This window comes from Camelus dromedarius, chromosome 21 (genome assembly GCF_036321535.1).
Source record: "Camelus dromedarius isolate mCamDro1 chromosome 21, mCamDro1.pat, whole genome shotgun sequence".
Taxonomy (NCBI): Eukaryota; Metazoa; Chordata; class Mammalia; order Artiodactyla; family Camelidae; genus Camelus; species Camelus dromedarius.
Window position 1 is genome coordinate 24,755,502 of NC_087456.1, and position 576,716 is coordinate 25,332,217.

The following is a 576,716-nucleotide window of genomic DNA, read 5'->3' on the forward strand; positions in this document are numbered from 1 at the left end:
CCTAGTCTTACAGTACATCTCCCAAGAGGTATTCATTTCTCACAGCGTGAACAGTTATAAAACAGGCAAGTAGCCATGTCTTTTTCCTAGTGAAATCTATTTCTATGCTTTCTCTGAGGCTTCATGAGGACCTCAGTGAGAGTAAATGTGAATTCAAGTGTAAGCAGAGGACCTGTAGGTGGTCCAATTGCCGATTTAGGGTGGGGTGAGCAGTTGGGTTACTGTAAGTGGGATGGATATCTGATAGAGTATAATTTCTTGAGCATTTATTCTGTTCCAGGTACTGTGCTAAATCTACCTCACAAATTATCCCATGGGAGAACTATACTATTATTCTTTCTATTTTTAAGGTGATGGCCTGGATAAGAATAGACGCTAAGTGATTTGCTCAAGGTCAACATCTAGAAAATCATAGTGTCAGAATCGGATGCCATTCTGGTTCCAGAGTCCATGTTCTTAATATTGAATGTTCTTCTGGATATAAAGAGGAAGTTCAAGTCTACCAAACTCTTTCTGTAGTTTTACTTTATTACCGCTCAAATATCTGAGTGTATCTGAGAAGTTCTTTCTCAAGGATGTTGCATAGGAAATCTGGGCACTGGAGAAAACGGTGAATAAGTGATCTCCTTCATCTCCTCCAACTATAGGGCTATCCTACACACTCATCACATAAGGGAACCAAGTTTCATTAGTATTTACCTTTAAAACTGAGAGAAAAATATAATCCCTCTGGGATTATTTTTTTAGGTACTAAGTAGTTAGAATTGTATTGAAAGCATCTGAAGAAATGGCATAGAAAGATGGGTGTGTTCAGAAGACTGTTTTAACTGTATACATTTCCACCCACCCCACACCTATTTGCACATACTCACCCAACTAATTTCTCTTTCTTCTTCAAAACCTCTGCTCAAGGACCATCATCTCCAGGAATCCCTTTCTGACCTCTCCCACCCAGCACGCCCTCATCTGTGTTCATTTGATGTATGCTTTTGTCGTAGGATTTATTACACTGTCCTGTAATAGCTGATTTTCTTGTTAATTTCTCCTGCACGTGTCTGAGGCATTATGACCGTATCATCTTTGTCTCGTAGTTTCTAGTCTAGTGCGTGGCACAAAAAAAAAGACACTTCATGCATGTCAATAATGAATTAATAAGTAAGGCATAACAGTATAGAACCTGTAAGTCCCTGATCTTGCTGTAGAGAGCTACTCACATGTGCCTTAAGCGTGAACAGCAGCAGCCTGTGCTAGAGCCCAGTGCAATCAGAAAAATCCCCAACTTGCAAACCCTTATGGTTTTCTGGGTAGAAGTTCTCAGAGAGCAACTGTTCTCACTTGTCACTTCAAGCACACACACAAAAATGTCACCAGATTCCCAGGGCCCGCTGCTGTTGACAAGCACCATGATGAACACTTCCTCTCTGCATCTTCTCACCTACTGAAGGTCTGAGAAAGGAACATGGCCTTGCTCTTCTCTGTGCTTTTGTATAAGGTGTTCTCTCCACATACATTTTCCTACAGAGAGGTTTTAGTCCAAGGTCAGAGGAGTGACATTGCTGGGTGCAGAACTCAGGTTTCCTACCCCAGCCAGTTCTTTTCCCACCAGCTGATTTTGAACATCCTTCAAAATGAGCTCCAGCCTTACGTCCTCCAAGGAGCACTGAGTGTCCAGCTACACAGTCACGTTTCACCGCCCCCCTCTGCGCTCTCAGTGCCCAGCTCAGGCTTCTATAGGAGCACCTCTTACCCTGGTCAGAAGAGGGGCTGATTCACTGCTCTGTTTTCCTCTCCCAGGCTGGGAGCCGTAGATCCATGTCTCACATCCAGCGCCTAGAGCTGTGCTGCACAAACAGACCTTGTATCACTTCTTTTCCTGTTCCTTTGAGGGGGGGAGGAGTAAATATCCTCTGAAGGCCCTCCTCATCCTGATGGCCCGTGCTCCTGGTGAGGTCCATGTTTCCATGTCCTACTGCTGCAGGCAGCAGGGAGACTTCAGTGCTGTGCTCCTGTGTTCAGAGAAAGACTAAAGCTGAGCATAGCCTAGATAAACTCCAAGAGCCCTCTGGCTCCAAACAGCTGAGATGTCATTTCATTCGCCACCTTCCTTTCTCTGTCCTGCACCGAGCGCTGCTCCCAGCCCGACCCACAGGGGAGAACGCAGGGGTGCCCTCGGCTGCGCACACATCTGAAGGCTGATGCTATCCACGCTCCCTGGGACTGCAGAACAGTTGGGAGGGCCGAGCTGCGGTTGACTCGCAGATGAGGCCAGCTGCAATCCCGGGATGGAGGATCACAGGCAGGAGATGCTGTAACAACTGTCACAGATTTTACTGGCAGTGGCTTTCGACAGACTGGAATTGAAACGATAATAGGTCAAGACGTCTCAGAGGTCACTAGTGAATAGGAGAAAGCTCTCTGGCTTTCTATAATAGCAGCTTCTGCCTGAGCTGGATAATAACCTTGAGGAAGGTAGCTTGAAAGCTGAATTCATATGGGGAGAAAGTCTGGGAACACCTCTAAATAGCAGCTTATAGCTTTTCAGAAACAGTGCCATAATGAGAGTGAAGTATTTCTCTTTAAAAGACTCTTCGCTACCAGTTAAGGGAGCCAAATCACTGCACCCCTGTTTTATCAAGAAAGAAACCTCCTAAATTAACAAATAAGCCAAAGTCATTAGTGGGTATTTTCAGTAACAAACATATGTTTCTTAGTGGAGTAGAAAGGATGGAGAGGTTAGCTTCTCCTTCGTGGCTGAAAATGACCTTAAAGGTATTGTTAAATAATAAATGTCCATTAACTAGTCTTGAAATCATTGTATTTAAACCAACTTTATGATCCTATAGAACCACATTTGACATCATAGTGCAGCAAGATAAAAGTGTTCTATATTGCAGATATTAGCCAATAACAGGCAGTTTTGTGAGAAGGATTAACTTTCAGGGCAGCAAAAAATCCCAAATTTCCCCAAACTATGGTGTCACCAGCCTGTGGCATCAATCTCCTCTTCTCCCATCAAGAGAACTAGAAATCTTATCATAAACATGAGGAAGTTATTCAAAACGTCATTATATGACTCGACAGAGAAGGGAGGATCTTTAGCCTTTGCCACTAATGCAGATATTTCCAATCAGCTTAGAAGGTAGAGGAAATCTGCTAGTATTAATTGACACCCTAGAGTGTCAAGGAAGTGAGCTGTAGAAACACAGGGTATGATTTTATCATTGGTAAATCTGTTAGCAACTTCTCATAATGTTTATTAGCATGATCATGACCTGAGTATTTATGTAAATATCCAAGTGTTCTGATGTGGTGATGGTGCTTGGGATTAAGAACTAGAGAGAGCAGCCCACCTTTCTCCTTCACATCTATAATGCGCATGGATGCGGATGGGATATATGTATATGTACTATCTATAATGTCAGTGACATACTAGGTTTCTCCCTAAAGATCTTTTTCCTGTTTCTCCTAAGAAGCGTAAGAACTCTTTTACTGAAAACCAATAAGGTAAATTAGAATTTTTTATTGTGAGGAGAAAGCCTCTCCTTTTCTCTCCCTCCCTCTTTCTCTCTCTCGCCTTGGAGTCCAGACGTGAAGGAGAAAGGTGTAACATGTAAAGGTTATTAAGGTTATCAACATGTAAAATAAGATTTCCATATGTTTCCTTTTTCATTTCATATTCCGTTTTTCTAATTCTGTTGTGACAATTTTATGAAAGGGACAAAATATTAGACATGAAATATCCTTTCTCTTGTCACATCTTCTAAAGAATTATTCTATGTTTTATGTTTAATTCTTTGTACCTTGGTTGTGCTGATGGATAAGGAGGTGGAGAAACTATGAGAAGGTCAATGAATTCATAGAAAATATCACAAAGAAAAGAATAGCACAGAAACTTAGAGACAGAGAGAGAGCATCAGAACTTTTGAAAGACTGAGAAGAGAGCTAGAAGCAGCGTCTGTGGATAGTGTAGCTTTTGTGTTGAGAAGGATGACTAAAACCTTCTCAGTTTCTCTCTGTGCTTTGCAGTATAATTCTCTCTTTTGCTATCCTTTCAAGATAACCTTCAATAAAAATAATCATTATTAGTCTTTAAGACTTTTGACGCTAGGTTTGTGTTCCTTTTGGATGTGTCACTGTGCTGAGGTGGCTTTCCAGCGGGCACTCAGTTACGTGTCTTCACAGCATCGTCTGTGTTTGTCCCATGCCATAGGGACAATTCTTCTCCCAGTTCCCATAATTGGAAGTCCACTCAACAGGGCATTCGTTTGCAAGGTAGACTTTACTGAAGATTTCATGGTGGAGACCAAGGACAAATAACTGAAATCTGAAATGTCCCCAGGGACATCAGTCCTCAAGGCTGTCTTCCTGTCTCTGTTTCTCCATCTGCTGTTTCCTCCTTCCTCCCCTGATATATCCCTTTAGCCCTCTAGCTCTGCCAGGCCTGTCTAATTATACCCTAGGTGGCAAACAAAATACCCTCCTTAGAAATCCATGTAGGATTATGTATACACGTATCTCACTGCCACATAAAGTTCAAAATTAAAAATTGATCAAATTTAATCAGTTATTTATATCATTTTTCTAATTGAATATAAACAAGAATATTACATCTCTTGACCTCCTATCAATACATTCTAATTTGAAAAGGGTTTTGATGTCTCAATGGTTTGGGAGATTTTACAGTATGATATATGGCTGGGAGTGGTATCCTTAAGTTTAAGTTAGACAGGAGGGTCTGGGCAAAACCTGGGGAAAGTTTTTTGTTCAGAAGGATAAGTCGCCTGTCGAGGGAGAGGCTGGAAATTCATTCATTCACTAAGCATTAGTCGTACACCTACTATGAACTAGATACAGAGCTGGGTGCAGGGGCTACCATAGGGAGCAAGATGCACATGGTCCCTTGAGGCCCCTGACCTCAAGAAATATGTGGTCTAGTGAGAGAGATGAGCAATTAAACAAGCAACTCGAATATAATGTGCTAAGTGGCAGAGGACGTACAGAATGAAATGGGACAGTAGGCTGAAATCCCCTAGTCATTTATCTGGGACAAATAGGAAAGGGGTGGGAGCGGGAAAGGGAACTTCTGCTGAGCAGAGGGAACAGCAAGTGCAGCGGGGAGGAGGTGGAGAGAGCTGGCGCAGCCTGAGGGGCGCCAAGAAAGGAGCTCATTTTGGCCGCGACGTGGGCTGTGAGTAGGGCAGGATAGGTAGAGTCAAAAGAGGCTGGAGATGATCATATTAGGTAAAGTAAGTTAGACAAAGACAAATATCACCTGACATCACTTATATGTGGAATCTAAAAAATATGATACAAATGAACTTACTTACAAACCAGAAATAGACTCACAGACATAGAAAACAAACTATGGTTAACAAGGGGAAAAGGGTCGGGGGGAGGGATAAATTAGGAATTTGGGATTAACATATACACACTACTATATATAAAATAACCTATAATAGAAAGGAACCTGAAAAAAAATGTGTACATATAGAGAGACATAATTGAATCACTTTGCTGTACACCTGAAACTAACACAACGCTGTAAATCAAATATGCTTCAATATGAAAAAAAAAAAAAAAGGAAAAAAAGAGGCTGGAGAAGAAAGATCCCTGTTTGGCTCCTGCAACCGCAGGCTTCTGACCCTCTGCAGTGTATTCAGTTTCCTTCCTTTTCCTTATGCTCAGCTGAAACCTAAGGGTGATCTATGCCCCTACTTTGACTGCACCCCTTTCTTCCTGGAGGAGCCCAGAGTTTCCAGCTCAGAGGCGTGCATCTTAAAGTCACCCTGTGGCACCTGACACCAAATCTCTAAAGCTGGATCATGCAATCAAGCTATGGTTTAATCTTATGTTCCTTACTTTAATCACATGCCTATTAAAAAAAAAAAAAAAAAGGAGAGTTTAACAAAATACATGTATTTTCTTGATGCAAAGTAAATTAATTCTACCTTAAGAATTTTTCTGAGCAATCTTCAGAATAATCTTCAAAATGCTGATATATAACAAGTTAGGTTTGACATCCTTTTCCTTAATCTGAGTATTATGCATTTTGGAAATGAAAATAAGCAGTTGATTGAATAACCAGTAATAGCCACATCCTGAGGTTACGTAAGAAGATCTCTCTCCAGAGTGCCCACAATCTAGGAAATGTACAAAAACCCCACTGTATATTACTGCAATAAGAAGACATATAAAGGACATTATTATAGTCCAGATCTGAGGGTTACATGGTGAGCGACTGTGTAAGACTCACTGAGGAGGTGATGGTTCACATTCTTTCTTTTTTCCCTTTTCCCCTATTGCCTGATTATTACTATTCACCCAGGATTTCTGGGACCATGTGCCCAATTACCACATCAATGAAGTAATTAGGTAAAAAGACTCTGAAGTAAAAGTGTTCTGGACATAGAAGGCTGGAGTTTGAAGGACAGGGGCTCGTTCTTAAACACTGTAGCCTTGTCTGTCTAAAGCCCTTTCTCATTGCCATACTTTCCCCCCAGCTGGTTGGCCCATTTGCCCAGGGAGCCTCCTCCAACCAACACACAACTGTATGATAACCTGGATGGATCCTAGATACTTGGGCATTCCTTCTCCAAACCCAGGAATTAATGTCCAGAGCAGACAGAGAGCACTAACCAGCAAAGACCATCAGAAAGACAGGGAGGCAGAGACCAAAAGATACAAATTAGCAGACATGGACGGGGAAGCCCACACCAATAAGTGAGGGTACATATACTGTCTTGGACAGAATTGGTCTTACACTTCTCAACAGATTTTTAAAAACTTGGTATCCAAATTGGGAATGACAATAACTATTTGGGGTAGTAAAATAGAATCAAATGATGCTCTTTTTCTTCTCCTGCATCTTGTAGTCACACTGAGAACAGGAGACCCTCTGAACATTGAATAGGAAAGTTTGGATATAGTCAGTAGGCTTAGTTACCTGCGGTAGTTAACTTTTTCATCCATTTGTTCATTTATACAACAAAAAAATCAACTGTTAGACTCACAGACTAGAAAAGAAACTTGTGGTTACCAAAGGAGGAAGGGAGGGAGGGATAAATCAGGTATCTGGGATTTGCAGATACTAACTACTGTCTATAAAATAAATAAACATCAAACTCCTACTGTTTAGTACAGGGAACTATACTCAATATCTTATAATAATCTCCAATGATTAAGAACAAGAAAAAAAATGTATAACTGAATTAATATGCTGTACACCAGAAAGTAACACAACATTGTAAAGCAACCATGCTTCAATTAAAAAAATTTTTTAAACATATAGAACCCCTACTATGTGCCATACACTTTGGATCCAAAACATAAATAATAGGTCAGTCTGAGGAGGGAGACATGATGTACAGCACAATGATGTGAGTACAACAGAAGCTTCACAAAGGGCAGGGACCATAGCTGTCATTCAGAATTCTGTCCCTTATACATATTCCAGCACCTGACATGTAATAGGTGTGTGTTGAGTGATGTGTGTATGTGTCAAATGCACAGTGTGCTAATATAGCATGGACACAGGACACATCAGCACACAGACTGGGAAGTGAGGAGTGTCCAGCTGAGCTTGGAGACCACATCTAGAGTGGCACCATTCTGTTGATGGTGTGAGTTTATACAGCAGTGCTCTGAGGCTTGATTATGCATGAATTCACTGGATAGTTTGATGACAAAACAAAAGTTCCAGAAGGCAATACACAGGAGCAGAAAGGCAAAGGGCCCCCCTGGAGAGTGACTGAAGTAACGGAGCATAAAGTCTAGAATGGATAGGGAAGGAATGAAGCTCCAAGAGAATGAAAACAGAGTGGTCAAAGAACCAGAGGCCTCGTGAGCTTTAGAGATTGGAGAATGGGGTTAAAAATGAGGAAACAGGACGAAGAGGGGGATATGGATGTATAAGAATGGGAAATGGAGTCGTGGAGGATCGTGTCATTTTCCAGTGTGGACACTGAAGTCCACCAGCAGCTATTTAAGTAGAGAAGGTCAAAGCAGTACGTAATGCTGGGGCAGTGGATGGGTCCTCTTAGATGTGTGGGACAATGGCAGTGGTAGCAGCGGCAGGGAATTCGTCATGAGAGCGCCAACAGGGAGGTTAGCAAGTGATGGCACCAGAAAGGCAGAGCCCAGATGGAATGAGCTTCAGGTTTCCCCAGAAAGCAGAGCCTGAGTTAAGAGCTTGCTGGTAGTTGGTTGATTTTGGAGGCAACCCCGAGAAACAGGAGTGGGAGAATGGGGAGGGGGAAGAAGAGACGGAGGGAAACCAGTGGAAGGCTACACTTCTGAATGAGCTCCACTGTGGGTGAGCGGGGCTCAATCCTGCCTTTAGAAGCTTCTGAGAAGCCGTATAGAATGAACCTCAGAATTTCTCCACTGGTGTCTCTTCCCTTTGTCAAGGGCTCCCCTGTGGAGCTTGAACTTGCCACCGGTAAGGCGGCACCAGTGTGAGTGCCAAGCCAGTTTCTGTAGGTGTCCTACTCTACAGCCTCTGAGAAACCCCAGGTAGAAGTCTAAAGATAACAAGGTGCAGCTGAGGCAATGTGCTGTCAGGCTGACACCTGCCTGAAGCCGACTGGCACAGCTGGAGTGAAAGGTGGGCGGAGAGAACGCGAGGTGGAGCGCAAGCAGTGCCTGTGACAGTGGGTAAAAGAGGCATTGTGGGTAAGCAGCAGGTGGGAGCACACTGGAAACCAGTGCAGGTCGAGGCACCAAGGATGCCACAGACGGACAGCATGAGTGGCCATAATTCAGCAGCTTTGGCCCAGGATGCCAAAGGAATGTGGATGAAGTCATCTTTTGCCTGAGCAAGACCCAGCCCTAAGGAATGGAGCCAGATGGGAAGATCCATGCTCCTCTGGGCTTCCACATGTCCGCTAGGACCAAGCAGGTTTAACCAGATCTAGAAATCTGATCCAGACGTGGCTGATTGTGAAAGCAAACTGTGACCTATTCAGTGATATCATGAGCTCACAGAAGTCTGATCTGAATGTGGAAATGTGTGAGATCTATCTATATGTCTATCCATCTGTCTGTCTGTCTGTCTGTCTCTCTATCTCTCTATTTGTCCATCCATCCATCCACCCATAATCTACCTATGTCTCTCTATTCATCTATCATCTCTCTAGATCTATTTATCTATTATCTTCTATACATACATGCATATGTGTCTGTGTTTGCAATTTTTCTGGGAAGAGATTAGAATGGGAAACGAAGGCATTTACCAGAGCCTCGAAAAGCCCCAACTTACAAACGTAGAATTTATCTGGTCCACTTGGCCATTTTATTCCTCAAGGTAAGTTAACAAATTAGCATTCTGATTTAGAGAGAACTCCCTCGGGAGTTTGTTTAGCCAGTTAAGCTCCCCTGAGCCTGAGCAACTCTGGGCTTACTAATAATCCAAGTCTATGGGCCTCCAAAGTAGAGGATCCTACTTTAGGACTCAGTGGCCACACCAAGGAGCTGATGCCCCATGAATGTCTAGCACACCACCTTCGCTGATATTTTACAATTAATATTCTGACTTCAACACATGACGTCTGTGACATATCGTGCAGGAGTAAAAGTATGTCTACGTGGCAATAGTTAAGTATTACTGCTTAACAGATAAACACAAAACTTAAGACAATGCACACTGGTTATCTCAGTTCCTGTGGATCAGGCATCTGGGCATGGCTTAGCTAGTTCCGATGTTTCAGGGTCTTTCACAGACTACAATCATGGTGTCATCTGGGAGCTAGTCCTCTTAGGCTGGAAGAATCTGTTTCCCAGCTCCCAGCTTGTTGACAGAATCGATGTCATTGTAGGCTGTTGGACTGAAGGTCTCAGTTTCTGGCTGGCTTCAGTTCATGTCACACAGGCCTCTTCAATATGGCAGCTTGCATCATTAGAGCCAGCAGAGAATCTGCTGGGGAAGTTATCATCTTTTGAGACTTAATCATGGAAGTGACATCCTGTCATCTTTGCCATATTCTATTGGTCAGAAGAGAGTCACTAGGCAAGCTCACATTTAACGAAAGGGGATTTACACAAAGACTTGAACACCAGGAGGCAGGGATCATTGGGGACCATCTTAGAGGCTACTTGGCATGACATGTATCATTGTAATGAGGACTGTGGCTCTATTAAGCTGCTGTAACAAAAGGTTCATATACAGTGGCTTAAAGGACAGAACTTAAGCTCTCTCTCATAACAGACCAAAGGTCAGCAACCAGTCCAAGGTCGAGAGGTGGCTGTGCCTCTCCAGGGACCTAGGACTCAGGTTACTTTTACCTTGTTGCTCAGCTTTCTCCTAAGATGCCATTCTAAAGTCCTGATGCCCAAAATTGGCTTACACCTCATCTTCATTCTAATTCCTGGGAATGAAAAAGGGGATAAAGACTGAACTGAATTTATTTTAAGGATGTAATGCAGCAGAGAGAGAAGGTGCACAAACTACTCCTACTCACATCTCGTTGACGGAACAGGGGCACGTGACCATACACAGCTACAAGGAGGCTGAGAAATGTAGATTTTGGTTGGTCAGCCATGTGCCTGTCAAAACCTGAGAGGGAGTTTCCTATTAAAGGAAGAGAAGAGAATGGACGCTGGGGAGAAAGAAGCAGTCTCCATCAAAGTGGCCAAGAATGAACTGAAGTCTGAACGTTTACTTTGGTGCTTTCAGGTCATGCAACAGATGTTTATTTGTCCCAGCTCTGACATTCTCTTTAGAGCCGTGATGGTTACCTAGAAAATACTGCATGTGGGCAGGCATAGCTGCCAGTCCTAGGTGGGCATTTTCCTGCTTCATTAAAATATTAATTACAGTCCAAATGAGGGTCAGTTTCAAATGGGGTGTTTTCCCAAAGTAGAAAGAAAAATTAAGTGCACCACAGATTACCTCAACATTGTATGTCTGTATTTTGTTATTAAAATATCTTAAATAATAAAATCCCAACTTATAAAACATTCAAATGATTGAGTAATTACTAACAATCACAGTCCTTTAAATCGAGAGGGCTCCTAGTGAATTTCATTTACTGTAAAAGATTAATTTACTTAAAAAGAAAAGCTCTGTATCCCCTATGGACATAAAACAAACTGATGCTTGATAAGTTCCAGTTGAAATACAAGCGCTGATTAGGTTTTGATCGCCATGCTGTCTGTGTCATTTCCAGACACCGGTCGTGGACAATTTCCAGCTGGCAGGAGAAGACCCGGAATAATGCCCAGTGTTTCTGATTTCCGTTAACGTGTGTGTTATCTGTCAGTAACACACTTATTTTACAGTGTGCAATTTCTTCTCTGAAGTAAGAAATACTCCAGCCTTTTCTAGGAGGTTCCAGGGATGAATTTTAATTTTAAAACCTCCTTTTATTGCGTTATCTGATTGTGCCCGTTTAGGTAACGCTATGGCTAAAGAATTCCCACTGATTTATCTACCCTGAAAACTTTAGAAGAACCACTGGCCAGTGTACTGAGGGTCAGAAAGAGGCCACTAGAAAGTCAGGAGAAGTCCCTGGGCTGAATTTTCCAAACCTATCAATCTTTATTTTCAAACAATCACCTTAGTCTGATGGTATTTTGCCAGAAGTGTTAAGAAATTCAGATGTTTCTCTGGTCTTCCACCCAGTTATCAATAACTTATAGTTAATTCTAGATTTTTTTAAAAGCAAAATACAGTTAGAAGGTATATCTTTCATGCTTTTTTCCATCTTCTACTGTAAAGAGTCCAAATGTGGATTCCATGGAACTGTCTGGGGAGTTGACACTCTTGAAATTACATGTAAAATTTGTGTCTATGTGCAAACACTCCTAAGAGGGTCTTTGCCACTAAAAAAGTTAAGAATTAAGAAAGGTCAGTTACATAAATAAGGAGTCCAACTGCACAGTTGGATAGGAGAGGAGTGAGATTATAAGGCTGTGTTTAAGTTAGTGGGAAAAAAAGCTCATGGTGATTGACTGTCATGTGGCTGATAAACCACTGAAGCCAGATTTGAACTCAAGGTGGTCTCACTCCAAAGCCTGTGCCTCCAATTTCCATGTCTTAACCTCCTGCTGTGTTAACAGGTGCAGGCGGAATCTGCCGTATGCTGATGTGCAACATGCACACCAAGAGGACAGTTTAGAGACAGGGCAAGGGTTTGGATTTATTTGTTTAGGTTTAGGGTTTGGGGCTTGTTTGTCGTTTGTTTATCCATTCATTTCTTCATATATATCTCGAATATTTGCCAAGCACCTCGTGTATGCTAATCATCATGCTAAATGCTAGGACCTCAAGATCAAAAGTCATGTCCCTCTTCTCAAATTAGTGGTGATACAGGCCTGCTAACCCTCCGTGATGGTAGAACGTGAGGGAACTAAAATGAATTTGTGAACAGACGGCAATAAGAACAGAGGAGAAGAGGTACTTCAGTCTCCCTGGAGGAGCCAGAGGTGATTTAAAAGGTGAGAAACCTTAGAAATGAAAATTGAAAAAGACAGTAGTTTTAAGGAAGATTCACAGAGGAAATTACAGGAAGGAGAGAAGGAGGGGGAAAAAGAGAAAACGTGGCATGTTCAGGGAGCTTTGTATGGTTTGACATTACAAACGCACAAAGAGTGAGTAGGATGCAGAGATGGGCTGAGACAAAATCATAAGGTCTGACTGTGAAGACCCCTGGCTGCCAGGCTACACAGAGGATGAGGCGCCATGACATCACTGGAGCAGCAGAGTGACGTTGACTGAAATAAAACGCACAACCTGTAAGTTGAGAGTTATGTTTTATTGGGCAAACTTTCTGAGAACTTGAGCCCGGGAAGCAGCCTCTCAGATCGCTCTAAGAGACTGTTCTACCCAGGCAAAGGACAGGCCAGGATAGGTAGGGGTTTGGGCAACAAAAACCAGGTAGTCAGAACATTAAAAATTACTGTTAATTAAAGAAAACCAGATATCTCAAGTTAAGGAATTTAGAGCTTATCTATGTACGGGAAGGTGCAAAGGTCTGGGCTCATTGAAATCATTCCTTTGATCTGCACCTAGTTATCTGGGCCCAGTACCCTGTTCTTTCCCATCCTCAGGTGCCTCTCAGGCCGCAGAGGCTGGGCTGCCTGCTTGTCCACATCCTGAGTTCCCTTCACTTACTGTCGGAGGGGGCAGTAGCAGCTGATGACTTGATGGCCACAGCATCCTTTGTTTACTGAGATGGCTGGCAATATTTTTTACTCACAGTGACATGGTTCCATTTTTGTATTAGAAGGTTCACTCCAACAGCCCTGGAGGGGAAGGACTGAGGGGTGCTGAGACCAGAGGCTGCAGCACCTTCTAGGGAGCTATGGAACCATATGGGTGACCAGATGATGTGGTCTTGAACAAGAACAGTTGTGGGGGGATGGATTCAAGAGACAATTGGAGTGTAGGTTCAGTCGGCCTTGACAGTTGGTGGGATATGGAAGGGGAGGGGGAGGGAAAAGGCTAAGATGACTCCCAGTGTGTGGCTTATACAACTGGTAGGTGATGGTGGTGACAGTCACAGGTTGGGAACACAGCAAGAGGAACAGATTTGGGAAGAGTTCGGTTTGGGACTTGTGGAGCGTGAGGTCCCTGTGAGGCATCCCAGTGGAGGGGTCCAAAAGGCAGTTCCCTCCTGCGCCACAGAAGGCCTGAACCTCAGGCTGCCTCGGTTTCCTGACGGTCTGTGGTGGACCCAGGGAGAAAGGGCGGCCTCTGTATTCTGTGCCCTTCTCTGCCAACTAGGCCACCAGAGCAAGTCTGCTTCTGCTCTGAGTCCCAGACTCTCGTGAGAATTAGCTCCTCCAGGATTTGATTATATCTAATCCTTTCCATCCACAGTGGCTAAAAATCACTCCATGGGACCAAGGAGAACCTCGTCTTCCCCCTCAATCAACATGTATTATTCCTTCCCTCTTTCTTCATCCAGAATGCTGACATCCCTGTGCACATGGGCAAGAAAACACACAAGCCTAGGTCAGGTTGAGGGTGAGGAGATATCCACATGCCCAGTCTCCACTCAGGGACTACCATCCCTGCTACATGTGTGTGTGGAATCAAGTCTAGGATGCGAGTGAGAATGTTGACAATGATCAGTGGTGGGATGTCAGCTGGTTTTTATGTCTTTCTACTCACTTTGACTCTAAAAGTTTTCTATTCACATCATAACACAACATTTAAACGACAGAGAGCTAGTAATCTTCCATCAGTTCATTTTACTTCCCATGCCTGAGGCTGTCTCTGTGGTCATGGACAGAGCCTGCCCTGGGATGCAATGCTGGTCCTGCTGTCCCAGTTTTCATCTCTGCTCGGCCCCTGCCTTGTGATCAGCTGGAAACCACACGTCCAGGGAAAGGCAGAACCCATGTGAAAGAGAACCGAGGCCTGTGAGCATTAACTGTATTGTTGGGAGTGTGAAAAGGGAACGGTAGCAGGCTGTGATCAGAGTGAAAAGGGAGCTCTATTCCTCAGCCACCGTGACATCATCGCTCATCAAATGGAAACCATGGCAATGAGTTAATAATGTGGAACGGAAGAACAGAGAGAAAGGGGGAACAATGGGAAGGTAGCCGGGAGGAACATGGCATCCAGGACAAGTGTGAAACACTGGATCCTGGTGTAATTTAAACTGGGCCCTGGGGGCACCTGACAAGGTACGATGGTGCCACTGCCCGGGGCATTACTCCCCCGGTGCCTGTCAGGTGACACCCCAGCCTGAATATCGCCTGACACCATAGAAACACTGTCCTCTGATTCAGTACTCATCCATGGGGAAGTTAAAAATTAACCGTAGCATTTGCACCGCCCCCACGCACACCTTCAGCCTTCAGAAATGTCTCCTGGCAGAGGCCTCCTTGGCCTGCTGGCACCGCACCCTTCACACTGCCCTGCATTGCCTCACAGCGCACAGCAACACTAGTTCTGAGCTGTGACTGTTTCAGGCAAGGTCTGCTAGGAGGGCCAGGGCTGTCTTTAGTCCAGTGTCCCAGGGCTCGGAGTGTTGTGACAGCACTGCGAAGTGAGCAGCTCTGCAGTGACCTGACTTCTGGCATTGCCCGTCTCCTGCTTCCCAGAGCCTCTGTGACCAGGATTTGCTTCCTCGGGGCCATTTTTCACTCCTAAGTGAGTACCTGGATTTGGGGAGCACCAGAAAGGCCCTTTAGTTCTTCAAACACTTCAGTCACGAACTAACTCAGACCTAAAATTCCATAATTAGAGTCATCCTTGTCCTCTGATCATAGTTAAAATTCAAATCACTCTACCAGAGGCAGGAACGCCCTCCCCGTCTTAATCCAGGTCCTACAGTTTCTGTTTCTTACAGTCCGTGGGGATGCGGACACGGGCACCCTCCTCTAACCAAACGCCCTACACTTGGTGGTTCCTGAGTCAGTCATGTCGTGGACAGGATATTGTCCCTCAACCTTAGCCCACCCTCTAGTGGGGTTTGGACTTAATTGGTTCTGCTGCCTCAGACCTCTGGGCTATCATTTGTCCGAAGCACCTGCACACTTACCTAATCCTGGCCTGACTGCCCCACCCACTGTTAGCTCAGTCTGGATGTCTCGGCTTGGCTTTTGCTTTTTTTCCTTTCCATTTGTTCATTCAATGGATATTTATTAAGTGCATGTTCCTATTAGGCACTGTCCTTGGCAGCTCAGTGCAGATGTAGACAAAAGAAACAGCAAGTTTCATACCCCAGTTCTGCCTGGCCCTGGGCTTTGAGTTGACTGGGGTCCTGATATCATTTCGGTCTCTTGTCACTCATACCCCTAGCTCCTGGCTGGGATCCTGCAGTGAAGGAAATGAATGTAGAAATGGATGGCCTGTGCTCTGGCTGCCTCACCTCATCTGTGAGTTGGCCCTCTGCTGATATGATTACTGTCCACATCTCTACTAGTCTGCACTTCTCTTTTCTTTTGGATCCTCTGTGAGGGTTTCCCCATCTCTGTGTGGTGGGCTGACCTCACCCTTCTCTGGACCCTGTCTGTTCTTGGCTTCCTCCACCAGCTCACCACGCTGTTCTTGAGGCACCAGCTTTGGCCAGTTCCAGTCATGATGGAATGGAAGAATCAAATCACCCGCACTGCCCTGGTCATAATCGGGAACATCTTTATTCAATGTGCTCTTGAAGCATCTTGCTTGAGATGTGTCACAATTAAAAACAGGAGCTCTTTAACAGATGGCTGTGTGGTTAGTAGAGTAGTGGAGCATTAATGGCACTGAAGTGACTAGTTAAGAGAGTTTCCCATCAAACACTTGCATCTAGAGCCATGTTTTGCAAAAACTGAGTAATGGAAAGTGTTCCGCCAGACTCATCAGTTGCTCTCTCTGCAGTCAGGCTGCCAGAGCAAGGATGACACTGGTGACAGCCAAACCAGTATTCCCTGGAAACATGGATCCAAAGGCTCCTGTTATCTGTCTCTCTGCATTCCCTTCTCCCACACCAGCCCATCCCAGTACAGCACACATGGGCTTCTCTTTGGCTGGGGCTGGGACTTTGCTCTGGAACCTGTAAGACTATCTTGCAAACATCTGAGCAAATCCTCCCTCTCCAGCCTCCTCCGTGCCCAGCATCCCCTACAGCAAGGAACAGGAAGGCAATACAAGCCATGCGCCAACGTGGATATGTTTACCCAGAGTCAGCCTCCCAGCCCCACCTGCCAAACACACTGTCAGCAAAGGGTCAGGCTCAGTTTTCTTGAAGAAAGGAGACTTTGAAGCTGCTGTTTCCCAGCCCATGGAATTTGTTGCAATGGAAATTGTCATGACCAACACAGTGGGCTAGAAATAACATTTTGCAGGCAACGGGCATGTTCATCACCTGCTCTCCTATTGTGTCTTTCAATCCTGCACACTTCTACCTACTTTCATATGAGTAGAAGCTCAAGCCACGGGCTAATAACCCATATTTCCTTCTTCTCCACTGAAGATTACTCCAAAGACCCAAGGAACTGTTAAAGAGGCTTTACATAATGGGACTCAAGCTCCCAGAGTATATTTTATCTTGTTTATTTGGGTCCTCTCTCTTTTCTTCTTGGTGAATCTAGCCAGAGGTTTGCTGATTTTGTTCACTCTTTCAAAAAACCAGCTCATGGTTCTATTGATTTTTTTCTATTGTTTTTTTTTTTTTAAAAATCTCTGTTTTATTTATTTCTTCCCTGATCTTTGTTATTTCTTTCCTCCTGCTGACTTTAGTTTGTTGTTGTTGTTCCTATTCTTCTTCTTTTTCTAATTCTTTTAGGTAGTAGCTTAAGTTGTTTATTTGAGATTTTTCTTATGTTTTTGAGGAAGGCTTGTACTGCTATGAACTTCCCTCTAGGACTGCTTTTGCTGCACCCCACCAAAGTATATTCTAAATTCCAGGTCATCCCTAGGCATCCTGAAGAGCGAGGGAAACAAGCTGTGACTGTAGTTAAATAGCTGGCTTTCTAAAGAGCCTTTAGCTGATCATACCTCCCTTCCCTGCCTCACTGACAAAAAATTTCACCTGCCTATTGTACTTAAGTAACTAAGAAGTGCTTTGAGATCACAGATAGGTGGGAACGAACACTTCTTGAGCCTTCAAGCAGGGGCTGGGGTGTCAGCTGGCACCTGACACAGGCCAAGCCCTTTGCCTCCATGACCTGCTAATCCTCATACCTGCCTTGTGAATTAGATCTCATCCCCAGTTTTCAAATGAGGAAATTGCATTTCAAAGAGCCTAAGAATTTGCTCTGGCTTCCTCAGTTGGTAAAGTGAGCTGGAATGCCAACTCAAAATCTTGTGACTCTGAAGGCTAATAGCTAAAATAATTTAATTTTCTCTGAAATCTGGGTGTGTACACTTATAGATTCATTTATTCAATACACAATTCTTGAGCACCTACTAAGTGCCAGATGTTTGTGATAAATTAATGAGCAAACTAAACGAAACTCCTTGGCCTCATGGAGTTTATGCTCTAGTGAGGAGGGGTCCAGAGGGAGGCTATGTCATAGTTCTTTTTGCCTGAAATTCCAAAATGGGTATTGCTATCAAAAACATGAATAGACACTATGAAAAATGTTGTATGAAGAATGCAATATCCTTAAATGAAGCTGAATTGATTACAGTGATCAAAGCCAGGACATTCTACTGTTAAGATAGAAACTGTATAAGCAAAGTAATGGATTTCCATTTCTGAAGGCATTTGTTGAAATTCTATGTCAGTCAACTACGGGAATACTCCGCATTCCTAAAAAATTGATTAAAAGGATTAGATAAGAAGTAAGCCAGACAAAGAAAGAAAAATACTGTATGATATCACTTATATGTGGAATCTAAAATAAAAAAGACACAAATGAACTTATTTACAAAATAGAAACAGTCTCATCGACATAGAGAACAAACTTATGGTTACCAGGGGGAAAGGGCATGTGAAGGGATAAATTGGGAGTTCGAGATTTGCAGATACTAAGTACTATATATAAAATAGATAAACAACAAGTTTTTTCTGTATAGCACAGGGAATTATATTCAATATCTTGTAGTAACTTATGATGAAAAAGAATATGAAAAGGAATATATGCATGTTTATGTATGACTAAAACATACTGTACATCAGAAATTAACACAACATTGTAAACTGACTATACTTCAATGAAAAAAAACTAGATGTCTGTTCATGGATGATTTTTTTTTGCAATAACTTTCAATGATCTACATTTCCACACCCATTTCATCTCCACAGATGACTTGCACAGAGTTATTCAAAGGTAATTCCTATAATGGCAAAATGCACTCCTGAGTGGCAAATAAAATAACTAATTTATGGCAGAAGTGTGAGAATTGTAATGAATGGTACAGGACATGCTTAACCTTCTGTGCTTAAGAGGGATGAGCATCAGTGGCATCTCTGTGAAGATCCTCTAAGTGTCAGACTTACCCTCTGAAAACTGTGACTTCCCCACTAGAAAGGTCACTTCTTGTTTTTAAAATTAGAGTTGATTTACAATATTATACTAATTAGGTGCACAGCATAGTGATTCAATGTTTTCATAGATTATACTCCATTTAGGACACTTCTGATGATAGGATTCCTAAAGGTGGGTCACCTCGTGTTTCTGCACCACTCAGCATGGAAAAGACAGGTGACTCAGCACCCAGAATATGCAGTTGCAACTACACATGTGGGTGAAATGAAGAATTGACCTCATTACCTAGACCATGTAGCTTTACTTTACCAGCATACGTAGGGGTTCTAAAAATGTTAGGTGAATGTTTTGATGATCACTTCACTTTGAGATGTTGAGATGAACATTTACAGAAAAGTGTACCGTGTTTCAAATCCTGACTCTGCCATTGACCAGCTGTGTGATTTTGGATAAGTTACTTCACTTCTGTGTGTTTCAGTTTCCCGATCTGTAAAGTAGGGGTAAAAGTGACACTTATTTCATAGGGTCATTTAAGAGTTCACTGAGTTACTGCATGAAAAGCATCGAGTTGATTGGTGTCTGGCACTGAGTCAGTGCTCCTCAGTGAGGGATGTTATTGTTACTCAGGGTCCTGTATCTACGTGGATTGATGGCCTAACATTCTGAAACAGTCCATTTGCTTTAATAACATTTGAGATTTCTTTTCTTCCGTGATGGTTAAAGCCATGTAGAAACGACTTCCTGACATGTCTGAAAGATCATGACAGCTGACAAGGATTCTTGGTCTATCCCAACAATAAAATCTGCATCAAACTATCACAATCCATCAGGTTGTGAAGCATGCAGTCATCTACTTAAATGACTGAATATTGAATTTACCGCGGCTAGTTTGATTGCCCTGTCTAGACCTGATCTAAAAGTGGTTGACATCCCATCATGGTGCAGACCCACAAATGATGATGCCTCAAAAGGGGCAAAAGAACTAAATATTAATGAGAGAAACTCAGTGCCCACATGAAAACAACTGGTAAAAACCCTTTCTTATTAAAATGTGGGGTAAGTTTCATGCCAGAATTTGAGTTAAGAAAGAACATTACACCAGATTGTAATGATCCAGAGTTTCCGTTTGGGAGGAAAGTAATGATACAAAATATTTAATTCCTCAAGGGGGATTATTATCTCTGGCAGCCTTCTGAGTGATTTGTCAAAATGGAACACAGACCAAAAGAAGAATCTAGTGAGACTTCCCAGTGGTTAAAAATGGAGCAAGTTATAAACTGTGAGACTGTCTGGCGCTTTTTACATGTGCTTGGACAGTACTGTGGGTGTCTTTGGGGCAAAGAAGGAAATTGATGGCTGTTGTTGAAGGAATATCTATTTTTTAATTTCCTGACCTGGGTTCCAAATAATGACCTTGATGTTCCCCTGCCACAAAGAGGAAAAAAAAAATCTCTCGAGCATCTTCACCTTGAGGATTCAGCTGTTGAACAAAATCTTTTCTTGGCTCTGAGAAAGAGCTTCTCATTCCAGCTAGAAATCCATGTGGGCTGTTAGTTGACCAAGATGCTTTCTTGGAGCCTGAAAATAGGATATGTCCATGTCCCCCTCACCACCACAGGGAAAAGGAAACAAATTTTTCCTCCTCAGGTCATCAATGAAGGAGTCTCTCCAAGATACTTTGCTTGCCAATGTCATATTGGAGGAAGACTGGTGAAGTGGAAGACTGGTGAAGTGGACTGAATGTCCAGGGGTAGAATGAAATAGACGGTAAATGGTTATGTAGCTGCTACTGTGTAAATTAAAAATGAAAACAATTAACCTCTTAATTTCAGCAGAACAAATACTTTTTCTTTGGCATCAGAATATTTCACCTCAGAATATTTGGGGGCTTGTGCTGTCTGCAAAATACCCTTAACTAGTGTGTCTAATTTGCTAAGAGAAAGTCTAATTTTAAAGTGTGTATAAAACTTTCTAGATTTCTTTTTCTTCTCTTCTTCTTTTTTTTTTTTTTGCTATATGTTTGCCCACAACTTGCTTGAATGCTAAAGAAACTTAAATATCCCTCATGGGCTTTGGATTAATTTAATAATCAAGAGACATCAACAGATTTTATTACATTCCTGATGATACTACTTGACTACAATTTTTTTCTAAAACTACAAGGAGCCTGGGTATAAAAATTACTATGATTACTACTCATAATAGTGTCACTAGTAGGAAAAACTTCTATTTTTTTTAGCCAGATATATGTACCAGGAGTAGTTTTGAACTGTAACAAAAACTGCATGTTGTCTTGAGTGGTATGATCTTGTCATAAGGCGTGAATGGAGTTCATTGTTATCAGCAGTACATGGAGCTGGGAGCAGAGTGGCAGAGCTATGGCTGGGAAAACCACCCAAGACAGCAAGAGTATAAAAACAGATCTTGGAGCAAAAGGACATGAAAAGTAGAAGTAAAGGAAGATGCAAGCCCACTGACCAGTGTTGGAGAGCTCCCAACACAATGCCTGCCCCTTCCCCAAGTGCGTCGCGGAATGAAGAATTGGGAAATTCATAAATCAATCCATTAAAAGTGAAGGAAATAGTAGCCTGTAAAACTGTTACAAACAGGTTTTAGGTCCAGCAATCTCAATAAAAGAGCTGTAAAATTTATTTGAAAAGTAATAAAGCATATACAAATGTCAGGTGTTATTACCATGCCGTAATTTCCCTGCAGCTCCATTATTCAATTCATTTATGTTAGTATCACATTTCCAGTTAGGGCATGGAAGCCTAAATGACTATATCCTAAAAAATGAACATTTTGGTGCCCGGGTTGAATTTTTTTTAGCATGCAAATAAAAGTGTATTAATTGCCTCTGTTGGCAGTCTTGGATTTCTTAGGACCTTTTATCTGCAACCAAACTAATTGGCTTTGAATCCATTCTGACAACATTTTAATTATTCACTAGCTAATAATTCTTAAAAGCAGCTTCAGCATTAAAATGTCTCTAAGAGCACGTATTGAGTTGTTCAATCCCACATAATAATTTCATACAATATTCATATCAACCTAAATTTTCTCTGTGATCTTTATCAATGTGCATAACATTTTCTGTATTCAGAAAATAATGTTAAAATTCTAATAATTGTAACATTCTCTGCATGATAAATACACACATTCTCCAAACACCTTGTTTTTTCATATAGTTTGAGACTACCCAATATCAGTTTTTAAGAATCAACTGAGGAAACAAGAAAAAAATCTAGTCCCTATTCTGCACAGTACTGTACTATGGGGAACATAAAGGCGTGGCAGAACTGCACTCCATCGGGGCTCTGTTCATATCCCCATGGAAACCTTTAATGCAACCACTGAACATAGGGAAACAATTGAAAACAAATAAACAAACAAACAAACAAAAAATCCAAATGACACTAGATCATAATGCAATATGTTTCTGTATTGGCTTGGGCTCCTCAGATAGAGATACATGTGAAAGTGATTTGGGGAGTGGGGAAGTGAGACCTGAATGGAAGTCCCATGGCGGGTAACTTTGGCTCAGTCTTATAGGGAGTTTTGAAGACAGTGTACAGCTCGGGGCAAGGGAGCTGAGGTATTTATACCTCCCACCCATCAGTCATAGATTGTGGGGCCCCCTGGGTGAGGGGTGATGGGTAGGGGGTACTTGTAAGTTTACAGGCATTTCCTGCTCTCTTATTGGCAGGTAAAGCAGGTTATAGCTACTTGGGAACAGCCTTCCAACAGAGTGATGTAGGTGCTGGCTATTGGAAGAGGAAGTGCATCCGTGTGCCAGCAGTGTGAAGAGTGTGCCTGGCAATGGCCAAGGGTGCTAATGGGATATAAATGGAGCACTGACAGCATCTGACCCCCTCTAATAATAGAGGTGGCCCTGAGCTGCATGGGATTAATTGCCAGATTAATTGTACAGACAATGATTGCTGTAATAGATCAGGGAAAGAAGAGATTGCCTGGTCACAGAAGCGGTGGTTCAGCTCCCATTCTGTAAATTTTATAGGGACAGGTCTGTCCCAGTTCATTGTCACCTGTGACTGGATAAGTCCCTCTACTGGGATTCTGTATTAGGAAATCACTTGCCCAGAGATTAAAAAGCATGCTCTACAATAAAACATTATCAGTAAAAAGGTGATATTTTGATCTCCATCTGTTTTACTTCTTGTATATATCTTAATTAGTCCAGCACTCAGGTGGGGAAATGAAGTGGTATTTATTGGTCCTGCTCAAACCTCAAAAAATAATAATAGTTAACATTTACCAAGTGCTAACTATATGCCAGGAAAAATTCTAAGCACTTTGCAGAAATGGTCTTATTGCATCTTTTCAACAGCCTAAGGACATGTACCTTGTTCACACTTTTCAATTATGGAAGCTGAAGTACAGAAAGGTTAATTATCTTGACCAAGGTCCCACTGCTGTAAGTAATGGGGCCAGGATTTGAACATAAAGACAATCTAGTTACAAAGACTATACCATTAGCCATTAGATTAAAGACAATTGAACTGAGAGCCAAAGGAATTGCCAAGGGATTTTTGTAGCAAGAGGATGGTGGCCAAATCTCAGAAGCCATAGGACAGATTTAGCGAAGGGTGTAATGGAGAATCAGAAGATACAAGGTCAGTGAGAGCTGAGGTAGGCTGCAATAGCAACTGAGAACCACTGGACCTTAGCCCAGCCAAGAAAGCAAATCAAAACTTCACCAGCCACATCTCTGTAGACACTATGATAAAGAGACTCAGAGACCTTACCAGATCAGAAAACCTTCACTTGGGAAGTCATGCCAACCCCAAATATTCAGATTTCACATTGGTTGTTTTACTGTGCATTTTAGGTATAATCATTTAGCTTGCTTTGGATTCACAGGGCTTTTTAATCTGTGGTTTGATGTCTTCCATCAGTTTTGGAAAATTCTCAGCCATTATCTCTTCAAATAATGCTTTGTTTTTTTAATGACTATCCCCTCGCTCTTCTTTTGTGACTCCAATTAAAGGGTTTTAACTTTTCCTTCACATAAATCTTCCTATTTCTTGTTAAGTTTACTACTAATTTGTTGTTGTTGTTGTTATTGTAATGTTGGAAGGGTTTTCTTCCATGAGTACTTCTGGGGGTTTTTCTTTGTGGATCTGGAAGTTACTGTCCTTCATATAAATATTGCACCCTGCCAGCTTACTGAATCCTTTCATTGTTTGCAGCTGTTTTTCAGTTGATTCTCCTAGGTCTTCATATCATCTGGAAATGGTAGTATTATCTCTTCCTTTCCAGTTTCATGCTTCTGATTTCCCCCCTTTTTTCTAATTGCATTAACCAGGACCTTATGTGCAATATGAGATAATAATAATGATAATGGACATCCTTGTCTTGTTTCAGTCCTTAATAGAAATATTCTTGGCTTTTGAGCTGAGATAGCTTTATTTAACCAATTTAAGGAATTATCTATCTTATTCCAATGATACTTTTTTAAAAATCAAGAATGGTTGTCGAATTCATCAAATGCTTTTTCAGCACCTATGCAGAGGATCAATAATTTCTCTTCCTAACAACTATTAATTTGATGAATTTATTAATAGATTTCCTAATCCTGAATCATTCTTGTCTTCCTGAACTAAATCTTACTTGGCCATGATGTTAATTTAATATTATTCCAGATTTTATTCTCAAGTATTTTATTTAGGATTACTACATCAAAAGTCATAGTTGGGATTTATCTTTAGTTATACTTGTTTCATAGAGAGAATGTGGAGGTTTCATTTTTTTTTCCCCTGAGGCTATAGAACTGTTAAAAGCCATTGGAATTCTTTAATGGTTCTATCAAACTCACCTGTAACACAATCTGGCCCTGTTGCTTTTGTGAGGGCATAGCTCTTTGACAATTTTCTCTATTTCTTCTACAAAAATCAGATTGTTTAGATTTTCTAATCTACTGGGGTCACTTTTGGTAAATGTGGAAAGTTCCTGAAAAGTTACTCATTTTTATCTAGGTTTTCAAATGTGTTTGCATAGATTTCAGTCATCTTTAATGCTTCTTTTATATGGCCATTTCTCTATTATCATTTAAAATTTTGTGTATCTGTACTTTCTCCACATTTTTCTTAAAACTTCCTTGGAAGCTATTTTAGGGGGGGATTTATTTTTCAATGTTGAAAATGTGCTAAATTTTCTTGGAACATGAAATTCTTAACCAATGCCCCGGTACAAAGCCAGGTATATGTAACAACTTAGTTTATAATAAAAGTAACATTTCAATCAGTTGGGAAAAATGGGCAATTTATTAAATTATATTAGATGAAATAACTTGATATATTTGAAAAAAATCTTCATATCTAATACCACTCACTGGACTAAACTCCAGATGAATTTAAAGTTATTCTTAAAATGTATGTAAGAAAACATTGTAGAATAGTTCTCCAAATTTGAGATGAAGAAATAATTTCTAAACAAGGCCAAAAAGCCATAAAGGAAAATAGTGGCAGATTGGTTCAATTAAAAATTCTACTACAGCAAAAGAGACCACACATAAAATTAAGTTATATGACAGAGAGAAAACATTGCTATACATTTAAAGGACTAATAATTAATATCTAGTGTATATTTAATCATTACAAATTAACATGGAAGTGGCAAATAACTAAAATGGAGGCAAAAGATATTTTTAAAATTTATAGAAGAGCAATTATAAATAAATAATAAATAAAATATATTCAAATTTGCTATCATCTGTAAAGTACAAATTAAGGTCACAGTGTACCAATTTTTGGCTATCAGGTTGTTAAAAATGAAAATAATTGAAAATATCAAATGTTTGACCAAGAACTGATGCATAATATAAAATATGGGGCAGAGGGAGTGAATCTCAAAGAACAGTTTAAAAAAATTCATATACTCTTTGATTCAGCACTTTCCCCATTATAAAGATAGACTTAGATATGTTCACATAGTTGCTTCCTATTGGTTATACAGGGTCGTGGTGTTACAATGTATTGTATCCATAATATGAAATACTGGCAGTCATTAGAAGGAGGTAGCACTGCATGCAGTCATGTACAAAGCTCTACAAGGCCTGTTGTTAATTAAGTAAAAAAGCAAGTTGAAGTATGAAAACTGTGTGTTTGCAGTGTGTAACAGAGAGATATATAGTATGTAAAATACATATACATTTTTAAAAGACCAGAAGGATGTTCACCAAAATGTTGATACTTTCCCCTCTGCATAGATGAGTCAGATTGAGAAGAGTGAAGATAATCATATCCATCCATTAATTTTTTTGTATTTTATATTCTTTGAATAATTTATAGTAATAATGCAAATATTAATAGTATCACTTTTTAAAGGCAGTAAATATTTTTTTAACATTGTTTATTGATTTATAATCATTTTACAATGTTGTGTCAAATTCCAGTGTTCAGCACAATTTTTCAGTCATTCATCGACATATACACACTCATTGTCACATTTTTTTCTCTGTGAGTTATCATAACATTTTGTGTATATTTCCCTGTGCTATACAGTGTAATCTTGTTTATATTTTTTTAAAAAATTGATGGTATGGACCTGCCTATATGTATACAGGGGGCTGGTGTGATGAGCAACAATTACGTGTGACCCATTTTCTCAGGAGACACTTCTGTATTTCAGTGAAATACTTTGTAGTACAGAGCAGATCCTTCAGTAAGAAACAAATATTTCAATCTTTTCTGTCTGTTTCTTTTCACACACATATACACACAAATTCACATATTAATTTATTCCCTAGCTGTTTGTTGAGTACAGACCTACTTCTAATTCTGTTGTAAGTGTGAAGTGATGACACTTTCTCATCGCCCTATTCAGGTAAAAATATGCATTTTCTCACACTTTCTGGGTCACCCTGCCAGCTTGTAGGACGGCACTGGGCTGCTGCTGTTGGTAAGGGTGGATGCCTTCAGGCAACTTCAGGTGAGCTGTTCCTCCCCACCCCACACTCGCCTCAGGCTCCAACTGCTTAGATGGAGCTGAAGGAAGCAGGGTCAGGGCAAGGGAATGGTGAGGGGTGTCTATACAAGGCTGTGTGTAGTTGTAATATTGTGACTTATAATAAGAAATAAATCTTTGGTCTTTGTCCCTAATTTTGGCACAGAGCACATTCTGTGGCACTGCCTACCACTTCCTCATGCCTACACATCCCACTTGGCAGATGTGGAGTCTCCAAGCTGTTTCCACTGCACTGGGGTCCCAGTTTCCTCACCCCTAACTTGTCCCTCTTTTTGGATAACAGTCTGTCTTTTCAGAGAACAGCATCCTTAGTAGTAGCCTTCTAGTGTTTACAGCTTGATTCCATGCTTAAAACCATTGAAATCAAATTAAAACACACCTTTATGATACACTCATTAAAGTCAATAATCAAGCTTACTGTTTGCTTATATTTGTAACTTCAAAAATATTTTCAGGGCTTTAAAATTCATTACTGGCATGCAATTTCTATGTTTTGATTGGCTCAATCTGAGGGCTTTCAGCTCTGAAGCAAATTCTCCGCATTAACACAGCCTCGTTTACTAACCACAAAAAGATGTTTCCATTCATAAGTAGGTTGTATTTCCACACGTGTGCCTTACTTTTGTACAATGGTCATATATTGCTTGAATTACATGAAGGGAAACCATTCTACTCTTATTTTTATTCAACTATATCGCATAAGAAAAAGAAGATTCTATTAAATTTTATCTTGAAGGTCAAAATCTCAAGGCAGTCCTTATCAGAGGTCTATTTGCAAAATAACCTGCTCCTGGCACTCTGACTAGAGGCAGAATAAATTAACCCAATTCTAGCAAGTGAGGTCGGGGGACCAAAACTGTAGCTAGACTAACAGAAGTATTTCTATTCACTGATTATATATTCTTTAGAAGAGGTTTGGTGTTTTTCTGTGGCATTGGACGTGCAAATGTAACGAGCCCCTCTCTGCCTCCACCTTGATTTTATTTGTTTTTTCCATACATGTGACCGATATTCTCAAAGAAGCTCCTTGTGGGATTGGATGAGACCTCTGTTACAATGATATTACAACTTCATTTCTCCTTCTGATGAATCCTGCTTCCCTCACATCCTTACAGGTGTCATTCCCAAGAGCATTCCCCAATAAACTTCCTGCATGCAAATCTCCATCTCCATCTGTTTTCTTGGAAACTTGTCCCATGATATAGCACTACTTACACTCTAGCATTCCATCTATGTCAAGAGCCTGCCTCAAATTTTAGCTAGCTTGGCTGATCAGAATTCTTGTGCGGGAGGGCAACCACACCTGAGGAAATGACAGCCCCCATATGAATGACAGCCACAATAGATAACATCTTCATGACAGATCATCTTATTAAGGCCCTGCATGGAGGATAGTCCTGAGCTGACCTAAGGCAAGAAAAATCCACAAAACCCAGCAAGAGATAAGGGCCTATCGTGGTCAATGGAGAGTCCTGTGGGTCCAGTGGAGAAAAGCCCTCACACTCACTAATTCTTTGATTCAAAGTCATTACATTTGGTGGGCCCCCAAATTCCCAGGAGATACCTAAAGCATGGGAAGCTGCATGGCCAGTGCTCTGCCCCTGCCCCACTGCTGCCTGAAAAGCACAGTTTTTTAATCTGTCCTATACATTGGGATTCTGTTATGGACTGAATGTTTGTACCCCCCCTCCTCCCCACCTCCAATCTATATGTTGAAGCTCTATTCCCAAATGTGATGGTATTTGGAGGTGGGGCCTTTGGAAGATAATTAAGCCAGAAGCGTAGAGTCTTCTTGAATGGGATTTGTATCCTTATAAGAAGAAACACTAGAGAAATAATCTCTTTCTTCACCATGTGAGGATACGGCAAACCAGCAACTGAGTTGTCACCAGACATTGAACCTGTTGGCATCTTCATCTTGGAATTCCCAGTCTCCAGAACTGTGAGAAATAAATACTTGTCGTTTAAGCCACCTAGTTAATGTTATTTTGTTATAGCATTCTAACCTGACTAAGAAACATTCTGAATGAAATTTGTTTATGGGGGAAAAAATGCATTTCTTTAAGAGTCCAACAATCAATGATGTCAAGGTAAGGCTTCTCTGACGAAGCATGAAGCACAGAGGCATATTGTAGAACTCAGGTCTATGGACACAATTTTCTATTCATTAAATCTCTCTTGAACATTATGTGAGAGTCCTTACTATGGATAAATATGTGATTTTTCTGTGTGTTTCTCCAGATTTCCAGTTCTAGCTGGTGCAAAAGCCTACGTAACAAAACTAGAGGACTCTTCAGCACATAGATTATACGTAATGAATAAAAATGTCAGACAATGAGGAGGCGGATCATCCCAAGTCAAGATTGTGTGCGTGTTTTTCTCTATCCATCCGCCCTTTCCTTCTCTCCCAACACCTGCAAAGGAATTTGAGTCACTTATTTTACACCTTCCTTCTCCCCTATGATCGCCATTGATCTACGAGATTGCCAGCTCTACAGTAACACTACAAGGTTATTGTACAATAATGTTTCTTCTAAACAACCACCAAAAGACATATTATCTTAGTCTCTGTCAAAGAGGCTGGGATTTTTTTTTTTCAATCTACTTCTAACCAGGCTTCATTTTGTTTGCCTTTCAGTCTCTGGAAACAATTCTTGAGAGATAAATAAGCAAACAATGGAATACACTGAGAAGAAGTAATGAGGAAAATATGTTAACAAAAATGTGACTGCAACTTAGAAAATGAAGCTGTATTTAAATATAGCCTGCTGATGAAGGTTTAGTGTTTTTGAGCAGTTTGGAAAGACATTTGCTGGTAACACAGATGTGCCGAAAGGCTTCTCAAGTAAACATTGCCTTCAGTTGACAAAGGCTGACATTTTCTCCAGCTTTCCTGACACTAGTAAGATGCTTGCTTCATAGTATGTGCATGAAGGCAGAGGCTAAATACACAAGCAGATGGTTGCTGACTATACAGGAAACGGCCAGTAGTCCACAGAGAACAGAACTTCCCAATGCGGTGGCTCCCAAGCCTGGGGCAGAATTTAGAAAATACATGCAGATTCCTGGCTGAGTTCTGATTCAGAAATTTTGGAGATTGCCCAGGAATCTGTATATTTTAAAGTTCCCAGGCAATTTTTAATATACAAACAGTTTTGGGGAATTACAGTTCAAAGGCTTCTGGCAAAATGGTAACTACCAGCCCAGCACCTACATCAGCAGGGCTCATGGAGGCTAAGATGGAATAAGATGTGAAGGATGCACAAACCTTATGTTCTACAGAGAAGGTCCTTCAAGGTTATGGTTGAAGCATACAGCCACTGTGTCTATTTCTTGCATAAATAGTGGAATTTATCCTGCGGGCTGCCAATTTGGCACCCATTTGGAGCATTAAATTCACTTTGCAAGTCAGAAAGGGAGGCTGTTTAAAAACACCATTTCAGTTGGGGGTAAATTTCAACCGAGAATGCTCATGCTCTCTTTATTGTAGACAGCTGTGATCGCTCAGACATGAACAACAGCACATTACTACACCTTGTGTTTTAAATATCAAAGATCTAAATGTTCTTTCGAAAATCAGTCAATCAGTCATAGTTAGGAAATGCCAACCTCAGTGAGAATAATAGATAAACCACTGGAATTCATCAGACATGGGTTAGAACATAGGTCTACTTCTTACTGTTTATGACCATGGACATAACTGCTTCATACCAGTCCTTAAGTGTCCTCCTCTGTGCAATGGTGATAACAACAATACTTACAATATAGGGTTATCATGAAGTTATAATAACATAATACAGATAAAGCCCCTATGTTATTATCTGGCACATAGTAAGCAATCAACAGTGTTAGCTATTAGAGTTATTATTATTATATCTGACACATAGCCAATACTCCGTGCATTATGATGATAATCATGGTGGTGTCAACTGAGATTATTCTTCCAGCCCACCATGTCCACCACCACCATCGCTGATGATTTAAGGAGGAGCAATTAGACACGTTTCTCTTCAGTGTCAAGTTCATATAAGATGGGTTGTGAAATAACTCAGGGCAGAGAGGGAGCCCTCAGTCTTCCCTCTGCATAATAAAGCTGATGCAAGTATTTCACAAGAAAGAGAGTCATGGTATGTTGATGGGAGGATCAACAATTTCTCTTGTAGACCAAAAAGAGCGAAGTCAGTCTTCAATACATTCAAGGCAACTAACCACCATCTGGAGAAGCTCTAGAGCTTAGACACCCCCCCACCCCCATACATGGAACTAGATCCTGACAGAGAGGCAAACACAGGGCTGGTCCCTCATCCCTTCATCACTGACATTCAATGACAGGGACTGTGGAATTTACAAGATCTGAGAGAGAGTTTGGAACTTAATGATTTCCATAGGGAGGGAACTCTGAGGGCAGATGAAGGTTCTAGAAGTAGAAAGGAGTGAAAGAGCAAGGGTTCTTAGAAGAGGGAAGTGAGTAGAGAGTTTAAGACCAAGAGAAGTCTGCAAGGCACGCTCACATTGCCTGGGAAACCTCAAGATAAGCCTCTCCCAGCAGGCATAGGCAGTGAGAACTTGACCCTGTGTGCTGCAGAGAGGCCAAGGAGGTAACCTGAGGAGACTGCCAATTCTTCCTCCATCCTTAAAGGTTCCAATATGTTGTGTTGTGGTGGGGTAGGGGATTCCCCACACATCTGAACAATTATTGGATTCCAGCAGGGTGTCCTATAATTCATCTCTATTCTGACACTCTCTACCTGTATCAGATCCCACAGGTTAAAGGCTCAGCTCACATCTTCAGATGCTGTTCGAAGTCCAGGTTGTTACCTGGATTTCTGACTGACCAGCTGTGGAAGTTCCCACAACTTTCTCCTTGGGTTCCATTAACTTGCAGGAGTGGCTCAACTCAGAGAAACATTTTACTTATAGAAAATATGCATAGGGCAAGAGATGGGGAAAGGGCATGGAGCTTCTCTGTCCTCTCTAGGCACACTGGTCTGTGCAAATCTCCACATGTTCACCAACATGGAATCTCTACAAATCCCATCCTTTTGGGTTTTTATGGAGGCCTCATTATATAAGCATGACTGAGTAAATCATTGGCCATTGGCCACTGATTCACCCTTCAGCCTCTCTCCCCTCCCCAAGGTCAGGAGTTGGGACTAAAAGTTCCAACTCTCTAATCACATGGTTCATTTTTCTGGCAACCAGTCTTAACATTAGGTATGGTCCAAAAATCACCTCATTAACATAACAAAAGGCATAAGACAACTTTATGGCTCTTATCACTTATGAAATCTCAAGTGTTTTAGGAGCTCTGGGCCAGAAATAGAGATGAAGACCAAATATATATTTCTTATTGTAAATCACAATACCACAATCCTCTTGTCCATGCTACAAAACTTTGGAATGATCTAATAAAGCCCTCCACTAAAAATGTCTCATGCCTCTATTGAGGTCTAGTGTGAGGTTGCCTCAGGGAAAGTCTGAAGGGACAGTGTTTCATGTCACTTTTCCATGGGAGCAACCCCCACTGTGGACCATGGGACAGGAAGACATAACCATTCAGAGCCTATTATCCCTCACTGCCCTGCCTCTTTGAAAGGATAGCTAGAGACACACCCTTGTGGACAGAGAAGGGAGGGGCTTACTTAGATCAGGAGTTAGTTGGTAGTTTTGATAGATGCTGTGGGACATAAAGGCAGTAAAAGCTATGTTACATGCAAAGCCTTTCCAGGGCTCAAATACTTAAATCTTTGAACATATTACCAAATGTACTTGTGAATTTTCCATTTCTGGAAAGCTTTTAAATATGTAGAACATCATTTTGCACAGTTTAGATTTTTCTGTTGCCTTTACATAAGAAGCCATATCATTTGACCCCTCCGATCTTTTATATTAAGCTCTCTGTGCTTATATATTACCAGCAGGGAAAAAAGCCATATAAAAAGTATGTAAAAAGTGACAATGGGGGGAGTGCAATAGCTCAGTGGTAAAGTATGTGCTTAGCATGCATGAGGTCCTGGGTTCAATCCCCAGTACCTCCATTTAAAAAAAAAAAAAAGTGACAATGGCCAAAGTAGGTTCATATCAATACACATTTCATCCTTCAACATCTGTTGTCATGAGCAAATGAAAACACTGGGGTTCACAAAATTTAACTTGGCCCGGTCACAAAGCTCCTAAAGAATGTTTGACTCACTCAAAGCTTGTGCCCCTAGTCTACACCTGCCCTCAGGGCTATCCTGAACCCCCTGCCAGGGAGGGATCCACACTGGTCCAAAGTTGCTTCATCTCCTAGAGATACTTCTAGGAGAAAGGAGCGCTGAACACAAATTTCTCTCTGCAGTTTTAACACGTTGGAATTACAACATAAAATTTCAGCTTATCACACAAATGACTTTTTACATTTCCTTTTTGTTTTTTTTTCCCACTCAAATAGTTATTGAACTCCTATGTTTACTCAAATATTCCCTGACTCCCTTCTGTGCAGAGCACCGAGCCGCACAGTAGAGGCAATCTGTTGCACAGAAGGATTGATGTTTGGCTTTTGCACAGGGACACAAGGGTCAGGGCAGTAGGTCAGAGTTTATTTCAGCTGGGGTCCCCTTGCCCCTGGACAGGGACAAAAATGCAGTTGGAAAGACTGGATTAGCTTGTGTCATGATGGAAGGTAGAATTCATGCTTTGATATTCAAGACACTTGAAAGGCAGAGAGCAGCACACAGGTCCTATGATAAAGGCTGGACAGACGTGGTTTGCAAAGCTGGCTTTAGCCACTAAGACTGAATCTGGGTTGCTCTGACCCTAACACAAGAGACTCGAGCCAATGATCCATGAAATCTACTTGATCAAAATATTTTTTAAAGTCGGAGCTGCCCATGACATCCATTCTGGTTCCTCAGCATCAGGCCGGGGTCTTCTCTTATTATTATTAGCACCAGATGGCACTGCCAAGTCTACGGACACGTGTGTCCATGTGTGTGATATGTGTGTGTGAGAGAGAATACAAAGGAAGGATGGCCCATCACTGAGAACCACTGCCCAGTCTCTGCAGTGTTTCCAACTCCAGGGCCTGAGAACCAGAGAATCCGAAATCCATAGTCTTCATAGGTATCTTGTGTACCTTGAAATGTTTGGTCATTTAGTTTGCAGGAAGTAGAACTGTGTTGGAGAGTAATCAGAAAGAAGACTTCAAAGACAAGGTTTGGGCCAAATTATGAGAACCCAGAATGATAGGCCAAGGGAAAGTTTGGGGAAACTTTTTTTTTTTTTTTTAATTTTAGAAACACATTTTGGAAACTATTTGGATGTTTAGCCCCTTGTAAACCAAAGATATATGTAGCAGACTACTCTTCAGACAAAGATTCTGATGGCAATTAAACAAGTCTTTGTACACTTGCTACAATTTACGCAAAGAATGCATTCCCCAAAGATTGTGTTTAAGTTACACGTTGCAAATTAAACCACATTTTAAATGTACTCAGGGACCTTGCTATTTAAAGAGCCCCTTATAAACATTCTGTCCACTGAACACACACGTATGTGCCTGTGTGTATGTATGTACATAGTAAATTCATTTTGGCTTAAAAATTGGATAAAACTGTAGTTTATTCACCCACTAAATTAACCATTTTTAAAACTCTTGCTTTGCTGTCTTTTTCAAGGATTTAATGGCCTGAGACAGTTTAAAAAAAAAATTACTGCCCTATGTATCTGCCCAACTGTCAGACAGGAAGATACCAACACATCGCCATGTACTTCGTATCTACCATAAGCTATCTGAGGTGTCAGGATGTCTAATGACAGTGTGTCTTATTTTTAAGGATGTAAGAGGGAGGAGGGAAAGAACTGCCTGGATCCTCCCCAGATGTCTCTGTGGAATATGTTTGTCTGTTTTGAAGGACACAGGGAGGGGAGAGAGAGACTGTTCAAGGCAATGGCCGGTTGGTGGGAGGAGGAGGTTGCTAAATCCGGCTCGGAGGAACTCCACACATCAAACAACTAGTTTGCTGAAGCTCTGCTCCCAGACCTTTCTGAATCACTCATTTCAGCCAGACAAAAACGAGCCTGTTGCTTGAATAACTCAACCCATCGCTGCAGTTTCCCTTTTGCTTCGTCAGCAGGAACCTGCCCCACGCGCATATAAGCACCGCTCACATTTGCATGCAAGGGCCATCTGTTTATTTTGCACCGGCTGGCTGGGACCTTCTCTGAATATTTTTCTGGTCATCTTGATCTTAAACAACCCTTTAACTGCTCCCATCTCAAGGCTCTTTCTCACAAGACTTTCTGTTCTGGGATAATTTGTCCCAGGGCAGAGTGTAGGACTGTGCCAGGGAGATTTAAAAAAAAAAAAAAAAGAAAAACTGCCAGAGTGGAAGTGGGGCCACTGCACATCCTACCTGCCCTGACTCTGCCTGTTTACAAGCTCCCCACTTGGCCACACCGCCTCCCTCTCCATGCATATTCATCATCCACCACAAACCATGACCGACTTTGGGAACATGGGTCATTTAGCCGATAATAATTGCACAACCAGAGATGTTTATCAACCCTGGAACAAATTAATACCAAATTTGAAGTTATACTGACGTGATGTTTAAACATGCATTTAATTCAGCCCAATGACTAAAAAATTCCATTAATTACCTAAAATTCTGTCTATGGGTTTGACTGCCTTTTTACAAAATTGACTGTATTGTGCCATGTTGATACGTCTTGTGAGTGGCTTATTCTCAAAAGCAGAATTTTTCCTTCCTTGTCAAACTCAACATGTCCTTGGAGAGTTCAGGGAAAACCAAGAAAAGAGCCTCAAGATTTACGGAAAGAACAAATGGGGAAGCGGGTGGCTTAAAAGAATGGGTTTTTTGTTGTTGTTGCAAATTTGCACTTGGAATCACAGAATTTAAGAATAATGAAATATGAGGAGTGGGACTCCACACACAAAGCAGGAATAAAAGTAACTGAAAACTCTCTCTGAAGTAATTATATGATCAAATTCCCTTCCAAATATTCATTCCATCATTGGCATTCAATCAAATAGAACCTTCTGTGAGATTTCCATACACAAAGCCACTTCTGTCAATACTGTATAAGAAAAGGAGCCTGACCTTTTAATAATTTCCATATGTTCTCATACAGTTCATAGCAACTGAACACTTACTAAGTGGAGGTACTTTACTAAGGACTTTGCAAACATTATCTTGTTCAATTAATCATTATTTCCTCCCATCTACTAACTCTGGGCTTTGTTCGTTTTTCTTTTACTAGTTCCTTAGATCAAGTTTGTTTATCTGAGATTTTTCTTGTTTCTTGAGGTAAGCTCGTATTGCTATGATCTTCCCTCTTAGAACTGCTTTTGCTGTATCCCATGGATTTGGGAATGTTGTGATTCCAGTTTCATTTTTCTCAAGATATTTTACAATGTCCCCTCTGAGTTCTTCATTGACCCATTGATTTTGGTGCCATGTTGTTTAGTCTCCACAAGTTTGTCTTATTTCCAGTTTTCTTCTTGTTGCTGATTTCTGTTTTCACACCACTGTGGTTGGAAAAGATGTTTGACACGATCTCAATCTTTTAAAATTTATTGAGTCTTGTTTTGCGGCCTAAGACACCATCTATCCTGAAGAATGTTCCGTGAGCACTTGCGAAGAATGTGTATTCTGCTGCTTTTGTATAGAAGTTTCTGTATGTATCTATTAAGTCTGCTGGTCTAATGTGTTGCTTAAGGCCAATGTTTCCTTATTGATTTTCTGTCTAGATGATCTATCTGTGGATATAAGTGGATTATTAAAGTCATCTCCTATTATTGTATTACTGTCAATAGCTCCCTTTATATCTATTAATAATTGCTTTATATATTTAGGTGCTCCTGTGTTGCACGCATAAATATTTACAAATGTTATATCCTCTTGTTGAGTTGACGCCTTAATAATTATGTGATATCCTTCTTTGTTTTTTGTTACAGTCTGTTTTAAAGTGTATTTCTTTCTGATATAAGTGCTACCACAGCTTTCTTTTTTATTTCCATTTCATGGAATACCTTTTTCCATCCTTCCACTTTCAGTCTGTGTGTGTCTTTAGGTCTGAAGTGAGTCTCCTGTAGGCAGCATATATATGGGTCTTATTTTTTTTATCCATTCAGCCATCTTATGTATTTTGATTAGAGAATTCAGTCCATTTACATTTAAAGTAATTAATAAGTATGTACTTATCACTATTTTGTTAATTATTTTCTGTTTTTATAGTTCCTCTCTGTTCCTTTCTTCTCTTTCTCTCTTTCCTGGCTTGATGACTTGATTCTTTTCTCTTTTTCTTTTGTGTATTTACTATAAACTTTTTTTATGTGGTTCCTGTAAAGTTTACATATAATGTCGTATGTATATAATAGCCTCTTTTAAGTTAAGCAACTTAAATTTTAATACATCCCAAAGCTTCACATTTTTACTTACCCTCCCAAACCAGTTTTAAATTTTTGCATTTTACATTTTTTAAAGTATCCCTTAACTAATAATTATAATTTTAATAGATTTTATTGCGTTTGTCTTTTACACGTCATACTTGCTTTTTTTTTAAACATTTTTTATTGAGTTACAGTCATTTTACAATGTTGTGTCAAGTTCCAGTGTAGAGCACAATTTTTCAGTTATACATGAACGTACATTTATTTCATTGTCCCATTTATTTTTCTCTGTGGGCTACCACAAGATCTTGTATACATTTCCCTATTCTATACAGTATAATCTTGTTTATCTATTCTGCATATGCCTGTCAGTATCTACAAATTTTGAACTGCCAGTCTGTCCCTTCCCAACCCCCGCCCCCTTGGCAACCACAAGTTTGTATTCTGTGTCTATGAGTCTGTTTCTGTTTTGTATTTATGTTTTTTTTTTTTTTAGATTCCATATATGAGTGATCTCATATGGTATTTTTCTTTATCTTTATGGCTTACTTCACTTAGAATGACATTCTCCAGGGACATCCATGTTGCTGCAAATGGCATTATGTTGTCATTTTATGGCTGAATAGTATTCCACTGTATAAATATATCACATCTTCTTTATCCAGTCATCTGTTGATGGACATTTAGGTTGTTTCCATGTCTTGGCTATACATCATACTTGCTTTGATTGATTCATTGCCCTATTATTTCCAGTGAATCTTCACCTTTTCCAGTGAAGATTTTTTCTTCCATATGCTTTCTTATTATTGATTAGTGCCTTTTCTTTTCGATTTTTTTTTTTTTTTTTTTTTTTAGAGAACGTACTGGGAATTGAACCCAGGACCTTGTGCATGCTAAGCATGTGCTCTACCACTTGAGCTATATGTTCCCCCTCCTTTTGACTTAGAAAAGTCCTTTTAACATTTCTTGTAGGGCCGGTTTAGTAGTAACAAACTCCTTTAGATTTGCTTATCTGGAAAACTCTTAATCTCTCCTTCAATTCTGAATGATAGTCTTGTCAGGTGGAGAAGGTTGGGAATTTTTTCCTTTCATCACTTTGAATATGTTGTGCCACTCCCTTCTGTCTTGTAAAGTTTCTGCTGAAAAACTGCTGACAGCCTTATGGAGTTCCCCTTGTATGTAATGTTTCTTTTCTCTTTCTGCTTTTAAGATTCTCTCCTTATGCTTAACTTTCACCATCTTAATTATAATATGTCTCAGTGTGTTTCACTTTGGGTTCATTTTATTTGGGCTTCCTGGATCTGGGTGTCTGTTTCCTTTCCCAGATTAGGGACTTTTTCAGCCATTATTTCTTCAAATTCATTTTCTGGCCCTTTCTCTCTTCCCCATCTGAGACACCAGTAAGGTGAATGTTATTCTGCTTGATGTTGTTGTCCCAGAGATCCCTTAAAATATCCTCAATTCTTTCAATTTTTTTTTTTAAATTTTGCTGCTTCGTTGGGTGTTTTCCATTTCTTTGTCTTTTGGTTCACTGATTCATGCTTCTATTTCATCTGTTCTGCTGTTGACTCCCCTTAGTCTTTTTCAGTTCCGTTATAACTTCCTTCTTATATTTTCTGTCTTTTTGTTGATGTTCTCACTGTGTTCATCCATTCTTCTCCTTTGATTGGTAAGCATCTTTATGACCATTACTTTGAATGCTTTATCAAGTAAGTTACTTACCTCCTGGGGATTTACCATGTTCTTTGGTTTTGAATAAATTCCTCTGTCTCCTCATTTTGCCTGTCTCTGTGTGTTTATCTATATGTGTTGGACAAAATGGCCCCCTCCCCTAGTCTTAAAGAAGTGGTCTTGTGTAGATGTTTCCTGTGACCCAGAAACACAATCTTTCCTAGCCACCAGCACCAGGCACTCTGTGGAAATCCCTTACATGTGCTGCATGTGCCTGCCATCTTTAGTATGGCCATGGCCATGGTGCAGGATGGGCAGCGCACAGGGCATTTGCCTGACCCAGTTTCAGCTCAGCTGCTGAAGGGGAGGGTGCAGCTTAGGATATCTGTCCAACCCAGGGCATCCATCCTGCCTGACTGCTGGACAACGTGGGTGGCACATGCTCTCTGGTGCTGGCAGGATTGATGAAGGGCATCAAAAATGGCACCTATCAGTTCCATTACAGGTGAGTTAGGATGAGATTGTAAAAATGGCATCCATCAGTGCTTTCACCACTATATAAAGTCCCAGAAGTTTCCTGCCTCTCCAGCAGCCACTGCAAGCCTTTATAGTCTAGGTGCTTTTCAGGCTATTGCTTTGGGGCTGGATCTCAGGACAAGTGAGCCCTTTAAGAGTTGGTTCTCCATTTCCTACACTTCTATCATTCCCCTTGTTCTAATCACTGGTTTTCAAAACTTGATTTAAAAATTTGTTTTTAATTGAAGTATAGTCAGTTTACAATGTGTTAATTTCTGGTGTACAACATAATGTTTCAGTTATATATATATATTCATTTTCATATTCTTTTTCATTAAAGGTTATTACAAGATATTGAATATAGTTCCCTATGCTATACAGTAGGACCTTGTTGTTGATCTATTTAATATATAGTAGTATCTGCAACCCTGACTCCCAATTTATCCCTCCACACCTCTCTCCTTTGCCTCCTGGTAACCACAAGTTTCTTTGCTATGTCTATGAGTCTGTTTCTGTTCAAAATCTAATCTTTTGAGGGCTCATCTTTCCATGGGGGCCCTAAAGGTCAGTGTGTCTGTCTGATGTGGAGTACAATCTGTTTATTCCTCAAAGGAGAGTCCCATATTTTGGATTCCTCCCAGTAGTGGGTTGCCATTCCTGGAGTTGCGTTCTGGGTAAGGCTTTGTCTCTGCCTCTCCTGCCATCTCAGAGTGTCTCATTTGTGTTTTGTCGTGAAGGTGCTTTTCATCTAGTTCTCAGGTTTTATTCAGGAGAAAAATTTTTCCTTATGTAAATCCCAGCTCTGTCCAATCACAGAACTTCAGAGAGAGACCAGTGATCAAGACGAGCCAATTAGAATCTCTATCCTGAAGCTCTGAATTCTGAGTGGAGATACCTTCTAGGACTCAAAAGCAATTAGAGTGGAGCTGCCAGAGCTTAGTACCTTAAACAAGTAAGAGACCTAATGTCACTACCAGGATCCCGGGAGCTGCCCTAGACCCTCTCCTTCACAAAGACTGAGCTTCAGCTCTTCCTTCGATTCTGGGAATGACCTCATTTCCTTCCAACAGATTCCTTTTGGGAATGCCTGTGTTAGTCAGAGCTAGTTTCTGTTCCCTGCAACCCAAGAACAGCAACTGATATACAGAAAAGTGTTCAGTAAGTGCTTGAACCTCACAGGTACTAAGTGAAAAAGTAGGGCTTTTAACTCAGACCTGCATGTCTACAAAATTCTACAAACAGCCATTAGTCATCTGATTCATTTACCCTGCCTCCTTCATCTCATGGCTTTTATAGTTCTTGTAACAACAGGGTTTGTGATGCTTTTCTGTTTAAGACTTTGGCCAGCTTCTTGATAGGAGAACCCCTTAGCCAATATCAGAGTTGTTTAGTTTTGCCTTGTTTTGTTTCTTAATTTCTGACAGAGAGCACATTGGTAGTATTAGTCCTATACTGGTGGACAAGTTATTTCACCTGTCTGGGTGTCTACCTCTTCATCCCTTTATGACATAAAGGGGGAGGAGTAGTCACATAATTTCAGGAAGGCTTCAGAGAAGGAAGGATGCAGGTAACTGGAGGGTCCTTTTTTGTTGAGCAGAGGTGATGGAAGACAATCAGGTGAGCCTGAGCTGCAGAGACACAGGCAAACTGCCCAAAGGCCTGAGGGAAGAGGATGTAGGGCCTTGTAGATGAGCCCAATCGTTTTCAAACTTTTGTTCACACTTTCACATCAAAATTTTTGAACATGCACCCCTCAATATAGTACATTATTTTTGTATATGATAAAGATTTCCTACTTAACCATTCTGTCATGTTATAAAACACATGCAAAAAATAAAAATTTAAGGAATTAACAATAACAAGAATAAACATAAGTTATAATATTCATTTCTGCATCTGCTTGATTATTTTCTGTAACTCCTAGGGTACCCACTCCTACCTTGGACATCACTGAATTGGAAGTCAAAGAAAGGAATCCTTATAATAAGTTTAGATTTTTGGATCTTGATTTTTGCTAAAGGATTTTTAAAGGCCCACCCTTACCCCTGAGGTCAGTGTATAAAAATAGTGTTCACAGTACTAATTTAGCACTTATCATATTACATTAGTTTATTTTTATGTGTATTTTCCCATCAGATTATGACATTCTTGAGGGCAGGGTCTGTGTCATGTTTACCTTCGCATTCCCAGTATGTGGCTCTAACGAAGTTACAGCACAATAGGTACCCAATAAACGGCTGTTTAATTTAATAGAAGCCCGTTCCCTCTGTAACTTTCCTTCCAGAGTTGCCAGCCCAGGCACCCCCTCTCCTTCCTGTTGGTCGGGCCTGTGCCACCTCTGGGATAGCCGCTAAGGCCCTCTGAGCAATTGGCTAGGGTCCTGAGCCCAGCAGCTTTGCTCTCAGTCCAGTCTTGCTTTTCAACAGCAAATAATCAACACATTTTAAACACAAACAAATGCACAGTTCTGAATATCAAGAAATTAGCCTTAAACCTCAGAGAAGGAAATCTATTTAAATAAATAGGAATATCTTTAAAGTTCTCTTTGTCTTCAAATACTGATCTCTATTGGAGGAGTGGGTGAGGTTTCGCATATGGAATGCCTTGAGTTTACAGTGTGATGGAAAACACTCTCATGCGTGTCTCGGGGTTCTCACCGGTAGCTATTATGAAAGAACTCTATGTGGCATTAGGATCCCTCCGCGGTGAACTACATTTCCTGAGTCTGTAGTTCTTTGGTCTGGAGGCATTTGGGTTTCGCAATCAAGCTCTTTAATTGTGCTCAGGTCAGGAAATCATGCATGTGTTTCTCGGTTTCTCTGGTCCCTTGACTCTATATTACTAGAGCTTATGGATGTGGTGTAGGTTGCATCTCACATTTTTGTAAGATTATGCAATTCAGTCTTCTTTGGCGTCCCAGAGGAAGCCTGGGAAAACTCACGATGTCAAGCTTTTCTCTGTCCCTGAGGAGGAAGTGGAATTCCATTCTTTTGTCCCTTCTGTTCCCCCTTCACCGCCCCCACCCCCAGAGGACAGAGCTGTGGACCAGAACAATTGACCAAGTAAGGTCCTGCACTCACATCCTCCGGGAGGGAAAAAATTAATCAGATTCCCAGGGCTAGAGATTTCATCTGTTCAACTTCGAGGACTGTTCCCCCACACATTTTCAAATGATGAAACAAAAGACTATCAGATCACATCCCCCTTCCGGGGGATGAGGTGGAGCAATACACAGCAGGGAGGACAAGAAAAAGACAAAGTGAAGAGAGGGGCTGAGGAACTAAGTGTGGCTAATGGGATCCCTCGCCAAATGGGTTATGTAACCTGAGATCGGTGCTATTTCTTTTGAGATAAGATGTTCACATTAAATCCAGAAGGCGCTCTCATGGAGGCTAGAGCTGTATGAGGCTTGACTCGGGGTCCTCGGACAGGACACACAGCCCGAGAAGATTTATTCAAGTCCCCTCTCCTCCAGCCCAAATGCTGCCTCCGCTGTTTGTGGCGGGCACTTTCAGATGCAAATGCGATGCTGGTCACTGGATGCTAATCTCAGTTGCTATTCTCGTTGCTCCTCTGTCCGGGAGAAAACCGGCTGGAACAGCAATACCGCCGCACAACATGCAGTGTCACGGCACCGCGCCAACGGCACTTTAAAAAGCAAAAGAGAAAGAAAAAGTCTCGATAGCATTTCCCCCTCCAGCAGAGCCAATTAGTTACGGGCTTTCTCGAGGTCAGCGCTATTCCGTGAAAACCGACCACACGGAACCCCCAACCTCTCCCCTCCCCTCCCCGAACTTCTCTAAGAAATTCACAATGGGCAAAGCAAGGGCGTGTCTTGCCTCGGTCGGGTTTTTCTCTCTGAATCTGTGGACAAAAATACTACTGTAGCATGTGTGCTCCTGAGCTGTTCTCTCCCTTTTGCACGGAAGACGTTGCATTTTGTCCTCCTGAGCCCGGAAGAGAAGAAAGAAACTGTTCACTCTAGTACATTTTGAAATCCTCTCCCTGAACTGGGCTTGGCTCCCATCATGGCCAGATTTGCAACATGAGATTGAGTGGTCTTCAGGGCTGTCAGTAAAATAATATCACCCCTTTGTGCAGGGGTGACGGGCCATACAAAGGGTGCGGCTTATTTTATCCGCTCATGCTGGCTGCCAACGCTGTGAAAAAACAATTTAGATATTTTCCCACAGAATCTATGCTAATTATGTCTATGTATGTAACACAGACAAGCCAAATAATTCTACCACTTAAAGTTAACCACTTTTCACACTCAATGTACATATATTGCTTGTCTTTTTTCTGTGTGAATTTTCTTTTTTCACCAAAAAATAAAAACTCAACTATATGTTCTGTATTACGTACTACTTTGTACTAAACAAATACTGTATTTTTTCATATCAGATATTGTTCTTAAAATTCATTTATAAAGGGGACATAGATATTAATATTTTTAACCTTATGAGTAAACTCTTATTTTGGGAGACATTTGAATTTGTCTCTTGAAAAATTCTTTGGATAAAATCTGCACTTTGGACATGATTATGATCATTTCCTAAAGATCAATTACTAGTAGTACAATTGCTGTTACAAAAGTAAACAAAATGATGTCTTTTGACACATCACCAAATTGCTTTCCAAAAAGATTATACCAATTTACAAGGCCACCTGCTATGTATAAAACTGTTTTTAATCTCTGGCATGTTGATAAGCACCCATCAAAATGTGTCTTAATATTGTTTCATTTTGCAATATTTAAATAAATGTTACAGTAAGCATTTAAAAATGTATTACTCATTGTAATGCCATTTTTGTGATACACTATTAACAGTTTTTATATGGGTTTTTATTGGGAATCAAGTATTTTCATATTGATATGTAAGAACTCGTCACACTTACTTACTTAAACCTGCTGCTTCAGCTGACTCCTCTGACATCGCTCCAACAGGGAATGTAGAAATCAGTGTTCCCGAGGTGACCTCCCTTGACACTTGTGGGTGGGGGAGCTCCTAGTTACTGCTGAGCAAGGCTGGGAGTTCCAACTCCCTAAGAGGCTCCACTGATACCCTTGGCTGGGGGGCACTGGAGTGGCCCCCTCCTTGGGCCCCAGGTGGCCGCTTCTGATGGAGAAGGGGGAAACTCCTTATAAATGGGTGGTGGTAAAAGTCCACTCCACGAGGCCTCCACTGATACCAGCTTGGGGAGGGGGAAGGACACCTCACTACCACCAAGACGGAGTGAAAGTTCCAGTTTCCTCTGGAAGTTCTGGGACACCACCTCCACTGGAGGGAACAGAGGATTGGAGCACTTCATTCCAGGCTGGTGAAGGTGGAAATATTGCCTCCCCACATGGCCTTTGCTGATGTGGGTAGGGTGGGGCCATGGCATTTTTTCTATGTTGTTGGCAGGAGTAGAGCAATTATTATCTAATAGTTTTCCATCTTGTTCAGCTGCCATTTTCCTTGTCCTTTGGCTGAGAGAGTAGTTTTTGTTATTGTTGCTGAAACACAGCCTCCGGACCTCGCTTACCAAACTGAAACTTGAGGACAGAGTTTTGGATGAAGTAGAAAAGGCAGCTTTATTTCTTTGGCAGGCAAAGGAGGTCACAGTGGGCTAATGCCTGTAAGACTGTGAGCCCCTTGGGGAGAGAAGGCAGGGGGTTTTATAGTAAAAGTTCAAGAGTTTAAGGCACGGAGCTAGTTTCCATTGAGATCATATACAGGCTAACAAATTGTTGAATTCTTGTTTCTGCAGATGCAGCAGCCCCCTTCCCTCTCCTGGGTATGAAGTTCACATCCAGCTTTGGGACTTTCTTAGTATTCTTGTACCTAGAACAAAGTATGCATAGGAAGGGGCTCTGTGAAGAAGAGCTTTAGGGAAAAACTTGTGCAGTTTAAAGTCAGGATGATAAATGCTTTTGACCTTTTGAACAGGCTGAGACCTTGGACCTCCTGCTACAGGCTGATGCCTGCAGCTCAAACAACAGGATACAAGGAAACCACAAGGGATCAAAAACAACTGCAGGCATGTGCAGTTGGGGCAAATTATGAACAACAAGATGCACAAAATACCGAACTGCTGTTTCTGAGGTATCAGGGTCAAGAGGAAGGCACTGGGGTTGGAAGCAGGGCACTGGGGGCAAGATCCCTGTACACAGCACCATGAGGGGGTCTGGCAGACCACCCAAGCCTCCCCTCTCCATCCCAACCCTGAGCAGCAAGAGCATGAGGAAAAAACCCTCTAAACCATTATACAGTTAAGCAATTACAAACACCATTTACAGGTATCAGATGGTCACCAATGATGACAATAGGGTCCTGCTCAATTGCATTGTGGGTTGTTTTTTTTTTTGTCTGTGCTCACTGGTGTTTGGAGATTCCAGCTTCTTGAGACCCATGTCTGAGAAACATGAAGCAGAAAGAAAAATTCACTACAATGTGACTCTTCTGTTCCCAAGGTCCTTAGCCAGTCGGACTTCTCTCTTCTTTTCAGAATCACCATGTGTTTGTTTTATATATAATGTCCAGCCTTCTTCATTGCACTTAGTGGGAGAAATACCAAAAAGTACATCTGCTCCATCTTTCTTGTTTCTTTTTTTAATCTTAAAAATAGAAATAAAAGCAGTAGTATAGATGTATGAAAAAATATATCTCTATATATGAAATATATATATATTTAAAACACACACGTTAATTTCTAATACAGGAACACCAAATCCTGTGCTTCTTTCTTTCATCTAGTTTAACTTGCCTCAATATTTAAGTAAATATGAAGAGTTTGTGTTTAGAAAGATTCTTGTCAAGAAGAGTCAGAATCTGCTAAATGTGGATCATCACACTCTTTCAACGTCTAATTAGACATTGTCGTTCTCAGTGCTTCCTTGGTTACAGATCATCAGGAGTTTTTATAATTATGTCTTTGTAAGGAAAGGCAGGGCATTTCTCCCCGATGGCAGCAGTTCCAAGCAACGTGAAAGCAAGTATTAGTTCTTATAGGGAACTTACATGGAAAACCTGTGTGTGAGTGTGTGTGTGTGTGTATTTGCGTGCACGGTTGTGTGTGTATACATAGGCATGCATACCAATCTCTAGATATATCTTACTCATTGATGGTAAGTGTTTAAAGTCATGGCAAATTTTTTGAGTATCACTTAAGAAAGAAGCATCATTTGTGCCTTTATGGAAAGAAAATTGAGGAATGAAATGTAAAGACATCTCTTAACAAAGCACTTTCCATCAACATAGAGCCCATCCAGCAAAGCAGGTCGAGTAGGGCAATAACCACCCAGTGGAGGTCAGGGGCCCGGATGTGCTATGAGAAGCCTAAGTTTTTGGATGAAGCTGCTTAGATTTGTTCCATATGTGTTTGAGTCTCAGCTCAACTACTTTTACCATATGACTTGAGGATAATATAATATTGACCAATAAGGTTATTAAGAGATGAAGAAAGTTAAGTACATTGCTCAAAGGGCCATACTAGTGATAGGGCTGGGGCTTAAGCCCTAGTGAAGTTGTCTTCATGTGTCTGTGCCATTAAGGTGTTGTTGGTGTTAAGATGGTCTTTGCAGTTGTGTTCACAACCAACTCACACAAAAGCTTCCTTCCTCTCCACCTGAAACCCAAGAGAAATGGAACTTTCAGCATTCTGCCAGTGGAAGTCCTTGGTACTTCAATTTTATTGATTAAAATAAACTCATGAATATTGACTGGAAAAACTGCTGTGTGCTAAAGACAATGCTACGGGTCAGGGATACAGAGCAGAACAACACATAACCCTTTTCTGAAAGCTACCCATAGTCTGTTAAAGGAAACAAGCCTGGAAACAAATAAGCTAAAAGCGGTGTAGGAAGGGAGCGGCTGTGTACCGATTGTGAAATTTTAACTGATTTCTTTTTTAAGCACTGTAGTTCATCTCTTTCACCTTATCCCCACTCAAGCAGTGAGGCCAGCTCACACCTACTGCCACAAAGGAGGATGTGACCCAGCAGAAAGCAGGCACAATGGAGTCTTCCAGCTTGAGTGTGCAAAAGCCGAAAAGCACAGGGAAGAGAGATTTAACTCTTTCATTCCCGCTTTCCATACTGCCCTCTTTGGAAGGAAGTCGCTACCAGCAGCTCACACTTGATGAGTGGAATATCTTGAGGGCAGAAGAGCTACAAAAATTATTTGGAATTGTTCTACATTGATTTGTCTAGTCTCCGTCAACTTATTTATTTATTAAATTATTTATTATGTCCATATAGATGGGGCAGAGCACCAACAACGTCTGCTATGTCTGACACAGAAAATGGGTGGATGAGTTGCTCAGCGGAGAAAGGCTTTTTTCCACAGTTGACAATAGAAACTGTAGTAGCAAGCACATGTCCACACAAGAACTTGTACACTAATGTTCACAGCAGCATTTTTCATAATGGCCAAAAGTTAGGAACAATCCAAATGTCTGCCAACTGATAAGTGAATAAATAAAATGTGATAGAGCTATACAATGGAATATTATTTGGCCAGAAAAAAGGGTAAAATGCTGATACATGCTACAACATAAATGAACCTTGAAAACCTGTCAATTGAAAGAAACCAGTCACAACAAAGACAAGATATTGGATGATTCTATTTATATGAAATGCCCAGAACAGGGAAATTTATAGAGACAAGATGTAAATTAGTGGCTGCCTCAGGCTGGGCCGGGGGGGTGGGTGGGGGTAGGGAGCTAGGGAGATGATAGTTAAAAGGTAAAAGGTTTCCTTATGAAGTGAAAAAAAAAAATGTTCCAAAATTGACTGTGGCAATGGTTGCACATATCTGTGAATAACTAAAAACCACTGATTTATAGACTGCAAATGGGTGAATTGTATGGTATGTGAATTATTTCTCAATAGAACTATTATTAAAGAGAAGTTTTAGCAGCAGGCAAATTGAGAAATACAATTTGGCCTCTTTTATTCTAACATTAGGCTCAATTATTCTAACATTGTACTTTAATTTGTATCCCTGGTTATCTTTGGTTTGGAAATGAACAGAAATACAGACCGTTTCAAACTGTCGGACAACAATACACAAAAATTCAAATTTGGCTCTAGAAACAATACAGTGATTTTGAAATAGTTGATTCTTTTTTCTAATTATGTTTTGCCTGTGTGACAGAATAAATTTACCTTCCTTCCATTCATAAAAGGAGACACACAAGGGAAAGATGGACAAGAGATTCTCTAAATGGAAAGTCAAACCAGAGATAAAATGGACTTCAAACAGCCCACTAAGAGGAAGAGCAATGTGTGACTACTGGGCAGGTGAACACACATATGCACATAACACCGCCACACATGATGTGGTGCCCTTAAATTCAACCGACTCTCCTTCCTTCCTCTGTTTTCCTTCATTAGCTTGATTACCACCTCGGCTATGAATAAATAACTCCACATTGTTCAGCCCGAGGCTCGACGAAATGGGCTATTTGAACATTAGATTGACATAAGGGGAGATACAGCTCTAAGCACATGAACTTGAACTTTTTGGCAGATTCCAACCAGCAAATACAGAAAACTCTTACTGAGGAGAAATTAGCTCATCATTCGTCTATGGAGTTGGCCCAGGGCAATCATTTATTTCCAAGTTCCATCTGCAGCCCTGCCATCCCTGCAAAATGGGGTTGGCGTGCTCCCAGAAACATGTTTTTGAAGAGGACTCAAGGAATCGCCTCTAGTGTTTCTCACAACTGGTACCCTGTTCTTTCCTCAAAGTCGGACTCATCTAAAAACAAAAGCTTTCTGCTAGGGGGTTGAAGGGAGGGAGATGCATCCACTGACTGAGCCCGTGAGTGAGTGACAGAGGTGTGCAGAAGGAAATAGTTTCCCTCTAATCAAGTCCTATGCCACAGAGATGAGGGGAGAGGGGAAGCTGGTTCCAGTGTCAACAGGAGGGACTGATACGTGTCGAACACTTGAGGCAGAGGAGAAGGGAATCTTCCAGGACAGCCAGAGAGTCTTGTTATTCCCTGAAAAGACTGGCAACTGCTGGAGCTCCATGCTGGACTCTCCATTCTGGGCTTTGACATGGTGAAGAAGTGCAGAGGGGAGAGTCGTGGGGAGAAGTTAGGGAATGGGTAGTTCCAGAGCTGCATCTTCCAGTATTCTGGACCATGCTTCTGACCAGTGTCTGCTGAGTTTGCTCTCCACTCTCCTCTCTTCCCAATCTTCTCCTAATCCTTGGCACCATTTAGTCTTTCTGGGTCAGTCCTCATTTCCAATACTCTTTCCCACGGCCCCATAAACAACAAAAAGTGATGGAAGGTCTAACCTTTTCTCAACCAAACTACATCTCTTAGACTATTTCCTGCATCTAGAAATGGATCACAAGCCACATGTATGCACCACATACATCTGTTTGGAGGACCTGTAATAGTTAGAGAGAAGGGAAGTTTCCTCTCCTAGAAATTCTTCCTTTTCCTTTGGTATCATAGGAATCTATCAGCTTGCTGAGCAGAGACCACTGTAATTGCAATATGCTGGGTCATTGACGGGCATGGTAGAGTGAGATAAAGAAAAGCAAGTGTAAAACTCAAGAAATGACAGCTTCAGAGTATCAGCATTGCCTACATTGGCATATTCAATTAAAAATATAACGTGCAAATTCTGGAATGACCTTCTTTCTGCCACTTGCCACACTTCCTGTGTCTGAACACAATTCTTAAGAAAACTCCCAGGAGAAATTCTTGCTTAAACTCACTCCTCCAATCCCTTTTTCTTAAACCCAGTATATTTGGCATCATCCACTTCATTAAGTGACACTTTCTAGGAGCTTGGCAGATACTTATGTTTGCTCATCCTAGAAAATCCATCTACTAGGGCCTGTGGTCTTAGCAACATGACATTTTATTAAAGAACTTGTAATTGACATGGCAAATATTAGTCTAACAGACAAACAAAAGCTCTACAGGGTGCAGAATCCTCAGTTACTTTTCTGTAATCTAAGGGGTTAGCTCGCCACTTCCTTCTTGCCCCTCTTTGTGGAAAACTTACCCGACCACCCTAGCAGATATTTAGAGCCCTCCATGACTGGCTGCTTCTTACATTTGCAGCCTTCACTTCCACCACTGTCTCTATTGGCAAGAGCTATGGCTAAACTGGGCCACCCAGCATTTCCTGAGCATGCTCACTTCTTTCTCATCACCAAGCCTTTGTGTATGCAATTTCCTCCCTCCATCAAGAATGCCAGCTTCTCAAATTCTACACATTGAAGTCCTACCTATCCCTCAAAACCCAATTCAAATACCAGTTTATCCAAGTCTTCCCTGATCTGCATCCCCCAAGTCTTCCCTACTGTAATGAATCTCTTTCCCCCATGGCCATATCAATATACGTGGTTAGCAAATTTTGCCTAACAGTCATCAACATTTGATTACCAGAAAGTACTTCTCTCATTCAAAAAATACATTTTAAGGGACTTTAACTTGACTATCTCTTTAATTGTCAAGGTACCTAGAAAGTCACCTTGCCTAGAATACTTAGCAAATTTATGTGATAAACTGGTAGTAGGTAGGACTGGACCTCCAGATTTTATGAATATTTGATGAGAAAGGATGAAAAAATAATTTGTATAAAACAATTGTTTTTCCTTTAGACCCACTGACTCAGGCTTTGAAAAGTAGTAATGATGCTGTATTTTCTTGTCCCTTTGGGGATGGATCACACGATTAGACAACACCCTGCTGGGTGGAGCTGAAAGATTCTTCAACAGAAATAAATATCTAGATTGCTTAATATTGGGAAATGAGAGCAATTTTGGGTCAGGGAATGAGGAATCAGAAGGTAGGTTTTAGTCTGGCTTGAGGGAAACCCCCTTTCAAAGCCAGAAGTGAGTGGGACTTGGACTAGAAGACATAGAGACACCTACAGCAATTCAAGAGGTGGGAGGTGAGATCCCCATGATCACACTGGTGATAGCTGTATGTCAGGCAGACAGCGGAATTGAGACAGGACCCCCAGACATTTGGGCTCTGTGCAGTGTGGTTATTTCCTTTCCATTATCCTCAAACTTTGATACATTCTTATTATCTATAGTAATTTGCTGTAAATTTAGGGCAGAAGACACTCTGACCCTTGAGATGAAGAGAACAGAGGGAGAGCAATCCCTGTGGTGACTACGGTTGGAGGGATTGTCACAATGGTGGTAACTCAGCCCAGAGGTGATCCCACAGAGAATATGGGAGCTGGAGGAGGTAATGAAGTGCACATCGACAGTTTAATACCAAAAAGAATGTGATATTAAAAATCTTGCAATTAATCACTTCCTAATTAACAAGTGTGCTGAGCTTTTGATATCAGATGTTCTCAGAATGGTTGATAATTGTGATTTATGCAAGCTAATGCAAACGTACGTCAGAAGTTAGCACAAGTCACGGAGGTGCTGTTAAACATAACAGAAATAGCCAAGATGGTTTTAACACTTTTCTTTTGAGAATATGCTACTTGAAAGAAAGACGTCTCAGAAGTCAATACCAAATCGGGTTAAAGATAATTAATTGCAGAATGTGTGTAAAAGAACAACTCAAATTAATTTTTGAAATTCATATGCTCCAAAATTGATTTTTTGGAAATGAAGTTCAGATTGTTGCACTGTTTAGGTACTATTAGCATTGCCCTCAGCCTTAGGCCATCTTTAAAAGTATCTAAAATATTCAACAACATTGATCAAGAATTTAGATTATCTACTGTAAGCTCTGACAACACACTGAGAAACCCCTCAGAGTATTAAAACAGAATCCCTTATTTTGAGGAGCTCATACTTGAGTGGAGAAAGTCTGATGACTGTACTGATTGAGATATGCAAAGAACAGCATGGGAGTTCCAAAGGGAAGGTAGTCTTTGAGCACTTCCCAATGATAAAGCTGCAAAACTTTTTGCTTGCGTAAGTTTCACCAAATTAATTTATTTTTAAGTTATGTGAATAGACTTTTAATTGCTTGCAATTACTTTACTACCACCTCAACCAGTAACATACTTAGTTTTGTGGCTAGAATTTTTTTTTATAATTAATTATAGCTCTAAGTGTCAAACAGAGGGGCTGAGAGAGATGGGCAGTTCCAGAATGGCGGAGTAAGGACCTTTGCAAATCTTCCCTTAAAAAGCACTGACAAAATTGGCAAAATTATCAAAGGCAACAATTTCAGAACCACTACCCCCACTCCACGGCACAGTAACCATGAAGACTAGAAGCCTCACTGTCCTGGAGGGAGCTGATTTAATTTGAAGCTTCCTGGAAAAATCCCATACCCTAGGGTATTGTCAAAAAACAATAGCAATTAGTGACAAAAAATTGGGAAGACTAACATTGCATCTGCCTAAGGCTGCAGTACTGTCTGGGATAAGCAGAGACTAGTCAAACATTTAAAAGGGATCTCTAGGGAAACAAGATAGCCATGGGAGCTTTGAAAAGATCCAACATATTCCTGGGGATCTGGAAGACTGTGTGCGTGTAGAAGGCTGCATGTACACTCAAGAAAAACTGAAGAGGGTCCCAGGGCCCCTAAATGAACATGAGGACTATGCAAGTAGAAAATAAAAGCTAAGACAGAATTATGAACCATTTGAACTTTGAATATGTGCACCAACCCATACAGATCCCTTGGCAATTGGGTAGAAGCCTTGCTGGCTTAAGATGTTTAAGGTAAATTTCTAACCAATCACTGGGGAGCCACTCAGTTACGCTGACCCAGAGGTGACTGCTAGGAAGCCTGGCTTAAACATAAAAACGATAATTAAAAGCTTTAAAAACCTGATCAGAGACTTCAATGACTATGCACTGAACAGACTGTATTAGCTGAGGTAAGTCACTAAACAAACAACAAAACAGCAAAAACAACAACCCCTTGGGAAGATCAAAATCCAGAGCTGCTACAATATATTATCTAAAATTTCAGTTTTTAAAAAATTATCATAAATACAAAGAAGCAGGAAAACATAGCCCATACACTGGAAAACAAGCAACCAACAAAAACTCTCTATGAGAGCCCAGATGTTGGATTTAGTAGACAGAAACTTCAAATTTCCTATTATAAATATGTTCAAAGAATGAAAAGAAGGCATGTTTAACTAATTAAATGAAAGTATTACAATAATGCCTCCCCAAATAGAGAATATCAATACAGAAATAGAATGTTTTTAAAGAGCCAAATAAAAATTCTGGAGTTGTGAAGTACAATAACCAAAATGAAAAATTCATTAGACACTCAAAAAAAGATTTGAACTGGGAGAAGAAGAGCCAGAAAGCTTGAAGACAGATAAAAAGAGATTATCTAATCTGGAGAACAGAATGAAAAAGAATGAAGAAAATTCAACATGGTATCAGAGACCTGCGAGTTACCATTATTAAACCAGTATTCACATATGGAGGTGCCAGAAGGATGAGAAGGAGAAAAGAAAGAGGGAAAGAGAAATATTCAAAGAAGTAATGGCTGAAAATTTCCCAAATTCAATTTTTAAAACTTCCGTCTACACAGCCCAAAAGCTTAACAAATCCCAAGTAGGATAAATTATAAAAGAGACTCACACCTCGACACATCATGGTCAAACCATCAAAAGACAAAGAGAAAATGTTGAAAGCAGCATGAGAAGAATGACTTACTACATACAAAGGAGCCTCTGTAAGATTAATAGATGACTTCTCATCAGAAACTGATGAGGCCAGAAGTTAGCAGAACGACATATTCAAAGTGCTACAAAAACAAAGAACTGCCAACCAAGACTTCCATATCCAGAAACACCAAACTTCATGAATAAAGGCAAAATAAAGACCTTCTCAGATAAGCAAAAACTAAGAGGATTCATTGATAGCAGACCTGCCTTATTAGAAATACTAAAGGATGCCCTTAGGAATAAGAAATGGTAACTTGAATCCACGTGAATTAAGAGCACCAGTAGAAGTAATTACATAGGAAAATCTAAAAGATAATATAAATGTATTTTTATTATTATTCTTAACTGTTTTAAAAGATAACTGCATGAATTAACAAATATAAAACTGAAAAAAGATGACCCCAATATCTCTCTTTTTCAGTCCACAGTGAGAATCATAACTCTGACGCAGAGCTGGGATATTCTTTCTGGGATTGAAACCTGTGAAGTCAAGGCAACCCAAAGGCAGCAAACAGTAAAAATGGCAAGGAGCAAAGAACCTCTGCTCTAGGCTTAGAGCACACCTACACTGCTGTCTACCCATGGTGTCCTCTTTAATTTCATGAGACAGCCCTGCTTCACTTTTCCCAACAGACTTCTCTGGTCTGACCCACACGTTTTCTGACTCCACCCTGTCAACCCTACTGAGCAGCTAGACTCCTAGTCTCTGTCATTGTTGGCCAGCCTGGTCATTGTGATGCCCTTACTTTGGTTTGGCAGAGGTTACTATAATTCTAAGCAACCAAATAGTTGAAGAAGAAAAGCTAGGATGCTTATAGAATCTCTATAGAACGTGTCTGTTTTGCTCCTGTTTGTATATCTGGCACATAAAGTTTGAACAAATACTGGTTGAATGAATGAATGAATAAAGCTCAGATGGTGAAGAGGGCATAGTGGTCCACAGTTCGGACTTTCTGGAAGAGATAAGTCACAAGCTTTCAGTGATTAGAGAAATTTTGACAGGCAGAAATAAATAGTAGTTTAAAACCATCTTTCTCTCCATTATCCTTTCTTATGCATTGTTACCTTGCTCATCAATCATCAGTTAATGCCCCTTAGATTCGTGGAGATAACAGCAAAGAAAAAGAAAAGCAGGCAGATTGGGAAACTGGCAAAGTTATAGGAAGAAAATCCTGTGGTGTGCTAGTTCTTTCTGTCTGAGAGCCTGCAGGTTTCCAGGCTCTGCTCGTTTACTGTATCAGGACCACTGACCTCTTCAAGAGTCTTAACCTCCAGCTTGAGAAATATTACTGTAGGTCACTGCCTAGACTCAATTAACAGAAGGAAGAAAATTGATCACCAAGGAGAGATGCCAAAAAAGAAAATAATACATACCATCAAAAGCAAGGCAAAATACAACTATTTGATTTGGATTTTTGTATTAAATAATTATTGGTGATTAGATGGCAATTCTTTTTGAATGCATGTATTGAAGGCTAATTACTCTTAGCTCATGTTTCCTTTACCCTGTTCATCTTGGCAGTTAGGAGGTAACATACTGGAGGTGTTACTCTGATTGCTGTGGAAACTGCTCATCAGAAGCTAGTGAAGACCAGAGCAATAGGGTGGAAATTGGTGAGCAGCAGTGGCTGTAAACTCTGGTTACCAATCCAGAAGAGCAGCTGGGAAAGAGGCCTCAAAGGGGTCAATTTGAGATGTAATACATCTCCAGGGAATGCAGAGATACTCCCTCAGCCTCTCACTGACCTCAGCACTTTCATGTCTCCTTTACCAAGGGCTAAAAGAATTAACAACAAGTCAAAGTCAGGGTGAAACCAGGACCCAGGGCTCCAACTTCCCTTTTGATGCAGACTTCTTCAGAATGACTCTACTACAGTAAAGTTTTCAAAAATACAGTAGGCCTGTTCAGATGCCCTCGGAAATGTGAGACATACATATGCAAGATATGCCAAGGTCAGGGCTGTGCTCTGTGCTCAGCACCATCTGGAGGCATTAGCATGAGTGAATCCACTTGTCTTTTTTGTCCTTTTGTGAATTCATTTTTCAAACTTGTGCATCCTATTTCAAGCTGTTTATGCACAACAAATTTGACTTTTAGGAAAATCTAAGATCATCCAAAACAGTAGTTCCCTCTCCACACTCATCCGTGAGAAGAAATATTAAACTTGGATTTAGGGACAGAGACTGTCTCTGCCCACATGACTGGTCTGATCACTGTAATAGTCAAGGAAACAGTTTGACTTATTATTAACCTACTAACTTTTTACAAGATCTAACTAGTGGGTAAAAGTGTATGTGTGTCCCTAAATGAGACCCCATAAAGCCCTTTCTTCTGCATGTAACAACCAAAATGAACATTCCTGGTTGGTGAGTTCCATCACCAAGTAGGCCCACCCTCTCCCCATCTCCAACTAAGTATTTCTGCACAAGGTGAAACACAAACTTCTTTCCTAGAAAAGAATTTTCTATGGTAAATGGAAACACTATTTCCAGAATTTGTGGCACCATCAAATTTAACTTGAATTGACAGACCACATGAAGAACTTGAAGGCACTTTTTTATCCTTAAGAAGAGGCAGGGTCACAAGATGTCAGCCTAAGCCAAAAAGAGGTGCTCGCTCACTAGGAATCCCTTTGTCATTGCTGCTGTCTTTCCAGAGGAAAAGGTTTATAAAGTATATTCATTGTCTTTATTTCTCTGAGAAACAGAAGTTACTTTCCTCCAACTGTAGGAAAGTAGACCCTCTCTAGGGGAACATTTTAAAGTTAAGGAAATTAAATGTTGTAGATTCAAGACTCTTCTTTGTTCCACCCAAATAAAGGAATGAAATGAATAGATACTTGGAGCATTTACCTCCATCAATGGGCATAGTTTTGGAGTACACAGACTGAGGTCCAAATCTCTACTCTTCCCCTTTGTAGGTGTGTGGCCCTAGGAAAATTGCTTAATTTCTCTAAGCTCTGTTTTCTGATTGGTAAGATGGAGATAATAACAGTACTCATTACATGAGGATGTCTTAAGAAATGAGGGAGATGGCATTTGTAAAATGCCTATAGTGCACAGAAAACTGGCTTGAGAAAATCTAGTCTGTATATCTCTTCCCAGTTGTCATTCTCAACTCTTCTCAATTTTTTAGTAGCTTGAAATTGCCACAATGGGATTATTTACACCATAGAAATTGGCAACACTACAAATCAGGGCTTTGGTTTTAGTTTCACTGACGCAGTTTATTAGCACACCATTGTACCTATCCACAGGAAAAACCCAATTGTAGCTACTTATCATGTGATAGTGATGGCCTTTAGTATTTCTAAAACACCCAAAGTTCTGAGCTGGCCCATGTAAAGCTGAACGCACAGAGAAAAACATGTGGAAGTGAATTCAATTAGCTTTCCCCGACTGGGTGACTGGAATTGCAGAATGATAACCTCACTAATATTTCCAAGGATCACAAAGAAGATTGAAAGAGAGTATATGGTTTGATTAGCACATAACTTTTAAAAAAGAACAATAACTCAAGGACAAGCATTTCTTGCACAAAAATGGATAGTGTGGCAGATCAGAGAAGACTCAGATGGCAGAAGTGTGATGCACATCTCTGCAGAGGACAGAGTATCAGTCCACCTTAATATAATGTTAAACATGACAGCTCCCCTAGTAAACTGATGAGTTGAACTGTGCAGCTCTTCTGCTTGTACAGATGATAAGAGACTTCCCGGAACTGCAAATCTCAGGAAATAGGTCTTATCGCAGAGTATTTATCCATGTGAACTTCTGCAAGCAAAGAGGGCCAATATTAGATGAGATTATCTGTTTCTGAGTTCATGATGCTACGACATCTGTTTTCATACTTGTCTCTCCTCCACTCATTTCATATTAGTCACCTGATGAGAGTGAGAGAAAAAGATTCTATTTACAAACCAAACTCTCTCTTTCCACCCATCTTCCCTCCCCCACGTCTCTCTCTCTTTTTTAAGAACCTCCACAAGTCTAGCAAAGAACTAGCTAGCAGAGAGAAAGCAAGGTTTCCACTTGGGCTAGCTTGGCAGTAAGACAACCCAGACAGGGAAACGCCAAGTCCCAGAGGCCCCAGAAATAGCAGAAGGCTGGGCTTTACCTATAAAGGGAGACGTCTAGGTAGGTAAGTTTTTAGCACCAAGAGGTCTAGTGGCAAGTAACATAGACTCAGTAATAGCATCAAAATCATAAAATGTGGGAGAAGGTAGCAAGCAAGTAGATTTCCTTTCTGTTCTTCTTAGGACGTGTTTGAGCTTATATGACTACCAGTCTAAAGCAAACAGATAAAGAAATGGGTTAACATACTTGGAAAACAAGGTAACCACAAATCAAAAGCATACAATAGAGCCAGAAAAACAAAAAGAAACCAAGCTAATACAAAAGAAAATTATCAAACCACAAAAAGAAAAAGAAAAGAACAAAAAGGCTTAAAGACTTAAACGTAAGACAAGTCACTATAAGCCTCCTAAAAGAAAACATAGGCAAATATTTTCTGACATAAATCATAGAAATGGTCTCCTAGGGTAGTCTACCCAGGCAATAGAAATAAAAGCAGAAAGAAACAAATGTGACCTAATTAAACTTATAAGCTTTTGCATAGCAAAGGAGACCATAAGCAAAACAAAAAGACAACCTACAGAATGGGAGAAAACATTTGAAAATGATGCGACTGGCAAGGACTCAATTTCCAGAATATATAAACAGCTCTACAACTTAACAACAACAACAACAAAACCCAATCTAAAAATGGATGGATCTAAACAAGCAATTCTCTAATGAAGACATACAAATGGCCAATACGCACATGAAAAAAGCCTCAGTATCATTCATTATCAGAGAAATGCAAATCAAAACTACAATGATATATTGCCTCAAAGCACTCAGAATGGCCATCATTAAAAAGTCTACAAACAATAAATGCTGGAGAGGGTGTGGAGAAAAGCAAACCTTCCTACACTGTTGGTGGCAATGTAGTTTGGTGCAGCCACTATGGATAACAGTATGGAGATTTCTCAAAAAAACTAAAAATAGACTTACCATATGATCCAGCAATCCCACTCCTGGGCATACATCCAGACAGAACTCTAATTTGAAAAGATACATGCACCCCAATGTTCATAGCAGCACTATTTACAATAGCCAAAACATGGATACAATCTAAATGACTATCAACAGATGACTGGATAAAGAAGATGTGGTATAGTTATACAATGGAATACTACTCAGCCATAAAAAAGAAAATAATAAAATAATGCCATTTGCAGCAACATGGATGAACCTGGAGATCGTCATTCTAAGTGAAGTAAGCCAGAAAGAGAAAGAAAAATACCATATGATATCACTCATATGTGGAATCTAAAAAAAGACATAAATGAACTTATTTACAAAACAGAAACAGACTCATAGACATAGAAAATAAACTTGTAGTTACCAGAAGGTAAGGGGGTAGGAAGGGATAAATTGGGAGTTTGGGATTTGCAGATACTGACTACTATATATAAAATAGATGAACAACAAATTTCTTCTATATAGCACAGGGAGCTATATTCAGTATCTTGTAGTAATCTATAATGAAAAAGAATATGAAAACGAATATATGTATGTATATGTATGACTGAAACATTATGCTGTACACCAGAAATTGACACAAAATTGTAAACCAACTCTGCTTCAATAATAATAAAAAAACAAGACCTATAAGAAATTGTGGCCTATAAGAAATTCACTTCAGATACAAAGACATACACAGACTAAAAGTGAGGGGGTGGAAAAGGTACGCCATGTAAATGGAAAGGAAAATAAAGCCAGGGTAGCAATAATTATACCAGACAAAATAGACTTCGAAAGAAAGACTAGCCCATGGCTAACCTTGAACACAAAAATTTAAAAAGTCACATTGTGGCATCAGTTCATCAAAATGAAAACAATCAATTTCAAAGTGTCTTTGGATGAGATTAAAATAAAATGACAAACTTTGGGTAAAGCATATTGCCCTCCATAATATGGGTGAACCTCATGTAAACAGTTGAAGACTTGAATAGAACAAAAAGAATGGCTTCCCCTATCAAGAGCAAATTCTGGACTTCATCGTCACCATTAGCTCTCCAGGTGCCAACCCACAGTGCAGATTTGGACTTGCCAGAGTCCAGAATTACATAAGCCAATTCCTTGTATGAAATCAGTCAATCTATCTATCTATCTCCTATTAGTTCTGTTTCTATTTCCTAGTGTTTCTGTTTCTCTGCAGAATCCTGACTAAACATATCTTTGAACCAAGGAACACTAAGAAAATTGCAGATTTCTCTGATGTTTAATCTCAAGAAGCCATCACTCTGGGAACATATGATCTCAATATATACTAATTAAGCAAGGTCCACAAGATGAAACTAGGAAGTCAGTAAAATGTGAATATGAAATTGCATTAAACCCCAAAACACACCCAAGACTGATGATGCTGAGTAGTGTCTTACTTTCCATACAACTGTGAATCATGAACCTGACAACTTTTTTAGAAATAAAGTATATGCTTGTCAAAGCCTGGTGAGAATATGCAGATTGTGTAGTCTGATCCATTATTTTACAGCTGTGAAAATTGCCTGATTTCATTACCATTCATGAGAACTGCCCAATCTTAAACAGTCAGTGGGAAGCTCTGGGATATAGCTCATCACCAGCTCTGGCGTCAGTGTCAGAGCACAGCCCTGCTCAGCTGGATATGTGGGAAGCAGGGACCCCCAGAGACCACATGTGTGGGGTGTGTTATCCATGGCTGATTAACTAGATCAGTTCAAAGATAATATTGATGATGCCAGTGTCATGGGCTTAAATCTCATGAGCTAATTAACATCAGTTGTATTATTTTGTCACAGGCAGCCTTACTAGTCCCTATTCATTTTTTCCTCAAAAATACATGCCATAGGTTGCAGTAAGCAAGAGAATGTAGTTGATTTAGAACAAGTTCATGACACTGCTAAGAAAAATAACTACAGTGAAGGTCTGTTGATGTTTATCTGCTCAACGTCCTATCCCACCTCTTGGAAACAGCAGCCTGCTTTCCTCCGAGGAATCCCCCTTCTGCTGTGTGAAATTCCAGTGGGGCTACCCGTAACAGTCCTCCTCACACGCCCATGTTTGCACAGGCTGACACACCCAATCTTGGCCAACCAGACCCTCTTTCCTGGGAATTTGGATCTTGACCAGGGACACAGAGACCTGAAAGCTCTTATAGCTGAGTCATCCAGGGTTTGTGCCCTATGTATCCTGCCACCACAGAACCCTACCAGTGGTCTGCAGGTTCCCATACTGAGAGTCCGGCAACAACCCAGCTCTTGTTACTCCTGAGGCCAGGTTGTTCAACTTTTCCTTTAGTTTCTTTCCAACAAATCCTTACTTCTCACTTAGGTTGGATTTGTTGCTTTTAGTCAAAACTGTTTTGCGGGGGGAGGGGGTAGTAATTAGATATTTACTTACTTACTTACTTACTTACTTATTTATTTTAACAGAGGTACTGGGGATTGAACCCAGGATGAACTCATGCATGCTAAGCATGCGCTCTACCACTGAGCTATACCCTCCTTCAACAGCCAAAAAGTCTGATACAATAACTCAACATGCCTACTTTTCAGTGAACCATATCTTACTCACTTATTCATTCAATAAAATGAACACCTGTCATATTTTGGTATAATTTTAGTTGTGTTAGCTTTTTTAAATCATAAAATTAATATATGGATGTAAAATTCAAATGATAGAGAATTACACAAGGCAGAGTGCACATGTCTCCTGGAAACCCAGCTCCCTTACAGAGCAGTCACTGCGTCATGCAGGTTGACCAACAAAACTTTATCCAAAACTTTCTCAGAATGGGATCACGCTATGAATACTGTTGTGAAAGTCATTGTTTACTTTAACAATGTAACTATGATATTGTTCCACATCAGTGTCCATGGATCTAATTCATTCTTTTAAAGGGCTGCATATTATTTTATTTTGTAGATTGTTTTGAATGTAACTACTTTTCTATGATAGGCATTTCGGTGTTTCTAACTCTTTGCTAATATAAGCAATGCAATGATTACGATTTTAAAATAAACACAATAATCTAGGACTGCTAATGAGATTTATGATGACTTCCTACCAGGGGAAGAGGAAATGGACATGTCTTCAGGAATATTTATCTGAAACCCAGAAGCAGTAAAGAGATTGGATGAAAAGGATCAAAGGTTAGGTGTCTGGATATTAAGAGATTACCTGCTGAGACCTTTGCCATGAGTCTACATGGGATCACTGGGGTCCCCCACATTCTACTGAGATTCAGGCATGATTAGGAGTTGACTAGAGCTTCTGCACAACAAACTGGGTTAATGTTTCAAGTCAGACCATGGACATGAAGGTTTCTTCCTGCTTTATAAGCCCTTCCTGTCCCAACACACCTCAAAGTAGGGTGAACCATTAGCTAACACAGTAGGAAGCTTTCCATAGGGGGCATTCAAAGTCTCAGTCCTGAGATAAATATTGGGAGGAGAAGAAGGAGGAGGAGAAAGTCTAGAGCAAATTTACTGCACAGTCAGGTGGTGTTAGTGGCTTCCTCAATGAGAAAGCATCAACAGAATTTTCCCGAGGTGGGACCTCTGGCTCCAAGAGCACTGGCTAAAGGGGTCTCAGAATACACAGTGGCACCCAGGGGTTGCATCAGCACAGGTGTTCCTGTGGCCAAAGGCACAGATGGTATTAACGGTAGTCAGGCCATGAGCTCCCTGAGGACACTGTCTCCATTTTAGTCATTTCCCAAAACCCAGACATGAAGTATTGTTAAGTGATTGTTAAATTGAGTACAAATAGGAAGAGAGGCCCCATGCACAAGACCATGCTCACGAGACCAGGGGTTATACGAGGAAATTGGTGAGAAAGCTTGGCCACTGATGGGTGACTTGGTCAAGTGAAGGCCTTGGCTTAAGCTGATTTTCTTAAAGCAGAGACAAGGGACAGAAGAGCAGTGGGATTTTTTTACCCAGCACTTGGGATATTATATTCTTCTTGGAGATTCACTACCAAAATGAGCTCTGCCCGAGAACCGAAAGAAGGCAAATGGGAAGGAGCAAGACTTGATCTCAGTCTCAGATGAGCACAGTGGGGCTGCCAGTGTCAGGGCTGTTCAAAAGCACCAGAGATGGAACTGATCACTTAATCTGGGGGACTCTCAGCTGGTTTTCAACCTTAGAAGGTGAGGAGAAATGGCAGACCTACTTTATCATCCCCTGCGGAAATTTGTAGATGCTTCTTATTTCCGGTACATGTGTATCGGGAACTAATCAACATTAGCTAAGATCACTAAGCACATGAAGAGAAAGTTCTGGGAAGTTTTAAGTTGTAGAAGTTAATGTTCAGTTACTATCTTCAATACTTGCTCTAAGGTCCCTCTGAAGTAGTTTGGTTAATAGAGATAGCTCAGAGTAGAAAGATGACAAGCATGTGGTCAACAATGCCTTTCCATTACCTTTGGCCTTTCCAGAAAGCACCATTTATTACTGTTCCCTTAACTTTGAACTTGGCAGAGACTTTTATCTGGAGATCTCAAAGCACCTTTATATCAGTGATGCTTGGTGTTAACACAGAGGAGAGAGTTCACAGCCTTTCATAAACATTCATTAGCTCTCTTCACACTCTGTGATCATCTTTGTCAAATCTCAAAATTCTTAGAGGCTCCAGCCTGTGTTCCCACCATGGGGCCTCTCTGCCAACCTCTGACCTACATGAACAGAACCCCAGGGCACCCGGGGGCTGGCCCAGTATTATATATTAGTTCCTAGACAAACAAAATTCTCCAAGGCCCAGGATGTCTAATCTAGTCCAGCCACAGTCACATGATGTATAAGACCCTCCCAGTTATACTAGAAAAACTATCCCCTGCTCTCGCAAAAGCAGGGTGCATCCATAAGCCTCTGGCAATTGTTTCTCGAAGGACCCAGGGCCACCTATAGCCAGAAGGGAAAGAGAAAGAAGAACACCTGGCCCAGGCCCTGAGCTCAGGACTGGTGTTCGTGTCCCTGCTCCTCAGACCACTGACTCAGTGGAAGGAAGTTGAATCTTTGAGCCACTGTGACCATTAGAGACATAGCTCAGAGTGGCCATATTCCACCTACCCCATCTGCCTTATCTTTTCAGTTTATCAAGTTCTGGGTTTTCAGGACACTTTCTCCATCACATCAGCTAACTACCTGCCTGACTGCCAAAAACACCCGAATCCCCAGACTCCTTGTCCTCACTGCCTACTAAGCATGTCCATGCAACCTGGAGAGTGGAGGGGGATGGAGTGACAGATGTCTGTTAGCCAACACTAAGAAGTGTCCCTTGCCCTCCCAGAGTCAGTTAGGCCAAGCAGGACACCACAGAATGAATCAGTACCAATCAAAGTGTTATGGGTCTAGTCTGATTCCTAATTCAGACTTCCCTCCTGCCCCCATATCAAAAGAACTTTGATTCCTACCTGGCTCAGGCTTGTCTCCATCTCTGAAGCCTATCCTGGCCTGAGTAGGAAGGATTTAAACCTTATCGGCCTAAACAAGAGTCAGAATCAATCACCCCATGCTCACCACCCTTTAGCTTTGAGAAATAAAATTCTGCTGTATTTCTAAGAGCCAATGCCCACTCTTGGCCCAGTTTGTGATGCCTGGGTTTTGTCTTCTCTGTATCTCAGCCCATGTCATGCTGGTCTGGGAAAGCCCTGTCAGTCCTTTTCCTAGATCCTGGAGTGACTAGGATTTTAGTAAATCAGCTTGTGTTCTCTTGATCCTGACATTTTAAAAGAATTGGAGACAGGAAAGATAGCCTGAAGAAAGAATTGATATGCTGAAATTCGTTAAAATTAAAAATTTCTACTTCACAAAGGACAACATCAAGAGATTGAGAAGACTAGCCACAAACTAGGAGAGAATATTTGGAAAAGACACATCTGACAAAGGACTCAAACTCAAAGATAAGAAAACAAACAACTTGATTTTTTAAAAACATGGGCCATAGATCTTAACAGACACCTTGTCAAAGAAGATACGCAAATGGTAAACAAGTATATAGAAATATTCTCCACATCTTAAGTCATTGGGAAAATGTTAATTAAAACAATAGTGAGAAACTACTACATATCTATTACAATGGTTAAAATCTGGAAAACTGACAACACCAAATGCTGGCAAGTATGTGGAGCAACAGGAACTCTCATTCTTTGCTGATGGGAATGCAAAATGGTACAGCCACTTTGGGAGTCAGTTTGGCAGTTTCTTACAGCACTAAACATACTCTTACCAAATAACCCAGCAATCGTGTTCCTTGTTATCTACCCACTTGAACACAGATATTTACAGCAGCTTAATTTATAACTGCAAAAACTCAGAAGCAACCAAGATGTCCTTCAGTAGATGAGTGAATAAATAAAAAGTGGAACATTCAGACAATGGAATATTATTTAGTACTAAAAAGAAATGAGCTATCAAGCCATGAAGAGACACAGAGGAGCCTTAAAGTCATATCACTAAGTGAAAGAAGCCAATCTGTAAAGGGTACCTACTGAATGACACTCTGGAAAAGACAAAACTATAGAGATAATAAAAAGATGAGTGGTTGCCAGGGGTTAGCAGGGAGGACGGGATGAGGAAGCAGAGTAGAGAGGGTTTTTAGGGCAGTGACAGTACTTTGTATGATTCTATAGTGGTGGCTACATGTCATTAGAAATTTGTCCCAACCCGTAGAATGTACAACATCAAGAGTAAACCTAAATGTACACCATGGATGCTGGGTGATTATGATGTGTCGATGCAGGTTCATCAATTGTGACAGATGTACCACTCTGGTGGGGGACGTCGTTGATAGTGGGAGAAAAGAAAAAAAAAGGAAAGAAGGAAGAAAGGGAGGGATGGAGAGAAAGAAGGAGAAAGGAAGTGGAGAGGGAGGGAGGGAGGGAGCTCTGTGGGCTGCCAAGTCTCCTTCACAACTGCTGACTAACACTTCTCCCAGCCTCATCCTGGAATGTGATCTCTCTCCTGTGCACTCAGTGAGTGCACTAGATCTGACCCCTTGACTGGAAGTGCCAAGACCTCTGAAAACAACCTAGGGAGAGATGCGTGCAGCCAGCCTCTGCAGTTTTCTAGCACTTGCCATTAGCAAAGCCTAAACCAGCTCCATGTGGAAGATTTGGCTCCTGTGCCCCAGAGAAAGTGCCTTAAGTCTTGCTTATATTTGATATTCAAGCTCCAGAGTTTCTGGGCCTGGTCCTAACATTTGGTTTGTATTACATATACGTTGCAAGGATCTGCCCAAGGAGAGTTTACTGTCTCTTTGAGGGTGGCCTCACTGAGAAAGCACAGGGAGTTAAGAGAGGAATTGCTATTTGGACTCAAACAAACATCGCCAGGTGGTTGCTGAAATGGCAGATAATACCTTAAGACCTGGTGACTGGCTCATCTCAGAGTTCATGGACCAGGGAAGAGAAAGCTGGGAACAGTGTGGCACAGAAAGCAGCAGTCAGACCCTCAGAGACAAGGTCAGTAAAATACCATGACCAGAAATTCTAAAGGGGAGCATGGTTAATAGAAGGTGAAAATTTCCAGAATAATTGAAATGTCATTCTAATAATGAAATTTCTGTGGGACTGGTATAAGTAATCTGTGTGTGGTTTTGTTAATTGACGTTTATTCTTTTTTGTTTTTCTTTGTTAAAAAAATGTATTGTAGTGTAGTCAGTTTACAACACTGTGCCAATATCTGGTGTACAGCATAATGCTTCAGTCATACATATACATACATATATTCATTTTCATTACAAAATATTGAATATAGTTCCTTGTGCTATACAGAAGAAACTTGTTTATTTATTTTATATATAGTGATTAGTATCTGCAAATCCCAAACTCTCAATTTATCCCTTCCCACTCCCTTTCCCCCAAGTAACCATAAGTTTGTTTTCTCTGTCTGTGAGTCAGTTTCTATTTGGTAAATAAGTTCGTTTGTGTCTTTTTTTTTTTAAGATTCCACATATAAATGATACCATATGGTGTTTTTCTTTCTTTTTCTGGCTTACTTCACTTAGAATGATGATCTCCTAGTCCATCTATGTTGCTGCAAATGGCATTATTTTGTTCTTTTTTATGGCTGAGTATTATTCCATTGTATAAATATACCACAACTTCTGTATCCAGTCCTCTGTTTATGGACATTTAGGTTGTCTGCATGTCTTGGTTATTGTAAATAGTACTGCTATGACATTTATTCTTAAGGTATGCCAGAAACTAGGCAAAACTCAACAAAAATTTCCTCACTTGATCCTAAGACAACTGTATTTGTTAGGTACTATTTTTACGCCCATTTTACAGATAAGACAACCAGGGTTCCCATGGTTAAATTCATTGGCCAAAGTCAAACAACTGGTAGGTTTTCCAAATCTGGATTTGAACCTAGACAGACTCCGGAGCCTGTGCTCTTAGCCATCACCTACATGGAAGACAGACATAGACCTAGCAGGACGATGTCAGGATGCATAAAGCCCAAATTAAGCTAGAAGTTGTGAAAATACTAACTTCTTAGCCAGCTCTATTCAAAGCAGCACCAGCAAGGCAAGACTAGATCCGCATTTTGGGGACAAATAACATAGTCCGATGGAGTGTGGGTTTCGGTCTGTATGACGGTTCCACGTGACTGGGCGAGGTGACTCGGAGGCCAGTGTTAAAGAGGTTTCTGAGATGCTTCCAGGCTGCACTGGAAGGAGTGCTAAGACTGATTACCAGTACCCGCCACGCGCGCAGGGGCTGGGGAGAGCAGCACGGATGCTGTGTATCTGCCATTCTTTTCTTTTCTTTTTTTTTCAGTTCTTTTTTTTGGAGGGGTGGTAATTAGGTTTATTTATTTATCTATTTATTTATTTATTTAAATGGAAGTTCTGGGGATTGAACCCAGGACCTTGCACATGCTAAGCACGCATTCTACCATTGAGCTATACCCTCCCTAACCTTGTATCTGCCATTCTTGACAGAAGCCCACAGGCGGCAGAGAGAGAGAGCAGGATTCCTTCAAGGAGACAGGCAGAACTTGAGAGAGATGCGTGGTCAGCATGGGAGAGGTCTAACCATGACCAAGGACACCTGCGCCCCAGATGCTGCAGGTGGCGTCAGGAGGGGCTGCACATAGGCAGAGGTCCCAGCTCACCACTCAGAGTCAGTCACCCGGTATCTGGGGTGTAAAGTTGGACTCCTTTTCCAGAAGACCAGGATCTCAGAAAGAAATCAGGCAGTGACTCAGTGACTTGGTATGTGGTCAGGGCAAGAGCCAGAGGCCTGGTCCCTAGAGGTCAAGTCGGAGCGGGGTCAGCAGCATGTCGCAGTTACGCTGCTCTGCAGAGGGGTAGTTCTTGGCTCTGTAGCTGCCTCTCCACTGAGGGCCTGAAATTGTTCTAGAATACCAAGAGGGGCAGAGCCAGCAACTGGAATTAAGAGGCCCTGGTTATTTGTGAAGATTTGAGAGAGGACAGGGCAAGAAAACAGTATGTCCTTATACCTGTCCTGTGAAGAGAGAATGGGGGAGAACTGGTTTGGCAACCAGCCAAGGCGAAAAGGCCTAGAGGCTGTTACTTGACCACTAAATTAAAATGAAGCAGCAGCTAACGTGGCCTTTGTTAAAAGTGAATACAATCTGCACCAGCCCCATTTTTAGATGTGTGGCATCCAGATCGAGGGAGCATAATCTGTATTTTTGCATTTGTAAAAACATATCTGGAAAGCAGTGCCCAAGTCTGGCCACTCCGTGTCAAGGAGGCCAGGGACAAACTAGAGGATGGTGACAGGTTACATAAAGCATGGCTGAAGTGAATAAAACTGGGTATTGTTTTTGTTTTTGTTTTCTGGTCGAGAGAGGATCTTTGAGGAACATGGAAGCTTCTTGTAGCCAAAGGGCTGGTCTTTGGAGGAAGGCTTCAACTTATTCATAGTAACTCTTGAGGGAAGAATTAAACATAGTGGGTGACAGTTACAGAGAGGCTGATTTCTATTCCATAAATGATGACATTTCTTTCCCCGAGACTGTTTCTCCACAGACTGCTCTCCCATTGGGCGTTACTAGAAGGCACTGTGGGGTAAATTTAGGAATCTCTGGATTAGAGAAAGTAAACAGGTTTCTTCATGGCTGGATTCCTCAATCACTTGAATGCTTAAAATTTCTCCAAGAAGGACATTCTCGAACTTAATTGACCCTGACAGAGCCAAATTGTATTTTATTTATTAATTCACTTTTCATGACTCATCTGTTAACAACTCCTGAAGCAAGTCCTCTCTGGAAAAGACACTTGGGAACGCGGGACTAAAGTTGACAACAAAGAAATGGGTTGCTCTGTGAAGCAAGTTAGCAACCTGTCAGCATCCAAGCAGATACCCTTCAAAGACTGTCTGAGGAAAGGCTTGCAAAGCAAATAAATTCAGAGAGGAGTTTGGATCAAATGACTTCGGAGTCTGTGGTTCCGTGACTCCATTGCCTTCTTTAATGACCTCTGTCCCACAAACAAATGTTTTCTAGGACAGCTGAATTAATTCCAGTCTTAACAGATCTCTGAAACAACACAGAGGTAGGCACCTGGGAATGTTCAGCTAGTGACAACTCCTGGGATTATATAGGTCCAGCAAGAGGGTGCTGTTGGCACATGCAGGTTTGCAGAACTTTCTAAGGCTGATGCTGCCCCCACAAAATACCTTACTGACCTCGTGGAACCTTCCAGGCACCCTCTACTATCAATTCAAGTTGACCTCTGGGAGCATTTTTCTGTCTGTAGTTCCTCAAGTCTCACAGAGTTGCTTTTGTCTAAGATATATTCATGACTCATCTTAAAAATAATTCCACTCCTCAAACTTGCATATCATCTGAATCCTTTTAGAGACAGGGAGGATGGGATACAAATGTTTAATACCTAATCTCGAGAGCTGTGTCTCTACCACAAGTGTAATATACAGTGGCGTACCTGGTTTAAAAAAAAAAAAAAAGTGGGCCCAGTAAAAATCTGAATCCCTGGGTTAAAAAAACAAACAAACAAACAAACAAACAAACAAAAAACGCCCAGCCTTTTTCGTTTAAGCAAAGGATTTAGGCACACAAGATCAGGTTCTAGAGGCATCCACAAACATCCTGAGCAGCGCAAGTCTCACTGAGCTCAACCTCATCCCCTGTCTGGCTGGTCAACGGCCAGGCCCAGCAAGGAGTTTCCCCTCTAGCTCTCCCCGTGCAAGGATGTGCTGCTCCTTGCACGCACTCCCCTGGCCTCAGCCCCCCCGGACAAGAGACAGAGGCGGCTCTTACGGCCCTCTCACTCCTGCGCATGCGCAGCTGCTGAAGACGCGGGAAAGAATGCCTTTCCATGGCCTCCTTGGGGCCTCTTGCGATCTGGCCCCTCCCCACCTCTGGGACCTCACCTCCTATGACCCCGAACCCCCTTTCCTCACTGCCCTCTCGCTGCCCCTCTTCTGTCTTTGACCCGCCAAGCTGGTTCCTGCCTCCCGGCCTTTGCATTTGCCGTTCCCTCTGCCTGGATGTCTCTTCCCCAGACCCCGCTTACTTCAGTCTCTCTCTCCTTCTAGGCCTCTGCGTAAACGTCACCTCCACAGAATTCTTCCCTGATTACCACAAGCAGCCACCAATCCTTCACTCATGATCGCCTTACCCCACTTGGTGTTTCAATAGCATTTGTTAGGACCTGACATTGTGTTACTCATCCACCTGTTGCCTGGTTTACTCCGGGCAGGCCGCAAGCCTTGGCTGCTGGGGGGATGCTGTGTCCAGGAAGTGGATCCTCGACCCTGGAGTTAAATCCACTCAGTCCTGGAGCGAGCTCTCTGCAGCAGGCGAGGTGGTCCCTGCCACCCATTCCTGGTAGACAGACAGGCCTGGCCATAGCCTCCAGCACAGCTGGACGTGCCCCTGGAGGGCATAAAACCCTCACCAGAGTGGCAGAAGGACCTTCTCCCAGCACCTTCCGGTCTGATTAGTGCATTAGAGAAGCGTCAGCTGCTGGCGGGCCTCCCAGGGCCTGAAATCCAGGAACACCACCCCTCGGGCTTAAATCCCAGGAAGCTCCAGCCCTGCAGAGCTGTCTCTGTGGGGACAGATGCATCCCTCACATGAAGGAGAAAACCCAGAGTCTTTACCTATGGCCTGTGGCACTTTTGTATCAGTCCTATCTGTAAGATAAGAAAATATATACATATATATATTGCCCCTAGTTACTGGCACAGAGCTCCTAGACTCTTGTTATTTCCTAAATGATGAGAACACCAGGAGCATCTTTTGTTGTAATGGGGAGATTTGGAGAGGGATCCTGGATGAGGGCTGGTTACCAGGAAGATCAAGCCATGACTAGAAACTTGAAACCTTTAGCTCCACTGCCCCCAGGGCTTCTCTAGAGACAGGAGAGGAGCTGGAAATGGAGTTAATAATCTGTCATGCCTACAAGAGGAAGCCTCAATCAAAACCCCCTAAGTACGGGGCTTAGAAGCATCCAGGTCGGTGAACGTATCTATGTATTGGGAGGGTGACACACCCCAAATCCACGGGGACAGAAGCGCCTGTGCTCGGACCCTCCCAGACCTCACCCTATGCACCTCACCCCATTCATCTGCCTGTTCATCTGTAGCCTTTATTACATCCGTTAATAAAGTGGTAAACGTTAAGTAAATGTTTCCCTGAGTTCTGTGAGCTGCTCTAGCAAATGAATCAAATCCAGAGGCGTCATGGGAACCTGTGATTTGTAGCCAAGTCAGACAGAGGTTCTGGGTAACCCGGGGATCTGCTAGTTGCGATTGGCATGCACAGTGGGGGCGTCAGTCTCGTGGGACTGAGACTGTAACCCGTGGGATCTGATACGACCTCTGGGAAGACAGTGACAGAATAGAGTTAAATTGTAGGACATCCAGCTGGCGTTGTGGAAAATTTCTTGGTGTAGGGGGAAAAAACCCACCCCTATTTGGTGAACACAAGTGTCAGAGGTAAAGTGTCCTGAGTGAGTTGTAAAAAAAGACACACAGAGGGGAAGACACGTCCAGGGAAACTAGACTGAGTTTTTCACTTCACTGTCCCCTTGGGAATGGAAGCTCCCATCCTGTTCACCACTGTATTCTTGGGTACAAGGAACAGTTCACTATAGTAAGCATTCAAAGTGGTTTTTCATGACTAAATACAAGAGTGTCAGGAAATCCTCTACGAGTGAGAGGGGACAGAATTATAAGATCAATAGGGAGGAACTGAGGTCAGCCTTTCCCCCCAGAGATGCCCCTGCATTTGTGACCATAGCTTATGACTGTGACCTGGAGTTCAGCCTTGTAGGGTGAACGGGTCCATTAGGGCATTGCCTCCAGGACCTTGGCCAGGATTTCCCTGTTAATAACTTCCTCTGAAATTTACAAAATTAGAAGACATGCCCTTTGCCCAGGAAGATCTTATACCCCTTATGGATTTCTTCCCTCTACTCCTGACCACCAGGACTCACTGTGAACCTATGACTTTGAACTTGCCCCACTGGCTCTAAGCTCTGATTTCCACCCTCCACTAAGGTTCACACCTGCTTCCTAGGCAAGCGCTGTTCCTAGGGCTTATGTCCTGTTTCTTTCCGGTTATTTCTTGTCCCCCACTCACGGGACCTGGAAATGTGCCTCCACGGAGTGTACACACCACCTGAGGAAACAAGACACATAGATACAGATTCAAGGGACCAAATTAAATGCTCATCTCAACGTTCTCTGTGGGCAGTGAGGCGGATCCCTCGGAAGCAGCTGGTGACACGGAAGCAGGCTGACCTGGGGAAATTATCAAGTTACAAATGAATCTTGGAGAATCAAAGGGAGAGGTAAGGAAGCTGAACTCCATAAGCCGCTAGTTACAACCCTTCGATCGCTCCATAGAGGACACAGGAAGGACTTCTATTCGCTGCAAGTTAGCTTGTTCTTAAAAGACGCCATTTAAAACCACACTCCATTAAAGAGGGCTTGTGTAGGTGGATTACGCTGCATCTCCCTACGCTGTGAAGGAAGGATAATGAAGCAAGTAGGATGGTCATGCTGGCTGTACGTGAAGAGGTCAGCAGAAGGGAGTTTTCTAAACCCAAGTGCATTTAAAAATAGAGATTGAAGAGATGTGAAATGTCACAGAGCAAAGAACTACACTTCCCAAGCTTTCCAGTTGCCCTCGCGGCTGGGGGTCCCTGGGTCCCTGACAGCGCCAAGTGTAGATCTGTCCTGTTCTATTCACGCCTGAGGTGTGTGTGCTTGGCCTGGAGGGAAGTCAGTCACCTGGTTCTGATCTGCTCCAAGGTGGCTCAGAGTCAGTGGGCCTATTCCAGAGTGGGGTGGCGTCATCTGTCACCTGTGCGTGTACACACACACACACACACACACACAAAGCAACAAGCCAGTGATTCTTTCAAGGAAAGGGATTGGATTCAAATCTCAAGAAGGGAGACAGTACCTGACTTTAAAAAGCATGTTCAATGTGCTTCTGGTTTACTAATAGAAATTACAGGAAGCAGAGCGCCACAGGAATCTCCGTATTGTCAGCAGAGTGAATGAGAGAGGATGCTTTGGAGTCAACTACCGAGCTTTAAAAAAAAATCACTGAGAAACACTGCTTGTGTTTGCCTCTGTCTGTCCTCCATGACGACATCGGTGGTGGAGAGGGCTTTGCCTCAGGGCCCTCAGTCAGCAGATAGCACCAAAGGCGAAGGGTATAGCTCAGTGGTAGAGTGCATGGTTAGCATGCCCGAGGTGCTGGGTTCAATTCTCAGTATCTCCATTAAGACAAATAAATAGACCTAATTACCTCCCCCTACCAAAAAACAGACAAACAAAAAAACACCTCCCCCAAAACAAATAAAAAACAGCACGAAATCCTCACTGTTTGGGGGCGAAATATCTGAACTCTAAGCAGTGAGACCCACAGGAAATCTGCCTGTATTAACCAGCTGGGTGCTGGAAAGGTTTGCTACTGCCTCAAAAAAATTATTTCACTAACAGATGTCTGGTCTCCCCCTGAAAGGATTACTGAGCAAATAGCAGATTTGCCACAAGCTTAGTGACTCACCACTGATGTCAGGCCAGGCACTGGCTGAAAACATTTGAGGAAATGTAGTCGGAGGGGGACCCGCTGTGAACCCGGGTACAGTAGCATCTTGGTGGGGAGACAGAGCGCTGGAATCTCTGTGATTGGAATTTTAATACATTGAGATTTTTCTACAAGGATTGTAGAAAGTCAAGGCTCATTGACTGCAAATCAGAGCATTGATTCCAGACCTGAAAATAGTTCTTCTTTCTAAAACATAAAGGCAGCTTCATACCCTGTCTTTACCTGGTAGCAATGTAAAAAAAAAATTTAAGTTAGGTTCCCCAGGTTGCAAGGGAGTTCAGAATTGGTTTAGTCTGAACAATCAAGAGGTCAATGTCTCCAGCCCCCAAAGAAATTGAATTTGAGTAGAAGAGGTTGAAGTGTTATTCTATTTAAAAAATGTTTTCCCAGAAGTGCTATTCTAGGAAAAAGACTTATTGAATACATTCCAAACCTCCTGAAAGATGCAAATAACAGGCACACACACACACACACACGCACACATGCTCACATGTATACGTATACTTCACATACATGTACACACATCCTTCTAACTTTCCATCCACAGCAGCCTTGCTACTCATTCTAATTACTGGAGGAGCTTTTAAGAACCCTGACACTTAGTCCACACACCAGACCAGTTAAGACCAATAGCTCTTGGGGGGGAGACCCAGGCAACAGCGTGTTCTGAAACGTCCCTGGGTGATTCCGCTGTGCAGCCAAGGTGAAGAACAGCTGCTCCAGAGAGTGGAGTCAATGTTCATTCATTCATTCATTCATCGACGCATTCCTTCCACAAATACTTACTGAGCATTTGGTACATACCAGGCACTGTACTAGATGCTGGGGATAAAAGGGGGACCAAACAAAAAACTGTGATCTTGGATGTCATGAGATTTTCAGTCTCATGAGGGAAGACTAATTAGCTAATAGTGACTATGCCATTTAAGAATTACTAAATGTTCTGGAGGAAAGATGATGCTTCTGTGAGCAGATATAACAAATTGTCTGACCTAGATGAGAGATCAGGGGGGTCTTCCCTGAGGAAGGGGCATCTGCAATCAGTTCTTAAGATGAAGTGGATCTTGCTAGTCACTAGCAGCGGGTCAACATTTTACCAAGTCCTTTCAGTGGCCGGCATCGGTGACAGCCATCTTGTAGGCACAGGTCTTAGGCTGTCTTCCTCCATTATCATGCAGTCAAAAATATCATTAAGTGTTTCTGCACATTTTGAAGAAACTGAAAATTGACCGACAACTTTCATAATGAAAGCCTCATCTCACAGGTAAACAAATCATACCCCTTTTTAGCAATATTACATATGCAGGGGTTACAGGATATTTAGCAGGGAAGACCTTTTCATTTTGTTTGATGAGAAGTCTATAGATTGAATGGACTTTGCCAGAATTTACGTTTGTGCTGTCTCTCGAATGCATGTAGTTGAGCAGAGTCTGGTTTCTATTTGCATGTCAACAATATTATGATGTTGTCTGCAGTTTCATTGAAATCTTCATAGAAATCAAGAAGACAATTTGAAGTTCCAGTTTTCAAATCAAAGTACTCACGAGCTAGGGACAACATGCTCTTTTACTGCTGCGATTCAATAGATCACTTGATATACTATGGAAGGAATGATGGTTGTTAAGATCTGACAGAATCAGCGAGATGCCAACACATTTGTTATCAAAACGCCCTCACTTGCTCGCCCAAACATTTTAGTTGTCATCTCTGGATCAGAAAATGTACCTTTACTATGTTTCCTAGAGCAATCACGAGAGCAATGAATAATGGGTATTCGTGTGATTTGCCCCAGCCAATTCAGTGCCTGTTTTTGACTGAGCATTGTTGTCTTTAGGGGAGATGAAAATTTTTTGATTGACTTTAAAAGTTAAACTTGTGAGATTCAGTCCTTATTTATGCTTTTAACTCTGCTTCTTCACCATCACAACTTCTTTTCCCATATTACACAGATTGCTCAATTTGGATCATTTATCTCCCTTAGTCCATTGGTTGTGTCCTTCCATCAGTCAGAAAAAGAACACAGCCATTTAGTCTTTTTTGGTCATAGCTGGGTCATGCTGACGTTGAGATTGTCATTGTTCTCATTTTCATTATCTGAACTTTCAGCAAACATGATCCCAATATGAACAATGTGAGAACTTGAGCAGTTGATACAATCCACAAGCAAAGCCAAAGATGAGTTGTTAATGCTCACAATTACAATGCACTTGAGTTATGCACGTAAGTCGCATCACTCAGGGATGCAACAAGGGGTGGTCCATTATTGAGAACGAGAAACCATGGTTGCCAGTATCACAGCCTGGGGGGAAAAGAAATGACAGAAGTGACGATGGAAAGTGAATAATCTATGCTTATTCTTTTGACAAGAAATCAAGGTTGCTTTCACTTCCCGTTTTCGGGGCCTCTGTATGTGTTTTGCACTTTCCCTGCTGACTTCCACACCCATTGCCAGGACCTTTCCCATCCTGGAAGAGGTTTTCCAGGAAGCAGGACTTTCAGTGCTAAAACCAGGCCAGGACCGGGCAAAGCAGGACAGGGTAAAAGGTCTGAGTCCTGCCAGCAGTGCCTGGGAGCTGCCTCTGCCTGGAGAGGTCTAATGGCATCACTGGAGCGTGTTACCCACCACCAAGCAGTGGAGTTTCTTCCTGCTCCAGACTCCACACCGGAAATAACTCTTGCCCTTTTAGAGTTCAAATACTTCTCTCATCACCCCAGCTCTGAGAATGCACCCAATCCCCAAAACACAGAAGAGGCCTGACCAGGAGACAGAGAGCCACAACACCCTGCAACCTGCCTTTTTAACTGCCTTGTCAGGTAGGACATAGCGAGGAAAAAGAAAGCTCCCCACAAAACCAGACACGAAAATCTGAGTCATCAAAAACTACATTTTGAGCAATATCTAGCAAAATCTTTCTGCAACTAATAACTAGATTCTTGTTATAGAAAAAGAGCATGCTAAAAAAGGGGGCCTTCCATGTTTTTTACTTGTGTATCCAAGTTGTTAATGCTCATAATTACATGATGTACCTCTTTGCACATTTTTGTATTGACATGTGTAAAAATTATATATTTCAGAATATAATTCCTGGTATATTGTAAATAATGATACTAAAAAGAAACCTGTTACACTAGATGATTAAATATAATATAACAATTTTATACCCATAAACATTCACTTTAAAAATATGGGAAAGGTCTTTTTTTTTTTTACATTTGGAGACTTAACATTTCTTTATTTTATTTGAATGCATATTTCTGTTCTACTTCTATTCTAATATATTTTATGGTTGAAAGTCTTTTATAGTTAAAACTCTTTGATCACCTCATCATACCTGTAATTAAAATGTGTATATTAATTGAAATTTTAATATTTATTTTATTTTCTATGACCTAAGCGTGTTAAATGTTTAAAATCTGGGGAGGTGTTTTCATTACCATTGTAAAGATTTTTAAACACAATTGATGAAAACAAAGCAAATATTTGTATAAATACTGATTATAATAAAACAAAATTATATTGGGACTACAATATATCTTTTAGTCAGACGAATTATGATTAAACTTTTCCTGTATATAGCACGTAATTTTATTTTTTGCTAATGAGCTAAAAATAATTTAAACGCTTTATAATATGAAACAAAGATTGATTGTAACTGGAATAAATATTTAATAATGTGATTTGATAATATAGGTTTTAACCACCAATTCTGAAAAAGAAATCACATAAAAATTTTATCTACGCATTTTAACTAATGCATCCTAAAAAAGCTTCCTGATATGTTTAAAGGAATTAATGTCACTTCCCTCTATTGTTATTTAGAGATGATTTGCTTTCCAGCTATAGAGGAGTAAGCAGTACTCTGAAAATAGCTTTTAAAAAATTTACATTTAAGTGCGTATTTGAAATATTCAATATTTCTTATCAGTTATCTCTGCTTTACTTTTACAAGACTCTCAATAACCAGGGAATGAAGGAGGCAAAGTTACTAAGTAAAATTGTTACTAAGCAAAACTTCTGCCACGATTTCATTCTACCACATATCTGAATCCAAACTTCCCCAGACAGGAGTGCCACCAGCCATCTTTAACAGAAACGATAATAAAATCAGGAAAGACAGGAAGCCAAGGGGTCCATGGAGCCTTCATGCCCATTAAAGGAAGCCCCCCTTTGGCTTGGCACTAGGAAGTTTTTACGTCGCAGGGCAATGTGCCCATTGCAAGATTTTAAATGGGTGAGGAATATAAAGAGCTCTTGTGAACACAGCTCTGTTGTCTAGGGAACATCTCAGTGAGGAGGGTTGAAGATCTGAAAATTGATTTCCTTAAAACTATGCATTGTAGACCTTAAAAAAAATTTGTTTGTACATCCCAGTGGTGCACAGACTCCAGTTTGAAACCCATTAAATAGAAGAGTTTGGTTTTGCAGTTGGTCACATACAGATTCCAGTCCCAGCACTGATGTATCGGATGTATTAGGCAGTTTGTTTAGTCTCCCTGAGTCTCAGTTTTCTTGTGGGTAAAATGGGGCTAAGAGACATATATCATAAAGTTATAATGACAGTTAAACAAGATAATACATGTGAAGCAACAGATGCATTACCTAGATAACACAATGGGTGACCCTGAATTGTTTTTATCATTACCATCATTTTAGTTTTGGTACAGAAGTTGGTATTATTATCCGCCTGCAGATGGCATTGGATTAGAAGAATAAAACAGGCACTGAAAGAGGATCTGTAACAAAACCGAGTATTTTGCTAAAGGCCATAGAGACTTCAGGTTTCACTGATTGATGGTGGAGAGGAATTAGTGACTGGAATCAGAATCAGTTGTATAACCATTTGATATAATTGTTATTGCAGAGAATGGTTTAGTCATTCTCAATAATCCGTTGAAGCCTTTGTAAAGTCTCTTGCTTAAAAACCCCTTTAGGTTTCTACTTTATTATTATAGTCAAGGTTCTGGTGCTAATGGTTCATACAACTGGGTGACTAGAAGCCTTTACAAAAATGTTGACCACAGGTCATTCTTTTAGCCTATGGGTTTTGGAGGCAGGTAGACCTGGGTCTAGGTCTAAGCACCATCCTAATTGCCATTTTTACCAGCCAGGATGATTGAGTGATTCAACTTTGTCCCAATTTGTAAAAAGTTTATAATAACACTAACTTTTCAGAATTACTAAAGAAGATGTGTGTAAAACGCCTAACAAAATACCTGATATGTAGTAGGTGCTCAAAAGATGGAAGCTAGTACTGTTAAAAAACACAAAAAGAGAGATCACGGCGAATTATCACACAAGGCAGGATCTTAAACAGCAGGAAAAGAAGTCAAGGGGCTATGATGGTTCAAAGAAGAGAGAAGCATAACTTTTTTTTATCAAAGTATAGTTGCTGTACAGTATTATATAAGTTCAGGTGTACAATATGATGATTCACAATTTTAAAGGTTATACTCCATTTATAGTTATTGTAAAATATTGGCTATAATTCCCATGTTGTACAGCATATCCTTGTAGCTTATTTTATACCTAATATCTTGTATCTCTTAATTCCCTAGCCCTAAATTGCCACTTCCCCCCTTCTCCCCACTGGTAACCACTAGTTTGTTCTCTGTATCTGTAAGTCTGCTTCTTTTTTTTTTTTTTATATTCACTAGTTTGTTGTATTTTTTAGATTCCACATATAAATGATATCATACAGTATGTATCTTTCTCTGTCTGACTTATTTCACTTAGCATATTGTCCTCCAGGTCCATCCATGTTGCTGCAAATGGCAAAATTTTCATTCTTTTTAATGGCTGAGTGGTATTCCATTTATATATGTGTATATATATGTATACAGTGTGTGTGTATATATATGTGTACATATATATGTATATATATATATATGTGTGTGTGTGTGTGTGTGTGTGTATATATATGTACCACATAGAGGGATAACTTTTAATCCTGGAAAGGAGTGATGGAGAAAAGCTGCCTGGAAGAGGTGGCAGTTGAGATTTCCCTCAAAGTCCTAAATCCTGGTTGGATTTCGACAAGTGAGATGGGAAGAAGGGACATTCAGGGTAAAGGGAGTGGGATGAGAAAGGGGCAGAGGCGGAAGATTATAGAGAGAGGTTCAAGGAACGAATAATTGGCTGTGTGGAGGTAGATGACATTGAGGAAGGCAGTTATTGCCTTGTCTGTTTATATTCCCTCCTCAAACCTCAGGTAGTAAAATTGGAAAGGTGGTTTGCAGCCATAGTGTGGAGATCCTTGAACGCTGGACTTAGGAACTGCAGGTGGGAGAGCTGGAGTCAGAACACACTCAGAGATCTCAGGCTTGATGCTGGCCCTTAGCTACCACACAGAGGCAGAGAAAGGAACTGGTTTTCTATTCCTTTCTTATTCCTCATAACCCCTGGCTTGGGTCATGTAAGGCTATATTAGAGAATACTGTTTAGGGAATGTTCTCAGATCAGCATTTCTCAAACCATCTCTTGGGTGCACTGAAAACTGTTAGGGTTAACACAGACATACTGCAAAATAGGACGCTCTGATCACATGAATCTGGAAACTCTGATACCAGGTCCCTCCTTGTAAATTACCATGTGGATTAACATATTAAAGATTCTGAGAAGTCCTGAAGCCAGTGAGTGATTTCCCTTAATTTAATCCAGCATTTTCCATACTGTTTACAGCATAGCACATTGTCTTCTACAGCACATTTATTAACAGCTCAGGGACCATGATTCTGCAGAACCTAGTTTGGGAAATGTATCTTAAGCAAGACCTAGGTAAGCATCTGAAGTATCATTTTTGGCTAGGGATTTGGGGAGAAGCATGGAAAAGGCAGGTGGAGGCAGACAAGGTCGCCAGGAGAGTAGTAGTTCATGGTGTATGAATCAGATAGGTTCCCCCAAGAGTCAAAGAGATGAGCTTTATTGTAGAAAATTAAGGAGCAGATAAAAGAATTTAATCATGCTGAAATTTGGCAACAGTGAAAAACACTTTCTTCTTCAAATTCTAATCCTTTTAAGTTTTTTTTTTTAACAAACTCTTTAAATTCTATTTGCTAGCTCTTTTAAGAGCCAGAACTCCAGATTGCTTTCTGCTTGTTTTGAAAGATGCTTTCATAGCCTTCCCCAAATTGGGTGTGAAATGGTTAAACAGTAAAATCCAAAATCTCTGCAGCCAGAGCTCTTCTGGCATCTCTGCCTCCTTCCCAAGAATGGAGGCCTTTTTAGTTCATATTGGAGCCACATGCATTTCTTCCCATTGAAAATCCAGAGGCTATAAAACGTGTCTCCCCAGCTCCCATCACTCTGCCTTTTCCTCCTTCTGTCTGGCTGCCTGTAGGGAAAAACTCACCGGCAGCAGTTAAAAAGCATTTAGAGAGAAACGAAAATTTGGCAAATGACAAAAACATAGAGTGATGCCTTTTTTGAGTAATCTGTAACTAGTAACAGGCACTTTTCAAATAGTATTTGAAGACAGCAATTTCTCTAAACTGTCATCGATCCATTTTCAGGACTGAAAATGCAAATTTTGAACCCCTGTAGTTAACAAAGAACAAAAGTTGTCTGTGAATAATATGAGGTCCTTGATATGAAAACAGTATAAGCCACAAACAAGAGCACCTGCAGAACCTGGTCCAGAATGAGCTAATACGACCAGAACAAAGACAAGGCTCCTAGACTCACCTGGACAAGGATTTCAATAATTTCTATGATGGAGGTGTTTGAGGTTAATTATTTGAGACAAAATAGATCATATATATGGTTTGATGTAGGTAATAATGCTTGTTTGAGTTTATTAAAGCAAACTACATCTAGGTAACTCATATGTAAATGTAGCCATTTTGAATTAATGTTGTCTACTGTGTTTATAAAGTCTATAGTTAAATAATCTCTTTAATACATGTATTGATACACATATCTATAACAAGTAGACTTGACTGATGACTGCAGACAATATTTTGGTTTTTAGAATAAGAGACCAAATAAGCAACATACCTTAGATAAGAAATAGGCTGCGTTCGCCAGGCTTACTTTTTGTCTAATATGCCGCAGTTAGCCTATTTATTCCTGGCATGGCTTTCTCCAAATACCTATGGCTACATATTAGTTTTAGGATCTCCCAAACCAAGCGTTAACTGTGCTTTGCTGAAATGAAATGCTAAAGGAAGCAACATGGGCTTGGATTAGTGTTCTTATCCAAAGAGCATTAAGGCCTTATCAGTTTTCCTTCTATTGTCTGGGGAGGGGGGTGTATTATATCTCATGACTGGTTTTGAGTCTGAAAAATGGCCCTGCTATGGGATGCCCACTCTCTCTCTGAGAAGTGGGACTACTGATATAGAATAGTAACTTTTCCACCAGCCCCTCAGAGCTGATAGCAACCTTAATAAGACCCCAGTAACAGCCAGAAGGATGCTTTATGGACATGAAGTACAAAGAGGATGTCCAAATCGGGAACAGGACCACCAACAACTTCTCAAGGATCTCATTGTGCTGCTGACCACATGACACAAATTTCATCTTAGAGAAGAAAGGTCAGAAATAATGAGAAAACTGCCCAGAGGCAAGTGACAATTCAGGGGTGTGGGTGGCAAGAAGACAGTTCTTCCTTCTTGTCACCCACCCCTCTTCCAGTTCACTGTGCCACCCTGTCAGCCAGGCCCTCTCACACAGTATTTTCCTTCCAGATCATTCACTTTGCCCAGACAATGCAGGGAAAATGCATTCACACAATGGAGGCAGCGTTGTGAGGAGTGACTACCCACTCCTGCTCTCAACAGCTTCTACTAACTGTGGATGGAGTTCAAAATCAACAACTAGGACCAGGCTACAAACACTCTATATGTCCTGCACTGATGCGAGGGAGGCTCCAGGTAAGCTCCCAGCAGCATCTCCCCATGAACTCAAAGGCAAAAAGCATCTAAGCTACTCATTTCCTCCCCATCACCCCAACCTGCTAACCTCACTCCTTACCTGCTCTTCAGCTCTGTACAAATGTAAGTGATGGAAAGATGGGGAAACTCCTGTTTCACAAGCACCTTTAGACGAGTGTGGCCAGAGCTTAACTGTTGCGATGTGTCTAAGGAGTGGCAGGACCCAAGGTGGCATGTTTAGACTCATGTTTTGCAATTTTGTGCTGTGCATCTTGGTTCACATTTGCATTTCACTCTGTGAGTCAGATTTAAGGTGGAAGAGCTTCTGCCTCAAAGCCTCTTGATATTCCTATTAAGCCACACTGGATTTGCACCATTGCTCCTAGAACTCCATCTATATCTTTGTACACATTTCCTCGAATGAACTAAACCTAAATCTCCTCAGTCCCTCCAAAAGGAGAAAGTAAGATTCATTTTACTTGTGAATCATCAGGGGTCAAAACTTTGGTCAGAAAGGAAAATGTGTAAGATTAGATCACGTTAATGGGTGTTTGGGCAAGATTTCTGCCATATAGCGACAATAACACCGTTAGTATCCTTAATTATAGCATACATAAATAAGTGAATTCTGCAAACATGAAGAATTGAGCCTTCTCACTTTCTTTGCTGAACAAAATGTGAAATTCTTCATGAAATTATCAAGATATCACTTAAGTTCAGTGTTAATTTTAATTAATTTACTATGAAGTAACTTGGGAGATAATATTATTCCTTCTTATGACAAGCATTATTAAAATAAAATGCAATAAATGCATTGTAACCTGTCACCAGAATGATGTCCTTTGTTTTATATTGGGGTTATCAATTTCCAAATGTTGGGAATAGACTAAATTGTGTACAGAAAGTCTGCTGAATAAAATTTGGCCTTTTTGATTATGTAACAGGTGATTTAGAGTTGTCACAAAAATTCATGGAACTGGTGTGGGGTTAAAATGTCATTTGGAAAGTGCTCTTGATTTCAAGTCATTCTACTACTACAAATGAAGAATAAAAGTTAAATGTCTAGACATAAAATGTATCAACCTGGTTTACAATGGCACCTATGTGACAGCCGCAACACATTCTCTCTCAGATACCTCTAACACACATCACATCATCTCACATCACCACCTGAAACTAGTACTCATTCAATAACCACGCAAATTCTCACACCAAAAGGTAACATGTATTTCCACTCCCAAAATCTGGATTGGCCTTGAGACCACCTTTGAAACAGGCTGGGACGTGGAACCTGGGGCACTTTGCTGCAGGGCTTGTACCTGGACAAATGTCTCCTCAAGCAACAGAATAAAAAGGAACTCTAAGGGACCAAAAATTACTGTGTACATGCACATTTGGGGCAAATTATGAACAACAAACTACAAAAAGACCAAAAACCCAACTGCCACTTCCGAGGTGCTAGGAGTAAAAGCAGGGTACTGTGCATGATCCCTGCACACAGCACCACCAAGAGGGTGGGCAGGTCACCTAAGCCACCCCTCCGGCCTGACCCCTGGACCCATCCCTACCCTCACCCCATTTTAGGGACCAGCTCACCCCCTCTCAGGGAATGAGCAAGGGAACCTGTTGCTTCTTTTCGCTCCCTCGTGCTGCAGCATGAGCCCCAGGAAAGCCTAGCCTGAATTTCTCTTCTGGCCTCTTATCAATTTCTACTGATTAAGGAGTCCAAGAACCCAGGTCGGTGACACCTTGACCATGGAAAGGGGCAGAAATGATATTCCACAAGTTTGAGACTTTATAGCTTCTACTCGTCCCCTCCCAAAACTTGATACCATGTGAACAAGCCCAAGGTCGCCTCCCTGAAGGTGAGATACTGTGTGGCAAGAGCGGCCCCGGGCATGAGTGAGCCAGCTCACCCCACGTGGAGTAGCTGAGCCATGTGGTTTTACAAACATGTCGGCAAACTCTCCCACGCCCCTTAAGGAGCTTGGCGGAGTTTAATTGCCTTCTGCCTTGAAAATGGGTTGGCCTTTCTGATGCTCTTTCAATGAATATAATGCAGTAAAGTGACTGCGTGACTGCTGAGGTTAGGTTAGAAAAAACAAAACAACCGCCACTGGGCTCTCTCTTGGGACACACACTGTGGGGTCCCCGAGCCAACAGGTGAGAAGTCTGGCTACCCAGAAGCCACCATGCTGGAGAAAACACCCGGAGAGGCCACGTGGAAATTCAGCACGATGCTTAAGCAGCCATAGATGTTTAAGTCTGCTCAGCGTCAACCAGCAGACGTGTGAGCCCCCAGACTTCAAGCCGCTGGTGCCGGGAGGAGCATGGATGAGCTGTTCCTGCCACACTCTGCCAAAATTGCAGACTTGTAAGCAAAATAAATGTGATTTTAAGCCACTAAGTTTGGGGATGATTTGTTAGGTAACAGTAGACAACAGATAGACGATTGCATTTTCTTCTTCTGGTCTGTCACAGCTTGGTGAATTTTGGTTAACGAGTATGCATATGCCTATGCATCAGTCAGTGAGGAAGAAGCAACTCAAAACCAGAAACCAGAATGAAGAGGGATGAAGGTTGAAGATATCTACATCAGCTGCAGCTGATGGGTCCAAAGTGTGATGTTTAAAAGCCAGGGGACTCCAGTGAAGGGAAAAGGAGAGGGAATGATCCAGCAAGTGTAAGGACACGTTCTCAGGTAGGCACACAGGGACCACATAGTAGCGATCCACTGTGGCCTAGGGGCATGAGGAAAACAATTCTCCAGCCTGGAGGAGGGGCTTTCTATATTATGACCCAGTTGGAGAAACCAAAATAACATACATGAAACCTTGAAAGGGATAATTAAGTGCTCAATTCCTCGGACTATGTGTTCAGAGAACAGAAACTTTCAGTGTGTTAAAAATGAAAGTTACCTTCACAGAACACTATTCACACTAATTCACCTATCACTAGCCATCCTTGTTTTAGGTGCAAAGAGCTGCACTGAAGATGGGTCACGAATGCATTCTCTAGCTAGAAAATAATACCAACCAATTCCTAGAAATGAATGAAAAGGATTTGTGAAAATAAACCACCACTCTTCAGAAAGAGAAAGGCTGAGACTCTGCAGGGGTTTGAAAGTGACAGTGAAATTTCTCAATCAGCCCCCAAACCATCATCTTCTCTCCCAGCAGTGGTTTTTGGAAATCCCCCGTACTCTCAGTTTCCTCCACGGACTATTCACTCGAGCATCAGCATCGTATTTTCATGTAGGTTAAACTGAACCTCTAACCATGAGCAGATCTTGTCTTCTGATCAGCAGGAATGGAAAAATTAATGGAATTGAAGCCATAGATGATGAACACTGGCTAAGGGTTGAAGGATAAATTATCTTATGTCCAATTATTTCAGTGACTATCTGAAATAATCTTATATTCTCTACATTACTACAGATTTTCTGCCCATTTGCCAAGAAGAGCATAGAGAAAGAGAGCAGGGTTAGAGAGCTGTGTTCAAAATAACTATCTGTTGTTATTGGTAACTAAGACTCGGAGTAAACTGAATTAGAGGAATCTTTGTCCCTTTTTGATTTTCAGAGGGTTGAAAGTTTTAAAAAATGGACTAAGTTTATTTTGGGATTTTATGGTTCAAATATTTCTCAGAAGGTCAGTAGGCCTTGGGAAGGTTTAGATCCCATATTTAGATTTCTAAAGCTATGTTTTAAATAAGAATATTTGGGACTTATCCAAAATTTGAGCTTAAAAATAAGAAGTGTAAGACAAGTAGGATTTTAACTGCCAACCCAACCATCTGCACGTCCCCATTCAGGGCCATCACTGTAGACCCTCTTAGTTCACAGCCATCCTTCATAGACCCTTCTAGTGTCCTCTTACAATTTGCTTGTTTTTTTTCTTCTTAGTCTTCACCCTGTGCTTACCCTTTGGACTTGACGAAAAAATTTGACTACCCAAGTGTATACACTGGGATTTTTGCCATTGCATGTAACAGAGTATTCAACCCAAACTGGCCTAAACCAAAAAAGAAATATGTTGTCTCCTGGACCAAGAAATTTCAGATGTTCTGGTACATCATGGGGCAGGGACTCAAATGATTTCTCCAGGACCCATTTTTTTCCTCTGTGCCATGACTCAACTTCCTCTGCTCTGATTCCATTCTTAGGTAGGTGTTCCCTGTAGGACCCCAACATGGCTGCCATCTGCTGTGGGAACAATTTCCTCCAACATCCAAATCTGATAGAAGAGAATGGAAGTCTCTGACAGAATTCTCAAGAAATATCCAGAGATTCACACTGAACAGAGCAGGCTAGATCTCATTCCTACCTTTGTGTCAATTGGCTCAGGCTTCAATCCAGTTTCCACTCCCAGAGCGGGAGACCACTCTAGACTTTAAGGAATGAAATGTTGTAGGAATGGATCCCAAAATGAAAATAGGGCCTATTGACCGCAACAGAAGGATTGGATGCAAGGAAGGCAAACAACAAACATCCATTACATTCAGCTTTGAGCATTAGTTCCATCTAAGCTGAGATTGTACTCAGTACTCTAGCCATACTGAGCCCTCCACACCCTTAACTTGCCACACTCTTTCCTCTTTATGCCATCCCACGTGCTGGGATATGTGGAATGCAGTTGGAGCTATTGCCTGCCTGTCACGAAAGAGTGTAAATGAACTTACTCTAGGACATAGGTACATTATTGAGGTCTTTGGACTCTGTCCAGTGAACCACCCTAGCACCCCAGGATTGCTACAGACCTACTGAAATGAGCATTGCTGCTTCCAATGTGTATTGATCGTGTAAACTCAAGCACGTCTAATTTTCAAATCTATTCTGCTGTGGGAAGAAAGATGATACAACACCTGCAGCAGGAGATGGGTGGTGCACAGAGGCACCTAAATGGTGACCAACTGCACTTTGGAGTGCTTTCATCTCTGCAGTCTTAAAGATATTTAAAGGTTTATCCTCCAACCAATTAATCCTTTTGAAACTACTAAGCACCTGACAAGGTTGTTCAACCCAGAGAGAAGAAGGCTGATTCAAATTGTGGATGAAAAATGTTGCCTGTCGTATCAGTAAGCAAAGGATGCTGTGGCCACCCCCAACTGTGCACCCTGAGGAGACTCAGGATGGAGAAAAGCAGGATGCTGGCCCTAGACAGCTAAGGCACACATCAAAGGAATGATTTCAATGAGCCCAGATTCCTGCATCTTCCCACACACAGAAAAGTGTGCTAAATTCATTAACTTGAGATGTCTGATTTTCATTAACAGTAATCTTTTGATGTTTCAACTACCTGGTTTTTGTTGCAAAATTCCTATATATCTTGGCTCCTCCCTTACCTTTTTGGAGCAGTCCCTCCAAGCTTTCCAAGAGGCTGGCTTAAGTCCTTAGTTTAGTCCGCCACATAAAACATAATTCTCAAATTTTACATTATGCATTTTTTTCAGTTGACAAACTATACAAAGCCCTGTGAGCTAAGTAGTAAAGTAAAAGAGATAGACTTGTTTTGTAATTTTCTGAGCATATGAATAGAACTAAAAGGTGAAGTTCAAACAGAGCACATTTCATTCAACATATATTTTTTTCAAGAGCCTGCTGAGTGCCCAGCCAAATATACAACATTGAAATGATATTAAGTAAGATCCTTGCCCTCTAGGTGCATATAGTCTAGTAGGAAACAGTCTTGTGAACAACACTCACATTAACACACACACCAACAAATGCCCCCAAGCATGGCAGGAACCCTGACTGAGAACAACTGCACCCTTCCCACATCTCCTTCAACATTCCCACCTGGAAAAGAGGTGAGCAGTCTTGGACTTTGCCACATTCTAGGCCCTGCTTGGCATCTTCCAAACCAGTGGCTCCTCCTTCCATATTTTTTAACTTCCCCTGAAATCCTGCTGCTTCAAGACCATCATGACACTTTCTCCTGCTTTCCCTACTGCTGTAAAAGGCCTGTGAACTGGAGGAAGGCTTACTGAATAATTTAAAGGCAGCTTCTCACTTCCAGAACCAATGCTCCAGTTACCTAGGATAGCATCAGGCCGCCCAGCTTTCCGCCTGTGCCCGAGGCACATACACACCCACTGGTGGTGGCTTCAGCTAAAACAGCCAGTGAATCAGCGGTGGCAATAACGACCCCAAAATTCTCATGAATTACAGATGTCACTCTAAACTGAGGGATGATGCTGTGTGTGGAGGAGATGGTTAGATTAGTTAGCCAGCAGCAGGAGAGCAGGCAAAAATGATCACTTTCTTGAGCTCTGATAACAAAATCATGATTATTTACATTTTTTTAAATTGAGTCTGAAAGTTTTATCTACTTCCTCCTCATGCCACTAGCCTCTCAGTCATTTCAATAAGCACCTTCATCACGGAATTCAAAGAAACACAAATCATGAATACATTCGAGTCCTAAATATAAACAGAGGTGAGATTTCTTTTGTGAGAAAAACAATGTGCAGTAAGATCAAGAACTCACAAACAAGTTTTGTTAATTCAAATCTTCAACAAAATTTTGTTCTAAATGTTACTGAACTCGGGTTGGGCTGCTCAAAAGCCAATACCCAAGTGGCAAGTGTTGGTTGGAAAGTAAAGGTTGCTTTATTCAGGAGGCTGGCAACCTGGGGAGAAAGCAGACTTGTGTCCAAAAAACCAACTCCAGGGGAGGGTATAACTCAAGTAGTAGAGCACACACTTAGCACGAGGGTTCAATCCCCAGTACCTCCATGAAAAATAAATAAACCTAATTACCTCCCCTGCACCAGGAAAAATAAATCACTATAACAACCCCAAAACAAAAACCAACTCCAAGCTTCTGCTCAACCATGAAAGCTTTTACAGGGAGAATCATTTGCAAAGAGGGTCCTAGTCTTCATTATATTCCAGCGTGTGCAGACTTTCTTCTGATTGGTTGGTAGTGAGGTAAGAGGGTAATGTTCCAGGGCTCTTGTGCTGAGCCTGAAGTTACCATCCTCCACCTGGGTGGAGGCCTTGGTCCCTGCAGAAGAACTCAAAGGCATTGTTATGTCAATTCCTTGAATGGGATCCAGGACCCTGCCCCATGGCTGCACTGTTGTTGCCTGACTGCTCCTCCTTGGTTTCTGTGTTCTCTCTCTTCCCTGATTAGCAACTGTTTGAATCTTCCCTTTGGAACTCGGGGAAGGTCAGGAGGCTGAATGAAACCTCTTTCTTACAAACAGGAAATGGGAGACACAGAAAGGACTTGTACCTGGGAGGGCCCCACATAAACATTCATAAGCATTCCTCAAATTATGATCATACTTGCAAGATTTCTAGATGTGACTATTGAAATATATTGATTTAATCAGGTTTAAATATTGAATAGAGGCTAAAGTTGAAAGAAGAATAGAAACAAACCCAAGGAACACGAGTCCTCTTTATATCCACCCTGTGAGGGTTGCTTTTACTAGTTTAATTAAGCCCCGGGATTAGTATAGGTAAGCCCCTCCTGATTCATCCTTCCCAGGCAGGAAACCCAACACACGCCTAAGCTGGGTTCATTCTAGGACTCAGGCAAGTCAAGGCCTGTTACAAGGACTGGTGGGGATAGAGGGGGCATTCAACAAGGATCTACTTCTGTGAAGGATAGAGGAACTTCTCGGAAAGAATGCCTTTTCAGGAAAGAGACTTTTAAGGCAGACAAATTTGATACAGGACAGAGTTACAGAATGGGGAGGGATAAATGGACAAAAGGGGAGAGGTGAGAGCCTCTGGGAGGCTGAGGGAGTCCCAAACTCCTTCTGTGTCTGAGATTCCTGGAACAGTCCAATATTAAGAAACACCAATACCAACTGGGTTTGTAAAAACAGGCACATTTCACAAATTTACATTTAACATTTCCACGTAACATACAAATGTTTTTAACAACGAAATAAAAACACATTGCAAATAATTGCACTATTCACAAGGTCACTCAAGGATTTATAAGCATTTCTAATTCATAATTCAGTGCAGGCGAGATGACCCAGTACAGACACACAGGAGGAAGGCTGTATGGTGAATGGTGTCTTTTTTCAGTTCTGGTGGCATCTCTCTGATCTGGCACGAATGAGCTCTGGAGGCATCCCCATCACCGTCCTGTAAGTGGCTGTGTCTGTCCCACAGAGTGTCCTCCTGATTAGTCCCCACTGATCCAGCCTGAATCCTATGCCTTAGGGGCTGCAGGAAAAGAGCAAGTTGAAACCACAAGAGCTCTTTATGCATAGGCTCTGAGAGACGCTGAGCTTGCAAACTTTATGGTGCCAACACTTCTTCAGAAACTTTGGTGCCTTTGGCAACCACAGGAGTCGGCTCAGACATTATCGCCTGGACTAGGCGTCAGCAGCATTGGCACAAATGTTGCTGGTCCATCACAGCCGTGGACGTGCCTTTGATACCGGCAGTGGCTGCATCTTCCAGGTATATTGAGAGTTGGGCTGTCATTTTCAGCATCAGTTACAAGAAAGATCACTAATGGCAGGAAAATTGCAGTAGCCGTGGTGATAACCAGGAAGATCTTGGTCCATCAATTAACCCTTCCTTGTCTTTTCCTTTAGGGGCCAGCCTTCCCTCAGACAGTACACATTCTGTTTCTTCGTGGCTGATTTTGTAGGGACAGACCATGTGGTGAATCACTTCCTTTGACTGAGGGGGTAAATCTATTTAATTCTGAGGTTTAGTATTGAGAAGCCTACTTGCCCACAGTTAGAAAGCTCATTCTCCAATATAAGCTTAGTCAGGAATTTTTTAAAATGTTATAACTTTGGCTTTATGTGCTGGCTCTTTTGTCTTATTTCTGGATTGATTCAGAATTCAGGATAAAGAAGTGCTATTTGTTGAGCCTCTCAAACTCTCATAGGAACCATCACCACCACTACCACCAGCATCATCTGATCATCATCATTATCATTACTGTATTCTCAACTCTTGGTATATTATTTGACCCTAACAGATACATTAAGATATATTTGAGGTAACAAATGCATGAGAAAATATGAATGATACTCACCCAGGGACAATAGCAGAAATATCTGGTTAGAATTTAATGGTGTGTAATGGGAAGAAGACATCTCCAGAGAAAAAATGGTTAATGATTGTTACAGTGACTCAGTTTTTTCTCAGACACCTGGTATACCCCAGGAAGCATAAGCCTACTCATTTATTGATTTGTACTTTCAAGAAACATTTAACATTGTGCCAGGCACACAGAAAGAGAATTCCCACCTTTAGGCAGTTCATACTCTCATTGGGTAGGCAGACTTGGGTGTGAGTAGCTGGAATTCGATATGACAAATGATTTACTAACAGAAACCAGTTACTATAGAGCATAAAGGAGGTGATAATGAATTCTGCCTGTCAAGAAGTTTAGGAAAGTTTCAGAAGGCAAAGGACCAAAAGGTATCAACTAAAGTTTATAGATTCACAATATGGAACAGACAGGTACCTTTGGAACACTGAACAAATCATCAGTGAACTGGCAGTTCTTCTTGAAATCAGCAAATGGAAAAGACCATTTGAATGATGATTCATTCATTCAAAGAGTATTAGCTGAGGGGCTATTATGTATAAAGAACTGCTCTGGGGCCCTGGTAGTTGCAAGTATGACAGAAAAAGGACCAAGACACTTGGAGTTACATGTGAAGGGGGATTGTAGACCTTCTCTGGTCTCAGGACTGAGCTCTCACTCCCAGGTTCTGTGCTTGGCATAAACTTCCTTCCTACAGGGATTCCTGCAGTGAAGAAAGGGTCGATGTCAAGTAGTTTAATCTTTGGTTCAAACTGGAACCTATGATCCTGGACATCTTAAAGAGGAGGATCAAATTCAGAAAAATCTCTCACCAAACTTTTGAAGAATTTTCTGTGTTATAGGCAGTAGAAAATAAAGTCACTTTTTGGAGAAGGATTCCTTTGTTCTGGAAATCTCTGCTCTCAAGGAAATGGCCACTTATGATTCTGATACAAATTCCGACGTGCAATTTTTTTTTTACCACACCACCAAGCAATTCTCAGACACTAGCTAAATGTCCTACAAATCAACCCAATTCTGACACTATCTACCTGGAGATAATATCACATCCTGCAGGTTAAAGACTCAGTATTGTGAGACTGTCGCCACTCCCACTTCAAATGCCAGTCACAAGTCCACTTTATCACCCGTACTTCTAACTGAGCGGCTATAGATCAGAGATCTACAACCCTCTCTTTGGGTTGGATTAACTTGCTCACAGAACTCAGAGAAACATTTTACTTACCAGATCACTAGTTTATTATAAAAGGATATAACTCAAGAACAGTCAGATGAAAGAGATGTGCAGAGCAAGGTATGGGAAAGGAGCATGTGGCTTTCATGCTCTCTCCAAGTGCATCACTCTCTCCAAATCTCCATGTGTTCACCAACCTGGAAACCCTCCAAACCCTGTCCTTTTGGGGTTATATGGAAGCTTCATTACATAGGCAGGATTGATTAAATCATTGGCCATTGGTGATTGATTCAACCCTCAGCCCCTCTCCCCACTCCAGAGGTCAGGGGGTGGTGCTAAAGGTTCCAACCCTTTAATCACATGGTTGATATTCTTGGCAAACAGCCCCCATCCTAAGGTGCATCCAAAAGTTATCTCAGTAACATAAGAAAAGACACCTCTGTCACTCTCATCACTTAGAAAATCCCAAGGGTTTTAGGAGCTCTGTGCCAGGAACAGTGAACAAAGATCAAAAATATATTTCTTGTTATAAATCACAATATCACACCACTCCAACCCACAAAGAAGACAATGGCAGAGATGTGCATATACCACAGGACCCTTTCTCTGTGGCTGTAGTTATTAAGATAAAGGGGAGCCATCTCAGATGGAACAGTCTCTTTCCCAAACTTAGAACTGAAGCTAAGAGACACATGCAAACTGCTAATGGGTACTTGAACTGAAATGGTATAAACTTAGACATTGTACTGAGTTGAATAATATAAATATAGTAATATGATAAACTTGGACACTTGAACACCATCTTTCTGTCTTGTGTATGGAGAAGCAGAGGACAGTTGATGAAGAGAGACAATGCCAAAATGACATTTGCACAATGTCAAAGAACACGTGAGCCTAGTTGCCAACAGTTCAAGCCTCTGTGAGACAGCTCCACTCCTACCCTTGGATCCTATTGCCCTATAATAAATATTTCACATCCTATATTTTTGCTTAAGTTAATTTCATAGATTCTTCTAATTTGTCATCAAAAGAGCCTTAGGGTAAAAAGTGAATAAATAAATAGAGCAGAAGCTCTGTGGTTTGTAACTCTCCAGCTGCAAAAGTTTCCATTGACTCCTTTGGTCCTATAAAGTCTATTTGATTACAGGAAGACTTGCTAAATATAAACTTAGGTGCATCATTACAGATCATTCTTAGGAAACACAGTTGCTCAAGTGGATTGGCTGCTTAGACCTCAGTTGGTGGCAGGGATAAGCAGGCATGGGTGTTACCTCAAAAAGAAGAGAAAACGGAAAACAAACTAGACTAAGGCTAGCAAGTTTGCTGTAGGCTGGACTCATTGCACCCTGTATGTGATGCTAATCTAACTCAGTTGAGAAAACAAACTGATGTCCAATCATGATGTTCTAAAGAGACTGTGTTTTTCAACATGAAGTTTCTCAGAAAACTAAAAATAGAACTATCATATTACCCAACAATTCCACTCCTGGGTATATATTGGAAAAAAACAAAAGCACCAATTCTAAAAGATACATGCATCCCAATGTTCATAGCAGCATTGTTTACAATCGCCAAGGTATGGAAGCCTTGTGTCCATCAACAGATGAATGAGTAAAGAAGATGTGATATATATATATACACACATATATATATATACACACACACACATATACACACACACACACACACACACACACACACACACATATATATATATATATGTAAATTGCAAAACTACTCAGCCATAAAAAAAAAAAGGAACAAAATTTTGCCATTTGCAGCAACATGGATGGGCTTGGAGGGCATTATGCTAAGTGAATTAAATCAAACAGAGATAGACAAATACTGTATGATACCACTTATATGTGGAATCTTAAAAATATAGCAAACTAGTGAATATAACAAAAAAGAAGCAGACTTACCAGATACAGAGGACAAACTAGTGGTTACAAGTGGGGAGAAGGAAGTGGGGAGGGGCAATATGAGGACAGGGGATTAAGAGGTACAAACTATTAGGTATAACATAAGCAACAAGGGTATACTGAAAAACACGGGGAATATAGCCAACATTTTACAATAACTATAAATGGAGTATAATCTTTAAAGATTGTGAATCACTATATTATACACCTGTAGCTTATACAGTATTACTGTGTATCAACTATATTTCAATAAAAAAAAATATTTAAACAAATAAAGAGATTGTTTCGGCTGATAGAGGCCACCTTCTATGGCCTGGGAGTTGCATATTTTTCTAAAGGGTATGGAGATTTCCAGAACTTGTCATATTGGAATGGAAAGCTCTAGGGCCAGGAGAAAAGACTCAGAAGGCAGAGACTCTTACACTTTTGAGGGGTTTGGGCAACAATGTGGTTTGTGGCTCAACAGAAGGGTGTGGGCTTCAGGCCTTTCCTCCAGTGTGGGAAGAAGAAAACAGACATCCACCATGGTGAGACAGGCCAGTGACTGTGCAGGCTTTAGTCAGCGCCCCTGAGGACAGTCTTAGACTAGTTTCACATTTCTCTGCATTGTCATTTCCCCCCATGACATTAAAGCCCCCCATAAAGTTTTGTTGTTAGTCTGTCCTCAGCTTAGCTACGAAAAAGGAAGGATCTGTGTGAAGGGATAAAGAGGGAACTGACTTTCCTCATCCTGAGGTCAGCTTCATCATAGCAGCAGCATTGATTGAAAGGATGTAGAAGGTTCTAGAGCTGCAGAAATTGCCCAGCAGGAAAGTGATTGGTGGTCTGTGGTAGAGTGGAGTTCACCAGTTTGGAATCCCGCATAGCTGAGGCATGGGCATGGCGTGACTGACCTGGGAACCACCACAAGGTGACCTTCCCCATGGGCCTCCCCTGAGTACGCTAGAAGGGAGGGAACAATTACGGCAGAGACTGGCTGGGCGCTCAACCATACTGTTCCCACCTCCTGAGTGTGGGGGCCAACTGACATCCTTCAAAGGCCAATGACCCCCATTCCTGGACTCTCAGATGTCTGCCTGTGATCCCTCAACAGATAAAGTAGGTGATAAGGTGACTTGTTTCAGCCCACTTTATCAGAGTCATAATTCCCACTGCCCTTCATGGACTCTAAACTTCTTAACCACACGTACAATCAATCAGAGACTTGTGCACAAGCTGAACAAGCACCTTGTGACCCGACCTTAAAAAAGACCCCAACAACCAGCCCTCGGTGCTCACGCAGGCACCAGTCGTCTGTGTGGCTTGCTGTTGTGCATGGCAGTGTACCCCTAGCAAACTCCTTTACTATTTTCCTCCTTCATCTCCAGTAAATTCTTTTACCAACCCGCATCACTGTGTCACTGACCGCCACTGTGTCCACAGCACTGAGCACAGAGACTGCATCTCCTAGCCCCCTTGCAAAGGCCCAAAGAACACAACTAGAAGTGAGGCAGGCCACTTCCATGCCTCGAACCCAAAATCTCCACAGTACCCTCTGCTTGACCTCTCCTTGCTTGCTGGTCAGCTCTGTTCAGATGATACGCAGAGGACTCCAAGAGGGCCCTAGAGGGCAGCAAACCCAAAAGGGAGAGGAGCCTGAATCCCTGAGTCATCACTTGGAGGAGAGCTGCCAGACCTGTTTGGAGCTGTGATGTGAGCAAGGAGTAAACATTTATTGTGTTAAACCACTGAGATGTTGAGGCTGTTTTGCTACGGCAGCTAATATTAATTACTCTGACTAATACAACCACACAAAGAGATGTCTGGAGTCCTATCATTACACAGATGAGGGCCTTTGAACCATCAGAAGTCTGGGTTACAGAAACCTGAATCAGATGTCAATCCCCCCTAAGAGCTTGCAATCCACTAAGAAGCTTAGAGAGAAGGTGACAATAGAAGGCTAAAAAGGAACCTAATAAATGGCTGTGTTTTCCTATTGCAGACATCCGTGATGAGGCACAGAGCCAGGAGGAAATGTTCGAGCAACGATTCTTAAAGTATTGTTCCCTTGTCACAATTGCCAGGAGGTGAAAGCTTGTTTCACAAGTGGTGAAGTCATTGACATCCCACCCATTTTCCTCTCGGAGCAGCTCCTAAATTTTTGTTTATAACCTCTATTTCTGCATTGCTATGGTTTTATCTTTTACTTTCCCATGACTATTGGGCAATAAAACAAATGAAAGAGACAGCATACTAAGTCAGTTCATACTGAGCCAAAACTTTGCTAACACAATGTTCTTTAAGTATACAGAACTACAAACCAAAAAATGACTAAAACTTAAAAAAAAAAAGTTTCTGTGGCACCCCTGGAGGAATAGATGTTCACTTGGGACACACAGACTTTGTTTCTTTTAATCCCCTTTTCCCATTTTCTTGGAACTGGATAAAACACCACATCAGAGGTTTGCAGTGGTCATTCTTTCTTTCCTGGACCACAAATAAAACTGAGTGAAAGGAGACATCCAGCCAGGTGGGGCGGGTCTGTGACTTTCCCTCTCAATTCTTCTTAATTCAGAAGTGACTTATAATACCTGGTACAACATGGATGAACCTTGAAAACATCAGCCTACGTGAACGAAGCAAGACACAGAAGACCACATGCTGTGTGATTCCATTTCTATGAAATGTCCAAAGTAGGCAAATCCATAGAGACAGAAAACAGATCAGTGGTTGCCAGGGGCTGGGGCAGAGGGGTGGTGGAGAGGAGATGGAGTGGGGCATAGCTGCTGCTTAATGGGTACACGGTGCTTCTGGGATGATGAAAATGTTCCGGAACTAGATTATGGTGATGGTTGTACAGCACTGTGAATGCACAAAATGTCACCAGACTGTGCACTTTAAAATTTGCAGATTCAAACTACTATATATAAAATAAATAGCAAGGTCCTACTGTGTAGCACAAAGGAACTATATTCAACATCTTATAATAGCCTATAATGAAAAAAATATGAAAAGGAATATATATATATATAAATATATCTGAATCACTATGCTGTACACCAGAAATTAATTCCTTATAAACTGACTATACTTCAATTAAAAAAATAAAATAAATAAAATGGTTAAAATGATGTTAAGTGAATTTTACTCAATTTGAAAAGTATTCTGATTTTCAGATCTAACTTAATATTTTCTGTTGCCTTCTTTTCCTCCCATATTTCCGTTCTGTCTCCTATCCATCCTTCCTAAAGCTATAACATTAATAACAGCAGAAATTGAATGCAGCTCAGTGCAACTTTACGGCAATTGATTGTCTGCCGAGTCAATGGAAAATCTGAAAGGGGAAATCATACACTCTTGAGTCCGGTCTCAGGCGAGACTGGGCTTCCACTTGGAGCAGACATGGAACTGTAAGTTCCTGGATGAGAGGTTAATAAACAAAGACTAAAAGAAACACATCTAGGTCCTTTCAACTCATCTCCGCCATGTACATATTGGTGTTACTTGATCATTTAAAAAAATCTTCTTACCTCCTGGAACTGGGTTTTGTGGCAAATCAGACTTCGAGAGTGAAGAAGGACAGAGTCACCAGAGGGCAGAAAAGGAGCTGAGGTTGGAGTGTGACAGTCACACTGATCCCTAGAGAACCAGCCCATCCCTGTCACTGACTCGGTGCCAAGCACGTAGGTGGAAAGGCATGAGGCTGGAAGAAAATGGACTGAAAGACACTTGCTTTAAATTCCTGTCCTCCCTTCCTGCCTGAGCCATGCTTTCTCTGCAGTGAGAGGGTTTGGCAACTCTGCCTGAGCTGGGAGATAAAGGGCACGGCTGTCACTTCATGAAGAGGTGCATATCTTCAACCCAGGCCCCAGTCTGTTCTGTGAACTGGTTTCTGGGCATCTCAGGATATAAAGTTGGCAAATGGTCCAGCATGACAAAAAGCCAACACCATTTGGTGTTTTGATTACTGAGTCCTACATCCTAGCTGTGTTTTGAAGAAGATTTGAAGAGAATCAAGCCAGGTGGCTGCCAGGTCCTAAGGCAGAGGTGCTGGAGCAGGCTTGGCTTCCAAGAGTTAACTGTTAAATTTTCAGGAATTTTTCAAGCCTATTCTTAAACAAAACCATTATTTAAAAAAACTATATTACAATGGTTACTAGAGCTGAAAGAACCCTCCTTTAAATGGTTATAATTTGTGTAAAGATAATAAATAGTAAGTAAGCTGTAGACTGCATAACAGATAAGATGACAATGAATTTATTGGGCAAAGATTTAGCAGATCGGGCTGCGACTCTATTTGTCATGTCATGGTTGAACTGCACTCATAGGTTGGCTCTGGGTATATGAATTCTGCCAAAATCTACAAAAGCCTTTTGTGAAGGTCAGTTGGCTATGTGGAATTTACAGTAAAATGTGCTGCATATTTTATTGTTATTTGTAATTGTACCCCACTCTCCTTTTATATCAGGAAAATCCATAATAAACTCATAAACTCACTTTTCCCCCCCAGACAGTTGTTAACATTACCAGCACACCACTACCCAAGGTCAATAACCTCAGGAGACCTGCACCAAGTCATTTATTTGTTCATTTTCTCAACAGTAAAATGAAAGAAAGAAAGAGAAAGAAAGAAGGAAGGAAGGAAGGAAGGAAGGAAGGAAGGAAGGAAGGAAGGAAGGAAGGAAGGAAGGAAAGAAAGAAAGAAAGAAAGAAAGAAAGAAAGAAAGAAAGAAAGAAAGAAAGAAAGAAAGAAAGAAAGAAAGAAAGAAAGAAAGAAAGAAAGAAAGAAAGAAAGAAAGGAAGGAAGAAAGAAGGAAGGAAAGAAAAAGTGAAGGAAGAGGAAAGAGAGGAGAGAAAGAGAGAAAGTGAGTTCCAGATAATCTTACTTCTAACATTTCAAATTTTAAAGTAGTAAAGAAAATTCTAGACATGAAAAACACAGGACTCTCTCCTTACACAGGTAGAGCAGATGACCTCCTATCTGATATCATGTGAGAAGTACCCCAAAGCTTACCCGCCCAGAAATATCTGTTCCTTTGGCTTGTCTGAACCTGTTTCTTGAAATTCACAGGATTTAAGCATCCTTCCTTTGGGTGAGCCTTGTCTCCTAGAGCTTTCTCTTGTCTCCAGTATCACTTATTAGCACTTTAGCCCCCATTTGTGTATAAATAACTAGATATGACCTTGAAGAGCACTGAAGTTCTCCCCAGGGAAATGACACATAACTGAAATTTCTGATGTGGGAAGGGAGCTTGGAAAAGTCCAGGCTTTGGACCTGCCTTGACAGTCCAGGCCGCCAAGTGTGGGATCTCAGGCAGCCTTGGCCGTGAGCACTGAAGGCACTGTTGGTGAGCACAAGGGCTTCCTGAAGGCAGATGGAAGCTCTGGAGGCTTCTACACCTGTAGACCAACCTGATGTGGATCCTGGGACTGAGCTTGTACATCAGACCCACACGAGAAATAAGGATGTTCAAGTGAACCCTGATGTAAATTGTGGACTTTGGGGGATGATGATGTGTCAACATAAGTTCATCAGTTGTAACAAATGTACCATTCTAGTGGGGAGCATTGATGGTGGGGAGACTGTGTGTATGCAGGAGGGCAGAGGGTATGTGGGAACTCTCTGTACTTTCTGCTCAGTTTTGCTGTAAATTGCTCTGAAAACTGAAATCTATTAAAAAGAAATAAGAGTGAGGATCATGTGTTTACCCTGTTAATAGTTCCAGTCTGCAACTGCCTGTTCAGATAGCTCCTTTCCCTGTTCTAGAGGAAAACGTGTACGGTGTACAGTCAGGTTGGTATATACTTCTGGCCCTTTAGGCAGGATGAGGCCTGAGACCTCTTGCACAGACTGGAACAACAGAACACAAAGTAACCATAAAGGGCTAAAAATCACTGCAGACATGCGCAGTTGGGCTGAGTTATGGACAACAAGATTCATGAACACCCAACTGCTGTTTTTGAGGTGTTGGGAGCAAAACAAAATGGATGGTCCGATCACCTGAGAGTCCCCTCTCCTTTCCAGCCCAATCCTAGTCAGCAAAAGCATGAGAAACACCCTTTAAATCATTATACAGTTAAGCAGTTACAAATACCATATGGTCACCGATGACCACAGGATCCTCCTCAGTTACACAACCACCCCTCCTGCTCTGGCGTCTCCCACCTGGAGAAATTCACTGATGAAAAAGGGCAGGGAGGAATGTCAGCTCAGTCCCTCTTTGCAAGGCTGCTTGTCTTTGACCTTGTTTTCCTAAGCAAAACTCAGGACATGTGGTCTGAAAAGGGATTTCTGTGCTGCTTCCAGGGGCATGAGTCGGTTGGGGAGAAGCATGGTTTAGAAACACAGATGTTGGAATTTCTGGCACATTTTAAGAACAGCAAGGGAGAACAGCAGTTTTGGAGTTAAATGGAAATGATTAAAAATTATACCTTTGCTGCTTAAAAGCTGCAGGGTCTTCAGCAAATTATTTTAGTGTGACATAGCTTTCTCTCCTGTAAAAGGGAGCCATAATACCTATCTCATGGAGTTGTTCCGAATGTTGCGATAACGTGTATGTAAAGGAGGAAAAGGAAAATACCACTGTAAGATGCCACAGTTGCTTTCTAAGAGACCGGGATCCTCTTGTTATTCTGGGTTTCTTCACAGGTCTTCTGGCTTTTCTTAGTAAAGAAACAAGAATTTGGTTTTTCTGTAAATAGTCCAGGAGAGATGCCCTGGAGAATGGGATGGAAACCCAGAAAGAAAATAGGAGACAGTGAGACGGTGTGAGGCTGAAGGAGGACGTTCTAAACTCAGGGGCTCAAATTCTAGATAGACCAGGGTTCAAATCCGGCCACTGCCACTTACTAACTTGAAGCTTTGGGCAAGTTCTTTGCCTTCATTTAGTTGAGTTTCCTCATGTAAAAAATTGGGATCATCATCCTTTCCTCTCAGAGCTGTTGGGGGCATGAAATGAGATGATTATCGTGAAGCGCCTTGTACACAGTATCTCTCGTGTCACTATTGTTGTGAATAACATTGAGAATAGGTGGTCTGGTCTCCACATCGGAGGACCCCATGGCAAAGTCACATCCCCTGCCTGTTCAACTAAGAGTGGACACATTCCTGGCCCAACGTCTCCAAAGTCCAGTATCAGATGGGAGATTTTCGAGAGAGTTTAGGGAACATCCCTGGGTTCCGGCAGCAGCTACTGTAGTCTAAGCCCCAATGGAATCCCAGGTACTATTTCCCCTTCATGCTCCCCCTTTAACATATTTTTAATCCAGAAAAGCAGCATTTGCTTTCTCTGATTGGGCTGACAAATGTGAAAGTCCTACTTCTCTGTAAATAAGCTCACGTCCATGAAAGGTTTTTGTAAACAAACTCAGGTGTGTTACAAAGCAGTAAGGCAGTAGGGTTATTGCCAGGAGAAAAGGGCTTACTGCTACAGCTCACTAACGAATCTGGTAAAATTGCAAGGCTGGGTATTCCCTTTTTATATCAAGCTATGTTTTCTTCAGATACATCATCTATGCATTAAGAAATTTTTTAAAATCCACTTTGGAATTCTACCTAGTTACTCCAGGATAACTGAACATGAGCGCCACTTTGGCACACGGTGTAGTTATATGGTTTGTGTCCGGATAGAGTGGACCTGCCAGCTCAGCCCTGGAGGAGAAGCAGAGGCTGTACCTACCTCCTGTACCCACTGTCAGTTCCTTCCATCCTTATGGCAGTGGGTACCTGCTGGGCTCAGGGCTGGCACTGGGCATGTAGAGTGAAGACAGGCAGGTCTTGGCTGCAAAGGTGCTGACAATGGAAAACATTTCACAAAAGTTTAAGTGTACTAAACCCACTTCAAATTATATTTTCCATAATTCCCTTCAGAACCATTTGTCTTTCATCATGATAGCAACCCACAATTTATTATATCAGGATATCAGGGCTGATGATACAAGTCAGCCTGCTAATGTAGACTTTCCTGCCCAGTTTGGAGGTGTTTGCACTCAGGAGTCTCACCCAGTGCTAGTTTCTTCCTCTTTCAGGTGCTCAGGTGCTAGATACAAATCCTCAGTCAATTAGAGCTTGATGGACCTCTTACAGCCTCAAGGCACTCTGATATCTCAGTTGTAGGAGATTATATACATTCTAAGCAGAAAATAATGGAGGCAGCAAAGACTTCCAACTCTATCAAATCACACTCCAATCACAAAAGTCAACTACAAAACTTTATAAATAAAATATAATGCAAAATAGCACCAGGCACCATCAGAAATGCACCTTGCAATGAGTAGAAAGCTCTTTTCAAGGAAATCAAAGAAGCAAAGAATGTAAACCAAATTGGTGAGTGAATTAGAGACATAATGTGGTGATTTAGCCCCTAGGGCTTGGTGCCTGAAGTGATGCACTCCAATTTTGCTCAGGAATTTCTATTTTACGTCTTCCCGACATGTGTCAAGAGTCTCCAAAAATTTATTCTCAATTTCTTTTGAATGAATGTCTACTAAATCAATAAGTAGAGACATGGGTAAAATCTGTGGTCTAAGATATTCAATGCAATACTATTTATAAAAAATTAAAAGTGTTGGAGACAGTATAAGTATCTAATTATAGATGGGTGATAAAAAAATTATAGTGCTATGAATACTGTACCACCATTAAAATTATATTTTGAAGGAATTTTAATATCATAATAAAACACTCATGATACAATATTGAATTTCAAAAACACATACTTGTATGTACAGGTATAGTTCAATTAAGTGTCCAAATATATATACATATATGCACTGAAAAACAAGCATTGAAGAAAATATACTAAGTGATGGGATTAGAGAGTTTTCTACAATCTTTAGAATAAGAAAAAAAGTAGAAAAGCAATCAGGCTGTCTCCAGATTATTAATTAGTATCTGGTGACAAATAAAATAAATAGCTTTTATTTATAAGCTATACCCTCCATTTAGATTTGAGTACCTTGAGAGTAAAGACCCTATCTGCTATTTATTTTTCCTCCTGTATACTACAGGGCTTTTTGCACATGGAAGCAGTTAACTAATAAGTCTAAGGAGAAACAGCTAATATGATCAATTCAGTGATCACTTCTAAAAAGGCACCATGGTCAATCTGTCAACAAAATGATCAGCAACTCACCAGGTGAAATTCTACAGCAATGAAGATGCCCAAATTCCCAGTGTAGAGGAACACCAAAAAAAATTAGGGTCAAGCATATCTGAGTTCTAACCCTAACTTCATCACTTCATAGTTAAGTAAATTTGACTCAGTTACCTACTTCTGTGAGCCCCAGCTGGATCATCGGTAACAATACCACTCATCAAGGTAGTTATAGGAATTAAAGGAGGTACAGTGCCTGGGAAATTGTTGCTATCTTCTTTCCCCCTTTTGAAGTATGAATCATTTCACCAAGAAACAGATGTGAATAATTAAAATTGTCATCAGCATCATTAAGTATCTCCTTTTGAAGAACTCAAAGGATTTACCATTAAATTTTAAATGGTATCCGTGTGGACAGAATCCACCCACATCTAGAAAACTAGAGGTTGAGTCTTTGTTCTTGCTGCCAGTGATTCAATTTTTCAGTATTTGCCTGAAAACCTCTTGTTGTTTCATCAAATCTGATTGGGGTGGGACACTCATTTCCCCAGGGTCTCGGGTTAAGCATCCTATATGAAAGTCACATCACGATCAGGAGAGATGAATAACTTGTTTCAGTTCATTTATTTTCAAAAGCCTTTTGAGGCAGGAGAAGAGGCGGATAGGAGGAGCTGTGAAAGAGTAACCAGTTTTATGAGGTGAAGGGATATCATTTTCATAATTTAATACTAGGAAGCAGAATTAACTTTGATGAAATAGCTATCTCGGAACTTGAGTAGCTATTTCTTCTGTGTTTTCCCTCTTACAGTACAGGGACTTTGCATGGAATGTAATAGAGCCATATGAAAATTTATTTTCTGTCATCTTTCCTCTCACGCTTCAGTTTAGATAGTTCCCACTGATTTGTTTTAAAGTTTATTTATTTTTTTCCTTCATTAGGGGTCAAATTACTGTGAAGTTGAGTCAGTAAATTTTTCATTTCACATAATTTATTTTTCAGCTCTAGAATTTTCACTCGGTACTTTAATTTATTTATTTTGAGGTTGCATACATTTCCCCCATCTTTACTGATATATGATTGTTATACAAAAAACTGCACATATTTAGTGCATACAGTTTGATAAGTTTGCATATATGCCTACATCCATGATAACATCACCACAATCACAGTCATAACATAAAACATGTCTGTTAACTCCAAATGTTTCCTTTTAGTTTTTTGCTTGTTTTATTTTATTTTATTTTATTTATTTTTGTTTCATTTTGTGATAAGACTAATTCACATGAGATCTACACTTTTAACAAAATTTCAACCACTATTCCACTTTCTGCTGCTATAAATTTGACTATTTTAGATACTTCATGTAAATGGAATTATGCAGTATTTGTCCTTTTGTGACTTACTTATTTCATTTAGCAAAATTTCTTCAGGGTCCATCCATGTTGGGACAAATGATAGAATTTCCTTCTTTGTTAAGGTTGAGTAATATTCCATTGTCTTGTATACTGCATTTTCCTTATTCATTTACCTATCAATGGATATTTGGTTTGTTTCTACATCTTGGCTACTGTGAATAATGCTGCGATGAACATGGACGTTTAGGTATTGCTTCAAGATCCTGATTTCAATTCTTTTGGCTCTGTATACCCAGGAATGGAATTGCTGGACCATGTGTTAGTTCTATTTTTAAATTCTGAGGAACTTCCATACTGTTTTCTATAGTGGCTGCACCATTTTACAGTCCCACCAACAGTGCATAGTGCATAAGGATTCCCTTTTCTCTACATCCTTGCCAATATTTGTTATTTCTTATATTTCTGATAACAGCCATTCTAACAGGTGTGAGGTGACATCTCATTGTGGTTCTTATTTGCATTTCCCTGATGATTAATGATGATGAGCACCTTTTCATATATCTGTCGGCCATTTGCATGTCTTCTTCGGAGGAATGACTATTCAAATCCTTTGTCTCTTTTTAAATTGGGTTATGTGGTTGTTGTTTTGTTTTGTTTTGTTCTGCTATTGAGCTGTATGAGATCCTTATATATTTTGGAAATTAATTTCTTATCAGTTATATGGTTTGCAAATATTCTTTTCCCATTCCGTGGATTGCCTTTTAATTCTGTTGATTGTTTCCTTAGCTGTGCAGAAGCTTTTTAGTTTGATGGAGCCTCACTTATTTATTTTTGCTTTTGTTGCCTGTGCTTTTGGTGTCATGTCCATGAAATTATTACCAGATTAATGTCATAAAGATTTTCCCTGCTTTCTCTAGGAGTTTTACAGTTTCAGCTCTTATGCTAAGTCTTTAATCCATTTTGAGCTGATTTTTTGTAGAGTGTAAGCTAGGGGTCCACTTTTATCCTTTTACATGTGCTTATCCGGTTTTCCCAGTATCATTTGTTGAGAGACTATCCTTTCCCCATTGTGTATTCTCGGCACTCTCTATTTAGTTCTTTTAAATAGTTTCCATTTCTCTGGGGACATTTCCCATCTGATTATTCATTGTGGATATTTTCTTTAGATCCTTAAATATAATTATAATAGTTGCTTTACAGTTTTGTGTGCTAATTCCAGAACTGTGTTATATCTGAGCTTGTTTCTGTTAAACGTTATTTCTCCTGGTTACGATTCATGTTTTCTTGTTTCTTCATATATGAGTAATTTTTTTTTATTGTGAGCTGAACATTTTAGATGCTCCTGTGGGTTTTGTTGAGCTCTTTTAAGAGTATTAAGTTTTGTTCTAGGGAACAATTAATGGGAGGTTTAGCTTAATCCTGTTGAATCCTAGTTTTACTCTGTATTAGACAAGATGAAGGGTAGCCTTTACTCCAGAACTTCCCTAAGGTGTAGTCTTTCTATTATTTCACCCGAATAACCAGAGTATGTGGTGAGATCTCTCCACTCTGGCTAATTAGAATTCAGATGTCTCCCCAGCACTGCGAAATCCCCGGAATCTTCAGTCAGCATCATGCAGTCTCTCCATCTACATGTGTTGCTCAGAGTTTGGCCAAAGACTTGCTGATATCTAGGTCTCCTTCTCTGTGCAGCTTCCTTCTCACTAGTACCTGACCCCAAAATTTCAGCTATCTTATTGTCCCTGAGTCCCAATTTCTGTTTTCTCCCATCTCTGGCTTCATTTCCATATACTACCTTTATAAAGAGCCCCCAAGTAGAAAACCAGGGTGAATGTGAAGGTTATTTTATGTGTTTTCCTTCTCGTAAGAAGCTTAGCTCTGCAGTGTTCAGTGCTTAATAACTGAAAAGTTGCTTTATGTATTTTGCCAGTTTTACAGTTGTTTGCTGTAGGAGGGTGAATCCACACCGGGTACTTCATTAAAGCTGGAACTAAAAGTCCGATTGGCTGAATTTTTTTTACTTTTAAGTTTATTTTTTCACTGCATATAAAACAGAGTATAATTCAACACTTTAAAAGGGACAATTTTTATAGTGTTACTGATTCTACCACAGCTCCAACCCCAGTATTTCGTGATCAGTATGGAAAAAAGAGGGGGAGGTTAAATGAGAATATGTGACATGTAAAAACTTCATAGCATTCACTCTAGTAAGACTGATTTCTCACTATAAACTAAAGCATGAGTCAAAGAAGATGTTTTTGCCCTGGATTAATCCAGTGCAGATTTGAATTTCTATTTGGACTGGCTGCCCAGAGACTTCAAATATTAACTCTAGAAAAAAATGATTCCCAACTTAGGAATGGAGAGAAGATTCTGCCAGAATAGATCACACAGAGGTAAGTATTTCCTATTGTAATTCCAACGCTTAGCTAAGTGAAACAATTTGTTGGACCCAGAAGGCTTCAAAAGATAATGAAAAACAATGTTTAGGATAAAAGACAACTTATTCAAACTCTAGTGTGTTCTGTGGGATAAAAACAGCAGCTGGGCTCCTTTTTAACAGCTGCAGAGCTTCACAAGTCTTGCATCTCTGATCTGGAAGGGTATCAGCGTACTCCTCACACTCCTACAGAGTCTGCTTTTGCCTTTCTCAGATATTAAGAATCTAGCAATGATAGTCTCTCAGCATAGGAACGTGGCCTCTGGGGTCAGATTCACTAGTGTTCAGATTCTAGCTTCCTCTTACGAGCTGGGTGACCGTTGGCAAATTACCCTCTCTGAGCCTCCGTTTCTCACCTGGAATATGGCAGAAAGCACTGCTTCACAAGACACCATCTGCCACTTCCCTGCCGAACAGTTGACAATAAAGCCAACTTTCTAGGGGAAGTGCCCAGGCTCATGAGAGGGGTACGTTAAAGGCTCCTTCCTCTTAGAACAGGAGACAGGAACGGATCTACTGCACATGCGCCTGTTACCCAACATGCCTGGAGTAAGTAGCAAGGTGCCATATGCCCTGTGACTGTTGGCATAGACAGCTTCATCTGCCTCGCTGTTTTTGTTCCTTAACCGTGCCTGGTGCTTTCTTGCCCCGAGGGCTGTGTGCAAGCTGTTTCCTCTCATGGGAATGTTCTTCCTTCCCCAGTCCTCACTCTGACTCCCATCCCCAACTTACGCTTCCTAGATAACTCCTACTCTTTTTACAGGTCTCAACCTAAACATCTTTTCCCTAGGGCGACCTTCCCCTCCCACTAGGGTTCAACTAGGTTCAACTCCCCCTGCATTAGGGTCCCCTGAAAACTGTGCTTCCCCTAATATAACGTGCATCACAAATAAAATTTTTTGTTTAGTAGGGAGGGTGTAGCTCAGTGGTAGATTGCATGCTTAGCATGCACAAGGTCCTGGGTTCAATCCCCAGTACCTCCATAGAAAGAAAGAAAGAAGGAAGGAAGGAAAGAAAGCAAGAGAGAGAGAGAGAAAGAAAGAAAGAGAAAGAAAGAAAGAAAGAAAGAAAGAAAGAAAGAAAGAAAGAAAGAAAGAAAGAAAGAAAGAAAGAAAGAAAGAAAGAAAGAAAGAAAGAAAGAAAGAAAGGGAAAGAAAGAAAGAAAGAAAGAAAGGGTGAGTCACGTGGCAAAGAAGAGATGGAAGGATTCAGAGCTGAGCAGGTAGGCAGGTATCCTGCCTGTGAAGTTCCTCATGTAAACTTTGCTGAATAGAAGACAGAACAAGAATCATTATCACCGAACAACTCCAGCTGACCTGCTTGGTGGAAGTATTTGAATCCTGGCTGTTGCCCAGTTTGGCCAGGACCGGGTAAGTCATTTTACCTGTTCCGTACTTCCCTGTCTTCTCTGGTGAAAGTGAAGAGGCAGCCAAGATGTTTACGGTAGTGACGGCTGTCTTCTTTTTTATACTGAGGGGATAAAAATATATAGTTTATTTTAAAGTGTGAGAGAGCCAGACACAAGAACAAACTTCTTGATTCTGAAGAGATTCTCAACAGGATTATGAAGGGGAAGGAGCAATGACACTTGCTTTGAAAATTTTGAACAATTTGTCACAATTATTCAAAAAACTAATGGTACATGATAGACAGACAGATGATAGAGATATTGCTTTATTTTTCTTTTTAGAGAGTGTGTGTGTGTGTGTGTAAAAGAGAAAAAAACAAAACTGATATGGAAAAATGTTAATTGGCAAATCTAAGTGAAGGATATCTATGGGTATTTCTTTTAGTAATCAGTAATGTTTCCATATATTTGAATTTTTTCAGTGAAAGATATCATCGTGAAAAAAGATATCAAGATAATTAATAAAGGTGAAGCTTTAAAAAATATATTTGGTCCATTCAGGGAGTTTGTAGAAGCTTCCTTTCCCAACCTCCTACATTCCTCTCCCCAAGAGTCTCTCTCTCTACCCACTTAGAATGTAGAAGAATCTCTGCTATTGGGAGATGGCCAAGCCCTCCCTCCCTCACCACTCCTCCCGGACATGCAGCTAGTCCAACAAAGAGCCAGTGCGCTAAAGGTAATGACATTGGAGCCACTTACCAAAGCAGGTTGTGTACCATTATTCTCTGGGAGAGTTTTCAGTGCTTTGAAGTTTTAGATATAATCTTCCTTAAAGCAGATGGTTGAATCAGATAAGCCTCCCAAGGTCCTTTTGGCTGTAAATGTGCCTGAATGCTGAGGACTGAGGGTTGAGAGTCTCTGGAGTAGGTATTACAACTCTGTTTCTTTTCCCTTGGGATTTGATTACTCAGATTTTTGAAGTTGGCACACACTTTTCATTTTGCTTTGCTTTGTTTGCTTTTCTTTCTCTTGAAAGAGCTAAGATCCTGTGTCTGCCCAGCACAGTTGCTGGTGGCAGCATTCCCGGAAGCTCCCACCTCCAGATGACATCAGACTTCATGTGACCCAGCCACCACGGGTCGGGACACATTACATCATTCCAGGATGTGATTCCTTCTAATGCAGATCTTGCTGTCACTGGGCTACCGTCGCTGCTGCTACCACTATGAACAACAAGCCATAAGCTCAGGCGGAGTCAGCTTTGCACAGGTCGGCAGTCAAGGCTAAGTAGACAACAGACTCAGCTGAAGGTCATGTTGCACCCACCAAAATTCAGGGGCTTTGAAGGCAGGCCACACATTAAACATTCATAAAACATTCCACCATTGAAGATCAGAGATAAAAGGAAGGTGGCTTTTTTCTGCCAAGATGTGGTAGCATGTGGTAGATGTTTTGTTGAGTCAGGTATTTTGGTCTGTCCAGCTTAGGTCATGTGGACAAATGTTGGAGTGAATCGTCACTGTTGGTTGGTGGAAAGAGACTGACTCTGAGTATAAAACTTACATGTGGACACTAAAAGGACAAGAAGCCTTTAGAGTGGCATTAAAAGAAGACAAAGCACACTTGAAGGACACTTGTGATTCATAATCACCTCAAAATAATTATAGATGCAAACTCTGCAGGTGGGGGGAGAAGGTGATCAGGCAATACCCATCTGTAGGGTAATTATAAATAGAACAACAGAAATAATGACAACCATTTATTGAACTCTTACCATGTGCCCAATGCTGTGTCAAGTGAGCTCATGGCCTTGCTAACAGCATGACCAGGCAAGCATGAGGCAGCTGAGACCTGGGACCTGGGACCCTTTACTGCAGTGATTGCGCCTGGACAGACATGTCCTCCAGCAACAGAATACAAAGAAACTATAATGGACTAAAAATAACTGTATGCATGTGCATTTAGGGGAAATTACGATCAACAAGATACAAAAAGGTCAAAATCCAATTGCCACTTCCAAGGTTCCAGGAGAAAAAGCAGGGTACTGGGCATGATCCCTGCACACAGCACCACCAAGGGGGTGGGCAGGCCACCGAAGCCACTTCTCTGGACCGACTGAGCCACCCCAACCCTCGCCTCATTTAGGAAACCAGCTCACGCCCCACTCTGGGAGCGAGCTAGGGGACCTGTTTCTTGTCACTGTCTCGTGCTGCAGCATGAGTCCCAGTAAAGCCTTGCCTGAATGCCTCTTCTGGCCTCTTATCAATTTCTATTGGTTAATGAGTCCAAGAACCCAGGTTGATAACATGCAGCTTACTCTTTGGCTTACAGTGGTCTTAACCTTGTGTCCTAGGGGTTCCCACCAAGGCAATGGTCCAGTCAACCACTGTCCCCAACCTAATAACTCTGAGCTTTCATGGCTCAGCCTTTTGCCTTCTGGAGCAATGCAGATACACCTGCATTTGGATCAGCTTGAGTGATTCCCCGAGACAAGCTGAGGCGTAGGAAGGATGGCCTCAGTCCTGTGGATCTCGGCAGTCCTGCCGGCATTCAGCCACCGGGTTGTGCCCGAGGAAAGCAGGGAACTAATAGTCCTATTCCAATTCACCAGGAGCTTCACTCAAAATGATTTCTTCTCTGTTTATCCTGTCTGAGCAAGAAGCCTGCGGTTTCTTTGGCATGCACACAGCCTCAGGTAGCACTCACCTCATGTGGTGTCTCATCTTCGATCCCTGTCTCTTACCTTCCTCCTTTCCCTTCCCCATTTGTACTTTAACTCTGCTTTTCTGTTTCTTTATTTTGTTTTTTGTTTGTTTTAATTTAAACAGCTTTTTAAAAAATTGACATATAGTTGATTTACCATATTGTGTTAGTTTCAGGTATATTGCAAAGTGGTTCCATTATATATTTTTTTCTGATTATGTTCCATTATAGGTTATTACAAGAGATTAAATATAGTTCCCTATGCTATACAGTAAATCCTTCTTGCTTATCTATTTTATGTATAGTAGTTTGTATCTGTTAATCCCATACTCCTAGTATGTCCCTCCCTTCCTCCTTCTCCCCTTTGGTAACCATAGTTTGTTTTCTATGTCTGTGAGTCTGTTTCTGTTTTGTATGTAGATTCTTTTGTATTATTTTTTAGATTCCACCTATAAGTGATATCATGTATTATTTTTCTTTCTCTGCCTGACTTACTTCACTAAGTATAATATTCTTTAGGTCCATCCATGTTGCTGCAAATGGCAATATTTCATTCATTCTTATGGTGGAGTAATATTCCATTACACACACACACACACACACACACACACACTCCACATCTTCCTAAGCCAAATGTCTGTTGGTAGGCACTTAGGTTGTTTCCATGTCTTGGCTATTGTAAATAGTGCTGCTATAAACACTGGGGTGCATGTATCTTTTTGAGTTAGAGTCTTCATTCTGGGGGAATATATACCCAGGCATGGAATTGCTGGATCATATGATATCTCTATTTTTTGCTTTATAAGGAACCCTGTACTGTTTTCCATAGTGGCTGCACCAATTTATATTCCTACCAACAGGATAAGAGTGTTCCCTTTTCTCCACATCCTCGCCAGCATTTATTATTTGTAGATTTTTTTTTGATGATAGTCATTCTAACCAGTGTGAGGTAATATTTCATTGTGGTTTCGTTTTGCATTTCTCTAAAAATTAGCTATGTTGAGCATCTTTTTATGTGCCTGTTGGTTATTTATATATCTTCTTTGGAAAAATGTCTATTTAGATCTCTTGCCCATTTTTTGATTGGGTTATTTTTTGATACTGGGTTATATGAGCTCTTCATATATTTTGGATATTGTTGGTAACGTCATTTGCAGATATCTTTCTCCCATTCTGCAGGTTGTTTTTTCATTTTGTTGGTCATTTCCTTTGCTGTGCAAAAGTTTGATTAGGTCCCATTTTTAAATTTTTTTTTTCTTTTATTTCTTTCACCTTGGGAGACTAATCTAAGAAAATATTGCTATGATTTATGTCAGAGAATGTTTTGCGTATGTTCTTTTCTAGGAGTTTCATGGTAATATGTCTTATATTTAGGACTTTAAACCATTTTGAGTCTATTTTTGTATAGGATGTGAGGGGGTGTTCTAATTTCATTGCCTTACATGCAGCTGTCCAGCTTTCCCAACACCACTTGTTGCAGAGGCTGTCTCTTCTCCATTACATATTCTTGCCCCTTTTGTCGTAGCTTAACTGACTGAAGGTGTGTGGGTTTATTTCTGGGCTCCCTACTCTGTTCCATTGATCTCGATGTCTGATGTTGTGCCAATACCATGCTGTATCAATTACTGCAGCTTTGTAGTATTGTCTGAAGTCTGAAAGGGTTATGCCTCCCTCTTTGTTCCTTTTCCTCAGGTTTGCTTTGGCAGTTCTAGACCATTTGTGGCCTCTGTATAAATTTTAAAATTACTTGTTCTCATCTGTGAAAAATGTCATGGGTATTTTGATAAGGATTGCATTCAATCTGTAGGTTGCTTTGGGTAATATGGCCATTTTAACAATGTTAATTCTTCCAATCCAAGAGTGTGAGATATATTTCTATTTCTCTGTATCACCTGCAATTTCCTTTACCAATGTTTTATAGCATATGGGTCTTTCACTTCCTGGGTTGTTTATTTCTAGGTATTTTATTTCTTTTGACATGATTTTAAGTGAAATTTGTTTTTCCTTTTCTCTTTCTGATAGTTTGTTATTAATGTAAAGAAATGCAATAGATTTCTGTATATAAATCTTGTATTCTGCTACCTTGCTGAATTCATTCATTAATTCTAATAGCTTTTGTGTAGAGATTTTAGGGTTGCCTATATAGAGTATCATTTCATCTACAAATAGTGACAATTTTACCTCTTCCTTTCCAATTAACTCTGTTGAAACTAGATCTTGAGACCAGGAAGTATTTCTTCCCTACTCACTCAATGGTTGTGTTCACCCTCTTAGCTCCCCCAGTGAGGGGAGGTCCCCTTGGTCCCTGCCTGCTGCCTCTGCCCTGGTCTCCTAGCAACCCTCAGCTGTTCGCAGTTTGGGAGGTGGAGGTGTCAAAAAGAGCCGAGGTGGCAGAGGTGAGAGGTGAGGAGATCTCTCTGCTCCCAGGCCCTGAAGTTAAGACCTGCCACTTCATAATCATTAATATTACAGAGGAAGGGATTTACTTTCCCTGGCATAGTTAGGACTCAGCCCTAGGGTAACAAATCGTTTGCCAGAGAGAGTTCTGCTTGAAAGATGCTTTATGATTCCTTACGCAGCTTTCCCTAAGGACTGATGAAGAAATTGTTACATTAAATGTAGTGTCTTTTTGGTACAATAACAGTTAGATTGACTTGTCATTCACAAAGGATGTACTTCAGTTGTTCCTTTAGAATAATGTCCTTTCAGAGTCAGACGATGTCTTAGGATCATGTCGCTCAAGTATCATATCTTTCATAACCTGGGAAAAGTTGGCCATGAAGTCACTAAACTCCAGCTAACCCTGATGTCCCACAGGTGCAATGCAGGTGCAGCAACAGAGCGTGTCACTGCTCCCTCTAGTGGTTAACTGAAAGTAGGAAAGTGTGTAAGAGTACTTCAATTTTGAAATGAAGAGAAGAACAGCTTTCTCCACAGAGCCTAACAAGCACATTCCCACGGAGTAAAGTTAAATAGCAAAGTTCTGGGGGCATGAGGACAGCATGGCTTTGTCAGTGGAAGCCCTGGAGAAGTGCCAAGGGAGACTTCACTTCTGCATGGAAATGTAGCCACCCTGACTTTGATTCAGAGTCACCATGTGTCCAACCAGTACTTGGTAGAAACAAGAAACTTACCACAGAGGGAAAAAAAGAAAACTTGTAGAAGAGTGTAAATAGCTCTGCAGACAATAGAAGATGAGAGGGAGAGAGGGGTTGGTCTCACAAGTGCTGCTGATCAAAACATTTTTTTAAAAAATTGAAGTATAGTTGATCTGCGATGTTGTGTTAGTTTCTGGTGTACAGCAGAGCAATTCAGTTATATCTATTCTTTTTCCTTACAGGTTATTACAAGTTGTTGAATATAGTTCCCTGTGCAAAACTTATTTATTCCAGAAACGTTTATTGAGCATCTACTGTGTCACTGAGGATCAGAGAATGCACAGTTCCGGCCCTCCTGGAGCTTATGTTCTAATATAGGACATAAACATTATATAAATAGAAGTATAGTAAATGCCAGAAAGTGAAAAGCTAGGGTGTTCTCTGAGCTCGTAACAGGGGGCCTAGCCCCTGACTTTGGTATCAGAGAGGGTCTCCCTGAAGAAGTGATCTTTAAGCTCAGTTTTGAGAGTGCTGACACTGTGATATTGTGATTTATAATAAGAAATTTATAAAATATACATACACATATAAATATATATACATATAAATCTATATATAAATCTATCTATCTATCTATCTATCTATCTATCTATCTATCTATCTATCTATATATGTATATGCCTCCGGTTCCTGACACAAGCCTCCTGAAATCCTTGTAATTTCCTGGGTGATAGGAGTGTCCTTGTTCTAATGAGATGACCCTATGAGTTCTTCCGGGTGGCTTCTGGATGAGGGCTGGACACCGGAAAGACCAAGTCATGATTAGGAGCTTGGAATTTTTAGCCCCGCCTCCCTTCCTCCCCCATTCTCTTGAGAAGGGAGAGGAGTTGAAAATGGAGTTGATAACCGATCATGCCTGTGTGATGAAGCTCCGTAGAATCCCAATAGCAGGGGGTTTGGAGAGCTTCCAGGTGGGCGAACACATCCATGCTGGGAGACTGATGCAGCCCAGCTGAGCTGGGGACCCTCCCAGACCTCACCCTTTGTATCTCTTCATCTGCTGTTCATCTGTATCCTTTAGCATATCCTTTGATAAACTGATAAACGTGTTTCCCTGAGCCTTGTGAGCCTCTCTAGCAAATTAATTGAGCACAAGATGGGGCTGGATGGAACCTCTGATCTACAGCTGAGTGGTCAGAGGCACAGGGGATAGCCTGGACGTGTGACCGGCATCTGAAGTGTGTGCTGGTGGCGGAGGGGACAGGGTGGTGGGACTGAGCCCTTAACCTGTGGGATCTGACACTATCTCCGGGAAGACCGCGTCAGAATTGAGTTAAATTGTAGGGCACCAGCTGGTGTCACAGAATGGCTAGGCGTAAGGGAAAACCTCCACACATTCGATGATCGGAAATGGGTGTGCTGTGTGGCTACTAAGGGAGGGTCACACGGCAGAGAGGTCTAGTCAGGAAGAACTGGGTTTTTCCCTTTTCAAGCTGATACCAGGTCAACTGCAGGGGTAGGCAGTAAACAGCAAATAGCATGCACATTTTTGTGTGAAAAATAATTTTTAAAAATGTTAAACATTCTTTAAATGATTACCACATGTTATGCTCTGAGGATACGAAGATAAAGAAAATGCAATATCCTTGCCTTTGCAGACAACAATCTGTGAATGACAGAGGAGAGGGTTTGGGGGACAACAAGAGTTGGATTCCCAGAGGTCTGTGGTTGCAAATAGAGGGGAGTTGTGGTGTTAATAAAATGTAGAGGATATGAGAGGCAGAGTCTGTCTTAGTAATCACCATACTTTAGGGGTTTGGACGCTTCTAGACATGCGTTTGGACAGTATGCCCTCCTGCAACAGCTGAGGGAGTAGACAGTCTGTGTCCTACACTACACGGTACTTATCCAGCACCGCATCCCCAGCCCGGCACACATGGCACCAGACAGATGATGAACTAGTGAATCAAGTTGCTTCCGTCAGACTCTTCAGCCTAGTCTGTCGAATTCATTCAGAGTGTGTGGTGCACCTGGATACGGAGACACGAGGCAGGGAGGAAGTTGGTGCCAAGTCAATGCCCTGCATAGAACAGGTTTCTACGGGTGTTTAATGACAGCATGGTTGAATGAATGTGTGAACAGCTCAGCCTGCTGGTCTGTCCAACAGCTAGGTGATGAGAAGTGGATCATGTCCATCAGAGAACGGGCTGAGATGCTGACTGAGATGCTGACAGTATTTTAAGACTCAAAAGACTCCATTCCTTTTGTTGGCCATTCTCACTCCTCAGCGCCCTTGGCTTCCTGTCTATGGGCAACAGCTGAGACCCGCTGATAAGTCTGTTTTTGCTTTATTCTGAAGATGAAGGTAATCCAACCCCAGCTCAGCGTAGCAGGTCTGAAGACTACTTTGCCAGGTCTCAAGTTAGAACAGGCATTAATGTCACTTTCCTTAATATTGAAATGATTCTGCTATCTCTGAGTACAAGTACACACCAGCTTTGCTTGGTGGCAAAGAGACTCAAAGCACTCACTATCTTAGGTCACCAGCCTGGAATTCAGAAATCTCTGCTGAGCTGATCCAGAGGTAAAGATATTGGTTAATAATTTTTTAAGTTTAATAAAATGGCAATGATCCCCTTAGTGTTTGTGTTGAGAATTCACCTTGACAATCTATTTTAAGTGAGAAGAGTCCGAGGAAGTACAATGAAATCAGATACAGGGTGAGATAAATACATATCTTTGCCTTTGAATGTCTTCTACTGTTAATGAGCTCATTTATTAAAACATCCTCCAAGTGTTCTTTTCATATTCATTACTGACTTTTGTTAAATATTTTATCTATAGATCCGTGCATGGTCAATAATACTAAATAGTTTAAGTTGTAACATATAAAACATTCAAAGAATTTCACTTACTAAGATATTAACGTGCATTAACCAGGACTCCATTCAGCACTGAAATATTTATTAATGCATTAGTGAATTATTTATTCCCTTGTTTTATTCATTGCTTAACATCTCAGCACTTTTGATTTTGAAATTTAATTTCTTTAGGAAAAAAAAAATCTCAGAATGGATTTTGAGCCAAGTTTACAGAGCTTGGTGTCCTAGCTTACAAAAAATTCTATTCTCCAAAGGATAAGATTTTCGAAGAATGTGATTTAGCTAGAAGGACCACATAATGTCTTGCACACAATGCGTGTAGAGTTAGTGCTCAAAGATGAAGTGATGGTGGGGAAAGAGGAGAGGAGGAACAGAACAGACAAGTGAAAACAGACTGGGAATGGATGGCAGAGGATTCACAGTATCTGGCTAAATCAGTTCATAAAATGTAAGATGAGATTACACACATTTAAAAAAAATAAAATGTAGGTGGCTCGGTACCACACATAAAATCCATATTGATTTGTATCACCATTAATGAAAGAGATTTTTAAAACTGACTGGTATTATATATACCACACAGTCATTGTCTATTTTGGGGTTAAATGGAAACTGTCAAATCATTTTCTTATCTGAGCAGTTAAAGGGCATTTGGAGTGTGAAACTCACAGAGTCACAAAGAGCATAAACTAAATAAACATTTCTTCATTTTACTCCATTTCCATATAAATCATCATTTATTAAACATTTGGTGATAACAGCAAAACTATTTCATAGCTACATTTTAAAAATGACTAGTTACAGAGAAAATTAATGGACAATCTAAAAGTCAGAAAAATATCGTAAAATAAATGTCACAGAGCTGGTTTTTCAAATTCTGCAATGTTTGATTTTCCTGCTTACAAATGATTATCCAACCTTTTTGGCTTTTCAAATGCAACGTTTATTCAGAATAAATGGTTTTTGAAATGAGTCAATGCTTCAGTTTTCTTTGACTTTTGAGCTTTTGAAAAGCAGTATTTATTGCTGCCTCACTTTTTTGCCATGTACCTGATGAGGCAATTGCTTGAGTGTTTGTTAGTATTAAGGCCTTAGCCATGGTAAAATATCTGCTGACTGTTTGTATTTTGAATTTAGTGAATGTGCAGTTTATATCATCCTTGGTTGTTGGTCTCACTAAGGATCACAGTCAAATTTCACTCTTTAAATGGCAGGTAGATATGTCACTGAAATGGCTCTTTTCCCAATAAGATATAAATTACCTAAATGGCAAAAAAAAAAAAAAAAAAGACAGCCAAATATTTAGTCCTGTGTTACTGTTTTTCTGTTTGAAACAAGTTCAAAATCACTCAGGCTACCCCTCTGGACTCACCTCTGACCATAGTGTCACATGCATGTTCCAGAAACAGCTGCTTGTGTTCCTCTGCACACACAAGTTATTGCTGCTCCAAAGCCCTTTTGATATTCCCTTTGCCTCGGTTACTTTCTCCCCTCTCCCTTCTACCAGCATTAATCACCTAAAACGTATTCCACTTTCAAGACTCAGCTCAGATATTACCTCCAAAAAGTCCTTCCTGAAGCCCAAGGCTGTGGTATTTGCCCCTGCTCCGTGCCCTTGTAATATTTTTTATCTGTCTGTGTCTTGGTAACTCACCAACTCCACCAGAGCTAGATCTTATTTATATTCATGTTCACAGGGCCTCTAGCCATTCCTAGCACCTAATGGGCACTCAGAAAATAGTTCTTAAATGAATGAACAAATTGAGGAATATATTAAAGTGTTATTGGAAGACTTACTAATGTGATTAGACCCCTATGAATCAGGAAGACAAATCTGGCAGCAAGGTCTAGGGTGACTGAAGTGGGGAGACACCAGGATCAGGAGCAAGAAGAATCAGGAGCCATAACAAGAGATCAGGCAAGTGGCTGTGAGGGTCTGGATGAGGGAGATGGCCGTGAGGACAGTAAGGAAGAAGTCAACTGAGAGACATCTTGGAAGTTAAATCAATAGAACTTGGTGGCTGGCAGGTGAACAAGGAGGGCCAAATAATTTTCAATCATTCCATTATTCAATGATCCACCAACAGAAGAATAATACCATTAACAGAAGAAACGAGCCCGGAATAAGAGTGACTTTGAAGAAAGGACTGCAGGAAGGGAGAAAGATGGCAAGAAGCTAATAAAATACCCAGACATAGAATGATCAAAGGGGAAGAAAGGGGCCGGGAGGATGCAGCTTCACTGAAGCTAAGGTTTGAGAAAACTTTAAGGAAAGTGTGGTCCAGAGTGGGAAGACAGCAGTGAAGTCAAGAAAGATGTCAGCCTGAGCAATCTTCCTTCACAAATCCCAAGGCAAAGGCTCTTTGGACTTGGCTCCCAGATTTAAATACAACTCCTTCCAAGTTTCCCCTGCTCCTAACCTGCCCTTGATTTTCCATTATGAGAACTGTTGGTTGAAACTAATCACTCAGCTACTAAACAAGCCTGGGAATATTCCTTTATTTCATAGAACATTTTAAGGATCTATTTCAGTTGTGCCAAAAAGAAGAAAACAAGAAATATTTGTTCATCTGGGGTATATTTTTTATGTCCAAATGAAACCAAAAGTATTTAAACAATTAAATATATCCAAGTTAATTGGCTTAATCTCTTCTGACCTATGCCAGAGGAAAAAAAATTATCAGAGAAATGAAAATGCTTTCATTGAAACAAGACACATGGAACAGACCAAGTTTCCTTGATGAAAAGTTCCTCTCGATTACGTAGGTTGTATGGTGTCAGGATTAGGTTCAGCTACAGTAACAGAAAACCTAAAATAAAGTAGCTGAAAGATGTAAAGATTTATTTTCTCACGTAAAGAAATGCAGGTGTGGCAGTCCAAGCTTGACATGGCAGCTCCACGAAGCAGAGGAGACCCAAGTTCCTGTCTTCACCCTTTGCCATTGTTCAAGTCTCTTCATTGTCTAAATTGACATTGTGGCTGGCGCTGCAGCCACAATGTCACATTCCATGAAAGTAACCGAAAAGGGGAAGGAAAGAGCAAAGGAGTTTTCCTTAGCCGTCTGTTCCTCTTTTAGGTAAACTTTCCCGAAATTCCTCTGCACAATTCCAACCATTTATGCTCCATCTCATTGGCCAGAACTTAGTCATATGGATACACTTAGTCAAGACAGGTTGAGAATTGAGAAATGTGGTTTGTTTTTAAATATGGGTATATAGCTGCCACAGTAAAATAGGGATTCTCTTGTAAGGAAAAAAGGGATATGGATAATGGGCAACTAGTAATCTCTTCCACACATGTCTTCTCATTGTTTTAAATATGAAGGCTTATTTACCTGACAAGTCCTAATTGTATTAACGTCAAGAAGATGGAGACTCAGATGTGGAATTTAAAAATAAAAAACAAAAATAAAAAATGAGCTCTTAGACACAGACAACAGACTGGTGGTTGTGAGAGGCAGGTGTGGGGCATGGGCAAAAAGGGTGAAGGGAGTCAAAAGGTAAAACTTCCCGTTATGAAATAAATAAATCAGGGGGATGTAATGTACAGCATGGTGACTATAGTCAGTGACACTGTAAAAACCCTGTAACTTAATATTTGTAAGTTGCTAAGAGAGTAGATCTTAAAAGTTCTCATCACAAGAAAAAATATTTGTACCTATGCATGGTGATGGAGGTTAACTAGACTTATGAAGTGACTGTTTCACAATATATTTAAATATTGAATTATTATGCTGTACACCTGAAACTAATATAATGTTATATGTCAGTTATATCTCAAAAAAAAGTTATCAATAACACACACATACAAAAGAAGATGGAGACTTAAAAGCACTATAGCACTTAAATTTTTTAGCTAACTATGTTAATATCTTCTTCTCTTATGCAATTTATTATAAAGTAGATTTTGGCCCCAATATAAATATTAGAAAGTATTGAAAATGTAAATATATTTTTTATGTTCAAAAGAAGCAATAAAACACAATGTTAAGTGAAGTTAGTTTTTTCATAATTGGTAAATGCCAGCAAAACCAACCAAACAACCAAAAAACTCTTTCTCACTCTAAAATGTTTCTCCTTTAGCCAGAGTTAAAGATGAGGACTGCCATAACTAGTCTCTGTGGCTGCTAGAAAAATAACCTGCGTGTGAAGAGAGGTTACAAATTTTCTGCCAAGGAAACAGAGCTTGGCTGGTCTGTAAGCTGGGTAATCACTTGTGACTTCCCGCCTGCTAAATGCAATCACCTCTTCTAGGAGATACACATTCTATAGGCAGAATGTGGGCCATCTGGAGAGGCGAGAGGCTGTGGCCTCAGAGCATGGAGTTGTCTAGGAAAATCAGATCAGCCATGAGGTGTGGGGTTGGTTAAAGCGAAAGTAGGTACATAGACAGAATGTGGGCCATCTCAGAGGCAAAAGAGACAGACCGTGAGGCGTGGGGTCGTTAGTTTTATGCTCTCGGTAGCTTCATATGCTAACAAGTAGGAGGATTATTCCAACTACTTTGAGGAAGGGGCTGGGATTCCCAGGAATTGCGCCATCACCCACTTTTGGACCATTTATGGTCAGCCTGGGAAATGTCATGGCACCTGTGGGAGTGCCATTTAGCAGCTAATGTATTACAACGAGCATGTCATGAAGCTCAAGGTCTACTGGGAGTTGAATCTTTTTCCATCTTAGTGCTAGTTGCTGTGTCATTCTTTTAATGGTTGCGCCCGTCCCTTCCCTCCAGTCTCAAAGAGACTAAGGCCCAGGAAGGTGATGTGAATTACCCAAGTTCACATCACTTATTAGCTGCTTAGCTGAGACAGAACCTAGGTCTCCCAGCTCCAAGTTCATTGGTCTTTCTTTCACACTGTGCTGCCCATTCTGTCTCTCAACACCTTCAGCTTCTGGCCACTGAGATTGACAAGGGCCTGCCTCTGATGCTCAGTGAGCATCTTTTTCTGAACAGCAGCTATCAGTCCTCTAACTTGGAATGATGGATTCTGGAGAGAATTCACATTAGTCCCCTCCTGAGATCGTTTGGCCCCGGCATTCTTCCTGGCTTCAGAACTCAGACCTCGGAGGGATGCTGTCTGGGCTGGGATATGGAAAGCCTGCACATTTTCTGCAACGTGCTTTCTTATGGCTGTGTGGTTAGTGATATTCACTGTGTAACACAATCCTCCCACGCTCCACAGAAACCATGGCAGCCGAACTCCAGAGGCTTCCCCCTGCAGCTTTACAACTTCCTGGGGGAAGAGTTCAGTTCATGACTGAGGTAATTTCTGGGAAGGGTATTTAAAATCCTCAGAAACATTCATGAATGAGTCTTTTCAATACTACTTGGAAGGAAGTCAGGGACTTCACCATTGAAACTGAGCAGTAATGAAATTCAATGGCTGCCACACAAGAGATATATGAATGCCTTGGGGCAGAACAAAGACCAGCTGAATCAGCCAAGGGCAGTTACTTCCACGAAAATGCACTTACCTGAATAGGAACTTGAAGGGTTTTCAGGGAATAACACTGCATCCTTGCCAGAAGTGTCATGTGTTCTTTACTTATCTTGTAAAGCTAAGAATCTAAATTTCAATTTTATTTTAGTATGGTGTTGGTGCCATATTTTAGGGTTTAATCATCAGGACTGAAAAGGCCTGGTTTTTTTTTTTTTTTTTTTTGCAGAAAAGGCAAGCTTTGATTATAGAATTATAGGTCTCTGTTCAACGGATAACAGAAATAACCAATTTTGTGAAAATCATTTTACTTTAGAAACAGGAATTAATGGAGTAGGAATCTGTGCACTAAATTATAGTTGTTACATTATTAGGACTAAGTGTGTACACATGTCTGTCAGAAAAGAATGCTCTGGACTTCGTCTATTTGCCTTCCATTTATTTCCACCCCATTTTCTGTTGTATATAGTGGATGACCACTTTAGATTTCCTTTGGGAAGTATGTGAGTGTCTCCGGTTCTTTATGCTAACATTAAAATAATTCCTTTTTTGGTTTTTTCTTAAAAAAATTATTTAAATGGACTTCAAGAGTCTTCTCAGAGGCATAGATAAATTCCTTCATTAAAAAAATTAAGGCATGTTCTTTCAAGATGGCATTGTGACTATCTAATCGGACATGTGGAAAAGTACTGTAACAAATACGAAGTGCTTTGTAAAAAGAAGCGGCTTATTCTACTTTATGTACATATTCCATTCCTCCAGCAAGTATTTACTGAGCACTATGTGCCCAGTCCTGTGCTAGATGCTGTGGATACAAAGGCATTAAATGACATCCCAACCTTCAGGAGGTTACAATGAAGTCTGTTCCGGATCCTGGCAACCCTCCACCGCCACCCCAACAAAACAAAAAACACAAACCAACTAGGTGAAGTTCCCTGTTATGTGCTGTCATAGCACTTTGTACGTTCTTCTTTCTTTCCTAGCATTATGCCAATTTCAGTTAAATAGTTGAGTAGTTAATTGCTTACTACCTGTGTCAGCCACTAGAATTCTGAGCTCCAGGGCAACAAGTATTCATCTCTTTGGTTCTCTACTTTATACTCAGTGCCTTGCGTGGCTGACAGAAAAAAACAACAACAAATATTTGTTGAATGGATGAAGGAATGAATGAAAAACATGAGTATAACACAGTCCTATACTAGGCGTGCAGAGTACGACGAGAATTTATATGAGGAGCACTTAAAGCGAGCCTAAACGGGGCTGATTTCCGGGAGGGACATTAATCTTTTCAAACTCAGATACCTGCATGACACCGTCCCCCACTGGCATGCCATTAGCTTAACAGGGATTGTTGTCTGTGAAACAACGTAATCGTGCCAATAGTAGGACATCAATAAGACTGGTTAAATGCTTCAAAGGCTGGCGCGGAGAACGCCCAATTAGATCACCTCTGGCTAAATGCCAGAATGAATAAAAGGGTTGACTCCCGGGTGCAGGCGCAGAATGGGACTAAAGCCGGCCCCTTGCCTCCACGTCGATGTTAGACCCCCCTCCACGGGCCACCACTGGTCACGTGACTCGGACCTCGCCGGCCCGGGCGCCGGGGCCGTCCCGCGCACGCGCAGCGTTCGGGGCGGCGGACCCGAGGGCGCTGACAGCTTCCGGTTTGGTTTCCCCGCCCCTGCGTGGCTGAAGCTGTTCTGGCTCGGCGGTGGCGGCGGTGGCGGCGGTGGCGGCGGTGGCGGCGGTGGGGTGGCGCGGGGCAAGGGCGTGGTGAGGTGAGGTGAATGCCCGAGCGGGGTTCCCCGGAGCCATGGCCTGCTCCATTGTCCAGTTCTGCTACTTCCAGGACCTCCAGGCCGCCCGGGACTTCCTCTTCCCTCATCTGCGGGCGGAGACCCCCAGCGGCGCCGTGCGGAGGGACCCCAGTAAGTGCCTCTGCCCGCGGCCCCTGCTGGGCAGGTTGGGGGCTCCTGCCCGCTCCCGCCCCTTCTGCCCCCGGGGTCCCTAGTTCTCCCGGCGCCTTCCCTCTTCTGACTGCGCGGATCCCCTGCCGTCCTCGTCCTAAAGCCGCGTCCGCCCTGGCTGCGTCTGTGTTGTCTTCCTGTCGCCCCAGCTTTCCCCTAAGCCACTCCGCCCTCTGGCCAAACACTGCGTCCTGCTTCCTCCGGTCTCGGCCTGTCCCACTTCCCCACCCCCACCGGCTAGCTTTCTCTCTCCGTCTCCTCTAGCTCCCCTCCTTCTGGCCCGAGGTCCCCGTTCTGCCTGCTCCGTGGTCGCATCCTTCTCCCCATTCTTTGCCAGCTGTCAGCGTTCTAGGCCTGGTTTTGCCTCAGCACCCCCCCCCCCCGCTCCCCCATGCCTGGCCTTCTGCTGTCTCCTTTTCCGAAAGTGTTAACCATCGCCCACACTCTCCCTTCTTCCATCCTCTTTCCTCTCATTCAGATTCAGAGAATAAGTGATTGACAAGTGAGTGACTCCTAAGGTGGTGAGTAGGCATCTCCCACATCAGGAAAATAACCTGTCAGGGAGTGAGAATCCCCCTCAGGAACTTAATTTACAGTAGCATGGCCAGGAAAAGTTAGTATGTTTTATTGAGCTGGGAAGCCGTCCACCTGCTATTATCATCAAACAGTGTAACTCGCCCAGTAGTTTAAAATGCAAAGTCTGGTTTATTAGCTACTGCATAGTTCCTCAGAATGTCCTGCATTTCTGTTATTGAAAGTGTGTGTATTTTACGTTTGATTTCTTCGTATTTCCAGTCTGAAGCACGCCAGGCTTTGTCGTAGAGTGCTGTTACTTTGTGCTCTACTGGGATGGTCATAAAAGGCCCAATAAGTCAGCTCCTCCCTTTTTAAAGTTTGATACTGAATCAAAACTGTGTATGAATATTTACTCTGTGCCAGTCAGTAGTGCTGCAAATCAAATAAAGTTGGTCTCTGCAGTCTCAGAACTTACAGTTTACTGAGACAAATAAGTTAACCCCTACCGTACAGTGTGATTGAGATAATGTATTTCTCCCCCCCCATATATATATATGGTACTAGGGGGGCACTTCCTTGAAGTGGTTTTGCTTAAGCCTACCTTTGAAGTCGTAGTTAGATGAATTAGGAAGAGGTAATAGCATGTGCAGAGAAAGGGAGGCCTGAAATAGCGTGATGTTTAGAGAACTAAGTAAGGCCTAATGACTGAAGAAGAGGATGTGGGGGAAAGGGAGGGGAGATGAGCTGTAAAGGTAATAAGGAGCTTGATCACGAGAAGCCTTGTGAAAAGAATGGGATGCGTCTGAAAGATGTTACGCAGAGGAATGACATCAGATCTGTACGTAATGTAATCAACAAAGTTGAATCAACCTGTTCTGTGCTTTGGCACTGGTAGGAAGGGGAGAGAGGAAGCAGGGAAGGTGGTTGGGAGGCTCTTCCAATAATCCACGTGAAAGTGATGCGCACTTGAACTAAAATAGCATCAGCAAGACTTGAGAGCAGGGGGTCTAGATTAGAAAGATGTTAAGGAGGTAGAATCTGCAGAACCTAATGAAGATCTGGTGTTGGGGGTTGTAGCTGGTGAGAGGGAGTTGAGGGTGCCTTTGGCATTTGGCATGGGCAAGGGTTTTTAATGAAGGAGGTAGGTTTTGGACCTTTGGCATCTTTAAGTGTTTGCAGTTTGCCCAGCTTTAAATGCTCGTGGTGGTCTCAGCTGGAGGCCTAAAACTTAGTGAGGATCCCTGAGCCAGAGGTGTTAATTTGGGAGATACCAGCAAAAAGTGTCAGGTCTCAAGGATTATGTATATAGTGAAATGAACTCAGCACTGAAGGCAAAACAGTAGAGGAGCACTGAGGAGTCACATAGAGGTTAATGGGAAGAGGACTGAGAACGTAACAAAGAGGAAAACCAGGTGAGAGTGATGCCCCAGGAGTGAGAGAGAATTGGAGGAAAGGGAAGAGGGGTCAGCAGTTGCAAATGTAGCAGAGGTCAGCTAGGATAAGGAGACAAAAGCTCATGAGTTTTGGGAAGGTGGAGGTGGCTGGAACCTTAGGACAGTTTCAGTGGAATGGTGGAGGCAGGAATCATATTTACAAGATATTGAGGCATTAAAAAATTAAGTTGACTATTTCAAGGAGCCAGGTTGTGAAGGATGGTGGACATAGGACTATAGACAGGGGATGTAAAGAAAAGAACATGTTTTCTCTATCCCACTGCCACTCCCCTGGTCCAGCCACCATCTTCTCTGATCTGGGCAATGGTTTCTTGTAATTAGTTCCCAAAAGCAGTCAGAGTGAACTTTTAAAGACATAATTTAGATCATAGCAATCCCCTCTTTATAACCCTCTTTGGCCTTTTTTTAAATTGTGATTTTTAAAAATTATATTATTTAATTTTGGCAGTCGGGGGAGGTAATTAGGTTTATTTATTTTTAGAGGAGGTACTGGGGATTGAACCCAGGACCACATGCGTGCTAAGTGTGCACTTTACCACTTGAGCTATACCCTCACTTCCCCTGTGGCTTTCAGTTGCACTTAATATACAATCCAGAGTTCTTATGAGGCCCCCAAGGCCCTGATCCCTGCCACTTCCTGCACCTCATACTCTTCTCCCCATGTTTCTTATGCTTTTGCTGTCAAACCACCCAAGCCCCTTTGTGCCTGAGGCCTTTGCCCTTGCTCCTGTCCCTGCCCTGGAGGTTCTGTGCAGATCTTTGCATGCTCGTTGCATTTTGTTCAAGTCTCAGCATCTCAGGGAGGCTCTTTCTGAACATCTAATCCAAAATGGTCCCCCCCCACCCCCTTGATCTCATTTGTTACTCGCAATCATTTCACCTTGTTTTCTTCGCCAAGTCTGTACTGTCCAGCGTGGGACTCTCTAGCCACAGCTAGCTATGGAGCCCTTGAAATATGGCAAGTGTTACTGAGGAACTGGATTTTTAATTTTACTTAAATAGTCAGATGTGGCTAGTGGCTGCCATATTGCATGGCACAGTTACAGGAGCAAAAGTTTAGGCACACACATGTGGAATGCTTGTCCAGGGCTGTACAGTGAAGGGTAGCCTTAGACTGTGAACTGGATCCAGGCAGTTGGGAGTATAATCATACCCCATACATCTATATTAATTTATAATATGCCTATGCGTTTGCAAATGTGATTTAATTTATTACCCTTTTGAATAAACTTCTTAGGTGTATGTAGGTTGGTTATTGTGGCTACCATCAGTTCAAGTAGAAAATAAACGGAGAAAGAACCCCTTAACCAGTGAGCCCCTTTGCCAAACCTGTATTTTACAGTTAAAATGGTGCTTTAATTTAGAAATGAAAACCAGAAAAATGGCTAGCCAATTATAGGTAGTTTACTTGGAATTCTTGGAGTGACAAGGGCTCTGGATTTCAGTAATCACTCAGGGCCATCTTTTACAGAAAATAAAGTTATGTAAAGAGCTCTTCATTAAGAAAACCTGAATCTAAACTTTTGTGAGGGTGAAAATTTGCAGAGTAGGAATGCAGTTATGATGGTGTTTGGCTTGGCTTTTCTACACTTCATTTATTAGTGTTATAAGTAATTACTTTATTGGGAAGCAGAAGTCATGAGGTCGTTTTACTTAGCTTATATAGTTTGAATTTCTTATCCCAGCTCATCTCTAGGGGATATGTGAAACCAAAAGAATAAAGAAACCTCAATTACTTGTCATGATTTCTATGTAAATGATAATTTTGATGACTTACCCGTTGGTTTAATAACTTTTATTTTAATGTGAATATTGTCATAGACATAGTAATACCTGGTACCTGGGTACCCAGAACTCAGTACTGCTCTCTTCCATATTTGAATTGTCAGAGAATAACAGTATGGCTTTCTGTTACTTAATATCATCAGTTATAAAATGAGACTGTCTTCTATTGCTGTAAAAGAGATCTTGATCCCTACTATTTTTCAATGTTTACATTAGTGATAAATATTCATAATTATTTCTACTCAACCAAATGCTATCTATTTTAGACATAAAATTTGGTCTCATACTTCAAAATTTTGGAGCTGTGTAGTAGTATAGGTGCCTACCTAACTTACAGTGAGATAATTTCCAATGAGACTGGATTTCTGTATCAGCTTTCTGATATTTATAATTAAGTTAAACACAAAAAAAGAAAGAAAAAAAGAAATACATGTACAGAGAGGGAGAATTAGAATATTGGAGGTAATTTAGATGTTATAATCTTGTGGATCTCTTATTTACCCAATAGTAAAATAATTTTCTGTTGACATACTTAAAAGGTGGGGTAGCTTTCCTTCTTGCCTCTTTTATCAGAAAGATAGAAGATAAAGCATACAGGGAATTAACTTTAATTAAATCAATTAAAATTGTGTTCTTATACAATCACAGAGAAAAGTGTGCTTTTTAGGGTAACCTAAAATCATGGAATCATTTTAGGCTGAAATATTATAAATGGTGTAAAATACCCTTTTTTTTGTACTTGGTGAAAATGCTTTTGTTTGTGATAATACTGGGGAGAGAGAAGTAATCTGAAAGAAGAACATTTATAGGAATTTCAGAAAATTTATAGAGTTACTGGATTTTGTTAGCTATTTAAATTTGGAAGAGTGTCTTGGAGATAAATTTTTGTCGTAAGGAAATTGACATGAGCAGTCTTTAATTCCTTCCTTCAGCTAATACTTATTGCACACCTGCTCCTTAGTAAGCACAAAGTAGTCTTAGAGGTAAATAAAATCGGTTCCTCTCCTCAAGGAGCTTTCAGCAATAAAGGAGATAAGTATGTAAAAGGAGTGTTGGAGGTGTTATGCTATAATTGGAATATGATAGAGAATGAAGGAGTGTTGGTTCATTCTGTGTAGGGGACTCAGAAAAGTCTTTATAGGGGAACTGTCATTTTCGCCAAGTTTTACTAGTTTATTAGAGGTCCATCAGGTGGAGAGAAAATGGTCAGGCAAGGGATGTGAAATGTGAAACAGCATTGGGGTCAGAAAGCTGCAGATAATAAATTGTGGTGGGAGAGTGGGACATGGTAAGGGATAAAGCTGGAGAGACGGGCAGAAGCCTTCAGATTTTACACGGTAGCAGGGTCTTCAAATGGAAGTAAGAATACCTTGGGATTACGTGGAAATTTGCTAAGGTTTCTTGGAAATATGGTTTTAAGTAGATCAGCTTCCAGATGCGCCTATGTAGGCACCAGATGCCTACTTTTCTACCCTGCCTCCTCCTACTTTACTAAATAAAGGCTCACCTCTCACACATTCCAAGTATTATTATAATAAGTTGCTCCAAGTTGTTAAAAAAACCCTCCCCTTTAAGGTACTGTAAACAACTCATCCATCCCAACAGATTACCATTTTTGTTTAATAATTATCTAAATTTGTGATAATGTATGTTATTTTTCTCAGTTATCTGCTTCTAATAGTATTTGCAATAAAGCAAATAAGAAAAAAAGCCATGTCTTGGCTCACCTGTAACCCATTTGAATTTTTCTGGGAGTCTGTGCTAGTGGCAACCTAACCATTGTTGGTTTTAAGCCAAAGTATAGCATTTCAAGATATGAGTTGTAGAGAGATGGATTTGGAGGCTCTGAAAAGGGTAGCTTGGGTAATGCAGAGCTAAAGGTAGGGGACCATTTGGGAGATGTTCATACAAGACCAAATCAGGGCCCTCAGAAGTACAGACAGGACTAAGGCAGTAGCCGTGGTGATGGATGGAGTTTGAAATTCGCTAGATACAGCAGTGGCGATCTATGAAGGGAATTTGAGCTGAGAAATAGGTTAACCAGGGTAATATTTATTTGTCAGCAAGGAAGAGAATGAATGGGAGTGGTGGGTGAAAGTAGAAATAGAATGACCAGTTAGATGGCCTTTGCAGGATCTCTTAAAAGGGGAGATCATTTTTTCCTTAGATTGGTATTCGTCAGACGTTATTTAATGGTCTACACAGTGACAGTCCTGGAGCTACAAGACAGCAAGTGTGTCTGAATGACTACTGTGCTAATATCAGTTGGGACTATTGAGACCCTAAGGACCTCATGGAAAGGAATCCTTGAAACCCTTAGGTGTCTGCCATGCCGTATTCCTCCTTTGAAAAGAAGACCAGAAAGAGTCTCTTGAACACAGATCACTTTTCTGTGTATCATATGAGCCTAAGTCTCAGACATAAATTTCCCAGAAGAGAGAGTCTCAGATCAAGAGAGAGAGAGAGTTACTCATTGTCACGTTCCCTTTTTTTAAAGTATATAAAGTCAGACAGGAAACTACTTCTGATTTCTTATATCCCACCTTCCAGATGTTAAAACTAGTGTTATGCTGTCCAAAATGGTAGCCACTGGCCACATGTGGCTATTTAAATTTAAGTTTAAATTAATAGAAATTAGATAAAAATAAAAATTGAGTTCCTCAGTCCTGCTAGCTACATTTCAGTGGCCACGTATACCTGCCTAGTGGCTACCTTATTGGATAGCACAGATTTAGAGCACCTCCATCATTACAGAAAGTTCTGTTACAAAGTGCTACCCTGGTGAGAATCCTTCCAGACTTTCTGCTTAGATAATAAACACATACTTGTCACATGGGTATTTTAAATTTTATATTATAGTCTCATTTTTGTAAAATGGTATATTCTGGAACTTTTTGGGGGGTTACTTAATTATATAATGTCAATATCTTTTCAAGTCTGTATATACAACTTGGTGGCATTTTTTTCTAATGGCTTCACAGTATTCCAGTGAAGACTCCCATTCCCCTATCAATGAACTTTAGATTATTTCTGATGTTTTTGCTTAGTAAGTGTCCTTATACATGGTTTACCCATAATGCTAATATTTCTGTATGTAAGTTTCAGGGACTGTAATTGCTGGATAGTAGGAATTCACATTTTAATTGTTGATGACAGTTGCCCAGTTACTCTAAAAATTGGTCACGTTCATTCCTGTCCATGGTAAACAGAAGTACTGTTTACACACATACTTGTCATCTCCCTGTTACCAGTTTCTTTGATTTTTGCTCTTCTAGTAAATGAAAAGTGTTTCTTGTATGATAAGATTATTTTCAGACTTTATCTGTATTTTTTTAAATTAGAAGTAATAGCAAGATTAAGCTGGTATTGGAAGAATTTAGCTTAAATATGAGGAAAGTTTCCTCACAGGGGCAATAATGGAATATTAGAAGGAGTTAAGTCAGGAAGACATCGAATTGGCTCTAGAATATGCAGAAATTAGCTGTAGCTAGCAGTATTTTCATACCTTCGCCTTCTAATTCCCTCACCGTATTAGCTCTGCCTGTCTTTTTCTGCAGCTTGGGATATAATAAATCAATAACACATAATTATGAACTTGTAGGAAACAATTGTAGAAGATATAAAAGTTCTTTCTAATATACATATTATTGCCCTTAATGACTTCTTTTGAAAAACAAAATAGGAAGAAGAACAGGGCATATTAAATTTCTTCAAGTCTATGCATTTTTTGTTTTATTGTTTTGGTTATGGTGGGTCTAAAAATTTCTTAGGTTTTTGGGCAAGGGAAACATGTTCATTGTTGTAAACCTTAGAGTAAGAGGATGCACTCTTATTTTTGCTTGAAGATATTTTCAGTTCTGTCATTTTCTGAATTGACTATCAGCATTCTTATGTGATACAGGAGGCTACTTATTTGACAACAGGAGTCATTAGAATTCTAGAACTGAAAGGGACCTTAAAGATCTAGTCTGATTTAATCATGGTGGTTTGAAAGAAATAAACTCCTGTTTGTTGAAAATAGGATGGCTGCCTCATTTTAGATTGCTACATATTTTTATGTGCTGAAAGGACTATGCTAATATGCAAGTTATCTTCCCATTTTCGGTTTCCCTAGAAATAGAAAAAGATTAATAATTCTGAAGCATAGGAGACTAAGAAGCAGCTTCTCTTTTCATTAGTCTCTTTTTTACTTTGTGTTGCTATGTGATGCTTTCCTTGTCTTGACCAAGAAAAGCCAAGTAAAATTGATTGAACCCCCGAATTATTTCTGAGTCATAGGCTCTAGAGGTTCGTGCTCTTTATATAAACCAAGTACCTTATCTGTTCTTTTTTTCTTGTCTTAGAAGAACGGGAGTGAATTTGATTCAGTGTTAATCAGATCTTTTCTTAGACCATGAAGATTAAATTAAGTTTTCCTTTTCGTAACATTTAATGATTTCAGTTTCTCTTTTTGTTTTTGATCTTGACATACTCATACTGGAAAAAGCAAATACTGTCAAATTAATTGCCCACTTCTAGAATTCAATTTCCTCTCTAGCTTCAGGTTCTTCTTAAATGAAAAAGATAACGCTCATTTTATGAGGACATACTATTCAGAAGCAAATCAGAATAATGTATTTTTGGGATTAAATAGAACTATGGAAAGCAGAAATTTAATTTCTTATTTTAGCTTTCATTGGTAGAATAATTCATTCACTGGAAATATCCCTAAAAAGATACCTATATTTTTTGATGATTGAATTACAGTATGTTTTCCCTATACTTTGAAGATTTCAATGACTGTATCATTTATCAAGTGAGAAACTGAACATATCTTTTATACTACTATAATCTAATCTCTTCAGGGAGAAAATTCTCTCCAGAGGGAGTTGTAGTTATATTTTATATTTTAAAGTCATTGGTTTTATTCATCCAGGCAAAACATTTAACTTGATAAGGGTAAGAACAAGGGCTTATGATTATATTAACAATTATTCTAGACAGTTCAAAACAGCCCTCTTCAGTGATGGGTATAAGAAAAGTTAAGGATTGAGAAGTCAAGTTACTAATCAATGAGGACGTAGTTGATTTTTGTTGCTATTACTTGTAACTTCATCTTGCTTGTTTTTATTTCTCTGCATATCATATAAGTTGGAGATCAGCTTAAAAATTTTATTTATATAGAGAGCAGGTATGATTCAAGTTGTGTGAAATAAGAGGGAAGGGTAATTTCACCAATTGAGGTGGACTAACAAAATAATGTCAGCTGGCAAACTTCTTGAAAGACTTAAATTGAATCCTCAGTGCAATCCTTGATTTTCTGTGAATTTTAAGGAAAAAATGGCTAAGAATGAGAAAAGAATAGATGTTTAAAGGAAGCTCTTCCCTCAAGAAAATTTTGCTGCCCCCACTCCCTTAAAATTACAGATTCAAAACTATGCAGAGATGTCTTGCGTGTTTGGAAATGCCATTTCCTCCCCCGGTAGGTTGTACAGGAAATGAGATGGGAAAGCCTAGTTGAAAACATGAGCCTTTGAAATATTTTGCTTATAGCTGATGCTATACTGATGTGATATAGTTGTAAAATAACTGCCTTAGGAGAAACATCTGACACATGAATCACAGCACTGAAGTAACAAGACGAGGGAAGCAGTCTCGTGACCTAGTTTTAGATGCCTCCAGTAGGCAATATTTGCTGTTTTTTTTTAACTGATTTTAGTATAACCTGTTTTATTCCCATTGGCAAAAAGAATATTTGCGTAATAGAGTACAGACACAGTTCCGGTGTTTATTTGGGATCTCAGTGTCCTTTGTGGTTATTTTCTAGCCTACCAAAACATTAGTCTGAAACTCATTCCTAATTGAATGAATGTATTGGTTTTCCTTTATTGATGCAGGATCTTTTTAAAGTAATGATACAGGTATCGTTTTATGTCGAAATATACTGTGTGTGTGTGTGTGTGTTTGTGTTTGTGTAAGAACTATAAAGACTCATTAATCCATATCAGGCCAACTATTTTGAATGATATTTCTAGAGGATCATTTTTTACATAATCGAATTCTGCCCCTTAGACTTGAATTAGGACAGAAATACTCTATTTTTCCTATTTTTAATCAGAACTAAAGCTAAGAATTATTGTTTTTTTAATTATTTTTTCTTATTAATTAAAATGGAATGGAATAGAGAATTATTAAAGTTTATATGTTTTTAATTTTACATAGAAAGCTTATTTGAAAAAGTTGGTTTTGACCTGGGCATAAAGTCTGTGTATATGAAGTTTACAAAAAGTAAAGTTGTTATTGTTTTGTATTTCTGTGAAATTGCAAAAGATTTAGAATCAGCAGCTGATTTGTTCACTATATTTTAAAATGCTTGTTTAAATCTTGCTGCTTTTATAGGGCTATAATGGGGAAGTGTTTGGGTAAGAAAGTCATTTTAAAGACTTTGTATCCTAAATGGATATAAATATTTATTAAGTGGTTATGGTATTCTTGAAGATACTTATGTACATGTGTGTATGAGAGTTTGCACACATACAGTATACGTAGTTTCTGCCCTCCGAGGCCTAATAGTTGTATCAACAAGGTGTGCATTTATGGTAAACCAAACAAGTTAACAATGCAGCAAATGACCCAGCACAGTTCATACTTAAATTCTGAAAGAAAAATATAGTTAAGTGCTGTGGTTTCACAAGAGAGAAGGACCATTGGTGGATGCAAGCAAACTTCATAAAGAGTTCATCTGAGTCCTGGAGGGGAAGTTGGATTTGGAGAGGTGGAGACAAATGGGAATGCATTTTGGTTGTCAAATATGGGATAGACAAATGCACAGAGTAAGAATGAGGAGTGAGGATGCTGTATATAGAGAGGACTCATTGTAACAGCCATTGAGGGTGTCTGTGTGCCAAGCACTACTCCTAAGTGCTTTACATATGTCAGCTCTTGACCAACAATATGAGGTGTAAATGGTTATTAACTCCATTTTGCTTAAGAGGAAGCCAAGGCAGAAGAGATTAAATAAATTGCCCAAGGTCATATGACTCTATAGGGGTAAAGCTGGGTGTCCAACCCAGGCAGTCTGACTCCAGAGACCTAATAGTTGTTCTAGACTTATCTCATACCGTGGCCATGAGCCACATGTCCAACTGAGCACTCGAAACGTGTCTGGTCCACACTGACGTGCTCTAAGTGTGAAATCCACATGGGATCTTGAAGACTTAGGATCAAAGACACAATGTAAAATATCTCATGAACAATTTAACATTGATTACTTATTTAAATTATAATATTTTGCCTATGTTATATTAAATAAACTGCATTATTAAAATTAATTTTGCCTGTTTCTTTCTGCTTTTTAAATATGGCTGCTAGTACATTTAAAATGGCATGTGGGGCTTGCATTATGTTTTTATTGGATACTGCTGCTACAGACTGCCCGCCAGTGAGTGAAGAGTCTAACTGGAGTGAAAGAATAGAAACACGGGTGAGGGTAGGCAAAGGGAAAAAGGATATTTAGGATCAGGTTAGATGGGCATTGAAGTTTATCCTTGAAGCTAGTGATCCTCAGAGTGTAATCCATGGACGATCTGTCTCATGTTTTTAGGGTGGGTCCAACCTTAAAGCTGTAGTCACCCCTAACTCATTATTTTAGTCTCTTCTTGCAGAGATTTTAAGGCTACTGAGAGAAGAGACTGTAACTCTGCTTTTATAAAGGCAATGAAAGTGGACGCCATTTTAAAAATTTGCTCATCGGTGTTGTTGAATTTGACTTCAGCAAAATAAAGGATGCAGGCAGTTGATGATAGTGTCATTTAAAGAATTTCTGGAGATTGGATGGTTGCTACTTATTTATTTAAAAAATGGAGAAAACTTCTTACAATTACTCCATAATTTATTGTCCAGCCTTTGACCGAAATAAGTGCCACTTGGCTCATCAGGTAAACTGGGTAAATGCCAAAAGCTATGTGATGTGGTGATTTATGGGGTCTGGAATTTTTACACTGGACCCTGACATCGCTAAAAAAATTGTATGTCCTGGTGTCCATGTTCGATATTACATTTTGTTAAACCCATTTACCTCTTAAGTTATACCAGAGCTTGGGACTTTCAAATTACCCTGGCCTATAGGAGATTTTGATCTAATTATTCTAAGAGACAATCATAGTTTAATAATAAAAAGTAAATTAGTCTTATTTCTTCATGAGTACATAGGATTTGTAGACCTTAAGATTTTACAGTGATGTTCCATATTGACATTAAACAGTGCACAGTTCTCATATGTTAAACACATTGCTCTGGTCGTCCACAACCTTGATCAATAATCAATTAAAATACATTGATAATGATATGGATTGAAGAACCATCATCTTTCATATGGAAGTTACCAGAAGGAAGGACTGCCTGAATAAAATTCTGTACATGAACAGCAACTTTATTAGACATTCGTCAGCTAGTTTTTCAACATAAACCACCTTTTTTTTTTTTAAGAATGTGCTTGGCCTGCTTACATAGTTTGAGGGCATAGGAAATAACCTTGGTAAAGTGCTGAGATTCTGACACTTTTTAACAGCTGACAATAGCTGTCAAACAGCAGCCTGCAAAACAGTATCAAATGATTTTCAACAGAAGTCAGGAGGCTGCAAAATTTATATCACTGGCCCTGAGTAGAAATAGCCACAGCGTAGTGTATAGTTTGCAGAAATCCACCCCCCCCCCTTTTTTTTAATGTTTCCCATTCTTAAGTTGACTAGAATTTGGAATACATTTTCCTAGAAGTATGATAAACAGACTTAGGATTCGAGATCAGCCTTCAGAAACGTCGTTAACCTACCTAAGTGATAGTTCTCCTTCACCTTCCTTTAACCTCTGTTTGTACCGTGACTTCTTTGGAAATGTATTCCTGTGATTGTGAGAGATGCCCGATTAAATTCTTTTTCCCTCTTGTTAATAGAAGCTCCCCTATCAGAGGCATTGAGACAAGGGTAAACTGTCACGAACACAAATATTTTGTAAAAAGAAAGTATTTTTCAAGGTCTTTCTCTTCCTGGATTGTTTAAAATTGTGCCATAAGGAGAGACTGGGTCCCTGCAGGGGCAGGAAGTCCAAATTGCTGCTGTCCTCTGAGCAGATGAGTCATTTGTGAATTGAGTCAGTACTTTTTATACCAATATGCAGGAGAAATAACACATTTTTCATAGTTTTGTACAGCATTCAACAGAGGTTAATATGCACAAACCAAGCTCTCGGAAGGCTTGTTTGCTTTTGTATCTCAAGCACTTAGCACAGTGCCCAACATATAAGAGAGGCTATTGTTTGTTGAATGAATAAATGAATGAATGAACTAATGATTAGCTGACCTTCATGAAGTGCTTTAAATTCTGCATGATCTCTCAGAGATTGCGGTAATTTGATAAACATTTTTTTACAGCAATTTTAACACTGAATTGTGAGCTTTAGTGTGGTACTTTGTTTTCTTGTACAAAAGACAAAGCATTTTTAAAACTGTAGAAGTGGGGTGGCCTACTTACTTGCCATGAGCCCACAATATGACAGTTGTTTTTGGTGCAGTGGAAAAATTAGCAGAATAAAGAGATTAATTACCTAACAGAATTAGATTGCCAAAGAGCAAGTTACAAAAAAAACTTCTCAGTCTCAATAGCAAGGGAATATTTCTTTTTAAAAATAATAAATATCTTGCTTTTGGCCTTAAATTGTAAGCCCCACTCTTTCCTAATCTTATCCGTCTTCAGAGGCCATAGGAGAAGTCTAGCAGAATACTTGTGAGCATGGGACTTGGAACTCAGGCAGACTTGAATTCAAACCTCACTCTGCCACTTAATCCTCTGTGATCTTGGTCAAGTTATGTAAACTAGGTAATCTGTTTTTCTTTTTGTAAAAAGGGAATAATAAAGGATCCTTGTCATGCTTATGTGAATTAATGCCTATGAAGCATTTAAGCAGGTAGAAATGCTGAATGTATATTGATTGTTGGTGGTATGTGAATGCCATCTTTTTGCCTGTTTGCCTTTGAAGAGTTCCTAGCCATTTCTTAAAGACTTAGTTTAAGCTGACTCCTCACTATATTTTTCCATCTCTCTCACTGCCGCTTCTGAGTTCCCACAGTAGTGGATTACAGGCCTTACCACGACAGTTAACATGTTTGTCTCTCTCCTACGCTAGACCACAAATTCTTTAAAGAAAAGGGGCTCATATGTTTGTATTTTTCTCTGTTCCTACTACAGGGTATGGTACATGGTGGTTAACAGAACATTTGTTAAGTTGTTTAATTGTGTGTATGGAAGTCTTCTATAAGTTGTACAGTGTTAATCAAATGATAATAGTATTTTAGGACTTAATATATGCCTAGCAACGTGCTTGGAACATTAGAAAGTAGTTATTTGCTCTTTAAGTACCATAGATGGGACAGTTACCACAAAGCTAATTGAGGAATGATTCCAAGTACCAAACTGTAACATTTTTTATTGTCTAATATAAAAAACTTACAGATAAGTAGTTCTGTTTGCTTCCTTCCTGCTGTAAGCATTCTAGATAACAGACTCAGTCCTGTCTTTTAAGTTGATTCTTCCCCCAGAATTTGAAGCTGGTTGGTTTAAGTATAGTCTTTTATTTATATTTTATATTATTTTAATGGCTAAGTCTCGATGACTAGCACTGAGTACTTGTTCCGTATCAGGCACGGAGGACTGCAGCATGCTGTCTGGTGTAAGCACTTACAACAACCCCACCAGCTCTGAGTACTACTGTTTTCCCTGATGTTCTGCTAAGCGGAATGAAGCTTATAGATCTGGGGTGACTTGCTCCAGGTCACAGAGCTGGCAAGCACTGGCGCTGGATCCAGGATATGAACTTAGAAAATCTGATTTTGGAACCTAAACTTACAATCAGGCAACTGCCTGCTCTTTTCACGTTGGAACTTTTATCTGTTTGAGATAATACACATAAGGTATCTAATGTTTGTCTCAGATTAATTCCCTTAAAAATGATAGTTTTATTCCTTCTCTTCATATGATATCAAGAGATAAAGTCAAAGGTAATTTTATAAAAACAAGTAACGTGAGCATTATAAGGGACCATACCCTCCAAACCAATTTAGGATATTTAATTCCCTGTTGCAATGTTGGTTGAACATCTTATTTTAATCCAAGAGAATGTTCTCATGTGTAAGAAATCACAGAGTACCAGAAAAGGGTGGAGAATAGTAGATATCTTGTTTCAAAATTTAGTTTTTTCTATCTTTGATAACTTGTCTTATTAAAGAACACGTTTTAAGATATCTGTATGAAATTTTAGGTGTGTTTTTGGTCACTGTGTATATTTAACTTGTCTAATGTCTTAAGTAACAAATATTTGTCACTTAAAGATTTTTTTTAAAGTTACCTTTGCAGTTTGATTTTAATGTGGATAAACTTGGTATCCAATAGCTTGAGATCCAAATAACTTGCAAAGTTTTACTACTACATAGATTTAGAAATTCAGGTCAAATGTTTCCTGATTATTATTACATATAGTAAAATCCTGATCTAGTGTAGTTTACCATTGTCTTCTTCCTTTAGATTCATATAATATGTGTAATATGCATTATATTCATAGAATATGTATTATATATTAAGAGTTGGTTTTATTATGTTTAGAGGAAGTGTTTTAAAAATATTTTAAGCTCTGTGTTTCATGTGAGCACTTTTCATCTTTTTCAAAATAGGTAAATCAACAAACTGGGAAGATGATGGTTGGGGAGCGTGGGAAGAAACAGACCCCCAAGAACCTGTAAGTCTTTGTAAACATACGCGTGGTTTTTTATGGTGGCATTTCCCTTTTGTAATGGTGGTGGCATATTTCAGTGTTAGGCTGACATTTAAAAATTTATGTCAAGAACATTTTTGAACTTACTTAATAGTGCTTAAGGAGATGCCTATTCTTAAGGATTTAATGACTTTATAGCTCAGTGGGCCAAATGGAGAACAGCTATTTTAGGATTCTGTCTCCTTCATTAGTTATCCTTTTAGACCCTTTCACTTACTCATTCACCACGTTTCTTAAGGGCCCACCACAGTCTCGGTGCTGGGCATATAGCGATGGGCAAGGTAGGCAGAGTCCCAACATGTGGCAGTATCTTTTCACCTAGGAGGAATCGAAAATCTAAACTGGCTTAAATGACAGGGAAATTCATTAGCTCACATAAAAGGAAGTCAGTGATAGTTTGTGTTCCCAGATAAATAAATTCTGAAAGGTGAAATTGCTTTTAAGAGGTATACATATTTCAAATTTCAATAGAAATAGTTGAGTGGTGTTTCCAAAGGGCTGCCCCCTTTGTTGTGCATTTCCAACAGCAGTATATGAGAGTGCCTTTCTCTGCCCTCTGAATTATAGAAGTGAAAACATCTCTGGGCTAATTGTTTTTTATCACTGACTGTGCACTATTGTTTATTTTGTAAACAGTGAATTATTTCTCTGTACCCATGTTTTTATCAATATTGGGAAACTTAGGACTATGAGAGATGAATGTGTTTTCTTACAGAGGCCTGCTTTTCTCAGGTTCTTTCTGAAATTGTTGGCCCCTAGTATGTTATCAAACTTTAATCTTTGCAAAATCAGAATGGCATAAAATGCCACTTCAGTGTTTTAATTTGTATGTTTTTATATGGAAGTATAGTTGATTTACAATGTTATGTTAGTTTCTGGTGTACAGCAAAGTGATTTAGTTCTATATACATATATATACATATATATATATATGCTCTTTTTCATATTCTTTTCCATTATGATTTATCACAGAATATTGAATATAGTTCCCTGTGCTATACAGTAGGACCTTGTTGGTTATCTATTTTATATATAGTAGTTTGTATCTGCTGATCCAAAACTCCTAATTTATTCCTCCCCTAACCCCTTTCCCTTTCGTAACCATAAGTTTGTTTTCTATGTCTGTGAGTCTGTTTCTGTTTTATAAATAAGTTCATTTGTATCTTATTTTAGGTTCCATATATAAGGGGTATCGTATTCTATTCGTCTTTCTCTGTCTGACTAACTTCACTTAGTATGATAATCTCTGGGTCCATCCATCTTGCTGCAAATGGCATTATTTCATTCTTTTTTGGGGCTAAGTAGTATTCCATCACATATATATATACCACATATGCTCAAAGTAGTCTAGAAAGAAAAGAAAACTTGTATAGCTTTGTTTAGTTACTTTTTTATGTGAAGCACTTATTTCTCTTCGTTTTAGGTGAGGTGACTGTTTTATTTCTATGATTTAGGTAGTAAACTACTGAGAATTACAGTGAATATACTGACAGCCCCTTGTTTATACTGGATTTTAGTGGTAGCACTGTTTCACATACATGCCTGGGAAAGTTAGCACAATGAGAGTGACAATAAAAATTGCAAATGATGGACATATTAACTAAAGTTGAAAGCTTTGAAAAATTACTCTGGGCTACTTCAATGGCTATCTGGTCATCACAGTAGCTGATACACCAAAAAACATTTATCACTGAGTCCAGAGTGGTAACTTACCAGCCCTTGGAGTGGGCAGCTATAATTGAAAGGCTGGTTAAATTACTGCAGTTTTACTCTCTGCTACATTGTGAAAGGATAGTTGTTTGACAAATTTGTAGGCTTAAAATCAAAAGAAAGAAAAATTTTAAATATGTATTTGTCACAGCCCTACTGTTGAGAAAGGATACCTTTTTATAATCCACTTTGGTGGCTTCCAAACTTGTGCAGATTAAGAAAAAATTTTTACTAGTTTCAAGTCAAAGAAAAATCCTTGAAGTTTAGGCTATGCTGAAATAAAATACATTCTCTTTCCCTACCCCAACCAGGGACTATGTTTTATAGCTAATGGATGCATCTAATGTTAACTTAAGTAACTGGGTACTCGCTGGTTTTTGTGGAAAGCCAACTTGGCCCTGGTGGTGCTGGGTATTTTTTTTTTTTTTTTTGATATGCCTCTCTGGGGAAATTAACTACCTTGTCAAATGATGGCATTATTTTAGGACCAGTATCATCAGGGAAGCATTATTCATAGCTTCATAGCTGTGGGACCCATTATTGTGTAGGAGGTTTTCAGAAAAATCTAATTGGTCGGCAGATGCCCTTATGGTACAAAACAAGGATGAGCTTGCTTGAATGTGTGCTGAGACTTCCTGGCACATTCTTTTTTTTTTTTTTTTTTTTTTTTTTAATATTTTGGCATCAGTTTATAACACATACAAAGATGAAGGTAGAATTTTTAAAAAGTACTTCTATATAACTTTTTAAAATTTTTTGTGTATGTGTGTTTGAAGTATAGTCAGTTTACGATGTTGTGTCAATTTCTGATGCTTCAGTCATACATGAATATACATATATTCGTTTTCATAGTCTTTTTCACCATAAGTTACTACAAGATATTGAATATAGTTCTCTGTGCTATACAGTATAAACTTGTTGTTTATCTACTTTTTATATTAGTATCTGCAAATCTCAAGCTCCCAGTTTATCTCTTCCCACCCCCTCTCCCCCTGGTAACCAAAAGTTTGTTTTCTAAGTCTGTGTGTCTGTTTCTGTTTTGTAAATAAGTTCATCTTTTTTTTTAGATTCCACATGTAAGTGATATCGTCTGGTATTTTTCTTTCTCTTTCTGCTTACTTCACTTAGAATGACAATCTCCAGGTCCATCTGTGTTTGCTGCAAATGGCATTATTTTATTTTTTATGGCTGAGTAGTATTCCATTGTATAAATATACCACATCTTCTTTATCCAGTCATCTGTTGATGAACACTTAGATTGTTTCCATGTCTTGGCTATTGTATATAGTGCTGCTATGAACATTGGGGTGCATGTATCTTTTTGAATTAAGATTCCCTCTGGATATATGGCCAGGGGTGGGATTGCTGGATCATATGGTAAGTCTATTTTTAGTCTTTTGAGGACTCTCCATACTGTTTTCCGTAACGGCTGCACCAAACTACATTGCCACCAACAGTAGAGGAGGTTTCCCTTTTCTCCACACCCTCTCCAGCATTTGTCGCTTGTGGACTTTTGCATGATGGCCATTCTGACTGGTATGAGGTGATATCTCATTGTAGTTTTGATTTGCATTTCTCTGATAATTAGTGATATTGAGCATTTTTTCATGTGCCTATTGGCCATTTGTATGTCTTCATTGGAGAATTGCTTGTTTAGGTCTTCTGCATGGCACATTCTTAACCAGGCCTTTACAGCCCTCTTTCCTCCCTGTTCTTTTTTAATCATTGAGGGGCACTAGTCTCTTGGTCTAGAAGTGGAGTAGAGCTTCTTGTCACTCCTTCATTCTGAATGAACAGCAGAGCAGAGCGGGGTTAGAGGTGCTGTGGCACTTTGGGTTACAGGGCTCGGCTTCCCAGGGCAGCGTAGCGTGGAAGCAGCACAGAGGGTTAATGCAATTAAACCGGTGCAATTAAACTCCAGTGCCTGCGTTTCAAATCCATGCTCCGTCTGTGTGATGTGGGGAAGTCATCCATCCCCAAGTGAGGGTAGTAATAGAATCTTATTCATAGAGTTACAGTGAAATTAAGTAAGATTTCTGTGTAAAGCCCTTTACACAGTACTTGGCACTCAGTAAGTGCTTGGCCGATGTTGCTATGTACATCATCCAGATCACTGTTGTCATCCCTGTCTTGTTCCTGTTGAGTCAGTCACCAAACCCAGACATACATCTGGGTCAGCACTTCTTAGTGGACCCACTGTGCTCTGCTTAGGATGGTGCCCAAGGGTTTCTTTATTGTGAGAGGAGGTTTCAAGTGACTGTGGCCTGATTTCTACCAAATCGCTTGGGTACAAAGTAGCAGACATTATAGAACAGTTAAGGGCATGTTCATCCTTTTGTTCTTTGTTTGCCTTTATAGCATGTTGACTGTTGATACATCATCCCAATGAGCTAAGGGATTTTTTTTTCTTTTTGAGGACTTACTGAAAGAAATTTGATTTACATAAGATTTCTTCTCCTACCTCCACTCCTAGTGGTTTTCAATTTTTAAATTTGCTTCATGATTTTCTGGTAAAAATTCATACTGCTTGGGGCAAAATAGCAAAACCTATGGAGCAGTAACAAATTTTTACCTTTCTTTATAATTTTAAGGATATCATTTTTTTTCAGTTGTGTGATTAGAGGGTTTTAATCTTATTGAATCTGATGCATTGAATACTGTCCCTCCAGGATTACATGTGATGACCAGGAACTTGTGGTTGCTCTCCCCACCCCAGTGTGGCTGTAGATCAAAAGAGCGATGGAGCTTGTATTAAGAGCACGTGCCATTGCATCTCATGACAAGCTTGCATCATTCCCAAGCAGCCAGACTGAAGCTTTTGATCTAGAATTTCATGACACATCAAATCCTAATGATGATATGATGTAATAACATAATAGCCTACCAGCATGCCTCATTTCACTGTATTTCACAGACATTGCTTTTTTTTTTTTTTTTAACAAATTGTAGGTTTGTGGCACCCCTGCAGCATACAGGTTATTGGCACCTTTTCCAACAGCATTTACTCACTTTGTGTCTCTTTGTCACATTTTGGACGTATTGGGAAATATTTGAAACCCTCCACCAGCAAAAAGACTATGACTCGCTGAAGGTTGAGATGATGGTTAGCATATTTTATCAATAAAATATTTTTAAATTATAGTATGTACATTTCTTTAGACACAATGCTATTACCCACTTACAGACTATATAGTACAGTGTAAACATAATTTTTATATGCACTGGGAAGTCAGAAATGTGTATGTGCTTTATTGTGATATGTGCTTTATTGCAGTGGTCTGGAGCCCAGCTCGCAGTATCTTCAAGATGTGCTTGTGTAATAAAATCATATGAGTATTTTCTAACCTGTTTTTGGTATATGGAACTCCAGCTTGTACACATCCAAGTTGGCCATGACGAACTAGGAGGATCTGCTTTTAGTCCCACAGTCACAAGGAAAGGTGGAGAGTTAGAGAGGTCATAGAAAAGGAAAGGCAGTGAAGAATGACGAAAGATTTTGGTTTTCACCCTCTTTTCCTCCCATCATCAGTAGATGAAACTGGAGTGCTGATCTACGTGATCTTTTTCTGGTTTCATGTTACTACTACAGATGTACATCTGTGAGGTGGCTCAGCCAGATTAGGGATGTAACTAGTCATCGTGAAATAGTTTCTCTGAATTTGCTTTCATGTAAGTGATGTCTGCTTCTCGTGTTTTCATCTTGGTTGGTTCTCACGGGGCAACATTCATGTTTGCTCTGGGATCGCTTGTAGTCCCTCTGCTGGGATGGTGTCAGACAAGGCTTGATCACAGTTTGGCACTGAGTCCTAGGCCCAACCAAGAGGGCAATACTCTGTCCCTTCTGTCTAACTTGTACCTGCCATGGATGTGCCAGCCAGAATCTTGAAGCATGACATTGTAATATTACTCCAGGAAAACATTACTAAAGATACTGTTACTTCAGGATACATCACTTAGGGTATTAGCTTTGAATCAGTTGCTCGTTGTCATAGAGGTTCCTGTGCAAGAATAAGTAGTAGGTGATTCAGGTATCTTTATGAATACGAGTAAGGAGAACTTGGACTGCAGTTACTCATTTTTGCTATTGGGCTGTGCTGCGTGTGGAGTTGAGGAGCTGGGGAGAGCATAGGCTTTGCCAGGTAGAAGGTTTCCAGTCTAGTGTGGGAGAAATACAGCCACAGAGTAAATAGCAGAGAATAGTAAGACTTTTAATTGCAGTAAGTTCGAAAGAAGGTAAAAGTCAGAGTAAGGTAGGACTGAAATAGGAACTGGAACTTGAGATGGAAAGACAGAAAAGAGAGGGAAAGTATTTTTAAATAGAGTGCTTAAAGAAATGCCTTAGGAATGTGCTGGCTCCCGTGTGCAGGTCGTTCTGCACAGCTCTAAATCGGTTTGCAGAACTAGAGAAAGATTAAGCTGGTATAAGCGATAAGTAAAAGGGTAGTTCTTTTTGAGAAAAGGCTTTTGATTCACTATGAGACTAGAGTCAAATCCCAGGAGGAGACAGGCTTCCCAAAGAGCTGTTGCAGGCGCCTACCAAGATGAGCAGGGTTCTCCTTTGGGCTCTGACACCAATTGTGTGGCAGGGAGCACATTTCTTAACTGGCCTAAGACTCCACCTTTTTTATTGTAAACCGAGTTTGGGCCTGTTAGTCTTTAAACACTGTCCATCTTTGACTTCCTTAAACTCTCTGTCTTTTCAGCAAATGTAAACATGCAGAGCTCATCCTTATTGGTGGCATCATTTTGGAAACAGGATAGTCTAAGGTATCTGTTGAGAGAAAAAGGTATGGAAGTATATGTATAACATGCTGCCGCTTGTGTCAGAAAAGGAGGAAAAAGGGTAAACATATCTGCCTGTGCGCACAGTGTCTCTGAGAATACACACAAGAACCGGTCATGTCTTTGTCTCTGGAGTAAACAGCTGCGTGGCTAGAATGCAGGAATATCAGAGAGATTGTTCAAAGAGGACCTTTTCAGATCTGCTGAATTTCTAACCATGGGAATTTACCTATATAGGGATACATTTTCAATTGAAAAAAAAAACAAAAAAACAGAACACCTTTCAGGTCACATAAGAAAGAAATGTCAGAATTATTAAATACTTTTACAGATCCTACAACCGTAATTAATCATCAGATCATTTTTCCTTTGCTGTCTAGCCATAGGTTCCCTAGCTGTCTGTCTCGAGTAGGGTTATTTACTAAGTTTCCTAACACTGAGTCATTCCTAGAATGATCCCTATGGGACATTCTCTTCATGTCTTGCTGTTTGCTTTATTTAAAAATTTTACGTTAATATTCAAAACCGAGATTTGCTTGAGGGGATGTTTTGTTTTTTGGTCGTCTCTGACATGCTTTGATAAGGAATATTACTGAGACTGTAAAAGAATTAGGAAGATTTCTTTTTCTGTTTTTCTGCTCCCTTGCTCTTCAAGGTGGACAAGCGGGGTTGGAATAGTCTTGGTATTTTGGCATGTAAGTAACTGTAGTTTTACCCACAGGAAGAAGAAGGAAATACTTGCAAAACACAAAAAACTTCCTGGCTTCAAGATTGTGTTTTATCCTTGTCTCCAACCAATGATCTTATGGTTATAGCTCGGGAGCAAAAAGCTGTATTTCTAGTGCGTAAGTACTCTATAATGTTCACTTATTTCAATGCAGAGAACAGAAAATGGATTAGGTAGAAAGAACAAGTGTTACTTCTAGTGTATGTATTGTATAGTGGCATTGGATAGTTTATTGGTCATGTTATATAACGCTTCTTAATTTCCTTTTTTATTATTTCTTCATTTTCCTCTTTCTTGTTCCTTTCTCTTCTCTTTCTTTCCTCTTTGTTTTGCTTTCTTGGCTGCAAATACATGAGCTGTCTCTGTGGTCCTTCAGAGGTAGTACTGGGCATCGCCCAATTCTTACCAGGCACGGTCAGAGCTAAAAAGGCCACTGACCACTTCTAGGTAATAATGTGAGTTAGGGTGACTTTCAACTCTAATTTGAAAACTCACAGTCTTATAAAGTAGGCTTTCCATCCAGTAGCATGAATCTAATAGAAAAATTTTCTCTGTCAAAAGGAGTTTTATAAATAAAAAGGTGGAATGGTACATAAGAATTACTAACTTTATTATATGGATTTCATTGGAGGAAAGAGAGACTAAAGAGAGTGTTTTATAAACATCTTATAAGTATTTTAAACATCATCTAATATTTACCCGTAGAAAGACTCAAATCAATTAATGTAGCACTAGTCAATTCTGTGCTCATCATTCTAAAGGGAAAGAGGGAAATTTGTAAATTACTATTTTAGTACACTACAGTGAAAGTTATTTTGTTTGATAACTTTATTTTTTCAGCAAAATGGAAACATAGTGATAAAGGGAAGGAAGAAATGCAGTTTGCTGTTGGTTGGAGTGGTTCTTTAAATGTCGAAGAAGGGTAAGTACCAGTTAATTTTTTGTGTGTCTCCATGCGTTAAACGTATATGTGAAATTGTTTGACTTGTAAGTGAATCTGTTAAGAAGCTTCATCATTTGCAATGTTTAGTAAATGTATATTCATCACGGCCTTAGAAGTTTAGAGCGTGACTCAGGCAGGGAATTCTAATTTTATTTATCATATGATTACTTAAAAAAAAAAAACCTTTTATTTGGAGAGGATTTATAGAAGAGTTCAGAGAGAATCCCGTAACATCCCGTCCACATTTTGCCTTCTCAGCTCTTCATTACTAATTTTGTTCATCTGAACAGTCAAGGGCGGTCATTGTCCTCTCTGCTTTGCCAGCATTGGGCTGGTGCTTGCAGGGTGTGACAGTTCGCCACTAATTCTTAAAACTCATAAATACTTCAGAAATGCAAGTTGGTTAATTCACGTTTCCTACTGACCCAATAAGCGTTTTAAAACCAGGTCTCTAGCGGGGTTCCGTGACGGAGCTGCTCGCCCAGAACCTGGAGCCAACACCGATAAATTTTTGTGACTGAAAGCTATCTGATCAGAATGAATAAGATTCTTCAGACTTTGAATTCAGATAAAAGACAACCAAGTGAGAGTCCATAGTACATGCCGGGCACTTAGTAGAGACTCACTGAAATATTCTCTACTCTTACCAAAATAAGTGATATTTCTCCTCAAGTCCTCAGTCAAAGCATTTTGAAGACATTTAATTTGTCAGAAATGCAAAGCAAATGTAATGGTTCAGCTACTTTAGAGACAGCAAACAAACAGAAAGCTTAATTTTGTTCAGTGATTATCTAGTTTGATGTATAGAGGAGAGTGTTCACAGTGGTTTGAGTAAGCTGGTGATGGTCCTGAGGTTTGACAGGTTAAATCAAAGTTGGTCAGTAGGAGTTATTTTAATTTTGAGGCTTGGTCTCTGAGCCCTAGACAAATTTTTCAAGTCTGCATGTCAGGAAAAAAAAAAATCTAGGGGACAGCTAACTTAGCAGGTGCTGAGAAGTAGGTTATCAGGAGCAGTTTCTGCGAAGTATGAAAGAAGCTGCCCGCCAACTGAAATGCAGCGCGTCTCCAGAGTAACATGCTCAGCAGAAATGCCGCTCGTCTGTGACGTGGTTGCCAGTTCCTCCCACCGCTGCCTGAGTCCTTAGCTGATGTGGAGGGAGGTAGATGGCAGGAAATGATTGCCTGGTGATCATTTGATATTTTCTTAGTTTTGTAAATAATCAGTTGTGCACAGTAAACGTTCACTTTCTTGACTTTTGTGCTTTTTATGACAATAGACAGTGAAAATACTGTTTTTATTAACCTTAAGTGAATGTGACATTATCTTTTATACAAATGGATTTTATGACCTGACTTAATGGTGGCGTTTCACTGTTTTTCACTTATGCAGTGGATAAAACTGATCCACAGAGTTCATCTTCCACTTAATTGCCCTTTAATGTCAAGTTATAGAGAAATAAAAGTAATTGATAAATTCGTTAGGTAAACATGTGATTTTGTTTTTGCTTTTAGGGAGTGTGTCACCAGTGCTCTCTGTATCCCTCTAGCCAGCCAAAAGAGGTAAGGGTAAATGAGTCATTTGTTTGCTTTGCTTTGATACATGAGTTATTGAGATCGTCCGTTTTGTTTGTCGCAGGAGTTCCACTGGGCGTCCAGACTGGACCTGCATTGTGGTGGGCTTCACTTCCGGTTATGTACGCTTCTACACGGAGGTGAGTTGAGTGTCACGCAGTTAAAAAACACCAGTTGACTAGAATACCTAGTTATGCATTCCGTTATGCTCATTTGTGACCCATTACCTGCCACTAGGCTGCAGTTGATACTTCATGGGGGTGGAGGCTGGAACAGGGGCAGGGGTGGTCGTAGAAAGTTCTGGTGGGAGCTACAGAGAGGAGAAGCTGTGTTCTTCTAAAGAGAGACTACCTGCCATCCATGGAAGGCTTGCTGGGGGAATGACACCCTCTGCCTGGCCACGCCTGCCCAGGTGTGTGGGTAAGGAAACAAGCCAGGGCTCTTCTCTGTGCTTCCTCCTAGAATGGCGTGCTCTTGCTTGCACAGCTTCTGAATGAGGACCCAGTGCTGCAGCTCAAATGCAGGACCTATGAAATCCCGCGACATCCTGGCGTGACGGAGCAGGTACCGTGAGAGATTGTGTCCAGAGTAACAGGGGATCTATAATAGATGTACAGTGTTGGGAGCCAGGACTGGAATGGCTATGACTTCTGCACAAAGATCTCTGTCATCTAGCACAATTTCTGCAGCTTTTGGACCATTGGTGTTTGTATTAGTATCTTCTTCAGGAAGACTGTCTAGTTCTGGAGATAAGTGAACTAGCTGGTGATTAGTCAGGAGGGTTTCTCCCCACAGTCATGCTCAATGGACCGTATAAGCTTAGCCTTGTGGCCTTGTCATGTGAGCCTTCACGCCAGCTCCCTTGTCCCCTGCCTCCCACCCCTTGTGGTCCACAAATGTCTTTGAAAATGGAAACACCTAGAGGAAAGGGAACCCTCCTACGTTGTTGGTGGGAATGTAAATTGGTGCAGCCACTATGGAAAACAGTATGGAGGTTCCTTAAACTAAAAATAGGGTTGCCATATGATCCAGAATTCCCACTCCTGGGCAAATGTCTGGAGAAGACTCTAATTTGAAAAGATAACATGCACCCCAGTGTTCACAGCAGCACTATTTACAATAGCCAAGACATGGAAGCAACCTAAATGTCTATCAACAGAAGACTGGATAAAGAAGACATGGTATATGGAGTACTATTCAGCCATAAAAAGAATGAAATAATGCCATTTACAGCAACATGGATGGACCTAGAGATTATTATACTAAGTGAAGTAAGTCAGAAAGAGAAAGACAAATACCGTATGATACCCCTTATATGAGAAATCTAAAATACGATACGAATTAACTTATTTACGAAACAGAAATAGACTCACAGACATAAAAAACAAACTTACGATTACCAAAGGGGAAAGGGGGTAAGGGAGGGATAAATTAGGAGTTTGGGGTCAGCAGATACAAACTACTATATATAAAATAGATTAACAACAAGGTCCTACTGTATAGCACAGGGAACTAACTACAGTCAATATCCTGTGACAAACTGTAGTGGAAAAGAATATGAAAAAGAAAATATATATAAATAACTGAGTCACTTTGCCGTACACCAGAAACTAACACAAAATTTGTAAATCGACTATACTTCAATAAAAAAAATAAAGTAAACGTAGAAACACCTCAACAGTCCTAGAACAAGGGGCAAGGCAATTCTCAAAAGAAGGAATATAATTGGTCAAAAGCATATGATAAAATTTTGGACTGTACTAATATCCTGAGAACAGTAAGCAACTAACTACATTTGAGAATTTTTCACCTTTCAGATAGGCAAAAGGTGAAATTAACAAAACTTGGTGACAACATAGAGAAACAAGCGCTCTCATGTATTGTTGGTGGAAATGTAAATTGAGAGACACTTTCTTGAGACAGTTTAGCAATACGATTGAAAATGAAAATTGTGAATACTCTATTACCAGCCAACCCACGTGAAGGAATTTACACTAAAGTGACATGAAAAGATATATACAGAAGAATGTTCATAATAATGAAAAGATTTAATTCATTCGTAAACAATTATTTACTGCCTGTTATGTGCCCAGCCCAGATCTCATCACTGAGAATTCACTGGTGAACTAGACACACAAGGTTCCTTCTATTTTATTTTATTTATTTTATTTATTTTATTTTATTTTATTTTTATAGAAGTATAGTCACTTCACAGTGTTGTGTCAGTTCCTGGTGTACAGCATAATGTTTCAGTCATACATGTACATACATATATTTGTTTTCATATTCTTTTTCATTATAGGTCACTACACGATACTGAATATAGTTCCCTGTGCTATGTAAGATTCCTTATTTCGTGGAGCTTACAGTTTGGGGATGGTAAGCGGAAAACAGTAATAAACAGCTAGAGATTCCAAGATGATTCGGTCTCTGAGAGGTGCTATGAAGGAAGGGATTATGTTGATGAGACTGTAATGAGACAAGAGAATGGAGATGATGTTTGAGGCAGAGGCTCGGGTGTAGCCCTTCTGAGTCACTACATTTGAGCTGAGACCTGAGTGATCAGAAGAATTAGGCAGATGAAGACCTAGGAGGTGAAGGTTCAGGCACATAGAAAGCACTGAGCTGATAGTGACCTTCCTGGTCACGGAGCAAGGGGAGAGAGGTGAGACAACCTTAGAGATAGGTGCCGGATCTTGCGGCATGGTTAAAGAGTTCATGTTTTGAGTCTAAATGCAGAAGGGAGCCACTTGAGTGATTTAATCAGGAGGGAGGTGTGATCTGCTGTCTCACGAAGATCACGCTGGCCATGGAGTATGGATGGTAGGGACCGAGGGTGGAAGCAGGAGGCCAAACGAAACGTCTACCCATGGGAACTGGTTAACTGAATTTGGTACATACGGTGCAGTACAGCGTGGCCCCAACAAAAAATGATTTGCTCACTTATTGAAATGTAAAAATATCAGACATATTATTGAGTAATAAAAAAACATGTTACAGGTTACACCACGTGGTATAGTCTCATATAGAAGTGTGTTTATATGTGACAGTATGTATTGAAATACATCTCTTTCCTCTTTTTATTTTACTATATTGTTTGTATCCATACAGTGACTATATTTCATTTTTATGAAACTTGTGGATTTTTTTTGGTTAATCTCACCATCTGTCCTGAAAACATTCTTCACCGTGTACAAAAGCTCATGTTTGAGAATTTTAAGTCCTCGGCCAAAAGGCATTCTGAAATTGTTTATTTTGACTATTCCTCTGCCTGATACTGTTTTTGTGTGTTGGGTGCTTGACAGTTGGTTAGTTATAATTTTTAAAATTTTACCTTAATCATGACATTTAGCTATAATAGAAAAATAGATATGCTTATTTGGCAACGATGAAAACTTGTTATTTTCTTCTTTCTTTAATAGAATGAAGAGTTGAGCATCTTGTATCCAGCGGCCATTGTGACTATTGACGGATTTAGCCTTTTTCAGTCTCTTCGTGCCTGCCGAAATCAGGTAGCAAAAGGTAATTTTTGGCAAGAAATATCTAACTTCTGGTGATGGTTGTCATGTTTAATTTAACCTACTCAGAAAATTAAGTATGTTTTCTAAATTGAAAGGGCCTCCTGAACTAGATTTTAGGGAAAAAAGCCTGCTGCTGCAGAAATGGGAGTGCACTGTTGGGCAGATTGCTTAGGAGGATAAAGGCAAGGGCTGGGGCATCAGCACTCCTTGCGTGTTGCCAGTAGAACAGCAGCTTTGTTCACTGAGTCAGCAGTGTGTCTTGGCCGGTTAACAGAGAGAGTCAACTTAGGGGTGGAGAACTTAGTTGCGTCTAGCTGAGGAGCCAAACTTCTCTCTAGAGGAGCAGCTGTTTGGGCCAGCATGCTAAATAAAATCTTGTGATTCTACATTGCTTCCATTCTCACTGGGGGTAAAGACAGCACACTGTGTGCAGGGGGGGGCATCTCCACAGAAGGTGGGACCTGACAGGGCATTAGCACTGGCTTCTTCACCCTAACGTGAGACTGAACAGAGAAAAGTTGGAGACCTAAACATACTGTGTGCATAGGCGACTACATCATTTCCAGACTTCGGCATGAAAAGTGCACAAGTAATCAAGATTTCTTAACTTGTACTACCTGTAATTTACCCTCTGATGCTATTATATTCTTAGAAGAGGATATTGTATTTCATCAAATTCAAGATGCCATTGATTGTAACGTGCACTTTTTGTATACCCCTAAGAAGTGGAAATGCTGCCAGTGAGAGTCACACCATGGATTTTAAGATCCCAGTTTCAGAGATGTTAAAATATGGGGAATAAAAGCCTTAAAATCAGTGAAAATACCAGCAGTGGTGCTGACTTCCCCTGCTTTCTTCTGGATTTGGGTAAAGGAGCCTTAATGTTCCTAAAACAAACTATGCTTAACTCTTAAGTTATTTAGATGGCTCCCTGAAAATAGAGTTTAATTAAGATATGTTAACCAATTCATAAAGATTGTTCCTAAATCCAGAACTAAACTGTAAGACAGAAAAGAAACAATTTCTAGGGAAAGAATGCAGCATCTAATATTATGATAGAAAAATTGTCACTGTCTTTTTAACAGGTTGATATGATCAGTAAAATTCTGAAGTCTTGGTTATATGGTTCTTTAATAGTATATGATTTTCTCTGAAGACAGAATTTGAACTTTTGTGCCTATTTTCATAATCTTTTAAATTATTTAAATTTAGTCCACCATAAGCTTCATTATCTTCATTATCTTGGGAACACTTAAAAACAGCCACCAATAATATATATGCCTAAAGAGACTGGTGATTTTATTTAGGTAAGAATTCTGCCAATAAAGTAAACTGGAAATAGATAATTATAATACAGTAGCCAAGACATGGAAGTAACCTAAATGTCCAACAACAGATGACTGGATAAAGAATTTGTGGAATATTTATACAATGGAATACTACTCAGCCATAAAAAAGAATAAAGAAATGCGATTTGCACGCATGGACCTAGAAATCATCATTCTAAGTGAAGTAAGCCAGAAAGAGAAAGAAAAATACCATATGATATCACTCATATGTGGAATCTAAAAAAAAAAAAAGAAGGACACTAGGAACTCATATACAAAAGAAAGGCAGACTTGCAGACATAGTAAACAATCTTATGGTTACCAGGGAGAGGGGTGGGAAGGGATAAATTTGGGAGTTTGGGATTTGCAGATGTTAGCCACTATATATAAAAATAGATTAAAAAAAAAACAGATTTCTTCTGTTAGCACAGGGAACTATATTCAATGTCTTGTAATGACCTTTAATGAAAAAGAATATGAAAATGAATATATGTATGTATATGTGTGACTGGGACATCGTGCTGTACACCAGAAACTGATGCATTGTTACTGACTGTACTTCAATTAAAAACAGAAATAGATCATTATAGTTGCTATCTTCAGCCATTTCATTTTTACTATTTTTGAATTTGTTTATTTTGTTATGTATGAAACCATAAAGCCATTTTAGCTCCTAGGAAGGAAGGAAGGAAGGAAGGAAGAGGGGGGAGGGAGGGAGGAAGCCATTTAGTGCCTCTTATTTATTGTAAGTTGCTCTAAAAATAATTCTGATTAGTTAGCTGCAAATTGTTGTGACTTGTGTTTCACAATATAGAAAAATTCTCTCTTCTTGGCCTTAATATCAGATCTGAAGTGCTCAGAGGATTCCATTTTTGCTTTGTCAGAGTGCTTTGCTTCGCCTTCCAGCCTCAGCAGCCAGCGCCCAGCTGTGTTCTGATTCGCAGCATGAGGGCGTGCTGCTCAGCGGACCCTGTGCAGGAGCCTGTGGCGAGGGGTGTGACTTGCTTTTCTTCTCGTTACTCACTCACTGGGTATAAATGCTGAAGTTAATGAGCAGCTCTTCATTCATTTTTTTCTGGCAGTGGTGTTGCTGTTAGCATATCTTTCTGTCAAGCCTGGCCTCGGTCAATTAGAGACCGTGGTATGTGTACTTCCGCTGAGCATATTTGTCAGGTTTTTAGTTTTTCACAAAGGCACTGGGTTGCCGTTCCCAGGATTTTATTCAGTGTCTTTCTCAAGGGGGAGAAATCGCTTACTTGGCCTCAGTTGCAGTTTGAATTCATCTTGATTTTTAGTAGTAGTCTAGGATTTTTAGTAGTCTTCTCTAATTATTTGAGTGTCCCAGATTCTCTTGTGACAGCCAACTTAGTTTTTCTTTCTTTTTTTCTTTTCTTTTTTTTTTAAACAACTTATTTTTTAATGTTTGCATTTTATTGTCTAGGTGTGAGTAAATCTCACTTTACACACAGTTTACACTCCTTTGCCTCATTATTTTTGGTTGAAATTTTAGAATAATAAATCAAGTTATTACATTTTTGATGTTTTTGGTAACACTTCATTTTCTCCATTATTTAAGTTTGGATTGTCTGATTTTTATCTTTGACAGCTGCAGCATCAGGCAATGAGAACATACAGCCACCACCGTTGGCTTATAAGAAGTGGGGTCTACAAGATATTGACACAATTATTGATCATGCCAGTATTGGTAAGCATTACTAGTTCTAATTATTTTGGAATTTACTTCTTAGACTTTGATTGAAGTATCTCATTTGTTAGAAATACCGATTTATTCTTACGTGAAAAGAAAAATGCATTGCGTTTAGTGAGGTATTTGGAAAGTAGTTCAGACTTAGAGATTCTCATAGGTTAATAATGTCTTTAAGAAATAGTAGTTTTAATGATTATGCCCTCAGCAGCAGTATGTTACAATTTTAAGTCAGTCACTATTCAACTTAATTTTTATGCAGATGAGTTTAATTCATGTAATTACCAGATAGATCAGTCTTATAAAAATGTAACCAGCAGAATATAGATAAAAGCAGATTTCTTCTTGCAAACAGTATATGAAGGCTGACTGTTAGGTCTCGGAAATGCAGAGATGGAACGACATGGTCTCTGCTGTCAGGAAGCAGGAGGCTAGTTGGAAGAAATACTTGGAAACAATAATGTACCCCAGCATAACGACTGTTGTAGCAGACAGGTGGACCAGCTGTAGTGGGAGCAGGGGAGGAGCCCCTTGCGCTGAGGGATCAGGAAAGAGGAGGTTGACTTCAGTCCGAGATTGAAAGAATGAGTAGGACTTGACCCAGAGAACCTGGGTAGTCTAGCGCGCAGGTGCTAGGTGTGCCCTGAGTGCTGGAAATGAGGAGGGCTGGCACGAGGGAGGCCAGAGTGTAAGCAGGAGTCAGATTCTGAAGGCCTAGTAAACTCTGCAGAGGAGTTGAGATCTTTCTCCCAGCCACACTGAGAGTCAGTGAAGGATTCTGAGCAAGAGAATGGTATCACTGAGCCTGTTAGAAAAATCACTTTGGTGGAAGTTTAGGGGTTGCATTGTAGGAGGTCAAGACTAGAAGCCAGGTGCAGTCAGGAAGCTGTAGTTATCTCAGTAAGAAGTAATGAACTTCTGAATTAAGCGTAGAAATGTGGGTGGGGAAGAAAGAAATGCCATTTTAAAATACATACGTATTTTTTCCTGTTATAGTGTAGTAGATGCTTGTTAACATTTTCAAATAGCATACAAACATATAAAGAAAGAAGGAAAAAGTAGCCCTTTAGATCTACCACCTAGAGATACCACCAGCCTCTCGGGAAGCATCCTTCCAGACGTACATGTGTCAGTGCGTGTGTAACGTGTGTATGGTTACGTACAGATGTGTTTTCATGAGTAGGGTTATATCCTGCCAACTATATTGTAGCCCTTCTCTAATCCATGAAGAGGCTTTCACAACAATTTTGCTAGCTATACATTTTGTTGGAGTGCTACTAGAAGACAGATGGCATCCTTGAAATAATTGAAAAGGTTTTATTTGCAGAGAAACTGTGCAGATGTGGCAGAGGAGAACCACAAGGGAGAGTAGCGTCTCGGGGCTGATTAGCAGTCCAGCTGTTAACCGTTCCTAGGCCTAAATTCTGCTCACTGGAGATAATTATAGAATCGTGCCAGAAGAGCAGGATGGCTATTGGCCAGTGGCCACGCGGAATAGCTGTGCTGGCTTCATTCTCCTTTCTGTCTTTGATCTCCTGATGGGGCTTCCCATTGTCTGAACCCAACTCGAAGTCGAGGTTAGTGACTTGTGCACCCCCGCTCCTGGGGGCCAGCAGGGAGAGAAGGAAGGAGTGTGAATCTAGAGGTGGGAACAGAAGATGCCTGACAGACAACTCTCTTTGTTTATTGTTGCATTTCTTGCACAGAATACAGGCAGACTTCACTATATGTGTTTCGCTTTATTACGCTCCACAGATACTGCGTTTTTACAAATTGAAGGTTTGTGGCAGCCCAGTGTCGAGCAAGTCTGTTGGTGCCATTTTCCCAAAAACATTTGCTCACTTTGTGTCTCTGTGTCATGTTTTGATAATTATTGAAATATTCCAACCCCTCCACTAGCAAAAAGATTATGACTTGTTGAGGACTGAGAAGGTGCTTAGCAATTTTTAGCAGTAAAGCATTTTAAAATTGAGGTTTGTACATTGTGTTTTTAGATGTCTACTGTTGCACACCTAACAGACTACAACAGAGAGTAAACATAGTTTTTATATGCACTGGAAACCAAAAAATTCAGGACTCACTTTGTTGCGATATTCACTTTATTTCGGTGACCTGGAATTGAACCTGTAGTATCTCTGAGGTCTGCCTCTAATCTGTGTTAAGCACCTTATTGATAGACACTTCCATTTGTCTTTACTTTTTTGCTAATGTTAAAGTGTTGCGAGATTCCAAAGTGTTGAGTTCAGTTCAGGGTAACTTCCCTGTTCTGTTAATTAAACTTTGGGACATTGAAACAGGCTAGGAGAAATGATTGGATAGAAAATATTATTCTATTCATTTATCTCCCAGCCTACAAAATGGAAAAAAAAAGGAAGGTGCATTGAGCTTAGTGGTATGTACATCTTTATTTAAAGGTCTTATTAACTATTCAACAAAGAAATGAATGAATATTATGTCCTAGGCTAGAGATACTGGTGCTAGAAATGTAAGACAGACGGGACACCTGCCCTGGTGAAGCTTACATTCTGGTGATGGGGAGGCAAAAAATAAACAATTAGACCAAATGAATAAATATGGTAATAACAAAATGTTAGTAAGTATCATGAAGAAAATAAGCAGAGGGTCATGAGAAAAGTAAAGGCAGAAGGAACTGGGCAGACTGGTGAGCACAGGCCTCTCCTGAGACATGAAGGATGCGAAGCAGCAGGCCGCGTGAACAGGTGTAGGAGGAGCATTCCCGGCAGAGGAAGCAGCAGACATGGAGGCCTGCAGGCCCTGGAAGACTGGGAAGGAGGTCGGTGTGACTTGGTTGGAAGGAGTGAGCGGGAAATGGGACCAGGGAAGTATGGAGACATAAACTAGGGTCAGATCACATAGGGGTGAGGAGTTGAGGTTTTATTCTAAACGCAGTGGGTGTCATTGCCAGAGTCTTAAGTATGGACTGTTTAACAATATTACTCTGCCTGCTCTTCAGAGAGAGGCTTGCAGAATAAAAAGTGAAAGCGAGGAGACCAGCAGGGAGTTTGCTGCAGGAAGAGAGAAGGATGGCTTTGTCTAGGAGGAGGCAGTGGCACTGGGGAGAAGTTGACAGTGAGATGTATTTGGCACTTCCTAAGGGATGACTGTGAGAAATGAGAGAAAAGGAAGGATCAAAGATTTCTTAGTTTTTAGGTTTGAGCAACTGAGTGGATGATCAGACTGTGGCTGAAAGGAGAAGGCAGAGGTTGGAGTGGACGAATGGAGAGTTGTGTCTGTTACAGGTTAACTTCGGACACAGTCGGACATCCAAATGGAGGTGCCAAGTAGATAGTTGGATAGATGAGTCTGAAGGTCAGGAAAGAGGTCTGGATTATGGATATAAATTTGGGAGGGGATGGTTAACTGTGGAATGCCACACAGAGTTCAAGAAAGGACATGGTGGATTGGATTTGATGACCTAGAGCTCTTCATTGACTGTGATGGGAGCAGTTTAAGTAGAGCAGTGGGGATGAAAGCCAGATTGGGGTATGCTTGAGAATAACTATTTCCACCTCCTACTTTCAAAAGTCAGAAACACAAGAACAGGAAATCAACTCACAGCGTCTCCATTTTGGCTTCAGTCCTGGCCTCTTTGTTAAGCTTCTTACTCATTTTCCGACTCCTCCTGAATATCCAGACTTAACACATCTGAGACAGGATTCTTGATATCCTCCCATCAGGCTTGTGCCTCCTTTTTGCTTCTGTCTGGTCTGTATCAGCTCTCTTCTTCTCTTGCTCATATCAAAAGCGTTCGAGTCATTCTTGACTCCTTTTTTTTCTCATGCTCCTTGTCCAAGCTACCGTTTGTCTCTGCTGCACCCCAGTAGATCCTGAATCTGACCACCTCTCATGTCCACTGCTGTCAGTATGCTAATCCAAACTACCATCTTCTCTTGCCTGAACTATTGAGGGGAGAAAAAATCTAACTGGTCTTTCTGCTTCCTTTCTTCCCTCTTTAAAATCTGTCCACCAATTAAATTAGAAAGTATTTTAAAACTTAAATTTCAGTTTATACTCAACACCATTCACCCTTTGATTTTGTGCTGGTAGAGTCAGGCAGAACTTAGGCCAATTTTTTCATGTAGTAAAAACATTTTGTATATTGACTCATGAATTCATTCATAATTATGAGACAGGCATACTAACCTTTCAAAATTGTTCAGCGTTTACAAGGAACATTTGATGACTTTAATCCCTGGATCCAGTAAGTGGTGTGCTTATGAACTCCCGAAAGGCATCTCCTTTCTCAGGACTCATGTTCTGGAGCAATGCAGGTTTTGATCACTTGCATTCAGAGCAGAGGCAACACATAGATAAGAAAATTAGTGTAAGTCATGTTCCGTTCTACAGTGTGTTTGAGTTCAGAACCTCTCAACCAGGTATCTTCAGGTACCGGGAGAACCCAAGTTTGAAGACACTGCCTGAGACCACATACGTGGCAGTCTAGTGGAGAGCTCTTTACTTTCTAGATACTTTCTAGATTTCTCAGCTCACTCCCCCCCCACCCCCACCGCCCTGCCACCCAGGTGAATTTAAGTGTCACTGGCTTCTCTGATGCTCCACAGCATGTGGTGGCAGCATTCAGGCTGTCTCCTTTTGCTCTCAGAGCCTCGGGGACATGAACAGTAGCTCTTCGTTATAAAGGGCTGGGGGTTTCTGGGCTACAGAGCAGATAGATGTCTGAAAGTACTTGTCTTCACTGTGTTGGGAAGGATACGGGAGCACAGATGCTCTCTCACCTTTTTGGTTGGGAATGTAAATCAGCACCACCTCTATGGCGTGCAGTGTCACAGTATTTTTAAGATTTTCAAAAAAAAATAGCTCCTCTTTGGGCCTGTACTTCTGTTTATGAGAATTTATTGTACAGATGAACCGATATATGGATTTGCAAAGAAAGATCAAGGATCTATCTTGCAGTGTTACTTGTCGTGGCAGAAGGTGGGAAACGACCTAAAGGTCCGCTAGAAGGTCGGGTCAGTTACGGCGTGGCCGCCCAGTGGAATACTCTGAGCAATTGCCAAGACTGAGGCATGCCTCCTTGATATTTCATTAAATTAAAAAACAAGGCATACATCAGTTTATTTGGTGTGCAGTCATTTATGTACATACAACATTTCTGGAAAGCAGCATAAGAAACTTTGAGTTGTTGCCTTGAAGAAGTGAGCTTACACCCAGAGATATTGGTGGGCTCCGTATTTCTTGTGCCATGTTGAATTTTGTATTTAAATTGCTATTTAAATTTTGTTTGATAATATTTTATTGTTTAGAGGGATTATGGATGGCAGTTTTTGTGTCTTATGAATGTTTTATGGCATTGATTTTTGTAGCTTTTAAAAATGACTTTTGTCTGTTAGGTGAAACTAAGCAGTTAGCATCTCTTAGAATGGAGTTGAAATAAAAATTGAATGACCTAAAATGACAGTGTCATTTCAGTGCATTAAAATCATGTGTTGTTGTTTTATCATTAGGTATTATGACTCTGTCCGCTTTTGATCAAATGAAGACTGCCTCCAATATAGGCGGATTTAATGCAACAATTAAAAACAGCCCGCCCGCCATGTCTCAGTATATCACTGTAGGGTCCAGTCCATTCACAGGCTTCTTCTATGCTTTAGAGGTAAGAGTTTCATCACTGATCATGAGTAAGGCTACTCTTGATTTTTCAGTAAATTTGCAGATTGAGTGTGGTAACAACCTTAGAAAGATCGGAAGCAGTTTACGTTTCTAACTTTCAGTGTAAGCTAGTCTCAACTCACTTTCTTCCAAGTTCTTTAGATTAACTGAAAAGGTGCTAAAGTCAGCGTAAAACAAACAGCCTTCTTTGTTTCTGGTGCCCTGAGTGGGTTAGGGTTAGCTGAGTTGTCTTTAAATATTGCTGCAATATTCAGAAGCTTAGGGTTGTTAGTGATGTCAGCCCACCAGGGATCTGAGTAAATTAGGAGGTAAAAAGACAGAACAGGCTGCCAAGTATTCTTGATAAAGTGGTGAAAATTGCTTCCTGAGACTGGGGAAGGTTAGGTGTTAGATTTGGCAGTTCCTAGTTTTTGCTTAAAAAGCACACATCTCAGAATTGTCCAAACCATCTTTTTACTTACTAAAAGTATATATCAGAAAAAAGAGGGGAAGAGTCAGCTGTGTGTGGATAGGAAATCGATAGCCCTTCTAGAATGATGCCATTTTAATATCCTAGTTTACATTTTTAAAATTAATTACAGTTTCAAGAGAAATCATAAAGCTAGACCACTAGTGATTTTACCTCTAAACTAGCAGAGTTAAAACTTTTGATTGTATTGCTACCTTCTACCTTTTTAAAGTAAGCCTAGTTTAGAAAGTATGCTGTATTTTTCAGCTCTTTCAAATGTTCTGTTTTTCAGGGTAGCACACAACCACTGTTATCTCACGTTGCACTCGCTGTAGCGAGTAAACTCACTTCTGCTTTGTTTAACGCTGCCAGGTAAGGACATCACAGTTAAGATGATGTAATTTGTATCTCGCTTAGTTTTAACTTAGTTTTGATAGTCTGTGTTTTAAAACGCTGTCAGCCCTGGCTTTATTTTAAATTTTCTTCCCCTGCAGTGGTTGGCTTGGTTGGAAGAGCAGGCATGAAGAAGAAGCTGTCCAGAAGCAAAAACCCAAGGTTGAACCAGCTACCCCATTAGCTGTAAGGCAAGTCCATCATGCTTTTCTCACATGTTAGTAATTTTAGAAATGTACGGTGTGTCTGCGTGCTTAGCTGATTTGTTAATGTCCTGAGTCTTTGGAGCTTCTGAAAGGCATTTGCTTAGGACTCATTCTTTCCTCCAGAATGTAAACTCCACGAGGGTGGTGATCCTTGCCTGTTCTATTCACAGCTCTCTTCTTGTCATATAGTAGGTTCTCAGTGTGTGTTTGTTGAGTGCGCTTTTTTACAAACACCTATGCACTTAGCTTACGTTGCAGGAAAATTGGTTTATTGATGGTTGTTGAATTTTTTTCAGTAAAAAGTTTAGTTTGTCAGAAAGTTGTAGAAACTTAAAAAGTACTTAGTTTTAAAAACAAAAACCAGGAGCCACGTGCATCCAGGCCCTCTTCAGTACACTGGCTTGTGCTTGCTTATTACTTCCTCAGTGCTGATGGATATTCAGTGGATTCCTCAGGTTTTGGGGAGAGGGGCCGTGATTTTTGCTTGATTTTGTTCTGAAATCATTTTTATTGCCTAACATAAAGTACCACCGTGAAGGGAAATAGAAACCTCTCCCCTGTCTTTGATGTCCTTCAACTAAAGAGATATAACTAGTTATCTGTCATTAAAATGTATTGAAGATTCTCTTCTATGGCTTTTTCCCCCCATTTTAAAGTATTGTGTTATAACACATCACATTTTCTAAAATCACCCAAGAATCAAGAAATAAGCCAAGTGGCCCTCTACATCCAATAGATGTAAGAGGGGTGTAACTCTGTCTCAGGGACTTTTTTCAAAATGAGCTCTTCTGGGCCTTTTCCAGTACTTCTTCACTTTTATTTTACTCACAGTTCTAATAAAATTGATTATAGACCAAGAGCAGTTTACAGACAACTATTTAGGAAGAGGGAAAGTCCTTGCTTTAAGCAGGTACATTGGTATCAGCAAGATATGACATCTAGGAAAAAATAGAACAGATTAGAAATAAGAACTTAAAATAGACAAAAAGATGCCTGTGTAGGGGCAGAGTATTCCAAAATTGAGTTTGCTGTGAGGAGGGTGTTGTTTCCTGTGACCTGTCACTTAATCAAGGAAAGATGGTTGTACTTGATACTCTCTGAAGATATAAAGTTATGGATCTCTATATAGAAAATCTCTGAAATGAAACTTAGGTGTTGTTATTTTATAATAGGAGAAACTCCTTTATGCATTTGTATTGCAAAATGTTTGGTGTAGATTAGTTAGTAAATTATCTATTAATCCATACAAGGTTCATTTTTCTCTATATAAAAATAGATGCAGACTGTTTTGTTAATGCATTCATTATTCTTTTATATACTTGAGGATCGGACTTTGATTTGAGTTTCTTATTTTCTTTTAACTATTAGATTTGGACTTCCAGATTCTAGACGCCATGGTGAAAGTATATGTCTGTCTCCGTGTAACACACTGGCAGCCGTAACAGATGATTTTGGCAGAGTTATTTTGTTGGATGTAGCTAGAGGAATTGCAATACGCATGTGGAAAGGTACTTATAAAAATCCAGGAAAAAAGTTAATTTGCTTTTTACCCCAATAGTTGAGCAATGTTATCCTTCTTCACTTCTGGTTAATAACACTGTTTAATTCTTTTTATTTATTCTCTCTTTTCTTTCTTTTCTTTTTTTTTTTTAACGTGAACTCAGATCAGCAACACTTGACCCAGTAGTCCAACTGATACATCCTTTAAGTGTGACTAACTCTTTGGCTCTTTCAACTTTTTCCTTCTGTATTTCTTTTCAATTCTTACTGTCATTCTCAATTCCTGAATTCAGTTTCTTGCCCCTGCCAGGTTCATTGCATTTTGCAAGGCCATGCTTGAGTCAGATGTTCTTCCCAAGTCTAGAATGTCGAGTCTTTGGGATTTAAGATGGCCAAACCTAGCAAAATCCATTTTGGCTAACTTGGCTTCCATATCCACATGCTTAGGTCAGTTCACTTAAGCTTCTCGGTAACTGTGTCAGTTAAGAGTTGCATTTAGCTGCAAGTAACAGAGCCAAGTTCAGGATTGATATGTTATCACTGTGACATACTCAGGAGCTCAGTCTCCTTCCATGTAGCTTCCCCACTCAAGGTTATCTCATGGTTCAAATGGCTGCTGAAGCTCCTGGCCTCATTACCTGCATCCCAGGACAGAAGAAGGGGAAGAGAAGAACTGACAACTTGGTCCACTTTGAAGATATTTCTTGAAGCTTTACCAAGCTTTTTCTACAATATATTAGCCAGGACTTAGTCACATGACCATACCTAACTATAAGGGAAACTTGAAAATAGGCACATTGTCAACCTGAATAAAATAAAATCTCCTTGACTAAGGAAGAAGGGAGAACGTGTTGTGTGAAATTATCTGGTTAACAGCATGTCAGCACAGACTACTGGTTAGAAACCACAATTTTAGTGCAATCTGGTCTTGTTTTATTTAGCATTGTGAGGAAAAATAGATTTGAGGACATTAAGTACTCTGGGCCAGACTGAGCCCACTGTTACCTTCTTGCCAAAGGATTCCTGCAGTGTTTACCAGCCACGTGTTTAAGTGTCTTTAGAGATAGGTTTGGATGCTGCAGATACATAGTTTCTCCCTGGTGTTTGTCTTTTGCAATAACATCAAGGGTGTGTTATCAGGGAGACTTTCGCAAAGTATAGAAGACAGGTATACCAGCTGGTCCAAATCCACCGTGGCAGTTCATTGCTGCCGTTGTTGCCTGTTGTTCTGCATCTGATGCAGTCTGCTTTCCTCCCCATTCTGCAAAGACAGGGATCAGTTGCCTGTGAGAGGGGCCACCCTCGGATGGCAGGCAGTGTCAGCTGCATCTTCCTGCTTCCCATCCTTCTGCAGCCCGCTTGCCCTCTGTCTGCACACCCCCAAGGGACTTGAATTGCAGGAAATCAATTGGATCTTTTCTTATATTTTAATTGGATTTTTATTTTCAATCTGAACCTGATAACCTCCCCAGAGTTTTTTAATGGGAAGAAATTTCTTAAAGAGGGGGAGGGAGGGGAATGGAATCAGGGAAGGTTGCTCACAAAACCTCCATGATAACTTTTCTTTTTAAAGAAAACAGTGATCAGAGGCAAACAGAAAATACTAATTTTTAATAACTTGGTGATTGATTCAAAATTTATTATCCTTATTACTATCTTCTTTTCTGTTTAAGATATTTCATAATAAAAAGATAATATACTTTTTTTTAAATGGTGGTCCTGGGAATTGAACCCAGGACCTCATGCATGCTCAGCATGCTGTCTACCACTGAGCTATTACCCACCCTCAATAATGAACTTTTATAGCTTCTCTTGAGAACCCCTCTGCCCCCCATGAAAATATCCCAGAGTGCTTCAGAAGGCTGCTGCTAAACCTTGATGAGAAAACTAAGTAGCTTTCCTTTTCTGTGTCTCCAAGGGTATCGAGATGCACAGACCGGTTGGATCCAAACTGTGGAGGATCTCCATGAAAGGGTGCCAGAAAAGGGGGACTTCTCCCCCTTTGGAAGTCCTCAGGGTCCAAGTCGAGTGGCCCAGTTCCTTGTGATCTATGCACCACGGAGGGGGATTTTAGAAGTGTGGAGCACACAGCAGGGACCTAGAGTCGGGGCTTTCAACGTGGGAAAGCACTGCAGGTAAGCCACAAACCCTGGCCTCTTCCTGGTTACGGAAAGGAATGCTTTTGTTAAAGTAAAGCTTAATTTTAAAGCTACTTATTAGATCGCAGGTTGTTTGAGAATTGAAATGCCCTTTATTATGGTTTTTCCTGCAAGTGCCTGGGATATAATTAAGGATTAAGTGTTTGTTAAACAACAAAAGAATCTGATTGAAAAGGCTCGATATGCTACCGAGTTAAAGGTAGCTTTAGTGCTGCCGTCGGTCCCCTTCCCTCCACCTGCACTGCTGGAGGCTCGGGAAGAGAGATCCCTTCACGGTCCCCTGGTGATGATGCCGAGTGAGGTGAATGCTGGGTTTGCCGCTGCAAGATAGGCTTGACTGTGTTCATGTCATTTTCTAGCACATTTGAATGAGGTGGAAACCTGTCAGTCGGGTTCTGCTTTGTTTATGTTTCTGGTATCAGCTAGTATTTGTTTGCCGCATTAAATGCTCCTGAATCGCTAATAATGTAGGGGTCCCAAGCTATAATAAAAGCAGCTTTTGACATTTCCCCTTCCGCTGAGATTTTTACCATATTGGTATGTGATTTCCTCAGGCTTCTGTATCCTGGTTATAAAATCATGGGCTTAAATAACGTTACCAGCCAGAGTTGGCAGCCGCAGACTTACCAGATCTGTCTGGTTGACCCTGTGTCTGGAAGTGTGAAAACAGTGAACGTTCCTTTCCACTTAGCACTGAGGTAAGTACTGTCACGGGCCAGCCTGTTACTGTCCTCCTGCTGACTTCTCCCTGTCCCTTATTTTGCTGATTGTTTTGCTTTGTTTTGTAGTTGTTGTTTTATTTTCCTTTCTCATTAGACTGATACCTTTAAAGTTAAATAGAAAGAATAGGAAGGAGAAAGAAATTTGGAGCGAGTCAGAATTAGAAGGGAAACAGTTTCGCATTCTGTAAGGATTTGTGGGCTTTCTTGTTGTAGTGATAAGAAGAGTGAACGAGCCAAGGATGTGCACTTAGTGAAGAAGCTGGGAGCCTTACTGAAGGCAAAATCTCCTAATCTTGGTAGGTGTCTTTTAATAAAAGCGAAGCATACTATTAGGTCATTTTTTAAATTATAAGACTATTCTCAGTGGAGCAATCAAAATACTTCAGTTCATTTATGAGCTAATGCAGCTCCTTTTTGGAATGAGGTGATGTTATACAAGCAATCATGTAGTTTTTACTCGAAATGCTCTAAAGGATGAAACAGGCCATTGCGGGAGTGTGAAAATTTGTAACAATAAAACAGTAATTTCTAAGAGAACCCAGAAACCCTTTAGACTGACTGATAGTACAAATACACGTTTTTTTCTCTCAGAATAAAATTCACCTATAATAAAAGTAGAAATTTTTAACTTTGGTTCATTGTCTTTTTAGATTTGATTGAAAGAGAAATAAAAGAATTGATTCTTGATATTAAGTACCCTGCAACCAAAAAGCAAGTAAGTGCACGCGATTAATGAACTTCCCTGCTGAGTAGCTGTACGTGTCCTTCTTAACAAAACCTTTATTTTCCTATTTCCTTCCAAACATGACAGGTTGAAGTCTTCTCTTTGTATTTTTATTCATGTTCATCCTTTTTTATATTTCCATGTGGAAGTTTCTGTTGTCTCTTTTTTTAAAAATTAAGTAATATTATCATACATGTAAGTACATGTGTTTTATACACATACACAAACCGATACATAACATATATTCAAATTAAATAAGACAGAGATGTGTATGAGCACTGCCTCAAGAAATAGACTGTTACCAGGAACTCTCCAGAGCCCTGCATGTCCCTCCTCCAGCCCACCCCCTTTTCCCATCCCAAAGGTAACCAGTGTTCAGAATTTCATGTTTCTCTTTTGCTTTTCTTTATCGTTACATCATTTCTGTATGGCTCCTTTAAAACACATTGATCCATTTTCCCCTTTTTTGAACTTTATGTACATGGAGTCATGCTGTCTTCTTCTGTGACTTGGTTCATTCCTTCGACACTGTTTCTGGGAGTCGGCCATCCGCCTGATGCCCGCAGTCGCGCCTGACTCGCGTTCTGTGCTACGTGAATTCCAGTCTGCGAGTACAGTTACTTGTTTAATCTCCTGTCAGTGGACATTTAGGCTCTTTCCAGTTTTTCTGCTGTTACAGTGATAGTGTGATATTCCTTCTACGTTTCCTGGTGTACATATGCGAGAGTGTCTCCTGAGCGTATACCCAGGAGTGGAGTTGCTAGAGTATGAGCGTCTTTGGCTGCACCAGGTGATGATAAATTGTTCTCAAGACACTGGTACTAATTTATGTTCCCACTTACATGTGGAAGGGGCCGTGTAGCCTCACAGCCTCAGCCTCCCATGGTATTGCCAGACTTGTGACCTTTTGCCAGGCTCCTGGTTATAATATGGTAGCTCATTATGATTCCTTTTACTCCCATTCCTCCTATCCAGACCCCTTGGAATGCTGCCCAAGTTCTGACTATAAATTCTTACGTGACACCCAGTCCTCATGGATGCCTCTGAACTCTGCTTTTAATCAGAACCAGAGAGCTGATGACTACAGTCGTCCCTCAGTATCCGTGGGGGTGTTGAGTCCAGGACCCCCTGCGGATACCTAAATCTGAAGGTGCTCAAGCCGCTTCCGTAAAAAGGTGTATTTGCATATAACCTCTGCACGCTCTCCTGTGGACTTTAAATCATCTCTGGGTTACTTGTAACACCTAACACGCCTAACACAACAAACAGTTGCACAGCGTTTTTGGAACTTTGTGGGATTTTTTTTCCCCAATATTTTCAATCCATGATTGGCTGAATCTGCAGATGGGGAACCCTTGGATACAGAGGGACAGCTGTCCTTGTTTTCTAATTGTTTCATGTATATTAGTCATAACGCCCCAACTTCTTCCTCTTTATCTTTTTTAAGCACCTTCATGCAGTGATCTTACCAAATATGTCATTTTCATAACGGACAGCATCTGAAATAGTGGGGTGATTTAGTGAATCCTGATTTCTTTTTCTCTCTCTCATTTCACTGTGGCAGTCATTTTTCAGAAACACTTGTTTATTGTTTTATTGTAGAAGAGGCAGGTCTCTGGGACTTTTAATCGAGTTTTCTATTCCACTGATACTGCCGTTTGGCTCTCATTTTCCTCAGGGCAGAATCTCCATTATTAAAGGTAGCCCTTGTGACAAAGTGGGCTTGTGGAAAGGCAGTTGAGGGCATCTCGTGGAAGGGGAGGGTCATAACCCACACAGTTCTTCTCATTTTGTTACCACCTTTCTTACCTTACATCATGGAACAACGAAATTGGGAAACTGACATAGTGCCACAAATACCTGCCAGTGGCAGGAAGCGGGGCGGTGGGGGGGGGTGGGGAGTATCCGTGTCTAGCAAGGCCAGTGGAGCCAGCCAGCCGTGCTCAGCTGCAGTGACTAAGCTGTCGTCGGTCTTTATCATCGACGTGACAGTAGCAGCCTCTGCTTTTCACTCATGCCTGTGTGGTATAGACTCAGACTCTTACTGGTGAATAGCTTTATCTCTGTTTCTGTTTCGTCTTGGCCATTCTGTTGAACGTCAGTTGCCTTCTCATTGTCTCATTCTCAGTCCAGACTTCTTGTCATTGTACCGTATTTGGCACGACATGGAATGCATTACATGTTACTCGTGATGCAGCTTTAATTCTCAGGTGTGCACACGGAAACATCTTTAAAGTGGAGCGTCCCTTTGAGACTTGGGGTGGTGCAAGTGTAGGCATAAATGTAAAATTTAAAAAACCAAACCACTGCCTTCTGTTTACAAGAATTGCTCCATATCTTTCTTCTAGGCATTGGAAAGCATTTTGGCAAGTGAACGTTTACCATTTTCCTGCCTTAGAAACATCACTCAGACTTTAATGGACACTTTAAAAAATCAAGGTAATGGGGTTTGTACTAACTGGAGGTATATATATAGTCTCACCTCAAATTTTGGTACTGATTATAGAAAGCTATTATGGCTTATGATGCCACCATGTTTGTTTAATGTGGGAATAATATATAAGACAGAAGGAAGCTGATTTCCTACGTTAGTATTGGGGACTTTTTAATTCCCTGGTCATTGTATGCAGTTGATCTTCATCTGAACTTTCCCTGAAGATGGTGACTCTGTTTCTCACCGTAAGTATTTTTCTTTTGAATCCATCAACTGTGAGGAAGGTTATCAGTATGGAATGATGAAAAGTTTAGAGCAGCGTGATACAGTTTAGAGCAGCGTGAAAGCCACTGGCACGAGGGGACGCATTAGCAGGTGGCAAGCAGAAACGACCAGGTTCTCTTACTGCCACTGTGTTTTATTTAACTTTATGGAAAGAGAGAGATTTCTGTAGATGGGGCTTTCTTTAATGTCATTTTGACTGAGATAATGATTTTTTAAAAAATCCGTGCTTTGATTAATGTTTTGTTAATGTATGGAATCCACATTTCCTTATCTGCGTCCCTCATGAATGGAGTTAGGACTTCCAAAGTCACAGACTGTGATTACATGATCAATTCTGAGTTTGCTGGTTTTTACTCTTCAGAATTTATTTGTCTGGAAAAGAATGAGATTTGTAACTTGTGTTGTAGCTCCATGTTCTGTGCAGCTGAGCTAGCAAAAGTTAATTTATTCTTAATTCCTAGTATCAGTTAAATTGTAGCATGTGGTGTGCTGACTTCATCTAGTCATGACTTTTTGTTTGTTGTGTAAACTATATGAAGCCAGCTTTATATTTAATTATAATTATATTTAAGCCAACTTAAAGTGGCTTAATAAACAAATCATAATATGCTACTTCAGGTCTTTAAGCATCCTAATTTTGAGATTTTTTTTTTTCTTCAGCACATACGAAGAGCTGACTTTTGGTAAATAGTGATCTCCTTTATTGCACACAACTTGTTAGAAATACCTCTTTTAAAAAATACAGTACACTTACAAAGTCACCCCACCTCTCAAGGCTTTAACAAAATATCAAAATTAATTAAATTAAAAATTATCTTTTACTGGCCTGGGAGTGAACCAAACACTGTTGTTGGAGTTCTATAACTAGTTTCAGGTTCTCCCTATAAATGAGATTCCTAAAAATGTCATTTGGTATACTAAGTTTTATCGTGGCTGTAAGAACTCAGTCTTCCATCTTACTGGATTCCTTATCAGAATTCCTGGGAGTTTTCAGTGTCTGCCTTTTTAAAGTTTAAATATTTGTTTTGTATTAGAAATATTTAAATTATCATACAGGAATATATTATACAGAGAGTATTTTTCCAGCATTAATCTTGGAAAAAAACTAATTGATGGAGGATATTAAATGGAATTCTACTTTTGGTCTCTTTGTCAGCCTTTCTTGAAGATACAACTGTGACAGTCCACAGTTTCTGCCTGCATTATTACATCTTTCACACCGTGGTAATAAGGAGAGCCAGGCAACTTTCTGTTTGTCTTTTCTCAGGATGTGCGCATAATAGACAACGTATGAGTTATGGGGTGAGGGAGAATATGTTCAAAGCCGTCTCCAAATCATTCATCTAAATTTGAGTGATATATTTCTTCTTTCTTTTCTCCTCCCTGCTCTTAGAGCACCTTATTCCATTTAAAAATTCAGATATTTTGCCATGATGGAAAAATTTTTACCATCTTAATCCATTATAGCTTAAGCTGCCCAATATTTAATAAAATAGAACCTCAAGGAATTATGTAATATTAAGAGATTTAATGAAAGAAAAGCCTTTTTTTCCAGTCTGTTAAATATATCTCTTTAATGTATTTTCTCCTTCTACCTTTTAGAGCTTGAGTCTGTTGATGAAGGATTGCTACAGTTTTGTGCCAGTAAATTGAAATTACTTCATCTTTATGAGTCTGTCAGTCAATTAAATTCCCTTGATTTTCATTCAGACACGCCATTCTCTGATAATGTGAGTAATCCCATTACTCATTATACAAAATAATCCCTTTGATTATTTTTAGTTTTTTTAATTGGTAGTAAAGAAGTAGATTATTAAGATTTTTTTTAAGTGCAGAGTTTTATTTTCTTTACAAGACCCCCCTGTTGGCTTTCTGTGCCTTCCTGTTAAATTTATATTATTTATGCTAGAATATTGAATTTATTATTAATCCATTTTCAGTACCTAAAAGCATTTGGGTTTTTCCTAACCTATTTTTTAAAGCTACTTCTTATAATACAACTTCTTCTGGACAGGATTTGCCAAGTAAAATTTATACAAATTACTGAAGTAGCAAAACTTTAATTTCTTTTAAAGAAAAAAAGTGATTCTGCTTAAACAGAGGAGACCAGCTTTTCTATGTGGTTGTCAGCAAACTCACACTGCTCTGTTGTTTACTACATAATGAAATGCATTTAAAAAATACTCTATCTTACATCAAAGTGCTTAAAATAATTGTAGTAAGTGATCTGTGTTTTTATTCTGTAAAATGTAAGGAAGTGATATGATAGCACCTTGTAATCTTTATTACAATACAATATCGCTCATTTCTGAGGAGAATATACAAAATTCTTACTTTCCATGCAGAGAAATAGAATTTCTCTTAGTAGGGAATAGAGAGAAATATTGTCCTCTCTTCCCTTAGTTACTGGGTGACCTTGGGGCGGGTTGTCTGGCTTCAGGGCCTCATGTCTTTTACTTATTTAAAGGAAAATTATTATTAAGGTGATGTTAGTGATTTGTCACATCCCTGGTAATGCTTTCAAAAAACTTATCTGGTATATCTGAAAGTTAATTGAGTTTTAATGTGGATGGCTTTTATTATAAATATATATACATAAATAAAGATTTTTAAACAGAAAAATGAGGCAAGGTTTTACTCTCTGTATTGGAAATAACCTACACATTCCAACTTTTTTTTTTAAGTATAGGTGGATTTTATAAAGTATTTTAACAATTTGTTCACAGTAATATTCTGTGATTGCCATTATAAATGACAAAGCCATTTTTTTTCAGGAACTTTTGTTCTGCTGTCTACTTTACCAATAGTTAAAAATCATTTTGAGCAACAGGAAAGATTGAGTTGATTAAGTTATGGCTACATGTTTGCCTAGACATTTCATAGATTTATCAATGCCTAATTTTTTTTTTAAGTAAAATCCAAACTCTTCCTTGAACCCTGCCAAGGAAAGTGAAATATATGGCATTAATAATCTCCTGTAGAATTCATTTCCACACAATAGTCCCAATATAGTGAATAAAACAATTACAGAATTTTAAAAATCAGTTGGCAGATTGTCATTTTTTATTTTTATTTTTGCATTTTTAAAACAGTTTGGAAGAACTGAAACCATATTTTGCTGTAAACTTGTCTGGATCCTTAAAAGAAGCAGCAGTCAGCTTCTAGGCTGATGGTTAATTTTGTACATACAGGACTAAAATTCAGATCTGAATGAACTCATTTTTGCTGTCTCTGGGACCTAGTTCATATAAGCTTGTGTATAAGTTTAGTCTGGCATTGAACTGCTTGTATGTGTTCAGTAGCATTTTGGGGTTTTCTACTTGTTTTTAAAAATAACAACCATAAGTAAATAAATAATAAAACTGCTCTTGTTTAAGAATGCAGCTTTAATCTTGTAGCGTGAGGGGAAGAAAGTTCTGCTTGCTGTGGCAAATTTATGGTCTTTTAACCGTGTGTGTTGTGTGTACGTGTGTGACTTTTCAATCTCTCCATCCCTGAGGGGCCACAGAGGATTTATATGTAGATACAGTGAGGACTGTTTTCCACTGCTTTTATTTTACAGTGTTTATGCATTCAGATAGTTCTTAAGTTTCCTCAGAATCACAAGAGTTTCAGTTGACACCCTTAAAATTTTTTTCCTGATTAAGCAATAATATATATTTATTAAAATTCAGACATTTTAGGAGAGTATAATCTCAGGAAACTTTCTAAAAATGGTACTTTCAGTAATACGTAGTGTTTCAAGATTAGTTTATTTAAATAACGTACTCATGAATTGAGTCAAATTTTTTTTTAAATTTCTTTTCCATTCCTTTTCTTTCTTTCTTTTTTTTTTTTTTGGTGGGGGGAGGTAATTCGGTTTATTTATTTATTCTTAGAAGAGGTACTGGGGATTGAACTCAGGACCTCATACATGCTAAGCATGCGCTCTACCACTTGAGCTATACCCTCCCCACGAGAGTCAAGTTTTAAGCACATCACATTAATTAAAAAGTCATCTTTTGCTTAGAGGACAGTGTTGACACATAAGGCAGAGTCATGGAAAGGGATGTGGTCTCTTCAGAACTTCTCTTTTTCCTGTTTTTAAGGACTTGGCTGTGTTACTAAGGCTTGATGAAAAAGAATTCCTGAAGCTCCAGGCGTTATTAGAGAAGTACAAACAAGAGAACAGCAGGACTGCTGTCCGGTTTTCTGATGTTAAGGATGGCGTGTTGCCTGTGAAAACATTCCTGGAATATTTAGAATATGAGAAAGATGTGATCAACATAAAGAAGACCAGTGAGGAGGAGTATGTGGCTTTAGGTAGGTAGAATCATAAACTGCTCTTTGAACCCTCCCTCTGCTAGATGACAGCCTGGGAGGAGCTTACAGCATCTCAGAGATCCAGTTTGTTTTGAAATCAGTTAACCAAAGGACTTAATGTATGTTTTACAGCCAACCAAAGATACTCTGGATACGTAGGCACTGTGTCATAAAAGCTGGACTGAATTGAAAGTACACTTTGACACAACATTGTAAAATGACTATAACTCAACAAAAAAAGTTTTTAAAAAAAAAAGTACACTTAGGAGACAGCGTTAGACGTGTAATGATACCCTCTGCTTTCATCAGTTAAGCAAATTGAACCATTGATCTCTCTTCTCTCGTCGTGTTTCACTTCTCTGGGACTCCAGGTTGCAATTCAGGGCAATGGTTCGTCCAAATGGTAAAGAGTCGTTGGTGACTGGCTTTGTGTTTGTTTCACTAGGCAGTTTCTTCTTTTGGAAGTGTTTGCATGGAGAGAGCGCCACTGAGGATATGTGCCGCACCCTGGAGTCGGCTGGACTCAGCCCCCAGCTGCTGCTGGTAAGGGTTCTCGTTGCTGGGTGCTGCTCTTCCTTGCTCATGTCACGGGGAAGTGTCAGTCTTTTTTTTTTTTTTAAAGCATTATTTAAAGTATATTCTGGGACATACATGAAAACTTTCTAAAGATGATCAGAAAATTTATCATCACCATATTTAATTGAATCATATTATCTTATTTTTCTCATTCTCTGTAAATTATAACCAGCATATTCCATGGTTGGCCTAAAATAAATTAAGAACCTGACATGTATGCATGCATTTATAATGGACTGTGACCATCAGTGAAAATGTTCATATTAGAATTTTAGAAGTTCTTATCCGGAAAACAAAATAAAGTTCCCTTAAAGCACTATGGAATTATCACACATTCCCCGACTTTGAATGTATGCTAGGATTTAATCTCTGTGCTATAACAAATGTAAATAAAAGAGTTGTCCGATGGAAAGACCACACACTAAGTTTGCACCCTTTGTGGAAAGGGCAAGGGAGTCCCCTACCATCACCAGCTCTGCTCTTTACTGCCCCCTGCATGTGCACATACACGTACTGTCACACGCCCCCTCGCATCTTTGTTTTTGGCCAGGATGTGGGCATTCCACCTCTATGAACTTGATGACTATGTTGACATATTCTTTTAATTAAACATTTAAGTCCTTTAAAAATGGATTCGGGTCTACCTCACTGTATAGTATCTATGTCATCAGGAAGTAAAGCAGTTAAATACACATTGGTTGTACATGGATGTGCATAAGCTGCTTTCCTCATAATAGCCAAATCCTGGAAACCATGTGGTGCCCTTCAGCGGGTGAACAGATAAACAGACTGTGGCATATCCTTAACCATGGAATGCTCTTCAGCAGTAAAAGGAGTGAACTTCTGATCCAAGCAACAGATTAGATGAACAAGGAAAATATATGGAGTAGAAAAAAGCCAATCTTTAAAAGATACATACTGCATGATTCTTTAGATTATAAGCAAAGGTTACCTTGTTGGGCAAGAGGCAGGAAGAAGGGCTGGCATGGGAGAGACAGGGAAAGAGAGTTAAACAGAAGAACAAGTTCTTTTTGTTTGTTTTAGGATCTGCTAAAGTTGGTGGTAGATGGGGGAGCAACCGGTTAGTTGGAGAAGAAGGTAGAAGAGTTAATAGTGTGAAGAGAGAGCGAAGACTTGACATTTAATTTGTCTAAATATAATGAAGTTTAAAATAACCCTTCGGGTTGGCTGTCTTTATGAACACTTTGAAACTCGGTTGCTGTTGGGGACATGAATCAAGCTTTGAGAAACTCTAACCCTGCAGTGTGTTTAGAAACTGTGCTGTTAACATAAGCCCTGGTCATACATTTTGTGTTCAGAATTAATCAGAGTGAGTCTAATGGCAACTTAGCTGTGAACCTGAAAGATAAGTTCTGCCATCTCCCCTCATTTCCTTTTGATTTGCTTCACAGCACATGTGTGCACAAAACACCGAGACAGAGACAGAGTAATTTCCAAGTCACTATGGAATGTCTTCGTTGCCTATGTGGGCAACCCATTTTTTTTTTTTAACCTGCCTAGTGATTAAGCAGCAGTGCACTATGAGGTTAAAAGGCAGTCTAAAAGATAGGAAATAACCTTGATAAATGAATACAGTCAGTTGCTGCTTTATGGATGACACAGGATGTTAGGTAGCAAGTAGAATGTATAATATGACCCCATTCTTGTAAAACAGTGACCCCCTCCATTCCGTCCCCCCTTCATATACTCTCTGTATGTCTGTACTTAGAAAAGCAGTTAGTGGCTTGGCACATAGTAAGCTCTGCATAGCCATTAGCATTTATTGTTGTTAACATTGTCATTGTCTTAGGCATACGAGGGCAAATGTGAAAGGACACACTCGGTTGTGAAAATATAAAAAGGTTCTTGTAAAGGATGAAGTAGAAAGGAGGCTGATAAAGGGAGAGATGTGAAAGGGTTAAAGAAAGGGAGACAAGTTAAACCAAAAAAGGGAGAAATAGAACACTTTAAACGGTGTATGTTTTTATATTTGTAAAATTACATATGTATATAAATTTATATGTACACGTACGCATTTTTAAAGAGAGGAAAGAAAATGTGTGTTACAGTCAGGCAGCTCTGCGTTCAGACTGTAGTTCTAACTTATTAACTGTGTGGTGCTGCGTAAGTTACTTTTCCTTTTCATCATTTGTAAAATCTGGGTATCGTCTTTGCACAAGAGGTGGTTAGGATCGAATGGGATGATATCCCTGCCGGGTACCCACATCTCCCGACCTTAGGTCAACCTCCTAAGTTGATATCCTTCCCACACTTCTCCAACTTCCTAATTGTCTTAATTGTTGGAAATTATTTGTACTAATGCATTTAAACTGATGTTTGACCTTTATTTTAGAGCTTTTTTTTTTTTTAACATAAAGGCACTGCAGAATTATAAGCAGTCAAGGCCTTTCATCCACACCAGTACTTACAGATGGGACACCATGCCTTTAAATTTTTCCTTATCCCAAAGTAATCTGAGTACAAATTTTATGAATTTACTTAAATGTTTTAAATTTAACTTCAATATGCTGGTTCTTAAAAGTCTCTTCTGTCAATTTAAGTGGTTTTTTTTGTTTAAAATCCGTTACTCATGACCTGTCAGTGATTGGGAGTTTGATAGTTTTACATACTCATTTGCTGCTGCCTAGTCCCCCGTGTCTTCATATGGCCATGGCCAGGGCTAGATTCACAGCTCCAGACCTTCCAGTTGTAACCTCCAGTCCTAACCCAGTGTCTCCGTGCCAGTCCACTGTGACCCATGCTGTCACGGTAGTGTCCTTTCTGATGATCATTCACAGGGGCTCGAACTGAAGGGGGGAGTACTTGACCTAAAGAAGCGGTGGAGATAGATGAGTTTAGATCCCCAGCATCTCTAAATGGAGAATCTCTAAAGTAGACAAGATGCTCTGTTCTGCCCCTCACGTTACCTTATGTAACAAGCAAGCATTTTATCTCCCAGCCCGCGGGACTGAATCACTCATGTATACACGTCCGCTCTCTAGAAAAGTGCAAAATTATGTTTACGTTAAATATATTTTTAGACTGAGAAAGATTTAAATTTGATTTCAGTCTCTGCTCCTGAGTGTTTGGCTTTCTAAGGAAAAAGATATTTTGGACAAACCGCAGTCTGTCTGCTGTCTCCACACAATGCTGTACCTCCTGAGCAAGATGAAAGGTACGTGCCGGGGCCGCTGTGGTCTGGCCTCCTCAGGTCTCAGGCTCCGGCTCCTGGAAACAAAGTTCAGTGTCGAAATTCCACAAAGAGGGGAGGGAGGGTACTTAGCAAAAGTAGACTAGAGGGTATGTAACAGTTCACTAGAGAGATCCTTTTATGTATTCATAGATAGCTCTGAGTGCATTCAAAGTGTGCTTTATGAAAATTAAATTTATATTTTTGGAGGGGAGGAGGGTATAGCTCAAGTGGTAGAGCACATGCTTAGCATGCATGAGGTCCTGGATTCAATCCCCAGTACCTCCCCTAAAAATAAACTTAATTACCACCTCCTTAATTACCACCTTTGTTTAATTATAAACAAATAATTAAAATAATACAGTAATAAATAAATAAATATTTTTAGATTTTTGTATTTTTGCATCATCATCAAAAATGATAGGAACACTACGTGTTTCTCAACTTAGGTGAATCAAATCATCTCTAGTGGAGGCAATATTTTTCTTACTCTTTTGGCATGATAAGAATAATAATCTGTTATGTTAAAGTATTCAATAGTAGTTTTCAGCAACAATGAACATATTCCAAACAGAGATTTATAGTTGATTCAGAAGCAAGATGACTAATAGCATAAATAAATGGAATATAAGTGTTCTAAATAAAATAAATTGTAGATTTATTTTCCGAGTCATTTAGAAATAGAGAAATGCATCAATAGGGAATCTAGTTTTAATCTAGTTTTAACATTATGTTTAACGTCAAAGGTTGGACCGAAAAAAAAAAAATCGCCAAGCTCAGAGTTTCTTGTTCAACCTTCCCCTTTTGCCTGCAGTGGCCATCGAAGAGACCTGGGACTCCCAGTCCGTGTCCCCATGGTGGCAGCAGATGCGCACGGCCTGTATCCAGTCTGAGAACAACGGGGCTGCTCTGTTGTCCGCGCACGTGGGGCACTCTGTGGCCGCACAGATATCCAACAACTTGACCGAGAAGAAGGTGAGGGGGCAGCTCTCCATTACCTTCTGGACCGCGTTGTCTTCTTTGTTGTGCAACATCTAGGATTTGAAATGTGTGTCCAGCAGGTTCATACCTGTCTCTTTTGGGATGAGGGGTGCTGTCCTTAATTTGTTTATTCAGATGACATGCATCCTTGAACTTGGTCTCCGCGTGGCGTAAGGGGAAAGCACTAAAGTTGGACAGCAGAGGTCTGCCCTCTGCCGACAGCTGGTGATTCGTGGAGAGACCCTTTAAAAGGCGGGTCCTGGTTCAGTTTCCTCACCCAGAAGGATCAGGGTTAGACGGCATTATTTCGCAGGTTTCTTCCTGCTCGGAAGTTCTACAGTTGCGTTTATACCCCCATTTTAGAAACAAAGGTGGTTTTGCAGGTAGTTTGAATGACTCAAATGAAAGTTTCCTTTTGCTTTTGCTTTGTAATTTTTTTTCATCACTTGTTGAAGACTAAAATTTATTTTAAAAAAAGAAAAAGACTAACACCCCTTATATCTCATGGTAGATCAAATAATTTTTTTCTAGGGCAATGTTGCATGAAATTGGATGAAACACCTAAATAGGTCTGTGGAGATTCACTCAACACTGTCAGTCTCAGTGGTTTGTGGGCTAAATTTAATATGACTGGCTTACAATGTTTATAATAACGAACAGAGAAATTTAAGACATCCTTTTTCCACTGGCAAGTACTTTCTGAAGAACTGTCAGTATCCTGAAGAAAAGGTGGTGGCCCTGGCTGGGGTGGCCCTGGAAACTTTGCAGTGTCCGACGATGCAACTGGGGGCCTCACTGCAGGTCTCTTCGCGCACGTCCGAGCTCCGTCATCCTTGCCCCCCAGTCTCCTGTCTGCCCCGACCCTCGTGTTCCAGCCAAGCTGAAGTGTTTGTGCAGCAGCATCTCTGAGTTGCTTTGTGACGTACCCCGCCTGTCTGCCAGCTTTCAGGTTGAAAGCTCGCTCATGCTCATGTTGATCCAGAACCTTGGCCAGAGACTCACCTGTGCACCTTCTGTCAGTTTTCCCAGACAGTTCCGGGTGCTGATTCGGAGGCCCTCACTGATTCCTGGGAGGCCCTTTCTCTTGACACCGAGTACTGGAAGCTCCTGCTCAAACAGCTGGAGGATTGTCTCGTGCTTCAGACTCTGCTGCACAGCAGAGCGAACGCCCGGGCCGCCAAAGTCTCGTCGCTGCAGGCCGAGCCGCTCCCGAAGCTCTCTGTTAAGAAGCTCTTAGAAGGAGGAAAAGGTAGCCTGCAGTTTATCTGAGCATCCATAGCCATTTATCTGCCTGTTTGTGGTAGGGGCTTTTGTTTGCTTTGTCTTTTATAGAAATGACTGAAGGAATAAGGAAAGAGAAATACACTCAGATTTTAAAAATAAATAATTCATACTTGTTCCCCATAAATAACCACATACTTCTCAGCTGATCGTCCCCAAGACTGAGCCTGTCAGTTCCCTGCTCAGGAAGCACCAGCTGCTTCACCCGCCTTCCAAACTAAACCGCGGTTCCCAGGGGGGGTCCAAGGGCCTCTCCCTTCTCCTCCTTGCTGTCTGTGTGAGGCCGGGTCTTCCTCACACACTTCACCCAAAACTCCGCGTCCCGGTGGCTGGGCCGCCGAGGCTGACCGGGGAAGCGCGTCCTGGCTGGACGCGGAGGAGGCTGCACGCGTGCGGGGCCGCTCTTCCCGCTGAGTGTCTTGTTTTGCTTCGGCAGATACCTTCTCAGAAAATACTAACGTGATGGGTTTATTATTTTTATTTTAAAATGAATTAGGACAAATATTTGTAACATTTCCTCAATTTCAGTTTCTAATACCATAATTATCGATAAATACAACCTAAACTCTAAGCTAAAGCTCTCTGGGGCTCTCAGTAACCTTACTGGTTTAAGGAGACCCAGACTGAGGCTGCTGGGACCAAGTGTAAACTCTTAAGCTTTCTCCCTGAGAACTTTCAACTTTGAATCCAACTCAGCTTTCCATTCCTTGCTTGCTTTTTGCTGGATTTTAGTGCAAATGAGACATCTGGGATTCCCTGTTTCTGGGTCTGAGCGGCCGAGAGCTGCTCCCATTCATGGATTCTAGAATCCTAGTCATCTTCCAAGGCCCACCTCGAATGCTGCCTCCTCCAAGAACCCTCTCATGATCCACTGACTGCAAGTTTTCCCTTCTTCCTCCTCATTTCCACAGAACTTTGTACCTCTTTTCCACTGCGTGACTTTCTGCTGCCCTGGAGTCACTGGGTTCCTGTGCTTACGTCTTGCAGGACCAGAGCATCTTACACTTTGAATTTGCCTCAGCGTGCTCCCTCTTCTTCCCAGCAGCTCTGTCACGCATTTGATACTGGAATGACTGTGTTTCTGGGTTTGTAATACCCAGGGATTTCTAGGTTTTTTTTTAGTTGACTCGTTTTCTCTTTATAAGACTTGAGAGTATTTTTAAATTGTAAACACCCTGCAGCCCATGCCGCCACCTGGTGAAAAGGTAGGAACACCACTTCAGCATTAATCTGGGCAACAGAGTCAGGGGCTTGATCCTGAAATGGAAGTTACCAAGTGATTTAGAAACCCAGCATAAGAAATCAGATCACCCAGCACACTGCTCTCATTTATTTCCACTGATAATTATGACTTTACTGAGATGCATTCTTTTCTGTGGAAAGGTTTATGTTTGAATCAAAATAGGAGAAAAGACTGAGAGAAAAATTTTTATTAAATGACGTTAAGATTGCGTTTGTTTAGGTAGTAGATGGCACTCTTCATCATGAATGTTTTTTACAGTTTGTAATTTTTTGGACTGTATTGATGACTGAAACATGATGTAGCATCATGCTGTTAATTAACTATGGTTAAATTTTGCCCCAAAATATTCCATATAGGCAAGTTGGTGGACTATTAATAGTAGTATTTTGCCCTAAGAAGCCAAGACAAGTAATCATGCTAATTGGTCTGTTTCCACTTATACTTGAATGAGTGTGTTTTAAAGATGTACTCATGCCTTCATCTACATCTGGTAGAGTGCATTCTGAGTTTGTGGGCATAGAATGTGTGTGGTATTATATAGACATATCTGCATATGCATTATTACTGACCTGATACTTTATGAGAGTGTGAAGATGCCCTTGGGTATCCAGCATCCCACTTGTCCTCACACGGTGCGTGGTAGGTGGTGACACTGCTGTCATGGCTTCGAGGGTCACTTTTAGGCTTAAAGCAGTATGACACTTAGATCCCGTCGTACGGAAATTCACATCCCGTGCTGTGCGGGCGCCTTTTGGCAAACGCTGCCAATGTTCATTTTCCTTCTTGTCTCCAAACTGTAGGTGGCATTGCAGACAGTGTAGCCAAGTGGATATTTAAACAGGACTTCAGCCCTGAAGTACTTAAACTGGCTGCTAATAAAGAAAGAGACGCAGAAAACCCAGATGAACCCAAAGACGGTAGTCCCAGAGGTTTATTTGAGGTGGCAGAGGTGGAGATGGACTTGGGAGCCATACCAGGTAACAGAGACCCCAGGAAGGCAACAGCCAGCCGAGTGACGATGGGGCCGAGCTTCCCTTCGGGGAAAATAATTTCTCACTCTCCCCTGACTTTCAGACCTGTTGCAGTTGGCCTACAAGCAGTTTCCTTGTAGCCTCGAGCTCGATGTGCTGCACGCGCATTGCTGCTGGGAGTACGTGGTTCAGTGGAATAAAGACCCAGAGGTAAGGCTCTGTGTTTGGTGCTCACGCTGCGCTTCTGCGGGGTTTGTCGTTAGTCATGGACACGCTCTGCTTTCTCCCCTGTGCAATGTCGCCACGCTCGGAGCCGCACAGGCCTTTTCCCCAGTTCTGGCTCCTCCTCCCCAGGATAAACCCACGGCGTGTAGGCGTCATCCCCACTTGGAGAGGAGAGAATGGGAGTCAAGGGCATTGCCCAAGGTACCGGCCACACTGCTAGTCAGTAGTAGGGCTGGGGTTCAAGCCTTGGTTTCTCTGTATCTAAAGCCAGTGTGTTTTGCCCTACTCCTTCTTAAGTTGTGATGCGTGTATTTTTTATTTCCTTTGGAATTTCTGCATGAGATAGCACCTACCCTGTAGAAAATTCTCTATTGTAGTCATCATAGTAAAAGCCAGAGTAAAGTTCCCGATGTCTGCTTGGGCATCGTTTTCTGCGCCTGGCGGCCACCCTCCCCCACAAACATTCACAGTCTAGAAGCAGCACAGGGAAGAGGCCCCGAACCCGGAGGCAGGAGACCTGCTCTCGATGACTGCTGACAGGTGTCTGTGTTTGGCCACTCACTCTCAGAACCTGTTTTTTCCTGCTTCTACCCTTTTTTAATGATGGTGCCAGTCCTTCCGCATCAACACCAGGATAAAATGAGACGTGAAACCATGTGACATCTGTTTCTTTTTGCTGGTACAGTTCTTCGTGTAGGCCTCCTACTCAGTGGTCTAGAAATTAACCTTCTCAAATCCGAATTCTTTCCTGTATCGTCCTTATATCAGGCTGTGCTCTTGAAGAAAAATCTCACTGGTGAATTAATTCACACTAGTATATGAATGGTAAAGATATTTCCCTTCCTCCAAAAAAAAGTTGTCTTTAATAGGTAATCAGTTACATATTAAAGGGAGGCATTTAAAAAGTAAATGTTTTAAATAAAGCCATGTTCTTTGATCAATTAAACTTTGACCAAAAAAAGATTTTAGGGCCGGGGACCCTCTCGATGACCCTTGAATCACCCTCTTCAGCTGACCACCCTAAAGCCCGAGTGGTGGTCGGATTTAGGCTCCCCACTTAAATGGGATGTTTTTCCTCCTTGAGGAAAGAATGTTGGGACTAGAACAAAGACACCATAATTTCTAAAATCTGAATAAATGAGATTCAGGATTCAGAGTCCAGATGCAAGTCTAACAAAGTGATATTTACCCCCCCCCCCCAAAAAAAAAAGCTTCGTTTTATAGCCTTCTTTTCTAAACCAGAGGCAGTCTGCATAGTAGACATGGATGGAGCAGAGTTCTAGCCCCATCGCTACCGGCTGTGTGACCTCTCGGAACATTTCTGAACCCTTTTGTTCTCCGTTTTTTCTCCTTCAGTAAAGGAGGAACAAACAGTGATGTCTCCAACGGCTGTAGCAACATACAGGGAAAACGCACACAGAGTGCCTGACGTCATGATGAGCGTTGACACTATCTGTCATTAGAATTGTTTACTTTTAAAATAAGTGACCATTTTCCTTATTTGTTTTCTTCCTGTTAAAATATTTGTCTCCTTGCTGCATCCAGCAGCCCCTCCCCAATTTCTACCATTTTACATTCACAGCCTTATTAAGCTGAAAACAACTGCAACTCTCTTTGGGGAATTTCTGACACACGTTAGCAAAGGTGATGTGCTTAATCTTTGTACAGGCCACACATTTATTTAGCAAATATCTGGATAATTCCATCCGTTTTACATACTATTTTTTGAGTTTTAATATGTAAACTACCTTGATTAGAAAGAGTTGAATTTCCACCTTCCTCTCTGATAGTTCCTATTTCCCTTCACTGCTTTAATATTTTCTCCTTGGCACTTGTCACTAACATTCTGTATAATTTACTTACCATATTTATTATCCAGCTCCCTCACTAGAACGTAACCTCAGTGATGGCAAGGGTTTGGGTCTGTTTTCTTCATTAGAGTGACTCTGGTGCCTCACACAGCCTGGTGCATAGTAGTTGCTCAATAAATATTTATTGAAGGATGAACGAATGAATGAATGATACTTACAGAGAACCAAACCTATTGTTTTCACATCTGTGTGAAATTCAAGTCTTCATTGGAGAGAAAGAACACTGCTCTGATGTACAAACCACAGTAAATTTTGAATCTGGATGCCCTAGGAATTAATCATTATATAGATAATGTAAATTTAAGAGAGATCATTGACATTACCTTATGAAAAATTAATTCCTACCTAATAATTCCATGTTTTTATAACATTCTTTGGTAGCTTTATATAGAAATTTATGTAAGAAGTCTCCGTTTGTATTTGAAACACCTGTTAAATGATTCTCTTCTCTTTTTTTCTCTCCTTTTTGCTCCCTCGATGTAAGGAAGCACGTTTTTTTGTTCAGTCAATAGAACACTTGAAGCACATTCTTAATGCACATATTCAGAATGGTAAGTAAACGGACGTTAAAAACAAAACTGTTTCATTCAGAAGAGCCAGGTCTCCTTAAATTCACAGCCTGTTAAATTTTTATTTGATGGTGCTGCCACTACACATTAGTGTGTATCACTAAGTGCAAAGTACTGGCTGTTGTTAACTGCTTGGAAAAATGCCGTCCAGAAAGGAGAAGGGGGCTGGCGGTAATTACCACCTTGTCTTCCCTCCCATCAGTTTCCCAAGCTGACAACTGTTCCTCAGTCTAAATACTGAGAATATTATGCACGAGTTACTGACTCCCTCTTTAGTTCACAGATGGATAAGGAAAGAGGGACAGGCTGCCTAGGACCGGAATTCCTGATGAAAAAGTTAGGGAGGCAAAGCCCACTAACACTACACCCTAGAAACTACCTTGTGCTTCTTTTAATAAACATGAATATTCTCCACTGACTGTTCCGCCGTACCATGGGGACTGCTGACGTCTCCTTGAAAAAAATGTTACAAATTGTAGAGAAATTATAAACAGGTTGTTGGTTCCATTTACTAGATGGAGGAGTGTCCCTGTAAGAATTAGTCGGGGAGGTCAGTACGAGGCTAGTCAGATGCTGGGACAGTAAGTTAGTAAGATACCAAGTGGTGAGAGTAGGTTTGGGGCCAGGTCAGGGGAGGTATCACCTTTATGTCTATGTGATAAATTCTAGAGAAGCTACTTCTTTGCTCTCCTGTAACACCTCCTTGCAAGTGGAAGTCAAATTGCAGAAACTCTACAATGTTTCATTTTACATTAAGAGAACTTGAAGTTTATTTTATGTATTCATCTCTTAGGTCTTACTTTCTTCCGGGGGTGGGGCGGGGTGGGGAAAGATTTAAAGTGTCTTGTTTGGAAAAATACGGTCTCTAGAGTATTCTCCTTACTGATAAAATTAAGTTACCTACCGACATCAGGCTAGTATTTCTTCAAGTTGGATACTTTACCCAGTTTGTACATTGAGTAAGCGTCCTGGCTTCCTCACAGACTCTGCAGGACCTCACTCCGAGGTGCAGAAGCAGCTGAGTGGGTCATAGTAACAGCATGTGAAATGTCATGTTTACACTGCCTGATTGACAGCTGCTGTTGGAGAAATTCTAATCAATGCCACAGTTCATTGTATGTGGATGTATAAAGCCCAGATTTTTTTTGTCTGGCTGTTTACAAATATTTTTTGCATTTTGTTTTGCTTTTTCATACTTCTTTATATATCACTCTGGTGGTGATATTTCAGAAAAATCCACTGGGGTTGTTTCCAGTGTTCGGCAGTCGTGCACAAAGCAGAACACTGAGGTGGACACTGCCAGCCACGCTCCAAGTGGTTTTACCCATTTATTATCCTGCCAGCAGTGTCAGAGCATTCCTTTGTTCCACACCCTTGTCCACACTTGGTGTTGTCGTGAACAACAAAAATTAGCCTTTCTGTTGGTTGTGTAATGATATCTGTGTGTCATTTTTAAACATTTACATTTCTCTCATAACCGGTGATATGATCTTTTTTTATGCTTATGGGCCATTTGGATATAGTCTCATGCAGCCCAGATCTGATTTTTAGTAAAGACAGATTTTTAAATAATCTTATAAATGTTAAAAATATATAAGAAATAATGTCTAAATAAATAGCCCAGATAGTTTCAGAAGCTTAGGGAAGACAGAGATTGGTCACGTATGATGAAAGAGAGAACATGTGCGCACCCAGCTCCCTGCTTTGCTCTGCTCGCTCTGCAGGCATCGCGCTGATGATGTGGAACACGTTCTTGGTGAAAAGGTTTTCTGCTGCTACATACTTGATGGATAAGGTAAGGTAACTTTAGATTTCCTGTACTGATTTCTTGTTTATTTGGTTTTCTTAATAATTGGCTGATATAAGAAAGGTTATTTACACAGGGCCTTGTTAGACTCTTTTTTGACTTGATACTACATTTCACTCATGCTCAGTAATTCCCAGTGCTGGCATCGTGAGGACTTCATCTTTGAAAGAGAGTGATATCCTGTGAAAGCCCCTTCCACCAAGTGATTAGGACCAGTGGTTGATTGAAGCAAGGATTTGCACTTTAATTAAAACATATAATGCACAATTATTCACCCATCTTTGGATGTAGGGCCAAGATATTTTCTCTAAATGGGGTCGAATGCAATTTTACTTTGGTTTTCCTAAATAAACCTCACCCATAGTGCATTGCCTATGGTTTCTAGATCCTGTTTCTTTAAAGCTGTGATGCAATCTGAGTGTAAAATCTTCAGATTTTTATAACTTATCCCCTAATCTTTCTAATTGTTTCTGTTATATTTACTCCAGTAGTCCTAGGAGTTAGCTGCTATCCTCCATAAATTTTCTAAAGCATTCAACATAGTATTCATATAAAGAACTTGCTTTTTTTTCTCATTCATATTTCATCAGTTGTTTAATTAAATTACATAATTACAGTGTGTACAAACAGCATAAGTAGATTTGGAAACACACATAACAGGGGAGTATATAACTCAGCTGATGGGAGCAGAAGCTGCCGGCCTCTCAGAGAGAAGCCTCTGGGCTTCGAGCCAAGCGGCAGGGCCCTAGTCAGTGTGTGCTGTGGGCCAGTTGAGGGTGTGGGTCACTCTGGCAGCAGTCAAGTGGATGTCAGGAGAATGACCACCATAAGGACAACATGTTCTTTTGAAATGAACAGTGACAGACATTCCTCAACCCTGGACAGAATACAGCTCAGACCTACTTTAGGCCATAGCTTCTCTAGAAAATGCTTTGACATCATTGGTAACAGGTTTTTCTAGTTAAATCTAACTATTCTTTCCTGGGATATTAGTCAGCCATGAAAAAGAATGAAATAATGCCATTTGCAGCAACATGGATGGACCTAGAGGTGATCATACTAAGTGAAATAAGTCAGAGAAAGACAAATATCATATGATATCACATATGTGGAATCTAAAAAAAGGACATAAATGAATTTATTTACAAAACAAAGAGTCACAGACATAGAGAACAAATTTATGGTTACCAAAGGGGAAAGGGTTGGGGGTAAATTAGGAGTTTGGGATTAGCAGATACACACTACTAAATATAAAATAGATAAACAACAAGTTCCCACCATAAAGCACAGGGAACTGCATTCAATAGCTTGTAATAACCTATAATGAAAAAGGATGTGAAGAGGAATATATTTATGTGTAACTAAATCCCTGTGCTGTACACTAGAAACTAACACAACGTTGTACATTAACTATTCTTCAATTTTTTTAAAAAAACTGTAAAAAAAAAAAAAGACGATTCTGGCAACAGGATGAAGTATGTTGAAAATGGGGAGGGCTGAGCCTGGTGTTTGAAGGCCATCGCAGTAATCTCAGTGACAGGTGGCGAGGCAAAGAGATCTTTGTCCTGCAGTCCCTTCTTCCACTGTCGCTGTTTCCTGTGAGTTGTCTTATCAGTAATGTTCCTGAGGGGCAGAACTTTATCTCCCATTTACTACCCTGTGGAAAGTATACAGTAGGATCTTACTGATTACTTACTAAATGAGGACATCAGCTGATTTTCTGAGCCAGGAATGTAACTTCTGTCTGCTTCAGAGTGTTCTTCTTTCTGACCATTTAAAATTACTGTGTATCTTTATCACCAAGCAGAAGTCTTAGCTACTCTTAATTCATAGCCTTGAGTTTGGCTGTAGGTTTTAAGGCAACATAGTTATTTGAGGTTACAAAGCGGGAACCAGATTTTTGGAGTCTGTCTTATTTAATAGTTCAAAAATAAGTATTTTTGAAAAGGATTATTTGTGAGCCCAGTGCAATGTTTTTCATAATATATTTTCAAGTTCCACCACAGAATTAATTGCTTTGTGTTATGAGTAGAACCAGCATTTAATTGATGAAATTAATACTATATTTTTAGTTGCATTTATATTTTTTAACATTTGGTAACTTTTTACTTTCTGTACCATAGTAATGCCTTTTGATTTAAATTATTAAATAAATACAGCATTTTGTGTCCTTTTATCTTAGGTTGGAAAATCACCAAAGGATAGGTTATGCCGAAGGGTAAGTGACTCTCCCTTAACTAGATGTACAGTTGTTAATCTTGCACTTTCTGTGGTCCCTTATTAACTGTGGGGGTGAACTTTGCCTTTTACCATTTTGATGACATATCAGGAGATAAAAATGGAAAGAGAATACTGTATTAGTAAGGAAACTGGTTATGGACTATGACCAGTTTTAATTTACCTTTCCAGATGGTCAGATAGTATGTTTAAGCTAAGTTTGACAGGATGTCTTCAGCTTTGGACTGTGGACAGGAGGATAACATGTGGCCACTGCTGTGTATTTTTGCTGTATTTTTCAAATTAGTAATTTATAATGGAAACTCCAACGTCAAGTTGAAGTAGGTTGATACGAGTAGTGGATTTGATCTTCCTTTACATAAAAACTGTTGTACAAATGGTCTCAAATAATGTTCCAGTCCATGGATTCCGGGCAGTGATGAACAGTGCTGGCTTTTGCTCAAAGCTTTGAAATATTCTTATTACGAATATCTCAAGAAATACCGGGACACAGGCATCCAGCCATCATTGTAGTCCCTTGGTCCTGAAAACTCTCCGTTCCGTTGTTGAAGCATCCATCTGTGTGCTCTTTAGAGTGGCTCTGTGAATACAGTTCGTGTACATGTGCACACACACACACACACACACACTCTCTCTCTCTCTCTCTGAATTACTTAAGGATGGATTACTTAGGGATGTGAAGAATTCATTGGTTGTCGGTTTAAAAAAGATGGCATGTGAGTGGAGAGGCCCCATCAGGGAGTCAACGGGAAGGAGCCGTTGCCCACAGTATCAGTCTGTCATTTAGGTCACGGGCTTGGGGGTCCTAGGTTTGTTTAGAGGGTTCAGTTCAGCCCCTAAAATATGCTCTGAAACCAGACCAGGCTGTTTTCTTAGAACTTTTCAGGTCAACTTCTCACGTGTGAATCCTACCGAGTACAGTGGTTATTTGGTGAGCAAATGCCTCAGCAGGCTGGGCAGTGAGTGGGAGAGCCGCCCCCGCCATCTATCATTGACTGATGACACCAGCTCTTTGCGATACAGAAAGACACTCATTTTTTTTTAAAAGTTGATGGTTCAGCCATCTTTTTTAAAGCCTAATTTTAAAATTAGTTGAATCCAAAGACAGGAGTTAAAATGTGCCAGTGCCTTCACTTTAAATTCCTGCCTGTCTATTCAAATGTAGAAAGTCAGTTGAATAGGTGTGTTGTATTGTTTTTCATTTTTCTGATAAAACTAGCAGTTTTGCAGCTGAAGTTAATTATGTTCCTTTTTAAAAACAGGATGTGGGGATGAGTGATACAGCAATGACATCTTTCCTTGGCTCCTGCTGGGATCTTCTTCAGACTTTATTGGAGGTAAAAGAGATGTTTTCAGTCTGAACTGTCTCTAAGATATCAAATATTTTGAAAACCATTGGACTCAAGAGAGGACTATGAAAAGAGGTTATTTTGATTAATTCAATTCTAAGTTTTGACTGAAGCCTAACAAAAGTGGTGTTTCTTATTAGAATTTGATTTTATGTTTTCTTAATTGTAATTTGGGGGGCGGGGAGAAATACGGATTTGTACTTGGCTGCTAGTAATAAGCTCATTAAGATATTTACAAGCTATTACTTCTCCAGTTCTGAACCCAGTTCTCCATTCTCAAAACACTCAGGCAGATGTCAGCAGGGATGAAATGCAAGTGCCCGTCTTGGACACAGAGGATGCCTGGCTGGCTGTCGAAGGACCAGTCTCGATAGTGGAGCTGGCCCTTGAGCAGAAGCACATCCACTACCCGCTGGTGGAGCACCATTCCGTCCTGTGCGCCGTCTTGTACGCGGTTATGAGGTTCTCTCTGAAGGCCGTGAAGCCGCTCTCCCTTTTTGATAGTAAGGTAATCCTCAGAGGATTTTGGAGCCTCTTGGAGCTGAGGGTTTGCAGGACTGTCTCCCTGAGGAGGAGTTGTCTGGTCCTTTGTGACTTGTGGAGGATTGTTCGTTGTGGGGGGTCTCTGCTCCCTCCTCCCCCTCAGGCTTGCTGCTGTCCTGAGTTACCTTAAATCTGCTGCCGAAGCTCTGCCCTCCCAGCTGTCTGCCCTTCTCATTCTTCTTGGAAAGACTTGATTCCTCCCTCTTGTGTATCCCCAGGCCTGACCTATCCTGAGTTTGAGGCGTGTATTTCTACTGAATGTCTCTCTCTGAATGTGCTGTGGGACTTCAGATACCTGGTACCTAAAACATCTCTATACCCTCACCCCTGCCCTACCCTTGACCTAAACTTGCCGCTCCCCTCCGAGTTCCCCAGCTGGGTCCGTTGGTGAGTGTTGTCACCGTCTGTACGCTGGCATGAACTAGAAACCTCCAAGACTCCTGGCCCAGTTCCCATCTTCAGTCCCACCTTTGCTGTAAACTCATTCTTAGAAATTCTTCCTTAAACCCTACCGGTCCATTCCTCTCCATCGCTGGAACCTGAGCCCAGGCCTCCTCATCTTCCCTAGGCCGTCACAGCAGCCTCTTCTCTCCACCCGGCCTGGCTGCCGGAGCTTTCCTCCCCTTGGACTTAATCGTAGTCGTCCCAAGCCAATACGTAAAACACAGCCTAACCTGTGTTCCCCACCCTGGCGTCTGTCAGTAAATGATCATCACTCTCGCCTGTGAGACTTGCACACCTGAGGCACTGCTGGACACCTGCTGGCTTCCCTTGGGTTCCTGGGCCTGGGAGAGAGGCAGGTGCTCCCTGCAGGAAGACCCTCCCTGAAGGGGAGAGCCGGGCACCGCCGAGAGCACTCGGCTCCTCCCAAATGCACCATCCATCTGGGGGAGCAGGAGACTTGGAATCTATTATTTCCTGCCGCGTGGAAACATGGAGCCCGAGGAAGGTGGCTTCCCCACCAGAACTAACCTTCCCTGCCTTCCCGACCACTCCCTACCCTGTGCTCTGGCCACTGTGAACTCCCCTCACTCCTCAGAGAAGTTGGACATTTTTATCGTTTCTTGTCTTGTTTGCATTGTTCCATTTTCACAGGCCGCTATTTTGTATGGCCAGATCCTGTTCATTATTTCCTTATCTCTTCAGCATCACTTTCCCTTCAAAGTTTTGTCCACCTTCCCTGAACTCACCACCTCTGCCGTCTTCCCGTGTCTGTGTCGTGCTGGGCATGTAACAGGGGCCTAGTGAATGTTTAGTGCATTTATCATTACGGAGATGTTACAGGAACGTTACATGACAGAGGTCTGCGGAGGGGATGGCAGTGAGCTGAGTTTGGGAAACCGCTGCAAGTCAGGAGCTGGTGAGGATGTGGACGGGGGAGAAGTAATAAAAATCATGACGGAGCTGGAGGAATCAGCAGCCTGGTGACAGCCTGGGTGGAGCGCTGCCGGGGAGGGGACTGGGATTAAATTCAGTTCCAAGTTTGGGAGAGTGGGCAGGCCGTTTACAGGGAAGCCCGTTTAGAATGATTTTGGATGTGGTAAGTTTGAGAGTAAATATAAGCAGAAATAGTATGTTTTAAAAAATTTATTCCTCGTAAGTACTTAAAAAGGTTTTTTCTTTTTTTTGAAGAACAACCAAAATAAAGCTCAGAACTCTCCTCAAAAAGGGACTCAAAACCAGAACATGTCCAGATTTGACAAGCACGGTGGTGATGTCAGTCTCGACCCGCATCACCCTGGGTGACCCGAGACAGCTGTGTGACTCATGCAAACAGAGAGGCCATGTGCTATGCTGGTGACACAGTCCCACCTCTGCCATCTACTAGCCAGAATGATTTCCTTTCTCCTGGCTGTTTTCTCACTCAGAAAGTGATGATTCTCAGGCCTCCCTCATGGTCATTGTGAGGGTTAAGTGACGCGGTCAACAGGAAGTGCTAGGCCGTGTCTGAAGTGTAGTAAATAGTAAGTGTGCACACACACCCCCAGCGCGTGGGCCCTCGTGTACAGCAGGCCCCGGCATCTGAGACCGCCGGGTGGGAAGCACGGTGACAGACTGGGTGAGCGCGTGGGAAACTTTCAGACAGTGATGAACAAATGCAGTGGCTGTCCTAGGAAGTCTGGTGCTTCTCATCCCTGAAGGATGTCGCTTGACCCTACTTGGCATTCACACCAGAGGACCTGCAACCATTGATGACTAGGTCTAGAAAGTATTAGGCGATATGTGGCATGACTTGTTTGCAGCTGAAAAAACAGCAACCCAGGATGGTGGGGTCACTTGTCCAAGGGAACCTGGTGGGAAGGGGTGGGCCAGGGACTAGAGCCAGTGGGGCCAGTGCTCTTTGCTCTGTATTGCACCTCCTCTCAAGGAACTTCTGAAGTCCTATTTTCTGATAGTCTGTCTTGGCTCTTCAGACACACATCTGTCCTCTTAAACAGGTGTTCGTTTTTTTTTAACAGTTCAACAAGTATTTTTAAAGGATTCAGAGTACACACTATGTACTTGTTATCTCTTATTGCATAACAAATTATCCCCAAAGTTAGTGGCTGAACACAGCAAATGCTGTATCATTTTTGTGAGTCAGGAATCTGTATTCCCTTTCAAAGTGGTTCTGGCTCAAGGTCTCTTGTGAGTCTGCAGTCAGGGTGTCAGCCAGTCTCCCGGGGCTCAACCCAGGTGGGGTTGGGGGACCCACTTCAGGCTTACATGACTCTTGACGGGATTCAGTTCCTTGCCACACACGTGACTCAATAGGGCGGCTCACAGCCTGGCAGCTGGCTTCCCGGAAGGCAAGTAAGGGTGAATGTGAACTTTCAGGGCAGGAGCCACAGCCCCTTAGTAACCTGATCTTGAAAGTGACATGCTGTCATCCCTGCCCCTTTCTGTTTACCAGCAGTGAGTCACCGGCCCACGCTCGGGGAACAGGACTACACAAAGCAGGGACGCCAGGAGGAGGCGACTGGGGACCACCCTAAAGGCTGCCTACCACGTGCTAGATAATATTTATACAAATTAAGTGAATAAAATTCAGAAGTGTTATTATTCAGTAACAAAAAAATCAAATCATTATTCTTGATTAAATGACTTCATTTTTTAAATCTTTTTTTCCTCCCCTTAATAACAATCCATACTCATCAGTTTTCTTGGTCTCTTCTTTTTCTTTAGGGGAAAAACGCATTTTTTAAAGACCTAACTTCAATTCAGTTATTACCTAGTGGGGAAATGGATCCAAATTTTATTTCTGTACGACAACAGGTAAATTCCAGTTCCTGAGATGGCCACTTGGGAGGTTTTCTTTCTTTTTTATTTTTAATTTAATTTAATGGAAACAGTTTTCATGGAAAAGTCACTCTAACTGACAGAAAAGCCAATAAATACTTGAACTTAGTATTTTTAAATGAAGCATACTAACAGGAGGTTGCCGCATTTGTTTCCCCATTTCCAGTTCTTACTGAAAGTTGTCAGCGCAGCTGTCCAGGCCCGACATGCACTCGCAAAGGACAGAGACTCCTCGGAAGAGGCTCCAGCCACTCCTTTTGAGAAGGAGCAGGACTGGCCAGTTCTGGCCGTGAATCTGGCCCATCACCTGCAAGTCAGTGAGGACGTCGTCAGAAGGCACTATGTGGTGGAACTCTACAACTATGGAGCTGACCACCTGGGAGAAGAGGTGATCATCGCCCTGTGCATGTTACTTGGGCTCGAGTTCTAAAAATTGATAATTGGAGTAAAGAGTCAGTAAAGTGTCCAGTAAAGCTTTTCGCTTTTCCTTTTGTTAGAACTTCTAGGTATAAAAGTAGAACAAGAGAAGTAAACTAATCAGACTCCTGTGTCTGGTCAGTATTCAGTGTAACCCGTGCAGTATGCCGGCCAGAGCAGCCAGGGTTCCTTCCCCAGACCTGACAGTCTCCTGGCAGGAGCAGAGCAGCACACAGAATTGTGCACTGAGCAATAAATGCTGGGAAGAAAATGAACAAGGTCGTGTGAAGAAACAACAGCTGCTACAACAGGGCAGTCAGAGGTGACATCTGAACTGAGCCCTCAAGGATAAGCAGCTGCAGCCACTGAGAAACCTGGGGGCACATCACTAGGGACAGAAGTAACAGGAAGTAAGGAGGCCCTGGGAGGGACCAGCCTGGCCAGGCCGGGACGGGTCATAGGCGGTCTCACAGCCCATGTTTACCTGAAGGGCACCCAGAGCCATTAGAGGGTTTAAGCAGTCACGTGATTTAATGTAATTCCCTGTCATTGCCCAAAGCTTGAAAATGACTCCTGTCGTTAAACTGAACTGAAAAAATTAGGCGATGGGAAAAGAAAAACCAGGTGATGAGCTGATTTTTAAAAAGTGCAGTTCTGGCTATATTCCACTCCTTTGTTTAATACTGATGAGAAATCTGGGTTTTAAATGCTGTTTGAGTTGGACTTTATTTTGGTGGTATATACGGCCACAGCTCAAATGTGCACCAGACTCTTCACCGTTCCTGCAGTAAACTAACCTGTTAGCTCTTACACTGTTGGTTCCCGCCCGTCCCCGCAGGCCATCCTCCAGGTTCAGGACAAGGAGGTCCTCGCCTCCCAGCTGCTGGTGCTGATAGGGCAGCGGCTGGCGCAGGCCGTGCTCCGCGCGCAGACCAGGGAGGGCCTGGAGCTGCTGGCCAGGCTCCCGCCCACGCTCTGCACTTGGCTGAAAGCAATGGTACGTGCGGCCGCCGGCCCGGTGGACACAGGGCGGGGCCGCAGGGGGGTTCCTTCTGTGCATGTTTCATAACGGGGGGAAAGTTCTAGGTTTCATTGACTTAGTTCTGAAGAAGAGCATTTTTATTGGGAAATTACTATCCTGGTAACCGCTAAGTTTAAGTAACAATTATTTAGTTGTGTCTAACCAATGCCTTATTTTTGTGTCCCATTTGCAGAACCCCCAGGATCTTCAAAACACAGAAGTGCCCATTGCGACAACAGCTAAACTAGTAAATAAAGTCATCGAGCTTTTACCAGAGAAGCACGGGCAGTACAGCTTGGCCTTGCACCTCACGGAAGCTGTGGAAGCCATCTCTCTCCCACCTTCATGACACTCGTCTCCTGCACACAGCCTAAAATCGTGTGACTATGATACGAATTAGTGCATGGTTATTTTACATAGTAAGATCTGGAGTTTTATGGAGGGAGTATGTCTTTTTTTTTCTTCTTTTGTAAAATAAATAAAAATACATAATACTTTTAAAAAGTGCAGTTCTGGCTAAATCCCATTCCTTTGTTTAATACTGATGATAAAATACAAAAGAGTCCATTATACTATTAATTCCCATGGCAGACATTTTCCTGTTTATTTCTAATTCAAGCACTTAAGTAGCTTTATTGTTCAACTTTGCTGTTTAAAAATTGGTTGTAATTTACAGATTATGTTATTATAAGATTCTATATACTTTGTACTCAAAATGTAATTAAATTTAAATGTGCTCATGGATAGTCCCCATTAGTAAAATCAGAGAAACATCCCACTCTCTTTTAATAAATGTTGGGAAAACACCTTTGTTATCATGCTTAATCCCACGCTGGACTGGCCCTGGAGTTCTGGATGCTGACAGGTTTCTTCCCCAGAGGTTATGCTGTCCCTCCGAGGAGGACGACCTTGCTCGTGGAGGAATACTGGGTTGGAGATCATCACATTCACCAGAAGGGACACTAAACAGAACCACTAACCTGTTGTACTTGCCAAAACCGAGAGTCTGAGATCCAAGCAACACAGCAAAATTAATTATAATGCAAGTTAAGCTTTGCTTTTTGCCAAAATTCAAAGTTGTATCCACATCAGGTAACTATAAAAAATGTATTATCTTGTAAAACTTATGTTTAAAAAAAAAAAAGGGCAAAGATGCTAAAAAATTAAGTTCAACTCTGTTTTTCTTACAAGTGTTTAGAGATGTCTGCTTCTGGGATTTGGTAATGTTATCTGTTCTGAGGAACAGTACAGAAAATGCTTGGTGATATTACAGCTTTAGCAAACCTACCTCACAGCTGGGTTGAGAGGATAAAATACGACTAATTTTGTACCCTAGTGTGCCTAGAGCAGTCTGAGTGCCGAATAATTATTTGTTGATTAAAACCAGATTAACCAAAACTCTAAAAAGTGCTTTGAGCTCTATAAATCCCTAGTATTTATTGTGGTAGATCTTCGGAACGTAGCCATACAGTGCGAGCGCTAACATCTGTCCTGGGTCACAGCTGTCATTCATAGCAACTCATGTGACGCAGGAGTTTGTTTCTTCACTTTCTTGTAAGAAGCCAACTCTAGCAACCGTATGAATGTGAGGAGTTATATCAGGAATATAAAGAAAAAGTCTGCTGTTTGAGGATATCCCAATGTAAATTCTTTCTAAAAGAGATCACATCTGAGTAAGAACTGTCTAAAACTTAGTAATTACTGTTTAATTTAAAACCCTGAAAGATAAATTTTTAAGACGTCCTGCGTATCTGGGGTGAGGGCCTGTGCGTCTGACCGAGGCGCACACCGTGTGCAGTAGGAATGCTGAAAAGGGCCTTGGGCTGGTCCAGCCTTCCTGCCTCTGCTTGGATCTCCGCTGCCCCATTCAGACACATTTATGATTTCTTGTAAACGTATCTAGTTTCATATAGTCACTTGTTATAGGGATTCTAAAAGATTAGTTCTTTCTATGACTTTTTAAATACTCTGAAAGTAGTTATGAGTTTTGGAGGCTGGTCAAGGAAACTTGGAATTATAGGCATTTGTAGAGATTAAATCCTCACATTGACTCCATTATCACTTTGGGGGTAGGGGTTATTAAATAAGCATTTTAAGTAATAAAACTGGCTGAACTTACTCTAGTAGGACATATAATCAAATCTGGAGATTGTTGAGAATATTAATAAGCTGAAATGTGTTTCCTAGAACCATAAAATCATTGAGTCTCTAGTTAGATTTGTAATCCTAGAATTTACCATTCGAAGAATTTTAAAATTGAATTCTGAGTTACGTGGTTAAGAAAAGCAGTTAAATATTTTACTGTTTCATTAAGGGCTTTTAAAACAAATCTGATAGAGGGAAGGAAAATAAATTCTTGCATCCATGAAGGGCTACAAATAAAAGAATTAGACTTTATATCGAACAGATGGTGTCTGAAACAGAGGAGGCTGCGCTGACTGCAGTTACGGGTGGGAGGCCGATAACCAGGGAGCAGTGTGTTCACAGATGCACTCTCACCGCCCATACACCTTTCTTCATTAACATTAAATAGGCATTTTGTACTTTGTTAAATTTTGTTGTATAATGCAAAGGAAAACAAAGGGTTCAAATTGTTATAACCTCAACACTACAGGTTGTGTTTAGACGTAGAAGTACAAAAGACAGGATAAATGCAGATGAAGGGGAATATTGCACCAAGCTCTAAATGCTTCCTAAGAAAAATGAGATACGGAGAAGAGTTTCACCTTTGTTATAAAAATTCATCTAAGGTCAGATAAACACTGTTAGATTTAAACTGCTTTCTTTAAAAAAATGATTACAATTTAAAATCACAGAAAACCCAGATTTAGTAACACCAAGTGTACATGGAATAAGTTCACTTAGCAGTTGCTGTGGTTCATTTATAACAAATATTTTTCAAGTACTCAATAGCAACAGTGAAAGCCGTCTCTCACCCTGACAGGAATGGATTTGTTATATTTCCGCTGCATAGAATTAGCCATCCCTAGGAAGATTTTAATCCAACACTTAATTGTTTATAAAAAGGCCTATTATCTATCTACTGTAATGTATTGTAAGTAGTCAAGTTCTGTATATACTGCTATTTTCTGTGTCTGTTCATTGTTGTGAACTTATGTATATTAGTGAAATAAATTTTCAGCTTTCATGTTGTTTCCTTAACATTTATAAATACAAGTATTAAGATTTTTCCCCGACTTTAACAAGTTTGGTGATGTTTTTCTTTCTGATGCAACCAAAAAACCTAGCTGTTCTGAAAAGGCGGATGTTTGCTGTTAAGACAATGTAATTACTCTTTTCATGCCTTAAGGGGAACACACCTCTGCCATTTCTCCTCTTCAAAACCACATTTTGTAACTTGATAGTCCCAACTTCCACAATGTCAGTCAGTAATTTTCGAGGTGCCTTTATTTTCAGACATTCTAGAACGTAAATACTGAGTCAGGAAGGTTTATGAAATATGAAGCACTTTGTGCTCAGCCCCCTTTGTAGGCAAGCACCGCAATGTCCGTGTTCTGAGTAAACCCACGGTGGATCCACCTGCATCTGTACATTCTCCACATGTATATACACAGTATGTTTCATCTAGTTACAGAAGAAGCTTGTCATTCTGACTCTCACCCTCACCCTCTACCGTTTACTCTTCCACTCATTACCGGAATCCTGGACGTCTGCCCAGTGTTGTCAACAGCCCACCTGAACCACCAGTCAGGCCCACCGCGGGTTCCCGCTCAGCCGTCAGCACACAGCGAGGAACTACTTTCCTCCCACGACCTCCGCGCACCGGGGACAGAGTGTCTCCGATGACTCAGCCGTGTACTTCCAACAACGAGGGCATTTCTCCTTGGTAGTTGGCATGACAAGTACTTTATACGAAGACTCTTCACGAATATCACCACCTGTGAAAGAAGAACACAGGAAGAGAATTTCTGACAGGCCACTGAACTTGTGCGACTTTCTGAATTGGTTTGCAGGTGCTCCTTGTTCAAAGCTTCCTCCTTCCTGCCTTGGAAAACACCGCTTCGTGTGCACACCTGTACATAGACAGCCAAGACCACAGAATCACACAGCCTGACGACTGAAGGGAGCCGGGGAATCTGAGGTCCTGAGAGCCGGGCTGGTTTCTCCCCAGAGCACGGAGTTCTGTATCTCCTCAGGCAGAGCAGACCTTCCCGCTGTTACGCCGGGTACAGCTCTGATCAATTACATTGCCTCTCCAGCTACATACACACTTGATAAGAAATTTTAAAAAGAGCCAAATTAGAGTGAAAACTGCAGTGTCCCCATTAAAACTTCTCGATTTGGACAAAAGGGAACAAACATTTCTCCATGATTCACAGACCTCAGACTGATCATATATATAGTAAGGAAAGTAAATTATTTTCTAGTCATTCCACAAAGTACTTAACTTTGTGAAAAGCAAATCAAGGCAGAATCTTTACTACATGGTCAATGCTGCCAGGCCTCAAATTTAAACTGATGCCTATAAACTAGCCTCCCATCTCCTGCTGGTACCTAAAAGCTATTATGAGAAACAGAGACAGCATCACTTTTCCCAAAATACCTGTGTTTTATTCTTTGTTAATGTTACTCTGCCTCCATTTCCATAAATGACAGTGAATTAAGTTGACAAAAACCCTCTAATCAAATAAATATCTACAAAATGCCTGTTTATAAGATACCACTGTGGGAATGAGTTCAACAAAACGTCTTCCCTGACTCCTTATTAAGAACGGCTACATAATATTTTAATTTGGGGTCTGTATAACAAGAAACTTCAGAATCATTGCTGGGGAAGGGTGGCAGGGCTGGGTAGTGCTAAGTATCAAAGGACAGGGACACAAAAGCCAAACGAAAAACAAGGCGGACTGACTTCCCATACAATGACAACTACTTATTCCCTCTTCTCCCCCTCGCCCTGTGGTCCCAAGATCACCAGGTGGGACGCTTCTGAGAGCTCGTTTAGAAACTTGGCCACTGTTGACATCGTTTCCATAGAAAATGTGGTCCACGTGTGTATCTGCCTTTAGGATACATGCAGTCCACTGGAAAGCTGCAGATGACCTGTAATTATTATTCACTTCTCCAGACACCACTGTTACTCTCACCTCCTTACCTTCTAAATTGATGAGAAATGTCCCTTTAAGCTCAACTGCACCTGCAGTTATTGCTCGTGGTTCCTGAGAGAGCAAAGTTGTCTGGGACGCCATCATTAATTCATTCAGCTGGGAGGTGCTGGACGTCTCCTCAGCTTGCAGCATCTGGAGATCAGCATTTGAAAGTTACTATCTCCATTAAATTTTTACCATAAACCAAGGTTATAAAAACAGATGCTGCAAATTCTTGTGTTTGGTGGGGAACCCTTTGGGACCATCACCTCTTGAGCTAATACTATTAATTACATCAACTCTTACCAGTATGAAAGGTTGTAACTAAAAACTTAATAGTATTTATTAAGAATATGCTCTATGCCAGGAACTTCACACTTTGCTAGATGCTGTATGTCCATCCAGTATTTCAAATCATCACAAAACATCTACAGTGCTTATTATCCCCATTTTACAAGTGAGGAAAGCTGCTCAGAGGTTAACTTGCCAGAGGTTCTCAACCAGTACGTGGTGGAGCTGCAACTCGAGCCCAGGCCCGTCAGCCTCGAAGCCCACACTTTCTCCTGTGTCATTACATGCTTCCTACATGAGGAGAGGGGTCAAGATACTGTCTAAACAAGGATCTGCTTCTGGCAATGCAGACCGACGGTGCAATCCGAATAATGCACAGAACTGTCTCAAACACACTGAATTGGGACACTTGATAAGCACTATACATTTTTGCTGTAATTCTGATCTTTAAAATCAATATGTGAGCTAACACAAAATTCTTTAAAAAAAAAAACTTCTGAGAAAACAGGAGATTGAAAGATTAATTTGACTTTAAAAAATTCATACAATTAGTAATTAATAGATCCAGGACTCCATTCGACAGCCTAGTTAGTGTAATTCCTAAAGAAAATATGTTCACAGGTTTGAAAATCCCCAAGTATTTTTTCCAATATAAATGATCCAAACAAGCTGTATTTTTCTCAGCTTATTACTCAGAACTAATGAAGTCAAAGGAAACACACCACGTTGAGTAAAAGCCCAGTATGAGGCTGTGCAGCCCGAGCCAGGTCACCGCCCCAGGGTCCTCAGCTTCCTGGCTCGAAAAATGGAGTCACGAGCTTCCCAACTTGTGGATTTTAAAATGTGAACATCTTACTGAAATCCTATTATGTGATCAACGATCTTATGCCTACTAGCTATTTCAAGGCTCAAGTCTTAACCAACTTAATTATATTATTAAAAATTTAAATTGAACTTACCAACCAAATGAGATGGTCATTTTTTTTAGAAAACTATATGATGCCAGTAAAACTTTAAAAAAATATACTCACTGCCAATTTTCTTCTTGAGTCTTAAAACTAGAGAAAAATCCTGAGTCAATTGTCAAGTTATAAGCCCATCTGGCCAGTCAAGCCCTAAGAATCCCAAGAAGAAAGTTCTGCTGGCCCTTTTGGAAATAAAAAATAGGATGAATGCTTTGAGATCACATGATAACTTGCAAAAGCAAATGAATTTTCTTCAGATCTCATGAGAAAAAGATGAAAATCTTTTTTTGGATTTGTTCTGAATCTGGTCCAGATGGACAAAATTCTCAGAAAACCAGACCCTTAACACAAAACTCCCAATTTCTGTGTCTTTTGAAACTACTGCCACCGAGTTACATGTCGCCTACTGTCTAAGCAGCCCTGAGGGCTTGCCTGTCAAGCAGAACTTCACTATACCTTCCGTCCCAACCTATAAAGGAGTAGTAAGTAGCAACAGAGGACACGTTTGCAAAAGAGAAGAAAAAGCACGGAGAATGAGGAAACAAAGAATCAGTGATAACACCAGGATTAGAAGACAGAAATCCTAATTTATAGTTTAAAAACATATATTATTTACAGCAAGATTTTTAAAAACCAAATTTCAGCTGAAGCTGAATGGCACTAACACCATTTCAAGAGACACAGACTGCTGCTGACCTCTATGATCTCAAAAAGCAGTCCAGGCTCGATCACAATGATAACCTCGTGCTCGGCTGCATTTTTGCCAGGGATGCTTCCCAGAAATGAATCTCTCATCGCACACGCACTCTCTATCGCCTCTTCCAACCCGGGCTTCTTCCAGATAGAGCTGGTTTTAATCCACCCAGTACGAAAAACACTCTTGGGTTCTTAAAAAAAAAAAAAAAGGCAAACTAATTTACACATATTCTAAACTATATATAAAGCTCTAACCATCAAATATTTACTATTCATGGGAAATAAGAATTGTTATTTACGGTAATTAGCATGGAGCCACCCTAAATGCCCTAAGTGCTTACCAAACATTTCTACCAACATGTGAAAACGTAAACAAAGGATAAGATAGACAGTAAGGTCTCAAAGGACTCCTGGAGGAAAAGAACATAGAAAGAAATATCCCAATATTACAGCAGTCGTCTCCGGGTTATAAGTAAGATCGTGAGTGACTTTTCATCCTCATTCTAAAATTCTTTGTTTCTAATTTTCTGTAAGCTTAATAATATCAGAAAAAAAACTATTACAAAAATATTCACTAAAAGGCACTATACTTTATTTTAGTAAAACCTAAAATACATTTCTGACATTTATAAAAGTATTTAACAAAAAGTGATTTCTCAATATTGTCGAGCTGCTAATACATTTCAGAAAACTCTTTAAGGTGACTCAGAGGCCATTCTGAAATTCATCCTACTCATCCACTAAATGAACAGGTCATAAAGCATTCACTGCAGATGAACAAGAGCCTCTTACAATGAAGCTGATAAAATTAGAAGTTGCACTCACAGCCAGGGCCTTTCTCATTAGAGAACAAATCAAGAATTTCTTACCTTTAACATAAGGTACGTGCTGGAACACCTCCTCAGCCAAGTGAGGAAGAATGGGAGCAAAGGAACGAACCACCACGTCCAGAATTTCGGCCAAGGCAGTCTGACAGGAGCGTCGTCGCGGGTCGTTGGCACGTTCACAGTACAGCCTGGACAAGAACAGCCTGCTCAGCAGGTGACACTTTGTCTACCACGTGCCAGGACGGGACCTGCCTCAGGCTGAGCTGGTCCTTACAGGGCCTAACCTATCGTCTCACTAAAGAAGAGTACATTCCGTCATACGACTTTCCGGTAACATCCTCTGCTCCACTTGCCCCTTTCCAGGTGCGCCCACCTCCTCAAAACACTCTCACAGCCACGCCACGTCCAATCCCGCTTTTCAGAGATAACAGCTAGACAACTACGCCCGAGGAAAACCAGTAAGTCAGCTGATGCTGCTTAAAATGTGCCTCCCCACCCTCCCACCCATCAGTGTGTTAAGGGAAGGACTGGGAGGTACAGTCCCAGTGGAAGCACCTTGAGGTGCTGAGAGGCCACGGCTGACACCTCCCCTTGGCTGAGTTACCAGGTAAAGCTCACACCATCACCTGCTCACTGGATCCAAGAATGAAGACTTAGCACCAAGGCTTCCTCTAAAAGGGTATCACTGATGTTACACCATGTTATTACGTTAACAACGGCCTGAATATTTCTCTCTCTCCTCCGACAAGATCAGCAAACTCCTGAGAACAAGCACTATGCTCATCACATCATATTCACAGCCGTTACTTATTGGGCACCTCCTTTGTCAAACACAGCATTAAGCACAATACACATATTAAATTCTTTCATAGCCACATTATGAGGCAGGTATTATCATCACCATTCTACAAATAAAGAAACTGAGATCATAGGATAAGTTGCCCCAAATCATTAAGTTAGTGGGCGGCAGGACAAAACTCCCTCATCAGACTCGACTCAAGAACCCAACTTCTTAACAAGGGCCCAGTGCGGCCCATCTTGCTCACCTCTGCCTTTCAACATCTGCCAAGCAAAGCAGACACTCAAGAAATGTTTGTTGAGTATTTTAACATTCAGTCATACATACCTGTCTTTGATTATGCTGAAATAAAAGTTAGAGAGTTCTCTGGTATAAAATGCTTGCAAAAGCCGAACAACTTTTCCAAAATCATATTGCTTGTATGAATCGTTAATCTAGGGAACAAAGTCAAAGTAAGTTTGGAAGCTGGGATAAGCAAAGAAAAATACAAGTCATCATGAGCAAAATACATTCCTTCTCAAAATCTGTTTCAAAGGCAGGCAAATACAAAATAGGCAAAACACAAGAGCACTTAAGGATCTTCAAAACCTCATTTCTGGATCTCCAAGTCTACTATCCTCAGAAAACACTGAGCATTCTACTCTGAAAACTACAAAAGAACACTCATCAAAGGAAGAGAGCAGCTTTTAGATGATGAAATCACAGTTCTAAAACAGCAAAGAATGTAAATTACAAGTGTTCCCTCACTTATCCCTGAAAAGTAAAACTGGGCAAAAATCTTCATGTATGACTCTGACTTAAGGGTACGTGGGAGCAATTCCAATTTTTGAGAAAACAAATTATTCGTGTTTATAGATGAGAAAGTATCTTAAAAAAAAGACATAGGAATAGTCATTTCAGTTATTTCTGTACTCTGAGGTGTCTATTCCTTTATATCTGTAGATCTATAAAGTACAACTCTACGCCTTCCTACAGGAGAAACACTTGGAGCCGCTCTGGAGAGAAAAATGTGGTCTGAGGGGAAGCGCAGGACTACTGTTTCCACCAGGTACTCCTCTAGCCTTCTGAGAAACTAGGAAAGAAACTGTAGATTCACACCGAGTGAACCTAGGACAATCTCTCAGTGCTTTAGCTACTATTTCTAACATGGTTTGTTCCACTCGCATGCAACCCAAATTTCAACACACGACAGTGTTACTTCCAAAAGCTTCTTAGTGTACACTTACCTTGTTTGCTAAATCCTGCAGTAAGTGTAGCATGTACTGGTCTAAGACATACATATTGTTAACAGGGATGGAGTCTGTTTCTGGGTTGAAACCAGCCACATTTCCCAAAAGAAAGCGGAGTGTATTCCTAAGCTATTAATATTGAGAAAGAAATAAGGAGTCAAAAAATACATGAGCCCTTCAATGATGACTGAAAAATTTCTCTACATTTAAGTTTTACCCAACTCATGCTATTTTCTTAATGGAATATTTTATTTTTATATCATTGCTAAATAAGAAATGAAAAATAAATTCTCATTTCAAAAGCCCAGTTATAGAAACAACCAGTGTGCTTTATACATAATACATAAAAACTGAAATTTCATAATATTTCACTGTATTTCTTTATAACCTTAGGGCACATCACTGTTTGGTGCCCCATTTGTTCATCTGTACAGGCAGGAATTTTGTTTTCACCTGTGAAGCAGGTGAAAATAAAAATAAATGGAATAAATATGGTCTTTGAGCTCCTAAAAAGTATATAAAGTTGGTATAATTTCATATTATATTAAAATAAAATATAAAAAGACAGTATGTAAAATTATTAGCATTACTATTAATATTTTAAAACAGATAAATTAGCACAGGATATTTTTTAAAATCTCACAACATGTGGAGAACTCATTTTCATTCAGCTGTGCAGTGCCAAACAAAATGTGCCTCATTTTTTTTAAACAATGATTCAGCAAACTTTTCATTCAGGAATGGTAAATAATAGAAGGTGTAATGACTCTGACCTTGTTAATGTCATCTCTGGCAGCATTAAGTACAGAGGGACTAATTGGCACTTCAGTGAAGACATTGGACTCAGCTACCCACCAGCGAAGGACATCAGCACCATAGGGAGGCTCTTTGCTTTGGTCCTTTCATCACGGGAAGAAACAAATGAATGTATCAATGGCTTTCAATTACAATTTGGTGAACAAATGCTTTAGGTCAGACTCCTGTTCAGAAATGTATGAGCATAATGTAGGCATAGAATATGCCTGTACTAGTGAAAAAAAAAATGTGACAATGAATATATGCATGTTCATGTATAACTGAAAAATTGTGCTCTACACTGGAATTTGACACAACATTGTAAAATGATTATAACTCAATAAAAAAATGTTTAAAAAAATCGATTGATCTTAAAAAATAAATCAATAGACAGACAGATAGATAGATAGAAGGTCTGGGGGAAGGTACAGCTCAGTGGTAGTGCGTGCCTAGCATGCACAAGGTCCTAGATTTAATCCCCAGTCCTCCATTAAAAGATAAATAAATTAAAGAAACTAATTGTCTCCCCCCTCAAAATTAAAAATATATATATACCTGTACTGTAATCAAATAAGGGCTAACAATCTCAGAGATCAGGTTGCATCTAAAAAATAACAAAACTGGATAGCAGAGTATGGCCTGCAGGCTTGTTTGATGCCCAGATGCTAACACCTGACACCTTCCTGCCGTAAACATCCAGGACAGCAGGTGGACGTCAGAGCCGGCCCGGATGCCCTCTCTGTGATGGGAGAGTGGGCGGGAGGAGGGAAATGGCTGCTTTTCCCTCTCATATTCCCAAGCAACTCAGACAGAGAAACGATTACTGGACACTAGGAGGGCAGTAAAAAGCCAAGGGAGTAAAACAGCAGATGGTGATTTCTTTTCTGAAAGCAACCCCAAAACAAACCAGATTACCAGCAATCCCAGATTTAATGTTCATTAGTGACTTAAAGTGTATCATTTCTAAGAATATAATAATACAATATATATATTTGGATGTTGCAATCTCATTTTTTTCTTACACTATTTCTGTTTAACTGTAAAACTACAGTGTATAAAGTTTAAAAAGCTCAGACAATTAAAAAAGGGATAGCATGCTTTAGAACCTAACTGGAGATTCAGACCTGAAATAAGTGAAAAGGGCTGCAATCTCAGCCCTTCCCTTTTTCAAAAAAAAAAAAAAAAAAAAAAAATCACATATTACATAAGAGTCTAGATTTAAAACATGGTAAGCATTTGCTATTTGTATAAAAGATAGTTTTATGAGTTTGTTTATATTTTATACATTGAAGTAACTATATTAAGGGTTTTGGCTGCCAACTTAAGAGCCTTAAAACAAAAAGAAAATGAATTTTTAGGTAACCACCTACTTGTCCTCCATTGATGACAACATCAGGGTCAACGACATTCCCAAGAGACTTGGACATCTTTTCTCCCTTTTCTCCGACGGTAAATCCATGAACAACCACCGTTCTAAGAAGACAAACCAGCTATTATAGCAACAAACACATTATAATGGTCATTTTGAAGAAGACTTATAGCCTAAAAAGAGTGTCTTAGTTTGACATAAATACAGTTTTTTCTGGACAGATAATTCAAAGTCTTAACTCTCAGCTGTTTATTTATCATGATTGTTATGTAGTTACAGAAAAGTTTTTATATTTACATTCACTAAACAATTATTTCCTGAGCATCCATCTGTTATGTACTGATTTTGATCATTAACACTAACCAGGAAAAAGTATGTCTTTAAAAAATACATTATCATCACAAAATTATTTTCAAAAAGACAACCTGAGAGAAATATATCTACTGTTCGATTGGCTTTTAAAAGCATGTTATACATGTAAATTGTCCTGAGATGGGTTTTCATTGTAAGACAGCAAAACTCTTAAAGCTACTGAAGAATCTTTCTAATTAGAACCTCTATCCACATATTTGAATAAAGAAAAGCTGTTTATCTGTAACTAAGTGACAATCCCTAATTTGATAAAATTGACTAAAGAAATGTTTTGATTCATTAGCCACTTGTGGCTATTACAAAGATAAGGATATGTGACTGGGGCTGCCTTCAGTCCAGCTAGAATATCCTCTCTACCTCCATTCGGGTCACGTCCACCACGGCCCTCAAGCTTCAGCTCTCTGTAGGTCTCCCCACTACTCTAGACATGCTGGCTTTACGTCTCCTAGGAGTTATGATCTGCAGCAGAGTGACAAGGATTCTCTGTATTGCTGTCTCCTTTTTGTCTCTCTTTTTTTTAAAACTTCAAAATTACTTCCCTCATGAGACTGAATACTGTAAGCTAATTAAGGGTATGTTTTATCATATATATTACTCAGCACAGTGCTTCTCACATCGGCAAGTACTCAGGGAGAATACTCAGTGTGCTGATTTGTTTAGCTCAGATGTAATACTTACTTAAAAGGTGATTTATTCCTTGCTGCCACACTTGTTAATAAGGAAGACTGGAACCAACCCCCAAGCTGGTCTTTTCCTTCCAAGTACAAATCTGCTCTTTGGTCAGTACCTCAAAAACAAGCAGTAAAAAACAGAAATTTAAGTTATTAAAACCGGAAAATGGAAATGAATGTTTACCAAAGTGTTAAAATATTAAAAGTTATCATGTTACTTATTTCTTGAGTCAGTTACATCCAATGGCTAGAGTGCATTCACTTGAGTTGTTACCCTCACTGTCAATTTATTAATCAAGATAAAGAAAATAAACCTTGGAGTATGATCTCCCAAACCACAGATAGCTAAAATATTATCTAAATTAGGGACTGATTCATAAAAATTATCAGTATCAATATTTCCAAGTAAACCTTTTATGAAAATAAACTATTTTTATTAATTCAACATTTGCTGAACATAATAACTTTATATGTTAATTCATTTAATTTTCATAGTAACTCTATAAGGTAGGTAGTATTATTATCCCTATTTTACAGATGAGGAAAGTGAGACACTGAGAGGTTTTATAATTTTATAAATCAAGGTTATGCAGATAGTAAGCAGTAGATATGGATTCCAAACCTAGATAATCTGGCCATGGAGTATATGTGCATAATCAAGATATTAATCAAGTTAGAAAATAATGTCTTATAAAGGGTAAGTTATTAACTTCTAATTTGATAATGATGCAGCCAGAAGATGGGAAAACTATAACAAAGCCCTATGAGTCAGGGGTTGAGGTATGAGGTTGGTGGGTGAGGGGAGGAATGAACAGACAGAGCAGATAATGGTGGATACATGTCATTATACATTTGTCCAAACCCACAGAATACACAACACCAAGAGCAAACCCCGAGATAAACTACGCACTTTGGATGGTTATGACGTGTCAGTGTAGGTTCACCAGTTGTAACAAATGTACTCTGGTGGGGGGTCTTGACATCAGGGAAGGGGCACGTGTGCAGGAGCAGAGGGTATATATATATGGTAAATCTCTGTATCTTCCTTTTAATTTTGATGTGAACCTAAAACTGTTTTTAAAAAAAAATAAGTCTTCAAAAAAAAAAGATATGGCAAAAGGATAACAATGCTGTACAGGTAATTTAGTCTCAAATTTGTTAGGACATATGAGATGTATGCAAGCTTGAGAGCTACTTTTGCATGCAACAGGTAACAATGGTTAATTTAAGAGTTAATAATCTGAAATAAAGGGCCATTTGGCAAACATTATAAGTAACAGTAATTTCAGTCAAGAATCATCAAGGGTGCTTAACTATTAGGAGAAAATCTGGTGACAAAACCGACTATGATTGGATGTAGCGATAGCTAATGAGATGATTAATAATAGAATACAAGTGGAAATCCTTTCCTGAAACAAGCAGATAATGAAATAGTAGGAAGTATTCCCAATCCCTTTTATCTCTTTGGACAACACATACTTCTAACCTAGTGAAATGATCCACAATCATGGAATCAAATTAAAGTTCTGTTATCCTGGAAAAAAATCACTGCTTCCACGTCTGACTAATGCACCTGAAAAACAAGGAGTTTAAATAATCTCTGAAATCTTTGCCAGCTCTAAATTTTTAAATTTTAAGACAGCCAGTTACTGCCTAAGGACCGACAGTATGCAGAATAAAAGCAATGTGAAGACTGCACAGGGGTTAGATCCGGACTGCCTGGGTCCAAATCCTGGCTGTGGCACTCGCTACTTACGGGGCCTTGGCTCAATCTTTCCATGTTTCTGTTTATTCCTCACTAAAAAGAGGGTAACACCAAACTATCCTTACCTTATCAGGTTGTTCCAGAGATTAGAGAAGTAACACAAATGCTTGGGACACAGTAAACATTCAGCAAACATTAATTGTTATTAAGATTCACCATAAAGGGCACCTGATAATTCCCGATGGAGAACTGAGAAAGATTCTTCCCGGTATCTTTTTTCAAACAGTTTTATATGAAAGCATACTTGCAAAAATATGATTGGGCAGTAAACGAAACTATTTTTAAAATGCATGGTCTCTAATCCTGCCCTGAAAAATATATGTTGTAACCTCCTAATAAAATCAGCCCACTAATAAGAGCCCAACAAAACAACTAACACCTATTAAGGGTAACGTGCCAGGGTCCTGCTCATCTTCATATATGCTGAATTGCTGGAACTGCGTAAGAAGCAAAATACAATCCTGGAAAAGGAAGGGTAACCCTAGAAAATTTCTGCAAGCAAGAGCCTTTTAAGGTGGTGTGTGAAACCAGAAGAAAAAGATGGAGGTGGGGAAGTTTTGAGGTAGCAAAGCTCTGAATAAGAAATGAAAAAATAAAGTTTACAGGAATTTTCAAAATGAAGATGAGAAGTTTAGTCCTGGATAGTAAGACATACGAAGCACAGTCAAACTCAAGTGCTATAGAATTACTGTAATTAATACTGTATAATCACTTAACCTCAGATAATCAATTACTGGGACTATTTTCTGTTCCAGTAAGTTACTTAGAGTAACGCTTAGCTTTTTCACAAAAAGCACATTCTCACTTTAAGTTGTAAAACAGTGAGAAGTTCAAGAAAATAAAACCACATATATTCCCGGTACCTAGAGATAATCACTTTATTTCAGCACATTTCCTTCCAGTATTGTGTCCACGCTTATCAATATTTACATGAGTTTGTTAGCAAATCAGGGAATTTTGTCTGCATCCTGCATTCCTGCATTCTGCATTCTTAAACATTTAACATGTCCTTAAATAATACCTTCCCATGCCCACTTAATACATCGTGTTCAAAAACACGACCTACGTCTGTCACTCTTATCATACAAATGTAAGCCATGTCACTTTAGCCATTTTTCTACAGATGGACATTGTGTTGTTAGTCAAATCATTTACTATTTGAAATGAACATCCTCACACATAATTCTTCATCCAGACTAATTACATCCACAGGATAGACTCCTGTAAGTGGAATCACTCAAAAGATAGAAAACTTCAAAGCTTTTGATACATAAGGCTAACATCCTTTCTGGTAAGTCTGTGCCAAATTACACTTACACCAGCCACATATAAGATGGAGAAATGGTGCCAATTTTTTTCTGCCTATTTTTTTAAATCTTTTATCCTTTTCTTCCCTACTGAATAGAACTTTTAGTAAAAGAAAAATTTAGAAGTCTCTTATGAAGGCAGTAGTATATTTGGAGTCTTAAAATTTCAGGAAAAGTAGTGATTAACCATGTGGTAAAAAGTTAGTATTTCCATTACAGTAACTTCCACTTTTAGGAAAATTGTAAAGATTCATATTTAGAAGGAAAAATAAACTGTTCAGTATCTCTAGGATTGTGACTTAGGTACGGCAGCAATTTAAAGAAAAAATCAACTATTAAAAAATTCTATCAAAGAGGAATCAGCAAAAAAAAAATGAGCAATCTACAATTTCATTACTAAATTTGTATAATTTTGCTGAATTGATGAATTTTGAGCAAGATTATTGTATAGAACTAATAAGGCAGGTTGTAGAAACAACAACAAACTTATTTGGCAAAACTGCTTCTTAATGTATGTAACATTTAAAAATAATTCAACCAAATATAATTACTAAAATATGCTACAAATAATTAAATCTTGAAACTAGGCTCTTTTTCAAGTATCGTATATGTCCTTAAAAGGGTGACTTTTTAAAAACGTTATTTGTAAATCTAAGTTTCTGTTTCAAAAAAATATTTTTTCTCTGTTTACTTCAAGTTATTTCTCTATTTAAAAAAAAAATCAGAAATCACACAGAATGAGCATTTTAAAACACTAATTTCTTTAGTAGATGAATGGATACACTGTGGTATATCCAGAGAATGAAATACTATTCAGCACTAAAAAGAAATGAGCAGGGAAGGCATAGCTCAGTGGTAGAGCACATGCTTAGCAGTCACAAGGTCCTGGGTTCAATCCCCAGTACCTCCACTACCACCATCACCACCACCAACAAAAGAGCTATCGAGCCATAAAAAGTCCTGAAGGAGTCTTGAATGCATATTATTTAATTTAAAAAAGCCAATCTAAAAAGGTTACATACTGTATGACTAACTATACGACATTCTGGAAAGGGCAAAACTATGGAGACAGTAAAAAGATCAGTGGTTGCCAGGGGTTAGTATGGAAGGAAGGATGAAAAGATGGAACAGAAGATTTTTAGGGCAATAAAACTATTGTGTGCAATACTATAATGGTGGATACATGCCATTATACATTTGTCAAAACCCACAGAAAGCACATCACCAAGACTGCACTCTACTGTAAACTATGGACCCTGGGTGATGATGGTGTCAATGTCAGGCGTCAGCTGTAACAAACGGACCACTCTGGCACAGGATGCTGACTGTGGGGAAGCCTGTGGGGAAGGAGACAACAGGTATGGATTCTCTGTACTTTCCTCTCAATTTTGCTATGAACTTAAAACTGCTCTAAAAAAAATTAAGCTATTAAAAATTTTTTAAACATTAATTACTTTTAAATCACTGCAATAATTAATGTCTTTGATAAATGTTTAAAGAATATTTTAGAAATATGGATATGACTTACTACCTATATATAAAATCCACTTAAAAATGCCATTCCTTTTCAGAAAGTGTTCAAGCTTCAATTTCCTCTATTCTTTTGGCATTGAACCCACTCATAAAGAAACACACAAGGAACTCACCAGGTGCCTGACCTGATGTCAAAATTCGTAAGCCAAATCTCTCTCACTGCCATAAGTCTGTCAGCAGTAAGTAAAACTAGTTATGTATGATATGTAATCACAAAATTCATAGTGTTAATTAAACATTAACAGATACGGATGGAGATTGAGAGCTAAAGTTAAGCTCAGAATCAAGCTGGTTTTCGTATCAGATTTGATACAAGCCATCTGAGAATGAAAAGTACAGTAAGACTCTCCAGGAAAGGAGGTGATGCCCCCCCCCCTTTTTTTTTTTAAAGAAAATCACCTTTGCTCTATGGCTTTTTGAACTATGAATTCATCTAGTATCTAGACTCCTTCCCACCTCATTCTTTCCACCTACCTTCTGAAACTTTTTATCCCCAAAGACTAAAAGGGAGGAAAATAGGATGAAATATAAACCATTAATCTAATTCTTACTGATCAATCTCATAAAAGTTTTGTTATTTGATTGATTTATATACTTTTTTTTTGAGGAAAAGGAATATGAGATCTGAGTGAAAAAGTAGAAACTACAGTCTAATACTGGGTTTGTATATTATTTGTGAAGGTAGTTTATTTATGTTCTGGCAGCCTCCTGTGCATGCAACATACACGCTTAAGTGACAAAGTAATTTCCTTTCTTTGAATTAATTACCTAAATATGATGTGGAAGGAAAAAAATAATTTTCTGATTAGGTGCATTTTTTACCACCAATTTCATTTGCTAAAGTATTTCTGTCACTGTCAAACACTTGGTAAAGAAGACCACAAACTAGAAATACTATGACTAAACTCCATCAGCACCACTGACAGCAGCATAGATAGGTTTTAGTGACAATTTTCACGCAATTTAACAGTCAATGGTTCGAGGTGTAACTTGCACTGGATGCACTTAGTAATGTAAAATCACTTCAGAAATTAAGAAGCAACAATGCCAGTACCACCAATTCTCACCAAAGCCAAAGCAATCAATGAACTTTGAAATATACTATATAAACACTATTTCCCATATGGCATACTCTTTTTTTGAAATTCAGGATGCTTCCCCAAATGTGGTAGGAGGTAACCCTTCTTCCTTTGTATAACACGACTTAACCTACCTACCTTATGTAGCGTTTTTTGCCTACATTTTCAATATAACTTAGGAAAACAAAAGTACCTAAACTTGCAATATTTTCTCTTAAGTACAGTAGGAAAAACTTGAGAAATAATTCTGAAAATTACTACATAAAAATGATAAACATTGTACTAATACGTGAACTTGTACTTGATCATTATGAATTACTACGTACATTTAGCTAGAATACAGAGTAAGTGTGAATTACTTATGTGTATTTTGCTTTCCAAATTCCCTAAGCTGAAAGAAAGACCCAGACGGAGGAACACACTAGCTGCTAGGAAAGATGCTGCCATCCTCTCAGCCACGAGCCCCAGCACCACAAGCACAGCCCAAGGAAAACATGCGGACCATCCCTCTCAGTCCCGTCAGCAATGGCCGGCTGAGCGTGCAGGCTATTTTCCCACATTGCTTCGCTCCAGATAGCAAACAGGATCTCTTGAGCAAAACCCAGCACTTAGTAGTGAGGTGAGGAACCACCTGATGCCTCATTGCTTCCCTGCCCCCCGATCCTTGTCTTTAACCTCACAGTGACGACAAGCTGTGTAATTTCATTTTACCTCTAATTTTTCACCTAGTTCCCTTAAAGGTATTTTCTCTCATCTAAACATAGCCCCTTATGTGTCCCTTCTACTACTACCTTTAATTTCTGCCCCATCTCTCCTTCCTCTTTATCCACTGAGTCAAAAGTTTACCCCAACTATGAGTAAGTAGAAATTAGCCAGTTGTCTGCACAGAGAGGGGGAGAGCTGTGAAAAGGGAAGGGAGGACAGAAGAATGAGAACTGAAAATCAGGGTACCTGAGTCCTAGTCTGACACTCATTAAGCTTGTGACTATCACTTAATTTGACTCTAAGTTCAATCTCATTTCCTCTTCTCAAAAATGAAGGGGTCAGAAAATTTCAGTGATTTCCAAACTTTCTGAGTGACTTGGGGCTGCCAAGTGGGCCAAGGAGAATGAGCTGACTGAAAGGAGGAAGAAAATTCCCATTTTTATTTAGCTTATGTATTATGGTTCTACAAAAAATTTCATTTGGAAAAAAACAAAAAACAGTTTAGAAATGGATTAAATGACTTTCAAGGGCTCTTTAGATCTAAAATTCTATTATAGCAGATCTACTTCCAAAATAAAGTTAAAAAAAAAGTGCTCTTGAGTATAGATTTCTTCTGATTTAACATATATATATTTTCAAAACTGCTTGATCGGTATTTAATCTATTATTTTAAATTACCTGGAAGAACATAAGACCATGAAGTTCCACTATCAAACCAGATGTCCAAAATATCCTGACCTGGCACGTATTCCAAAGCATCAGGACCACCAACCTAATAAGACAATGTAAAAGCATTTTGATTACGTGAAGATCACATTATTTACAATACCTAAAAAAGTCTTGAGAAAATGAAATATTTACAACCATTAAATTCACATTTTAAAGTGAAATTTAAGATGCTTTAAGATATTTTACAATTAAGTACAACTGTGTCATTTGTGTGTAAAAGTGACTGTGGCCACTTAATTGCACACTTACTAACATAAATATAAACTATTTTTATCTTATCTTCCAATTTGGATTTTTTGACGTGTGATGCCATCGGGTAACTAATTCATGTCCTACGAACTCCTGATGCACTCATGTTAGGCCCTGTTTCCAGTCACAGTTACATCTGCTGAGCCAAACGAATCAGCTAAGATCAATCTTGGTCCTCAATGAGGTAACAAATAACCCCTCACTCTACCGCTATACTAAATACCAGGTTTCTTCAGCTAAACAGAAATGTCTATTCTCTAACTGCATTGGCTCCTAATTTATAGTGAATAAACTCGTGAACTTTACATAATCCAACTACCTTTTAATTCCCAGGAATCTCTCGTGTTGTCATTAAATCATGCGATGTATAATTTAACAAAGGTTGTTAAATACAAGTGGAAATTTACCTGAGATAAGACTTCATCTGGAAGAAGTTGCGCAGGAGGAAGAGTCCACCAGATATCACTGCCGTGCTGTTCCACCAGTTTAGTAATATGCTCAATGGTTTGGCTATTTTAGAGGAGACAAGGCACAACTGTTGAATTAATTATTTGATTAATACTGAACATTTTAAAGAAATAGTGGTATTTTTCCCTATAGGCAGAGTATTTTTTTCCTATCTTTTCCCCTAAACTTTAGTGGTATTATCTTCAGTTACTTGCTTGCTTAGCTCCTGCTGTCATCTTAAATTCAATATAAATAAAATCAAATTGATCATATGTAGCCCTTAAAGGAAAAAAAAGGACTTATACCTCTATTTCAGTTACTGATTTCCCCCTTTCTATCAATTTTCTATGCAAGTACCTATATCCAAAACCTCCTAATTATTGACTTCCTCCAAATTCTGCTCAAATTAAGCCAATACATTCCATTCATTCTACCTTTGACATATTACTCAAATTTGTTCTTTGTTCTGATAACTATTAGTCCAACCTGACCACCTCAATGCTGGATTGATGCAATGGTCTGACTTTTCCCCTGCTCTCATTCCTTCACATGACACCTGTAATTTAATTGATATGACACACCTTTGACAGGGTTGCATTCCTAAAACTGCTTCTATCACACCAATCCCCTCTCAAAAATTTCCAGTGACCCCCTCAATGCTCACAGAACTCAGTCCAAACACATCTGCTTAATAGGCAACGCCTTATCAGAGCATTTTGGTAACAGATATCCAGGCTTGTATCTTGACTCTGCTACTATTTATACACATGACCAGACACAAGTACTAAAATTTCTCTAAGTCTTGGTTGTCCCTTCTGTTAAGGAGAACAATATAATTTATCTGCTCAAAAATATTTACTGAGAACCTCCCGTGTCTTGGACACCTTTCTAGGCACTGGAGATACCACAGTTAACAAGGCGGGTAAGATTCCCACCTTAGTGGAACTTACATTTTAGTGATCCTAGATACTTCCCTCAGAATGACTGCAAACTAGATGAGAATCATCCAGGAAAACTTAACACATGCTTAACACACAACAGAAAGCCAACAAACGCATAGCAAATGAATCCTGAAACTGATCATGTCTTTGGGAAGACAAAGATAAAATTTTTCATACTAGTTTCTCACAGGAGTAACATACTTCTAATTTATTATCACAGCTTTATTGACATTACAACTTCCCCTAGCTGCTTTCCACTGAGTCACACAATACCCTGGTCAAGAACATGGATCCTAGAGCCAGACAGCTTTCGCTTAATTCCTGCGTCTGTCACTTACTAGCTAGGCGACCCCTGGGCAAAGTACTCAACATTTCCGCATCTTAGTTTGCAAAATGCAAACGGTAACAGCATCGTTAAGAGTTATTATGGGTATTAATCAAGCTTGTATATAAAATGCCTAGAACGATGTCTGGCACATATTAATAGGTATTATGTTAAGTGTTAGCTACTATTAAAACTGATTCTTTGAAGTAAATTTAAACAGTTAAATTCTGTTAACTGATTACCAAAACACATATCCATATCAATATTTAAAGATTAAAATACATATACTAAAGCCAACTTTCAGATTATCCTCCTTTCTACCCCACTTTATTAATGCCAGGAGCTAAGGGTGTAGGTCCATGAGAGCTGATGGGAAGGGAAAGAGTACATAGGAAAAGCTTTAAGTCCTTAATCTGGGTCTGCTTCTTACTAATCATGACTCTGTAGGGCAAATCATTTACCCTCTCAGGGTCTGATAATCCACACGTAAAATGAAGTGTTTATGAAAAACCGGGAAGCAAAAATCAAATGAGTATTATAAATTAAATATGCTCTACAAATTGAAGTGTGAAATGACTAAGTCGGTTATACTACAAAGGGATAGACTGAAAAAGTATAATGTAACCACTGTCTATTTTGAAGAAATTATAAACAATAAGAATGTTTAAATGGGCACAAATCCATATTTCTAATACAGTCACACATTTCAGATGGACTTTAACAGTAAAGATAAACTTTTGCGATGAGACCATAAAAACTTTGTGCAATAACTACCTAGCTATATGACAAGATTTAGTTACATATTACTACTTTATATAGTTCACACAGAACATTTTATCAGTTAAGAAAATATGAATACGCTATAATAGAAAATCTGAATAAACCTAATGCTATTACTTTAAAAGAACAACAAAAAAAGGGACAAAGCAAAGTACACTTACACACAGACATCATACCAATTATGAAATTTTCATTAAGAAAAATTCTGAATATGAACATCATTTTGCCTTTCTGTTTTTACATGTTATCCTTAAATTGTAATTTTAGGTAAATGGTAAAATAAAACAGTGAAGCAATTTTAAATGTGTTGGAAATAAACATAAAAAATAGTACAAAGATAAGAGAAAATGGTTTAAATTCCGTAACAATTTAGAAAATAAGGTAGAGATATTAGATTAATATTATTAATGAAAATAAAAACATTTATATATATATCACACATTATACTTTTAAAAGCACTTTATAAGCTCTTTCTAACTGGATTCATAGAAAAACATTTAGTAGCTAAACTGACAGATAAACTGTTCTCGACGTTCCTTAAACCATGAGCCTGAGCAAGAAACACAATTAAAAGTCAGGCCTTGAAACTATGTCTTTTAAATCGTGGCTCAGTTTTGTTCTCACTTCTCCATTCAGCCTTTCTAACTCATTTATGAAGACAAACACTGTACCTGTGAACTCACACCCCTCCCTCTCTGGGGTTTGCTAAGCAAAGGCAAACAGACTCTTACTACCCATGCATAAAGAAAGCGTGAACCAGAGATGAAGCCAGGGCAGCAGGGAGTCTCAGATTAGCGTGCTGACAGAGCAAGCATCAAGTCCAAAGACCAGAGTCTACCTGCAACTTACTAGATACTGACAGAAATACATCACATTATTTTTCTGTGCTTCAGTTTCTATGAACACTGGGAAAAGCCAGGGGAAAGGCAGCTATGTGAAAAATTGTATTCTTAAAAAAGTCCTAATATTCTAGTCAGTAACCTCACACCTGGAGATGATACTTACTTACTCATTTCAGAACGTCTAATTCAACGCTAATGAAACTAAGTTCTTTTTTTATACCCCTAAATAGCAGATAATTCAGTGGAGTTTTAGAATTAGACTTAATACTCAAGTATCTTAAAGTGTCTATAATTAAAAATACCAAATAGTAAAAGAAGATTCCAATTTTGCAGCTGGCATGTTATTATTAACTGTGAAATCCCAGCAAGTTTCGTCAACCACCTCCAGTCTAACCAAAACTGAAGTTTTAATTAATACATTTTCTTTTAAGGATATTGCTAATATTCACTTATACAATATAGTACTTCAATACAAGAATAAATTTAATCTTGTATTATGTAAATCTTATTTGCAAATATACTTTTAACTCACAAAAATCTCTTATTTCAGTGAGGAGGAAAGTTTGGTTTTGTTTTTCAGTTTACCTAATAATACTTATTAAAAATGACATAACCACGCCATGTCATCTACACCAATGAAAACAATCCTGCAGTAGTTTTTTAAAACTCTAATTTCAAAAAAGCTGTTATAAATAACACTACACACTACTCACACTACTAAGGAAACAATTCAATACTTTGGGGTCCCTCCTAACATATACAGATGAGACTGGCACATATTAATAGGTATTATGTTAAGTGTTAGCTATTAGTAAAACTAATTCTTTGAAGTCATGTTTTTTTCTCCAGTGTATTCAAAAGAAATATGAAACATTTTAAAGAAGGGAGAGAAGCTCTGCTTCATTAATAGAGCAAGTCCCACTAACATTTAGAGCAAGACTTGCCTCCTTACTTCTTATCGTGAAATATAAAAACCTAATACACTGAATGTCCTTTACTGGGCATTACCTTCTGTGATTTAGCTCCACTTTGAGTTCTTAGACTACTACATTACTTGAATTTTTAAAAACAGGAAAATAAAGACAACTCGAGTTACAGCATAAAAACTGAACACAATTTATGACAAATAAGAATGCAGATTCCAGAGACAAAAACATTCTCACAGTCCAAACAAATCAAAATCTAAGTGCACAGAACTGGTATCACAAAGTGAAAACTTTCTCCTGACTTGTACTCTGGTTGTCTGAATGATCCTAAAAAAACTGTGGCAGTTTTAAAAACAACATTTGCAATAAAAATAAACAAATGCATACAACCTATAAACTTGAGGTAACCATAGTGGATTAGAAAATAAAGAGAAATGTAATGTTCAAAAAAATTTGAAAAGATAATTTGGATTAAAAAAAATACAAGTAAATGTGGCATAAGTGCTCAAAAAAAAAAAAACACTATTATAGCCCTACGGCAAAAATTTAGAAACATCAAATGCTGGGAGGGGCTACATTTACTAGATCTTCACACAGAGGGTACCAGGCAACCATTAAGAGCTAAGCTACCATTTTTAATGGCTACCTATTCATCTTTCCAAAAATTGACTTATTTTATTCTCCATATCATAATTTTTTATAAATGATTGTATTAGACATCCTTACATATATATCTTTGTACAAGAGACATTAAGTCTTCTTGTTTCCTTAGGATAAATACTTCAAAGTGTAATTTTTTACAACGAAATTGAGATTGTGCTTTAAATTTTTAAAAAATAATCTTATAGGCCTTTCTTAGTGATACTAAATATTCTCCTAGAAAAAATATTAGTAGTCAGAATCTGTCTTCTGAAATTTAAGAGTTCTTTCTTTTTTAATAATATCCTCTACTAACACAAACAGGCAGTTAACTTACAACCTAAAGATCAGTATAATGACTGCTGATAAAAGTGGGTGAAACCACTTATCGCTGCCTAATCGCTATGCTTCCACCTTAACGTTGTATTTCATAAAGCAGTAAGTCCATCATAAAACTCTGTACTTCACACAGGGCCTTATCTAAACACATGCATTATGTGCCCCTGCTTAGGTTTCAATCCGTGAAAACCCACTAGGAAGTACGAGCCACTATTAACACCAACCAATCATTCTGAACTTTGACATCAACTGGGCCGAAGCGTATTTAGCGTGTTATTGGAAATTAAACAGCACTGAGATTACCAGGTAATGAAGAAACTGTTGCTGTCATTTCAGTTTCCCGTGTTTTGTCTTTATAAAAGCAAACATGTTAAGGACTACAATATACCTTTCCTCTAGAAGTTACTGGAATAAGAATGAGGTAAGAGGCTAAATGTTTCATATTTATTTACTAAGTCTAATTCTAGAACACAATGAAATATTGGGAGGAAAAATCTATTTTTAATTTAATCCCATACTTAAGTTTCAAAGATGACAAGAAACAATTTTGGAGAAATTTTTATTTAATGAACATTATCAAACTTTTTCACCAAAAAGTCATTCTTTATTAACATGAGCAAAAATTTGAGGTAGCAAAAGCTAACATACAAACTTGAAATTCTTTGCCTGTTTCCAGGGAATTTCTCATAATTTCTAGAAATCAGGGGCTAAGTTTCTAAATGTATGTTAACTATTGCATTAATACTAAGTTGATTAAATCATTTGAAATGGAAGAAATTTAACTGTCTCTTCCTTCCTAGGTAGCAAATGTTTCTAACTTTTATTATTTCTATGCTAAAGCATTTCTCTTTATTAATTAGGAATAGATTTCCACTAAACTATAATGGAATTATATTAGATTCAGAAAAATGATCAATGATATTAAAGTCAGAAATGGAATTATTTCCTGAAAAAAATACAAATGAGTATAAAGAGCAAATGAAAACATTAATTCAAATCAAAATTAAACATCAGAACCTCAAATCTATCGGTCTCTCAACCTATTTAGAACATGAATAAATCAAGATTTTCTTCTGTGAAACAAGTACACTTAAGAGATAATTTATAGACTTTCACCAAGAAAAGCAGAAGGAAACTTCTAACATGCCCAATGGAGTTACCAAGTGTAACAGCAAATCCATGTGGACTGTGTACCAATTTCCAGTGGAGATGCTGTTACTTTTGATGGCTACCAACCCACAACAATGTAAAGGCATATCCAAGAAAGACAAAAAAATCATGGTCCCTTGATTCTCATTTGATTAAGGATGGGAAAAAAATTACCTTTCATGCAGTCTTTAAAAACTGACAAATAATTAAAATTAACATCCACTTCCTTAAATCAACTGATAGGTCACATTAAGGACCCAACGATGGAAGAGGATTAGAGTCATTACTGAGAAATGGTGTACAGGAGAATGACCTATGAATTGACAGACAATATGGCTAAGTTTGTCTGTCATTTCTGTAGGCCAATATTCTGTATATCTCTGCTACTTCGAAATCAGAAAGCAGCTAATACTGTGCAAGTAACACAATGGTAGAAGCGCAGAAGAGAAGCTGTAACACACCATGTCAATGTATCAGCTGTAAATAAAGCATAAATAATACCTAATGAAAATTATTTGCCTATGTTTTTCTGAAATGCTCACATTTACTTCACCTAGGTCACTGACAAATCCACCTACGTACCACTTTATTATACTGAATCATGGTCAAATAACCCAGTTTGCTTTGCTTACTAACATACACCCGTGGTCCACTTCACTCACCTCAAGGAACCGCCCTAAAACTCCTGCTGTCTAAACACAGAGAAGAATGAGGAATGGCGGCAGCAGTTTATAAACATTTCCTTAAAAGAAAACTCTCCAGTGTGGAATTTTAAACAATATCTGTGTAAATTTATCTCAACTTTAATTCTTAATAGGGGTAGTAAGATATTAGTTTTTACATGATCAAGCTCTAAATTGTAAGAACAACATAAGCAACAATATTTAGGCCAAAGAGTCTTAGGTCAGCTCCAAATTGTAATAATATTGAAAGAGCCTTACAATGACTTCCTGGTCTCTAATCTCTAGTTCCTTTCCCTAAAACATACTGATTCCTCATACCTGCTTGAAAGCTTAAACTCCCTAGCTTGATATTCAAGACTTACTATGATTTGCCCCAATCCCTCTTTCTTGGGTGTTTCTCTTTCTATCTCCTCACATACCCTGTGGTCACATCACGGCTCCTACACACATGCTATGTTGTCCCCATTCTGGGTCCTCAGCTCCTGATCCCAGCACTTGCAAAATACTTTCCCACATTTCCTATCCAATCCTCAAATCCTTGATACTCAATGCCGTATCTTCTGTGAATGATGCCAACGAGCTGTTTTATGATTCAATATGATCCAATATTTGTCCGAAGGAGAGCCTACAGTTCTCCCCTCTGAGCCATGCTGCCATAAGGTGTCAGACTACCCATGAAGTCATGATACAACGAATACTTCAAATTGAAAAAGAACCGTCACACCAAGGGTACTAAGAACTACCTAACATGTGGCTCTAGGTAACAAAAAAAAAAAACCACAACACTGTAATCAACAATTTTTTAAAATCCTAAAATATATGTATTCATAAAGTACCACCTAAAGAAATACTGATAATGCAGACAATGAAAAAGTAGACCCTTTTTACAAAAATTATGATAAATCCCAAGGTGGGACATTCAACTCTGTCATCTCCTGAATTCCCCATTACATGTTAGCCTCCATGCCCTTAAAACCCTCACAGGGTCCTCAACTGATGAAATGTGAGAATATTTACCAAAATGTGCTCAAATTTTTTGCTCATATTATAGCATAACTTACTAATAATTCCACTAACCGAATTAAAACAAAATTACTTAAAAACAAATGAAAACCCAGGATGTATTCCCAAAAGAAATTATTAATATTCCCCTTTCCACTGTTAATAACAGCAACAATACTGAAAGCATCTCTATCTTATTAGAAGATAAACTAGCTAGATTATTATCTCATTAAGGGCAGGGACCATGTGAGTCTTGCTTACTGCCTCAAAAAAGGGTCTAGTGTATGAGTAGGAAAAAATCTTATTTTTACTTTATAAGCTTTTCTACTATGAATTGTTTACTAAGTTCAAGTACTATCTTTCCAAATTAAAAAAAAAAAAATTAGAGGAAAAAGAAGAAATACCTAGGAATGGAATCATCACTAGAATGAATTACATGCATTCAACTATATTATAGTTTTTGAAATTTTAAATGAACTACACATTACATAGCACTATTTCTACTGAGAAGGAGAGTAGACTCAGAATAAGGTACAGACATGGATTCCTAAAGAAAAATTGCATACTGGGCTCCACCACTGAACACTGTTCATCTTGGCACTGCTGACACCTTACTCTAGGACAGTGCTAGGCACATGGTCAGGAAGAATAAATTCTCACAGAAAAAATATCAAAGGCTTTGCTTCTAAGTATCAACACTGAAAAAATCTACTTTGTTAAAAACTTCAACCATATGAAAGGATCTTTTAGAAATTTATATTTTACTCCCCCACAAAAGATCATTATTTTAGAGTATTTCATTTAACATATATCAGGAGTTCTCAATTGTCTACTATTTTTCCACTTCTGAAGAAAATACAACTCACTTTAAAATGTCAAAAAATTTTAGAAAGAGTTCTACCTGTTGATCAAGATTTCATCTTTTGTCTTATGATGAAACACAGGAATCGGGACACCCCAAACTCTTTGCCTTGATATGCACCAATACGGCCGCCTGTCCATCATTTCAACCATGGCATTCAGTGCTGACCCAGGAATAAATTTCACCTTTTTTAACAATTCCTGCAATTGATTCACAAATCAAGTCCAGTGAGAGAAAGGAGAACAAATTTTCTAGAAGTGTCACTATTTATCCTAACACAGTTCTTGATTTTGGATGTTTATAGTCATTCACATGTCCCCGTCCCCCAAAAAAACAAACTAATCTAAAAAACTACAGATTTCAGAGCAAATGAGGCAAAGTCAAAATGGGGCCACAAAGGATCTAATAAATAATATTAAGAGCAGACTTCGCCTTTGGAGGATGTGACAAGAAATTTTATACTAATTTCTAAGCACCCTAGATTAAAGCTGGAAATAAGAGGTTTAGTAGAAGTACTGTACTTTATTAAACTACAGTTAAGTTGATTTAAACTTGATTTCAATGCATTTTAAAAAATGCTTAAGAAATAAGCTACTATCTTAGGTAGACAAGGATTGCAACATAACCTAATTTTACATAGTATGCTTTACAACATAGAAAACACCTTCTCAAAATAAATTACTATTTACAATCTCTCCTTCCTTCCATCCCCTTAAAAAAGTTGTAAACTACTAGCATTTGATTTCATTTGTCAATTACCAAGAGAAGAATCACATAGCAAAAATATTTGAAAATAATATCCATAAAAATGAAAACATGGTAACTTCATTTTAAAAAGTCTCTTTATCCATTAAGAAAAGCATTTTTATATTTTCAGAGGCGGTTTAAACACTTTCTTACCTGAACTACCATAAATCCCCTCCCCTCAAGCCCTTTGTAGCACCACCTACTGGCAGAACGGCACCATCTGCAATCCATTTTTATTAAAAATCCAAGAAATGTGGATACTGACTGGTATTCAATTTTGCTAAAGAACAACTATTACTGTTATAAGGTGGTAATAATGGCATTAAAATTAAATTTTAATGGCTTTATCTGTCATATATACATGTTTTAATATTTATGGAAAACATAATGCCTAAAACTTGCTATAACATAATTCAGTGGGTAGAAAGTATAGATAATGGGTACAGGGGTAGATAAAAATAAAATGGACAGAAAGTTCATTATTGTTGATTGGGTGATGGAAACACTGCAGTACATTACTCTACTCTCTTATTTCTGCAAGAAGCAACTGAAATTTTTCCATAAAGAAGTTAAAAAAAAAAAAAAAACTTGGCTTCAGTATATTAAATCAGACTTAGATGTTCTGCAACCAAAAACTCCGTGCAGAGCTGAAAGATACAAATTATAACACTTACAGGTAAGAAAAACAGGCTTCATAAAAATGTAAAAAACAAAATAAAAAAGCAGTCCAGAGCACAGCCGTCCACTCTACATGAAGGTAGAAAATGTAAATTGCTTGCCTACCTTTGGCAAGGGCCCCAAACTGCCAGGGCAACCGATGAACCAACTAACAATAGTAATGTATATACACAAGCTGTAAAGCGAAGTATCTAAACCCAGCCTGGTGAACAAATGTGTATTTGAGCTCTTTCATTTAATATAATCAAGTCGTTTGTGGCTTTACACACACACATACACATACACAGATACATGTATGTGTTGAATGAAAGCTCAAATATATATTAATGTTTAAAATGCCAATTCAGAAGGTATTTGTTAACTCAAAGCAGTATCTTTTCAAATGAATTGCAATTTCAATCTTAAGGAAGCAAAGGGTTTTAAAAGAGTTTTGTTGAATGGCTATTATGTGCCACACACTGTTCTGGGAACTTTTATTCACTTATCTCATGAGGTAGGCATTATTATCACCTTTGTACAGATGAGAATACTGAGGTTCTGAGAGGTTAAACAACTTGCTAAACTCAAGTACTCATTCTATGCTACTTTTCACTAGACTGGGCAGGAAATCTGACACTTAACCTCTTTAAGCCTGATTTTCCACAAGTGTATAATGAAGGGATGGAAACTCAAGATCCTTCTAGATGGAAAATTCTACAGTTTTATGAAAACAAGTCATAATAACATCAATCCCTTCTACTCTCAGAGCCCTACCTCGACCTCACATGCAAACCTTTTATACTGAGGGAATGGTAAGCCCAACCCTTACGGTCGGATGTCTTTTATACCTTGGCTGCAGTCTTAATATCCGTGATATTTACAAACCACTGCTTGCTGGCACGAATAACTACTGGTTTCTTAGTCCTCCAGTCATACGGATAGCTGTGTACCAATTTCTTCTCTTTCAACAAATTCTTTGCAGCCTGAAGCATCTTTATAACTTAAAAAAAAAAAAAACAGTAACAATTTACATTAGATATAAATAAAAAGTACTATGAAGGAAAAGCAACAAGTTCATACTGTACAGCAAAGGGAACTGTATTCAATGTCTCATAGTAACCCACGGTGAAAAAGAGTATGAAAATGCATGTATGCATGTTCCTATGTGACTGGAGTATTGTGCTGTACACCAGAAACTGACACAATGTTGTAAACTGACTATACTTCAATTAAAAAAAAGAAGAAAATACTCTGTTTCTCATGATAAGGAGAAAATGAATAATTTAAGAAATTTTTTGGATTTAAAAGACAAAGGAAAACTTCTGTTTCAAAAAAAAAAGTGCTATGAAAATCCTAATAACATTAAACTCCCAGGGAATACTAAATCTGGGCCAACAGGTAGCAGTAAGAGTTGTCATCTGATGGGCAGCAAAAGCATAATCTATGAATCTCCAGGCAAAAAAAAAAAAAAAAAAAAGCAGCAACTATAAAACCTTAATCATTCTCCAGACATGCTCTTCTTTTCAAAGGAAAGATGACCGAACACATCTAGAATTCTACATCTCAAATTCAGAGTCACTATCTTTCATACTATGAAATTCGAAATGGTCTCCAGGTAATCCAGGAGAAACCAGGGGATACTGGGTTGAATGTTGTCCCCAAAAAAGATGTTCAAGTCCTAACCCCTAGTACCTGAGTGTGACTTTATTTGGAAATAGGGTCTTTTCAGGTGCAATTTGCAATTAAGATAAGGTCATACTGGATCAGAGTGGGCCCTAATTCCAATGCCTGGGGTCTTTATTAGAAGAGAGGACACACAGAGAAACACAAGAGCAAAGAAGGACATATGACACTGGAGGCAGACTGGAGAAATACAGCTATAGGCCAAGGAAAGCCAAGAATTACCAAGAGCCAGCAAAAGCTAGGAAGAGGCAAGGAAAGATTTTTCCATAGAGCTTTCAGAGGGAGCATGATCTGGCCAACACTTTGATTTCAGGCTTCTAGACTCTAGAACTGTGAGAGGGTAAGTTTCTGTTGTTTTAATAAAGCCACTACCTTTATGGTAACTTGTGAGTGTAGCCCCAGAAAAGCAGTACACCAGATCTAACTAGCCTTAGTCTTAGTGTGGGCAAAGAAAGGTTTTCATAGTACCTGGTCCTTGGATTCATGATTACAGGAAGGCAAAAAGACACCTCAACACTGGAGGACCCCCAAGACTGTTAATACATAAACTATCCTATATGGGTCAGTGATTTACAAGGGTTATAAATGGAGAGAGAGTGTCTGATTCTCAGTAAACATGCTGTCCCAGAGTTGATTTCATCCTTCCACACAATTCATACTGCTGATTACCACCTCTACAGTTCTAAAATAATTTCACTCCCTGTTGACTGCCCTGATTTGTTTAAACAAATAGAGCAACTTAAAAGCAAAAGATGAAAAAGTGCCAAACTCCGTTTTAAACCATGCAGCAAAATAAAATATAATTTTAGCTTTTTGTTTCTGTTGAAAGTATAAGATGGGAAAAGAGTCAGCAAAGGTTACTGCTGGCTGCTTTTCAGAAAACATATTATTTTAGTATCAGCATATGCAGTACTCACCCACATCTGTTCCCTCTTCAAGAACAGCCTTGTTTTGAAGTTCAGGACCTGCAGCATCTGTGAAAACTCCATCTTCATTCACCAAACAATCCTACAAAGAGTCATTTTGAATGGTTAAAATAAACTATCAAGACATTCTGTCTTATGACAATATTTGACAAAACAATATACTATATCAAACATCTCATTAAAGAGTAGTCTTTCACTACACTGAAAACTTGGGTACGTTTTATCCAGTCAGAATTTGTAAATTTACACATTTAAATCACCAAAGGTAAAATGTTTTATTAAAGCATATACCTAAAGTTTAATAACAAAAAGTAACAAAATATACTAAAAACATTTTTAACTTGGTGTCTGTTAATTTATAGATCTATGGCAATGTACATACATTGTAATGACTTTGAGACTTGCTTCTAATTAAATGGAAAAACTTACTAAGTAATTGACATGTGTAAAATAAATTTAGAGAGGATTGTTAGGTAAAAAAACATGATTCTTTTCAGCTATTTAGTAAAATCCAGTTGCCATTTTCAGGGACTGAAAGTAGTTTGTCTGTGTGACTTAACACTTAACAAAAATGCTCCCATTTACTATGTATTTCAAGTCTGTGCTGATTTTGTGCTAATTCTAGGAAACTGTTCTCAATTACTATGAGGTAATGAGGCCTTGGAGTATTGCACATAAACATATCACAATTATGACAACAAAAATTAGTTTATTATCAAAATGTAAAGATGTTAGGAATTATCACTTTAATTCAACAAAAGCAAAAGAAAAAAAGACAGAATGAAATAATGCCATTTGCAGCAACATGAATGGAACTAGAGATTATCATACTAAGTGAAGTAAGACAGAGAAAGACAAATACCATATGATATCACTTATGATACAAATGAACTTATTTACAAAATAGAAACAGACTCACAGACATAGAAAACAAATTTATGGTTACCAAGGGAAAAAGAGGGTAGGAGAGAGATAAATTCAGACTCTGGGATTAATGGATACAAACTACTATATATAAAATAGATAAACAATAAGGTCCTACTGTATAGCACAGGGAACTATATTCAATATCCTGTAATAAACCATAATAGAAAAGAATATGAAAAAGAGATACATATATATAATATATATATATATAACTGAATCACTTTGCTGTACACCAGAAACTAACACAACATTATAAATCAACTATACTTCAATAAAAAGTTAAAAAAAAAAAAAAGGAAAAAAGAGGAGTAGTACCGTGGACAAGTTGTGTTGAGAAGCCACACTGTAATCTTCCATACCATGAGCTGGAGCTGTGTGAACCAACCCTGTTCCTTTTGTCATGGTCACATGATTGGCAGGTAAAAGAGGAGACTCTCTCTCAGAAATTAAAGGATGAGTACAAGTACCACTTTCCAAGTCTACACCTGTGGGAAAAGAAAATCACAATTAAGAATCATTTTATATGGCAATTCTTCTAACTTTTTAAGAATAACAATAGACATCAGGTGAGAAGTGCAGAATCTGGGATGAGACAGGGCTCAAGCCCTGGCTTCCCCTTTTACTTATTCTGTGACCTTCAGAGATTTATAAAATGTGAGTAATTATGGTTCCTACCCCAGAGGATGGCTGTAAGGATAATCTGAGTTTTTAGAATAGAAAGTAATACACATATTAAGTATTTTAGGCAGTTATCACAGTACTTGCCACACTGTAAATGCTTTAAAATATTAGTAATTATTATAACAAATAGATAACCAAATGAACACAAGAAAATTTCTCTAATTTATGTAGAGTTATGAACCTTTTAGAACAGAGGGCAAAAACAATTCTCAATCAATAGACCAATGACTAGTGGGTTTTAATACTATCTCTGTGGGAACTCACTCTTGTTGATTTTCATACTGTTTCCCTAAAAAGGTAAGAGATGGTAAGTAACACCTGACAGTTACCGGGCAACCATCATGTACTGGGCTCAACATAAACTCTTACTTCATCTCCATAATACTCCAAAACAGCTAATATTACCCCCAATTTACAAGACAGAAAATAGGAAAATGTCAGCAATTTGCCTGAGGTCACAAATAAATGACTGAATCCAACATCAAAGGCCAGTCTGAATCTCATGTTCTATATAACTCTAGTTCCCTTTAATAATACATCACATCCATCATCTATGAATTTTTCTACACCATTATTGTTTCCCACCTTTACTGCCTCTTGAGTTCCATAAACTAATTTTTCTTTTTTTTTTTGGTTTTAAAATAACAAGTCTTCAAACTTTAAAATGATTACCTGGTTCTACCCATTCACTTACTGAATGTATTGAGTAAGTCTGTTTATCCTAGCTATTTTTTAATAATTAAAGAAAGGTCAGTGGCCCCCCTTACTGCGCAGAATCTTCCTCACAAATCATTCTTCATCTTTCCAAACTAAATAATGTTAACTTAAAAAAAAAATCTGTCCTCACAGAGAAATTACTCCACTTCCATGATCCTTCTTTCTAGCCATATAGTAGTAAGAACTATGTAACCTACTCAGACCACCTCAACAATACAAATCTTGTAACTCTAACATTTCATAGATGGCCCTGTTGGTGATTTCATTTTGGTTAAAACAGCGCAATGAGAAAGAGGTCTGAGAGAAACCAACACTTCCTTATAACTGAAGATGAAATTCCTTTTTCTGGGAAAAAAGAACCACAAGTTCTCCCTGCTGTCTGACTTGGCTGACTTGGTATTTTTATTAGTAGGAAATACCTGAATCACTAGGAAAATCTTAAATACTTCAGGATGAATTATTTTCCATGTAAATCAGAATGCTGTTAAAGAAGACAACTGTCAACACTGACTTTCAGAGAAATCTACCCTTTAGTTTGCACTTTGATTCTTTTCCCTAAGTTTGATTCTTAAGTAACACCAGTCCCCACAACCCTATGCTTGTTATGCATTTTTTGTATGAAAACCAAAGGTTTGGGGCAAAGTAAATGGCATCTGTTAACTTTCCTTTATACACATACTTAGTGTATGGACTACTTAATACTCTGCCTTATCTCCCAATAAAGATATCCAAATGATTAATAAGAAGCAATTTACATTTTTCTGGGAAAAAAAAGTCTACTCCACACAAAATATTCTATTCAGTTGTTCGACATTCTTACTTCTCTAATAAGTAGTAAGCTAGTCGTCACCAGTTTATCTTGCCAGGAATGAGAAGTATGTAAACTCCTCTGAAATATGGTGGCTCAAAATGGCAACCCAATAATTCTCTGCAAAGTAATAACTTGAAGTAATTATGCAATCTAGACAAATGATCTTTAAATATAACCTTAATACCTTCAAAGACCTTTTGGGAATGCCAAATTTTATAACAACATCTGATACATCAATGAAGTCTACAGTATCTTCTGCCCTTAAAAGAGGTAGACTGTAGTTAGTAACACTGTATTGCATATTTGAAAGCTGCCAAGAGAGTAGATCTTAAAAGTTCTTATCACAAGAAAAAAACTCTGTAACTATGCCTAATGATGGATGTTAACTAGACTTATTGTGGTGATCATTTTGCAATATATACAAATATCAAATCATTATGTTGTATGCCTGAAACTAATAAAATGCTCTATGTCAATTATATACTAATTTTTAAAAGTAAAAAAAAAAAAGGTTAGAAAATTAAAGAATATACTGGATCCTCTAACTTACCTATTGCACCAAGGAACAAATGGTATCAAATATTAAACATTCTGTAGCTTCTTTTATGCCTTTGACATTAAAAACCTTTTTATTTTTGTTAAGATTGTTTAAACCTCTAATTGGCTTATATCTTTTTATATTTTTGTTTTATTGAATTATAGTTGCTATACAACATTATATGTTACAGGTGTACAACATAGTGATTCATGATTTTAAAGGGTGTATTCCATTTATATTAATTATAAAATACTGGCCATATTCCCTGTAGCTTATTTTATACCTAACAGTTTGTGCCTCTTACTACCTTACCCCTGTAACTGCCCCTCCCCACACTGACAACCACTAGTTTGTTCTGTGAGTCTGCTTCTTTTTTGTTATATGCACTAATTTGTTGTATTTCTCACATTCCACATATAAGTGATATATAATTATTCATCTTTCTCTATTTCACTTAGCATAATGCCCTCCAAGTCCATTCTTATTGCTGCAAATGGCAAACTTCTATTCTTTTTTTACAGCTGAGTAGTATTGCGTTTTATATATACACCACATCTTCTTTAGCCATTAATCTGTTGATGGACAGGTAGGTTGTTTCCATACGTTGACAAGTAAAAAATGCTGCTATAAACATTGGGGTGCATATATATTTTCAAATTAGTGTTTTTGCTTTTTTTGCAGATATATATACCCTGGTGTGAAATTTCTGGGTCATGTGGTAGTTCTATTTTTAGTTTTTTGAGAAACCTCCATACTGTTTTCAACAGTGCTGTACCAATTTACATTCCCACCAACAGTGTACGAGGGTTCCCTTTTCTCCGTATCCTCACCAATATTTGTTATTTGTGTTCTTTTTGAGGACAGCCTAACATATAGTTGAACTGATGCATTTAGAAGCCTTCCTTACTTAGCTAGGCAATGTTTCCATTTTTGAGTATCTCTATTCTTGTGACTTTTTTTCTGTAAGATATTCAAATATATAACATCCCTAAGGATCAAACGTAATTTTAAACTTCCCTAGATTTCCATAGTTTATTTCAAAAGCAGCCACTACTTCAGAAGTCCCAGGTTTAGCTTACTAAAGATTCTTTTGATAGAAGCACTGTCTTTGGAATAATTTTCAGAATTTATTCAATTTCCTTAGTAAAATCATACACCAAAAAAAAGTTCTTTCTTTCCTTGTTCCTTTGATCAAATCAGATAAAAATAATTTTCAGTAATTTAATTTTGAATAAAAACTTTAAGGGAAATTTATATATTCTACAATGTTCAAAGGACATCTGTCCTATTTTACGCTGGACATTTGCCAAAAATATTTTTTATTTATTGTGCCTTTGTCAACATTCATATTTTCTATACTCCTATCATGGTTAACATACATTATCCTTCAGATGAATCAATGTAAAATATATTCTAGAAAGGTAGATGCCATAATCTGTTTTGATCCATAATGTTCAACAAGGTACTGAACTCAAATCAACCCAATATTTTGATGAACCAATGGCCAGAATATCTATAAATCTTCACCTGAAAATGTTGAAATAACCTCAAATGTTGTTTCCAAAACAGAAGCAACAGATGTTACTTTATCTGCAGCTAGAATGTAGAAGTCTCCAGATTTGGAACATTTCACAACAGCATACCTAAAATAAAATTTTAAGAGTAAATTACTAAAAATGAAAAAAGAAATGCCACAGACAACATTTTAAATGTTTTACATCTTTTTTGAAAAACTAACTTCAAGATCAAAACAGTACTATTTTCAAAAGGACTTCATTCCTTATACTCTGTTTTCCAAAAAAGCTGAAGGTCTTAAATAGAATCCTCTAAAACTTAATAAAATCTCTATGAACATAAAAAGTAAGTTATAATTCACTACTTTCTAAGAGGATACTGAGGATAAAATAAATTCAAAATAATGCTAATGATGGAATCAATCCTATTTGTGGATAAAACAAAAAATGCAGTAATATACCTACTTTGATTCTGGCATGTAACAAACAGCCTGATTGGCTGGAATAGTCCAAGGCTGGGTGGTCCAGACTAAAAAACTAACAGGAGATGAACCATCTGTGAAAATAAAATTTTAAATATTCTAACAAATCAAACGTCACAATTCCATAACTTTAATATATTCAAGCAAAGGATAAATCTTACCTAAAAGAGATGCCAACTTAGGAGAGGGTTTCAAGAGGGGGAATTTTACATATACTGAGCGACTGACATGCTCTGGATTGTATTCAAGTTCTGCTTCAGCCAATGCAGTCCTAAGGTTTAAAAATATTAAACATAAATATTTGGAAGCCTCACAAAATTCTATCCTTTACCAAAAACACATAAATACCTTGATGAGGGAGACCAAAACACAGGTTTATAAGATCGATAAATTAAGCCCTATAAAAGACAAAGATATTACATGAAAGCTGGAATTTTGTAACACATAATTTAACATACTCAAAGGGAAAAAAAACCACCTTACTTTATCATACATTTGGTAGAAAAGTCTCAACTGTCTGGCCTCATATCTTCCATCAAATGTATAGTAGCAGTTATTCCAATCTGCCATTATTCCCCACCGAATAAATGCCGACTTCTGTTTCTCAACTGCTGCTTTAGCAAATGATCTCGCTAAAAAAATAAACAAAACACTTTTCAGAACCAATTAATTCAAACTCTTATTAATCTGTCTAAATGCAAGTATTGTACACAATTTAGACTACAAAATTTATTTAATAGAAAAATTATCCTGAAATTTGAAAGTGTTCAGATGATACTTACAACAAATTCTAAAATTAACTAAAATTTCAAAAGTTAAAGTTTTGTTACTGACTCCTCTATTTTCCAGACTTTGTACAATGACTCTATGTTTAGAAAAAATAAACTGGAAAAGATATTCTTCGTATTTCTAAATTTAAAGAAGGGTCAGAGTTTAATTCTTACTTCATTGTATATAAACACAAAAAAATTAGTACAACCAGTCTAAGCTAATAATAATACGATGTTTCATAAGGAAGTGAAAAATCTTCACAATAATATCCAATTATAAAATAGTTTAACAAATAAAGATAGAAGAGTCCTCCCTGACCCATTCTATTGAAGGAAAGACTCAAATAAGAAATTTAAAAACATTTTTAATTTAAAATTTAATTTTGGTTTACCAACTAAAATAGGTCAACAAGCCCCAGCCAAGAAAATCAGTAAAAAGATTGACCAAAATAATAATTTCACAAAATGTGAAGACTAAAGACCTGAAAAATGTACTTGAAAACACTCACAAACCTCTCCTTTGTTTCTGAACATAAGTTCTCACAAAAGTCAATTCAACAAAATCTGGATTTTCTGTGACACAAAGTGGTCTCCAACAGATCTCATAGTAAGTGGAAAAAACAACAGCAAAAGCGAAAGACAACAGGTCTCTTCTGTAAAGCCCTGACTTTTTCAAGGAACCATTTTAAAGCAGAAACAGAGATCATTTACCTTTCTCTCTAATTTCCATAGCTGAAAGATTCTGAGTTTTTCCATCACGTTCTGTTAACACTTTTATTTCAATGGGTAACCCATGACAATCCCAGCCTGGCACAAAATGTACTTTGGAACCTTTCATCATATGGTATCGATTGGCTATATCTTTCAAAATCTGAAAGATAAAATGATAATCATCGTTCATACATAAAACATTGTGGCTTACAATTTATATTCTCTCAGTATCATTTAAAACACTAAGCAAGCCCAATTTTAAAAGGATTTATACAGAATAACCGATTAAATCTATTAACTCAAGTTCTACATAAACACAGGAGCAATAAATACTTGATCTTTAAAATGCCATTAACTGTTCCAAAAGGAAATCAAATGATAAAAGATTTCAAAATGAAAAACATTATGCCCAAATTTACTAATTTATTTGTAAAGGTGGACTATGAAAAAAGCAGCCCATACTACCTTTTAAAGATCTGAACCTTCTAAAAATCAGAGTACAAATAAATTAATTACAAATCTGCCTTCTTATGAAAAAGCTATTAATGTGAATAACCCAATATTACTTACATTTAGCTAAGAAATACAGAATCAACGCAGAATTTATAATACACTCAGAGTATGAAATACCATGGTTAACTCTGTCATTCCTAAAACTCTAACTAAAACAGTGGTCAGTCCTCTTCATTTAGTATAGTTCTATAACTGTTTACCTTTCTTGTTCAGTTTAGATACTAGGGGGCAGCAGAGTCTTTTAAAAAATATATTACCATTAAAAAATAGGGGATAAAAGGCAAAGGACAGATTTGGCTCCAAGCTCAATTTCTTCTTCCCACAAGTAAACAGTGCAGTGGTCCAGAAAAGTATTCCTTCCTTTCCAGGTCTATCAAAAGTAGAAAAGGTAATACACACTCCTCCCCTCTCTTCTTCCACTTAACTCTCTCATACTTCTCACCAGAAGGGCAGGAGGGCCTTGTGATCTGGGTGGCAGTTACACAACACAAACATTCATCTACACATATACTTAAGATTTGTACACTTTTTGTTAGGTATATCACTTAAATCAATCAGTATAAATAACATCCCCCCCCTCCCCCAATTTATCCCTATTTGTGCTTGTGTTAGTAAGGACTTCATCACAGACAACAAGACTGTTCTGCAGAGGGTCCCGGGACCTCTCTCTGCTAAGGAAAGCAACAGTCAGCACAGATGCCATGGACAACCTGCATGTCTTCTCAAAGCCATATTATAACAAAAAGTGTCAAAAATCAAAGACAAGGTGAGAATCTTAAAAGAAGCAAGAGAAAAAAAAGCCTGTCACTTAATGCCTACAATGGAACCTCTGTAAGGCTACAAGTAGATTTCTCAGCAGAAACCTTGCAGACCAGAAAAGAGTGGGATGATATAGTCAAAGTGCTGCAAATAAAAAACTACCAACCAACAATCCTTAACTGGAAAAGTTGTCCTTCATAAGTGAAAAAAGATAAATACCTTCATAGGCAAGCTAAAGCTGAGGGAGTTGAGCATCACTAGACCTACATGACAAGAAATCCTAAAAGAAGTTCCCCACGCTGAAATGAAAGGATGATAACTAGTGCCTGGAAAACACACTAAGTTTTAAAACATACTGGTAAATGTAAGTATACAGGCATAATGCTCCTATACTGTAATACGGTAATGTGTTAATAACATCTGTCTATTATAAAGGTTTAATGGCAGAAGTATTCAAGGTAACTATAATTAAAATAACTTGTTAATGGATATACAATATAAAAAGATGTAAAACATAATTACAAAAACATAAATGTGTATGGGGAATAAAAGGGTAGAGTTTTTGTATGCAATCAAATATAAGCTGTTAGCTCACATAGACTGCTCTACCTATAAGGTGTTTCATGTTAAGCCTCATGGTAAACACAAAGCAAAAACCTACAGTAAATGCATGAAAGATAAAGAAAGGGGAATCAAAGTACACCTCTAAGGAAAAGTCATCAATTCACAAAGGAAGATATAAAGCACTGAAAAAAACGAATGAAAAATTGTGGTAAGTTCTCTCAATGGAACACTACCACACAATTAAAAAGGAATCAATTACTGACATCTATAACAGCATATATGAATAACATAAATACTACACAAGTGAAAGAAGCCAGACACAGAAGAATATATATATGCTGATTCAACGTACCTGAAGTTTTAGAATAGGCAAAAAAATTAAAGCAATAGAAACCACACAGTGTTGGGGGCAGGAGCTCCTCACTCTATGAGGACAACATTACCCTGATACCAAAACCGCACAAGGACACTACAAAAAAAGAAAATTACAGGCTAATATCACTGATGAACATAGATTCACAAGTCCTGCAACGAAAACAACCCTGGAAGGCAGACCACTTTACTATTACCTCTGCACCACCATGAAGCAAACTGCAATCATTCTTACTCTTCAAGGTAGAAAGCAGAGAAGTCAAGTGAGTTCTCTCAGATAGAACCCACATTTCTCACTCAACTCATTTACTATTTAAAATGAACCTAGCAGCCACTCCTCAAAAACAGTATTAATTCTTCTAATCCACGAGGACAGGCTATTAATCAGCTGACGTTTCTTTACTGATTCAAATTTCTCACCAGTATTAGGTTAATTAAGTCATTTTATTTTAGTACAATCCTTGAGGTTTTAAATTCATTGGGCACCCATCCTCCCGCCAGAATCCCAAGAGGTTTTTCTGTTTGTTTGTTTGTTTTTGCCAAGAAAATCTGAAGTCCTTCTAATGGCCTATAAGACCTGGCCCTTGCTACCTCTCTGGCCCCACCAAACACAGGTCCCCTCATTTACTTCAAACCAGTCACACTGGCTCCCTTACTTTCCTCAATCACACCAGGAAAACACAACTCAAGGTCTTTGCACTTGGCTATACTGACCCCGAATATCCCCACAGCTTACTCCTTTGCTTCCTTGAGGACCTTACACAAATGTCACCTTTTCAGTGAGGAAGGCACCCTAGGCCAAATTAATAAAACTGCAGTTTGCCCAGCTGACCCTCCCTGTTACTCTTTCCTGTTTTTATTTTCTTCCAAAGCACTTATCAGTACTGTCTTAGTCAGTTTGGGCTGAGACCAATTCCAAAGTGTATGTGTATATGTATGTGTGTGTCGGGAGGGGCGGGGTGCACACATAAAACCAACTGCATGCGTATACAAGCAATTCTTGGACACCAGCAGAGTGTCTGAGAGTTAGCATAAACAGGGTGGCTTAAATAACAGAAATTTATTTCTCACAGTTCCAGCGACTGTGGAGTCCAAGATCAAGGGGCTGGCAGAATCATTTTCTGGGAAGGACCACTTTCTGGTTCAAGACCACCATCTTCTCACTGTATCCTCACATGGCATAAGGGGACAAGGGAGCTCTCAGGGATCTCTTTAATAAGGGCACTAATCCCACTGATGAAGGCTCTGCCCACATGACCTAGTCACCTCTCAAAGGCCCCATCTCCAAATACTGCCACATTAGGGATCAGGTTTCAACATCTGATATACAGGGAGATGGGAGTGGGGGAATGACACATGGACAAATATTGAGTCTCTATAGCAACTATCTAACACATCAAATATTTTACTTATTTATATTACTATGCCTTCCCTGTTAGAACACAAGCTCCATGAAGACAGGACTCATCTTGTTCAGTTGTATTCCCAGAGTCTAGACAATGCCGGCACATAGTAAATGCTCAATAATTATCTACTGAATAAAATGACACTAATGTATAATAACAATAAGCTCAAAGCAAATACCAGTTGTTATTTTTCACACAATACTGAAACTGTTTATTGCTACCTTCTATTAAGACATTTTGGTTTCTATCCCAATGCAAATGTACGTAACTGTCATAAAATCACAATACAATCTTTTGCAAAGTGTATTCAAATAAAGATTTTCCCTCAAGTTTTATAACCTAAATTATAATTACCTTATTTAAAGCATGTCCAACATGAGGGTCACCATTTGCATAAGGAGGTCCATCATGAAGACAAAATTCTGTCTTTACTTTCCTTTCTCTTTGCCATGAATAAAGTTCTGAAAATCCACATTTCTGTTTAAAAAGAACAATGATGTCTGAACATCACATAAATACACACTCCTAAATTTTACCATAAGTAACAGCCAGCACTTGCTTATTTCCTATCCCATTTCAATGTATTCAACTCTAAAACACAAATGGCGAGGTTTCTAGAAGTGCGCATCTGAGTACTCATCCCTTAAAACTTTTCTATAGTTTCCCCGTAGGCTTCAGTTTAAACTCTAACCTCTTTATAAAGGTATGCAGGACCTAACAAAGGTTTAACAGCACTAAATTCCTGGGCAGTCTCTCAGCACTCCCTACCCTCCACTCTTGGGTCCAGCCATGCTGAGGGACCTGTAAGACCACCCTCCTCACCGAATTCTTGTTATCCTTTGGCTTCAACACTGCTACTCTTTCAGTTTGGAATGCCACCCACTGCAATCCCACTCCCCATCCTCTACCTGCTGTGTGACCTTGACCCTTGTGGGCACGTCCTTTCGTTTGAAAAAACGTTTATAATATCCAACTTATGAAGCTGATGTAAAGATTATATGAGAAAATATGTGAAATTGTCCCTGTTCCAGAAATACAGAAGGCACTGGATAAAGCACTTTAAAAAATTAGATGGCCAAAACAGGTTTGTGAGTTTGAAACTCTGAAAGTTGTCGTAAGAATACTTAATCTAAGCATATTTACTTAACCAATATATCCAGAATATTAGGGATTTTAAAGACTCTACAATTACACAAACTAACAAGTGAATCTCTGCCCTTAGAAAACTGAGTCTAATACGGGAGACGGACGCACAGTTTCAAAGTAAGCACCGCTACTTAATCCTTCAAACAAGCCATAATTCCAACTAGGAACCTACTGATACCACAAAGGTGAGCTTCAACTTTCCCTCATGATCGAATTTTTATTTATATGCGTTTACTTTTTAACTTACTTTTAAAAAGTAATACTAATTTACTTTTTAAAAGTCACTGGATGAGCGTCCAAATTCGACTTGTCTGTCTAAGCAGAAACTGGGACTTCTATTCCATCCGCACTCTCTGAGCTTCGCTAGTTTCCTCCTTAACATTCCCCCCTGGAACCTACTACCTCCGAGGGACTTGCCTACAGGTAGGTTCCTTCACTTATCTTTTCAGCCAATACAACCTGTGGGAATTGGATGGTTTCCACTAACCTGGTCACGACACCCCGGGCCCAAAGGGGCTGGAGCCAGCGGCCGGGTCCCGCCCCGCTCGGGGTGTGGGTGGCCCGGGCGTGGCTCCGGGGAGGGCCCGAGGTCCCTCCGCCCCGGGCCGGGTCGGGCCTCCCTCCCGAGGCCCGGCTCCCGACCAGCGCTGCGCACAGGCCGGCCCGTACCTGCTGGATCTCCAGCTCCGTGTCGGGCTGCTGGCGGCCCAGCAGCTTCATGGGGAAGCTGGTCTGCGGCAGCAATACCGTGTCCCGGTAACTGCCACTACTCGAGTTCTGCAGCTGGTTACTGGCCCCGGTGACCGACCGCACCAAAAGCTGCCTCGTCGTCCCTCGCCAGCCCGGGCGACAAGGAAGGCGGGGCGGCGCCCACAAACTACGGGCCGCGGCCAGAGCCGCTGCCCCCGGCCCACGAGGGCGCAGCTCCCAACGCATGGCGGGCCCAACCCAGCTCCAGGTGAGCGCAGGGCCTGGGTTCCCGCCTCGGGTCCGGGGAACCGGGAGCCCAGAGAACCTGCGCAAGCCTAGCGGGAGTGCGCACGCGCGCGCAGCAGGGAAGGGGCGGGGAGCGCGGCGCCACATCCGGGTCTTGGCGCCAACCTCTGAAGGGCGGGGCTGACTCTGAGGGGTGGGGAGAGGCGTGGCCGGCTCGATGAGCTCCTATTTAAATTAAAGGGCTTTCAAAAAATATTTTATTTAACTCAATATAACCAAGGCATTATCACGTCAAAATGCAGTATAAAATCATATATGATATGTTAATATGAAGTTATAACTATGATATTTCACCTTCTTTCTCTTCATTCTAAGTCTTTGAAATTTGCTATGTCATTTACCCGGGCAGCATGTCTCCATTTGGACTAGCAACTTACCAAGCTACAGGATATGTTTGCTATTAACTCTGCCATCTTATTTTATGTTGTTATAGTCTAATCACAGTGCCCTCCTTTTTAATATTGAAAGAAAAATCATTGCCGATTCGCTCTGCTGTTCTCACGGCAGGTCTGCATCCCCCACCCCCAACTCACACACATAAATACAGGCAGACACAAGAAGCGTGCTCCTTAAATATATGGTGAAAGCCTAAATGAATAAACAGGCAATTTTTGTTTCTGCTTGTTTGTTTTTCTGTGCCTTAAAAAGCACCAACCAAACAAAAATCATTAATAGAATACATCCTTCCTGGAAGAGAGAAAATCTCCCAGGAATTATCAGCAAGCAAATGAAAGGGTCACAGACCCTTTTAGGAATCTGATAAATGCTTTTAAAAAGGAAAAGTAAGCGCTAGTAAGACGCTTCTGCCCTCTGTTGTGGAGGCAGGGGGCGGAGGTGGGGGCATCGTGGACCGCATAAAATAAAGCCAGTCCACCAACCCCTAGGGGTTCGAGGTTAAGCAGCCGCCGGGCGGCGCAAGTTGGCATCATCAACCCAGGGCACATTTTAAGAGTGAACTGTGCGCATAGGACTGGAAGACACCGGAAACCAGAATGAGTCTTTAAAGGCAGACACACCTTTTGCTTTGACTGCAAGCGGCTGGATCCTAAGGAGAGCTTGGAGAAAACACGGAGAAGCGGAGCTCTCCCGCGGGTCGGAGTCTGACCGGAGAGAACAGCAGCGGTTCTGCGCCTGCGCCGAGATTCCCGCATGCTCAGTGCTGAGGTAGGTTCGTCCCGCATCCACTGATGACCTAGAGAGAGAGTGGGCGCTGTACCGGACGCCGCGAGGGATCTGTTGCTTGATAACGCTCTTTGGGCTACCCCGAAGTGTCCTTCGTCTGATTTTGTCCCAATTTTGTCACCGTAAGTCTCTCCTCTGCGGGTCAGCGCAAGGGCCTTAGGCAGGTCTGAGTAGTTTATTGGTCCCCCAACTCCACTCCCTTGCACAGATACGAAGAGATTCAAGGGATTTACGTTAAAAAAAAATTTACATGCATCAAATTGCCTCTCCAGATATTGCAGTTTCGGACCTATACTCTTGAGCATTTATTTTTCTCTGTTGTTTTCCTGCCTCGGGGTCTTTTTATGGCTATATATTGTAGAGATAACAAGGCAAACCTAAACAGTGGGTTCGTTTGTGCACCTGAATCTAGACTGTTTTACACCTAAATGTAAATCTGATTAAAATAGCGGATATTCTTCCCACTTTCTTTCTTGGTGGTAGACTTACTTAATTTATTTAGTTTCTCTGAAAATGTAATTGCTAGTTCAAAAGATGTGTACATTTTACTTTTAATAAGAGTTTCAAAAAGGGAGGTTTCACCACTTTACATTCTACTGTTAATGCTCAGGCGGCTCTTTCTTCACATTATAGCCAACACCGGGCAAACTTTCTTGTCTATGCCAGTCTTACAAATGAACGATCATTTCTCATTGTTTTAGTTTGCCTTTTTTTCATAACTAGTGAAGTTGAGCATTTCCTGATTTAATGGCCATTTTATTTTTCTAGGAATTGCCTGTTGGTGTCACTTACTCATTTTTCTGTTGGCTTATTCATCTTTTACATATTGATATATATAATATGTTTACATAACAAAAATTAGCTCATTTGCATAGTGTGAAACACTTTTTTTTTCTCATTTCGTCATTCCTCTGCTTTGTTTATGGTACTTTGGCTAGACATTTTCATTTTTATGCAATCAGGTTTATCAATCTGTTCTGTGAGTTCTTGGTTTTTGTCATGCTGAAAAGTCCTTTTCCAAATTTATAAAACATCTCACCCATTTTATTCCCATACGTTTATGGTTTCATTCTTAATTTTAAAAATCTTGCATTGATCTGGAATATACATTGATACAAAGAATGCAAAAAGGTTCTGACAGTTTTTTTTTTAATTAGCAATTGTCCCATTTTTTTTTTTTTGCATAATTAACTTTCCTCTGTGATTTGAAATACCACATTTAGTGAGTTTGGATCTGTCTCTGGAATTTATTTGATTCCATTAATCTGTCTCTTAAATTCTGTCTGGGACTAAACTGTCTTAATTACTATTGCTTTATATCATATTTTGATAACTGGTAAGGAGGGTATCTCTATTCATTGCTCTTTTTAACAGAATTTTTAAGCAGAATTTGCTCTTTTATAGTCAGGTTCCAAAAGATAATCTTAGTATTTTGATCGGGAAATCATTTATTTTAAGATCCTAATCATCATATACTCACCACCTTTATATTGAATTCAAGATACCTCTCCCAGGCTATAAGAAGAAATGGATTATTTGATTCTTGTTGTTTTTATCCTTCTGAACAAGCCCTGTTGGCAGCTGTAAACATTTCTTAAATGACGGAGTGTTAGACTGATTGCCTTAAACGTCATATAACCTTTTTTCATACTCTAAGCCTCAAGTCTAGAATGTTATGAAAAAGAACCTGTTTGGTGATTCAGGGTCACACTGGTTATCACATTACATTCTAAGAGTCAAAAGAGCGTTGCATACAACTGTAAGTATTTTTGGCCTTTAACGCTGTTCAAATGTCCCTGCAGGGTAGCTAGTAATGAGGTCAATCATCATAATAATGATTAGCCAGTATTATTTATTGCTTACCTTGTGCCAGGGACTGATTTAATAATTACACTGTTTTTGAGAAAGCTTTCAGAAAGGTAGTGTTTTAGAACCAAAAAAGTGTAAAACTGCTGGAGGAGGAACTATAGTGGATGCAATCTGAACTGCTGTGAGGAAGTTAAGGACTTGCAGGTCACTTTTTGGCCTTTCTTTGTAGTCACCTGTACCCTCAACAGGTAATTCCTATTTGGGGTTCTTGGAGGGGACGCAATTAAAAAGGCTAATAGGACCCTTTTTAAATTTTTTTTAACAGATTTTGCGTTTTAATCATATAATCAACCCTATTTTCTTTACACAGAGAGCCAAAATTGTGTTCATTTGTTTAAAAAATATGTAAGAAAAATATTAGGGCTAGGGGAGAGCCTAATATGTCATTACTAATTCAGTTTGGACCAGAGAAGCACTTCAGAGAAAATGGTAGAAATATTTTCTCATTTGCTAACTTAAATTCACAGGATCTCTTTATAAATCACTGTGCTTTACATCAGACCTGATGTTTGACACTCTTATAAAAACTGGTAATCGCTTTAAAGGTGCTTTATAAATACGATGTAAATTTTATGGGGAGTATAGTAGGGAGACAAAGCCTGAAAGTTTTCTTTAGAAGGAAATAACCATGGACTTGGCAAACCGAAGAGGAAGTGGTTTAGTTATATATGAAGCCTGACAAGGCTAGGATGATTGCTCAACTGGCTCAAAGGTAAATGATACCTGTGAAAAGTTAGAACACCATACAGTAAGGGAAAATGATCTGCCTTTCACAAACGGCATCTCATAGGACATGGGAACTGCATGAGCATATCACTGTATATTAAAATATCCTCAGTGGTTAAGACATCTGGGTGGTACAGATTAGCTGCCTGAAGACTGCCTCTTCCAGTGCAAAATAAATCAGACACATGGCTGGTCATGGATGTAAGGGAGATAGGTCGACAGAGTGTTTGATAAATTATTTCTCCTGTTTTCTATTTGAAGTGTTCCTGAATTAGTAATCATCATAAAGGATTTTTCCACGTGTCACACCCAGTATGTCAAGAAAATGAATCTAGCCTGGTTATGCTGTAATAAGATAAACAGAATTCAAAGATATAGAAACTCATTTTATTTTTATCTATTCCAGGTAGCTATCAGCCACAGTATGATATTCATTTACTTTACATCAGTTTGAATTCTGTCTTCGTTCTGAAGGGTTTCAAATATTTCACTCAGTTACGTTCAATTATGTATTATCCCTGTGAACAGAATGTGGTTGATAGAAAAAAAGATGTAAAGAGGTTAAAAGGCACATCAAATCAAATATGCAACCATAAATTGGTGGTAGAATGATAACTCCTGCTGAATTGAGGTCGATAATGTCCTTTCTGTGTCTGTGTTGTATTCCCTTATTGCACTGAAAAAATGTCGACTTACTTTGATTTGAAATGGGAGAGTTTTTGTCACAGATTGGTTCCCTGTAAGCACTCTGAGACCAAGTACAAGGATGATGTACAAGAGGTTTTTTAGGGAGCGTTCCTGAGATCACTCATGAGAAATGTGAAGAAAGTAGGAACGAGCAGGGGCCTAGGAGGAGTCGGACGGGGATACAGTCCCAACTAAGGCTCAGCCCGCGCCATGGGCATTTGGAAGCTAGATGGCCCATCAGAATCGGGGTGGCAGCCCAGTTGGAGTGGGGGGTGGCCTTTACACCCCACTGTTGACCAGTTTCAGGTGAAATGACTCTTCTCAGCAGATAAATTCCCAAAGAAAAGGGACAGTTGAAGACCGTCTGCTCGCAGCCCTCTCTACAGCTGGGGAAGTAAGTCCTTCCACCCCAGAGAGAATCTAGGTGGTGTGTCCTGGCATCAGAACAGTCAGTAACGTTGTAGGGTTTGAATTTGTATTTTCAAAGAAGAATTTACCTGATTCTAAAAACTGATTTTTCCATACTTTTCACTGGGCCAGAAGCTACTTGACACTCATTACTTTTCCGAACGGCTGGTCTTCACTCCAATGATCATGTTGCTTGTTCTCTTTCTTTGGCTACTGATGAGGATAGTAGTAAATAACCGGCAGGTTGAATTTTATTTAATCTCTGAAGGACTGTTCACTGATTTTCAGAGACTAAATGTAATCGCATGTAATCCCTCCCCTTTTTAATTACTTCCCCCATATGCTCACATCCCTAGTGCTACTCACATCTCTCCTGGCACTTACCAGTTTTATGTTATAGACATTAGGTTAGAGTATTTTACCTGCCACCCACCAAAATATTAGCTCATTAAAATGAACAAATATTATGTCTTATATTTTTAACCGCTGAAGCACCTTCCCCAGTCTTTGCACTTGACCCAAGTCATACCTAAAACTTTTCCACATGCTCATAGGCTTGCGCCAGGTTTCCCCATGCCTCAAAGTGTCCCACCTGCAGAGAGAAGGAACTCTGCAGAATTTTGGGGGAAAGCTAATGCTGAGGTGGAGTCTTTTTCCAAGTCTCTTTTAGTAAGTATTTATTAAAGAATCTACACAGTTAATTGAAGCAGTCGGAAGTAAGCACTCTCTCTCTATATATATATGTTGAGTTAAATACAGGTAAATGAAACCAGTAGTTGGCTTTGAAAGTAACAAAACGTCTCTCTCGGTTTCCCTTTAGGGCATATCATGGCTTCCAGTCCCACTGTGTTGATGCGGTTGGTGGCCTCGGCATATTCTATTGCTCAAAAGGCAGGAATGATAGTCAGGCATGTTATTGCTGAAGGAGACCTGGGTATTGTGGAGAAGGTACTGAAAGTCTCATCTCGTTTCATACCAACTATTTTTTGTTACTTGAATTTTAGCTAAAAGGATGTAATAATCTGGACAGACTTTAACAGTGGACATAATCAGTGGCTTCCTTATGGAGAGTGCAAGACCTTTAGTTCAAGTGGGCTCCACTTCTGGTTTGAGAAGGACTCCAGGCTGCCTACATCCAAAGCCTTTATTTATGTAACTGGGCCCTCTGACCGCTGTCCAGCTCCAGAGCACTGGAACCAAGCTTCATCGCCTCAAGTAATATATTACATGTAAAGCCATGCAATCCTTAGTGAACCCGACATGTTTGTAAAATCTGGCATTTAAATAACTATCCATTACATTCAAAGCTTTACATTTTTTTTTTCTTCATGGAAAAAAACCCAAAGCAAAGTTTTTCTTTTCAGTATGGTCATTAAAAATGTAGATAAATTAACAGAAAGATAGTTTGTAGTGATAATTGATTCTTAAATGAAATCCCACCATGCATATAGTCTAGTTTAAAATATCATTTCTTCCACAAGATTTGATTATGACTTTACATTATGAATTTTATATGCAAGTTTCCATGTATTAACTTTTTGTTATAATCTTTAAGGAAGATTGTATTGTAATTTTGCCCAAGTGAGAAAATTTTAGGATATGATAAACGTCTTAATGATTTGAAATAGAAACATAATTAAGGCACTCTTTTATGGTAAGTCAGGTATCTAAGGCTATTAGCATAAAAAATATTACTCACATATATGAGTAAAAAGCAACTTAGAAATAAGTTCCTGTGAATTAAAAATTAAGAATAAAAATCACACAAACAAGTGAAATAAATCTCATTTCCCTTTTTGATAGATTTATGGGCTTAATAGTATGGGAAATAGATAGAGGGTATCCTGATTTCAGAAAAGAGATTATAATAGTCTCATTTTCCGCTTTCAAAAAAATGTTCACGGTATTCATAGTATATGACATCTCCCATCCCCCATCCTGAGCCACTGTTAGGTGCACTCATAACTGGGTGAACAATGTTACCCCCAAATTTTATTTGTGACTCACTTTTCAACCTGGAAAGGATTGTTGGTGACATCACAGGATTCTGTTGTGTATATGTTTAACAAATACAATTGTATTAAGTACAACTTTTAAAAATTGATTGAATGCATCTTTTCAAAAGTGTTGTGGAAGAAGAGGCTATAGAAAGGATGCTTAACAAGTTTGTCAATAAAATGAGGCTGGGCTAGTTAATGTGTAAGAATAAGTTTTCAAAACACTTGTAAACTCTGAGAAAAGTGGGCCAAATTCAACAAGGTATTACAACAGGAATAATTATAAAGTCCTCTATTTATGTTCAAGTAGTAAGGGGTAAATCTGACTCAAATGTGTTTGAAAAAGAGGTTTTAGTTGACCACGTCCATGCTCAATGATAAACCAACAATGTAAAACAGCTACTTCAGAAGGCTACTAGTCTTACTATCTTTTTTTTTTAATCATTTTATCTATTATGAAACATAGGAAGTAGAGAAAAACAGCAAAAAGTACAAAATCACCCATCATGCCACCACTGCTTATATTTTGGGTCATATCTTTCCATATTTTTTTTGTTAGCCTCACTTATTTTGTTTAAATTGATTTTATGTTGTGATTCTATTAGATGGACCACTTTGTAGCCGATATCTAAGGAGTAATAGAAATACAGTGTTCAAGTCAGAAAAAAAGTTAATAATCTCACTGTCGTCTCTGCTGGCCAGCACTTCTGGTACTTTATATCCACTTGTTGACACTTCACTTAAAAAGAGACGGGGCAAGATCAGATTTGTCACAAAAAGTATCCAGAATGGTGAGCTCTGGCACCACGTCAGTAGAAAGGGCAGGAAATAACCTTATTCCAGAGAAAAGTTGGGAGAGCTTTCCTCAGAGTTGAATGGCTCCCAATGTGTCTTTTTTTTTTTTTCTCTAGGCAGTGGTCTCTAAACTTGATTTATATATAAGTAATCTTCATATTCAACAATTCTTTTAAGTAGTTTCATTCCATAGATATTTATAGAGCACCTACTCCGTGCCAGACACAATTCTTTAGGAAATAAAGATCTCTGCCTTTGCGGCACTACATTCTAGCAGAATTGTTCTTTGCATTGAGTTAACCAGCAAACTTCAGTGTGGCGTAAAGGGGTTGATTTTCGTAATCATTCCTTATCTCATTACAAAGTGTTACAAACGTTCTGCTATTAAAGATAAAATAATCTGTAAATCCACCTAAACAGGCATGTATAAATTGCACCACGTCCTAATTCTCTGAAAGCAAGGTAACAAAGGAAGTGGTGACTGTCTTTCACAAGCATGACCAGGTGACCTATGGATTGAGTTGAGTGCCATAGGTATTAAATATTACTGCTGTTCATTTTCATATTTTTATAGTTTTAGAAATAAGAATTTTGAAATAAGAAATAATGAATCGTTTTGAGGATCTGTTGAATTACTGTTAGTGAGTGGAACTTATGGAAGGGCAAAAAAGCAATACTTTTAAAATAACTAAAGATACAGATTTTAGCTCTAACTGCCTTGAAAATTTATGAATTTCCTGTCTCTCAACTTGTTTAAGCAAAAGATTAATCCAGAGATGTTATAAAAGGAATTTGTGAACTGGGAGAGAAAATGTTCTAAGTAATTTAAAAGCTCCTTCCCAAACTATAACCACTATAAATCCCATGAGAAAAAACAAGCCAAGAAACTCTGACTCATTTGGTGTTAAGCTCTATGAACCATAAAACAGACAGTGTAATTTAAATGATACAGGTACTTACATATGAGGCATCAGAGAACAACTTATTTCATATTAGTTCTGCTAAAATTTGCATTCTGTGTTGCAGACCTGTGCGACAGACCTGCAGACCAAGGCAGACCGATTGGTTCAAATGAGCATATGCTCTTCATTGGCACGGAAATTTCCCAAACTAACAATCATAGGGGAAGAGGTAAGACTTGTCAGGATTTCATATTTTTTTAAATCTCTGTTTACCATACAGATTTGTAATTGCCACTATAGTGACTTCAAGCATTATATCTAATGTTTTAACAAGAAAATAACTATTGTGTTCCTTGGAATTTTTAGGAAATGTCTGATTTTAGAATATTTTGGTCCATTTCTAGGCCACATGTCTCAATTCTTAACTACAAATGATATGGTTACTGTTATGACATTCAGCATACAAAGTATAAGATGGGCAATGTTCTAAAACTTTGGAATAAAATGGGTTTTATTGTTTCTGGTTTTGTTTTTGTTTTAATTAAGGCTTATCTGCATGCTTGTTCAAAGACTAACACAGTGAAGGTGAAGAAATTGACAGACATCGCATGAAACTGAGTGTAGATGTATCTGATGTCAGAGCCACTAGTTTAAATAAGTTTGTAGTACTTAAAAATTCTTTTCTTTTTAATCCCTGTTCAGGATGATGAAGTGGGGACCCTTTGTAATCAACTTTGAGGAGCAATATCTAGTTGTTTTTATAGTTTTATTCGGTTTGCTTGAAAAGCTCTGAACATAAATGGTGAACAGTAAGGACCAGTGGAACCCGTGATGCTGCGTTTCCTCCTGTGACTGAGGCAGGGGGTATTCTGTACACACGAAGTGGCTTCAGTAATCATCAGTGTCCTCTGCTTTAGGACCTGCCTTCTGAAGAAGTGGATCAAGAGCTGATTGAAGATGGCCAGTGGGAGGAAATACTGAAACAGCCATGCCCGTCCCAGTACTGTGCTATCAAAGAGGAAGATGTATGAACCGTTTGATGACTTAACCCCCTGTTCATCTTCATTTTTTGCCATAGTAAAGGAAATAAAATTTGCCATAATGATAGAAAGTTGGTAGTTATAAAATAGGGGCAACCAGGAACTTGAAATCTTTCAGAACCAACATAGACATATCCAGCAACCATATGGGATGCCTGACCTGTTAACTTGAGGTTCAGTTTCTCACCCTATTGATTTCCTCTCCACTCTAAAACTATTATTAATAATGCTTTTGGGGAGAAAATCTAATTTGTTATTTAGTAGATTTGGTGGTAAAACATTTCACTGGTAATTGGAACTGGAAGGAGATGAACTAGATTGCTACTTTGTATTTTTGGAAGGCCATAAAAATTACCTCCATTGCTTTCCATAATTGCTTAAATCTATGGCTTCATGTAACTAACATACTTCTTTAACTTTTGAATTTTAATTTATTTAACACAAATTCATTGAGCACTTACTGTGAGTAAGGCATTTTGCTCTGTGATACGGAGCATACAAAGAAAAGACGTGGTGTCTTCCATCAGCAGTATGCCCCTACAAATTCATGTCAAGTGTTGTAATTCTAGTGGTTAATGGCCATGTATCCTGAATCATGTTAGGAGTCCTAATATAAAGGAATTTCTTTTTAATCCTACTGCCAATTTTATAAAGCATTCATTTTTCTCTGGCATATATAGACCATGTCCTTAATATATAATATATAATCAGACTGTCATTTTTTTAAATCAGCATTTATATGTAAAAATAAGTAGCAACTACACAATGTTCAAAACGTTATTGGTGCCATTTTAAAGTCTTCCTTGTATCACCGTATTGAGCTCAGGATGTTCATGGCACTGTTTTTAGTGTTCAGGTGACAATAAACTTTTATCAGTTAAGCATTTCATATTTAAATTCCTTAAAATCAAACTTTTCTCTAATTTACATAGACTTATTCCATGATTACAAAACAGTAAGTTTTTCTTTTTTTTAACTATCACAAAAATGACATTGGTTTAAGCCATCCATAATATAACTTCAAAAATGAAAAACAATTTTATTAATCTACTTAGTAATTAATTTACTTAAATCAATTTTTAAATTAATCTACTTAAATCAATTTTTAAAGTTTTAAATGCCTAATTTGGATATTTTCTCTTTTTTTAGCTTGTGGTCTGGGTTGATCCTCTGGATGGTACCAAGGAATACACTGAAGGTTGGTATCTCTTCTGTGTTTGACAGCAGTAGAACTGGTATATGTTTAGTTGTAAACATTTAATCTCCCTCAAATACCACCCCCCACCCATACTACACCACTCCCAGAGTTCTAATGTCTCCCAGGTGAGAATAGCTAACGTTAAACCAGTGTAACCAAAGGGACTATGCTGAACCTCCAGCTCTATTGGGGTGGAAAAACAATGAAAAGTGTGGCTGTACCACCTTGCTCTGCCACCTCCACCATCCCAGGTCCACCCCTCTCACTCCCCTCATCTGTGAGCTGCTAACTCAATTCACAGCCTTACCTTTAAAGATGGGTTTTAAAACACAGTAAAAGATTTCTCCTTTCTGAAATTATCTAAGATGAGAAAAATTAGAAAGCAGCAAATTAAATTAAAATTGGCAACATTGAGTAAGAAGGGCCAGGCTCTGAGCCAGAGTTTTAGGTTTTAGGAACATAGCATAAGCTTGGGTTTTTATTTTTGAAATAAAGATCTATATAGGTTTTCTTATATTGGTTCTCAGCTTCATGGCTTAAAAAGGAAAATTTCTCGTAATTACTAGAGAAAACTCTCTCTGTCCTTGGATGAGACATATCTACAATGAGTGAATCACGCAGTAAGTGTGTGTGTGCTGAAAATGTCTCTAAAATCCATTGAGAAGTAGGGGAACTCTCAGTGTGTGTAAGCACACCTACGCAGCTTGTTTAGATCTCGACCCCCACCTCCAGAGATTTTGATTCACTAGCTCAGGGAAGGAGCTTGAAAATCTGTATTGTAAAAATTGAGCCAATTAATTCTAATGCTGCTTGATAGTCCTTCAAACCCACTTTGAGAGACCTTAATTTAGAGGCTTGAAATGCAAGTCTAGAGAGTGACCTAGCAGGCAGGAGTGAGTTGGGCAGTGGTGGCGTGGGGCACAGAGGAATCTAATGATAGTGGCTGCAGAAGTATGGCTGGTTTATTTGATTGGTTTCCAGATTGTACTAACGAGACCACGGAGTATCAATTCAGTTAAGTGGCCACAGTCCCTACTTCTGTCTCTGGCCCGCTCTCCCTTAGAATCTGTGTATTTTGCCAAAAGTGGGATTGATCACGATGAGTCATTGCAAATTCCTTACCTTTACTACAAAAATAACTCGCGGCAACTGATGTGCTGATGGTGTGTTATCATATGAGAAAGTTATATGATGGATACTCATTCCTTCTGTAAAGGTCTTCTTGACAACGTGACAGTTCTTATCGGAATTGCTTATGAAGGAAAAGCCATCGCCGGAGTTATTAACCAGCCATATTACAACTACCAGGTATTACTATAAATGATACCAAATATTTTGTTACATAAATAATTATGGTGGTATGGGATTCCTAATGTTATCTCATCCAGTGGTTTCTAGCTTGGATGCATATCCAGTCAACCTGGGGGAGTTTTTTCAAAGTATGGATTCCCAGGTCATACCCCAGACGTATCGAATCAGAACCTCTGGGGGTGTTAATGTCAGGAATGCATATGATGTGTGTGTGTGTACACAGACACACTGTATGTACTACAGGCTTTTTTTAGTATGTGCCTTATGATCCAAGTCATAAGCAGAAGTTTGGAAACTACTGATATGCTTGATCATTGAGACACCTGACTTACAGGTGGTTCTCAAAGCACATTGACGAAATGAACCATTTCAACTGGGAAAAGATGCTAGCCATGCTGTTTTCCAGGTAACAACACATAGGGCCTAAGGTACAGTCAGCACTGATAACAGAAGTAAATAGGCTCTTGCACTCTTTTCTCTTATTTTTGTCTCTCTCATCTGCTTTGACTTTCCATTATACTCCCAAGAAATTGTCTGCCATAGAAGCAAGAGACTAATGTGATTCCAAAGCAGGAATATGCCATTAGATCACATTAAATGTTAAAGGAAATCGTTGAGATAAAGTACTTATGGTATTTATATTAGTGCGACCTAGATAGAACTTTGGAGGAACAAAGTAAGCAGAGTGGGGACTGCTACTTCTCAATTTCCAATTTGACTTTAGAGCAGGATTAATCTTTACTTCTAAGGTAAATTTTTTTTTCTGCCAACTGTATGATTATAACTTTTTATTTATAATCATATGCTTCTTAAGATTATTTAGCAAAAATAGTTATGCATTATATTGGGAAAGCCTCTCATATTGAATGGCTTAGGACTCCGTTAATTCTTTTAACATGACTAATTTGTATGCAGTATCATATGCAGACACAGGTTTGCAGCTATCATGTAAACTTTAAAGTAAGCTAATACTATTACTTAAAAGAGGGGCATTTAATTCATAGATAATATTGTACTGCATGGCACCTTTCATCAAAAAAAGATCTGAGTGCTTTGAAGTTGTTAACAGTTTCTGTCACTTCTTTTTAAGATTAGAAAAACTGTATTCATTTTCCACAGAACAATGAAAAGCAGAAGTTAAGGGAACCCAGGAATGAAGCAAAGGTGAGAAAAATAGGTAGGCTTTTGGCCCCACTAGTACGTAGAGAAGAGGCAGGCAACGTGTGGTGCCCCAGGTAGTCACTGTCCAGCCCATGTACCAGCTCATTTTCCTCAGTTCTGCTTCCCTCCTTTGTTACCTGTCTCTTCACCACATTTCCTTCCCGACACTCTCTTCTCCTCTCTTGCTTATGCCTAAAATTTTGTTGCAACAAGTAGACAAGTTGTTGAGCTTTGTGGGTAGTATTCAAGACTGAGTATTCAATTTAAAATCATTATCATCTTAATGGCTAAAATTTATCAAGAGCTTACTGGGTACTGCCAGACAGAAGAGATTCACATGCGTTATCTCATTCTAATGCTCACCATAATCCTTTAAGGAAACCTTTATCCCTGTTTTAAAGAAAAGGAAACTGAGACAAAAAGCTTTCCCTAGTTGGTCAATGGCAGGTCTGGGATTCAGACCCCGGTCCAAGCTTGTGGCCATTACTCTGTATTGCTCTCTTGAGCCGGATATAAAAGACTTTGAACAATCCAGAATTTATTCTTGCTCCTAACAGGTACTGAAGCTGGTAGGCACTCGAAGGAAGGAGCGCAGCACAGTGTGAAGCCCAGTCTGTCTGTGTATCGGAGCTGGCCTCTTATCCATTGTGAATCTTAGTTAACTCACCACTAAGGGGAAAATGTTAGCCTTTATTACCCCTAGACAGTTGTTGTGGAGACTCTGAAAGAGAGAGACAGTGAGAGAGGCTGAGAGGTCAGGACTACAAAGGAAGGCCAGCTGGCTGCCTCGTGGGATTGCATTTACCGCACCACGGCGGCCAGATTCCATGGGCCCGTCCTCTTTGCCTACATATTCATTTACAGAGTTTTCAGGGACCAGAATGCTCATGTCCACTATTTAGTATGCATTCTTTTCTTTTTCAGAATAACTGGAGAGCTGAATTAATAGATTTTTTTAATGGAGGCATTGGGGGTTGAACCCAGGGCCTTGTGCACGCTAAGCACTGCCACTGAGCTATAGCCACCCCGCAACAGATTTCTTGAGAGCATGGAATTAGTCTCAGCAATTAAGCAGAAGCACAATGAGCATATAGAGCCCATCGTTACTTTTCAGATTCCAGTCTCTCCAGTGGTGTAGACTCAGGAGGAAACGGGGGAAGCACACGAATGGATATTGAGCACCAAGTGCTTGCTCTTTGGTTCCTTTGTTGCCCCATTTGCAGGGTGTGCTCTCAGCACACAGCCTTCAGCTGTCAGCCTCTTCGGGGAGTGCCTCACCTGTAAAGAACCACCTTGCCAGTGACACGCCCCTTCCCAAGGGAGTCCACTTCCAGTGACCAGTTATTGGAGGGGTATAAAGGCCTGGCATTTCAACCCAGTTTGGGATGTGTTCTCCTCAATTGGGCACAGCCCTGAAAAGCCATTCTGGCTCCAGAACTCCCCACAGGGTCGGCTGAAGCTGTTGTGTCTGCATCACCGCTCAGTGTCGCCCTCTGTCCACTCACGCTGCCTTCCCTCCCTTCCACATATGTTAATCCCATGGGTGCTCCTTAATAAACATTCTCCCTATCTCAGAGTCCCCTTCCCAGGGAATCCAACCCTGCAACATAAGCATGCTTCACTGTCATAGTGCCCAGAGTACTGCAATAGGGCAAAAAAGATGATGTGTTCGAAAGCATTTTGACAAGTAAACTGAGATGGTACAGTTTAGTGATGAAAATATTGGCTTTGAACACAGTTGAGCCTGACTTTGATTCTTACCTTTTTAGAGTCCTTTTCAGGTTTCTTAATGATTCCAAATCTCATTTTTCTCATCTGCAAAATAAGGATGACAATACCTACTTCATGGGATTGTTCTGGGGACTAAATGAGATAACACATGTAAGACACTTAGTGTGGTACCCGGTACATGTTTCATATTCAGTAAAATATACATCTGTCTGTTTACTGTATTAATATAATGGTATTTCAGTGACTTTGTGTTAATCGTTTGGTGCATCAGGTTTACTTGCCATGAAATACAGGTTATGTTTCTCTAGATGAAGTATAAGTTAAAACAATATGGTGGAAAATTCTGTGGGCTCTGCAAAGGAAAATACAGATTCTGGGATTGCATTGTCATTGCCATTTTACTGCCACAATACTCAGTAAAGTCTTTAACCCTGACCCCATTTTCCATGGCCACTCTTCAGTATTAGCTTGTTCAGTCGCTTTGTCTCAATAGAGCAAAACAGATTATCACCATGACCTGTTCCCATAGTAACATGATCCTTACTGTTCCCTGGACATTGAAAAAGTAGTGATCAATCCATGGTATCTCATTTCCTGGCAACTTACGTACCTTTTGTGAACAGCTGTTTTCAAATACAATAACGAGATTGTCAGATAAATCTGAGAGGAACAGGAATCAGTATATGATATTTGCCTTTCCTGAGGACTCCAGGGAATAACCAAAAATTCCCTTCAATATCTTTGAAACCCGATCATTAACCAAAAGAACAATGAGAATAATCAGTTGATTCTCTCAGGAAGAGTTCTCTGTCGATGATATTGTTGTTGTACTTTATAACATTATCATGTTTTCATTTAAAAAAAAATCATGCTGCTAATATAACTAAATGTTCTATCTGTGGCGAACATTTTTCTCCAAGTGATGACAAGCTTTGCTGCTGTTTCCCCCGCTGACATAGGCAGGCCCGGATGCCGTGCTAGGGAGAACAATCTGGGGAGTGTTAGGTTTAGGTGCCTTCGGGTTTCAGCTGAAAGAAGTGCCTGCTGGGAAACACATCATCACCACCACCCGGTCCCATAACAGCAAGCTGGTCACTGACTGCATTACCGCCATGAACCCAGACGACGTGCTGAGAGTGGGAGGAGCGGGAAATAAGGTACGAAGACCGTCCGTCATTCACTCCCAAATGCAGCTGAGTCACGGAAGGCCATCCTGAGCTTGTGAAAAAATGTGAACTAAGAGTTTAGGAGAAGGGCTTCAGGGTGGTAATTTGCTGTTAAAGACATATTTCAGCAACACTTGAATTTATTTTTAATGTTGCGGTTCAAATCTTTTTTATCTAAGAGAGGGTACTCATAATATAAGTCATTAAGATAAGACCCTGTGCCTCTTGCCAGCCCTTATTTTCTCTTACATCCTAGACCTTTCTCCTACCAACTCTAAGGATGGGCCTCCCTGCTCCTTCCTGGGTACTCCCCCCCATTCATTCATCTAGGCTCCCAACCACCTGAGAAACTTATGAAATGGAACATAGTTTGATCTCCATCCCTAGCCCTGATCTCTTCTCATCTGATTGTCCCTGAATAGCATCATGATGACCTCCTTCAGGTATCTCCGATTCAGCCCAGTTTGAGCCCATCCTCTTTCTACCTGCCCCCAGACGTGTTCCTCTCCCAACCCCTATCTGCCTGATGGCACTGCCATTTTCCCAACTGTTGCAGCCAGGCACCTGAAAGCCACCCTAGATTCCTTCCTTTCTCCCACCCTATCAATTGGGTCCTACCTCTGGATCCTCTTAATTCTTCCCTAATGTCTCTTCTTGTCCATTTCAACTGCCAGTGCCCTAGTTGAAGCCTGTCATCATCCCTCACCTAGGCTTTACAGTAGCTTCCAAATTGGTCTCCCCATTCAAAGTCACATCTTCACAATGCCACTAGAGCAACTGAAAATGCAAAGCTTACCATATGTCACTCCCCTGCCCCCAATCCCTGGATGATTCTGCTTCATAAGAATTTAAAATCCAAGCCTATGAGAATGAGATGTAAATTCCTCTATATCCTGAACCCTGAACACCCCCAGGCACATGCATCTCACACTTGTGTGCCTGGCACAGGGGAGGCAAATAATAAATATTTTTTCAACTGAATGGAATTCGTTTCTCCTCACCTACTGTTTCGAGGCAATAATCAACTATTTCTAGATTTTCTAAAAGCATTTACTTATAAGAGGATGAAAAATGAAAGTTTAAAAATAATGCTATTTGAAAAAACATTTCAAAGTAAAAATATATTCCTGGTATTCACTGAAATATGATTCCTCTTTGGCCCTACTTTTGTAACTACAAAACCCAATTACCTCTTTTATTCCCAAGGGGCACCCTTCCCAGTAGGAACAAAGTTCCCTCCTGTACAGCCCCCACCTTATGTCCTATGAAAAGAGCTTGTTGGGCAGTTGTTAATTTTCTTACATCAAGGACCTCTTTGAGAATCTAATGAAAACTACAGCCTCTCTCCCCTCAAAAAATATACCTGGCACAGTTCTTGGCACATAGTAAGACTTGACACACATTTGCTAAGTGAAAGAAAAAGCTTTTACTCGAAAGTCCACAGCAGGGTTTAATCATTTCAAGGTGTTCTTGAATACAGTGGTCCTAGAAAGAATAACTAGTTGCATTGTGTTCACTGAGGTTTTTCTCATCCTCCCAGGCTCTTCCTCTCAGGTTTTAAAGTCTGAATTTTGCAGTACTCATTATTTTACAGTATAACCGAAAAACAAGCCAAGTGACGCACTGAAAGGCTGATAGCAAGTTACTGTTGGAGACATACAGTTTCTACCAGTGACCTCAGTTTTGTATGAGTATTACAGGAGTTACTAGGATGACTATTTAAAAACTGATATTTTGGTAGCAGAAACAGCAACAGATATGATTCCAAAACAAAGACTTATGAAACTAGCTTGTCAGACTGGTCAGCATCGCACATCTGTCAGGACTTATTACAATGTATACATTATTGTGCTAGTTGATATTTCTGTACCCTTTATGTAACAATGCTCAGATTTCTAATAAAATTTAAAAACTTTAGTTTTTCTGCAACAACTATATATTGCTTTTATAGTAAGAAAGAAAAACAACATTAAAAAAGAAAACTTTAACTTGGAAGCTGCTCAGATATCCTTGTGGCTTCTTTGACCACTTTTCCTCCCTCAGGTCACTATATTATCATGCATGTATCCTATATATTTCTTCATAATACTCATGTTATTGAAACCTGCCAAGGACTTTAACCTAAGTTGAGTCTGACAGAGGAATTGAAATAGACTTTATAGCAACAAGCAGTTTCTCTTATTTGTACCTCAGTCATCTCATGGTCCAGGGGTAACACTGACCTTTAACCTTACAGATTATTCAGCTGATTGAAGGCAAAGCCTCTGCTTACGTATTTGCGAGTCCTGGATGTAAGAAATGGGATACCTGTGCTCCAGAAGTCATTTTGCACGCTGTGGGAGGTCAGTCCATTTTATTTGGGGGAATTTATCGTTCTTACACAATTTTTCTATCATGCTAGGATATAATATTCCAGTAATACTACTTTACCTAGACTCTTAGGATATAAAAGACAGAAGGTTACAGATTATGTAGTCCAACCCCTGCATTTCTGGTTGAGGAAGTAGATTGTCAGTGAATTCATTTTTCTTTAGTTACAGTGTCTCTTTGGGACCTTGCTCTGCATACAGTTAATTAATGAAGCCCTTGTTAATTGATGGCTTTAATGATTTGGGGATTTCTTTCCTTGAAAAGTAAAATATTCATCATCATTATCATCACTCCACTGAGTTTCTTTTAAGCCACCATTGGTAACTATCTCAGTGCTAGTGCTAAAGATCATAGAGTTAGATTTTTTTAATCTGACTAAAAATATATTGCAAATATATACACAGCAAGATGATTTTTTTCAATTTAAAATAGACATCAGGTCACGTCTATTCTTAATCACCTGAGTTTTATTTTATCATTTCTTCTAGCAGAATTTTGTATTGATACTTCAGCCTGTTGCATGCCAGGGAAGTAAAATTCATCATAATCTTCTCATTAGAATGTTAGGTGAAAACTGTAATATAATAGTTATGTTTTGTGAACATAGTTCACTTAAATTCTTACCAAATAAAGTATTACCATTAAATGGTAGAATGAAGAAAACACTTTTGAAACCAGGAATAGTGGTAATGGAATATAGCCAATAGGAAGAGTAATCACCACAGGAAAAGAGAAATTAATTGATACTAAGAAATATAAATTGAAAATGCTAAATGAAATTGTTTTAATCAGGGAGGAAAATACAATGTTTTAGCCTTTTGTTAAGTTTCTCTGTAGCCTTAAATTGTGAGTGAATTAACACTTGACTTTCGTGGTCACGCATTATCTTCCTTATTTTATCCAGAATTATTTGGATATTATTGCATAGGGAAACAAGAGGAAACGACTAGAAACACAATGATCATTGACGTTATGTTGGTGTTTTTTCTGTAGGCAAGTTAACCGATATCCATGGAAATGCCCTTCAGTATAACAAGGAAGTGAAGCACATGAACTCCGCAGGAGTCCTGGCCACGCTGAGGAATTACGACTACTATGCAAGTCGAGTTCCCGAATCTGTTAAAAATGCACTTGTTCCTTAAAGGAAAATCTCACTGACTTAGCCAGGATTTTAAAACTAATTGGATGGAACTGGAGCGCCACCTTTACCTTATTCATGGTTGATCACCAATTTATATTTGGTTACTTAGGAGGAAAAAAAGAGAATTTTTAAATTTCTTGATTAATGAATCAACCATACCAATTCTGACATCAGGAAAATTTGTAAAGTCAGTATATGTCACATTTCTTTTCCTCCTTTGTTTGGAGAAATGAGAGGAAAGTTTAGTTCCAATTGGCTATCCTGGTCAAGTGCTTAATCAACATTCCTGTTTCGTAAACCAGATTTCTTTAGGGGGTGGAACCACAAGTTGTTACCTGAATCTCATTCTTGTTTTTCACAGTAATTTAAAAACTTTTCCTACTCCCATTATGAATACATTAAAATGTCATTATGCATGTCGATGAAACAGATTTGGGGGAAAAGTTTCTTAATAATAAATTATTTAATTGTAGCTCTCTCTGTTATTCATGAGCTTTTTTTATTTTTAAGTATTTGAAAATTAAATACTGTCTACTAGGGGCGTGACTTTATTCCTGTGGCATCATTATGCTGCTGAACTGTGGAAAGTTAGGCCATTGCTCTTATTCCTTTCACGGGGGGATTACAATACAGGCTATGAAAATTATCCTGACATTCTGCCTAGGTTTTTATTTATAAGGTGTATGTCCCATGCTTTTAAATAAATTTCTCTGTTATTGGACTAAACAAGTGGTTGAAATTAATCATTCCCAAACCTACTGTATGTCAGAATCCTATAGGAAGCTTTTCAAAAAATGTGACTTCACAGTCTCCATCCTCGCGATTTTGACTCTGTGTATTTTAAGACAGCTACTCCAGGGACTTGATAATGTTTAAGTGTAGCACTCACTGGGAGATAATGGAGTACTAGCTTACAGAGTAGCTGCCATCTGGCGGGAAGAGGTCTCTGTGGCTTTGACACCGTTGGCCCCTCCCTCTTGCAGCTCTCTTCTCATTGTCCTGATTTTCTTCTTCCCCCTACAGTCTTGTCCCCCTTCCCTTAAATGTCGGTTTTCACTAAGATTCCGTTCTAGGTCCCTCTAGATGATCTAATCCACACATATGGCTTCATTCAAGGGCCTTTTACCCATAAACTCCAAAATCTGTATCTAGCTTAGAACTCTCACACTCTAGATTTCTTTGATGCCTCATGGGTATCTCTGAATTATTATGTCTAAAAACTCTTCATTCTTGCCTACCCCTCCTTAAGTTATTTTATGAATCCCCAAGATGATCCTGATAATCAGCCATGATTGGAAATTGCTTTGTTCTAAGAACAGAGTTCTCCACAAACAGTGGACTCAACCTAATTAAAAAAAAATCTAACTGCAATGTGCGAATAACGTTGAAGATATTTACAAGCTCCTGTATAATAACATGAGTTATCCAAGTGACACATTTGGAAGTCTACATCCTCTCTCCACTCCCTACTTAGTTCACACACTCATACCCCTTTATTTCTTCCTTGAATCCCTGCAGTGTCTTCCTGACTCATCTTCCTTCCTGCACTGTTATTCCTCTCTAATCCATCTATCATTGTCTCCAAATGATTTTTTAAGAAAGTCAGATCTAGTAATGCCACTCACTTCCTCAAAATCTTTTGTGGCTTCCTATTGCCTGTAGGATAAAATGCAAGTTCCTTATAATGACTTATGAACCTCTTAATGTTATAGCTTCTTCCTTCTCCAGTATTACCTCTCATCACTGACTGCAGCCATGCTCAACCATCTGCAGTTCCCCCAGAATACCAGGGTTTCTTTCACTTTGGCCTCCATTCATTCCATCATTCATTTATTCAACAAATATCTTCTGAGCACCTGCTATATGTTAGGCATCGCTCTAACTACCGAACATTCAGCAGTGGACATACGTCTGTTCCTTGTGAATCAATTCAGATAATACACAAATAAATGAAATTAGGTTGTGGTAAGTGCTAGAAAGGAAATCAAGTAGGAAGATGGGGTAGGAAGCAGCTGGGGGAGGGAGGGAGGGCAGGTGGTGGATATCCTGTAGGTTAAGAGGGCATGTCTTCTGAGGAGGTGATGTCTGAGCTGAAAATTGGATGAAAGAGGTAAACCATGCCAAGAGCTGGGATTACTAGTGCAAATAATAAGCACGTTGTCTCTGAGAAGAGAGACGAAGAAGAAAAAAAAAAAAAAAACAGAACAGGAAGCCAGAGTGGGCTGAAGTAAAGTGAACAAAGAGTGTTACAAGGCGGGGGTGTGGAGGTAGGCAGAGGCCATGTACAACCTTAAAAAAATTTTTTTAAATTATTTAAGGGTTGAGGGGAAATGAGAGTGACTAATAAAAGATATGCTGTTTCTTACTGGGGTGATGAAATGTTCTAAAATTGTGTAATAATTGGATAATTCTGAATATCCTAAAAATCACTGAATTGTCCACTTTAAATGGGTGAATTGTATGGTGTGAATATCTTGATGAAGCTGTGAAAAAAAATTAAATAGCCACATGTGGCTAGTGTCTCCCATACTGTACAGCACAGCTGTTTATTCTCCTGCTGGTCTATCAACATTTTAACCGCCACTCACATCTCTAGCAAGACATTCCAACTAAAAGGTGAAAATGAGTCAAAAGGTACAACCTTTAATAAAGTTACAAGTTATAAACTTTTATAGAGTTATAAAATGAAGACGTCATGGGGAAGTCACAGCATAGTGACTATAGTTAAGAACACTACTGCATATTTGAAGTTGCTAAGAGAATAGATTTTCAAAGTTCTCATACCAGAAAACCCTTGTTATTATGTACGGTGACAGGTGTAAGTACACTTAGGGTGATCATTTCATGATATATATAATACTGGAATCATTTTTTTTAAAGACAACTCAACTAAGCCTCAGTCTTATAATATGCAACTGCTACAGGATATTTACATCTAGACATCCTAGAAAAAGTCTCAAAAAATCAGTCTGGGACCAAATACTTTGCCAAACCTGTTTTCCCTCCTATCTTCCCATCTAAAGATGATGACATGACCACCCACCCAGCCACCCAGCTGAAGTCTAGCAATAAACCCAGGCGTACCTGCGCGCCTCTCACCCTCCCCTCCCCCTGTATCCCATCGGTCACTATCGATTCTGCCTCCCAAATATTTCTGAAACTTGTTCTCTGTTCTCCGTTCTCATGTCTACTGCCTTAGTTTAGGCCTTCATCTTTTACCTTTTCTCATGGATTTAACATCTTAGCTGATCTTTCTACCATCAGTTCTGCCCACTCCAATGCACCTGCACTGTTACTGTCAAAGTGATCACTGAAGGTGTTCAGAAACAGATTGTCTGGTTATTCACTTGTTGGATAAATGATTCCAGGATCCTCTGTGTCTGTAGTGCATTATATGGTAGAAGACACTCAGTATGACAATAATTTTGAAAAGAGATCAAAGGATTTTTCAGCAAATAAACAGCAATCTTCTCCCTATACATCATATAGGATTCAATCACTCACTAATAATCCACATCTGTGATGTGCAGGGAACTGTGTTGGATCCTTTATGAAACTTAATACCAAAGAAATTTTAAAAGTCACACTGACTAACAGGAAGAGAATAGCTTCAAAATATCAGAGGAATGTATTACAGTACTAGCACCGTGTAAACACATTTCTTACTATATAGAAGGAAGCTATGACCAAATCTGGAATAGGTATCCCCAAGTGAGACACGTGACGTATAGGCTGATGAAGTGGAAGTGCCCATAACCATGGAGAATTGTGACATTCACCTTGGGGTTCTTAATAGTCATAAGAGAAATGCTGAGCACGATGATACAAGTTTCCCCAGCTTAATGAATGGCATCGTATAGCACTTTACAGTTTCCTAATTTCCCCTCCAAGCGTTACCTCATTTAACTTTACTGAAGTGTTTCTGACACACTTAGAAAAAAATCGGCATCATCCTTTGGCCATTTATGACACTGTGACCAGGAAAAATAAAAGGTCCTTTCATTGTTTTATGTTTGAATGAAATTATGAGTATATAATCATAAATAAAGCAGATATGCAATAGAAGGGCCAACACAACTCCAGGAATGGAAGTAGCAGCATGAGGAGCTTTTTGCTAAGCTATTTTAAAAGGATAAATATAAAAACAGAAGAAGAATCTGACGAAAGATGATTGCAGACTACTCTGAATTCAAGCGAAACACTTTGTCTAATATTCTGGCTGAGATACACCATCAAGGGAGAATATGAGGCTGGACAAGTTATGGGACTATCTTTCCAAGGCTTTTTGCTTTTGTATATATGTTTAAAAGAGGTTCGTCTGTTAAAATGATGCCTGAAAGGCTACAGACAAGAAATGCAAGATTAGTACACCCACAAAAAAGCTAAAGACATCGAAAGAAGGTGATGGGTGTATTCAGATCTAAGATTTCAGTTATGAAAATCTGGGAGAAAATTATTCCAGGCAAAGCAAAATTGCGAACAGAAACAAGGTGTGAAACAAAAGTTATCGTCTGCAAGAAGCTTACAGTACAAAAGACAAAACAGGCAATTATGGTCTGAAACAGTAAGACTGAATACAGGATGTTAACAAGGCAACTATAATACAAGGTCTAAGTTGTGCTAGTATGTTCTCCTTTTTTGTTTGGTTTTGTTTGAGTAAGTCATTGTTTTACTGATAATTTATTTCATAAAATTTAAAAAATTAGACATGTAAGGGTCCCGGAAACCACCTAAATTCAAAGAATTGTAGATGTCCAAGGTATTGAGTTTGGCGAGCAGGTGTAATTTGATTTCGTTCTTTTAAAGCAGGTCACAAACAGAATGATATTTCAGATTTAGAAAATACAGCATTGAAATATCCCTTTAACTTATCGTTAAGTTGAACATTTTGTCCAAAGGGCATTTTAACGGGAAAATAGTAGGTTTGCATGTGTGTGGAGAGACAAAGATTGACAGGCATGCTATTGCAACTGTTAAATTCCTAGTGATGACTAGAATATTGGAAAGGAAAAGCAATCAAAGAGCATCCATTATTTCTAGCAATCAATTTACTGGAACAACTTTGTGAACTTTTCCCGAAAGTAGTGACGGGCTAATAGCGTCTGAGGGGAAGAGGTGCTGCCAAAGAAGACAACGCTGTTGGTTTCATTATGCTTGATTCAGAGCAGGGAAGGGTGATCACAGTGGAAATTTTCATAAATTGGTAATGACATTGGAGCGGTTTCCACACCAGTGGCCACTGCAGTCTCCGTGCCCTCCTCAGTCACCTCCGCGTTGAGCTTGGGCAGGATTTAGACGTGGATGAAACTTTCATAGACTGAGATACAGGGACGTCATTCTGGCTTACACACGAGTTAACTTGACTTTTGGGCTAACTAAAACAGCCTGTTTGTGGCCTATCAAACATACATTGTACATCTGCTTTAATTATTAAAGAAAAGGGCACACTGACCAGAAGTAAAGGATGTCCATGTTAAAAAGAAAGATCAAATGGCCCACCTTCCTGGGATGACGATGCTGGTCCTCCTTTGACAATGAGACTCCCTTCCCAGGTGCCAAGGCCCTCCTGTACGTGATGTATGTGTATGTGTGGTCTGTTTCCTTGTTTTTGAAACCTTGAAGAAATGTATCTCTGACTTGTTTAATGTTCTTCGTTCTGACAAGATACAACATTGTGCTGAATTCCCTGCTTCTCTGGAGCAGTTTCTGAGTAATCCTGGAGTTGGATTTCTGGGCTAGTTCTGTTTGGCTCCAATAAACCTCTTTTCTATTCTTATTATTGATTGTTTTATTGATTGTTTTCATCGACAACACCATGGCACCACAGCTCCTGGTCAGGCCTGAGAAGTCGGTCCCCTACTGACTGAAGGCGTCCACCATCCCCAGAGCTCCCAGCCCAGCCTGGAGGTCATGGCTCTCTTCCATTTTGAACTGAGGTAAGTGCAAATCCACGCCTCTCCTGTTCTTCCTGTATGAGCTTGCCCAGGCTATTAATTCTCACTGATGAGTTTGTATTTGAACTTCTGCAGGCCATTTACTTCATTTGGCAGCAGCAAAGTCACGTTCCTACCAGCACAATCAATTATGCTTCCATCAGCAACACCACGCTTCCTTTGTATGGCATTTCTAGCACCTTGGCCTGCATACCCTCCGGGAAGGTGAACTGAAAGGTCTTGCTTTGTTTCATCATCTGCACTGATTTGCTCACATCCTTATTCAGCCAAAATTCTCCCTCTTCAGGAGACTTTCTTTATCAAAGTCCTGATCCCACTGCCCTTTGATAGAGGACTCTGTGCACCTGAGACGGGATGGCAGCGCTGCTGAGACAGCCCTTGGGAAGCAGGTCGTTGAGTTTTTTCATTTGTTCGGCTTTTCACCCAGGAATTAATCTTTCTGCTTTCTTCTGCAACATTTACAAAATCAGCAGACTCCACACTGACTAGGTAAAATTTCTTAACGTTATCCAAGCATTCCTGAAGAAATTGATACAGCATTTCTCCGCAGGGTCTGTTAGCAATGTTCAGTTCATTGGCATCAGCGGGTTTCTTTAATTCAGTCCAAAGCTTTTGAAACTTCCTGACTTTTCAACATGATCTGTTGTAGCTCTTTGTTTGGTGTTCATTAAAGTAAAGCACCTTCTGAATTTCAAATGCAGTATTTTCTCAGGTCTCTACACAGAGGAGGCCTAATGCTGATGAGATACCAACAGGGGAAAAGAAAATGTTGTCCTCTTTTTTGAGTTCCGGAACTGATAAAACAGATCAAATACAAATCGGGTGTTTGGTTCACTGAGCCCTGTGCTAGTATTGTCAAACTAAAGACCTATCATGCTTTTCATTTTTTGATTCATATTTTCTTCACCTCAAACTTTTCTTTTACATGAATTTTTGAGCTGCAGAATGTGGCCTATAGATCTTTTTAAATAAAATATTCCCTTTAAACTTAAGAACAGGGTACATAAACTTTTTCCTAGTGCTTTCCACAGCTATTATGAAGAAAAAAAAGTTATCCACAATTACCATTTTCTTTCTTTAGCATCTGCTGAACATGGCACATATGACAGCTTTTATAATTACAGTTCTCTCTGCACAGTTTTCTGTAAGAGTCACAGCCAAGAGTAGAAAACTGTCTCAATGAAAGCACCACATACATGATACAAAGATCTGTATGCAGTCAAGACGCTGAAGTTTTTAAACTTTGTTACTACAAATGTTTAGTCTCTAAAGCTTGCCCCTCTGTTAGCTTCCTAGAGCTGCTACGACAAATTACCACAAACCGCATGGCTTAAAACAACAGAAATTCATTCTTTCACACTTCTGGAGGTCAGAAGTCAAAAATCAAGGTGTTAGCGGGGCTGGTTCCTTTGGAAGGCTCTGAGGGAGAATCCATTCCATGGCACGGCTCTCTCCTCACTTCCGGCAGTTTCCAGTGGTCCTTGGCATCCCTTGGCTTGTAGCTGCACCACTCCAGTGTCTGCCCGTCTTCACGTCTCCTTTCCCCCTGTGCATCAGACCTCCCTCTCTTTCTAGGAGGCTGCCATTTGGAGATCCTTAACTGTATTACACATGCGAAGACTTTATTTTCAAATAGTCACATTTACAGGCACTGGGGTCTAGGACTTGGGCGTATCTTTTCCAGGGGACACAATTCAATCTGCTCTAGTCCCCAATGAACCACACGTCCTGATATTCATGCCTTTGTTTAGTCCCCTCTCCTGTATCTGGGTGGGTCCTGTGACTCATTGGTCACCAATCTAGTGCCTTAGAAGTGATGCTGTGTGACTTCCAAAGACAGAACAGGAGAAGCCTTGCAGTTTCGTCTTGGTCTTTCGGAACCTCCACTGTTGGGGCAGCCAGCCACCATGTAAGAAGTCTTACTACCCTGCTTAAGTATCACATGGAGAAGACCTGAGAAAATGTGGACAAGCGGGGTCCAGCTGAGCCCAAGCTTCCAGACTTCCCACCTCAACACCTGATCTGAAGTCCTTTTGTAACTTCAACCACCCTAGCCTCTAGTTAAATGGGGCCAAATAACCTCACTTGACGTCACTTGGGGCTTCTATTCACTACTCAGTCAAGGACTGCCCAAATTTCTAACGCACAAAAACATGAGATAGAAGAAAATGGTGGTGTTGCTTTAAGCTACTAAATTTTATGGTGGTTTGTTAATAGCAAGAGGTGAACAGAAAAACTTACTTTGAACTTCTATTTTTTCTGTTGTAAATAAACTGCAGATTGAAACAGGGGGACCAGTAAGAGTTATATAAATTTAATTGCAAAGAACTGATTTCTAACTAAAGCATCAAGAATCTCATTAGATAAGGAACTAGACTAAATTATTCCTCCTCCAGTCCCTACAAATCCATATGGGCCCTTTACATTTAACTCATGTCTTTAAAGTCCTCACACATGTTACAAGGTGGGTTATTGAGCTAGCATTGTGTATTATAGATTGTTTTACATTCATTCATTCTTTCACTCATTCATTCACTTCAACATTTATTGAGAACCTTCTATAGAAGCCAAGCACAGTGCATAGCACTGGAGACCCAAAGATGAATAAGACATGGTTTTTGGCATTGGAGGGCTCAGACCTTAGTGACAACAGTGGGCTGGTTTGGATCAGAGATATGCATTTGATAGATTCTCCAAAGCAGGACCTAAACGTGGGTTTTTTTTGTTTGTTTTTTTTTGAGAAATAAATAAGTTGTCCCCTCCAGTGACAAAATTCAGATCTATGAACGGCTGGCTCCATCTAACTGCCTTCTAGAAGAGGCTTTCTTTGCCTACTGTATCTGAGGTTCCCCTTCTCTGATTCTACCCTTTTTAATTCCATCATATCCTTTTATTGTTTTCATAAAACTTATTATTTTATGAAATCAGCTTGTTTATTATCTGCCTCATCCTACTATAATGTAAACTCCATGAATTTAGAGACCTTGTTTTTGTTTAATACGTATTCTTAGCACGAAGAACACTGCCTGGCACATGGGATGTACTTTAAACATACTGCTGAATGAACAATGTACCAAAATTACTGTAGTATGTGTTGAAACCTTTATGGTACCCTCTCTATAAGGCACCTTGAGAATGTCTCTGTATTTAATTCTGGTGTCTGTATTAAAACAGTTGTGCTTTCCTCATCATATAGTAAGTAGTTTTTCTCTTGGCTTTGAGTCCAATTTTGTAGTTCATCCCCAAGAAGGTGAATAGGATTTCAGGCCATCTATTTTGTGTTCTAGCTTTTCTTTTGCTGTCGCTTTCCTTTTATATTCTTATTGTCTGCTTTCCTTAATTAAAATGATTTACCACATGTTTCTAAGTAAGGAATTGAAGGATTGAATCATTCTTAGAATGTAATGAGGCAATACAAGTACATAAGTACAATTTAAACTTGGTAAGATCCCAGTTGACTTTCTGTTTTCCATTTTGCAAATTTCCCATAGACCTGGTTTCCTGATATCCCTCAGACTAGCTGGTTGAAGAGCAAGCCCACTTTCCTGCATTTGCCCCAAAGTGGAATGAATAAAATCGATTCTAGTTTGTTAGTGAGTCACTAATAGGCAGAAATGTGTGAAGTTTTGTTCTTAAGCACTTTCCAGCACTATGGCAGTGCCTTCCATAAGGACACCTCTTTAGCTCCTAGTCCAGAGCTCTTGCTCAGCAAAAACTAAACAGTAAAAAGAAACATTCAATATTTAATTTATTCTTTGTTCTAAGAATTAACACATAGTTGCAAGAACACCTACATTTTGTACAACAGAAGATGCAAATTTATTTTCATTGTTTCACAATTCTTAATTATATTTTTCAAAGTAAACTTCATATCATTCCCCCCACTCTCCTGGCAATCAGTAGCTTTGTGGCCTTTTCCTGGTACCAAGTATGATAGAGTAGGAAGTACTCTGTGCCAGGCACTATGTGGAATCCAATGACATCTAAGATACGGTTTCAGCAAAAAAGAATCTGGAGAGTTAGCAGAGCGTTCAGAAGAGAAATCAATTTCAATAAAGAGAGGCAGAAAAGCGCAGTGTGATAGGCACTATTATTGGACCTGTTTAACGGATGAGCAGACTGAGGCTCAAAAGGGTTAGGCCACCTGTCAACAGCCATGAGGCTGGGAAATGAAATGGTGGAGTCAGGACTGGAACCCAGAGAGTCTGCCCTTCCCTCAGAGCCGTGTGATAAGAGCACAGCCTCTGGAGCCAGACTGCCTGCAAGTGAATCTCAGTTCTAGTGCTTCCTAGGCAAGTAAAAACTGTTTTCATCTGGAAAACGGGGTAATACCATATCAATATACACTTCATAGGGTTGTTGGAAGGAAAAAATGAACTCGCTTATATAAAGCGCTCAGAACAGTGCTACACAATGGTTTGCAATCATTATTGTTAAGAAAGAGGAACAGCCCCACAGCCAGCTGGCCTGGCACTCACAGCTGGGCCTTGGCATTCTCCTGTTGAACATAAACAGTTTCACAGAACATCGTCAGACAAGGCCCTGCTGTGACTGTGATGAATCAAGACAAGACCACGCCATAACACCGTCTGAACACAGACAAAATGTGAACATTGTCCAAGCCACAAAAATAGTCAAACATGCCCGTCCTGGCTAATATGAGTGCCTGCTGCTGCTTTACCAATCACAGCTTGAGCCTTGCTTTGTTCCTCCCTCCTACTAGGTAGGATTTATTAAGATAGCCAACCACACCATTGCTCCCTGTTCCTGGCAGCATCCATCCAAACCAAAACCCCTTTCTTGAACTGCTCCCCAAATTACCTACCACAAGCCCAAATCCTGTAATAAATCCTTCCTTATTAGTGAGATGCCCCACAGTGTGTGCTTCCTCAGTGAAATGAGCAATAAACCCAGCTTGTTCAACTCCAAATAAGGGGAGGGGGGCACAGCTTGTTGTGCATAGAATTACCTGGAAACTTGGTAAAATGAGATTATGAAACCCATCCCTAGAGATTCTTATAGGAAGGTAGGGGTAAGGGGACAGGTCCTATTCCGCTGCGGGTGCCCTGCCTACGCTGGAGATGCAGCCGTCTTTGGTGAGGGGCTGGGACAGGCACGGGTCACGCCTCTATAGCTGCATTAAGCACTCAAGTCTCATATTTAATTTAAGCGGCACTCCCTAGTGAAAACAGAGAAGCCTTTGGGAGGTTGAGACGGTGGAGGGGGTGATGAGGTCGAGATGTGTTTTGTGATCTATCTCTGGCCCCTTGTGCGTAACAACAGCCCTTGGAATATGCTTACAGAGCACTCGCGAGCACACACGCACCGCAAGGCTTAGAGAGCAGGAATCCGATGACCCTCTAAAAGCACGCTTGCGCAGCCTAGGCGAACAGAGCCAAGACTGGGGTAACGGCTTTCAGCAATGCCTTTGATAAACAAATTCTTTTATTTCCACCACCATTATCAAGTACGAAGATAATTCTTGAAAATACATTTTTTTAAAAGCAACGAGTAAACATAGAAAAACCTCCCTCACCCCCAGTGTCACCTTGGCCGTCGACCTGTATGCTTCCAGCACTTTTTCTGCGTTTACATACCAACAGAAGACCACCCCGTTTGCTTGTTTTGTTTTGGGATTCCGGTGAACGCCCGGCACGCTGCGGACGGCTCCTTGCTTTACGATGTGTCGTAAAATGTCGTCCACTATACCGTCTCCCCTGTGCGGCGTAGAACGCCACATCCGCCACGTTGGCCCCCGAGGGCCAAGATGCCCAGGGGCGGGGTCGAGGCCCCCCATGCTGGCGGCGGGACGGAGGAGGCGCGCAGCGATGACGCACTGCGCTGTGCGCCAAGACGGCGGCCGCGGCGCGGGGGAGGGGTGAAGGCTGCGGCAGCGTCAGGCTCGCGCACACGTTGCAGCTTCTCGCTTCCGGCGAGTGTGGGGTGTTTGGGGCGGCCAGGCGTGTGCAGTGACAGGTAGATCGTCACACTGGTGAAGATGGGGACGCTGTGTCTGACGGTGAATTCGGGAGACCCTCCGCTGGGTAAGGGGCCGGAGCCGTGGACCTGTGTGGGTTGCATCAGCCCGGGAGGGTGCAGGGCGGGGAAGGTCGCCGCGCCCCGGCTTGGCGCAGTGGCGGTCGCGGTCCGGGAGGTTAGGCCTGCCCCATCCCGCGGAGTGTCCACGGGGTAGCCCCGCGCCCCTCGCCCTCTGTCCCTGGCAGGTGCGTCTGGGGCGTGGAGGTGGGCACGGTGTGAGCCAGGGCAGGGTGACACGAGGCTCGGCTTCGGACTTTATCTCCGAGGATGACTCCCAGCTTACTCCCATCTCCGTTTTTGAAATGGTTTCCCCTGGAGCCCGAGAGCTGGTCGTAGACATAACGTTTTAAAACTTAAAGTCCCCATACTTAGCTCACTCTTTTAGCGTTTTCCCCCTAACTCCACTTATCTTTACCTTCCTCTTCTCAGAAAAGATCTTCAATCCACTTGACTCAACTTTTCTTTACGTTTCATTGGGTTCAAAGGGAGTAAGGCAGACGGTCGTAGAAGCATTTAAAATACTCAACTGAGGTTGCATTTATTTTTAATTAAAGGTGGCAGGGTAATTGCTGGAACACTCGAGTGCACTGCGGACTGATGGGGTTGTTTTACTACACATCCTATGGATGTAGTAAACGTCAGAGAAAAAAGATCGGACTTGTCATCGGATACATCTTAAAGTCCGTTTGCTTTCTCAACGTAGCTAAGGTTATTTTTTTTAAATTGCTTTGGTAAATTGCACAAAATAATTTAAGCAGTTTGTTGAGCTCGTATTTGTTAATGCAGTTCTTAATGTAGACTCACAGGTGCTTTTAATGTGTGAGAAGCCCAGCCCTTTAGATACAGTCAGCCACATACGGCTGATGAAATTACTCATTATATTCTCATTATAGGGTATTTTGAATCTCTTGGAACAAAAAACACAATTTAATAGTCCCTTTAAATATTTTCAAAACTGATAATGTTTTAGCACATTGATTTTAATAATTATGGGCTAACCTCACACAAATCGATGAACTCTAAAAGAAATGGGTTTGATTCTGCAGTTGGAAAGCACTCGATTATTTGACCTCATGGTTAAGAGAAAAGACATTTGGCTCCTGGAGACTTGGGTCCATTCTGGCTGCCACTTAACTAGTTGTGGAACCTTGGCAAGTTCCTTGTTTGACATCTTCCATGGTTTCCTTGTTTAAGAAACAAGGAATAATATCTTCCACATATGGTTGTTTCCAGAATTCAGTGAGACTGTAAATCAGGCTCCTGACACGTTGTAGTTACTCAGTAGCTATAGTTTTTACTAATGTTAGTTAGAAAATCACCCTAAAGATGATAGACCTGTTTCATTAGTGAATTATAAAACTGAGAGCCACACCTGTCAGTATTTTGGAAGAGGGTCTTAAAGAAATTTGTTGTCATTATGAACTATAGACCAGTTATAGAATGTATATTTCTATTTGCTTCACTCCTTCCTCTTTTTGTGTTTTACTTAATTGTTCCCGATTACTTAATTCAAATACATTTTTGAATAATCAATAAAGTTAGATGAAACATTTAGAAAACCAGATTGCATTGCTAGAATTTTCCTATTTTATATGCGTTCACCATATTTTGTTTTAAATGTTAAAATAATTTCACACTTTAAAAAGGTACAAAAATAAAATAACATTTCTATTCCTCCAGTACCACTGGAGAGCATACTGCAGATCATGATGCTGCAACACCCTAGAATGTTCCAATGTCCATCTCTCTCAAGTAGGAAAACTGTGTGACTTCACAGGACTATTAAAATCAGGAAATACACATTGATACAGTTCTTCCATCTCATGCACAGACCCCATTCATATTTCTACACTGATTATTCCAATAGTACCTCCATTCTGCAAGGATCAAGATCTAGGATTGAACCTTGCACCTACTTGTCATGTCTCCCCAGTATCTTTCAATCTGGAATGATTTTTATGTCTTTCTTTGGCTTTCATAGGTTTAACCTCTCTGGAGATTACAGGCCACTTGCTTGAAGAAGGTCCCTTCATCAGGTTGTTTCATGGTTCCTCATGGCTAGATTCAGGCTACACATCTTTGGCAGAAAAAGCACAGAAATGATTCATTGTTCTTCAGTTGCAGCCTATTCATTGGTGTATGAATTTTTCCCATTACTGATGGTCTAACCTTGAGTACTTAAGATGGTATCTGACAGCTTTCCCCACTGCAGAGTTTTCCCTTTTGCAATTGATGGGCATTTTTGTGGGGTGGTGCTTTGGGACCGTGTAAACATTCCGCTCCCCAGCAAAGCTTCACCCACTGGTTTCAGCATCCGTTGATGCTTCCTGCCCAACTTGATTATTATTAAAATGTTGCCAAGTGGTGACCATCCAATTCTGTCATTCCTTCTACACGTATTACTTGGCATTTTTTTATGAGATCTTTTTCTCATTAAAAAAATTCATAGCAAAATATATTCAATAGGTTATACTCTATTATTTTTCATTTTCTGTTTTTAAAGTGTCATCTTTTTATTTTTAAAATTAGTTTTATTGATTAAAACTCTCATATAATAGAGTTCACCAATTTCAAGTTACAAATTGATTGACAAATAGGGACAGTATGTAACCACCACAGTAGTGAAATAAAATATTCTCCTCACTTCAGAAAGTCCCTTCATACCCTTTTGCAGTCAATTCCCTTTCCCTGTCTCTGGCGGCTGATAGCCTCTGAGCTGCTTTCTGTCACTATCATTATGCTTTTTCTAGAACTTCATACATTGAATCGTATCAGATGTATTCTTTTGTACCGAGGATAATTCTTTGAGATTCATCTATCTTGTTGCCTGTAGTAGTAGTTCATTCTTTTTATTTACTGTATAGGATTCTATGGTATGGGTATACTAAAACTTGAGTATTACTTTAGTAGTCAAATTGCCCCTGTTTGCCAGTGGGAGCCCCTCCAAGCTGAGTTCAGTGTCCCTTTGGCATATCTCTTATCATTCTTTGAGTCCTTGCTTTCTAGCACAGTAAAATAATAAAAACAGGTTATCCTGTACCTTCCTTGCCACAGCCCTGTTTCCATTGGAGCATGGTATTTATAAACTAGGATCTGTGTGCTAGTTGTCCATCTTAGATAAATTAAGGGACAGAGAGTTAATGAATATTTAATAAACTGTGTGATGCGTTGAGAGGCAGATTACACTGTATTTTAGAGTTTGAGTTCTGTTGTACTGACTCCCTTAGACCTGCATTTAAATCCTGACTGCCACATATTTAGTCAAGGACTTTGGGCTAGTTATTTAACCCCCTCCAAGCCTCGGTTTCTATAAAACAGAAATAAAGGTGCCTACCTTTTAAGGTTACTACAAAGATTAAAAATGATGATAAAGGTAAGACGTCTGGCAGTGCCTACCACATAGTAATCACTCTGACCCTATTAATAATAGCTTTTATACAAGCAAGGCACTATTCTGATTTCTTCTTTTCTCCTGAGGGAGGAAAAGATTAATTTCATTGCTCCTAACTGGAAGCCCAACGTATTCAAAACAACAGACTATGCCGAGGAATGGTTTCTGGTTTGTTACTTCTCCAAGACCAGGAGGCTATACTTTGTGTCTACAGACTATTGGGAAAAAAGTACTCTTTACAGGACTTAATATTGGTTTGTTGACTCATCCTTAATGCTTTATGATTCAAGTTTTAAATGCTACATTGTTTATAAGGAGAGATGAATCTTTCCATTTCATTATTTTTAGGAGCTTTATTGGCAGTAGAACATGTGAAAGACAGTGTCAGCATTTCTGTTGAAGAAGGGAAAGAGAATATTCTTCGTGTATCTGAGTAAGTGCTTTTATATCTTTGTTTTCAGTACTGAACTGCATTTTTTAAATATTCAGAATTAAATGTTGTATGCTTGTTTTACTTGCTTATTGGTAGATTGTCTCCAGAAAGAAGTGTACTTTTCTTCCTCATTCTAAAAGAACTATATCCAGAGACTTGAATTTGTCAACAAGCTATCTGCCCACACATATTTTATAATCTGTCTAAAAAAAAGCTAGAAATGTAGAGAAGGATTTGTGTATGTGGGGTTTTAATTCCATTATAGTTCATTCTGGTGGAAAATTGAAAGTCTTTAAAATCAGTAGTAATAGAAAATAAATTTGGTAAATCCACAGCATGGAATAGTAGGCATTTATGAAAAAGAGGCTTATGAAGAATTTCTAATGATGGATATGCTCATAATCTAATGTTAATAAAAAAGCAAGATGTAAATGTAAAACTACGTATCTACATAGAAAAAATAAATACTTTTAATAATATATATTTCTGGGTTTTGGAATTGTGGATTTTTTTTCTTTGTTTTCAAAATTTTCTGTGATGAACATACACTGTATGTTCTTGATTAAAATGAGTTATTTGTGTCCCACGATATATGGAAGATTGAGCCCTTGAACTTGTCTCTTTCTTTTGGAACCCACTGAAAAGAATGAAAAAGAACTGGAAGGCACTTGTTTAATGAAGCTAAGGAATAAACACAACCTGGTTTCAGATTCTTCTAAGAATACTTTGCCAGATAGTAGAATCTGGACCAAATTGAAAGGGTTTCAAGGGTATTCTCAAGCAGGATGCAGATTCTGAAATGTGTGTAAACGGTCTATAATAAACTGATGGCCTTGGGAAGACACTCACTCACACAGACATAGCCGTCCACTCCCCATGTCCTCCTTCCTCCCATTGTAGTTGTGCTATGATTTTGATTAGATCACCATTCAGTGTTTACACTGAGTACCCTGTAAGTTGTATTCACTACAGAGCCTCACGTTAGGATTGCCTATCATGCAGCTTTTACTTTTCCGCGGAATAATTGTTGTTTGTTCTCCTTCTGAAACCTTTCTGATTGCTACCTTTTCTATGTGACTTCAGGAAGTCTGTAGGAATCTTCCTCTGAGATTCAGTATTCAGAAATTTCTCGATAATATGCTTTAGTCTGAGTCTTTTTTTCATCTGTTTTGCTGGGTGCTTGGTTGCTCTTTTTAAAGTGGAAACTTAGAAATTCTTCTCTTTTTGGAACTTCAGAATTTTCTTGTTTGATAACTTTCCATTTGCTGTTTTTTATGTGGATGCTGGGGTTAGGCCTCTTATTTTCTTCAAATATCACCTTATTTAGTTATGTTTCCTTCATTTTTCTTCACTTTCTGGAGAGTTCTTCAACTTTATCATCCCATTTTTTTAGATTAGGTTTTTATTTCTGCTGTTATATTTTTAGTATCTGAGAGTTCTGTTACTTATTTTCTGGTTATAGTATCCTGTTCTTATTTTATGATGGCAGTATGGTTTTTTCATTACTCGGAAGAAATTTATTTATTCACTTATTTTTAAAGTTTTTATTTCCTTGATGTGCCCAGGTTATGCCTGTGTGTTTATTTTGGTTGCTACCTTTCAAGTTTAAGGCTTTCTTCAAATATTTGGTAACTCCTGATGGATTTCCTAGATTTTGACGGGGAGATAAAAGCCGTTTACAAGTTCTGAACTCCAGGGTGGCCTTGTCACTGCTGAGCGTTACTCTGGGATGATCTGACTGAGCTGTCCGTTTTAAGGAGCTTCTGATGATAGTGTCCTTCATTCTTTTCCTCTTGAGTGGGTCAGATTATCTACCCAGAGTAGACTTTCAGTCTCCTGTTTGGAAGGTGAGGAAGGGCAGGTGCCAGAATATTTAGGGAGCTAAGGGTAAGAGGAAGGCTGAGGATCTCAGCATCCAGTGTACATAGTCTTTTATTCTCCCTGTTACCTGAATAGCCAGACTTCAGCTATGCCAGATTTCCCCCAGGTGAGAGACCCCTCTGTTTTGGTTTTTAGAGAATAAGGCTCTGTTTTTTTCAGGATTGGGTTAGAGGAGTGGCCAGCTGTGCAGAATAGGGTTGGAGATATCTGTGTTTCTGGCTGATTTTTAAATAGGCTTTCACCAGTCCTCCTTATTTGAGCCCCAGTTCACTCATTTTCAAGGATACCTGGCTCCATTGATTTGTAAGTCTTTCGAGGATTCAAAAAGTTTAAATTGGGTTGGTTTTCAGCTCTGTCCACTATCCATTTAAGAATCAGTTTTTTCAGACCTGTTAACTCCATCTGCTTTCCAGCCTTTGAAATTTTATTGCTATTGTCTCTTCTCCTAAGTCTCTTTTTGCTTATGGGTCTGTGTCTTTTTTAAATTAAAGTTTTACACAAGTTTTACCTGGAAGTTGATAAAACTTGCTTCATTATGACAGTATATCTTTGGCTTCATTGCCTTGATTTACTTTAAATCATTTGATTCTCAATATCCCAATTATATTTTCATATTTTTATCACTGAATAGATGTGTAGAAACTAAATTAGAAGAATAGAACATGGTATAGATAGTCTGCTCTGCAGTGAGCTATTGGATTTAGCTGAACTTTTCAAAACAAGTTGGAATTTGATAGAAACAGAGTAAAGAACAAATTAGATCTATTTTTTTCACTATAGTAGAAAATACATGATATATATTTATATCTTACTGCATTATAAAATTTTTATTTTTATATTTCTTCATAAGTCTCATGACTCTGACTGATTTGCTAGTGCCACAGTACTGTTTTATCTCATGCTTATATTCTAGAAATGTAGTATTCACGGACATAAATTCCATACTCCGCTACTTGGCTAGAATTGCAACTACAGCTGGGCTGTATGGTTCTAACCTGTTGGAACATACGGAGGTAAGGAATGAACAACGCATTGGGTGTATTTTGTTTTGTTTAGATTTAGGCTTCTGCTCTTTTGAGAATTTCTTCATTTCATTGTTGACTTACAGACTATTATTCTATTTAAGGATATTAACAGAATGTTAGTTATAGAACAAATTAAGGAATTTGCATCTGTTTTTATTTTCAGGAAAAGACTCTTAGCTCCTAAATTTGAACTTTTAAACCCATACCAGCTGTCCTACTGAGTCATTTCGTGCTGTCTTCCTCTGCCTAGATTCCTAGAATTTCATAGCTGGATAGGACCGTGTCCGTCATTTTATGCAGCTTCTTTACAGATGAGGCAGCAGGCCTAGAAAAGTTACAAGGTTTGTCTAGGGTCACACGCATAGTTTGGATCCCATTTTCCTTTCTAAGTATATACCTTATTTAATTATAGCAATAGTAGATTAACTTTCAATACAGCACTTTAGATGCTTTCCTCCCTCTTTGTATTCAGTTCTAACTTCCCTAAATCTTATAAAATTCAAAATACCTTGAATAGTTGCCAAGCATTTACTTTTAAATTCTGCAAGTGGATGAATCTGTTTAGCTCCATGCTGTCTGTGTGGTTTGATCAGGTTTGTTGTTCCTTCCTGCAGCCAGCACTCCTATCTTTATTTCTCTTTTTCTTCCCTCAAGTGCCTTTCCACACCACTGCAAAAAAAAAAAAAAAAGAAAGAAAGAAAAAAAGAAAGCATAGAAAAATAACAAAATGCGTTTAAGTGCCAGTTTAGATCCCAGGCAATCACAGTCAAGTCTACATAATGGTAAATTCTGTAATCGAGATAAGATAGGCATGGTTCTAACCCTGAGATCATTTGTTTGCTAGTTCGTTTAAATCTAAACCTTGGGATGCATTTCTTTTCACAGATTGATCACTGGTTGGAGTTCAGTGCTACAAAATTGTCTTCATGTAATTTGTTTACTTCTGCAATCAATGAGCTTAATCATTGTCTATCTCTGAGAACGTACTTAGTTGGAAACTCCCTGAGCTTAGCAGATTTGTGTGTTTGGGCCACCCTAAAAGGTATCAGTAATTTTTCTTGAAGAATGTTCTGTTTTAATTATTTGATATTTTGCTGAATAAGAAGTATGTGTATTTCTCCATAGATGAACATCTCTCTCTCTACCCAATAGCAGTCACTTAGGACTTTCTTACAAAGGAATGACCTCCTTGTTCCTGGAGGTTAACCCTGTCTTACTACCACAGCTCCTGTCTTGCCTTTGGAGCTGGCCTTGTTCCTCATCCTGTTTATGTCGGCCGCTCTCCTATCTCAGCCGTTACTTTACGGCAGTTCCTGTTGTCTCTGATTGCTCAGTAGTGTGTGAGAGGGGTGGGGTGGGGTCACCTGGAGTTGTTCCTCTGGGAAGTCACTTTTTCCATCTTCTATGACTAGTTTGGAACAGGTAAGAATATGGGATTGATGCATGATACAAAGAGGACTTGAATTCTGTTAGCTTATTTTCTTAAAAAAAAAAAAAAAACCTGAAACAAATGTACCAAATGTTTTATCATTCTTTAAACCTGGATTATGTGGGTTTTTTTTAATAGCCTCTATACTTTTTCTGTGACTTAACCTTTTCTCCAAATTAAGTTGTTATAACCAACACAAAATGAAGGCCTTTCCTAGTTAGAACTTTTCATCTATCGGTTTATGATATTTTTGCCTATTGTGATTTTTGACTTAATGTTCATGAAAGGAAGGCAGTATCTTACAGAGGTAGCTTTGTGATGTTAAAGAGTTAAATAAACTTTCCTTCAGCACCACTTTTGATATTACATCTGAAGAGAGGACTTACTTCTTGATTTTTATTTTGTTCTCTAGTTGATCTACTTAAAGCTTTTCCTTAATTGTGACGTGCAGGATTGGCCTCATAGTGGGTCTGTGGCAGTGGTGAGGGCAAGATTTGGTATTCACTTCAGTGAATTGATACGAAAAAATATTTTAATTAATTTTTGTGAATTCTGTAAAATATGTTAAAAGTATTAGAAATCACTTCCATGTACACCTAGATTTTAAAATGTCATGGAAGCAGAGCTTTAAGCCATCTCGTTTACTGAGATTAACCAAGACTGGAACTTTGCTTTTGAAATTTCAGATTTATTGAATAGTTTTAAAATTATGTTTGCTAATAGGAAATACTGCATGGCAGGACCAGTTGGAACAGAACAAAGCTCCAGTTCATGTAAAACGTTGGTTTGGCTTTCTTGAAGCCCAGCAGGCCTTCCAGTCAGTAGGTACCAAGTGGAATGTTTCAACAACCAAAGCTAAAGCGGTAAGGCTTTTAAAATTATTTTTAATGCTGATATCTTGTCTGTCTGAGATCCTAGGTCTAAAAAGAAGATGATTCTTGTTCACAGGTTTGTTTGTTTGTTTGTTTTCTTCACGAATAGTGATCTTTTTGGAAGGATCTGCCACTATTTAGTCTCGGTTTGTCTTTAGCTGCTTGCCTGTCCTAAGCCTTAATTTTTGTAATTATACTGCGGAAGGGTGATGACCACCCAGTGTGAGGCTACACTCTCGTTATTTTGTAGCTGTGCCGTCTTTTCTTCCTCTCAGGTCCTCTGTTCTCTGGTTTTGAACTGTTGTGACCTTCGAGTCCTGGGCTTCTGTAGAGCCTTTTCGTGGATTCTGTAGGAAGAAATGACGTGGAGTATAGTAGGAGAGGTCCTCTTCCCAGCTAGTCATTCTGCTTTGATCTGTTTTACGTATTAGGCTTGTGTAGTAAAGTTAGGATTTAAAGGTGTTCCACTTAGCCATATAGCTATTTTTGTTGTTGTTCTGCTTTTTAGGCACCTGAGAAAAAGCAAGACATTGGGAGATTTGTTGAGCTTCCCGGCGCTGAGATGGGAAAGGTTATCGTCAGATTTCCTCCAGAGGCTAGTGGGTAAGAAAATTACTTATAATTGGATTCATTTAGTGGAAAAGCTTTAAGATAGTTATCAAATACTTTTAATATTAATATGTTAAGAATATAGAAGAAAATAAGTAAGATTTTAATTGTGGGAGTTAAAATTCTAAACATCTTAATAGTCTTTTAAATTGTTGATGGTTAATTATCATGTATAAAATTTGTAGCTTGAGCTTATTATAGCAAGACAATATTTTAATTTTACCCCAGGCAGAATTTTGATTATAAGTAGGAAAGTATCTATTGATGGAAAGGCTTAAGTTTTTATTTAGATTTTGAGATTCAGGAGCTTTCATTTAATAAGGATTTGTATTTGTACCCTTAGCAGTCCTTTCAATTAGCAGTAGAGGTTTGTTAGACTTATTTTAAGTTACTTCTTTTCCCCAAATAAAGGAAGAGGAGTCCTGAAAAAGCTTGCTTTCTGTTTTCTTTTTTAATTGCAGTCCCATCAGTTACAATGTGTCAACTTCTGGTGCCCAGCACAACCTCCCAGTCATCCATATACATGTGTTTGTTTGCATGGCTTTTTTCATTAAAGGTTATTACAAGATATTCTGAAAACCTTTCAGTTCTTTCCATTATTAGCAGGTTTCAAAACGCTTTTCAGTCTGGCACCCATAGAAAGTAATAACGTGACTAGCTCACTAGGGGAAAGGACTGTTCTGGCTGGAGCCACCAGCAGGGGTCTGCGCAGACCTTGCCTAGCATTCCCCAGGGTGAGGGCAGTCCCCACTTTTGCACATGTGTCAGCCTCTTTGAGTCATGCTGGACAGACTTTGTCGTGGAGCCCTCCCAATGATTTTAACATAACAAAATGCTTCTTCTTAAGGCAGGTAGCCTCAGGAACTTAGCTATTAGGAAAGTATTGTCATATTTTATAAAGGAGATGATTGGGTTTTTCCAAGTTTTGTTTAATTTCAGATTTTGTATTCTTACCCATCTGTGATAAATGGAGTGTGTAGACAATAGGAAGTGGCAGATGAGGAAACAGCTTTATTTTAGCTGTTCTTAATGTAGTTCTTTACAGACTATTTCGTAAGTACCATTAACAACAAAACCAGTTTTAGAATTCCACATTTTCTCTCTGCTTTCCTAAGTTTGCTCATTTAGATGGGGAAATAAAGGATAGGTAGAAGGAAATGAAAGAAATAATGGTTCTGGAAAAATCACAGACTAAATCATTAAAGGACTGATTGATAGTTGACTGAGTAGAGTCAGTCATAAATAGTATTCATTTCACATTGTTTAATTCCCTCAGCCATTCTGAGTTCCTACCACCCAATATTCTGCTCTTGTGTTCTTGATGTGAGATGTCATGGTTGTCCCATTGGGTAGTGACTTTAATGGTTTCATAAAAGCCAGTTTTTTAGCCATGGCTGTTTATAGTGATGCCATTTGAACATGTGTCCCTTTTGAATCTTTTTATATTTTCTGTCACTGTCACTTCTTGAAATAGTGAGCTCCTCATATTTATTATTTACCGTATGAGATATGTTTATCTGTTCTGAATAATGTCAGTTTCAGAGACCGTGTTCTTGGCTGAATACAGTCTTGGGACTTGGAATATAAATCAGCGTTCAGGTTTTTAAAAACATTCGTAATTTTGATTATATCTCCTTATACTACAAAAGAAGTCTTTAATTATTTTTTTCACCTTCTTTTCTGTATTTCACAGAAGGTCAGAGGGCTTGACTTCTGCCTTTCATTCGTGTTCTTAGCTAATGCATATATAGCACCTGCCATGTGCAGACACTGCCACCCACTTTACATATAGTAACTTGTTTAATCCTAACAGCCCTGTGAGGAAGGCACTGTTACTATCTCCAGTTTTAGAAATGGTTTCAGAAACTGATTCATACAGTGGTATAGCAACTTGCCAAACCCAAACCTACGCTGTCTGGCTCTAGAGTCCATACAACTAAAAATTATATTCCTGTGTCTGGTATGTGTGGGAAAAGCCCAATTTAGCATCAGTACTAACTAACACAGTATGAATCTTATTTTCTTTAGCTGTCCTGATATAGGTGGTTTCTTGAGCCCATTATTTTTGTTATCTTGTGGATATTTTATAGTCCTTTTAGCTTTTTTGAGGTTTAGAACTGCATACACTATTTCAGATTCAGAGATAATATCTTCAAGTATAATATAATGGTTTGATTTATTTCATCACCCCTCTTAAAGTAACTCCTGTATGTGAAGCACATTAGCTGTCAATTTTTAGGTAGTCAGTGATTGTTAGTCTTCTCTTCTTAACAATGGATATAGCATGTTATTGGGTGTAACACTTCCAGTGAAAACTGCAGAGTATTTCTCTTTCATTTTCAGAACTCACAGTCCTTTAGTTTAAATGAACTTTTAATTTTAGAATAGTTTTAAATGTATGAGACTATTGCAGAAATAGAAAAAAAAAAAAATTCCCACGTACCTGCACCCAGTTTTCCCTAATGTTAACATCTTACATTACTGTGGTACCTTTGTGACAGTTAATGAACCAGTGTTGGTGTATAATGATTACCTAAACTCTATACTTTTTTGGATTTCATTAGTTTTTTTCCTAATGTCCTTTTTCTCTTTTAGGATCTCGTCTGGGATGCCACTTATGGTGCTTTATTTTATGCAGAAAGTTTTGAATAATCCTAAATGCATTGCGTAGTATTTGCCTGCATTCACCTGTGCATATAAACTCTTTAAAATTGAATCATTGGTCTAGAAAACTGTGTGAATATTTTAAAAAGTGGAATGATTTTAAAAATGATATAAAGACATACAAAAGGTTGTACTGTTCCCTCCCCTATTGATGTCAACTGAGAACAGAGGTTTGCGTGAAACTAGATGCCTCTCTGTAGAACAGTGTGACTGTGGCCACCGTTACCAGTGAAGTGTATCTTCGACAAAATACTGCTTTGTATCCACTTCATTGATAGAGGAGGATGTTGTGTAATATTTTTAACAGTGCCTCTAGTTTTATTCCATATAATTGTCAGCTGCCCATAGAACAGAATAGTATTTTATAGATTGTGATCTGCGGAATGTTGGCACTGGATGAGGCCTTCAGGATCATTTAGTTAAAATCTTTTTTATTTTGGATTCTGAGAAAACTGAAGCCTAGAGAAGTCAAGTGGCTTTCCTGTGGCTTCCTAATTCTCATATGCTCTTTTATTTAATTATCACAGTGACAGTAGCATTCTCAGGGTTGCTTCTGTCTGGTGTGCAGTAGGCGGGTGCCCAGTTCTTGTAGCATCTGCTCTTATTAAGGTAGGCTACCTGTAGCATTGCAGACAGTTTTGAAACTGGGTTCTAAATGACCTTTCATTCCTCAGTGAAAAAAGGAAAATGGAGATTTGCCTTAAGGTTGTAAATAACTTGTTCCTTTGTGAGATTTTACATATGAAATTGATTCTTACCATCATTTTATAAATGTTATAGTCTTCTTTTCCTTCCCCAGGGTCAGATTTTCTGTCACAGTACTTCTTGTTAGCAAATAAAATATGACTGGAATACCAACTAAAAGGATTTTTGTTTAGTTCTCATCTCCTCAAAAAGGTTAAGTTTAAGTATTTAGTTAAAAGCATGTTAATGAGTTTCTTTGTAAAATGTTTTTGTTTTAGTTACTTACACATTGGGCATGCAAAAGCTGCTCTTCTGAACCAGCACTACCAGGTTAACTTTAAAGGGAAACTGATCATGAGATTTGATGACACAAATCCTGAAAAAGAAAAGGAAGATTTTGAGAAGGTAATTAAAGGTGTAGTGATGACCCTTTGTCAGTAAAGTTAATAAAATTAGACGGTGACCTGATACCTTCATGGTATGAAAATAAACTTAAGTTTACTCTCATAGCTGCTTCTTTCCCTCACCTGTGTATTCTTTTCTGAGACCTAAGCCAAGAAATTTTGAGTTCCCATACCAAAAATCTTCAGTTTATTTTTTTTCCTCCTCAATTGTTGTAGAATTTACCTAAATGATGCATTTTCCTGTAAGTATCAATTTCTTAAATAATTGGTCACTAGAGGCAGGTTTCCTTTTTGTTATGTAATTTTATGAATGACGCAAACACTAAGTAGGTATTAGAAAATGTGAAGGTTTCCTAGCCTCTTATATCATCTATTTAGAAGCACTGCAATGTATTCAAAGAGAGGGCAAATAATTGTCAGCACGACCGATAGTAATCCGCTTTTCCAGAGTAATTGGAAAGCATCATGAGATCAGCTTTTTCAGCTGAAAATTTAGAGGCTAGTATAATGAATGTCTCTCTTTCACTCTCTCTTTATTTTTTTTTTCCTGATCTAATATGATACAACTTCCACAACCATTTTCAGGCTATATAAGACTGATGGTGTGTTATTACATTTGCCTAAATGCAGTATCAAGGATTGAAAATTCACCAGAAAATCCAAAAGATGAACTGATGGTCATTTTAAATTCTTATTGCAGGTTATCTTGGAAGATGTTGCCATGTTGCATATCAAACCAGATCAGTTTACTTACACCTCAGATCATTTTGAAACCATAATGAAGTATGCTGAGAAGCTCATTCAGGAAGGGAAGGCTTATGTGGATGATACTCCTGCTGAGCAGATGAAGGCGGAACGTGAGCAGAGGATAGAGTCCAAACACAGGGAAAACTGTAAGGCACAGTTAGTGGTTTATATTTTAATTGACATTTTTCTTGTGTTTAGTAGAAAATGGTTTCTGTGAAAGATGCTGGTTTGAAACATTTGGGGATGTGTTTCCTGTTAATTCATCTCTTAGAAATCTTTTCTCTGTCATCTTTACGTTGTTATTGCTTTGTTGGCATCACACCTGCCTGTGAAGTGTGCATGCCCTCAGCATCTCTCCTGTTACCTGCAGTCTTTTGATTGCATTCAAGCCATTGAATGATTCCTTCTGTGACATTTTGTAGTTCTCTCAATTTAAATACTTCACTTTTCTGTTAGAATGGTTGATGATAATGTTACCCATACCCAAATCTTCCTGTCAGCATGTGGGTAAATGTAAATAGAACACATAAGCTTGGTGCTACCCTGTGTCTGAAATATCACTTGAAAAAACACATAATCTTTCTTATTCGTTACTTGTCCCTGAGCTTCTGGATCTGGCTATTTTTATTCTGTAATTATGTTGCCAGAACTTCTAAGCTACTATATCTAAATTTTGAATGTCACATTTGGGAAGTATAGTAAATTCACATCGTTATGGAAGTCTGCTTTTTTGTTTTGTTTTATTTTTTTAAGTTTCTCTACATTTTCAAAGGTAGTTAACACTGGACTTTTAGACCTAACTTGATTCTTTGAGAGCAGGTAAAGTGTCCTTCATATCTTTAGTAGTTTCCACAGAGAATCATTTTTTAGCAGTTCTTTCCTACTCATATGGGGCAGGTACCTTCCTGACATAGGTAGGACCATAGTCAATGAGGATACAGAAGTTTTTTTCCTGGGATAAGCTTGTATCACTGTCTGTTTTCTATCATCTCTCATTTTTTCAGATTTAAGGGTATCCTACTTTCCACTGGAAAGACTGAAGGTGCTTTTGGGGAGCTCATGGGCTTAGGCTCTGAGCGTGAGCTGTGTTCTTTAGACGGGAATGGGCTGCAGCACTAACACCTGGGCTGGGCCAAAGAGGTCTGTCCCCTGGGCATGAGGTGGCAAAGGAACAGAATGCTTCTGCTTCAAACACACTTAAATTTGATCCAGGTGGTGGGGGTGAGAATGGGAGCTGGGGGAGAAGCTGGCCAGTTTTGCCATAGTGGGAAAATGTACCCTTCATCAATACTACATCAGTGAGAAGTGTTGACTTCTGAAATATTCGTATAGAGTACATTTCCTAAGTGTTTTGTGGGACAACTTCATTTTTTTAAAAAAATGCCATGTACTCTGGGTATCAGATATTGGAACTATTACAGTATTTTTAAACAAGTGAAGTGTATTTGTAATATAAAATCAGATCTTGAAAATTTGTATCAGATTATAAGGCTTAAAATAATTTGAATGCAGCCAGATTAGTAGTACATTAAGATAAACTATAGTATAACCATCATTTTGTAGCTATTGAGAAGAATCTACAAATGTGGGAAGAAATGAAAAAGGGAAGCCAGTTGGGTCAGTCCTGTTGTTTGCGAGCAAAAATTGACATGAGTAGTAACAATGGGTGCATGAGGGACCCCACGCTTTATCGCTGCAAAATTCAGCCACACCCAAAAACTGGAAATAAATACAAGTAAGTGCATCTCTTTCATTATGCTGGGCGGCTTACTGTGCTTTTGCTTTGATGCTCTTTGTAAACGCGGAGTAGGGAGTAGATGCAGACTAGTCAGGAGACCTGGACCTCTGTTTACCTGGGGGTTAGCTGGCTGTCGGTAAACTTAAAGCTTGTAGCTTCTTGGGATGTTACCTATCAGTTAAGGTTATACTAGATTATTTCTAAGATCATTTCTGTCTGTAAAAGTCCTTGAGTCTGCTGAAAGTTGCTTTTTATGTATAGATTAGGTGTACTGTGGTGTGTATCTTTAGATGAAAATACTTCTCTTCCTGTCGTAAACTTCAATTCTGCTAGACATAGTAGATTCATAAATGTGATAGAGTTGAAAATTTAAATATAAATAACATAAGAGAGTATCCTGTGTTTTTTCTAGTTTCAGATAGTTTTCCATGTGGGTTTTCATTCAGGTTAACAGGTTTTTTTCTTTAAATACCCCCCTACCATGCCATTAATTCATAAAGTAACCACAGAGTATATTTTCATATACTTTGAAGGAGCCTACTACACACAAGTGCTGAATTACAACTTCTGAAGAGACTGGTGGTTGCAAATTACTTAGGGAGCTAATGTGACTTTTCTGTAAGCTTGAGGTTGCAGACGTGTGTGTCTGTGTCTGTACGTAGAAAAACACTTCACGTGTGTGTGTGTGTATATATATCCTTCATTTTTCTCCTTTTTTCTTTTAATTTTATCTTTATTGAAGTGTAGTTGATTTACAATATTAATTTGAAGTGTATAGCAAAGTGATTCAGTTATACATATACACACACGTACATACACACATATATATGTATATATACACATAAGTATTTTCAGATTCTTTTCCATTATTTATGTCCTTCATTTTTAACAGGATAGTTGCACCCTGTTTTACTAAACAAGTATTTTGAATGTTTAGAAAAGTGAATTTGAGTACACATTTTCAGTATCAAATTGCAAAGCATAGTGCAGTAGGGTCTTAATGAAATTCTGTCTTAAAAATTAGAAGGCATAATGCAATAGTATTCTTTAAAAATTCATATGAAAACTGCATATGTGTTGTGTACATTATTTTAGACAAACTACTTAAGAGTAGTCCATTTTAAATGGAATTTTAATCTAATAATTTTGTTTCCTATTGTTTGTCAGAGATGGGAACACTCTGTTCTAGAATGCATTTATAATTACAGAAGTGTTCAACTTGGAGATTTACTTGATTGTAAAACTATTTAAGATATTGAAAAGCTAAATTCCCTCAAAATTATTGTTGCTTTCTACCATGATATACATTGGCCATTAGAGATAAGACTATAGAATTTGCTGTCCCAGTATCCATTTGTCTGTTAAATTGCAGATTTGCTTTTTTGTTTGAATATTGAATATGTAACTGATTCATTGTCTTCAAAATCTTTATAATGTTTTAATGTGCTTTGAGTATTATGAGTCAAAACACCTGTTGGTTCTTAAGAAATTCTTAACTTGTAAAGAACTATGTTTTAAATTAGTATTGCTGCTTATAATGCCTAATCTAAGATGAAAAGGGTACAATCCTTTGTTGATTTTCAAAATATTCCCTTTTTTTTCTAGTGTTTATCCTACATATGATTTTGCCTGCCCCATAGTGGACAGCATTGAAGGTGTTACACATGCCCTGAGAACAACAGAATACCATGACAGAGATGAGCAGTTTTACTGGATTATTGAAGCTTTAGGCATAAGAAAACCCTATATTTGGGAGTATAGTCGGCTAAATCTCAACAACACAGTGCTTTCCAAAAGAAAGCTCACATGGTTTGTCAACGAAGGACTAGTAGATGGATGGTATGTTTGCTGTTGTCTAGAACTGAGAGGAAGCGAGGACACGGTGTAGCACTAAGTTTTAAACTGCCTTGAGGGGTTGGGTCAGGATGAGTGGGAGGGGTTGGAGTGGGTGGGCCTGTAGGGTTTCTGGTCCTTGTCCTTATCTCATCCAGTTGCTCAGGTACTGCTCCCTTTTGTTTTACTGCTGCGAATATGGAATGCCATTGTTTGGGCACAAAGATGGAGTCCATATTTGGGACTAGAAAAAGTTTGAAAATCTCTGTAGCGCATTAATAACTTATAATAGGATTTCTATGAGGAAGATGAATATAACAATTAAAATGACCTTATAGCCATGTATTCATGTAAAGGAAACCTGTTGAGATACTTCACCATGCTTCTAAGTCTAAGAATATATTTTTTACCTGAATTAACAAGAATGCGCATATTAGTGTATATTACCATCACATAATAGTGATACCTACTAAGTATATTGAATGATATGTAATTTTAGACTTTTTACTGTGGAGCTGAGCTTGATAAAGGGCAGGTTTATCTTGGGCCCCATACAAAGGGTATTACTGCAAACTTACTGAATTTTGCAAATCTCTGCAGAATATTAATAACCAACATGTATATTTTACATGGCCCAAAAGGCTTATAAAGTATATATGTACATAAACGACAGGATAGCCATCACTTACCTGTGTCTCGTGGTCATATGTAGAATAGGGACCTCGAATGTTTATTAAATAGAAGCGGATAATGTTGTAACATGCAGTTTTCTGTATTTGAAGATGTCACCTTTGTGTCTTTTTTTCCAGTGTGCTTTTGCTATTTCCAGTATTGCATTTATTTTACTGAGTAACATTTTATTAATAAGCAGTTTTCCTCTTTGTGAACTCGGGCTCATTGGTACTGTGATGTACCTGATTATTATAACCAGCTCTTAGTCCACATATTTAACAAACCGAATACAATATTATTTAGTAAGGTACTTTGTTCTTTCTGTACACATTAAAGAACTCTCCTTGGTACTTAAGACTTTCCCTGTTTCCCAGGGATGACCCACGATTTCCTACAGTTCGTGGTGTCCTGAGGCGAGGGATGACAGTTGAAGGACTGAAACAGTTTATTGCTGCTCAGGTGAGTTGTACTGTTTATAATAGTGGAAAATTGAGAGTGTCTTAAAACTCCTATGCTAGGGTTAGACAGAGACAACTGTGGTATTTTTACCCAGTGAGATATATGACCGTTGACTCTTAACTGTTCAGGGTAACCAGATTAGTTTGTGCATACTTAAGTTCTAAATTCCAGTGGAAACGAACTTGCAAATATTGGTTGGGTTATTTTCTAACATGCTTCAATTAAAGAAAGTATTCTAGGCCATACTTCTTGCCCTTTAAGCCATTTTATTATTGTTTTTCTAGGGTTCCTCACGTTCAGTTGTGAACATGGAATGGGACAAAATTTGGGCATTTAACAAGAAGGTACGTGTTTTGACTCTCGGTCAACTCTCTTTTCTCATGCCTAGCTCCTACGTAGTAGAGTACGTGAAGAATTCATTAGTGTGCTCATGGTAGAGAAAATTTTGTGAAGAATACTGTAATTTAGCAGATTTTCAGGAAAATGGAATGTTTTACTTTTTTGAACATATATAAATTGCGTTAAGCCTGTTAACTATACCAAACAAGTAACAATGATTAAAACAAACAAACTTGGAGTTATGGGGAATGGTAACAGTTTTTTCCTTAAATCTTTTTTGAACCCTTTGCATTTCATTTTTCTGCTTTCAAGCTGCGAGCTCTCTGTAAGAAGGTATTACTTACTGCTTTTATTTGCCTTACTTAGCAATAGCTTTTAGCATATTACATGTTATAACCTGAGATGTTATACAGCTTTGAAGCACAATCACATTTCTGTAAGAGACTTGCTTAAACAAACCCATTGAAAATGCATTATTCCTAGTTTTTAAAAAAATGTCCTCTAGTTTTCTTAGTGGCAGAGGGAAGATTTGGCTAACTCCATTCTGATGTTCCCTTGTGTCCTGAGAGGACATAGGGTTTTAAAGTTACATGTTTCATTGAATTGTATTGAAGGCTTATTAAGTATAATTCCTGTGTCTTACTGAATCTGAATCTAGCTTTTAAAAAACGGTTTCTTAAATAAAAGTCAAATGAGGAATACTGCATATTGACCTTGTTAATTATTAATTGGAAGCAGACGCTTAGACACTATAATAAGGCAAATCGTTAAAGTGCCATGTTTTGAACTATGGTTTCTGTGATTGTGTTCTGTAAGTTCTTTTTTTTTCTTTGTATTGCTGCTTGATTGTGCTGATGCCTTGCCTCAAAAAATAGTCGCTTGTCTCGCATGTGTCTTGAATTTATTTTAGTCTTTTGTGTTTAGTTAATTTTTGGATACATAAGGAAAGTATTAATTGGTTCTCTCTGTTGCTGCTGTTACTAATAAATACAGGCAAAGTTAATGACATTGGTGTCACTTTTCACTAATATAGTTTTTAAAGGTTTTAAATTTTAATGACGTTATACACATACACTTAGTTTAAATATATGAATTATATTGCACTATAATCAAATAGTTCTATAGCTTCTAGTAAGATGAACAGAATATTTCCCCATCTTCTTTCCTTCTATTTTCTCTCCCTACATAAATCATTTTCAGCTCTTTTGAATAAGTCTTTTGGTGTTTATTGCCATGTCTCTAAATGAGATATGGGTGTTGCTACTTTTTTATTTATTTATTTATTTTTAGGCATCATCAGTTGACTTTCCACAATGGAAGATGAGGATTTAGGTCTCTTACTTTGTCTCATAACTTGTTGGCTTTCTTGTAGCTAATTGCTTTGTTTGGTTTGGTTTTGTTGCCCTCATTTGTTTAGTTTCATGGTTCTGTCTCAAAGTCTTCACAAGTTGTTTGAATTTCCTACCGAAATGTTCCCTTGCCTCAGATATTTAAGCTCGTCTTGGAAACATCTCTGCCGGGGCCTCTGGCGCTACTCAGATCTGATCCAGTTGAGTGGCCCGTTAACTTCGGAAGCCCAGCTGTCGTCCCAGGTCAATCTTCCTCGTCGTCCTGGGAATTCTCTTTGCTTTTGCTTCTGTGATGGAACATCTGGTTCCTGGATCTTTCTTCTCTTTTTATTACCTTTCTGCTTTGCTGTACTATATCCTCTGAGAAGGGGAACATGGAGGGGATGACGATTTTTGAGACCTTGTATGTTACCTTCCTCTTCGCTTTGAAATATCATGGTGATGTGCCTTAGGGTGGGTCTGTTCTCATCCATTTCTGTTGGAAGAACATGTGGCTTCCAGTCTGGAAACTTATGCCTTCAGTTCTGAGAAAATGTCTTGAATTCTTTGTTTCTTTGTTTTGTTTTGTTTTTTTTCTACTATGTTGTCTTTTTTCTTTCTGAAACTCTTCTTGAGCACATGTTGGGCCTCCTGGACTGTCTCTCTAATTTTATTTTCTCTGATTTCCATCTCATCTTCTGGCTCTACTGCCTGGGAGATCTCCTCAGCCCTGTCTTCTCAACTTCTGTTGAGTTTTTCATTTGTGCTGTCACATTTCCAAGATTTGTGCTTTGAATTTTCAAAATAACTTCCTGTTCCTATTTCACAGTTATAATATTATCGATAATGTTTTTTTCTTGTAACATCTCTTTCCTCCAGGTTGTTTATTTTGTTTTTTCTTTGATATTGAAGGCATTTCTCAGATGTCTGGTGAGCATTGGTTATCTGCTTGCATTTAACACAGGGGACTAAGAGTTATTGGAAGTCCCAAGAGGAAGATTGGCTCTGTCAGCTGAGCCTCACTGTAGGAGATCTGGCTGGGCCAGTTAGTTGAAAATCTCCATACCAGTTACTTTATATCTTATCTCTTGGGTTAGACAGTATTTTCAGAGGACTTTCTGTTAAACTGCCTGAAGTGTGAAGGCCTGACCGCCAGGGCTTTGGAGCCAGCCAGGGAAGACTGCTGGGGCTCTACATCTAGTATCATACGTTCTCTTAATCCCCTTGTCTCTGTGCAGTACCCTCACCTTCAGAAGAAGAGTCTCTGGACTCTGGAGAAATTTAAAACCACCGATCCAGAGATTTTTAGAATTGTACAATTTTAGAACTGAAAAAGAGTTTTAAACCTTTTAATTCAAGATTTCCCAAAGTTGTCTGATCCTAACCATCTGCTTGTTAAAAGTAGATTTCCAGACTTTTAGACCATTAGACAAGATTTCAGACCATTATAATCATAGTTCTTTAGGGTAAGTGGCCTGAAAAACTGTGGTAGCCGATGTTCTGAGGGATTATTGTAATTAGTCAAGCGTGAGAAACAGTCTCCTGCCCTCTTTGTCAATTGAGGAAACTGCGCTGCCGTGCACTGAAGAAAGTTTCTCAGGTTGGGTCATTTAGTTTTAGCTTCTTTAAAAGAAGAAATTGTATCTTACTGGCTTAAATACGGAACTGAGTAGTCACAAATCAAATCTATGCTCATTCTAACCCAGTAGAAGCCGAAAGAAGGAACCCTTTAAATAGTAAGAATTAATGAATTTAAAACTCCAAGGAAAGAAAGAATGAAATAGTAAATTTAGAGAGAGGCTGGTGCTGATTTAGTACTGGCATGAAATAGAACAGATAAATAGTAACAGTCAAGGGGGAGTTTCATGGCTTTTCAAACATTTATGAATGATCCTCTAAGCATGGTTTCTTCTCTGAGTTCATTCAAACTTTCTACAATATCAGAATCTGAAAAATACTCTCAAAGCAACCAAAACAAAACAAGAAAACCCAACCAAACAATAGCAACAAGAAAAAAAACCCAGTACAAAACAAAAACAAAGACAGCCGAGTTTAATTAGCCATTAGCACTATTTTTTGCATCCTTCTGATGGGAAGAAATGACTTTCATTACTTTTACCTGGTTATAAGACTCTATACTCGCTTCTGTCTACATTTTTCCTCCAAATACTTTATTTAGTGAACTGCTGTTGTCATTGGTCATCATGGATCATTTTAAATTGAACGGTGAAGCGAGAAAAATACATCATATCTGGAAGGGGATGCTACTGCTGTTTTGGAGGTAGAGAAGGTTAGATTGTAATGAATACTACCATTCCTCCAGTTAATCTGCAAGTATGGATTGATTACCTGCATGTGCCAGGCCCTTGCTAGGTCCTGGGAACACAGTGGTCCCTATATATTTATGTATGTGTGTGTATATAGAGAGAGAGATATATATATAGCATGCAGACCAGTAGAAACATCTTGTTAATACCTTTAATCTGTAGAATTGCCTTATTATAGTGACCTAATGCTATTTTGCTTTTGATGGTGATTTGTTGCCTAACACTGAATATAGAAAGTGATACTAAAACACATACAGCTCTGTTCCTTCAAAATGGTCTTCTCTGACAAGACAAAACTGAGTGTCACATTTACCCATAGGATTGTTATATAACCCCACAGGATAAGTTTTCCTTCTAATACCGAAGTTAAAAATTGTTTTCAGAATATTTTTAATATTATATTTTAACTATTGGTTTCTTTTCGCTTGTCAGTAGTTCTTGGAAAGGAACTCTAAATCCTTCACGTAGTCTTTGTTTATGATTGTTTTTCTTTTTTCTGCTTGACAGTTCAATGTTAGAGAAGCATTAGAAGGTAAACCAAAAAATTAGTAAATGCAGTAACAAAGAATGCCAGTTAGTATTCCTGTGCTATTACTAATTTTTTTCATAAAGTTTTAAAAAATGCATAAATGTTTTAACACAAGGATGCCTTTGTTGTAGGTTATTGACCCAGTGGCTCCACGATATGTTGCATTACTGAAGAAAGAAGTGATCCCGGTGAACGTCCCTGAGGCTCAGGAGGAGATGAAGGAAGTAGCCAAACACCCGAAGGTGACCTTCCAGTTTCACCAACGTTGCTCTCTCTCTGAATGAAGGAGCTGGATAGTCAAAGGGGGCATGGGCCTGGGTGGCTCTAGCATGGTTCAGGATCATTTTCTCTTCAACATTATTTGTTAGGATTAGATACTATTTTTTTTAATTCTTTATAAAATTTTTAAAGGTTACTTTCCATTTACAGTTATTACAAAATACTGGCTATACTCCCCATGTTGTACAGTACATCCTTGAGCCCGTGTTACACCCAGTAGTTTTACCTCCCACTCCCCCACCCCTCTATTGCCCCTCTTCCCCTCCCCACTGATACCCACTTACTTGTTCTCTGTTATCTGAGTCTGCTGCTTTTTTTATTCACTAATTTTTTTTTTGTATTTTTTAGATTCCACATATAAGTGATATCATACAGTATTTGTCTTATCTCTGACTTATTTCACTTAGCATAATGCCCTTCAAGTCCATTCATGTTGCTGCACGTGGCAAAATGTCATTCTTTTTTATGGCTGATAAGTATTCCATTGTATATATAAACCACATCTTCTTTATCCATTCATCTATTGATGGACACTTAGGTTATTTCCGTATCTTGCAGTTTGTAAATAATGCTGCTGTGAACATTGGGGTGCATGTATGTTTTCAAATTAGTGTTTTTGTTTTTTTCAGATATACACCCAAGAGTGGAATTTCTGGGTCATATAGTAGTTCTGTTTTTAGTTTTTTGAGAAACCTCTATGGTGTTTTCCACAGTGCTTGCTCCAATTTACATTCCTGCCAACAGTGTAGTCTTGAAGCAAAAATAGATCCTTTTATTCCAGCTTTGTGAGTTGTCTGTAAATATTTTTGTTATATAATGAAGATTATGTCCATAGACTAGCTCACTCATATACTAGTAGGCCAATAAATGAACTCATAACGTTTCTCATAACTATGTTACATTCATAGAGTGACTCACACATAAGATACTGTGCTTCATGAAGTTATAAGTGTTCTGCATTGTAGCCTTATATGATTGCTTTTCTATGTATGACGTTAGCTATGTTTTAATTTTAAACACTTTGTTTTCAATGAGATTTCGAGAGAGAGAGAGAGAGAGTGTGTGTGTGTGTGTGTGTGTGTGAGTGTGTGAGATTGATTTGCCTTTGCCTTTATCTTACATCTGATTGGTTCAAGCAATTGAATGGTGGTTTCTGATGTGTCCTGTCACCCACTGCAGTTAGCTTGCAGGTGAAGCATACTTAATGTTTTAAAGTGAATGGTGAGAATAAAACTTTTTAAGAGTACTTATTTGTTAAGATGACAGTTGTGGTCACATAGCTTCACAGTTAAAGAATAAGTAATTATGAAGACTAGGTAATCATTAAATAACTGTTTGATTAAGAAACACTTTAAATAATGATGTGATTACTCAGTTTGATCTCTGGAATTTTTGTTATCATTTTCCTCACAAAATGTTCCATTTTTAGCCTGTCAGTATTTTCTTTTGAGCGCAGCATAAGTTGTTGCAACATACTGATTTTTCTCAAATGCTGGGTGCATTCAGTGAATAATTATTAAACACATGCTATTTAACATTTATTTTAAAGGTTCTCCTTATACACTTTTTTCTTTAAATCTCTGCCAAACAAACATGTGAAATTTAACAAATATAACATTCTTTTTATTTCCCAGATCTCTTTTTTTTTCTTCCTATTAATACATACTGAAAAGGCAGGAAATTTATCTTTATATACATGTATACTACTATCTTCAAAATTTGTCTCTTAAAATATGAAAGGTCTACCATTTTCTGCAAAGGGGACATACCTTCCTATAATGTTCTGTAGCCACTGATGAGGAATGACTTTATTTTCTCCTTTGCTGCACAAGCAATGAGATTTTGAGGTTAGCAAAGTGGATTCTGGTCAGAGGGACACTATGAGACAAAATACTCCTACCTCTAACACTAAGGAATGGTTGTTTTAGGCCAGAAGCAGTGTCATGGGTAGACCACCTCATATAACTCCACTGGCATCGTCGGCCAGGTGGCTGACCCAGTGTCACAGAGCCAGGATTCAGACGAATAAAGATGACTTCTGTTTTTGTAAAGCAATAAAATGAGTGAATGTATAAATTTGCATCCTGGGTCCAAGAAGTTGTTTCAAGCAACCGTCTCCTCTTTTCTCCTCGATCAGAACCCCGACGTTGGCTTGAAGCCCGTGTGGTACAGCCCTAAAGTCCTCATTGAAGGTGCTGATGCAGAGACGTTGTCAGAGGGCGAGATGGTCACGTTTATCAATTGGGGCAACATCAACATCACTAAAATACACAAGTAAGAACTTTTTGTTTGTCATCAAATAAATATGGAAGAAAAGTCTTTTGTGTTTATTTGTTTGTTAAAAATTACCTAATTCAGAGCCGTAAATGCTGCTGACTGGTAAATCTGCCCAGGCATAGTTGCTGCAAATTCTGGAACATTAAATATTTTCCCATATATGTTTCAATTTATTAATAGGGTATCAGAATGTCTTTTGCTTGTGATGTTGAAAATGACTATGTTATATATAAAATATCGTTTTAATGCTTTATGTTCCCTTTTTATCATGTAATTCTCATTATACAATTGCCTGGTGAAAGGATCCTTTGGATAAAATTTGTATATATATATAAAACATTCTTTATCCTAAAATCTACTTTAAAATTAATTGTTTTGTGATAAGTATGAACCTTCCAGTTATTACAGTGTGCTGCACTTACCAGTTTGTTAAGATTACATAAATGGGACGTAGTATGCTAAGATTGATCTAGTAAACTCTGAAATCTCAATTGTCCAGTCAGTACATACAGTTTCAAGTGGTTGTTAAATGTTTTAAAATATGGTATTTTAGATTTTTAATGCTTACTGCAGGTGACTTTAAAATTCGCCAGCATGTTCGCGTTCTCCATCAGCTGTGTGTGGATGTGCTCTCCTGTGGGCTGTTACTGTCTTGATAGCAAGGATTACCCTTCGTTCATCCCTTAACCAGAATGTGTCGGGCACAGATTAGCCTCTCAAATAAATGTTTGACTTGAAATTTTTCCAAAGAAAATTCCTTCTCCGTTTATTACAGATACAGAACGAAGTAATGCACTTATGGCAATTATGGTTTATTTTCTTGAAACACTTCTCAATCTTATTTCTAGAAATGCAGATGGAAAAATTGTATCTCTCGATGCAAAACTGAACTTGGAGAACAAAGACTACAAGAAAACCACTAAGATCACGTGGCTTGCAGAGACCGCACGTGCTCTTCCTGTTCCAGCAATCTGTGTCACTTACGAGCACTTGATCACAAAGCCCGTGCTGGGAAAAGACGAGGACTTTAAGCAGTATGTCAACAAGGACAGTAAGGTAGCCTTCTAAAAGACACCATATTTCTTCTTTGTTGTATAAGCCTTTCTTTAGAACTTTTAAAATTAGTTTCAAGTATTTGTTTCCTCAGATAAAATGGAAAAGATTGCTAGATTTTTGTTATAAAATGATGTAAAGGAAATACTTTCATTTTACAAATGATAGAAACTGAGGCACAGCGAGGCTAAGTCACCTGCTTGAGGACAGGCAGGCAGGGGCCGAGCTGGGATTCAGACCCAGGCGTCCTGGCTCTGGGGCCCTCGTGCTTTAACAGGTGCTGTGCCAGCGTGCCTTTCAGCTGGGTCTCTGTGCTGCTTGCACTGTAGTTCATGCTTGCGGTGGGAAACTTTATATCTGCAGAGACACCAGTCAAGTTAGTTAAAAGTTCCCTGAAGCCTATCAGTTTATAAATGTTAAGTTTTAGAAATACATGAATACTTATTATTTTGATATTTCATTGCCTTATTGCCTTACTGTATGTGCTTAACTAGTGAAGTTTTTAATGTATCTATTTAAAATAGGAATATTACAGCTACTGGAAAAACTGCTTGTGAGGGGAGGGTATAGCTCAGTGGTAGAGCGTGTGCTTGGCACGCACGAGGTCCTGGGTTCAATCCCCAGTACCTTCATTAATAAATAAAAATAAATAAATAAACCTGGTTACCTCCCCCCAAAAAATGTTTTAAAAAATAAGTAAAAATTTAAGAAACATACCTCCCGTCCCCAAACCTCCCCTTCCAAAAAAACCAAACAAACAACAAAAAGTGCTTGCACTTGAGAGTTGTTTTTAGTGCTCTGATTTTTAAGAAAACGTATTTTGTGTCCTGTCATCTTCACAGCATGAAGAACTAATGCTGGGGGATCCCTGCCTTAAGGACCTGAAGAAAGGAGACATTATACAGCTCCAGAGAAGAGGCTTCTTCATATGTGATCAGCCTTATGAACCTGTTAGGTAAGTCATTGTGACTGAGCAGTTATGGATGGTGCTTGAAGCTCTTTTTTTTTTTTTTTTTTGCTTGAAGTTCTTACAAGAAATAATATTTAAAAAATTGAACTTTCACTAAAATGCTGTACCTACAATTCTCTATTCAGTTTGATTTGTTCTTCTGTATTTATTATTTTAGACTTTACTATAACAAGTGATAACTTTGCAACAGCATAATTTTAACACATTTTATTTCCAAAACTAAACCATCTTACTGTTCATCTTCATGTGGTCCAAGCAAAAAGGAAAAATTTCAGTGTTATCTTTGGGTAAAAATTATTACTGTTACCTTTTCTTTGTAGTGTATTTTAGTTAGATCTAATTTAGAATATAAATAGTACAGCAGGTACATTTAGAGGATGATAACAAGTTGTGTGTTCTTTTTAAACCGTAAAGTAACAGAATTACTAGAACTTTGTCTCTAAATTTATGTTCTTGTTTCTCTTGGTTTTCTTTTTTTGTCTGCTATTTTTTATTGCATCTCTTTAACTTTGTGATCAGACCTCACTCCTGAGCTCCAGGCTTGTGAATCTAACTAAGGCCTTTTAGAAATCTCTGAATAGATAGCTTTCAAGTACGTCAAACTTCAAAATTCAGGCCACTCGGTACCATCTCTGATTGGCTCTTCTCCTTTATCCTCCTTTCCAGGCAGTCAGCCTTGTGTGTACTGCCTCCCTAGTTCACAAAACTCTGTGCATCTACTGCTCTGCCTTCTTTCAGGTCCTACACATTTCTTCCTTGATTGCCAAAATAGTTTCTACGGTCGTCTCTTGCTCCCAGTTTGGCCCTTTTCTAATCCACTTTTCATATGGCCACCAGTCTAAAAATTTCAAAGAAAGAATTGTATCACATTTCCTCCCTGCTTAGTAATTCTTGTCAGCTTCAAAGTAAAATCTAAACTTCTTAGTTTGACGTATAAGAGTCTTCATGTCATGGCCCCTCCACCCACTTGAGCCATACCTTTTGTGGTTGACCTGTCCCTGATCCCTTCTGTTCAAGATACTGGACTGCTTGGGGCTTTCCAAAGGCATCAAGTGCTTTTGAACATCTTGCTTTTTCATGGAATGGCCCTACTTCTTTTTCTTCATCTGGTAACCTTTCAAATGTTACTTCTTCCAGAGCTTTCTTAAATTCCTCAAATCTGGATAGGTACCCAACCTATGTGTCCCCATTGCATCTAGGACTTTCTTCTTCAGAATATTTATCACATACTGTTGTATCTGTCTGTCTGTTTGGTCTCCACTGCTAGAATTCATTAAGGGCAGATACTGTTTTTTCTTTTTCATTTTAGTGTCATATTGCCTTTAGTCAAAAAAAATCATGCATGTAAACCGCATAACACAGTGCCTGGTACTTACTAAGGCCTCATTAAATACCAGTAGTGGTGGTGGTGGTACTAAATAGAGTAATGCACAGAAGAGGGTAGGTTCTCAGTTTATTCTGAAAGAATTACTGAACTTTCTGACAAATGGTGTCAGATCAGCAGCTACATGCAAGAGTGAAGTTGGACCCTTACCTCATACCATGTAAAAAAGATTAACCCAAATATGGATCAAAGATCTGAATGTAAAAGCTAAACTATAAAACTCTTAGAGGAAAACATAAGTTTAAATCTTTGTAACCATAGCAGTGCTTTCTTAAATATAACACCTAAAGCATAAACAACCAAAGAAAATATACATAAATTAAACGACATCAAAATTTTAAAATTTTGTGCTTCAGAGGACACCATCAGGGAAGTCAAAAGACAACCCACAGAATGGGAGAAAGATATTTTCACATATATCTGATAAAAGACTTGTATGCAAGATAAATAAAGAGTCCTTATAACTCAGTAATAAAAAGACATGTCCAGAGTAGACAGTTTCAAGAAACACAGTAGATTAGTGGTTGCCAGGGGCCAGAGGGTTTGGGGACTGGGAAGTGATAGGTAAAGGGTACAGAGTGTCTTTCTAGAGTCATATGGATGTTTCAGAATTAGGTAGCGGTAATGATTGCACTATTTTACGTAGCCATTGAATTGTGTACTTGCAGAGGGTGGAGTTTTTGGTATGTGAATTATATCTCAATTAGGCCATATTAAAAAATATTGAAGAAATATGTAAGATTCTGTTGTTACTGAATTCTTTCTCTTCTTATTTTTACTCTGCGGCTTTTACCACAAAATTGGAAAAAATCTTTTGCTTATGAGTAGTCTCAGGGGCACTGGATTTTGCTGTACCCTGTAGCATTGAAAAATTCTTATAAAATATATGTTTTACAGAAATTCTGCTTATAAGCAGATTAGGTCATTATGTAGATGCATTTCCTCTAAGTCAAGAGTGAGACCATTAACATCCACTATTGCCATTTCTGGTGGCAGAGTAGATGTACGTTTGTCTGGACTTAGCACATTCATATCTATAAAAGTTCATAAATTGAAAGTTTATAATCAGCACTGTCAGTTTTTATTTATGTATTTATTGTTTTTAAACTACTCTGATTAGCCTCTGATTTGCATAAGAGAATGTACTACTTATTTATAGTTTTGAAAAGCATTAACAGTGCCATTGAATTAATCTAGGAATTCAGTTTTAATTGCTGTTCGGATAATTTTGTTCAAATAAGCTTTTTTGTCCTTTCATTTTCTTTTTAGTCCGTATAGTTGTGTAGAAGCTCCGTGCATTTTGATATACATTCCTGATGGGCATACAAAGGAAATGCCAACATCTGGGTCAAAGGAGAAGACCAAAGTAGAAACAACAAAAAATCAGGTAAATATTGACTTTTATGAATATGTCTCTAATCAGTGATCTTTCTGTCCAAGGGTTTAGAATCTGTTTCTTTACAAAGGATTGTCTTCCTCACTGTTGAGACTGAAGAAGACTGTAGCTCTTTCTTTTGGGGTTTTTATCGTTGTTGATCTTTCTTGTAAGATTTCAAAATACCCTGAAAAACAAGATTTTTAAAATTTAATTTTGTTATGTGAAAGAGTAAGAAAGACTAGGCTAAAACAATGTTTTTTCCCCAGTAGAGCTGTATTAGATCCTTGCCCAGGGTAACAGCAGTTGTTATGATTGAGTTAGGACAGTGACCTGGTATTCTGGCTCCCTGTCTGTACTTTCCTGTCAAACTCCAGGGCCTCTTGGAGAAGAGCTCCCAGCAGTCCCTGAGGTTTGGGAAAGAGAAAAAGAACAGGAACTGCTATGTTGAGGATGATGGGAAACTTATACTGGCCTCTTTCTGTTCTTTTTTCATCTTGGGGGTAATGCTCAATCTCTGTCTTGAAGAATGAGTGAGGAATCTTCCTGGCAGTCCAGGTCTGGAGGACATTCCAGATGGAGACGCAGCTGTGTCCTCATCTTACAGAATGTGGATTTGATGTGTGGAGAGTGAGGGGATTTATTGTGTAGGCCAGAAGTCCTCAGATTTCCTCGGTTAATAGCACCCCTAGTTTTCCAGTGGTTTTTTTTCATGGCACCCCTAAGCTGATGAAATTTCCAACAGTTCTCTTTATGAAGTAGTTAAGTTCAAGCAACTCAGTATATATTTATATCCTAGTAACTTAGTAGCCTTATGGAAAAATAATACACATAAATTGCTGAAAAGAAACACATTACATTGTAAAATATTTTGTTCCTAAATGTTAAATATTTTAATTACAGTCTTGTTTTTATTTCATTCTTAAAATGACATGCATTGAAAGAAAAAAAATACTTTTCTTTCTTTCTTGAACCTTGGACTCGGATGCTACCATGCTTGTTTTCTGTTTCCCCAATGATTTTCCTGCGATACTTGATTTTTAGCACAACAATTGTGAAAAATCCAGCTTTGCAAAGATAAGACATTGAAGGGAATATAGCACACTCTGGTGTTGAAAGCAAACCACCTTGAGCTTATAGTGTATGTGATGTTTGACAGATACTGGGATTGTTGCTCAGTCTCCCTCAGATATTTAAAATATCCCATGGTGCCCCTAGGAATTTCCTGTGGCACCCTGGAGCCCCTGGATGCGTAGATTGGGATCCATAGGCATCGGCAGTTAGGTAGTTATTGAAGATTTGGTAGCAGAGAAGAAGACAGTTTGGACAGTGGATTGGATGTAGGATTGGACGGTGTGATATGGTCAGGAAGTCAGAGGATAAGAGCATGGACAAAATAAAATAGAACATGAACTGAGGAAGCAGAACGGTAAGACAGTAACCTCTGACTTTGTTTTGATTGACTAGGTAAATAAATGGTGAATGACCTGAGCAAGGGAAGACAGAAGCACATGGTTTATTAGGAGAGATGAGTTTGGAACTGTTTAGAATGGGAATGTCATGATGTGAGCTTTTAATTTACACAAGCTAAAATCTGTGATCTTAGCCGAAAGAAAATTAAAGGAAGAGAAATAAGAATTCAAGTAGGGCAGTATCCTTGTGCTGTTTGTATACCAGCAGTTCTCAAACTTTTTGGTCTCACTCTTAGAAATGATTGAGGATCCCCTTTGTGTCTGTGGATTATTTTTATCAGTATTTACCATAAAAATTAAAATTGAGAAGTTTTAAAAGAAGTTATTCATTTAAAAATAAAAACTGTATAAACCCAACTGTATGTTTATATAATGTTTTTTATGAAAAAATATCTATTTTCTAAAACAAAACTTTTGGTTAGAAGAGTGGTATGGTTTTGCATTTTGCAAAATATCCCATGGTGCCCCTAGAATTTCCTGTGGCACCCTGGAGCCCCTGGATGCGTAGTTTTTGCAAATCTCTTTAAATCTGACGTAGCCTCCAAAAAACTGCAGTGTATACTTACTTGTGAGAGAAAGAGAGCAAAAGAGACAAATTGCATCTTATTATTATTATGAAAATAGCTGTGACCTTGCAAACCTTCTTTGAAAAGTTCTCAGAAATCATCTGGGGTGAGACTTGGTGTGTGTCAGCTCAGGGCTCCGAAAGTGAGTGTCCAGCAGACGGGGGGCAGTGTCATTTAACCTTGGAAGTGTCACATAACATTACCTCTGACAAGTTGCATTGGTTGAAGCAGTCATAAGCTTGCCCAGATTCAAGTGGAGAGGACATAGAGGCCTCATGCTGGGAAGAGTGTCAAAAAGTTTGTGGAAAAGCTTTGAAACCTGCACAGATCATACCAGAAATTCAAGTACAGTTGACCGGCATTTGTACCCAGCATTGCAGTCAGCCATCATTTGCAGCTTTAAACCCTATGGATGCTGCTCTCTTCTTTGATATCTAGGTCTTTGAGGTATTTGCCTTCAGTAAACACCAGTATTATCAAAATTAAAGTCTGTTCCAGGGTGTACCCTGCTTCAACTTTTTTTTTTTTTTTTTTTTTGAGCACAAGAGGATACACCTTTGAGACATCTTCATTGGCGCTTGCATCTTCATTAGTGGCTTAATGTTAATGGAAAACAGTTTTTTTTTTAAGTATCACCTGCACTGAAGGAAGGCACTTATACAGACTTTAGCTCTTCTTTAAGATAGTCGTGTATTTCTAAAGCTTTCTCTTTAATTGTGAGTAAGCTTTTTCCTGTCTGCTTCTTCAACATAAAACATTAACACACTGGGAGAAATCACATACAAGGTGGCATGATTTTTCAGCATTATGTTGACATTGTTCCCCTGTATACCAGCCATGAATGAGTTAGTTCACGTTACCAAAAATAAATGTAGCAGAACAGACCGTGTATGTTTGATACAGTGGCTCCCCTTTTTGTATTCTTCCCATATAATATGATACTATGCACTTATATATGCATATCAGTGTTTATGATTGTGTGTGTGTGTGTGTGTGTGTATATATGTATATATATATACACCTCGCCAAAATAAATACTGCAAATTATGAGTGATTTAAGGAAATTGAGGGGACTGATTTTCTTTGTATGAGGTTTTTGACAACATGGTGACCTCAGAACCTCACCTCCATGTGAAATACCACTTTGACATAGTTTGAGATGCCTCTTAGCTATCTGGGTGAAGATGTCTAGAAGACCATTTGGAGTGCTGGGTGTGGGATCAGGACAGAGTTCTGGAGTGGAGATGAGACATTTTGGAGTTGAATACACATGGCTTAGTGAACATGGATGAGACTGTTCTGAGAAATCAACTAGAAGACCATAAAAAAGTCACAGGGAAGGTATGATGTGAGGAGGGTTTTAGAAGCTGGAAGGAGAAAAGCATTCTAGGTGAAAGAAAAGCATGACACTGAGAAGAAAAATAGTATAGTTATTCACTCCCCAGAGGTCATTTTAGTGAATGTATCTCTAGATTTGTTGCAGATACTTAATTATAACCATTTGCATATAAATATGTAATTTTACACTTGGAATTGTTCTACAGTAATGAGTTAAAATTGTTTCACAGTATTTCATGGAGCTCTTGCCTTGTATCTGATTATCTCTCATGTTTTAGAAAATTAGTAATAATATCTAACTTATTGATATTTACTTTTTTTCAGCCTTTGTAACTGAAAGCTTTACACAGATTTATTACCTTTTATTTTCCTATCAACTTAATGGGTTCAGTACAATTTTTACCCTTCTCTTATGGTTAAAAAGCGGAACTAGCTAAAGTAACAAATTCAAGATTGCACAGCTAGCATGTGGTGGACCGGTGATTCAGTCTCAGATCTGATGATGTGTCACAATTTCTTTAACAAGTCCCCTAATGGCGAAGATTTAGATTATTTCCAGTTTCTTACCTTGCTAAAATGCTCCAGTGAATATTTACGTACCTCTACCTTTGTTTACTTCTGTCTTTTTTTTTTTAGGATAAATTTTTAAGATTGATATTACTCATGTAAACTTTTTGAAGAGATTGAAATTTTTTAGTTTTGTTTTTAACTTAAAATATTATAAAACAATCAGTTTGATATAATTTTTGAAGGGAGACGTTTGACGTGAATTAATTTTACTTTCGGTTTTCTGCCTTTATAGACACCTTCTCCTCTTAAGACAAGATCACCTCCTTCTTTGAACAGTACTTGTGCTACATCTGAGGAGTCCTTGGTCCTTTACAACAGAGTAGCTGATCAAGGTGATGTGGTGCGTGAATTAAAAGCCAAGAAAGCAGCCAAGGAAGATATAGATGCAGCTGTGAAACAACTTTTGGCTTTGAAGGCGGAATATAAGGAGAAAACTGGCCAGGAGTATAAACCCGGAAATCCTCCTGCTCTGGTAGTACAGGATGTTTCTTCTAAATCATCATCAGGTATTCTGGACAGTAAATCTCTGTATGATGAAGTTGCCGCTCAAGGGGAGGTGGTTCGTAAACTGAAAGCCGAAAAAGCCCCTAAGGTTAGTATCCTTGAATGAGTTTAGACATATTGTAAGTAAGCCTTTGAAGTCAAATGGCTTAGTCTACTCTCAGCTTCTTGTAAGATGTATTGTCTATAGACTGTCTGCTTGAGTATTTTGACATATCAGTTAGCATTTACTGATGCGTGCTATGTGCCAGGCTCTGGAAATATTAATACGAAGCAGCTCACTTTCGAGTAGGGGAGGGGGCGGGAAGGGAACATACACAGGCCGTGATCCTGTGTGATGTGTATAAAGTGCTCTGAGAAGTGTCTGTGGTTACAGGGGGCCGGGAAAGAGGAAGCAGTTATTAAAGGATATTCAAAATAGTCCTGAAGTAGAAGCAGCCCTTTGAGGTGAATGACTTTCGGAGGAACGTACTCTTAAGTGTAGATCTGAGGTTCTTAAGCTTTATTGTATGTCAGAATCACTTGGAGAGCTTGCTAAAACACATATGCCGGGCTCCGCCTCTTGAGTGTCTGCTTCAGTAAGTCCAGAATATGCAAAGAATATGCATTTGTAAAAAGCTGTCCGGATGGTGCTGATGCTGCTGGCCTGGGCCTGGGCGTGGGAGACGGCACCAGCAGAGGCAGAGAGGTGTGAAGGCTCAAGGTTTATTCAGGGAATAATAGGATAATGGGTTGTCAAGAGGTTTTTGATCATCAACTGTTTCAGATTTTTTGTAGGGGAACCCTTTAAGTGATACCAAACTTTGAAGTATAAATTTCACTCTTGTTTTAATGATATCTTTAGGCAGTACATTTGCCAAGTGGGTGGTAGCCCTGAGTGTGGAAAAGGATCGTTTGCTCTAAATAAGAGACAAAAGGAATGGCATCTGTGATAGAGAAGAATCACATTTCATAAGCAAGATACGTGGTTCTACTCAAACAGTAGCAGAGTTCTAAAACGTGATCTGATGAGTGGTGCTGTAACTGGGCGAGCGCCCAGGGTTGTAGACCCTGGGCCATGGCAGCAGCACAGAGATACGATGAACCGCCGGGCTTGACTTTCTGGCTGGAGGGGATCTGTTGTCTCGTCAACATCCTGGGCTTTGGTTGGGGGTGATTGAGTAACTTGAGGCTGTACGTTGCTCGTCTCATTCACGTGGTGCTAGGCAGCTGACTGGAAACCCTGTCCCCTAAGATACTTTCACTCGTGGACATCTGACCGCTGCTGAGGAGAGAAAATGCTTCGGGGAGATCTTGGGTTTTGCTCCAGAAGTTACTTTTCTGTGTCTGCATTGTGAAGTGTGGGAAGTCCTTTCTTTTTCCCCTTTAATAAGCCTGTTGAAGTCCTGCAGAGCTATGATGATCTGAAACAGCTTTGCTCCAAGGAATGAAGGCTGCTCAGTGTATGAGTGTAGGATATAAATCCTTGGGGTGTCCTATCCTGTGGTGAGGTTAGGAGCGCTTTGTACTCTCTGTGTATGTCATGTACTGACTGTAGATCCCTTTCTAGATGTAATTGGAGGGGAAGGGCTTGGTCTTCAAACTCCTTTTTGCTGAGTGGAGAACATTGATTTTTGTGCTGATCTTGATCAGCTACCTGTGTTGGGGTAGCGTACTTATACTGAGAGTGGCAGCCAACTGTATCTCCCATCCCATTGGGTTAATGAATTACATCACACTTTCCTGAAATAGCACTGTGTCACGCTTATGAAAAGTCAGCCTATAGGTGAAAAAATCTAAATGTCTTTGGTAACTGGGCAGGTACTTTCACTAGGTGCTTTTGATAATGATAAGTGTGATACTGAAATGAGTCTGACTTCAGTTTAGTTTAACCTACATTTATTGAATGCCTACAGTGTGCCATATCTGTGCTTCAAAATATTGCTTGTGTGTGTGTATATATATATTTTTTTTCCTGTAAATGCTAACAGTTGCTATGTTTATATTTAATCCTCAAAACACCCACGTCCAATAATATTCTAATAATACTCCTTTTTTTATTTGTTGGTTTTAATAGCCAACGAGAAACTGCTTCCTGAAGTAAATATGAATATGAAAGTAACTTCCTGAAGTTTGCAAATCCCAGAATCCTATTTTGACCCATTCCCAAGTTATTTCCCATTAGAGGTGATGGGACGTGACTATTAGTAAGAGTTGGAAAAAATAAAGTTTGAAACAAGTACTTTTTAAAAGCTTTCTTCACTGATAGTTGAGATGCTCAGGCCATTTTGAAGGGTTCTATTCTTACTATTTTAAATTAGTTCTAGATTTTTCTTTTAATGAAAGTTTCCTCCTTTACCTGTGGAGAGATGTTTCCATCTAGTGGTTGCTGTAAAAATGACTGTTTGAATACTTTTCATTTTAACCATTGTAGCCAGGTGAGCTCTTACCTATTTTCGGTCATATTTTAAATCATACTTTTAGGGTCATTTTTACTTCCTCAAATTCCCATCTTAAACCTTTACTGAAGTCTTTTTGTAGGCAGTTTCCATTCTTATTCATCCTCAGTAGCAATTATTTATTGAAAACTTCTTTTCTCGTCTGAATTTTATGTTAGATGAATCTTTCTCCGTTAAGAACTTAACATCTATTAACAAGTGGTTTTTAAGGTTCTGCTATTGTGTAATGTTTACCGAGTAGTACCGTCCCATTTCTCTTTGTAAATGTCTTTTAGTCCAGAAAACCAGAATATCAAAAGAGATTAATTTTTCTCATCCTGTGAGACATATTCAAGTAAGAATCAAAGACTTCTTTTGAAAAAGCAGTTTCATGACATGTTAATAGGATTAAAATGGACATTTAAATTTAGATCATTGTCTCATACCTTCTATAATGCTGGGCACATAGAGCGCTCAAGATCAAAAACTCTGAAATAAACCCTAGGTTAAGATTCTAGCTCCACCGTTTATTGTGTAACTTTGAGTAAGGTACTTAATCCTTCTAATCTTTACTTCTTTCTTCTATAAAATGGATAAGGGTTGTTTCGAGAATTAAAGAAGACGATTTATGTAAAGCACTTAGCGTTAGTGTCTGGCACAGAATAAACAGGCTGTAAAATGATAGTGATTATGTTTTATATCAATAATTCTAATTCTCTCAAGAATCTTTAGGTACCTTGTAAATCATCAGTTAAGACTGCACAGTGAGTATAATGGTTTCACTCAGTTTTGAAAAATAACCAGAATAGATTACTTAGTCATCTAGAATGTTGCACTTCCCAATTGGACAGGATATAGATATATATAATTTTATACTATTTTTAGAATATTTCATTCAGTAATGAAGTAGTTTGCCCATATTAATTTTCTCCTTCATCACATTTCTGGAAAATTGTAATCTTGCCAAACAAGGGTTTTTTTCTTTGTGAAATGTGTGCCACCTGCCTTCATACTCTAGTCAATACCTGCTTATAGTGTAAAATGGAACTTCTTTCAGATAAGCCTCTTTTTGTAGAAATGGTTGCAGGGAAGTCCCTCAACTTTTTTCCCATTTTATTTCTTTTAGCTGATGGAAATTTCTTTTTTTCCCTTGATTGTTACGTATCTGATTAACTATGTCCTTTTTCTTAGGACAGGTAGATTTTGCTGTGAAAATGCTTTCAGTTCTAAAGACAGCATAAACAAGAGACAGGTCAGGAGTACAAATCAGACCACTTATTGGCTTCTCTTCGCAATTTCTCCTCTTACCTTTACTTCCTGAGATGCCTAGTGTGGCTGACTCTACATTAACAGGCAGCGAAATGTTATATCATAAAGTAGCTGGACCAGGAAATGTCATTTGCTGTTTTATAGATGGAAATTCTTTGAAGGTATACCAGTGCTTCCTGCATCCCTCTGACCCCAATTTTAGTATTCTTCCTGGCTTCTGTTGGGTTGTTCTTAACTCTCTGGGGCACAGTTAGAATGTAGCAGTAAAACTTGGATGGGATAATTGAGAGGCACTTTTTTCTGTTTTGTTTGATGCCTTGACTTTCCAGTGGTATAGTGTATAGTATATAGTATAATCTGTGGTTACATGGTGTCACCATTCAGGTAAGGCGTCCAACTTGGGCCCTTTGCCTGCATTGCTGTCTTCTCTGCTAAAGTCACAAGTGTCTCAGTTGGGCTGAGTGTTTCATTCTTTTTCATCAAAATTATATTGAAGTACCAGAAGCTCATATATTTAGGTGAATGTCTGATTAAAACCTTAATCCTCTTGTTTCATTGTAAATTTTTAAGAGTGATGTAACTATTCTTTAGTTGAGCCCTAACAATAGATTTTTCCAATGCTGCATTTAGTGTCTGTTTAATAGGCTGAAGAAAATAAGGATTTGTGTAGGCAGAGCCATTGAGTTGATCTTTGTTCTGATTTTGTAAATTCTGACTCCACTATGTAGACCCAGGGCTTGGAAACTGACAGTTTGCTTGGATGTTCTATAATTTATTTGACTGTTTACACATGTAGAGAGGTCACAGTACTATATGTGTATGTGTGTTTGTTTATTTTTATGACTTGTATATAGCTTTATGATATTTATATTTTTAACTTTTCTTTAGCTTTGATCTGCTATTTTAGGCTGATGGTTTAACTCCTTTCTGCTTGGGTTCCTCCATGATTATTTACAAGAATACTTTGGTGGTAATGAATGACTTTTAATAATTGTTGAAATTTTCACAAGTTTCAGAAAACATAAAATATTTATCCTTTTTTCTCTTTTCTCTCAGGCTAAAGTAAATGAAGCTGTAGAATGTTTACTGTCCTTGAAAGCTCAGTATAAAGAAAAAACTGGGAAGGAGTACATTCCGGGTCAGCCCCCCTCACCTCAAAGTTCAGATTCAAGCCCAACCAGAAGTGCTGAGCCTAGTGGTCCAGAAACACCAGAAGCCAAGCTACTTTTTGACAAAGTAGCTTTGCAAGGAGAAGTAGTTCGAAAACTTAAAGCCGAAAAAGCTTCTAAGGTTGGTGTGATATTATGTTCATATGTTTTTGTTTTTTACATTGCAGGCTATTTTCTTTGCCTGAAACATGTTCGCTCCCTCACATCTGGCTAACTTCTCATGTCTGTCGGTTCTCAACTCTTCATCTTGCCTTTTAGAGAAGCCTTCATTGATCCTTTCTCCTCCCAGCTGGAGCTGACTGGGCATTCTCATATGACACTCTTTCTCTGACATAACACTTGAACATACTACATTTTAATCGTTTGCTAAATTCTCTGTTTCTCTCTTGTGTGTAAGAGCCTTGAGAATGGGGACCTAGACCCGAGAGTGTTTGGCTCACTGCAGGCCCTTGATGCACACTCTTTGTTTGACTCACTCTCCTAAAGCTCTCTCAGGCTCACATCTGAGGTTTTATCTTGAGCTCTGGTGTAGTTTGTGCTAGTTGTATTGTCCTTGCAAGAGTAGGATTTTTTTAGTACAGATTCTCAGGCTAAAGTTAGTGAAGCTGTAGAATGCTTACTGTCCCTGAAAGATTCATAAGTGTAGAAAATGGTAAGTCGCTACAGGTTTTGAAGTTTAACCAGTAATATAGAAGTTTGATTGCTGTCATCTTTATAATTGCAAAATGTTCAACTTATGGATTTAATGGCTCTTAAACTGCAGTAGAGTACGTGTTGTATCTCAGTGCTTTCTAATAGAACCTTCTGAGATGGTGGGCGAGCCCTCTAGCAGTTCTCTCCAGTACCGTGGTCACTAACCACAGGTGCTGAAATGTGGATGTTGTGACTAAGGAACTGAACTTTTATTTACTTGAATTTGCATTTAAATAGCCACGTGTGGCTAGTGATTGTTGCTGAGCGGTGCAGTTACGGTACTGTTGTTTAGACACTGTGTTTCAGTGCTGTCCCTGTTTATCATGTTCTTTTGTTTACTTTCAGTAGTTAGTATATTTAGCATTCTCCACCCTTACCCTATAACCCTTCTGCCTTTAATAGTATTTTCCAATCTACTTATAAAGCTTTGGACATTGGTGCTTAGACAGTGGTTTCAATTAAATACCATCTTCTCTTCTTCCTCTTTTGTTAAACTAAAGGATCAAGTGGATACAGCTGTCCAAGAGCTCCTTCAGCTGAAGGCACAGTACAAGTCTCTGACGGGAGTAGATTATAAGCCTGTCTCTGCCATTGGGGCTGAGGAGAAAGATAAGAGAAAGAAAGAAAAAGAGAATAAATGTGAAAAGCAGAATAAGCCCCAGAAACAAAATGATAGCCTAAAGAAAGATTGGTCTAAAAGCCAAGGAAGTGGGCTGCCATCCAGTGGAGCAGGGGAAGGACAGGGGCCTAAGAAGCAGACCAGGTAATGAAACGTGGGGACTTCATTTGACGTAAAGCAAAGTTTTGGATGAATTCAACTATTAAATTATTAAAAACAAACAAACTAACAAATTTTGGTGAGTTTGACTATCCCATTAAGTTGGAGAATGCTAAAGGTATAATGTCAGCTTTTGTTCATTTTCTGTTTCTTTATTTAAATAGGTAACACATGCATTTGCTTGGTTCAGGAATCTGAGAATATAAAAAGTTCAGTGAAATCTCACTCCTGTGTTTCTTTCTCATCTTCCCCGTTCCTCCTACCACCATAATGAATTGGTAACCACTGTTACTAGTTTCTCTGTCCATTGAGAGAGTTTCATTTGCTTACACAAGTAAAAGCAAATAAAAAGACACACTTTTTTCTCTTTTTCTGCCCTTTTAACACAATTGTTAGCCTAACCGTACACGTTGTTTTGCACTTCAGCGGATTTTTCAAATGAAAATCTTTTGTGGGGGCCAAATGAGAACTTCATTCTCGGTAGGATTTTTAAATCAGCAGGTTAAATATAAAACAAAACTGGTTTAAAGACAACACAGTGGAATAGATGATGTTTCAATAACATGATTCCCCTGTTATCCCCATCCCAAAGTTAGAGTGAACTTTATACAAGGTTCACCCTAAGCTGAACGTAAGCTAAGCTGTGGTTAGCAGCTACTATTTAGAAACACTTTGGTATTAGATTCGTTTAGCTGAATTTCGAATTCTGCTGCATTTCCCACAGAATACATGCATAATGTCTCCTTAAATAAGATAATGCAACAGTTGTTTTTCCTGCCCGTTGACTGGGTGATCAGATTTATAGAATAGTAGAAAAGAAAATAGGACTTCTCACTCACCTTTTACCTTCTGACTGTTTGTGAAAGGGCCAGGTTTCATACAGGCATTTTGTGGAGTTGTGTCAAAGTGAAACAACAGAGAATTCAAATGTAAATACATTGAGATTTTAAGCCAATAAAGCCTTATTTGCAAACTGAAAAGATACATCTTTTATAAAACATAACTAATGGATAGATTTTTTTCTGTGTGGATCATAAGACCACAGTTTCCTGAATAGTTGTTGGTGTTTCAGTAGAAGGATCATTGTCTAGAATAGTTCTTGATATATAACTTCTTTTTTTCTTTTGAAGTATAGTTAGTTTTGAGTGTTGTGTCTAGAATAGTTCTTTATTGCAGATTTATTTTGGAAGCATCTGTCGCTGCAACTTTTATTTACTTCAATTAAAAGAAAAACTTACAGAACATGTAAGGATATAAACACATATACATACATACACATTTATATATTCACACATGTATATACACATAGCCGTTGTTTTTACTATTTTTTATGTGTTACTTTCAGTGAGACGCTGATCTAATTTTACCTGGATTGAGATTGGCAAAAGATCTCTTTTATTTTTTAGTAAGAGAATATGTGAATAGGTTCTAACTTTACTATAAACACATTACCTTATAAAGAACTTTGTAAAAGAAATGTCTGCATTAAAATCATAGCTTTTGTTAGGCTTAGCTTTCCTAGCTTTTTTGTGGACAGCATCACAACACCTTTTAAGAGATGGTTGAACTTTTTGTTTTCTAGTTTAAAAACATCTTGGGAATGAATATAGAAAAGATATAAATATAGAAATAACTCATACTGAAGAAAGACTAATCTATTTTGAAGTTTAGAGGTTTATTTCCGTTCAGCCTAAAAGCATTTGCTGAAGAAGAGATTTATATTTTATCTTTTATTTCTACAGGTTAGGTCTTGAGGCAAAAAAAGAAGAAAATCTTGCAGATTGGTATTCTCAAGTGAGTATGTGTTCAGTTGATTTTTATGTTTTAAATTCCTCAAAGGCTACTTTATATTTAGATTCTAAAATCCAGACACAAAGTAATAATGTATAATGCCTTTAATAATATATGGAACAGTCATGTAACATGTCACAGTTTTCAAAACATGTTCACATGAAGTAGTGAATTGAGAAATAGCCCTGTGAGATAGCCATTATTTGATTTTTTTTTTTTTTTTTTTTTTTTTTTGGTGAGGTAAAGAGATTAGTCCAAAGTCACAAAACAGTAACTAGCAGAAGCAAGATTAGAATTAAAGTCTTCTAAAGAATTTAGAGCCCTGGTGTTGCTCGGCATAGAACGATCCATTTTACCCTCACATTAAGAAGATGCACCAACAGTGGAAGCCTCTGGATTTGAAGCTTGGTTATCATATTCTTGGCACTTACGCTATCGTTTTGGTTCAACCTAGGCTTCATAGAGACTATGTTTTCCTTTTAAAAAGGTCATCACAAAGTCAGAAATGATTGAGTACTATGATGTAAGCGGCTGCTATATTCTTCGTCCCTGGGCATATTCCATTTGGGAATCCATCAAGGACTTTTTTGATGCTGAGATTAAGAAACTTGGCGTTGAAAACTGCTATTTCCCCATGTTTGTGTCTCAAGGCGCATTAGAGAAAGAGAAGACTCATATTGCCGACTTTGCCCCTGAGGTAAGTTAGCCTGCTTTATTTTTGCAGTTTTCTCTCATAAACTCAGAAGTGTATTTTCAGTTTGCACTTGAATAGTAATTTAAAAGGCAAATTACAACAGCTAACTTAGAGAAATGTAAAGCCATTAAAAAAAATTGTTTCTTTCGTCAGGGCAAGTTACGATTCTTTTTATTACATTAATTTAACTGGCTCTCACTTTTTAGTAAACATTTATAAGGACAACAAGTATCTACCTATTTTTCACAGTGAACAGCAGCAACCATTTTAACTTGTATTAAATGATACAGAAAAAATTGAAATAGAGATTTGCCTACATCTGTCCTGTTTCCCTAAAGTGTTGTTAAAAAATGTATGAGAAATGGTTTTATCTTCCTAGGTTGCTTGGGTGACAAGATCTGGCAAAACAGAGTTGGCAGAACCAATTGCTGTTCGTCCTACCAGTGAAACAGGTGAGGCTGGGCCTTGGCGCATGGGAGGAAGCTCGTGGAACATTAGAGACAGCTTCTAGAGTTGTCTCACCTTTTATTTTGTGATACTTATAATCCTTGTTGATGACATAAAGTTTAGTGAATGTTGATAAAGATGAATGCAGATTTAAGTGGTGTTGACTTTTATTCTCTGTACCGTATTGATTGTGGAGCTCTTTAATCGTTAGGATAAAGGTGGTTTTTTTTTTTAACTCTTGGCATCATTTTTAATTTCATGCTATAGTTTTTCAGAACTTTCCAAGGAGTTTTATTCTTGCAATAGTTTCTGTCTTGGACTTGATTATAAAATTGCAAACACTAATGTTCTATACCATATTTACTTACAAATTATTCATTTTGATGTTACATTTAGATTCCTGTAGGGTTTTTATAGGTTTCTAAGTGATTTCATTTTCATCGTGTATTATTCTTCCAATGGCATAGTTAGGAAAGTAGAAACAGCTATTGTTATCTCCATTTTGCAGGTAAGAAAATCTCTGAAGGGTTAGGTGATTTTCCTGAAATTACACATAGAAAGTAGGAGTATCTCTTGGAAATTTTAGGAGTACCTTGTTGGAAATACCATTCACAGGCACAACCACAACATTTTAATTCCTATTAATTATGTTGCCAGTTTAACCAGCCTTTGAGGAAGAGTAAAACCTTCAGTGACTAACCCTGCCTGTGTTTTCACTGTGTCTTTTCAGTAATGTATCCTGCATATGCGAAATGGGTGCAGTCCCACAGAGACCTGCCCATCAGGCTCAACCAGTGGTGCAACGTGGTGGTAGGTGCACGCCTCTTCTCATAGTCTTCCATTATTCTTCTTACTCATTTTAAAAAAAAAACACATTTTTTTCTGTATTTTTATATTCAGAGGTTTGAGAGTATGGAAGCAGTTTTGAAGTATTTTGGATCACAGTTAGATTTCTGATTACTTACCACGTAAAGTTGTTACTGAAAATTGAAAAGCCCTTGCTAACGATCAAATTGTGTTCCTGCCTCTTCCAGCGCTGGGAGTTCAAGCATCCTCAGCCTTTCCTGCGCACTCGTGAATTCCTTTGGCAGGAGGGACACAGTGCGTTTGCTACGTTTGAAGAAGCAGCAGAAGAGGTATAAAAATTGTCTTCCATATTAAGTATGTTCTAATTCTTTGTCCAGGCTGTGCTTTTTTTTTTTTTTTTTTCTCTCCCCAGCCATAAGTATTGCAGTGCTGTCTGTTTATATAATAGTCATTTAGGAAACAAGTAAGCTGAAGTTCAGTCTGATCTAAAAATGACATTGAAAGGTAATTTCCTGGTATAAATTATTTTGTTCCTTAAAATGTTATGTGTCACCTGTTAAAAAACAATTCAAATGTACACGGACTTAAGAAATTGCTTGTTGAAATTTTATTAGAAAATGAGCTGTTGTATCATGTGACTTATTCCTCAATAAAGTTGAAGAAAAAATTTTTTAAAGAAAAAAAAACTTCTAAATTTTCAGATGAAAATAGTTTTGGACTTCAGTGTAAAGAAGGAATTGTAATCCCATGGGTGAAATTAATTATTCCTCGTGAGATTTTCACCCTGCTTACTGTGTATCTTTCATGAGCACTTATTTCTCTTATATTCTAAATTTATGTACATTTAGAAAAATTATTCAGCTTCTTTGCACACTGCTTTGTTGACTGTCTTTCTTAAGGAATTCATACTGACTGACCTTTTTATAAAAAAAGATTTTTGTTGTTTTTAGTGTTTTTCCCGCCATAGTTTTAAGCAGTGCAGTTTAATAGATCGATAATAAATAAATATATACCATAAATTGGGACACTTTTACATTTAAAGTGTTGTTACAGGTTTTGCAGATCCTTGACTTATATGCTCAGGTATATGAAGAACTCCTGGCAATTCCTGTTGTGAAGGGAAGAAAGACTGAAAAGGAGAAGTTTGCGGGAGGAGACTACACAACGACCGTAGAAGCGTTTATATCTGCTAGTGGGAGAGCTATCCAGGTACCAGACCGCTGCGCGGGGCTCCTAGGGGACCGTACATGTAGCCCGTGGGCAGATCTGACAGGGTTCTTCTGTCATCAGACAAGTAGCCTCTTAAAAAACCAGCACTTCATGTGCTTTCTCGGCCATATTGTAATTTCAGGCCAATCTGTCTCATCCCTGTGAGTCTCTAAGGTCAGTTAAGTCAAGGTTTGTATCCTGAATTATTAAATATTAAAGCATGGATTTTTTTTAACCTTTGTAGTTAAAGTTACTCCTGTATAAGGGGCTGCTCACAACAGTACACTACTGTAATATTTTTGGACTAATTTTAGTCTCTGTTGTACCAGTTATGCTTAAAAAACTTACTTAATGTAAAAAAATCAGGGATGATAAATGGGTGTCGTGCCATTTTTAAGGCTTGCGATCTTATAGTAATCATATTCAGAAGCATAATAGGTCGTTAAAATTAAAGTGAGTGTTTCTCTGTTTTTAGGGAGCAACATCACATCACTTAGGGCAGAATTTTTCTAAAATGTTTGAAATCATTTTTGAAGATCCAAAGACACCAGGAGAGAAGCAATTTGCATATCAGAACTCCTGGGGCCTGACAACTCGAACTATTGGTGTTATGACCATGGTTCATGGGGACAACATGGGCTTAATATTACCACCCCGTGTAGCCTGTGTTCAGGTAAGGAAAATACTTCTGTTTATCATTTCTTTTATAAAATGTAAGTCATAACTAGTAAAGAAAATTTAGAAGTGGGATTTTCTAAATGTCATTCAGGTAGATTTTGCTGATACAGAATCAGTGTAGGAAACAGTCTAGACCTCAGTGTTGTGTAGCTATGTGTATTATTTGGGTTACTGTTTCTTACCTAGTTTTAATTTGAATTAAAAGTAAATTTTAATTAAGTTTTTGAAATCTAAAATACAAGTAAATTTTAATTAAAAGTTAATTTTTTTACCTACTTTATAAAACTTTTAGAAATTATTTTTTGAAATGATTTATAATAGGTTAAATGAAAAACACAAGTGCATTTATCATGAACCAACAATATGCAGGTAATTGCTAGATACCTATTAGATTAGAAATCACACAGATTGATTTGTGTTAAGACTTACAGTCACTGGTAGGTTTTGGATACCTGGATACCATGGTATATCTCGATACCACGTGGGTGATATGACTTCATTACTTCTGTATGCTGATTTTTTTTTAAATATAAATTTAAGTATAAATTTGTGATACTGTGCTGGATTCTAGGTGGTGGTTATTCCTTGTGGCATTACAAATGCACTTTCTGAGGAAGACAGAGATGCTCTTATTGCAAAATGCAATGATTATCGAAGGCGGTTACTCAGCGTTAATATTCGAGTTAAAGTTGATTTGCGAGATAACTACTCACCAGGTTGGAAGTTCAATCACTGGGAGCTCAAGGTAAGTTCTTCAGTTGCGTATTTTACTCCCACACTCCCAGTTTGGATTTAGATTTTGTTTCTGCAGGTATATACTTTTATAAAATATAAGGCTGTTTCATTACTTGTCTCTATTTTGATAGTTAAGTGTTCTTTTCATCTTCACTTAAACTAAGTGTTGAACACAGACACTGTTCAAAGCATAGTAATATTAGGATCTAAAGTTTATATATTTGCTAAATTCAAAATCATTTTGTGGAAGCTTATTTTTTTTTTTTAAATGATCTTGAAGACCTTGTTTATGGTTAATAAACCCCGTGGTTGTTACTAACACGTTTATGTCAGGAGTTCATAAAATAAATAAGTTATTTAAGCAGTAAGACTATCAGAATTATGGTGCATGGGCGTCACCTCGCTGTCATTGTAACAGCTAATCAGAGATTAATTTCATACTTGGTTTTTCATACCACATTGTTTCACAGCAGCTTGTTGATTTTTATTTTGTGTATTTAAAGCTGGTCTAAATTCTGGCTTAGTGTTTTTAATATAACTTATTTATTACACATAGTCAGTATAAGATCTATAGTCTTAATTCCTTTTCTCAGACTTTGGGATCTTTTTTTCTTATGATGAAAACAGTGAATCTTACTAGAACTAGCAGTTAGGAGTCGAATTTATAAAATCACATTATAGGAAATGGATGAGAAGATGTAGTGAGACTACAGCTTCAAGCTTTCAAACGTGGAAGCTCAGCAGCAGTGGCATATTCAGTATCAATGTATGTCAGGTTCCTAACGTTTTTACTTACTTAGAAGTAGCGGTTGTGCAATTCCAGTAATAGTTTGTCTAAACCCATTTGTACCTGCTTGAGGTACCAAAGAGAAACTTACTCCTTGCTACTAGGTGGGTGGAAAGGGGGGAAAGGCTGTTCATACTTTCTCCTATGTCCCTCCTCTTCCCCTTCCTCCTCCGAGGACTGACTTGACTTTGCTCTGTCACTCTTCTTTTCCTTACCCTGGTGAACCCGTACTCTGTGGGGGAGGCGCCTTAGTAAGAGTTGACTCTGCTACAGCTTCCTAATCTTCAGAACTTAGGAAAGAAAACAAAGCACCCAAGTTCTAAAACTAAAGGACACTTAAGAAAGAGAGTTCCCTAGCTAGTGAAAAGGACTGATCATACATTTAATGCCAAGAGTACCTGAGGGAAGAAAACATTTGGGAAGATCTAGATTCATGTTTATTCAATAGTGACTAACTTTGTGATCTCCTTTCCCAGTACAGGGTGCAGTCCTGTTGTATTGTGTCGCCAGGTCTTTTAAGTCTCCTTTTATCAAGAGTAGTTCCTCAGCCTTTCTTTGTAATTCATGACATTGACATTTTTGTAAATAAAGATCGGTAATTTTATAAAATATTCTTCAGTTTTGATGAATTTACTCATTAAGGTTTGCCTTCTCCAGTAACTTTCCTTTTCTCTTCCAGCTGAGGATAATCTCCCACTTCTGATGCTCTGCACTGATTTTTATTATTTGTATGCATGCCCTATTCACCCTGCAAAACATGATGCTTCCTGAGGACAGGATCTACTTCTTACTCATCTTTTAGATCTCATTGCACTTAACACTGTTTCCTACACATGCACACATTGGATGAATAAAGGAAGACAAAATAATGTAATAGTATATAGCATTTTATTCCAGAGTGTTCATTATTTTATAAAATAAGTCTTCTCCAGGGATAAATCATTTTTTTCTAGAGTAACACTTAAAATTTTTCTTTTGGCTTTGTTCACAAGGATTGAATATCCACAGGGTTCAAACTTGTATGTGGCCCGTGAGCTCCTTTGTAAAAACTACCTGTGGAGGAGGGTACTGGGGAGGGGTTCTCAACATGCAGCTGCAGGACCAGCATTCTCAGCATCACTTGAGAACTTGTTAGAAATATGTGTTCTCAGGCCCCATCCCTGTACCTCCTGCAATAAGACACTCAGTGGGTGGACCCCAGCAGTCTGTGCTTTGACAAACCCTTCACTATCTGGTGTTTAAGGCAGAGCCACAGAGCTAGGGCTTCCCAACCAAAGGACCCCACGTGCCGTGAATGAGTCAAGGATGTGCCGGGGGCCTTAGGGTGGCTCTGGCTCTGAGAGGCCTTCTGTGTTTCCCCCCGTGTGCCATCCCAGTGTGATCTTGTACGTGTGCTGTCATGTGAGGAAAGTTAGGAACACTCATCTACACAGCTACCCTCGTGTTTCCCCATTAAGCTCGCTCTTAGCTCAGAACCACTCAGAAGGTACTGTTTTTCCTTTGGTTGATGCCTTCTTACTGGGATAGGTTTCTGTAGTATCTCAGGAATATTACCTACTTTTTAAAATCATTGGCTTGTCTTTGTTCTTTGGATTTTCATGATTAGATAAAGCCATGGAATGTCTGTGTATTCAGCTGGAGACACGCATGGCTTTTTGTGTTTTTTAGGGAGTTCCCATCAGACTTGAAGTTGGGCCTCGTGATATGAAGAGCTGTCAGTTTGTAGCTGTCAGACGAGATACTGGAGAAAAGCTCACAGTTGCTGAAAATGAGGCTGAGACTAAACTGCGTGCCGTTTTGGAAGACATCCATGTGACCCTCTTTACACGGTCCGTTTCTCAGGCTTGTTTGTGTCTCTCATCTTCAGGTCCTGCTCAGCCCTTGAGATCGGTACCAAGGAATCCTTTCATTGCCCCAGTGGGAAGGAATCTTTCCCTCCAAACTCCCATGGTTCTTAGTTCTCCTTTCTCTTTGTGTTTTTTGACTTGTGTTATGATTGGTTTTTTGTGTGTGCTTTCTGCTCCTTACTAGGTTTTCAGTGGTGGATTGTCTGTCCTGTGGACTAATTTGGATTAATTTGAGATCCAGGTTTTATGATATATAATATTTGAGGGGCAAAGGCATTGATTCTCACCTATTGGATACACATTAGCAGCACCTGGGGAGCTTTAAAAAATACCAGTGCTTGGGACCCTCCCCAGAGATGTTAATTTGATGTAGAGTGGGCCTGGATCCTAGAGTATTAAAAGCTCCCCAGTCTTATAAAAGACTAATGCACTATGGAAATAAATTGAATAGTGTATACGTATGTGTTTTTCCTTTCCTAAATGTTTTCATGCCTTTGTGTTTGAGTCTCACAGTTTGATATGGTAGTTAGACGAGTATTTTTCCAGTTTTGTAGAAGGGAAAACTAAGACCAGAGAGGTTTAAAAATAACCCAGACTCTCATAGGTAGTAAGTGGTAAAGCCAGATTTAGAATGTTGGTCAGTGGAGATTTAATGGCAGCAAAGTGATTATTACCTGCGTGCACTTGGCAGATTCTTTAATGTTCACAATAATGCAGGAATGGACTGAGATGTAGTGAATGTCACTGCTAGTGACAAAGCTGAGATTCATATTGAGTTCTATTTTTTCATTAAGTTATGCTGTGTTTTAAAAACTTTTCACATTATTAATAAAAAAATATGTATTCTTTTCTAATTATTGCTTGATAGGGCTTCTGAAGACCTTAAGACTCATATGGTTGTGGCTAATACAATGGAAGACTTCCAGAAGGAGCTCGATTCTGGGAAGGTAAGAGACTTCTGAAAAGTTTTGACTATAAACATATTTCAGTAAATGGTATTTTAAGGCTAATTGAGTTTATGCATGATGTTAATCTTTTTTTAAAAGCCAGTCACACAAAAGGATCATATGTTATTCAGCATTACATACTCTCATTTTCCACTGGCTTTCCTGAAGCACTGCAACATTAAATCATTTTTGAATGACACTGTGAACGGATTATGTAAAAGCTGTTTCTCCCGCTCATTACGCTGGCTCACCAAAATTCATTCTCTGTGACGCCTAGTATTTTCATTATTGAAAAATTTCATTTTGTTTTCTCAGTTTGATGTAAGTTCCTAAAGTAAGCATTGTTCTAGTTTTAGAAATGTGATGTGCAGATTCCTAAAATAAGGCAGTCCCATTTCAAGTCTCTGCGCCTATATACTTACCCAGATCTTAAACAGCTGAACTTTCTTAATAATAAGTGAAAGTATCACTCATTTCTAAGCCTGTTTTTGAGAATGAGTGGGTACTTATGGCTCCTTAAACTACACAGGCTTGCCTAATGGCTCTTTAAGAATTTATCAACTTTGTGTTGTGTGTATGCAGGTGTTCACAGCTGAAACCTAATTTTCATAAAGGAGAGGTCTTGATTTACAAAATTATTAATTACTGGAATGAATCCCTTAGGAACATTAGTATCCTGGTGTACACATTTGATTATATAGCCAGTCCTGTGCCCTCAAGTTATAAATGAGAAAAACCATGGACCAAGGTCTAATAATAAATTACCCTAAGCCATACAGAAGCAGACCTGGGATTAGAATTTAGCTCTCGCTTCTGATTCAGCTTAATGCGCTTCCTTCTGGTTTTGTGTTTTTTTGTTTTTTGTTTTCTTAAATTCATGCTGAGAGTGTAAGACAACATTTTAGTTGGTTGTGGTCATAGTCTCCTAACATGTCTCTTTTTACATGAGGTGGAAAATGTTAATCTCTTTGGCTCTCACTTTACTAATCTGTAAAATGAGTGAAAAATAGTATCAAAATCCCCTTCAGATCCGTAATGCTTCAATATTTAGCCTTCAGTTATTCTTGGTTTCCATAATTTGTCGCTTGACTTCAAACTATTTCTGTTTCTTCTAGCATTCTGGCTAGAGAATGGATAGTCATCTGATGCCATGTGTATTTTTTCTCTCATTCCCTTTCATTGTGATTTATTTTTTATAATTTTTTGTGTCATTAAGTATTGAATTTTATAACTTCTTTTATTATAGACATATGGTAGTCACTTTGCAGTACAGTCTATTAAAAACATTGCATAAGAGTTAATAAATCAATAGGGTGCCTATCAGTTAATTCATTACTTTCAAAGAAATCTCAGTAGATACTAGTGGAATCATATCTTTCATTCTAATATTAGATAAGCTAAGCTGCTAGAGAGATTTCAACATGTATCCTAAAGCAGAATACAGCAGTTTAGTTGTGTGTTCAAAGATCACAGAGACCAAAGCAAGTTTTGTTATCTTGTGTTCAGTCATCAGTTTCATCCCCCATCTTACCTCATGTTGACTGACCATCAAGCAACCTTTGAGGCTATGGTAAATAAAATTGGATTTACTGGGAGGTGGGAGGGAGAAAGGGATCTTTGGAACTTCAGTGTAGGTGAGAGTTTGCTTTTCTACTCTTCCCTGTTGGTATAAATATATGAAAAAAGAAATTTTATATCTGATTTGCAGGACTTGATTTTAGTAAATTTTTCCAAGGGGATGATCTTAATTAAATGAAAAATAAATATTATTTACATGTAACATACTTTTGACTGTTGACATACATTACTAATCTATTGATCACTATAATTTTTGAGTATTAATATTTCTCATGATTAAAATTTTCTGCAGAGTTTAAGGTATTATTTATTGCAAAAGATTGTGTTTTGGGGGGTGGGGAGTTTAGTGGCAGAGCACCTGCTTGGTGTGCTTGAGGTCCTGGGTTCAATCCCCAGTGCCTCAGTTAAAGGGAAAAAAAGGTTGTGTCTTTTTAAAACATAGATGTAGAAACAATAAGAAATAAAAAGATAAAAACCTTTCTATGGCTGAATAAATAGTCTAAAAATGCATACTGTCCTTTTATATTAATGAATTACATGCATAAATAATAAGAAATTTCAGGTCTTATATAAACTTCACTTTGAGGCTGTAAAGAATTAAAACTTTTTTTTTAATATAATATTATCATTTACGAGTTCAGATACATTTAATAACAGCTTTAGTTGAATTTGTTCACATACTCATACCATTTAAAATTTTAAAAATCATTATCTTAGAAATCCCTTCTCAAGACTTAGTGATTTTTTTTCTTACAGAAAAAGACTACTTAACTGTAAAATGTGTTAAGTTATTAAAAATAGCTTTAAGTGTTATGAGTTAACAAAAGTAGAATTTCTAAGAAACCAAATTTAAATTCATTATTCAAAAACATTCTTTGGTAGTTGTCTTAATATTTTTATCATTGCATAATTAGAGACTGATTCATTCTGTCTTCTGTAATGTATTTTAAAAAATACTTTTATGGATGTACGGTTTTTTCATTCATTTTTGTTTGTATAAATGCTAATGATTTACCAAGTTTCAATACAGGGAAGTAACTGTTATTTCAGCTCTTGTATCTCTAGGTTCGTTTTTGCTTCAGTTTTCATCACACAATTTCTATACTTAAATTTCGTATTAACATATATCCAATAATTATTAGTTTTATATTGTTTGTAACATTTAATTAAATTATTTATATATTAAAATAATTCTGTAATTATCAATTTAACATATATTTTAAAACCTATATTAAAACATTTCAGAATACTTATTATTATCATCTCTTCCACCTTCCCTTCACCCCCACCCACCATGCCTAGAAGTTTATCACCTCTTTATTGTCTTAAGGCACATCACCAAAATAGCAGTTTATCAGATTTGGGAATTAGGCTGACACATTCTGCTAAATCAGCATAAGAGACATAGGTAACTAAACCCTTCCTCATCCTGCAGTGATGTTCTCCTGTTGAATGACTCAGTTTTTGGTAATTTCCTAATCTATTTACTTTCACTTTACTTCTTAGACAAGCTTTTTGAAACATGTTTAACCAAATTCCAATTGCATGGAAGGGTTTCCAGGAGGTACTGGCTTTGAGCGTGGAAGGTGTGGCTGGGACTGGCTGATCACAAGTTAATGAGGAAGCTGGGTAACCTTCTGGCTGCTTTTAAAGTAGCATTTCGAATGTGTGGGGCATTACCCACACGTTTGCCCTCTCTGCGCTCCACTAACGAACTTTTTACAGGACTAATGCGTAATTATTGCTGCAGACAAGCCTCATTTTGATGCAGACTTATGAAAAACTGAGGATTTACAACTGAGAGAAATCTTAATTCTTGTCTAGTCCAACATCCACATTTTTCAAAAGAAAACTCAGGGCTAGAGATTTTCAGATAGGCAGTGAATTTCAAATTTAGGATGAAATCCCAGGTCTCTTGATTCTGCCCATTATTCTATACGGTCTATGAAAGAAAATTTGGGAGGTTTAACCACAGTTTAAAACTCAGTTTACTACTTGTCATCTCCCCTCTATCCTCCTGATAACCACCTAGCCAGGTAGAGCAGGCAGTAGTCTGGATTTGCAGCGGGGGATTTGAGATTCACCCTTTGTTCCTTCTCTTAGCACTGTGTTGTAGCCAGCTTTTTTGGACATTTAAGTGTATTGCAAAGATATCTTTGTTGGGTTATATGATGTGTGGGTTTTGGACAGCGGAACAACATTCTTTCCTATCTCAGGCACCTCTGAGCAAAGTTCCTGGCAGGTGTGCAAAGGTATCATGGCTAGAAGAAGGCTGAGAGACCTATCCTTTTTGCCTGTAGGTTTAATAGAGAACTCAAATGTCCCTTTTATGGAATAGGAGGAGTTGTAAATACTGAAAATTTTTTTCTTACTAGATCGCTCAGATTCCATTCTGTGGGGAAATTGACTGTGAAGACTGGATCAAAAAGACCACCGCCAGGTAAGATAATTACACTTAACAGATGAAACCTGTGCAGTCGTGCAGTGGGAAAGAATAGGAATATACAGCTTACATGAATGGAATTCTTCTTTGTTTCTAATTTCAGGGATCAAGACCTTGAACCTGGTGCCCCATCGATGGGAGCGAAGAGCCTTTGCATCCCCTTCAAACCACTGTGTGAGCTGCAGCCTGGAGCCAAGTGCGTCTGCGGCAAGAACCCTGCCAAGTTCTACACCTTGTTTGGTCGTAGTTACTAAGGCATGAAACAAACACCATCTCCAACCCTACTCACTTTTTAAAATATTGGTAGTAGTATCTTCCCAGATATAGACAGTTTTATGATTTTTTAAAATAAAAGTTCAAAAAGGAGCTCACATAAGACAGACACCTATTCTTATGCCTAAATTAACAGTGGAAAAAAGTCTTTTCTGTAAAAATAACCCCCGTAATAAATATCATGAACTAATATTGTTTCATGTATTCATTTGTTTCTGAAATCCCTGAATTCTGTGCTACAGGAAAATTCCTATGAAGAGATGAAAATAACTGTTCTTGATCTCAGTATCCCTCACATTTCAGACCTTGAACCACCAATTTCCTGCTTCTTAAATGTTGGAGGACTTCTTTTCTTTAATTCCTACTAAATCTAAAATTGCCCTAAATCTTTCTTTTTAAAAAGCAAAACAAAATCACAAATGTACCAAAAAAAAAAAAAAAAAAAAAAGGTTTCTTTTGAGCTCCTCTCCCCCTCTGGTTCCTACTAGTTACCATGAGTTCTTCAAAAACCCAGGCATGATTTCTTTAAGAGCGGTCAGCCCTCCTCACTTCTTACTTTGCGCTTTTCCTCCCCCTACTTCTGCCCCCACCTCCCACAACGCTGTTCTCACAGAGGTCGCTGCCACCCCTTCTGACCAAAGCTAACATCTTAGTTTCCTGTCGTACTGTGTCCCTCTGTTGCAGGCCTGCTGCTGTGTGACATTTCTTTTTACTCATTTCACTCCTGCTACTTGCCCTCCTACCTCTCTGGCTCTTTTTCTCAGTTATGTGCCTTCCCCTGGCTTTTCTCCCTCAGCCTGCTTCTCAGACACGGTGTACCCATTGTCTGTACTTGGCCCTCTTCTAGGGTACCCAGGCGGCCTCATCTAGTCCCATGGTTCCAAATAGCGTTACTAGGAAGATGACTCCAACATTTTTATGTCTCAGTCTGAGCTCAAGACCTCCATCCTAGCTGCGTAGTGGGTTATCTTGAGTGTTCCATCAATATTTCAGATTGGCCTGTCTCCAAAAACCTCATTTCATTCTCCACTCCCAGACCTAAGTATTCGCTGCCTGAAAGACTAGCATCACCGAAATGTACCCGGTGACCTAAACCAGAACCCCACGAGTCCTTCTAGTCGGCAGCTCCAACACACCGGGAGCCGGATTCAGTGGCCTGCAAAAATGCTGCCCTCACCTCTGAGGCCTCTAGGTCTCCCCTGTCGCCTGCAGGTCTGGATCGCCTTCTTGCCTGTTACCTACTTGTTTACTGGCCTCCAGTTTCATCTCCAGGCCAGTCTCCACTTTTTCACAGGTGATTTTTTTTTCCTAATGTACAATTTAAATGTTTTTCTTCCCTTAAAACCCTTCTGTGGCTCACCATCACTAACAGGATAAAAGTTAAACCCTTCAGCCTATTCCTGTTCAGCCTACCTGTCCAGTCTCCTTCTCAACCAAAGCTGCAGAGTCCTTTGCAGCCTAACCATTTGGGGTTTCCTGTAGACAACGTGCTGTTTCCCACTTCTGTGCCTTGCGTGGAAGGCCTTCTACGCCTCATTTCTAGTCTCCTTGTTATCTCTCTCTTTCAGGGTCCTGCTCCCATCTGTTTTCCCACTTGGTAGTGATAAATACATCAATAAAGGGAAAAACTTCAAAAAGGACTTAAAATTTGAGCTGTGCTTTGAAGGCTGAATAGAATTTTAATAAATAGAAGAGGATGGACATTCCAGGAGGCAGAAGGCACAACATATGCAAAGCTGTGAAAGTACCCACTGTGTATGAGAGCACAGCAGAACTGTCCTTAGGTTGGTGGGAAACTGGCAAAAGGAAGCAGACTAAATGTAGCATGCTTTCAAGATTGACGTTTTGAGTATGTGTATTCATATTTCTAGCTTAATGAGATACGTATCTGAGCCACGTTTTTGTACCCAGGATCATTTCTTATTGATCTAGGGCAGTTCAGAATGCTTTATCTCCTTTCTCTACCCTTGGTAGCTGTGTGAAGTCTAATATCTCCATCATAGTCACTCTAACTCATAAAGTACTTAGAGCAACACCTAGCACCTAATAAGTAATAACTAACGTTGGTTATGACAGTGATGTACGGTCAACTGGCAGTCGCTCCTAGTATGTAGCTCCAGTTAACAGTTATGACCTTAGTGCCTGAGGTTTGGTTTTGTTTCCCTGCAAACAAATGCTTTAAAGGACAAGCTTTTGTTTAGCCAGTCCCTGTCAAAAGCCTGAAAAGTAGATCCAAGCTTCATAACTACATTTTGTTCTGTAGCCCCTGGCCATTTGGAGTGGGGGGGGTTATCTCTGACACATCTCCAGGCTATTGGAAGATTCAGATGAGCAAAACTAATCGCAGAAAAAGTTGACCTTTGCTGCTTTAGAGGAATTCACTGTTTAAAGGAACTCTACAGTGAGGAGTTGTGTTACGGAAGGAATCCTTCACCTCAAACCTACATGTGATAAATTGGCTTTTTTCAAAAATTGAGGTTCAGCTAAAATACCAAAACCTTTTCAAACATCTTAAGCATGGTGATGCTTTTCAAGGAAGTACGTAAACCTGACCCCAAACAGTATCTTTTAAGAAATGATCACTGTGTCTTACTTGCAGACGACAGCCAGCAGCTAGACACACAACTGACAGTCACAGAAGTGATCGTGTGCCTAGTGATGGTGGTTTTCGAAAAGAAAACAGGTCAAGGTGTATTTACTGCTGGCTCTGCTCACTAGGACTACCCGTGCATATCACCAGTTAGAAATTTCTAGTCTATTCCTGACAGTGGGTTTAAAATTGTTTCTAATTATGCCACGAAATCACATGAAGCCTTTGTGAGAATTGGACAATAACAGCAACTCATCTGGCCGTTAGTGGTCAGGCTTTGAGTCTCGAGATCTGCAGGCAGCGGAACACCCCATAAAACAGGCAGAAAGAAGGCATTTTGACTGGTGAGTCTGGACAGCTCACCCTACTTACGTCTAATTCTAGTTTTGAACATTAGTCATCTGTCATATATCTAAGGTGTTCAGGGGCTGTCAGGAGCATCAGAAGTTTGGGGAGGCAGCTACCCTACCCTGTCATTTTCAAACATATCTTGGGCTCTTTGTCACTTTTACTATGTCTAGAAAATGTTAGCCATTTCTTTAATAACTTGGTGCCCACTCTGTACAAAGTGCCAGAGCAGACTGTAGTGAATAAAACCAAACATGGTTTTTTATCTCCTTGGCTTATTCTCCCTGAAGTTGTCCTATTTGAGATGCAAAATCAGGCCATTAAGTGGACAGGGAGATGCAGCAACGTACCGGGCTGAGCACTGGCAGTAGGGGGCCATCGCCTGCTGAACCTCACTGACACGTCGTGAGATGATCCCGGCCATAGCAGTGTGCGGAGAACTAGCCTACACTTGAGATGACAGCAGCTGGAAATTTAAGTCAATGCTATTCTGCCACACCACCAGGCTTAAAATAACAGATACAGAGACATTTCTGTGGCTCAGTAGGTGATGTTAAACCAGTGGCTTTGTTCAACTTTACTGGAAGATTAAAGAGCTTGGAGCATCAACAGTACTGAACTGCTATTAAAAAGATTTTAAATAAATAAATCTCATGTAATAGGAACATTTAAGAATGTATTTTAAGTATGTCACTAAAACCAGATTTTGTGATTAAGAAACACCATTTGAACAAGCTGCTATTTGGGAATATGCATCAAGAACCTTAAAAAAAATCTTTATGCCTTTTGGCCCAGAAATTTTACTCCTCAAAATGTGTCATAACAGAGTAATAATTTAGGGATAAGCTATATGCTTAAGGATGTTTACTATAGATTATAAAATAATGTTTTAAAATGGGAGTATGTTCAAAGTTCAACAAAATGGAAATGTTGAGGTATATTTTGGCTATATCCACTTGATAGACTAGCACACACACACATTTAAAATGATGATTGTAAAAACTAGAAAATGGCAAGGCAGAATGAGGGAATAAAATTTCTATGTAAAGTATGATTTCCATGATGTTTAAAAATAAGCAGGTTCTTGGAGGGAAAAAAAGAAAAGCAATACCTGTTGAATGAGTGAGGAGCCTGAGGGATAACAGGCTGGTGATAATGTTAGCACTGCTATTACTTCACACGTGGTAAGTATGGGTTTGTACTATAGCTCCCTCATTCCTTCATTTTCTCACTCTTCTTTGACAATTATTTCATAACTTCCCCTCTCTGACTTTTGGTTGATCATCTTGATTTCTGTTTCACTAAGAAGGTAGAGACTATAGGAACAGACCCACCCCTACCTCCCATCACATCTGCCCTACTCACGGTCCATATATCCACCTTCTCAACTGGTCCAGACGAACCATCTTCTCAGAGCCAAGGGCAACCGCTCCACTTGCACACTAACCCTCATCCCCTCTTGCCTTCTCAATGGTGGCATTTCAGCCACTGTCCCCTCTGTGTCATCACACCTCCCTTCTCTGAAGGACCTCTCCACTACCTTGTAAATATGCTGTCTTCTCCCCAAACTAAAAATACCCTTTCCTGGCTCCATATTCCTTTTGCTTCGCAGTAAGACTGCGAGAATTGTCTGCACGTGCCGTCTCCAATTTTTCTGCTCTCTTCTCCTGAGCCCACTTCATGTCTGCCCCCTTGCTAAGGTCACCAGTGGCCTCCATCAGGTTAAACCAGTCACTTCCAGTCCTCGTGTTTCTTACCCTCTCAGTGTTTGACCCAGCTGGTTCTCCCTCCGCTTTGAAACATTCTTCCATGGCCTTCAGAGTCCTTCTCTCCTATTTTCCCTCCCTGGTTGGTCCTTCCCTCTTATCTCTTCATATCTTCTTCTTTTTCTACTTTCTCTCACTTCCTTGCTTAGACAGTTTACAGCTTTTAATTCTGTAACGATAGAGGCCACTACTCTTTTAGATATTTGGGAAATGGTAAATAAACCTTTAAGGGTTGTAAGTGACAGATGAGAAGATTAAAAACAAACCAAACCAAAAAAAAAAAAAAAAAAGTCCTTGCATCACTGAAATCAAGTCATTGTAATTTGGCTTTTTCCCTGAAACTAACTGGGATTTTGTCTTTAGCTCCTCCAGTGTAAAGGTAGTTCTTTCCTGAACACGAGGAATGTTTTTCTTACTTATGGAGAATGTGTGGAAGTAGGGTGATTGTTTATCCCAGATCAGTGGGCAAGGCAGCAGAAAAAAATCACCCAGCTTCTTCCCTGGCTTTCACTAACTGTAGCTCTAATCTCTGGATTAGTGACCCCTAGAATATTCCCTGTTCCATTCAGTGAACGGCATTCAAAACTATTTACGCACCAGGTTGACAAGATATGACTGTTTACGTCAAACACCAGAGCAGTCACTGCAAACCCGGAGTGTGGAAAGTGAGAGGGCCACAGCCACGGGTGAGCTTGGCATGATTCTGACACAGAGGCTCCTGACTTCTCCAATTAAGCTCACAAATAAATAAACAAGAGAAACCCCTCAAGTTCGTATCTGAAGTCAGTGATTTCCCCCTCAAGTCCCCGCTCACGTGACATCTCTTGCTTAATTGCCCTTTAAACTGTTTTATGGCTTTATAGCAGCCTATAAAAGGTGATTTTCAAATGTGACAAGCGCTGCCAGGCTGAAGGGGAGAGTTACACAGGAGCTGTCGTCACTGCATCTGGACCTGCTCCCCTCCGAGCTCAGACTCCCCAGGCCGGGGACGGGGACGGCGCAGAGCCGGGCGCCATGGGCCGGTACTCGGGGAGAAGCTTCCGTTTAATCCTCATGTGCGTCGTCAGCATCCTCCTCTTCGTGATGGAGCTGGTGATCGCCCACATCGGCAACTCCCTCTCCTTGGCGTCTGATGCCTTCGCGGTCCTTTCCCACCTGGTCTCCATGGTCGTCGGGCTCGCGGGCGTGCGGGCCAGCAGCATCCGACGGCACAGCAAGGGCACGTTCGGCCTCCTGCGCGCGGACGTCCTGGGGGCCTTCGGCAACTCCGTTTTCGCCGTGGCCCTGATGTTCAGCATCCTGGTTGAAGGCGTCAAAAGGTACATCAACCCCCAGAAGACGCAGGCGCCGCTGCTGGTTCTCGGCGCCGGACTGGTCGGGCTGCTCTTCAATGCTTTGAACTATGTCATCTTCTTGGACTGCTGTTACCGCGCGCCGCCGGGGCCCCGGGGAGACGGTGAGACGGGTAAGCGGCCGTCGGGGCTTGTGGGACGGTCAGAGGCCCGGCCGGCGCTCTCTCGGGGGCCGCTGGGGGTGCTGGGGGCAGAGGCCCGATTCCTTCGGTCGGCCTCTTGTCCCCGGGACTTTACTGAAGGGCTTTCTCCAAAGAGTCGCTTCCAGTCCAAGTTCCTTGTCAGCTGGGTGGCAGCTGGCCACGTGGGGGTCTTTAATTTTCAGTCCCCGGGAATGAAAAAAACGTGCAGACAGAAGTGGAGAGGGGGTAAAGCACTCAACCCTGGCCGCAGGGGGAGCCCTTTGAAAGAAAGTGGACGCGGCACAGGAAGAGTCTCCTTTAACAACTGGCTCATTTTGTTTACCCAGATGTGACCCGGGGCTATGTTTAAAAATAATATTTTCATGCCCCCTCAATGTGTTCAAAAAATACTGGGCTGCATAACCAACTCCCAACAATTAAAGAAGAAACTAATCTATGTGGCTGATAAACCCCCAGGAATATATTCAAGGAATGTGATACAATGTGGAGAGAGAAAAAATAAAGGTGATTAGTACACTTAGCTCTCTTTTTGGAGGGGATGGAAACATTTGTGTTTATTTATTCTATACATCTGTCCTGTTTGAGAAAAAGGAAAGCTGCCTACCTGTGAATCTTTAGGAGGGACTTACGAGTGGGAACCAAATCACTGGGTCATCTGTCAAAAGACTGAATTAAATCTGGGAAGAGAACAATAAATTGGTAACAAAGAATCCAAAAGATAAATTATTAGGTGGAAACAAATTTCTTTATCACCACAAAAGGAATTTTAAAAAATACATTAGAAGCTTCTTGCAGAAGAGCAGTTTCCAGGGCTTTGTGAGGCGCTGGACCTCAGGAACAGACCAGGTCCAACTCCTGGTTCTGACACAGGGCAGCAGCCAGTTTGCTTCACCTGCCCTGTTTGCCCACCTGTAATGTGGGGGCAGTAAAGACCAAACGGGATCCCAAGTACTTAAGCACTTAATAGGCACTTGGTAAGGAGTATTGTTTTTTAAAGAAATCACAATGCAAGCCTTTGAATTATGTGGTAATCCAGTATCAATGAATTCTAATTGCTCAGCTGGTTTTTAAGACATTTCATGATTCTTCTTATTTGATGCTGAACAGTTGGGGCATCATATAGCTCAGCCTGGGAAACTCAGGGTAAGAGTTTGCATTTTTTGTCATATTCCTCCTATCTTTCCTGCCGTTGTAAACGTTGTCACCTGGGAACAGTCCCTTAGCCTATCTCTGTTTAAACTTTTCCCTTGGTACAGTGTGAATTATGAGAGCACCTTTAGTATATGTTAAGTATAAAAGGGAACAGACATGAAACTAGAGTCTGTATCTTTATTTGATTTAATGAATCAGGGCCTCATCTTTTGTAAAAGACGATAATTAGTTAACTTGAGATCCTATGCCTTGTTTATATAAGTCATCACGTAAAAATTACTACTTGACGTTCCAGATCATAAAATCCACATATTTGATATAGGAAAGAAATATACTTCTTGCTAAGTAAAAATTTAAGGCGAGGAAGCTGATCAAACAAGTAGTTAGTGTTGGCAATGGAAGTGTCACCATTACTAACCTTCCCTTGTGTCTTTAGTTCTAATTTTGTCTTTACTCTTGACAGATGATATTTACCTGCATAGAGCAAAAGCAATTTAGGCAAAGAGTTTGATTCTTTGACCGACACCAAAATTTGGTAGGCAAACATGGCTCTATTTTTAATACATTGGATTATTATCAGATATTATAATCTAATAATTAGTTTAGCTCTAATTTGAGAAGCAGTGCTTTCCAATGTTTATGTCCATGCTAGGATAACAAGAGGCTTAAGACAAATATTTCACCCTGACCATATGGGTTTCTCCTGTCTTAATTCCAGAGTATTTATGTTCTTTTGAAGTGTTTGATGCTATATGATATTCTACTTTAAGTAACTGTACTGATAGGTACCATACACACATATAGCAAATGCTTTAAGATCCATGTTGTATGTTAAAATGATTATTTTGGTAGATTTTGATATTTCTGAATTCTTCTATTAGAAACTTAACGTGTTTAAACCCTCTAAGTGATTTTAGGGTTAAGACTTAGCATTTACATCTCAAGTTATGTATTTATCACTTTACTGAAACATACATTTTGATATCCTTTCTATCACCTAAGTAAGCATAAGGTAAAGAGTAAATATTTGGGTTAGATAAATCTCACAATCTGACATTAACCCAACTGTCTCCTCTCCTAAGGAGAAATATGATTAATCCATACGTGTTGATTTATACCAGGAGGCATAAAATATGAGGGAAAAAAATGACTCTTGACTTCAAGAGATCCAGGAGAAAGGTTTTCTATATATCTAGAATTCTAGCTTAAAGCATTTTGAAGTACCTATAGGCTAAAGAACTGTGGTACCTCCTGGTTGAGTGATCAGAATCAGGTAACCCATCACTTTGTTTTGTGAGATGTGGATCTAAAGAGACAGTTTTACTTAGCAAGCCTTCAGTCTCTCTTGGTTCTGTGGCTCTTTTCCATGTTTTGCTTTATCTGAATGGTGTGGGAATTGACACCAGTTATATTTTATGTCTGAGATCATAGAAGAGTCAAAAATAAGACCACACATTCCAATTAAATATTAACAAAACAGGCTGTGCATACAGTTAAGACTTTAAACATCTCTGGGATTCATGGAGAAAATACATTGGAGAATCAGACAGAAGGAGCAGAAGTTTAAAACATTACCTGGGAGAAAAGAATGTCTGAAAGATTGCACCGAGACAGGGAGTCTGGAAGATTTAGATCAGTATATAGCCCATGCGAGTCCATCCCCGACAGGAAAAGGCAACGGTGGAGCAGATATTTTTGGCTAAAGTAAAAGGCAAAATGAAAAAAGTAAAAAGTACCATCATGAAAGAAAAAAAAGTTAGGTTTGAAGTCCAAAATTTGGATGGCTCTCTGTGTGAGTGTGTTGGAGGGAAGACGGTTATAGATGTGTCTGGGGAAAGCAGGGAGGGGTGAAAACAACAGGTGCCTTCAGGTCCTAGGAAGAGCGGGACAATCAGTTTTCTCTCTAGAGACTTAGGGACACCATTTGTTTTGTTCGCCTTTTTTCCTACTCCTTGTTTATTTTATTAGATCTTCCTTGACTTTCACAGGGTTTTTTTAATGTTCTTATTTTATTTCTATTTTTCAGGCTTTTCTTTAACATTTCACAAACAGAGCTCTCTTTGCCCTCGATTTGTGTTTAAACAAATACTTTGCCGTACGTTGGCTTTTTATTTTAAACAAAAGGTAGTTCTGTGTAGCTCTGTGTAGGATAGGCTTACCATTTACATGATTTATAAATGACACATTTAGATCTGAAATATCTGTATTATTTAATTTCTTTCTTTCTTTCTTTTTATAAAATGCCTTTTTCTGTGAATTTATTTACATTAATTTTGTTTTGATTTCCAAACTGCTTTCTTTCTCTCTCTCTCTCTCTCTCTCTCTCTCTCGCTCTCACCACCTTTCTGACATTTTACTTCCCCAGCCAACCTGCTAGAGGCAGTGCCCACACGGTGATCAGCAAAGTTCATTGCTGGGGAGGGTTTGCACACTGCTGATTGGCTGCTCCCAGGAGCTTCTAGTTAAGACTCAGTGCTGTAGCCTGATGGGAGCCTTTCACACAGACAGTCCTGCGGACACTAAAAGCAGATTTTATCCAGAGACAAGCAAAGTAGGCAAGGCTCATGGTTTTCGGAGAGGCGAGGGGGAATTTGCCGCCTCTCTCCCAGCACCCAGTACCATGGAGTAAGTAAGTCAGACCAGAAACCACACGAGTGAAGGCAGCTTTTCAAATCGGGCAGGGGAAGAAGGCTTCCTAGATATTGGTTCCCTGCGTCCTCTTTCTACTGCAGAGGCTGGATTGGAATGATGGGACGTTGGCAATAATTATGAAATAACTTTAGGAAGCATGATGCTTAATTCCCAGAAACTGTTACTTTGCTGTTTGTCCGTATCTGACCCTCCCCATTGTTTTTGCAAGCATTTTCAACCATTCACTTCCACGCGAGGGTTCAGTGATAAGTATACACACCTACCCCAGATCACAGGATCTAGCCCAGAACAGAGGCTTGCTAGATTCCCTTCCGTCTCTCTGCGTGTTCCTGACAGTCTGCGCAGCCCCTCGCCTCTCCTGCTGCCCAGGGACGGGTTCTGGGTCAGTCACAGGGAATGAATAAGAAAGCTGAAAGGGAGACTGAAAAATAGGCACTGTTTCACGTTTGTGAGATCAAATTCAACTGAAAAAAAAAAGATAAAGAGACCAATTCCTCGTTCTTAGCCGTTTTCTTCTAAAATGCAGAGGCCACTCTGATAACTGAGTTAATTTTTAATGAAACTAAGGGTTTACTGACATCTGGGAGTTGTCAGACACTGTGAAAGCGCAGGGAGAGTCATCACAGCAGCATGTCACCGACATTTGGAGAATTATATGTTTTGGAAAATAATTAGCGAGAGAGAATACTTACTATCTCTATTTTTCCAGATAAGCAAACAGAGACTGAGAGTCAGGAGCACAGTCACACAGCTAGTCAATGGTAGTGTATGAAGAATGAGAAGGTTGAACGTAGGCCCTTAATTATAAACCCTGAGGGAAAAAAAAGACCAAAGAAAGAAAAAAAAAATCACAGGGTGTGAAAAATTATTTGGCAGTGATCACAAAATGGCATGTCAAAAGTGCAAATGGATACACTATAAATTGAATCCTCATTCTGATACTGAGTGACCTCTGGAGAGTTACTTAAACTTACTCAACCTCAGTTTCTTCATCTGTAAAATGGGTAATTATCTATCTTTGATATGAAATATGAAATTATATTGTGTGTATTAACTGCTCAACATGGCACTTGGTGGCTGTGGTTGGTAGTGACTGTCCAAGGGCTGAAGGGACAAGAACAAAGAAAATATTACTGAGATCCTTCTGCAGACCAGTCCTCACCCTCCTTCACACCCAGGGACCGGCAGCCGACCTCAGAGTGGTTTGCTGTTAGTCATATGTATAATCAGTGCAGATCCATCCCCATTCCTGGAAAACCTCACAAAACAAGTGTGTCTTCTGATGGCAGGTTAGCAGCATCTTTAGTGAGGTGAACCAGAAGGATCATGGACCTGTAATTAGAAAATACAGGTTCTGTAGAAAACAAACTTATGGTTACCAAAGGGGAAGAGGGGAGAGGGATAAATTAAGAGTTTGGGATTTGCAGATACACACTACTGTATACAAAAGAGAGAAACAACTATAGTCCCCTACTATATAGCACAGGGAACTACATTCAGTATCTTGTAATAACCTGAAATGGAAAAGAGTATGTATGTGTGCGTGTGTAACTGAATCACTATGCCGTACACCTGAAACGAACTCGCATTGTAAGTCAACTGTACTTCAATAAAAAAAAAAAGAAAATACATGTTCTGGAACTTCTTCCCTCATTCACTGGGTCTGATACTGGAGAAGACACTTAACTCTGAGTCTCATCTCAGGTATCAGTACACCTATTTTAAAGATTCTCCATGCTTTTCTTTTGATAAAGAATAATACCTTCATGATGTATTATTTTTCAGAGGGCTCTTATAAATGTTACATTCCTCATCCTTCAGTGCTCAAGACAGCACTTTGCAGAAGGGTACTACTTATGTTTTTCAACTGTTAAAGATGATATATTTTAAACTGTGGTAACATGTCAACGTGTCACTCATTAAAATAATGCAAATGTAGCTATATTTCCAAGTCACATATTTACAAGTTACAAATGGAGAAACTGAGGCACTGGGTGCTTTCCAGTTGACCCAACGTCATTGCTAGAACCAAGACTCTACATTTCCACACCTTTTGTCTACCTTGGGATGATTTGCCTTTTAAACGTTTCCCCGCAGTCCTGTCTAGTGAGTAATGACATTCTTGTTTTCCTGAGGGGCTTAGTTTCTCAGGAAAGTGGGGCAAAAGTGAGCTTATTGGTTTTGTTTTCTTTTGGTCAGCTGCTTACAAGCTATAAAGAATTTATTTGCTATTTTTTGCCTTCTTCTTGCTCTTTGGTGGAGACAGTAGTCATGGCGGGTTTACAAGACATGGTGTGAGATTGCCTCTGATGACTGTGACATACACGCGCCTTGTCATCATTTTTTGTGAGAGGCAGGAATACCTGGAAGCTCTTTTCTTAGAAGAATGTCTTCCAAAGTCCATGTCCTGATAATTACCGTCTACCTCTGAGCGGGTGTCTTGAGAGAATCTGGAGGAAGAATTACTTGAGAGTAATTCTCAGTGACGTGCGTCTGGGCTTTTGTTTTCTATCTGCTGTGACGTTTCTAAGCATGTATCAGCCCAGTAGATAAGAGGAAAGAAAGAGGATCCTTGACTCGGGCCAGTGGGGACTAGAGGTTGGCTCCTTGCAGGAGAGCAGCAGAGACATCAGGTTCAGGGAGGAACTGTCTGGACAGGCCACCCGTTTTCTGTAGAATTCTTAACCTGAAGAAACTGCCGTGAGATTTTGCAGGAGAGAAAACAGGGGAGCTGGCAGCTTGCTCTATCACTGCTGACCAAGTCAACTGATGACATTGTCGGGACTTTACGGGGCCAATAAATAATGTCCACTCGTGAGTCTAGAACCAACTGAGAACTGAGGGATCTGAGACAGGAGGCAGGTGGTGATAAAAACCGTAGCTCCGTTTTTGAGAAAAGCTGGGTTGGAGGATGGACTATGGATGTCACAACAGGCTTCCGAACACTTACCTCAACAGTAAACACATTCATCTTCTTCGGGCCCGAGCTCAGCAACTGGAGACACAGAGGTGGGCCCAGGACCAGAGGGAACGGATGCTCTCTGAGGGCAGGCAGTTCAAAGGGTAAAGCCTGGGAGGGGCTGAGCCAGGCCCTTTCTGTTCCTTCCACTAAACCCACCATTGAGAGAAGACCTTCCCGCCCCAGGAATGACTTGTCACATGGAAGTTGGAGAGAGAGTGAAGGGGTCAGAAAGATCCTACCTGGTGGTCACTTCATGGGAACACAAGACAAGGGGAATGATCTCCCCCAACTCCCTCGAGCTTTGTGTGCTCTTCACTCGGGGCTCCCCTTGAAGGGCTAGATGAGCAGTCATCAGGAGGGTATGCTGCCCACAACAGCCACTGTTTACTTTGGGCGTTCTCCTTGGGTCCAGTGTTTGGCAATTTTGATACCCCTCCCCCTCCATGATTAAAATGGATTAGAACAGCAAGTATATTAGTTAAATGAACTCTGAGGCCCCACAGATGGTCAGTATTGCTCATCAGAGATCACACAGTGACATGAAATGAGAGCATCGAGATCGTCTAAAAATTCAATGTCAGCAACATAAAAATGCCCCAAATTTAAACAACAGGAGTCTCCTCCTACTATCAGAGCATAAAGGAGAAATTAAAATTCAAAATGAAATATATTTGACTGCATGAGTTTCTAGCCAAAGAAATCAAAGCCCCTGATTATTAATTTAAAAGCCAGATTAAAGGCAAGTCAAAAAACAAAACTCATAAAACCCCACTTCTCCCTCACTTTGGGCACAGTCTGTGTGAGTTTCGTCTCAGGCCTGGTAGAGTCATGGTCCCTTCAGTAGTTTTAGTCTGGATTCTTTTCCACTGGAACAGATGTCATCCCTGCAGGACATCCGAGGTTGGAGAAGTTCAGCACCTTTTAAAGACCTTCTCTTTCTTTGTCTTTGGTGTTCTTCAGTTTTGCTACAACAGTTCCAAATGTGAATTTCTTTTTATTTATCCTGCCTGAGGATTGTTGTGTTTCCCAAATCTAAGCTTTTATATCTTTTATAAATTCTGCAAGATTTTCAGATATGATCTTTTCTAGTTTCGGCTCTCCCCCATCTCTCCTTCTGCAACATTGGTTAGATGATATTGGATCTTCTCACTCAGTCCTCCATGCTTTGCAACCCCTTTTTCCTATTTTCCACTTTTTGTTGTTCTATGTTGCAGCTTAGGTAGAAGAGGAGAGGGAGAGAGAGAGGGAGGAAGGAAGCATGTTGCAAGCTAAACAACCCCCTGAATTCCACGTCCATCTTGAGCGCCTGTTTCTGCTCAGTCCACACTCACCCTCCGGTGCTCAGTCCACACTCACCCTCCTGGGAGTGGACTTTTTCCAATCCTGTGCCTCAGGGACCATTGCCTCTGCCTCTGGCTCCAGAATTGCCGAGGCCTGTGAACCCTGCTTCCCAAGGAAGCTCCTCCCTCCCTCGCATGTTTGTTTCAGCCTGAGGGTGCATCTCGGCAGACTTCTCAGCTGAAGCTGTTTTGAATAGTTCGAAGCTCGTCGCGTTGCTCCGACATCTTGATCCTCCAGAGATGGTTTCCCACAGCCTCTGAGTTGCAGGTCTTGAGCAGCATGCCTTCCTGCTGAGTCTCCTGCTCTGAAGGCTGGGAGGGGCTTCCAGCATTTTCCGTGTTTTTCTGCTCCTCTCTCAGGAAGGCTCCGCCGAGTTGTTGAAGGTTGAATGGGTTCATCCAGTTCTTACAGTCGTCCCCTTTCCTTCTCTGCCCCACGGAAGGCCGCTGTTTTTGCTGGACTTTTCCCCTTTGACTTTGTCCTTGTTTTCTGGTCAGACATTTATTTTTCTAACATAGATTTTTTTTTTTATTGCAGTGAGAGAGAGGAAGTCAGTGTGTCATGGGTCAGCCAAAGGCAATGGTTGTCCAAACCAGGCTTGTCAACTCTCACCTCCCTGAGTTGGATCATCTCACTCGAAAAGCATTTTCCAAATAAACCAAAAATCTAAGCCAGGCCTGGACTCAAGCTCTTGTCTTCTTGCCTTGATCCCCTTCCGTGTGTCTCTTCCTCCTTGCGTCTGTCCTTGGAGTCCTGACCGTCTGTTCTGGACCTCTCCCACAGGTCACAGGCAAACCCCTACATCCATGGTAATGGTTTTGCTTTAAAGCTCTTATTAGGTACCTTAGCTACTCTATGCTCCTTTTCCTGGGTTCTCCTCTCAAACAGCTCCACATCTTATTGACGCTTTGTATAGCTCTGCCAGTCTTTACGTGGTGGTTCCCCGTTCTGTTTACTGCATCACAAACCACCACATGCAGTGGCTTAAAACAGCATTCATTTGATGATACTCAGGATTCTCTGGGCCGGAATTTGGAAAGGACACAGTGGGAGCAGCTTGTCTGCTCCACGATGTCTGAGGCCTCAGCTAGGAAGATTCAAAGGCTGGGTGGGGGTAGTGAGGTGATGGCAGGAGGCTGCATCATCCTATGTCCGGCTGCCGGGCTGGAAAGTCTCAACTTTCCAGGACTGCTGACTGGACCATCCATGTGGCTTAGATTCCTCACAGTTCAGTGGCCTCAGGACATCATCCATGGTGGCTCAGCTTTCAGACATGAGTGTTCCATCAAACAAGGCAGATGCTCCAATGTCTTTTCTGGCCCAATCTCAGATTGTGTGGATTGTAAGCAAGTGACCAGATGGAGGGAAGGTCAAGCCCACAGACCCACTTCTTAATGGGAGGGGCATCCGGGTCTCCCTGTGGTGAAACATGTAGAACAGGAGATATAGTTGTGGCCACCTTTGGAAAAAAATGATCTGCACAGTCTGCCCTCCGGCTACAATTCACATCACTTCCACGTACAAAATCACTTACCGCTCCCCCAAAGCCCTGAAGTCTCATCCCATAGGGCATCAGCTTCACATTCAGGATCTTGTCATCCTACTCAAGCTGGGGTGAATGAGGCTCCTCAGGGACAGCTCCTTAAGTCTCCTCCCCTGCATCTGAAGATCTGTGAACTAAAGAAACAACGGGCTTGCTCGCCACACACCCAACAGACGACAGTGGGACAGACACAGGGTGACTGCTGGCTTCCCCAGCTGCTTGTATTTCAGATGGTACCACAGCTTTAAGAGAATGACTTTTTAAAATCAAAGCTTAGTTGATTTACAATTTTTTGCTGCATAGCATAGTGATTCAGTTATACATACATATATATTCGTTTTCATATTCTTTTTCATTATAGGTTATTACAAGATATTGAATGTAGTTCCCTGTGCTGTACAGAAGAAACTTGTTATCTATTCTGTGCATAGAAGTTTGTATTTGTTAATCCCGAACTCCTAATTTATCCCTTCCCCCCATCTTTACCCTTTGGTAACCATAAGTTTGTTTTTTACCTCTGTGAGTCTGTTTCTGTTTTGTAAGTTCATTTGTATCATTTTTTTAGATTCCACATATAAGTAATGATACTTATCTTTCTCTGTCTGACTTAAACTTCACTTAGTATGATAATCTCTAGGTTCATCGATGTTGCTGCAAATGGCATTATTTTTTATGGCTGAGTAATATTCTATTCTATATATGTAAATATATATACTACAGCTTCTTTATCCAATCATCTGTCGATGGACATTTATGTTGTCTCTTTGTCTCGGCCTCTGTAAATAGTGCTGCTATGAACATTGGGGAACATGTATCTTTAAAAGAATGACTTAATAGCCCCCTGGATCTGATTCCCTCTGGGGGTGGTGAGGTGCATTCTGGATGCCAGTCAGTCATCTGAAATCTTGTCTTTAAGAATATTTAGATAGATGTGCATCTCCTTTTCTTTTTTTGCATCTGTCTGGCCTTAAGAAAATGCTCTCTTCCTCTGGTGCAATTTCCCTCTTGTTTCTGAGAGCCAACTACTTTTCCTCTCACCTCCTTTGCACAGGAAGACTGAGGCATAGAGTGAAAACAGTCATAAAAGCTCATGCTCACGAAGGCTTATTAAGACATCCCTGCATCTGTAACAACAGCCATTCTTCTGTAAGCACTAAGCTGCTTTCACTTGCCAAGGTCAAAATCCTGCGTGGCTCACACTATCTGAGCATTAACGCCTAACAGTGCTAGTCCTGGCATCACTAGGGGCCTCACTCTCCAAGTGTTACTTTGGCCTCTAGATTCTCACCTTTATTCTTCTCAAGGTTCCTGCCAGCTCATCAGAATGTTAGGACTTTAGGGACTAATAACTAATACCTCTTTCCTACTTTACTGGGTTTGGAGCAATTGATAGATAAAATACAGATGACAACTGAATACAGTATCAGTTTTATTACAGACATGACATGTTACAGGAGATGGCTTAGATGTGTAGCAGCAAAGAGTTTTTTAATAGTTCATCCCAGAATTAAACTCACCCACCCAGCCCCAGACCTCCCTTCACGGGACAGATTCTGCCCCCATCAGTTTCCCTCATGTCCACATGGACCAGGATTGCAGGTCTCTGTGGGGAGGTAAATATCAAAAAGAAGAGGCCAGAAGAGGTTATCTGAGTCTGCTCCACTCTTTCTCCCACACCTACTAACCTGAGCAGTTATCCTGCCTCTGAGAAAAGGCAGGCAAGTGACAAAAAGAGGGCAGGGATGTTACTCCTGTGGAGATGCCCTCATTCGACTGTGAAGCTTGGGGAACAGAGGTTCTCCTTAACACCAACAAAAATCTGTGAGCTGGGAGGCTCTAGTGTGAACCCTGTGGACCATCTGCCCGAGACCTATTTATCTCAATGGGAAGAAGCATATTTGGTCAAGAAGTTCTGAGACATGTCCAATCTGAAGTCACCAGATACCTCCCCGACCCCTTCCTGTACTGTCAGCAGACTTGGGTCTAAGTCCCCCACTCAAAGATGCTTAATAAATGGCAAAGATGCAACATGGGAACTGCAATAAGGCAGATACACTACCGGAACCAGCAATAAGGCAGATAAAACATAAGTGGGAGAAAAATAATTACCCCTGGTGACAGAAGACATTTTTAGCTAAAACCATGAACATAAACTGTCAGAACTCAGGGGGAATAATGGAAGATAACAAAACATTACAGAAATGAAAACCCACCTTGGAAGCAATGAGACATAGAAAAATCACTGTATAGAACAACTGATGATATGGAAGGCGGGCTTGAGAAACTGACCAAGGAATTTCAGGCAATTAGAAGGAAGATAGTAGATCCGAATAACAAACAGTAGAGGTACTCCATACACGTACAAGGTGTTTCCTGAGGCTGAAAGCAGACAAATGTATCAGAAAAAAATATTCAAAGGTATAATGGAAGAATTTATTCTGAACTAAAGGAAGAAAAAATTCTGTAAATCAAAATGGAAAATTGATACAGAACAATCAATGCATACATTCTGGAAAAGTTTCTGAATATCGGGTGTAAAGAAAGAATCCCATAGGGTACCCAGGCCGAAAACAAACTCACCTACAAGAAGCAAATATCAGGCTGGATTCAGATTTCTTTACAATAACATGCAATGCCAAGATACACCGTATTAAATTGTCTCCCCAACAAAAAGTCTAAAGAACTTAGAAGCTAGTATTGTTAGAAGTCTAGGAGAAATGGAACACATACATTTTAAAAATTTTATTTAAAAATTTTATTTATTTCTTAATTTATTTATTTTGGGGGGGAGATAATTATTTATTTATTTTTAGAGGTGGTGCTGGGGATTGAACCTGAGACCTCGTGCATGCTAAGCATGAGCTCTACCACTTGAGCTACACCCTCCCTGAAAATACAGTCTAATATGTTAGTATAATGTGTGGAGGAAGAATGTACACTCAAGAGTTTGATGCCTGGATCAGATCTCTAATCTGTCATTTACAGATTATGTGATTGTAGGCAAGTTGCTTAAAATCTTTGGGCTTTAGGTTCCTCACCCATATAACAGGCATACCTTGTTTTACTGTGCTTCGATCAACTGCACTTTGTAAACAGATAGTGTGTGTTTTACAAATCAAAGGTTTGTAGCAACCTGCATCGAATAAGACTATCAGCACCATTTTTCCAACAGCATCTGCTCACCTCACGTCTCTGTGTCCTATTTTGGTAATTCATACAATTCAAACGTTTTCTTTATTATTATATTTGTTATGGTGATCTGTGATCAGTGATGTTTGATGTTATTGCTACAACTCACTGATGGCTCAGACAATGGTTGGCATTTTTTAGCAATGAAGCATTTTTAATTTTGTTATGTACATTGTGATTTTAGACATTATGCTATTGTACACAAATGGTGTAAACATAACTTGTATGTGCACTGGGAAAGCAAAAAACTTCATGTGACTCACTTTTTTGTGATATTCGCTTTATGAGAGTGGTATATCTCCCAGGTCTGTCTGTATTATTTTATGGGGCTGTTGTAAGAATGAAACAAGATAATAACTACAAAGTGCTCAGCACAGGGCTGGGCAGACAGAGCTCAATAAACTAAAACTACTGAAACCTCATAATTTATAGCAACTGTAAGATGCAGTCAATTTTTGGCAATTAGATTATGTATGTATAACCTATATATATATAGATGTGTGTGTGTATTACACACAAAAAAACTATACATATACACATAACTGTATGTGTATAATTATAGTTAGAACATTTTCCTTAATTGCACTTGGTTGACATCCTTAGCCTTTCTTATAGTCAGGTACTCGGCCAGGGCAGGGCACCTGGGACAGGTAGACCTCCCGCCTGTGCTTCTCAGCCGCTGGCTTTGTAGTTCCATTGACTGCCCTCCTGGGGCAGTGACGTAATTCTTCTTATCTGCCTTGGGTTAGGGGAATGACTGGGCCACAGGCACAACTGATATATTTCTGCTGCTCTCAGGTTTTTCTTGCAGTTATGAATGACAGAGAAATGCAAACAGCAGGGACTGTGTTAGTGCTGTCAAGTGATCTCCAAAAGGCCCCCTCCTCTCTTTTTTGAATATACTGGGGATTGAACCCGAGGACGCCTGCATGCTAAGCATGCGCTCTACCACTGAGCTATTACCCTCTCTGCAAAGAAGGCCCGTCTTATTTTGACTGCTTGGCTTGCAGTCATATGTTACATGCTTCAGAATCTGAAGACAGGATAAGCCAGAAACTGGGAAGGGAGCAGCACTCAGGCACAGCTCTTCTCGTGTGAGAGTGTCGTCCGTGTGATACTGCTATGTATGCACTGTATCACAAAGATGAATATGAATACGCTGATGCTAATATTTGGCCCTCTGGGGGCTAACATTTATTGAGTGCATGCTCTGTGCCAGGCCCTGTTATAATCACTTTACACCTATTAACCCTTTTAATCTTCACAACCCTATGAAGAGGCACTATTATTATTTTCCTTTTCCAGTAGTGAAAATGGCCCAGACAATTAAGAAACTTGCACAAGCCCACACAGCTTCAAAACTTCCATCGGTCTATATTGCATGACTTCTTTTAAGTTCTTCATCATTTTAACACTAATTTTTAGAAAAGACTTTAAATGATTAATTTCCTCAAGTTCTCAGGGTAGAAATATTTTTCCTGGAGGTGAGAAGGGAATGTGCAACAGGCTCACTGAATTTGGAGGCTCACCCGGTACAGGGGTGAGCCCTTGGATCAAGGATGTTTTGGCAGGCTTGTTAAGGATCCTCAGGGATCATTAAAAGACAAGATCATGTTTTACAAGGCTAAGGCAATGAATGGGGCTAGAATTAGAAGGTTCTGCTGATGGATTCTGTGGCTTTTTAAAAATTGAATTATAGTTAATTTACAATGTTGTGTTAGTTTCAGGTGTACAGCAAACTGATTCAAATTTTTTTTTCAGATTTTCTTTTTCAAGTTCTTTTCCATCATAGATTATTATAAGATATTGAATATGGTTCCCTGTGCTATACAATAGGCCCTTGTTGTTTATCTATTTTATATATTGTAGTCTTTATGTGTTAATCCCAAACTCCTAATTTATCTCTGCCCCTCCCTCTGTGGATTCTTTTCAGTGAGACATTTTTATATATTTCCAAGCCAAAAGCAGAGGTGTTTTTTTTTTTTAGGAATGATTAAAGTTCAGGGCTTGGGGAGGAGGAAGGGAAAAGAGAGCTTATCAGATCTTTTTCGGAATGAGACAAGAGTGTAACAATGAAACAAACCAACAATGAAACCTGCAGGGGTTCTCTCATTCCACTCCCTGAGCTGGCGGAGAACAAACACCCTTCTTCAAGGACTCCCTTCCTTGGTTTCCCCCCGAGTCCTGGACAGTTCTCTTCGGGATAATGTTTACCTGGAACAGAGCCTGCTGTCAACAGAAAGGCTCTATTTGGAATAAAGCTTCATGTAGGTCAGTCATTGAACTCTGAGTATCAGGTCATGCTGTGAAGGACCCATGGGGGAAGAGCAGAATATTCTCTCCAGTGGCGAATGAGACGAGTACACGGAGGAGGTGAACCCTGGCTTCTCTGGTGGACACGGGACTTCTGTCAACCGCGGAGAAACTGCATTTCTGAGCGCTGAGCGGGAGGGTCAGGCTCACAAAAATGTGGCTGCCTGTAGTCCACCCCTGGAAGGAGGCCTTATGATCGAAGACCCTAAAGGCCGACAGAGGTGATGTTGTGCCATGAGGGGGTGACAGAAGCGCCAGTGTGCCCCTGTGAAGGCTGTGACCAGAAGAGAGGATAAAATAGCTATCCCGCAAGTGGTGGAGGAGTGGGAGTGCCGAGTGGGGGGGGGCAACCCTAACTTCTCGAAATGCAAGGCAGGAAGCACCCCCGGAAAAGCAGGGTGGGTCGGGTTGGTGCTCCCGCGCCCCACGGGGTCACCAGGGAATCCGTAAGGAAGCTGCGTCAGGGCACGTACGCCAAGGTATTCACGTCCGCCACCGCGAACACACCCCGCAGCAGACAGGAGCCTTATCACTAAGAGTCAACAGTCACGGCGCGGATGATCCGGGGGACTGGAGAGGCGGGGTCATCGGGTGAACCCCACCTCTGCTTAGGGGGGAGTCTGGGATGAGAGCCATCCAGACACGCCCCCTCTTCCCAGCAGCTCCCCTCTCTGCCCACTTCTGTCCTTAGGGGGACAGACGCAGGCCCGCGGCCACGTGCCAAGGGAGGCAGGGCCACGAGGGAGGGGCAGGGGCCGGGGAGGCGGCTGAAGGTCCTTTCCGAGGCGGCCGCCGCGGCCCCTCCTTTAGACTCTGGACGTGCGGGGACCGGGGCCGCTCTGCCTCCGCCTTATAAGAAGCCCGGGCGCCGGAGGGCAGGGCGGCCCGGGAGGCGGGGACCAGGCCACCGCGGAGTCCAGGGCGCCGCGCCCCACCTGTCGCGGCGGCGCCGGGCGGTCGGCCGGGAGATGGGCCGCTACTCGGGCAAAACGTGCCGGCTGCTCTTCATGCTCGTGCTCACCGTCGCCTTCTTCGTGGCCGAGCTGGTGTCGGGCTACCTGGGCAACTCCATCGCGCTGCTGTCCGACTCCTTCAACATGCTGTCGGACCTGATCTCGCTGTGCGTGGGGCTGAGCGCCGGCTACATCGCCCGGCGCCCCCGCGGGGGCCTGGGCGCCACCTACGGCTACGCCCGCGCCGAGGTGGTGGGCGCGCTCAGCAACGCCGTCTTCCTCACCGCGCTCTGCTTCACCATCTTCGTGGAGGCCGTGCTGCGCCTGGCCCGGCCCGAGCGCATCGATGACCCGGAGCTGGTGCTCATCGTCGGCGCCCTGGGGCTGGCGGTCAACGTGGTGGGGCTGCTCATCTTCCAGGACTGCGCCGCCTGGTTCGCCTGCTGCGGCCGCCGCCGCCGCCAGCTGCAGCCGCGGCATCAGCAGCCGGCGGCCGGGGCTGCTTTCGGGGGTCCCCGGGAGGCCGAGGGCCACTGGCCCGCCCCCACCCCGCCAGCCCCCGGCCGCGATTCGGCCGTGACCCTCCGCGCGGCCTCAGTGGAGAGGAAGGACGAGAAGGGGGCGACCGTGTTCTCAAACGTAGCAGGTGCCTTTCGGTTGCATCCTCTGGACTGCGTTGCCCGTCCCTCCTCCCGCGCCCAGTCTCTTCCTGCTCATCCCACGCCCTCTTTTTCACCTGCTTGCTTTTTCTTTCTTTCTTTCTTTTTTAAAAAATCTATTTCCTCTGCAGTACGACTTTCAGTCTCTGCCGCTAACTGAACATATTTATTTTTCCGCCTGGATCCTCGGGCCTCCTTTGCCTCTTTTCCCTTCCCCCAATTCTCTCTGTAGAGGAGTATTGATTTTCGTGGAAATCAGTTATTGTTAGGCAACAGATAGCACTCTCCACCCGTCCCCCCTTCGTTGGATGCCATCTGCACTTTGCTTTTCTCCCTCCCCCTTTGCCCATCCTTCCACCCCCTTGGGAATATGGTTTAGGAATGGGGGTGGGTTCCCACTGCCTCTTTTTTGTTTTAATTGGAATGAAAGTGTGAATGAAGTCAAAGGAGAATCACAAGGCTGATTTCAAGGCCAAAATGTGCTACTGAGGGTTGGGATTGTGTGTTTGGAGAGGTGGGGGTCTGATCAGCTGGTAGGAATTTAAAATAACAAAACCTTTTTTTGAGTCCATTGGTTTTTTTTGTTTGTAGAACTCATACACAACACAAGGTTTCTTCTTTGAATGCAGGTGATTCTCTGAACACCCAGAATGAACCAGAAGAGATGATGAAAAAGGAGAAAAAGTCTGAAGCCCTGAATATCAGAGGTAGGATTGACTTGGGGTCCATTTGAAATCCTTTTCAGGGTGACATATGGACTTCATTTCTGTTTGCCTTTTCATAGGTGTGTTAGAAAGTAGGCCGTTTACATGCAGTCACTGTGACCTTAGTCTCTTGCCTAATCACTGCATCGATTTTGAGGGAGGCAAAGTTGCTAATGATTTATCCTCGCTCCACTTGGATCCATGCTAACGCCGCCTGCTCCAGGGCTTCCCAGATCAGTGGCATGCTGCTACTTGATTTTGCTGCTACTTGATTTTGCCCACCCGTGGAAACTGCTAACACAGAATGCAGCCTAGATGCACTGCACCTTCCCTTCCCAACTTCTTGGGCACAGATTTGAATTGAACATCATTTGGATAAAGGTTGGAAGGGAGTAAGTGGGCTGCTATCCAAGGTTGTGCCCCAAATGACATCGCTTGAATGACCCTCCTACCCTCAGTTATTTCTGCCAGAAATCTGCTTCTGTGAGGGGTCTGTTGGCCCACCTGTATCTGCACCTCCAGGCCGGAAGTGGGGGTTCTGATGAGGCATGTGGAAAGCACATCACTAGGATTCCTCCTCCCACGTGCTCCAGGTCACATGCCCAGGGCGAGGCTCAGCCCAAGGAGATCAGACGTGCTTTTCTCACAGGACACCAGCATATTTCACTGCATCTCCCCTTCCCAACTTCTTGGGCATAGATTAGCTTCAGAGTAATGCAACAAGGATGAATCTCCAATCTGACAAAGAATTTCAGTAAAGATTATGCAAAGACTATGATGTTTAGGTGGTCTGGGGAAGCCTGTAGGGGGAGCTAAGAGGGAAAAAAAATACAAAGAAACACTAGTGACGCAGGAGACGCCTTTATTTCAGTCTCATATCTGTTTCATGAAGTGACACCCAGGACGGAAAATCAGAAAAGGACAGCAACACATGAGTTCCTAAAAGTTTCTCAATCAATTAGTTTTAAAAATTTAACTGCAATAGGGGAATTCCTTAAAAAGTGTGGTGGTGAATCTTTTTGGAGAGAGAATCTATGATGAAAACTCATAATCCTTTAATTTATCCTTTTTTAAGCTTCAGTTTAAATATCCATATATGTATGTGTGTGTGTGTGTGTGTGTGTATGTGTGTGTGTGTGTGTGTGTATAGTGGGTTTTTAAGCTGGAGTTCATCACCATAGCACTTCACCTTTTCAAACCACATTCTGTTAACTGTTCTTTTTTAAACTGAGATAGAATTGGCATAGAACATATTAGTTTCAGGTGTACAACGTAATGACTGGATCTTGGTATATACTGTGAAACGATCACCACAATGGCTGGTTAACCTCCATCATCATACATTTGTGTATGTGTGTGTGTGTGTGTGTGTATGTGTGTGTGATGAGAACTTTTAAGATCTACTCTCTTGGCAACTTTCAAATATACGATACAATATTATTAATTATAGTCACCATGATGTACCTTGCATCTCCATGACTTATTTATCTTATAACTGGAAGTTTGTACCTTTTGACTCCACTCGCTCATTTTACCTACCCTACCCCCCATGTCTGTCAACCACCAATCTGTTCTCTATATCTGTGAGCTTGTTGTTTTTACGATTCCACATATAAGTGATACTATTGATTATTCATTCTTCCCTTATGTTACAGAGAAAAGAACAGGTAGGTGGAAAGAAGCTGAGAAGGAACAGTAGACCCCAGTAGCTATTGGGACCGTGTTTGGAAGGCATAGTGCAAGGGAAACTCGTACGAGCTTGCTAACTTTCAGTCCACATTGAATGGAGCTCCTGGGTACAAAAATGCCAGTGGTAAAACGCCTTGCTGTACCTGGCTGAGACCTGTCGGTCCACAGGTACTGACAAAAGTGCACCTCAAGCTTCCAACAGAGGTCAATAATGCAGTGGCAGAAAGGTTGGGATTTGGGTGCAAGCTGCCTGGTTTTGGGTCCTGGCCCTGCCACCTGAGAACAGTGTAACTTTGCAAGTTATCAAACCTCTCTAAGTCTCCAACTGCCACATCTTTAAAATGAGGGTAAGAATAGTACCCATTTCATGGGGTTGTGTAAAGGGCCCAGGCACATGGGAGGAAGGCTAGCTAATGTTGTGATGGCGTGCGTACTTTGTGCTGGCCCCATTCAAGAATGAGTCACTTAGCACTCGTAATGACCTTAGGAGGTGGGTCCTATTGTCAGTCCTGTAGTGAGTGGCATTTCCAGGCTCCAGCCTAAGCTGCTGCAGTCCAGGTGAGCTCAGTGCCCTGGCCGTGGCTCACAGGAGCCTTCCCAGATTTTGGGCTAAGGGAGAGGCTGGCCTCACCTTGCATTCTGTGCCCTTATCTTAGAGCCATGATTCAGGGAAGGGCCAGTTTCTCTTGTTCCAATGGAATAAAAAAGAATGCCTTCTAGGAAACGCATGCCATCTTCTTTAAAGCGCATTCCTTCAAAAATCTTCAGTGCCCTTTGTAGTGGTTGATTTTATTTCATAGGATCAAATATAATACATTAAAAAAAGGTTGCAATGGAGTGTCAGAAAGACAATCAATCCTTTGTATTTCAGTGTAACTATAAAGAGATGAATAACAACCCTGGCATCGTTTGAAAATCAACCTCGCTCTAGGAGATGTTTCTCTTTAATTCTTATTTTTTTTCTCCCAATGAGAAGGATCTCTCATCTTTCCGCAGCCACGGGCTAATGCCTAGTGCTAATGCTGTGTTTCCAGCTGTTCCGCAAATATGGCAGGACTGATGGCTTTTCAAAGTGCTGAGACTCACGTCAAATTTCAACTTATGTCACATTGCCATGCAATATGCCAGTGTTTTGGTTTTGCTTTTATTTAAAGATGGCAAGTGAGGGCTAAGTGCCCTGCTGTTGCCAAGCTACCTTGTGAAACTAATGACTCATCAGCTGATGGGACTGTCTAGCAGGTGGCAATCTCTGTCTCTTAGGTGGTGCTGCCTGATTTCACTCTCCTAGTCACGGAGGGGTTCACGTCAGGGTCTGTGCAGAAACCTTTACTGCATCTAGAAAGAGTTCCCAACACTGCTAGCATCCAAGAGCTTGCTGTTCCGTGCCAGCGCTCTTTTCCAGATGTTTCCATCCTTCTCTTCAGCTCTTTCCTGCCTCACCCCCTCCCTACCCCTGAGCGACCTCCCCGGCCCATCCCCTCCCCCCTCCATTTCAGGCACATGTACAGTGAGGGGAGGAGGGTTTAGTCTAGCGGATCTGGTTTGAGTTCTGCTTCTGCTTTTCACTAGATAGATGGTGACTGTGGGCAAGAAACATAACCTCTCTGAGCTTCAGTTCCTTTGTCTACGTGATGGGGATGATAGGAGTGCCGACATCACCGTGTTGCGGTGCGAGGCACCTGGCTGGTTGGATCAGCACAGAGGATCCATCAAGGAATCACGTCCATTATTATCATCGCCTCCCCATCAGTTCTGTACACTTCTCAGTAGGTTTTCAGATGCTGTTTCACGTCCTCGTCAGAGCTCGCCTCTGCGAGAAGTGAAGCAGACGTTATCATCATCCCGGTTCCACCGCTGAGAATCTTGTTTCTCGGAGACGTTGACTTTCACAAGGTCTGTGACTCATAGAGGCTGTCAGCTCTGAGTCTGAATGTAGTGCATGCATCTCCCATCACATCAGCCACGTTACGTGACAAGTGCGTCTCCATCCGCAGCCTCCCTCGGGTTCTCTGCTTGGAACGCCGTCTGGCTGAGTTCCCTCTGCCTGGAACGTCACTACCTTCTGAAGTCTGTCTCCTCTTCAGAGTCCTGCCCAAGTTGCCCATCTCGCCAGAAGTCTTCCCTGAGACTCCTCTATCTTCTCGGGCGAATAATCCTCTCCCTAGAAGTTACTGATACTCTTATCTCAGAATCCAGCCAGTGGCTGTGTTCCCCAGAGGACAATGACCATCTTTGCATGGGCCCCAGAAAACACACTGCAATAACCAAATCTCAGGAATTTAATGCAATGATGCTGTAAGCAATTTTTCATGCTGAAAGTCATGCGAGTTTAGGTCATAGAATCGATTTAGTAGAGTATGACTGACATTTAAAAAATTAACTTGAATTGAATGAAATAGAATAGAAAATAGTAATACATCATATGTAAGTACAGTTTTTAAATTTTTTTCACTAAACATTTGTTTCTGTGTTTGTGCTTGGGCTAGGATGCAAAGGATGATTCTTACTTTGGTTGATGTGAAAAATAAGTTTAACACTCTTTTATGCAATTCTTAGGGGCTAATAGTGAGATTTCTCAGAAGGAGAACCTGAAACTGGAATTTAGGACTTAGATGAGGTAGGATGCACAGTGGTTCTCTAGTCAGACTAGAGACATATCTCCAGACTTATATCTCCCCTTAGACACTTTGTAGCTGTGTGATCTCGGATCAGTTACTTAGCTACTCTGTGCTTCAGTTTCCTCATTTGTAAAATGAAGAGAGTGACCACTTCAGAGAGTCCTTAAGAGGACTTAACATATAAATACAGGCAACATTATAACAGTGTCTGGTGCATACATGTTAGCTGACTTATTATTATTTAGTAAAAGGCAAGACTTACTCTATGTTGTGGGAGTTACCAAACAGAAAATAGTTTTTTGTTGAGTGCCTAGATTGTGTACGTCCAGTGCTAAAATATAAACAAAGGAAATGCAGGGTACAACCCTCATCCTCACATTGCTTATAGTCTAATGGAAGAAACAAGGCTGATATCCGTAAAAAAGAGAGTAACAGACGACGGTCTCATGCAGTGAGAATGATGTCGAGTGCATATAGGAAATATTTGGTCTTCATATTTTTATGGTAGTGTTTTGTGCTGCCCTGGAGAAGGTTAAAGCTTTGATCTTCAGTTCTTCCTGAGGGAACAAGGTGTAAAGACCAACTTTAGGGAATGTTTTGAGTTTCTCTTTGTAGCCGAGGACAGAGACTGGGGAGTAAGATGCTCCTCGGGGTGGGTGGGTGGAAGGGGACACAGAATTTACAAGCGGGACTATTTAATGTATTTATTGAATCAGGATCATGGTACCTTAAAGAAACAGCCAGAAGGAGATGTAGTGATTCTTTTTATTCTTGTATTTTTGGGGGGAGGGGGAAGTTGTCACGGATCGCATTTAGTATGTTTATAAAATATCATTTGACCTATGATGCTACTCAGAATCCTAGAAGGGTTGCCAAGAAGCACTAGCCTCTTCCAAGTGAGGGTGTTCAGTTGTAGCCTTGAGTGAGTTGTTCGTATTTTGGATTATTATTAATTCTACTAAGGGATTTTGTGGGATCCTTGGAGATACAAAGAAGATTCTTTCTTTCTTTCTTTCTTTCTTTCTTTCTTTCTTTCTTTCTTTCTTTCTTTCTTTCTTTCTTTCTTTCTTTCTTTCTGTATAGTTGATTTACAATATTCTGTTAATTTCTGGAGTATAGCAAGTTGATTCAATTATACATATATATACAGATTATTTTTCATATTATTTTCTATTATGGCTTATTACAGGATATTGAGTATAGTTCCCTGTGCTGTACAGTAAGACCTTGTTGTTTGTCTATTTATATACAGTAGTTTGTATCTGCTATTCCAGACTCCTAATTTATCCCTCCCCCACTCCCTTTCCCCTTTGGTAACCATAAGTCTATGAGTCTGTTTCTGTTTTGTAAATAAGTTAATTTGTATCATTTTTTAGAGTCCATATATAAGATATATATTTGTCTTTCTTTTTCTAACTTACTTCAGTTAATGTGATCATCTCGAGGTCCATCCATGTTGATGCAAATGGCATTATTTCATTCTTTTTTTATGGCTGAGTAGTATTCCATTGTAGAAATATACTACTTCTTTTTTACCCAGTCATCTGCTGATGGACCTTCATGTTGCTTCCATGTCTTGGCTTTGTAAATAATGCTGCTATCAAAGCAGATCTTCCTTAATCCATGTGCTTTCTTCTAGAGCAATACTCTGGAGATTTATGTTCATTTGAATCACCTGGGGATCTTCCTAAAATGCAGAATCAGATTCAGTAGCTCAGAGGTAGGGCCTGAGATTCTGCATTTCTCACAAACTTCCATGGGATACTGATGCCGCTGGTCTGTGAACCGTACTTTGAAGAGCAAGATTCTCATGCTGCTTTCTGTTAAAAAACAATAACAACAAAAAAAAAACCCTTTTTAAAAAAAATTGACATACTGTTATACTTGATAATCCTTCTGACAAATCTTCACCTAATTCACTAAACCCCAGCGTGGTCTACATCTTACAAGTAATCGGACACTTAGATTGTCTTTAGATCTTCTTTACTGGGATGACTTCTGTATCATAATCGAAACTTTTCAAAGCAGTTACCTTAAGTAAAGGCATCTACAATTTTTGTTATCATCTGTAGAATTTAACGTTTTTTTAAAATCATGGCTCTTTATCTAGTGGGACTGTTGCTGGAGTCACTGTTCTGGGGAACCTCTTAAACCAGATGCAGTTTAAATGACCACGGGCTGAGAGAGAAGTAGGTAAATGCGTGCAGGGAAGGGGAAAGTGAGGCAAGGTGGAGGGAAGGCAAAGCAATAGAAGATCCCCTCTCTTGATCTATTTTAGTTCCCTCTCCCCTTAAAAATGTTTGAAGCAATTTAAAGCACAGACACTTGTCAGAAAGGGGAAAAAAAAAAATTTGCACAGCCTGTGTTTTCTGGCTTGGTGCCCTCTGATGGGCGGTGGGTGGCCGCAGAGTGGCACCCTGACCTGGCACTGTCCCTCTCCCACAGGGCAGGTGTCTGCAGCTCAGAGTCTTCCTAAGTTGTTCCAGGTTCTCTGGGTCCTGTGATTTTGTTTTCTGAGATACCGTTGCCACTGTTTCTGCATTTGAATCCATCCAAAAAGAAAACAAATAACCGCAGTAGTCGTCGACTGGGAAGCCAGGTCAGTGAGTGTCACACAGCTCCCCAACGTGGATCTGCACTTTAGAGGTCTTTCTTTCTTCCTCGCAGGGGTACTTTTACATGTGATGGGAGATGCCCTGGGATCGGTGGTTGTAGTGATCACGGCCATCATATTCTATGTGCTTCCCCTAAAACGTGAGGACCCGTGTAACTGGCAGTGCTACATCGACCCCAGCCTGACTGTCGTCATGGTCATCATCATTTTGTCATCTGCCTTCCCACTCATCAAGGAGACTGCTGCCATCCTGCTGCAGATGGTCCCCAAAGGCGTCAACATGGAAGAGCTGAGTAAGCTGGACAATTCTGATCTCAAACCACTGCCCGCTTAATGTTCTTCAGTCCTGAGGGCCAGCATGATGTCAGAAGAGTGTTGGATTTATGTATTCTGATATGCTTTAAATCACTGAGCAACAGAGACATCCATGATACGCTCTGTAGCCTGCTACGGTAGCTCACAGCTCCAAGAAACAAAGGTCCTTTGCAGCCCATGATTCTCTGATTCTACTGCAAATTTTTGAAAATGTAATGCTTTGGCAATACCTATTCCTTGGCTGTTTATTTACCTTCATGTCAGAGATTTATTTTAACTCAGATAAAGCTATGCTGCCCATAACTTGATTTTTATTCTCCCTGTTCTGAAAACATGAGACGTTCATTCATTCATTTGCTAGATCCAGCTTTCTAGTTAATCGATTTTTATGGGCATGCAGTCACCACGTGTCTCATAACACAGTGAAATGGACCGTGTTTCAGTCCAGATCATTCATGGCCTCATTCAGTAATGAAATCTGTTTCCTTGCTTTGCTCAAATAGCAGGTCAAACTCTCATTTTAGTTTATGTGCATCAGAGGATAGAATTTTCAGAGACTTTGTAAAATTTCTAAACAGGAATGCTCCAGATGTTGGTGAGAAACTGAATGTGTAACTTTATTTCTAGAGTTTCTAAATGGAGATTATGTTTTTATAGAAAACAACAAGTTTTTATGCATCTTTGCTCTTTTTGTAGCTATCACTGCTTCAACAGCAAGCCAGTAAACAGGAACGAGGGCCTAAGCCCACTCTGCAGCTGAAAGTTGAAAGACTTTATTTCACGACAAATACCTGAAATTTAGTTGATTTACAATTCTGCGTTAGTTCCTGGTGTACCGCGTAATGATTCAGTTACACACACTAACACACACACGCATATTCATTTTCATATTCTTTTTCATGATAGGTTATTACAAGATATTGAATGTAGTTCCCTGTGCTATACAGTAGGACCTTGTTTATCTCTTTTATAGACAGTAGTGTGTATCTGCTAGTCCCAAACCCCTAACTGATATTTGATGGGTCTTAATATATTGTACGGCCACGGCTAGACTTCCCTCTTGGAAGGCATGATTTCCGGTGAGACTGTTCTGTGAAGGTCACAGTCCTGCTGGCCCTTTGTCTAATGGTGCTCTTCCCACAGTCTTTCCCCTGGATGCTCTATTTGCCTCTTTTTTCTTTTTTTCCTACCTCTTCTTTGGCAGCATTGGTTAGTTTATCTGTCTCTGAGAGCCAGTTAAGTGTGGTCAGGTCTCCAGCTGCTTTACTGCACAGGGTTACGGCAGTCAGCCCCCGTGTCCTACTCTGTGCGCAGTGCTGCTGGCAGTGGAGGGAGAAAGCGAAGGAGCTGATACACAGCATCGTTTTCCTTGTAAGGGCTTGTATCCCAGTGGGGAAAAAACAAAACACACACACACACACAACAATTTGAGATATATGTTGGTTGCATTGCCTTTTAACAAAGTAATATATATATAAAAGCAGATATTTAAAATCTTGTGGTAGCAATAGCAACACTTTCATGGTACTTATTACATGCTAGGTAGTACTGTTCTAAGTACTTTACTTATATTAACTCATTTTAATCCTTAATAATCATATGAGGGGCTGTCACTATCATTCCTCATTTATAAATGAGGAAACTAAGGTTCAGAGGGACTGGGTGAATTACCCAAGGTCATGCAGGTCGTCTAAACTTGGAATTGAACTCTCATTGGCTGTAGGTTGCTCATAACCACTATTCAGGACCATTGTTCTAAAAACATACTCATTTTAGAAAGGTAGAAAATATAGAAGAGACTAAATAAGAAAATAGAAATCTCTCATAATCTTGTCGCCCAGAAATTACCACTGTTAATATTTTTGCATCAATCATTTGATAAAACAAGCTTTTATCTGCCTCAAAAATTTTGTTTTGAGTCTATACACTGATGTTTCATTGACAAAAAGATTATGCCATATATACAGTCTAGCTATTTGCTTTTTTACTTAAAAATACCTCATATATTTTTCCTCATATCCTTAAATATGCAATGTATTTTTCCACAGCGGTGTCATATTCTGTTGTGTGATTGATTTAACTATCTCTTTGTTGCTTCCATTTTTTTTTTCTTGTACATAAATATTTGATTATTTCCTTTAGGTTAAATTCCTAGTGTTAGAATTGCTGGTAAAGGTTTTTATCCATAGTACCAAATCCCCTGTAAAAAAGGCTTCCTACATTATAGTCCCATGGCCGTCCATCAGAGCATCCATTCCCTTGTAACCTTGACAACCCTGGGCATCTGCTGGTGGGTGGGGGGTTGCTGTGACACTTAGTTTCTCAAATTGCCTTTTATGGGCTAACAGTGTTTGGTAGAGGAATTCAGAGAGGAGGAAAACGGTTATGGGAAAATGTACCCATATAGATCCAGCTATTTTTCTTCCTGTTATTGTTAGTAACTACATCATTCTGGTGAGAATGCTTCAAGGGACAATGTCCCTTCCGTGGTGGCTCCATGTTTCAATGAGAGCCCTCATCTTGGCTCCTGTTTGCTCTTTCCTATTCTAGTGAGTAAACTCTCTGCCGTGCCTGGAATCAGCAGTGTGCATGAAGTTCACATCTGGGAACTTATAAGTGGGAAGATCATTGCCACTCTGCACATCAAGTATCAGCAGGACACGGGGGATCAGGATGCCAGTCTAAAAGTTCGAGAAATCTTCCACAACGCGGGAATCCATAACGTGACCATCCAGTTTGAGAAGGTGGACCTGAAGGAGCCCCTGGAGCAGAAGGACTTGCTGATGCTCTGCAGTTCACCCTGCATCTCCAAGGGCTGTGCCAAGCAGCTCTGCTGTCCCCCTGGGGCACTGCCTCTGGCGCACGTCAATGGCTGTGCTGAGCACAATGGCTGTCCCCCACTGGACATGTCCCGAAGTGATGGCCTCGGTGGACGAGAAGCAACAGAAGTGGCTATTGAAGTGTCTTTGGCAGGTGGTCTGAGTGACCATGGACAAGCGCTTAGCAAAACTCGGGAGGACTTGCGTTATGTCAATAGCACACATTTTTAATCTGACGCTCACATAAGTAAGACTGCATAGATGAGGCACTTTGGAACCACTAGCTCAGTTTGTGGGAAGAGCTTTGTGGGTTGTGGACAGTGACCAGACCCACAGTGGGTGCACTCTGTGTTCTGTAAGGGGTTTGGCTGTTTGGGATGTTAGTTGAACTTGCCTGTGAATTTTGACGTGACAGAGAACCTTTTTACGTTATCTTGGGTGTCTTCATGCTGCTCTTCAAGTTTTGTTGGAACGTGTATTTTCCGAAGCAGATGCACTAGTACTTACATCCGGGACATTGAAGGCTGGGACTTAATGATTGTGGACACAGGACTCAAAGTAGTTTTTGTTTCAAATGGAGCAGAATGTCTAGCTGACTCACAGGCACACACATAGCTAAGAACATCGAAAAAAACTTAGAAACTGAAAAAGCCGTATCCCTTTCCTTCCACCGGGAGGCCGTCAAAGGGGGAGGTTAGGTAGACCTCCCGCTGCGGACCTTTTTTTCTCTTTGACTCATTTTTAAGTAAATGTAAAATGAATACCTAGTAAGGTAGAAAATCTGAGAACATTAGAGGAAGTTGAGTTTATTGGGGCTGCGGAAAAGGAAGCAAATCTGTTTGGACCGTTTTTTCCTTTTGTGAGGTGGAGACAAAAATGCTCACTTTCTGCTGGGAACTGCGGTAGGGTGTTTCAGGTGTTTAAATATACAAGATGCTTTTTTTGTTTTCACTCTGAAGTGTGGGAATCTTTCTACTTTAAATATGACACAGTGCTTATCTACTGTCTTTTAGAGTCAGTCCAGTTGGGACTGTTTTCATTTATTGCTTATTAGTGATTTACTTATTTGCCCAAATTTCTTTTTGAGTCTCCTTTTATATGATCACATTGATCTACGTAGCATTTACCAGGAGAGAATGGATATTCCTGGGGTAGAGGAATCTATGGCACTGAGTGTGCATCCTTGCCAAAAACGAAAAAGAAATAAGCTAGATTGACTTTTCTTTAATTAGACATATTTTAAAGTATTTATTATAGTTTTCAACTCATAATTTGATGGAAAAAGTGTTTGTCCAAGGGAGAAATGAGAATTAATTAAATTGCTGCCTTTAATGTGTTTTGAGGAGCTTACACTTTCTTTTATGTCTCTGACCCGTATTACCAAGTTCAAATAAATACATTAGAATCTGACTTGGTTCCATAACAACCTGTGTTAGTACTGGAGAAACATCTGTTATGTATGTAACAAACTGTTCAGGCAACGATTATTTTAACCAGAACAGTCCCAGAATAGGTATAAGGAAATGGGAGGTGCCCCACCAGAGAACCAGAATCTTCTTTGACGGGCTGCAAAATTGACTACAAAGGATCATCTCTTAGGTGCTGAAGTACTGAGTCCTGTTTAGAATCTGCACAGTACTCAGCAGAAATGCTGGGTGGGTAACAGGAAAAGCATCCAAAGTTTTCAGCACAAGCATTATTTAAAAAACTGCATCTTAGTTTTAAATTCTAAGGCTGAAATAAGGAAGCAACTGTGATGAGTGGGAAAGGAAAATCTTTATTCCTTGAAAATGTTTATCTGAGTTTACATTGGCCATGAATTAGGCAAAGAGGAAAAAAATGCCTAAATATGTTTTTATCCCTAAGAGTTTATTAAGTATATATACTTAACAGTATTATATAGTATATAATATAGTGTATGTATACTTCATAGCTAAAACAGGGGTGAATACAAGACAACATTTTTGTTTTTAATGTTAAAATTATGGCAGGTACTCACACAAAACAGAGGATTCTTTATGAAACTTACCTCAGTGATATGTGGACCAAATTCTCATATATCAATGTTGGCTGAGATGCTCTGACTGGAGCCAAAGGAGAAAGCTGTTTCTCACTTCCGAATTTAAAGGTCTAATTTGATTTCATATCGTTCTGCTCTTACTAAAAGGGAAAAATTATCATCTTCTAGTTTCTGTGCAACTGGCTGAAGGGCTGCATGCTAGTTTACATCCCAGTAATGTTCTTGAATTAGCCTCTAAAGCATTTTTCTGGAAAGCAAAAGGCACTTAATTCCCATCTAATTAAATCTAACCTCAGAAAATTATCTTGATGGACACTTATGAACATACCAAATTATGGGGTACAGTCAATGTGAAATAATACCTTTGGCAGACAGCTTGGCTCGGTGTGTTGAATACTTTCCAAACAAGCTAATTTAGGGCAATATTTGTGTATCCGGCGAGGTGCTGGCTTGTGCTTGTGATGCCTGCCGTGTGGCCTTTTTACATGAGTTTTACTCTCTCTTTCGTTGTCCCGCATTTTAATTCTCCCAAGGAAACGCCAGAGTTTTCTTTCTCCCTTTGAATCAGCCCTGAGTGGTGGCAGCAGTGTCCGAGGAACAGTGGACTTAAACCACACTGTTTTTTTCTGAGATGAGAAGAATATTGCTATTCAGTTTAGCATTCCTATGTGCTTAGGTTAGTTCCAGAAAATTCTTTCTCTTTTCTTCTAGGAACTGAAAATAATTTTTTAAGAGTCTAGGGAATCTTCTGTGTGTCGGGTCAGCCTTGGGTGTGCTACCCTGGGGACACAGGGCATGGCACTTCCCATGGACTCCTGTTTCTATGCAAAGAGTCATTTCCACAGTGTTTCAGCACCAGCTTTAGGAAACATGACGTCTGCTTATTTATTTTCCCATTTCAACTCTCTTTTTGAAAATAGAGGTTACTTTATTTTTCAAAATATTTGGACATTATGAATACCCATAGAACTAGGAGGCTCCATTGTTGATAGAAAAAAATATTACTCCTTTAATTTTTTTGATAAAATAGCAATAAAATAGGGAGACATTGAGGAAGAATTTAATGTATTCTCCATACTTAGATACTTAGTTACTTTTTTCCTTTTTCTTTCTTTCTTTTCTTTCTCTCTCTCTCTCTTTTTTTTTGCCATGAGCTGGCCAAACTCCAGTGGGGGTAAGTCAGGAATCTCAAGTTCAGTAGAAATGGGTGTTTTGAATGGCAGAGAAATCATCGAGGTAGATTTTGGATTATCACAAGGCAGCTGCCTTTTGAGGTAGTAAGAGCTTTCGTTATGCGTTTTCAATTTCTGTGTTATCGATGTTTTGAACCGGATAATTCCTTGTAGTGTGGGGCTGTCCTGTGCATTGTAGGGTTTTTAGTAGTATCTTTTGGTCTCTAACCCCAGATGCCAGTAACATCCCCCAAGGTTGTGACAACCAACAATACCTCCGACATTGCCACGGATTCCCTGGGGAGCAGAATTGCCTCTAGGTAGGAGCCACTGACGTCCGACTTCACCTAAGGGTACTTGAGGGGTATTGTTGACGGAAGCCCTTCTAAGGCCCAACAATCCTTTGAATATAATCAACCTGCAGAATTTGCTTTTTAAAGAAATATTTTTAAAGGTGAGATCAAACTATAAAAATTACAGTTGTCTTTACGTAGGAACTTGGATATTTAAAGAAAAATGTAATGTGGAAAATAAAGCCCTTACAAACCGGATGATACAGTTCAGTCGATATAACAGTGAATGAAAAAGCGTTTGCTCTCACTGTGCTGTGAGGATCCCTTCAACTCATGAACATTCTCAGCTTGATGTACCCACTACCGAATGAGAATGCGTTACACCAGCACAACTGATTCTTGGAGTTAAGGCGTTGAATTTTCTACCAATTTTAAACTTGATGGTGTTTCTTGCTACTGGTTCCTGACAAACAGCTCATCTTTGTACTAATGACAAATTCGGATGTTAAAAAAAATTCTTTATTGTTTATGGCTAACTTCGTCCTTTGCCAAATCCTGTCTATTTTTTTTCCCCCAAGAGGACAAATTACATTTCCTCCTTTTAAATGATCCTGCTTTTCATGTATCTTATACTCTTGCAATTAAAGATTGAGAAGAAAGACTGGTTTAAAAAAAGATGAGGAAACATGACCTAATTTGGATCTCCAATTTAGACTGAGTACGCATGCCTTCTTGTACAGTACAGCCCTGTGTTTCCCCTGATAAATTGTCACCTATTTGTGCCTCTGAGTGTGTTTGCATGTGTTTAGCCACAGGAATAAAGTAGGAATGAAGTTATTGAGTCAGGAAACTAGCTGCTCAATGGAATTTGCATCAGATCCCGGTCCTCATTGTGATCTACATGTTCTTAAGAATTTGCAGTTTAGCTAATGAACACGTGACATTTTTTTTCCTGAAGCGTTTCTTTGCAGATGTTTTATTTTGAACCTTTTTGTTTACATGGAACTTTCTTAAACATTGTTCGATAGATCAGTGTTCGATAGATAGGTCTCCTCTTGGTACAAAGCCTGGTCAGAGACACTGAACCTGCTGTGAATTCAGTTGGGAATAACCCAGAAAGGATGATGATTTTTGAGGGAAAGTGACCCCTTCCTGGAAGTCTGAAATTATGTTACAATATGTGGAGTTTTGTTACTTAAAGTCTTCCTCTTGTCCTCACAGGCGATTTTGCCAAAGTATAATTGTCACGTTTGGGGGGCAATATTCAAACCCTATGGTAGAAAGTTTCAGTGACTCAGTATGAATTGCATGTGAAGTCCCCCAGGAGTGTACGCACGGACGCATACCTTTCAAAGTGAAAGATGATCTTCAGTGGTGCTGTCAAGAAAACGTTTTAAAAATAAACACACGACTGAGTTATGTTTGTGAACATTAAAAACGGATAACTCAAAGCAGTGGAGCTCATTGTTTCTGTCACTCGTTGACTTATCACTTCGTAAATCCTTGGATTGTTTTTAGCAGTTGGGGCAAATTCTCTGTCCCTATTACGCCACTCTCTTCTTCACACCCCTCTGTCACTCTCCACTCTTGGCAGAAAGGTCAGAAGTGGACTCAGCTACCTCACTTACCAAAACCTGGACTGACCTGGTTTTCTGGTGGGGTTTGTGTAGGAGGGGAGCCCCTGGGATTTAGGGAATGGTGAGAGGCTAGGCTTTTTAGGGAGAGACCCTTTAGATGTGAAAATCTCTCCAGTGAATTGACTGTCATGTTTATGAATATTGAGTCAGAGGAGCAGTTTTCTACCTATTTCAATTGCTTTTATTTTATTAATCAACTGATTAAACAGCGTTGGGTTATTGTGAACCATGTACAAGTGCTTCTTGCCTATAAGAAGCTTATATTCTACATGTGAAGCTAAGTAAAGCGGTCCAACTTGGTGGGAGTTTACAGATAGCCACCCACAGCCTGGATTGCCGGGGAGCCGAGAGAGCTTGTGCTGCATGCGTTCTGGCACTCAGGCGTTCACATTCTAAGCCTTGGGCAGCATCTGCAAAAGGAGAGGGTGACTGAACATTTCATGACCATCAGCTGCCTTTAGCAGGAAGAGTCTGCAGGATGGAGCAGCGGTTCGAGTCCTCAGTACATTAGGGCTGAGGATCCAGAGTCCCTACTCCATTTAAAAGAGAACCCCACCTCTGCCTGTGTCTCTCACCCTGCCTAAGGCTTCTATACAGCACCGTCACTTGGCACCATCATGTTATGCATTTGTTTATCTCCTGCGTCTCCAAGGAGAATAAAGCTTTGTATAACCCACCACCGTGTTCCTCAGCCTCCATCCCGGTGCTTGGAGCAGTGTCACAGTACCCGGCACGTGGTAGGATCCCAGTAAATATCTATTTGTTGAATGAATAAAGAAAGAAATGAATGAAGAAACATATGAATGAATCCATGAATAGGTTCAACACTTGGTGTTGTCAGTTAGAGGCTTGGGACAAATCATTTAACTTCACTGTGCTTCAGTTTTCTTTTTCTTTTTTCTTTTTTTTTTTTTTTGGCCTTTTTAAAGAAGATTTTTAAAAACAGACTTTATTTTTTGAACCAGTGTTAGATTCACAGCAAAATCAAACAGAGGGTACAGAGATTTCTCATATACCTTCTGCCCCCATACACGCACAGCCTCCTCCGTTACCAACTTCCCCCACCAGAGTGGGTCATTTGTTCTAATGGATGGACCTAACTGACACATCATAATCACCCCAAATCCAGAGTTTGCATTAGGGTTCACACTTGGCATTGTGCCTTCTATGGGTTTGGGCAAGAGTATAATGACATGTATCTAATTTTATACTATATGGAGTATTTTTCACTGCCCTGAAAATCCTCTGTGCTCTGCCTAGTCATCCTTCCCATCCTTGCCAACCCCCTGCAACCACTGATCTTGTTACTGTTTCCATAGTTTTTTGTCTCTTCCAGAATGTCATGCAGTTACAATCATACATTATGTAGCCTTTTCAGACTGGCTTCTTTTGTTTAGTAATATGACTAAGGTTCTGCCTTGTCTTTTCATGGTTTGATTGTACTTCAAATTTTTTATCTATAAATGAGGAGAATGATGAAAGCTGTATTCCTTTCTTTACGGGATTGTTGTAGGAATCCTAGGAGGTAAAACAGGTGACAATAAAATGTCAATGGATTCTATAATCTCACACTTTCAGCCTGGCATTCACATCCTTCTGCTCTTGTCCCACCTCCTCCCGTCTCGGTAACCCCATTTTGTCAGTTGAACACCATTTAAAGTTAAACGGCGCTAAACAGGGGTACAATCCACATAGGGGTAAGGGAAGAGGAAAGAACAGTCAAGGACAGCTGCACAGAAGACTGGGCACTTGAAACTGGCTTTGTAGTTCAGTGGGTGGAGAAAGAGGGAAAGGCCAATCCAGATGGAAAGCTGAGACTTTGCTCTCTAGGCAGCTGGACGTGTGTTTTTGTAGGAGGGAGGCTGGAGGAACAGAATATTTGGGGGAAATGATTTTCTGCAGACATCTTCCCCACCAGCTGTGTGTGGCACTGTGTTCAGTGTTCAGAGCACCTGTCTCATGTCCTGCCCATGATCCTGGGCCCCGTGGGTTGTTGCTAAGGACTCACGGGGTGTGTCCTGTTGGAGTCTGCAGACTCCAGATTCACTGAGTTTATTCCAATTCCAAAGTCAGTGTTCCGTGATGATTTTTATTGCCTTCAGTGGGAGCGTTCTGCCCGCATGGTCCCCAGGGTCCTCCCTCCAAAGCAGCCGGAACCCTGCTGTCACGTTCAATGCTGCCTTTACTCTCATCCCGTGTCTAACTGATCTTTATACTCAGTTAATATTCCTCTCAGAGGACTATTGATGTCGGCCCCTCCTTTTCTCTTCCTGTCTCATTTTGGGTTCAGCTGTATCACCTCACCCCTGTGCTGCTGCAGAAGGCTCCTGACCAGCCTCCTGGCACCTTCAACTTCCCATCCACCCTCTTGCTTCCCTCTGCTCCAGGAGCAGGACGAACTGCTCAGCCTGTCTGCAGCCCCTCCCTGCCCTGGGCCCCCAGCAAGCTTTATCTTTCTCAGCAGACAAGAAGAGCATCAAGATACCTAAGGGAGTTTGGAAGAGAGAGGGTGTAAGGGTGGGTCTGTGCGGACTAGGAAATCAAGCTTTGTACGAGTTGGGGAGTGAATATTCCACAGCAGCCTGTTCCTTTTATCCTAAAAGGACATTTTCACTTTCTTGAGTTTTGAATTAGACTTGCCAAGTTATTCCTTTCTGGTTTCTCTCTCTCTCTCTCTTTTGGCTGATTCCTTTTTTTTCTATGTTAGTGTGTCACTTTGATTTTCTGTGGATGACGGACTGCCACCCTTCCAGCCCTAGCACCTTGATACCGGAGCGCACCCTGAAATGAATGTGTCCCGTGTGGGGGTGCAGAGCCACGATCTCACTCACCTTTCTCGAGGCAAAAGAATGGCAGACTCTCCTTCATCTTACACTGGTACCACGTGGTCACAGATGTGGCTGGGCCAGAATAATGAGCTCTGATAGAGAGCCAAAATATTTGGCCCATCACACTGGTTCTTTTAGGCTTGGAGATGCAAGCGTACATTTTTATGGGGTTTATAACCATAGCGCTGGGTGGCTTTTTGCCTACATTTTCTCATGATAGGGCAGGGGAGGGGAAGAGTAAAGTCTTGGAGTGGCCGGTGAGGATATGGGATTGCAGCCGTGATGATAATGACCAGGTCCCCTATCTGCCTCAGAAAACTGGGACCTGTGCTGGAGGGCTGTGAGTATGTGGCGGTAATCTGGTGTTCAAAGGTGTTCAGAAAAAATTGAATGTGACACTTCGAGAAGGACTGATGCTGGATGCTTTTCTTTCTGTATAGCGTTTGCTTTCTGTTGTCAAAGCTGGCACTACCGAGCACCTCCTAGAGGGGCAGATGTGATCCAGCCCATGGCACGAGCAAACCTAGAAAAGGGCTAGACAGGGAGATTTAATTATAGAAATTCGCATATGCTATGAAGCTTCACATACAGTCTGAGCTTCCAGGCTCTGAAGTCTGCCTGTGGTCAAATCCCAGCTTCGTCACACTTAGCTGCGTGACTTCAGGAAGTACACTGCCTGTGAATAAAAGAAGTTCTCTGGGCCTTATCTTTACCATCTGTGAAGACAGGGACCCTCGTAACTCCTGCCTCATGAGACCACTGGGAGGACTAAAGGAGATGGCCTGTGAGGAGGGCCCAGCAAGGGGCCCGGAGTGATACGTGTTCTTAGGAACGTGAGGCCTTCTTTAAACTACTAACGTGAATAAGGAAGATTTAAAGATTTAGTCCTATGTTTAACTCACTCCTTGCAGTGGCAATGCCAAATCTATAGCGTAGACCAACCGAAGTGTCAGCACCCAGTGAGATTTTAAATGTCTTGAGGACAGAGGCCACATTCCACTGTTTCAGCAAACGATATAGACTTGATCACACAATCAAAACAACCCAAGGAACCTTAGTCCTAGGAAAGCAAAACTAACCCAATGCCAAAGGGCCCAGTTCCACAGGGCCTCACCTCCCAACTAACGGGGTGTCTCTATCAGGAATATTCCTGAGGGTCCCTGGGTCCAGGTTCCACCCAGAGGCAATGAGGGCTTCAATGCCATGTCTGTCACTGCCTTTTAGCCACAGACCCTCCAGGGACATACCTGTGGATAAATAATGAAACAAATGGGTTTTCAAGCTCAGTGCAGAGAGGAGTCCATGTCCACCATGGGGAATCCACCGTGGGGAACTATATGGCATCTTAGCAGGAGGGTGCACACACACAAAGACTGATTACAGCATTTGGGCTGCGTTGGGGGAGGGTTCAAGGAAGTGGCGCTTTGCCCTGAGTTAGATGCTGCCAGCAAGTGGGATAATTCTATGACTGGGAGTCTGAATACAGCCTGTCTATAAGGCGGGGGGAATGAAGCAAGGCTTCACCTTGAATTGGTAAGGAAGCACCAGCCCCTCATGTTATCCGGGGCCGGGGGCTGTCTGGCTTCTGTGGTTGGCAGGCCGCCCTTGTATTTATCTGAGCTTAGACAAGCGTGCAGAGTGACCTCTCGTCTGGGGCTGGTGCTTTGAAAGACTGTTCAGCAGAACCCTCTGGCTTAGTTAGCCAGGAGTGCCAGGCCAGTCCTAGGACACCAAGGCCGAGCTGTGTCAGTTTCCGGAAGTCAGGGGACCAGCTTATCTCTTTTGCATATTTTCAGTGCTTAATGCATTTGTTGGTGGGTTTCAATGAAGCAGGCTATGAGCATTTAGATCCTGTGCAGAAGGCCACGTAGAAGCTGTGTGACCCTGGGCAAGTTACCTCACCTCTTGGAGTGTCTGTGTCCTTCGTACTTTCTACAGGAGGTATGATACCTACTCCCAGGGGTGCTGTGAAAATTAAATGAGAGCATGCATGTTCCTGAAAAAGAGTCAGTGATTCTAAAAAGTTAGCTGCTTTGGTTGAGCCTCTCTGTTTATATCTGCTTCCACGACCATCTCGTTTTAGGATGTGAATCAAATGCACTCTCTCCTTCTGCCTCATTTTATTTCCTTGCATCATGGGACTATTCAAAAAATCTTTTAAGTATGATTAGAAGACTTGCCTAAGGTTATTTCTTCCTTTGTACTCACTCAGAGGAAATGCTCTCATGTCTCTGCTGCCAACACTCCTGCGGTTGCCCACATGACGGTGTCCAGTAATAAGGGCTGGAGGGAGAGGGTCTGGCTAATGTGTGTGTCAGAGCAAGGAGGGTCACACAGCTTGTGAGGGGCCAGACTCTTTTCCAAGTCCCCAGGCTTCTGTCTGTCAGTCATCAATACATGAAGGAAGGAAGGAATGTAAATGGCGAAGTGTGGTTCACCCCTCACCTCAGTCTATTAAGCAGGTATTTTCTTTGTCCTTTGGCACCAACATTTCAAATGAGGTTTGGGGGTACAGTTTACAAGTCACGTCAGTGCTCAGCCCTTCAGTGCAAAGAATGAGATATCTGTGGCTTTCCAAGGGGCAACAGGGTCAACCTCCTATCTCTTCTTTACAGCGTCTTGGATGTGGGCTCCACCCCCACACACGTTTCAGGCCATCACATTTGAAACAGATGTCTTGGGCCCCATTGCTTACATGATATGACAGAGTCCTTTGTTATTTTGGGGTTCTCAATGCCTGTGTTCCTCCTTCTTCCTCACTTCCCTGCGTGCGTTCTTCTTGCCTTTCTTAGAACTATTTTTTTAAATTACTGAATGGTAATAAAGCAAAACAATACAGACATGTAGAAAATGTTTGAGATAATTCTAAACCTCTGAGGAAAGCAGGCTTAATAAAATAACCATTTCCTGCTATGTATTTCATTCTTCAACTTGCTTTTTCTTTCTTTTAAATTGAAGTATAGTTAATTTACAATTTTGTGTCAGTTTCAGTGCATAGCAAAGTGATTCAGTTATACATGTATATATTTATGTTCTTTTTTTAGATTCTTTTCCATTAAAATTTATTACAAGACTTTGAATATAGTTCTCTGCACTATATAGCAAATTCTTTTATTATTACTATTATTTTTATTGACATACAGTCTATTGAAAATGTTGTGTTAATTTCTGGTGTGCAGCATAGTGATTCAGTTATATATATATATATACACATATATTCCTTTTCATATCCTTTTCCTTTATAGATTATTACAAGATATTGAATACAGTTCCCTGTGCTATACAGTAGGACCGTATTGTTCATCTGTTGATATATAGTAGTGTGTAACTGCAAATCCCAAACGCCCAAGCAAATTCTTCTTGTTTATCTATTTTATATGCAGTAGTGTGCAGCTCTTAATGCCATACTCCTAATTTATCCCAATTTATCTTCAACTTGATTCTTAAATTTAATAATATATTCTGGCTATTTTTTCCAAATCAGGATATAGAGATCTACTCTATTTTTATTAATAGCTATATAGGATTCCATTGTATGGCTATATCAACTTAAATATCTATCCTGCTATTGATGGGTTTTACTTCCTTTAGAAAAATCATACGGACTTAAATCTAAATACTGTTTTATGGGTAGTAGGTGTGAATGGGTTTGGACTTAATATCATTAAGATGTCTCTTCTTTTTAAATTTTATTTAAAAATTATTTTCTTTTATTTTTTTTGGAGGGAAGTAATTAGGTTTATTAATTTATTTTTTTAGAGGTGGTACTGGGGATTGAACCCAGGACCTCGTGCATGCTGTGTGTGCTAAGCATGTGCTCTACTGCTTGAGCTATGCCCTCTCCCCCACAAAATGTCTCTTCTTTATACCTTTTGCCTTCCCCCATTTTCTATAATGAGTACATGATACTTATATAATATAAGAAAAGAGTTATTTAAGAATGGTATTCATTTCACAAATGTTTGATTCATTTCACTGATATTTGATAATATGTCTCATATCTTCCAGTGAACAGTTGCTCCTTGAGAACACAGAATGCATCTTAATGATGACACTGACTCAGCACCTCTACCTGCCAGGCACTTGACACGTAGCATAGGTAATCTTATTTAATTGTCACAAATCATCTGCAAAATCAGCTCCCTCTTTTACTTGTGAGTCAAATAAAGCTCAGAGAGTTTAAATGATTTGCGTAGCTCACGGTGGAGCTGGGATTAGAACCAAGGTCTCCTTGATTTCACCTTTTCACTGCCCTGTGTTGACGTTGAAATGTGGAGGTGCCTATTAGTGAACCATCTTATCTAACAGTTGTTCATTAGAATTCATAATTGCCTTGTCATAAAAGAGGGCTTGCATTGGGAGCTGCTGGGAAAGCGAAAACTCTGGACTTTTTCATGTTTTTGAATGTGTTATTTATTCCTTAGGAAAATAAACATATCTTGTGGTGATCTCACCCAGGCCTCGGGAAAGCAAGGCGTGTCTTGCAGTGTGGTCACAGTCTTTCTTCTTTTTCTGTGATGTTCTTTTTTATAAGTGTCTCTAAGTATGATAGATGTTTAGTCATCTCTCCTTAATGACAAATTCTTATTTCATTAACTTCTAACATAAGATGATTTTTTTTCTACATGCCTTTCCTACATGGATTCTAGAACAAGTGAATTACATGTCAACTCCTGTGGGGTACTTTGGAAAAAGAGGGAGCCATGTACTAGGAAGAGAGAAAAGAAAAAGTTGACACAGCAGAATTAGAGCTGTTTGAAGGGACGTTTTAGATAAAAGCAAATGAGGGACCATAACTTTGGCCTTGAGATTGCGTGTGCACTGCTGTGCCTGAGACAGGCGGGATGGAATGAAGACGGGTTGTGGAACAAAGGACCAGGAGGAGGGCTGAGGTGGTAGAAGTCTGGATGTGGGGAGCAGGCTGGGGAAATAGTTACTCAGTGCAGCACTGGTGCTGTAGGTGACTCAAAGCATCTTACATTTCCATTCCAAATCCCAATATCACACTGAAGCCCTGAGCCTCCAGAAAGCATGAGATGAGACTGAGTGGGTGGGTCCTGAAAGCCAGGAGTTAACAATTTGAGGTCTTAACATTGGAAGGGCACTGAACATTTGGCTCAGTAAAAAAAAGTGCCCAGCAGTATGAGGATTAACTGTTTAAGAAAAAAGAAATCCCCAAGTGAACCTACAAGCTTGTTTTCAAAATGGAGGAGATCATGAACATTTTCTAGCAAGCAAGTGGTGAGATAAAATAATACATATACCATCTTTATTACTTATTTATGATGCATAACATTATGACTGTTGACATGCTTGGTGTTTTCCTCGGAGTTTTATTTTGGTGAATACAAAATATTTGTGAGGGTTTTCCTTTTCCTTTTGCCCTCATTTCAACTTCTATAAATAAAGTTAGAAGTTTTTTAAACATAAAATTTCTTCTATCTGGGAGCTTTTAGTAATTTTTATTTATTTGGTTTTTTTAGGGGGCAGGCTATTAGCTTTATTTATTTTTAACGGAGGTGCCAGGGATTGAACCCAGGACCTCACATATGCTAAGCAGGTGCTCTACCACTGACATCTACTCTCCCCCTGAGAGAGATTTTAGAAATCCAACCCCACTATTTCAGGAGCATGTACTGTTTTATGAATGGTTCATAATAACATCAAAAGAATGTCCCCTCCCCAAATAGATATGGATACAAAAGAATGAACATGACACAATATTTATGTCAATTTCATTTAAAAACATTTTGCAAATGGCAACCCTCACTTAAATGAAAAATTAGTTGGACTGAGCAGAAACATTAGCCGTGACAAAATCTGTCCTTGGGCCCCCGTGCCATCATTCCCAATCCCCTCCCTCTTGCCTGCTTCCACTGAAGTGGCTGGAAGCGCCCACGGCTTACTCTCCTGGCCTCCCTTGCAGCTAGGGAGGCCTATCGGGCAGTTTTGGCTGATGACCAGTATAAGGACGTTTTCGAGGTGGGGAGGGGAGAGATCTGGGAAGGCTTTTGTGTTTCCTGACAAAAAGGAGAAATAAATTGCTGCTTCCCCTCTTCTCTTCATTTTCAGCTGAATACAGATGGAATGCACAGAGCTGAGAGAGCCATGTTGTGACAAAAAAAAAAAAAAAAAAAAAAAGAAAGAAAGAAAGAAAGAAAGAAGGAAGGAAGTCCCTTCCCAGTACCCTCTCAACACCATCACCAGGGATTCAGATCCTGATATCATTGGGCTACTGAACAGATCTCCAGGAGTCATTTTTATATAAGAAGAATAAACCTGTGTTCTTTAGAATATATTGTTAGTGAGTTTTCTGTTACTTGAAGCTACATGCGTTCCTAACTGATTCGTTGTATCCTAATTTCCTCATTGACAAACATCAGCCTGCTCCTGGAGTTGATGTTAACAGTTGATAGTGCCTGTGGGCTGGACATTGTTTCAGCTCTGTCTTGTATTCTCTCTCCTTTCCAGGTCAGATTTTCAAGAATCATATTTTCAATTGGTTTCTACACCGTAGGCTGTTCTATCTACCTGAAATTATTTCTCACTATTAGAAACTGAAAAAGAGCAAAGATATTTTGTAAATGTCAGGGAAAAACCTGTCTACCTCAAGGGTTTTCATAGCTTCATTGATACATGGGGCTGAACACTCTCTGTATGAATCTCATCCCCAAATTCTGATGTAAGATGATAGGCTGGAGTTTGATTCATTTTACAGGTGGAAAATGGACTTAAAGAGTAAGAGCTCATATAAAATTTCATAGCAAAACAGACTTTGGGGAGTTGTAGAACCTCTGCGTTATATTAGGAGGCCTCTAAAATTTTCTTAATTTTTAAAGTTCTTAACAGATTCTTAACAGATGCCAGAAGCCCTGGATTTATTTTGTCTGGATTATAGAAGTATTCTGGGATGTGGATTGTTAGGTTTTTACAGAAATACACTTATTTAATCTATTTAACTTATCTTTTAACATGTAGTTCTATGCCCCTTCTTGCTCCCTCCTTCCCTCTCTCCCTCCTTCCTCATTTATTTTTATTTTAAAATTTATTTTTATTTTATTTTAATTGTATCCTTTTAACCTTTGTGTAGCCTGTTCTCCATTGCGTTTATTGTGAATTCCATTTTGGAGATGCAAAAAGTTAAAAAGAACATTAAACAATTGATTATCTCTTTAAGAGTCATGTCATGTTTTTTCTTCCCCATTTAAGTGAATTCTCTTTTATCCTATAATTAAAGAATGAGTTTAAATTTTGCTGTTGCATTTTGGATGTTGGATCTGAACTTGGAGACAGAACCCTTGAGCTGGACTTCTTGGTTTTGGACCAGTATTTTCACCTGGGCCTTCTTTTCTCTCTCTGTAGAATGAGACAGTTGGGTGAATGATCTCCGAGAGCCTTTCCCAGTATGTCCATCTTAGGGTCTTGTGGTTCATGTTTGAGTTTCTTGTCTTATTTTTGAGCATCTTGAGTACTTTTGCTATGCTACCTTGGGGTACTTCTCCGCTTGTACATCAGTGGCATATGATGAGGTCTCAGTTCTATCCTTGGCTAACTTCACTTTCCTTTAGACCCCCCACCCCCTTCATTTTCTTTGTTTCTCTAAAGCCTTTTTGTCTTACATCCTTTTCCCTTATGTTCTAGCACTGAATTCTTTCTGGGCTCCTGTCCACCTTGTAGCTCCCTGACACAGGACCTCTTTATGACTCCAGCATCAGGAGATTGGCCTAAGATCCATTCTGAAGGCCACTGTGTTCTTTCAGGCTGTCCTCCCCACCAGAGAGAGCTGGATTCAGGGAAGCAGAAGTCTTGCAAAAATTGCTGTTTCTTACTTTGCTGAATGGTTTTAGCATCTGCTCTATTATATTCCACTTCCATCTTTTGGTTTTCTTTCCTTTATCTTATTTCCCCTACATCCAGGAAGCTTAAAACTTTCTCTATGTTAAGCTTTAAAAACTCAACATCTCATACTATCTTTATGAATAGGAAACAGCCTGATGTGGAACCATACTCCCAAAGCAGGATCTAGGAAACTATCTTAGGTGATTTGTGAGCAAACATCTTTTATTCGAATTTTAGGTATTTATTTTAATTTTTATTGAAGTGTAACTACCACATAAAGCTTATAGGTTCACAGTTGTGCTACTAAAACTCTCCTTTTTAAAACATTTGCTTAAGTAGCGAAAGCCTGATTTAAAGAAAATGCTGAAATAATACTGATTAACTTTGAGCACTTAGTATAGTGCTTTAACATATATTAATTCATTTAATCCTCAAGACAGTCCTATGATGTAGGTGCCATTATTCACCCCCATTGTGAACATGAGAAAAGAGGCGTAGGTCAAGTCAGTTGCTCAAAGTCTCAAACTAATAAGAGACAGCACCGGCTGCAGAGCTTAGGCAGGTTGCCTTCAGGATGTGTTCTAACCACTAAAGCGTACAGCCTCTAAGAAACGAATAGGGTACATGACACAAGATTTTGGCGACAGTCGTGAAGGTGGTTTTGAATGACTGAAAATTGGAAAGTACTCACGTATAATGGAAAGCCCTTGGGCCTTGGAGTCAGACAAACTTCAAATGCTGGGTTGGCTACTGATCAATTGTGTGTTTCTAGACACACCACGTAATCTCTGTGAGAGCTTTGGAGAAAACAAAAAACGCTCATCATATAATAAGTTTTAACATGTATTGATTCCTTTTCCTTTCTGTGAATCTGGTTTGTTTTTCATCTATAAAACATCAAGGTCAGTGAATATTGAGATGATCAGAAAAAGTGGCAGATATCAGTGCATGGTAAGTGCCTGTAAAAAGTACACATTAACCTCTTCCACTCTGCTGACCTCTCATAGTTGGCACATTGGCATTTATGATCCCCAAGTGCTCTAAGACCCTTCTCACCCACGCCGTACCAGAGACTGACACAGTGTCAGCCTGGAGAATTTCACTGACGTCAGCTCCCCACTGGAAAGGGTGCAGAGTGCAGGGTAACCATAGCCAGGAGGAGGGCACTTTCCTTGGTTGGAGCTGGGGGGATGGGAGAGGAGTGGTATCTCAATCGGAATAGAAGGGAGTTGGAGATGGAGGTGACCTCTCTGGGGTCCATTCCAGTTTTCTGAGTCCATGAATGGGTAGCTTCAGAACTGGCTTGTTCACTATGTGTATCATCATAAAACGAAGGTCTTGACCCACAAGATGTAACTGTGGGCAGGGACAGCTGAGGTTTCAAAATGGGAAATGCCTAGAGCAGCATTCTCGTGGTGAAAGATTTCCAGATTTTACAACTTTGAACCCATTATCTTGTAAGGAATAATACAAATGGCCCCAGACTATTTACCGAAGCGATTACAATGACATTTGGTAAAGATAGGGCCGCTTTATTCTTCACAAATGATTAAACCTCTATGACGAAAGCAAGGGCAGTTGCATTTTAAGGAAAAAGATTGATTTGCTAAGCATTTTGAAAGTAGCCAGATGCCCTGATATAATAACTGAAAACGAAATTTCATGCATTTTGGTAAAAAGGGCTGTTTATAAGCCCTCTGCGTCTCTTGAATGTATGTGCCTTTAAAACAAACAAAAATTTCATTCTCCTTGACTTCTTCTGTAATGTAGGGAAAAGCAGAACCTGGATCCAAAGCTCTAATTCAAGTCTCCGCATTTACAGTTAAGATGGCTGCATGGCCTTGGGTGATTCATGAAACCAACCATTCTGGACCTTCAGTTTCAATCCACTTTGAAACTTCTTTGAACAAGAGGCAAAGTTCAAACTAACTTATAAAATTTTGAGGAAGCAAAAGAAAGAGTAAAGGTGAAAATAACTTTGATGGAATCTTTGACCAGATGATAACTCTCTCTTCTGTTCGGCCAATTTACTCTATAACTAAGCCTTTTTTTTTTCCCTCTAGTGATTCAATATTCTCAACTCTTTCCTCAGTAAACATATTTTAATGAATCCCTATTCTGTCAATGGACTCCTGTATAGAATTTGAAAGTTGTCTGTGATCAGATACCTTATTATCTGCCTGGAGAATCAGAAGGCAAAGGGGAGAATGGAAAGAGCTCAGGAGGCCCACCGTGCAGGATGTGAATCTCACCTCGGACACCTTGTCTTTGGGAGACATTGGGCCCTTAAACTTAGCCTTATGTCTTCCATGGACACAATGGAGATATGGTTTCTTACTTCCTTCATTTGTTGAAAATACTTCATCTCACTTTTGGCTTGTCCAATTGGCAATTGATCTGAATCTATTGAGTCTGCAGGTTCTAGAGTGGAATGTCTTGTTATGAATGGTACAAATATTGTTATCATTCTAGAAGCAGAGTGGATAGTTTGGGGCTACAATAATGGGTGAAAACTTCATGGAGGGGTGACTTCAGCCAATTGTTGAATATAAGGCAAGACTGGCACAAAACTATGATAAATAGTGTAATTTCATTTTCTAAAGTTGGTTGTTATTATTATTATTATTATTATTATTTTAACTATGTGTTAAGTGAACTCTCCAATGCTAATGCAAAGGTGACCATTAGCTTAGCTCATGTCAAATGATCACACATTCTAAATTGATACTAATTGACCAATGAGCATTTTCCCCTTTCTCTTAAGACAATAGCATAACAAAACTCGTCCCATTTAGAGAGAATTATACATGCTGGAAACTAAACCACCTTTGAATTATTTTAAGACAACCTTATGGGATTATTATTGATGATAATAGTGAATCTGAATAGAACTTTATAGTTTGCAAAGCACTTTTGGATAAAGTATAAAATACTGGCACATGGGACCATGCATTCAACAAGGCAATGCATGAGCTACATTACAGAGCCAGAAGCTATTATTTACCTTTTGTACATGGGAAAAAAGTTAGAGACATTCACTGACCTGCCTCCAGGTCATTGATGAATTAAACTCCATCCTCAGCTTCCATGATGCTGCTCTAATCTTTCTGACTCCTCTCCTCCAACTCACTGGTATCTCCTTTTCTACTCCTTGCCTATCCTCTGCCTTCTTTCCTTCTTTTAGCTCATGTTTTCATTTGATGGTGTCATAGTCCCCACTTCATGAATGGCTCCAAGTCTAATCTCCACATTTAATTATTCTCCTAAGCTCTAGAGCTCTGTACTTAATTGCCTGTTGAACATTCTCACTTGGAGGTCCTATCAGCCCCTCAAACTCAACACGTTGAAAAGCAAACCTTTTCCCATTATGCCCAGTCGTCTCTTCTTCCTGACCTCCTTCACTTTGTCAATAACGTCACCAACGTCCAATGCATCAAGAGACTACAGCAATACAAGCTCTCACATAGTGAGAACGTAAGCCTGTTTCTTTAATCTTAGAACCTGCAGAGCAGGGCTCTTTATTTTATTGCTCCTTGTTTTCCGTATCCCTGACTGAGGGGTGGTATCAGACAGGCTTGGCTCCCAATAACAGCTTCTCAACCTATGAGTCGCAGTGACCTTGAGCAAGTGACTTCAGCTCAGTTTTCCTAGTATGTTAAATGGGAATAAGAGTATCCATTTGTGTTTAGGAGGTTAGAAAGAAGAGAAGTAAAGAGGCAGATGAATTTGTCGCTGAGGGACAGTAAGTTGAGAGAGTCCCGTATGGCAGTCCCCATTCCATTCAGAAGTGGGGGTACTTCCATTGAGAAGGTATAGCCATGAGATGGGGCTGAAGGAGAGTGGCGAAAATCTACACAGCTGCTCAGAAATAGAGGAGAATTAGTGAAGACCAGACGGGAAGGCTTAATTTATACCAACAAGCAGGATCAGCGTGAATAGCTAGCAAAAGATAAATGTCTAAAACTGGCCAGTTCAGGGTTAAGATTGCAGACGTGAAATGGTTGTTGGTGAAAAGGGTGGATTGTAAGAGTGAGCGGTTGCTGTAAAATGCAGCTAAGGGTTACTGGAATCAGGGAACTGGAGCACGGGCTGATGGATGCTAATCCACTTGCACAGTGGACTTTGGTGGGATGATGGCAGGATTAGAAGGTGGTGGACAGGTATCAAGTTTAAAAAAAATAATGGCAAGGGGAGCGACCAGGGGGTGAGTATTCGATAGGCAAGGGGCTGATTAAAAGGCGACAACACTCTTCAGCACGAGAGCGCTCCACTTGTTAGCTCTGTTCCCTGAGGTGTTCACGCTTTCTTTCTGTTCATCCTGCACGAAGTTTCCAGAATTCTCTTTCCAAAGAACAGATTTGCTCATGCCACTTCTGGCCTCAGAATCCTTCAGATTGTTCCCGTTGTCTTCAGGGAAAGCCTCAGCTTCTAATTTAAAGTTCAAGTGAACTCTCTTCACCTTTTATTTCCAGCCCTACAGTTTTTAAACACAGCCCTCTTTTCACCTCAGATGTCAGTCTAGCTGACTTATCTGCTCCTCCACTCTCCTCCCTTTCTCCTTCTCACCTCTGGGCCCTTATCTGCTCACCTTGTCTCTATGCCTGCAATGACTCGGCTTCCTCTCACCCAGAGGCTGCACAAAGCTGATCCCGACGCCCCAGGCTGGACGCGCTGGTTCTCTCTGAACCTTTGTGGTTCTTTATTTGACTCCTGCTGCCGGCATTTCTGACGTGGGCCTCGTGTAACAATTTTCTTTTGTGCATCGGATCTCAATGTTGCACAATTCTTTTTTTTTTTAATAGCTTTATTATGGTTTGTTTCCTGTACAGTAACCTATACGTATTTCATATGTACAGTTTGATGAAATTTGATACATGTATACACCTAGGAAACCACCACCACATGCAAGATAGCTAACATTTTCATCACTCCCCAAGAGGTGCGAATTTCAAATTCCCAATTTATCCCTTCTCACCCTCTTAACCATAAATTTGCCCTCTATGTCTGTGAATCTGTTTCTGTTTTGTAATGTTGCACAATTCTTGAGTGCAAGGATATTGTGTTGGTATCTAGTATATAAACTGCAAGTGTGTTTATACATATATAGACATGCATATGTTACATATTCATATATGATATATAAGCATATTTTAAAAATAACATTTTAAATAACGTGTTAATATAGGTAATACAAAAAAAAAAATGAAACCACAGAAAAGCACTCCCCCCACGTACATATATAAATAAAATAACCATTCCTGGTAATTCTTGCAGACATAAGGTTACTAACATATTTGTGTATAACCTTCCAACTGAAGGCTTAAATTATAATACAGTCTGTTCATGGTCATAGCACCTCAGTCCCTGACTACACATTGGAATCACTTGGGGCGCTTTTGTGCCTGGGCCTCACCCTTAAAAAGATTCTGATTTCATCAGTGTTAGCTGTGGCCAGGGTATTCTGTCTTTGAACATGGATAATAATAATATCTAATATTCATCATTACTGTTTTGATCACTTACTTTACAAGAGTAGTACTAAGTCATTGAATCCTCCAAATGATCACATGAAATTGATATTTTTATCAGCTATTCCTTCCCCCCGCTACTTTTACTTGACAAAACTGAAAACCAGAGAGGTAAGTTATTTGCCCAAATCAAGTGTTAAGTAGCAGAGCCAGGAAGCAAACCTAGGCAGCCAGACCCCCTAGCCTGCTTGTGAGAATACAGCCAGACTGACTTTTACATATGTTCACAAGCTATAGATCTTCAAAAATCAAAACAATGTCATTCTTAAAATGGATACATTTTCTATTTGCTTTCCAAGCATTTAGACTGCCTTAATAGCTCCTTCCTTATCATTTCTATTGCAATTGATACTTAGCATGGAACAGGTCAGCAAAATGATTTGTTTTTAAAATGTATTTTATTAGATGTTTGAACTTGTCTTGAACTTTGGTTTTATAATCTCATGAAGGGAAGCCCTGTATTTGTTTCTAAATGAAATTTCTATGAATTTTATGTTTGGGGTTAAAGGTTTTGCTTAGACTACTTAGAGAATAACGTTTTTCTTGTACCGTATTTCTGGGAACTCCTAACTTCTTCTTTTGTACATTTGATTTTGTTAAAGTACCACAAGGCTCTCAGGACATCCAACATGCAGGTCCAGTTTCATACTTTTGAGATTAGTGCCCAAAGAGGAAACACATCAATTCAAGAATCTAATCTGACTGCTGGAGCAGATTATCATCTAAGCACCAATTTTCTTCTTTTAAGAGCATTTCCCAAACTAGAAATCAATGTTTGTCAGACTAAGTACATATGGAACAAGTGGTTTATAATCTACAGCCAGGATCCAATTATCAGTTGTGAAAATAGATTTTCTGAAGATTGTTTATAATACTCTTGCATCTGGTAAAGGAACATGTAGAGAACAATGGAAAAGTGAAAAAGAACTTAAGCTTCTCAGATTCTTGGGAAATTTGTGTCAATTACTCAGAGCTTATCATGTTACCCTAAATTCCACTGGAAGGAATCGTTCCAACCAAGAACGTGGCAGAGAAGACTAGTTACTGCTCAGTAGCTGTTCTCCTCTTCTCCTCATTAATGGAAATCCGAGTACAGCTAGGCATGTAGATGCTCAGAATAAAGACTACATTCTCGATCTTCCTTGCAGCTTGATGTGGCTTGTGACAAGTTTTGGAAAATGGGGTATACGCAGAAGTAGTGTGTGCGAATTCGTCCCCCTTCCTTCCAGCTGGCTAGAATGCAGATGTAATGGCTGGGACGCAAGGAGGAGGCAAACAAATGTGACCATTTTACAATCAACAACTCTTCTCGTTCTAATTGTATGTGCTAAAAGTATCTTTTTCCACTCGGTGCTTACTTTTTCACTCTCTTAATCTTGTCTTTTGATAAATAAGAATTCTTTATTTTAATGCTCTACAGGTTATCAATTTTTCCCCTTTTATATTGCTGGTGTTTTGTGTGCTGTTTGAGTAGCTTTTTCTACCTCAAGATCACAAAGACTCTCATATGGTATTTTCAAAAAGGACTTTGCTTTATAATTCACATTTAAACATACAGCTTTCCTGGAATTTATATATACATAGAGCATGAGGTTGGGGCTAAGTTTTATTTTTTTCTATATGCCTAATCAATTGGCCCTGTGCTATCTATTGAAAAGATACTCCACTGCTCTGCAACGTCACCTTTGTCATAAATCAAGTGTTCGTTTACGTAGGTCTGAATCATGACTCATCCTATTACGCTGGTCATTTGTTTATCTTTGGAGCAGTACCTCACTGTTTAATTGCAATAAACTTATAAAGAATTTTTACATCAAGTGTACAATTTTTGATCAGTGGTCATTTTCTTTTAGAACTTAAATATATTATTCCTTTGTCTTCTGGTTTATGTTGTGTCTGTTTTCCTACCATTTTGAAAGCAATCTTTCCTTTTAGCCTCAAAAGTTCCCCTTTGAGATATTCTCATTGTGTTTGGTTTTCATTAGCTTTATGATAAAATACCTGGTGTGGATTTCTTTCTATTTTTTTCTGCTTGGAGTTCATATCATTTGCAGGTTCCCATCAGCCATTATCTCATCAAATCTTGCTTCTGCTCCATTTGTCCTCTCCTTTTCTCCCATGAGTATTCATATGTTAACGTCTCACTGTATCCTGTTAACCTCTTTTCCTATTATCGATGTTTTGTCTCAATTTTTCTGCTCTTCATTTTGAATATTTTCTTCTGACTTATGTGCTTGTATATTACTTCTTTTTTTTCAGATATATCTCAACAGCTATTACATTCAGGCATTTCAATGATTCTACTTTCTAGTTCTTGCATATCCATTTATTTCTTTATTTCTGTGCATACATATTTTCTTAGCTTTCTGCTGAATTTTTTACACCTTTTATTTCTTTAAGTGTTGTTAACGTATTTATTTTAAAGTCTTTGTCTGGAAATCTAATAATTGGAGAACTTATTCATCAATTATATTGTCTGATTTTTTCTCCTGCTGGTTTTTGTTCATGTCATACTGTCTCCTTATTTGCCTGCAGAAAAATAAAACTGGACCCTTATTTTACACTACTAATAAAAATTATCTTGAATGGATTAAAGACTTAAACATAAGATTCAAACCCATAAAACTCTTAGGAGAAAACATAGCAAAAAAGTTTCTTGACATTAGTCTTAGCAATGAGAGTTTTTAGATATGACACCAAAAAACACAAGCAACAAAAGCAAAAATAAATAAATGGGAGGACATGAAACTAAAAAGCTTTCATACAGCAAAAGAAACAATCAACAAAATGAAATGGCAGCAACAACAAATGAAATGGGAGAAAATATTTGCAAGTCATATATCTGATAAGGGGTTAATATCCAAAATATATAAAGAACTTATACAACTCAACAGCAAAAAATTCCCAAACAATTCAATTTAAAAAATGGGTAGAGGATCCACATAGACATTTTTCCAAAGGAGCTATATGAATGGCCAACAGGTACATGAAAAGGTGCTCAACATCACTAACCGTGAGGTGAATGCAAATTAAAACCACAATGAACTATCATCTCACATCTGTTAGAATGGCTGTCACCAAAATGACAGGAGATGAGAAGTGCTGGTGAGGATGTGGAGAAAAGGGGACCCTTGTGCACTGTCTGTGGGAATATAAATTGGTGCAGCCACTTTGGAAGAAATTACAGAGGTTCCTCAAAAGATTAAAAATAGAACTACCATATGATCCAGCAATCCCACTTCTGGGTACATATCCCAAGGAAACAAAATCACTGTCTAGAAGAGAATTCTGAACCCCATGTTCATTGTAGCATTATTTATAATAGCCAAGACATAGAAACAAGCTGGGTGGTTCATTGATACATGAATAAAGAAAAGGTGATGTATTTAATAATATATTCCATTATATATGAAATGTATAGTATATATCATTTTTTAATATTCCATTATGTATGGGTATATATATATATAAATGGAATATTATTCTGCCATGAAAAGAAGGAAATGTTGCCGTTTGTGACAACATAGATGGACCTTGAGGGCATTATGCCAAGTGAAATAAGTCAGATGGAGAAAGACAAATACTGTATGATACCACTTACATGGAATTGAAAAAGAAACAAACCCAAAGAAACAGAACAGACTGGTGGTTGCCCAAGGTCAGGGGCAGGGAGGCAGGGAAACAGGGAGAAGTTTGTCAAAGGGTACAAACTTCCAGTTATAAGTTCTGGTGATCTATTTTACAGCATGGTGAGTGTAGCTATTATATACTTCAAAGTCACTAAGAGAGTAGATCTGAAATGTTCTCACCACAAAAAAGAAGTGATAACCATGCAATTGTTGGAGGTATTAGCAAATGCTATGGTGGTAATCATTTCACAGTGTATAAGTGGATCAAATCATCATATTGTACACCCTAAACTTAAATAACGTTACAGGTCAATTATATCCTAACAAAGATAGAAAAAACATATATAAACACCTATACGCTGATGGAAATAATTTAGTAGAAAGGTGAAAATAATGATGGAGGTGCCCTCAATTGAGAGGCTGTTTTCCTCCAAGGACTTGCAGGTTGGGGGAATTACAGTCCCAGTCCCCGGAGGAAGTGAGCAACACCTGGTAGTAGGTGTGTCTTTGTCCACCTTCCAAGACAGCAGCTAGTCTCCAGTGGTAACTGTAGCCTTCAGTTTTGCATGTGCAAATCTGGCCCCTGACTTTATGCAAGACACCTGGTTGGGATTCAGTCCCTGATTTCCTGAGGAAGTTGAAATTCCACTCTCCATGGTCTGGGGCACCCGTTGGACTGAGGCTTGGGTCCTTGCAGGCTTACTATGTGGAGCTTGAGTTAATAAGAGGTAATAATTAACATTAATTGAGTGCTTCCTGTACATGAAACACTTCACACTTATCAACACCAGTAAGCCTCACTTCAGCCCAGTGAAACTGAGGCACAGAGATGTTGAGTAACTCACATGCAGAACTCAGGAAGCAGCAGCCCTGGGACCTGAACCCAGGCAGCCTGACTACAGAGCTCTAGGCTGTGATAACAGTTTATATGGAGGGGAGATGGGAGTGTGGACTCATTACACAGCACAGAATAATATGGGCATCCTGACCATAAAAAGGAACTCTCCACCGTAACATCAGAACCACACCCACGTCGTGGGCAGTGGATTTATTTTTAGCAAAACATGATTTATCACACTGACTGAATGCCATCCATTTGTTTTGTTGTTGTTGTTGTTGGCACTGAAATTTTAAATATGTTTGTTTTTAAAGCTATAAATAAGCTAAACATATAACCTAATTTTATGTTTTTGTATATTTAAGGAATACTATAGTAAATATTATTTTAACCAGTAATGGAAGTCCTCAACATTTTTTGTCCCTGAAGTCTATTACTCAAGTATAAAACATATTGATGTGGTTTTTTTCCATGTTTTTAAAATACTTTATATGGCAAAAATACAGCAAAAATATTTTTTGTTCAAAGAGGAAAAAAATATTCTGCTATGGTCAGGGTTCTAAGGATGATTTAAGTAGTCTCTGGCTCCTCAGCTGTGCACTGTCGTGCAGGCTGCCTGTAACCATGGCTTCTCCAGCTTCAGTCATTTCTCAAAGCTAAAATCATGCTACAAAGATACACGAAGAGACAGAGCAGGTGGAAAGCAAGCTTGATCGTGGCTTCTTTTGTGTGTGACTTTAGCTGCCCTCAACTGTACATTTCTGTTGGATCAAATGCTCCCTTGTTACCACTTGGCACCTTAATGAACTGGTATTATATTCCAAATGGCAACAGGCAGGTTGTGAAGGAAGATGAAGCAGTGCAATGAAATGAGCATTAATACAGTGATAACGGTGTGGCCAGCCCCTTCTGGATCACCCACTGGTTCAGTTTCGAGTAACATGATCTCGCATGAACGTAATCACCCTCTAAATCAGACTCTGTAATTATGAAGCACACTGAGAGGAAGACGAGCGTGCCACAGCCGAGGAGAGAGACCAACGCCACCACCTCCATCCTCCTCGGATGCGCCTTCCACTGGCAGCTCCTCCTGTCAAACTGGCTGGTGTCTTTTTTTTTTAATTGAAGTGTAATCCATTTACGATATTGTGTTAACTTCTAGTGTACAGCATAGTGAAGCATTTGTACAAGTATATATATATTCCTTTTCATATTATTTTTAAATTATAGGCTATTACATGATATTGAACATAGTTCCCTGTGCTCTACAGTGGGACCTTGTAGTTTATCTATTTTATATATAGTAGTTAGAATTTTTGTGTATTTTTTTTAAATCTCTTTTTTTTCCTGGAAGAAAGAGGATCTCTGTTTCTCTTCTCAGTTCCCTGAGCACGAACTAGACCTGTGCTTGTATAGAGGAGTTAACAGCATGACTCAAAAGAGCTGCTCTCATCCTGGCTAAAAAGACTGCTTTTGAGGGACTCTTCAGAGACTTGGATGAAAAAGCTTCAGCTGCCTGGGTAACTGAGCAATGTAGAAGCAGAATCCTGGTTTTCAATTGCTTCCCAAGGAGGCTTTATTTAGTTCAGGAAGACAGGGAATGCACTGTGATTCTTAAAGAAACTTGGTGTAACGCTGCATCGCAATTACAGATTTGCAAGACATCCATCCCTATTCCATGTGTATTTCCTTAGAGGGAAAAGATGTATGGAATGCAGTGATCTATTCCATTTCACTAAGATGGCAGAAGATATTAAAAACAGGAGCAGCTATATGGTATGTATTTATACAATCGACTATTACTCAGCCATAAAAAAGAACGAACTTTTGCCATTTGCAACAACATGGATGGACCTAGAGGGTATTATGCTTAGTGAAATAAATCAGACAGAGAAAGAAAAATACTCTATGTTATCACTTGTATGTGGAATCTAAAAAAATAACACAAAGGAATATATATAACAAAACAGAAACAGATCCACAGATACAGAGAACAAAATACTGGTTACCAGTGGGGAGAGAGATTGGGGGGAGGGGCTGCAAATTAGGGGAATGAGATTGTGAGATACAAACTATTATGTAAAAAAAATAAAGAAGTTACAAGGGTATATTGTACAGCACAGGGAAATATAGCCATTATTTTATAATAACTTTAAATAGAGTATAATCTATAAAAAATTTTCATCACTATACTGTATTGCCTGAAACTAATTTGATACCGTAAATCAACTATACTTCAATTTAAAAAAATCTGAGCAGCTAGATGATGCAGACTCTGTGAAGTTGACCAGCGACCTTTTTATTGCTCCCTTATGTATCTGTTCCTATTCTTGGGTACAAGCCCAACTTTTGAAGCAGGGAGCCACAGCTGTTTTTCTAGCCCTGTGACAACTTTATGAGGGTTGAAAACAAATCGAACATTATTTTCATAGACTTGAAGATTGACTCCCTGGTGAGAAAGAAAAGGTTTAATCTGGGTTCACAAAATTGCTTCTAGATACTATAATAATTTATTTTTTACCATTTCTACAGGATTTGCTTTAAATTCTAGTTTATTCCAGCAAATAATAGAGAACCACTAAACATTTCCTGAATGAATTAATGAATGAGACTTTCATTTCCACGTGATGCTTTTCAAATAAACATGATTTTGGCATATTATTTGACAAGAGAATACGCTTTTCCATTTTGATCATCTACTGGCAGATTTCTCACACCTTGAAAACCCCTAATCCTACACTGGAAGTTTTAAAAAAATGTGAATAAGATAACAGATAAAAATGTACACTTCTTAACAATAACCACATTTGTTGATTAAATGTTAGGATGCAGCAACTTTTTTCTTTAAATCACAAATTAATAGTCATCTTATCTCCAGCCCAGCTGATAGACGTGTAAAAGGCAAAAGCACAGAAGTGTTACTGCGTGTTCGCTTTTCACAGTAAGACTTATTAAACAGGGGAATCCATTGCAAAGGAAAGAGAAAAGATCTGAAATAGAAGCTGGATAAGGTACTGAAGATAAATGACAACAAAGATAGAGCTATGACACCCAGCCTTTGCAAAACTGGGAAAAGAAAACGACCACGCTGATGAGATGAGATGCTGTTTTGACTAAATTGACTAAATTCTTATTCTTTGCACATTTTCTGGCATTGGTGGCCTGAGATACTGTTTACTCTTGCTTAAGAAGGTATATTGACTGTCTGAATAACAATAAGCACCTTTAAAATTTAAAGGGAGTTCAGATTTGCAAAAAATACTGCAACTAATCTTAAAAATTATGTTGTTTGCAAATGATGGCTATAGTGGAGAAAACTGATAGCCTTATTTCTTTTTCTGATAGACTTATTATTGTCATTATTAAATATTTTTATTCTAGCATTGCATATTACTCACCCTGTGGCTCAAACAAAGCTTCTATAGGTCCTCTTGAATGGGATGAGTTCTTACAAATCCTTTGTGGTTGGATAAATTCACAGTAGCTTCAGAATCTACAGCTGAATGTATCTGCTGAGAAAAAATTCTTTTCTTTCCCTTTTGGGGCTGCAGCAGATCCCAGTGAGTTTTGGAAGTTAAAACCAGAAATCGGCTCTGAGACCTCACCTGTGTCCTGCCAGCACCCCCTTACGTGCAGGACCTGGAATACACAGCAAGTGGTGTCTAAATCCTGTTTAACCAAAACTGTTGACCGTAGTCTTGGACCACCAGCCGCAGAATTTGCATTAACTTGTTGCTGTCCCACTCACTGTTGAAGACCCAGCATCAGTAACCTACTGTTTTCTTTCCAGTCTCCCCAGTCCATTTTTTTGGAAAGCATTCAGTGGGCTAATTAATCATAGGGTATAATTTGCTGAGATTTAATATGCTGCTTCCTCTGGGAGATTTGCATTTTAATTGCAGAAATGTAAAAAGAGGGGCTTCTTAAGTGTGGAATTTCTGGGGTTACTGAATCCGTATGGAAGGGCCAGGATTAGGGAGAGGTGAGCGAGGCTGATTTGTGTAAGTGAAGGGTCCAATTCTGTATTTAAATTTTTGACAGTTTGCTCATCATGGAGTTTATGCATTCATTTTTGTGTTTAAAAATTTTGTGTCAAAATATTATTTATCTTGATTTCTACATTTTTGGACTCTCCCTTAAGTTCTGCTCCACTCCCCACCAATTAAATTTCTGGTTTTAACTTATAATCTTATAGGTAAGAATAACTTGCATGCCCCCAACCCAAAGCAAGAACCTTTCTTGCCTTACCCAAGTCCTGACCCACTTAATAGGGAGCGGTCAATTTTTGGTCCCTGCCATTCCTAGAGTTCTAGGTATTACACAGCTAAGTTACCACCCAGTCCACCGTCCCAGTGAACCCAACGACCACCAGTAAGTAAGCAGTTTCACCACATCTATCAGAGGTACCCAGTGTAAAAAAAAAACTGCAAGAAAACATGCTACCAATCCAGTGATGCTGGAAGGGTTTAATGAGTTCATGTAACAAGAGAGGAGGAGGTCTTCGGGTTTAAGGGGTCATAAAATAATAAAGTTATATAACATTTGCACTCCTCCAATAAAAAAGATGAAGAACCTGCCGTATTGCGAAGTTATCTCAGGTCCTGGATGCTCTTTCCCTTTGTGTGGCTGTGTTTTCAGTAGTCATTATTCTTTGCATTTCAAACTGCTGGCCTTTTCTGGTAGGATAAAATAGATGTAACCAGATTAGACAAGGCATCTCCTAAGAGCACAGGGTTTAACATTAACTTCCTGGAGAGTAGAATCAAGGGCTTCCAGTGGCTTCTGGAGGCTCAGACGGCCATGCTGCAGTGTGACCAGATTTCAGCCTGCAAAGGTTGGCAGCTGGGCCTTCTGAAATGTAATGCTGTGAGCCCTTTTGAGGCTTATGACAGGGAAGAAGAATTCGGCCATGTTCAGCTGTATGGAGAAGCAGCGGCGCACCCTCAGTCTTGGCTTTGCAATTCCACCTCATATGTGATAATAAGTATTTTTGGGTAAATAAATGTTAGGGTAAATCAGATTAATAGAGATTACACTCGTCTAATTGACATGTGGGCTTGGCTTTGACTCCCACTGCTCTGAGAACTGCTAAAGAAGCAGCTCTTGTTAGTTTATAAAGTTTAAGTAGGGAACTGTTAAACAGAAAGAGAGGCAACATACTCATCTCTGTTTCCTGAGCCTTGATAAATGGGGACAATATTTTGATGGACTCTGGTGAGTAAAAGCAAGAGGTCTAGTAGAGGAGGGTTCTGGGATGGCACAGCTTAGCGGGCACTGAGATGTGCCCAGACCAGTAAGCATGGCCTCAGTAGATGGAGACCTCTAGAAGGCTGACTTAGTGATAAGCCATGATGCACAGAACACACGGAGGTTAATGCTTGGAGAACCGTCTGTGTTGTGAGCTCAGAAGACTTGTCTCCAAGGTGCTGGCTCGACTGCATGCAGGAACATTACAAGATGGCTGAAATTGGAGATTGAAGGTGTCTTCAATTTCCAAGATTGAACTGTATAAAGTAGTAAAAAAAAAAAAAATCCCCCCAAACTATTTTTTTTATCAGATTAAAGGTAATCCTTTTAACTTAAACATATTTTTAAAGAAAGTATACTTTTATATTTTGACCTCTCACTACATCCCTCCCACAGCCTTTCCACCATGAAGGTATTTACCCTTTTCCGAATACTCACTAGTCAGCCAATGTGTCAGATGCTCTCCCATATTTGCTCATTTAGTCCAGACACCATCTCTGTAAATTAGGCATTATCACTCCCATTTTACAGTGTTGAAGCTAAGGCTTAGCAAGATTAACCTTTCCGAATCACACAGCAAAGTACAGCTCAATTCCAGCTGTACCAGAAGTTGATCTGACGCAGAGTCAATGTCCCCTCCATCTATCTTGACCTCCTCGTCTACCTCCTCACTCGACAGTAGTTCCTGATGCTTCCTTCTCATGGTCATAGAACTGCTGATGCTAACATGATTCAACCACATATCCCCATCTACAAACACGGAGGCAGATTTCAAACACGTTTAAGGCAGCATTATGCACAATACATATCAGCTTGCCACAGAACAAGATTTCCTCTGCAGTTTTATCTCTTTTCAACAAATCAGATGAAAATATTCAGTGAGTCGTTTCTTTTAATCATAGAGACAGACTCATTTATTCAATCTTTCACTGCGTATTGATTGAGCACCTACTATTTTTTTCAATGAACTTTAATTTTTCTTTAATTAAAAAGAATTTAACAGGTTAACCTTTCCTAAACACAACTTGTCTTTAGGAGCTCAGTCAATATAAACATTCAATTTCAAAATAAAATCTTTGGAAACACCTTACAAATATTTAAACAGCTGTACTTCTCATCTCTTAGTAATTGCCGAGCCCATGAAATTCAGAGCATACAAATCCTTGCATTACTAACAGTCAGAAGCGTGATTCTCTTAGAAAAATATCCTCCATCAAAGCTTTGGAATTTAGTTAAAATTTGGTTAAATTTTATTTTGGAATTTAGTTAAAATCAGGAAACGGGCGGGATTCAGAGTTATCCCAGCCCTAGGTCCAGCCTTCCTGGATGTCACACTGGTTATGATCTTCAATAGCGAAAAGCAAATTCAGCTTTGCTTGAATGAATGAATGAATGAATGAATACACACAAATAACTAAGCTGTATTTTGATTGTATGTGACTAAATTAACTCAAAACCAAGGTTTGCCAAAGCAAATACTGGGGGTAGTAACAGGCAGACTCGGTGACCTTAGGTGTGAGATTCCAGCGCGATAACAGCCCCATAAAAAGCTGCTGAATTGGAATTACGCAGGAGATGGAGTCTGGCGGTCGGTTCACTCAGCTGAAGGTTTCCCTGAAAGCAAGTCTCCGGGGAAGGAGGAGTAAGTCTGGGATGTTCAGGGACAGCATTCTTACGTTTTTCCTTTCGTTTGATGACTCAGATATTTTCAAAGAGCCACCTGTAAACAGTGTCTTAAAAAACCCGTGTGACCGCTGAGCCTATTTGAAGTGGCTCATTTTAAGTGCCCAAGCCTGCTCTTACATTCACTGGCAATCGGAAGAACACAGTCTGCAAACCCAGCCTTCGTTCTTGAGGCCGCTCATTTCTGCGGCTCATCCTCCGAGGCCCACGTCGGCGGCGGGGAGCTCCTGGTTGCCTGGAAGCCTTCTTGTGGTCTCGGTGGACCCACAGAACGGATTGCGTGGCGATGTGGGATGGGAGGCCTCTGCGTCCCACTGAGGGTGGCTTCTGAGGCCGCCTCGGCACAAGCGAAGAATATTCTGCTTTATTTTTTGCGGAATGCTAGAATGAAAATATGGGCTGCTTTGGCAGCTTTAATTATGGTAGTACATCCAAGTTCATTTCCTGGTTGACTTGTGACAATTCCAAACATACAAGTGAACAGACACATCCCTCTTTCCCTGACAAAAGGGAAAGAAATGGGTTTATATTTTACTTTTCAGAGACACTTATGTGAGTGTTGAGCATTGCCTTGTTGATTGATGGGGGAAAATGAGAGCCCAATGGCAGAGAGCACTGTGCTGAGGTTTGGTCCCATTAAAGATCACATACTTTGAACTATTTACCTTGACCCTCTTCACAGTCATCACCATCCTGGAAAGAAAATGAATTTCTCTGAGTCTTCTATACTCTCAGTCCTCACATTCCATCTATCTTGGGATGTCTCTGTTCCTGCACTTGCAGAAAGAGCACCCACCTGTCCTGCACTTAATTTCTTTTGCACAGATTAAAACTCTTATTTAGCATTTACAAATGAATAGAAAATAGAAAATTTAGATTTATTTTTCTACAAAAATTGCCAAACAGGAAAAAATATATATATTGCATAAGATTCAACCAAAATCCAACCTACATTTTGTTTGAAGGAGGACTAAATTCTACATTGATTTAAAAGATAAAAGTAAATATCATTACAAAGAATCTCAAAGATCTGAGTCAAGTTGTATTCCCTGAGTATTTAGTAAAGCATAATGTTTTTCATCCTTGTTACATGGAAAGCCTAAATTTAGGTGATTTTTAAAATATTTTTATCTGTATTTATTTTTAAGAAGTCTACCAAAGACTTCTACATTCACTGCAGATACTGTTCTAGCAAGGTTTTTATTTCTAATGATTTGAAATTAAAAAAAATCATAATCTGTGTAAATACATATTCCCCTTTGATTCTCAAAGAAACTCAAATTACCTAACTTTCAAAAACTCAGAATCCCAGGAGAGTGGAATGTACTTCAGTGATTATTAAATTTCTCACAATTATTAAAAATTATTAAAAATTGTGATTTTTAAAAATTAAAGTATAGTCAATTTATGATGATGTGTTAGTTTCTGGTGTACAGCATAGTGATTCAGTTGTACATATATATATTCCTTTTAATATTCTTTTTCAACATGGCCTATTACAAGATATCGAATATAGCTCTGTGCTATATAGTAGGACCCTGCTCTTTATCTAGTTTTATACAGAGTAGTTAGTATCCTGTTAGTATCTTTTTAAAAAGCTTTGTCCTCACCTTGACTTCAATGTTGTGAGACCAGACTTGTGATCTTACCCTGGTTTCCAATCATCTCTCTCATGGTTGCCTTCTTTGTGTCATGATACTATTATGATTATTATTTACCACTGATGTTGAAAGGCAGGTGATCAGAGCACACTCTGGAGCCAGACCACTCATGCTTGAATCTGTCCCAGCTCCCCCACTTATATTAGCTGGGTGATTCTGGACAAGTCACTCAGTCTGGTGCACTCCTCTGTAAAACTGGGATAGTATTAGCTCCTACTGCATAGCTTTACTGTGAGGACCAGTTAACCTTACGTAAAGTGCTTAGAAGAGTACCTGGCACTGAGTGAATGCTCTATAATAATAGTAATAATAAATAACTAACACTATATTATATCTTAATGATGTATTAATTATTATTATCTATAATAATATGTAATAATAATTAGTACTAGTTTTATTACTTGTCTGTTGACTCTTGGAACTCCAGGTCCTTCTGTTTTTTTCTCTCCCAAGCAAGTCACTGTCCTCTACAACTCATCCTTTGGTTTTCCATCAAATTAATTTTTCCAATCAATGCCTTTCATCATTCCTTTCTCCTGCCCACAGCACGAATTGACTTCACACTGAATAGACGATAAACTCAGTCTTCTTTCATTTCCATTCCAAGCTCTCCAAACTTCTCATTTTATAGGAAAGATGCAGACACTCACTTTGGATGGTTTCTCAGCTCGGTTTCAGAGTCAACAGCACCATCTACTGGATAATTTTATTCTAAATAAAACTGAGCACCAGCATTCTAGACTTTTGGAACTTCAGGTATCTTTGGATACCATCTAAGGCAGTGGCTCCCAAGTCTAGCTATTCATCAGAATCACGTTGAGAGCTCTAATGCAGATTTCCAAGCCCCACCCCAGGCCCACCTAGGAGTGAAAGCAAAGATTAGTGGTAGAATCTACAAAGAAGCCGAGGCCTCCTGATTCCCTGTCTTGGGTGCTTCCTGAAGCTGCTTTGGAGCAGTTCTTCGGGCTACTCCTGGATGTTCAAAGCTTCTGTCTGGAGCCTCGCATCTGGACCTACCCCTTCCCACATAGCACACTGTGGTACAATTTTCCCCTTTTCTTCCCCTTTTAGCAAAATATATTTCTCTATGTCTCATTCTCTCCCAGAGATCTATACAATTGGACAGATTACTGTATACAAAACAGGTGAAATACAAGAACCTACTCTATAGCACAGGGAACCACATTCAATTTCTTATAATAACATATAATGGAAAAAAATCTGAAATGTATATATATATATATGTATGTATGTATATATATAATTTAATCACTTTGCTGTACACCTGAAACTAACACTGTAAATCAACTACACTTCAATTAAAATAAACAAAGACATCTATGCAACTGGAAAATAATATGTTAAAATAAGCACACAAATTAAAAAAAACTTAATTTTAATTTGTAAAGTTTAAAATTAAATTTACTAAATTATAAAATTTGAAATACATGATTATAACAACAAAATCAATCAACACAGATGAGTATGAAAAGCAAAAGCAAAACTAGCAAAACTTTTTTTTAAATTGAAGTATTGTGTTAGTCTCAGGTGTACAGTGAAGTGATTCAATTATATATATGTATGTGTATATACATATATTCATATTCTTTTTGAGATTCTTTCCCATTATAGGTTATTACAAGATATTGGCTACAGTTCCTGTGCTATACAGTCAATCCTTGTTGTTTATCTGTTTTATATGCAATAGTGTGTATCTGTTAGTCTCAAAATGCTAATTAATCCCCCTCTCTGGTAACCATAAGTTTGTTTTCTGTGTCTGTGAATCTGTTTCTGTTTTGTAAGTTCATTTGTATCTTTTTTTAGGTTCCACATACAAGTGATATCATATGATATTTGTCTTTCTCTGTCTGAATCACTTCACTTAGTATGATAATCTCTAGGTCAATCCATGTCGCTGCAAATAGCATTATTGCATTCTTTTTTATGGTTGAAAACTCCTTTTTTGCTTCCTTCATGGTGGACCGAAATCTTCCATTCCCAAAGCCACTGTTAACAACTGAATTGAATCCTTTAAGATGTTTTGTCTATGTTTAACACCATATATTCTCTTTCAAAAACAGCTTCATAGAGATTTAGTTGACATAAAATAAATAAATAACATAGTTAGAGCTCACAATCTGATAGGTTTTCAAATCCCACACCAGTAAAATGATCACTAGGTGAATATTGTCTGTCGCCCCATAAAGTTTAAAAGCAGGAAAGCTGACTCGGAACCGTGAACTCTACAAATATGAAAAACATTTGACATGTTTCAGTGCTTTTGAGGGCAACACATTCAGGATATTCCCACATCCAAATTCTAACCCTTGCTCAGTTGAGTGCTTAAGTACTGGCTGTGTGTGCCCTTCATTTCGTAAGGTGTAATACGCGATGAATCGCTTTTAGACACCCCGCCCCCTGGTGGACAGTTTGGGACTTACATGGTTTCGAGATACCCCAAGCAAATCTGAGGCATCAGCATTTTTTCATCGTGACAGAGGTGGTGTCAAGACTGGGTTCTGGTTCATTTATTCTGAAATCTCATTTCAAGGAAGAATAGATAAAAGTCCGTGGAAGTGTCATGGAAGTATCATGCATAGTAACTTGTTTCATTTTGAAAGTCTTTGAAATCATGATTTTACAAGGCAAAGAGAACTTTGAGCAGCAACAATTGGCGTAAAGCTGTACGTCTATGTATCATTCAAAAAGTTTTAAAAGAACGCTCACTTTATCTTCTTTGACCCTCAGAATAGCCTGTTTGTATAGATATTATCATCTCTGTTTTAAATGAAAGGCGGTTGAGGCACAAGGAGGTTAAATTATGTGCTTGAGGTTTAAAAATGAGGATTTGTGACTCAGTCCCGTGTATCTTTTATTACACTCCACTTACTCCCAGCTCTCATTTACTGCTGAGAAAACTAAATCCCACTGAAGCTAAGCAGTGTGTCTCCAATCGCGTGCCTGGTAAGTGAACAGCACGCGAGCCGAGAGGTCTCTCGATTTACAGCCCAGCGTTCACCTCACAGCTACCTCCTCCCTTCGCTCAGACCCTAGTAGTGACAATAACACTAGTGACAGATAGCTGATGAAACACTCGTTGGAACTACTGCTCTGAATTATGAAAGCAGGCGTGTGGGAAGCGTGGAAAATCTCAGGTGATTCTGATGCAGACCATTTGCAAGATCACCCAAGGGCGAGGCCCTACCCCAGGCTGGAGGAAAGGCGCAGGCGGGGAGGAGGCGGGGGCCGCTGGAACCTCAGGCGGACTCCGCGGACATTTCCAGGACTGGCTCCCACCCGCATTCTCAGCCCTTCGGGATGCCAGGCCAGGCTGAGGGAGCCACTCCAGCAAGGCTGTTTTACACCTGCCTTCTGACCTGGGGGCCGGCCCTCTCTCCTCCCCGCAGGAAATGGGGAAACCGTCGCAGGAGCTGTGGGTTTTATAACAACCCTCCGCCAGGACTGAGACGTGTTTCCTGAGCAATTCTCAGGTACTGTTTGAGCTCTGGTGCTAAACACACTGGTGGGGTGAGGACGTCTAATTTCCCGGTCTCAGTTCCTACTTTGGGGCATTTTAATGAAGTTTTGATCATTCTCCATGGGCTGAATCTTGGCACAAGAGCTTCCTGGAAATATAAAAATGTCACCCCGGCTTGCTTGCACTTAGGTAACCCTTGCTGGAGCAACTTAGTTTGAAAGAAGCCAGGAGACCCTTCTAGTCCAAATATTTCAAACCATTTAATTCTCAAACTTGCACAAACGCTAATGGTTCTTTTGCAGTTGATTAAATTTTCTAGGACTACAATTCCTGGAGCGTGTGCTGCTTTATAAAAACGATTGAAAAGTGCGTGTTCATTCTGGATTCCAAATTTAGTGCTACATATTTCCCCTGCATATTCTGCTATTGACAGGAAATATTGGAATTTTAAATTGTTGGGTGATGAAGCAGACTTTTCAAATTACTTGGTGTGATTTTCTCTGCATTTTTTTTATCTAAGTGGAAAATATATATATATTTTTCTGTATAAATACCAGTTCCAAATTTCAAAATCTGAGTTATAGACACCTCAGTTAAGTGTACATCCTTTCCTGTTCTACCTTCAAGATGCGGCCTGGAAGGATGGCAAGGACCCACAGTGGGAGGAAGTATGTCTATGATGTGAAGATGTGATCCAAGACGTCAAGCTGGCTGAGAGAGGATTGGGCAAGCAAGAAAAGATTGTCAGAAGGTAAATTTTTTTTCCTTCCCATTTATCGTATCTGCTCTTAGGGCCCCAAAGGGGCCTTCGGTTCAAGGAGCTGGGTGATTACAAACCTCGCAAAATTCCTGTAGTTAACTGACTTAGGAAAAAAACAGACTTTTCAGCTGGTTGGCCTTGACCTCTTTGGAGGCCATAGTCCAGGAAAACTAGGAGGATGCCAGAAAGAAAGACTAATAGAGACATGTCTGAAATCCCAGGGATCCTGAGAGGTGGTTGATCTTCATGGAGAGTTCTGCAAGAGGTAGAAAGGAATGATCACACTGTTTGACATAGCAAAACACCCTAAATTTCTCATCAGTGGTTTATCTACCAAAAACTTTAATCGCAAGGCAGTTTCTAGGGTGAACAGATAATTTATTGTCCAAATTGGGAATTTGAACTTCATTATTTGATAGTGGGATGTTGGTGAAATTATTTGAATAGAGAAATCATGCTATGGAAGGGTTACATTTCAATTTAGGAAGGAATTATTTAGGAAATAATAACATATGTAGTCTCATAAGGTATAATGGCTAAGATTTTTAAAAAAAATAAATCTGGCATTTGTATAATTTAATAGCATTAATTATTAAGGACCATATTTTGAAATGCAAACATGGTTCCAATCAGATCTTAGCAGGAGAGATGCTCACTTGCTCTAATGTGGCAGACAGCCTGGGGAGAACATGGGTGTGGATCCAGGCAGCCTCAAGACTGCAGGACTCCAGAACCATAATTTGGTATTGTCTAGTTATGTGGCTGTGGGTAGCTCATTTTAATTCTCTGAGCTTTTCTTTCATTTTTGAAGCATGGTGTTTTCTACACAGAGCTAATGAGATAATTATCGTTGTTGAAATTATAACACCATTCCAGAAGTGTTCTGCTCTCTCTTTTTTTTAAATTTATTTTTTTAAATTGAGTATAGTTGATTTACAATGTTGTGTTAGTTTATGGTGTACAGCATAGTGATTGTTATATATATATATATTCTTCATTATAGGTTATTATAAGATATTGAATATAATTCCCTGTGCTATACAGTACGACCTCATAGTTTATCTATTCTGTACATAGTAGTGTGCATCTGCTAATCCCATTGGAGATGTATATATGTGTATCTCCAATCTTCTTTATCCAGTCATCTGTCAATGGACATTTAGGTTGCTTCCATGACTTAGCTATTGTAAATAGTGCTGCTGTGAACAACAGGGTGCCTGTATCATTTCGAGTTAGAGTTTTCTCTGGATACATGCCCAGGAGTGGGATTGCGGGATCATATGGTAAGTCTATTTTTAGTTTTTAAAGAAATCTCCATACTGTTTTCCATAGTGGCTGCACCAGATTACATCCCCACCAACAACGTCGGAGGGTTCCCTTTTCTCCACACCCTCTCCGTGTCCCGCTGTCTCTAGATACACTGCTTTGGTTATTTGGTGCTCTTTTACCATGCCTCCTCCCACGCCCGACACCTCCAACCCTCGGCTCCAAGTCAATTTCTTTTTCCTTGGGTGGATGAGGAGACAGGGATAATAGTGGAGATGTCCTGTAACACATAGAAGAAGGAATAAATAACAGTGATTTAAAACTTTGGCTGGCAAGCCTCTTGCTTCAGGGGAATCAGCAGATTCTTCTCTGTTGGTGCCTGTGATGCCTTTGGAAATGAAGAAATCCTGATTGAGGGAGGGGGCGCCGTTGGTGAAGTTCCTCCCTCCAGCTGGCAGAAATCAGAAAGTACTGAAATGTATAGCAGTGATTTTCCTGGCAGGCTTCTCATAGAGAGGCAGTGGGATCTTGTCGGGAAGAGTTACGCCTTTGGAAAGAGAGAATTTCCTCAATTAGGGGACATAAAACAAGTAATGAGCATAAGCATTTGGTAAATTCAGGAAATCAGCTTCAGCTTGAGAGTCCCAAAAGGGAGTTTGTTTTGTGGGGTAGGGAGCGATTTTCCAGGACTGACCTTTGGTAAAAGGAAACTTCTGATTTCAAGTTTTAAAGTTCCAAAGGGCTAATTCAAAGTGGAGAAGGGAAAATAGTTTCCACAGAGATTCCTGCTAAGACATTTGCATACTGTAAACTAATTGCCTGTTGGCTAACAGGTTTTGAATTTTCTGGCCTGTGCACTTTTTTTTCATTTCTACCACGGGGTAAAATTATTCCCTGAATCAATTCCTGTGGAATGTGATGAAATAAATGTAAGCTGGGGTGAACTTCCCGGACTAAGTCCTTATTATATTTTAAAGGGGTAGATACTGTAGTTAGCAACTCATTAAAAACATTTTTCTCCACCACATTAAAAATAGCAAGGAAAGGATTTACCAAGATCTAAACTCAGCGAAGAGTTCCCCTTCCCAGTTATGTACTGGTACCTTCAGGAGTGATGCCGCCAACACTTGCTGGGAATAATCTCAATATAAACAAAATTGATTGGGTAACCAATTAAGAGAGTGTCTTAGTTTAGTCCTGGCCACTTGAATCTGTTTTGCAGATTCTAGAATTCGTAAAGCTAAATGAACTGGGATAAAAAAAAATTGGGAATTTGACTTGATATATTTGGAAAGTGAAGCCTGCCAGGACTTGACGCTTGAACGTACATGTTCAAATTTCACTTTCTCCCTGTATCACTTTTTGGTCTTTCCCTGACTCCCCAGGAGCTGCAGTTTACACAGACGGAAGCTCTTGAAGGTGGCCTGACTTTCTCTCCTCCTACCCAGCCTGCCTCTTCAGCTTGTTGCTCTCTGCCTTGAACTTGCCTCTCTAGGAGATCCAGTGACTGGTGGTTCTGGGCACAGCACATGGTATTAGGTTCAGGTCCTGCCTCCTGCCTGAAGCACCTCTCTGTCATCCCTTCCTTTTTGCCTGTTACATGTTAATTCCTATTCATCTTTAAAGACAAAGCTGTCCCTTTCTGCAGGAAGACTTTCCCCACCTGTTTGGCTACCCTCTTTACTCGCATATGACCTTGGAGGTACTGCCGTGATGGGTTTTCCTGTGGACTATTAACATTGTCTTTTTTTTTCACTCCCCTCATTCTCCACTTGATGAAATTAGATCGAAAGCTCTTTGAGGGCAGGAACCATACCTTATTCATATTTTGTATTCTAGTATTTTGAGTATGGAAGATGCTTACTAATTTTGGATGGTGTTTTGGAGTCAAGCCAGATCTTGTCTTCAAGCGGCTCAGGGTCTAGAGAGGAGACAGGGAGGGAGTAAGGGTCATGGGGATGTGTGCACAGGGGCCTGTTGGAGCACAGAGTGTGGGCCCCCTACTCAGTGCAGCCAACATTTACCTTGCTGCATTGGTGTATAGCCTACTTTCAGGTGAGATTTTTTAAATTGTTTTTGCCATTGGCTTGTTTTGCTTTCTTGGAGTGTATTTATTTATTTATTTCTCCCTTTTCGTGCTTTCTTCTCTTTAATTTTCTGTGAGGCTTTGGGACAAAATGCTTTACTTATTCACCTCCATCTCTTCATTTGTCAAAGGAGAATGAGTTCATACTTGATGAGTGAAGCTGTTTCTAGACACAATGTTGATGACTTTGTGACACACCAAAGGTTGCAAACCATAGAGATCCTTGGAACCAGGAGGCCTCCATGAGCAGATAGTAGAAGGGACTCTGTGCGTTTTGGCTGATGTGCAGGGCTGGTGACTGTATCATTGGTGCAGGACACCCACACGGAACACGCTGTGGGCTGTGAACATCTCTTTGTTACCTTTCACTCATCGCTGACCTCAAGGTTATAAAGGATGTTGAAGAGAGAGATTGGCATGTAAAAGTTCCTTTGGCAAGGGTTGTATATTGTTCCCCTCCCCATGGGAGTGGGTGGAGTGTGAGCCCTGCACCTCAAGTCAAGTGTAGGGTGCTCAGAGCATTGAGTAAATGTTTCAAGAGCTTGGGAAACATAGAATCTGGTGTTTGATGCCTTCCTGTGGGAAAATATAGTGTGTTAATGGAAGATGGGAGGTATAGTAAGGTCAACAGATCAGGAGATTCTTGTCATTGGAAAGAGTTTGTTTCTCACGGTTCCCAAGGGCAGAGGCATGTTACACCATTGTGAGGGGCACACGAGGAAGCACCAGGGTCAGCATCTGGGCTTAGGGGCTGCCCTAAGTACCTGGTCCTAGGGTACTGAGGGCAGGTAGACAGTGATCTGGAGCATGGGGGCCTGGCCAAGGAGGTGGTTGGGAGTGGGAGCTCTGCATTGGCTGGTCTGCATATGAAAGGTGCTCTCACAGGTAAATTGTTTACCAGCTAGAATTGGCTGACCCTAGGAAGTGCATTCCCACAACGGCCAGCAAGTCCTCAGAGGTCAAAGTCTCAGCATACAGAAAATAAGGCTCGGCTAATACACCTGGGGAAGTCTGACGTCAGGAGACTGAGGATTGATCTACACCTGCTTGGTGGGGGACAGAAGGTGTGGCTGTGATGGGAGGAGCTTCTGTCTTATACCAACAATGGGAAATTGAGGGCAGGTGTTCCAGGGGATTAAGGTGGAGCCTTTCCTGGGATCTTCTTAAAGAGACGTCTCCCAGTCCGACCTCCGGGAGAGGCACAGGAGCCCCACAGACGGGTGGAGTGCTAGAACCCGTGCCTGTGGAGATGTGGAAGGGGTTCTGCAGGAGGAGAGGCACGGCCTTTGTCCAGGGGGATAGAAGTGGTCTCTAAGGAAGCCACGGAAGACCTGTGACCATGCTGGGTGCTAGGTGTCTAACTGTCCTTGCCCAGTTAGACTTTCCTGCCCCTTTCCTCTCATCACTTCCTCTGGGGCCTGATCCTAGAGCGGTGAGAATCAGCAGGTGGCAGGTTGGGAGGAGACAGAACAGCAAAAGACGGCAGCTTCCCCTCCCCCCTCACTGGGCTTGGGCTGGGGAGGTGGGGAGGAGGGGGAGAAGTTTCCGATGGGGTAGGAGTTCGGATATGCTATCAGTCTGGACTGGCGCAGGGTGATGAGTAGACACGATTGCACTTTACATTATCTAGGAGTGCTTGGGAAAGCGCTGGGACCTGCCCAAGGTTTCATCTGGGGGCAGAGAAAGGACTTGGTCACGGGGCGTGTTTGAAGAGGGGAATGGGGAAAAGGGTTAAAGCTGGGTTTTGGTTACAGCCAACTGTTTTGCATTCAGTCCTGTTATAGGAGCAGAAAAAGTTGTGAAGATTTTGACAAAGTTTATTTAAAGCCTGCTGTGCACAGAACAGCATCCTAGGAAGTGAGGGCATGAGAATTAAGTAGCTGGGCTATCTGTCCTCGATGGTCTAGTAAGAGGAAAAAACAGGTTAGCTCCTTGTAGCTGTCTGCCTCTTACGGGTCTCTTTGACATGAACCTCTCCCCACTTCAGGCCCCCTGGGCCTGCCAGGAGACTCATGAGCTTGAAGGTGTTGACCTCCTGACTGGAGATCCTGGGCAGCGTGTGCATCCCATACTGTTCTCATTGGGCTCTGGGTACCAGTCACAGTGGCTGGAACCAGGGACTTACACAGACCTAGGTGTGAAGCATTTTCATCTTGGGTCAATTATTCAACCACTCAGACCCCAGCTTCTCCATCCCTAAATGGGTATAATGGAATCAAACCCTAGGGCTTGTTGTGAGAATTAAATAATGTGACTGTTAAGGGTTTATTTACCCAAGTGCCTTCACATTGAAGTGATTCATAAATGAGAGCTATTGTGATGATCATCTGAGCCAACAGGTCCCTCCCCACCCCTGTGGCCTCCTCCCTCACGTATTTGAAACCTACTGGATGAGTTTCAAATGACCCTAGTCTGTAGACCATCTTTATGGTTAGATGCTTCTAGAGGGAAAGAAATGTAAAAAAAAAATTTTTTTTTAAAGTTAACGAAGGAGTAGTGCATGACATCACTCTTAATAAAAGCGAGTGAAGGAGTCCAATTGGAAAGGTTGATGACTTTGTAGTAACGTCTTGGTGTGTGAGTACACCAGTGAGACTGGGCGTGTCAGACACATTTATATTTTGCAGAAGGGAGTCATTTAACTTTCCTTTGTAGACGATGTCCATGAAGCTAAATTGTACCTGAGATTTACAATGGCTGATCCATTTAGTGAAATGGAAAGACACTTGAAAAATTATCAAGTGAAAACGTGGCTGTTTGTCATTCGTTCATTGTATGATCTTTGCACACCCTTCCAATCTGATTTAGGGGAACTGGTTTTCCCAGAGGTAATCCTGAGGTCCCTAATGCTGCTGCTTTGTTTGATGAAAATCTTGCCTCTTCAACAGATTGTCTGGGTCTTTAGGACCAGATTGTCTGTTTTTAAGTCTCCTCTACTTAAAAAAAAACAATTTGGGGGGTAATATTTTACAGTAATTAGATCACTTAATAGTGACCTGTCCTCTGCCTTGTAAGTGACTTTTGAATCATCCAAAGTGGTTTAACATTGGTTCGTGGTTCTTTCAGTGTTAATCTTTTTTTCACATATCCTTTAAACATAGCTCTTTGAAAATTGGCAATCTGTGTATTTGTTAACCAGAACAGTCCATTCTCAAGCTCTGCCAGGTAACAGGGAGTTCCTGGCGTTCTGTTTATTGCTGTGGCCCGCGTGAGGCTTGATGTGTGAATGGGATCTGTTCTCACACACATCTCAGCATTTGGATTCGCCCAGATTCTAAAATTCAGAATAAACACTTAATTTTAAATTCTGATGTGGAAATATGTGCCCACTGAGAATTCGGCTGAGTTTGTTTATAGAAAATAAATATTAATTTGGTTAAACTGAATGCATTTGCATTTATTTTCCTAGATTACCACCAGCTTGCTCAATAAAAGGCAAATGAGGCAAAAGCTGCTTGGTCAGTGACTTTTCTATTTTTCTCAAGGATGCTTTCCACAGAAGCGTGTGTGTGTGTGTGAGTGTGTGTGTGTGTGTGTGTGCGAGTGATGTACATATATATAAATTGGGAAGGGGGTTGGTATCAGTTGATACCATCAGTTGAAGTGAGAGAGCTCTTATTTAAACATCTTTTTGGCTGATTTTCCTCACACTGAGTATGACAGCCCTGATGGGACAGTTTGTCAAACACACGTAACAGACAATGTAAGGCCAAGGCCTGACTGATGAGGGTGGTAGAGACAGAACAAGCCGCTTTGAGATCAGACCATTTATTACCTACATATACAGCAAAGGGAAAAGTAGTCGCGTGTACCCAGCACCCTGGGGTCCATGTCCCACACATCAGAAAGTGCAACCCCGAAGAGAAGGGGCTGGACCACAGTAACACAGTTGCCAAGGAGTCAATCTTAAACTTCAGCCAAGTGGCTTCATACTCTGCATTTCTGCTTTGAGGGAGGCAGGCCCCAAACTTCAGACCTCAGCAGAACCTGGAGGCCGTGAGAACTGTCTCCCGACAGCCTTGCAGGGCGAGCAGGGAGGTGGGTGGGCCGGGGCCTCTCCGGCTCTTGTGTTCTGGGAGGATCAGGAGACATTCCGTGAAGACGCAGATGAGCTGTGCTTCAAGCCTTTCCTGCGTGGCCAAACGTGGATGGATACATGGAAGGTCGCCAGGGCACCCTGGTGGAGCCGCTGCCCTTGGCCACCCTTTGGAAGCAGCCGGCCCCTGGGATGGTTGAGTGAGAAAGTCTACAGCAAGGACGCCCTTGCTCCAGCTGAAGTTCTGGCTTGTCCTGCTTGCTGGGTTTTCTCAGAGCTGCTTGGAATCCATCGTGAATTTTTCCTCTGGGCGGGATCTCAGTGTAAGGAGAGCTTAGGGCTGTTACACTTGACCTTGAGAGGATGCCCACTTTATTAAGAAGGGGGAGCCCTTTCTGAGGGCTTTGCTGGAGATCTCGCTGCCCTGAGCTTTAATGAGTAAGCACGGCCAGGTTGGCGAATGACTTAGACTCTGCCCTGGGCTAGTCCTGCCCTTGACCAGCAGGATGAACTTGAGCAGGTTGTCTCCCCTCTGTAGGTCCCTGTCCCTCATCAACAGACTGGGCACAAGAGCACGAGAAACTTGTACGGCGCAGGACAGGTAGCATGCTTAGAGTGGGGTCTGATGCGTGGGAAGCACCCAGTGAAGGAAGCCGTAGGTATTGTTGAGAACATATTGAGGTCCTGAGCTTTCTAGGGAGCACTTGGGATAGGGGAGAAAGAAAGAGGGGGGAAGCGCCCAAGCTTTCTTAATTTCCCATATAGTTGAATTCACGGAACATGGACTTACAGTCACAGAGTAGCCAGTCCGTGAACATTGACAACGGTTATAGGATGGTCTTTGCAAAGGAGAGGTCAGTGATCACAGGGTTTATCTTTTGGCTGGATGGTATTTTATTATAACTTTGAGTTGACCCAGCGACTTGGGGCTACAGGCGGAGAGTGGCAGGTCACTCGGCAAAGGCCACCGCCAAAGAGTGTTGTCCCCAGAGTCTCTCTGTATAATGGCCTTGGCCGGGGACCATCCCTGTTCCTTCCCTTTCCTTCTGCAGTCCAGCCTGAGGACCGCCTGCACAACCTGTCTGATCATCTGGACTGGAACAACTGGTCCCTTCCCATCCTGTGGGGTGTTTGCTGAGGACATGAAACAGGTGTGTGGGGAGAGAAGGTGAAGGCACGATCATTTTCCAATTAGGATCCCCTTGGTTCCCTGAAATCCAATCACATGGAGTGAACCAGACGCCCCTGTCTGGAGCTCTGTCTTCAAACTCGGGATCCAACTCTCAGTGGAAAATTAAAAACAAAGTCATTATTATATATTAGATTTATTAAAAATGCAACGATTACCAAAAGCCTGTGGGCATGTGTGGAAAATACCATAATTAAATTAAATTAAATTAAATCCAGCAGCTAGAAGTAACATTTTCCACTAAGGAGGAGGAGGAGAAAGGAAAAAAAAAAAGCCCATAAGAGAATTCCAACAGAGAAAAGTACAAGAAGTGGCCAGGATTCCTCTAGGAGAAGGAAGATGTTAGAACTGTTACTAGGATGATGGCTGCCTGAGATAATGGAAAAGTAATATGTAAATTTGGAACAAGATGGGAACTTTCCAGGCATTGGGAAATGATGTTTATTTGGAAGAAGGTGAATAACATTAAAGCCAGAAATGGAATAGCTAGTATTATAGAGAGAAAGTTTACTTGTGGTGATTATCTAGAGAAATCATTCAAATAGCCAGAAATGGAATAGCTAGTATTATAGAGAGAAAGTTTACTTGCGGTGATTATCTAGAGAAATCATCCAAATAGCGACTATCAGATCAGTGGGAAAGCAACACTCTTTCAACGCTGCCAAGGTCAGGGGAGGGTAGGATTGTCTGCTGGCAGATTCAGCTCTCCTGCTTTATTTCTGGAAGAACTAGGATAGTGTTAAGATGTTAGGTGATGGGTAAGACTTGGACTTTCGTTCTGTCTTGGGGAACGTGTACGTTTCTTGTTTACATCTGCACACGTCCCGAGGGATGGTAGAGAAAGGAAGGCAGAGAGTCAGTGCGATGAGCCCTTATGCGTATCTATATTTTGTTTTTCCTGTGTTGAGATGTGCTGCTAGAAAGAGGTTGGACGGTCCCACAAAGGCTCCTAGGCGTAGCCCCGTGTCCCCGAGGACTCGAGGCTCAGAAGGGCTTTCTTCTAGTTAGCTGCACTCCTGGCTACAATCTATGTTGCCTGATTTGCTGGCTTCTTCTGCAACATCAACATTGGCCACAGCTGCACTGCTTTTTCAGCAATTAGGACCGTCCTGGGGTAGTTTTCACAAATCACGTGGTCCAGGCAGCTTGAGGGTGAGGTCAGGGTACAGTCAGTACTTCGGGGGTGGCAGCTCCCTAAAATGTGTGGTCCACGAAATCCCCTGGCAGCAATAATTGAAGCAATTACTGGTCTTGAGGTTGGTGGTTATGGGCAGTCTGGCTACCAGAAGTGTTTCTTTTCTTCTTCTTTTGTTGTATCAGAAACTTGTTTTCGTTCTGTGTCTGAGGCCCTTGTTATCTGTCTGAATTCCACCAAGGAGGTATCTTTGCTCTCAACTGGCTGCTTTGATCTGGTTGGACTTACCAATCAATTAGGACATCAGATTTGGTTGATTTATCCTTGGCCAAATAATCTACTTTGCATCACTCAAAATGATTGCACCAGTTGCTTGGAGGCAACTTCAGATCATTCGCAGGGGATTGTGATCGAAAGCTCTGAGGCCCAGAAAAAATCCTGTTCTGTACCCTTGGCATTGTTGGGAAGTTCTGCACAAGACTGGATTCACGTTACTTAGGGGAGAAGCGTGCAAGGATTATTGATGTTATTGAGATTTCTTTTTTTTAATAGAGACCTCATTAATTGCAGTTCTAAGACTCTGGAGGGACAGGGGAGACGATGAATTCTGGCCTCCAGGCTGACACCCTGTAAGTCAGTTGGACTCTTTGGATCTGCAGTGGGGCCGCATTTGTCTCTGGCTGTGAATAAAGACTTCCTCAGTTTACATAAAAGGGGCTCTCTCATCCCTCACAACCTTCCATGGGAAGAATTGGGGAAATCAGGGGCTTATTTAATGTCATATAATTTAAAGGAACACGTGCTACATCTTTCAGATGCACGGAATTTGAGTGCCAAATGCTGTACTTCGAATAGCGTGGTTTTATTCTGGTGCTCGTTTTCACAGGGTGTTATTGTAAGCCCTGGTTGAGGCAGTATGTTTGTAGTTTTTCTTTAATCCTTGCAAAACGGCAGAACTTGCATTGGAGTGTGAAGGGAATCAAATACATGTAATCATTTTTATCTGTTTGGGTCAGGTCTGCAAAACCATTCAAAACGCCAGCAAGCTGTTTGACCTGCAGCATGGCATGGGAAGAAGTGGTCTTGCGTCTATAGAATACCATATCGTTCGCCAGCTGAGACTGGATAATTTCAAGCGATTCCAAGAAGTGTCTTTGAATACGTTCCCCAGTTCTCTGCCCTCACAAGTAGGAAAGATAAGTAGACAAGATCAGAAAAAAATAAATGACATTCCTTTCAAATATATTTTTCTACCTGTGTTTCTAATGCCAGTAACAGAGATTATGAGGAAGAAACGCAAGTGTGGCTTGATGGCTTTTTGTGTTCAGTGTGCTCCGTGATGTTCTCATGAAGTCAGGTTGCTGGAAGCAAACTGGGGAGACAGACAGGGAGGTGTAGGACAGAGAGAGGAATATCGGAGAATGCCGTGCTGTTTCTAAAGATCTGTACGACCTACAAAAAAATACTGTTAAGGCTTTTGGAGAGAGGACATCTCCATCACCACTGCTGTATGTACGGATGAGTTAGGTGGAGACTGTAGGAGCACAGCTGGAATGGGACAGGTGGTTGACCACTAGAAGGACCATGCTGCTCACCACCCTGGATGCTGAGCTGCCTTCCTGGATGGCTTGGGGGAGAGGATTGGGGGATACAGTGTGGTTTGAGAAAATCAGTATAATCCCAAGTAACCTTTGATAGAGATGTTACCTCCATGTCAAGCGCTGAACACAACAACGGGGAAAACATTGCCGCGAATTCATTGGCTGGGCTGTCATTTCTGCACATCCAGTTTCGGTAAATATCATGACCTAGTCTTCATCCTAAACATGATTCGTGTAAAATGGTTTCCACAGGGTGGAAAGCAGAGCTGATGTACGCAAAGGGGAGCTTAGTCTAGGAAATATATGTATAGTTCCTTTGTGTTAGGCTATTTATCAAAAGTTGTGAACGTAACTTTGAACGTGGCCTCTTGTTTCATTTCTTAATCCTGTGAAAGCAAGGCAGTGTATGGTTGGGGTGTGGACTTGAATCAGCAGATCTAGATTTGAATCCCAAATCTATTATTGATTAGCTGTTTGGCTCTGAGAATGTTACTCAACTTTTTTCAGTCTCAGTTTTCTTATCTTCCAACTGCAGGTGATAACTGTACCTACCTTATATATTTGCAAAGATTAAATGTGTTGCTGGATCAAAAGGGCTCTCAATTTTTTTGGACTATGCTCTGCAGCAGGAAACATGTTTTTTTGCGTTACTAGATGGTGTACCCAAATGTACACTCAGAGAGGGACACATAACTTAAAAAAAATTTCTTGACACAATAGCTACCCTTACTGTGTGTAATACACTCTGATATTTTCTGTTCCACCCTACTGCATATTTTAAAAAGTTCTGGTCATGACCCACTAAGTTAATTTTACAATCCATCAATGACTTGTGACCCGTAGTATGAGAACCAGATCTACTGCTTAGCACAGTGACTGGCACACAGTCATTGCTCTGTAAGGAATAAACTTTGCACTTGGGAGAGAATGATGGCATGTCATACATTTATTGAAGCATAATTCTTTGGCCAGAGGAAGTTGTAATAAAAACCCTAAAAATTCCTTAATGAGAGTAGCATGGAGTTTGCCAATATGATAAAAGCCCTTTCTCCTCCTCCTCTTCCTTCTGATTAAGGCACAAAATTGAAGATCAGAGACAAAGAGGTTGGAAACATTTAAACAAAACCAAATATCATTCCTTCAACCTTAGCAGACTTGAATTAAAATTTCCTAGCCAAAAGACTGACTTCAGAATGGTTAATATTGACAACTTTGGACAGTCAATGCTCAAAGCGGGAGAACAGCAAGAATGTTATTTATTTGTATTTAATGCACGGTTTACTAAAAGCAGAGAAGATGAGGCCGATGAGTTTCTACCCTCCAGAAACTCTCCTTTTTTTCAGAAACAAGGAAAAAACTTATTTCATGATAAGGATGATTTGGGTATACATGGCACCCTAGTTTTCTATTGCTCCCATAGCGAATTGCTGCAAATGCAGACGCTTGCAACAGCTCAAACTTATTACCTCACCGTTTCCCTGGGTCAGAAATCTGGGTGCATCTTGATTTAGTTGGTTCCTCTACTCTGGGCATCACAAGGCTGAAATTACGTGTTGGCAGGGCTGTATTACTTTTTGGGAGACTTTGGATTGTATCTCTTCCAAGCGCATTCAGGTTGTTGGCCCAGTTCAGTTCCTGTGGTTGTAGGACTGAGGTCTGTTTTCTTGCTGGCTGTCAGCCGGGGGCCTGACTTTGCTCCTGGAGGCTGCCTCCGTCCCTCCTCAAGCTTTCCGTGTGGCTCAAAGTTGGGTTGAGTCCTCACCCTATGAATCTCTCTGACTTCCCTTCTACCACAGCTCTCTCATTCCAGCAGAAGAAATTCCTCTGCTTTTAAGAGCTCATGTAATTGAATTGGATCCACACAAATAATTCAGGACAATCTCTCTATCTTAGGGTCTGGAACATCCATTATATCTGCAAAGTCTCTTTTGCCATGTAATTTACCATATTCACAGGATCCAGAGATTAGGGTGTGGTCATCTTTGGCAGGGGCAAAGTCCTATTTGCCTCCCATACTTGGTTTGGAAATTATTTTCTCTTTACAGAAGAGATTTATTGTTGTCAGATTTTTCATGGCTCTTAGAGTTTACTGAGTAAACCTTAAAATTATAGAATTTTCGAAGGGAACAGCCTTTTAAGTTTCATGCATTTCAACGTCCTCATTTCACAGATGAGGAAACCAAACAGAAATACTTGTTGAGTCTCACGGGAGGTTGGTGGGGGATCAGGGGCGCACCTCATGATTCTTGACCTCTGGTCCTTCTTCTTGGCTTAGATACTCAGGAATGCTGATGGATTTTGTTCCTGGGAGGGTAGGTCTTTAGGGAGAAATAAAAGTCCCAGCAACGGGCAGGCCAGGCTTTTGGTTTTGCCCTCTCCAGATCTGACTCCTAGGAAGCATTCGCAAAGTGCAATTCTGATAGTTATTAGGGGTTATTTTATATCATCTTAGAATGGGAGACATTTTTAAAAGCCTTGATTCTTAAAAATACCAGGGATATTTAAACAATTTCTCATCTAGGTATTTTAGATGAAAAAAAAAATAAAGCGAGTTTTGTGTCTCTTCTTCTTAATAGGGTGTCAACATCATTGTTTCTGAGGTTAATAAAGCCTGAGAGAATGAGGATGAAAAGGAGCAAAGGAAGATGAAGAAAGAGCCTAAAACCATCAGTTTCAGGAGGCTCCAAGATGAATGCTCACTGCTGTGCCTTTGCTGTCTCAGGCTGAGATGATACGAGACCAGTAGTGGCTTATTCTTTGTTAATATCACCGGAAGATGGAAAGAGGTCCTATGCATTTATGTGTGTATGTTCATTCCCACTTCATTCAACCTACATTTATTGAGGTCCTGTTACATGTCTGGTATTATGCTATGGGCTGCAGTACATTGAGGAATAAGTTAGAGCATCTGTCTTTAAGGAGCTCGGTTTAGTCAGAGAGGGCAGATGTAGGAACAGACGTAACAGCACGTTGTCCCAGAATTGTGACTAAAACCCCAATCTCAAAGTCAGAGCCTCAAAGAACCTTACTTCTTAAGAAGAGGCAGAGGAGAGCCAGGCAGCTTCCTGTGGGGCTCACTAGGAGGCAGTAGAAATCCCCACCATCCACCACACCGAGGCTGAAAGGGGAGGGAGGGAGGGCGGGGGTGGCAGTTTACAGAAGAAGCCCAGAATTTTTAGGGTTGCTGGCCTCGTGGGGAGTGCAGTGCTCGTGGTAAGAGGAGATGGTCACCTCCCAGGGGGAGCACAGGGGTTGCTTTTCCTTCCCTAACATCAAATGAAAGGGCTCCTCAGACAGTCAAATGACAAGCCTGGGTGTGCCTGCTGCAAGGCAGGGGGAGACTGGCATCTCATTCCCCAGACCTCAGGCTTGCTGATCTGCCCCTAAGTACCCGAGACCGGGAAGAGAATTGGAGGGAGACTGCAGGGCTCAGAAGAGGGGCAGCAACAGTGCCATGAGCTGCACCAACACCAAGCGTGAAGGGGCTGTGAGTCTCCAGTGGACTGAGTGCACCTTGCGGAAGGTGGCTCTCCTGGAGCCTTTTTGCTGATACTCCACATAAGAGGGCTGCCCGCAGGATGAGGGCACACTGTTCACAAGGGCTGTTGGACGGACCACTCAGGACTGGAGCTGGGAGGATAGAAGAGGCGGAGCTAGGGCTTCTCACATCAGCGAACCACGGAGGGAGGAGGCTCCTACGATATCCCCGTCAACACTCATGAGACCCACAAGAGTCAGCTTTGGGCACCTGCCGCACACGCCTAGGCTTACTGACCAGTCACGATTGACCAGAGAGAGGACTGCTGTGACTGCAGTCAAGCAAGGAGCTGTTTTTCCTCCACCAGTTCCTCCCATCTTACTTCCCTGTTCCCATTCCCAAAGGATCTGGAATCTGCAGATGGAGGAGGTGCAGCCATGAAAGAATGTCTTCCTTTCTGCTCCAAGTCTCTCAAGCCAAATGCCTGACTTGCAATGAGGGAGAGAGAAAGTTTTGAATCAGATATGAGCCCAGACTTGTTAACAGGATGGGACCGAGTTTTAACAACTGGAAATAACTAGAAAGTTATGGGACCTGTCCAAGGTGTTAAAGGATTTACTATTGTGCAGGGAAGGAAGATCTGACAGAGTGTGAATGAAAACAGTGATTAAAAACATTTTTTGTTTGTTTCCCACTGATTTGAAATTTTAATTCCTCAATACACTAGTTATAAAATAAATGCAAAACAGAGTTGACTGGTCCTGTAATGGTGGCAAATACAAGTGTTTTTCCTTTCTTGCACAATGTTTTGTTTTTCCTAGAACTAGTAAAATCATTTAATTTTTTTGGTTTGCTTGGATTTCTATTTATGTGTCACAAACTCAACCCCAACCATTTCCCCCAAATGGGAAAACCACTCTGTATGTTGAAATACACAGGTGTTCTGTCAGAGTCACCTTGTTGAAAAGGTCCTTTTTAGAGTCTTTTCTGATCTACTTCAATTTGAACTGATTGCTCTCTGGGTCTGCCACAGAGTTGTCATCATGTGATCTCTCCAGAATATTTTGGGGGCAATTTCCTTTTGTGATAGATCCTTTATTTTCTGGATTCCAGGTCTTATTTTTCTTAAATTACTTCCTTATTTTGGTGGAGCACTTTATCCAACTTTTGAAAAATATTACAAGGGATGTCAATTTTGAGGACCTAACATATTAGAAATGTTTTTAGGCTATCTGTGGTAATTTGTTTGCCAAATAGCTGAAATATTTCCCCACCCTGGGTTGGGGAACCTCTAACCATACAGAGTCTGGGCTTTGGTCAGTGGGACAACATCAAACACGAAGAAGCAGAAATGGGAAATGCTTACACATCGAGTATGTCCTCTCTTGCTGCTTTTGGGAACCCCCAAACCACTATGGGAAGGAGATGGGCAAGTCTGCTGGAGGATGAGAGGCTGTGTGAAACAGATACAAGCTGTTTCAACTGAGTGCCTCTCTTCCTTCCTCCCTAGACCTCCCACTCTGCAATGTGTGTATGAATCCATCCTAGATTATCTAACCCCTGCTGAACTGACACCTGACTGCGAAGAGTCACCATGCCAGCAGAAGAACCATTCTGCTGACCCACAGAATTAGAAAAAATAATAAATGTTTTGTCTCATTTAAGCCAATAAATTTGGGGATGATTTTTTTTTACAGCAAAAGCTAACTGATAACCCTATCATGACAATCCCTCGATAGTTTAGCTGGGTAGAGGATCCAGCATTGAAAATTATTTTCCTTTAGAAGTTTAAAGGCATTGCTTCATTGTCTTCTGGTGTTGCTGTAGTGAAGTGTTAAGCCATACAATTTCTAGTTTTTTGCATGCACTTTTTTTTTTCTCTTTGAATGCCTTAAGAGTCTCTTTTTATCTCTAATGTTTTAAAAATTTGCGACATTCTTGGTCTGGGGCTCTTTTCCTCTACTGTGCTTCACACTTGATGAAAACGGGAACTTTCAACCTGAAATTTGTTTCTGCTCGCTCTGGGACTCATTTTGTTTAGTGGAATATTCAGTTGATGATTTCTATCCATGGTCTCTGTGGTCTCTCTGAATTTTCTGGTTTGTATACTGAACTCCTTGGACTGCACCTCAGGTTTTCTTTTGTGTTCTTTTCACCTTTGCACTGCTTTGTCTTTTTGCTCAATTGGAAAATTTCCTCACATTTTTTGCCATACTTTTTTTTTTTGAGTTTCTAATATCTGTTATCATATTTTTAATTTCTAAGAACTCTTTCTTTTTTTTTTTTCTCTGATGGTTCTGTTTTTAAAGAAAACTGTTTTTGTTTCATGGAGGAAATGTCTTTAATTTCTCTGAGAATATTAATAATTGTTTTTGGAGTTTTTACTTCCTTGCATAGTTTCTTGTTCCTTGGAATTGTTCTTTATTTGCTTGTCTTGGTTTTTGACTACAAAGAATCTGTAGAATTTGTAGATGATTTGAAACCGGGAGAAACTTTGAATGCACTGGATCACAGAAAAAGATTCTAAGCAATCTTGAGCAGTTTAACCATGATGTATCTGAGAATAAAATGTAACATTTGAATATATGGTTGGATTAGTCATATCAAGTATAATATGGGAGAAGTGTAGTTTAGAAGTAGAATAGATAAAAAATGATTTAGAGGTTGTATTTAATTATTGATTTAATTAATAGGAAGTTCATGATACCTCCTTTAGTGTGCCAGTGGACACCAAAAACAACAAAAAACCACAAAAACAAAACCTAATGAATCCTTAAGGTTTCATTAACAAAGATATAATGTTTAGAAGGAGGGAGGTGATTGACTTACTATGATAATGATAGCTACAGTTTTTTGAGCACTTGCATTGTGCTTGGGACTATTTTATGTGCTTTACACATCTTAACTCATTGAATCCATACTTTATGGTGATAAAAAGACACAGAAAAGTATAAGTTTCTGTCCAAGGTTACACAAATAGTAACTTGCCCAAGGTTGTGCAAATTCAGACTAGAAGAGTTAGACTGTGAACCCAGGGAGTATGGCTCCAGAACTGATTCTCTCGACCACCACGCTGCATTGCCTCGCTGTTGTGCTCAGACACCTGAGAGAGATCTGGACAGGACAGAACACTCCTGATGGTGGAAGGACTTAAAGCCAAGCTAGACAGGGACGAGCTGAAGAGACCGTGGGGATCAAAGAGAAGACTCACGGGGAACGGATAAATAACTTTCAATAGTTGAACAACTATAAAGAGAAGGATGAATTAGATTTCTTCTCTCTGATTGTAAGCATAAAACGAAGACCAATGCTTAGCAGCTATAGTGAGGCAGATTTTGGCTAAGTACGAAGAAGGCCTCTCTAATAACCGGGTTTTCAAGGGACCGTTTGAACTGCCTCGGAAAGATCCAGTTCCGTGGCACTGGAAGTATTTAAGAAGGAACAGGAATGCTAGTGGTAGGATTCAAACATCAGCCAGAGGGTGGTTTAGATGACCACAATGGTTTAAAATCCTGAGATGCTAGGATTCTATTCATTGGGCAAACAGGCTATTTTAAGAAGCATCCCTGAATTCCCCACTATCTGGGAGAGAAGGCTGTCTGGAAAGTTATGTTAGTCACTCTCCTGGTTGCAAAGACATCTGTGTCCAAACCAATGGAAACAATGTAAAGTATTTCTCTCCTATCCTCTGCACCACCCCTGGCCTCTCTCTTTGACATCCTCCAAAGGGAAGCATCATAGAATCTTAAGCTCATAAACATTTAGGGTTGAATGGACAGTTACTATTTAGTGGGACACTCTCTTTGCAGATGAGGGGCTGAGAACAGTTGTATGACCCTCCCAAGGTCATTCCGCTGGTTTGTGGCAAAGCAGGAACTAAAATCCAGCTCTCAAGACTTTACGTTCAATTTTCTTTGCAACATACTGTGTTAACATTCACACTCCCTTTGGAAATTTCTTTCTTGCGTCTAACTTAAATTCTCCACTGTGTGCTTTAATCCCAGTTTCCTACTGTCTTTACGAAGAGCGATGAATGTTGGCCATTTCTCCTGGCAATGTAAAGTCTTCTGTCTTGGACGTGGAATGCTCTGTTAGCTGTATGTTACAGTCTCCTCCCCTGGGAGGGGGTGAGGTCCTTGCATCTCTTGCACTCATCTGAAGTTAGCAAGGATTCTGAAGAAGAAAAGGCAAAACTAGTAGTTACTGCTGTTTGCAGTCATTTCTCAAATACTTGTTTGAGACCAAGGATGAGGTCTGGTTCTCACATGCCTGAAGAGTTCATGCAGATGTCCGCTCTGTGGGGACAAGCTGTTGTCTGCTTCATAACTGACTGAAGGCATTGTTCCTACCCAGCAAACTAGAGCCAGGTGGACAAGCCAGTGGGGTCCAGAGCTTAAAATAGTTTTGTCTAGGGCCATCCTTTCCCACCACTCTGTCCCTTAGTTTTCTTTTCTTTTCTTTTCCTTCCCCACCTATTTATATATTTATTTTTAAATTTTATTTTAAAAAATTATCAGATGGTAAACTTAACTTTCTTTCCTTTAGAGTACAATTCTAATGAATTTCTTCCCATGTATAAATTTGTGACCACCACCATCATCGAGACGCAGAGCAATTCCATCACTGCCCCCCTTCCCTAAACCTTCCTCCTGTGATTCTTGTATAGTCACCTCTACCTCCACCCATAACTCCTGGCCCCACAGACCTTGCTCTTTGATCCTTAGAGAATGTCACACAAGTGGAATCATACAATACAAACCTTTCGAGGTTGGCTTCTTTCGCCAGTGTGATGCCTTTGAGGTTTATGCACGTTGCTGTGAGTCTCAACGTCCAGGAGACTGGGAGATGGGAAATAAGTCTGCAGAAAGGAGCTGTGGCTTGATCATGTTGGGGCCTGAATGTTTTTGAGCTGGAAAGACTAATCACTAGGTACTACAAACTCTCCGAGGGAATTCATTCACTTACTCGCTTATAGAATTATTTCTGGAGCAACAAATTGGTGCTACATATTGTTTCCGGTGTTGGGATAGAGTAGTGAGCAAAATAAAGATCTCATCCTCAAGGAGCTTACAATTCAAGTGAAGGGAAACACACAAGCCCATGTGTGACTTCACATTAGGAAGGGATACGCTCGGGGGAGGGGTGCCAAACGGGGAGAGGCTTTTTTGGACGGCGTGGTCAGTGACAGCCACTTGAACAGGCCAGATCTGATGTTGGACCTGAATGAAATACATCAGCAAGCCACCAGCCAGCCATCGGGGACCTGAGAGACGCAGGTGTAGGGGAACGTGAGGAGTGTGAGGGGCGTTGGGGTGGGATCGTGCTGGCCACATTTGAGGAACAGCCAGGAGGTGCAAAGGGAGTAGCCCGGAGGGTGGAGTTGACACCAGTCCTGCAGGATCTTAGGGGCACTGAAAAGCCTTTGGATTTTTTTTTTCACTTTTTTTTTCTGCAGTTTAAAAAAATTTACATATGTGTATGGTTCATTGTTTCTAAGAACAGTTAAGAGCTTTAGCTTTTTAAACCACATAGATGTTATCTACATTGGCATTCAATTCCCCTTGAGCTGGGCTTTGTAAAGTTGCACTACCTCTTTGTATGTAAATGCAGTTGATAATGCTTAGGTGGATGTTCGCTGCGTTGCAAGAAGAAAGCCCAGGTGTTATAACCCTGTTTAACCACAGGAGGGCAGAAGAGCCTAAAGAATGAGAAGAAGATCAGCCTGGCGAACAAACTCCTCTTTGTTCGCATAGAGGGCAAATCATCAAATGATCTGCAGACTCTGGCAACTTTTGAAAACGGTAGAGAAGCGTTATGAATTCAGTGGCCAGCTTGCTAGCTTGACCATCCGTAGCAAAGCAAAGGACTCCTGGGCTCAAGATTTACAAGCTGTGATCTTTGGCAAGTTGGTTAACCCTCTGAGCCTCAGTTTTCTCCTCTGTAGAAATGGGCCTGATATTACCCAGCTCCTAAGTTTATGGTGGGACATAAAGAGCCTGGAGAAGCTTCCCTGCAGCTCTTGTTGGAAGTTGATTCTCCAAGCTCAGTGCCACTCTTCCTTCAATGCCAAATAGCACAGCCTTCCGGAGCCCCAGATCCAGCTAAGCCTGGGTGGGTTGGTGTCCCCAGGGAGAAGCAGGAGCAAGTGCGAGGGACCGAGGAGGGAGACCCAGGCATCGGGAAAGTTCACTTCTTCATATTCACCTGGGGGTCTCAAGTTTAAATTTAACTGAATTATATGTTTCCACCAAGTGAAGGCCAAATAGCATCCCAGAAATCTGTATAAAAGAAGGCTTTGTAATTATTTGAATTTAGAAAAGTGTCAAAAGTATTGCCCCATCATATGGTACCTAGTGGTACAGCCTCGGGTTATCAAAGGACTCTGTGCTGAAGGTTCATTCATGACTTCTTTTCAGTAAAATGACGTTGTCGGGCACGTGAGGTTCATGGGACTGATTTTGTTTTCCCTGGTTTTGAGTTTTCTTTATATTTAAAATATAAGGTTTATCTTATAGCTATATTTTAATATTTGTATACATTTGATCAACATTTGTATGTATTTGTACACATTTCCAGGTCATAAAATAATTTTAGTCAACACCAGGAAACTGTACATTTTTTTGAATTTGTACATTATCTGTGTTTGAGCAATCCTTGATTCAAGGAGATTTAAGGGAGTTTTTCTCTGTCAGGATTCATCAGGGAAGGAGAACCACTACGAGCAAGATGGGATAAAGGGGGATTTGGAGGAACTGGATCTCACACCCCCGTGGGAGCCGGTGGAGATGTGTGTGGAAGGCTGTGGTCTCTGTGTCTGGTCAGACGGCAAACCTGTAGTTGCTGTAGCTTTGCAGAGCTGGGAGTTCAGGGAAATAACTGTGATGCAGGAAAACAGATGCGGGGTGTGAGGAGGACTGTGTTCCAGGCTTCCGTTGGGCCCCTGGGATGTACCCCACCAAGCGTGGGTCCTTGGCTTCGCACAGGAAAGAATTCAAGAGCGAGCCCCAGTTGAGTGAAGGTAGATTTATTCAGAGATACATTGAAAGGCAAGAGAAAGGCCGTGAGGTGTGGGGGTTGGGTGCTCAGATTAAAAGTAGGCACACACTCCATAGACAGAGCGCAGGCCATCTCCAAATGGAGAGAGAGAGGGGCTGCCCCGAGGCGCTGTGTTGCCAGTTTTTTAATGGGCTCAGTGGCTTCATATGCTAATAAGTGGAAGGGCCAGTCTAAGTAGCCTGGGGAAGGGGCTGGGAGTCCCAGGAAGTTGGCCATTCCCCTCCCTTTGACCTTTTGTGGCTAGCCTCGGGACTGACAGGGTGCCTGTGGGCGTGTTATTCACCATGTTACTGTATTACAATGGGCGTATAATGAAGCTCAAGGTCTCCTGGAAGTTAAGTCTCTCATCATCTTGAGCCTCAAGGCCTCCTGGGGCTTGAATCTTTCACCATTTTGATGTTAATTGCTGTAGCATTCCTGCCTCCTTCCATCCTGTCTCAACTGGACCCAAAACAGCACAGAAGAATGAGGGTAAATGTATCTCCCAAGAAAAATCAGGAACCCACAACCATCTCCTCCAACCTCCCGCTCAGAACAGACAAGGTGACTCGAGGGATGAGCCGGACTCTTCTCTGCAGGGCTGCCTACGGAACATGCAAAAGCTGAGGCTGGAGCTCCGGGAGGAGGTGCAGGACCGTGGGCTTGGCTGCTGCCCCCTCGTCCACAAGATGAGCTGACGGGCCCACTGCGACGGTGCCTGGTACCCACACCACCTTTCAGAACACAACGGCCCCCACGTCACGTTCGCCTTCTGAATCTCGGGCCAGTTTCTCTTGCAGTCACCCCGAAACTGCGCCAGACAAGGACAGACAGACTAGCCAAGTTGACACAGTGTAAAGCCCTCACAGTGATTCATTTTCAGATATCCCTGAGATAAACATTTAAGCAGACTCTACCCCAGAGTGTGTATTCAGTCAATTGCTATTGAATGAATAATGATACTGGACGGTTTGGCAGGAAGAGCAAAGGACTGCTGGTCAGGAGGCTTGGGGCTGTCCTGGTTCTGCTGCTGCTTTGCCGTGGGACCCGGGGCAAGCCACGCCAGCTCTGTGCCCTCCCTTTGGTGGAAGGGGTCAGATGAAACGATCTCTAAGTAACCTTTTCGCTCAGAGATTTTACTGTTCTCTGAGTTTGTCAGATTGCTTTCCAAACCATATGTGGGGTGAGTTAGAGAATGTGTGAGTGATCATTAGGAGAAACAGTCATGGGTGGGTCTCAGAGTTGAGGGTCCTGGAACCTAGCAGTCTGCATGAGGGCCTTCCCGGAGGATGGTGAACTAGAAGACAGGTGCAGAAAAGGGAGCTGCAAGGGAACTCAGGACCAACTTTGCCTGCTTGAAAATTGTGCCTTGTACTGGCTCCGACTCCACTGGAATCCAGCTTCTCAGCCACATGAGTTTCTGTGCATCGCTAATTTTCCTTTGCAGCAAAGTTCTCTGTCTCCTAGCAAGTGGCAGTGTCCTCTGAGATTCCCAGGCTCTCTGGGACACAGGCCCTTGCCTTGAAAAGCCTTCTCTCTCTGCTTGGGCACCGATTTCTTAAAACCTTCCCAAGTCTGCCAGGCTTTCTCATGCACATGCTATTCATACTGAGCTTGGCTGAATGCTCCAAATTTTTAGAACTTGATGAAAACGGGGTGGGAAGTCCTTTATTACAATTTCTTGTGCCTTCCTTAAAGCAGCTGTTCTTTTCTTTCTAAACGTGTAAGATGAAATTTGTAGGCTTTGAGTATGAGATGTGAAAAATCTGTAGCTTAGACCATGGTGAATGATAAAAACTATGGTAAACTCATTCCTTCTTTAAATGAAACAGCCATTTTCCTTTGCATATCCCCTCCCACCCCGGTCATATCCCAGGACCTTAGGCATAGGAGGTCTAATTCAGGCTAAATTCTACAGTTAATCGAAAATTCAAAGTCAACCATCAACTCTTTCCTGAGTATCTACTATGTTGTTTGGCTAGACAGGTGCTAAGGGAACCCTGAAGTATAATTAAACATAATGCTTTTAAAGAATGAATCATCCTTTTGGAACTAGAGCAAACAAATATGTGAACAGTCAGGAAAGCTACGCGACAGCTGGCTTATAATCATGGTAGGAAAGAGCTCTACAAATTTATGTGATTTGCAGAAAAATTTTCTTGTAGCTGTTGGGCATGGAATTTCAGCAGTTGTAAGAAAAGAGGGAAAACATTCTACTTTGGAGATGTGAGTGACCTAGAGGTAATTAAAATGCATGAGGGGACTTCAGGCAGAGCGAGCAAATGTAGAAGGAATACTGGGTGGAGATGTAGCAGGACTTCTTAACTTTTGAAACTCATCTTTCCTTGGTATTTCTGGACCCTTCTGAGGCAAGATGCCATAGGGGAGTTTAGGAACTCCCTGTCACGATCTCAATCTAGGGGTGCAAGCCTCTGTTCTTGCAGATTATTTTAAAAGAATTACTATCCAAGATAACCAGTTTAGAATCCCAGGCTTACAGCCACATTCCTAGGGCCTTTCTTTCTTTCTTTTTTTAATTGAAGTACAGTCAGTTTACAACGTTGTGTCAATTTCTGGCGTGCAGCATAATGTTTCAGTCATCCGTATGCGTACATAGATTCCTTTTCATATTCTTTTTCGTTATAGGTTACTACAGGATATTGAATATAGTTCCCTGTGCTCTTCAGTGGGTCCTTGTTGTTTATCTATTTTATATATAGTAGTCTGTGTCTGCAAGTCTCAATCTCCCAGTTTATCCCTTCCCGCTCCCTCCCCCCGCCCCAACCATATGTTTGTTTTCCATGTCTGTGAGCCTCTTTCTGTTTTGTTGATAAGTTCATTTGTGTCTCTTTTTTTTTTTTTTTGTAGACCTAGATAGAACCTTTCTTATTTTTGTAGTGTGAGTCTCACTTTTTGCCTCTCTCCCTTCTGGCATTTCAGTTTCTATGGACTGTGGCTCTGGAAGAAATTGACAGGTGGCAGGTCTAAAAAAATTATGCACCACCCCAATACCTCTTTAATTTATGCTTTTCCATCATCTCGTATAGCTTTCCAAAAAATGAAGCACACGCATAAAGGTAAACTACACTCCATACGCTGAGGGGGTCAGGGAGTGACAGGCATCTTGATCATTACCCAAGGCTCTGCGGAGGAATGTTAAGTTGTTTGATTCGCAGCTCCGGGCCTGGTGAAATAGGTAGTATTTCATTTCAATCCTTAGCGGGATTCAGGCTGCCAATATCTCCGCTTTGAAGTGGTTTCGCCTCCTATGATGTAACCGGACTCCCTGCGCTGGGCCTGAAGAGGCCGTTTCTCACACTCCCGTCCTCCCACCCCAGTCACCGGTGGTTTGCCAGCCTGCGAACCCGATCTGACGGCCTCTCTGATTTCCAGCATTTCTTCCCAAAGGTCTCTCTTTCCTAGATAATTTGAGAGATGAAAATTACAGTACATTCGGCTTGTGTGTGTGTGTGTGCGTGCGTGTGTGTGTGTGCGCGCGTGTGTGCGTGTGCGCTCATTGGAGGCGGCAGGTGCTGGGGCGGAGGCGTGTGCTCTGAATTCAACTCTCCAAATGTCGCTCTAATTCAGAGTGGCTGTATTAACCCCCCCCCCCTTTTTTTTTTTAATGTCCATCCACCCTGGAATGGAACTCGTTTAACTCTTTAGTTCCCATTAGAGGACATTAGCTCTACCCTTTTCCCGGCTGATTGGTGAACAAAATGAATATTTTATTAATCAGAATCCTAGAATATCTGCACAGTAAGGTTTCCTGGAAGTTCCGAACCTGATTTCTCTTCTGTCCAGATTTCTGTCCTTGGCCAGATGTGAGATACAATTTTTATTGGGGATGTTCTGAAAGGTAGACTAGCTGTCTGCTTCTCGCTTTACCTTGGAATAGAAATCCCTCCACCAGGAAGCTGTGTGGTTCGGCTAAGTTTTGGCTCCTGGGGCAAATGCTTTCACCGAATTTTACCACGACGTTAGGTATTTTGCCTCCACTGAGAGATGGGATGGGGACAACTGTGTGAAACACGTCACATCTATTGCAAGGAAGTTTTTGAAAACATCATCTGACATCACACAGTGTCCTTACCGGGACAACAACAACAATGTGGGTAAATAGATTCTCCCATGTCTCAGTGTCAGGAAAACTGTGTTTCTCCTGAACTGTGGTTTCTTAAGAAAAACAATCTCATAGTAGATATAAATAAAATCTCATTGGATTGGTCCCTGCTGATTTGCAGTTTCTTGTAATTTGTACCCATGAATTTGATCTTAAAGTAAATGTGGCATATCTTGGATTTATGCTCACGGTACATTCTTTGCAGTTCAGCATTAAAAAGTCCTCAGATGGTTTGTGATCGTGGCTTCAATTTACTGCATTTGACCTATGAATGCTCATTTGTTTTGTAGCTTATAAAAATAGTCGGGGTGGGTGGGGTGGTGGGGAGTAAATTGTATTTATTTGAAAATGCTTTGCAGTTTGGAGATTGTATTCATTTCTTCTTTTACTGACCCAAATCTTTTCACCTAGATCTCTTCACACTAGGTGGCAGAAGAGCTTCACAGAGAAGTTTAATTCCCTAAGCGAAGACTTTGATAGCTTCTGGGGGCAGGGGAGCAGTGGGGACATAACACAGATATTTGCGATGGACTCTGGGATGTCCTGCTCTGGTGAAGTGAGTCGGTGTGCAGCTTGGGAGATGGTCTGTGATTCTCAGCTTGTGGCCCCACACATGTACTTTTTGCCTCTATTCTTGTGCCCAAGAGACAGAGAGGGAAGGAGAGAGACAGAGAGACAGAGAGATGGGGCTGATCAGGTAGGGAGGAGAGAAAGGTCACCTTCTTTTCTCCTTTTACTAAAGTAACCAGAATCACATTAATACATATCAAGAGAATTTCCAAGCTGTGTACATCCTTGTCAGTGGACCCCCGATGAGCTGCGGAAGCTGGTGGTCTCTCATTGCAGGTGTAGCTCCACTGTGTTCATAGGGACCAGGTTAGCAGAGGTCCTGCTTGGAATTCTGCTCATGTATTGTTTTTGGATCTTTCGGTTGTTTAGCTGGTGTGATGGGAAGCGTGAGAATTGGACTGGGGTTGGAGGGGGTGATGGCCACATGCCTTCTTTCTTAGACTTGACTTTCTTTGTCTTGGGCAAATCACTTATTCTTCCCAATTCTAAGTTTGCTTATCTGTGAAATGGGGGTAATAATAGTACTTATTTCAGAGTGTGGTTTTGGAGATAATACACATTAAAGGAGCATTAGAGGAGATAATACACATAAAGTATTTGGCACATGGTAAGTTACAAAATTTGTTAGCTGTCTTTTTTTGTTGCTTGTTTTGTTTTGTTTTGTTTTGTTTTTTATCTTGGACAAGTCAAACTCCGTGAACTTCAGATTCATAACTGATAAAATGACAGGTATGAATAAAACGATGTCCAAAGTTATCTGTAGCCTCCAAAGCTTGAAAATGTGTGTGCTGTGTGTGCAGTGTTTATGTCATTCTGTATCATTCATAGGGTCACACACACAGCTGTGTACACAATAGTGAATCTTATGTTTATTAGATGCATGTTGAATAGAAAACATAAGGCTTCTAGCATGATTTATTTTACAGACATGAAGATGGTTAGGGCATAAGTAATATATTCTACTTCTTCTCTTGTTCATTCATTACTTTTTAGATATTTATTTTTAAAAATTCATTACTTTTAAATTAGGGAACATTTATGGATCAAATCTTTCCTACATCCCAGGAACTGAGCTAGAACCCACTGGGGATAGAAAGCTAAGGTAGAACGTGACTCCTGTCCACAAAGCCCTGACTTCTGGGTGAGAAGACAGGCTGTGAAGTGGTGCCACAAAATGGAAGTCTGCCCAGGATCCCACTGGAGCACAGAGTGAGGGAGCTTGATATATTAGGGAATTGCAAGCTACTGGGGTAGCCAGTGTGTAGAGTGCTTATGGGGAGTGGTGGGGTATGAGGGGTCCTTAAAAACATTTTCTAAAATCTGCAGGCTGTCAGAGTTGCACATTTGAAATTTAGATGTGTATAAAACTCTGCATTTTTAATTGATGGAAAAATATATTGGCTTTATTTGAACAGTTTGTTCTAAAAAATCTCTATAATAGAAATGATAGGAACAATTGGATTTACTTTATAGTTTATAGAACGTTGACCATGTTCTGTGTCTGACAGATTTTAGAACCGGATTTAGTATTGCATGTATTATGATCTGTTTCATATTCATGAGCTGAAAGAAGCTGAGCCGTAATTGACCTAGATGGTTCAAGGGAGAGAAGCCTGGAGTTCTACAGTTTTTCCTCCCCTGATGGGTGCCCCTTTTATGGTGGTTCTTGGTCTGTGTCTTGAGGGGCTGATTTGTCTTTGGCCATTTATCTTGAGTCTGTGATATTATTCATTCTTCCTGCAGTCTCTTCTCCTTCTTTTTTCTCCTCTTGTTTCTATCCATAACTGCGATTATCCCTACTTATTCTAAGACATATGGTAAAACGGTTAATGCAGAACTGAGTGCAGACTGTGGGCAGAGGTGATGATCTCCATCTACTATTAGAGACTGAGAGAGCCCTGGAGGACCAGGGCTCCATCACACACTCAGTAATCTGACCCGCTCTCTGCTCCGGGCTCCCAGTCTTAGTCTAGTTGACCAGACAGAACCACCGATGCTCATCAACATGTGAGACCAACGTTCAGTCTGAAAATCCCAGCATAACAGTTTGTCTCCTGATTAGAAGCGAAGGGCAGGTAGCAGCCATTCAGAAACTCTGAAATGGCAAAGTTAGGGAACTGGGTTTTGAAAATGAGTCACCCAAACATTTTCTTTCCAAACATCTGCAGGTTGTTAGCCTGATTTATTTTGAATTAAAAAATCTTTTTGAGCTGGCTGACAGCTTATTTTAATTCCCAGCTGTTAAAATGTTTCAGCAATTGGAATCAGGGGCTGTGCCATTGCTTTTGATGTGGTGGGAACCAGTTCAGCACTCAGGTACACCTGCGGGAACTGCCTCTTCTCATCAGGGCCCTTCCTAGTTTTATTTCCTTCTGTTTAAATGCTTGGTGCTTTGAGCTCTTTGTTTATGATCTATTTGCTGGGGTCTTATAGGACTGGTGGCCAAAGGAGTTTAGCTCACATCCAGGATGGGGTGGCTTTTATCCAACACATAGCGCTTTGTGGCTGCCTTAGATTCTTTCTGGGACAAGCTGGGGGAATAAACAAATACACAAAGAAGTTTATATTTAATTAGTATTGCCTCCTCCTTTCCTAAAATATGCTGAAATGAATTTTCTACTCAAGGCTGTGGTTCTTATAAATGTTTTCAAGATTTCTCTGCAGATGGCTGGCTTGGTAAGGGCCTTTGACTTGTTCCTCGTTTTTCCCTGCTTGTGGGTGAGCACCTCTTTTTTGCTGCGAGGTTGGATAAGGGACCTCGGGGCTCTGTCTCTTCCCTCCTGATCCAGCCCATCAGAAACAGCAAGAGCATCACCACCATGTTCTACTACCACCACCAAGAAGCCACGCCTCATTACTTCCTAGCATACCTTCACCTGACTCCCCCAGCAGACCATCCTATCATCTTTTGGGTTGAATTTTTCCCCCAAATTACATGACTTCCTACTTTTGCCTCCTCAGTTCCCCTTTATGCCTCAGTTTTTTTCATACCCCTTGTGGCTCCCTCGCACCACTCTGTTGAGACTGGGCTCTCCAAGATCACACATGGCTTCAGAATTGGTTCTCACTCCTCTTGTGACTTGACTTCTTCATTGTTCCTTGACCTCTGTGTGTCTCAGTTAAGGAGAATTTTGAAACCAAAAACTAGAATGATGCATTGGGATATTAAATATTAGCGTAAGGATTTAGGGCTTCCTGCCGTAGGCATTAGGGGCCCAATCATGTTTGTAATCTATGTTAAACTAGGCAGTAAGTAGATTAATTCAAAGAGGAAAGATGAGTAGAAGGTTGTCCATATAGTCCAGGTGGAGAAAGGGACTGAAAGTATAAACAAGAAAGATGATAAAGAGAATTAAATATGAAGCAAATATTAAAGAGATATCGAGGGAATCTAATAGATGGGGAGCGATAACATATGTGGAGAAAAAGTGACATGAGAGCCTTGCCCTTCTTTCATTTTGACCTTCATTTTTGACCTTCATGTTTTTGCTGATGTTTTCTCCTTTTTTAAGTGTCCTTCCTTGGTCATTCCATTGAACTGCACACTTCTTCTCAGGACTCTTTAAAATTTTCATGAAATCTTTCTTGATCACCCCAGGTAGACATTGCTTTTAATTTCTAAGAATTCTGTAGCACTATGTACATCTTAACTTTTATCTCATTATTTTACCCAGTTTCCTCAGTCTGGTTTTAGGTGGATGGCATGTGATATCTGTCTCTCTAAGAATAAAAAGATAGAGGAATAAGGAAAGGGAAAGGAGACTGTTTATAAGTATAAGGTTACATGGTCTCATAAGTGTGATGAAATTACAAACTCTATTTTATGCACAGTATAAATTTGAATTTCTCTCTATCGTGTTTTTACTCCTTTTATTTCTAAATGTTTTAACTTGTGATAAAGTTTTAAAGTTAGAGTCCCAGGAGCTTTAGTTAGAACAGAATGAATAGGAGGAACTGACCCTTTGATAAATATTAGTCACGCTTTCCCCATCTCTCAATGAACTGGAAGAGAGGGTGCTTGTTGCTATTCCTGGAAATTTTAAGAAATTTTTCTGTTTACAATTTTAAGTTAAACAGTTCTCTACTATTACCTCCTGAGAATCTTTCTGAAGAATTTCTCCTTATGTGACAGAACACTGCTTACTTGGTTTTCTAGAATTTTGTTGGTCACACCCAGCAAAACAGTACTGTTTTCCCACTGGGTTTTCTTTCTCTAAAGAACTTGATGTTTTGACTCTTAAGAAGAATGTAATACTGAGTGTCTGAGTAATATTTTAAGGCAAATAAGTGTTCTCTGCTTCTACCCTTCTATTCTAAATGTGACTCAACTTTGAGAATCATTTTGGAAGCCTGGGGTAATGTTTCTAGTGAGGTTCTCCCAGATGCAGCCAAGCTAGGAACGAGTTACAAGGATGCCTTCTAAGGATACATGATTACACATAAGCACGTTAAGAGGATGCTGGGCTTTCTGTTTTCCCCTCTTTCTCTCCATTAATATATAATCTAGTTTGACTCTTTTCAATGATGAGTAAGCTACTTTGTCTTTTCCTTTCACATATTACAAATATGGTTTCACACTCTGAATTTATGCAAAATGCAAATTTTTGTGAAAATGCTAATTTCAGAACCATCTTCAAAGATTCTGTTCAGGACTTCTGGGATGGAGTCCCATTTTTAATGTCTACCACCATCATCCCACCTTCCCTGGAGGATTTAGATATGGTTGGGCCATGCACCACACTCTTAGAAATACTAGGCTAGAGAAACTAGCAAAAAAACTTTCCCTGTCATTACATCTCATCTGTTTCCCAATTGCCTTGGGCCACTAGGGAGCAACCAGTAGATTTAGATTTGTAAGTTTCTTCTAACCCATCTCTTTAGAAGAGTTATTACAGGGCACATACCCTGTTACAGCTCAGTATATACAGATTGAAAGGATTCTCTTAAGTGAACCTCCATTTATCACTTCTAACCTCTAATTCTTGGGTTGTGACCATTTTGCATGTCTCAGGGAATCCTCAAATAGTCTTTCTGAAAAAGTGCACTAAAAAAGTAAATTAAAAGTAAAAAGCGTTTTAAATGATGTTCAGGTTTCAGATAAGGATTTGGACGTAATGACCCTGAAATTCTATAATTCAGTAAAATGTGCTTCTGCAATTTTATACTGTGTTAAAATGACACGTTAAGGTACAATGAAACTCCTTTCTCTGCGAGAATGTGCAGCTAAAGTTGTAAATTTACTTCTCATCTCTTTCCAGACTTTCCTTTTCCCCTTCTGCATGAAGTATTTGTCTTTGTAATTTGATGTATTATTGTTTTGGTGTTTGGTCCATGAATATCAGAACCTGGGTAACTGGGCTGGCTAATGACATTGTTCGCCAATCATTATAATTAAGGAAGCCCAGACACGCTGGCACGTCAGAACCAGTAATGACAGGGTCTCAAGGGCTGTACCTTCCTCAGGAATGGAGGGAAGTAGGCGTTATTTATTGTGACACTGTCCCACGTGTGTTAAACACTCATCACCATTTCATTCTTTTTTTAAAAAATTTATTCTTACTTGAGTCATATGAGGTAAGTTTGGTCTTTCTGGTTTTACAGAGGAGAAAACGGAGACTCAGCAAGTAACCTGCCTTAATCATGCCTCTGAAGTCTGTACTTTTCCCACTATCCTTTGCTGTTATTCCTTAATTCAGTGAAGCGGATGCCAACTGAATCAAAATAGGTTTTGCTCTGATTCTGATGGGGAACAGACTCTTTTTGAAAGTTCCCAGTAGTTGGCTGGTGAGTGCCTAGGCACAGCTCGTAGTTTCCAAGGTGGCAGGTATGTAAAACCGGAGAGGTGGGCGAAATCAAGACACAGCAGAAGCAGCTATTGGAAGATTCAAACCCCTGACCAATACTCGCCTCCTGGGACGGTTCTAATTTTGCTGTTCCTCCTTCATCTCTTTCTTTTCAAGACTTAATTTGCTCTAACCCTTAACCTTTCCAGCTGGTGGGCACCTCATTCACAAGGGAGCAGATACCAGATGGGAGAGACTGAAAAAACAGTTGCTTGGTAATTGTTCTTATGAATTATAGACTCAGGCTCTGGGCTGGGGGGCTCTGATCTGAACGCTTGGTTTCAAACCCACTGAGAAAATAGTGTGATTTAAGTGGTGAACTGGAGATGGGAGTGGGAGAGGCTGACAGCGAGGACTAATTTGTTCTTTAAATTTACCTAATGGTTTGCAAGGATGAAAATATCCACTGCAGGGGAAATGTGATGGATTCTCCTAGGAAACTGACTTCACCAGATAATTCTTTAGAAACTGTTTTCAGAAACGAGACAAGTGGCATGAATCTACAGACAAAGGGAACCAGCTCTGTGTCTGGGACTGGGTCAAAGACCTGAGAGGCATTCCTGTCGCGATACAACTTAGACATTTGTTCAAGGGGCGAGTGCTCACGCTGAGTGATTTTCAAAGCTGTTGTAGGGCATTTATCAGGCGTTTAAGCTCTGGGTCCTCTTTCCCACAGTGTGAAGGCCAAGAGAAGGGATCTCGGGCTCTCTTCCCCGACCCCTGCGATGGGAATTCAGGGGGAAAAGGTCATCTATTCTTGTCCCACAAAAGAAAACTTATTCATTGGTTGTCAAGCAAAGGAGTTTCAGATCCTGCAAATAGGGGGACTGCTAAGAGGTTATTAGCAGTACCCATTCTGCAGCCCAAGCTAGTGCTGCAGGGAGAGTGATGTGGGGGCTGTGGGCTGTGTCCTACTTCAAGTGAAAATGGGGGTTCATTCCGGACCTCTTTGGATGTCTTTCTTTTCCTTTCAATTCTAGTAAAAACATACACTCCAAAACTATCACCTCTTACTTTTTACTGAGGGGATTCCAGGAGACAGCGTGAGACAGAGGAAGAAGAGGGCGAAACAGCTGTTGCGGTTTTCCATTCGCCTCTCTGACTCCTCTTCTTGCTCAGGACTATTTCACGTCACAGGATTTTCCTCCTTCTCTTCTGGGCTGTTGATTCACCCAAGATCTTCATATCCTTTCAATCACGGATTAGAGACGCAACATCAGGGAGAAAGAGGAGGAAATTGTATTTTAAAATTTTGTTCCATTTGTATTACCAGCAATTAAAACTCTTTGTGGTCCCTGCTCTGATTATAACATCAGGGGCCATGAGGCCACCCTGCTGTGAATTCATTTCCAGTCCAGCCACCTAGGACAGTGCCCATGTGAATTTATGGGTCCTGCCGGACGTCAGCTTCCCCATCCTTGTCTCGCTGAGCATAGCCCCAGGCTTCAGTGGCTGCAGATGTGACCATACCCGCTTCTGCCCTTGACCCAAAGCACTTGCAGACCTCGGTGCATGCATGAACCTTCAGCTTGGGGTGTCAGAACGACTCTAGCCGTGTACCTCCTCGAGGTGGCGGGGGACCTGAGGTTGCTCCTCTGCCCTAGTGTGGGGGTCTCCCTTCCTTCTCCACATCCACCCTCCCCTTCTGAAGTTTGCAGTGTGCTTGGGTCTGGCCTCTCGGGGAGGTGGAACATGGCTTCACTTCGGAGCAGCTGTGATTGGCTCACAGAAGCAGAGGAGCTGGGATCGCAAGTCTCTGGTGTGGATGGTGCCAGTGTTTCTTAGTAATGAGCCTTGCAGACACAACCCAGGAGAGGAAGTTAGATTAGGACAAGACTAGTGAATGAAATTGTTTAAAGGCTGCAAAGAGATTTAAAAAATTAATTGCTCTTTATTTGGGGTTATGATGTGTTTTTCCTGGGTAAACCCACAGGCAACATGGGGTTAGTGTGCCCTAGCCTAGACCTGGTAGATTTCATGTCAGAGGAAGTCATGATGGAGGAAATCCGTCTTCGTGTAGGAGCTGAACTGTGAGCCAGCATTGCCACTTGAAACTGAGTGTCCCAAGGTGACTCACCTCCCATAATTGTGAATTATCCTGGTGTCTAAGGAGGAGAGACTGACCCAGTTCAGGGTCTAGCGCACAACAGAGGGACAGTGGGGCTGGTATTTACATCTAGGGGTGGAGCAGGGACAGGGAAGTGCTCCTTGCACCTAGCAGTCACTCAATAATTAATTGAGTGACTCAATGAAAGATATTTTTTGATAAACTTTGTTTGACAGGCAATTGCCTGTTGAAAATGTTTGTCTGCTTGTTTTTGATAGGGATATTTTGTCTTAGTTCTGTGCTTATTTATTTAATTTTAAATTAAAGTATGGTTGATTTACAATGTTGTGTTAGTTTCACTGGTCAGAATGGCCATTGTTAAAAAGTCCTCAAATGATAAATGCTGGAAAGAGTGTGTGGAGAAAAGGGAACCCTCCTACACAGTTGGTGGGGGTGTAATTTGGTACAGACACTATGGAAAACAGTATGGAGATTCCTTAAACAACTGAAAATAGAGTTACCATATGATCCAGCAATCCCACTCCTGGGCATATATCCGAAGAAAACTCTAATTCAAAAAGATACATGCACCCAATGTTCATAGCAGCACTATTTACAATAGCCAAGACACGGAAGCAACTTAAATGTCCATAGACAGTTGATTAGATAAAATGTGCTCATTTTTGTTCCCTCCTCCCCAAGGTTCTACTCAGGCATCATATGCCAGCTGGTAGGTGTGAGATGTGGCAATCACTGTAGACAGCTTCAAGGAAGAACTAGGGAGTAGACTTTTGGTTCCTACTTATTACTTCAATGTAAACCAAATTCCTCCCTCTAATTTTTTATTTTTGAAAGATAGGAAGTTTCTCATTTCCTGTGCTGCTAAGGTAACCCAAACTAATGGAACCTCTTGGTGGAAACAAAGTATCCACAACTCAAGAGAATCCACTTGCATGAAAAGCTTCAGATGGGGGTTTAGATTGAAAAAGTAAGTGGTGGCATCTTCAAGACAACATATTGCTTGGAAAGGGCACTTGATCTGGTCAGCCTGATGGAGGGTGGGATGCATCACTAGCCCTTGGATGGGGTCTGTGACCCATGTCGATGTTATGTACAAAATCCAAAGTTGGTGGTGTGACTTTTGAGAGCTCCGATGTTCCAGTAATTTCCAAATGGTTTAATAAAGTTGAAAAAAAAAGAGAGATGAGAGAGAATCAAAACTGAAGATTCTTTTTTTCTCTGAGTGATGAGACTCTCGGTTGAGAGGCTAGCTAATTTGACAACGTTTCCTCTCTCCACCCTTCCCGTCCTCCCGGGAGGGGAGTGCTTTCATCTGGGTAGCAGGATGGCATTTCTAATTTGACCCTGGTCTCCTGCTGTGTGTATGAGATGTTGAACAAACTGGTAAACTACTGGAGAGTCTTGCCTGAATGATGAGCTGCAGATATCAGCTTGAGTAGAACACTAACAAGAGCTGGCGCATGACTCCAGGCTCGTTGAATTTCCTTTTTCTCCTGCCAATGGATGTGACAGCCCAGGATAAGGTGCCTGGGAGATCTGGAGGGCAAATGTGACACAAGGCAGAAGGTGGTCTTGAGTCTGTCAGCTGGAACAGGAGCCTTCTCTTGTAAGGTGGAAAGGCAATGGGACCCCCACACAATTTTATGGACCAGTTTTTACTTGTCCAGATGCAAAGAGAAGAGCCATAATTACCTTGCATATGTTTTGATAACATCCCTTGGGCAAGAGGTAAGGGTAACTCACAGCAGATAAACTCAGCTTTTGCTCCAGCATCGCCTCCTTTATCTGCAACATGGGGGTGTTGAGTGATGCCACAGGCAGCTGGATAGGCTCATTTATTTGACCTAATTATTCCCACTGTAGACCTGACTCATCATAACGGGCTCTTCTTCAAAGGAAATGAGAGCCAGATTGTCTCCTTGGCAGCCATGGAAAACAAATGCTATCCACAGAATGGCTGCTAGATTGAAAAAAGGTGCAACTCACTTTTGGGACCAGCTGATAGTTAACAATGTTACCAAGAATAGAGGCCTGGAAAGAGAGGAGTGTCAACTTCTGACATTCTAGCTTTCTAAAAATGTTCTTAATAAAATTAGCTTGCCCTTGGATACCATGGACAAAAGTAACCACATACTCAGAACCCAGGGGAAAATGGAAACCTGGGTTGGGGCATTTTTATTAATATTGGGTTAAATCCCTATGGGTACGCTGGAGGACTTTTCACATGGGGACCTTATTATTTATTGGTCCTTATAGATGCCCTATTGAAGAACTGAAACTATTTCTTCTTTAAGGGATAGGGGAATAGAGAAAGAGAGTTGAAATGACTCTATTACCATTAGGCAAATCAAACACAGAATGGCAGCACCTTGCCACCTTCCTTCCATGAAGCTTTGGAGTGGACCATATTAGTTCAATGATGCATTTCTGAATGTTGAAACTTCCTCTTTGATAATCACAAATTGTACGTATTGAAGCACAGGTGTGCTGACAATAATCGTCTCAATGTTCCCTGCTTCCAGGGAACACTGGAAAGATATGAGCTTGGCTGATCCCTGTGGCATAGTCTGGCCCTCTGCCTGACGATGCCCTGTTGACAACATTGTTGTTGGAGTGGAACCTCCCAGAACACAGTGTTTGATCTCAGCCTGGATCCTGTCGGGGAGGAGGAGAGGGAATCCCTCAAGCTATTTGCGAGGAAGATCCTGTTGTTCCATCAGGTCTTCTGATGCCACGGCAATCTACGTGCATACAGTTGCACTTGGCATTCTGACCTGTGCACGATGTTTTCATCTCTCTCCTGGAGTTGAGGCCAAAGCCTGAGGTTCCTTTTGACACAACTCTGAAAAAACTCTGGCTTTGGGCTCTCCTGTGCTCTGCAATAACATACCAGTTCTGCGGTGCAGCCAATGTTTACTTAACTGGGGGGAGGACCTTTTCATATCTAAAGGAAAACATTTCTTCAGCATTCCACATAGGTAAGATGTGGTTTACTGTTCTACAGGGGTGAGATTTGGGTGGGGAGGGGATGGGGAAAAGAAAAACAATCTCATTTTTTCCCCCTTAGGGATAAAGTGATAGGCGGGGGTGGATGGACGAGAAAAGTGAATCAAGCAATGGGGGAAGATAAAAGATCAACAGACGTTGTGTTAAAGAGTCAGAGCTATGGCTGAGTTTATGCTGGCTTTGCAGTTAGTTCCAAAAATAGATGATTAGTAGTGAGAAGCAACTGGTTTCTGATGCTTATCAGAGGGTCAGTTAATATCATTTCCAACTGTTGGGGTAAGATAGAGGGTAGGCTATATATTTAAAAGAAAGTGATTACTCACTTCATTGTGCATGGGATTCGATTTCACAGAGCTCTTTACTGGCCAGACTAAGCTGGTAGCTAATAAGTAAGAGGAATTTACCGGAGGATAAAAGGGGCTGGCTCCCCGTTGGGACCATTTCGCATATTCTATATTTTATTTTTAATTTTTATTTTCTTTAAGGTTGGCCTGGGTAGTTAGGTGGAAGCCCGGCCTGTTGTTTTTCCTTGAATCAGCTACTTTAATAAAGTTTTCAGATATTCTATATTTTAAACAGTGCTAATTTACCAGCAGTTGAACAGTCATCAAGAAATGGGGCTCAGTGAGTGTGCGGATGGGCAGAGTGGACACGCTGCAGACCATCTGGGTGGAGGGGCAGGGTCTGATTGGGGGAGTTAGTGCTCGGCCTTCTCCACAGATCCCTGGGTGAGTGACTCCTAGACCGGAGATTTCCTGAACCTCTAATATTACCTGGAAAAGTGAAGAGGCTGAGGGTACCCCCCCCCCCCCACTTTTGGGGAGAAACAACCTTGCTCTGAGTTGTGTTGCTAAATGATAAATTGTTTATACAGTTCTACATCTTTGACTTATTTTGACTGTGGTAATTCATGAAGGATGTTGTAGCTCTTAGTTTGTCAGTTTCCTCAAAGCAGAATCTGTCAAGGACTTTCCCTAGGATCTGCCTTCTTATAATAGGAACTAAGGGAGTCCCAGCAGGACAGAGGCATGTGGGCAGCTGAGAACAGCACTGGAGGTGAGCATATGCTAACAGGAGACCCAGAGATGTAACAAATGCACCAGTTTGACTTCTTTTCTGGAGGCACACAGCGTCTTCACTTCTCTTTAAAATGGGGGCGATGCTAGAGTTTCTTGAAATGCTCACACGTCCTTCAAATAGACTGCAGGGATTTGTGGTGATCTGTGTAGGCTGGACATACTTCAAATGGAAGGGTGATGACTGAATTTTAGTCCCCAGGGCTAACATTCCATTTTATAGATTATTCCATCTAGCTTTCAAGTTGTAGCTGAGCCCTGGACAGCTGTCAGGCTTCTGATGCTCACATCCCCAGAGTGTGATCTTTCAGTTGACTGCTGGTTGCAGAGCCCTGCACCATGCACTCTGGGAGTGATACAGGAGGTGGTAGGCAGCCTTGGTCTCCTCCTTGGGCACCGATACACAAAAGCCCCGTTGGTGAGGGAGAGCACGCGTCGGGGTACGGGTTGATTCGTTCCTTTTTAACGTAGCTTTTCTTTTCAGATAGAGTGAAACAATTATGTGCAAATTATTAGTAGATTCTATAAACATTTATGGGCATCTACCCTATGTCTGGCTGAGATTCAAAGTTTGATAAGACACAGAGCAACCATGAAGGAATTTACACTTGGTTTACATTTCCATCTCCTCACTAGACTCACCTTGTGAAGCACAGCGTGATTCTCATTTGCCTTCTGATCTCTGCCGTCTAGCATAGAGCCAGGCCATAGGGAGTATTCAACACATGTTGAAATGATGCAGCGTGAAGCTTGCCTTGATATTTTACTTTCCTTTTCTCTCACCTCACTTATATCATCTGCCTTCCTCCTTTCCAAATACCAGAACGTCTTTCCCCTAAGAATGCTTATTTCCCATTGGCTTCTTACACCTACTGTGAAGAGAAACAAACTTTCCTCCTTTATGGCAAGAGTGACTTCCCAACAGTATGTATTGTGATCCACAAAGGTGAGCATTTTTGTCCCTTTGTTCGCTGCTGTTTCTAGCCCCAGTACCACAAATATTACCCGGGATGGAGTAATTATATGTTGAATCGTTTGTAATTTGTTGAATGAATACATAAAATTGAAATCAGAACAAAAGATCCTAACTTCTTAGACAGGTTAAGTTAAGCTATGCTGCAGTAACAAACAAATCTGGAAATCTCAGTGGCTGAACCCATAGAGGTTTATTTCTCTTTTTCACAGAGTTGGCTGTGGGTTTGGTAGCTTTCCAGATCAGCTCCTTTCCCAGTGGCACAAGGATCCAGTCCTGCTGCATCCCACAGCTATCTTACGTGGAATGTGTATGTTTTGGGTTGCAATTACAGGGGAAGAGAGGGTTGCACACCTGCTTGTGAAATGCTTTTGCCTGGATGTGATGCATTTTGCCTCTGTTCACAGTCTTTTGGTTACATGGCTGGGAAACGTGGGTGAGAGCCCATGAGTGTTTGCAGAATGATGCTGCGATACGCGGGGGAAGCAACTGTTGGCATCCCACCCTCACTCTTACCATTTTGGTGCCTGCTGGCCAACTTCCAGATGCCAACATTTGCATTTCTTTGCCTGAAGTCTGTCTGGGGACCCTGGAGCTTTGCCTCCAGCATGAGAGGTTGTCAGTGCCAGGAAACTACCTTATGTCAGGCTGAGATTCAGAGTTGAATAAGACATAGAGCAGCCGTTAAGGAGTGTGTACTGTTTAAACTGTCTCCTCCACCAGACGAAACTTGTCAAAGGCAGCATCCACTCAACCAATGACTAATGCGAGCTGGTGTGTGAATACCTGAGATCCCTCACTGCTCAGGTGACATTTCCTTGGGGTACATTTTCTTCTCTGTCTCCCAAGGACACTAGCAGGATTAAGCTCCATTTGCCCACACTGGTGACTTGCTTGATAGCAAACTTATTCACTGTTTTCTCTTCTGTTCCCCATCTTACTTCCCCCACACCCGTGGCAGTGTTTCTTGGGATTCCCTCTCTGACAAACTTATCTATACTTCAATTTGTTTCTTACGATCTTCAAAAGGGGGAGGACCAAACAAAAATAGAAAGTTACCTAAATAGTTCTCATTCTCTTTCTCTCTCTTTCTCTCTTTCTGTGTGTGTGTGTGTGTGTGTGTGAGAGAGAGAGAGAGAGAGAGAGAGAGAGAGAGAGAGAGAGACAGAGAGACAGAGACAGAGACAGAGACAGAGAGAGAGAGAGAGAGAGAGAGAGCGGACATCATACAGATTTGGGAGAGAGCATGAGTGAGACCTTCTCAACTGTCTCCATTTGTAGAACTGCTTAGGTAGTAGGAATGAAGGAACTGAAAAGAACACAGGTGAGGGGAAAGGAGAATCCTTGAGATGCCACGAGGACTTTCTCCTATACCATGTTTAGGAGACAAAAAGCCTGGACCTTATTATGAAAGTATTGGCGCCATGAAGTTCTGGGGAGAAAAATTCCCATAAGCTTTCTAAGGTGGGCGCTTCCTGGGTAGTCAGCATGGGGTAACTGGAGCATTACAGTTCTAAGCCCCTCTTGGTGGGATTCCAGAAGTGTGTTTGGACTGGTCAACAAACAGCCGTGGCCCCTTGTAGCTGCAGCACAGGTCTCAGAGTCCAGGCTGGACGAAGTCCTGAAGTGGTAACACTGGTCCTCGATGGTTCTTCTCCTCTCCTTCTAATGTCCTCTCCTCTTTTTTGGTGATCTCTTATGCCCTAGGGTCAAATATGCTAAAGGGACGATTTAATTTGTCATCCAAATCAGAGCATTCAAAAAAAAATCACCTCCCCCATACACCAATGAGAAAACTAAGAATTCACATAAGCACTCCCAAGTCACTCAGCTGGTGGTGCTGCCAGGATTTAAAGTGGTGCTGAGCTCTCTGACTGCACTGCCATATTGACCCTGGCAAGGGGCTTCATGGCAGAGGGGAAGGGGCTGGGGCTCTGGCGTGGGAGTCAGGGCACACAGGGACAGTCTCAGGTTTGGTGCTCAGGCATCAGGGAACCTTGGCAAGTCCTTTTGCTTCTCTGGGGCCGGTGTCAGTATCTACAAAGGAGAGGTTTAGGATTGGAGAAAAATAACAGTAATAAGTAGCATCCACACCTTTCTGTCTACTTAGTGGCTCTGCTAAGTGGCTTAAGGCTGTTAAGAACATGGACTCTGGAGCCAGAAGCCTCAGTTCACATCCCAACTCCATCACTTACAAGCATGAGATCCGGGGCAAGTCACTCATAAATTTTCTTAGTGGCCTAATTACAGTACAATTGTCATACAAGAAACTGTGTGTACACTCCAGTTGTCATACAGCAAACTGTACATATTTAATGTGTACAGTTTTTAAAGTTTTGGTATGTGTATACACCCATGAAACCAGGAAACCATCACTACAATCAAGATAATTTATCTATACACCACCTCCCACCTCCCAATCTCTACACGTCCCTTCCTAATAATCTGCTTACCACCCCTCCCTGGCCCTACCCTCTGCCTCACTCTACGAGCAGCCACTGATGTTTCTGTCGCTATAGATTAGTTTGCATTTTTCTAAAGATTTATGTAAAAGAAGTCATGTGGTAGGTACAATTTCTGGTTTGCCTTCTTTCGCTCTGCATAATTATTCTGAGTTCATTCTGTGTTATATCGAGAGTTCATGTCTTTTAATTCCTTGCAACGGCTGAGTAGTATCCGTTGTATGGCTTTATCGTGGCTTATTTATCTATTCACTTGTTGACGGACATGTAGTTCATTTCTGACTTCTTGGCTGCCGCAAATAAAGCTGCTGTGAACATTCATGTATAATTCTTTGAGTGGATATATGTTTTCTTTTCTCTTGGGTAAATATTCAGGAGTAGAATGGTTGGATCTTAGAGGAGGTATATGTTTAACATTTCAGGAAACTGCTACATTATTTTCTGAACTGATTTTACACTCTAAATTGTAAAGTGAACTTACATTCCCACCAGCAGTGTGTGAGTTCTAGCTCCTCCACATCCTCTTGGTGCTGACTTGGTATGGTCCGCATTTTAAACTTCAGACGTTCTAGTAGGAGTGCTGTGATATCTAATTGTGGTTTTAATTAGTTTTTGCTCATGACTGATGATGATGATTGCCTTCCATGTGCCTATTTGCCAACCTATAACTTCTCAAAGTGTCTGTTAAAATCTTTGGTTCGTTAAAAAATTGTTTTTGAGAGCTCTTTATGTGTCCTGAATGACTAGTTCCTTATCAGATATAGGATCGTAGAGATTTTCTCCATTTCTGTGGCTTATCTTTTCATTCTTTAGCAGTGCACTTCACGGAGCAGAAGTTTTAAAATTTTATGAAATCTGATTTATCAATTTGTTCTTTCGTGCATAATCTAAAGTCAGGTTTTTTCTTATGTTTTCTTCTAGAGGTTCTAGAGTTTTAGGTTTACCTTTCGGTCTATGATCCATTTTGAGTAAATTTTTGTATATGGTGTGAGGTGTGGATCAAATTTCATTTTTTAAGCGTATGAATAGCCAACTGTGTCAGCACCGTTTGTTGAAAAGACTATTTTTTTTTTCTCCACTAGATTGCTTTTGTATATTTGTTAAAAATCAGTTGTCCACATATACATGGGTCTGCTTCTGGACTTTTTATTCTGTTTCATTGATTTTTTGGCTTATGTTTCCACCAATACCACATTGTTCTATAGGTTTATAATAAGTCTTGAATGAAGTAGTGTTAGTCCTCCAATTTTGTTCTTTTTTGAAGTCATTTTGGCTCTTCTAGGTCTTTTTGTGTTGCTATGTGAATTTTAGAGTCTGTCTGACAGTTTCCACAAAAAAGCCTGCTGAGATTTTGATTAAAATTTTGTTGACTCTATAGATCAATTTCAGGAGAATTGACATCTTAACAATATTGAGTTTTCTGACCCATGATCATGCAAACTGAGACACATCTGAGAGTGAAAAAGGACACTGTGAATAATTGTGCTGGGACAGCCAGCATAAACTGGGGCTGTTCCGGGCAGACTGGGAAGTATGGTCATCCTCTCTAGTGCCCTCTCATCACCCCATATGATGACATCTCACTGGTGGCATGGTTCCCAGAACTCTCATCAACTCCTGTCAACTTCAAAATTTATGACGGTTCCAGTAGTATTAAGTACATTCCTGGCACAACTATATCAATAAATAAAGCCCTAAAATCTCAGAATCCCATTGATCATTTTTCCTGCATGACAGGAGTGGCAATAGCCAGCCTGATAAATCAATCCCTAGCAAGAATTACGTAGCAGATATATTATTCTAGTAAGTTACTCATTCTCATCACTTATGATTGTGTCCAACTCATATAGTCTTTAAATTTTAAGGACTAATTTTGAAGGCAGGTTAGAAGGAAGGTGTTTTAAATAGTTTAAAAATGTCCATCCCTGTAAATTAAATTCAATAACAGATGTAAAATGCCCAGGACTATTTATGGTGCATCCAAAGCTGTCTGTACACCCCTATCCCTTAGAGCATGTCAGAGCCCTGGAGAGTCCCTGCTCCCGATCAGGAAGGGCTTTCCTCAGGAGGGAGAGGAGGATGTGAACCCTGGTCCTCCTATATTCTTCTGGGTGGATCAAAAGCAAAGCTCACATAAAGTTGGCAAAAGAAGACTCAAAATATATCATAGCAAAAAAATCTAGATTAGTTTTTCTTGGTGTCAGTGCCAGCAATCTTGCAAGACACTTGAGGACATGACCTTTATTGCCCTCTGTTGTCATACTCTCAAGGGTTCAGGGCTTGGGTGGAGTAAAGAAGGAGGTGGTAACTTTGAAGCCTGCAGCCATTATTGTGAGCAGGAAGTGAAGTATCAAGGATGTTATTCAAGAATGTTCTCTCCTCTTAATTCTGTGTCCTTATGGCTTCCTGTGTATCTCTTCTGTGCTATGCTCCTTCTCTGGGAGGCTCTGCATCCATTCAGGTGGTCAAGATGATTAGCTCAGCTGGTTAGGCTATGGGGCTAAAGAAATCAAGGTCACGGGTTCAGTCTCCATATGAGCCAATTAACTCTGCACACAAAGAAGCCTGTCCCAGTCCTCAGATTGCCTCACTGACTCTCACCAGCTGGCTTGGAAATATGTGCTGTGCAGGACCTGGAACACGGATGGGTAAATAACAGGCCCAGCCCCAGTCTTGGAGAATTCCCCTCAGAGGAGGCCCTCCAGACGTTTGAAACCTCTTGTTAGATTCTGGAACTGTTCATTAATCTGGCAGCACTTCACTTCAAGGCCTGGTGTTTATCTTGAAGTAATTTATGAGTGGCTGAGGATTTTGCATTGTGGTAAAAACTGATTGTTGATAGGGTACCAGCCTACTTGACGAATGATTCCTTGCTTCAGGATGCTGGGACGCGAATCAACTGGATGAGACTTGAGGAAGGAGGCCATGGGCCAGCAAGTTGGAGCTTCAGAGGTTGAGTTGTTCATTTAAAAACTTCCATGGGCCAGGCATGATTTTTGATAACTAGGGGAATGAGTATCCATTGTTTCCACAGTGTTCCGATGCCTGTCCTGTGGTAGGCATTGTAGTGGACCCTAAGGAACGAATGATGAAGCACAGTCCGTGCTCTCAAGGTGATCTGGGTGTAGGGCAAGAAGTCTTGACCTTTGTGCCATGGACCCCTTTGGCAGTCTGGGGGAGCCTATGTAAGCCTTCTCAGAAAATGATTTTAGAGGCGTAAAATAAAATACATGAGATTACAAACGAAGCCAATTATAATACAATAGCGTCATCAAAATATTAAACAACTACCTCATCAGTGCTGAGTATTGAACATGTAACCATGGTCCATGTCTGCTCACAGCTCCTTCTCAGGGACACTGCCCCAGTCTCAGCTCCTGGTCCTAGCCAGCCATGCTCGGAACTCTGGGTCTTTACCCTCCCAGGCACTGCTGAGTGAAGACAGGGAAGCACCTGCCTGAAGGCTGCTGTCCCATTTCAAGCAACTATGACCAATGCTCTGACCAAAAGAGCTGCCTCCATTGGCACGTCATTCTTAGGAATGTGTAATTGGGAAGCAGGACACATTTCGGATGTGGCAGGGAACTGAAGATGAAGAAATGCAAAAAGTGGACTCTGATATAGAATTGTGGTCTTGTGATGGCCAGGGCAGGGTGAGGTTATGAGGCAGTTGTGTCAATGAATAGACAGAGCGACCGAGAGATAGAGGAGAATTGATAAGGTCACTTATACTGGAAGAGAGGTGCACAAACACACAGAGAAGTAGAAAAGCGGAGCAGCTGAATGGGGTTAAGGGCAGAGCCTTAAAATGAAAATTTTAGAAAGCATTTTGCTGAGATCCCTAGAATTGCTTTGGATTTAGAACGATTCTTCTGTTTGTGTCTCCATTTCCATTTTTCCCACAGGGCCTGGTACTTCATCTTTTCCTGCATTGTACTGAAGCCTAGCTTCCTGGCTGACATTCTCTTTTTCTTTATTACTGTGCACACTCTAATAATAAACTTTCACGTCCTAAGGCAACTAGAGTGGCTCTCTATTGATCCAAAGGGTCAAATGCAAACATGGCAGGATGGGGGTGAGCCCCCAGAGGACAAGGAGGTAGGGGCAGCAAGTGTGGACAGGGAGCACTTCCCAACCCTTCAAAACTGATGTTTGGGTTGGTCAAAAATTATTCAGTTAGTTCAAAATTTTGGCAGAGAATTTCATGGTTGGTTGAAATACGGCTTCTTTTTCATGTTGGTGATAGTTTAATTCCATTACACTATATTGTATGTATACTGAAAGCTTTGTTTTGTATGTTGGGAGAGGGCTTGGTAAAGAGGAAAAGTCAACATTAGTAAAAAAAACTTAAGGTAACAAAATATGATGTTTATTTATTTTATATATTTTTATGAAAGTATAGTTGATTTACAATATCTTGTTAGTTTCTGGTGTACAGCATAGTGATTCAGACATATCTGTGTGTGTGTGTGTGTGTGTGTGTGTATCATCTTTATCCAGTCATCTGTCAGTGGACATTTAGGTTGATTCCATGTCTTTGCTATTGTAAATAGTGCTGCTGTGAACATTGGGGTATACAGATGCACACACACAAGCACACGCACACACACACACATTTATTGAAGCATAGGCAGTTTACAATGTTGTGTCAATTTCTGGTGTACAGCACAATACTTCAGTCATATAGCAACATATGTATATTTGTTTTCATATTCTTTTTCACCATAAGTTACAAGATATTGAATATAGTTTCCTGTGCTATACAGTATAAACTTGTTTATCTATTTTATATTTAGTAGTTAATATCTGCAAATCTGGAACTCCCAGTTTATCCCTTTCCACCCTCTTCTCTCTCTGGTAACCACAAGTTTGTTTTCTATGTCTGTGAGTCTGTTTCTGTTGTATAAATAAGTTTGTCTTTTTAAAAAAATTTTTAGATTCCACATATAAGTAATATCATATGGTATTTTTCTTTCTCCTTCTGGCTTACTTCACTTAGAATGATGATCTCCAGGTCCATCCATGTTGTTGCAAATGGCATTATTTCATTATTCTTTATGGCTGAGTAGTATTCCATTGTAGAAATATACCACAACTTCTTTATCCAGTCATCTGTTGATGGACATTTAGGTTGTTTCCATGTCTTGGCTACTGTAAATAGTGCTGCTGTGGACATTGGGGTGCATGTATCTTTTTAAATTAAGGTTCCCTCTGGATATATACCCAGGAGTGGGATTGCTGGATCATATGGTAAGTCTATTTTTAGTCTTTTGAGGAATCTCTGTACTGTTTTCCATAATGGCTGCACCAAACTACATCCCCACCAACAGTGTAGCAGGGTTCCCTTTTCTCCACAGCCTCTCCAGCATTTATTGTTTGTGGACTTTTAAATGATGGCCAGAGAATTGGCTTTTATATCCTAATATGCTCACTCATTTCATCAGCCCTGTCCCACGCCCTCTCCCACCCCCCCATCCCCTCCCCTATGTGGGCACCCTCCCCACTCTGCTTGGCCTCCAACACTCTATTCCAAGCCTCCTTCCTCACCTTCCAGCAGGTTAATGGGGACATTGCATTATCAAAGACGTTTGCATGGTCATATTCATATATCTTACCAGGAAGCTGTTTGGGACCTGTTTTTACAGGGCATGTGTGATAATGGAAAGAAATTGCAGCCAACTAAGGGTTAGAAACCCAAGGCTTCTGATTCCCTGTTCTTTTTTTTTCCCACTCTAAAGTCCATGGCATCAACAGCAATGAATGGAATCCATGGAAGATTTCTCCAGCTTCTCTTTCTTGGTTACATTCCCAAATAGGTTTATTTTGGAAAGTAAATGAAAGTCCATTTACCCAATTCAGAATTACCTAAAGGTGAAAGAAAATGCTATTTTTTCAGCAGTTTAGAGATTTTTCAAATGCTTTTTTGTCTTTGGATTACTCAAAAGCAGCTTTGTTTGGAAATTTCAGACTTGGCATCTCTGGTACATAACCCTGAGTAAGGAATGTGCACTTTGCCTTGTTTGAAGAAATTTGGTTTTGCACTAACAAAGTTATGGATGTTTAAAAATACTGCACTAAGCAGACACTGTGGGTTGTTTTCCTTTGCCTTTAAAACATGCTCTATATTGTGAAGCTGGTAACTTTCATGGGTGGGGGAGTTTAACAGTATATACTTAGCTGATGCAAACGTGAGATCATTTTATAAGCCACGTGGGAGCTTTGTTGAGTCTTTTCAATTTTTATTCAGTAAATTCACATGATCTCCAAATAACTTCGAATCCTTGGGCACAGTGCCTGTGTACATATCAGGTGCTCAGTAATTGTTGCAACGATGTGAACTGATCATGCTTGTTCTCATTTGGCCACAGCTTTTCCCTTGCAGGTCTGAGTGTCTAACTATGGTCTAGGACAGGCAAATTATGGCCTATGGACCAAATCCAGCCTGCTGCCAGCTTTTTTTCTGGCCTGTAGGCTGAGAATGGTTTTTACATTTTCAATCTGTTGAATAAAAATCAAAGGAACACTAACATTTTGTGACATGTGAAAATTACATGAAATCGAAATTTCAGTGTTCGTAAATATTTATCAGAACGTAGCCACACCCATTTATTTACATACCACCTAAAAGTGCTTTCACATTACAATGCGGAGTTGAGAAACTGCAGCACCACCCACCCCATTCCCAACTGCCAGGATAATCCAATTTAAGTGCATGGGTTTGAATGCCATCTGTATCTGCTAATAACCCTCGGATTTAAGTATCCAGACCTGACCTCTTCCCTGAGCTCCAGATTCATCATTCAACAACCTTGCAGACATACCTATGGGTGTCTAGTGGGCACCTCAATCTTATCTTCTAATTGTGAAGAATTTTTTTCCCTTTTTTGTTGAAGTGTAGTCAGTTTACAGAGTTGTGTCAATTTCTCATGTACAGCATAATGTTTCAGTCATACTTCTACACACATACATTCCTTTTCATATTCTTTTTCATTATAGGTTATTATAAGATATTGAATATAGTTGCCTGTGCTGTACAGTATAAACTTATTTATTTATTTTATGTGTAGTCATTAGTATCTGCAAATCTTGAACCCTCAATATTTCCCTTTCCACCCCCTCTCCCCCTGGTAACCATGTTTGTTTTCTATGTCTGTGAGTCTGTTTCTGTTTCATAGATAAGTTCATTTGTGTCTTTTTTTTAAATTTTAGATTCCACATATAGGTGATATCATATGGTATTTTTCTTTTTCTTTCTGGCTTACTTCACTTAGAATGATGATCTCCAGGTCCATCCATGTTGCTACAAATGGCATTATTTTATTCTTTTTTTATGGCTGAGTAGTATTCCATTGTAGAAATATACCACAACTTCTTTATCCAGTCATCTGTCAATGGACATTTAGGTTGTTTCCATGTCTTGGCTATTGTCAACAGGGGCACCTCAATCCTAATATGTCCAAACTGAACTACTAATTTACCCTGCCTTTCCTTACCTCCACTAAACCTCTTCTCCACACTCAAGCCTATGCCATATCAGTAAGGGAACTCACCTTCTACCCAGATGCTCCAGCACATGAGACCTAGGAGTCACCCTATAGATTTCTCTTTCTCTTATACCCCAGACCAATCTGTGGTAGAAAGAATTCTAAGATGACCCCAGTGAAGCACACCTTTATTTAATCCCCTCCCCTTAAGTGCTGGTGGAACCTATAACTTGCTTCTCACCAACGGAGTATAACAAAGGTGAGAGCCTGAGCACAGGACCCAGCTACATGAACTTCTGACCTGTAGAAACTATGAGGTAATACAAATGTATGTTGCTTTGAAGCTGCTGGGTTTGTGGCAATTTATTCTGCAAAGTATGGAAGATAAATACACAATCTTTCAGCAGGTTCTGATGCTTCTACCTTGAGACCATATCCAGAATCTAACCACTACTCACTGTCGCCACTGTGATCCTGCTCCAGTTCATGGTGTCACTTCTTCACAAGGCCTCCTCTCTGACCTCCCCGCCTCCACGCTTGTCCTCCCACATCTCATTCACCAGTTTCCAGAGTTGTCTTTTAAACATGTAGGCCAGATTCCATGACTGTGATGTGCAAACTCTCCAAGATCTGGCCTCTGCACCTCTCTCTGACTCATAGCGCCCTTTCCTTACTGCTGTTTTCACATGGGACCCACTGATCTCAATGTTCCTCAAATGTGCCAAACACATTCCTGCCTCTGGACCTTTGCACATTGTGGTTTCTGCTTCCTGGAACACTTGGATGGACCATTTCATGCCTTTCTCCCTCACTTCTGCCCCATCTCAGCTCACGTGACATCTTTTTAAATGGTCTTTGCTAATAAATGGATATAAAATAGCCACTTTTCCTTTTCACTCTCTATTTACTTTTTTATTAGTGCTCTTTTTTTTCTGTGTATATGTATTTTTTTATTGAAGTATAGTCAGTTTACAATGTGTCAATTTCTGGTCAATTTCTATGACAGCACAATGCTCTGATCATACATGAACATACATATATTTGTTTTCATATTCTTTTTCACCATAAGTTACTATAAGATATTGAATATTGTTCCCTGTGCTATACAATATTTTTTTTTTGATTGAAGTGTAGTCGATTTACAATGTTGTGTTAGTTTCAGGTGTACAGCGTAGTGATTCAGTTATACATACACCTACATCTATCTAAACTATTTATATCTGTATCTATATTCTTTTTCAGATTCTTTTCTATTATAGATTATTACAAGCTACTGAGCTACGTATAAGTGATTTCATATGATATTTGTCTTTGTCTGACTTACTTCACTCAGTATGATAGTCTCTAGGTCCATTCATGTTGCTACAAATGGCATTATTTCATTCTTTTTTATGGCCAAGTAATATTCCATTGTACATATACGTATATAGACCACATCCCCTTTATCCATTCGTCTGTAATTTTTAAATCTATTTTTCTTTCAATCACTTATTACTACCTGAAATTAATTGCACATTTATTTATTTCTAAAACATAGTTAGTTATGGTGTGTCCCCTCCTCTAGAATTTAAGCTGCACAACGGCAGTGGACTTCTGTCTAGTCTCTGCTTTATCCACAGCTAGAACAATGCTGGACATAGAGTTGGCTTCAAAAATGATTTGTCATCTTGTAATAACCGTTAATGAAAAAGAATATGAAAATGAATATATGAAAAAAAAAAAAAAGATTTGTCAAATGAATGAGCTCACCAGCCTAGTTCCCATGCCAGAATCTTTCTGTTTGCTGTCTCTACTGCTGGAAATGCTTTTCCTCCAGGCCTCCACTTGGCTGCCTCTTTTTCATGCTTCAACTCTCAATTCAAGTCACTTCCTCAGGGAAGCCTGTCCCTGCTAACATTTTGCTCCCAATCCCTACCCCGGTGGCTCTCTGGTATAGAGGGAAGCAAACTTTTTCTGCAGAGTGTCAGATAGTAATGACTTACAGCTTTGTAACCACTCAGTGCCTGTCACAACGACACCTCTCAGCCACTGTAGCATGAAACCAACCGTGGACAATTTGCACGTGGATGTCTGCTGCTGCGTTTCAATAAACTTGACGTAGGGACACTGACATTTGAATTTTGTGCAGTTTTTACATGACATGAAATAGTAACCTTTTGATTGTTTTCAATTACTTAAAATGTTAGTTTGCAGGCTGTACCAAGACAGGCAGTGGGCTGGATTTGGCTCCAAGGCTGTAGTTTGCTGACTCCTGCTCTAGTGTGTTACCCTCTGTTATCTTCATAGTGCTGAAAATTATCTTATTTGTGACCTGGCTTTTGTGCTTTGTTTTACCCTGTTAGAACATGGTCACCTTGAGAGCAGGTCCCCAGGGCCTGTAACACTGCCTGGCTGCTTCCTGCCCAAGCTGGTGCCACCCCTGTGCAGACCTAGCTCCCTTCCCAGAGTCCTCTTTCTCCAGTGATTTCTTCACTTTCCTCTGTCTTACTGATAGCTCCCCTTTTAGGAATTCAGGGTTTCTCTCAGGAGAGAGAGCCTCAATTTGGCATCTGTTTGGTACAAGAACTCAGCTTTCAGTCAAGAGGGACCTAGTTTATCTTGATCACAACTGAATCCCCTGCACCTGATGGTTCTAGTCACACTCTATTCACCCCTGGAGTAAAGGAGTAACCGCCTGCCATAAATAGACACATGACACCTGACACTGAACAGAAAAGACTGATGGCAGTTTCGTAGTCATGTGTACTCACACTATGGGAGTGCAGGACACTGCATGCCATGCAGGGCCACAAAGGGGTTGCATTCAGACACAGTGAACCAACAGGGGCTGTGGGAGGCAGGCTTTGTCGTGACAAGAGTTTGAGGTAACACTTGGTACCCCACAGGAGGATGCTTTTGGCTTTTATTTGAATAATTTATGAGCTGCCAGGGAGGTGAAACCATTAGATTGAGGACCAAGTAGGGTGCAGCTGGTCAGGCTGATAGGGGAACCAGCATACCCTTTCCTGCTGGATGAGGGGCATACCTGGCAAAATAAGGAAAACTCATGGGTCGGCCTCCGGGGCCCGGGGCCCCTCAAAGATGTTAAGGTGATGCTTGACACTTTAGGTCTTGCAATATAGTCACATAGCACAAGACTGGTAATAATAAATATGTGTTGAATGAATGAATGATTTCACTGAGCCTTCATTCAGTATCCTTATGTCCCAGGCTCTCTGTTAGCTATCATGCACAAAAGGAGGAGTATGGGACAATTATGCTTCCATGATGAGCTACGGTCCAGTTACAGTGGAGAGAGGTACATCCTCTGACAGGTGGATGTCCCAGGATGTGTCAGAATGCTGATGATGGCCCGCCGTGTGGGTGGGATGAGAACCGAAAGAGGGAGTTGCATTGAATCAGTTCTACGGTTTTGTTCCCTCCAGTCACCCATTCAGCCCCCCATCCATTCACTTAGTGTTTACGGAGGATCTGTCATGTGCCAGGCTGGGCAAATGAGCTTTTGTTGTTTTTAATCTAATCCAAGAGACAAGCTTTAACCATGACACACGGAGGACAAACTGGGATGACGAACAAGGACACACTGATGTGGTCCCCACAGTCCGCCTGAGACTTGCAGGCGTGTGGAGACAGTACACGTGGTGTTCTCACGCGGGTGTGGTGAGTCCGGGGGCGCCGTGGAGGGGCGTTTGGAGTTCAGCGGAGTGATGGACTCGGGTTGGCAGGCAGGAGAGGTAAAGCAATCCAGGCATGAGTCAGCCTCTGGTTGGTTTCCTTGTTAAATAGATTTTTCATAGGGAAGAGCCGAGTCCCGTCCAACTCCTTTCCTCTGTCGGATTTGCGCAGCGGTGGACCATGCCGTGCTGTTGTTTATGGGATTATGAGGCTGTTTGCAGCTGCACCTAAGGCTGATTCTCTCAAGGTCCAGAGCCTGGTCTTAACCATAAAATATGGGCAGGAAGTGGGAAGTATAGCCCCCTGGCTCTCCCGGATCAACTTATTTTGACAAGATTTTCTAGTCTTCTTTCCCTACTTTGTGTGATGAAAATTAATTTATCAAACATTTATTAAGCAAGTGCTTAGTACCAGGCCCAGGGCCAGGGTCTGGGAGAAACAATAATGGCAAAAACAAACAGATTTCTGTCCTTGAAGAACTTGCAATCTAATGGGGAGAAGTAACATCACAATAAAAGCAGCAGATCAAGTTCACTGTGATAAACTGTAAGACATTGACTCTGACAGCAGAGAACTCTGGGTTTTGATTCAGCCGTCTACTAGCTGTTAGTCCTTGGAAAAATAGCTTAAACCTGTCTGTTTGCTCTTTTCTAAAATGGGAATAATAGTAGAACTACTCATAGCGTTACTGTGAGGATTAAATATTGTAAGAACATGGGGCAGGGTCTGCACAGAGCGGTTGTCAGATGCTGGTCCTCATTCTCGTTAGGACTGTGACAGAGACATGTTCCGGGAAAATGAGCGCATATAGGACGGGCCCCTAACAGGGAGGAAAGGATTCAGGGAAGGTTTCCTCTAAGTGGTGATAACGGAACTGAATCTAGAAAGGAGAGGAATGATGGCTAAAATGGGTCAAGGGCTTACAACAGGCCAGATACTGTTCTCAGAATGTACCATGGATGACCTCTTTTAATCTCACAACCCTCTGAATTATTATTATTCCAGAGAGAAGACAAATAGGACTTAATCAGGCGGAGAAGGGGACTTTGGGGAAGCATTTTGGACAGTGGTACAGATAAAATGGTCCAGGGATATGAAAAAAAGAGCAGATTAATGGGACTGAAAGCTGTGCAGTGTGGCTGGAATAAAAGGATGTGTGGGCACGCTGTGTGAGCTGAGCCTGGAGGAATAGGCAGATCAGATTGTCACCATCATCCAGAAGATTTATTGGACCCCCAGCTGGATGGAGTCCAGCGCCGTCTTGGACAAAGCCCTGGCCGTCCATTTCCTGTTGTACTGATGGGAAGCAGATGTCATCAGACTCTTCTTCCTTGGAATAGGTGCTCTTCCTTCATAAAAACAACATCAGAAGATGCTGGGGAATTAACTGAAGAAACTATTCCAGAAAAGACTAGACCAAGAGACAGATGCATGACCTCGAGCATCTCTCTCTTTACAGTGTCCAGTTCCAGCGATTTTAAACCCACGTAAAGATGAGTCGATTCGAGCTCAGAAATACGTGCACAAGAGCGATTCCATCCATGCTGATTCTAACCTCTAACCCTCCTAAGATGTATAAACAAGGCAAACCAAAGGCATTTGTATCTAAGACACATACAAAGAAACGTGCAAAAGAGAAAACCAGTGAAAAGCGACAAACCAGTATGGAACCTACAGCACAAAGCCTGGCCCTTCAGTCATGTCTGTGGTTTAGGGCTGATCTTGAAAGGCACTAGAAACTTCTGGCTGATAGGACCCCTAAAGCCACCAGAAAGTTGGGTAACACGTTTGAAGACAGACTGGCCTTGTTCAGAATGCGGCTCACACTCTGCTGTCTGGGGTCCGAGGCCGGTGGAGAAGCCCTTCACGACTTCTCTTTCCTCCACCTCCCCCACCCAACACGCCCACTGGGGGCTTTCATCAATAGCCTCTGATATGCCAACAGCTTGTGCCTTTGGATTAAACATTTTCTTTCTTTTAGCTGCCCCTCCCAGCCTCCATTTGATAAGGCAAACCTTATTCCTGGGGATAGTACACAAATTCAGGGACATTTCGATGTGCCTATGTTCACTCTGGTGAGGCCAGGATGTTAGAAGTATCCCCAACTTTAGGGAAGAGACAGAAAGAGCAATGCTCAAATGAAGGAAAGGAAGACTGTGAGGTGTCCACAATATGCTTCCTGCAGACTTTTTCTCCCTTCCTTCCTTCCTTCCTTCCTTCTTTCTTTTCTTTTCTTTTCTTTTCTTTTCTTTTCTTTTCTTTTCTTTTCTTTTCTTTTCTTTTCTTTTTTCTTTTCTTTTCTTTTCTTTTCTTCTCTTCTCTTCTCTTCTCTTCTCTTTTCTTTCTTTCTTTCTTCCTTCCTTCCTTTCTTTCTTTCTTTCTTTCTTTCTTTCTTTCTTTCTTTCTTTCTTTCTTTCTTTCTTTCTTTCTTTCTTTCCTCCTTCCTTCCTTCCTTCCTTCCTTCCTTCCTTCCTTCCTTCCTTCCTTCCTTCCTTCCTTCCTTCCTTTCTTCCTTCCTTTCTTCCTTCCTTCCTTTCTTTCTTTCTTTCTTTCTTTCTTTCTTTCTTTCTTTCTTTCTTTCTTTCTTTCTTTCTTTCTTTCTTTCTTTCTTTTTCTTGAGTTTGTACTGAACTGAACTGTAGTTTCTGGGAAAGAGAATTTTGGGAATATCGTATGTGTGGTTGATTTCATTATGAACGTTTAATTAAAGGGACTATGTCCCTTCCTCCTTTTCTCTATTCCTACTCACCACCCCATGTTAACTTTCTCTTCTCATGTGTCCTACATTAATCAGCGGTATCCAGGGGTCCATGTTAGATACTTTGGAGTAATCAACTCCCCCTGTTCCCCTGACCCAACTTAACTTCATTCTTGTTGGAAGAATAGTGTTTATTGAGCATCTTGTTTGTGCCAGAGATTGTGTTGAAACTTTCACATATTTTTTTTTATTTATTGCTCACTATAACTATATGTGAATAATTTTAATGTGCTGAGGAAGCCAAGGGTCAGAAGAACATTTTCTGAAAACACTTTGAAAGTACATAGTGGAGCCAAGTTGTGAGTGAAGTTTTGTGTTCTCATGAGGTTTCAAAATCCAAGGTCTTATGCTGTACCCGCCTAGTTGATAAGCTTATGTTTACATCATTTTTTGCATTGCTGGTTGATGAACATTCCAACCTGCATGTATGTATTACGGCTACCTGAAACACAGTGTGTGTGAAACAGAGCTTACCGTATTCTTTAAAAAATCTGCTCCTTCTCCTAATTTCCCGAATTTGGTCAATGGTGCTACTTTCTTTTGTACTTTTCTCTAAAGTGGTTTTTCTCAACCTCAGCACTATTGGCCTTCAGGGATGGACACTTCTTTGTTACAGGGGGCTTTCCTGTGCATTGCATGATGCTGAGCGCGTCCCTGGCCCCTACACAATAGAGAATGGTAGTACCTTCCCCATCCCAGATTTGACAAGCAAAAATATTTTCATATACTAAAAAATGTTCCATAGGTGAAAAAATCATTCCCATTTGAGAATCATTGCCTCATGGTGAAATTCTAGAATCTCCTTTTTCTCTCCATCCCTTTTTTAATTTTTTATTTTTGGTTTGTTTAAATGCTATATCAATTGCTAAATTCTGTTACTTCTGCCTGTGCAACGTTTCTTGCATCCATCCCTTGTGTTTTTATTGCTCTTACCTAACCTAACAGAAGTCCTTATCTCTTCCTAAGGGGTTTTCCCTGCCTTTGATATTTACTACTTCCAACTTGTCTTGCACATCTGTGCCAACTTAATCTTCTCATCAGTCATGACATATATCTGTTGAAATATCTCAGACAGCTCCCTGTTGCTTCCTGAATACATTTTGAACTCTCTGAAACTGTTCAGCTCTCCCTGTGGTCACTGGGTGAGATTAAATGTGGCACGTTAGCTTCATGAAACTATGGTAGACACAGATGAAAGGCACTAATTAGTTTTATCAGAACTGAAGATGATATTTCGTATTCCCATTGATTTTATAAAGCCTAACATTTAAAACCTTCCCTTCCTTGTAGTTTCAGTAGCATTATCTTACTAAAACTCTCTGGACCTGGTGTCTATTGAAAGGAAGTATTTTAAATGACCAATTAAATTTCTTTAATGAGCTGTTTATTCAGGTTTTCTATTTCTTAAGCTAAATTTTAAAATGTATTAGCATAAAATATTCATAAACTCTAACATTTTGAAACCTCTGCCATATCCCTAGTTATGTCCCTTTTTCCACGTAATATTGTTTACATATGTTTAAGCAAACTAATCCAAACCATTGATCCATTCAAAAGTCTTTCAGCCCAGCATGGTGAAGGGTCAGCAGAGACTCATGCAAGTGTAATAGGGAAGAACAAATCTGACTCCATATAGATCTGTTCCTCTGGCTCTAACCCTGTGCTTTCTTTCCTATGCTTAGTCATGCTGGTTCTGCACCTTCTGTAAAAGAATGTTGCCTGTAGCCTGAAATGTACAGGAGAGCCCATTCTCAAGGCTCTGACCTTTAAGAGTATAACATTCTCCCATTCATATAAAGATAAAAAGTTACAGAATAGAAAATACTTGTTTTGTTGGAGGTTCACAGGGACACCATGATCTGACCCATGTGGACAGCTGCAAGAACAAAGGATTCAGACACCAAGAAGTTTGCAACAGCCAACCACACCCCCTCCCCTTTTTAGTATAAAAGGAGCCTGAATTCTGACTTGGGGAAGATGATTCTCCAGGACATTGGTTTGCCATCTTCTCAGTCTGCTGGCTTTCCAAATAAAGTCGTTATTCCTTGCCCCAGCTCCTCCTCTCCCATGATTTACTGGCCTGTCATGCGGTGAGCAGAATGAGTTTGGACTCAGGCTGACAAGCACTGGGCAGCATGCTGGCCCAAACTGCTCTTTGGAATTTTGTTGACTGCAGTGCTGAAGCCTTTCTTCCTTGATTTTTTTCCCCCACTCCCCTCAAGGGGCTGGGGGCTCTTTAAAGGAGTGTTTCTCAAACTTGAATGTACATAGGAATCACTGAAGATGTCATTAAAAGGCATTTTCAGATTTAGTTGATCTGGGTTGAGGTCCCAAAATTCCTTGTTTCTAACAAGCTCCCGGGTGATGGCAATGCTGTCGGCCAAAACACCACACTTCAAGTGGTGAGGGTTTAGATTGTAATTTCTGTTTATCCGCCAAGCAGTTGCTACAGAAAGAAGCAATCAAGTCCAAATCAAGTTGGATGCTTTGGTAGAATCAACAACATGCATTTCAGCAGAACCAATTTTCTGATTATTTTGACCTGAGTGATAGAACCTCATTTAAAAAGTGGGCTTGGAATGAAAGACAGATACCATATGATATCACTTATAGATGGAATCTAAAAAAATGATACAAATGAACTTATTTATAAATCAGAAATAGACTCACAGACATAGGAAACAAACTTATGGTTACCAAAGGGGAATGGCAGGGTGAGGGGGGGAGGGATAAACTGGGAGTTTGGGGCTAACCAACACATTCTACTATATATAAAATAGATAAACAACAAGGACCTATTGTACAGCACAGGGAACTATATTCAGTATCTTGTAATAAACTATAATGGAAAAGAATCTGAGAAAGAATATATGTATGTATAGACATAAAACTGAATCACTTTGCTGTACCTGAAACTAACACAACATTGTAAATTGACTATACGTCAATTAAAAAAAAAATGTGAGCTTGGCTATTTAAGTTGTAATGAGAGATGCTGAGGCAGATTTAGGTTTCCACTGCAGAAACATCTTTTGAATAAATGTCCCACAAGGAGAAACAGAATGTCCCATGGATGTGAGAATTATGCCCAAAACAGTTGGCATGAAGACCCAAAGAAGATAAATATATGGAGGGTCAGAATGCAGCACAGAGGGGAAAAAAATCCAAACAAAAACACCCAAACCCAGTAGGCTTGCCATTTAGAACTGAGCCAAAAGAGCAGGCTTGAGATCAATCAGCCCAAAGTCTCCATGTTCTGAAGGCAGGAGAAAATGCTAAAGTTAGCATGTGTGGCTTCCTATAAACTGGGAGTAATCTGAAACAGATATTCTCCAAAGGACACTTCCAATGTTTCCTGGCTCTGGGCCAGACACTTCAAAGCCCCATTATCAGTGAGTTGTGGTCCCTGTGTTGGGAAAGTTGGGCGATGCTCTGAGGAAATGTCAGCTCCGGATCACAGTTTCCTCTAATTTCCGTGCAAGAAGGTCAGAGTTGCTGAGGGCGGCCCCCACTCCAGTGGCTCGGCCATGTTGCCAACTCCGCACGTTAGGGCTCGCCTTTAGTTTCGTCAAGAGTGGGATGCTATCTGACAGGAAGCAGGGTTCGAAATGGTCTCCACTGGCTGATTGATGATTCCTCTCCAGAAGTCTGACTCTGTTCCTCTCCAGAAGTCTGACTCTGCCAGAAACTCCTCACCTTTTTAATGAAAAGAGTGCAGAGAGAGTCAGTATCTTTTTTCTTCCCTTGCTCAGCTTGGCTTTGGGAACCTTTCCAGCTGAGTCCGTCAGTGGTGCTGAGCATCATATGTTAGCCAGCTCATGGGATGGGGAATCTTGAGAAGGCTATTTTGAAAATATGAGGACGTTGCGCATTTCTATTTCCCTAGTCTCCTGAGCTTTCTCTTCATTTCTAAGCAATAGTTCTTACTGCACAGGACCCAAACTGTGGAGCTGAACTCCCTCAGCTTAAGAGCTCCTTTGTTAAGGAACTGACCTCTTTACAGGTGAGCCTTCCACCCATGAACACATTATAATCTCACCATTTATATAAATTCAATTTAATCTCTCTCCACGATGTTTTGGAGATTTCAGGTCTTGCACATATTTTGTGATATTTATTCCTAAGTATTTTATATATTTTTTGCTGCTATTGTAAGAAGTATTAAAAAATTTCAATTTCCAGTACTTTGTTGCTGGTATATAGAAATACGGTTGATTTTTATACATTGATCTTGTGTCCTGCAACCTTGGTAAACTCACTATCTCTAGGAGCTTTCTTACATTTCCTGTTGGATTTTCTACATAGACTATCATGCTGTTAGAGCACTATTTAAGATTAAAAAGACTAGTACAATTTTTAAAGCAGCATTTTTGGCCCACACATATATGAGCTTAATTAAAACTGCTCATGGAAAAAGGTGAGGACTTTAACTCTTTGCTTCTGATGATGGTTCTGAAGGGCACTGGAAGGTCATGAGTGGAACAGAAGTTTCCTTGGTAGACAGATGGACCCTATGTCTTTAATTTGCCCAAGAGTGGATGGTCTCACTTTTACTTCCTTCAGCCCAGGCTGGTGTTGGACTGTAAATTCCATTTTACAGTCACACTTCATGTGCATTTAGAATAACTCTACAAACCACACAGGAAAACCCCATATAAGTGGCTAGGTGCTAGCACACATTTCAAATTATGGATTTCAATTCATTAATAGTGAGTGATGACCTTTTAAACATTTTAAACTGTTCTACAAAAGGGAAGAGAAAATTTAAGAACAACAACTTCAACAATAGTATTTTCTCATCTGTAGTCTTTCTTTGCAATCCTAAAGGTTTAGCATAAAAATGAAAGCTTGCTTTTTTTTTTTTTTTTTTTCCTTTGTGGGGAAGGTCGTAGAGGGAGCCAAACCATATGGTGAAAAGTCGTGTGAAGACTGAGTTTTTGATGTATTTATTTTTGCTGGCTCGGGGAGGCGTGGTAACTGACAGGTGGAATTGCCGGCCTCCCAGATGGTGGAGGCACAAAGCTGCTGAACACGCACTCCCTCACCTCGTTCCTTCACCCTTATGCACTGCCTTGTGTTACCTGCAGAATCTCCCTGACCTGCAGGTATAGCCCACATTCCTCACCCCACACTCTACCCCATCTTTCCTGGCTCAGTGTATCTCAGTGGATTTGTTGATACTGCTGTGGACAGTAGGTCGATTGCTCATGCTTGTGGTTCTGGAAGAAAAGGCAAGATTAGATTAGAAACATTCTCTATGTACTTATGTTCCTGACAACACCTTAGCTTTAGTGCCCACCACCTCCAGACAATGGAAACATGACAGAGGATACTGAGTGGTCAAGGAAAAACCTCATTGTAATAGGGAAGACCAAATCTGACTCCACAGCGGATCTGTTCCTTTTGCTTTACCCTTTGTATTCTGTTGTTTCACTCCAAGTTAATCACTAAAGGGATGTTGCCCATAGCTTAAAGCATCCATACACAACGGCCCATCTCCAGGAACCCTGCATCCCGTGCCTGAGCGTTAAGCTAACGTACTTTTGTTCAGCTCACAGGAAATATCTTGACCAGGTCCACTTGTGTATGGCGGTAGGAAAAAAAATAATTGACACATCCCCTCCCAGAATCTAGCCGGAACCAGGAAATCTATGCAACAACTTGTTGCCTTTATTTACTTTACCTCCTCACCTACCCCTCTTTGTCCTATAAAAGAAAATGACATTTAAACCCAGGCAAGATGGTTCTTTGGGACACTAGTCCACCATTTTCTTTGTCTGCTGGTTTTCTGAATAAAGGCGCTATTCCTTGCCCCCAACATGCATCTCCTGATTTATTGGCCACTTGTGTGGTGAGAAGTATGAGCTTGGACTTGGACCATCCAATGAGCATATGATTTAAGAAGAGGGTAGCAGTTATGATAAGAAGATCTTTGTTAATGTACACTTATACAACAAATGTTTTTGAGTGCCAGCTAGGCATTACCTTCTATTCTAAGCACTTTGGAAATTCAATTAACAAAAAGGACAAAAATCCCTGCCTTCCAGGAGCTTATCTTGTACTACAGGAGAGGGGAGATGAAGAATAAATATAAATGTAATAAATTAATAAAGTACATAGTATATTAGAAGAGCCACTTATATGGAGAAAAGAAACAGAGTAGTGCTGGCAGGAATCCAGAGAGGAGTAGAGAATGATTACAGTTTTAAATATGGATTGCAGTAGATGGAATGCAATTTAAGCAGAAGTGTGAAGGAGGTGAGTTAGCTGTGCAGAAGAGCCAATTTAGTCAGTGTGAAAAATGTGGAGTTGGACTATGCCTGGCATGTTTTAGGAGCAGCAGGTAGCTAGCACTAGGTTACTGAGACCTGGTCCAGTCTAGCTTGGTCTCTGATAGCCCTGAATGTGGAAAGAAATCCAGCTTGAGACTGGAAGATGCGTTAGGTGTCTTTTTCAGTCTCTCATTTTCTCCAGTGTCATAGCTTTTGAGCCCCTTCTAGGAGGATACCAGCCTGTGCTCTGGTCACCCTACATGTTGCCCTCCAATCTCTAGCCATTTCATTAAGAAACAATTGCATGAGTGTGAACCATGACAGAAGCTTCAGTTGTGAGAATAAGTTCTGAGTGTCCTTTTAGAGGGTGTCTGGGGCCGTGTGAGACGGGGAGGTGTGAGGTGCACATGTGTGGAGGAGGCATTGTTGCCTGACAGCTGTTCTGGGTGTGCTCAATAATTACAAAACACTTGGACTGTTTTCAAGATCCAAGTGCTTGTATATGATGAATAGAAGAATAAAATAGAATGAAATTGACAATGTTGGGTGGACCATAGCTTTGATCTGAAGACAGCTCTCAAAGTGGAGTTCCAGAACTGGTTTTAGCACCAGCGGGACTTTCAGGACGTGTGTATATAGCTGCCTAGGGGGCTGCTTTAAAGGGAATTCTTATCTGGGTGAATAAGATATGGAGCTTGACTTGATCCTCAAAAAACCGAGATGGTTCGTTTTTAATTTTTAATTAAAAAAATTTTGAACGTCAGAGGGAGGGTCATCTCTTCTCCAAACCTGTAGTACCTAGAGCAGTCTGACTTCCTAAAATGTAAAGGTGGTGGAGAAGGGGTTAGATTGCTCAGACCTTGGGTCATCTGGAGGAAGGGAACAATACCTCCGTTGCTGCCTGTGCACATTTCTCATTATTAGAATGCTGTGGCCACTGTATATTTTAGCAAAAATACTGTGAGTCCGTAAGGAGGTGTGGTTGTACCCTCACAGGGGATGAGGATGTTTCTGGCATGAGGAAAAGTCATGGGTCAGGTCAGAAAATGGTACAAGGAGGGAGAACATGGAATGATCTCAGGTACGAATTAATTCTGTTCACCTGGTGCTTGCTCTTAAGCACAGAAGAAGCTGTCACGATGTTTCAAAGGGGGCTACCAGGTGGTAGGACCTAACATGGTGGCTTCTTTGCAGGAAGAGGTCAGAGGTTAGAGGTGGGGAGCAGGAATGGGCATGCCTAGCTGTACCAGCCGTCTGGGACTTGAGTAGAGGCTTCTCTGATGGTGGGACAGCGTCTGTGAGCCCTGTGATCCAGCAAACCCAGGTAGGATCAGAACCCAGATTCTCTGTGCTTCTTGCTTTCTCATGTTAAATGAAAGAATCTTAAAATTTGAACTGTGATAAGGGGAACCAACCGAGTTGAAAGGGGAGCAACTCACTATAGGACCAGTAAAGTCATAGTAGCAGGGATTAAAATTAGAGAACTGAAAGAGAAAGGTCAAAGCCAAGGGGGCAAATCAAGGCTTCTGCTCATTCACCTGTCTCTGCTCACCTGGAGATTTGCCTTCTCAAGCTAAAAAATTCAAGTGGGCAATTCTGGCTTTAGTTTAATCGGGGAAGCTGAGATTCCTCTTATGTTCTTACATTTTCAGCTGGAAGTCAGACCAGTTCCATTTCTAATATTTAGCCCAATGAAAGCCACACTCAAAGCTTGTCACTCTCTGTCACTGATGCATTTCTTCACGAGATACATCGTCAAGAGGGCTTCGGATTAATTCAGTCTGTTGGCATTGGTGTCCTGGACCCAGCTCGTACTGGCTCCTAAGCGCTGACTGTGTACATCTATTCCCAACTCTTCTTTCAGTGGCATCACATTGGTAGCTTGAAACCAACCATTGTGGGGGTATCTACACTGCAGAAATTGTCACATTGTGTAAATCATGGCTTTCCCCCTGAGGATGGTAAACATTGACTCGCACAACACCTGTCCCAGTGCTTTTTTCGCTTTTAATAGAAGGAAAAAATAAAATAAAATAAAAAATATTTCTCTTGTGAACTGATAAGGGACAAAATTAAAAACCTACCAAAAATTTTGGTTGTTTGGATGGTTGCTCAATTTCACTCACAGAACAAGAAAGGCAATTGAGCCAAGATATCATGAGCCATTTCAGAATTTTCTAGGTACCTTTGTGTCGTATCTCTTTGGCTAGCATGATGAAATATTTGGAGCACCTTTTGAAGTCAGGGAACCCTGGACATGAATCTTAACCTACTATCTTTCAGATGGGTGACAGCAGGTAAGTTACTTACATTCTCCAAGCTTCGGTTTCATCACCTATAAAGTTGGAATAGAATTGATTTTACATGCGAGGCAGCTTTGTAATTTGTAGAACTCAAAAACTGGGATCTACTATCATGACCCAAACTCCTTCTGCAGGTGGCACTGTTTTTGTTTCCTTTATTAGATTTAGGTCGTAGAAGTGTTAAGGACAAGTTTACGTTTTCCTAGGATGAACATGTGCCTTTTTAAAAAAAAAAAACAACTATTATGGCATCAAACAATAGCCAGATATTTGGTTGACCAAACCCTTCCCTTTCTGAAGGGTTGCAGAGAAGGTTTTTTAAATCTCAGATGAATGATTGTTTAGTATTAACATTGGAATCATGGCAACAGTGTATGCTTATTCCATTGCAGATTGTCGCCCTGTGCAGGGGAGGATAATAAAACATAAATATCCATGGTTTACCGGGCGGTAGAAACAAAGAAGGGAAGCTTTTCCTCTCTCGTTTCCCTCTTTCTCCACCCAGTCCCCTTCTCAGACTGAGCTTCCTTCTTCAACCTCTCTGGGGTACAAGTGCTGATAATGGTCTAAATACAGGCATGCACTTTAGTGGGAATGTCTGCTGTTGATCAAAGCTGTGTCATCCAGGCCACCAGTTCAAGGATTTCTGACTTCCTGCCTTATCTTTGGAACGTCTCTCTGCTCCCCCTAACCCACGCCCATCCCAGCTCCGAGTGTCTGCTTTCAGTAGTAATCCCATTTCGTCATTTTCCATTCTCTGGCTTGGCAGGTGGCTGACCCACACTTTATGTTCTCATTCTCTACCTTCATAGTGCTCATTTTTCATTTCCTTTGTCATCAGTATGGACAATAGGTTTTTCTGTGGCCTCGTGGTTATTTCACTTCTATTTATTTTGAATTGTAAGCTGGCTGTAAACTCTTCTATGCCTTCTCTACAACCTTTCCAAGTCTTTGTTCCCTCATTTGTAAAAAGGAAAAAGAGGATACGAATACGTATGTGTCACAACTGTGTGGATGGAAAGAAATGATGTATGATGTATGTAAGAGCCCTTAACGTGGTGCCTGGCGTTTATAGGTGCTCAGCAAATATGCCTCCTCTTCTTCCTTTGCCGCTTTCCATGATGCCCACAGCAGTTTGTTGCCAGCTAAGCATTCAGCAGATCCTTGTAGGATGAATGATTATCACACCCATGTAGAGAGGAACTACTCTTTCCACTATGGATGCTGCTTCCTGTGTTGAGGGATTTCTATGAGCAGAACACCCTGGTCTTGCTCACATCTCCCTTGGGAAGGAGCGCCTTATTGGAGAATAGACTTGCGATGTGGAAGTGAAGAAATTTGGGAGGAGAAAGAGGATGAGGCAGTAGGCCAGCCCCTTTTGCCTTGTGTGTGTGGGCTGATGGGGAGAGGTGAGGGACAGCGAGGCGGTCTGGCTGCCGATAAACACATTCTGACCTGCTCTTCCACGCTGGAAGTTTAATAGGGGTAAGTTCCCGAATGAGGAGGCAAGTATTTCTTCATCCTTATGCGTGCTGACTTCTGGGATTCAGTAATAAAAGGTTTATTGTTGCTGCATATGTGAACCGCATTCTCCAATATGAAACTGACCATAAATAAAGGTGATTTTTAAAAAAACTCCATCTACTCTCAGTTGATCCTGAACTTGGGTGTGGAAATGCGTTTTTTGTTTGTCTTTTACTGTGTCCTACTATCCCCTGCAGTCTGTCCTTCCAGTTGGTGTGACAGAAAACTGCGTCAGTGCGACAGCATCTTGTTTCTGTTACTCTGTGCCTGAAGTTTCTTCCATATGGATCCACATGCATTTCAGAACCAGCGGAGACATCATTAAATGGTTTTTATAAGTCAAAGTGCTCTTCATGATCCTCATGCCATAAAGATGAATTTTTCTCATTTAGTATCTCCCAGAATTTTTGGAGTATTTCTACCAAGTTACAAATCATGATTGCTGTTTTTTGTTTTGTTTTTTTTTCAACTCAATCTTTATTTTACTTAAAAATCTTTTTTCCTCGTCATCATCCTTCTCCAAATGACAAGATTTCACTATGCAATGTGGTTAGTGGCTGAAGTTGTCCGCTTCTGAGTGATTATGAAATGTCTGGGTGGACTCTTTTATCCGTTTCCCTTGGTTCTGACTATGCATAGGGTCACAGAGAAGAGAGACTGCAAAGGAGGTGATGAGTACATAAAAGACAGAAGAGAGGATGGATAGCCAGATAGGCTTGTGACTAAGGGTTGGAAGAGCAGGGCTTGTCCCCATGCCAGCCTGCTTTTTCCTGCTCCAGGGAGCCTGTGACAATTGATCATCTGCATGTGACCCTGTTGGAGAATGAGTCAACATCAGTCATTGGAAAGAGGAGAGTTCAGGCCCAAGGATGTGTCAGCTTCGAGAGACAGGCTATGTTCTCCAGGATTTTGATGGAAGGAAAGACTGGCGAAAAGCCATGACAAAAGGATGCTACACTCAGCTAAAGGAGAAACACAGGGGACTTTACTATCTTCAGAGTCCTAGTGGGTTTTGCTGAAAGCACATCTCAGAGTTGAGATTGGGGAAATTTATTATCGACTCCAAAGCAGCTGGAGTGTTTGTGGCAGGTTTTTTCTTTCAGAACCACAGTTCTGTCCTCTGCTCACAGGTTCCAGCCATTTTTAATGACAGACACCAGAACACCAATTACATGAACTCCTGGTCTACCTGTTTAGTCCGTTTTCAGATTTTCACTTCATTGGCCCCATCCATAGAAGACCAACAAGAGTGTATTCTCAGACTCATTAATCAGTTTAATAGCAATTTATTCATTTGAAATTTTTTGGACCCCTGGCTTTGTGCTTGATAATGGCAACATAAGAAATCAATGAACTATGGCCCTTGGTCTGGTCTTAAGTAAACTCGCAGGCTATGGGGGAGACAGACATGCAAACAGATAAACCACAAGCTTATACAAATCAGGAACAAAGTGCCGTGGGAGCACAGAGGAGAGAGCAACTCATCTCTCACATGGCATGAGAATGTGTGTGGTGTGGCTTTTCCAGGCAAAAGGGTGGACAGAAATGTGAGCCACTGCTGAAGACTGCCTGTGAGCGGAGCATCATTAGAGCTTGCCCTGCCTGCCTGGCTGAGCAGTCTCGCCTGGAGTGAACTGCATGGAACGCATTAGTGTGAAGATAGTCTGATGATTTAATTATCTCAATAATCACTATCGAACCCAAATAAGCATGTCACAGAAAGACAGATGCCTGTGAAGAAACTGCCGGAAAAAAGAGTGTGGTGGAACTGCAGTTGCTGAAGGAATTTCATTTTTCAAGCCTATTTGTGAACCATGCACAAGCTTATCTGGGTGACCTCCTTACGAGTAGCAGAAGCTCATGCTAATTCTGTGGAGTCTGGAAGTGGTGGAGTTTTGGTTGTTTGGGCCCAGGAGGAGAAATAGAAGGTTTCCATTCTCCAGACACTTCTTATCAGATGCAGAGTTGGAAGTATCCTGATAAATCTGGCCCTAGCTAAACATCCGCTGAATTATATGCTCCCATGGGAAAATCCTGCCCTTGAGAACTTGGTCTTTTTATTTGCTTTTAAAACCTCAATTGCTGAACTGTATAATTCCTGGAAGCATCTTGACAGCATGAATTGATTATGAAGATGGTGTAAGTAGCACTAAAGTTCCGGTGCATTAGGTCATTAGTGTTCTTCCTTGTGAAAGGAGCAGTTGGGACATTTGTTGAAAGGATGATGACATGCAAGACACACCATTTCCCCTTGAATCTACTGAGATCACCACAGCATCACCACCAAGTGGCTTCTGCACAACAGAGAAGAGTTTTTACGGATCGTTGGGCAGTCAGTGTTTCCACAAATAGCCTTTGAGCATGGAAATGACCTTTCAACATGCTGCTTTATTTTTGTAGTTGTAAAAATGTAGCAAATCATTTGAAATATGGGAGCCAGGGCCTAGCTCTGTGATGGGAGCACTGGGTAGTCGGGAGGGAAGTAATTGTACTGAGTACCTACCAGGTGTGTCATGAAATGTGATCTCCTTTCATCCTCATAAATGTCAGATATCGTTGCTCCCAAGGAAGCTGAGGCAACAATGAACGAATGAATTGAGTCACAGAAGAAGTGGAGAGGACACTGGACTAGGACTTAGAATTTGGAGTATAAAACCAATTCTTATTTCCTTGCAGTGTAAGCTTGGGCAAGTTATTTAATCTCTCAGCTCTGTGTCTAGTATTTCAGCTGAATAATAATAATATAATAATAATAAATTACATTAGTGTACTAGTTTATACTTTATGAAGGGCTTTTGTAGTCATTATTGCATTTGTTTCCCACCACATGCCTGTGCTGGGGAGATGGCACAGAATAGTGAGAAGTGGTATGAGAGGGTCTTGGGTTCAAATCCCAACTCTGCCTTCAGTCTGCTCTTTTGAGACTCCATCTCTTTTTCAGTAAAATGGGGCTTCGTAATACATATCTTGCAGCACTTGTGTAAGATCTGAAAGAGAAATAGGTAAAGATGCTCAACAAATGGTAGCTTCTAAGGAGGTCCCATTTGAAGGATGAGGAGAATGGTACTCAGATGTTATGTGAGTTCCTCAAAGTCACACCCACTTACCACACTAGGCAGGGGGGTAAGGAGTAGGAGTATGGGCTTTGGAGTTAGGTGGATTTAGGATTGAATTGTGCTCCACTTCTTACAGGCTGTGTGACCTTGGGCAAGTGACTCACTCTCTCTGAGCTTTAGTTTCCTCATTTGTAAAATATTTTGTAAAATAATTACTCCCTTATAAGTGGATGAGTGAAAAGGATGAAACAATTATAAAAAGCACTTAGCTAACTAAGTGCCTGTCTCTTTCCTTCTTCCATTCTTCCTTCCCTCCTCCCCTCTCTCCTTCCCTCCCTCCCATTTCTAATATGGTACATGACCAATACATCTTGGGAATTATGCATGACCTTTATTAGCTGGATCAGCTTGATAGAGTAAAAAGCACATCTGATTTGGAGTTGGAAGGGTCATAGTTGAGGGGGAGGAGTCCTGGCTCTGCCACTCTAGCTCAGTGACCTTGTGCCGGCCACCTCACCAGTCCGTTTCACAGTCCCCGTTAATAACCTTTCACAGAGTTGCTGTAATGAGCACATGAGACGATGATTCTGAGAGTGCTTTGTCACGTCTCAGAGCTAGAGATGCACTTTTACTGATACAGCACCTGGGGCACCAGGCAATGAATTAGGGGGGTGTTTGTGTGAGTGCAGAGGGCTTAGACGCCAACAGTTTTTAATTCAAAAGTCGAGTCCTGTCTCATGCAGAGCTGAGCAAGTTTCACTTTTCACCGTGTTGCTTTTATTGTGCACCTCACTAGCCCAGTGCACCCTGGAACTGCCCAAATTTACTGTGAGGACTCTACGTATGTATGTTTCCAACCAATGGATTTTAAGAGTGGATTTACTATAATTACCCTCACCAAATTGTTTGATGTTAAAAAAAAGAAAGTAGTGCTATGACAGAAAATGTTATAAGACACTCTGCTTGAGTGGGGGGTGCTTGAGTGGTGGTGAGAACTGGAATTTAATTATCTTTATAACCTAGTGCCTACCATGATGTATTAGGAACTTAATAGATGTTCAGTAACTAGCGTGAATAAAAGAATGAATGACTGTTTTTTTGCACTGACAATGCTACAGTCCAATTCTTTCTTTTAGAAGCCTGTAGAGTTCAGCTGTGGCCAACCTGACCTCTGGCTTCCCTTGCCTTTTCCTATGGGCTGGTCTGCCTCTCTGTTTATAGAACTTTTTGTCTGAAGAATATCCCGCTCCCTTGGAATCCTTTGTCTCATAGACTTTTCCCCTTACAGGATGATGATATCACTTGAGAAATTCAGTTCTTAAAAATTCCATCTCTTCCAAAATAGGAAATGAACTCATCCTGGTTAAGCTGTATACCTGTTATAGTATCTCAATTATACCCAGTCCCACCATCCCTTTTGCCTTTAGTCTTTAAAGGAAGAAGAAGTGCGACAGCCCAAAATGATGCACATGAAACATCTCAGAAGTTCTCAGTACTTAACTTACTTATTATCACCTCTCCTGGAACAGAGCCTTAGGCAAAATGTGGGAAAGTGGCCCCCTAAGTGGAAAAAATGAAGAAAGGGGAAAAAAAATGAGATCAGTGCAAAATGAATATAGTACAACGTGCCAAGTGATTCAGCTTTTTAAAAAGTAAAGTGATGATAGGTACAGGGAGTGCTGTGATTGTGGGTTATTTTCTGAAACCCCAAACAAGGGATTTGGAAAGCTGAAAGGCAAATCTGTCTCTTACGCTTCCCCAGAGAGACCTCACAGGGAGAGCTAATATCTGTGGCTATTTTGAGAAGGTCACCTATTAAACCAGAACCTCGTGCCCTGGATTCATGTGGAGCTAGCATGCAAAGTCATGGACATTCATGAATCAAAATGTCCCCAAATAGGGCATATCTATAGCCAGCGGAACCCTGGTTAAATTTCTTCAGGATTTGGAACACAATCCTTATCTCTACAGACTCCACAGATGTAACCAAACTCTAGACTGGAGCTCTCTAGTGTATCTCCAATTATTCCAGACTTATGAATGGTAGATCCATTTACTCCAAATAATGTTCTCAGGAGCAGATATATGTTATCTGAAAGCCCACATGTTCTGTCCTGGGTGGGTGGTTGTGAAGGATGCAGGTGGAGAATTTAGAGTGGGGCACATGGTCCCAGGCCCAGAAGTGTTTGACCCAGGATTCTAGGAGCAGAGACCAGAACTTTGGTGGCTGTAGGAGATAAGAACATGGCTTTAGAATCAGGTAAGTCTCCCTCAGCCACCTACTAGTTACATGGCAGAGGACAACTTAAGTGTTTTGCATCCCATCACCTTATTTAAGTAAGATGGAGATAATAATACCTGTATCACAACATCATGTGTTGATTAAATGAAACCAAGCATGTGAAAATTATCCTGAACTGAAGTTGAGCACACTTAAGGAGTAGATGTCTTTATCATTATTGTTGTCCAACTAGGGAGTCAAAGTGGAGAACACAGCCATTGGCATGATAGGAGATGACCACAAAACTGGGCTTCTGTTGCCTTTGTATCCTCTTCTCATGGGGAACCGTCTTACATGTGACTAATGCAACACTGGTGGAAATGGAGTTTAGGTTCCAGGGTGAACCCAGAATGTTGCTGAAATAATGTACTTTAAGCAACAAGATTTTATATTTCCTCTTCTTCTGTTGTCAGTTTGATGTTCATTGGATGAGCCACCTTAGGAGGTTTCTCATACTAGTTTCATGAGCAAATAAATTCCAGGCTATAGGGGGTTGGAATATAACTTATTTGTGTGCTGGAGATTTTCAGCGCTGGGTAAAAAGATTTTAATTGTGTTGGAAATCGATACTCATTACTACTGATAAGATTAAAAAAATCCTTTAGGAAATTTCTGGTGCTCTGGCTGTATGGCCAGCAGGGAATCTCAGGGTATGGTAGATGGTCTCTGGTCACTTCAGCCTTTCCCATTCCTTCTCCATCTTCCTTTCCTCTGTCTCCTGTCCCAGGATGTTCGGTATTTTTCTGGGTAAATGAACACACTTGCAAGGTGTATACTTCCATCTGGGGCTACCGTTTTGATGCAGCCTTTTAAAAATGCTAATGCAACAATTTTACTAAAGACATTTGACAGTAACCAGCTTGTCCATGCATAGATTAAAGCTATTAGGAGATTTCCCATTTCACCCCATCCTTACCAGTACTAGGTACGATTGTTGTTTAGTTTCTGTCAATGTGATAGATCTCAAGCGCTATTTTCACGTCCTTACTAGTGAGTTTGTACCTCTTTTCACACACTTGATGGCTTTTGGGAATTATTCTTCTCTGGAGGGTATATGGATATTTATTGTATATTCTTGTAATTTTTTGGTAGGCTTGACATTTTTCTAAATAAAAATTGGAAAGAGAAACATTGAGGATACAAGAAGAGGCAACAGAGACAGTGCATACATATTGGGGGATCTAGTGGACAAATAAAGGGGTTAGCTTTAGATGGGAGCATGTCGTTAATAAAAGGCAGGAAAGCAGAGTGTGACAGATGTCAACAGATGCTGGTAGATACAGTAGTGTGAGTCGGTTGAAATTATCTTCTGATTATTCAACTTTCTCACTGAAGTGAGAAATAAGATCATCAGCTGAGCCAGAGGATGTGTCAGGAAGTACTGTAGGCTAAAGGAGAGAGGAGGTGCCATGTGGGGACATGAAAGCATCAGGGAAAATAATATGATTAACAAGCAGCATTAAGGGACCATCTGAGGTACAGTGACAAACAAACTAGTGACCAGTCAGCGTAGCTATGTGTTTTCTCTTAGTCGTGTTCACATATTTGGATGAGAGCAAGAGAGTTGAAGTGTTGGACTTCGTCAGGGTTGTGGTATTCTGAGAAAGCACAGAATTAGGGCGAGATGGTTGAAGGTGTATGAAAAGACATGGTTAAAATGATCGATTTTGGAGTAAAGCTGGGAGAGGGATGGGGGCCAGTGAAAAAATTGTATGACCAGTGGATTGGAGATCCTGTTCAGGGGAGTAATTGTAGGACTTGAGTGCCAAAGAGAATGAGCTAGAAAGCTCAGAGGTGGTAGTCATAGAGTGGGAAGGATGATAAGGAATTTACTGAGGGGCTATAGTTATTGCCAATATTGAAAATAAATAAAATATTCCTGTTTTGTTTAAATATTTTGCTTTTATACTTAGAAGTGAGATTATTTTTATTTACTTGTTATGATCTGGCCTTAGAGATATACTGATTTTATAAAGTGAATTGGGGAACGTAATTTCTATAGCCAGAGCAGTTCAAGTAACATCAAAATGACCTGTTCTTTAAAGATCAGATGAAGCTTAGCCATTGACTCTCTTGTCCTGTGCCTTTATCCATCATAGATTTAAATCACCTTTACCATTTCCTTCTATGGTTATTAGTCTATTCAAGTTTTCCACACCTTAAAAAAACTTCCATATTATGAACAAATCATTTCTTTCTTACGGGTTTGAACATTTTTTAGCACAGAGTTGTATGAAATATTGTCTTATAATTCTTTTGGTCTCTCCTGAAGTTGGGATTTTATCCCTTTTCTCTTTATTTTTTTTCCAAATTGAAGTATAGCTGATTTACAGTATTATATGAGTCTCAGATGTACATCATAGTGATCCAATATTTTTATAGATTGTACTCCATTTAAAGTTATTATAAAATATTGCCTATATTCCCTGGGCTGTACTATATATCCTGATTTTATCCCTTTTCTCATTCCTAATCTTATCTATTTGTGTTGTAATCAGGTACCACATTATATTTCTTATATTATTTTCCATATTTAAACTGTTGGATTTATTTATCGTATCTACCAATTTTATTTTGTACTTGACTAATAACATATTTTAGATTTATTAATTCCCTCTTTCTACTTATTTTTAATTTATTTTGATGGCCTATTTTTAATTTGTTAGTTTGTGAACTTAGCTCTTCTGTTTTAAATCTATTTTTAAATTATGAAGGCATTTAAAGCTATGCATTTAGCTTTTGTTGACCCTCCTAGGATTTAATTTGAAATGTACTCTTTTTTATTACTCTTCAGATAGTTTGTGAATTAGATTTTCCCTTTGGTCCAAGGATTATCTAGATACATGTAAATACATTTCTAAGTATTTAATATTTTTGGCATCAACTTTTTATTATTTGTAGTTTCATTATATTATCAGAAACTGTGGTCTGTGAAATTTCTGTTACATTCAATTGGTTAAATTTTTCTTTTGCGGTCAGATACATAATTTTTGCAAATATTCCATGAATATACAGAATGAATATATAATCTCTATTCAAGGGCTATAAGATTCTACTTTGCTACTAGATGTGTTCAATTCTGCAAGAAATATATTAAAAATCTCTTCCTATAGTTGTATTTTAGTCAAATTCTTTTTGTATTTTTATTTTCATGTGTTTTACATATTTAACTGCTATGTTATGTGATGCATTTAGGCTTATCACTATTTTATCTTCTTCATAAATTGTGCCTTTTTTTCATACAATGTTCCTCATTCAATTTCATCATGTTCTTGATATTTGCCTGGCATTTTCTTGCCCTTTGCTTTATTGTCAAACATTCTTTATCTTTTAAAAAAATTATGTTTCTTATAAATGAAATATAGCTTTATTGTTGTTGTTTAGCTTAATCTGTCAATCTCTCTTTTTCAAATGGGAGAATTTCATCCTTCTCCATTGATTGTAAAGACATGTACTTGCTTTGTCCTCCACACATCTTGCCTTCTCTGGGTGCTGAACACCTTTAGATGTTATTCTACTCTGCAGGCTCATGGACACTCAGGTCTGGTCGTAGGCATACTAACTACAAATGGGTGCAGTTCTGCCAGTAGGTAGGAGCCTACTGAGGTGTCATTTCCCCCTGGTTTCCTTGCATTCTCTTGGCTTCAGGGACAGGGAGTCCTCAGTCCACCCCTTTAGCTCCTTGCTAGCTTCCTTTATGCCAGCTCTCCAGAGGGAAATGCTAGTCTCAATTTTCTATGCTTAATTTTATGCAGAGCTCAAGGTCTCACCCATACCTAGGTGCCCATGGACCCAGCAGTAGTTTGGCTGAAGAGATATATGCAGATTGGAGTTGGGAGTGCAGAGGTGAGTTGAGGTTGCCATTTTTCTAACACATTCCCCAAGACTCTGTCATTGATTTTTAGAGTGACAGAGTCTCCCTCAGTTTGACATATATGGGGCTTAATTAACTTTACCACACAATAGGATTGCATTTTGAGAAAATGCTTGGTAATCTCCACTCTTCTATATGCTTTGGCACATATTTGCAAAAAACATATAATTGTAAGCAGTCTATTAGGAATCACAAGCATTACTCAAATGAGGAAGAGAAAATTATTTGTTTTTATGCTCAAACTGCTTGGCATTAGCTTTTAGAAAACATTCTCCAAGTAATTTATGCCTTCATAGTCTTTATACCAGTCAGAAGCTAAGGGGTAGTGACAAAATGTTCTACTTTGACTTGGCAATTTTTTCTCTTCTATGTTTTTTTAGGAGTCCCTAGTTCTTCTACCACAAGCTTATCCATTCAGGGACTATGGCAGTTTAAAAAAAAATTAGGTATAGTTGAGTTACAATATTATAATAGTTTCAGGTATACAACATAGTCATTAAATATTTTTATAGATTATACTCCATACAAACTTATTATAAAATATTGACTATATAATGCTGTGCTGTATATTATATCCTTGTAACTTACTTATTTCATACCTATTGTTCTTAAAATCACGCATCATAGAATTTTAAAGATACAGACATCATGTTGCATTGATTCTAACTCACCATCGCTGTCCTTTTTTCCCTCTTTTTTATCCCCCGACTCTCTAAACACACCAAATCATTGACTTCCATTATCAGCACATTCCAAGCCTTAAAACATTTGAAAAAGTTCAGACCTCCCTGATCTCTGAACATACATTGATTCCCCATTGCTACTGTGCTTCACATTATAAATTTGTTCTCTAAGGTGTGGTCTCAACTGTGGAGACAGACTGGCATTCACTACCTTGTATTCATTGTTGAAAATGAGAGCAATTATGAAAACTGAATGTTTTGGGTAATAAATATCCCTTTAACTCTGTGTCAGATAGTTTCTGTCCATGGCTCTCTATCCCTTCTCTTTCTTCTTTCCTTGTTCTCTGTCCCAGGAGGCTGACCTAAGTAGACTCCCTTGCTTGACTGGGTTGGGCCAGTGGGAGCCTTGATGAGAGAGTAAGTTTGCTGAATTCAACCTCCTGGATTCCACTTTGTGAGGACTTTGAGCAGACTGACTGTGACCACCACTGTAGGTCTCTGCTCCTTTCAACATGGCTTCTCTTACATGGTATTTGCCTTCTGGGTTCCACTATCCTCTCCTTCCTTTCTTTTCTCTAGCCTAGGTGTAGTAATGGCTAGATGGCAACCTTGTTATTCCCTTGTACCTGACCTATATCTTTGCAAATAGCTCCATTGTAATTAAGCACTCTTTATACTGCCCTATCTTGAGTGTGTCATCTGTTTCCTGTTGGGGTCCTGACTGATCCTCCCTATTCCCCATGGTGACAATTAGTCTGATCTCTTTAGAGCTTGACAGATCAAGGCAAAATTATGAAAATTGCAGAATGGTAGTTTGTCTTTAGAGTAGATGCTTGGTGTGTTGCCCAGATCTCCTCTTTCAAGACATATACACTCTCCTCCAGCTGCCAAGAGTGTTGGTGGCTGAGTTCCCTTCTGGTGATCATTCTCTGCTAGAGAGAGCTGCCTCCATCAAGATCATACCCCCTTCCTAGGGTCAGCCTAGATCCGGTAATTAGTCAAATACAATGTGCGGTAAAAAGACACGACTCTTTTGTCCTAATTTAGAATGTCTTTTTCTGACCATTCCAGCTCTAGAGCTCTGTATAGACTGGTCAAGGCCTTTGTTGTAACTATATGACAGTCCAACTTCTCCTTCTGACCAGTCTGCTTCCCTCTCTCCTCAACAGGTGTTCATCCTGAGCATTCAGACCAGTTAGCTTCTTGCACACAAAACTCTGAGTAAGAGTCTGATTTCCAGGAAGTCCAATTTGTGACAGTGTTTTATCTGCCTTTTTTCTCCCCACAATTGTCCTTTTAATGTTTTCATTTTTTCTCATTCCTTGCATATACAAACAGACCTGGGGGTCCTTAGAACTTTGAAAGCAGTTCTAACACAAATGAAGGAGTGATACAAGCATGAGCAATAATTAATGTTGGTGATTCTAGTTATGAAATACATGGAGGGCTGAGTGAGGTGGGTCTCTTAAGATCTCTCAGATCAAGAGACATAATTCTATTCCTATGATTGGTGTGGGGAGAAGGAAGGGGAATAGGGATGACAAAGATAAAGGAAAATGGAAAGAGATGGCAGTTAAATGAGCCATGTGGAGATATTTTTGAAGGACAGACTATCCCAGGATGGATTCAAGATATTAAACTAAATAAAGTTGATTGCATACTGTCCCATAACCTAAGCCCTGTTAGATCCAAATCTGTGGACCTGCTCTCTGCTGTGAATGAGATGCAGGAGCAGCAAGGGTAAATTCCATTTTCAAATTGAAAATGCAGTCTCTTTCTTTCTTCCATAAATAGCTTATGGAAACTTCTTTGAGGAAATCATGTATTTTGCCTTTTTAAAGTATTGAACAGAAAAAAAAAAGAGTAGAATTTAAAAATTTAAAAGCACCCAGAATAGATCAAAAGAGGAGCCTCCAATCCAACTCTACGTTGGTTTGGTTGGATTTTCAAGTTTATGAGCAAACCACCAATTTGTCACCAAAGCGATTGGTAGCATTGGACTCTTTCAGACTGCTGGCTATTCTTGGAAGGGAGACAGAGTCCTTAGTCACTGCCTTCTTGACAAAGCTTTGAAATCCTTGCCCAGTGATAGAACCCTCCTAGAGAACGTTCTGATGAGTTTGCCTCCCACACAGGAGAAAACATTTTGACCTAAAAGAGACTTAAACTGCAGTGTGGGCTTGATTAAGAAAAGCATCTAGTTTATTTTCAGTCAGATTTAATAAAAAGCAGTGTGTTCTGGCTCTGAGTAAAACTTGCAAAAAACAAATTGTTGTTGAAAGCTACAAATGCATGGTGAGGACTTCTGCAGGTGCTGGGAAGGAACATTGAATATATTTCTCCTCTTCAATTGCCCTTTTCAGCTGTATCTGAATGCTATATCCTACACACTCTAAATACTACAAAACTTACTCAACTTGCTTGACAGTAACTTAGAAGGGCTTGAGATTTTTTTCCTTAACTGATTTTTTAATATTGTAGCTAATGGGTTGGTGGGGCTTTATCTTTAAACTTTTCATGGCCTCAGTACTTGGCATTCATTTTATTTATGTATTTTCAGTCATATATTTTTACTATATTGCTTCCTATTTCAAAACTTTAAACCTTTACTGAAATATTTTTGTAATGACAACATGTATTTATACTCAGAATTAAGTAATTATTTATTTAATGGTTTTCTCCCATACAAGATTGTAGGCTCCAATGATTGATTTGATCTCAGCTCCTAAAATAGTAACAGCGCATAATATATTATAAATTTTTTTGAATGAAGGAATGAATTTATATCATACTTTTAATTTATAAAATGTTTTCACATACATTTTCTTATTTTGATTTCCATAACCTACTCTTTTAGATAGTTTGGATAGATATTACTGCCATCTGAATTTTACAAATGAAGCCACTGAAACTTAGAGAGGTCAGTGGTGTCCTAATGACCACAAAGCTGCTAAGTAGGAAAGTAATAGTTCTCAAAGTATGGTTCCTGGACCAGCAGCACCAGTTCTCCTGGGAACTTGTTAGCAATATGAATTCTCAGGCTCCACCTTAGACATACTGAATCAGAATTGCTTCAGGTGATTTTGACACATGCTAAAGTTGGAGAAGCACTGCTGTAATGGAAGAACTTCCACTGTATCCTCTTAATCCAAATTCTGTATTATTTCTGCTTTACTATTTTGGCTGCCTAATACTGCTTAAATGTAAAGAGGAAGATCTTTGCTGCTTTTATAACGCCAGTTTGAATCTCTTAGGGAAGCGTCCTGGTATTGGTTTAACTTCCATAGCAAATAGTTATTTAGTGAGGAACTAGTTGATTTGTAAATGTATGTCTGCCTGCCTGCCTGCCTGCCTTCCTTCCTCTTCCCTCCCTCCTCTCTCTCTCTTTATATTGCCCTGTCTAGTATTGATATTGAGATGACACCAGCTTCATAAAAAATATGGGGAGTGGGGAGGGTATAGCTCAAGTAGTAGAGAGTATGCTTAGCATGCTTGAGATACTGGGTTCAATCCCCAGTACCTCCTCTAAAAGTAAAATAAAAAATCCTAATTACCTCCCCCTGCCAAGGTAAAATAAAATGAAATAAAATGATATGATAGTAAATAAATAAATTTTTAAAAATTGGGGGAAGTGATTCCCTCTCTTTTGTAAGCAATTGTATAGAATTGGTGCTAATTCTTCTTTAAATGTTCGGTAGAATTCTCCAATGAGACAACCTGGGTCTGGAAATTTCATTTTTGGGAGATTTTAAATTAACAAATTAAATTTCCTTATTAGTTTGAGAGCTATTCATATTATCTATATCATATGTGGTGAGTTTGATAGTTTGCATTTTTTAAGAAATTGGTCAATTTTGTCAAATTTACACGTATAGAATTGTTCATGGTGTTCCTTTATTATTCTTTGGTTTTTTGTGAGGTCTCTAGTGATAAACTCTGCTTCATTCCTGAGCTTGGTAATTTGTGTCTTCTCTTTCTTTTTCAGTCTTGCTAGAAGTTTGTCAATTTTTTTGATCTTTTCAAAGAACTAGCTCTTTGTTTCACTATTTTTCTCTGTTGTTTTTCTGTTTTCAACTTAATTTCTACTTCAGTTTTTATTACTTCCTTTCTTCTGCTTGCTTTGGAATGATTTTTCCTCTTCTTTTACCAGCTTTTTGAAATGGGAACTAAGATTATTGATTTGAGATGTTCCCTCTTTTTAAACATGTGCATTTAGTGCTCTAAATTTCCACAGCACTGCTTTAGCTCTGTCCCACACATTTTGATATGCTCTACTTTCTTATCTCATTTGGATAATTGCATATATTTTAAATTTGCTTTGAGACTTTTGCTTTGACCCATGGATAATTTGGAAGTGTGTTGTTTAGTTTTGAGTTGTTTGGTTATTTTCCTATTTTTCTGTCATTGATTTCTAGGTTGTTTCTGTTGTGGTCAGAGGACACACTGTATGATTTCAATTCTTTTACATTTCTTGAGGTTTGTTTTATGACCCAGGATGTGGTCTATTTTGGTTTCATGGGTACTTGAAAAGGATTTATATTTTGATGTTGTTGGATAGAGTAGTCTATTAATGTCAGATCCTGTTGGTTGATGGTATATTAATCCGCTAGGGCTGCTGTAACAAAATACTACAAACTAGGGGTGTTAAACAATGGAAATTTATTTTCTCTCAGTTCTGCAGCCTGGAAATCCTAGATCAAGGTGTTGGCAGGTTTGGTTTCTCCTGACACCTCTCTCCTTGGCTTGCAGATGGCTGTGTTCCGACAAAGTCTTTTCTACATGAGCACGTTTCCCTGTTGTCTCTTTCTCTGTATGTCCAAATTTCCTTTTTTTTATAAGGATACTAATTAGATTGGATTTGAGCCCACCCTTTTCCATTATGATTTATTACAGGATATTGAAAATAGTTCCCTGTGCTATGCAGTAGGGCCTTTTTGTTTATCTACTGTATATATAGTAGTTTGTATCTCCTAGTTCCAAGCTCCTAATTTACCCTGCCCCTACCCCCTTTCCCCTATGGTAACCATAAGTTTTCCATGATGAGTCTAGATCTTAATTAAACCTTTAGTTTTAACTGGCTTTATCTGTCACTGTGCTGGTGTGACTGGTAAGGGATGTTGCGTATTTACTTCTAGATGGAGGCAGAAGTTTCCACTTGGCCTTTGCTGACATTTGAAGTAGGGAAGTTCCTTGTTACTGATGGGCTGAGTGGGAGTCCCAACTCCCCATGTGATATCCACTGACATCATGTAGAGGGTGCCTTGTCACTAGCTGGTGGGCATGTAAATTCTCACTACATACTTGGCTTTTTTGTGTCCTGACCACCTCAGCAGGAGTCAGAGCTTCATGAGGGTGAAAATCTAGGCTGCCCACTCAGCCTTTGCTGGCATGGGTAGGGGTAGGGCCACAGTTTTTTGTGTGGTATTCTGCTGAAGTAGAATTATGGGTGGATAGTTCTTTCAACAGTTTAAAAATTTGTGCCATTTTCTTCTGTGCTGTGTGGCAGAGAATGTAAATTTTTGTTTATTTAAAGCTCACTATAGCAAAATTATTTAAATTTATCAAAAATCTACTTATCTAAATAAACTCATTGCTTAAATACATTTTTAACTGTCTAAAAGTTTTAGTCTTTTTAGACTTTCTTTTTCTTAATCTTTTGGCTAGAAGGTGTGGGCTTTTGGTGGAGGTTTGTTTTGCTTTGTTTTGTTTTATCTGCACCCGTTTATATTTCTGGGTTGCTGGCTTTTCAACTCCAAGTCTGGGATATAGGAGGCAAAAAGAAAGTTCAGGTAACTACCACTGTGTCATTCCTCACATCCCTAGATTTCTAAACAGTCTGCCTTTTTTGTCCTACCTTTCTTCTTACGTTTATTTTACATGTAATATCCAGGGTTTTCAGCTGTATTTCACAGAAGGAATAGAGAAATTACACCTCCTCCATCTCCCTGGGAATGAAAATCTAGTTTCCTGATGTATTTCTTTTCCCAAAATGATAAAGTAGTATTTTTTCAGCCATAATTTATTTTTTAAAGAAAATATACTTGGATGGAAATGTATTCCACACAATTTTTTCCAGAGCCTGGACTGTGATGTTTATGCAGCCTAATACATCAGTATTTAAAAAGATGTTTTATTGATTTTCCCAATCTGCCTTGGTTCTCAGACTTCCTTTCTATGCCTACAAGTGAGCCATGTCATTTCAGCCATTTAGCCAGGAGTGCCTATTGGCAACAGGCCTCCAATATCAAATAATTCTGGTTGGGAAGTGGCTAGGAGAATATTAAGATTTGTTCATAGGAAGTGCATAAACCTTTCAATCAACTAATAGATGATTAAAAAAAATAACACAAAACAGAGCACCTGGGATTTCAGTTGAACCTTGACTAATTTGTAACATTTGATTAGGAGTGGAGGAAAGGGATAGAGTTTTAGATTTTAGAGCACCACTTAAGTAAGTTTAACTGAGTATTAGATGAGAGTCCTATCTGGAGTGAAAGGAACATTCTGGAGTGTCCTGGGCAGTACTCAATGAATGAATTAGAAGGTCAAGAGAGATTATAGTAGTTCACCTAATCTAGCTCTCTGGCTTCCATAAGGACCACTTCAGTGTGGAATCCTGAAGCACTGGAATCCTAATCTGCTCAGCTGATAGGAGCAAGGAGCATCACCAGAGGGAAGGACTGGTTTTCTGAATCACCAAGGGTTCTGTGAGCTCTTATGTTTCAAATTATTCTGTAAATAGCTCTTCACTTTCTTCTCCAATGATGTTCAATGGTGAGCAAGAAGTGTTTAATGCCCGGAAGCCTTTGTGAACCAATCTGAAGAATTTGGTTTATATATCTCTTTTTATTTCAATCTAAAATTTCCATGTGTAGAGGAGAATTCTCTCTTTACCCATAGCAGGGAAGCAAGACCTCAGGTTGTGCATTTTGGTATGCTAACTTTATCCTTGGATCCTCTTTTTATGCTGCCATGATTATTCCTTCACCTTGGTTTTATTGTTATTATTTTTATCTGATTTCATTAGATTAATTTCTATTGAGATGGGAAGCCTCGTGAAAAAGACTGGCAGGACCCCCAGGCAGGGCCACTACTCTCTTGCCAGCACCATCTGGTTCCCTGGCCCAGCAGCTCTATCTCACGTTTTGCCTCTGAAACGGCTTACTTCTAGGAAAGTGGAGCTTACGCCTAAAAATCTATTGGTTCCCTGAGCTAACTCCTGATTGGTCCATTTGTAGTACTTCATTTACATGGAGCTTACTCCTGTTTGGTTATTTCCTTCACTCCTCTTGGCCCATTTCCTTCACTCCTGATTGGTCCATTTGTAGTACTTCATTTGCATGGAGCTCACTCCTGATTGGTTATTTCTCTCCCTCCTGATTGGTCCATTTCTACAAAGCTTGTTCCTAATTAGTCAACTTTTGTTATACCTTATTTACACATGATGTTACAAAATGCAAACTGGCAGCCTATAAAAGCCTGTGTAAACCTACAGACGGGGTCCAGAGCTTGAAGTGTTAACTCCTGTGGGCCTGCTGGTGTAATAAGCTGAGTTCTCCAACCCTCCTAGTGCTGCTTGGTCTCTCGCTGGGATCCAGGTTGCTGTCACAACTGAGCTATAACACAGAGCTGTAACACTGAGCTATAATGCTGAGCTGTAACACACTTTTCTGCAACACTATAAGCTGTTTAAATAATTCTTGAATATGGCGGGATCTAAATAAACAAAAATCTACTTGCCCTGTCACACAGCACGTTTTTGAACCTCCCGCTTCTACCTTATCTTCTGACTTTTCCTCCTTCTCAGGAAACCAATTCAAACTGACACAGAATGAAAATGAAAATTCCCCTTCATCTTTCCTAAATCCTCAATCTCACTTTCCAGGACTAACCATTAAGAGTATTTTATGTATGCTGGGCAATTGATGTTAACTCGGACACTGCTGTATTAGAGAGAATTTTTTTCTAAAATCTTATGAATCATTAATAAGTAATGGAACTCATTAACCCCTGAGACCATGTAGACCAAATATATGAGCAGAGTTAGGCAAGTTTTAGTTAAATTCATAGATAAAAGATCCATCTAATAAATTCAAACAGAATGTACGAATGTTTAGGGACCATAACATTCAAAGATAATAAATGAGGATCACCCCCCCATGGTGTCCATAACCATCCTTGTATCTAATGTTTAATGATGTGCTGGTAAACGTTTAACATGGCAAAAAAAAAAAGATGTGTGGTTATATTTGTGTGTGTGTGTTAGATACAGATATATATATATATATATATATATATATATATATATATATATATATATACACACACACACACACACACACACACACACACACACACACACAGACACTTTGGTATAAATATTACTGATATACAGATGTGAAGCACACAATTTACAAGTAGGAATATCATATATAATACTTCTTTTGTAAATGCCTTATCATAAATACTTCTGTTGATTTTTGCTGAATTCTTGTGTCAATAGACAACCTATGGTTGCAATTCAACCATGACCAAAAAAATGGAGTTGCAATCTAACCTGCCCCTTTCCCAGTAAAATTTATTGTCATCACATCTATTATATGATCTATGATTAAAGCATTTCTCTTTCTTGTACAAATCATATTTATTAAGGAGAAATATCTTTCAGCTTCAGGGCTATGTATGTCAGAATTTGTCAGTGATATGAGTGACTTCTTTGCTAATCAGACACTTTTAAAATGCTGGAAGAATATTTCCTCACTACTTTGTGTGGCTTAGAATGTATGGCTACAGAAATGAAACACTTTTTAAAGAAATGTTTCATCTGCAACATTAATATTTTTCTTCATCTCTTTCTTAAGCTTAGATAAAATCCATAAAACAATAAATTAAACCAAGTTTTTTAGCTTTTGCTGATTTCTTTGATTCTTTTTGCTCTAAATTTAGGAACACAATTTAGAGCTGGGGCAAAAACAGACCTAATAAGAGAATCCATAAATTCTATTTCTTTCTCTTTCATTCAAAAGGAAAGTTGTCAGCTGTGTCCAGAGAAGCAGCTTGATGAGTTTTCTATTGCCTGTCTACCAGGGATATTGTCCTTTTGTCTTATAACTTAACACCTTTCTCCCAAAACTCTGAGGTCTAGTTTCAGAGTTGTCCTCCTGGAGATGAAAAGTTAATACTGGAAAAGAAGCAAATAGTAGCTTTTGCTTAGTGTTGAGTCAGGGATAGCAGCTAACTCAGAAATAATTCTGACAAACAAACAAACAAACAAAAAAACCAAGCGTAAATATAGGACAGAAATAGACTCATAGACATAGAATACAGATTTGTGGTTGCCAGGGGGGCGGAGGGTGGGAAGGGATAGAATGGGATTTCAAAATTGTAGAATAGATAAACAAGATTATACTGTATAGCACAGGGAATCACAGAGGAAAAAATGTGAGAATGAGTGTGTATATGTCCATGTATGACTGAAAAATTGTGCTGCACACTAGAATTTGACACAACATTGTAAAATGATTATAAATCAATAAAAAAATGTTTAAAAAAAAAGAAATAATTCTGAACTGGAAGTGAGGGCTAACAGCCACATTTTCATGGGATCCTTTTTTTCATCTGTATCTTCAAAGGAAGCCTCAGAGCTGTCTCATTCTTCCATATTTCTTCCAGAATTCCTCTGTGCTCCTATTAGAAGAAAGGGTGACTTTGGCTTCTGACTCAGCTGGTGTTTAATACTCAAATGTGTATTTTAAAAGCTTTTGTAGCTTTTTTTATTTTATTGAAGTGCAGTCAATTTACAATGTTGTGCTAGTTTCTGGTGTACAGTGTAGTGATTCAGTTATACATGTATATTCCTTTCATATTCTTTATCATTCCTCCCAGCAACCCTGAGAGATAGACATTATACCACCTACATTTTATAGTTGAGGGCACTGGGGTATTTATTCACTAGGGAATCTGAGAGTGGGAAGGAACAGGGACATTACTACCACAAAGAAATAATTCCTTGGCTTTTAGGTCAGTAGCAATAAACTGTCACAAGTGAAGTCTGAAGAAAATTGTTGAGTCTGGGCAGGTTGCTTGGAGCTAACCTTTCTTGGATGGTATGTCCTTGGAACTGGCCATTAGCTTTATGGTGTCTGTTGGCTTCTCAGTAAGGACTCGAGCTTTCCAGGTGAAGGGGGACTCCTGGTCACGTTCACGCTACCGTCTGAGAAATCAACAAATCCGTCTGAGAAATCAACAAGTTCTTCTGGCAGCCTCAGCTCTCCCTTCGCTTTTACCACTTCAAGAGCATTCCTAGTATTTTAAAATATGAGGTTATACTCATTTCAGCCGTAACTTGAACTGAAAATGCTGACATTTTTCAATGCATTTATAAAATCTTCACCTTCTGGAATCTCTCTCTTCTTGCTGACGAGAAACATCTAATTGGGGAAGCATAAATTAACAGAAAATGCCCTGGCAGCAAAAAGCACAATGGCCTGTTGGGTGCTTAGGATTCAATTTCACAGAGTAGCCATATTTTGCTTTTTGGGATATTTATCATTTGAAATGCCAGCCCTTTACTTAGTCATAGTTGTAGTTTGGAAGCTCACGTCTAGGAAAAAAAGGCTTGGGAAAAGGGGAAGAAATCAATTTAGTTAAAAAAAAACCATATATATTAAAGCGGTGATTTTAGGAAAGTAATAGCCACCCAGTGTTTGGACTAAGGACTCTTGGATCTTTCTAGCTCCTTTTTCTGTTCATTATCCATCCATCTGAACATTATGATTGAATTCTGAGAATTCATAAATGGGTAAGATATGTTCTCTATTCCAAAGGGGTTTTCAGACTCATAGAAAAGGCAGGAATGTAAACAAAATAAGTATTCAGGGTACTGTTAAAAAGTCTGTCAGGCAGTGTAGAGTCACAAAAGTGAGAGAAAGATGTCTTAGAGGAAGCCATTCTCCAGCAAGACTTGAATATTGAACTGATATTTCCTAAATCAGAGTTTCCCAACCTGAGTGACAGGGTACATGATGGATTACAGCTGTGTTACAGGTCAGATTCCTTAGGCTTTGGATGCGTGGAACCTCCTCTATAGACTCCAACATGTTGTGTAAATGTTGCCATTTTAAAATGGATGCCATGGTATGAAAAATGCTGAAGATCACTGCTAAGCCAACACATGGGAAGAGGGAAGAGCAGAGGGAAGAGCCAGAGGCGACAGACAGAGGTGGGAATCAGCACGGGTTTTAGAAACATCCGAAGGGTTTTGAACAGGGGCGCGCCATGCTCAGATCTGTTTTCAGAAGTTCATTCTTCTCAAAGTATGTAGGTTGGATTGGAAAGCTGTAAGATCGGATGCATGAAGACCTTTAGGGGACTTCTGTAACAGATTAGGTGAGAGGTTGTCAAGCTCTGAATGAGTAGCTTTGGGGATGGAGAGGCAGAGATGAAGATGAAGGGTGTCAAAGAGGTAGAACTGAAGAAAAATTGGTTATATATTGTTTGGCAGAAGAATAGAGAATTCATTAATTTCTTCAATCATTTATTCATCACATTTATTGGCTACTTACAATGTACTAGGCTTTGTATTAGGCTCTAGATAAATACTAGTGAGATATACAGATACAGTCCTTGCTTGTGGATATCATGCTGTGTCAGGGGACTTATTGATCAAGGAATCACAAGTGAATATAAAATCATTAGTGATCTGAAACATGGGAGCAGGGTGGTATAGATTGTGTATGTGTAACAGGAAGCCTGCTCTAAGTACAGTTCAGGGAAGACTGCCCTGAGGAAGGCAGGGTTGAAATGGGCTCTGAAGGGTAAACAGAAATCAACTAAATGCTTGGGGGGAAAGTTGTGTTTGAGAAAATACAAAGGCCTTGTGGCCATGGGAAACACAAGACTGCTGGAGGTACTGAAAGGAGACCAGTGTCACTGGACTGGAAAGTAAAAGTAGAGAGAGATGTGAGAGTTGACTCAAGAGGAGGTGGGAGCCAGCCCTGCAGCACCTTGAAGGCTGTGCAGGGGATCTCAGCATTTATCCTCGGAGCAAAGGGAAATGAGAGAAGAGTTTTAAGCAAAGTGGTGTGTGTGTGTGTGTGTGTGTGTGTGTGTGTGTGTGTTTGATCTGGTCACATTTGAATTTTATAAAATTTATAAAGATCACATTGGTTGCAGTGTGGGCAATGGATTGGAGAGGAACAAGACTGGAGACACGGGGAGGCCAGTCAAGGTTATTGCAATAGTCAGTGTGAGACTTAGAGGTAGCTAGAACTAGGGTGGTGGCATCAAAGACAGATGTGAGTGGTTCTGAGACATATTTACCTGTTAGTCAACAAGACTTGGTCATATCTTGGGAATGGGAAATGAGATGAAGGGTGTACTCATAGGTGTCTGGTTTGGGTGAAGGATAGAATGATTCTTCCATATTTTCTGAAATTGGAAACAATGTGTAGACTAATTGAATTTGACAAAAGTCTCAATCAGACATGATTAGGAATTTCAATGTCCTCATGTGCAGGTTGTGAGGGGCTCAGGAAGGGCACATTTTCTCATTGGAGTCATAAAACCCTGGGATGATGTTTAACTAACTAAAATCTCAGAGATGTTACTGTTAATGATTTATTGAGAAGTATGTTAGTCCTTATTTTGGCCCCCTTTTCAATCAACACATAGTTATTACGTATCTATCATTTGTAAGACACTATTAAACCCTGGGGTGGCTACAAAGGAGTAGAAATTCTTGCTTCCTTCCAGCTTGGCCCATATTCTCTTTCCTTCACTGAACCTCTTGATATCTCCAGCCCCCAGTGATATCACCTTCCTTTGAACTCTTGTTGGGTTTCACACGCCCTTCTAAGATCTAGTTTTAGCAAAATCATGGCTCAGAGAGGCTTGGACTCTGCTGTTCTTATGAGACAGTACTTGGCAGGTTAATTGTAAATTAATCAGAGCCAGATGGATTTAATCAGACTTGCAGAAAGATTTTAGAAGGATATGGACTCACCAAAATGTTCACCAGCCTGGAAGCATTCCGATAAAGATAACAAAGCTTTATGACACTCGAGAGAATTCTACATATTTATAAACTAGGACCCAAAGCCTTCTGATATAATTGAATAAAAATATTGACCTTCCCATTGGAATAGAGCATTCTTACACCTACGTGTGGGGTCATATCTCTTCCGTGTTGAATAATCCCGTTCTTGCAATGGGATCCGAACTCAGTTTTCACAGGCTGCATACGTTCATCCATCTTGTATGGGCTTGGCTCACACAGAGTTGCAGAGGAGAAGTTCTCTTTGGGGGCCCCTTCTCCCTGCCTTTATGGTCTCTGTCTTCCCTGAGTGCTAATGCCTCCCTGTGCATTAGGCTCTTCCGCGGTAGCCATTCTTGGCGCACATATCCCCAGGGCTTTACCCTCTGTTTTCTACAGAGGATATAGAGTGGTTTGTCCTTATGTCATAGCTCATATTAGTTTTTAACAGCTGAGAATGTTTTAATGTTACCCTTCCCTGGGACAAATAACCTGCAAGAGTGAAACAGATAAGCAGCATTTCAGAAACTTGATGGGGAGATACTGTGGGATATAATTCTAGGCTTATTCCTCATGGCCTATGTCTTCTGGACGATGAATACATTTTAAGATGTTTTCTTTTCACGGATTCAGAGTGTCAAAGACTAGTGAATGGCTTTTGAAGTAAATTTGGTGATCTGAGATTCCAAGTGTTGGATTAATACCTACTTAACTTTGGGGACAATCTGTCTCACTTGTTAGAATTTTGTTCTTGTTCATCGCTTGAGTTGCTAGTCATGGCCCCAGCAGGTCAAGGCATCACCATAGGTTTTGTGTGGTTTTACAATTGCTTTAATATTCATCAATTGCACTTATACATTAATTTTTATTTAATCACACTGATTAAATCTGGTTTAATGAAAGACTGTCTACACTTGACTTCCTATCCCTTCTAAGCATGAGCACCTAATTATATAGCTAAGAACAACACATGTTTTTTCTCGTACACCCCATTCTCTTCTGTGATTTCCTTTCTTTCTTTGCGAGGTCTATCCCTTCCTCCTCTTTCAAGGGTGCTCTAACTGCAGGCTGTGGGTGGTGTAGCTGGAGTGTTGTATCAGAAATCCCAGCAGGACTGGACCATGTTAGGGAGTGAGTAGTCAGAGCTCAGAGAAGCTTCCTTTCAGCAGCATGGCTGGGGTGGAGCACACTGGAGTCACACCCTGAGCTCTCCTGCAGGGCAGCCTTGCTGACCCTTCTCCCCACCCTCCATGTCTGCTTTTATCCCAGGCAAAACACTCACCAAGTTATCTCCCTGTGGTTTCTTGTAATCTGTTCACTTCATCATGTTAGTCATCCTTCTCTTAGTCTGTTCTTGGATGCTGTTCATCGATTACCTCAGCTAATCCCACAGACCACATTTCATGGATACATACATATACCCTCTATTTACTATACTATGTATAGATGTTTATCACTTATTCTAAAATAGGTTCTTAGCTACGTGTTTTGCATGCATTTTCTCACTTACTCTTGCCATAACTCTATCATCTGTTTTATGGGTAAGGAAATTGAGGGTGAGGGAGAAGTAACTTAACTGGTATAATGTCCCAGTACTTCAAAAATGTTTGTGTTCCTGAACACTGTCATCTGTTACCTGCTCTCCCATAACAAAGGTGTCTAAATCTCTTTATTTGGAGTTCTACAGTCACCTCATACCTTACATAGCCTTCAAGAGCCTTTTTTCTTTCTTTTTGAGTTTGTTTGGTATTTAATTCTTATTTTTTATTGAAGTGTAGTTGATTTACAATATTAGTTTCATGTGTACATCAAAGCAATTCAGTTACACATATACATACATTTATTTCTTTCTAATGGCACATAATATATAGGTTGTGTATATAACTGAAGTAAAAAATTCAGCTTACCATCTAAGCTTTTTATTTAAGCAGCAGCAGATATCTGGATATTTGGAAATGTTAAATGTTTAGTATAGCGTAGATCTTGCTTCTTGATAGACATATTCAAACCATTTGGATGGGCTTAATACCTAAAAGTATTAAAACAAATTGTTTGATGCACCATTGAACTGTGTACACTATTTTTTAATGTCTAGATTCCACAAAGTAGATTGTTTTTCTTCACAGACACAGACCTTTCCTCTCTGAAGAGAAGTATTTCTTAGTAAGTTTTGGAAATGAACACCCTGTGATACCCTCTCTGAGGCTCATCACGCCCACTAGCATATTTAAGGCTTTGAGAAATCCCATAGTTAAGAAACATGTTTACTTTTATTTAATCCAGTATTTCTCAATTTATTTGATCATGGAATCCTTTTTTTTTTTTAAATACATAATCACTATTTCAAACAGAACTTGTTGGGAAATACTATTCCAGGGTATGCTAAAAATTTTGATGATTGTTGCGAAGCGTTTCGCTTCCTAAGTTTGCAGCTTTCTCCATGTACAAAAGTCATGCCATTTTATTTTACAAGCTTCTGGGACATTAACAGAAATAAACTACGCATTGCTATATATTCCTACATCTCTATTTTGTTAAAAGATTATTTATTTACTATTATTATTGCCTATTATTTATTGCCTGCCAGATAGCTCATTGATATGGTCTAATCAACCTCTAGTCATGGCTAGGGATTGCCACATCTGTGTGATTACTGTATTTTCTTTAAAAACTTTGTACTCCAACTATTTTCTCTTATCTAAATCCAATTCCACAAATGTGGAAAGAGTTTTTTCATAAATTTAGAGATGAAGTGCTGACCAAGAAAGGAGAATATGACCCAGCTATAAGACCATCCTGACAAAAGATGTCTTTTTTTTTTCTTCCCTCTAGGGCTTTTCTGAATTTGAGGTTTTCCATTAATCAAGAAATTTTCAGTATTTATTAATACATTTGAAACACAATTTATATTTGTTGCTGGGGAATATGAACAATGAGACATTATCTCATTGGAGCTTATAGTCTTAGTAGAGAGAAATCATGAATACTCACTAAACAATTGGAATAAAAATCAACCTATAAACATTAGGGCTTGGAATTCATAGCAAAGCAAAATCACTAAGTTTAATTAGCAAAAACAGTCACATATTTCAAACCTGTTGGTGAGATGATCTTGTTACTCATCTCTCAATTACTCGCTTGTCTACTGTAATCAATTTGAATACACAAGGAATTCTCTGGTGTTATGATATGTGAATCTGTTAAGGCAAAATAAGGACATTTTGTTCAGTTATAAACACTGGTCAATTTTTGGTCCATTTTTCATAGTTAATATATAAAGTGAATTCTCATTTTTTAAGATTTCCCCATATATTAATAGATTTGGATATTTTTTGGTTCTTGGGTCAATAAATATAGCAATAATTTCCCCTCTGAATTTAACTTCTGTTAGACTGTATACACCTATAAATGTGGCTTCAAAAATTAATTTAAAATAAAAAATTTTAAACTTGTCTTCACACACAATCTAGTTGTCTCATGGAGGGTTGGAATGAGGCTGAACATAGATTCTCATAAAGTTGGGAAGCTTGACAAAGATGGTGGCATAAGTTGATAAGAGTCTGGGCCAAAAGATAACCTGAGGTCCTCACATGGTTGGCAAAGATCCATCAGTTTCCTTTGGACCCAAAATATAAAGAAGGAATGCTAGCTGTGAACATGATCCTAGAAGTTCCCTGGCAAATTGAGAACACTCCATGGATGAAGTCTATGGATAAGAATGCTCACTGGAGGTAAGGGCTGCCCCCAAGGGATAATTGAGGCCAGGAAGCTGCATCCAGTAGGTTGGCTATAGACATCTAAAATGCTATGAGACTGAGTCTGCATCAGATGCTTACCCTTCTTATAGAGCCAAATGCCCATATATCAGAGATGATGAGAACAAAACCATACCAAGAATGGGAACACACTACCCGTCTCCCTGTCTTTCCCACCAGACCCTTACTGGTACCTGACTGCCTGAATTCTCCATGCTTTCAGTAGAGGGTGATGTGAGTGAGAGTATAGAAGCAGTTGAAAAAATCCTTTAAGAAAATTATTAATTGAGTTTAAATTGAATTTTGAGTTAGGTCATATTGGATTAGGTTAGATGTTCTTTTGCTGAGCTGAAATGGAGGATCTAGATTTGAGATCAGTAACAGAAAATAGAGCTTTATTTTTGTAATGTTGCAGAAAAGAAACTTTATATCAACTACATATATAGTGAGCTCATATATTCCCTTCCAAGTGTCACCAAAGCAAAACTGGAGAGACTGGCCTCTCCTATTCACACAGATTCCTGTGTTAGGAGATACGCTGCTCTTTGTGACTTTTTCCCCCCAAAGATGGACCTTGATATTCATTTGTATTAAAAGAGGGGCACAGAGATGCAGAAGTGGAGGGAAGAAAGAGAAGAAGTCCTATAGCTTTATTTATTTCAGGGTGCACACTTTCTAGGCATGTTCAGAAGCAAATTTCCAGGGTTACCACATATATCATTTATTTATTTATTTATGGAATTTTCCCCCTGTAATATTAACTTTTGCCGCCTAAACTTAAGGATGATTTTCCTATAAGAGCACAAAGTGTTAGAAATGAATTCTGGTTTCCATAGATACTCTAATAAATCCCAAGGGAAAGCTATCATTTTAAATCCCTTTGAGCATTTTAAAGGGTAATGTCAACAGCGAAAGAATAAAGAAGAAAAAATATCCACATGCAATATAAGTATGACGTGACTCACTGAGTTTTCTCATCTCTTTGACCTTTTCTGTGGTAGAGTTGGCACTATTTCTATTAAGAAAACAATACATGGCATTTTAATACTACAAATTAGAGAGTTAAATGGATTTGGGAAGATTTCTTCTGGGAAGTTAGATCAAAGTGTTCTTTAAAAACACTTCTCTGAATTTCTTTGAGTGCAATGTATTGGGCAAATGTTATTAAAGTATAAAACGCATTTAAGGGCAAAATAGAGGAGGGAGATATAAGGATCCAAGAAAAATATTTCTTGATTATGTGATAAACCTATTATGTAACATCTTTCTTCCATTCTTCCAAGACTGAACAACTGGGAGATGGTTAATGTGCACATGTGGTAATGGACAGGATCCAACTACACCTGGAAAGCAGAAGTTTGGCTCTGTAGTATGTGGTTATGTGTACTGAGTTTTGGGGTGTGTGTGTTTTGCTCATCCTCAGGTTTAGGAAGAGGTAATGCATACTCAAGCTATAATCTTTGAGTAGGAATGTCAGCTGGAGAACCCAAGCTGTTTTTTACCTTAGTGTTTAGAACTTTCTGGGCATTTCTTAGAATATGAAGTAGGCTAACCCAGCACTTTATTTGCAGAAGGGATTTTGAGAGAGTGATTACAAAAATGGTCCCTATTTTCAGTCCCTCCCTTCAGCCATACACTCTGCAATGTGAGTTTGCAGCTCACCAAAGCACAGAATCTAGTTCCCCACTCCTGGCATCTGGGCTTTCCTATGTCTTGCCTTGGGCAGCAGAATGTAAGGGAAATGAAATTCTGCCAGCTCTAAATCTAGGCATCAAGAGACTGAGTGCTTATGCTCTCTCTCTTGGAAATTTGTCACTGCTATGTGAACCAGTCTAGGCTAGCCTACTGGATGAGGAGCAATACATGGCTCAGTTATCCTTGTCACCACCCTTGACAATCAACCACCAGACACGAGAGACAGTCCTAGACCAGCCAACCTCCAGCCAGTTAACCCAAGCTGCATAATTAAGCACAGCTAAAGATCAGCCCAAATCAGCAGAATCATCTAGTTGAATGATAGACTCATTAACAATAATTAATTTTTATTATTTTAAGGTACTAAATTTAAGGATGGTTTGATACAAAGACCAATATGTCTCTGGGGAAATTATTAGAGAATTGCAAATCGAAACTGTAATAAGGTATCACCTCAAACCAGTCAGAATGGCCTTCATCAAAAAGCCTACAAATAATTCATGCTGGAGAGGGTGTGGAGAAAGGGAACCCTTCTCTACTGTTGGTGGAAATGTAAATTGGTGCAGCCACTATGGAAAAGAATATGGAAATTCCTTAAAAAACTAAAAACAGAGTTACCATATGATCCAGCAATCCCACTCCTGGGCATGTATCTGGAGAAAATTCTAATTTGAAAAGAGACATGCACCCCAATATTCATAGCAGCACTATTTGCAATAGCCAAGGCATGGAAGCAACCTAAATGTCCAAACTAAATGACAGATGAATGGGTAAAGAAGACATGGTATATATACATACAATGGAATACTACTCAGCCAGAAAAAGAATGAAATAATGACATTTGCAGCAACATGCACAGACCTAGAGCTTATCATATCAAGTGAGGTAAGTCAGACAGAGAAAGACAAACATCATAATATCACTTGTACATGGAATCTAAAAAAATGATACAAATATACTTATTTATAAAACAGAAGTAGACTCACGGACATAGAAAACAAACTTATGGTTACCACAGGAGAAAGGATGGGGGAGGGATAAATTAGGAGTTTGGGATTAACAGATACACACTACTATATATAAAACAGAAAAACAACAAGGTCTTACTGGATAGCACAGGGAACTTACTCAGCATCTTGTAATAACCTATAATGGAAAAGAATCTGAAAAAGAATATATATACACACATATATCTGTAACTGAATCTCTTTGCTGTACACCTGAAACTAACACAACATTGTAAATCAACTATACTTGAATTTAAAAATAACATAAAAAATAAAAATAAATAAAAAGAGAGATGTAAGTTCTTGGGACACACCTTAGATTTACTGAATCAGAAACTTTGCCCAAGGTAGGGCCCAACAATCTCTCTTTTAACAAGCCCTCCAAATGATTTTGGTGTTCATGAAAATTTAAAAACCACTCAGATAGATTAAAAAGGAGTAGGATAAGAATAAAATTTATAATGTGTATCTTCTGGAAATTCTGCAGGTGATACTCACTGATTGGTAATTTTGGAAACACTCACTTAAACCACTCAAATAAGTATGATTATTTACGAAGTATGGAAATTTTAGATAGTAGTTTGAAAAGCAAAGAGTTTTTACTCAACTTGATGCTACCTATTTTGTAGAGTTGGTCCCCACATTTACAATAACCATTTAAAAAGGATCTCAGTTCCCAAAGTAATTTTTAAAAAAACTGAACTGTGTTGAGATGGTTATACTGCTGATACCACAATGCCCGTTACTAGCATGTCACCCTGGTGCCATCGCCAACATCGCCACAGCCAGCTGTTCCTATGTGCAGGCACTGTGCTTGACACTTCACATGAATTATCCCAACGAATGCTCGCAACAACCCTACGAAGCAGGAATGATCATTTTCATTTCAAAACGAGGAAGCAGAGAGACAGAGGGATTCAGTAATTTGTCGAATGTCACAAAGCTAGAATTTCTGCTGGGCATAAAGTTGATGTTTCTCTTTCTAAACCCAATGGGAAATAGTGATGAACTGGTAAATGTTTAACAACTGGATTTCTGAAAACAACAGAAACAAACAAATCCCTGATTTGTAGTGTTCGCTAATTTCCATGTTGTGAATTTTTACACCATGGCTGATTTCAAACTACCACTGTGAGGTCACTGAATGTGGGGTTTGGAAAAGAGGTGTAGCATCAGCTGTTGTGACCTCCGTGAGCCGGCTGCGGCACACCATTGAGGGGAAACGTGAATGAATGTTGCTTTCTGTGACAAAATGAGCATATTGATATTTTAAATTTTATTTTCAAGGTAGTGAGTTTCAGAGAAGGACCACTTCATCATTCTCAAGTATAATGAAAATAGGCATTGGAATCACTTTGTTTTAGGCTTAAATTTCAGCCCTGAATTTACAGAGAAAATAAAAAAATCAGCTCCTTTCACAAACCTTTGGGAGATACTCATTTTATGGTGTCAGAGCTGGGTGGAACCTCAGGAAAACATTTCATTTCTCCCCTGACGTTAGCAAGGGTTGCTTGTCTAGGGCAGATATTTGATCTTCTTGAAGATGTCTAAGCATGGAGGCTTTAGCACATTTCTCAGTATTCTAAACAAGTGCTTCATCTTTCCCAAGAAGGCCCTTTCCTCGGTTGATATGAAAGCTTTCCAACTGTAATTTAAACCTATTTCCTTTGTTTTATCTCCATAGACATGAAAAGAAATTGATTGGCATTCACCTCTTAGAAACCCTTCTGCTTTGACAAAAGATGTTAAAAGATTCCTTCAGTATCTAATTCCAGCTTCTTTAAAAATAACCTTTCATCATCACATAAAGAGGAAAAATTTCAGTTAGGCAGACCACAATTATTGTCCCCTAAAATGCAATCTTAAGACCTCTCAAATTTCCAGGTAAGCGCATCCTGACCAGCTCTTGACAACTTCCCTTCTTGACGTCATTCAGTGTTAGATTTTTTAAAAATGGTGTTAAGAACATTTAACATGACATCAACTCTCTTAACAAAATTTTAAGTATATAATACAGTATTGTCAACTATAGACCAAGATATAGAGCAGATCTGTAGAACTTATTCATCTTGAATAATTGAAGCTTTATGTTAGAGTTTTCAAGAGCAAGGTACATGCATTTCCAGTGACATAAATGGCTCCTCATTTACCTTTCACTGGGTATAGGCTGTAAGGGATGGACCCATCTGGAATATCTTGGCTTTGCATAATGCTTTTAGTAAAATAGAAAAAGTACTACTGCCTTTAACTCACATGGTTAAATTGTGTCTTCTACAGTGAAGATGGAGATGATTCTTCTTACACAACAAATTTGATTGTATATGGGAAAGCATAAGATACATCATCACGTACTGAGTTGTTCTTCATCATTGCTCTTCTCTCTCCTCAAGTAAGAGTCAATCTTTGACTTTAACTACATGATGAGCAGACAGGAGTCATGACATTAGCTGTTCCATCTCACACAATTCCAAGAACTGGCCTCAAAGAAATGAGAACAAACCGACCCTGGAACTAAAGATTAACTGTGCTTAAAACAATCAAGATGACACTGATCAGACCACTGCATGACCAATTTCAAGATGATTGTCAGAGCTGATTGTGTGTGCTGTTCTGCACGTCACCCTAGTCACCTGGGCACTCCTGTCACTCCCCTTTAAAAGCTCTCACCCCCTGATTGGCAATGGTGAGTTGTTTCTTTGGGACATGAGTCCACATTCTTCCCAGGATTCCAGGCTTCCTCAATAAAGCTATCTTTGCTTTTACTCAACTCTTGTCTCTCAGTAGTGTTGGATTTTTGAGCGACCAGCAGCTGAGCCTGAGTTCAATAACACTCTGAAACTTTGAAATGTAACTCATATTTAAAGAGACAAGGTCAGCTCACAAAGGTTGATTTCACGATCATAATTGCTTTCTCAGACAGCAAAAATGTGGTCTTCTGAAATTCTGGAAAGACAAAACCATTTCTGTCCTGCCTAAAATGTAAATGCTGGCTGGATGATACATGTGAATACATGTTAAGCCACTTCAGTGATTTATACTACAATGGGAATAAATTTGTAAACCTTAAATATCTTTTCCTAAGAACTAGCTTTGATGGAGAGAAAAGGCATGATGATATCTGGGGAAAAAGGAAAGTAAGCAGGCAGGATGCACAGAACTCTGTTGTTGGATTATCCTAAAGGCAAAGGCAGATATGGTCAATGGCTCACCATTTGGGGAACAAGACAAAGACGCAATAGTTGCTTGCTGACAACATGAAAAAGAAAAAAAAAATTACTTGTCACAACTTTACTTGTAACTGAACTTATCACAGCATAAAAATATTCATAAACAAACTGTGATAAATGTGTCAAAATGTCTTTTTATTCCTTCTAGACCCACAACTAGAACTACATTTCCCAGACCTCTTGCAGTTAGTGACCACATAGAATTTTGGCCAATAGAATTTGGGTAGAAATGACGTGTACCATATCTAGGTCTTATCCATTAAAAACCTTCTTCCACAGAATCTTTTCTCTCTTCCATCATTGGCTAGTTGGCTGTTGAAGCCCAGAGAAACTTGTGAAGTCACTGAGGTTTGGAAGTTTACCTGTCACAGAAGCTGCTGTTACCTTATCTAATATAGAAATTGGTACCAAAAGTGATGTGATATTCTTAAAGTCAAAATAATGTGACACAGACTTAGCATTTGGTTTCCTGGCAATGGGCAGTAGGGAAAATGATACTGGAATCTGAAAAGATAAAGACCCATTCTATTCAGTGGCAAAACATTTGGTAAAGCCATTACCCTATGAGAATTTGGAAAGCAGACAAAATGAAGACAAAGTGTATAGCTCTGGGTTGGAAAATAGAATGTCACTAGGGTATGTTGATTGTTATTGGCTTCATATAGCTGACTTTTCAAAGAAAGAGATGAGCTTAAGCAAGAATTGGCTGGTTTGCAAGAAGAAGTACAGAGAACAGAAAGTGTGGGGCCCTGAAACATTGTAAAAGCCAACTGTTTCCAGACTCTGCCCACCATAGGAAGACTGAAATAACTGGAGTGAGAAAGGCCTGTTAAAAACTCAGCTCTGTGGCAAAGATCTAGTTAAGGTGGAGACTTTCCACCCAGATCTGATGACCTCAAAGGAATTGCCATTTAGTTGGGAGAAATAGGCATAGTGGGGACAGGGAGGGTGGCCACAGTTCAAAGAGACAAACTTGAGAATTACATCTAGCAAAACAACAACAACAAAAAAAAAATGGGTGTGTTTATTGGCACATGACATTGACTGGAAGCAAACAGATATGAAACCTACCAAGTTTCGAGGGAATACTACTGCCAAAGAAACCAACAGACCGGACCAAAAAGCCTTGTTGATTTAAGTCTTAGAACTCTTGGGTCACCAAGGAGAATGGGCAGGAAGTGAACTGTGAAAACTCTACTGTTCCTAAAGAGACCGTCATCTCCCACTTTTTGTGATTCTTTGGAGGATAATATTTAGGGAAGACTTTTTCTGAGATGAGAGCCAGGGGCAACAAGAACAATGGACCAGGGAGTTCTCTCCAGGGAGATCTGCAGTTAAGGATGACTGAGTTCTGGCAAACAGAAAGTGGGTGGGTCTGATGTGCACCCATTTCCAGATGTGGCTCATGGAAACCACCCATGTGTAATTCTCTTTTTATTTCTTAATCTGCTGATTGGTGGCATGGTCCAAGATAACATTGGAAGCCAAGGAAATTGCAGAATTTTTTCTTTTTCAGCAGTTTATTAATACCTTAACTGATACACAAGCTAAACACATCAAATTAGCCCCATTCAAACACCTCTTCTTTAAATACCAGCATCTAGACTGATCCTTGGAGCCAACTTCTTTGCCAGTTAGCCTCTTGCTGACTGTAAGATGTTATAAAGTGAAAATAAATTGCAAAAGTTAGTGTAAAATCTTGAAAAATATGAAGAACTTAAAAGTAGGGGAAATGATATTGAACAGCTGCTTGAATCACCTGCAAAGTCATTGATAAAAGAGGATCTGATTGAGTTCAAACAATTAACAAGTAAGGGAGAGAAAGTCAAAAAGGCAAATGGCAACATGTGTACTTCTAAAGAAAATGTTTTGAATATCAAATGATTAGGAGCTGTCCTTAGGTGACTTAACGAAGCTCTTGAATATTCTTACAGAACCGATCCCCATTATAACTGTACAGTGAAAGTCAAATGCAGAGCTAAGTTGTCCTATCACGCTGTCATGCCACGTGGAAGGAATGATTATGTTCTAAAAGTCAATGATTACTTGGTTCTTTGTTTTAAGTACTAGTAGACAGTGAATTTATAGCCTAATATATGTTAGGTTGATGAACTTATATTCTTAATTTTTATTTAAATTTTCCAAAATAAAGTCCTTTTTTGGCCACTGTTTACTGTCAAGTTTTGGTGCTGTTTTTAATGGAGGAGTACAACTGTATCTTCAGATAGTGCCCCATTAGAACTAGAGAGAGTTAAAAAATGGAGAAAACAAGCCAAAGGTGCTTGGCAAGGAGTGAGGGTCAAGGGAAGAAGCTAATGAGAAAGGCGGATGACAAGAGTATGACATATGGCTTATCAGGTACATTGTGCTTCAGTGGATTATTTTTATTGAGTGTTTTCAATTCATTAGATGAAGTGGCCATTTAACATAAATATGAGCCCTATAAAAACCTTTGTAGGTTCGCTTCATCCATGTTGAGTGGTCCAACAGCTTCTGTGAAATATCATTTTTCATACTACTTTACAGGTTTGATTTGATATTTATTTGCTTACTTCCCAAGACATGTTTTCTGAACATGGATTTCAAACATTTTGTTTTAATAAGATAATAAAACGCATCATTTGGCCTTTGTTAGAATTCTAAAATATAGCAGGCATTTGCAATAAGACTGTCTTATAAAATATTCCCACTAAACACAATAGACTACCTTTCCACTAGAGAGCTTCTTACCTTCTCTCTCTCCTTAGTTTGTCAAAAATGTTCAATTGTTTTTAATAACAAGCTTTCATTTGAGGGTAAGCCAATGAGAAAGATCCACTAAACTGTCTACGTGAATCTCAGACGTAGGGAATTAGAAATCTTTCCTTAGTGGAGCAATTAATGGCTGCAAATGAAGACATACATTCTTGTGTAATTGAGTATATGAAATCAGGGTCACAGGTAGAGGCTTCTTTTTTTTAAGGTTTTTGTTTCCTATCTTATGTTTGAGAAAGCAACTATGTACAGAAGTGAACAGTTTCCTGTTGTTTTTTATTCTTTATTATTTGTTATTCATAATTACTTATTAGTGAATATCCTGGATGTTACCTTAAAGGAGGTAGGTATGGTTAACACACGTTGATAATTTCTCACTTAATAAAACTTCTTATCTACTGAAGACAGAAAGAAGAACACTGCCTAAGAAGCAAGTTCTAAATAGATAAATATTATGTAGGGTTTTGCAAGCAGAAATTACTCCAGATACCTTAACAAAAAGGAAGACTTGTAAGAAGAGTAATGAGATATCTCAAGAAGCCGATGAAAACTGAATAGCTGGAATTAAGAAGGAAAGGAACCTGGCCACCCCTGGTCTTAGCAGAAGGGTGTGTGAACATTCTTTTTGAAGAGCTGCTTTTAACACTGAGCTCCAGGGACTGAGAGTCTGTGTTTCCTTGCACTACCTTTCATAGTCCTGGGAGAGATAAACTCACTTTCTAAGGAAAAATCCAGTTTAGAATTAGGCTGATCCTTTCTTGCGTACCTGTGTAGACTACACTTCAGAGCTACTGCCTATTTCTTATTTTTGGGTTAAATTTACTGAATTCCTTTAACCATCTTTTTTTTTGTGGAGACGTTTTCCAGGCCTTTCTCATAATCCAGGTTGCTTTCTTCTGACTGCAATCCATTCTGATAGTGTTCTTAAAACATGATGCTATAGATGTGGTTGAACAGTGCAGAGAATATGGGAATTCTTCCTTCCTTTGATCTGCTAATGGGATCTTATATTCCATTAAGTGCCTTAACAACCATGTCAATCTGGTAAGCTCGTTTTGAAATTGCAGTCAACTAATTTTAAAAGGTTTCCTTTATGCTTACTTCTTTATCTACCCCTCCTCAACTCCCCGCTCTCTCTCTCTCTGTCTCTCTTTAACCCAAACTTGTTCAGTCAGGCATCACTTGCCTATTTTGCCATGGATTTTTCAGGGCCATAACACAGAACTTCACACTTGTCAGATTTCACTCTGGTTTCCCACTCAGTATTCCAAATTATATAGACAATTTTTATTTATTTATTTTAAATCCGAGGATCATTTCTTTATATAAAAGTTTTTATTATAAAAGCAATTCACCACGCATTTGCAGATACTTTAGATAAACTGAAAAGTATAAGGAGAAATTGAAAATTAATTGCAGTCCCTTTTCTTAGGGACAGAGTGATACTTCAATGTAGTAATTATTTTATATGATCTCATTTGAGATAACAGAATTCTATGAAGGTATCATATTTCGACTTACACAGCCTGCCGACTCCTTTTTATTTTCACAAATAGACACGGCCCTGTGAATAGCTCCAGTGGATTTTATGTAGTTTAACCAGTCTTTTCTGTGATGACCAATGCACTCAACCCCTCAGAGTCTGTATTGATTCATTATTTTCAAGTACCAAAAGGACTAATGGACACACGAAAGCATCTAACAATCAGTTGGCTGTTCTGGCTAAATGATGCAAAACAACCAGCTCCAGAGTCTTTTCCTTCTTTAACTGGACCATTTGAGACTTAGGCCCAAGGTCAAGAAATTCACACCAAAATTTTCATGATAGGAATCTTTTATTCTTGCTTATACAAACCTGTTTACGTGTAGCAGGGGGATATCGGCTGAATGTAAACCCTAGGTCAGTGAGGACTCAAATCATTTTCAAATCAGGTTAAATTTGCCATTTCTGTTGCTTTCAACAGAGAGCAGGGGGTCTCCAGAGCTTGCAACTTGACAGGTCTGCAACCTTCATTGTTCTCCACCAGCAGACAGGATGTGATCCATGTGGCATTACCTTATGTAAAGCATGAGACCACTGTGTCCTTTAGTCATCTGTGGGGCACAACAGTGTGTTGCTTAAGAGAGTGTTCCTCTTCAGCTTGAACTCTGAAAAATGATCTTGGAGTGACTTTTCTTAATGGCAAACTGTGGTGTTTATTTGTACAAAAAGTCACAGTGTGGTTACTTCTTTGCATGAGCTAATTTTGGCTTTTATCCAGAATAAAATTGAAGCAGTGGCAAAGTGCAGCACCAGATGTTAGAAATCTAGTTTTTTTCCTTGACAAAAACAATCTATAATGTAACCATGAAAAAATTCACCTCAGTTTCCCCATTGGTAAATTGATTATAAGGAAAATGGATTCTAGCAGGTTTCACATGAAGCATTGGGAAACTCAGTTGTGTATGATTCCCAGATTCCCAATCATCATGGTCATTACTCTTGTACTGACATTTCTGTTCCTCAGTGATCTTTGTTTTCTATACCTAAGACAATTCCAACAACAAATCCATATTTAATGGCAACGAATAAAGTTACTTTTGTTCCTTGGACATCCATTTCCTTATTTTGTAAAGTAAGAACATCATACTCAAATTACTGTTTTTGAAGGGTTTTTTTTTAAAAGCTGTGAAACACTTTCTTCAATGAAACTTTTTATTTGACCTTCTTCATATCTCTACAACTTTGTTTATTTCCTCTGTCAATATCACCACTACCTTAGTAAAGGCCATCATCTCCCACTATCATTATTGTAGCAGCCTTTCAAATGTTTTCTTGTGTCTTCTTCTAATTTATTTTCCACACTGTATTAAGAGGAAGCTAAAATGCAAATCTACTAATGTTATATCACTTGTTTAAAATTCTTCCACTATTTCTCCTCAAATTTGATCTGAAGACTCAACACAACCCCAGTAATAATTCTGCCATATTTTTGGGAAAAATCAACAATCCAATTCTAAATTTATATGGAAATTCAAAGGATCTAGAATAACCAAAAAATTGTGAAAAAGAAGAACGAAGTTGGCATACTTAATTACAAGGCGAATCTACAAGAGGGATGATGTCAGCAAGATGGCAGAGTAGGAAGCCCTGAACTCTCCTTCCTCTCCCAAACATACTGATTCAGTAACAGTTCACAAACTCCCTTTGTGAGAAAATAATAAAAAGGCTCCTGCACTGCACCACAGGTAAACACAAAACCAGACTCACCTAAGGCAGTGGGGAGATTTGGGACACTCTCTTACTAAAGTCCCTGCCTCTAGCACAGTGCCATGTGATTCAAGGATAAATCCCAAGTTTTCATCTCCTAGGGGAGAGACAGGGTTGGTTTGTGTGTCAAGTGTCCTAAATTTTCTGAGGGGAATCCCCAGAGGACTGGCTTCCATCTTGCCAGTTCTGGAGATCTAATGGGTCTGGCACAGTCTAACCACCTGGGAGAGAATGGAGATGGCAGCTTTTGCTGGTTAGATGCCGTACATCATTCCCTGCTCAGCACAGAGTAAGTGGGTAAAAAATACGTCTTGGGGAAGAAAAGACTTGATCTGTGTATCCAACACCCTAATTTCTCTAGGATTGTCCAACAAACTGGCATATGGCTTGCAAGTGTTGGAGCTCAGATGAGTCTAGCACAGGCTGTCTATCCTCAGAGGGGAGAATGGAGACAGCACTTTGGACTGGTAGGTGCCAAAGCTTTACACACTGGGTCAGCACAGTACAGTACAAACATACAAAAACCACAGCTGCCTGCATCTCTCTGGGAAGGGAGACAGTTGGCACAAGTCCCTAGAATCTCTGGCTGGACTGATTGGCAGGAGTTTTCTCTTATATGATGTCAGTTTATAAAGACTGAAAAGGTGTCTGCTTTGTCTCATGAGCAGACAGCTATACAGAGAGTCAAGGAAAATAAAGAATCAAGCAAAAATGTTCCAATGAAGGAAATAAATGTCCAGAAACCAACCCTAATGCAATGAATTTATATGAATTACCAGAGAAAGCATTCAAAATAACTGTCATAAAGATGCTCACCAAGGTAAAGAAAAAAATATATAAACAAATGAAGAATTTAACAAAGAGATAAAAAAATTAAAAACTATGAAACAGAGATCATGGAGCTAAAGAACACAATCATTGAACTGAAATTTTACTAGAGATGTTCAACAACTGACTAGATCAAGCAGAAGAAAGAATTAATGAACACAAGACAGGTAATGGAAATAATTTGGTCGGAGGAGTAAAAGAAAAATGAATGGAAAAGAATGAAGAAAGCTTGAGGGAATTGTGGGACACTATCAAATGAAGCAATATGTGCATTCATTACAGGAGTCTCAGAAGGAGAAGAGAGGAAGAACCAGAAGAATTATTCAAAGAAATAATGGCTCAAAATTCCCAAATCTGGGGAGGGAAATGGACTTCTTGATCCAAGAATCTTAAAATACATCTAATAAAATGATCCAAAGAAATGCACACTGAGACACATAATCAAATTCTCAAAGTCAAGTGTCAAAGAAAAAGAGATTTTTGAAATGAATAAGAGAAAGGTCAATTTCCACATACAAAGAAACCTGCAAAAGATTATGAGAAGTTTTTGTTTGTTTGTTTGTTTGTTTTTTAGCAGAATGTTGCAGACCAGAAGACTGATTTAAAGGGCCGAAAGATAAAAACCCACAAACCAAGGATACTATACCTGGCAAAACTGTTCTTCAAAAATCAGGGAGAAACAGATTTTTCCAGACAAACAAAAGCTGAGGCAGTTCACCATCACTAGAGGTGCCTTACAAGAAATGCTAAAGGGAGTTCTTCAGTATGAAATAAAAGGACACTGAACAGCAGCATGGTAGCATAAGAAAGTATAAATTGATTTGGTAAAGGTAAATATATAGACAAACAACTGAATACTATATTACTCTAAGGGTAGTGAATAAATCAAGTTTAATTCTAGTATAAAAATTAAAAATATTGAAGACAAAGGCATTGAAAATTACTGTAGCTAAAATACATTAAAAGGTATAGAATAGAAATAGAAGTAAAATGTGACAACAATAATATATACTGGGATGGAGCAGTGAGCTAAAATATATAATTTTTTTAACCTTATTTTTTATTGAAGTACAGTTGATTTACAATATTTCAGATGTTCAGCAAAATGATTCAGTTTTTGTGTATCTTACACCTGTCAGGATGGCTATTATCAATAAAACAAAAGATAACATGTGTTGGCAAAGATGTGGGAAAATGAAAACTCCTGCATACTTTTGATGGGAATGCAAAATGGTGAAGCCTCTGTGAAAAACACTATGGTAATACCTAAAAAAATAAATGTAACTATCATATGCTCCAGCAATCCCACCTTTTTGATATTTATCCAAAAGAATTTAAATTAAGATCTTGAAGAGATATTAGCACTCTTGCATTCACTGCAGTACTAGTCACAATAGCCAAGATCTGAAAACAGTCTAAATGTCCACTGACAGATGAATGAATGAAGAAAATGTGGTATATACACCCAGTGGAGTACTATTTAGCCTGAAGATAGAGGAACCTTGTAACATGTGACAGCATGGATGCACTGTGAGGACATTATGCTAAATGAAATAACTCAGTCACAGAAAGGAAAATATTGCATGATTCTACTTAACATACGAGGTATCTACAATAGTTAAATTCATAGAATCAAAGAGTGGTATGATGGCTGCAGTGGCTGAGGAAAGGGGAAATAAGAAGTCACTAATCAAGAGGCATAAAGTTCCAGTTAAGTCAGATGCAGAAACTCTAGAGATTGGCTGTGTAGCTTTATATTCTTACTATAGTCAACAATAATTTATTATACACTTAAAATTTTGTTAAAAGGGTACATCTCATATTAAGTGCTCTTAGTCTACACAAAATTTTTAAAATAGTATTTTAAAAGGGTCTATTGTAGAAGCCAATAACCGCAGTGCTTTCGGTCCCTGTATTTCTGTTGAAGATGTCTTCTAGACTTGTATCCAAGTCCTGATGACTTCTTATAAAGCTTAAATATAAAATGACACTAAAAATTCAAGGAACTCAGAATGACCTGGCTGTATAAAATTTTAAATTTAAAAATAAAACACAAAGCTACTCTAGTTGACACTGTAGTACTGGCCTGAGGATAATAAATTGGTTAATTGAACAGAATAGACCAAGATGTGGACTAGGTATAATTCCATTTTTATGTGGTCATTTGATTTTCAATAAAGGCAGCAGAGCAATTCAATGGGGGAAAATACCTTTTCAACAAAGTGGTTCCTAAACCACTGGAAATCCATATGGAAAATAATGAACCTTGACTTGCTTCATACCATATGCAAAAATTAATTCAAGATGCATCCTGGACCTAAATGTAAAAGTCAAAACTATAAAGCTTTCAGAAAGAAACATAGGGGAATATTTCTGCAATCTGAGATAGGCACAGTTTAGGATAGGCAAAGCTTCCAAAGATAGGACACAGGAAAAAATAACTATATACAAAGTGATCATTAGATTTCATAAAAATGAAAACTTCCACTTATCAAAAGACATCTTCAAGAAAATGAATGGTCGTGCTGCACACTGGGAGGAAATATTTGTAAAACATCTATCTAACAAACAACGGGTATCCAAAATACAGAAAAAAACTCAATAAAAAGACAAGTTATCTGGTTAAAAATGGCCAATATATTTGAACAGACAGTTCATAATAGATGGAATACAAATGGAAAAAGAACACATGAAAAACAATTTAACATTATTAAATTGCCAGAGAAATCAAGTTAAAATAAGAAGTTACCACTATATATTGCCCAGAATGGCTTCATTTGAAGACTCATAGTACCAAGTGTTTGCATGGATGTAGGGCAATTAGAGGTCTCATTCACGTTTGGTGGGTTTGTAAAGTCTCAGTTTTTGAAAAAGTTATGAAAGTTTATTATGAAACTATACATACACCTGTCCTATCACCCAGCAATCCCACTGCGAGGTATGTACCCAAGACAAGTGAAAGCATATGTCCACAAAAAGGCTTGTAAAATAATGTTCATTGGAACTTTGTTCATAATTGCCAGAAGTAGAAATGTCACAGGATTCCATTAATAGGAGAATGAAAAGGTTGTAGTATATCCACACAATGTAAAACTATTCAGCAATAAAGGGGAGTGAACTACTGATCCCATGCAGCAGCATGCATGAATCTGGAAAATTTTAAGCTGAAGGAAAGTTCTAGAATGAGCAAAACCAGCCTGTTGTGGAAAAATAACAACAGGGTTTCATCTGGGGTGGAGGCAGAGATTTACTGATAAGGGAGATGAAGTATCTTTCTGGGACTAATGTAGCATCTTATATCTTGATAGGGATTTGACTATAAGTAAATTTTGTCTCGAAGAAACAAATATTGAGTTATAATGATATACATCCTGAAGCGTTTGAGGAAGTGTACTGATATCTACAACTAACTTTGAAGTGCATGATTAGAATGGACTGATGAATAGAGGAATGGATAGATAATAGAAAAGTGATAAAGTACAGTAAATTATTAGTCCTAGAATCTCGGTACAGAGTTTATGGCTGTTCACTGTAAAATTCTTTCAACCACTCTATATGTGTGAAAGCTATCATAACAGAATGTCTTTGTTTTCCTAAACTTTGCCATGAGTTTCTATTGCCATCAAAAGAATGTAAAATAACTTAGCAGCTCCTACAAGACTGTTGTTTGCTTTCTTTCCAGTCTCAAACTCTGGGCTTACCTTTTTCTCTTTTCTATCTTTTATCATGTTACTTCTCACATCGTATTGTGATTGCCTCTTTACTTCTGGGACTCTCCTACTAGACAGCAGAATCTCCAAAACCACCGATGTTGCAAGAGTCCTGTTTACTCTTACAACATCATTGCCTGCACAGTTCCTGGTAGCTGGTAAGTGTTAGCAAATGCAAAGGACATAGCTACAGGGGCTGATTTTCATGAATGTGGATGGATTTTAAAACCTAGAAAATTTTGTTTCTAGATTGACTTTTCCTTTCCAATTATGTAGAGTAAATGACTGACATTAAGCTTTTAATTTCCAAGGCATCCATTTCAAAAGACATCCATCTTGAATAAACCTATTGCCAGCTGTATGACACAGCTACTAGCAAAACAACCAAGTAAGAAACTTGGCCACCCACGCACATGAAGCTCTTCTTTCAGAAAACCCTGGGCACCTTAGATAGCTGACCACTTGAGAGACCCTGCCTTCACTCTCTTATGCTCTAATTCCTGCTATGATGCCTCAAATTAGTCAATCATAAATGACCCTGGAAAACCCTAGACACTTACCCCTTACACCCTAATAAATACAGAAGCCCAGGTCAGTGGTCTTTCTCTCTCTGCCTCACTGTGTGACGCTGGGGCATACCCTTCAAGGACCTGTGAGTAATAAGCCTTGTTCCTCAAAGTTCCCTAATGGTTTTGGCTGAAGTGTATCCTACAATCATAAGAACCACGAGGACCAGCCTGGCCACAGCATTGGCCCCAGAGGGAGAAATGTCTATGGGACTTGCTAGGAGTAACACAGCTCAGGCAAGTGCCCCAGGCACTCCTACCCGAGACCGTCACCATCACTAGGCTGGAACCAGCACAGCCGATTATCTCAGTGATACTTGTGGGAGTGAGTTGTAAATCAGGAAAGATGGCAATCTGCCTCCCTTGCTATAAGAATGGCTAAGACTTAACTTTTTAACTTTCAGTGTCTGGGCAATAACACCAACAAAACCCCAAATATTCAGAATTATCCAAGGCAGAAGGAACAATGGAGGGAAGGCCCAAATTTTGGTTAAATTAGCTAAAATGAATAACTTTGAGATAAAACTCTACATTAAAAAATAAGAACTTTTTAAAGGGCTGCATGCCCAAACCATTGCTTTTCCTATAATAAAAGGAAAATCTTTGCATTTTAGTGTAAATAAATTATACCTCAAAAAAGTTGAAAAATTGTTTGAGCTGATATTATGGGATGTGCAGTGAAGTTGGATTTGCTTAACAGCTAAGTTAAATAAATGCATACATTTGTTACATGTATTGAAAGATACCTGCAAAGAACCTAATGTATTGCTAGTATCAATACCAGTTATTGCCTGGTAAAGAGTTAATAAAAATTTCGATGATTTAAAGGACAATTGTTCCATCAGTCTAGCATCTTTTCTTAGTTCATTGTGCTGGCTTTTGCCTTACCCTTATTCTTCTATACCCCACACCAATGTGCATGTGAAAGAATTAAATGTAAAAATATAGTTATCTGGAAAACAATTTGCCAAGTAGAAAGTATCTTGCGTAGTGCTTTTTTAACATTGAAAATATTCAATATATATGCTTATTCATACATACATATATACATATATTTTTGAGTGATAATAATCGCCAGAAGTTTGATAATGTGTTAATTTTGTTGCTTTCTGGAATAGATGAATAAATCTAAAATCTACATTAAGATAGTTATTTAGATCTAAAACTAATATTATGTTACTATTGAGTTCATGGAAAGCAAGAACAGATACGGACAAGATGTTGTGTGAGACTTTTTTTGTTGCTCTGAATTTGATGCTAATGTCTTGCAACTGAAAACAGTAGCAATTAAGCCCCTCACATTTTGGATTAACTGTCTTTATATTTGGACCCGGTTGCTGACCTGACCATAGAACCATGAAAGGAGAGGCTGAACCAACCTGGCTTTCGCCACCTACCATGCCTGCTTTTCTTCCTCCTCCTTATATACAAGAAGTGTGAAGGGAAAAAGAGAGACAGGAATTGGGAGTGTATTGTTTATGATGAGCTATTGTTTTCTTCCTTTTCCCATTGGTGGACAAGCACTCATTGAGATTGGGATCATAGGAGGGAAAGACTGATTTGTTTGTTTGTTTGTTTGTTTGCTGGATGCTTGCTCTGATGTAGAGCCCACATTGTTGGTCCCCTCTGGAACAGCCTTGGGAGTGAGTGCATAGGGCTGAGCTTGGGGCTGAGGTCTATTTGACTTGGGTCATGAACTTCGAGTCAGGTACCCACATTTCACCTGAAGATTACTAAAGTTGGGGGCTTTGTTAAAGTAATCTAAGCCAGTGGGGTGGGAAGGGATTATGAAGTTGTGTTTGGGAAGAAAAGATGTCTCTTCATCCTCTCCCAAAGATTTTGGAGGATTTCAATGATTCCAAAAGATTCACACAGAAGGGGCATGAAGTTTAAGGGAGGAGGTCGATGGCTATGCAAGAATATGTGACAACAAAAGAAAGGGATTGGGAGTATGGTTTGTTGGATCCAGAAGAGCTATGGCTGCAGAGCAGCAGAGGGCCAACGCTCCAAGAAGACCATGCATGTCAGCTATAAGGAGGCTTCCATACTAGCGGGGACCACCAGAATCAGAAGGTGCTTTCTTGACTTAATGTGCACTTACTCAGTCCTGCCGAAACAGACACAATGAAAGAAGATGTAAAAGAGATCTCAGAGCCAAAATTCCCCTCCTCGCTTACCCCACTCCATACCCAAGCTGGTGCGGGAAAATCTGTGATAGAGAAGATCGCATCTCTTCCCTAGGCAAGACTTTATATTTGTCAGTCTTATGCTGTGGTAACAAATTAACCTTAAAACTAGTGAATTTGCAGAAGGGGCATGTTTGGGTCAGGGGAATCCAATTTGTGCAATTTTCCATTTGCTGATCTTGGTTTATAAAATATTCACTTCTAGTGTTAGCTGTGTCCTGTTATTCAGAAGTACAGGGATATATCTGTTTAAACTTATTTTAATAACAGATTGACAACCTAAGTTAGAGAGTTGCCCATTGGTAACCACAATACCTCTTCTTCTCATCGCCAGTGTGTCCAGAGAGAAATGGTGTCCTTTTGCACAACTGTCTAGGATGTATCAAGTATGAATCCCCTGAGGTAGGATATTTTGGCTAAATATTTTCTCTTCTCTATTAACTCTGCAAGGCCCATAATTAGAAATAAGAGCCCATACTTTTGCTTTTTAACTAGTGTTTATTTAGCCTTACAATGAGGAGTACATTAAAATTTTCTTTGTTTCAAAGAAAACATAAGTTATAATTTAGACCAACTTATCGTCGTATAGTGTTACCCTTTTTGTTTCTTTTCAAAGACAGTGATCCTTTCAGTGCTTGGGTATCCTCTTTTGTGTTTTCTGTGTGCGGTGGCATGGGACTTGCTCCATGATAAATTCTGAAAGATAATAGATGTCATGAGATATTCTTCTCTAAGGTTTCATTTCTTTGGATAGTATTTCAATAATCTGCAGTACTGGTTTATCCCTCCTAATCATGCTTGGAACACCCTAGTGAGCTCTGATAGGGTGTATAGGAAAGAAAAGGAAAAGACTTTGCCCTTAGAGTTCTTAGACTAAAGGAGAAAATATGAGAGAGAAAAAGCTTTCCATCCTGCCCGTTCCTTTCTCACCCTTCCTCCAAGAACAGATACAATAAAAACTCAGTAACATAACTCTAAGACATCATGGTCTGGGCTATCTAAAATGGTATGCACAGGAAGATGGCCGACCAAGATGTCCCTTGCTCAAATCTCTCTCTCAGAAACAATAATTTGGCATCCATCCATGGACAAAAGTATTTTTGTGGAAGATCTGAGAGTTAGGTAGGAGACCCCAGTGCACTCTAAGACTGAAGGGAGCCATTTTAAGAAGGCAGGTTGGAAAACTGTTCAGAATAGAATAGCTGGAAAAACTTCTCAAATCTTGGGAGGGATATGGTCATCCAGGTATAGGAAGAACCCTTGGCCAGCCCAACCAAAGACGATTACTCTGAGATACATTATAATCAAAATGTTAAAAGTTGAAGATAGAGAATTTTGAGAGACTTATTTCATACAAGATTTCTTTGCAGAAACCTTGTAGGCCAGGAGGCTGTGGTAGGATATATTCAAAGTGCGGAGAAGGAAATCCATCAATAATACATCTGTAAAACTTCCTTTGGAAATGAAGGAGAGATAAAGACATTCACAGACAAACAAAAGCTTAATAACCAGCTTAATAGCGAACAAACAAACGAACAAAAAACCCAAATCTGATTAAAATGGGCAGAGGACCTGAACAGACATTTCTCCAAAGAAGATATAAAAATAGCCAACAGGTACATGAAAAGATGCTCAGTATCACTAATCATCAGGGAAATGCAAATCAAAACCACAATGGGGTATTGCCTCACATTTGTTAAAATGGCTGTTGTCAAACAGACAAGAGATAAGTGTTGATGAGGATGAGAAGAAAAAGAAACTCTTTTGTACCTTTAGTGGGAATGCAAATTGATGCAGCCACTATGGAAAACAGTATGGAGGTTCTTCAAAAAATAAAAAATTGAGCTACCATATGATCCTGCATTCTCACATTTAGGTATATATCCAAAGGAAATGAAATCACTGTCTTGAAATGATACCTGCATTCCTATGTTTACTGTAGCATTATACCCAATAGTCAAGACATGGAAACAACCTAAGTGTCCATCGATGGGCAAATGGGTAAGGAAGTTATGATACACACACACACACACAAACACACACACACACACACGCACACACAATGGATTATTATTCAGGTATAAAAAAGAAGGAAATCTTGCCATTTGCAATAACATGGATCAAATCTGAGGGCTAATTGGAATAAGTCAGACAGAGAAAGACAAATACTATATAATCCCACTTGTATGTGAAATCTTAAAAAAGATGAACTTATAGAAGTAGAGAGTAGAAGTGTGGTTGCCAGGCACTGGGGCATGGAGAAAACAGGATGATTTTGGTCAAAGGGTACAAAGTTCTAGTTACAAGATGAATAAGTTTTGGGGATCTAATGTACAGCATGGTGACTATAGCTAATAATATTGTATTATACACTTAAAAGTTGCTAAGAGAGGTCTTAAGTGTTCTCACCGAATATCAAAAAATACTGTAATACTGTGAGATGATGAATGTTAACTAAACTTATTGTGGTAATTATTTTGCAATATATATGAGTATCAAATCATCATGTTCTACATCTTAAACTTACATAATGATATATATCAATTATATCTCAATAAAACTGGAAAAAATAAAGTAGTCATGAACCTTTCAGCATCATATTAATTCTCTTAGTTAGGAATGCGTGGGACCAAGGATGCTAAGGGCTGTTATGCAAACACAGAGAAGAGTCAGGAATTGAGTTTCTGAATGATTGAGTTTGGATATGGATTCTTTGTCTCTGACTATATCCCCAAATAAATTAGAAAATTATACTTTCATTATTTGCTGGTTTTATCTGAGTCTGTACATTTTAATATTATTTCACCTCTTAAATAAAGAGGTAATTGTATGCATAACCACTTAGAACCGCCAAAAATATTGCAAGGTAAATAAGGTGATATCCAAAGTTATAAAACACAAAGGTCAAATTTTAGGTACTCTATTCATCTATTTCCCTCAGAACGTGCTGTCTAGTCTTGAATGTATAATGACATGCACTCATTGAAATCTGTACTTTAAAAAATAGGCACATTAGTTTGTCACACTATAAGCTTGTTCTCTTGAGAATAGATCCCAAAGGCATTGTTTCCAAAACAATTTTATACGGATGAAGAGTGTTGGCCAATTACACGAATGAAGCTTCATAAAACTGCAGGATTGCTTAATGTTACGTCTGTTGACATTTCTTAAACTTCTTTTGGAGAGTTTGATTTTTTTAATCAAATAATTAATCTAAGGAAATTCCATTGAATGTCTCTTAGGTATCAAACATTGTATTAGGTACAGGGAAGCTAAAAATACAATAGAATTCAGTCCTTAACCCAAGGACCCCAGTGGTACAGAGAGAAGGATGTGATGAGCTTTGCTGGGTAGGTGTTCTGGAAGGCTCCACAGAGATGATGTTTAATCTGAATAAGCAGAATTTAGAAGGAAAAGTATGATCCTTTTAGGTGAATAAAGGGTAGAAAAGAATTCATAGCAGAGGAGTTATCATGGACAAAGGCTTGAAAGAATGAAATTCCATGTTGCATTTGGGTAACGAGAAGTAGTTTGATGTTTCGGGAGCACAGAATATAAGGAGGCATTAAAGGAGATCAAATGGTACAGCCTGCAAAGGACCTGGCTAGCCATATGTATGCATTTCCTAGGGCTGCCATAGCAGATTACCAGGAACTGAGTGGCTTACACCAACAGTAATTTATTTTCTCACCGTTCTGGAGGCCAGCATTTTGAAATCAAGGGGTTAGTAGGGCCACACTCTTTCTGAAGGCTCTAGGGAAGAATCCTTCTTTGCAGCCTCCTACCTTCTGGTGGTTGCTTGCAATCCACAACGTTCTTTGCCTTGTAGCTGCATCATTCCAATTCTCCCTCATACAGCCTTCATACAGTCTTCTTGCCTCTGTGTCCAAGTTTCCCCCTTCTTATGAGGCCATCAGTCACTGAATTTAAGGCCCATCCTACTCCTGTATGACCTCATCTTAAACTTGATTATATCTGCAAAGACGGTATTTCCAAATAAGGCTACGTTCACAGGTTCTGGGTGGACATATATTTTGTGGGGACACAACCTAACCTAGTATATCATGTAAAAATGCACAACAGATGGTAGCTATTAATAAATCTCCACACTGTGGTAGAGTGTGGAGGAAACAGCTGAGAAGTAACCAGGTGTGAGGAGATCATTGAGGAGACCACTAGGGTATCTGAGGCAAGAGACCATGTGGGTTCATCGAAGGTTGGCCCACCTCCTTCCTTCTGACCATTTCTCATTTATTTGTTCATTATAAACCCTATTCTGTCTTCTCCTGACTTCTCTGTGCTGGTTGATTTTGGTTGAAACAGATTCTAAATGCTCTTGATAGAAGTTCTTAGATGTCATTGAACAGTGATATTTAAGGAAAAATAGTGTTTTGCTAAAAGATGGTGAAGAGATTTTTCTGGTTAGTTCTTATGTTCTATGTACTCTCAATGCTTCCAACAGGTAATACTTAGTGACCAAAAGCTTCTTCAACAAGGTGATAACAACTTGAGGACTGTTAAAATTTTTTTTTCATAAATGCCTAAGTTGTGGGGATTCCATTTCCAGGTGGAGCTGGAAAACTGATATGAGGAAAGATTAGAATTCTAAAAATTAATTCAATTGTATTGAACTTCTAGTTTTCTAAGGCATTTTTTAAAAAAATTGTGGTACACATAACATAAAAGTTATCATTTTAACCATTTTCAAGTATACAATTCTGTGGCATTAAGTACATTTCACAATGTTGTGCAACCATCACCACTATCTTCTAGAACTTGTTATCATCCCACAAACTCTACCCAAAACAGTAATTCCCCTTTCCCCCTCCCCAACCCTGGTAGTCTATTCTACTTTCTGTCTGTATGAATTTACCTCTTCTAGGAACTTTATATAAGTGGAATCATACAGTATTTGTTCTTTTATGTCTGGCTTATTTCATTTAGCATAATGTTTTCAAGGTTCATCCATATCACAATATATGTCAGAATTCCCTTCCTTTTTTAGGGCTGAATAATATTCTATTGTGTCCATAATACCTCATTTTGTGTATCCAGTTTTCTGCTGATGAACATATGGGTCATTTTCACCTTTTGGCTCTTGTGTAAAAGGTTGGTATGAACATTGGTATGCGTGTGTCTGTTTGAGTTCCTGTTTTCAGTTCTTTTGGGCACCTACCTACAACCAAAGCATTTTTGCATATATCACCTTCTTTTAATTCTCTGTGGTAGACTCATCAGAGGCTATTATTCTCATTTTGCAGATGTGGAAATTGAAACGGAGATATAAAGTGATTTGCCCAAGGTCATCTAGCAAGCTGGAATAGAATTGGGAGGAGAATTCAGACCTCCTGATCCATCCAGTGCTGTTCCCACTCTACCTTGCTACCATCCCATTAGGCTGATTTGTTGCTGAGGTGGAATCAAGCTATATGTTATAGCATATTGATTAGCATAGTAACTTTTTTGGAATTTCTGAGGAACCACATCCCACATCCAAGTGATGAACCGTCTATCTAGACACACTTGTCTGTATTTTGTGCATCAAGGCCATGCCAGGAGCTTCTGTTTTGGTTTGTTTTTTAGATGTTTCTTAACATGTTTCAAGATGCAACTTATACCACCATAATGGTTGCAAAGACACTCCTCTTAACCCACATGCATCACTGTGAGATGCCAAATGCATACCTTTTCTTTCCATGATCTAAGGACGACCAGTCAATTCACTCAGTCCAGTGCATGAGCCACTCAAATCTACCATTCTGGAAGTTCATAGATCCAATAAGTGTTAATGAGCTACTCTTGTGTTCACACAATACCCAAAACTTATGGTTATAGCTCTTGGAAATGTGGTGGAGAAAAGATACTTGGTGATTTCCAGAATTATATGAATGAATTGGTTTTGTGTAGGTACCACTTTTGTTCTACAATTGTTTTAGCTGCACCAAGTAAAGTTCTTAAGAGTTTGGCCAAGCTTTCCATTCATGTAACCGGGAGCCCAGTGTTCCATCCTGTGGACCTGGGGGAGCATTTCCAGGCTTCCTCACTGTCTTTAGAGGGCTTGCGCTCTCTGGGCTTCAGGTCTTGAGCAAGGACCCTGTTTATTCAAAGAGAATTCCTTCCCCTTCTCCCACAGGAGTTTGGTTTTCATCTATGACTGGATCATGTTAGGAGTTATCTTTCAATTTTTGGCTACCGCAGCCAGCACACTCTGTTAGCTAACTGCATTTTTTTTTGTCAAACTACAGACCCAGAGGCACTGTAAAAAGTTCAGATCTGACACACTAAGGGGAAAAAGAAGAAGAATAAACAAGCATGCTGGGAGTTTTCTACTGTGTGAGGGTACAGACACACTAGAGTTCTCAGCATCTTTTGCATACCATGACCATAGTTTGAGAGGTAGCCAAGTCCAACGAGGAGTTAGACTTCAGAAATTTCATGCCTCCCTCAAGAGCATTGTTACTGATCTAAGACATGGACTGAATTTGAACCAAGTTCTCTTTGTTATGTTTCTAAGTCCAAAACAGGGAGGGAGATAATCACTTTCCTTCTCCTCCCAACAAGCCTTCCCCATGTAATGACGGGCTTTGTTCTAGGGAGTACATTTCTCAAGTGTACTCTCATGCCTGGGTAGTTTGGCAGGCTTTCTGATGCTCTGGGGCAATCTGAATCACACCTGAGGCTGATGGGTTGCTGACATATGGAGCTTTAATTAAACCAAGCTGAGAAAGGAGAGCATCTGGAAACCAGGGCTGGGCCTTGGAAGGGCCTGGGTTGTGCTTTTTTTGATTGTGTTTTTTTTTTTTCAGAGACCATGTTTATCTTTTCTACCAAAAAAAAAGAAAAAAATTGGAATAACATGAATAACCAGATTGACCTTGGTCAAAATGTTGTGTCAAGAGAGATTTGTTTTCTTTTGTGAGTGTTATAGGCAATACTTGAAAGAGTTGAAGGGGGATTTGGTCATGAGAACAGCTGTTTGAAGGACACATGACTTCTCCCTCTCAACAGAACATGTCCCAAGATTGATCGTCATTGACCTTGACCATTAAGTCCAAGGTGAGCCAAAAGCACATACTAGGCGATGATGTTCCAATTAAGGACTTGCAGCTGATGACTACTGTAAAGGTTTGGTGATACAGAATATAATTCCCTGCTCTTAAAAGGGAACTATTGATAAAATTTAGTCTATCATTGCTTTTGACTGTATGAAAAATTAACTGTAGCTGCCGTATGGGTCAAAGTTGAATTGTTACTAACTTATAAGAAAAAGTCAGTGTATTTCCATTTATTAAGCATTTATTCTGATCTAGGCATGCATTTGATACTAAGGGTTCAAGTATTCATTCTTTATTAACTCATTCATCAAATACTGTGTGTCTATTTTGTGCCAGGCACAGTTTTAGATAAAATGTGGGATCACTGGGGATAAAATGGTGAACATGGCAAAGTATTCGTTCTCATGGAGTTTGCTGATGACAATAAAAAAGTAAGCCAAGAAACCAATGGTATAACTTTAGAGAGTGATAAGAGATTTGAAGAAAAGCAAAATGAAGATAATATGCCACATATATCTTTGTGTATTTGCCCACATGCCCAACAAAGTTTTACTGGGGGCTGTCCACATAACCAGTATTGTGCCAGCACTGAGGAGCTGGTGGAGACTGCACTTGGGATGAGTACTGTGAGAAACAAAAACAAAGGACTGAGATCAAGAAGAAGCAGGGACTTGGAATGGAGGCATGTATGGACCCAGCCATATTTCAGACAGTGGGTCTGGAAAAGCTTCTCCAAGGACCTAAATTATGAGAAGGAGGTGGCAGAAGGAATGGTGCTCTGTGTGTGTATGTGTGTGTGCACGCTTGTGTGTGCTGGTGGAGTGGGAGTATGAGAGGGTGTCACAAAGATCGCTCTAGATAGAAAGAGCACAATAATCAAAGGTTCTGAGGCAAGATTTGACGAGAGTTGGTCAGGAAAACCAAATTAGGTCCTGGTTTAGAAGACCTGGGTAACCAGTGTGGCCCAAGACAAGCCTGGGGCCAACCATATGATGCCTTGAAGGCCACCGTAAAAATTCTGAGCTTATATTCTAAGGGCAGTGTGAAGACACCAACAAATTTTGAGCAAGTGTGTGACATAATCTGATGCCTATGAATAGTGCTTTGACCACTCTGCAGGGGACAGATTAGAAGTGGGCAAGCAGGAGTGGGGAGGCCAGCACAGAGGATTTTTAATAATCTGGGCAAGAGAGGCAGGGAAGGAATCCACTGATGGCCTTATGTGCAGTCAACATCTCGTCCATGGTCTTTCTCACATCCTTCCTAATCAGATCAACAAAAATTAGCCTTCCAAATATTCCAGACTTCTGCCTACAGGTCACCGAACGCCTAGACTAATTTGAAACCTGTGAAGTTTGAGGTATCTGGAAAGACAGCTCTTATTTTAAACTTAATTTTATTCAGAAGTTTCCCAAGAAGCTTAATTCCTTTACACCAGAGTCTGACATTAAAAAGCCACCATCACCATCACCACCAGCACCACCAGCGCCACCACCACCAACAACATCCAAATCCACAACTCCTTTGTATGTCAATCAGAGTCTGAGTTTGAAAGTCAGGATTGTGCAACACTAATTGGAAATAACATTACAACTTAAGTGTTTCTTTACCGGTGTTGTTTAGCAGGATAGCCCACCCAGAACAAAACCATGTGAATAAATTTTAGATCAAATTTGCCTCCTTGGTTCTGGGTGAATGTTTTAGAGTAGTGACATAGAAAGAAAGTGAATTTGAGAGACAAATAGACTTGAGGCTGAATCTCAATTCCACTGCTTAGCCGACAATGTGACATGGGACAGGTCACTGAAGTTCCTGAGTGTGCGCTTCTTTGGAAAGTGAGACGATGTGTGTACAATCCTTGGTACCTTGTCAACATACAAGGAGTGCAGTGCCGCTTGCTTTCTTCTTGGCTTCCCTCTTCTAAAGAGCACCTCACTTTTCCTGGCTGTGACATCCTCTGAAGAATCTTCAGCTAAATTTTCTTCTATCATCACAGAAGTATAAAGAGGATAAACTAAACTTCTGCTCCCCTCCTGTCTCCTCGCCTCTCCTCTTCCCTCCCCTTCTCTCCCCTCCCCTCCCCTCTCCTCTCCTCTCCATCTCTCCTTCCCTTCCTCTTCTTCTCCCTCTCCCTGTCTCTCCCTACTTTTTCTCCCTCTGTCTCCCCTCCTCCTTCTTCCTCCCCCTCCTCTTTTTCGTAGTCGTCGTCTTCTTCGTCTACGTCTTCTTTTGTAGGAATAGTGCAGGTTAACAAGTATGTCCTAACTACATGTATGATATCAGATACCATACTAGTTACATTTTAAAATTTTTTATTTATTTATTCATTTAGTTTAAGTATAGTTGATGCACAATATTATATAGTTACAGATGTACAATATAGTGAGTCACAATTTTTAAAGGATATCTTCCATTTATAGCCATTATAAAACCATACTAGTTACTTTTCCAGCAGTAACTCAATCTTCACAACAATTCCTAGATGGAGGTACTGTATTATTCCCATTTTATAGGTGAATAAGCTGTGCCTTGTAGAGGTTTAACTGCTTATCCAATATCATGAAGCCCATAAATGATGGCATTGGAATTTGAATCCTGGCAGTCTGACTCCAGAGCCCTTTGGGGACACTTTTTGCATTTGTTAGATTTCTCTCTCCCTTTAGACAATTTTCCTAGTTTGTGGCATGGGGACATAGGTATTGCTGATGGCCCTGGTGGAGAGGTGGGGAGTCTTGCCAGGAAGTAAGTAGGATTTGCTGTTTATGCAAGTGCATGGATGCGTATGCCTTGTTCATGAAAAATTGTTTTTCCCCCTTTTATTGTCCACCATCTGTGTCACACCTGGAGGCGCTCAGTATTTTCCAGAAATATAGATGATTCATACAATTATTTTCTTATAACATCTCACCTCCCAGAGGAGGGACCACAGGGGAAAGTTCATTTACAAAAGATCAATTATGCTTTTTAAAGGCATCTTAATTTGGTGAGTTGGAGAAAGCCAGGCTGCTAATTGATTAGTTTGTTTCTTGACCTGCTAATTGAAACTTGGTCTTTATTCACGTGGCTTCTCTGCAGATTTGGCTTCAGTTGTGTGTCCTGATCTAAGCTTGCCAAAATCAGATGCTTTGGGGTGTAGAGTTAACAATCTGGCAGCGCATCTGGACATGTAATGTAGATGCCGTTATGGAAAAATGAGGAACTTCCCTCCCAATTAGAGAAGATTGTTCTGTTACTTCTCTTTGTTATAAGCTTGTTCTCTTAAATACTTCCACCATTGCAACCCCAAAGTATAAGACCTTTTTTTTTTTTTTTTTTTTGGAAAAGGGAAACCTGTGTATGTTTAAATGTTATTTATATCACAAAGGAAAGCTCTCCATGAGCATTGGGCAGTGACAAGTTGACTTAGTTAAAATACTCCATCTAAGAGTAGGTTGAGTGAGAGAAAGTTTCATGTAGGTTTTAACTATCCTTAGCTTCAGTTCTGTGTGCAGAGGGGGTGGGTAGGGTGAGGATAGGGGTTCTGCCAGACTGGCAACATCTGTTGGACTCTCTGAGTCTCTTGTGTGATCCCATCCCCACTCTGCATTTTCCTTAGGATCCTCTGAGTCCTCAGTCTCCGGTGGTCAGCTGTTCCGTTCATTGCTTTTACATCCACAGGACAGCCATAAGCAGTAAATGTTTGTTTTTAACTTCCAAAGCAATCTTTCCACATTACAGAAAGAGAAGAGAAAAAAAGTGACTGGAACCTTCAGAGGTAATTAAAGAACTGTCAATTTTTTGGGTTTTGTGTAAAATGGGAAAACTAACCCACCATTTTTTCAGGACAAATATGAGATATTTAAAGCATAGAGTACAGGGCCTTGCCTTCAATAAATGGTTGTACTGTTTAATTCAGATTTTAGTGTATTTCTGCACATTTTCCTGTTTGCCTCCATCTCTCTTCTCCTCCCCTTCCCACCTTCCTTCCTTCAGTTCCTCCTTCTTTCCAACATACAAACTGTAGGCTACATACAAATAGATAACCCACTCATCACAGATAGTTAGTCTAGAGGATTTAGAGCAATTTTTGTTATGAAAGTTGGGCCCTGTGCCCCATATCCTATTCACTAATTTTTTGGACAATGCCTGTTTGTACTTCTCTATTGTGGAGTCAGAAATGGAGCTGGATTTGAAAACTTGCTGGCCCTACATCCTTCTGTCCCATCCACATTCCCTCTTCACTTTCCAAATGGCTAATAACTGAAAGGAGCCAAGTTCAGGAAACATGCTGATTTCAAAAGATGTGTTTGACCGGGAAACACAAAGGCAGAATATTCTCAGAATCACATACAAGGAAGCTAAGCTGTTCAGCGCTGAGAAAATAAGAAGTCGCCCACACTGGGCCTCCTCTCTCGCTCTCTGGTCTCCATTTCCACTCCAGATTTCTTCTTACTTGGTTATGTGGTTGAGTCAGAACTTGAACTTGGGGATCATTTTGCTCAGAATCATTTTGCTTCTGACCCGAATGTGTTAGAAATCGGGTTGGGGCGTGATGACCTCTTATTTCTCTCCCAACCTTGTGATTCTATGATTTTTATGAACAGGAGGAGGAACACGATGCCATCAAATGGCATTTACTCTTATGAAAATTTCCCAAGAGCCACACGACCTGAAGTGTATTTATTTAATTCCTCTGAAAGTCGGGTAGTCTTTAAACACGTGTCAGGACAGCCTGGCTTAACGCCTGTATATTTTACTAAGAGGTTGGTGGGCTTATTTGATTTAGCTCATGTTAGAAGTTTAATTGTTTTTTTCTTCTCCATTTTTTTTTTCTTTTTGCTGGCAGTGACTCTATCTAATAGAATAAAGCTTTGTCCAATCACCCACTCTCATTCCTTACACACATGAGATGGGAACTGTGGATGGCTGGTGGGTTTTTTTTTTTTTTTTTGAGGTTCCCAATGGACCATGTGTTTCACATCAAGTGAGCAAATACCTTTTCAGCTGAAAACCTTTCAACGGCCTCAAGTTTCCAGACCAGACTTTACCTCTGGGTTCCAAACAGATCCAGCCTTACTTCATGTTGGTTCACCCTTAATTTTGGCAAAATAGATGCTGATTCATGAGAGCCAGTTCCAAAGACTTGCTTGGGTTTGCGCCTCAAGTCTTACGCCCATTATTTCCCCCCAGTCCAAGTTATGGGGAGCTCTGTACGTGTTGATGGCATCATGATAATTATGCCCCTGGTTCTTCCTAAGAACACGATGAAGTTGGTATTGCTATTATCTATATTTTACAGATGAGGAAAGAGAGAAGGAGGTTCAGGGAGATAAAGTCACCTGCTCAAGGTAGAAGAGTTAGCATATAGAGTCATGACTAGAGTCTAGATTTTAACACCACAGTTCAGGCTCCTAACCCACATCCCAAACTCTGTCTACAACAGGAAAGGTAAGCACTAAGTCTGGAGAGAGTAAGACCATTTTTCCCCTCCTGTTTGATCAGATTAATTTAGAGCAAAAAGGATCTTTGAGATCATGTGATACCACCTCCTTTGTAGACGGGACTTGCTCGAGGTCACACAACCAGCAGTGCCAGCACCAGGACTGAGAACCAAGTGCTGGGCAGGGCCAAGAGTCTGGAATTACAGAGGCGTGGGGAGGTGCTGGCCAAGAGTGAAGAGAGCTAAGATTCTGTCCTAAATTAAAAATGAATCTACATTTCCTTGAAATAAAAATATATATTAAAGAATCCAACACATGTAAGGGATCTGGAAAGCTTTTCTGGTCAAGTCCTTCGGTAAAATCCAAGCTCCTTCCAGGATTTACAGGGTGATGTGTGCTCTCTGCCTGGCTCTCCATCTCAAGCTTTCACAGGGTTAGTCTCTTTTGAGTCCTAGAATCCAAGCCATTTTTTGCCTTGGGAGTTTTGCTGCCATTTCACCTGCTCCCCAATCTGTCCTTTGTAGGGCTGGTTCCTTCTTTAAATTTTTTTTAATTGAGATATAGTTGGCATATAACATTATATTAGTTTCAGGTGTACCGCATAGGGATTTGTTATTTGTCTATATTGCAAAATAACTGGTTGGCTCCTTCTTTATGCCTCAATTTAAATACCTATCCATAGATTTCATTTCAATAAAGAGAAATCTTTCCTGACATCACTCTATGTATACATGCCCTCTGCCTCCTCCTTTAACATTCTATTACCAAGTCCTGCTCGCTGCATGACAGGGCAATAAACTGAGGAGAAGTTGCTGGGGCAAGGAAGAATGACTTTATTCAAAAGGCCACCAAACTGAGAAGATGGGGGACTAATGTCCTAGAGAACCATCTTACCCAAGTCAGAATTCAGGCTCCTTTTATACTTAAAAGGGGAAGGCGTTTGGTTGGTTGGTACAAACTTCTTGGTGTCTGAATCCTTTGTTCTTGCAGCTGTCTATGCAGCTCAGGTCATGATGTTCCTGTAAACCTCTAATAAGACATCTTATTCTCTGTTCTGAAACTTTTATCTCTATATGAATGGAAAACTGTTAAACCCTTAAAGGTCAGAGCCTTGAGAATGGACTATCCTGCATATTTCAGGCTATAGGCAACATCCTTTTACAAAAAGTGCAGAACCAGCATGACCTAAGTCCAGGAAACAGAGCCCAGGGTTAGAATCTGAAACTAACACAACATTGTAAATCAGCTACACTTCAATTTAAACAAAAAAGAATGAGTTCTGTTGATCTGGGTGCAGCACGGGGACTACAACAAACAGTCCTGTATTATATACTTGAAAGTCATTAAGAGAGTAGATCTTCAGTGCTGTCACCCCTGCCCTCCACTGAAGGAAAAGGTAATTACGTGAGGGGATGTGATCTGTCAACCTTATTGTGGTAATGGTTTCCCAATATATATATCTGTATCAAATCCTCATGTACAATTTAGATTTACGTATGTTCTATATCAATACTATCTCAACAAAACTGGGGAAAAAAGAAAAAAGTTAGTCTATAAGTATTTTATAAATATAAAATTAATAACAATAACAATATTAATAGTGATTATTGAGTGCTTACATATGCCAGGCAATACGTGGCTTTGCTTTCAGTACAATTTAATTCTTATAATGACCTTTTGAAGCAGGCCCTTTAGTTATTTCTGTTTCACGGGTGAGAACACTGAAGCTAAAGTAATTAAAAAACAAAACAAAGTGAAAGTAACCCCAAAAGATGAAATTTCCCAAAGTCATACAGCAAAGATGTGCAGAGGTATCATTCCAAGCTGGTCTGTTTGATTCCGGAGTGAATGTACTAAACACTCTGCCATGAACACAAGTCTTTTCTCACCTCCCCATTTTCCTGATGAGGAGGGCTAGACACATGAGACCAAGAATGATCTACCTGATGGCAGATTCTGAAGCAGCGGTAGCAAGGAGGTCCGGCTGACTTTGGATAAGGAGGCGACTGCAGCGACGTCTCCCTCCTGTAAGCCCCTGGGGGTATGATGCCTGAGGAACTCTGTAGCACTCTCGGGGGCATAGGGTTCTCCCAAGGACTGGTTCCTTGTTAATGGTCACAGTTGAGGGGTAGTGGAAAGACAGCAGGTCTAAGTGTGGCTCTGAACTTACCAGCTTTGTGATTTGGGTCCAGAGTTTACCTCCTCTGTTGCTCTGACGCAGTCTTCTCATCCGTCAATAAGGACAGGAGCTGTGGCTACCTGGTGAAGCTGTTGTCAGGACTGGAAGAGCATGACAGGGCTTTGCATGCTGCACTCTTCTCAATGCAAAGGTTATTTTCAGTGGTGGCTCCTTCAAGTGAAAAATTTGGTGCTGTTGGGGCCAGGCATAAGTGATCAATAAGTATTTGCTGATGGACTGGCTTAGTCTGCAGGAGCCCAAAGTCCTGAGTTCCATTGGCTGTTGTCCAGACTATAGTGGATGGTGGATCCCAGGCTTTCAAAGTGATAGACCTTGCAGCTGATGATCTTGGTAGCCAAATACTTTGTCCTTGTCTGACAGTCGGCCAGGCCTTGCATGGCCATCACATTGGTAAATCACTACTGGGGGAGGAAAGGAAACGCTTCGAATCATTTCTGAGTCAGCTTTCTGACTTACTGGTTTTGTTCCTCCCCACGTGGAGCATTTATAGAAATGTGCTTGGCTCAGAGAAACTCACTTCTCTGGGTGGGGAGATGCATGCCTCAGTTAGGGGTGTTGAGTGGCTCAGGCAAGGTTCTAAAGTGAGAGATGAATGGTTTCATGTTTTGCGGTTCTGAAAGTCGGGGAGAAGGCTTCCTTCAATGGAGGGTTGAGCGAACTGATCCCACTGAACACAGAAGGCTTCCCCTTCACAAGTCCAAACCAAACCACTTCTGGCTTCAATTGGGAAGTCCAGCTATGGCTTTATGTCACTGTTTATAAAGCTGTTGCATTCCTTGGCAGAAGAATATGTAGGCAAATCACAAAAGGAAACAGAAATCATATAAAATCTTCCTGTTGGTGGTGAGACCGCTACATGCTGTTGCTAGTCCTGGAGGAGTTGACAATGGCTACGACCCTCGTCATCATTTCCATAACTAGTCTCGGAAATGAAAGGGAGCTCAGTGCTCCACCAGGAAAAGTTAACAGGCAGGCTGGCTTCTGCTTCTCTGCACATGCAGAGCCACTTCCCACCCTGTTGGAAATTTGATCTTAGTCCCACAGGACCAAAATGCCAGAGCATCTTGGGGTTGGAAGCATATAAAGCAAGCTGTCTGTAATAGAGTGAGTCCATGCACCAGGCAGCTGCACTCGTGTCTGGTAACAACCTTTCCTTAAATATTATATTGGTTCTGACGGTTTGCTCTGAACTTTGAAGTCACCACAAGCAGACTATCCTTTACACTTGAACAGTTTAGATGACACATGTTCTTGCACAGTATTGTATATACATTTTTTTTAAAGAGGGAAATATTTCCTCAGCAAATCTGGAAGCAAAAAGGGAGTTTATTTCTGAGGCCCAGGAGTTTCTTTTGACAGGGTTTTCAGATTGACTCAGGTGTGAGACCCACTTGGAATCATCTGCAATCATATCAGGTTCAGCACTGTGTGTGGGGCTTGTGGACCTGTAGGTATAGGTACCTGTGATCCTGGCCGATAGCCAAACTTGAAAGATGTGAGAGGTTGAGCAGCAGACTAGAAATGTAGAAACTTACGGCTATTTGTGTATATCTGTATGTGCACCTGGCAGCAAAACATCTGGATAAAAGATGAAAAGCCATCTTGGTTGTGATCTGTGTATATGATGCTATATAGTGTGAACTATCTGGCTGAAAGGTTTATTACTTTTTCAGTTTTCATTGGATTTTCAGGCTAAGTAGAGACCCAGCATGTAAATTCTGATATCACTTGTGTAGAAACATGCCAGCTTTTTAAATTATTTTTTAATTTAAAGTAGAGTTATTTCACACTACAGTATTAAATTCATTTTTTAATTGAAGTATAGCTGATTTACAATATTATATGTGTGTGTGTGTGTGTGTGTGCATGTGTGTGTGTATGTAACTGAGTCACTTTGCTGTACACCAGGAAGTACAGCTACACTAAAAGAATATATATATACACACACACACACACATATATATATATATATATATATATATATATTTCATATTCTTTTCCTTTATGGTTCATTACAAGATATTGAAATTGGTTACCTGTGCCATACAGTAGGACCTTGTTGTTTATTTATCTAGTTTTTCCTTTTTAAAAATTTTGTTTTTTATTAAAATGTAGTTGATTTACAATGTTAATTTCAGGTGTACAGCAAAATGAATATATATATATATATATACACACATACATATTTTTTCAGATTCTTTTCTATTATATGTTATTACCAGAAATTGAATATAGTTCCCTGTGCTGTACAGTAGGTCCTTGTTGTTTATCTCTTTTATATATAATAGTGTGTATCTGTTAATCCCAAGCTCCTAATTTATCCCTAGCCCCCAGCCCCTTTCCTCTTTGGTAACCCAAAGTCTGTTTTCTATGTTTTTAATAGTTCAGAGTCCAGGCCTTTTTTTTTTTTCTTTTTTTTTTTCCCTTCTGAGGAAGTAGCTGATAACGCCCGTAGCTTTTCTGGTGCACTTGGGCCTACATGTCAATACCCCGGTCAGGGAAAGGCAGGAAAGCAGAGGATGTGCCTTTCAGGGAGCAGAGCCAAACTTGAAAGGTGTTACCACCCTGATGGAGCTGAATTTTTCTTGAAAGATTTTGAAAAATTTACTTATTCAAGCTGTTCAGCTGAAGTTTCTCAGTGTTTGATAAGGAAGAGTGCAATTCGATGCCTTTCCTCCAAATGAAGCAGCCTCAAAAACTTACATATTTTTTTATTGTTTGACATTATGTTACTGAACCCCAGACTGGTTGTACTGTGCATGGACAAGTGGACCCAAGTTTGTTTTTTTTTTTTTCAATTTGAATATCTTATAATTTATTACTTGAATACTTAATGCATCAAATTAGAACTTTGCAGGCATTGGCAGGGTGATGTTTTTCTATTATTTCATTTCCAGCCTGTGCCCAGTTTGCCCTAACCATCTATCTTTCCTGCAGCTGCTCAGTCCCAAGTTTGGTTTGGTAATAGTTACACTAAGATGAAGAGACCTGAAAATATGATTCGAGGAGTTGCTAGTAACTCCCTGGGGATCACTTCATTGTCCCCAGGTCTGTTTTCTGCAGTATTGAAGATTTTTGTTTGTTTGTTTTTGTTTTGGTCTTTTTTTGAAGTGTAGTCAGTTACACAGTGCAATGTCCCAATCGTGTGTGTGTGTGTATATATATACATACATTTTCATATTCTTTTTCATTAAAGGTTATTACAAGATATTCAATATAGTTCCCTGTGCTATACAGAAGAAACATTTTTTAGATCTCTTTTTATATATACCTGCTAACATTTGCAAATCTCAAACTCCCAAATTTATCCCTTCCCACCCTCTTTCCCCGGTATCCATGAGATTATTTACTATGTCTGCAGGTCTGTTTCTGTTTTGTAGATGAGTTCACAGTGTCCTGTTGTTTTGTTTTGTTTTTTCAGACTTCACATATGAGTGATATATGGTATTTTTCTTTCTCTTTCTGGCTTACTTCACATAGAATGATGATCTCTAGGTCCATCCATGTTGCTGCACATGGCATTGTTTTATCCTTTTTTATTGCTGAGTTATATTCCATTGCATAAATATACCACAGCTTCTTTATCCAGTCATCCATTGATGGACACTTAGATTGTTTCCATGTCTTGGTTATTGTATATAGTGCTGCTGTGAACATTGGGGTGCATGTATCTTTTCAAATTAGAGTTCCCTCCATATATATATTCCCAGCAGTGGGATTGCTGGATCATATGGTAAGTCTTTTAGTTTTTTGAGGAATCTCCATACTGTTTTTCATAATGGCTGCATCTTACTTTTAAAGTTTACAGGGTGATACTGGGGAGGATTTGGTTCCTGGTGTGAATTAATTTATTTGTATTTCTTATACTACTTATGATTTTTAAATGAAAACCAGACATAATCTCTTTGGTGTTTCACCAAGGCACTGGTACATTTACTTATTTGTTTGTTGTGGTTCATGAGGATTTTCCCACTTCACTGATATTATCATCCATAGACAAAAACCTAGTATCTTGGTTTATTCTGCATTTTAAACAATTCAATAAATGTATTGGTTATATAATGCACTAGATAGATCTGTTACCAAGATAAAAAAAATATAATTTCTGCTCTGGGAGTATTCACAGCCTAGTAGAGGAGACAGAAGACAATTCTTTTCAGACTGCAAAGCCCAGTGATTTAGTAACATGCCCTGGATGAGGAGTATATGATTTTGAATCTTTCTATGTGCTCTTGGGAAAGTTTCCTAATTTTCCTTTATCTCAGAGAAGTTAATCAACACAGAAATGGAGGTAAAGACTGTACCTTCTTATAAAGATAATCGTGATATTCAATTGAGTTAATATTGTGATAATGAAATAGTTAACACACGTGTGAAGCTCTCAGAATGGTGGCTGGCACAACACGGGAGCTTAATAAATGTTAGCTGCTACTCAGAATACTGTGAGCAATAAAATAAATGTTTGTGTTTGCAGCAAAATCACTGGGGAAACAGTGCGGAGCTTAGTAAATGCAGATTCTCGAGCCTCCACCTCAGAGTTTCTGATTTAGCAGAACTGGATGGAGCTTGGGATTCTGTAATTTTAATAAGCACTCTGGGTAATTCTTATGCAGGATGTTCATGCTTGGAGGAGCGCTGGTATGCTGGATGCAGAAACAACACTGTGGAGGTAGGATGAACATTTGTTCAGGGGTGAAGTCAAGAAAGCCTTCACAATAGCTTCAGATGGTATGAATTTTAGGTTTTGAAGGATGCATAGGAGTTCAACAGGCAGAAAAAACAACAGCATGTGTAAAGACAGAGTTATGGATCATTGTGGTATGTTTGGAGCATTAGTTTTCCCATGTCATTGGAGGTGGTTAAAAGGTTGGGTGGTTGAAGGAAAGCTGTGGGTGATAAAGTTAGAGAAAGAAGAGTAATTCTGGAGAGCACCTGGCCAAAATTAGAGAATTTTGGTGAATAAGTGGGTCAGAATGTTTTCTGGTATCATTTGGATGAAAATGCGGGATTGATTAGAAGTTGAATTCTGCAAATAGTCCTGGTAGTGATAAATAGAAACAGTCATCACTGGGTTAGTTACTCATGATGTCAAATTCTGTTCCAACAACCAGTGCCGAGCTGATTAGGAGGAATTCTTAGGAAGAATTCAGCTTAGACTTTGGTAGTAGGGGATGTTGGACTTAGTAACGAGTTAAAATAAGGACGTGAGGTCTCTCCCTCTTCCTCTTGTGGATAGATAACAAATAAAGTAGGCTCTCACCTGTTTGAGGTTTTTAGATGTTTTGGATATTTTAGATATTTTAGATTTGGATATTTGGGTGTTTGAGGTGTAATTAGGTAATGCCACAAAACTCTTTGTGCTTCATAGGATGAGAAGGGGTCATGGGGAACACAGAAATGCTCTTGTGGTCCCTTTTTGTCAGCTCCAATACAATTAGGAATATAGTAGAGGAGGCAATGGTCCTATATTGCAAATAAATGAATTTCAGGCAGAATCAGTGATTTTCTTGTTGCATTGTGTTAGATCGAGAGAGTTTTGTGAGTGACATTGAGAAGGAAGAAAGTTCCACGTGAAATGTGGCTCCACATTGCTTTATGGTGGAATGAAGTTTTATGGTAACTGGTGAATTCCATGAGTCACCTGATCCAATGCGGGAAAGGAAGGGAATTCTTTGGGAAATGTTGCTGGTGACAGGTATTTTTTGGTGAGGCGAGGGGAAGGAACAAATGATGTAACTGGAAACTGGCTAATTGGCATAGAAATTCAGGGGTCATCTTTCTTTTTACTTTTCTTTTTTTTAAATTCTCATACTTCTAAAGTTCTATGGATATTGTTTATTTATTACAGTATTAGAAGAAATTTTATTTCTGTTGATCAGAAATTGCTCTAAAACAGAGTTACATAGTCAAGCCAAATCTTTGTCAGATTTCACTTCAAAGGAAAGCCTTTCCTACTGTGGGCAGCTCCATTATCACTGTATCAGCTTTTAGCAATAATCTGTATCTGCCTGATACAAAAATGGATACTTGACAAGGGAAAAGAAAGACTGTTTTTTTGTGGGGGAAGAGGGGTTCCCAGGCAAAGAGCTGGGAACTTGTTTAAAAACCCTTTGGGAGACACTCTGGAATATCTCTCAGCAGCATTTTCCCTCTTAGTTACAGTAACCAGAAGGTGGTATCAAAAAATGCAAAAGGTTGTTGGGCATCTGGATCTGAGAGAGACTGTGTTTAGATTCATGGATGACAGACTGAATAGTGGGTCACGATGGGTGGCCAAATCCTTTGAAACACAGTAGTCCTATTGTATATCTAAGAGCTACTAAATTCAAAGCAATCCATGGCTTGGATGCTTTTTTAAATATACATTAGCCTTTAAGCAAACAAGAAATTATGCCAGCTGTTTTTTTTTTTTTTTTTTTTTAAGGGAAGAAAGTGAGAGAGAAAAGAGATGAAACAAAAAAAGCACCCGGAGAACCTTCTTCTGCAACTCTAACTTCTTTTCCTTTTGACATTGTTTTTTTTACAGCTGCAGTGGTCCTGTGCGAATGAATATGGGTTTTTATCCCTGAAAACAGAGGCCTGCTGTCTGATGCGGGCTTCTCTTTCCTGTTTGATTGGCAGGGCCTTCTGTCTCACTCCCATTAGAGAAGAAATACTGTTCAGATTTCGACACAAGATATTACCAGTGGAATAAACAGTGCCATTTTCATGATAAAGTGGATGTTTTAAGGGTTTATTTAAGCCCACTGGTGAGCGACATTCCACTTGAATTAGGAGGTACTCCTGCAGGAAACAATTTTTATCAACTTAATTTTGCTATTTTCTAAGCCTTTCCTACTGAGTATACAGAAGCACAGTGTCTGCAGAGATATTGGTGTAACTTTCTGTTATTAGCAGAACTCAACGCACAGAGCAGTGACCTATTTCAGGAGCTGGGGTTTAAGACCTAGAAGGGTTGTGTAAGACGAAGAGCCACGATGGGAACGGCAGGGGGCGCTCGAAGACAGGCTGCAGCGCAGCAAGCTGGCTGCGCCGTGTGAAGGCAGAGGCTGTTAGAACCTGGCTTCCATGCACCCCCTTCCTTTCCCTTTTTAAATGCAGGGAAGGAAAAAGAAAAGAATTATCACCCAGAAAACAAAGGGCGCCAGAAAAACAAATACATGAGCTGGAAAACTTAAAAAAATTTTTTCCAGGGGACTCAAAAGAGAGGAACTTTGATGTCACATCATCCCATGCTGGATGTCAGTCATTTTGCAGCAGTCCTGATCTAGGGTCTCCTCTTCTTCTTCCCCCACATCCCTGCCTCCCCCACGCCCACCTGGTTTGGACAGCACCATCGGCTTCCTTTAGGAAGACCCCTGGTCCACACCGACGTCGTCAAGCTCCTCGGGAACAATACTCCAGCGCCTTGGGTGGGTAGTGCTAACTTCAGCATCGCTCCTTCCCCCTGTGCAGCAGGGGTGACCCTCTCCCCTCACCTCTTTTTTTGTAAGTGAGCTGAAGGAGCTGAAATCCTGGGAGCCGCTGAAGTTAGGACGCGTAGCTCTCAGCCCAGCTCTGCCCCCTGGGGGGGGGGGCTCCCTTAAATTCCCTGGGGTTCCTGTTCTTTTGTAAAGTGAGGGAATTGGGCTAAATGGTCTCTAAGCGCTAAAGTTACGTCTGTTCATAAAATAAGTGAGAGGTCAAGGCAACAAACCAAAGACATCAACCCCAGAGCAAGATTTTTGGTGCAAAGTTTGGAGGTAATTGAGACAGGAGTGGTTTTTCTTTTTCTTCGGGAGTCTGAATGATCTGATTATAGGCCCCCAATGCTTTCCTTCTATCTTTATGGTGGATCAATCAACAGATTTATTGACCTTTTCACTCTGTGGTCAAAAAAGAGATGAGCAGATTAGGAGATTATATCTTAATTGGTAGCTTCTTCTTCTTCTTCTTCTTTTTTTTGCTAATGGTTCATTTATGAGTTAGCGGCAATTTCTTCATTAAGCAAACTCAACAGAAAGATTGCTTGGTAAACTGATGGATTACACTGCCTTTGCACTTTTGTTCTCAGAGCAACGTTTAAATATACTTTTTGGGGGATGTTCTAATTTAATTGGTGCTGATGAGAACAGGTTGCTCACCAGGGTGAAAAGGAAAACGTCACTCTGTGTCACACTAATCGGACTCAGTGATGGACAGGATTGTACTCTGAGTGGGATAAGTGGACAGATGTAGAGACTAAGAGGGGCCCTGATAAGGCGGAAATATGGAATGTAGGTATTATTATTATTATTAATTTATTTTTTACTGAAGTACCATCAGTTACAATATGTCAATTTCTCATGTACAGTACAATGTCCCAGTCATGCATATACTTGCATATAATGTAGGTATTAAGTTAATCTGAAAATTACACATGTGCTTACATTGTGTTCAAGCAAAGGGTGCAGAGACATCAGGAAACAGCATCTAAGGAGAGATTTAGCAGTAATTCTCTCAGCCAGTGACTGATGGAAACCTCTCAGCTCTCGTAGGAACTCTGTGCAGCAGGCCATCAATTTTGTGAAATAAAAAAAAAAGTATACGGTGCAAGAGAAGACCAAGATGTTATGTCAATACAGAGAAGAGTTTTCTCTTTCCCTCAGGAAGTGGAATGCTCCACAGTCTTATCCTGAAAGGTCATTGCGGCCCATTTTCCTTTAAATATTTGTGCCAACAATTAGATAAGTTCCTTGAGGGCACATGTTGAAATCTCTTTGTCCCTCAGTGCCTAGTGTGCATGGAGGCTTTTGCAATAAGAGGTGCTCAAGGACGGTTGTTGAACTGAAAGTTAACATTAATTTTTCTCCTCTTTAATGCTTCATTTCAGCTACAGGAACAAACAAAACCAAAAAAAAAAAAAAGGTCCTTGCATGAAGTCAGCATTTGGCTCACACAGGGTGCTGAGTCCGTTTCCAGCTCTGATGACTGGATGCTCACCACCAACGCCATCCAAGCTGCTGGGAATGGGCTGCATGGACAGGGAGCAGAGACCAAACCGCTTAGATTGTTAAGCATGGCTGTGTGAAGCACCAAAACTCAGACTGAGTGCAAGCCTTTGGCTACTCATCTCTGGCTTTCTACATTTTCAAAAGATACTTATTTATATTAATATTAATTCTGCTTTCAATTGGGGTGGCTTCTGACAACGAGTTCTGTCCTCGGGCAGGGCAGTACATAGTTCCACGGCACTACTGAATCAGGACCAGCAGCAACATGGTAAAGTGCGTAGCTGAATGAGAACCACAGAGTCAGATTCACATTCACGTGGGCAGTGCTACATTTGGGGATTTGCTTTGCGGTGGTGGCGATGAAGCTGGTGGCGTTGGTGTTAGGTGGTCTAGTATAGGACGTGGTTGGAATCTCTGTTTTTCCAATTACTGTTTAATCTCTCTGAACCTTTGATTCTTTATCTGTAAAGTGGGAGCTCTTGATTTGTTTGAGAATTAAGTGAGAATAGTGAGAGTATATATGTAGACCCTGTAGAACATGATAAGCATTCAATAATAGGCTATTTTGGTTTTTTAAGATATGCTCCAGAAAGCAGTCTTCTTCCCAAGTATGTTTCCAAACAGCTGTTAAAAAGTGTGCTGTGTTTTAGATGAAGGCTGAGGTTCCCTGGAATTACTGGGACAGAAATACTGCTCATTAAAAACATGGATGAGTTTCCTTTGGGCCCTCCGACTTTGGATTCTCTGCCTCTTCCTCTCTTTTCATTGCATTGCTCTCCTCAGAAATCCAGTTTCCAAATCATGTGTCAACTCTCTCTACTTTCTTTAAGATTACTTATTTATACTTTTATAAACAATAATAGTTTGAGGTGATAATCTCCCTGAGATTATTTAATTATTAGCAGATAACAAATCTCAAAATAAAATATGAAATGGGAATTTTGAGCCTTGGCCAAGACATGGAAATGTGTTTTTTTGGCGTACTAGAATCTTTTCAATTTTCTTGAAGTTAAATTCACTGGTGGCAGCTAAAGTATGAACTATACCATCTATGACAGCACCAGAACTTTAAGATTAATTTAACACATAGTTACTTATCTAGAAAGTCCATAAGGGAAGGAATATGTATCGTCACCATTTGTTCTTGTTTTTCAAGATTTTTTTCTTTTTTTTTTTTTTAAAGGGGGAAGGTAGTGGGTTTATTTATTTATTTATTTTTAATGGAGGTACTGGGGATTGAACCCAAGACCTTGTGCATATTAAGCATGTACTCTACCATTGAACTCTACCCTCCCCGCTTTTTTCAATATTTTTAAGTGAGAGATGGCTCTAGGCCAAGAACCTTTGTTTGGAAAGTCAAAAAGGCTTGAGGTCCTTATGTGGGGAGCTCACAGTCTAAGGTTAGGTGGAACAGCAAGAAATCACAAATGCACTGGTACCCTGGAGGCCAAGTGGGCATGGCCAAGAGGAAGGTTATCAAGGAGCCAGAACTGACTGCCAAGGCCTTCAGAAAGCTCACTGCCTCCCCCTGGGATTAGAAGGCTACACAGGCCGCGCCAAGTATCTCCTGCATAGCTAAGAATTCCCTCCAGGGCCATGTATTTGTCAGGGGACAATGGAATGGGTGTTTTAAGATGCGATCTGACCAGAATAATTTTTAAGCAGGAAATTCTCTCAAAACACAAGCACAATTATAGCGTCAGGAGGATAATCTATGTGACCTCCGTTTAACCTTGGGACTATTTATGATTTTAAACTTTTTCATTGCCTGGATGAACAGGGGAAAAGTCTTCTATTTCCATTCTTATATCCTCCATTATACTAATTGCAGGAAGAAGGCTTCTAAAGTCCACCATTAAAAGCAGTCGAGAAACTCTATCCATGACATGAAACACTACACCAAGCCTATGTGAAATTGAGTTACAGGCTCACAGGGTTGTGGCCGTTATTTGAAGTTGTCAGCTGTGCTATTGTGGGTTAACTGTTCTGAAAGCATACTTTTTCCCCCGCTAAGCAGTAAAGCTGTTTCTGTAGTCTTATTTTATTTGGTAACTATGCTGTGCTTAAATATAGTTTGTGGGTGAAATTCTTATAAGTTGGCCTTTGTACTTTATATGGTTTTGTGCTAGGAAACCTCAGTTAAAGAAAAACACTCACAAGGAACTCCAGCAAATGTCCTTTCCTCAAGGCATAAACTGTAGGCTCTCATTGTGTGACTTTCTGACACCATAAAGAAGCAATGCAAATAGGAAGGAACACAAGAACTCAAAGCACCATGGAATCCAACTGGCTCCAGTTCTTTGATAAAAGTGAATTTTAAAGTCATGAACCTCCTCGTAAAGTACTGTGAAAAACATGTATTTATTTTGACCAGCCAGATGCTGAGCTGAACTGATGAAAGGAGGTTATCACTCAAGTAACCCTTACATATGTGGGAACCTCTCAGAACTTACATTGCAGTCATTGCCAAGTGTTTCTTGCTTTATGTATTTCAGTTAGTAAATGTTAAACGTTAAACTTTAACTTTGTATTTAAGTACATGGCTATGAGATATACAGTTCAGACTGGAGATGTTACAATTGCCCAAGTCTATGACAGCTGTTAAATTGAAGAGAGCTATCATGGTAGGAAACACATACACATTTGATTACAACCTTACAGAGCATTTTCTTTGTGGTTGCATGGTCTTGTTGAGTCATCAGCTTTGTGTTCAGATCACCAAATAAGAAGACAAAGGCAATAACATTTGTAACTTTTCTACTGTCTCCAAACAAAGCTGGGGACAAGGAGACATTAAGAATTTCACATTCTAAAAAGAAAACCAACAGTTGGGACCATAAACCTCCTTTAGGACTTCTAGATGCTGCTAATTCCATCTTGTAGCTCTACCATCTTGTGTTTCCATGATCATCCTGGTAATACAGGTCACTTCCACTTCTATTGGTCAGAATTAGTCACATGGTTAGCTTAACTGCAAGGAGTTCTGAGAAATGCAGAAGAGTACATGGAAAATTTTGAGAATCAATAGTTATTGCAATAGAGTCATTGACATATTTGGAGGCACACTGGCTTCCCTTACCGTTTCAAAATCAAGTGAGCAAGGGCTTTAAGGATTCACTTGGTGGAGACTGAGGGCAACTGAAAAAAAGAAGGCTATCCCTGGTAGGTCGCCTGGTTAGGCAGTGCTTATTGAAGTACCCTTGTGTGTGAGCATAGAGAAGACAATTACTGCAGAGTGATGACAGGACAAAGAGAGGAGATGGCTTTGGGGGTAGTCTATACTCACACTGGTTGGAATGTCAAAGATGCAGAGAGGAAAAAAAAAGATGGAATGTGAAAGATGCAGAGATGTGGGATCGTCCCATAGGCCAAATGAGCTCTGAAAGAAGTTACTGTACTGAAGCCTGTTACCAGTGTCCCATTCAAGAGGGGGGGCCACTAGGTGATGGGAGCTGGCATCAAGAGGCTGTGGGACACTCTGCCAGGGCTAAGAGCTGAGAGGAATTGGAGGATATCGAGCCAGAGCCAGAAACCCCACTTCAAAGAACTGTCCAGCATGAATGACCTTGTGGAAGTTCCAAAGAACTTTCCCCTTGTCCTGTGAAGGAGCAATATCGAATGCTTGACCACTCAGAGGGCATTGATGCTGATCAGCGACAGGCATGCAGGTGGCAGAACCCAACAGAGAGAAAATTGCGATGGAGAGATGATTGCAGTTAAGTAAGAGGTGGGTGTTTCTTCCTTATCCATTTACCCTTCCAACCCTCACCATTAGTGGAGTAAAACCTTAGGAAGGGAGAAGGAGGAGAGATGCCAAACCCAGAATACATTTCCGCCCAATCTGAGGAGACAGGGTGGGGGAGAAATGAAAGAACAGATTATGCCTTCTTCACCCCAAGCTATAATGGAAGAGAAGTTTCAAGTTTGAGATTCAGCTGAATCCTGAAAATGAAAGCAAAGGAAAATAATGGAATCTTCTGAAGACACTGGGGACTAGAAAGAGAGCTTTAACAGAGCAGGGTTGAACGCAGTGATAGGAGAATGAAGAAAAACAATCACAAATGGAAACTCTCACTGAGATGAGCCTGTTCAATGAAATATTTCACAAGAGCTTACCATCTGACTTATTAACATTGCTGATGTTAATTGCTGATGGGTGAGACCAAGGATTTTAATCTGACCTAAAAATCTGAGAGACTTGGAGTTGAAGATGGGGTTGGAACAGAGATTGGTAATTTGACAATCTTAGAGTTATCATTAAAATAATTCAATTCTTAAAAATTCTTTAAAATATTTTCAATTATTATTTTAAATTTGGATGACGTTATCATTTAATTTCAAAATAATGAGACTTCAGGGAGAAAAGATCATCCTTTTTATGTTGGTCCTCTGCCACTCTGAGGCTACCTGTGAAGTAGTGACTTCAATATTTTTCAGATCACTTACAACCCAGAGTGTACAATGCTCAGAACTCTCTGTGATCAGCATCCCCTATAAAAAGAAGAGCTTTATTGTGTGTTTCAAACATGATTCTACCTCCAGGATTAACTTATATCATTGCCCATTTCTCTCCCTTTTAAGACTTCTCGCTTTGTCAAATCTCCAAAAGTCAGTCCAATTCTGTGGCACATTAGAGAATAACGTTAACATTACTGAAGATGTCACAGGCAAGAGAAAAGATGGTAACATCATCCCATAAAACTTAATAAAAATCTCAAATAACTTGCTCCCTCCAGTGCCTCTTCAGTCATCAGGGGCTTCATTTTGCTCTTAGATGCCCCAAACCTGCAGCTTCTACAGCCTCACTGAGTCCACCTTTTCTTGCCTCCCAGGACTTCCACACCCCTCCCCCATGTAAAGCAACTGCATTTCCTCTTAGCTTCTCCCATCTTCAACTTCAACCATCATCTCTTACTAGGAAGACCTCATCTTAGGGTCAGTCTCCTTAGAAATCAGAGAGAGGGTCCAAATAATAAATTACTTCTTTTTTTTTTTTCTGAGAAATAGAGTATTTTCCTGTCATATTTGTAGCATTTTTCAGGCAATAGAGTCTCTCCATCTACATCAGGAACAATTGTTCATCAGGAATGGTTGGTATTTATAGGTCCCTCTTACTTTCAGAAGCTCCATTCCTGTCCTCAAGAAGAGCCACTCCTTTCAGTGTTGGATATGACTTGCAGAGAACTGAGCCTTTAAAATTGGTGTGTGTTACCCACCTGTGGGTCTCTCCTTGGGCTGACCTGATGTTTGTGCTAGAGTCTGTCTTACCCCCCCCCCCCCTTCTCCACTCTAACATCAGATATGAACGGGGGCTGCTATGCTGACCTGATCGCAGACTCTAGCCCTGACCCACCCACCTTCTTGCTGATTTCTTATTCCATGAACTATTTTTTCATCCTTTCTTTCTCCAACCCCCTAGCATTCAGAATGTGTCCTTCCCTATTTTCAGATAGATGACTTCCGTACCAGCTCTGACAGCTGACCTCCCTTAGCCATGTGGTTGGAGGTACAACTCCCAGCTCAAAGAGAGGGAAGTTGGCAAGATTAAGACCATCATTGCTGGTCTTGGATAATATAATGAAGAGAAACTTTCATGTACTGACTAACATAGCCTTCTGTTCCCTGTCAGGTGGGAGATCTGGCATATCTTGTAAGGACTGTTTTTTAGCAACAGTTTGTATTACCATCTAAAGTACCGTACACATTCATGCAAATCCACCTTGACTTTGTTTGTTTATAGCACCTTTATTCATAATTGTCAAAACCTAGAAGCAACCAAGTGTCCTTGAGTAGGTAATTAGATAAACTGTGGCACATCCAGATAATGAAATATTATGCAGGGCTAAAAAACTATCAAGCCATAAAATGATATGGAAGAAGCCTAAATGCATATTATTACACAGAAAAAGCCAATATGAGAAGGCTACATATTGTGATTCCATCCATATGAAATATAACATTCTGGAAAAGGCAAATCTATAGAGAAAGTAAACAGTGGTTTCCAGGGGTTAGGAGAGAGGAAGGGATAAATAGGTGGAATACAGAGAATTTTTAGGGCAGTGAAAGTATTTAGTATGATAGTACAATTGTAGTTGTGTATCATTATGCATTGGTCCAGACCCATAGAATGTGCAACACCGAGATTGTACCCTAAGGTAAACTATGAACTTTTGGTGTTAATGATGAGTCAGTGTAAGTTTTTCAAGTGTGACAAATGTACCATTCTCTCAGGGATGTTGATGGTGGGGGATGCTATGCATGTGAGGGTGGAAAGTATATGGAAAATGTTTGTACTTTCTTTTCAGTTTTGCTGTGAACCTAAAACTACTCTAAAAAATCTTTAAAAAACACATAAAATAACATGAGGCATAATTATGATGATGAAAAATGCTTATAGAACAGTTACCCAAATCAAGAAACGATACATAGTCAGAATTCCAGAAATTCCTGTTATTTTTCCAAGTGGTCTTTCCACGATCACTACCCTGAAATATATGGCAGTCATTTTTTTTTTCTTTAGCATGTTTCTTTAATTCACAGTTTGAATCTGTCCAGGTGTGGATTTCTTTATATTTATTCTCTTTGGGATTTGCTTGTACTTTTGAATCTATGGATCAGTAGCTTTTACCAAGTCTGGCAGTTTCTCAGCCATTATCCCCTCAAATTTGGCCTCTGCTGCATCCCACCTTGATTTTTGGTTGAATTTTTCCAAGACTATAAATAGGTATGAGTCCATGAAATTGTCAGTGCCTTTTAAAGAAGTTCACTCAGAGTTAGCTCATAAGTCAAGCAGGCATTTTGAATTCACAGTCAGAAATTATGAGCTCTAGGAGACCCGTGGCATGGGGTTTTGGTGAAGCAGGAATGCTCGTCTCTCTGCTGTGAGCCACATAGCTAGTGAGGGGGTCCAGCTCACTGCCCAGTATCAGTCAGTGGACTTGCCTGTTCTTTGCTCATTGCCATTGGGATTTTTTTTTTTCTTGAAGTAAATTATATACTAGTCTAAAGTTTGGGGATTCTTGAAGATCTTGGGTATTTGTCTAGATTCTCGAGGTCTGACTGTTTTCTTAGTCACTCCCAGCTCAGGCTGCTGTTTGTCATATGTCACAAAGCAGACATCTCTCCCTGTCTGGATTATACCTACCTGCCTATTCAGCCCCTCCCCAAGTATCTGATTAGTCAGTTCTGGAGAGCCGGGAAAATAGAACCTGAGATGAGGAAACTGGATGTGAGTCTTGGCTCCGCAACTTACTCATTTTATGAGCTTGTGAGACACTTTACTTCTCTGAATCTAAATTTCCTCATCAGTAAAATCAGCATAGTAATAAATACCTTCCTCATAGAGTTGTAAAAACGCCTAAATGAGATAAGATATAGAAAAGTGCTTTCTAAACTGTGAAATTATTACAAATCAACATGGAATTATTATCTGGCAATCAATTTATAAGGTCGAGGATACAGAATTTGCATACCTTATATCCTCTTTGTAGATAAAATTGTTGTTTTATTCTAAAGGTTTTAAACAACTTTCTAACAGCTTTCATATCATCCTGAATAGCAATTGGCTTCTATTTTTTTTTTTTTAGAATTATTTTCAACCTTTCAAAATATCATCTTGAATAGTAGAAGTTTTCTTCATTATAATAACTCAAACTATTGTGTTTTAGGACATTCATATACATTACATTAACTATCACTTGCTCACTTATTCACCCATTCCACAACAAACTACTGGAATCCTGGTAGGTGTTGTGGAGGATACAGAAGTGCGGCGATGTTCTTCAGATCTCACTGCTTGCTAATTAGGAGGTCAAGACACGTGAAACAATTAGGAGCAAGAGGTAATTCCCAAGTGTTCAAAAATTGCTTCATTAACATGGTTATATAAAGAGAACATTAGAGAGCATCTTTTAAAAAAATTGGCTTATAGTATTATATAAATTTTGTGAATACAATTATATTTTGACTTCTGTCTACACTACAGGGTACTCACCACCAAAGGTTTAGTTTCCATCCATCCCCGTACAGTTGACCTCCTTTATCCATTTACCCTCCCACTACCCTCTTCCCCCCGGTAACCACTACTTTGTTCTCTGTATCCATGTTTTTGTTTTTGCTTGTGTTGGTTTGTTCATTTATTTATTTTTAGTGTTATTATTTTTATATATTTAACGTAAAACTGAAATCATATGGTATTTGATATTTGCCATCTGACTTATTTCACTTAGGTCCATCCATGTTGTCACAAATGGCAAGATTTCACCATTTTTATGGCTGAGTAGTATTCCATTGTATATATATACTACATTTTCTTTATCCATTCATTTGTTGATGGGCCCTTAGATTGTTTCCATGTCTCAACTATTGTAAATAATGCTGCGATGCATATAGGGGTGCATATATCTTTTTGAATGAATGTTTTTGCATTTTTCAGGTAAATATCCAGCAGTGAAATAGCTGGATAATATGGTAGTTCTATTCTTAATTTTTTTTGACTGGAACAGATATTTAATTTTTATATAAATCTATGTCTGGCAGATAACATTTGAGTATTAAAATAGACACATAAAATTGTGTTCTACCACTTTACAGCATTAAGCAGACCCTATTGTACTTTATTTATTTATTTATTCTTAATTTTTTGAGGACTCTCCATACTGTTTTCTCTTGGCTACACCAATTTACATTTCCACCAACAATGTATGAGGGTTCCCCTTTTCCCACATTCTAGAGGACGTTTTTATTTTCAAGCTCTCTTACATTTAAACAATATTATCACCTTATTTTTGCATCTCAACTCAGAGGCCTAAACAACTAGTTGGCAGCCTTTCACGATTTCTTTTATGTCTTGAGTTTCTGTTTCTGTTTCTCCACAGAGCTTTAATATGTGAATAAGCAGCAAATTTTTGTCCCCATTAGTTAAATTCCATTTTTAAAATCTCTCCTCAATTCCCCCTCTTTATGTTTTAATTTGGGATTGCAGCTTGAATTCTAAATTTTGTATGCAAAAGTCACACAGCAGTCAAAGAGTAAGGCATACAGTTCTAAATGTATAGTCTTCTTGAGCTGAAAAGCATCTCTTCTTCACGGCCACCGCAAGAATGGGAAGGGTTAATGAATTGCCCAGTTTCTGGCTCTTTGCTGGGTGTCTGGTGGTAACCTAAACCTAGTGGAGCCACACAGATCTGCACTCAGGTTTTCCATCATTTATATTTCTGGTGCGTGAAACAATGTCCTTAAAATGAAAGGAGCATTCTTGGCAAAAACAGAAACCTGCTGTTTGGGTGAACTTGAGGATCCATTGGTTTGCTTTAACAAAATAAATATTTTTGGGAAAGAGCAAATTCCAGGTCTGAAGATGACTGAGGTAGGGCTGGCTCCATGCAGAATTAGCCAAAGCATTCAGGATAATGGAAATAGATGGACTCTGTAGGAGGGAGGGAGGAGAGAAGGAAGAGGGAAGCTCTGAGTGAGATCATTGCTTAAAGAAGGTATGGTCTGGCTCAAGGAACAAGAGCTCTGCTCCCTAGATAGATCTAAGAATTGAACACGTGGGTAGCTGTGGTTCACATCTCAGATGATAATCCTGACTGGAGTCATCTTTCAAGTTTTACTTCCAGCGAATACCAATTACACATGTTTAGAAAGCTAGGAGGCTGTCTGTGTATAGAGAATATAGATGGAAAGTATTATGATAAATATTATTGCCAAAAAGGGAGAATAAAATTTGTGATATCCCTTCTATATGCCAAGTATTGTGCTAACATCATTTTCAGTTGTTCCCCTCGACTAACCTATGAGTTATCTTATTATTTTTTTCTTACAGAGGAAGAACTTGAGGTTCAGTGAGATTAAGTAAGTTACTAAAGTTGACAGAATGAAGAAACTTTAAAAAAAAATTTGAACCCCAGTTTGTCTGACTCAAAAGCTAGGTTTTCCCTAATATAGGATTTGGCCTTCCAAAGCCTGTCTTATATGGGATCATGCTCCTTATGCTTTGTTATAAGAGTTGCTGTCCTTTTCTGGGCACTACATTATGCATTTTGCATGCCATTTATCATCTTCACAAAAATTGTGAACATAAGTTTTATTACTCTTATTTTATAAAGAAGTGGAAGGCTGGATAGGTTAAGTAGCACTCAGAAGCACATAGTAGGTGGAACTGATATCCTAGCCATATCCTGGTTTGTCTCCATCCAAAGTCCATGAATACAGTAATGTTAACAAATGATTCTAGACACAATAAATTTTCTGCATTAAATGACCTTGTACAATAATACTTTGGGGAACTCTATCAACTGTAAGTCACTATGTTGGTATGGTTATCAGGAAGGCAAGAAATGAGAGGATATGTGTTTCAGCTATCTATCTATCTATCTATCTATCTATCTATCTATCTATCTATCATCTATCATCCATCTATATGTTTAATCTGCCATCTATTAGCAATATAGCAATTAATCCCCAACAGTTCATCACTAAACTGAAAGTATAGTTGATTAAAAAAATCAACTATATATATAATAAGCTCAAAACCAAAACAATAACCCACCAATAAATGGACTCAGGAGTAAAATGAAGGATGGGACCAGAGGCAGAATGGGCACAAGATTTTTCTTCATTTCCGGATGAGTTTAGTCTTTTCCTCTCAGTTGCTAATGTGTTATTGAGAATCAGGGCTTCAGCTCTTTTAATACTGGATACTACAATCTTGCAATGGAATTTAATTCAATATTTCTATTTCTTTAAGAAGTATTTATTGGGAGCTTACTATGTGCCTGGCACTATGCTAGATGCTGTAGATTTAGAGCTTTGGAAGATTCAATCTCTGAGTGGAAGAAATAGGTATGTAAACTTAAAGCATGAGGCAGTTTTCCTTCATATTTCAAAACTCCAAAATTCAAGGAGCCTCAATACCCAGCCACTCAGAAGTATCCTGGAACCTTCTCTTGTCTCTGGCTCTCAGCTGAACTGAAGCTGAGCTCTAGAGTTTTATTTGTCAAAAAAGAGCCATTATCTAAATCACCAAGTTGTTCCTGTGGCAGAGAAGATATTCTACTCTGAAATTCATGTACAATCTAGGATAATTTCTTTCCTTCCAGTACAAAGTAGACTTTAGTGTAACTAAAATGCCGTTGAGGGGAAATTTCTCTTTACAGATGTATTCCAGCTAAGAAATGCAGTAAGAATTATAGAATTATGCAGTGACCTTATTTGGATTTTGCTTCAAATGACTATACTATAAAAACAAACAATAACAGTGACAAAATTAACAGCCCCAAATTGAAAACAGCTCAAATGGTGAATGGATCAACAAATAGTGGTATAGCCGTAATAGTGGAATGGTGTTTAACAATATAAAGGAATAAACTATAAATTCATACACAAAACAGTAATACTCTTAAAATAATTATGCTCAATGGAATAAATCAGTCTTTCCTCCCCTCTCCTCCAAAAAAGTATGTATTGTATTCTTTTATTTATGTAAAATTTTAGAAAATACAAACAAATCTATATTAACAGAAAGCAGGTGAGTGGTTTCATGGAGATGGAGGAGGGGTGGTTGGGAAGGGTCAAGGGATGGATTACAAAGTGGCACAAGCAAACATTTGGGGGTGATAGTTATATTCGTTGTCTTGATTGTAGTGATGGTTTCATGGATGTGCAGATTTGTCAAAACTTACCAAATTTTATACTACAAAAACCTATAGTTAGTTTTATGCCAATTGTGCCTCAAAAGCTGTTTTTTAAAAAAAGGTAACAAAACCCTTTCCTATTATGCATGTATATTTGACCTTCAGTTAACTTTCAGATAACTTTCTAACTTGGTTCCTCTAGCAACTTCATAAAGTAACATGTTTCCTACATTTCCAGTCAATGTTGCTGTGGCAAAAATGACATATATTTGGTAAATTGCATTTGGACTTGGAGGAACTAAAAATCACTATAAACATCTGATAGGGTTACCAACGCCCCCCTCCCCCCAAACAAAAAACAAAATCAAGACTGTCCCATAAAATTGACCAAAAAGATGGCAGCTCTATCTAGTTCCTAATCATTGTGGCACTGCTTTTTGTTAATGGCAGAAATATAGAGTGCTAACTTTGAAGTTAAACAACTCTTGAAGAATTAAAAAAAAATGATGATGTGCATTATTCCAATTGAGTGCATTAATAAAACTTTATTAATATTACAAGAATCTTTTCTTGTACCTGTTGACCATTTGTATGTCTTCTTTGGAGAAATTTCTATTTAGGTCTTCTGCTTATTTTTTGATTGGGTTATTTGTTTTTTGGTTTTTTTTTTTTGATATTAAGTTGTATGAGCTCTTTGTATATTTTGGATATTAACACTTTGTTGGTTGGATCATTGCAAATTTTTTCTCCCAGTCCTTAGATTGTCTTTTCATTTTGCTGATCAGAGAAATTTTTGAAGCTATAGTTTCAACAGTAAGAAGATGTTAGGAGGATAGTGGAGGGTGGTGCCAGTGATAAGTCAACAGTGAGAAAAAAAAGTAGTTGAGAAAGCCCATAATAGGTGAGGAATGAGGAGATTGAGAAGACAAGGGATAGGGATGAGCTGGAGGGAAAGTTGTTTTTCATTGATGGAAGGAATGAGAGGCTGGTTAAAACTGATTGATCTTAAGTATCTGACTTTGGCACATAACGTTTTGGTGCCAAGACTGACTAAGGATCCCAGGCAGCAGCATTTAGCCTAGACTCAGGCAGGGAACCCCCCAGGATGGGGACTGTCTGGGGTCTGTAAAGCAGCCAAGAGAGCTCAAATGAGTTTAGATTTTATAAATGTGTCAGAAAATTGAAGCAAATATTTATATTTTAATATTAATTTATAGTAGTAAAATATGAACATGATAAAAATAATTTAGGTATCTGATAGCAACAAATGGCAACCAACCGCCATTGGTTTGGTATCATTTCTTCAAAAAGAATCTTGTCTTTTAGTAATGTGAAAAGAAACAATTACCTTGAGCGGCAATGGGGGGATGGGGAATGAGGTTAAACTGGTATTTGGTAAACCAAAGCTACTCATTAGTTGGAAGAATATTTTTCAACCAGTTATTGTGGCCTAATGCAGTTATGGTTTGATTCTGAATTTCTTGCCAATTCAATACCACAAATATAATGTAATATTAATATAATATAAAACAAATGCAATCAATGGGATGGGATGCAAATTTACTATGAGTCTTTTATAGACTGATATGTATATGGTCCCAGTGAACTTTGCCTCCAATATTTATGCCCTCCAAAACCTCTTCCTACAATGATTCTGGGCTTAGTTATGTGAATCACTTTGTCCTATGGGATGTTAGTAAACATAATGAAAATATTGACGTGGAAATTACTTGTGCAGGCTGAACTGCTGAATGAGAGACCATGTGGAGTGAGGCTGTGCAATGTGAGAAGCCATTTGGGCATTCCAGACCTGGCTGATGGCTCAGAGGAATAAAGCCACAAGAGTGATCTCACGTATACCAGGTAGAAAAAAACTGCCCACCTCCCATCAACCCATAGAATCATATGTACATATATATATATATATATATATATACATACACATATATATATGTATATATATATATATATATATATATATATACACACACACACACATATACACATTAAAAAATTAAATCCACTGAGTTTTGGGCAGTTTGTTATGCAGCAATTGATAACTGATACAGCATCTCTTCAGAGATAATCTATGTCTTGTGCAGCCAGTCTTTGGAGAACAGATGCCTCATTGTGCTGTATCACCTAATAAATTATTTTTTCAGAACCTTTGTCGTAAGGACAAATAATTTCTTCCCTCTTCTCTGAAGGAAGAAGGTCCCAAAGTACTCCTCAGAATAATGTCCCTATTTCTATTGTAATCAGTTCTAAGTAATCTTTATAGTCAAGGTTTTACTATATTTTACATTCATGTGCCTGGATCTTATTATTTCCATGCTTGTGTCATGGGATAGTTCTTGGTCAAATGACTCTTGTTCAGAAGTGCCAAAAAGATGTTTCTAGTATTATCCTAGGGGTTCCATCAGTTCTCATTTCATGGAAGTACAAAAAAACCCAACCAAATGTAAATCCAATACCCATGACCCGCCCTCCTGCCTACCTTTAACTCCCATTGCTCTTACAATAAGGGCAAAGAACAAACAGGTCAGCCAACATGTGGACTTTATAAATCTCTGCTGTTTTAACATTTTTAAAGACCCTGTGTAATGTTGGCAAGCAAGTTAGAGCTCCGCAACTATCCCTTTGATTGCAAAACACACAGGAGCTTGCTCTTGACTGGATTATTGTTTTTCCATACACAAATGGCTTTTCTTTGCAAAATGTGCTTAGGGCAAATATCCAAGACCAACCAGATTCCCATGGTTTTGTACCCACTGTTCTTCCCTATGAAGGAGAACCACTTAATATACAAAACAAGGCAAAATTAGGAGATTTCTCAGGCTGTCATCGCCAACCTGGTTGCAACATGTTTATTAGTAAAGTGGCATTTGTTTGAGGATAAGTTGCAACAGCTTCACTATGTCACAGAAACACTACACTTCCTGTGCTACAAATACGTTTTATCTTTTCTCTTCCCTCAGACTCAAGCTCTTCATTCTAATAGACGCAAACTGTAATCTTTTATATAAGCCAATAATTTCTAAGATCTCCAATACTGGAACAGTTGTCTATTTTAGGTTTGGAATAATCCATTATAATTTCTACCCTGCACAAGCTGAAGAGGATCTTTGGAATTGTCATTTGATATTGTTAAGTCCTAGTGTTTAACTCCAATCCTTAGCAGGTTGTGGTAGGGATGGTGATGATATTTATACATTTCTGGCTATTTTCAGTTCTTCTGTGGTTACAGTTCTGGTATATTTCAGAAAGATAGCTGAAGACTTTCTTGTTGATAATCATCAAGGGTTATGTCTGCTGGGAGGTAGTTCTTTTCAGTATGATCCTGTGTCATCTATCATTCTTTTTCCAAGAATAGAAGTGAGTTTACACAGAGTAGTCACTTGGAAGAGGATCTTCAATTTAAAAGCATCTGTGAATAAGGACAACTTAACCTGGCATTCTTCCAAAAAGTGTTCATCTACTCTGGTTTTCTACCCCAGAAAATGTCTGTCCTTGGAATCAGTGTTCCTGGAAGAACAAAAATTTGAGTTCTGAATAAATGATTTCATTTGAAATCAAGATGTCATGATTTTTGAGTAATTCTTAAAATACTTGATTTGTATGCATCCAGTCCTCACACAATCATATTACTTGAAGAAACAACAACAGTTTTCCACTATATGTCCTGTGGTGGTGTTATTCCTAGAAGATTCTTGGCCCCAGCTTAGAGTGGTATTTCTTATATTCTTACGTCCAGAAGAGGTGAGCACCACGATAGACTTCACTTAACATCTTCATGTAAATATGATCCAAGTGATGGATGAACCAGTGATCTTTCCATTTCAGTGATCTTTGATGAATAAGCCTGGCCCAATTTTGCAAAGACTGTCAAATACAGACTTAAATTTTTCTAAGGGGAAAATTGTATGCTCTATAATTTATCTATGATATCTTTCCAAGAACATGATGGATCCAGGAAGGTAATTACTAAAAGATTCTGTAGAACATGTTTAGGCTTATTGACTTGGACTCTACATTTGGTTTTGGTGGGTAATTATAAGTATGCTGACTAAAATAATCCCACCTTTCCTGGTTGATGCCTCTACTAATCTAGAGGTCCCCAGAACTTAATGTTTCCTCAAAATGCTCCTAAGTCCCATTTCATCAGCATATAACATGGTATGACAGGATGGATATCAGTCTTTTGAGAAAGTCTATGTAATTCCAAGTGATTAATTATGAGATAATGTATATTTTCACAGCTTCTAACAGACAGGTAGACCACCAGTGTATGTTTGCTATTGAGCTTCAGAGTAATACCTATGTGTGTGTGTGAAGGATCCTCTGTATTGCTCAATGACTAGCAAAGAAATGATTTAACCCAATGCTAGAATATAGTACAGATTAGGGGTTTATGATAGTGTTAATAACAAATGGTATGATATTCTTAAAAGAGTGTGGCTAAGTTCTTAAGATGGACTTACAAACTTTGTTAATAATTTAAGAGGTTAATATTGCTCTAGTCCAGTGATTCTCAGCTGGGCAATCCTGCCTCACAGGCATGACTCGGCACTTGGCCGCATCTGGAAGCACTTTTGGTTGTCACAACTGGGAGGTGCTACTGGCATCTAGTGGGTGGGTGGGGGGTCAAAGATGCTGCTAACCATGCTACAATGCACAAGACAGCCTCCGTTCCCCAACAAAGAACCGTCTTGTCCAAATATCAATAATATCAAGAATGAGAAACTGCTCAAGCCCTTTTGGAGACATGACTAGAGGAAAATCCATCATCTAATGGGATAAATATTGGACTGGGAATTTGGACTTCTGCATTTGGGTGCTCATGAATAACCCAGGAATTTGTGGAAAGGCAGCTTATCTTACCCCATTTACTTTTATATAAAAATGATAATTTATTTGCCACCTTTGTCTTGTGAAGTTGAGATAATCATTTAGAAATAAATGTGGAGTGAAATTACAACTTTATATGACCCTGTTGTTGATTCTGATTGTCTCTTGTGGGCAGTAGGGGATTGGAGAGAATGTATTGTTCATCTTTAGCACTTACAGATTAATAATCATCTGCATCTTCTTTTGGTGATCTCTGGATTGAGTAATTAGTAATTGCTCCAGCACTCTCCTTTTGACAACTCATTTGGTCTCCAGGGTTGTGATGATGCAGGGATTGGGTCTTGTTTTTTCCATCCTTCTTTGGGGAATAAGGGGAGGCGGGAGTTCTTTGTGCATTCATGTACTGGCACACACTGCTGGTTAAGTAAGACCACACACTCTATTGTCTTGATATTTGTAGACTAGTGTGTCTTGCTGCAGCATTCTGATGGGAACTGCCAAACAGTATGGAGCTGGTAATAGGTGCTTAGCGTATGGAACAAATTGAAGAAACTATATTCCAATGATGTATATTCAAAATTCATTTTTCTTCATAGCTGGATGTTGAGGTTTAAAAATAGAATATCTCAGCTTTTCCATAAATGTGAACACTGAATGAAGATCCAGTATCCAAATATATTTCTTTTTCATATACAATTTCCCCTTCCCCATAAATTTCCCTTTTTCTGGATCTGGAATAAAAACACAGGCTTTTAGCGATGAGAGTGGCTGCATTCTCAATTACTATATGCAGCGTTCTCAATTACACCCAATTTTATATTGCTTGTACAATAGACTAGATAGAATGTCTGTTCAGAGACAAGCTCATTATTGTTTTTAGAACAAAACTAGCAAACCACTCCAAGCCCTAATCCTCCTATGTAAAAAATATAAGTTTAAACTTTTTATTCAAAGACATAATTTTAGAAAGAAAAGTCCCTTTCTTGCCCCTGACCTTCAAATGCCCTGGCCTTGTACCCCCTGGGCTCCTTGCTGTCTTAAGCTCCCAAACATTCCTTGTTCTCAAACAGGTTGAGCAATTGTTTGCTTGAAATCATTTCTTTCTGGTAATAAAAGGTAAAAATACATTTGGATTCCTTATAAATCACACTTAAATTTTTGTCAACTAAAGCAGTACTTTTCTCTCATTTCTGTGATCTTAGACATCCTACTCTTGTCTTCTAAGTTGTTCCATTCAGCTTCCACTCTTTGGTTGATTCATTTATGTGAAATATTTTAAGCAGCAAAAGAACAGAAATCCCTACTGTGCTCTGCTCTGGGTAGATAATAATTATGCTGTAATGTCTCTTCCCTTTCTTACGTAGCTGCTCAGGGTACTCCAGGCCTGCATTTTTTCCTTGGAGCTTCTTTTTCATTCATCTTTCCTAAGACCTTTCCTAGTAAATACTATTAAATGAGCATAAATTGGAAAGGGAAAAAAATAAAAAAACAGTGTCTGCCAAAATTCTTACTTTATATCTTATGTATTTGGATGTGAAAAAAATAATGACCTCTCCCCCTCCTTTTTTTTTCTTTTTCTTTCCTCCTTGGTAAGAATTCCAAACAGACCTTTCTGGAAATGGATCACTGTGTTGTGGGGAAGCCTTCTCATCATACAGATAACCTTTGTGTAGCTTAGAAGCCTTGTGGCCCCACTTCAGCCTGGTGTTGCAATCAGAGAAACACTTGTTCTGCGTTTCAAAGAACTGGAAAACAATTCAAATTTTACTGCACTCTTATGTGATTACATCCTTTGTCACGCAAGAACACTTGTTAAAATGTCTTTCCTTGTTGTTCATTTTGAGTATCTCCTACACTTTACTGCACCCCCAAATATATCTCCACAACCATGTCAAGCTTTATAAATGTAGTTACGTTTCTTGCTGCTTTCTTCCTCTCTCTGGATCAATTACTGATTGGGTAGATCAACTTGGTCTCTCAGATGTCTCTCAAATTTTCTGCTGGAGCTTTTCCCCCTATGTTTTTTTGCAGCAAAGGAGGTCATAAAAGCTGAACACAAAAGCAAGAATCTATCTTTCTTCAAAGGCAGGCGAGGGCAGGGGAGGTGGGAAAGAGATGACAAGCACGTAACTTAAAATATATTATGGTTTTTGATCACTGAACTGAAACTCAGAAATAAGAACAAGAACTCACTCTACTCCCAGTAATCTGTGGTTTGATCCTCAGTCCCTCACCATTCTCCATTTCCCTGGGTACCTCAAACCTATCAGCTACCGCCCTTCTGCCAGTGCCCTTTAATGTCTGAATGTTAAGGTTTTAAAATAGAAATCATCATCACCCTTCACCTAGACAACTTCATTCTTTAGCAAGAGTGATTTCATTTGCTTCAGGTTTTTTTTTTTTTCCAAATGCAAAGATGATCATATCACACTTCCTTGCTTGACACCCTTTGTTTTCTGTTGCCTTCAGATGATATCCAGCTGTATCACCCTGCATTCAGTACCCTCTGCCATGAGCTCCTGTCTTAACTCCACCACATTTCCCCATCATATTCTGCTCTCCAGCCATATTAATATTCTTTTAATATGTGGATTTCCATGATCCCTCTTATCTCTGACTTTCCACATCTTGCTGCCTCTGCTGAAATATTTTTCTGCCGCATGCTGCTTTTTGTGGCCAATTCCTATTCCTGCTTCAAGCTTTGCCTTAGACATTCTTTCTTCTAGGAAGCTCTTTCTAGTACTTCTAGACTGGATTAAGTGGCTCCGTGATGCATTCCTTTAGCACCCTCCGGGGAGCACACTGTATGTTGTTTGACTTGTAAAATCCAGACTCTACATTGTCGTGCTCAATGTTGTATTTCACATCATGTGACATGAATTAGGTCCTCAAGCTGATTGAATATAGGAACTAATGCTTATTGAGCAGCTACTGTGTGCACTACTCATTAAGCTAAGACAGGCATCTGCCAACTATCCTGTGGAGAGAAGATTCCTCCATCGGAGTGACTCTGCACACACCCCCTGGTGTGTGAGGTAACGCTGTGACTCTGTCCCTCACACCCATCTAACATTCCCCTTGTGAGCCATGAGTGAAGATGATGATAGAGCTAACGCTTACCTCTTACCATCTGTCAAGCCTTGTCCTAAGTGCTTTACATGAGTTACTTTATTTAATCCTCACCCTAAATAAATTGTGAAGTAGGTCCTTTCATTACTGCTGTATTTTTGGGAGAGAAAGTTGAAACTTTGGTAAGTCTAGTCACTACATAGTAAGTTATGAAGCCGGGATCCAAGCTTAGGCATTTTGAACCTACTCTGCTAAACTGGTTTCAGTGAACTGAAATTGGTGGGATAACTTGGGCCATTATGACAAATATGATGATAATTGTAAAACCCTATCATACACATTTTGCAAGCCTACCTCATTTACTCCTCTGAACCATATTTTGAGTTGTATGAAGTAGGTTTTACTTTCCTCCCTCAACTGCTGGTGAGACTTTCAGACAAGCTGGTTAACTGGCCAAATCAACCAGCTGATGAGCAAGAACCCAGTTGTTTTCTGACTAGTTAAACCTTTTCTCTGGCTCTCCATGGCCTTGAGAATAAGCATCAAAAGCCTTAACAAGGTGATCAGACTCACCCTACCTTTTCTAGATTCAGCCTCCACCAACTTTCCCCAGTGATCTTTCATTCAACCAGACCAGATGGTCATTTTTTTCATACTCAGTACATGTTCAGAGCTTAGCTCTTGATTTACACTATGTTTTGACACTCAAACAAGGAGGGTCAGATGGGTGGCAGATTTTTAAAAGCAAAGAAGCTTTGCCTGGATTAATTTAGACAAGTGAGAGTTGACGAGCTGTGATTAGTAAAAACGGGACGACTGTAACATTTTCTGCTTTCTGATCCCCAGAATCCAGATCTTCAAAGCCTGGTCATTCCACATATTTCAACTTGGGATTTATTTACCCTGATGGTCACACTCCTGCAAGTGACAAATGGTCAGTAACTGTGGGGAAACACACAGAGTGAAAATAGCCTGTTTCTTCAGTCAATAATTGAAACATCCTAAGCTCTCAGACACATTAATAGACAACATCTGCTAAAATCAAGAGAAAGAGTGAAAAACAGGATATGAGGCTTTGGGGATTAAAGTGAAGGGTATCCAGTATGGACAGAGTTCCCATGACTGGGGTGACTGAAGCCAAGTGACTTGGTTAGGCAAAATAAAAACAACTGAAAAGAAACTATTGAACTGGAACAGAGTTAATTTTATTCATCTTTCAGCAGTCTCTTTTAGCTGAAGAGATAATATAGAGAGATATAAAATGCTCTTGAATCGAAAAGGAGAGTCACCTTGTCTTCAGGGAATTACGTTGAGAAGGCTGGAGTATAATTCTTTTTATTCTTCCTTTAGAAAGTAAAAAGGGGAGTGAAAAGGGACTGCGTGAAATTAAAAGAAAATAACCATTAAAAACCATAATGGCCTTTCTAAAATCTTCAGATGACTTCTAAATAAATGAACATCATTTAATAAGATTTTTTTTACTTAGTTATGAAGAAAAACATGCACTCATGAAAGCAAGCCATAGTGTCTTAAATTTTCTTCAACCACAAGCCATTTCAGAGCCAAATTTTATTTACAATATGCAAAGATTGAGTGTCTTCATGACTTTGCCCTGGCACCAATACCGCAAAATGGCAGGCTTCTACCAGAGAGGGAGTATATACTGAGAATGAATTCTATTATGCAGAATAATGCACAGAGACGTCTGGAAATATATTTCACCCATGACCATTCAGAGATTGTTTTGTCTGTTAAAGGATAGCTTTCTCAGTTCCAGAATCAAGGTAATCTTGTTTAGAAGAACAAGTCACGATGTCTCCAAGGCTCAGAGAAATCTTCCTGTGAAGGACCAGATAGCATTTTTGGCTTTGTGAACTATATGGCTTCTGTGGTAACTACTTGACTTTGCCATTGTATTGTGAATGCAGTCAATGATTGGGCATGTCTGTTTTCCAATAAAACTTTATTTAAAACTATGGGCAGTAGATGGGACCCAGGGATCATAGACTGTTGACTACTGAATTATGCTAAACATTTCCTAATATTTGATGCGAGAAGCAACTTTTTTCTCTAGATTTCTAGATTCTGAGCTAGTTTCAATAATGACTTCAGCTTTCCTAGTTGAATATATTGGTTTAAGTGGCTGCATATCCTAAGGCGGTCAAAATAAGTTGCCTTCTGGTTATAAATGATGGAAATTATAAAATGTTACTAGAGGTGGTTGGCTGCTTTTTCCTCTGACTTTTAAACAAATGCCCAAACCTCACTCTCATGTCTTAATATTGAATGGAATCCAGCATGAGCCAGGCTGATCTTGGACACCACTCAAGGACATAAAGGGCCAACAGTACCTCATTATGAGGTGGCATTACTTATGGGGCATGGATCTCACAGGCATTTTTCGATCCACAATGTTCCTAATGTAGAGAACTATTTTCTCGGAGGGATACAACTTGAGGCACACATTATATTGATTATGTTGTGTTTCCAGATCTGCTTGGATTGCCTCTAATGCTTGAATACCACCCACACGGGCAAGAGAGTATTTTCCTCTCTGTAACTGAGTGATCACCTCTTATTTTTATTTTACCCTGAGGGATGGGATTAACCCTGCCTATTGCCCTCCACAATTCCCAAAAGGAGCTGAGTCTCCAGATGCTTTTAGGAGGTCAGTAACTCATTAAGCCATCCCTGGTGAGTTTCCTGAAGCAGGCGCACTTACTTCCACCTTCCTGTTGCCGTGAAGCCTCATTTACGGTTAGAGGCAGCTTTCCCCAGCGAGGAGTATAGTTTTTGGAAGCACTGGAAAGAGGGAAGATTTTCTTTTCTTTCTCTCTCTTTTCCTTCCCCTTCTTCTCTCATGACTCTCCGGGGCCTGGTAACGTAGGATCTCTCTGCACCATTAATCACTTTTTCATTTCCAATGAAGAATATTGTGAGTGCAGCAACAGACCATTGGTTTTGCAACTCAAGCATCACCATAGGAATTGTAGAAGTGTTAATATTTCAGTTTGGAATTTGAACTGCACGGGCTTTCTCAGGGCCTTTGAAGTGAGCCTCCTGAGATCGGTGCAACAGGAATCAATATTTTCGAATGCAAGGCTGCCCTGCCGCCTGTGGCTCCCTCAAGGGTTCCCACGAGGATGGTATTGTGTATCTTTTCTGCCCATGGCTCTCTCACCCCTGGTGAACACTGACACGTCTGGGTAGCATCCCTGTCCTTAGGGCCTCTGTCCCATCCCGGACTCATTTCCCCAGGCTCTGCAGTCCACCGTCAATACTCATTCATTAACAGTCAGGAGAGGTGCTGCCCCTGCTAACTGCTCTGACTAGGATGCTTTCATCCTTCTCATTTTATTATTACGGCTAAGTGTTCAAATTATGAAAGGATCAGATGAGATGATAAACTTTAGCACTAAAATTCTATTTGTACCTGATTATATTTGATTCAATCAAATCAATATTACAGAATATATGATGTGACTATGTATCAAGTCCTGGAACATAAAGATGAACCATAATTCATAAAGTAGACGTATTTTCTCTGAAAACCCTTAAGATTATACTTTCTTAGACAATCTTTTTCTTCCTATTTGGCTCCTGCCTCTTTGGTGCTACTGGTCCTTGATGGAAGGAGAAATTCGGATAACAGGGGAAAGCCCATGAATGGTTATTACTTCGTGTCTGCAAAAGACCCATAGAAACTTCATCTGTGAATATCTCTTTGCTCTTCAGTGGAAAATATATATCCCATAATTTGCCTGTGGATGAATTACTCAGTCCCGGGCTTCCTGGGCCAGTGGCCATGCCACGGTGGAGGCTTTGGCAAATATTTTGTGTCCCAGATTTGGTCCTGATGAGTTACAGGAATGCCCTTTGGGCCTAAGAGTAATCCAGACCTCCTAGAAGACAGTCATTTCAGTAAAAGGACAGCAAAAAATTACGGTTTCAGGCTTCTGGTCCCCATCAGTAGGAGAGAGGGCAGAACATTCCCTCTGCTGGGCTGCAGGGTGGCACTCTCCAAATTACAAGGGACACAGGATCGTGGCAAAAAAGGCACTTTTCAGAGAAACTCAGCCTCAGGGCTAGGGCGTGGGAGGAACCCAGGGAGATTTCCAGTTGTGCCAGAAAAATAATTTTCTTTGTTGAGAGTTTGGGTAAGAGTTACATCATGAGTTACCCTTGATTACTAAATCTTGGTTTTATGCACATAAAGTGAAAATTGCAGAATTTTCTTCCCATCTTCGTAGTGTTTGATGTAGCAGTAAGTGAGGAGAGGAGGAGTTGCTTTTATCCCAGTGCAGCCTTGTAGCAGAAACTTGCTGAACTCTCAGACCCTGCTTCCTGTAGACCGCAGCTGCAGGACACTAACAAGGCTGCAAAGGAAATAAATAAAAACGAAGACTGAGCTGTAATTCTTCATAATGTGTTCATCACTTTGCTCTCTTTCTCTGTCCTTTCTCTCTTTATTTACAACTCCTTTTCTGTCTCTTTACTTCTTTGTCCACATGAAGCTCTCTCTGTCTCTGTTGTCTTTTGTGCCTCGCTTTCCTTGTATAAACTTTTTATTTTTGGAATAATTTTAGATTTGCAGAAAAAAATGCAAAGATAGTAGGGAATTCCTGTATGTCCTGTACTCGGCTTCCCCTAATTTTCATATCTTACATAATCATGGTACATTTGCCAAAAACGAGAAACTTACCTGGGTACATCACTATGAATTAATTACAGAATTTATTCAGATTTCACTGGGTTTTCCACTAGTGTCCTGTTTATTTCCAGGATCGAATCCAGGATATCATATTGCATTTAGTATCCTTCTCATTTTATTTACATTTTCAGGCCCTTTTCCTTTTTCCCCAGTTAGGGCTGTAGCAGTGATTCGTGGTTGGGAAAGAGGCCTTCTGTTTCTCTACAAAAAGAATTTATTGTATTTAGTATATGTCTTCTTAAGGCATACGCCAAAAGCATCAAGGATTTGTTTTTGCCCCAATGTCGTGCCCTCTAAAAAACTCTCTCTCCTACTTTTTCATTTGTAGGAAGTGTCTTTTTCTCACACACCTTGCTCTCCATTCTGTTTCAAACTCAATGGAGATCAAAATTAAGATACCACATTGCCTACCGAGAAAAGCAGTCATGTGGAGAAAAGCAAGGGTGCTGGAGCCTTGGAATATTTAAAGATGTGCTATGTGGGGGCAGTAAAAAGGGCGAATGCTTTTTGGTTAACAAGTGTGTATTATGGGCTTGCAGTGAGCAGAGCGCTTGCGAGAGCTGCTATCACTGATTTGTGAATGTCAAGGCTGGAAGGAGCCATGCAGAGCCACTCCACCTCAATGCTTTTGATAGAATTGAAACCTGGGGCCAGAGAAGGAATGGTCTTGACCAGGTTCCAATGGAGAGTAAAAGCTAGAACCTCCTTCTTTGCCTCTCTGGTCCGATGCTTCTTATGTCACTTTTGGCAGGAAAAGCCCTATTATGCAATGCTATAGGATGAGTAGTTGACAGGTTAATTAAGTCATTTAAAGCAGAGAATCATTAAAAGTGATGGTATGTATATTTTAACATTAACATTTTATTTTATCATGAACACATAATGAATGACTTAAAAACATTCATGGCCAAGGATAATTTATTTATTTATTTTTTCTGAGTGTGAGTCCAGGAATTAGAGCTCATGTTGTCTTCTTTAGATTAGCCAAGATTTCCAGTTGGATTTCTATGTTAAAATACTACAGCGAAAACTAAACAGTAAAATGCTAAACACTAAAACTAAAACAGTAAAAATTAGCTATGTAAAAACAAATTCAGCTGGCATAAAATATGCATATTTAAGAACAAGACAAGCCACCTACGAACTAAAAGTGAACAGCTGCCTGTGGGTATTGGTCAGTGTGCTCTCCAGAGAAAAGAGGATGTGTGTCAGTTCTGGGAAGTCACTTAGATGGAAAATGAGCTAAGAGATGGGTTCAGATTTCCAAACTTTGTCCCATCACCTGCATGAAGCCCTTCCCAGTGACTCTTGCCCACAGAGGTCCTGGCCATCTCTGATTTCTTTCGCACTTCTTCGTTCTGTCCCATTGTTGCTTAACAAAAGCTGTCTCACTCTATCCCTTTAATCTGACTTTAATTTTAATCTATCCCTTTAATTTTTTTTTTTTTTTGGCTGGGGGAGTAATTAGGTTTATTTATTTTAAGAGGAGTTACTGGGGATTGAACCTAGGACCTTGTACACGCTAAGCATATACTCTACCACTTGAATTCCCTCCCCTGAAATGTGCCTCATTTTTATCTAAAATCTTTTAGCGACTTGAAGCAAACAAGACTTACACTTCTATTGTGTATCTGCCCAGCACTTAGTTTAGAGCCAGGCAAAGGAGAGGCATTGAAAATATGCTTATTGATTTCTGTTGAGTTGAATGCTGACACCTTCTGAGATCACCCAAGAGCGTGTGTCTCTTTTATCTGCCGTCGGGAGAGTCGTGTGGGTGCTCTTTGAAGAGCTGGCTGCATGGTGGGCACGTTAGAGAATAAACTGGATGGAACAGCACTATACTAGGATGCACGTGGGCACCTCAGCAGCAAGGAAATCACGAACCACTCAAGAGTGCGCTGTGTGTCCTCACTCACCTGGAGAAAGCTCTGAACTGAACTTACAGACTTTGAGCCTACAAAGAGAAACCCCCTAACAAAGAAGGTGGCAAAGTACTGGAACTGATTGCCAAGGCAAGTCCAAGGAATATTTTCCCCAAGCCTTTACATCAGGCTGGATTCATTTCTGTCTGCGTTATTGGACCGCAAGGCCTCAGCTCTGCATTTTAGCCACCTATGTTCTTTGTTTAAACCATCCAGGACAAAGGATCAGGTCTTGCCTTACGGAAGCTCTGCAGGAAGAGAGGCTCTCTGACCTCCCCGAGGAGACCATTTCAATGCTTTATCACTCAGACTTTGAAAAGACCTTCTTTTGTCCAATGGCAAACTGTCTGGATATAACTTAAGTATATTTCCTTTTGTTGGTTCTCTGTGAACATGGACCATATTTATTTAATCATTTATTGCCTTTATAAAAGAAACCTCCATGGGCTGAAGGACCTTGCCCAAATCACACTCTCTCTTCTACAGGTAAAGCACCTCTGGTTCCTTTAACCTTTTCTTGCGGGAACTCTTTCTCATCCCTTTAATCATGTTGACTGGTCTTCTCTTGCCAAAACAGGACGTGGGAGGCAGCAGATTCATTTGTACTGGGACAGGAGGATTCCCTGTTTATACGTAGGCTGTGCAGGTGACACCCAGCAATCTGACTTCATGGGCGGCACACACTCTTGGAACATGCAGAGTATGGTGGGAGGTAAGACAAAGGAGAGACAGAACAGGATGCAACACTTAGGCGATGTCTTACCAAAGACTGCTCAAATGCTATTCTGTAGGCTTAAATACAGTGTTTTTAAAACTAGATCAAATGGTTTAAATATGATACTATCCCTCCACTTTGCAAAAGCTCAGACTTTCCTCTTGGGTATAAAATGTTCCCAACACCAAGCACGGTATCATAAAAATACAGTTTGGAAAAAAAAAAGCATGCTGACACTGTAAAAATTAATAGTTTTCTTGGAAGTGGAGTCTTTTGAATTCTCACAGTGGTACTGAAGAGAAAATCTGCCTTTTTTTCCCCCTTGTTCTCTTGTAAAGTTAGTTGACTTTCTTGTCTTAGTTTTCCCAAATGAACCACTTTGGATGGAGCACACAGTGAATGCTCATCATCAGGCACTCTCTTTGTTTGGCATTCAAATGCCCAGTCTGTGCTCTGGAACTCTTTAGGTCACAACAGTTAATGATGGTGTAGGGGGGAAAAAAAAGTGGCCAAATACTCAACCCTTAGAAGAGTTCTGTAGAAAAAGTTTATCTTATTTTCCCATTTTCTTAAATGTCATAAGAAATCATGGCTGTTACTTCCCTCCATCATCGAATACCTCTGCCACTTCTTGCTACTCAAATCCGTAATTAAAAACCCCCAAAGGAGACTGGGCATCGATTCTTACACATTTAAAAATAGACTTGGGAAGATGCCTATGTCAAAGGCTGCTGACTACAATCTGATGAGATGCCTCAAGTTCAGGCATGGGTTTTATAGTCTTAATCTTGGAGAAGGTAGCTTCTCTAGGGTCAGGCAGCTCTTTTTAGAAAAGCCTAAGAGAACAAAAAACAAATCAGAAAGTTGACATGAAAACCAGTGCCATTTTTGAGGTTGAAAACTTCAGACTGGAGCTTTCCAAGCCAGTTGTTAGTATTTATAAATTTCTAAACCAGCTGAGGGACTCTGAAGGAAAAGGGCCAGATAGGCCTTGATGAGGAAAAACGCAGAACCTCAGATCTAGATGGGTTTGGGGGATCAGCTAGTCCAGTGGTCTGAGTCTGACTTTAAAAGGTTCTGGAGGCTGTTTATCTGTCATCTATATTATTTGAAAAGGGGTCCTATCCCCTCAAAGTTTTCTCATCTTTGGGGCAAATGGTCCTCATTCCTATACTGTCATGTTATTTGGATTCTTTCCCATCTAGATTTTTTTTCCTACTGGAAACCACTTTAATTTGCTGAGGTTCCTTTTAAACTGTGACTTCTTTAAAATGGTACCCTTTCCTGTGCATTTATGCAGCTCTATATAGACATTTTTAACGTAAGGACAATAATTTAAATTTTTTTTTTTCTAACTCATACTAATGCAGGGCCAGTGTAGGATGGGTAGGAAACTGACCTGCTAGTAACATGTGCAGGAAATCAACCCACCCTGGGTGAGCACCGTCCTTTCCTTGTGGGGCTAGGAAACCTCATGTGACACAATGAAAATCTGCCGAAATCCATGGCTTTGAAAAGTTGGAGGAAATCTGAACTTTTCTTCACATTGAGTCACTTGACAAGTTGGCAAATGCAGCTTCCTTTCTTATGAGGAAAATGGATTAAAAACTTTTCTGAAAAGATTCAGAAAATCTTCGTGGACACTGAGTTTCTCCTGGGAAACAATATTTTGATGATTATAGCGTAAATGAATCAGGATCACACGGATTACATTTCTGTTCAAGTACACAGGGTTTAAGCATGAATGGAAAAGCCGTTATGTCTGTAAATTTCACAGTTTTCTCTCTCTCTGAGTCTTTGAGCTTCTCCACTTACATCTGGGGAGATCAAGGGAGAGTTTGAGAGCTTCACAAAACCTCGACGACACCTGGCTTTCTTCTTGCTACCACTGAAGGCCTTATGGATGAATTTTTACTACATAAATAAATGTAGCTGTGGAAAACTAATAAACATTCCCAGCTTCACCAGGTGGGTCTGAAGTCAAAAGAGCACAGTCTGAGGTTTTCTTGATTTCTTTCTTGTTTCTCTATTTGTCCAGCTTTCAGATTTTCCTGGACATTTTTTAATCTCTCTGTCCTCACATACTCCCACGTGTAATTAAATCAACCCTGCTATTTCCTTGAATAGCTTATAACTCTAGAAAAGTACTTTTTTAGTTGATAAGGAGGCAGAAAATAAATCTCATTAAATTTAATGATCTCTTTTGCACCTGGGAAGGGAGTTGGGTAGCAGATAGAAGTCGTTACAGGCTCTTAGACTCTGTGTCTCCTGCTAATCTTCAGAGCTGGGTTGTAACACTGTCCTGTATATGCAACTTGGAGCCAGACCAGCCCCATCCTGTCTTCTCAGGGCCCTCAGTAATTCATTATTAAGGAGGTCTTGGGGCTAGTCCCACTCAAATTTTAGCAATAATTTCCCTAGTCATTGGGTTCCTATCTTGTTTCTAAGTTCCAGTATGGCTGGGTCTCTTGTCTTCTAGTCTTTTTCATTCTCTAGTGAAAAGATTTCCCCATTATTCTTAATGTCAAGATTTATGCATTGTGACCTTAGTTCTTTTAGTGACCAAATACTTATCTGGTAGCTCATAACCCAGGGCTTGGATTTACTGCTTCTGGCTCAGGATTCCTCTGCTCAGGCCTCCTGGATGCTGTCCCCAGTGTGGGTGACATCTATATGTTGCCTGCCACTTGTAAACTCTCACCCGACTCTCCATTCCCAAATTTCCTGCTTCACTCATTTGATTCACTCACTTGCTTTCTTATTCATCTGTTCTGTCAATTTATATCAACTACATATTAGGTAACTCCAATGGTAGTGGTGTTGTGGCAGCAAAGTAGGATTCAGCCAGGTGAAAAGTAGGGGTGGGGGGCAGGCATTGTAGGCAAAAGGAAGGGCACTTTCTCTGGATTCTGGCTGTAACACTATGGAAAAGGCACATAGAGGCCTTCCCCTCGTGGAGCTTACCCTAGAGTTGCCAGATGATAATTTTTCCTGGAAGGTTGTTAAAATCATAGATTCTCAGATTTTTTTTTTCCTGTAAATTCTGAATTGGTAGGTTTGTGATAGGACTTGGAAATTTGCATTTTAACAAGCATTCCAGGTAATTCTTATCATCACCGAGTTTGGAAAACTCTGCAGCATGAGACGTGCAAGGATTCTAAGGTGGGATGTGTTGGGAAAACTTGAGTAATTCCATCTGGCCCGATTGTGGGGAGCTGGGTGTGGGATAGGAGCTGATGAGTGATGAGTTTGAAAGGAAGCAGGAGCCAGATCACGAGAGACTTTGGACGCCAGCTAAGGAACCTGGACTTTATCTAAAGGCTGTGAAAGGCAGTGAAGGATTTTGTAGAGGTGACGTTACGACAAGTTTTAAAAGTCCACTCTTTGGTATTTGGATGGTCGACGGTGATAATGCCCATGGTTGTTGAGATTCCTATAAAGGTTTGGGATGGAGATGTGAATTTGAAGTCATCCTGACACATGTGGTAATTGAGCAAGCTGGTCAATTTGAATCTTTTCGATTTCTTATTTTCCCAGCACATATATCGATCTCTTGGTTTCTCAGCCATGCATGTGTGATTTTATCTCAAACCAACTACCTGTGACCTTGCTCCTCTGTTCAGGTCCCCAGATCCTGCAAAACTTTCTGGGTCTGCCTAAACTTCTGCTCCCAGCTTTCCCCGCCTTAACTAGTCTGACTGGGACCTTGACCCTCAACAGTCATGCCTGTGAGGGGTGAGCATCCTTTTCTCTTACCATCTTATCCCATGTACTGGGCTGGTACTTGACCTAGGGGGATGGGGAGTGGAACCTTTTTTACTTCTCTAAACCTTTGTGGTTTCCTACAGAAAAATGGATTTAGGCTCCCTTCCTGGTGGGAAGCTTCACTTACCTCTGCAGGATTAGCAGCTGTAAAAGTCTAGATGAGGCTGTCCTGTAGGGTTTTGGATTTAGGATAAGAACAGATAATTTGCCTGCCTGCTTCATCTTTTTCCTGTTACTTTATCTATAAAACCATACTTTTGCTTTGGAAACACAATTTCTATTGACCTTGTGTTGATTTTTAATAATAATAATAATTTATTATTATAGGAACTAGAGTGTTGGAAACACAGTTCTCCATGGGATGCAAGCAACAAACTATATATATATATATATATTTTTTTTTTTTTTTCTTCTTCTCATTGTTCCATTAAACTGGAATCATGGATTAGTTTTTTCCCCTTCTTTTTGATTGAACTCTTGACCAGGATCCAGAAAACTTTTCAGATTATGTATATATATATATAGGCACTTTTAAACAATAAAATAAATAATAAATATTAATAATAATAAAATAAATAATAAAAATTTCACTAGTCTCTTTCAGCTCCAAGACACACAACTGAAATTTGCCAGTCACAGGGCAATACCAAAACATAGCATTGTTTTAGTTTGGAAAGTCTTTAGGGTGAGGGGAGGTTTATGGTCGATTTCTCCTACCAGATTCAGTTGTATTCTTTCAGGGGACGAATGGCAAGCTCTCTGTGTGGTCTCTACAGGACTGAGATGTAGGACCAAGGATCTTACTCTGCCCTGTCCACCCCAAAAACACTTTTTAGAGTGTTCATTTCTTTCAAACATTTTATACCCTTGAGGTGAGTGAAGGACTAAGACTGAGCAGGCCAATTTCAAAACCTAAGCAGTCTGATCTTTCACCGTGTGATGGGGAAGTACTTGGCAGCTAATGTTTTCTCCTTGGTCTTTCCACCTTGGCAAAAACGGAGTGAAAAAGTGTCACATGAAAGATTCTGTCAGCAGGTCAGTTTTGGCCACTGCTCAATACTTTACAGTGTTTTCACACATATTAGTTTCATTTGTTTTGTAGCAATCCCATGAAATAAGCAGGACAAAAAAAGAAAAAAAAAGTGCCGCCCAGATAGGTTAAGTGGTGTGTATGAGCCCAGAAAGATGTCAATGGCAGGGTTTGGGTTGAAGCCCAACCCTCACAGCTTTAGGCTGGCTTAGGATCTCCGGCCTAGTGGAGTGGAAATATGGTCTTAAAATGGGCCCCAATCCAGCTTTATTCATTGCTATGTTGTGACTTGTATGTAAATTTCTTAACCTTTCTGATCCTTAATCTCCCAATATAAAAATAGAGCTAATATCATGTATGTCCACGATTTTGGTGAACGGTGCTGAGGATCTTGTGAAAATGCAAGTCTGTGTGGTGTCTGAGATTCTGAACTTCTAACAAGCTCCCAGGTGATGCTGCTGCCCTGGTTTGAAGGCCAACCATGAGTGGCAAACGTATAAGGCATATCATGTGTTTAGTAGGCAGTAGACGTTCAATAAATATGTTTCCTTCTCCTTCATAAATAGTCCGTCAACTCTGTTCTCCATTTGATTTTAGGATCCACTATAAATTTACTCAACTTGTTATTCAGCACAGAGTCAGAAATAACATGGTATACCCTTTATTTTTTTAAATTTTACTTCTTTAATTTTTTTTAACATTTTTATTGATTTATAATCATTTTACAATGTTGTGTCAAATTCCAGTGTAGAGCACAATTTTTCAGTTATACATGAACATATATATATTCATTGTCACATTTTTTTCTCTGTGAGCTACCATAAGATCTTGTATATATATATTTTAAATTGACATATGGTTGATATACAATGTTGTGTTAATTTCTGATGTATGGCATAATGTTTCAGTTATACACAAATATATATTTCTTTTCATATTCTTTTTCATTATAGGTTATTGCTAGATATTGAATATAGTTCCCTGTGCTATACAGGAGAACCTTATTTATCTATGTTATGTATAGTAGTTAGTATCTGCAAATCCTGAACTCCCGGTTTATTCTTCCACTCCCCACCCTTTACCTGCCTGGTAACTGTAAGTTTGTTTTTTATGTCTGTGAGTCTGTTTCTGTTTTGTAAATGAGTTCATTTGTGTCATTTTTTTAGATTCCACATATAATTGATACCATATGGTAGTTTTCTTTCTCTTTCTGGCTTACTTCACTTAGTATGACAATCTCCAGGTCCATCTATGTTGCTGTAAATGGCATTATTTATTATTTTTTAAGGCCAAGTAGTATTCCATTGTAATATGTATATGTATGTAGATATATATATCACATCTTGTTTATCCAGTCATCTGTTGATGGACAGTTAGATGGCTTCCATGTCTTGGCTATTATAAATAGTGCTGCTATGAACATTGGGGTGCATAAGGATACATTTTAAAAAGACACCCACACACAAACCCCTCATCTGGTCCCCTCTGAATGCAGTTGGAGACAGGATGTACTGGTGTACGAATTCCAGGCTCTCAGTAACATGGCACCAGGAGCCCTAATGTGAGAAGAATTACCCAGAGGGCATGCCTGATTCCAGGTTCTCAAACAACTACTTGGTCTTCACTGAGCCAGGAAACAACTTGAGGGCTTGCCAAAAAAGTGTAAAAGATGATTTTTGAGAGTTATTTTAGAGAAATGAGATGGTTGTAACAAACACAGAGACGGCTCATGACCATTCCCCTTGATGGCCTAAAACCCTAATCCAACTACAATTTGGACAGTAATTTTTCCATTAGATCTATTGAGAAAGGAAGGACAAAACTACTTCCAAACCCCAAATCTAACTTCCACTCTTGAACACATCTGTTTGAGTTCTGGCGTGGGAGCATATTGGCATTTGTTTAAGCTCATTAATCTTTAAGAAAGTGTAAAGAGATTGTGGAAACACCTTCTTGCCAGCAAAAAGCTGCAGATTATGCCTTCAAGTATTCAGTGCCTTGGTGTGCTAATCAAGCACCATGTGAAATTGTCAGCAGTCACAACGATGACCCTAATCTGGGAGGGGGAGGCATTTCTTTAATGGCATTCAATCCTTTACTTGTATTTTCTAGATTTATTCTTGATACTCGATATTTCCTCCTGAGTGAAGACATCTCATATGCTAACACCCTGAGCATATTAGCTACTGAACTAGCCTGGTATAAAGTAGCATGAATTCCTTCCGTAGGTGGACAAAATCAGAGGAGACTCCTTCCCCTTTCCCCAGGTGGCCGTGCGTGGTCTGTGGTTTGCGGTGTGTAGGAGGGAACATTGACGTATTGGACACAGTGGAAAAAGGAACCAAGAGGGATAAAATTGTTTGTGGTATAGGAAGGCACATTTTGTTTATTAATAGAAAAGACCAGAATGTGCAGCAATTTTCTCGCAAAAGTAAGAGAAATTTATAGAAGCTAGAAGAGTACAACAGAACAGTTTGTTGTCCCTGGAATTTTTTTTTTCATTACCAATAAATGGAGACCATAATGACATGGTTACTATTTTTTTCCATTGCAGAAGTAATACTTATAAAACAATATTTGGAAATATAGAACGTTAGTGGAAATATATCCATATTTTTGGCATTTAAAGGCAACCGGGTTTAACATTTTGTAATGTTACTTTCTTGCCTTTTCTTTGTAAAAAAAAAAAAAAAAATTGGTTTCTGAAAAATTTTTTGACCAGAATGTGTGGGTTGATGGCCTCAGACCTACCAAGAAATGAGGTAATTGGCCCCTCTGTAATAACGCAGTGCTACATGCCTGTAGTTTCCAAGGAAGGTAAAGTCTTGACAAAGAGATTCTTCATTTATTACGTCCCTTGCCGAAGACTGTGCCCCTTTTATAGATCCTTTGTGTTTTATGGACAAATACTCTGAGCCCTCTCTTGTGTGTATTATCCACCCCTCCCCCCTTTTCAAATAGCCTTCCTGAAGTTTCCTCTCTTGGGATTACTAAGACTGCTCTCCTCCCACCCCCGCTGAGCATCTCCCCTCTTTACCTGACTCGGGAAGAACCTCTTCCCCTGCTGACCACATGCACACAAATTCTTGGAAGGGTCTTAACTTGAACTCTTGCATGAAAGCAAACCTGTAATTTTCATGAATTAAAGGACTGGTAATCCCCAGCCTCTGGCCTGTGAGCAGCCCTCCTTCCTTCCTGCAATGTGAACTTTATAAACAACAGGTCACATTTTAAAAATTCTGAGTTTATGGTTTTATTTTCTCCAGAAAAAGCCAGATGGCATACTAAAGAGTCAGCTATATCACACTCTTAAAACTCATCTTTAGTTGCTCTGATATATGGGTATGACTGAATTTATTTGGCCCTGTGACAAAAATATATTAGTTGGTATATGTATTTTTTGAGTGTTTTGGATTTTATTTTTCATCAACCTTCTTGAGATAAAATTTGCATCCAAAACATGTTCCAGTTGGATGAATTTTGACAATTGTATGCTCCTGTGTAACCAGCACCACCACGATCCAGATACAGAACATTTCCATCACTCCAATTTCCCTTTTGGTCTTGGTGCAGTCAGACCCCACTTATATCCCACCTTAACTCCAGGCATTACTGATCTTCTTTTTGCCACTATAGATTAATTGTGTCTAATCTAGAATTTTGTATCAACAGAATTATCCAGTATGGACTCTTTCGTGTATGCCTTTTTTTTTTTTTTTACTCAGCGTAATGTTTTTGAGAGTCACCCACGTTGTTATGTCTTGTAGTGCATTGTTGCTGTGTTGTTACTTTTTATTGCTGAGTATTGTTTCATTGTTTGGCTGTACTACAGTTGATTTATTTATTCATCTGTTTATAGACATTTGGATTGTTTCCAGTTAGGCTATTAACAATTAGAACTGCTATGGGTATTTGTGTACAAGTCTTTGTGTGGACATATGTTTTCATTTCTCTTGAGTAAATGCGTAAGAATGGAATTTGCTATTGGTATATTCTCTTTAGTAAATGTGTCTACACATCTTTTGCCATTTTCTAATCCATTTTTCTTAACTGCGTTTTGAGAGTTCTTCATATATTCTAGATACTACTCCTCTGTTAGATACATGGTTTGCAAGTATTTTCCTCTTAACACATACCTTGTCTTTTTATTCTGTGGGGTTGTCCACAGATCAAAAGTTTTTTAATTCAAATGGAGTCAAATTTATCAACTTTTCCTTTTATAAATCATGCCTTGGTGTTAAGTCTAAGAACTTTTTGCCTAACCATAGATCCTAAAGATTTTCTCCAACATTTTTTTTTAACTTTCACAGTTTTACTCTTAAGTCCATGATCCATTTTTGTATAAGATTTGAAAATTAGGTCAAGGTTATTGTCTCTGGATGTCCAGTTGCTCCAGCACCATGTGTTGAAAGGGCTATGATTCCTGCATTGAATTGTTTCTGCACTTGAGTCAAAAATCAGTTGGGCATATTTGTGTGGGTCTATTTCTGGTTCTCAATTCTATTCCATTGATTTATGTCTTGTCCCTCTGCCCATACCACGCAGTCCGGACTACTGTAGCTATATGGTAAGTTTGAAATTGCGTTGACTCACCCTTCCCAATTTATTCTTCTTTTTCAAAATTATTTTTAGCAGTTCTAGTTCCTTTGCTTTTTACCTATAAAGTTTAGAATAGTCTTATCTATATGTACAACAAGTCTTGCTGGGATTTTGGTAGGAACTGCATTACACCTGTATATCATTTTTGAGGAAACTGACATCTTTATTATTTTATGATTGTTATATTATTATTGTTATCTATGAAGATGGTAAATCTCCATTTATTTAGGTCCTCTTTGAAGTCTTTCGTTAGTATTTGTAGTTTTTACTATATAAGCCCTGATTTTTTTTTTTTTTTAAGATTTATACGTAAATATTTGATGGAATTCTTCAGCAAGACCCACTGGGTCTGGAGATGTTTTTCGGTGGTGGTAGGGGGATAGTTTTGAAATTACAGATTTAACTTTCTGAAAAGTTATGTGACTATTCAGATTGTCTATTTCCTATTAGGTGAGTTGTATTAGTTTGTGTTTCCTGAGGAATTGGCTCATTTGATCTAAATTGTCGAGTTTATGTGTGCAGAGTTTCTGGAATTATTCCCTTTTTATCCTTTTGATGTCTTTAATCTGTAGTGATAACCTTCTTTTTCCTTCCTGCTGTAGGAATTTATTCCTTGTCTTTTTTTTTTCCTTTTCAGTCTTGATAAAGATTCGTCTTATTTAATTGATATATTGATTTTTTTACAATGAGCCAGGTTATTATTTCAGTGTGTGTGTGTTCCATTTCTGTCCTCATTATGTTCATATCTTTCAAAAAAAAATCATTGTGAATACCTGTAATAGCTGTTTTAATGTCCTTGTCTGCTAATTCTATCATCTCTGTCATTCTGCATCTGTTTGTTCTGACTTATTTTTCTCTTAGTTATGGGTCATATTTTCCTACTTGTTTGCATTTTAAACAATTTGCATTGTTTGCATTGAAAATTTGCATTTTCTTAGGACTCTTGATCTGATAAATATCATATTGTTTGAAGTCTGGCTGTAGTAGTTTTCCTTTAGAAAGTTGTATTTTGTTTTGGCAGGGGGTTAAGTGGCTTACAGTTCAACTTGACTTTTGTGAGGCTTGTTTTTAAGCTTTCCTGGGGTGAG

General features: G+C 39.8%; 5 protein-coding genes, 2 non-coding genes and 1 pseudogene across 14 annotated transcripts; 6 read left to right on the forward strand and 2 right to left on the reverse strand.

Moving 5' to 3' along the window:
- Nucleotides 1–125,293: 125,293 nt before the first annotated feature.
- Nucleotides 125,294–198,558, forward strand: RAB3GAP2 (RAB3 GTPase activating non-catalytic protein subunit 2). Of its 2 annotated transcripts, XM_010992979.3 has the most exons (35): nucleotides 125,295–125,484; nucleotides 140,977–141,041; nucleotides 148,291–148,414; nucleotides 149,137–149,218; nucleotides 150,752–150,799; nucleotides 150,876–150,951; nucleotides 151,274–151,375; nucleotides 154,234–154,333; nucleotides 157,267–157,365; nucleotides 162,852–163,000; nucleotides 163,758–163,837; nucleotides 163,960–164,049; nucleotides 165,433–165,572; nucleotides 167,483–167,699; nucleotides 168,278–168,421; nucleotides 168,659–168,741; nucleotides 169,096–169,160; nucleotides 171,518–171,608; nucleotides 173,491–173,618; nucleotides 175,977–176,190; nucleotides 176,636–176,733; nucleotides 179,836–179,941; nucleotides 180,771–180,931; nucleotides 181,958–182,186; nucleotides 184,262–184,438; nucleotides 184,536–184,642; nucleotides 187,013–187,079; nucleotides 188,822–188,892; nucleotides 191,087–191,122; nucleotides 192,405–192,479; nucleotides 192,781–192,999; nucleotides 196,200–196,289; nucleotides 196,480–196,701; nucleotides 197,569–197,727; nucleotides 197,945–198,558. In XM_010992979.3, exons 1-35 carry the CDS (start codon nucleotides 125,370–125,372, stop codon nucleotides 198,098–198,100), a joined length of 4,185 nt encoding a protein of 1,394 aa, XP_010991281.3. In that variant the 5' UTR covers nucleotides 125,295–125,369; the 3' UTR covers nucleotides 198,101–198,558. The 2 variants fall into 2 exon arrangements, with proteins under 2 accessions (XP_031294256.2, XP_010991281.3); XM_031438396.2 differs by lacking the exons at nucleotides 196,200–196,289; nucleotides 196,480–196,701; nucleotides 197,569–197,727; nucleotides 197,945–198,558 and adding an exon at nucleotides 195,928–196,177 and having other exon boundaries at nucleotides 125,294–125,484.
- On the forward strand, nucleotides 159,592–159,723 carry LOC116148741 (small nucleolar RNA SNORA36 family). The gene has a single exon (XR_004132304.1). It is a non-coding gene; the product is annotated as a small nucleolar RNA SNORA36 family (small nucleolar RNA).
- Nucleotides 198,559–201,141: 2,583 nt separating the features above from the next.
- IARS2 (isoleucyl-tRNA synthetase 2, mitochondrial) lies at nucleotides 201,142–245,291 on the reverse strand. Of its 2 annotated transcripts, none has more exons than XM_064477281.1 (23): nucleotides 245,112–245,291; nucleotides 242,308–242,430; nucleotides 238,340–238,499; nucleotides 237,342–237,490; nucleotides 237,207–237,256; nucleotides 237,020–237,129; nucleotides 236,842–236,932; nucleotides 236,390–236,505; nucleotides 232,431–232,600; nucleotides 231,180–231,270; nucleotides 229,428–229,579; nucleotides 227,215–227,375; nucleotides 218,648–218,750; nucleotides 217,941–218,034; nucleotides 210,881–210,989; nucleotides 209,832–209,934; nucleotides 208,440–208,565; nucleotides 207,664–207,795; nucleotides 206,765–206,871; nucleotides 205,681–205,826; nucleotides 204,812–205,002; nucleotides 202,868–203,012; nucleotides 201,142–201,650 (listed from the first exon to the last, which is right to left on the reverse strand). In XM_064477281.1, the coding sequence occupies exons 1-23, from the start codon at nucleotides 245,274–245,276 to the stop codon at nucleotides 201,508–201,510; spliced, it is 2,937 nt and encodes a 978-aa protein (XP_064333351.1). In that variant the 5' UTR covers nucleotides 245,277–245,291; the 3' UTR covers nucleotides 201,142–201,507. The 2 variants fall into 2 exon arrangements, with proteins under 2 accessions (XP_064333351.1, XP_031294259.2); XM_031438399.2 differs by lacking the exon at nucleotides 245,112–245,291 and adding an exon at nucleotides 243,769–244,142.
- Nucleotides 245,121–264,251, forward strand: BPNT1 (3'(2'), 5'-bisphosphate nucleotidase 1). 3 transcript variants are annotated; one of them, XM_031438401.2, is made up of 10 exons: nucleotides 245,121–245,259; nucleotides 249,788–249,915; nucleotides 252,786–252,890; nucleotides 253,579–253,686; nucleotides 254,851–254,899; nucleotides 256,116–256,207; nucleotides 257,330–257,374; nucleotides 260,062–260,259; nucleotides 262,505–262,610; nucleotides 263,632–264,251. In XM_031438401.2, the coding sequence occupies exons 2-10, from the start codon at nucleotides 249,796–249,798 to the stop codon at nucleotides 263,778–263,780; spliced, it is 972 nt and encodes a 323-aa protein (XP_031294261.1). In that variant the 5' UTR covers nucleotides 245,121–245,259; nucleotides 249,788–249,795; the 3' UTR covers nucleotides 263,781–264,251. The 3 variants fall into 3 exon arrangements, with proteins under 3 accessions (XP_031294261.1, XP_031294260.1, XP_010991287.1); XM_031438400.2 differs by lacking the exon at nucleotides 245,121–245,259 and adding an exon at nucleotides 245,266–245,399; XM_010992985.3 differs by lacking the exons at nucleotides 245,121–245,259; nucleotides 257,330–257,374 and adding an exon at nucleotides 245,266–245,399.
- An 11,341-nt stretch (nucleotides 264,252–275,592) lies between these two features.
- EPRS1 (glutamyl-prolyl-tRNA synthetase 1) lies at nucleotides 275,593–331,673 on the forward strand. 2 transcript variants are annotated; one of them, XM_031438394.2, is made up of 33 exons: nucleotides 275,593–275,777; nucleotides 279,512–279,596; nucleotides 282,391–282,490; nucleotides 283,388–283,544; nucleotides 284,655–284,794; nucleotides 285,312–285,406; nucleotides 289,039–289,165; nucleotides 289,865–290,057; nucleotides 291,475–291,646; nucleotides 293,255–293,488; nucleotides 294,529–294,613; nucleotides 294,898–294,957; nucleotides 295,265–295,285; nucleotides 299,268–299,378; nucleotides 301,553–301,689; nucleotides 302,541–302,748; nucleotides 303,588–303,700; nucleotides 306,369–306,486; nucleotides 310,653–311,012; nucleotides 315,664–315,897; nucleotides 316,970–317,232; nucleotides 318,990–319,041; nucleotides 319,526–319,735; nucleotides 320,112–320,184; nucleotides 320,910–320,989; nucleotides 321,214–321,315; nucleotides 322,040–322,195; nucleotides 322,671–322,868; nucleotides 323,445–323,618; nucleotides 326,064–326,224; nucleotides 327,111–327,189; nucleotides 331,143–331,207; nucleotides 331,314–331,673. In XM_031438394.2, exons 1-33 carry the CDS (start codon nucleotides 275,732–275,734, stop codon nucleotides 331,462–331,464), a joined length of 4,560 nt encoding a protein of 1,519 aa, XP_031294254.1. In that variant the 5' UTR covers nucleotides 275,593–275,731; the 3' UTR covers nucleotides 331,465–331,673. The 2 variants fall into 2 exon arrangements, with proteins under 2 accessions (XP_031294254.1, XP_031294255.1); XM_031438395.2 differs by lacking the exon at nucleotides 295,265–295,285.
- TRNAA-GGC (transfer RNA alanine (anticodon GGC)) lies at nucleotides 303,306–303,377 on the forward strand. The gene has a single exon. It is a non-coding gene; the product is annotated as a tRNA-Ala (tRNA).
- A 5,528-nt stretch (nucleotides 331,674–337,201) lies between the features above and the next one.
- SLC30A10 (solute carrier family 30 member 10) lies at nucleotides 337,202–368,813 on the forward strand. Of its 3 annotated transcripts, none has more exons than XM_064477282.1 (4): nucleotides 337,202–337,652; nucleotides 355,076–355,153; nucleotides 362,125–362,364; nucleotides 364,937–368,813. In XM_064477282.1, exons 1-4 carry the CDS (start codon nucleotides 337,202–337,204, stop codon nucleotides 365,434–365,436), a joined length of 1,269 nt encoding a protein of 422 aa, XP_064333352.1. In that variant the 3' UTR covers nucleotides 365,437–368,813. The 3 variants fall into 3 exon arrangements, with proteins under 3 accessions (XP_064333352.1, XP_031294253.1, XP_064333353.1); XM_031438393.2 differs by lacking the exon at nucleotides 337,202–337,652 and adding an exon at nucleotides 353,794–354,433; XM_064477283.1 differs by lacking the exon at nucleotides 337,202–337,652 and adding an exon at nucleotides 354,160–354,433 and having other exon boundaries at nucleotides 355,038–355,153.
- Nucleotides 368,814–391,545: 22,732 nt separating this feature from the next.
- LOC105100070 (protein cornichon homolog 4-like) lies at nucleotides 391,546–392,045 on the reverse strand (annotated as a pseudogene).
- Nucleotides 392,046–576,716: the final 184,671 nt, after the last annotated feature.

Excerpts from the sequence above, each read along its gene's own strand:
- RAB3GAP2 (XM_010992979.3), top strand. The coding sequence starts at position 125,370 with ATGGCCTGCTCCATTGTCCAGTTCTGCTACTTCCAGGACCTCCAGGCC. Across the intron at positions 150,800-150,875 it reads CCTCTAGCCAGCCAAAAGAG|GAGTTCCACTGGGCGTCCAG; the intron begins GTAAGGGTAAAT and ends TGTTTGTCGCAG. Across the intron at positions 188,893-191,086 it reads CTACATACTTGATGGATAAG|GTTGGAAAATCACCAAAGGA; the intron begins GTAAGGTAACTT and ends CTTTTATCTTAG.
- SLC30A10 (XM_031438393.2), top strand. The coding sequence starts at position 353,803 with ATGGGCCGCTACTCGGGCAAAACGTGCCGGCTGCTCTTCATGCTCGTG. Across the intron at positions 355,154-362,124 it reads TGAAGCCCTGAATATCAGAG|GGGTACTTTTACATGTGATG; the intron begins GTAGGATTGACT and ends TCTTCCTCGCAG. Across the intron at positions 362,365-364,936 it reads CGTCAACATGGAAGAGCTGA|TGAGTAAACTCTCTGCCGTG; the intron begins GTAAGCTGGACA and ends TTCCTATTCTAG.
- EPRS1 (XM_031438394.2), top strand. The coding sequence starts at position 275,732 with ATGGGGACGCTGTGTCTGACGGTGAATTCGGGAGACCCTCCGCTGG. Across the intron at positions 282,491-283,387 it reads ACCTGTTGGAACATACGGAG|ATTGATCACTGGTTGGAGTT; the intron begins GTAAGGAATGAA and ends TTCTTTTCACAG. Across the intron at positions 317,233-318,989 it reads GGGCCTAAGAAGCAGACCAG|GTTAGGTCTTGAGGCAAAAA; the intron begins GTAATGAAACGT and ends TTATTTCTACAG.
- IARS2 (XM_031438399.2), bottom strand. The coding sequence starts at position 244,035 with ATGCGTTGGGAGCTGCGCCCTCGTGGGCCGGGGGCAGCGGCTCTGGCC. Across the intron at positions 218,035-218,647 it reads CAGATGAAGTCTTATCTCAG|GTTGGTGGTCCTGATGCTTT; the intron begins GTAAATTTCCAC and ends TTGTCTTATTAG. Across the intron at positions 205,003-205,680 it reads GCACGTACCTTATGTTAAAG|AACCCAAGAGTGTTTTTCGT; the intron begins GTAAGAAATTCT and ends TTTTTTTTTAAG.
- BPNT1 (XM_031438401.2), top strand. The coding sequence starts at position 249,796 with ATGGCTTCCAGTCCCACTGTGTTGATGCGGTTGGTGGCCTCGGCATAT. Across the intron at positions 252,891-253,578 it reads TAACAATCATAGGGGAAGAG|GACCTGCCTTCTGAAGAAGT; the intron begins GTAAGACTTGTC and ends CCTCTGCTTTAG. Across the intron at positions 253,687-254,850 it reads GTGCTATCAAAGAGGAAGAT|CTTGTGGTCTGGGTTGATCC; the intron begins GTATGAACCGTT and ends CTCTTTTTTTAG.